Source organism: Saccopteryx bilineata, chromosome 7, assembly GCF_036850765.1.
Source record: "Saccopteryx bilineata isolate mSacBil1 chromosome 7, mSacBil1_pri_phased_curated, whole genome shotgun sequence".
NCBI lineage: Eukaryota > Metazoa > Chordata > Mammalia > Chiroptera > Emballonuridae > Saccopteryx > Saccopteryx bilineata.
Window position 1 is genome coordinate 61,791,924 of NC_089496.1, and position 573,548 is coordinate 62,365,471.

At 49.0% G+C, this 573,548-nt stretch overlaps 6 protein-coding genes and 1 non-coding gene across 24 annotated transcripts; 4 read left to right on the forward strand and 3 right to left on the reverse strand.

Moving 5' to 3' along the window:
• Positions 1-535: 535 nt before the first annotated feature.
• ASB7 (ankyrin repeat and SOCS box containing 7) lies at positions 536-52,788 on the reverse strand. Its single transcript, XM_066239053.1, has 6 exons — positions 52,271-52,788; positions 51,997-52,093; positions 44,782-44,903; positions 42,406-42,667; positions 19,331-19,936; positions 536-4,094 (listed from the first exon to the last, which is right to left on the reverse strand). Exons 4-6 carry the CDS (start codon positions 42,614-42,616, stop codon positions 3,955-3,957), a joined length of 957 nt encoding a protein of 318 aa, XP_066095150.1. The 5' UTR covers positions 42,617-42,667; positions 44,782-44,903; positions 51,997-52,093; positions 52,271-52,788; the 3' UTR covers positions 536-3,954.
• Positions 52,789-53,058: 270 nt separating this feature from the next.
• LINS1 (lines homolog 1) lies at positions 53,059-74,343 on the forward strand. 4 transcript variants are annotated; one of them, XM_066238689.1, is made up of 9 exons: positions 53,059-53,177; positions 53,633-53,901; positions 62,315-62,383; positions 65,435-65,922; positions 66,038-66,127; positions 67,156-67,297; positions 67,757-68,329; positions 69,553-69,724; positions 72,488-74,343. In XM_066238689.1, exons 4-9 carry the CDS (start codon positions 65,539-65,541, stop codon positions 73,371-73,373), a joined length of 2,247 nt encoding a protein of 748 aa, XP_066094786.1. In that variant the 5' UTR covers positions 53,059-53,177; positions 53,633-53,901; positions 62,315-62,383; positions 65,435-65,538; the 3' UTR covers positions 73,374-74,343. The 4 variants fall into 4 exon arrangements, with proteins under 4 accessions (XP_066094786.1, XP_066094789.1, XP_066094790.1 ...); XM_066238692.1 differs by lacking the exons at positions 53,633-53,901; positions 62,315-62,383 and having other exon boundaries at positions 53,096-53,177; XM_066238693.1 differs by lacking the exon at positions 67,156-67,297 and having other exon boundaries at positions 53,131-53,901; positions 67,828-68,329.
• Positions 74,344-81,618: 7,275 nt separating this feature from the next.
• Positions 81,619-81,725, reverse strand: LOC136311314 (U6 spliceosomal RNA). The gene has a single exon (XR_010726717.1). It is a non-coding gene; the product is annotated as a U6 spliceosomal RNA (small nuclear RNA).
• A 4,774-nt stretch (positions 81,726-86,499) lies between these two features.
• On the forward strand, positions 86,500-173,178 carry CERS3 (ceramide synthase 3). Of its 4 annotated transcripts, none has more exons than XM_066238723.1 (12): positions 86,500-86,562; positions 103,736-103,840; positions 120,767-120,940; positions 129,514-129,628; positions 134,663-134,781; positions 136,389-136,446; positions 137,355-137,405; positions 140,630-140,722; positions 143,124-143,252; positions 146,647-146,753; positions 157,112-157,265; positions 172,802-173,178. In XM_066238723.1, exons 3-12 carry the CDS (start codon positions 120,768-120,770, stop codon positions 172,973-172,975), a joined length of 1,173 nt encoding a protein of 390 aa, XP_066094820.1. In that variant the 5' UTR covers positions 86,500-86,562; positions 103,736-103,840; position 120,767; the 3' UTR covers positions 172,976-173,178. The 4 variants fall into 4 exon arrangements, with proteins under 4 accessions (XP_066094820.1, XP_066094819.1, XP_066094821.1 ...); XM_066238722.1 differs by lacking the exon at positions 86,500-86,562 and adding an exon at positions 94,003-94,353; XM_066238724.1 differs by lacking the exon at positions 86,500-86,562 and adding an exon at positions 94,923-95,456.
• A 19,725-nt stretch (positions 173,179-192,903) lies between these two features.
• ADAMTS17 (ADAM metallopeptidase with thrombospondin type 1 motif 17) lies at positions 192,904-405,857 on the forward strand. Of its 4 annotated transcripts, none has more exons than XM_066239833.1 (23): positions 192,904-193,003; positions 193,434-193,804; positions 201,603-201,771; positions 238,081-238,250; positions 250,605-250,688; positions 251,821-251,978; positions 257,937-257,980; positions 283,099-283,204; positions 298,845-298,985; positions 300,765-300,915; positions 312,583-312,687; positions 314,522-314,667; positions 324,580-324,743; positions 329,021-329,148; positions 335,857-335,977; positions 342,919-342,999; positions 349,442-349,599; positions 352,323-352,482; positions 354,779-354,914; positions 385,685-385,889; positions 391,889-392,041; positions 401,190-401,367; positions 403,049-405,857. In XM_066239833.1, the coding sequence occupies exons 1-23, from the start codon at positions 192,922-192,924 to the stop codon at positions 403,216-403,218; spliced, it is 3,381 nt and encodes a 1,126-aa protein (XP_066095930.1). In that variant the 5' UTR covers positions 192,904-192,921; the 3' UTR covers positions 403,219-405,857. The 4 variants fall into 4 exon arrangements, with proteins under 4 accessions (XP_066095930.1, XP_066095931.1, XP_066095932.1 ...); XM_066239834.1 differs by having other exon boundaries at positions 312,586-312,687; XM_066239835.1 differs by lacking the exon at positions 312,583-312,687.
• A 16,773-nt stretch (positions 405,858-422,630) lies between these two features.
• Positions 422,631-428,495, forward strand: LYSMD4 (LysM domain containing 4). Of its 5 annotated transcripts, none has more exons than XM_066239534.1 (3): positions 422,631-422,670; positions 423,938-424,226; positions 426,258-428,495. In XM_066239534.1, exons 2-3 carry the CDS (start codon positions 423,945-423,947, stop codon positions 426,864-426,866), a joined length of 891 nt encoding a protein of 296 aa, XP_066095631.1. In that variant the 5' UTR covers positions 422,631-422,670; positions 423,938-423,944; the 3' UTR covers positions 426,867-428,495. The 5 variants fall into 5 exon arrangements, with proteins under 5 accessions (XP_066095631.1, XP_066095630.1, XP_066095629.1 ...); XM_066239533.1 differs by lacking the exon at positions 422,631-422,670 and adding an exon at positions 422,677-423,017; XM_066239532.1 differs by lacking the exon at positions 422,631-422,670 and adding an exon at positions 422,677-422,959.
• An 18,545-nt stretch (positions 428,496-447,040) lies between these two features.
• On the reverse strand, positions 447,041-553,688 carry MEF2A (myocyte enhancer factor 2A). 5 transcript variants are annotated; one of them, XM_066240403.1, is made up of 11 exons: positions 553,542-553,688; positions 493,789-493,977; positions 487,726-487,929; positions 470,140-470,277; positions 467,531-467,750; positions 466,791-466,850; positions 460,088-460,275; positions 458,202-458,225; positions 455,387-455,510; positions 451,711-451,837; positions 447,041-450,783 (listed from the first exon to the last, which is right to left on the reverse strand). In XM_066240403.1, the coding sequence occupies exons 2-11, from the start codon at positions 493,840-493,842 to the stop codon at positions 450,438-450,440; spliced, it is 1,485 nt and encodes a 494-aa protein (XP_066096500.1). In that variant the 5' UTR covers positions 493,843-493,977; positions 553,542-553,688; the 3' UTR covers positions 447,041-450,437. The 5 variants fall into 5 exon arrangements, with proteins under 5 accessions (XP_066096500.1, XP_066096504.1, XP_066096501.1 ...); XM_066240407.1 differs by lacking the exon at positions 470,140-470,277 and adding an exon at positions 470,343-470,474 and having other exon boundaries at positions 553,542-553,687; XM_066240404.1 differs by lacking the exon at positions 553,542-553,688 and adding an exon at positions 502,417-502,437.
• Between the last annotated feature and the right edge of the window lie 19,860 nt (positions 553,689-573,548).

Sequence of the window (573,548 nt, forward strand, 5' to 3'; positions counted from 1 at the left end):
TTGCAAAACCTCGCATTTCTCCCGGCAAAGTGCTAAATCCTGTGCTCCCTTTTCCCCAGAATGCCATCCCTCATGTCAGCCGGGAGCTCTCCTGCAACACGCTCAACACTGATGGTCCACAGAGGACGCATGAAATCCAGAGTGATTTTGCTTTTACCTCCTGCAGCCTCGGGGAACTCCCTCAGGCTCACTGTGCCAGCGGCATGTGCCGTGTCCTGTGCTTGGAGACACTGAGGTCCACACTGTGTCCTCAGTTGAGGTGAGCTCAGCCCCAAAAGGCTCTGCATTGGGAGCACCACAGTGGAGAATGTGACAGTCATTTGTTGGGCTGTATTTGTAGAATGCATTAAAAAAAAGGGGGAGAGGGTGGTAAGAGCCACCATCTCTGATCTAAAATACTTCTATTTTCTGTATCAGAAGCTTAACACAATTCCCAACGATCTAAAATGCCGAGGAAGAAATCGCTTTTTGTGTCCTTTTACCAAAGAGCTCGGGAATATGGATGGGCAGACTCGAAAGAAAACACAATTCCAAGCAGTTTTAAACCAGATTTAAGTTTTTTTTTTGTTTTTTGTTTTTTTTTTAATTCAAACTGACCCAAAGCAAAACTTACATTACAAAGGAAGAACAAAATCCGTTAATGGTAGCAACACGCTGGGAGTTAACAGGAAAGTAAAACTGGTGGGCAGCTCGGCGGGAAGGTTAGCATCTCGATGTTCGTTTGGTCCACTCCGGTCCCGAACGGCACGCGGCTGTCTCTTTGAGGTGCACGCCTAACAGAACCGCGCCAGCTCCCGCGGGGTTCCACGTGTGCGCCCCCGGCCAGGACGCTGACTTTTGATTAGTGGTATGCAGTTCCAAGCCTGGCTGCCTGATCATGACTTACAGAAACACAACGGTCAAGTCCTCCAAACCAATGAGCGCGGGCTATTCTGTAGTGAAACCGTTGAGAAGGGTGGGAATTAAATAACCTAAAGAACACTCTCTCTCGTGCTGCTGTACACGTACGAACAGAAATATTTACATGGGGCAGGGGAGGAGGAAGGGAGGGGGGAAATAATGTCGATTTCAAAAGGTGTGGTTCGCAGTTCATGGGCGAGTGTCATCTTCTAGGAGCTGGTTTCTTTGGTGTACTGGCCAAATACATTTTTTATAAGGGTTTTTAGTCAGAAGCTTAAATAATAAACTTCAAAGGAGGTGTGAAGGGGTGACAAATTTGATGCTATTTGGAACGTCTCAGTCAAGGTTCTAGAAAAACCGCCCATCAGTTGAGATTTTCTGAAAACACTCGTTTTTCTGTACTTGTTGCGTGACCACAGAATGCTCCTTGGACAAACAAATTCAAACACGGACCTGCCCACTTAGCCCTACGTTCCACGGATTACCACCTCCGAGACAGTTCAGTGACAGGGAAGTATGACATGTGATTGGGATTTTATTAACCACAAAAATAAGACAGGCTCTTTTTTAAGCTTCCAGGTAAATCAAACCTCGAACAATCAATAGTGCGATGGTGCACATCTTCATTAAATAGGAATTTCTAGGAATTTCAATGCCAGGAAATGCTCTCCTAATTTTTTTCCCCCTCATGCCGCAGCAAGAGCAAAGAAGGAAGAATTTACCTTGATCTGATCTGTCCTCGGCACGCCCCGACTCAAACTTCGAATGTTTGCGGGAAGAGAATCATTCTGAATGAACTGATTACACACTTACACACCCCGGAGGAGCGCAGCCCTGTGGGAACAGGGCGCTGACCTGCCCAGAGCGGCAGCTCGGGTGTGCTCCCGGCTCCTCCTCTCCCCGTCTCCCTGGGCCCTGCGGGTTTAGGGGGAAGGGACGCTGACTTCATCTCTGGATGCTGCGTGTGTCCCGGGCACTGCTAATGTGGTCACCTCTGACCTGGGCTTTGGTTTAAGGAATTGGAACACAGATCAGTTCCCGATTTCAAGGTGGGGGGAGGGTCTCTCTCTCTCTTTCAGAAGTTAACACTTTGGAGGTATTTTTATGGGGAGAAGAACAGACCACCTATTTCTAGCTACCAGGCTACAGCTCCAGTTTTGAGATGGTCACTAGCTTCTGGCAAAAGTCTATGTAGCCTATCAGTGACCCCCTCAAAGCATCCCTCCAGAAACATGTGAGCCCCTCCAACCACCCAGTCCGCTCTCCTGATGCCAACCCATGGCTACTCTGCATCCCAAGGGACACAGGTGGTGCTGGAGAGAATGTCACTGTGGGTTCTGGGGAACAGGAAAAGCCAGAGCTGGCACCCGGGGCTGCTGGTCTTTCCTTTACACCCCTCAGGGGAAACAATTCTATGCTTTTACACGGACTGACATAAAACCGGGAATTAAACGTGAGAAGCCCTTCAGCGTGTAAACTTCTGACGAAAAGTGTGATTACTGGAGTGGAACTACTTTGAAATTTCCCGAGGCACTGGGGACAATACTGGCAGGGGTACAGAGAAAGGTTTTTCGGAAATGAGCAGGATGACAAGTCAGGCCCAGAACCCACGGCTGAGGGCATTGTCTCAGACCCCCGCTGCTTCCGGAAGCTTCCCCAATCAATGGCAACACGACGTCACATCCCCCCCTTTTTTTTTACACTGCGAGCATGTGCCGCCCCGTCAACCCGGAAGAGGACCGTCCCAAAGAGCTTCCCGCGCACCCCCTGGAAGCAGACAGGCTTTGCTGCCTTCGCACATTGGGGACGAACCGGGCTCACAGTGTGCACCCTGGAGAAATGTCACCCATAGATATTTTTAACTGGGAAAGGGAAGGGAATAAAAACAAAACGAAAAACAAAACACACCGGGAAACCACCCCGAGTTATTTAACCGATCAAGCCAAATGCTTTCAACGGTCTTTGGGACTATTTTTTTTAAGGGGATACTCGACCACCAGGATGTGAAATGTTCTGCTCAAAGTGGAGGACAGGAAGCAGGTCAACACCAACACGGAAGGGGACATGCTATGGCTCTGCAATCTGACCTCAGGTGGCCGCTGCGGTCCTCCTGGGCGTGTTGGGGCGGGGCTGGGCAGGGCGTGGGGCTGGGAGGCCGGGCAGAGTCCCAGGTGGGACAGACGAGGAGGAGGATTGCACGGGGCGGGGGGCACTTTAAAGAGAGAAAGCAGTGACTTTTGAGAGTTATTTTCTTTCTTGTTAATTTTTTTTTTTAAAGCACTATTCAACTAGAGACAGAAGTTGGGGAGGCCCAATGTCTCTGGGTAGTGTACTACAGTTGTTAAGAAAAAAACCCAAAAGTTCAAAAAGCCAGGGGCGCACCAGCAGGGGGAAACGGAGGTAAAGGCGTTTCGTCACCTGAAAGCTACAAGTGGTTAGGAAAGGAACAGTGTAAAACAGCCAACCTGTATTCATTAAAAACCAGGGAGGTAACAGCAGTATTTAAAAGAAATCTCTGAGGGCAGTTTTCCAGTAGGATCCAGGACCTCCCCACCTCACCCCGGGCCCCGGGTGACACTATGACTCCCCAACTAACATGTGCTCCGGGCGGTTTTATAAAAATGAGCACGCCAATGAAGCCTTCCGGAGAGGGTCAGCTCTCCGCTCCAAACCTGCTTGCGTCATGTTTGGAAAAACAACCCTTGTAAATGCAATATTGTAGAGAGAAAGCTTGGACCTCTTAAACCTGGACCAGGAAACCAAATTAAGACCTTCAAGCATGTGGTGTGTGTATTTATATATGTGTGTGTATATACATACACACACACACACACACACACGTATATATAGATTTTAAAAATACAAAACAAAAAAAACCCCTCCCCTACAATGAAAACCAACCAACCAACCAACCAAATGAAAATAACCCTATAAGTGTATACCTGCTTTCTGACTGCACCACGAGTCAGAAATTGCATAGGATATACTTTTGTGCAAGGCCAACAGCCTCTGAAGTAACTGGAATAGAACTCATCCCGCTCAGTCCTGCGTCTGTCAGATATCATCGAACTTGTGTTTTAAGTAGTCCTTTATGACCTTGGCAATCGGCAGTTCATCAAGTAGCTTTAGGTTCTGAAGGCCTATACACTGTCGGATTTTGATTCGGCACAGGTCCTGCAAGTTTCTGGGCTGTCCTAGGAGAGACAGAATAAAGAGAGCGTTACAAAGCTACCGAGCGGAATGTGGCAGGCAGGCCATGGGGTTCTGGGAGCCGCTGTTCATTTTCCTGGCAAGTGTCTCTTGGGGAACATACCATGCAAACGATTCGAGGGGCTCCCGCTCAAGAGGAGGTACCCTGTGCCCCTTCCTGTGCTGTCTCATCGGAGCCCTTTCCCAACCCTGGGACCATCAGTCAGTATTGTCACCTCCCCTTGACAAGTAAGGACGCCCAACATCAGGGATTTCAGTGAACTGCTGCTCAATTGAGATGACCAGCTAAGGCTTCCTGACCAAGGTGAAAACCAGTTCCGATTCGGAACGCCAGCTCTCGTCCTGGCTGGGCCTCTCAGGTGCTGGGAGACCCATATCACTCATTGGGCTTCAGTGGCTCCATCAGAAGAGCGAGGGATCAGAGGAGATGCCCTCAAACACAGCTCCTTCTTGGGACACGGAAGCCTGCCTGAACACAAAACACGATCTCCAGGGAGCTTTCTCAAGTGACCTCGGCCCACGGCAGGATGCTGGCTGTGGGGATGAGGGAGCAGAAAGTGCTCTGAACCCATGTCTCCTCCAACCTCACGTCCCGACCAGCCACCAGTCAAGACCTCCCCTGTGACCCCAACTCGAAAGAAAAAGGTTAAAATCCAACCTCTTCCACTGTCTTTTACTAAAACAATACAGAGGACCACGGACGCGCGCCAACATTCTTAGCAGCTTCAGCAGCGCCTGGATTTACGGAAGTTCTGCTTTTAGAGTCAACAGTAACAGTAACGAAGGCTACCGTGTGTGGAATGCCTCCTCTGTGCCTTGCAGTCTCATGACCTCTTCATGTACGCTCTCCTTTCATCCTCTTACGAGGGGGAGTGCTTTGATCATCGCCCCCACTCCACAGAGCCCTCATGTCTCAGAGAATGAGTAACAGGCTCAAGGTCAAGTAGAAAGCCATACTTCAGTGGTTCTCAATACTTCTCCGTCTCAAACCCTCTTGATACTGTTAAAAATGACCAGGGACCTGGACCTGCAAGAACTTCCATATTTTGTTGTTGTTTTTTTTAATGTGGTTTATCTCTAGTGATAATTACAACTTGAGAAGCGAAAAGAGAGATTTAAGAAATGCTTATAGATTCACTTAGAAACAATCAAAGGAAACCCATTACATGTTAACATGGTTATGAAAACAACAAAAATTTCCAAAAACAAAGTGAGAAGAACGGCACCCCACACGTTTCTTTTCATAGCTTTTAGCAGCCTGCGTTCTCAGCCGCAGCTCTGCGCCCCATCTGCTGTGATGAAACGTGTCTGGCAGTCTCGGGAAAAGTCCACTTACATGCATGAAGGGAGGAATGCAAAAAAAGGCTAATAAAATAATGCCTTTAGTGCTGCTATGAAAATGCTGTTGACCTCAGATTTCCTGTTAGGGTCTCTGGGGCCCCCAGAGGTTCCCCAGGCCACATGCAGAGACCCATTGCTCTACTCGACACTTGAACCCTGACTTGAATTGGACTTGTCCGTAGTGATCGTCGTGATTTGAAAAAAGGTCCCTTGAAACTCAGGCCTCTGGGAACAAGGGTTTCCCAAGAGCTGCTTCATCCCTGGGCTCCACAAAGAGCCACACCAGAAGCAACGGGCTCCCTAGAAACGTCTGTAAGCTGGGAGGAGGCGTGTCTACGAGAGTGTGCCTGGGAGGCCCATGCCCACCTGCCTCCCTCACCCTCCAGCAGGGCTGTCTTCTCCATTTCCCAGATCTCTGCTAAAAGTGCATTTTGTCAGAGGAGATGAGGTCAAGTTCCTCAGCAGACACTCTCTGAGCTCCTTCATAGCTTGACAAGGTTGAGATCTGACATTTGTTTGGAATGACTGTACGACAGAGGGTGGGACCACTCTGGCGGCCGAGGCAGAGTCCGATCCCGCGCACAACCCTCCGCAAATGCTAGCTAAGTGGAGGAGCGTTTCGTGGGCTTGTCCTCACAGCCCGCTTATTGCAAAACACGCCCGTGTCACCAGCAAATTATTTCCTCAGCTGCTTTGAATTATTTTTCATCGCCATCCGTAATCTACCATTAGGACGAGAATAAATTATCGCCGTCATCCTTCCATACATGCTTACAGAATTTGATCTGCACATGCAGACCAGAATGTGAATGAGATGCGGGTCTCCTTTTGTGAAAGCAAAGAATTTGGCTTTCTGAACTGATGGCCAGTTCTTTTCAAAGGACAATGTTAACAAGAGAAAGAACCACAATGTATCCGGGCAAGAAATAGATGAGGGTGAGGCTGACGTGTGGAAGTATACGCATCCTTCAGTGAAGACATACCATCCAACAAGATGGAAAGACTCAATTACTGGAACCGGTAAATTATTGGTTAAAAAAAAGGGGACTAAGACAAAAGGTTCTATTATGGGGGGGGGCATCTTAAGGTCGCCTCATTTTGTGGCACGCCACACTCTCCACCCATGACCACAACATCCCCCACGCCTCGTGCTCCTTTCACAGTGTGACTAAACACTCCTGTTATTAAGAGATGGGATTAGGTCCCTCTCCTTGTGATGCCGTGTGACTGCTGTGGCAAAGACATAAGGGCTTTCACCTCGCCACTAAATTCTGCAGCATTCGATGACCCCACGAGACTCGGGGCCCTGAAAGTAGAGTGCTGTCATTAGACAAAGACTCAGGTATGTGGCTCTGTCATGGCTCTGATTTCCTGCCTGTGGTGGAAAGCTCAGTGACACTGTCACCTGCAGGGACGTGGAAAATAGGAAATGACCTAACAAACCGGACGGGGAAGAGTCCCCCAGACAGAACACTGGATGTGTCACTGGCTCTCGTCTCGTCTCATCTGTCTCTCGTCTCATCTGTCTCTCGTCTCATCTGTCTCTCGTCTCATCTGTCTGTGACACGCGCGAAAGGACCAGGCGGAGCTGACAAGGCCAGGTCCCAGACAGCGGCAGGAACCACCGCCACCTCCAGAAGCTCTCCGCAGGGGCCTCCCAAGCGAGAAAGGGGCCTCCTGCACGTGTGTGGGGGCCCCTCTCACTCCATCCCCCACTCGCTTCTCTTCCTAAGCAGCGTGCTGTGGCCATCTCTTATGATAGGATTGGCTTATTTTTATTTTATTGATTTTAATTTATTGTGTTTACATAGATTCTAGTGTTGCCCCGAATGCATCCCCCCTCCCCCGAGTTCCCCTCAACCACTCCCTTTGCTCCCCTCCCCACAATGCCCTCCCCCCTTCCCTTCAGCTTTTTTTTTTTTTTTTTTGGCAGAGACAGAGAGAGTCAGAGAGAGGGACAGATAGGGACAAACAGACAGGAAGGGAAAGAGATGAGAAACATCAATTCTTCATTGCGGTTCCTTAGTTGTTCATTGCTTTCTCATATGTGCCTTGACCATGGGCCTTCAGCAGACCGAGTGGCCCCTTGCTCAAGCCAGCGACCTTGGGCTCAAACTGGTGAGCTTTGCTCAAACCAGACGAGCCCGTGCTCAAGCTGGCGACCTTGGGGGTCTCGAACTTGGGTCCTCCACATCCCAGTCCCACGCTCTATCCACTGCGCCACTGCCTGGTCAGGCACGAGGATTGGGTTTTTTAAAGACTTCGTGACCACGTGCGACTCCTGTCTGCCGAATGATCTCTAACGACAGGAGCACTGCTTAGTGCTCACGGGGTCAAGCCTGGAGCCAGACGAGCTGGGTGTGCCTCCTGGGCCACCTCTTACCCCACCTGTGTGTCCTGGGTGAGTCACCCAGCCTCCGGCCTCAGTGTCCTGCCCTGGGAAACTGAGGACAGACACCCCCTCTCCCCATCACGGGCTTTCCGGGCATGAAAAGAGTTCATGTTGGCCAAGTGCTCAGAATAGGACGAGCTATATAAGTCGTGAGTAAATAAACGGCGCAGTCACATTTAAATGCTTGTAAAAATAACGTTGGCGTCTCCTTCCTGGAAAGGTAGAGGGCTCCTCCTTGGAAGCTGGTGTAAGGAAGAAAACTAGCTGACAGTTTCACAGGAGAGAGAAGACAGAAGTCACACTCTGGAAACACTGGTGGGCCTGACTGGGGGGGGTGGGGTGAGGACGTTACGGACAGGCAGTGACAGAGCGAGGCGCGTCACTAACCCACCCCACTGCCCCCCCCCACACACAGCGTTCATCTTGGTGGGGGTGTGTGTGTGAAAAGTAGGCTAAAGAATAAAGTGTAATAAGGATGACTCATTGTAACACTGTATTTCTAAGTCCAAGGAGCAGGGGTTGTGTGTGTGTGTGTGTGTGTGTGTGTGTGTGTGTGTGTGTTTTCTCCAGGAATATCATTTTGGGAATAGAAGATTACAACTGAAGAGTAAAACTACTTATTTTCCGGTCGACACGTCCCTCAGAGGTGAGCCCTGGGCACCTGCTCTGCACTCAAGGGCTCACTGTCCCAAAGATGGGGTAGGGGGAGGGCGAGGGAAGGAAAGCGGAGAGAGATGGAAGGAACCAAGGGAAAACCAGCACGCACGTGCACGATGTTTACGAGGTGTCTGAGAAAATTACCCCTGCCCTGTTCAGTAATGACATGGGATTGTAACTGGGATTGTTGGGGGGTGGGGTGGCGAGAGACTTCACACAAAAGCATGTAATGTAAGTAAGGCATTGTAACACTTTAGGGGCGCAGGAAAGCTAGGAGCATTCTCGCTAACAAGCTAGGATGGAGTTACGTAACAGTTCAAAGGGCTGCTGGTCTTCCCATGTGGGGAAGAAGCCCGTCATTAGTGATAATTGGGCTGGTCCATAAAACGGGAAATGGAGCTTCTGAAGGGTCTGGGCTGGGGTAAGTGACAAAACCAGGGCGGCAGCAGCAGGATTTGGAAAACTAAATACCCTAAACCCCCTTCCTTTTGTCATCGCCGTCACAGTATTTAAGATGGACTAAACCTATTTATTTAGATAAAACATTTATAAAAGTAGAGAGAGAGGCCAAACACACACACAACCCTAACGAGCATCAGAGGATTTTCCTTGGGGAGGGGCAGGTAGAGACTGGAGGTGGAGGGGAGGGTGTAAAACAGGAACAGAACGAAGATTCAGCTCCTCTGGGTGGCTCTGTCCAACCTGGCTTCCTTCAGAACCTCTCCTTCTTAGGGCAACAGTGGAACGGGCTCCTAGTATCTCTTTGTTTTTATCCCAACTTCCCGTTGTAAAATCCTTCCACAGTCACAGCCCTTACCACTGAGTTCCCCTTGCAGGGACTCAGAATGAGATTTAAGAAACAAGTCTTACTTTAGGGCACAAGGGCAGTTTCTGGCTCACCGTGAAATGAAGTCACACTAGTATAAGATACAAGGCTGCTCGGACTGAACCCCCTCGTTGCCTCCGCAGGCACGTCAGCCTGGACGACACCTGTCCACTGGTCACATTTCGTCCCACGGGCAAATGAGCTTTGGCGTCTCTCTCCCATGTGAACAAAGTCCAACAAAGGGCCTTGCTGGTTGGCTCAGTGGTAGAGTGTCAGTCTGTGTTCAATTCCCAGTCAGGGCACACAGGAGAAGCGACCATCTGCTTCTCCACCCCTCCCCTTCTCTCTCTTTCTCTCTTCCTCTCCTGCAGCCATGGCTTGTATAAGCAAGCCGGCCCTGGGCGCTGAGGATGGTTCCATGGCCTCCACTTCTGGTGTTAAAATTGCTCGGTTTCTGAGCAATGGAGCTGCAGCCCCCGATAGGCAGAGTATCGGTCCCAGACAGGGCTTGCTGGGTGGATCCCAGCTGGGATGCATGTGGGAGTCTGTCTCTCGGCCTCCCTGCCTCTCACCTGATCAACAAGCAAACAATAAAACCATGCACTGCTTCCTTACCGATGACAGGAAATTTCTAGAAGCCAACATTAAAAATAGAAAGTAATACAAAGACGATGATAAAAGTACAGAAAAGGTTAATACTTTCTCTGTCGGAGAAATTTAAAATGTGATATTAATCTGACTTAAAATGGTGTATCACTTATTTGTTCGTTTATTTCTAAAAGTGGTTTTAATCACAGAGACAGAAATGTAGATAGATGTCTGGCAAAATTCCAAATTAGAAAAAGAATTCAATAACCAAAAGTAACGTTTAGTTAAAATGTGCTATACAAATTGTTTCTTCAGAGAATTACGTTAGGGGACATTGTTTTGTTAAGTTGTCCTACAAAAAAAGTTCGAAGGAACTGATGAAGGAATCGTCTGAAAGGAAGGTGGGGGTAAGGGCGCCACAAAAAAAAGTTCGAAGGAACTGATGAAGGAATCGTCTGAAAGGAAGGTGGGGGTAAGGGCGTCTGATGCAGCTGTGACGCCCCCTGTGTCACCTGCTCTCACACTTGCAGCCCTACTGGGCTGAGCCGAGAAAGCCTCAGCATGAACGTCATTTTCTTAAAATTAAAAAAAATAAATAAATAAAAAGGAGTCATGATCTGTATGCCTACTTTCTTAAAGTCTGAAACTGTGTTTTTTTGAAGTTTAACTTCTGTGGCTAAAACATAGGACTATTACTGAAATTTAAACTGAAACACATTTCTGGTTATGGCAGTGTTTATTAAATAGCATACTCTTAAACACCTGTCATTGATGTTCCAGAAAGCACCAAGCTTAAGTACTCGACAGATTACATCTCTAGCAGAGCACTGTATCCAACTCCATTCCCAGCCATCTCCTCTTCTCGTCTTAGAAATATGAGCCATCTCATCCTTAAAACATTCAAATCAAAACGCAATCCAGTCCAACCTTTCACACACCACTAGGCTTCCAAACTGATCAGGATAATAAATCTGTATTACCCTGTAGCATCTGACAGAACAGACACGCCTCAGAAACCATGGAGCCCTACAGGTCCAAGGCAGCCAACATTCTACCCACACATGTAACTGCAAACAGAGTACAGCAGAGAGCGACCAAATTCTAACTCACTAAGTTTGAATGCAGCAATTGTACATTGCTTGGTCTCAACTTCCGAGTTTCGGGACCTCTTTGCACTCTTAAAACCGGCGGACCTCAAAGAACTTTTGTTTCGGTGGGTTATAGCTATACTTACCATATATTTAGGAATTTAATTATTAGTTCATTGAAAAATAACAACAAGCTCCATAGCAGTCGAAATACATCTGTATGAAAATAAAAAAGCTGCTTCCCAAGACATGAAAGGTTTCAGGAGAAGAGCAGCAACGTGATCCATCCATTTCTGCAAACATCTCGTCAGACAGGTGGGTTCACGGACCTGCTTCTGCATCACACCTGTTGTGTTGGCTCTCCTGACTGCAGCAGGTGAAGAAAACACAGCCTCCCATGTGTGTAGTTGGAAGAGAAAGGATTTTAAGTCTTCATAGACCACTGTGGGTCCTCTTTGATACATACACCACCACAACTCCACACGTAGTGCTTTCTCCAGGTTCGCTGCGAGATGGGACCAGAAACCGAGTCAGGGAACTTCCTACATTCTTTCGCGTTAAAATCCACCGTCTGCCTTGCCTGCTGAATGAACCTTCTGCCCATGCGTGATTCGGTGACATGCACGGGTTATCTGGAAAACACTGGTTCAATGGGATAGCAGACCTTCCCAATGTCGAGCCATTTCTTTACAGTATCAGAAAGTTACTGGGTTCATCTCTCCACTGATCTCAAAATGGTCTTGCCGTACGGGAAAACTGTCCATGTCGCAGTGGCAAACACAAGCAGTTCAAAATTCTAATTTTTGCTTGAAAGCTCAGATTTTATGACTCACCACAAACACTGCCAGTTGTTTTTCTTACGGTGACAAGAGAATATTGTTAACTTTTTTGGGAAATGTCTGCCACAAACACCCTGAAGGAAGACCGGCTTTGCTACCGGTCAGGCAGGGGGAAGCAGGCTCCTGCCAGAGAGGGCAGGGCGCTGCCCTCCGGCGGCCTCAGCCGCCTCAGGCTCAGCACTGCCTTCAAATTCCACCCCACGGAGTATGTAAAACAGTGTCCATTCCAAGGGATGAGACTAATAAAATGATTCTCCACTGCTTCATCAAAGACACTCCCCACAGGAAATGGAGTGAAAGCGCTCTGAGACTGCTCCGGGTGGAGAACAGGACGACCACCAGTGCCTCTGGGGCCCTGTGTCACCCACCAGTGCCCTCTGGGGCCGTGTCACCCACCAGTGCAACAAGAAAGGCAATTCAACTTCTCTCTCTCTCTCTCTCTCTCTCTCTCTTTTAGTGAGAGGAAGAAGATAAACAGATTCCCACATGCGCCCTGACCGGGATCCACCTGGTAACCCCAGCTGAGGCTGATGCTTGAGCACAGTGCTATCTTTAGTGCCTGAAGATGACATTCTCCAACCGAGCTATCCTCAGGGCCGTGAATCATGCTTGAAACAATCAAGCCATTGACTGCAGGAGGGGAAGAGAGAAAGAAGGGGAGGGGGATGGGAAGAGAAGCAGATGGTCGCTTCTCCTTTGTGCCCTGACTGGGAATCGAACCTGGGACAGCCAGACGCTGGGCCAAAGCTCTATCATTGAGACAGCTGGCTAGAGCCAGCAAATAACTTTGTACTGTTACGAGGTTACTTTTGACTTCACGGCCACCAAAAACCACTGTTCTACATGAATCCAAAACCATCAAATCGAATCAAATCAAATCAAATCACAAGAGCAGGAAACCATCCCCTTTACGAGTGGTTCTGGGTAGGAGGTTTGAACAGAGAGGGAGGCCAGAGACTAGGTTGTGATCGGCCCTGTCCGGAGCAGGAAGCTGAGACCCCAGGGCAGGGTGAGGGTAAGCACACGGCTCAAGTCCGTCAGCCAGGTCAGACGCTGGGTCAGGAGACCCGTGGCCACGCCCCCTCCTCTGACACAGGCGTGGCTGAGAGCCGAGCTCATCAGGACCCTACATGGGAGGTGTGCCTCTGAATCCCAGTCCCCTGAGCAAAACCGATAGAACTATAAAGAAACTTCCGGTTTCAGCTCTGTTAGGTTAAGAGCTGGGAAGTCACCAGTCCTATCCTTACAAGAAGAAAAAGCTGAACAAACTCAAAATCCCAGAGTGAGATTTAATAAGGTTATTACAGACCACTGGCCTCCCCCACACCAACAGGACCCCGGAGGCAAAACGGGGGGGGGGGTTCACAGCGGACAGCACTGCAGGCCCCACTCTCTCGGGAGGGAGGGGAACCCAAGGCCTCTGGCCCCCACAGCGCCAGCAACCTGACAAGCAGCCCAGGTGAACATAGACCTGACATGGAAGGCCTCTTCACCTCACTTCCTGTTACCTAATACGTCGTGTCTGGCTTCAATAAAAAGTGACAAGACATGCTAAAAGGCCAGAAAAAAACATGGTCAGATGAGATAAAGCATGAGTAAGACTTAGATATGACACAGATGGTGGGATTATCAGACCAGCAATTTAAAGTAACTAGGTTTACTATGTTACAACTAAGTATGAGATGGAAATGGTAGGCCCTGGCTGGTTGGCTCAGCGGTAGAGCGTCGGCCTGGCGTGCGGAGGACCCGGGTTTGATTCCCGGCCAGGGCACACAGGAGAAGCGCCCATTTGCTTCTCCACCCCCCCTCCTTACTCTCTGTCTCTCACTTCCCCTCCCGCAGCCATGGCTCCATTGGAGCAAAGATGGCCCGGGCGCTGGGGATGGCTCCTTGGCCTCTGCCCCAAGCGCTAGAGTGGCTCTGGTCGCGGCAGAGCGACGCCCCGGAGGGGCAGAGCATAGCCCCCTGGTGGGCAGAGCGTCGCCCCTGGTGGGCATGCCGGGTGGATCCCGGTCGGGCGCATGCGGGAGTCTGTCTGACTGTCTCTCCCCGTTTCCAGCTTCAGAAAAATACACACACACAAAAAAATAACAAAAAAAAAAAAGGTAACATCTTGCCTAACCGGCCTGCACGACAGAGCGGCTCCTCCACAGTGAGGACAGACGAGGGTGTCACTGGCAGAGGTGACAAGTGGACCCTCCAACGGCCTGCTTCTGCTCTCCAACAAGACTCCGAGTCCGCTTTGCCTTCGGGCCAGTCCCTCTTCCGCACGAAGGGCAGAGCCTTACGATGAGAGGACTCCTTCTCCGCAGACAACCGAGCCCATCCCACACGGAAGCTGCCTCCTTTCGGGCATGCGGAGGGTTAAAACCCCATTTTTTTTACCCCCCATAAGATGACAAGTTCTTCGTAGTCACTGCCAGAGGTTTGGTCTTTTCTGGAATTTCTCTCTCTCAAAAGATTTCATATTCTGGATAACCCCTTCCTCCACCGTGGACCCGAAGAATTTCCATCGTGGAGCAGAGAGACGATAAAGGAAAAAGCACTAAATTATCATCGGAGTCCTCAGGGTGAGTTCTATTATTTTACCATATCTTTGGGGTCAGCTTGACTTGTGCTGCTAGCAGGAATCGTTAGTGTTTTCTTGTGCAAAAATGTCGCTCTCTCGTTCAGACCAGGCAAACATTCCCCCCAGTCTCCTGCTCCTGTACCTCAGCGGGACAGTCTGCGCCCCAGTCCTAATGCCAGGGCTCCCCGCCCTCTCAGCTCTGTGACGGGGCGTTTTCATGTGCAGCGTACAAACTGTTCCATTTCAATTGACCCTGAGAATAGCCCTTCAATTCTGCGCCCTGGGCACTTCACCTGCCCACCAGGTCCCAGCCCGGGGAACGGGGCTGCTCGCCTCCTGACAGGGACCTTGGCCCAGTGTGGGCCTCCATCAATGGACCCCCATCCGAGCGTCCAGTGCTGCATCCTCACTGCCATGTCCACCTGTCAGCGGTCAGGCCTTCAGTGCTCTCTCTGTTGCTGTCCCTTTATTTGTTACATCGTTTTGTTTTATTTTTCTGCCTTTCAAGTAAAAGCACTAAAAGAAAAGAAAGTGGTTTCTTATCAACGCTACCAACCAGACAGGACACATCTTCCGGCCTGCGAACAGCCCCCCTCCTTGGGCAGGACCTCCGGCACACACGGCCCCTCGGCCCGCGGCAGGCTTCCGGCAGGAGCCCCAGCCGTGCCGGAGGGCGGGGTCCGGCAGCCTGGCTGAAGGTGGACAGATGGCAGGTCTTTGTGGCTTCTCCCTCCACGCGTGACCGGCCAGCCAGCAGAAGACGCTGCTCTGTAACAAGGCTGCTCATCCTGCCGTTTTTATGGAACGTGCATCAGGGTGTTTGTGGCAAGTTCTCTAAAAACCTGCAGTAGCCTTTAAATTCCAGGATTATGATCTCCTTGAGCTCTTCCAATTTAAACAACCTGCTTCCAGTGAGACGGTGCCAGAGACGACACTACAGAGGCCAGTCTGCTGTGCCCCCAGCTCGGGAGGTGGGGTCCTCAGACCAGAAGCCAGCAGCGCGAGGCCTGAGGGCCCGGGCCTTGGTGTGTCAGGCTGAAGGGGCTCACAGGTCTGAGCGACCGGATGCTCTGACGGCCCAGCTTTCTGTGCCTCTGGTTCGCAGCAGACAGCCCTCCGAAGAGAGTCAGCTGTGGCCGGTCCATCTAGCACGTAATTATTCACCAGGCAGAGAAGATCATAACAAACACGGCACCGCAGGAGAATCACTTAACTTGCTTTTGGCAGGAGACACCACCGGGGAGTCAAGAAGTGACAGATTATGTTGAGGCAGCTGAAGGCGGTGAGTAACTGCAGCCTTCAAAAGACAGATGCGGTCCTGGCTGGGCAGCTCAGTCGGTGAGAGTGCTGTCCCGAAACACCAAGGTTGCAGTTTGATCCCTAGTCAGGGCACACATAAATGCTTTCTCTCTCCCCTCCTTCCTCTGTATGTCCCTTAAAATCAACCAATAAAAAAAACTGGGGGGGGGGGAGACAGACGGTCCTTCTTGTCTGAGGAGCACACCACACGTGCTCGGCCACCCTCTCTCGGAGGGCCAGGCAGTAGCCCACACACTCGCCCAGGACCAACTCTGTGCCGCCCTTTCTCCAGCCATGGAGAACGCAGACACTAATGGACAGTCCCTGTTGATTTTTCCTTTTGCCTTGAATTTTAAAGGTTTATGTGACTCTTTTCTAAACTCCCACCCTTGCTCGCCAGCAGCACCGAGGGCAGGGGACAGAGAGGCAGCTCCTACTCTCCTCCTTCCCCCACCCAGCGGTCCCCATATGCAGACACAGCAGTCTACATAGCTGGAAATTGGAGGCTTGGGCTGAGGGAGGCTTGCAGGGATTCACTCTGTTGGTAGCCAGCCCTTGCTGTTCACTCGCCCTTGTTTAACTGTTAGCTCAGTGGTAGAGTGTTGGCTCAGTGTGTGGAAGTCCTGGGTTCGATTCCTGACAAGGGCACACAGGAGATGTGCCCATCTGCTTCTCCACCATTCCCCCTCTCCTTTCTCTCCATCTCTCTCTTTCCCTCCCGCAGCCAAGGCTCCACTGGAGCAAAGTTGGCCCGAGCTCTGAGGACAGTTCCATGGCCTCCGCCTCAGATGCTAGAATGGCTCCAGCCGCAAGGGAGCGACGCCCCAGATGGGCAGAGCATCGCCCCCTCCAGTGGGCGTGCCGGGTGGATCCCGGTTGGGTGCATGAAGAAGTCTGTCTGTCTCCCAGCTTCTAACTTCAGAAAAATACAAACACAAAAACAAAACCACACACACACAGCACTTAAAATGTACCAGACACTGTTGTAAGTGCATTATAAATATTAACTCATTTAATCCTCACAGCAAGCCTATAGATAGATACAATGATCCTAATTTTAAGGTGAGGACACAGGCACAGCGCAGTGAGGTAACCTGCCCAAGGTCACAGCGAATGTGGTCAAGTTAGGGGCGTGAGCTCGCATGGTCTAGCTGGAGTCCGCGCTGTTCAGCACGGGGCATAATGTCTAACAAAAGGGGCTGAGGTATTGATGTACCTACCAAGCCTTTCTGAACTAACACAGCCAACAGTCTCCACTGTAGAGTAAAATAAAATAATAAAAAGGTGCCCAGAATTTATCAAGGAAAAGATACACTTCAGCCCTGGCCAGTTGGCTCAGTGGTAGAGCGTTGGCCTGGCATGCAGAAGTCCCGGGTTTGATTCCCGGCCAGAGCACACAGGAGAAGCGCCCATCTGCTTCTCCACCCCTCCCCCTCTCCTTCCTCTCTGTCTCTCTCTTCCCCTCCCGCAGCCAAGGTTCCATTGGCGCAAAGTTGGCCCGGGCACTGGGGATGGCTCTACGCCTCTGCCTCAGGCGCTAGAATGGCTCTGGTTGCAACAGAGCAACACCCCAGATGGGCAGAGCATCGCCCCCTGGTGGGCGTGCCGGGTGGATCCCGGTCGGGCACATGCAGAAGTCTGTCTGACTGCCTCCCCGTTTCCAACTTCAGAAAAATACAAAAAAGAAAAGATACACTTCATAGGCTATTACTGTATGATGGAATCCTCATCTCAAGTTTAAGACCAAGCTCACCTTTCCCAACACTGACACCCCCACGGGGCTATGACGAAGGGCTGGGAAACGTCCTGACACAGCAGCACCTGGAACGTCAGTGCACCACTCCCTGAAGTGCACCCTGGGGGTGACGAGCCAGCGAAGGCTTTCCGCATGGATCACCTGCTGACAGCCCAAAGTACCTCCTCCCAAGGCCCATCCTCACCAGGCTCCTCTGTCCATTAAAATGGATACAACGAAAAGTCAGTCTCTCCAAAGCATTAGCCATATAACAAGTGGCTCAACTGCCTCCTGGGGCCAGTGGCTCCCATGCTGGACGGCTCAGAGACATCTCCAACAATGCAAAGCTCTACCACACATCCTGAGTGGGGCTCCTTACGGTTTAGTTTGAATACCCTTAGTGGAAACAGCTCAACCTTTCTTCCGTATGCATACACAACATTCAAATCACATTCCATGTCTTCAAAAAGGTTCACTCCCAAGTTCAGCTCCAAGGGAGAGAATGGATTATTTTATAAGCAGGTCAAGTAAACTACCCCCAAGCACCTGATGCCCATAATGCATTTCTTCTTCCCTGATGTTAAAACTCAGGCGAGGAAATTTTAAAAGTACAGCAGGTAGCAAAATATCACATTTTTTCAACAGATTTTAGCTCTATGTAGGATGCTATGAGACACATACTCAACTAGCTGCAAGGACGCCGGATAAAAGAGGGTGGCTGTGTCCCTACAAATGAATGCTCCAATCAGAAAAGTAACACCATCACGTGCGCCTTGACATGAGGTGGGTCAGATGCTTGTAGGCTTTTTTTTTGGAAAACAAAAATGCACCCACACAAAAACAGGTCCGGTTCAATGGAAGCCGGCACCAAATTTTCCACTGAGAGCAAATCTCTTCTTCCAACAATTTCTTTTTTTCTCTTTTATTCAGTGAGAGGAGGGGGAGGCAGAGAGACAGACTCTCACACGTGCCCCCACCAGGATCCACCCAGATAGCCTACTAGGGGCTCTGCCTATCTGGGGTGTTGCTCCATTGCTCAGCAACCGAGCTCTTCTTAGTGCCTGAGGTAGAGGCCATGAAGCCATCCTTAGCACCCAGGGCCAACTTGCTCCAATCGAGTCATGGCTGTGGGAGGGGAAGGGAGAGAGAGGGGGAGAGAGAGAGAGAGAGAGAGAGAGAGAGAGAAAGACGGGGAGAGAGAGGGAGAAGAGAGAGGGGGAGGGGTGGAGAAGCAGATTAGCACTTCTTCTGTGTGCCCTAACTGAGAATCGAACCTGGGACATCCACATGCCAGGCCGATGCTTTACCACTGAGCCAAACGGCCAAGGGCACCACAATTTCTAACATCCCTAACCTGCTGTCCTGTGATACATAAATAAATAACCCCGCTGTTCCGTTTCACGTGGGGTTCACATCATCACGAAGCAGAACGGCCACAATCAAATGTGAACAACAGCTTAGCAATAAAAAAGAACAAACGCAGGGACCAGGAGACTTCCACAGGGATGGAGCCTAAAACGCAAACTTCTAACTCCTCAGCCCGACGTCCACGGCTGCCTGGAGAAACTGTGTGACCAGCAGGAACCACCTTGTTCTAACTCAGCTCTTAGTTAACAAAAAAATCACTCTTTTTGTCCTGTTTCCCATTTCTCCTCTCATCCCAACTTTAGACCCCTCTTACATTTAGCGACACGACTGAATTTTTGTGCCATCTTGGGGTACAGAGCTAACTTTTTATTTCGGGTGAATGAGGTACTACTTACCAAGCAGGGCTGATACGAATCATTAATGTCTGGTTACTTCTAGTTGTAAAAACACCTTTAAACCCCTCAGAAAATGCAAATATCTTTTTAAAAAGCAGTAATAGTAATAATTGTGTTACGTACTTGTGACTTCTTGTAAGAAATCCAAACACGGTCGGCCGCTTCCAGAAATACTGAGAGAGACGGCCAGCGGGGTTTGTCCTTCATAGTTCCTCGTGTTCGTGTCTGCTCCGTAACTGTACAACATCCGTGCGCAGAGCACGTCGTCCCTGAGGGCAGACAGGTGTAAGGGCGTCTGTCCGTCCTCCAGGCGACCCAAGTTTGTGTCGGCCCCCCTCTGCAGGAACATTCGGCAGTAGGAGTGGTTGCTCTTGATCACGGCGTACCGCAGCAGGAACCCGTTCTGGATGTCGATGTTGGCGCTGTGGTCCAGCAGGATCTTCACGCAGCTCGACCGCTCCCGGATGATGGCCAGCTGCAGCGGCGTCGTGCCCTTGTCGCTGAGCGGGTCGACCTCGGCCTTGAACTCCAGCAGCAGCCGGACGAACGAGTCCCTGCCGTAGTGCGCAGCCACGTGGAGGGGCGTCCAGCCGTCATTGCTCTTGGCGTTGATGATGTCGCCCCTGTATTCGGACTCCAACATCAAGCGCGCAATCCGGGCGCGGCCGTGCATAGCCGCGTAGTGCAGAGCGGTGAACCCTCCGATCAGGTCCTTGACTGTGGGGTCGGCTGACGTTAAAAGCAAAATGAAAACGTTAGCGGACTCGGAGACAAAGCAACGAACCCTTTCCACAGCACAGCACATTGTAGCCAACTCGCACACAGAACGTGAAATGATTAGACGATGCAACAGATACTAAGCACTTCACTGAAGTTTTAGGCCCTGGCCAGTTGGCTCAGTGGTAGAGCGTCGGCCCGGCATATGGAGGTCCCAGGTTTGATTCCCAGTTAGGGCACACAGGAGAAGCAACCATCTGCTTCTCCACCCTCCTCCTTCCCTCTCTCTCTCTCTCTCTCTCTCTCTTCCCCTCCTGCAGCCCTGGCTAGGTTGGAGCAAATTGGCCCTAGGTGCTGAAGACTGTTCCATGGCCTCCCATCAGGCACTAAAATAGCTCGGTTGCCAAGCAACAGAGCAACGGCCCCAGATGGGCAGAACACCAACCAGCAGGGCACTTACTGGGTGGATCCCGGTTGGAGTGTATGCGGGAGTCTCTCCCTGACTCCCCGTCTCTCACTTAAAAAAAAAAAAAAGTTTTAATGGAAAATAAAATTCAGTAGAAAGTTATCTACCCTAGTGAACAGAATGGGAGTTGAGATCACCATGTCTCTTCTTTAATAACCAAACCAATTAACCGACTGTTTTCGGCGGCTAACCCCTGCCAACCCCAATCTCCATATTGCTTCTTGCTTGTCTTCTGCTTTAAGTTTTTGCTTTATTTTCTCCTGTGCTTCTTGGTCTTAAAGAGAAGCATGTGAGGCAGCATCTGCTGTTCTAAATTACGGATGTGCTGCGGTCTGGCAGACTGTGTTGTTTTAGGGTGTATTAGGTTAAAAAAAAAAAAAAAAAAAAAGAAAGGTTTTCTGCGGTCTGTGAAAATTCCAAAGCATGTGAGATATACGGTAAGTGATTTGGATAAATCATGTTTTCAAGAGATAAAGGTCTACTCCGAATTCTTAGTTTTACAAGAACTTTGGTGTCTATAGGAATCAGACTGCACATTGTGTGTGAAAAACTGGAAGAAAACCGCAGCGCTGTGTAAATAATATTTTCTACAACAGTTCTAAAATCTTCACCTAACTCGGCTGATTTCTGGTGGGAGAAAAAGAGAGAAAAAAATAAATAAAAAGAAACTACGGCAACCTATCCGCCATGTGACTCCTCAGTCACAAACTCTGTCACCTGCACTGGCTCCTTCTGGATCCACAGGGTAAGGTCTTTGTAGCCCTCAGCCCACAGGCATTCCCGGGCACTGTCTCCTACTATGTAGGTCACTTCTTAGAGGCCACCAATTCCTCGTGGAGATCAATTGGTCAGGCCTAACTACCTAGGATTAAAAGGCTTTCTTCTTAGAACTGTCACCCTTCATGTTTGGTTTGGTCACAAAAGAGAAAAATTCATGCGTTTGTCTTCAAACAGACAAACAAAAAGCCCCCAAAGTTGTGTGTTTAAACATCTGTGTGCTGGTTAGTAAAATGTTATTTATTTCTGTAACGTGACAGCTGGGTCTCTTAGAAAAGTCTATGAGGTAGAAAGCTACAAGCAACATAGTAATATGCAGAAGAACAAAAATTTCAGTTAAAAAGTGGTGGCTAACAAAACCTGTAAAAAGTTAACATTTTTTTTTTTTAGGTAAGCTTTATCAGTTACATTTCTAAAAATCATTAGCTATAAACTATCACGACACAATAGTAATACTACTTTTATCCATTTCCACGGTATCCTATCTGCCTTGGTCTTCACTAAAAGAAAAACATACAGTAAACATTTATGATGTGACTTCGATAAACCAAGGCAAGAATATTTAACGCAGCGTTTTGCTGCCACCTGCTGGCCTGTCATGAACGTGAGCTACTGGTGTCTCCATCCTGACAGGTGATGTGAGCGCGCCCAACCCGTTGGACACCTCGCGTTGTGCCTAAAGCAGACTGAGTGAAGACATAAAATAAAAAATGTACCCCTTCTATTCAGATGCAACAGCGGATCTTGCCAAGATGTCCGTTTCTACTCTATAACCCAACCAATCAACTGCTTCCGACATTCTCACTCCGTCTGTTAAAGTGACACGTAAGAAGGCCTTCTTTCCTCTCTCCACCTTACATCCACCAGGGATGGCTTTCATTTGCTGGCCGACACTCTGCCGTGCAGCCCGTAACTTGCTTTATTTAAGAGCAAAACTATAATCACGTGAACATGGAACTGCACGCCCGTCTTTGCTTATGGCATTTGGGGGCTACGCGGAGCGAGGGAAAGGAGGGCTGACACGTACAGCAAAGAGACGCAGGAGCTGAGCACACCCGGGAAACAGCACAGAATTACAAGCTTTGAGTAACATGCATGAAATCCACACAGTTATGGGCCTTGAGGAATTGACAAAGCAGAAATCTGAGACAAAGGAAAATGTACAGACACACAAATTTATGGATTGTTGCTCCTTTGGCTCCTGCGATAAGGAAGAGATCTTACTTGTAATAGCAGCAGGAACTACAAAACACCCAGATAGATGTTCAGTAATAAATGTGCAAGGGCCTGACCAGGTGGCGCAGTGGATAGAGCGTCCGACTGGGATATGGAGGACCCAGGTTCGAGACCCCGAGGTCGCCAGCTTGAGCGTGGATTCATCTGGTTTGAGCAAAAGCTCACCAGCTTGGACCCAACGTCGCTGGCTTGAGCAAGGGGTTACTCGGTCTGCTGAAGGCCCGCGGTCAAGGCACATATGAGAAAGGAATCATGAACAACTAAGGTGTCGCAATGCGCAATGAAAAACTAATGATTGATGCTTCTCATCTCTCCGTTCCCGTCTGTCTGTCCCTGTCTATCTTGACACTCTGTCTCTGTAAAAAAAAAAAGCCCTGGCCGGTTGGCTCAGTGGTAGAGCGTAGGCCTGGCGTGCAGAAGTCTTGGGTTCGATTCCCGGCCAGGGCACACAGGAGAAGCGCCCATCTGCTTCTCCACCCGTACCCCTCTCCTTCCTCTCTGTCTCTCTCTTCCCCTCCCACAGCGAGGCTCCATTGGAGCAAAGATGGCCCGGGCGCTGGGGATGGCTCCTTGGCCTCTGCCCCAGGCGCTAGAGTGGCTCTGGTCGCGACAGAGCGACGCCCCGGAGGGGCAGAGCGTCGCCCCCTGGTGGGCGTGCCGGGTGGATCCCGGTCGGGCGCATGCAGGAGTCTGTCTGACTGTCTATCCCCATTTCCAGCTTCAGGGAAAAAACAAACAAACAAACAAAAAACAGTTAAGGCCCACAGGAAGAAAATTTGAAAGTGAATTCACTTCGTCAGCATCTGCTCACATGTGCCTCCACGGGAGAGGCTTTCCCTGAACACTGATAGCAGCCCCACTGTTACGCTGTCCCCTTAGCAAGCTTTGCTTTCCCCCCAAGGGCAAACTATCATTTTGTAAGGCAACTCTATCTTTATCTTACGTTTTTTAAAATTATTTATTTGAAAGAGAGAGACAGACATGAATTTGCTGTTCCACTTATTTATGCATTCACTGGTTGATTCTTCTATGTGCCCTGACCAGGGATCAAACCCCCAACAGCCTTGGCATATCGGGGCAAAGCCCTAACCAACTGAGCTAACCTGGCAAGCTGTTTTAAACAAGGTGTAGGGTAGTCTCAATATACCCACTGAAACCTACTGAAAAATTTGAAGATATATATAAATAAAAGCAAATAAACATTCCCTAGCATATGGGTTTCTCCTGACAGCTTTATTGAAATACAATATACCAGTTTTAAGTGCACAGGTTGATGAACTCTGATGAGTTGTATACAGTCGTGTAACCACCACAATCAAAATAGTTGTATCAACCCAAAAAAGTCCTTCCTGCCCCTTTACAGTCAGTTCTCTGCCCAGACTCAGGGCCCCAGGCAGCCACTGAAGTTGCTGTCTTTCTAGAATTTCATACAAATGAAACCACAGCGTACGTCGAGTCTGTGTCTGACTTACTTCCCTTAGCATGATGCTTCTGAAATTCACCCATGTTGACGTGTCTGTACAAGAAATTTGTTCCTTTATATTGTGGAGTAGTATTCCGTAATGTGGACCACCAATTATTTAGCTATTTATTCACCAGCAGACAGTGTTTGAGACTACTGTGAATAAGACTACTGTGAACATTTACGTCCAAGTTTATGTGTGGACAAGTTTCCATCTCAGTTGGGTAAATACCTATAACTGCTGAGTCCTGTGTTAAATGTGCATTGAAGAAGTTGCCACATTTCTCTAGCAGTGATACAATATTACATCCCCACTAGCTGTACAGGGTGGGGCAAGAGTGAGTTTACGGTTGTTGAGTTCGCAAAAGCTGATTCTTGTTATTATTAATTACTGTATTCTTTTCCATACAAACCATGTAACTTACTTTGGAGCCAACCTGTAGATGAGTTCCTGTCATCCTTCACTAATACTTGGTGTCATTAGTAATTTACATCTTACCCCTTCAAGAGAGCATAAAGTGGTAACTTATGGGAGCCCACAGTTTACACTTCCTTGATGTCGTGGCACCGAACTTACTCCCTCAGTGTGTTTTGTGAAGTGTCTGTTGAAATCGTTAACCTCCTTTTACTGGGTTGTTTTTCTCGCTGAGTTTACAACTCAGCTGTGTATATGTTCTGGACACAAGCCCTTTGTCAGATATGTTGTGTAAACATTTTCTCCTAGTTGAACACGCCTTTTCGTTTTCTATACTGTGTCTTCTTGAAGAAGAAAAGATTTTAATTTTGATGCGGTCAAATGTTATTTATTTTGTTTCTTTTACGGTTCCTGCTTTTCGTGTCCTGTTTAAAGAAATCTTTGCCCAATATGACATCACATAGATTTTTCTAGGTTTTCTTCTAGAAGTTTTATACTTTTAACTCTTTATGTTTAGGGCAACAAACTAAATGCCAGCTGATTGTTGTGTACAATGTCAGGTCAGATCAAGACCTTTCACTACTTCCCATAGAAAGAGTCAGTTGTTCCAGCAAAACTGGTTGAAAAGACTAGCTTTTTTTCCCAATGATTTACCCTGATGTCTTGGTCAAATACAAATTGACCATACACGTGTGGGTCTATTTCTGAACTTCATTCTGTTCCACTGACCTAATTCTATCCATATACCAAGATTAGATTGTTTTGAACCCAGCAACTCTCAGAGTAGGTTCTGACAGCCCTCAATCTTCTTTAAACTGGCCCACAAATCAACTTGTCAGATTTTTTTCCAACAAGCATGCTAGAATTTTGACTGTAACTCCACCAACTCTAAAAATGGAAATCTCCCTAAAGTGATCTAAATAATACTGATTCTTCCAAACCATGAACATGGAGTATTTGTTTAGGTCTTTAATTTCCTTCAGTTTTCATTATATGGGTCCTACACACCTTTCATGAAATTGATTACTAATTCGTTTAAGTTTTGTTGTTATAAGGAATTGTTTTAAAATTTCCTTTTCTGATGTTAATTGCTGGTATAAAGAAATAATACTTATTTTCACATATTGATCTGTCTATTCTGTAATCTAGCTAAATTAAATTTAGTTCCGGTGCAATTTTGGAGATTTCTTACTATTTTTATGTATACAATATATTCTCTGCCCATAAAGACAGTTTTACTTCTTCCTTTCCAATCTATGGGCTCTTATTATTTATTTACATTTTTTGACAGAGACAGAGAGAGGGCAGACAGGGCCAGACAGGGAGAGAGATGAGAAGCATCAGTTCTTTGTTGCAGCACCTTAATTGTTCATTGATTGCTTTCTCATATGTGCCTTGACCAGGGCGCTACAGCAGTGAGTGAGTGACCCCTTGCTCAAGCTAGCGACCTTGGGCTCAAGCCAGCAACCATGTCTATAATCCCACGCTCAAGGTGGTGAGCCCACACTCAAACTGGATGAGCCGGTCCTCAAACCGGTGACCTCGGGGTTTCGAACCTGGGTCCTCTGTGTCCTAGTCCGATGCTCTATCCACTGCGCCACCGCCTGATCAAGCTCTTATTTATTGTTCTTCCCTTATCCCAATGGCTGGAACCTACAACTGAATACTGAATAGAAGTGTTAATGGCACACATACACCCTTGCCTCATTCCTGATCTTAGAGGGAAAGTATTCAATAGCTTATCATTTACTGTGATGTAAGTTGTTTTTCTTTTTATCTTTTTTAAATTAAATGTATTGGGGTGACATGGTTAACAAAATTGCACATATTTCAGGTGCACAATTCTATAATAAATTATCTGTATACTGTAATATTCACCGCCCCAAGTGAAGTCTCCTTCGGTCACCATTTATTCCCTCTTTATCCTCTTCTGCCTCCCCATATAGTCACCCCTCCCTACTGTCTTTATCAGACTGTTGTACCTACAAACTTTTTTCTTTACTTAATCCCTTTACCTTTTTCACTCAGCCCCAACCCCTTTCCCCTCTGATAGCTGTCAGTCTGTTCTCTGTATCTATGTGTCTGTTTCTTTTTTGTTTGCTAGTTCACTCTGTTCATTAGATTCCACATAGAAGTGAAATCATAGGGCACTTGTCTTTCTCTGGCTGGCTGGCTTCACTTAGTTAGCATAACGCTCGCCAGGTCCATCCATGCTGTCACAAAAGGAAAGGCTTCCTTCTTTTTTATGCCTGCATAGTATTCCACTGTGTATATGTACCACTGCGTTTTTATCCACTCGTCTACTGATGGGCACTCAGACTGCTTCCAAATCTTGCTATTGTAATACGTAATGCTGCAATGAACATGGGGGTGCAAATATTCTTTCGAAATAGTGTTTCTGGTATCTTTGGCTTTATTCCCAGATGAGGAATTTCTGGGTCATAAGGCAGTTCCATTTTTAATTTTTGAGGTAACTCCACACTGCTTTCCACAGTGGCTGCAGCAATCTGCATACCAACAGCGCATGGGGGTTCCGTTTTCTTCATATCCTAGCCAACACTTGTTTGTGGATTTACTGATGACAGCGACTGACAGGTGTGAGGTGATACCTCACTGTCGTTTTAATTTGCAGTTCTCTGATGATTAGTGACACTAAACATCTTTTCCTGTGTCTATTGGCCATCTGTGTGTCCTCTTTGGAGAAATGTCTATTCCGGTCCTTTATCCACTTCTTAATCTGATTTTTTGTTTGTTTTCTGTGTTGAGTTTTATAGGTTCCTTACAAATTTTGGATATTAAGCCCTAAAAAATGAAACTAAACCACCTTATTACACCATACACACAAGAATAAACTCAAAATGGATTAAAGACTTAAAAATTAGACTCAAAACCCTAAGTCTTAGAAGAAAACATTGGCAATAAATTCACAGGCATTTCTTGTAGCAACATTTTTTCTGATACATCACCTTGGGTGAGGGGACAACAAAATGATAAAGAAGCAGGACTGTGTCAAACTGAAGAGTTTTGTACAGCAAAGGGAATCATCAACAAAAGGAAAAGACAGCCCACTGGGTAGGAGAACATATCCCCGATACCGTTGCAGTTATCCCTGTGACTTTTTTTAAGTTTTCAAAGTTATCTTTTGCCTCTGGTTTATGGAGGAGTCTTTTCTTTTAGGACGATTGGGTATTTTATATTGTCATCTGCATCTTGTGCAACAATCACTTGGTATTTACTTTTGTTCTAGTAATACAGTAAATTACTCACCATACTGATTTTCAGATGCTAAATCGTCCATTCCTGGGATAAATACTCTTTGGTTGTGGTGTAACATAAACTGATGGTTTAGATTTGCTAATATTCTGTTAAGGATTTTTGTATCTGTTATCATGAAAGATACCGGTCTACAGTTTTCATTTCTGGCAATGCCTTTATTTGGTTTTCCACAAAGGCACTATAAACCTCATAAAATAAGGCAGTGTTCCCTCTTCTACCTTCTCAAGGAGTCTGGGTAGTGCTCTTATTGTTAATTACTTTAATATTTGAAATAATTATTGAGAAGCCAGCTAGGTCTAAAGTTTCCTTGGTAGAAAGCTGTAATTATTAATTATGTCTCTTAGGTCGATATAGGGCTATTAAATTGTTCTACTTTTTCATGGATCAGTTTTAGCAATCTATGTCTGAAAAGTTTTCCATATTTGATATTGGTTATGTGTCTTTTCCCTTGTTTTCCTTATCAGTCTAGCTACAGATTTATCAATTTTGTTGATCTCTTCCAAGAATCAGTTTTGTTTTTGTGGTTTCATCAATTTTCTCTGTCATCAACCTGGTATCAATTCCACTGATTTATCTTATTATTTCATTTCTATTTTTACTATGAGTTTAATTTTAGCAGTACACAGAAACTGTTTCAGGCTCTGGCCAGGTAGCTCAGTTGGTTAGACTAGAGCATCATCCCGATACACCCAGGTTGTGGGTTTGATCCTGGGTGAGGGCACATACAAGAAGCAACCAATGAACACATAAATAAATGGAACAACAAATCCATGTTTTTCTCCCTCTCTTTCCCTTCCTCTCTCTCTCTAAATAAAATAAAAAAATTGTTTCAATATAGCCTTCCTGCCTCTCCCTTCTGTGCTATTACTGCTGTATATATTACACCTTCATATGTTATAAACCCAGCAAGTTTTATCGCTATTATTTTATGTTGTTGTTTTTTAAGAGATGAAAGGCTGGGGGGGGGGGGGGACGACTATATTTATACTGTCCATGGAGGAATGATTCTGAGGAAGTTCCTCCCATAACCCCTGTCTCTTGATGGTCAAGCCTTTGTGTAATCCTCTCCCCAAGTGTCAGCAGGACAGTGACGTCCTTACAACAGAATCAGACAAAGATGATGAAACGTCACTGTTGTGATTATGCTATGCACTATCTGACTCCATTTTTCTCTGTGCTGCCCTGATGACATAAAGAGCCACACTGAGAAAGCCCACAGGACAGGAATCTACAGGTGATCTCTAGGAACCAACCTCCAACCAGCAAGAGAACGAGACTGTCAGTCCTACGAGTGCAAGCAGATTAATCTGCCAACAATAAGAGCAAGCTTAGAAACATAGTCTCCTCCAGTTAAGCCTGCGAAACAGCCTGGCCAGCACCTTAAAATGATGAGATGCTGCCTGATCAGATGGCGGTACAGTGAATAGAGCATCGACTGGGATGTTGAGGACCCAGGTTAAAAACCCTGAGGTCACTGGCTTGAGCAAGGGTTCACTCGCTCTGCTGTAGTCTCCCCACCCCTGGTCAAAGCACATATAAGAATGCAATCAATGAACAACTAAGGAGCTGCAACAAAGAATTGATGCTTCTCATCTCTCTCCCTTCCTGTCTTTCCCTCTTTCTGTCTCTCTCTGTCTCTGTCACACACACACACACACACACAAAGATCAGGTGCTAAAGGTGTGTTATAGTAAGTCTTATTTTTGTGTAATTTGTTACACAGCAATAGAAAACAAATACATATTTTTATATGTACTTGCATAACTACCTTTACCAGTGACCTTTACTTGTTTTGTGAATTTGAACTGTCTTTTTCTTTTAGCCAGAAGGACTCTTTACAATACTTTCTTGTAAGGCAAGTACTAAGAGCAACACATTCTCTTCATTTTCCTGGAGCATCTTTGAAGGACAGTTTTGCTGGATATAAAATTTTGAGTTGACAAGTCGTTTGCTTTTAGCAATTAGACGACATCATCCCACTGCCATCTGGCCAATGATGTTTCTTATGAAAAAAAAATCAGCCATTACTCTTACTGAGAGACCCTTGAATACAGTGAGTCATCTCTCTAGGGCCCTGGTCGGCAAACTGCAGCTCATGAGACACACGTGGCTCTTTGGCCCCTTGAGTGTAGCTCTTCCACAAAATACCATGTGCAGGCGCTACCTCGATTAGTAATGTACCTACCTATAGTTGAAGTTTAAAAATTTGGCTCTCAAAAGAAATTTCAATTGTTGTACTGTTGATATTTGACTCTTGTTGACTAATGAGTTGTTCTAGGGGTTTGTAAAGATTTTTTTCCCACAGTTTGACTATTATGTGTCCAGATGAGTTTAATCTACTTGGAGTTGGCTGAGCTTCTCAGACAGGCAGTTAAATGATTTTCATCAAATGTAGGAAGTTTTTGACTACTATTTCTTCAAATCTTCTTTCTGCCCCTTTCTCTCTGTCCCCTCTCTTTTCTGGCATTCCCATTATGCCTCATGCATATGTCATATGCTCAATAGTGTCCTCACTGGCCTATGGGAACTCTGTTCATTTCTTTAACATTGCTTTTTCTATATGCTCCTAAGACTAGAGAATGTCTATGTATCAATTTTCAAGGTCACTGATTACACCTTCTGCCAGTTCAAATCTGTTACTAACCACTCTAGTGAATTCTTCCTTTTAGCTATTGTACTTTTCAAGTCTAAATTCGTATTGGGATACATTATATGTGCATGTGTGCATATATATATATATATATATATATATATATATGACCAGATTTTGTATAGAAGTGCTATTATGTGCACTCCATTTGTGTTTAAAGCTCAAATGCTTTGGATGTTACAAATCCTGAAAGCAGGCAAGTCAGATTTCACAAAATATCCATATAAGAACTTACGTAGTATAAGCACATGCACCTAGCATATAGTATATGTATGTACACATACATGCTGACAGAATACACATATAGTGAATTATACCCTAGTTCACTATTCACGTGATTATTCCTTCTGAAGTGCCATTAGCTAATTTACACAGCACAGCTTGGAAGTCTAATACAAGTTATGTTTTGTCTTTTAAGTATTAACATAGAAGAGAGAAGCAACAGAGATATAAGAGGAAAAAGTCTACACAAATACCTGCAGCTGATACTAATTCAGCACAGAATGAAAAGGTGGGAAGTCAGATGATAAAATGTTTCCAAACAGGATTTCCCTCAGATTTGCTTCTTTTTCATTAATGAAAAGTTGAGACCTGTGGTGGTGCAGTGGATAAAGCGTAAACCTGGAAATGCTGAGGTTGCCGGTTTGAAACCCTGGGCTTGCCTGGTCAAGGCACATATGGGAGATGATGCTTCCAGCTCCTCCCCCCGTTCTCTCTCTCTGTTGCTCCCTCTCTTCTCTAAAAAAAAAATGAATAAAAGTTGAACGCTTAGACAAGCAGCAAGGCAGAAAACGGCGTTCCCCAGTACCTACTGTCAACATCGACAATACAGTGTGTCCGTAAAGTCATGGTGCACTTTTGAGCGGTCACAGGAAAGCAACAAAAGACAATAGAAATGTGAAATCTGCACCAAATAAAAAGAAAACTCTCCCAGTTTCATCCCTACTCAGTGCACTTTGATGTGGGCTCACGCACAGATTTTTTTAGGGCTCCTTAGGTAGCTATCCCGTATAGCCTCTACAGACTCGTCACTGACTGATGGCCTACCAGAACAGGGTTTCTCCACCAAAATGCAGGTTTCCTTCAACTGCTTATCCCACTGAGTAATGTTATTCCTATGTGGTGGCGCTTTGTTATAAACGTGCCGATATTCATGTTACACTTTGGTCACGGATTTGAATTTAGCGAGCCACAGAACACACCGAACTTTCCTCTGTACCGTCCACATCGACTGGCATGGCCGTGGGCTGCTCCGCTGTATACACGGTGTTACAACATCATCTGCACATGCGCACATGCTGCAAGATCATCCTACAGAAACTGGGAGGGGACTGAGCGTGGGCACGCAGTCCCGCCCAGCCTGTGGAGCCAAGGGTTGCAGCCGTCCCACAAGTGGGCTCCTCCTGCAAGGGCAAGGTGGAAGCCCAGAAACAGGTGGAGACCCGCAGCTGAGCAAAGGTGCTCGCCACTGCCCTCAGGGCCCAGCATAACGCCACCCACGGGGGCAGAGCGAAGGCCAAGGCCACCAAAGCTTGTACACCCGAGAGCGTGATCACAGCCACTCCATGAAGGAAAAGTGGAAACCACAGCAACAGCCCCAGTGGGCAGGCACCAGCAACACCCATACCCAAACGCCCTTGGCAGCAACAGTAGGGGGGGGGGTGGACCTGCAGACAAACCATACTTAGGGAACAGAGGTCGCACCCAGTGGACTCCAGTGGCCAAGACCTTCTTTTACACAGAGAAGATAAGAAGGCAGAGAAATGCAACACAAATGAATCAAGAGAAATCCCCAAAAAAGGACCTGAATGAATCAGATATAACCAAATTACCAGATGCAGAGTTTAAAATAACGATTGTTAGGATGCTCAAAGATCTTAGAACAATAGATGGTCATTACGAACACCTAAATAAAGATAGCAAATATAAAAAAGGACATTGAAATAATAAAAAAGAATCAGTCAGAAATGACAAATACAATATCAGAAATGAAGAATACAATGGAAGGAATTAAAAGCAGGATGGATGAAGCTGAGAATCGAATCAGCGAGAGAGGACACGATAAATAAAAGCACGGAAGCAGAGCAGAAAAAAGAAAAGAGACTCAAAAAGTCTGAGGAAACTCTAAGAGAGCTCTGTGACAACATGAAGAGAAATAACATCCGCATCATAGGGGATCCTGAAAAAGAAAGAAAGAACAAAGGATAGCGACTTGGTTCAAGCATATCCTTCCCTCAATTAAGGCAGGAAAACATCTCACATGTTCAGGAAGCACAGAGAACTCCATTAAAGAGAAACCCAAAGAAATCTACACCAAGACACATCATAATTAAAATACCAAAGCTAAGTGATAAAGAGAAAATATTAAAAGCTGCTAGAGAAAAAAAGGCTATCACCTACAAAGGAGCCCCCATAAAGATGACCTCTGACTTCTCAACAGAAACACTTGAGGCCAGAAGGGAATGGCAAGAAATATTCAAAGTAATGCAGAACAAGAGCCTACAACCAAGACTACTTTATCCAGCAAGGCTATCGTTTAAAATTGAAGGCGAAATAAAAAGTTTTCCAGACAAAAAAACCCCTCAAGGAATTCACTACAACCAAACCAATGCTGCAAGAAATGCTAAGGGGCCTGTTGTAAACAGATCAAAGGAGAAAAAGATATAGCAAGAGAGGAATACAATTTTAAATAAAATGGCAATAAACAATTACATATCAATAATAACGTTAAATGTAAATGGATTAAATGATCCGATCAAAAGACATAGGGTAGCTGCGTGTATAAGAGGACCCATACATATGCTCTCTACAAGAGACACACCTTAAAACAAAAGATGCACATAGACTAAAGAGAAAAGGATGGAAAAAAAAATATTTCACGCAAATGGAAATGAAAAAAAAGCTGGGGTAGCAATACTTATATCAGACAAAATAGACTTTAAAACAAAGTCTATAGTAAGAGATAAAGAAGGTCACTACATAATGATAAAGGGTGAGGCCCTGGCTGGTTGGCTCAGTGGTAGAGCATCGGCCTGGCATGCAAGGGGTCCCAGGTCCGATTCCCGGCCAGGGCACACAGGAGAAGCGCCCATTTGCTTCTCCACCCCTCCCCCTCTCCTTCCTCTCTGTCTCTCTCTTCCCCTCCCGCAGCGAGGCTCCATTGGAGCAAAGATGGCCCGGGCGCTGGGGATGGCTCCCTGGCCTCTGCCCCAGGCGCTTGAGTGGCTCTGGTCGCAACAGAGCGATGCCCCGGAGGGGCAGAGCATCGCCCCCTGGTGGGCGTGCCGGGTGGATCCCGGTCGGGCACATGCGGGAGTCTGTCTGACTGTCTCTCCCCGTTTCCAGCTTCGGAAAAATACAAAAAAAAAAAAAAAAATGATAAAGGGTGCAATCCAACAGGAAGATATAACCGTTATAAATATCTACGGACCTAATATAGGAGCACCTAAATATATAAAGCAGACTTTGATGGATTTAAAGGGTGAGATCAACAGCAATACTATAATAGTAGGGGATTTCAATACCCCACTAACATCACTAGATAGATCCTCAAGAAAGAAAACAAAGAAACAGCAGACTTAAAGGACATACTAGATCAACTTGATTTAATAGATATCTTCAGAACCTTTCACCCTAAAGCAGCAGAATATACATTCTGTTCAAGTGCTCATGGTACATTCTCTAGAATAGACCACATGTTAGGGCACAAAAGCGGCCTCAACAAATTTAAGAAGATTGAAATCATATCAAGCACTTTCTCTGATCACAATGGCATGAAACTAGAAACCAACCACAACAGAAAAACTGAAAAATACTCAAACACTTGGAAACTAAATAGCATGTTATTAAATAACGAATGGGTAAACAATGAGATGAAAAAAGAAACTAAAAAATTCCTAGAAACAAATGATAATGAGCATATATCAACTCAAACTTTATGGGACACAGCAAGAGCAGTCCTGAGAGGGAAGTTCATAGCATCATAGGCATACCTTAAGAAGCTAGAAAAAGCTCAAATAAACAACTTGACCCTGCATCTAAAAGACTAGAAAAAGAACAGCAAGTAAAGCCCAGAGCTAGTAGAAGGAAGGAAATAATAAAGATCTGAGCAGAAATAAATGACATAGAGGCTAAAGAAACAATACAGAGGATCAATGAAACCAGGAGCTGATTCTTTGAAAAGGTAAACGATATCCATGAACCTTTAACCAGACTCACTAAGAAAAAGAGAGGACTCAAAATTAGAAACGAGAGTGGAGAAATAACAACTGACAGCAGAAATACAAAATATTGTAAGAAAATACTATGAAGAACTGTACGCCAAAAAACTAGACAACCTAGATGAAATGGACAACAAATTCCTTGAAACATATAATCTTCCAAAAATTAATCTGGAAGAATCAGAAAACCTAAATAGACCATAATTACAAAAATGAGATTCAAACAGTTATCAAAAAACTCCCAAAAAAGAAAAGTCCTGGGCCTGATGGCTTCACAAGTGAATTCTACCAAATATTCAAAGAAGAACTAACTCCTATCTTTCTCAAGCTATTTCAAAAAATTCAAGAGGAAGGAAGACTGCCAAGCTCCTTTTATGAGGCGAGCATAATTCTGATTCCAAAACCAGGCAAAGACAACACAAAGAAAGAAAATTATAGGCCAATATCCCTGATGAATTTAGATGCTAAAATCCTCAACAAAATATTAGCAAACCGGATCCAGATATATGAAAAAATTATACACCATGAACAAGTGGGATTTATTCTGGGGAGGGAAGGCTGGTACAATATTCGCAAATCAATCAATGTGATTCATCACATAAACCCAAGGAAGGAGAAAAACCACATGATAATCTCAATAGACGCAGAAAAAGCATTTGAAAAAATCCAGCACCCATTCATGATCAAAACTCTCAGCAAAGTGGGAATACAGGGAACATACCTCAACATGATAAAGGCCATCTATGACAAACCCACAGCCAACATCATACTCAATGGGCAAAAATTAAAAGCAATCCCCTTAAGATCAGGAACAAGGCAAGGGTGCCCCCTTTCTCCACTCTTATTCAACATAGTTCTGGAAGTCCTAGCCACAGCAATCAGACAAGAAAAAGAAAGAAATAAAAGGCATCCCAATTGGAAAAGAAGTAAAACTATCATTATTTGCAGATGACATGATATTATATATAGAAAACCCTAAATTCGCAGTCAAAAAACTACTAGACCTGATAAATGAATTCAGCAAGGTGGCAGGATATAAAATTAATACTCAGAAATCAGAGGCATTTTTATACACTAACAATGAACTGTCAGAAAGAGAAATTAAGGAATCAATCCCCTTTACCATTGCAACCAAAAAAATAAAGTACCTAGGAATAAATTTAACCAGGGAGATTAAAGACTTGTACTCAGAAAATGATAAAACATTGATAAAAGAAATCAGGGAAGATACAAACAAGTGGAAGCATATACCGTGCTCATGGTTAGGAAGAATAAACATCATTAAAATGTCTATATTACCCAAAGCAATTTATAAATTCAATGCAATATCGATTAAAATACCAATGACTTACTTCAAAGATATAGAACACATATTCCAAAAATTTATATGTAACCAAAAGAGAACACAAATAGCCTCAGCAATCTTGAAAAGGAAGAATAAAGCAGGAGGTATCACACTTCCGGATATCAAGTTATACTATAAGGCCATTGTACTCAAAACAGCCTGGTACTGGCATAAGAATAGGCATATAGATCAATGGAACAGAACTGAGAACCCAGAAATAAACCCAAACCTTTATGGACAACTGATATTTGACAAAGGAGGTAAGAGCACACACACAATGGAGTAAAGACAGCCTCTTTAACAAATGGTGTTGGGGAAATTGGACAGCTACCTGCAAAAAAATGAAACTAGACCACCAACTTACACCATTCACAAAAATAAACTCAAAATGGATAAAAGACTTAAATGTAAGCCGTAAAACCATAAGCATCTTAGAAGAAAACATAGGCAGTAAGCTCTCTGACATCTCTCGCAGCAATATATTTGCCGATTTGTCTCCACAGGCAAGTGAAATAAAAGACAGGATAAGCAAATGGGACTATATCAAACTAAAAAGCTTCTGCACAGCTAAAGACAATAAGAACAGAATAAAAAGACAAACTACACAATGGGAGAATACATTTGACAATATGTCTGATAAGGGGTTAATAACCAAAATTTATAAGGAACTTGTAAAACTTAATACCAGGAAGACAAACAATCCAATCAAAAAATGGGCAAAAGGAATGAATAGACACTTCTCCAAAGAGGACATACAGATGGCCAATAGGCAGATGAAAAAATGCTCAACATCACTAATCATTAGAGAAATGCAAATTAAAACCACAATGAGATATCACCTCACACCAGTCAGAATGGCGCTCATCAACAAAACAACACAGAATAAGTGCTGGCGAGGATGTGGAGAAAAAGGAATCCTCCTGCACTGCTGGTGGGAATGCAGACTGGTGCAGCAACTGTGGAAAACAGTATGGAGATTCCTCAAGAAATTAAAAATTGAACTGCCTTTTGACCTAGCTATCCCACTGTTAGGAATATACCCCAAGAACACCATAGAACTGTATGAAAAGAAGAAATGCACCCCCATGTTTATGGCAGCATTGTTCACAATAGCGAAGATCTGGAAACAGCCCAAGTGTCCATCAGAGGACGAGTGGATTAAAAAGCTTTTGGTACATATATATACTATGGAATACTACTCAGCCTTAAGAAATGATGACATTGGATCATTTACAACAACATGGATGAACCTTGATAACATTATACTGAGCAAAATAAGTAAATCAGAAAAAACTAAGAACTATATGATTCCATACATAGGTGGGACATAAAAATGAGACTCAGAGACATGGACAAGGGTGTGGGGGTTACGGGGTGGGGGGGAAGAGAGGGAGGGGATTGGGAGAGGGGAGGGGCACAAAGAAAACCAGTTAGAAGGTGACGGAAGACAATTGGACTTTGGGTGATGGGAATGCAGCATAAGCAGATGTCAAAATAACCTAGAGCTGTTTTCTCTGAACATATGTACCCTGATTTATCAATGTCACTCCATTAATATATATATATATAAAAGAATTTGTCTCACAGCTAATTCAGGCAGTTAGAAGAATAGTATAAGGATGCTAATTCTGCTTCTCAGACCACATCCTGCAAAAGGGGCCCCAAGAAAATTGGCGATTTCACTCCTCTGATTTTGCCAATTCGATTTAAAAAAATAGGTCAGGAACACCTTGAAATGGAACTAACAATACAAGGGCATAAATTTAAAGGACTTTTAGATACTGGAGCTGATGTATCTGTTATTGCTAAGCTACACTGGCCTCCTTCCTGGCCCACTCATGCAGCAGCCACAGAATTACAAGGTATAGGGCAGAGTAAATCCCCTCAACAAAGTTCTAGTTTTTTACATTGGGAAGATTAAGAAGGTCATTCTGGATTTTTTAAGCTTTATGCGCTCCCTGGATGGCCAGTTAATTTGTGGGGTACAGACGTTTTAAAAAATACGGGAGCGTTGCTTGTCAGTCCTAATGGTTTAGTCAGAAATAAAAAAAAAAAAAGAAAAAAAAAGAAACTGGGAGGGTTTTCCTTTTATTTGGTGGAGATTTCACATTTCTATCGTCTTTGCTGCTGTCCTGTGACCGATCCACAGTTCACCATGACTTTACAGACACACTGTACTTTCCGCTTTTCTTCTCTATGTTTTTAGGAATTATTCCCCATGTCTAAGACGCACTCTTTTTGAAAAATTTGGGGTCTGAAAATTGGGTATGTCTTATACAGTGGCTGTAGATTTTTTTTACTTACATTTTGCACTCTTTCATGCTTGTTTTTATGCTCACTGTTGAAGACAGTGATTTGTCATCAGACACAGATGAGGACAAGCTAATGGATGGGAGTTTTGACAGTGATGAAAAGCTATATGAATTTTATAATGAATGAAACTTGAATTCAATAATTTTATGTAATTTTTTTTTTCTTTCAAATTTTGGGTCTCAAAATTAAGGTGCATCTTATACATAGGAGCGTCTTATACATGGGGAAATACGGTACATAATTGTAATCGAAGTCTACATCACTTAACCTTGTCTCTGTATCTGAGCACTGAGAATGCTTCCATTTTAAAAATTGTATGTAATAAGGGGTAAATTTTTCATGCAGAAAAACACTTTCTGCCTTCAAGACTGCCTCCTTAGAATAAATAGACACTGATTTATTGGGCCAAAAGATCTCCCGTTTCTACCTGCCTGACACCTGGTGCTACACCGTTTTCCACCGCGCTTCCTAGATTGCTCTAATCAGTGCCGGGTTCATCCCACTGGGCTTCGCATTTGCAAAGTCTCTCACTTCTGAGAAGCCAGGAATAATTTATCCCCCCCCCCCCACCTGGGTTTCCTTCAGGACTCCCTGAGCTCGCTCACTGGTTTTCACGTGTTTCAGCCACTCCCCCTCCCCCTGGCCCCAGGCCAGTGTGCACAAATACTGCATCTGGCAATAAATGCTTGCACTGAGATGGGGTCTTTAATGCCAGTTATCGTATGTCCAACAGGGTCTTGGTATTTTTAGGAAGATTCAAATGGGAAGAGGATAGTGATGAAAAGAATGGGTTTCTTATCATTTTGATTCATAGTACTCTTCCCTACCCATGACTCTAACAGCACCCTAGCCTGGTCAGAAGGAACACCAAGATTTGCACGAAGATAATATCACACACATCATATTTGTTTTTGGCAACTCTAATGCTTCTGACATCACTAAAGCCTAGGTCTTCATCACATTGTAGCTGACGTCTGAGAGGAAAGCATCAAGACGTCACTTATCTGCATGGGCCAACATGTTGTATCTGAGGTCCAACGTGGAGCTGCTAGCCTCCCGTGGCTACTGAACATCTGAAATGGCTGGTGCAGGCGTCCCCAAACTGTGGCCCCCTGAGGCCATTTATCCGGCCCTCTGCCGCACTTCTGGAAGGGGCACCTCTTCCATGGGTGGTCAGTGAGAGGAGCACTGTATGTGGCGGCCCTCCAACGGTCTGAGGGACAATGAACTGGCCCCCTGTGTAAAAAGTTTGGGGACCCCTGGGCTGGTGTGATGGCAACTGAATTTTTAACCTAACTTACATTAAATGTAGAGAACCGGTGTGCACAGGTATAGATTAAACAGAAAAGAGAGCCTGGTTTTCCTTTGGGAACAATGAGAGTATCAGCAATGCAAGTCAAACTCGCTCACTGTTTCAATTAAACTTGATTTTTCTGTCCTGACCAGGTGGTGGCACAGTGGACAGAGCGTCAGACTAGGATACTGAGGACCCAGGTTCGAGACCCCGAGGTCGCCAGCTTAAGCGCGGGCTCATCTGGTTTGAGGAAAAAGCTCACCAGCTTGGACTCAAGGTCACTGGCTCAAGCAAGGGGTTACTCGGTCTGCTGAAGGCCCGCGGTCAAGGCACACATATGAGAAAGCAATCCATGAACAACTAAGATGTCATAACAAACAACTGATGATTGATGCTTTTCATCTCTCCGTTCCTGTCTGTCTGTCCCTATCTATCCCTCTCTCTCTCTCTCTGTAAAAAAAAACAAACACAAAAAAACCACTTGATTTTTCTCCTAGTAGCACCAAGTGTGGCTTCATATAGCTGCTCCCCAAATAAGTGTCTCTCTGTGGCCAAGTCCCTGTCATCCTGGCACAGTCACCGGTGGCCTCTTACCTCTGAGAACACTCACTGGTGGTTTTACTGTGCAAGACGTGCAGGTTTAACAGTCCTACTATCTGACTTTTCAACATTCTTGGGATAAAGATCTTGTCAGGTGAGTGGCTTACATTAAACATTCACGTCCTGTTTTATAAATTGCATTTGGCTAACCTTCCTCTGCTCATTCAATAAATGGCAACTGTTTTCTTTATTTTCTTTTTTCTTTTGGTGGGGAGACAGGGACAGACAGGAAGGGAGAGAGATGAGAAGCATCAATTCTTTGTTGCAGCATCTTAGCTTCTCATTGATTGCTTTCTCATATATGTGCTTTGACGGGAGGGGGCGGCTACAGCACAGCAAGTGGCCACTTACTCAAGCCAGCAACCTTGGGCTCAAGCTAAGCCAGGACATTTCCGCTCCAGCCAGCCCGCGACCATGGGGTCATATCTATGATCCCACGCTCACACCAGTGACTCCACCCTCAAGCTGGGCATGTTTAAGCCGGACGAGCCTGTGCTCAAGCCAGCGCCCTTGGGGTTTCAAACCTGGGTCCTCTATGTCCTGGGCCGATGCGCCATCCACTGCACTACCATTTGGTCAGGCAGTAAATGGCAACTCTTCCCTTCCTTATCCTCAGGCCCAGAAGCTCAGTTATCCTGTGTCCTTTCCGTTTCAACTCTTATCCAATCCACCAGCAAATCCTGCTGACTCCACCTTTTTTTTTTTTTTTTGGTAAGAATATATCTAGGCCCTGGCCGGTTGGCTCAGTGGTAGAGCGTCGGCCTGGCGTGCAGGAGTCCTGGGTTCGATTCCCGGCCAGGGCACACAGGAGAAGCGCCCATCTGCTTCTCCACCCTCCCCCTCTCCTTCCTCTCTGTCTCTCTCTTCCCCTCCTGCAGACAAGGTCCATTGGAGCAAAGTTGGCCCGGGCACTGAGGATGGCTCCATGGCCTCTGCCTCAGGCACTAGAATGGCTCCAGTTGCAACAGAGCAATGCCCCAGATGGGCAGAGCATCGCCTCCTGGTGGGCATGCCCGGTGGATCCCAGTCGGGCGCATGCAGGAGTCTGACTGCCTCCCCGTTTCCAGCTTCAGAAGAATGAAAAAAAAAAAAAAAGAATGTATCCAATATCTTCCTATTTCTCAACATAGCCAAAGCACTGCCAGAATAGTAAGTGTCCTGGTCCCATGCCCACCTTTGAGTGTTTCTCAGATCTTTCTCCCGACACACAGATCCCCTCCATTAACTGTAGACTGAGGTTTTCGAGTTTTTGGCTGAAATGAGGTCTGAGCAAGAGGCAGGGAGGGACGGAGGAAGGACAAGTGAGGTCTAGACCGGGGAATGGCTGGGTCAACAGCAAACTATTTCAAGGATACAGTTCCTACTCCAGGACCCCTGGGACACGTGAGGACAGCGAGTGTCAGGTTTCGTGCTGCCTGGCCATCGACCCAGGCTCCCAACCTTCCTACTCCTGTCTCCACAAAGCTCACGGGACACTCACGAGCGCTGCGAGACTTCCAATATTCGCCTTATGTCAAGTGAAGTTTGAGAATTTGGCTAGTTTGGTAACAAAGTACTCCTTAGAAATGAAAAGAAATGCTGTCATTGAGCACTTCAGACCCTCGAATGGCACACGTGGGACCCGAGATCCTTCCGACCCCAGGCTATATCACAAAGATAATACGGGTACAAATGATAAAGGACATATGGGCTACCTTCAGGAAGACGAAGTGGAAATTCAACAGAAGAAAAAAGTGTATTAGTTTAGGACAATTGTTAGTTATTATTAATCATGGGAGTTATTAATTATAGGAATGGACAGTTTTTCGAAGCAAAGGCATACAATGTCAAATGCAGTTTCCAACCACATATACTTATACAAAACCCGTCCTCAGATAACTGACAGTCTTGTAGGATATCTAGGAGCTTTGTACAATTCTGGAAAAGGCAGGTAAGTGCTCTCTAACACAGTAATAAAAGCACTCAAACGTTTTTTTAAAGGAAGTCAATTTGAAACATCGGGTATCATTCGGACAGGCTGTTTAAAGGGACCTGCACTGGGTTTATCTGCCTCAGTGTCACTAGCCGGGGAAACCTGTGTGATTCTCTCTCTGCAGGGACCACGGTCACCCTCGCTTCGGAAACACAAGCAACCGGTCAGCCTGAAGGAGGGCTGTGTTTAGTTCAAATAACCTGGAGAAACCTGGCTATATATAAACTAGCTATAGTTACAGAGAAAAAAAGGAAATTAACCAGACCAATCTTTAGACACCTTGGTTTTACACAAAACTGAGCATCACTGTAACAAATCGGCACACAGGAGAGAAAGTAAGAAGTTGGTACTGACAAAGAGAAGCAGTAATAATTGCACACACATTTTAAGTGAAGCACAGTTTCCCTGTAAGCTTCTCTGTGGGGGAAAAAGGGATCTGCTTCCAGTGAGCTCACCTCCGTGTTCCAGAAACACCCGAACACATCTCTCCTTCCCTCTTGCCGCTGAGAAGTGAAGCAGGGTCCAGCCATTGGCGTCCCGGCCGTTCGGAGAATAGCCTTGCTCTAACATCTTCCGTACGGTGTGGACATCTCCGGCTGCCACTGCAGCCTGGATCTGCAGCTCTTCCTGAAGCTCAGGGTTCCTCCGACAGTGGTGGTGTAACATCCTAGCTGAGTCCGTGTTTCACACAGGGTGCATCAGGTCACAGGGATCAGCCTTGGAGGGGAGGCAGAGGACAGGGCCTTTAGGGTTCTCGGCTCCCGACAGCGGGTGCGAGAAACATCGCACAATTTTCCTCTGCGGAATCACGTGCACGCTGGGAATGACAGTTCCCGCCACTACGACTCATTAACAAGTATCTGTTATGACCAAAAATGTTCAGCCATTTCCCTAAGATGATCAAAGATTTCAAAAAGAAAGCCAGGAATAAAGCCTTTAAATGGCTGAAACAGGAAATGTCTGCCCCGGCCCCTTAAAAATTCAAAGCAAATGTCCTATGGATGTAGCAGGATGATGCTGGGAGACTAGACAATGGCGGACAGAGGAGTCAGGTAAAGACTTGTCTCAGGAGTTCACATTAAGGGATGCACAGGGAGGTTTAAGTTATGATCCATTCAAGGATTCAACCACACATCACTGACAAGTACCACATGGACAATTAATTCATAGATTGTAAAAACTAACAACTTTTAATTATGAGCAGTTAAAAAAACCCAACAAAACAAAAACAGCTAAGACCTTTAGGCTGGTTTCCTAAAATATTGTAGCAATATTTTACTTTAGTTCCAAAAGGTGGAAGGCTGGGGGAGGGGGAGAGGGAAAGGGAAGTAGGCAGGACTAAGTAAATTAGAGTGAAATGTACAGATTATATTTCCCTCCCTCTTTATTTGTATCTCTTTCCCTCCTCCCTCCTTTGTGATATTTGATACAGAATTTACCTCTTTCATACTGCTCACAGAAATTAGGGGACTAGGGAACATGCAGATACTCCAGTGCTTTCAGCCTTTTGTCTAGTGCATTTTCACCCATGAAATACAAGTTGGTTTTGCATCTCATTTGTATAATTGAACAACTTTCTTTGACTTGTTGTTTGCTTTTCTGGTGTTCTTGTTTAATAAAAAAAAAATCAAATGCTTTTTTTAATCTTCATATTCATTTTGAAATATCCCCTAATTTTTGTGAGCAGTATATTTTCACTATTTTGGTTTTCTAGGAGTTTTACCCTATAAATATTGTATGGAGCAAGATCATCCAAAATATTTAAAAACTGCAAGAGTCTAAACAATCTGTTGGTTAGCCACATGAAAAATAAAAAATGTTTTAAAGGAAAAAGATTAGATTGAATTCCCACACTAATAGGTCACAGAAGTGAGGACTCAAACTCGGTCTAGAGTGAGATCTTCACGCAAACAGCAAGTCCAAACTGAATGGCTGGAAAGTTGCGTCTTACGCATGTGTGCACAAAAACTCTCTAGTGTATTTTTAAGCTTTTAAAAGACATACAGAAACTTATACTAACATTCTTCTAGAAAGCCATTCTGTCTGGGCTAATTTTAAGGAATAGGTTAGACTCACCTCTCTTAATTAGTAGGCTTCCGTGTCTAAAAATAAAAATGATGTGTGATAAGGTCCTTTAAAGACATTTTGGTCTCTTATGTAGGTTAGACATCTTGGGATAATCTTGCTACCAATAATAATTCATCTTGTAAAACTTCTCGTTATAGACTGAACAAAGGTGAAAACTTAAGCCTAACTTGGGTCCCATCATTACAGCCTAACAGCAGAGTCAAATATCCTGTTATTTTATCCACAGAAAGTGGCCATTACAAACTCCTAAGTATCTCTACCAAGTAATGTCATTTAAAAACACCAGGCTACTTCTACAAAAGTAAAAGGGCTGTTTGTTTCCTCTGAGAAAACTGGGAAATGAGAAATTTCAAGACAATTTGTTTTCGTCGTAAACACGATGCCCACCCCTCACCTCTTTTTTTTTTTTCCTCACCTCTTCACTTAATTACTTCTTCTCAACTGACACTAAAATCGAGTCTCTTATTTTAGAAATTAAAAAACCAAGAATCCTTTTCAAATAGGTTTCCGCCGGTTACTAGCGTTTTAAGGGATGCTGGAGATTATTAGAAGGAATTAATGGAAACTACTAATCCATGCTCCAAACAACCATCTTTAATAAGACTTTTTTTTTTTCCCACCTGGATGTTCTTCTAGCAAGTGTGATGTTCGGTATACAAGAGCTGACTTGAAGGAGAAAAGTAAAAGCCCAATGGGCTTCCCCCCAGGACAGTACAGATGACCTGTACCCTTTAGTCACTTACCTTCCGGAAGAATGTCCCTTATTCTGACAGGTGGGTTGCCTAATAACCATGGTGCACATACAGCATTGTGGGGAAGGGGCTCAGAGTGTGTCCACAGGATGGCACGGATCAGCTCTCTTAACCTAAAGACAAATGACAAGCAGGGGAAAACTCCTAAAAAAAGAAGAAAGAGTCACAGCTACCTGCACAGCCTGCCCTGGGTGAAATTAAACTTCAGCACTCAACAATCTTACTGAGCAGAGAGAGGACGCAGGTCACACCCCAGAGAACGTGATCTGAGACCTACGCTCATCTCCACAGTGGTATAATGTAAGTTATTTTCAGGAACTTTTTTCTCTAAACAAGTGGTTTAAAAGAAAAAATGGAAAAGAAATATATCACACATTTAGAATTGGGATGTAAACAAAGATTCTTCTTTCTGCTCTATTCAGAATATATATTTTCAGACTTGCTTCATTTGTATTACATTTTAACTGACGCCGCTAGTCCTCTAAACAGGACCAAGAGGAGAAATTGTGTGCGCCAAACAAGCAGGCGGTCAGAGCCAGAGTGGAATCAGTGACCACTAAAAAGAGGCCATGTCTCTAAACGCTGGTTCTCCGTAGGTCCAAAAGGCATTATGTTAAGCATTTTGAAATTGTTATTCGTTTCTGCATGAACGAATGTAGGAAAAAAGATTCACAAAAGTCTCGCCAGCTTCTTCGTATGAACTCTGAAAAAGAATATTCCCTGTACAATGAAAGAGAGAGCCACCTTACTCCACATCAGGGAAATCTGAGGTCTGTGAATTTCACTGAGGTCAAGAACATGTGCAAAGAGCCTTCCGCACTTGACCCGGAACTCACTCCAGGAATTCCTGCCTGGGAGAACTGCCACCGCGTCCCTGTGTGGTGAGGATGTTAACACCCTCTTGTCACTTCAACAAGAGAAGGTGGGGCCACCTGGCAGCCACCTGACATGCTATGGAGAGACACGCTAGTCACAGCTGCTGCTGGCTGCCCCCCAGAATGTTCAACCAGTCCCAACTGGTCTGGTCCACTTTGCCCTGTCCCCTTTCTACACCTCATTTTTCCCTTGTTAAACTTCTTCAAGTAAGACCAAAGACTTGGCCAGCATGTACTTGCAAATAATATTTGATTTAAAACTCTGCCCCTTATTTCCAAGAGAATGTATCAGCCATGATCAGAACAACACCGAGGAGTTGTAAGAGGTCCAGAACCATCTTTACGCGAGTGCTGATTCTAAGACTGGGGCAGGAAATAGACAAGTCTTGATCATCTCCTAGTGCCGAGCAGGAAGGAAGTGCACATGCTCATGCACAAGCGCACGCACGCGCACACACGCGCACATGATGGGGTGATGTCAAAGGGACACAGGAGCCAACTACAGAGCTCTCAGCCAAGATGGAACAATTTCAACAAAATAAAGTACTACTGGATCCCAACCCAACATAAAGAATAAATGATTGAATCAATACACAAGGGAACGAGGCACAAATCTCATGTGCAAAACTCCAAATAACTTCTGTAGATTCTCCCCTCTCTCAAGAAGGTGCATTGTAACCCCCACACACACACTCAGGCGTGGGCCATGCAACAATAGCGACTTCGTTCCGAAAAGGGTCGTTGGGGAAGCAGGGGGATAGAGCAACTGAAAACATTGCTTCAGCCAGGTGATCACGATTAATATCAACAGGTCAAGGCATGTTGTTAGTATGATATGATATGATATATGACATCTAACATGTTAGAACCCCTGTCTAGTCATGACAGAAACATCCGACAAGTTGCAACTGAGAGACATTCTACAGAATAGCTGACCAGCACTCCCCAAAGTGTCATGGTCATCAAAAATAAGGAAGTTTGAGAAACTGTCACAGCCCAGAGGAGCCTAAGCAGACAAGGTGACTGCACACAATGTGGTATCCTGGTATCCTGGGTGGGATCCCGGAACAGAGAAAGGGTATCGGATAAAATCTAAGGAAATCTATATCCAGTACGGAGCTTAGTTAATAGGAATGTTCATTATCGCCTCATTAATTGTGATAAATGTATCTATTACTGTAAGATGTGCATAGGGGAAATTAGGTGTGGAGCATATGCAAATTCTGTGCTATTTTGCAAGTCTTCTGTAAATCTAAAACTATGCTAAAATTTAAAATATATATATTTTAAAAACACAAACCAGCATCTCCAATGACAAGCCTCCGTCATTTGCACAGACAGACACGTGGTTTTCCGGGGAAGCTGCGTGTACATTTTAGGAATGACGATCACAGATGCCTCACTGCGAAGCGTGTCCTCGGCACCTCTGGTCTCCTGAGGGCAGTGGAGGTGCCCTCCATGGCGTCCAGCCTTTGAGAACCCTTGCTACTATTGTTACCGTCCACCTACCCCATCACGACTCCCACGGGGCCAGCGGAGTGGTGGGCGTGAGGGCGAGTGAGGTGTGGGTTGGGAATAGAAAATGGTCTTCATTTATTAACAGTATCCAGAAAAGCCTCTGTGTTCAAGACCAAGTGACTAATCAATTATTTCTCTCAAAAAGAAAGATGCACAAACAACAACAAAGCGAGAATCGGCTGAGTGCCTGACACAAACCTGGCACACTAATTAGGCCTTGGCCACTGGCATTAATCTCTGGGCAGAACTTGAACAGAGAGCTCTGCCTACTTAATATGAACCAAGTAACACTAGAAATGTTCTATCATTCTTCCTCTTTCCTGACAATATCTACCACTATAAATAATGACCACGGGTTTAAACCCAAAAAGTACTTTTTTTAAATTTATTTATTCATTTTTAGAGAGGAGAGAGACAGAGAGAGAGAAGGGGGGAGGAGCTGGAAGCATCAACTCCCATAGGTGCCTTGACCAGGAAGCCCAGGGTTTCAAACTGGCAACCTCAGTTTTAAATTTTTTTTATTTATTCATTCATTTTTAGAGAGGAGAGAGACAGAGAGAGAGAAGGGGGGAGGACCAAAAAGCACTCTTGACCCCCCCACCACCACTAGTCTTCACCATGCATGCAAGATCCCGTTAGGCAGGTCGCTCTCCTCCCGAAGGACACGACTGACCGCCGCATGTCCTAACAGTCCAAAGTAGGAGATAAGCAATCCCTTTCATCTTGGTGCTAGGTCAGTGGTCGGCAAACTGCAGCTCGGGAGCCACACGCGGCTCTTTGGCCCCTTGAGTGTGGCTCTTCCACAAAATACCATGTGCGGGCGCTACCTCGATAAGGAATGTACCTACCTATATTGTTTAAGTTTAAAAAATTTGGCTCTCAAAAGAAATTTCACTCGTTGTACTGTTGATATTTGGCTCTGTTGACTGACGAGTTTGCCGACCACTGCTGATGAGAGCTTGCGTTTAATAAGAGTATAGCTATCCACAGATATATAAATAAAGTAATAAAAACTACTGAACTTAAAAGGTAAAGACAAGCACCGGTGGCAAAGGTGCATGTTAAAAACCACAGAGGAAGTCCAGAAATGAGATTATAAAAGAAGTCCATTCCCCTCCCCCAAGGAGGGCAAGTCTGAAAACCCGATACCTCATGGAAATCACCTATAAAAGAATATGGCACAGGAGACAGGTTCCTAAATCAACAAGTGTACCGTGTAAGTTGTTTTAAATTAAGAATGACTCAGAATGACTAAAAATCAGAGGGGGCAATCTTTAGAAATTCCATTTCAGGTTTCAATTAGAGAAAAATAAAAAACATTAACAAGACAGACCTCAGAATTGTATACCAAATGATCCACTTCTCTGATATATCCTTCTTTTAATATAAGATGTTCTTGCCAATGTTAATACTATGTTTAAATTTTATGAATTTATCTTTTCTACTCTGCATGGGGTCAAAAGATAACAATATACTACTATTGACCTTATTAAATACTGTAAATTTTGGAATTAAATGTTAATATCTAATTTCCATGGAGATGCCAAGTAAACTTCATTAAGGTAAAAATCAAAACTTCTCGCTTCACATAATTATAATGTCTACAGCCATAGGATGAAGAATGACTGTAAGACAAAATATATTTAAGACCTCTCTAAAATTACATAACTGCCACCAAGTTGGCCCACATGTCCCCAATTTCCTTTAGCATAAATGATTAGTCATTAATGGCTTTCTGCATGTTATTTTCACTGAAAGTCACACATTTTCTGATTAAGTGACACAAATGAGAACTGTGCTTTCAGATTTCGCACAAGCTAAAAACAAGGTAACAGCTTGCTACTCAAAAAAAGAAATAAAGCCTTCCTTTGCAGAGTAGTAGAGATATGGGCTGGGAAGGAAGTAAAAATGAGCAACGCCAAGGATACTGGCTCTGAGATTTTTAAAAAAACCACCTATGTCCCAAAAGGGAAGATGGATGCAGAAATACTACGAGACCCAAAGTGTGCAACGTGGCTGAGATACATGCTGATGGGTTCTTGTCACGTGACTGAAAGCCTGGAACCCCAAACAAAGTAAAAGTGTGATGTTAGCATCACTCACCATGACGCAGTGTTTCTGTGCCCAAACAAGGCAGGGTGCTTGCATTCCCTCCCTATGCCAGGGCCTCCATATACGTAACACAAGGATTTATTATCACGCACACAACTTCTCCGTAACTCCCCGAAGTTCCAGGAGAAGAGCCAACAATTTTCATGGGATGAGGTTTAGGCAATGGGGTAAACTTTCTAAGTCACTTCTCCCAGACCCAGAGTTTAAATCTCAAGAACTACACATGTCAAGGTCTTGTCAACATTATCTCATGAACCCATGCCAGGCACCACCATCTCAGCTGCCTCGAGCAGGTGCCTAGAAAGTTTGCAAGGAAGGAGACAATTGTTCTACTTGGGGAGTGACTTCGGTTGAGAACAGAAAGTAAGGAGGCAAGTTAGATATTCGATACACTCACATAAACTTCATCTGACTTTAGACTTTTAAAGGACAGTATGTACTTCTCTGTTGCCAAAGCTAAATGGGAACAAAATAAAGAGACAGTGTATGTGTCATAAGATTAAAGAACTGAATGGCATGGCTTTCAGAACAAAGAAAATGAGTACTGCCCACACATACACAAGATACACCACTGAATATCTTCAATTTAAACCAGTTACTTTTCCTATGGGATTATAAATCTGTATTTGATTATCAAATAAATCAGGAGTTTTTAAAATTTCCTTCTTTCAAAACCATGTGACTGGCAATAGAATTAACACAAAATTAACTGTCAGGTTGAGGGAAAAAAAATAAACCACATAACTGGCCATGTTGGTGAATATGTCCCCAAATTAAATCTTTTAAGTATTTGCCACAACCTAGACTGACTGCTTTTCAATCATGCTATTAGGAAGAAATGCTGACAATTCAGATACACTAATCTTAGAGAAACCATTACTATCTGGGAGAATCAATGAAGTAGCACAGTAAGCAGGGAGGACAGGAGTGGCCTATCTTTCCGCGTTTGACTCACCACAGCTCCACAGGTCCACTTCCTTATCACCTCAAGTGATAACACCTCTCAGAAATGAAAACACATTCGAGTTACGTCCAAAGCGGAAAAAAATACGTAACTAAGAAGATCTGAACAGGAGAAGATACCTTAGCTCATTTTTACCCGAAAAACATACTTCAAGTATGTTAGCAATTTTTTAGAAGTTCTACTCATTAGGCATCTTGCCAGTGATTCACATACTTAAAGAATAAGAATTGCCCTTTAACTTCACAGGCTTCTGCCTAGCTTTTACTGAAATGAAGTGGACCCCATCTACACCTACAAAGGCGGCCCAAAATGTTCACCATGGGGCGATCACTGGTAGAAACTGATTCTAAATCCCTTTCTGAGAGTCAACTCTTTCCCTTTGGTGTTCAGCTTCGGGTCTCTAGAATACACAAACCCTCAAAGCTCCTTAACAGTATCTTTAGCTGTCTTGACAATGAGAAGAATCAAGAAAGACATTCATTTATTTCTGTGGAAGGCAGAAAGTCCAGCGGAACCGAGGTACACCAAAGATTTCCTAACAGTTTCCACTATGTTAAGCATTTCTTTGTACCTAACGGTTCCCTACGTAGTCTGAGAAAGGAAAATAACTCTTGAGATTAATAAGTCACTTTATATTCGCATTGTTGGATGTTAGGCAGGCTGACTTCTGAACTTATTCTTATATGACTTCCCTGATCACAGCCCCTCTTTTGGGGAGTGACATGCATGTCCTAAACTCACCTTTAGTGCATTTCCAGAGGCAGTCACAAAACACAACAGCAGCCATGTCATCACACGAGTTAGATGCTTACTTTGCAATCTAATAAATGATCTGGGGGTTTTGACATAGGAAATCTCACCCACGAGGAGGGCAGAAAGAAAGCCCTAGATTCCAAACACACCACAACATTCCTCAGTTTTTCAATTCCTGTCAAATGATCAGCAAGGTCCCATGTCAAGTTTTATAAATTCTAGAAATCCAAGGTGTAACAAGATATTATGTATTTTTTTATAACAGTTCCTGAGTCCATCCACATCTGTCACACAGAACCACACAAAAGCCTGAAGAGTTAATTACACATACGAGTTTCAGGAGCAAATACTGCTCTTTCACACGGTTCCTACCATTAAGGTACACATGCTCACTTTTCACCAGGGGGAAAAAAAAAAGCACGTTATTTTCTCAAACTCATAAATTTCAAACCATTATTGTAACCTTCCTCTACCAAACCCTTGTCGCGGTTAGGCTAACTCAAAAGATGTCCTGACGGAGGTAGAAGAAAGGTGATGATGGAAAGGCATACAGGGGAAAAGAGAAAACTGTGTTTTAATTAAAAAGCAGAGTCATTCAGAATTAACAAGCAATTAACAAAGAATTGAAGAATTCCTATGAGAGTCAGGGGGCGGGAAAGGGGGGCGACTACAAAATGGTCTCAAAGTCTCAGAGCAGGGTAAATGGTACAGTTACCAAAAGATAATGCAAAACACCGGAACACCAGACAGAGATGGGAGTGGGGGTGGGGGACTACGTTTGGGAGGTAGAAAAGTTATGAAAACGTTAAGGAGCAGGGCAAGAACGGTATCTTCGTTTTTTGTTTTTTTTTGTTTTTGTTTTGCAGGGAATCTGGAGGTCAGGATAGAGTTGCATTAGCAGGTAACTACCCTGCAAATAGAGCGCGGCTTCCTGATAGAGGGGCCCGAAATAAACAATGGGGGAGGGGAGGATTGGTTTCTTACCTGGCGAGGATGCTGGCCTGAGGCTCGCCGCTACTTCCCCGGTGGGTGGGTGGGCAGGCCTCTTCCGGCTCTCGGGACTCCCCGAGTCAACTCCAACCTGGCGAAGAGACACCCGTGAGAGGTGCGGTGGCCCCGGGGCTCGGAGGAGGGGGTCGGAGGAGGGCGAGCCGAAGGAGAGAGTGGTCAGGGCAGGCAGGAAGATGCAGTGATTTTTTTTTTTCCTCCCCTCCCTCCCGGCCGCCCCCTTCCCTTTCGGGAAGGTAACTGACTTTACCTGTCTGCTCAGCTGCTGTTCGTCTTCCTCCTTTCAGCCTCCTCCACACTCCCCAACTTCTCCATTGAAGAAACAGCCCGGGCAGGGCCGGACACGGGGGCTCCCGAGCCGCCTCGGTGGCTCACGGCCCCAGCCCGGCGAGCATCCACACCGCCAAGCAGACGCGGGGCGGCGGTCCCGGCCGCGGGGCAGCCTCCGGGCAGGGGTGCAGGGAGGAAGTCCCGGGTTGGGGAGGTGCGGGGGGGGGAGCGGCGCAGCCCCGGTCTCAGGGCTCCGAGCAAGGGGTGCCGCGCTCCGGGCCGGAGGCTCCCAGCCCCGGTGGGGGATGCGGGAGGTCTCGGGGCAGCGAGGTCCCAGGTCGCACCGGGTCCTGAGTGCCAGCCGCGGGAGCTCGAGGCGGGGGGCTTTCTGGATGCACTTTGCACTGGGCCACCCCCGCCCCCTCCCTCCAGCACTTTGGGGTCACTGGGATGGGACCAAGGCTTCAGCAGCCAATCAGCGGCCGCACTAGAGCCCGAGGCCGGAGCCGTAAACCAGGTCCGGGGTGGGTGGGGGGGGTGGGGAGGAGGGCGCGACTTGGTTGGTTGGTTGCTTCCTTCTCTCCTCCTTATCCATAGCGGCCCCACCCCCTTGCCTGCCGTAAAGCCGCCTGCGCATTCGCGACAGTTAGAAGAGGCGCACCGATCGAAGCTGGGACTCGTCTCCGATTGGCCGCCTTCACGTCCCCTCGTCTTCGCCCACTGAGGTTTCCAAAGCTCCGCCCCTAGCGGAGGGACTCAGAGTGGTTGCTAAGAGACACTGTACTCAAGGGGTCCTGTGCGCATGCGAGAGGAGGGGCCAGCGTGTACTTTCGGTGAACTACGGTGGCCCGGAGAGGGCCGGGCTTTGCCGGAATGGCGGTGCGGAGGTAGATTGGCTTAAGCTCTAACCGTGACGGGTAATTGGGACGAGACCGCGGCCGCCAAAGGGGCTGGCCCGAGGGTTCAAGGTTGGGGTGGCGGCAGAGAAGAGCGTCCTGCCCCACCGCCCCTCGGCGCTTGTCAGTCTTGAGTGCCATGGGCGCCGTTCGCTACCTGGCTGAGCACACCTGGCCAAGCGCGGAAGGGAGCGCTTTGTAACGGCGGGGACGTTCCCAGGGCTTTTTCCCCGTAGGAATAGCGACCCTCGAGGGATCCGTGAGAATGCAAGGGGGGCAGGAAATAGAAAACGTGCGAGATGCACGTGTTTATGAAGTGCGTTCATTCATTTTGCTGGTTCGTGCCGACCGGGCACAGTGCCAGCCGCTAGCCGAAACCACGGTGAGCTGGACAAAGTCTTCTAATTGACCCCCTCCCCCGCCCCCTGGGGCTTTCACGTTAACAGGACAGATTCGGATAGATCCGATCAAGAAAACCCCAGCTGGAGACTGGCGTCGCGTTGGACGGGGACGCGATGGCTGTTCCAGATATTTCAGGAAGTGACATTGGTGCAGAGATCTGAAAACGGACGGGCCGGCCTTGCCTAGATCTGGGGTGTGGGCGAGGGAGGGGGCCATTTGCAGGCGGAGAAAACCAGAGCGCCAAGCCTCCTGACGCTGGAATAGCCCTTGCCGTGTGTGGCACCTGTGAGAAAAGCCACCGCAGGCAAACCGAGTGAGTTAAGGGGGAGAATGATTGGTAATGGAGTTGGAGGTGGGGCTGGGGGGACAGGCTGCAGATCTTGGCAGCACCTTATCAGCCGTGGCGGGGAAGTTCTTGGGTCTTGTTTATGTTTTTGAAAAGCTCACTTACCTGCACCAAGCAGAAGACTAGCTGGGAGAAGGAGCAGATGACCGCAAATTATAGGCTTTTGTCCAGGCAAGAATTGACATTACTGAGTCACCTAATAGAGCAGATGTTCAGCCGATGTCCTTCTAGAAAGGGTTACCTAATTATATAAAAGGAATAATTTCAAGATATCGACTGCTAGGGTAGTTAAAATAGACATAACTGTAACGTAACACTGTGTAGTGGAAGCATGATGCCTCCAGCCAGGTTCTTGTCTCAACATTGCTTTGGCTTGTAAGGGTCTGTGTGGTTCCACAGAAATTTTAGGGTTGTTTGCTCTACTACTGAAAAATGCCATCGGAATTTGCACAGGGATTGCATTGAATCTGTAGATTACTTTGGTCAGTATGGACATTTTAACAATATTGTCTCTTCCAGTCCCTGAGTGTGGAATATCTTTCCATTTATTTGTGTCTTCTTTAATTGGTTTCATTAAAATCTTGATCAATAGGGGGTCTTTTATCTCTTTGGGTAAATTTATTCATGGGTTTTTGTATTTTTTTTTGACGCAATTGTAGGTAAATCAATAAGATTGTTTTCTTAATGTATCTCTCTGACATTTGTTATTAGTATATAGAAATGCAATAGACTTTTGTATGTTGACTTTGTATTCTGCAACATTACTGAATTTGTGTAGTAGTTTTTTTTTGTTTGTTTGTTTTTTGGTGGAGTCTTTAGGGTTTTGCATGTACAATATATCATCTGCATATGACAGTTCTTTCTTTCCAATTTAGATTGCTTCTGTGTCTTTTTCTTTCCAAATTTCTCTGTCTGGGACTTCTATACTGTGTTGAGTAAAAGTGCCCAGAGTGGGCACCTTTGTCTTATTTCTGATCTTAGATGAAAAGCTTTCTCAGTTTTTCACCATTGAGCATGATGTTAGCCGGGGGCTTGTTATATATAGCCTTTAATGTGTTGAGGTATGTTCCTTCTATACCCACTTTGTTAGAGGTTTTCTATTCTGTAATCAGTAACGGACGTTGAATTTTGTCATACGAATTTTTCTGCATCTATTGAGATGATTGTGTGATTTTTATCCTTCATTTTGTTAACGTGCTGTATCCCATTGACCAATTTGCAGACTTTGGACCATTTTGCATCCCTGGAATAAGTCCCACTTGATCACAGCATATGATTCTTTTAATATATTATTGAATTTGATGTGCTAATATTTTGTTAAGGATTTTTTAAATCTGTGTTTATCAGAGGTATTGCTCTGTGATTTTCTTTTCTTGTGGCATCCTTGTCTGGTTTTGTTAATCAGGGTAATGCTGACCTCATAACTGAGTTCGGAAGTATTCCCTCCTCTTCCTTTCTATGTGTGCAGGGGGCGAGAGAGTTTGCAAAGGGTTGGTATCAATTCTTCTTTAAATCTTTGGTAAGATTCACACTGAAGCCATCTGGTCCTGGACTTTTGAGTGTTGGAAGATGTTTGATTACTGACTCAATCTTCAAAGTAGCAATCAGTCCAGATTTTTTGTTTCTTCATGATTCCATCTTGGTAGGTTATATGTTTCTAGGAATTTATTTCTTTGAGGTTATCCAGTTTGGTGGCATAGAAAATTATAGTCAAGCTTAAAAGCAAAAGGGAAATTGGAAGAGCTTTCTAGGCAGAGGGAACAGCATTGTATCAAACTCCAGAGTCTGGAAGGACCCTTTTGAGGAGACTACTGTAGAGGAGAGTATCATCACCCTCTTACTTGAGTTTTATAAATGTTTTCATTATGACAGCCATTTACTTCTTCAGACCATCCGAGCAGGAGCTCCTTTGCAGAGGTGCGGTAGGTCATTGTAAGGCCAGGGGCAGCACTGCAGTTCCCATTGGATTGGGGCAGACAGTAAAGAAACAGCGGAGCCAGGAAATGGTGGGCCATTCCGTTTATTAAAGTCCCTAACGGCGGACGAGCAAGCAGGCAGGGAAGACCCCTTCCCTTCCTCCCGTCTCAGGACCCCACCAGTCTCAGCAGTCCCCAGCCAGACAGGCCGCGCAGAAATGAGGGCTCCCAAGCCCCGACTTGGTCTCGGGTTCCAAAACCCAGACTCATTCATTTTCCTGACTCTCACCCTCCGGATTCTCCAGCCAAAACCAGCAGGGGGGGGGGGGGGGGGGGGGGGGAGCACCCTTCTCCAGCAAACAATAGCAAACAATCACCCTTCCCAAGCAGGAGGCAGTCTGCAATTTACAATCTGCCGCCCTGAGGGCAAGCACCGCAAGCCTTCCGTAGACTGTACACACCTGGTGCTGCCCTACTAGAAGCAAGCAATCTTTAAAAACATTTGTTTACCCAACAGTCACTATTTTTTCAAGGGAAAATCAATTCTTGTTTGTGTGTGTACAGTATTCAGAATTCAGGAGTTCAGCAAAATCTCGTAGTGCTGTTGTCACGTTGACAGACAATCCTGAGTGGTTAGTGGTGGCTTTTTGGTGGGGGTCTTAAGAGCAGGGAAGGGGGTGCAGATTAGCAAAGGGGAGTGAGTGAAGAAATTTCATTCTGCAGTGTCACTTAACATGTAGAGCCACAGTTTAGCAACTAAAGGTAGAAACTTCGTTTTTTTATATTGATACTCTAGAGGTTATATATATATATATATATATATAAACTGCATAGCATTACCATGATATAATATAAACCCAATGCACTCAGGTTCCTATTCAATAAAATCTAGTAGGTTAGTCAGTGCTTATCTATGTATAGCCCCCAGCCCAATGGCTGGGCCCAGCTGTCATGTTCTGACCTGCCTTCCAGGGGCTTTGGAAGCTCTGAGTTTGAGAGCCACTGCTCTGAATCACCTCTGAGCTTTTCTCCTGTGCTCAAATGCTCCGATTCTGATGTCTGCACTATGCAAAAAAAGTTTGCCTGAGAGATAGATGGTCAGTCCAGGGCTGGTTAGTCTCTGTCAATCAAGTTTACATTAAGCGCTGCCATCCCTCTGGTCTTCCAGGCTTCTGAGAACAAAATTAGTTTTTGATGGGTCCAAAATCGGTGCCAGCTCTTCATGGATTTATCCAGCAGGTGAACTGGGATGACCCTAGAGGAGTTGTCAAGTTTTTGAGATGAATGGGGTCTCTTGCTTTTCCGCAGCTTCCCATCTTTGAGGCTGTACCCCCCACCCTCGCCTTTCTGAGACCTCATACCTGTTAGCAGGAGCTCACTACTTTCTTATCTGGATCTGGCATTGGCACATTATTTACAATAGTCAAGGTACAGAAACAACGGAAGGGTCCATCCATGGATGAGTGGATAGAGAAACAGAGAGACAAACAGAAAAGCCACTGAGCTCATCAGTGCTGAAGAACAGATTAGTGTTTGTCAGAGATGGTGGGAGAGAGGGGGGCAACAGGGAAGGGGAGGAAAGGTCCAAACCTCTAGTTATAAAATAAATCAGCCTGACCTGTAGTGGCGCAGTGGGTAAAGCGTCGACCTGGAAATGCTGAGGTCGCCGGTTCGAAACCCTGGGCTTGCCTGGTCAAGGCACATATGGGAGTTGATGCTTCCAGCTCCTCCTCCCTGTCTGTCTCTCTCTCTCTCTCTCTCTCTCTCTCTCTCTCTCTCTCTCCTCTCTAAAATGAATAAATAAAATAAAATAATTTAAAAAAATAAAAAATAAAAAAAATAAAATAAAATAAATCAGTCCCAGGGCTGTGACATACAGCATGGTGGCTATGATGAATGCTCCTGTATCGCAGACTTGAAAGTCACTGAGAGAATGGATCTCACCAGTTCTCATCATAAAAAGAAAGTTTTTGAAACTATATTGATGGACATTATGAGACTTAGTATGTTGATCATTTGCATTATATATAAATATCCCATTATTATGCTGAACACCTAGTCCTAACAAACAAACAAAGAACACTCCAACCTGCATCTGGAGTCTCTAGATAAGAGTCTTAACCAGAGGACGAATTACAGAGTCCGGGCAGGCACTGGGGCTGTCCCAGAACTATTGTATCTGAAGGTCCTGGAAGTCCTGAGGGGAGGCCCGCAGTCTTCCTCTTGAGCTGAAACTCGAGCACCATTGTTTTAAGGAAATGAGCCCAGCATGGTGTGCCCCTGGGGCTAGTAACTGCCATTATCTGCTGGGGCCCGAGGTGCGTAGGAGCAGTTCCTGAAACTTGAGAGAGCTGCCGGCCTTCCTCCTTTCACTGCCTCCCCCCCATCTCCTGCTGGGGCATGTTGGGCCAGACGGGAGAAAGGTGAGGTGTCACCAGCAGGGCAGAGAGAAAGGACCCAGCACAGGGCAAACCCTTTGAGGGAGGTACTCTTAAAGTCCTAGTTGACCAGCTTCCATGGCCCTGGTGGTGGGCTGGGGTGATGGGAACCTCTGTCCTTTCGGTGTGTGGGCCTTCTCAGTGCTTGTGCACCCTCCTTAGCTGCCCTTAACCTTGGCTTTGACGCCCAGGCCTCCACCCACCTCCCTAACCTTGCTGTAGAGTCTAACCAGACCCATTTTATCTCTCCTGACGAAAGGAATGCCATCTCAATTGGGGAAGGGAATCAGAAGGACAACCTGGGGAACCCCAGCATCCTCACTAAGGGAGTAGCACTGACTAGATCGCCACAGGCTCCGAAATCCATCTTTCTGGGCTCCGATCCCAACTCTGCTGCTTGACTAGCTCTGTAACTAATCCCTGTGTGCCTTACGTTTCCTTACCTGTAAAATGGATACGATAAGAAAGCATCCACTGTCCACCTCATGTGGTTGTTGTGAAGCGTTTGATCACTTAGAATAGTGTCTCATACGTAACAGACTTTCAATTAAGTTTAGGAATTAACATTCCTAAGAGTCAACTTTATGTGAAGGTGGTTGGAAAGTGTATTATATCTATATTAAGACATGCAGGGTTTTGCCTGACCTGTGGTGGCGCAATGGGATAAAGCGTTGACCTGGAACACTGAGGTCGCCGGTTCAAAACCTTGGGCTTGCCTGGTCAAGGCACATATGGGAGTTGATGCTTCCTGCTCCTCCCCCTTCTCTCTCTCTCTGTCTCTCTCTCTCACTCCTCTCTCTCTAAAAAATCAATCAATAAAAAATATTTTTTAAAAAACGTTTAAAAAAAAAGACATGCAGGGTTTTTATTAGTAACAACGCAAAACTCAAGTAGTTTATATACTTAAACAATACAAGAGAGACTTCACACTTGATGCCTGCGATGGGCATCCCCTTGGCCACCTGGTGCCGGCATTCACACTCCTGCCTAGAAGAGCTCGCTTGTCCCAGGTTGGCCTCTGCTAATGCTGGTGTCCTTCCAGTCCGGACAGCGCCCTCATCTCCCTGTTCCAGCTGTCTTCAGAGCATCTCTGTGTTCCAACCACTCTTCCCCAGACACTGTGCCGTGTCAGTGTCTGAAGCGTGGTGCTTTGAAGGGTCCCCTTCCTCCAGGTCAGCTTGGTAATGCTCCCTGCGATGACCCACCTTGTAGCAGCCACTCTGGAGAAACATGTGGTGGGTCAGGGTCCCTCATTCATTTTCTCAGCATGTGCCCCTTAATGCTATAATGGATTGTGTGTGTGTGTGTGTGTGTGTGTGTTTTAAAGAAAAGAAACTGAAAAGAAACTTCAGCTCACAGTGAGTGGGTGACCCATAGACATTTGTTCCCGTGCAGATTCTCGGGCCAGCATTTATACGTTAGAACAGTGGTTGGCAAACCTTGGCTCTTTGGCCCCTTGAATGCGGCTCTTTGGCCAGTTTAGGAGTACCCTAATTAAATTAATAACAATGTACCTACCCATATAGTTTAAATTAAAAAAATTTGGCTCTCAAAAGAAATTTTAATCGTCGTACTGTTGATATTTGGCTCTGCTGACTAATGAGTTTGCTGACCACTGTGTTAGAACACTTTGTGGTTAGCAGTTTGTGCTGAGTCACCCCAGAAGCCACGGAGCTCCCTCGGTCCTCATTCATCTGTTCCTTGCCTGGCATCGTGACCCCTAGTGGACGCTTCGTTTTTCTCTGCTGCCTGTAAAGGGTCATTCTGAATCTGCGTCTCTTTAAAAAAAAGTTCAAGTTTCTGACTTTCCAGACTGATTTCTCACAACCTGGTTCCAGCCATGATAGGAAACAGCTTATCCACCCCCTTCCCCGAAGTGATTGTTTATTTTTTTGTTTGTTTTTCACATGTTTATTTATTGGCACTCACTTTAGTTGTGTGTGCTCAAAAGGCTGAATCATTTGAAATGGCCCTTTTCGTAGGTCAAGCAGGGTTGAATAGCAGCGTTTTTATTCTCATTTGTGGTGAAATGTAAGGACCGTGGCTGTGTAGAAATACTATTAGAAGTATTTTACTGCTGTAGCATTGAAGTGAAAATGATTTCATTTGTGGCTGAAAATTTCAGAATATGATATTAGTTAAAACCTATACTGTCATACAGTATTTGACATATAAAAATATCAATATTGGGAAGAAATGTTATTGTTACAAGTAAAATAGGTACAGGTTTTGAAGTGGAATATTGAAAATTAATTTTTGACGTGCGCTGACAATAAACAAGACAAGGAAGGAGATGATTTTATCTAGGCTGTTGTGAAAGCTTGTTGGGGTAAGGCCCCAAAATCCTAAATTCAGGATCTATTCCAAAGAACTGACTCTTAGCCTTATTCAAATTCTTAAGAGCTTTAATAGGAGAAGCTTAAACTTCCAGGGCACAGCAACTACGCCCAGTGATTCCGGGCTGGTGAAATCCGCACCCCTCCCGGAATGGGGTCCCTTTTTATAGGACGTCAATAGCAGAACCACAGGTTAGGTGGTCACTTGTCTTATACCACCAGCAAGAACAGTGCATTTCTAAGTTAAAAGATAACATCAAGCAGTTGTTACATTCCGTGTATTCGTTAACCTCCCTCCTGGGGTGTCATGCTGGGTGACTCCCAGCAGCCAGCCCAGCGAGAGGCTGCCCAGTCCCAGACAGGACTCCCGAGAGTGCACACCTCCCAAAGCCTCTGCTGCTGGGGCGCTGGGGCTCCTCTACAGCGAGCTCGCCCACACCTCTCAGAGAAGGAGGAGAGAACGCGGGGGTTATGGATGAGGGCATCGGCGAGGAAGGCGGGACTGGACACGGATCCTATATGGCAGGGGTTCCCAAACTACGGCCCGCGGGCCACATGCGGCCCCCTGAGGCCATTTATCCAGCCCCCACCGCACTTCCGGAAGGGGCACCTCTTTCATTGGTGGTCAGTGAGAGGAGCACATTGACCATCTCATTAGCCAAAAGTAGGCCCATAGTTCCCATTGAAATACTGGTCAGTTTGTTGATTTAAATTTACTTGTTCTTTATTTTAAATATTGTATTTGTTCCCGTTTTGTGGGTTTTTTTTTTTTTTAGTTTAAAATAAGATATGTGCAGTGTGCATAGGGATTTGTTCATAGTTTTTTTTTATAATCCGGCCCTCTAACAGTCTGAGGGGCAGTGAACTGGCCCCCTGTGTAAAAAGTTTGGGGACCCCTGCTATATGGGAATATGTTCCTTCCTGAGTGGCCCATTCTGGGGACACCTGTTCTTCTTAACCATTTCTGATTTCTGGAAGCACAGGGCTCAGGTAAAGGTTAACACTATGGAACAGAGCAACAGGCTTGCTGATGCTCGGATTTATGAGTTGTATGGAAGGTACGCCACAGCTTGAGAATAGGGTTTTGAGGAAACGGACTGAAAGTTTTATTCATAACTTTAAATAAAAATCTGTCATCTCCCTTATACTTATTTCTGCACCAGTGGACTGAAACAGGGCAGCTTTGTCTCGTGGGGGTGGTGAGGAACTGGAACCACGTAAAGGCTGATAAGCAAGGGGGAGAAGCCAGTAGAGAAGGGGGGTTTGAAGACGGAAGGCAGGTCTGTGGGCCTCACTGTCTAGATGAGACTGGAGGTCAGTGACAGCCCCCTGAGGTCTCTTCCAGTAAGGGCAGGGCATTTGTATGTAAATTGTAAGTCCGGAAGTCTGCAGATTTTGTTAAAGGGTAAATTACAGGAGGACAAAAGATTGACCTGTGCAAAATGAGTGGGTATCCACCATTTTATTTAACTCATTAATTAATGCACGAACTGGGTAGATGTCACAACCATTTCAAAGACCCACAACTTTGTGTGGAGTAAAGGAAGGCTGACTGTGCTCTTACTACATGGAAGAGAAGGTGACTCTTCTCACTCCTGGGAGGTTGTCCTCCACCAGAGGATTGTCTGCACATCTGTAGGCAAGATGCATTTGCATTGCTTTTAGTTGTTTTTTTTGTTTTGTTTTTTAGCTGGAAGGCAAGGGAAGAACCCACCCTCTTGGGATCTGCTAATTCCTAGATGATTCCATTGAATGGATAGTGAGTAATCTCTTAAACCCAAATCTCCCATTTTCCCTCACCCTGCTTGCTCTATGGTAACTGCATGCTTCCTCTGATGCTCCTGGATGGTTGATTGCTGTTTTCTCTGCTTTTGAAACTGTCACCTGGGATGTCCTTTTCCTTCTATAAGGCCGGCGGCCACGGCCACCAGATTCACATTGAATTCAGGCAGACGGCAAAGGGACTGTGGAGCCCCGAGGATGGTGGGCCATTCCAATTTATTGGTGGCTCACAAAGGCAGGCAGGCCAAAAGAAGGAAGAAAAGGGAAAAATATCGCAGTGGAGGGCAAGGGGTCAGGAAACCAGCCGCAACTCTGCATGATAAGGCTGGAGGGGTGCCATCTCCTCATCGCCAGAGAGGGGGAAGCACTTATTCTCAAGATAGTGCTGTCACGTGTCCCTGCACTAATTGCACAAAGAACTTGCAGCCAGTAAACCTGTGAGCAAGCCAGACAGCCACTTCCCCCACACCTTCTCTCTTTCTGTTCTCCATCCTGTCAGGGGATTCTGGGGTGGCCAGATGTCAGTAGTGGCACCGGCCACCAGGATAGTTGACTCGTGTTTGGATTACAGTCGTCCCTCGCCATCTCGCAGTTAGTTCACTTTTCATGGTCTCACTGTATCGTGGATTTTTAAATTGTATATATCTAATTTTGTATCACGGATTTTCGCTGTATAGATATCTTTATAATTTTAATTATTTTTGTGGCAAAATAAGCATTTTCTAGCTTAAAAAATTAAAAACTATAAAAATAATAATTAAAATGTATTAAAAGAATATTGAATCAAAATAAAGCCTTAAATGTATATATAAATAATAAAATAAATATAAGGTCGCTACTTCACGGATTTTCACCTATCCTGGCGGGTTCTGAAACCTAACCTCTGCGATAGACGAGGGCCCACTCTGGTTCAACAGCTTGTGTCTTTCTTGGGATGGCATTTTTATCATTTTTAGTCAATGCTTTAAATGGTGGCCAAGGTCTCTTTCTATTACCAGGTAATTTTAAGTTGGAAATCAATCAGCAATAACCAGATACCATTTGACGACACAGCTGTCTGCCTTGAGGTTTTCATCTGTAAGTTGAAAGTGGAGGCAGTTAATGAGTTTGAGTTAGCCCAGTGGTGTTCAGCCTAGAGGGTTTCAACCCCCAGGAGAGTGCCAGGGTTACCTGGCAGGTAAAAGCCAGGAATGCTGCTCGACTCCCTACCATGTACAAGGCAGCTCCCCCGCCACAGACCTCCCTAGTCCCAATGTCAAGAGCGCTAAGGTGGAAAAGCCCCAATCGCCCATTGAAAAGTATCAGAAGGAAAGCTATGATCAGAATGATTTCATGGTCTTAAATCTGTATGGAAAATGTTGTTCCAGTAGAGCCCAAGCTCTACATCGATCAGGCGTCCCTGATTTGACTTCCCCGTGCAGTGGGACAGTGGGACACCCCTGCTTATCAGCAGGCTGGCAGCCTCTTCGAGACTACTCTTGAGGCGGCTATGAGGATGCTACTGACCAGTGCTGACACTAACTGCCACCAGAGGGAAGACATGACTGATTCACAGAGTTAGTTGCAATAATCACAGAGGCAATTTATTACTCACAAATCCTTTTGGCATGCCTGGGTACAGCTTAAGGGGGCCCTGTCGGCGTGCTCCTCTCGGCTGTCTTTGGTTGGAGTTCTGTGGAGACACTCCCTATTCATGTTGGAGTCTGGGTGACTACTGCAGCAGGGGTCCCTCAGCTTTAGTACCTTTTCTGGCCAATGCCTTCTACCAGGTGTCAATCTACAGGATTATCACTTCAAACCACCTTTTTGGGAGTTATATATGTTAATCTACTGAAATGTTACATCAAACCACTTTTTAAGATGTTCTTATTTACATTAACTTATAAAGTTATGACACCAAGCCACTTCTTATCTATGTATAACTTCACACACACACTAACTGGGCCCTGCTCTAAAATCAGAGTCTGTTTATCACATCTGCACCACTATATTAATTCCTGTACAGACAGCATAACTTTATTTAATTTCCTTAATTTTTTCAACATTATTCTTTTTTTTTGGATTTTTCTGAAGCTAGAAACGGGGGAGGCAGTCAGACAGACTCCTGCATGTGCCCGACCGGGATCCACCCGGCACGCCCACCAGGGGGTGATGCTCTGCCCATCCAGGGCATCGCTCTGTCACGACCAGAGCCACTCGAGTGCCTGGGGCAGAGGCCAAGGAGCCATCCCCAGCGCCCAGGCCATCTTTTGCTCCAATGGAGCCTCGGCTGCGGGAGGGGAAGAGAGAGGAAGGAGAAGGGGAGGGGTGGAGAAGCAGATGGGCGCCTCTCCTGTGTGCCCTAGTCGGGAATCGGACCCAGGACTTCCGCACGCCAGGCCGACGCTCTACCACTGAGCCAACCGGCCAGGGCAACATTATTTAATTACTTTTTTATATCTTCCATATTTTTGTTTTTTATATTTCTATATGTTTAATTACTATAACTTTATATTACTACAACAAACATGCATTTTGTTTTTGATGATCTTGAAATAATCAAGATTTTTTTTTTTTTAACAGAGACAGAGAGAGGGATAGATAGGAATAGACAGACAGGAACAGAGAGATGAGAAGCATCAATCATTAGTTTTTCATTGCACGTTGCGACTCCTTAGTTGTTCATATTGCTTTCTCATATGTGCCTTGTCCACGGGCCTTCAGCAGACCCAGTAACTCCTTGCTCAAGTCAGCGACCTTGGGTCCAAGCTGGTGAGCTTTTGCTCAAACCAGATGAGCCCGCTCTCAAGCTGGCAACCTTGGGGTCTCAAACCTGGGTCCTCCCCATCCCAGTCCGACGCTCTATCCACTGCGCCACCGCCTGGTCAGACGAAATAATTTCTTATTACCAACATTCCATCTTAGAAATCAAGCAACTAGTATTGCCTTTAATTCAAGAGACTAAGTGACTAAGTAGAAACAGACTCCTTCCCCTTGTAACATGATGTATGTAACACTTACAATTTTAAAATTATTTTTCCTATTTTAGATCTTACCGAAGAAACACCATAGAGATTTGTCACAATTCTGAGATTAATATAACTGCTATTTGGGACTGTCAGACTTCTCAGAAGATATATCTTGGCAATTAAAATGAAAGACGTCTTCGAAGTTTTAGAAGAGTTATATAAGAAGGTACTCCATGGGGCCACCCTTGAAAATGACAACCAGGATTACATCTTATATCTCAACCCAGCAATTTCTGATCAAGACGGCTCTACGGCCACCTCCTCAGGATGCTTAAACACACTCGGTGACGGGGGCCAGCATCCGCCAGTCCCTGTCAACCTTTCTTCCGTGTCTGCAGCTCCCGTGTGCTCGCGGAGCAGAGCCTGCGAGGTGCTGCTCCTTCAGTTAACCGTGGTCAGGGTCATGGTAACCAGAGCCCTGGCTCTCGAGACCGAATCCCGTGCAAAGGAGACATACCGCGAGATCATTAAAATTCTTTTAGAATCCTCTGACTTCGAATCTAAACTGGTAAGCCATTTGTTGTTGTTTTTTGTAGGTGATATATCTATATATTTTTTAAGCTATAAAGTAGAAGTTTTAATAGTATTCAGCAAAGTGGGCAAATGTCTTTGTTTCCCCGTAGACCAGTATGTTCCAGAACGGGGATAAACTGTTGTCTCACGTGGCCACAAAGTGCCTTGGGTCACTTCTGTATTTCCAGTTGAAAGAAAAGGTACAGAATCAAAAACTATGTTGTTATTTTGGTATTTCTTTTCTAGTTTCTTTAGGATTGTTCTTTGGTTATCCAGTTTCACCCTTCAATATTTGTATCAGTAACATGTTTGTAAACATAGTAACCTGTAAATCCACAAAAGTGTAACAGTGTGATGCTATAATGATAATTTTTATCAAGGGTGAGGGTCTCAAATACATTACAAATCAGATTCTTAACCTGAGGCAGGCTTATAAGTCTGAGAGTCCATAACTTCAGATTCTCAAAGGAGTCAATAGGCTTCCTTCTCAAAAAAAGAGGTTCAGGGGTCCTGCTTGAGACCAAGACCATTTTTGCAAATTTACTATAAATTCTAAGAATGATCCTCAGCATAATGAGAAAAAATGAATACTAGATTGACCATCTGATATTTCTCTTATCTCTGAATTAGTTAATAAACAAATCTAAGCATCTACTGACTTTTAGCTATAAATGCCTGGTCATTTCTGAAAATAACATTTTTTACCCTAAATACACAAAGGTGGTAATTGCAGTAGAAAATTTGGAAAATAAGAAAAAGTATAAAGAACAATAAAAATTACAAATTTCACCACGTGTAGGTATAATCGCTGCTAATATTTTCATGTTTTTTTAGCCTTTATTTCTATAGCATATTGAATTTTTTGACTTAAAGAATATCAGGATTGGCCTGACCTGTGGTGGCACAGTGGATAAAGCGTCGACCTGGAAATGCTGAGGTCGCCGGTTCGAAACCCTGGGCTTGCCTGGTCAAGGCACATATGGGAATTGATGCTTCCAGCTCCTCCCCACTTCTCTCTCTCTCTCTCTCTCTCTCTCTCTCTTCCTCTCCTCTCTAAAAATGAATAAATAAATAAAAAAAAAGAATATCAGGATATTTGTGTTCTCATTTTAATAAATAATCATACTTTTAAGAAATGATGTTGTATAGAATTGTATTGTGTGGTTTGTAATATAAAGGAAATATTGTATTATAGCTTACTACTTTTAGAATTTTTTCTCACTTATAGATAACATTAAGTAATTTCTGGATAGCTTTTTGCCAAAAAAATCTTTCCGAATACCCTGAAAGTGATAAAGTCATATACTGCCTCTGGACTCTTACTGTTGTCATCAAAGAAATCTTTAAAGATTCATGTTCACAAAAAACAGGTATGAATTATATTCCCCCATAAGCAATTGTCATTATCTTGCTCCCAATGAGAATTATAACAAAGAGTAAACGTTATAACAAAAAATAAAATTTAACATCTGATCTGTCTTGAAGTATGAAAAACTAAAGAATCTCACCCCGTATTTTTTTTATTGAGGATACCTCTCCAAAGGAAAAAAATGAAAAGCTCTTCATTATTGTTAAAAACCAAAATTTAGGCTTTTCATTATTATATTTCCCTAGCATAACCTGATGGCTCTGGTTGTTTGTCAAATGGATATTAACCAGGGTTATTAGCTGTTAATCTATACATTTTCATTTGTCCACATTAGAGGTAGACAGTGAAAATCTGTTTTTTTTTTCATCTTGTAAAATTATAACTTATAATAACTGAACTGTGTGTTGTAAGAAGGTTTTGTTTTTTCTGTTGTTCACAATCACTATTTTTACAATTGCAGACATCCTAACACAGTTCCTGGCTCCTCTTGACAGTAGTTTCGAAGTCTTTTACCATTCCTTGTTTTCTCAGCATTCTGGAAACCTCCAAGACACTTCTGAAAAAATAAACGGCTTGATATGTTTTCTGGAATTGCTGGAACTTCTCATAGCGTCCCGAATCCACCTGGAGTCAGACTTCGCCTGCCAGAGGATGTTATTTTTGAAACCGTCTCATGTGCTAAACATTATCACCTGGCCCATTCCGGCTTTTGTCAAAAGGAAATTGGTGACATTTCTTAAAAGATGCCTTCTCTGGAAAGTGGGTGAAGACCTCTGTCGTGGGCCTGTCCCCGCCTTGCTGCCTCCAGGTCGCTTAGATGGGGACCTGTTGGCTTTGGCCGACGCTGTGTTGCAGGCCGTGGACTTGGGCTTCCTGAGGACATTGTCTGTCCAGGGAAGACCTTCCTGCTTCGGCGGTGGCCCCGTTCAGCCTGGCTGTCCAGACCCTGTGACCCTCAGAGCGGGGAGCTTGCTGCTCATCAGGTCCTTAGAAGTCAGGTGTCAACACTGTGCTTCCGCAAAGGAAATGAAAGGTCAGTGTTTTCCCAACTTCTTCCATATGTGAAGTAATGAGTGATTACTCGCCGAAGTGCGATTGTAATTATTCCATCTCAAAACTATAATTCTACTCCTTTAAGCCACGTATAATCCCAGTAAGAATTTTATCAGAGTTTCTACAAAAAAAAAAATATATTAGAACTACCTTAAGAAATACTAACCTTTTCTGTGGGCTAAGCTGAAATGTGCACAACATAATTAATGGCAAGTGTTTTTTAAAAGTTGATGCTGTTAAAGTCATTGCAGAAAAAGTGATATAAGTCAGTTCATATGTGGACATTGGTTGGATTTTCATTTATCTTTATAAAACTGATATGTCTACCAATATAGATTATTGATAATTAGGAGCTAATATGTGAAAAGGCATATTTGAAGAAATTGTCACGTGTATTTTCCAGGATGTTAACTCAAGAGTTCAAAGACAGCTCTTTAAAATGTGATATTCAGTTTGGGTGTTAGGGAAGACATGTCCTCCTTTTCACCTGAGAAAAAGGAAGTGTAAACATCTCTAAACAAGCAGCCTGTCGTTTTATGAAAGGCTCGACTTGTAAGCAATGATTTCCTTGAATTGCTATGGATGTCAGCTAGCTGGTAGTAGTAACTAGATTAGCTATAATTCTGTGCAGCTTTAATTTACACCACTAGGTGGCATGTGTTATAGAATTTAGAGTTCTAAATGGCAGTTAAAACTTCCCCAAACCTTTTTGATTTTTGTGTTTAATAATAGTACTTTCTTTTAATGCTTTAAACAAACAAAAAAAATTTTGTTGTTATTTTGAAAGCAAAATTATTTTCTATGTCATTGCATTGCTACCTCTAGTAACAGGCAGCTGCGGCATCCGGTGATGTCTGTTGTGCACTGCTCATTCACCTGTATGCTTTTAGCAAGATATCATGCAACTTATTTCTAAAAGGTTATTAGTTATTGAAAAGGTGTAGCAATTGCTATAGACAATCTGACGGTACATCTTAATGTCATTCTATTGAGTGAGCCACTTTTTTTCTCTGAAGCTCCCTTTCCTAATTTGTCAAGTAGAGATAACCCCTAATTCGCAGAGATTTTCAAAGTGTGAATCACAATAATAATGCATTTTAAAAGGATTTTGGGCATGGTCCTGACATACGGGCAGGCAGGCAAGATATGAATGGATTCCTAAGCCGTTGCCTGCACTCACTTTGAAATGTTTCTGTTTTGAAGTTGATTTGCAGAGGTTCATGTCTGAGTTACTGACCTTTGTAAAGCCTGACCTCCGGCCCCCTGTGCAGTCACACCACCCGTGTGCATGGCTGCCCAGGGTCTTCATAGAGCAAGACGATGACATGCTGGAGGCCGCCAAGGCGTCCCTGGGCATCTACCTGAAGCTGAGCGGGTGAGTCTGTGTTGCAGCAATTGCACTAACTGCTTGCCATGAAAGCAGAAAACATGTTTAATACAGTGCTGGGCCTGTTATTGACTTTCCATCATTAGCAGCAAAAAAACCCAAACATCCCTCACAATCTTGTGGTTTCCTTATAACTTCCAGGTCCTCTAGCTCTGCCCTGCATGAAAATGAGATTGATTCTGCATTTTCATTAGAAATCTTGGCTGGCGAGGCAGGCCTAGGGCAGCAGACCAAGACTGAGGCTAGGGAACACTGTCTCTGGTCAGTCTCCCTCTCGGCCCTCCCTGTGTGGTGCGGAGTCCACATCCAAACCATGACCAACTTTTTATATTGAGTTTCTATCAGGTGGTTTTTGCCTTTGTCAAGGTGGGCACGAACCTGCCAGTCATCAAAGGAGCTGTTGTACATTTTCATGTTGATGTACATTTGAACTGGGGCTGGAATCATCTCGAAGCAAATACCTGAAACCAGTGGTGGGATTCAAATAATTTAACAACCAGTTCTCCACCCTAATGACTATTTTAAGTGTAAAAAAACAATCTACCGAAAGATAATTTATTATTTCATGCATTTACTACTTAAAGAACAATAATACACAACACTAGATGATAAGAGTTTTAATATGAATGAAAAAAATATTAAGTAATACCTGACGAAAAGCAATAAAACTGTTATTTAAGATATTTCCATAGTGCTTCTTGATTGGCGCCCTCACTTGCAGTTTCCCTCGTTTTTATCTGAGCAGCATCGGCTGTGTGATGTATCCTTAGCCATCCTTTTCACTGTGGGGTAGGGTCCCCTTCCTTTACAGGGGAGCCAATTAGACTGATAGTCGCTGTGTTTGATATATTAGCAACAGTTAGGCAACTTCTATTCTCTTCCTTGAAAAACCCCACCTTAGGGAGAACCCCGATTTACAAGTGCCATTTTAACAACTGGTTTGCCAAACTCAACAAAAAAATTAGTTACCAGTTCTGCTCAGCCAGTGGGAACCGGCTGAATCCCACCACTGCCTGAAACTCATTGTGAATTCATGTCACTGATGACATTTCACACCGATCCTGTTTCCGGTTTATTAAGATGGTTGTACTTGAGGGGCGGGGGGGTGGAGATCTGTCTTCCTGTCTTCTTGTGGGAGATAATCTGTAATTGGTTAGGAAGTTAATAACCCATGACCCCGGGCACAGTTCCTGCTTCTGCTTTATGAAAACCCCCTAAGTGTGGGCGTTGTGTCCCTTTCTTTCTTGGCCCAGAGGAGGGGCTCACAGTGGCGTGGCAGTGGAGCACTGCTGGCCGCGTCCACTCGCAGACTGGAGGTGTTTGGGGCCAGAGTTTCGAAAGGTTCTAATTAGGAGCGCAGAATTCCTGCATGTGATTTGAATCAGGCTTGGAAGCGGCCCGATGCAGATGCCGTGGGAGTGCACATGCCTTTGAGAATCACCCTAGCTGTGCTCAAAGCCGCTGCCCAGCCCTCCTGAGAGAGCGGGGCCCGCGAACGAAATTCACCCTGTGTGTGGATTTAATTTCTGAACTTCAGGTCATCATGTCCAGGTGTCCATAGAGGCACATGTGTGTATCGTGTGTGCTTTTTAATTATTTTTACTTTATTTTATTTTTTTACAGAGACAGAGAGAGAGTCAGAGTGAGGGATAGACAGGGACAGACAGACAGGAACAGAGAGAGATGAGAAGCATCAATCATTAGTTTTTCCTGGTGACACCTTAGTTGTTCATTGATTGCTTTCTCATATGTGCCTTGACCGTGGGCCTTCAGCAGACCGAGTAACCAACTGGAGCCAGCAACCTTGGATCTAGGCTGAATTTTTGCTCAAACCAGATGAGCCTGCGCTCAAGCTGGCGACCTCGGGGTCTCGAACCCGGGTCCTCCGCATCCCAGTCCGATGCTCTATCCACCGCGCCACCACCTGGTCAGGCTCATGTGTGCTTTTTAGAGGCAGTTGTGTTAGTTCAGATTGTCTGTGAATGATGGAATCCCACATAACCAAGTGTAGGCAGAAAGGGATTTATCGGCTCTTCCGAGATCAGACGAGACAGGGTGCACTCAGCGTGGTGCGGCCATAGACAATTTACCATCTCTTAATCGGGAATCCAAAAGGGTCAAGCTGGCACCAGGCATAACTTTAGAGAGTGGGATGCCAATCCTGCCATTGGTTATTCCCCAGGAGCATGGGCGACTCTGATTGGTCAGCCTGGGCCCCATGCCCACCCCAGGTCAGGAGAGTGTAGAAGGAAAGGAAGGTGAGTGAGGTCCACCCCCGCTTGCCCACCGCACCCCACCGCACGGTGTGGATGGAATAGCTGCCGGCGGGAATGAAGAAGTCCCCTCTCCAGGGTCGGGAAGTCAGAGCACTTCTATAGGCAGTGGATACGGTTTGTTTTGTGGGGTCAGATTTCTATACAGTTTGTAGAAAAAGAGATTGGTTTGATTTTTTTCTTCTAAAGTAATACATAGATGTAAAAAGTGATCTGGTAGGTGAGTTTATTGTATATGCATTCCATCTGCCAAAATTTATTTTTGTAAAATGTCATTCATCTGTCCTGGCCAGACAGTTCGGTTGGCTAAGCAAGCGTTGACCCAATGCACAAAGGTTGCACGTTCAATCCCCGGTCGGTATACATACAGGAACAGATTGATGCTTCTCTCTGTTTTATCTGCCTCTTTCACTAAAATCAATGAACAAAATATTTTTAAAATTCACTAATCTGGGGTCTCTATTATCTTTATTTTCAGAGCCTGTAAAGCTACTGAGAGCTTGACCCAAGAAAAAGAGATGTTGAACCATCATTCACATGAAAATGGCTATAACCCACACTGTATATTTTTATTCTTTTTGAAAAATATAGGATTTGATTCCAAAGTTCTTCTTGACTTTTTGATTTCATCAGAAACCTGTTTTCTTGAATATTTTGTCAGGTATTTAAAATTATTACACAAAGACTGGGACGAGTTTTTCACCCTTTGCAGATACCTGGATGTCACCGAGTCTAACGACAGTCTAGATGTCCGTGGTTGCATCTCCCTACTTGGCCCAGACAGAAGCAGCAGCCGAGCAGACTCTGGTCCTCTGGCCGCACTCGGCCATCCCAGGAGCGCCCAGGCCGGTGTGTCCTGGGCTCCTGACGCTGTTTCTGAGCCACCGACCCAGGTCATGACGTCGCCACGGACCCCCGCTGCTCCCCATGCTCACAGTCTGCCTCCCCCCCAGGTCCCTCAAAGCCTGGTAGATTATGACAGTTCTGAAGATTCTGACGTAGATTCCACAGACCTGTGTTTAGCAGAGAGTAAGCAGACATCTTCACAGCAAAAGGTAACGAAGAAAATTCAGGACACAGTTAGAACAAGTGAAGGTAAAAAAGAACTTTGCCCAGAACTTCCGTTAAGGCCTGCGGTTCCAAAAGGATGTCCTGCACCTCCTCTCTCTGCTGATGATGACATAACAGATAACAGTGTCTGTGACGTGGGAATGGCTTACAGAACAGTAACATGCTTTGGAGAGCTACAAGGTGCCATTGACCGTTTGCAGAAGAAAAATCTCTTCCCATATAATCCAACAGCACTTCTGAAGTTGTTGAAACAGATTGAGGCAACACGCAGCACGAGTGGGAACCCTTTGTAAAACAGCAGCATTTTATTTCCGGGAACTGTTTTGTGCCTTAATGAGATAATAGTAAAAAAAGAAGAAAAAAGAAACTTGCAAAGTGTTTCCTAAATTAAGTCTTTCTGCCTATTTGAAGAAGCCTAGTGACTTAAAAAAAGATGTACCAAATGACAAGTCACATGGTACAGTTTGACACCAGTTGAAATGGTTATTGTATCCATTTGTTGGGGTGTTCTAACAAATTTAAAACAGTAGAAATTGATTCTCTCATAGTTCCAGGGGCTGGAAGTTAAAATCAATGTATCAGTGTGGCCATGCTTAATCTGTCCAGACCCTCTGGAAGAATCCTCCCCACCCCTGCCTCCTAGCTTCTGGCGATGATGGCAGTCTGTGGTGTCCTTGACTGGCTGCTGCAGCAGGCCCGTGCCTTCCTCCACTGTGGCATGAGGTTCGTGCTCTGCAAGCGTCTGTGTCTAGTTCCCCTTGTCTAAGGACACCTGTCATTGGGTTAGGGCCCCCCTCCCCCAGCTGGCCTCCTCCTACCTTGATTATAATCCACAAGGTACCTATTTCCAAGTAAGACCACGTTTACCCAAATACGGTTCTGGGGGCTATGAATTTGGAGGGACACTAACCCAGTACAGTAATTATTTCCTCAGGCTGTGATATATGCATTTTAAATCCTAGCAGTTTTTTTTTTTTTTAAGAGATAATTAGCTCTATGTTTATGTATGTGTGTAGGTGGTCCTGTGAGCACAGACTGCTCTTTTTAAAAAAAATGTTAATCCCTAGGTAATTTTTCTATTTTAAAATCTGAACTGTTGTCCTTAAAATTCTTCTTATATGTTCCTTTAGTAGAGAAATATCAGGAAGGCAACCCACTAGACATGAGACAGGTCGTCAAAACAGGTTGGTACTCATTTGGGTAGAAACGGAGAGTTGAGACTGAATAGAAGATCACTAATTAAAGTGACAATGAGATGCTTTTGTCAGCCAAACAGAAATGCAGAGGTCCAGAGTCTGACCACAGAGTTGGGGTCTATAGTGAGTCAGTTTTTACATGAATTACAAAAAATGTGTATTCAAGCACGGTCAGCACCATATTGTAGAAGCAAAAGACCAGAACTATCTGGTTAAATAAGTCATCATGTATGTTCTGTGGAATACTATGTACTTACATAAGGAATGAGCTGTGACCATATTTACAGATAGAAAACGTGTAGTAAAAACCAATAGATTCTGTAGGTTTGAAGATTTATATGCTTAAACATAAAAAGAAAGGTAAAAATAAATACTGTGTTAAGACAAACATCTGTCAGAGTCTCAATAGGTAAATATACTGCTCACAAAAATTAGGGGATATTTTATAGCTTTATATTCATTTTGAAATATCCTCTAATTTTTGTGAGCAGTATATGTTTCAACTTATGTACAAATTCAACTTAAATCTTCAAGGGCCCTGGCCGGTTGGCTCAGCAGTAGAGCATCAACCCAGCGTGTGGAAGTCCTGGGGTCGATTCCTGGCCAGGCACACAGGAGAAGCACTCATCTGCTTCTCTACCCCTCCCCCTCTCCTTTCTCTCTGTCTCTTCCCCTTCCACAACCAAGGCTCCATTGGGGCAAAGTGGCCCCGGGTGCTGAGGATGGCTCCATGGCCACCACCTCAGGCACTAGAATGGCTCCGGTTGCAATGGAGCATTGCCCCCTGGTAGGCATGCTGGATGGACCCTGGTTGGGCGCAAGCAGGAGTCTGTTTGTCTCCCTCCCCGCTTCTCCAGAAAAATACAAAACCAAACCCTTCAGAACCTGTCTGGTTCATAACCCAGAGACTGCCTGTCCTGGGTTTCCACTTGTTTAAGAAAAGAAGGCAAGGCAAGAGTAATATACACAGGTGTATATATATACTTCTGAGTGTTTATAAAATATGGAAGAATATATAAGTTGCAATAGTGGTTGCCTTGGGAAACAGATGTGAAGTATATATAAGATTTGGCTTCTCATGTTTTTACTCTTACTTGTTTTTAACTCCATACATACTTTATTTTTAGTGAAAATAACTTTTTGAGAAAAAAGAAAGTCCCACAACCAGCCTGATTCTTTATGTTCCAGGGGTATATGAATGCTGAGTGTGTCAAAACTCAGGCTTACACAGATGTGATTTTGACACATTTCTCTGTGAGGTTAATTAGGAGCCGTCAGCCCCTTGTTACATCTAAAATGAGGAAAAAGGTGATCTTACACAGATGCTGAGTGTGAGTGTTTGAGTCTCTCCGTGTGTAACCTACCCTTGGTTGTGAGTCAGCACGTCACACCCACGTGACAGCCCCACTATTGGGGGAGGGGACATGCTGTTGTCACTACCCAGGGCCACACAGAGTATTCAAGAGCTGTTCTGTGTCTATAAAGGAACACAAAACCAGGGATATTCGCCCACTTTGCACCCTCACCTCTTCTCCAAGTCCAAGCGGATGTACGTATACCCAAGTGCGCGTGAAGAGGAGCGAGCCTGCTGTGTTTGAAAATACCACAAGTGCAGCAGAGTACACAAGTAGATACACCACTTCCAACCTGGTGAATTTTTGCAGACAATATAACCTGTGGAACTGGTACCCAAATCAAGACGCAATCTTAACTTACACCCCAGATGTCCCCCTTGGCTTTCCTGGCCCAGTGTCTGCCCATAAAGGTGACTGTCCTGAATTGAAATGACACATTAATTTTGCCTGGGTTGGTCTCTTCTATAAGTCCTAGAGGATGTGTTCTTTGGAGTCTGGCTTCATCATTATTTGGGAGTAGGTTCTAAGTTGTTTTTCAAATAATTGTCAAGAGCCTGCATTTCAGCCCTGGCCGGATAGCTCGGTTGGTTAGAGCGTCATCCCAAAGTGCAGAGGTTGCCTGTTCGATTGTAGGTCACGGCACATACAGGGACAGATCAATGTTCCTGTCTTTCTCTCTCCCTCCTTCCCTCTCTCTAAAATCAGTAAACATTAAAAAAAAAAATTAAAAAAAAAACAAAACAGGAAGAGGTTGTGTTTCAATTCTCAGATGTCTCCCAATTGTCTCTGGCATTCCCCGTGAGTTTAGGATGGTGAAATGGACAAACCGGCCTCACAAACAGGTTGTGCAGGGCCTTGTGCAATTGGCCCCAACCTGCTTCTCGGGCCCGTGGCTCACCCCCACCCACTGTCCCAGCAGCACCACCTTGGTTACCTGCCCAGTCACCAAGCCCTGTATTCCACATTGGATTCGGGAAGCCTTTCCCACCTGCTCTGAGCCCTTGCCTCTGGCCCTCTGTCTTCTCTCTGCTGCGCCCTTTAGCACAGCCTTTGCCACACTGTGTTGAATCATCAGTCACCAGTCTCCACTTGCCAGGCTCTTCCGTCGTCCCTCCTGCACAGCATCACGTTTGTCCCATTGTAAGCACATGACACCTGCTGAGGAAAACGGGGGGAGGATTTGATAAGCTCCTGGGGCAGACAGGTGTACGGGGACTTAAGGGCTCTTAACGTCACGCCACGCTCCCTGCGTGCCAGCCATTGTTATGCGGGTGCTGCTAATCCTCACAATAATGTCAGAGGGCATAACACGGCGTATGATCCTCATGTTACAGGTTTGGCGATTGAGGGACTTGCCCAACATCACCCGACTGGTCAAGTGGCAGCAGCCAGGTAGTGGACCCAGGCGGTCTGGTTCCAGCCTCCACTCCACAATGGATTGTCGTCAAGGCAGAGGGTGATGCACGATTCAGACTAAATTGACTGCCGCTTTGGATCTGCATGTTGGGAGGTATGATGAGAGGTCCAGCTGCAAAGGTATAGCGGAGGTCAGAGCCCCCAAGACCTGGGTGTTGTGCTAAGGAGGTGTGACCGTTGCTGTAAGCAGTGGAGAGCCAAGGAGGTGTTTTGAGTCAAGGACCAGTTTCGCGTTTGAAGGCGTGACTTCAGCAGCAGTTTGTGAGCAGGTAGATTGGAAAGCATCCCACAGAAGTCCCACTGGGGCCAGGGTACTGGGAATGGAGGGGGTATGGCGTGGCCTTCTGGCCAAGTGCCTGCACCAGGCTCCCCCTCCAGAGGTCCACTAAGATGGGTAAAGGGGCCACAGTCAAGAGCAACAAGACACAAGGACTGACTCAGAGCCCACAGAAGCCAAATCCTTAGCGGGGCTTCTGACTGGGCGACACCAGGCTCGGCAAGGATGGGTATAACACTATATAGGGGATTCATTGGTCACTTAACACTCTGAATGTTGAAGACCACCACCATCTCCAGTCTTCTCCCGGGAAGCCTGGAGAGACTGACCAACCCAAGAGAAAAGATTTAAAGATACTTTGGGGTTTACCCCAGAGTCACTCAGGCAAATCTCCACACTGTGAAACCAGAGTGGCCAACTCCTTGGGCTTCTTCACAGGCATTGACATGCCGGGGGTGCTCAGGCATTTGAGGGTAGTCTCAAACGTGGAAGAGGCAAAAACGAATGAGACCCGTTAAGCAAGGAGTAAGTTAACCTATGAATACACTCAGGGATCATTAGTTATAAAAGAACATTCATTGGGGAAAAGAAACCTCGTACGTGGATACTGTGATAACAGAAATGAAAACCTCAACAGAGACATAGTAACGTTTAGTTGAAATCTAGAAAGCTTGGTGACAGGACAAAGAAATTGGAAAACAGGAGAGAAACGATAAAAATAAAAAAAAATAAAAACTTGGGGACCAATCCACAAGGTTAGATGACTGAATAATAGAAATTGCACAAAGAGAGAGAAAAGAGGAAAAGGAGAGGAGAAAATACTAATGGAATTTAAGAAAATTTCCAGAACTAAAACACTACATCTTTAAACATAACCGAGGAAAAGAAAACAACTAAAATTTTTTAAAGGGGGAGGATCAACCTTGAGACATTCTGTCACTGAGGCTATTGAAAAAAAATAGGGAAGTAGGTGTCTTAGGAGGAAGAAGTCCAGTTTTTACCAGAGTGACTTTGGGCACCATCATCAGTACCTGTCAACATCCAACAGGCAGGCAGAAACCCTGTATTGAGAACGAGGAAAGCATTCTTTGTTCTCTGTACCATCTGAAAACTGGGCTTTATTTACTTACTTACTTATTTATTTATTTATTTATTTATTGGTAGCACCTTTGAAATAAAAAACTAAAAACCACACCGTCCACTGACAGCAATCTGAGCATCGTCGCCAAAGGCAGTGTGCAGGTCACTGAGCCTCCAGCGCCGATGTGTCCTCCTGCTCCTCTTGCCTCTTCTCAGAGCACAGGGGGCCCACTCTGCCTCATACACCCCACTCGGGCTACATTCAGCAGGCCCGGACTGCCCAGGTATTTGGAAACCTGACCTAAATACTGGACTTTTAATTGGTCTTGTCTCTTATGACAACGTATCAAGTTGTGTCGCTTTATTAGAATGTCCTTGAGAAAAATGTGTTGGAAAACGTGCCTTTTCTGACTGTGGATCCTAGTGTAGACTAGCAAACCAATTCCCAAGTTTTTCTGATTAGTCTAAGGAAGGCAGAGCCTAACAAAGCCATCCAAGTCTTGACAATTAACACCATGCATGCCCTAATTACAAAGCTCACTAATATATTCTTTAAGGCATTGGTCCCCAACCCCCAGGCCGCAGACCATTTGGTACGGGTCCGCAGAGAAAGAATAAATAACTTACATTATTTCCGTTTTATTTATATTTAAGTCTGAATTTTTTTTAAATGACCAGCTTCCCTCTGTTACATCCGTCTAAGACTCACTCTTGACGCTTGTCTCGGTCACATAATATATTTATCTGTCCCACCCTAAAGGCCGGTCCATGAAAATATTTTCTGACATTAAATCGGTCCGTGGCCCAAAAAAGGTTAGGGACCACTGCTTTAAGGTACAGGAAAAGCAGTGATATCTTTCTAAATTTGCCATTGGCACTGGGCTTTACCAAGTAGTTGGACTAAACTGTCGTACAGTTATGACAATGGGTAATATACCTGTTTGCGTCCAGCCTGGATGGCTTGCATTTTTGCTTTATGGGACTTTTGCTTGGTCTTCACACTCAGGACAGTTCTCTGGTATTGAGCTGAACTGGGAAATAAAAGTGTGATCAGAGTAGGATTTTCTGTCCAGCCAGGAAGGTTCCGGCGCTTCCAGTCTGGGTTGAGACAAGAGCCTACCTTATCACTGAAAGCCATAGAGTTCAAGACAGGGGTTTACATTAAGGGTATTTTCTAGGAGTGGCAATTGGGATTATCTGTGTCCTCATGACAATTTGTGTGATTAAGTGCTTCCGGCCTCCGTCAGACACTTCTCCCCTCAGATGCACCAAGTGATGCTCCAACAGCCCATGCAGGGTTGCTGATGACTTTGATTTCTAAGTTAGTCAATACATTATCATAAGGATTAGGAGGTTTCCTGCTTCTAAACTTCTTTTTAATTTGCTGAACAAAGTTTATTTTCCATCTCTAAATTTCTGGATATCTTTGTTGTTTTTTGTTGTTGTTTTGTTGTTGTTCACTTCTGTAAAACATCAAACTGTCATCTAGCCTGCTGGTATAAAATAGAATTGGATTTTTGATGGTAAATTTACCTGTAAATTGTTAAAAAAAAATTTTGTTTTCTGATTTTTGTTTGTTTACACAATAAAGAGAACTCACTTTCGGTGTCACATACCTGTCTTTGCTTGAATATGGCATATGGACTCTTAATTGACTGTCCCTTTTAATATGCATAATGAGTGATTGGATGATGTCCTATAAAAGACTCTGAGTGCTGAGCAGGAAGCTGACATGGATGGTCAGCAGCTTTCCCACTTACACGGGGGAGTTTTATTACACAGTGCGTGTGGAATCCGAGTCCCAGTTAGGAGTAACCACAGACAACCTGGTTCTCTGAAAGGTCTGTATGGGTTAAAAAAAAAAAAAAAAAAAAAAAAAAAAAAAGCATGTCAGCATGTCATCCACTGGGGATTTGGAAATGGATCTTGAACAGCATGCTGTCCTTCCTAGTTTGGCACGGGGAGAAAAGCCAGTGGAATTCCATCAGGAACATTCCTTTGGCCCTGGCCAGGTAGCTCTGTTAGAGTGTCATCCCATTACGCCAAGGTTGTAGGTTCAATCCCTGGTCAGGGCACATATGAGAATCAACCAGTGAAGGAAGGCACAAGTGGAACAACCACCTCTCTCTCTTTACTTCTTCCCCTCTCTCTCTAAAACCAACAAACAAAAAATAAAAAGAAGCATTTTTCTTCCAACAGAATTGTAAAAAGGCACTTAACAGTACTGCTTATTTGGTTGTTTACCACTCTGTTGTGAAGGATGGCAGAGGCCCATCTTCAGGAAGATGGGTCATTCCGGTTGTGACAGGGAGTGGAGACATACCTGCCGTGGGAGGCTGGACTCACAAACACTGCCGCATGCCATTTGCCAGAGTAACGTAGTACAGGTGACGCTGGGACTCTGATGTGGTCTGTTGTGCACCCTGCCCCTGCTACATGAGTTGTGGGCCAGTTGGTCAAACAAACGAACGAACAAACACAAACACCACTGTGATATCTAAAGAAAAGTACATTGGGACCACCCATGACCAGGGTTTGAAGTTCCCCCAACTATACTTTGTGACTTTTAACCAGAACCTCTTGGAATGATGTCTTTGGTCTGATTGCCTATAAGCAGCAGATACTACATAATTGGATTTTATATGATAAATAACAATCAAAAGTTCTCCCCCTTTTTACAAATCAAAACCTTACTCCTGTTCATGGATTTTTTTTTTATAACAAATGACGTACTTGCCATTTTGTAATTTATTCTTTCTCAGTATTTCCTTTGTTTTCTCTCAGGTTGCAGATGGATCAAGTTATTTGTCTTTATGTTTGGTAGTTATTTTGGAAAACACTTTATTTTTAAATTTTTAAATTAATATTTTTTAATTCATTGTGTTAATGTGGATTCAATACTTTTTAAAAATTATACAGGTTGTTCCCTTTTATTGCTTTCAAAAAAATGTTTTGAAAATTCCTTTCTCTATTCATCAATGCTAAGACAGAAGCCCTTAAGTGTAGACTCCGTGATGTGCAAAATTTAGTTCACTTTCCTGCCTCCTCCGACTTTCTGGCCAGTGTTCCATTTCATCCGAATCCCTAAACAACACTGCTATTCCCAGTAGCGCTGTGCATTCTATATCCCCTCCAAATTTTACTTCCACCTTGTGCGTTCCCTTTTATTATCACCATTGCATGTATTACTTTGGGTTTTTTGTTTGTTTGTTTTTTAAATATGGAACGCTTCACGAATTTGCATGTCATCCTTGCGCAGGGGCCATGCTAATCTTCTCTGTATCGTTCCAATTTTAGTGTATGTGCTGCCGAAGCGAGCACTATTCCTTAGTTTTAACTCGTTTCCAATGAGCTAATCTCGGTTTTTGGTTCCTTTTAGATAATGTTTCCTGGAAGCATGGCTGGGGTAGCAACTTGACTAGAAAGAGGGGTGTATTTCTGAGACGATTTCTGAGATGCCGCCAATCAGTGTGCCTTTTGGTTGCCATGCCTTTGTTGAACTGAGTGACAATGTATCTGGAAATAGTTTTTGTGTTGCAACTTTTCTTAAACAGTTGCCCCTTTGCTCCATTGTTGCCTCTCCTTGGCTGTTGGGGGTCGAAGGAAACTGAGACCATCCTCCTTTTGATTATTTTCAGGCTGTGACTTTTTATTTCCTCGATGGGTGTGTCCCAAATAACTTCTTGTTCCCTGAAGTTCAAAACTCTTCTGAGATTCTCTCCAAGATCTGGTTCTCTTTTGAGCATTCTTGCCTAGCACCTGACCCAGGTTGTGGGTTTCCTCGGTTCTCTTTGGCATTCCTTCACTCTGGTTCACATCTCATTTCCACACCATCCTTTGTTGATGCAATTTCTGCTTCCTGCTGCCTCTCTTTTCGTGTCTTCTGGGACAGCATCTCAACTCTTTACTTCTCCTGACCTAATATGATTTTCTGCCATGTCAACTCAACTTACGGTCACCTCCAAATCAGGCGTCACATCTCTGAAGACGTTTCTACTTCCTTGCTTTCTCCTTCCATCCACCTCTATTCCTCTACGACCTGTAACCCAACTCCTTGGTTGTCTAATTTATCTTCTTTTTAATACTATCCTGAGCTCCCCTTGACCCGTTTCCATTTTTATTTGTTTTTTGTTTAATTTTTTAATTAAGATTTAATAATTAAGTTGCTTATTACTAAGCACATAATCTAAAAATGTTGTGCATTCCAATACTAACATCAGCGTTTTCCAAGCGCTTAAATTTTCTTTTCTTTTTAACCAGATATTAGGTTACATACTTTCTAGAAATTATCTCACTTAATCCACAGGACAGCCTGCAAGGAGAAATTATTCTCCAGGTTTTACTCATCGGGAAATGAGCGTGTTAACTGGTTAGGAAACAGCCCGCGGGCCACACCTGCCCACGTTGGTAAACTGAAAACCCAGAGTTTAACCCGCGGGCCGCCGGGTGGTCCCACAGCCTATTCCCTTACTGCACGATTCCACCTGCTGTATAGGCCATTTCAACATAAATTACTTATCTTTTAACCAATTTGTGGATTCAGAGAAGTGTAGCCCAGATACAGCACCTGCGGCAGAAGGGGAGCTGCTGTCCCTTGGTGTCCACCCACATCCCCGGCCTCGTGTGCTGGCCTAGGACGCACCGCCACGGCTCCTGGCCTCGCGCACCGGCCCAGGATGCACCACGCCAACCGTGGCAGGCGGCCTCACTGCCAGCCCAGGATGCACCGCACCAACCGTGGCAGGCGGCCTCGCTGCCGGCCCAGGATGCACCGCGCCAACCGTGGCAGGCGGCCTCGCTGCCGGCCCAGGATGCACCACGCCAACCGTGGCAGGCGGCCTCGCTGCCGGCCCAGGATGCACCGCACCAACCGTGGCAGGCGGCCTCGCTACTGGCCCAGGATGCACCACGCCAACCGTGGCAGGCGGCCTCGCTGCTGGCCCAGGATGCACCGCACCAATCGTGGCAGGCGGCCTCGCTGCTGGCCCAGGATGCACCGCGCCGCCCATGGTCCCCCGACCTCGTGCGCCAGCCCAGGATGCACCGCGCCAACTCTGGCAGGCGGCCCCGCTGCCGGCCTAGGATGTACCGCATCAACCGTGAGGCGGCCTCGCTGCTGGCCCAGGATGCACCGCGCCAACCCTGACAGGCGGCCCCGCTGCCGCCCCAGGATGCACCGCGCCAACCGTGAGGCGGCCTCGCTGCTGGCCCAGGATACACAGCGCCGCCCATGGTCCTCGACCTCATGCGCCAGCCCAGGATGCACCGCGCCAACCGTGAGGCGGCCTCGCTGCTGGCCCAGGATGCACAGCGCCGCCCATGGTCCTCGACCTCGTGCGCCAGCCCAGGATGCACCGCGCCAACCGAGGCCCGCCGCCAAGTGTACCCGTGAGGCAGCAGGCAGGTGCGAGTGGCTCAGGCGGGGGCCCAGGGTGGGGCGATCTCACGCCAGGCCCAGTGCTGTCCCCTCCCAGCACAGGTCATGTTCGAGGCCCTGTCCCCACACTGGCCGGGACCATGTTCCAGGTGGAACCACCGCTCCTCCCACTGCAGCCCTGGCGGCTGGGCCTTGCAGAGCCCATTAGCAGCAGCCCAGGGCTGCAGCACCGAGTGGTTTCCCTTTGCCTTAATGGGTTTTGTGAACTGAAGGGCTGGCTCCACCATCTCTGGATATGAACTTGCCCAGGTGAATAGAGGTCTGGCCCAGATCTCTGCCGGGTTTGGAGGAAGGGGGCTCAGCACGGAGCCCTGGAGACCGGAGTGGAACGAAGGCCGAGACTTGACCCCACCGTCCACTCTGGCCTCTGTGTCCTTGGCCAGGCAGGCTCTGTGAATGGGCTTTGTGTTTCTCAGTGAAATTAGGATCCCTGCGCCAGGGCTTCAAACACTAAAAATACTCCCTTATTTACTCTACAATTCAACAAAATGGATCAAGGACCCAGTTCAGCTCAAACCCGGTACTGAGGTCTAGGTATTGGGACCTCAAAGATGAGAATGGCCGTCCCCTCTTTCTTGTCATAGTCTGGAAGCCTAGATCACCCTCTTATATTTGGTGCTTACTCACATATACTTTTTTTATTTCATCATAAATGTCTTTAAAACGACAAGAATGAGGGGGGGAAAGTAGTATGTAGAGTTGTAGAAAGGGCAAAACAATCCAATCTCTTGGTTTGGGCAGTGTACACTGTGCCACCTCAACCATTAATGTGTCAGTAAAACGATTTTATAGGTCCAGATCAGCATTTTTTTAAAGAGGTCTATATTAGACTGGAATGACCATTGAGTATGTCCCTAAGTATTGATGAGTATCACTCTGTGAAAGTTTGTTTTCAGTTATCTGAATTTGTAGCTGTTTTGTACTGAGTCATGATGTAAAATGTATCTCTGTGGGTTACATTTGAAGAATTAAGTTACTGGTTTTGAGCAGGATAACTATGTTACCTTGTCAGGAAGTACATAATCCATTTCTATACTAGCTAGTTACAGGACTGACATTGGAAGAATCAGGTGGTAATTTCTGCCCTGATTAGCTCCTGTTTTAGGTTTACTTTACATGCTATTAGCATGGCATCTGGGTATCTGACTCATCGCAGTCAGTACAGATCGCTGCTGACAGGTAAGGAATGGAATGGCAGAACTGCTCTCCTCTGTGAGATAAGTCTCTGATGGCTGTCGATTATGGAAGCCTCAAGCCATCACTGTTCCTGTGAAAATATGTGTGACTTATAGGTGACTTCTGCTGTGGCCCTCTGTGGCCATTTGAGGATCTTTGCCTTCCACTGTTCCTGCTGAAACCTGGTAATGCAGTTTAACAGTCCCAAAGTTTTCTGGTCTATTCTGGTTATTGTGTGACTTTAAAAACAGCACCTTGACACAGAGCATCTTTGAGGCTACAGGGGTTTCTCGTTAAGTTGTCAGATGATGTTCTTTTCAGCTTCAATTTTTTAAAAAAATTAACTAAAATTTGAAGCCCTCAGTGCTATTGCAATAATTGTTTTTACATTTTGTGTTATTTGTTGGTTGAATGGTTGATTGGTTGTGATTTTAAGGATTTAAATCACTACGAGTTTGAACTGTAGGAGATTTCCCATTGTGCAGTTTATCCTCTGCTGTCTAGGCCAGACATTTAGTTATAAATGACTGGTATTCTATTGTGTACATGGGCCTAGCAGACATGTTAACATGATGAAGCAAACCATTTTTACTTTAGCCATACTCACTGGTGTCCTAACTGCTATGATAAGAAGTGTATAAATATATGAATGAAGGAAGGAAGGAATATTATAATTATAAATTATTCACACAAACATTCAGTGATTCATAGTATTTGTTTTTAGTAAAACTTAATTTTTATACTTGGTTTTCTTTAAAATAAACTAATATTTGGCAGAATTATGTCTGGGACATTATGATTTTGAAGAGTTAAGTGAATAGAAATCATTCTGTCCTGGAGAACAGTGTTTTTCAACCACCAGTTCCCAGACTAGTTGGCCAGAAACATTGTGTTGGTCTGCAAAAGACTTAACCACCCTGATGTTGTATGAAAATTCTAGACCCAATGATCTCAGTTGTATTCGCTGATGCTCAGGGTGATTTGTGCCTTAGCGGTCCCCGAAATAATTCTCCTATTTTCACTGGTCCCCAAGTATAGAAAAGGTTGAAAAACACTACTATAGAACACTTTCAAACAGTGCCCAACAGTGAAACAAGTTGTGATATCTCCATTTTTTAATTCAAAACCAGCCTAATGCAAAATAGATTAAAAAAAAAAAAAAAAGCTTTTTCCTCATGTGAGATCTCAGTAGAAGCCAGTGAGGAATATTTTAGAATCAACTTGGTATGCGGCATTGTTGCTCAGACTCCTTTCGAGTCCCCCATGGCGTTAGCCCCCAGCACTTGCTGTGTAGTTCAGTTGACCTGTTGGTCATCCTGCTCCCCCATCCCCCCACCCCCAGAGGAAGAGCACAGGACCATCGACATTCAGAGAATGGGCCCGTTTTTCCAGCCATAGCCAAAATGCTGTACTCCTAAATCCCAAGGTGGGGCGCAAAGCCACTTGTTCACTGTGCTTTCTCTATTTTAAGGCATATGAGAGGCGCTCAATAAGGAATTGTTCGAGGAATGAACATCCACGAAGGAGGAAGAGCAGTTGCAGAAGGTACGTGGAGCTTAAAACACGTGGGGAAGAGGTGTTGTCGGGTCCTTCACCAGGATTCATCCAGGGTCTTCTGTGAACCTGTCAGTGTTTCCTGGGTGAGACCTGAGCTCATCACGTTTACAGCCTCGTGCAAACCTGGCACGTCCCTGCGTGTGACTCTGTGCATACGTACACACATGCTCTGATAGAGCTGTATCACAGAAATGTACCTCACTATTGAGGAACGGGCTGCATATACAATGGGGATAATGGTGTGATTCGGGGAATAGGTCTAAAGACTCAGGAGGAGAAAGGTTGACTCAGGTTGGTATGAGAGGCGAAGTTGGGAGGGGCGTGGATAAGGGGTGGGAATGGGCCAAGGTCAGAGAGAACATGGCCCCTGGCTCAGCCCGAGGGGACATGGGTACAGGACTACATTGGAAAGCAAAGTGGGTCAGGCAGGATGGGGATCACATCTCGAAGGGACTTTAGGAAATAGTCACAGAAGTTTGTATTTAATGCAACCAGCATAAGGAAGCCATCTATTCTGGAGAGAAGCAGTGATTCGATGAGGCCCATGCTGTAAGGTCACCTGGTAACCCAGCAGGCCTTTGGGCCGATCAGCCTCAGGGACCAGAAGGGAAAAGACAGCAGCCCAGGATTGGCATCTCAGGTCCAGTTTCAGTTGTGTGGGTACTTTCTGGTCCCCATGGGTGCTCCGGTGGCACCCACCAAAAGCAGCTGGCGAGCAGAACTGCCTCTGGCTCAGACCGCCCCCTGAGCAGGGTCTGGGACTGACGAAGGAGTGGCCGAGCCTGTCCAGCGCCACCATCCCAGACGTCAGGTCCGGTCCGTGTTTCTAGTGCTCTGTGCAGAAACTACATTTTTGTTTGTCTGTTTATTTGTTTTTAAGAGAAGGCAGAGGGGCGAGGGTCTTGTTCACAGGAAGGAGTCTCAGTTGGCTGACTTCTCTAAGCTTAATCCAGCCCATGTTTTTCATAGGACGCTCCATTCAGCTTCTAAAAACATCGCGCTTAAGAATTCCCAGGTCAGGCCCTGGCCGGTTGGCTCAGCGGTAGAGGTCGGCCTGGCATGCGGGGAACCCGGGTTCTATTCCCGGCCAGGGCACATAGGAGAAGCGCCCATTTGCTTCTCCACCCCCCCCCCCTTCCTCTCTGTCTCTCTCTTCCCCGCCCGCAGCCGAGGCTCCACTGGAGCAAAGATGGCCCGGGTGCTGGGGATGGCTCCTTGGCCTCTGCCCCAGGCGCTAGAGTGGCTCTGGTCTCGGCAGAGCGACGCCCCAGAGGGGCAGAGCATCGCCCCCTGGTGGGCAGAGCGTCGCCCCTGGTGGGCGTGCCGGGTGGATCCCGGTCGGGCGCATGCGGGAGTCTGTCTGACTGTCTCTCCCCGTTTCCAGCTTCAGAAAAATACAAAAAAAAAAAAAAAAAATTCCCAGGCCAAAGAGAGGTGCCCATTTGTAGGCTAGCCGAGCAGATCTCCTTCCTGGTCTTTGTTGGCAGGTGGCATGCAGGGTATGGGATAGGAGGGAGAACAGGTGCAGGAGGGACAAGATGGACTGTGACCTCCTTGAGGTCAGAAACACTGCCTCCATCCTTGTATTTCAAACACCTTCTATAGGACATGGGTTGACACAGATAAGACATGTGTTGAATGAATAATGACCAGATAAATAAAGGGCATTTTGTTTCCTTATTGCCTCGTCACACATAGCACAGTATTGACAACTTGCATGTTTATTCCCTCTGCTCCTTCTTGCCTCCTCTTTCTTCCTGACTGTGTAAGTGCTGATGTATAAATCCATTCAAAGCCCACGCACTATTTAATTTACTTAGAGGTCAGCGCACTATTGAAGAAGGGAGCACCGATGGTGAAGCTACCAGGTGGTACTGCCTTCTCAGACTGAGACAGTCATGGGATTGGATTTTTTTTTCCAGGGGTTTGAAAACTTTACTTACGCATTTCTGTTTCCTGATGCTATATGTAGACAGTCCTAGCTCCTCACTTAAAACCCACGGCTGGCCTGACCAGGTGGTGGCGCAGTGGATAGAGCGTTGGACTGGGATGTGGAGGACCCAGGTTCGAGACACCGAGGTCGCCAGCTTGAGCGCGGGCTCATCTGGTTTGAGCAAGGCTCACCAGCCTGGACCCAAGGTTGCTGGCTTGAGCAAGGGGTTACTCGGTCTGCTGAAGACCCGCGGTCAAGGCACATATGAGAAAGCAATCAATGAACAACTAAGGTGTTGCAATGCGCAACGAAAAACTAATAATTGATGCTTCTCATCTCTCCGTTCCTGTCTGTCTGTCCCGTCTATCCCTCTCTCTGACTCTCTCTCAGTCTCTGAAAAAAAAACAAAACCCAAAAAACCAAAGAAACAACCACGGCTGATGCTTGCATGAATGCGGGATACAAAACATTAAACGTGTGAGAGTCCATCTCCCCAACGGTCCCCGTTTGTACCCGTGTAAAGCATATCAGTGCTCCTGCATGGCCTACACACACTCTGGCCAGTAGGTGTGTGGACACATTGCCCATCTGTGTAACCGTGTGTCTGTCAGTCATGCTATTTTTTATTCTTGAGACCCTTAGCTCCTTCAGAAGTATCATGTGCCTGGCACACAGCCTGGACCTGCTAAGTACTGCTGAATTAGTGAGTGAGTAAACATGTTTGGAGAACAGTAGTGGGTGCTCAGCTTGGAGACTTTGCACAGCCCTTGTCCTCAAGGTTTAATTGCGGAAGCTAAGTGTGTATGCATGCAACAAGGGCTGTTACAAAGTAGCACAGGAATAAAGCCTGTGGATGAAATAAATGAATAATTATAATTGCAGCTAACATCCACAGAGTGCTTACTGTGTGTCAGGTGCTCTCTTAAGTGCGTTAATATATATTAACTCATTTACTGCTTCTGCAACTTTGGAAAGTATCAATTGCTATTATTTTCTTCCCTTTGCATTTGAGAAACTCAAAGGACTGAGTTAAGTGATTTGTCTGGAGCTGCACACCCAACAAGAATAAGGTTGCACAATTGAACAAAGTGGGACCTGGGTTTAGCCACAAGAACTTTCTGTAAGAGGAAAGGTGCGGTGAGGCCTGCCCATTACTGACGGCCACACCTGTGGCTCGGGGCTGTGTGCACAGACCCTCCAACCGCCCTCCGTGGGGGCGTTGGGGTGGGAACCCCAGAGTCAGCCGACGGGAGACGTGTGACCTGGCTGCCATTCAGCTCCTCAGATTCCCAGGGTCCAGGCCAGGTGGGTTCTAAAAATCCCCTGCTTCAGGGACTTGGCGTGTGACAGACTGAAGCCTTCTAGGGAAACGTCTCCCCCTGTCCCAACAAACTCAGAGGACTTCTGGCATCTTCCTAACATGCACCACAGGCATGCACTTTTGCAAAAGTCCAGTGAAGTACCTTTGGAAGAGCGCCTGTTCTGTTAGAGAGGGGGACATGTTGTAAATAACTAAGTAACCGAATGTACTGAACGCAGGCCCTGCCAGATGGTGTTCTGACTCTCGAGGACTCAGCAGCAAGCAGGGCAGTCGGCAGTCTCAGCCCTCGCAGAGCAGACGCCCCAGTGGAGGCGGTGGGGGAGTGGATGGTAAACAAGTAAATAAGTGAGAGGTCACAGTCTGGACGGTGCCGAGCGCCGTGGGAACAGAGCGGGAGAGGGTTGGGGTCAGCGTGTGTGAGAGCCACTTGTTCTGAGGGTCCTCTCTTCCGTTTTCTCGCTTTCTCACAAAGTCATCTGGCAGGGACAGTGTGGACCTGGGTGGGTGCGCGTGGGGGACCCCCCATCGTTCAGGTCCTGTAGTCTGTAAGCCATTGCAGGGGTTCAGGGAAATCATCAGGGAGACTCTTTTATGTCAACAAGACGTGGTCTTCAGAGTTGGTCGGTGTGGGTCTTGGTCCAGGCGTTTGTAAAGACACTTGCTTGTTTCATTATATTCCTTAGGAGTTTGTCTGGAGTACACAGTTTGGTAGCACCTTGACATGACATTTGTATCTGGGAGCAAGGCTTTGTACTTGAAAAGTCTGTGAAAGTGATAAGATGGAACATTGCAAGAAAACAAAGTCTGTTGACAGTAAACGCTCAGAAGTTGGACTGGTTAGGTTAGACGGACGTGGCCAAAACTGTATTCATTAAGTTTCTTGGAAGGGATTCTCTCCTTTGATGGAAAAGCAAGGCAAGTCTATCAAAGTTACTTTTTTTTCTAGAAAACTAGGTTAAGGATTGTTTTGAAATATACCATGCAACTGAGAACACCGGGAGTTGCCCCACTTCTGTCCACTCCTGACCCGCGGGGGCCCAGAGTCCCTGTGTCCTGCCCACTCCCATGTCTACTTCTGCGCTCCTAAGTGGCCCTCTAGAATCCCGATGGGGCCCACACTGCTCTTAGCCCATTCCCTTCCTTTAATAAAGGAAGCACACTCAGTAAATGCTTTAAACATTCGCTTCAGTGACATTTAGTATCAGCCTTGTGCTGTGTTGTAAAAACTCATCCTGGCTTCTCCCCACGAAACCTCCCCATTAATGTCGGGCTTACTTGCTTACCTTTAGTTATCAGAGAGGTGATGTTCACCCTTTTTTTTTTTTTTTTTTTTGTATTTTTCTGAAGCTAGAAACGGGGAGAGACAGTCAAACAGACTCCCGCATGCGCCCAACCGGGATCCACCCTGCACGCCCACCAGGGGGCGACGCTCTGCCCACCAGGGGGCGATGCTCTGCCCCTCCGGGGCATCGCTCTGTCGCGACCAGAGCCACTCTGGCGCCTGGGGCAGAGGCCAAGGAGCCATCCCCAGCGCCCGGGCCATCTTTGCTCCAGTGGAGCCTCGGCTGCGGGAAGGGAAGAGAGAGACAGAGAGGAAGGAGAGGGGGAGGGGTGGAGAAGCAGATGGGCGCTTCTCCTATGTGCCCTGGCCGGGAATCGAACCCGGGACTTCTGTACGCCAGGCCGACGCTCTACCACTGAGCCAACCGGCCAGAGCCGATGCTCACCTTTTAAAAAAAGTCTTTTTTCTATTGATTTGAGAGAGAGAAAGGGAGAGAGAGAGAGAGAGAGTGAAAGAGAAGGGAAGGTAGAAAGAGAGAAACATCAACTCGTTGTTGCACTTAGTCATTCCATTTAGCTGTTCACTCACTGATTGCTTCTCATACGTGTCCTGACTGGGGATTGAACCCACAACCTCAGTTCGCCAGGACATTTATCTACTGAGCCAACTGGCCAGGGCCTGATGCTCACTTTTTAAAAATATGACAAATTGTTAATATTTTAATAAATGACTTAACATCTCTGAATGAGGATTTAAAATGTAAAACTAATGTCTTGACTTACTCCTAAGGCTTTCTCAAAAACTGAAGCAGTCAAGTGTAACTTAGAAGAAGTGACCCTTGCACGTGTAACTTGCTCCACCATGTTTCCTGGGGTTTTCTCTTTCTGTTTATCAAGAGGCACAAGTGAGAAAGAGAAATAGAGAGGCACTTCCTTAGGAGTCCTCAAAAGAACCATGTCTGTACCTATTTATCTTCCTCACGGGATTTGCACGGACTTGCTAGGCTTCCGCGTAGATGCACCGCCCCCCAAGCCACAGCTACCGAACCCCCTCACTTCATTGCTCGGGCTGTTGTCCTCTGTTGGACAGGCGTGCAACGGGTTAATTTTTTACATCTGTCCCTGAAGAACGAGGAACAACTACACCTTGACGGTGATTCAAGAAACATAGCAGATAGCAATCTGCTTTTGATGATAAGAGGATGGACTGTGCTATGTACAAATACTTCATACTTGATTTGAACATTCCCTTCCATCAGTAGATGGCATGTATTTAATTATACAAATGACTAAAACAGGAAAATGTGGTTCTACCATACTCTTTGGGCACGTGTCATTCTGAGAGAGAGACTCCAGAATAGAGTTCAGGGGCTTTTTCTTCCCCAGGTCTCTCTGAGGTGAAAGTGAGTGTTGGAGACTCCCAATTGCGGGTGTTAAATGTTTGACAGGTATCGGGCAGGTAGGTAACTGTGTGAAGCTGCCAAGATCAGAAGACATCAAAGGCATGTCCCAGAAGGGCTCCCAGTGTTGTGGGGAAGCAGGTCCCAGACGAGTTCAGTTATAACAGTGGCGTTAACCTGTAATGTAGGCACACAAACAGGACAGGGAGGACTGAGGGCCGGGGACCTTCTTTGGTCAGAGAAGGCAGAGCAGCCCATGAAAAGGGCACCGGAGCTTCTGTCCATTTTGCCTGGACAGTGGCAGGGAAGGGCCAGAGGAGAGTGTGGAAGCTTGCTTGCTGTTGGGCTGTCTCCCATGCTGAGGAGTCCTGTGGTGACAAGGAGAGGCTGGTAGAGCTTCATCAGCAGGCGGAGCGAGACGGGATAAAGAAAAATGAAATGTTCGATTGGGAGGACGGCCTAGGGCTCAGGAGGACCGCAGCACTGCACAGCCTCCTGGGGCGATGTGATGAGGGTCTGTCTGAGCCACAGCCTGCCACCTTTTGTCACTAGAGGTACAGCCCTCCTGCCAGATGGGCTTTAAAATTTATGCACCACCCAAGAGAAAAAAGAAAGGTCTGGGAAGAGAAGAAACAGGCTAGGAGGAACTGAGTGAGCTTTGACCAGTCCTCCTCCTTTGAACCAAATTCATTAGTGAAATTCGAGAAACCTTCTCGGGCCCCTATTCAGTTTTTAATTTGCTGCCATCTGTTGAGAAGACAGAAGAGAGGTGTCTTTCCGCAGTGCAGCCAGCCAATGAGAGGAGCGTTAGCCGATCGGCTCTCGGAGTGGGCCGGGCTGCCCGCACCTCCCGGAGCCCCGGGGCTGGCTCACAGAGGGCAGGCACCAGCTTGTCGAAGCTTTCCCACTTGTCCAAGCACCTTTAAACAATCCGTGCCCGAAGTCCTTTCATCTTCAGGCTCAGGAAAGTGAAAATGGCCCCAAAAGGCGCACCGTTTCCAGTAAACAGCTTACCGGAGAGGCCCGCGCTCCTTTGAGGGTGGAGCGCCTGGGGCCCTGGGAGGCCCCGTCCTACCCTGCTGCCCTGGGCTTCTTTCGCCCTGTCTGTGAACAGGATGCTTTGAGACCCGCACGGATAAAAACAAAGGGAATTACATCTAAAAAGGGGAGATGGCCAGACTGCTTTATATTTGGGGGTGGTTCGTGCGGTTTAAAAAAAGCCTCTGTTGCTAGGAGCCCGGCGCATTTCTGTGAACCGGTGCTCAGCGTTCGTGAGCGCGGTGCCTGGGGGCGGTGGTCGCGGGGTTAGTCAGTGGGGGCGCAGCTCCTAGAGAGGCTGCGGCTGTCGGACCAGCTCGGCCGCGTCGTGTCCACGCTGCTGCAGGGTCCTCGCCCGCACCCCTCTCCTCCCCGCACAGAGGGCGGACTGCCCTGTGCAGTAGCTGACTGACAGCCGTGCCTGTGCCTCGCAGGGCCACCGCCATGAGGCCCTTGGTGCAGCCGGGTGCGTGACTGAACCCCGTTCTCTCCTCTCCCAGTGGTGAAGCGGGGAAGGACGCCCCATCGGGAGGGACCCGCGGTCCCATCCAGTAGCGGGGCCTCACGTCACTGGAGGCCCACAGTCAGAAATCTCGACCTGCAACTTTAGAGGGTGGGTCCCTGAAAGAATCTGAGAGCGGGCGCGGAGAGGAGAGGAGGCAGGAGAGGAGGAGAGGAGGCAGGAGAGGAGGAGAGGAGAGGAGAGGAGGAGCAGTGCTCTCTGGTGAGGAGCACCTGGCGGCCGCCCTGCGAGTCCGGCTCCCTTGCTTGGGCAGCTGCCGTCTGTAGGCTGAAGTTTCGAAAAGGTAGGCACCGTTCTGTTGATGGTAGTACTTGAGAACTTTCAGAAACAGGTTGGCCTTGACTGTGTGTGTGTGTGTGTGTGTGTGTGAGAAAGAGAGAGAGAGAGAGAGAGAGAAGAGAAGAGAGCAAGGCAGATCACAGTGCTCGTTTTGCCCAGGTACTCTGAGAGAGACACGGAAAAGGGGGGTTGCAGTCCCTTTGCTTGGCGAGTTGGACTTTAGACATCCTGAGTACTGGAGAGTAAGTGTTGCCTCCGCACTTGGACTCCCGACCGGCGTCACTGGCTGTTTGGGGAGTTGGAACCGAGTCACAGAAGGGGCCCGGAGAATTGTTCCCAAAGCGGAATGGCAGGAGGCTGGTACCGGCCAGCACAGCGTGGGTCACCAGGAGAGCCTCGGCTCGAGGGGAAGGAGGAGTGTGACTCGAGATCCCGGCCAGCACAGCGTGGGTCACCAGGAGAGCCTCGGCTCGAGGGGAAGGGAGGAGTGTGACTCGAGATCCCGGCCAGCACAGCGTGGGTCACCAGGAGAGCCTCGGCTCGAGGGGAAGGAGGAGTGTGACTCGAGATCCCGGCCAGCACAGCGTGGGTCACCAGGAGAGCCTCGGCTCGAGGGGAAGGAGGAGTGTGACTCGAGATCCCGGCCAGCACAGCGTGGGTCACCAGGAGAGCCTCGGCTCGAGGGGAAGGAGGAGTGTGACTCGAGATCCCGGCCAGCACAGCGTGGGTCACCAGGAGAGCCTCGGCTCGAGGGGAAGGAGGAGTGTGACTCGAGATCCCGGCCAGCACAGCGTGGGTCACCAGGAGAGCCTCGGCTTGAGGGGAAGGAGGAGTGTGACTCGAGATCGCAGGGTGCCTCCGTTTGGAACGAGGCAGGACTCTTACCCCACAGCGGTAAACTTGTCCAAGCTGCTCCATCTCGAGGGGACTCCTCAGTGTCGTCTCTAGCGGACAGGAGCCGATGCGCTCGCAGCCGCCAGCCTCGTGGGGAGGAACAGCACAGAGCAAGACCTCGGTACGCCTGTGACAAGGGTGCTCTTCTAAGCAATTTTATTTCCAGAAAAGCCTTACACAGAGCAAGGAAAAGAAAGCTGTGGGACTCATCAGGTGGTGAATATTAATTTATTTATTAATCCATAATCCAGTGCCTACTCTACCATGGGTGGAGGCTCGAACTTTAAATGGCACCTTTTCATTCCTCCCCCCCATAAGCCCTTTATTTTTTTTAAAGGGGGCGGGGTCGTTCCTCTTAAAGTTTCATCAGTAGAATTCCTGGCCAAAGGGACAGATTCTCTAAGGGGGAAAAGAAGCGTATGTTCACACAGATAATAACTGTAGAATCCTTCCATTTAAAATACTTCTGCCTTTTCTAAAAGCAGTCAAATTAATTTAACTAAATTTGAAGATGATTCTGGGTTGGTAATCATCTGTGTTTATCAAGGCCTTGCTGTGCACGTACGCATGTTTCTGCTTAATTCAGTGAAGATGGAACTCGGACTGAGCAGCTTTCGGGCAAGGAGATGCAGACCGAGTGAGTTCACAGCGGTGCAGCTGGGCAGGGAGAGAGCCAGGACGCCTCTGCCTTTCCGCGCCCAGAGGCCTGTGTGGTGGGAGGCCACTACATTGTCATCCTGTTCCGTCAGTCCTTCACAGAGCCCTCCTCCATGGCGGCGCTCTGAACCCGCGATAACGTGCTAATTTGGTATCTTGCAGCAAAAGACCCAAAGTGAGTCTGTAATCTGGTTTTCTGGTCTGGGTGAAGGAAGGCATGTCCACCTGGTGTGGTGGACAGAACGAGGCAAGGCAGGGAGATCTAGAGTTGAATCCCTGCTTCCTGCTCACTAATGTGACCCAGGCAGGTCAGCGAGATTCTTCAAACCTCAGTTTCTTTATTCATTGGGTAGTTGTTACGCTGTCCCTCACACAGGGCTGCTTGTGATGAGGAATGGAAAGATGAGGTATGGAAAGTGGACTTTCAGTAAATATTGTTCACTTCTCTAATTGTTTGTTGATGCTTCGTTACATCACAGTGTGACTAACTTTCTTTGAAGATCACACTGCAATTGTTGAGGTCCTTCATGGTGGAGCTGGTCCCGCTTTGACCCAGCGTCAGGGCACGGAGCATTCTGTTCTGAGTCCTCCAGAGCCTAGTGAAGTCAGCACAGAAGTAAGAATATCAGATGCTTCTTGTTCAACGTTTATACTTTTTCATTTGATTTTACAGAGAGAGGGAGAGAGAGAGAGGGAGAGAGAAACATTGATTTGTTGTTCCATTTATTTATGCATTCTTGGGTTTTGTATGTGCCCTAAGTATCGAACTGGAAACCTTGGTGTATCAGGACGACACTCTAATCACTGAGAGCCTGGCCAGGGCCAGATGCTTCTTGTTCAAAAGTCAGTTTTTCGCCCTGGCCAGTTGGCTCAGTGGTAGAGCGTCAGCCTAGCGTGTGGAGGACCCGGGTTCGATTCCCGGCCAGGGCACACAGGAGAAGCGCCCATTTGCTTCTCCACCCCTCCGCCGCGCTTTCCCTCTCTGTCTCTCTCTTCCCCTCCCGCAGCCAAGGCTCCATTGGAGCAGAGATGGCCCGGGCGCTGGGAATGGCTCTGTGGCCTCTGCCCCAGGCACTAGAGTGGCTCTGGTCGCAATATGGCGACGCCCAGGATGGGCAGAGCATCGCCCCCTGGTGGGCAGAGCTTCGCCCCTGGTGGGCGTGCCGGGTGGATCCCGGTCGGGCGCATGCGGGAGTCTGTCTGACTGTCTCTCCCTGTTTCCAGCTTCAGAAAAAAAAAAAAAAAAAAAAAAGTCAGTTTTTCGTGCTAATTATTGCAGAGTTATAGGTCAGTACACACACGCATGCAGCTCATCTGATGGAGTTTTCCTAGGCCTCCAAAGTCATAGCAGAAGCATTGTGGGCAGAGTGCATATGTGAGGAGGGTCTAGCTCCGAGTTCTCACAGAGCAGAGAGTATAGTGTGGCAACCATTTATTTACCTTGGGCCCAGGGAAGGCCATCTACACGCAGCCATGGGCTTTCTACGGCCTCTCTCATGTGACTTTAGGGAAGATTGAACTGGAGATAATATGCCTTTATAAAGATGGATTTGAGGTGCGCGTGATTGGCATATTTACTGGGTGAAAGCCTGGAGTCAAGTTTCTCAAGTAGACAAGCTGGCATCAAGAATGGTGTTTTGATAATCCTTCCCTAACTTTGAGTCTCGATAGAGCTCAGGTCATCGCAGACACACAGGAGAGGGGCACAGGGATATTCCTGCCGGAGTCAAATATAGCCGTGTTCTCCTTTTCCCAGAAACGCCCCTGCTGACCTTGTTGGTCTCACACAGCCCAAATTTGCTGTTTTGTTTACTTGGTGGACCCGGGATGGCTGGAGAAATCCACCGGCATTCTGGAAGCCATCCTAGAGTAGCAGGACTTACTTTCCCTGAGCCCTGTGCAACAGTCAGTGTCACCATTTTGTGGGCCATACTATACCTGTTGCTTTAGGATTGTGTCTGGTAGCAGGGATTTTAGATGATGAAAACATAAACTAAGCTAAAATCCCAACTACAGTAAAGTAGGGCTTAGATATAAAACCTCACATGGCAAGTGCGTGGAGAGATGAACTATTTGAATAGTGAGTTTTTTTTATGCTTGCTGACCCCTGGAAGTGAGTTTTTGTTTGTTTTTTCAAAAAATGAAATTAGGCCCTGGCCGGTTGGCTCAGTGGTAGAGCATCAGCCTGGCGTGTGGAAGTCCCGGGTTCGATTCCAGCCAAGGCACACAGGAGAAGCGCCCATCTCCTTCTCCACCCTTCCCCCTCTCCTTCCTCTCTGTCTTTCTCTTCCCCTCCCACAGCCAAGGCTCCATTGGAGCAAAGTTGGTCCGGGTGCTGAGGATGGCTCCATGGACTCTGTCTAGGGCACTAGAATGGCTCCAGCTGCAATGGAGCGATGCCCCAGCTCGGCAGAGCATTGCCCCCTGGTGGGCATTCCTGGTGGATACCATTCTGGCACATGCAGGAGTCTGACTGCCTCCCCGCTTCTAACTTCAGAAGACTTTTAAAAAAAAATTAGTTTCAGTTACAGTTGTATTAACTTAGGTTTACGTTTGTTTGATAACCAATTTATGGAAACAAGAAGAACATACATTTGCCTTTTTTTTAATGTTGCCTTACACATTTTTAAAATAAAAATTTTTGTACAGTTGTACTCTGAATGGTCAGGAGGCATGAGGACGTATACATGAATGTTCATACTACTCAAAGGGTTAAGAATCTTTGACCTTGTACAACAACGCAGTGCCAACATTCTCAACAGGCTTTCTGTCGATGGTGGACAGAGGTTTGATTGTAAATGAACTCCGACAATCATGCAATCATTGTGTTTTAAAATCAGTTAAATTTTTCCAGATTTGATTATCTCACTTAAAGTCTAAGAAAGGTAAGATAGCTTTAGTGAGAGAAGGATTTGACCTTGAGACACACTTCCTCTTTCCCAAGTATGAGAAAAAATTTTTTTGTATTTTTCTTTTTTTTTTTAATTTAATTTTATTTTTTTCTGAAGCTGGAAACGGGGAGAGGCAGTCAGACAGACTCCCGCATGCGCCTGACCGAGATCCACCCGGCACGCCCACCAGGGGCGATGCTCTGCCCACCAGGGGGCGTCGCTCTGCCACGACCAGAGCCACTCTAGCGCCTGAGGCAGAGGCCAAGGAGCCATCCCCAACGCCCGGGCCATCTTTGCTCCAATGGAGCCTTGGCTGCGGGAGGGGAAGAGAGAGACAGAGAGGAAGGAGGGGGGGGTGGAGAAGCAAATGGGCGCTTCTCCTATGTGCCCTGGCCGGGAATCGAACCCGGGTCCCCCACACACTCTACCGCTGAGCCAACCGGCCAGGGCCTTTTGTATTTTTCTGAAGCTGGAAACGGGGAGGCAGTCAGACTCCCGCATGCGCCCGACAGGGATGCACCCGACACGCCCACCAGGGGGCGATGCTCTGCCCCTCTGGGGCGTCGCTCTGTTGTGACCAGAGCCATTCTAGTGCCTGAGGCAGAGGCCATGGAACCATCCCCAGCGCCCGGGCCATCTTTGCTCCAATGGAGCCTTGGCTGCGGGAGGGGAAGAAAGAGACAGAGAGGAAGGAGAGAGGGAGGGGTGGAGAAGCAGATGGGCATTTCTCCTGTGTGCACTGGCCGGGAATCGAACCCGGGACTTCCGCACGCCAGGCCGACGCTCTACCACTGAGCCAACTGGCCAGGGCCTCCCAAGTATGAGAATTTAAAAGTTCTTCACATGCTGCTCACATACAAAGTTGAAAGTTTTGGTTCATTTTAATTACCATTTCCTCTTTATTTTTACACACCCCCCCCTCCCGTTACTGGAGAGTGTGGAAGGGATTTGGCTACATTCTTACGGAGAGTGGACCGAACAGACCGGAGGCCTAACACGTAGCTGCTGTTTGGTTTACAGAAGGTCCAATTCTACGGAAAGTTTCCTTTTGATTGTTTCCTGAATTATATCCTCAGGAAATACCAGGAAACTAAGATATTTCACCAAAATTTCCAAATACCTCTGTGTAGGATTGGCACACACACGCACACCACAGGCACACCCACATTCGTGTGCATGTGTACAATACAAAACCAAACCCAGAGATCCCTGCTGTTTTGTGTGTGTGCAGCAAAGGCTGTTTCTCCTCCTGTCCTGGGCTGTGCTGCCTTCTCCCACCTCACAGCTGGGCCTTCTGAAGCCTGTGACGTGGTCACTGGAACCGGAAACGGGAGAACTGGGACTCGTCTCCTAGCTTCCTCTAGTAATTGAGACATAATTGACTTATAACATTTTATTAGTTTCAGATGTTACATAATGATCACCATTTATATATATTGTGAAATGATCACCAACTACATTTCTCATTAAAAGGGAAATTGTAAAATTCACAGCTAGAGCATATGTTTAGGTTATCTGACGAGAAAATATCTCATAAAGGAGTTTGAAACCATTTTAATTTACTATCTTCGTGTTCTAAAATGAAGTATTCAGTGAAGAAAAGTCCTTTGCCTTAACTGGCTTATGCTCTATCAATGCTCGCATGCAAGAACAAGGCTTACTTTTTTTTATTCCTTGTCAGACATATGTAGATAGCCAATAAATACTTGTTGATTAAACTGGTCCTGACTCAGGCTGAAGCATAAGGTAATCATGTCAAGACTTTAGCAAAAATTCTGAGAGCATATTCTTCAATAATGAAGACTACTTGATATCATTTAATAACTCAATTGGCTTCAGCTTCCTCCCCTCAAATTTCATTTTCTGGTTTAATATCTGATTAAAACTTTAAAACTTAAGAATATGCTGATGCTTAACAAATCCCAAATTGTGCAGCTTAATGCTTTTCATTTGTAATGTTCCCACATGGGCTCATTATCATATTCCACTAGTGGGTCAAAGTCGCAGGGTCTCCAAATGAGCTCCTTCTATTCTGTTAGCTGATTTTCCCTGACTTATCCCAGCAGAGGTCCGGTTATGGGAATTCTGGTCCATGTCCAGTTGTGGAAGACTCACCCTCAGAGCGTTTCTAGATGACTGTAAAATAATATGCAACTTGAATTTTCCTAAATAATTATCTTACTGATTACACTAGTACAGTGGTTTTCAAACTTTTTTTGACTATCACTAATGGTAAGAAACACTTTTTAGGTCCCAACTTTGGGCACGCACACACACACAAACTGAAAAACAATTCCAACAAAACAATACTTGATACATATTGATATTTTCTCTTCTATTCCATTCCACTCTAGAAAAATCTCTGGTCATGACCTTTGAGTTAATTTTGTGACCCACTGATAGTGGTTCTCAATACTAGCTGAAAATAAGAATCAACAGGGAACTTCAAAAACATATGAAAACCAAAGGTACAACAGACTAACAGAATGAACTAGAGAGTGCAGAAATCTCCACACACTTGGTCCCTTGAGTAATGACAATATTTATACTGTAAAGAAAAGATAGCCATTTGAATATCCATATGGAATAAAATGAATCGATTCTAATCTCAAAATCCATACGGATCTAAATGTTAACGTGGATGTGACAGGTAAAACGATGTAACTTCCAGGTCTGCACTGTCCAGTATGGTAGCCACCAGCCACCTGGTGGCTGTCGAGTCCCTAATATGTAGCTGATCCGATAGAGACATGCTCTGAATGTAAAACAGCAGATTTCAAAAAACTTATTATGGAGAAAATTAAAATATCTCATCAATTGATATTGTTCACAGGTTAAAATAATGTTTTAGATAAAGTGGGTTATATAAGATATACTATTAAAATTAATTTCAGTTTCTTTTTGCTCTCTGTGGCTACCAGAAAATTTTTGCATAGTTGGCTTCCACTATTACATAGTTGGCTTCCACTATTTTTTCTATTGTACGGCATCATTCTGGATGACCAAGTAGAATATATTAATAACCCTGGGGTAGGCAGTGATTTCTTAAACAAGACATAAAATGTGCTAATATAATGAAAAATATCTGTTACGTTGAACTTGATGAACACCAGGAAACTCCTTTCCATCAAAGCATGCCAATAAAAGAGGAAAAGACAAATTGCTGAGGGGGAGGAGACATTTGCCCTACAAGGAATCAATGCGGAGTCGCACCCAGTGGAAATAAACAAGTCTAACACAGCGGAGGAACGGGCAGGAGATCCAGACAGGCACTCCACCGAGAGCGTCCCCAAGGAGCCAGGAGGCGTGGGACAGGCTGAGCTTCCTTAGCTAGCAGGGGAATGCACATCGAAGCTACAGGGAAGGAAGCACCACCACATTACCAGCCAGAGGGACGGCGCAGTACCCGCCAGGCTGTGGGGCCTCTGGGATCTCCTGGGTCGACATGGGCGTATAAACTGGGGCAGCGGCCTTGGAAAAACAGTCCAGCATCCTCTGTTACCTAAGCACACCCATACCTGTGGCCTCGCATGTCCACGCCTAGGTCTGTGTCCTGCAGAAACATGCACATGTTCACCAGAGGACACGTTCAAGAAAGCTCCTAGATAGTCGCCCCAAACTCAAAACAGCCCAAATTTCCGTCAGCAGGAGGGTGGAGAAACAGGCTGCGACACAGTCATGCCATCAGATATGGAGCACCAGTGACAACGGGCCAACCGCTGTTGCTGAGAGAAAGAACCCAGATGCAAAGGAGTACATCTGGCACGATCGTTGATAAAAGTCCAAGGACCGGCAGTGTTAATCCGAGGCAGCAGCTTTCAGCATTTTTCATCTTGTCTGTGGCATACCGAAAAAAGGATAGTTTTTGTCAGCCTGGTAAAAAAAAAAGGTATAATTTTGATGCAGTCACACTGGACAGCTGTTGTCATTATTTTATTTGACAGTCTAAGGGGAAAGGTTAAAAATTCTTGCAGCACACTAGCTGAAAGTCACTCACACATGGTGTTGGAAGCGAAGTTGGACTAGATTGATAGTCACGGGTGGGGGGGTGGACAACGGACAGAGGGTGCTGGCAACGTCTTCTATGTGGTCTGGTTCCTGGTTATAACATGAGTGTGCTCGTCTTTATGATTTCTTTGCTATTTATGTGCTGTACTTCAGTAAATAAATTTATTAAACAGCAATAACAACCATACTAAAGCCAGGTCGGGTCAGCACCTTCAGAGGTCCTGATTTCATTGATCTGGATAAGGGGAGAGCACGGCTTTAAAACCTCTCCCAGGTAATTCCCACGTAGGGCCAGGGCCAACCACCAGGGCACCAATGAGTCACAACTGGCCCTTTGAGCAACCATCTGCTTTAATATAACTATGACCATGCCAGGCTGTGCTAGGCCCTGCTTACTTTACTTCAAGTGGCTTTAAAGACAGAGTTCACAATGATGAAGCTTAGAGACACGAGGAGTCCCAAAGTTGAATGCCTTGGAAAGCCAGTTGGGTAACTGAAGCAGCCGTGGGCCAGGCTGCCAAGCTAGGGCCTGCAGCTCCTGTCATTAGGGGCAGTCCTCACTCTGTTGTGCCTCGCAGACACTGTGCTTTTCACACACTGACTGCGGTGACCTCCTGCTGGTGGAGGGTCACCACTTCCTGTGCTGCGGTGATCTGGAGCCAGACCCACAATCGCTGCAAGGTCGGCCTGTCTTGCCAGATCTTCCAATTCTGCAAACCTGGATTTTTATGTGAAAACCTTTGTATTTTAAATAGTGGCTCCAGTTGTTTTAAAGCTCTGTGCAGGTCAAAGAAAACTGATTGGTCAGCCCAATTCAGCCAGCACCAAATTCTACCACTGGTTTTTAACTCTGACTTAAAGTTGTGCAGTTAAGAGGAAACTTATGGGTATAATTGTATAGTATACTAATTACTGTTCCCTCTTTTACTTCTGCAGGGATGTTGTGAAAGGAAACGTGACACTAATATATATAGGGATACATACACACACATATAAACACCGGACCTGAGTTTGCTGGTAGTCGGCTTTTATATACTTAAGGTAATTATCATTATTTACATTTTATTTTACTTCTATTGTGTTTTTTTCATTGTAATCTTGGAAAATTACATCTATGACCCAAAAGTTGGTCACATGGTATTGTTTCTCATGATCTGGGGTTGGAGTGGTGTTTGTGCCAGGAAAGTACCATGTTCTTCTCTGCGGAATACTGTGGGTTTCTCACCTTCTCTTTTCGGAAGGGGAAATGTGATGTGGACGCGTTCTCTGAGAGCAGCAGGTGGCGAGCAGCCCCACAGCCCTCAGTGGTGTCTGCCCCTGGGCTCTGCCCCCCGCTCCTCCCTGTCCCCCACGCCTGCGGCTCCATGTGGAAGGAGGGGTGGCTCTGTCACACTTCTCCAGAAGTGTCACAAAGGACGGTCACCTACTCTCCTGTGCATGGTGAAGAGTAACAGAGCATGTTCACAAGCATTGATTGGATGAAAGCAAAATTTAGTAACGGAGACAGAAAGTAGCATTTTAGCCTTCAGTGCCTACATTGAAGTGTGGCTCTGTGTCAGTCTGAGGAAGTCACATGATCCCTCTAACTTTTTTTTGTTTCCCTGTAAGCTGGGAGTATTTATAGTTACTATCTTTGTGAGGGTTCGATGAATTAATGCTTGTGGAAAAAACTTTGTAAATTGTGATCTATTTTATAGTCACTAGTTAGCATTTGAATCATCTTGTTATTTTGTAGTAGTCTGTGAAAAAGTAGTGTTGCACTCTCAATTTTCAGTCGTAAAACCAGATGGCAGTGTCACCGGTCACCTGAACAACCCTTATACCAGTGGTTCTCGAAGTGTGCACCAGGGCACATTGGTGTGCCCTAGAAGATTTCCAGGTGTGCCCTATGGTATTCCAGAGAAATATGTGCCTGTTGGGGACCAAAAAACCAACAGGGTTTTTGGAGTTTAGATTTTTGAGGGATATAGGTGTGGGGAATTGGCTGTAAGCTGACAGTCTGCCCAACACCCCACCTCACTTGCCTGATTAGGTTGCAAAAGGCTGTTAAGCTGTGGTGCTGGATTGTTTACACTACCCCCCATGTCCCCCAGAAAGACTGGAGGCAAGTTTCTTCTCTCCTTTGTTTGAGTAAAGTTAAGATGATATGTATGGTGGGGGTTTTATGCACTCAACACAATTAAAAGAGAGGAATTCTTCAGTGTATTGATGAGGAAATAAGAGTTTGACTTTCAAATATATGCCCAAACTTTGAAGAAATTGCTAGGACACATCAGGCTCATGTTTCTCATAAACTCAAGAATGAAAAAACTTAACACATTTGTGCTGGGACCTGCCGAATTTACTAAATCTTACTAAGAATGTATCTGTGTGTGTGTGTGTGTGTGTGTGTGTATATATATATATATAAAGATAACTTTTTGTTTTTTAAAATTTTTTTTTTCTTTTTTTTTTTTTTTTTTTTTTTTTTTTCATTTTTTCTGAAGCTGGAAATGGGGAGAGACAGTCAGACAGACTCCCGCATGTGCCCGACCGGGATCCACCCGGCACGCCCACCAGGGGCGACGCTCCGCCCACCAGGGGGCGATAATCTGCCCATCCTGGGCGTCGCCATGTTGCGACCAGAGCCACTCTAGCGCCTGGGGCAGAGGCCACAGAGCCATCCCCAGCGCCCGGGCCATCTTTGCTCCAATGGAGCCTTGGCTGCGGGAGGGGAAGAGAGAGACAGAGAGGAAAGCGCGGCGGAGGGGTGGAGAAGCAAATGGGCGCTTCTCCTGTGTGCCCTGGCCAGGAATCGAACCCGGGTCCTCCGCACGCCAGGCCGACGCTCTACCGCTGAGCCAACCGGCCAGGGCCTTTTTAAAATTTTTAAACCCTCTTTTTTACAAATTCTAAAAAGCATAACTCAAAAATTATAACATAAACATGTTTTTTAATGTCAAAATATATTTAATTTTGTCATATCTATTTCATTTAATTACCATAAAAGCATGCTTGGACTTTATATTTTTTCTTTAATATTTGACTTAATTATTATAACATATTTTCCAGAAATTTATATATAGTGTGCCTACAGTTATTTGTAGGATTTAAAATGTGCCCCGACTTCAAACAGTTTGAGCACCACTGCCCTACACTTGCTGCTTACAGGAGAGCTCTGCCCCGGCCCCGCCCTCCCTGCATGACCCACTCCCACTGGGCAGTCGGGAGCTTGGGGGGTGTTCTGACCCAGGCACACCACCTCTCCCTTCCAGCCTAGAGTTCTCTGCACCCTCTTACCAAAGGTTTTGCAAATGTATTTCCCGTCTCCTGTCTGGCCAGGTGAGAGTGATGCTGAGGTGGTGAGGAGGACCAGAAGCCTCGGAGAGCCAGGCTGAAGAGCTGCTTCCTGCCAACCAGGAAGGCGCTTCCTCCAGGAGGGACAGTTCAGCTGGACAGTCAGGGTTCCCTTAGGATTTCTGTCTCTCTCATGGCTCCCAGGGTTCCTGGGACTTATAGGGCTGCAGACTTACTTTGAGGCCCTGTGGAAAGGTGCGCCCCTCACGGGTGGGGCCCAGAGCCAGCGTCCATGGGGAGGCCTCTGGCCCTCAGCCTGTCACTGCCCCAGCCTGGTGCTGTCCTCCTCAGCTGGCAGCCCAGTGCCCCGGAGCGTGTCAGGGCTCCTCAGCAGTCTCCTTTGCCCCCTCCAGGCCTACGCAGACACTGCTGTCCCTCTCAGGAGGACAGACCTGGGGATGTGTCTGTGCACGCCTCGGAAGTGGGCTCAGCTGTGTGGGCAGAAAATTCTGTGGTCCTAGGTACCCCCAGTGAGTCCAGAAAGGGGGCATGTCCCCTTGGGCCTGTGGACTTATTAGCCCCTGGGGGAGAGGTGTGGTCAGAGGAGGCCCCTGCAAGGTCTTTTAAGATGAGGCGGGGATGACGGTGGGGCTGCCCCTGGGCAAGGCCAGTGCCCTCAGCACACAGCTGGTGCCTATGGTGTCATGACTGATGCGTGACAGAGTGACAGGCTGAGCAATTTCAGAATTGCTGTGGAACATGTAACCGTGACTCCTCCTCTATCACCACACCCCACAGACCTCCACCTATCCGCATGGCGAAGGTGGAGGCTGCTTAGATTTCGTAAGGCGGCAGGTGAGTGACATTCCCAACCTCCTGAAGCAGCAGGGAAAAACATGGGCCGAGACATCTCTTCACTAGGCAGGGCAGAGACCTGAGTCAGGCCTCCCTGCCCCGCACGCAGGGCTCCCCGAGGCACAGACCGCTCACGCGTGTTAGGAGACCCCGCAGAAGTTCAGAGCAGTGTCCCTCTTACATCTTTCCAGACACACTTGCACTGGGCTGTGTGCAGCTGAAGGTCACAGGTCCTTTTGTTCGCTCCACCTGCAGGCATGGCTGTATAGATTTGACCAGCCCGGACACCCCAGCCCCAGCGTGGCCCGCCGCTGTCCCCACGCTCTGGGCTCACATGCGGTCCCGCTCCACAATGTGGACGCTCGACCCACAGCAGCACTTCTGCCAATGGTATTTTTTGGCAGAAAAATGTTTGAGGAAATATCCAATAAGTCGTAGTATAAAGAAGAGTCAATTTTAGAAAGAAGGCTGAGGAAGGCCCAGACCCCAGAGGACCAGTAGTGAGCAGACAGTTGCAGTGGCTCACATCTGACCCTCCCTCCCCGGGGAGAGGGGCTTGACAGTGTGTCAGGTGCAGCTCTGTGACCTCGCTCTGTGTCAGCACAGTGTTTTCCCTTATCCATAGCAGCTAATTTGCATTAATGGACAGAAATCAGACTGAAATGAAAACCATATAAATACATATTAGAAATGTTAGAAAACCCCTTTGGGAAGAACATATGTGTGCAAAGCCTGGAAACCTAGGGAAAATTTTATTTTCATGTTATATTTCCATGTACTATATACTCGGGAGATTTTTCTTCCAAACACTTTTGCAGGCAAAATATCTCTACATTTAAGACCATAGATTTCATCATTAGTCCAAAAAAAAAAAAAAAAAAAAAAAAAAAAACCCACAAAAATCGTATAAGGAATAAATGAAACATTTTCTCCACATTCCAGACTTGTAGCTATCCCACATCTCTCTCTGTGTCTCTTCTGTCTGCTTGAAACCTGCCCTTCACTGCCCCCATCTCTAAGGGGCTTCTTGCACAAGATAGAGGCTGAGCAGGAATGACCAGTCCTTGTCAGTTTTGAGATCTCTCAAGTTCTTTCCTCTTCGTGAATAAAAATACTAAGGGCTGGTGTCCATGGACAGAGGGAGTGGCTGCCCTGGCCGAAGAAGGGAGATGCCCCCTCCTCCCTCGCTCACGGGAGGGGACGGCGACCACACCAGCAGGTGCCCCGTTCTCGGCCCTGTGCCAGCAGGTCTTGCCAGAAAGGAGTTTGGCCTTTTCTTGTTCGAACTTTGTTCGATTTGAGAGTCAAAAAAAAAAAAAAAAAAAAAAAAAAAGAGAAAAGAAAAGCCATTGAGATGATGTCATTGAGATGAGTTTCCTGTCCTCCTCAACCACCTCCCTGCCCTCCACTGTAGGCGCTCAGATCTCCGCCCCCCACCTTCATCTGAGGATGACTGGCATCTTGGTCATTTCGTTCTCTTTCAAGGGGTGTTTATTCTGTGGGGGCAGCGGGCTGTGCCACAGGAAGCCCTGCCTTGAAACATTACATAAGCACATATTTAAAAAGTACTCAGATGCGAAGCTTGCTTCATCAGGGTGCGTTCCTTCATAGCAGCGAGTCCTTCCGTAAAAGTGGCTCTGCCTCCTTAGGCTGTGAGTGAGATGGAAGTTTCAGATTCCAACCTTGATCAAGATGTGGCCCCACACCCTCCCGTGGGTCTTACTCTCATGAAAAGATTCCTCTGGTGACACTGCCCAAGATGGGCTTGATGATATGGGAAACCCGGCTGTCACCGAGGAGAGGAGCTGCCCTGTCGGGGGACACTCGGCCCTCAGAGGGGTTGCTCCCTCACCAGCACTGGGTCTGGGCAGCCTCAGCACTGACCAGGCCGTTGTGGGAAATCTGTGAGTGAGGGCTGCCCGTCGTGCCACCTGGAAGTCCCCAGTTCCATCGACAAAGCGGGTGATCTTGGTGCTGAGACGCACAGGTCATTGGGCTTTCGCTGTGTGCCAGACACAGACATGGTGCTTTAGACACATGATGTTATTTAACCCTTTGAGTAGTGAGTTTTTTTCATGCTCGCTGACCCCCAGGAGTGAGTTCTTTGTTGTTTTTTTTTTTTTCAAAAAATAAAATTAGTTTCTGCCTGGCCAGGCAGTGGTGCAGTGGATAGAGCGTCGGACTGGGATGCCAAGGACCCAGGTTCGAAACTCTGAGATCGCCAGATTGAGCGCAGGCTCATCTGGTTTGAGCTAAAAGCTCACCAGGTTGGACCCAAGGTCGCTGGCTTGAGCAAGGGGTTACTTCTGCTGAAGGCCCACGGTCAAGGCACATATGAGAAAGCAATCAATGAACAACTAAGGTGTCACAATGCGCAACAAAAAACTAATGATTGATACTTCTCATCTCTCCATTCCTGTCTGTCCCTGTCTATCCCTCTCTCTGACTCTCCCTCTCTGTCTCTGTAAATAAGTAAAGGAAACATTTAAAAAATAAAATTAGTTTCAGTTACAGTTTTGTTAACTTAAAATCATGTTTGTTTGATAACCAATTTCTGAAAACAAGAAGAATATACCTTTGCCTTTTTTTAATGTTGGCTTACACATGTACAATCGTACTCTGGATGGTCAGGAGGCACGAGGACGTACATGAACGTTTGTACTGCTCAAAGGGTCCTGACCTTGACTTTGCAAAAATAACAATTATTGTACCTGTTTTACTGATGAGGCATTCAGTGCTTAGGAGAAGACATCATGTGGCTGGAAAGGGGAGAAGGTGGCCATTCAGGTTCCCAAAGCCTCGCTCGTGGTGAGCCAGTAAATAGGCCTTGGGTTCCCAGCGTGTCCCACCCTGCGAGCTCTACCCCAGGGTGTCCTACCCTGCGAGCTCTACCCCAGGGTGTCCTACCCTGCTGGGTTCCCAGCGTGTTCTACCCCAGGGTGTCACTGGGGGAGCTCTGCGTTCTCCCCTTAGGTGAGCCTCATCGTTGGAAAGGTGAGAACTAGAGGACACTGTGCAATAGCTTTTCAGGACTTGGCCCTGGGTTCCCTGCTTAGCACAGCACATGCCCATTATGTGAGTTTCCTGTGCTGTAAGAATATCAAACAGGGCCCTGGTCAGCTGGCTCAGCAGTAGAGCGTTGGCCCGGCGTGTGGAAGTCCCGGGTTTGATTCCCGGCCAGGGCACGCAGGAGAAGCGCCCATTTGCTTCTCCACCCCTCCCCCTCTCCTTCTTCTCTGTCTCTCTCTTCCCCTCCCGCAGCCAAGGCTCCATTGGAGCAAAGTTGGCCCCGGGCACTAAGGATGGTTCCATGGCCTCCACCTCAGGTACTGGAATGGCTCCGGCCGCAATGGAGCAATGGCCCAGATGGGCAGAGCATCGCCCCCCTGGTGGCCATGCTGGGTTGATCCTGGTCGGGCTCATGCAGGAGTCTCTCTGTGCTTCCCTGCTTCTGACTTCGGAAAAATACAAAAAAAGAAAAAAAGAATATCAAACAGGCTCTCCATTCCAGGCAGTGAGTGATGTGGAGATTTGGGGGGAGGGGGAGGTGGCTGTGAAGGGCATCCCATTACCATCTCTCAAGGAGTCCTTTGAAACTCCTGTCACTTAAACCAGCCTGTCATGGGATGCTTGCCCATACGCAACAAGGTTAGGATAATAAGATAATACTACCACATCACGTTGGCCCAGTGCTTCGTGGTGTCTGGGTGTTTTGCACACCTATAGCAGGTCTTGACAGCAGGTCAGGTGAGCAGCAGGTGAGCGAACGACCCTGCGGAGCGATGGAGTGGCCCGAGACCGCCTGGCTGTGGGCTTCAGGGCAGCCTCAGACCCGGCTTTCTGCCTCCAGAGCCCCCGCTCCTCCCCCTGTGCTTTCCTGTGGGACAGTGAGCTGCCCGGGTGGCGTGGGAAGCGCTGTGCTGGGTTACTTTATATATTTGAGATTTTGTTCATCAAAGGTGGTTGGCAGTGTGTGTGGTGGCCTCACTGACCCTTTCACCTGGGACCTTGTGACAGGAGCCCTCCTGCAACACTGCCAGCCCAGCACAGGGAGTCCCTGCAGACAGGAGCTCCAGGAAGCCATGCCCTGTTCTCTGCGCTGGCGAAGCTTGAGACCGACCCAGTGGGCACTCGGAACCCCTGTGAGTCACCGGCCGAGGGGTTCCCAGCTGCCCTGCCTTTGCGTGCACCACTCACCCATGCCTGAGACTAGCAACAGTCATCGGTGAAGCGAGGTGGGTGACTCACCCAGCAGGGCGGAGAGCGCATGGAACAACTTGGTGGAGGGCAGTGAAGTGTTTCAGCGCTTGGAAAGGAAACGTTGACGTGAAGCTAATTGGGTTAAAATTTCTTTACGTTGCAAGGCCGTTGCCCAGCTCTGCAGTTGTGAATTTATGCTTTAACTCAAGCAAGCAAACAAAATAGCAGGGGAGGAAATCCCACCTTTGAAAGGAGAAATATCAATTATCCATCCTATGTAAATTTATTCCCTCCCTCCTTCCCTCCCTCCCTCCCTCCCTTTCTTTCTTTTCTTCTTCTTCTTCTTTTTTTTTTTTTTTGACAGAGAAAGAGACAGAAAGAGAGAGAGAGATAAGAAGCATCAACTTGTAGTTGTGGCACTTTTTTTTTAGTTCACTGATTGCCTTTCATATGTGCCTTGACCAGAGGGCCCCAGCTAAGCCACTGACCCCTTGCTCAAACCAGCGACCCTGGGCTCAAGCTAGTGACCTTGGACTTTAAGCCAGCGACCTTGGGCTCAAGCTAGTGACCTTGGCCTTCAAGCCAGTGACCATTGAGCTCAAGGCCAGCGACCATAGGTTTGTGTCAATGATCCCACGCTCAAGCCAGCGGCCTTGGGATCTTGACTGTGGAACTTCCACGTCTCAGGTGGATGCTCTGTCCCCTGCTCCACACCAGTTAGGCTCCTGTGTCAATTTCTCAGTGAACTGCCTCCCAGTGGCCTTGGACTCCTTTCCTTTGCACCCTAGTGTTTGCATTTTCCTGAGGCCTTCCTGTACTTAACCTCGCTTCACATCCTTCTGATTACAGTCGTACCTGTTTCTCTGCAGGTTCCTACCTGTGTTATCAGTCTCAGTAAACTTCCACCGTCACTGACCGCTCTCAGTCCTCAGCTGGGCTTTGGCAATCCCTGGGGCTGAACGCCCAGCGGGGAGAGGAACCCGGGCCTCCACGCAGGAAGAGGCTTCTGGAGGGAGCACAGGGCGGGGAGGACTGCCTCCTTAGAGGCGTTTTCTGCCTCATCGTCACCACCGGAATCTAAACTTGGTTTATAGGTTGATTTCAAGAGCCTGTCTTCCTGTTAACTAAGGAAGCATCATTTTTATTTTCCTTGAAGCTGTTAGACTACAAGAGGTTCTACTAGTCAGCTGTACGTGTGTGAAAAGCAGCTGTGCTGAGTGTTATGCAGGGAACAAAGGGTCCGTACTTCAAATCAGCTACGAACTTGTGCAGATGAAACATTTACTTTTAAAAAATTAGCCTCTTGAAAAAAATAAATCACATTAATGACATCTTTCAGTCAGGGGAAATTGGGTGTGTATTGAGAAAAGAATAATTTAAAATTTTAAGACACTCAGAATTTTACCATTTTAGCATATCGGTTATTTTTTATGTTGCCTTCTAGTTTTTATTCACACGCATGTACACACATATATGTAAGTGTATAAAATAGGAGAAGATAGGCGGATCAGACACCATCATATGATCATACTGTAGATACAATTTTGAATTTTATTTTTATTTTAAACACTTTCCATGTTGGTAAATTGCATAATTTTTACCTGAATTATTATTACGTAGAATTAACATTTCAAAATGTAGTTAAGCATTTCAGATTTAAAAAAACCCACCCACCATTATTAGTAATTTTGAAGTATTATTTATTAACTATAGTCAATTTTTTTGTTCAATTTTACATGTATTTCTAGGTAGGCTCAAACATTGTAGTAACTCCTAAAATTTATTATCCAATCCCCGAAAGGGTAGTATCATTTCTGTTGACACCAGAGACATGGATGTAACGATTTTACATTTGTACATAAACAATACATTTATCTCATAATTAGCACAGAGTATTATTTTTAAATAACTTCTCACCTAATCAGTGTCAATTACAGAAATATAGGACCAGAAACTTCTTTTAGTTTCTCTCTTAATAACGGCAACATGGTATTTAGTAGCTTGACTCCAGCTTATCACTTAACAGGCATGTAATGAGGCCATTTACACACATTTACACACTTTATCATTTAGTAACCTCATTGGGGAGGTGTAGTTGTCGTCTCTGTTTTGTATATGTGGAAACTGACGTTAGGTTAGTTGTCCAAGGGCACGTGACCAGTGCAGTGTCAGACCAGGCGTTAGACCCAGGCAGGCAGGCTCCCGAGTCCGTATACCTGACCACCATGGTACTCTGCCACCCCTGCCCTCTCCTGAGCACGTCCTGCTTGTCTGCTTACCACGTGCCAACTTACCAGCGCCATTGTGAGCAGAGCAAAGCAAGAGTGCTCCCTGCCCTCGTGTGCCTTGAAGCCTGGCTTTAATCAAGTCGACACAGGAGTGTCTAGATACAAATGTGATGAACGTTACGAAGGACAAAGCTGACAGCGCGCCAGGGAGGGTGGCGGCACCTCTCAGGAGCACTTCACTCAGCTGTGGGCGCGGTGGGGGCGCAGGGCCCTAGTGGACATCTTAGAGATGCATAAGGTGAAGGATGAGGGGGAGTGGAGGGGTGGGGACCGGCGACAAGAGCATCAGGCGGAAGGACTAGTCTGTGCACAGGTCCTGCGGCTGGACGGAACTTGGCCTTTTGCTCTCCAGGGTCAAAAAGCAGACCTGGCTCACGGGACCATGAAGTGAGGGGGATGAGCACCAGCGAGCCTGGGGAAGCAGATGGGCCCAGCTGTCCGGCCGTGCTCCCTGCTTCTCAGTTACAACAGCGTGTATCGGGCGGGCAGGGCAGTGGGCAGCTGCCCCCAGACCCTGCACGGGGCCTCTGAGGAAGGCTCCAGGCAGAACCATCCCCGAATGGGATTTCTCTGCACGCAGCAGCAGACTCCTTCTCCGGGGTGCAACCTCAGTGCCTGATACTCAGCTTAGGGGGGGCTGTTTGAGTTAGGAACTGAGATTGAGGCATACTGAGAGGCTTTATTACCAAACCGGAAGAAACTCCTCCCGATGCAAACAGCACAAGGGGCTAGCCCTGGCTTGAAAGTGAAGTTGACCATATAGATGCCACGTGCCTAGTTGGCATTTTAAGGGCTTATTAGTTATGCTGGGGAAATATGCCAGTTGTGTTTGCTGGCACCGAGGACGTATCCCCCAGAAGAGAGTGGTGGCTGGCTCATGGGGACACTAAGCTTTGGGTCAGTGGGCACAGCAGGGCAGGGCACGTCCCCCTGATGTTTCAGGTCATCATTTACTCTGCAAGCAAACTCTACACACAGATCAGAAGCAGGAAACGAGAGGGATCTCCCTTCTAATTGAATTTCAGAGGCCTTTCTGACTTGCTGGGAATAGCCCTAGCTTTGGTTAATTAGTATCCGACTGAGCACGTGAAGATGGTGGGATTCCTCCAGCCAGGCAGTCCAGGTCCGATCAGGACCAGCTTGACAGAGCGTTTGCCTCGGGGTAACTCTGAGGTGTGGGAACCACAGCTACAGGGAGCAGTCGGCCTGGCAGGGCGCCCAGGGAAGGATGCCCCCACTGCCTGCCCCAGGCTGGTGTGCAGACCCTGGTGGAGAGGGCGCAGAGGAGTTGCCATGGCACCCACAGAACTGGCCGGGAACCAGCACTCTGGAACCTGTGGGAGATGTGACCTCTCGGGTACTGGGGAGAGCTGGGTATAGGGAGTGTCTCACTGGGGACACTGGGCCTCACAGCGTCTAAGGGAGGGGCCCGTGGAGTCTGCCGGTGCCTTCGCTGGGGCAGCCCAGACGGAGAGTAAACCTCTTTCTTCCCGCAGTGTCTCTCCACCACCCTGCTGACCACGGCCGACTGGCAAAGGGTACTAGGTAAGGGGCCAGGCTTATTTCACAGAGCAGGCAGAAAGGGTGACTTTGGAGCTGACAGGCAATGCATATATACCTGGCACAAGCTCCCAGACAAGGAGCTCTGTGGGTAGAGCACATACTCAGGATGCTCCACAAAAGGCAGAGCATTCATGGAAATCCAGGCCCCAGCAGACTTATTACGGAGGGCCCTTGACTTATTTCTCCAGTTGTCAGAGTTCTTTGTATATTGTAGATACAAGTCTTTTGTACTGCAAATATTTTCTCGCAGTCCATATCTTGCCTTTTTTATTCTCTCTAGGTGTTTTTTGATGAGCAGGTATCTGCAGGCTTTGTAACCTGTGTGGGAGCAATATAAAGTGTGGTTCTCATTGACATCTCTATTAGAACAAAGAGCACTCTGAGTTCAAGGACTTAGAGAAGGTGGGATTTTATTTCCCTTGCATGCGGCAGTCCAGGGGCCACCCCCGTTCCAGCTGTCAGGAAGGAAGACAGAGAGAAGCCAGGGCACACCCTTGCTTTTCAGGGAGATGCTGGAATCAGTCCCACTCCCTGTCGCCGATCCAGACCTAGTCACACACGGCCACATTTGGCCACGAGGGAGGTTAGGAAGTATTGCTTCCCGTGGCAGGGCAGCCATGTGCCCAGGCAAACTTGGGGGGCGAGACCTGTAATGAAATGGCAGAATGAATGGTTACTTAGGACGTCCTGGTGCCCCTCAATGACATCTCCGAGGTGGTCCCGTGCTTTTGCTACAAATACTGGGAAGCTTTTCCTTTTTTAGTCTCTCAATCTGTTCTGAATTTCTTTGAGGCTTTAAATGGATACAATTGGAAACTTGAGTATGAGAGGATCACTTAAAGTTGTTTTTATCTTGTAAGTTAATTACTTCTTGACAAACTACAGGCCTTTTCTTTTTCTTCAGTTTTATTATAGTTGTAAGCCCAGGCATTTGTAAGCTTGTTACACAGTAACTTAATCATAAATACCCTACAGAGTTAAGTTACTCGATCATTTGCATTGTCTTAGCTGTTTCAAATGGCACAATTTAAAGTGCTTTAAAAGTAAAATTTACAGTTGGCTCAGTACTAACACTGTCGACAGGAAGCAAGTAGCTGCTAATGTTGTCCTTGGTGTTTTATCTGAAAGGCATAACCAGTATTTTTGGCCGAGTTGGTAGAGTTCGTTCCAAAGAAAACACAAACAGACTCAGTGCAGATAAGCATGTTTACCTGACCCCTGTCCCAGGTTTTAAAAGTTGTTTTGCAACTAATACAAATGAAGTTGTGTGTAGATGATTGAATTAGATAATGCTTTTGGCCATAACATCTCTCCTTGATTTTCAGCCTTGGTAAACTTCCCATCCATGCATTCCACAAATAATTATTTAGTGTCTACAGTGTGCCAGCTTAGGGTGTACAAAACTGAACGAGGCCAGAGAAGGTCCCTGTCTACGGCTGCTGGATTTCTCTTTAGGAAGAAGCCTGGCCGCACTGTAATCTGGTCACCCCGTCTCCAAAGGGCTCGCTGCCTCTCACACCCTCCCGCCTTCAGCATGCTCAGATGTTGTGCATGCCGATTCAAGTGTCTTCTTCATGCTCAGGGTACACCTTCATGGCAGTTTGACTTATCTGCCTGGTTCCCCATTTCTCACCGCCGACCTCTGTCTGAGTGACGATTTCTGTTCTGCAGAGACGTTTTCCTGTCGCTCCTCTATCTGAGAGACAAGTTCCGTTGCTGTCATTGTTCCCCGAGCCACGTGGCGTTTGCAGTGGGGATTAGGCGGCAAGGTGCCGGAAGCCGTCCAGAGCCCCCCGCCCGCCTGGGGGTTCTCACCCCAGCACTAGCGCAAGTGCCATGTTCTCTAGTACTTTACACACATGCCGCTGCAGATAGGGATAAACTTGTGGCCCAGATGTCGGATTCCTTCAGTCAGATTTAATAGTGTTCATCGGAGAAAGTGGCTCAGCAGACTTCCCTCACCCTGTTCGGTTCCGGCTCCATGAGGTCAGGGGACGATGAGTCATAAGGACCTGCATTAGCCAGACTTGTCTTCCTGTAAAGTCTTGGCAGCTGGCATTACAAACAGGGCTGAAAAATGTCCCCACCCCAGCAGCTGGGCCCCAGTGCCCCTTCCAGGACCAGTGCTCCTCTCAGTAAAAAGAAATGCATGCAAGTATTTTTCTGGCACACATTTTTTTTTATTTTTAAAAACACAGCTTCAAATTTTTGTATAAAAATAACAATTGTTTTCCCTTCAGATATTTTTATATAAACAGGGGTGGAAGTACTAAGAGAATGCCGAAGGGAGGGGGGAAGCAGACTTGGAGTAATTGATGAGGAAAAAAGAAGAAGAGAGAGAATAGGAATGACAGAGGAGTAACTAAACAGGTGTACTTTCAGGGGAACCCTGAGCCCCAGGCAGAGCCTGAAGGGCTGTTAACCCAGCTGACAGTCTTCTCGGCGGCCAGAAAGGCCCAGAGTTCAGCCAGATCAGCAGAGGTGCGAGAGAGGCTCTCAGGTTCCTGGGGAACTCAGACCGTCCAGAAAGTGACTGAGCCTCAGGCAGGGTCCCCGAATGCCAGGTGCATTGTTACAGATGCTCAGCATTTTATTTATTTATTCTTTTAGAGTAGTGATTTGTGGGGTTTTCGAAATGCATGTCTCTGTCCACCTCCGTCCTCTGACTCTCGTTTCCCCAGGAGATGGCCGAGGCATGGCGATACTCAGCGCAGCACACGTGTCACCGCCTCACCATGTCGGCCACGTGTTTCGCCTCTTTCTGAGGCAGTCTCGGAGGCCCGCAGCCTCTTTGCCCGGAACACCAGCACGCTGTCAGTAGCAGTGACCGGGAGGGCCACTGTCGGATCTGAGACTTAGGTGTAGCCAGAGCAGAAATGGAGGAGAAAGGAAGGAGGGACAAGTGAGTGCCACCCTCAGCTGGGCGAGACCCCAGGGGTGAAGTGACAAGTGCTGCAGGCAGCGGCTCCTCCTCGGCTCCTCCAGGGCACCCCTGCTGCTCCCTGCAATTGTGGGAGAAACCCCAGCCCCGCACCACTGCTCAGCATCTGGGCCAGGCAGCTGCGCTGGAGCAAAAGGGTTCAGTCCGAGGAGGGTGGGGGCAGCACAGGGTGCATAGGTCAGCGCTCTTGGTTGTTGGCAGCTGGACCCACCTCTCTCTCACCGTCGTAAACAAAGGACTCAGTTGGAAGTGGCTCACAGCGCGGAAGGAGGGTGGAGGACTAGACTTGGATGACAGGAGACACCGATGAGGTCGGGGAGGCCAAGAAGCGGAGAGACAAGTGTCTTTCTGGTAGCAGCTGCAGCCCAGGCCGGGTGCCATTGGCTGCTGTGGATGTGGCCGCCTGCTCTAGGCCAGAGTCCTGAGAAGGCGTCCAGTTGGCTAAGGCCGGGACATCCCAGGCCAGCCGCCAGCACACGGGGAGCCGTCCACCTTGGCTCTCACAGTGGGGAAGGCCGCGCACCAGCTCCATGCAGCAGCCGAAGTTTTCTGGGCTACCGTGAGGGTCCCGGGGGTGGGGCGCCCTCCCAAGGGCACACTCCGTAGGCTGGGGTACCAGAAAGGTGACGGGCATGGGGGCTGGAGGGGCTGGCTCAGGCCCATGGCCTTGGAACCAGAGAGCCTACCTGCACAAAAGGTTTTTTTGTCGTGGAAGTCCAACTCACCTGATTCATGTTCTGTCGTTTGGCTTTTGGGGTCCTGTGTGAGGAGGACTGCCTCACGTGAGTCCTCAGGATCTGCTTCTGTGCAGCCTTCCTAGAGTTGTATCAAATTAAGCCTGGTTTCTGTGTGTGGGGTGAAGAAGGGCTTCTTAACCCTTCGGGAGCTCCAGTAACTGATGTTTGGTGGCGGCACCTGCAGAAAGAGTGAGGAACGCAGATTGACTTTTTGTTCTTCCTCCGTGTGAGCTGCATCTCCCAGGTGCCCGCCCTCCACCTCTGCCTTCTCTCCCTCTCCCTCTCCCTTTCGTTGTGTGTGGCTGTTGGGTATCGAAGTCCCTGTGGCTCTCAGTGTGTCCTGATTCACTGCTTGCATGTGGTGCACAGGGCATTGTTTGAAGCGGCAACTCCCACATGATCATTGCAAGCCATTCGTTTAATTCTGTAATTAGAATGATCCCATTTAGCTATTTCATTGTTCTCCAAATTATAAATATAAATTAGAAACATTTATATTTCACACTGGACAGCGTCACCTATAATGCCTGAAATCACAGTTTAGGAGTGTAGCAAACTATATATTTTGTATAATAATTAATGTCATAGTATCAAAAGAAAACCTAAATCATGGTTATTTGTTGCCTGGGTGCTTGTCTGTTCAACTTGGAGCCAGTAATGCAATGAGCACGTGGAAGCAAACATGTGATTTATTGCCCACACCAGAATGCTTCGGAAAGGAAGGGGGTGCTGTTTACGAGTATGCCAGGGGACAGACAGACTCGAGGTGCCTCTGTAACCCATCACCCACACCTTGGGTTCTTAGGCTGCCGTGGCACCAAACTGCTGGGTTATTCCAGGAGCCCCAGGATGTTTACAAGTCAAAAGGTTTTGATAGAGTTATTTGACCACCATGTTTTGAATCTGAGGCTATTTTGACGCCTTTCTCTGTTTAACGCATAAAAGAAGAAATCAAAACATCTTGTAGTCAAGATTGAAATGGTCACAGCCTGTACAATGAGATGACAAACCTCTAACTCTGCGTTTCTCTTTATTTCTGTGTCCTTGCCTTGAAACTTCTCTTTCCTCCTCCTCATTTTCCTGCCATCCCATTGTGTATTTCCACCAATCATTCACTCCATCGCAAGGATCATCTGAGCCATTTACCGTGTCCTGACACGTCCTGGCTAGGCTGAGCGCCCATAACTGTGTTCCCACAGCACCCTGTATATACCATTTTTTTTTTTTCTGAAGCTGGAAACGGGGAGAGACAGTCAGACAGACTCCCGCATGCGCCAGACTGGGATCCAGCCGGCACGCCCACCAGGGGCGACGCTCTGCCCACCAGGGGGCGATGCTCTGCCCCTCTGGGGTGTCGCTCTGCCACGACCAGAGCCACTCTAGTGCCTGGGGCAGAGGCCAAGGAGCCATCCCCAGCACCCGGGCCATCTTTCCTCCAATGGAGCCTTGGCTGCGGGAGGGGAAGAGAGAGACAGAAAGGAAGCAGGGGGGGTGGAGAAGCAAATGGGCGCCTCTCCTATGTGCCCTGGCCAGGAATCGAACCCGGGTCCCCCCGCACACCAGGCCGACGCTCTACCGCTGAGCCAACCGGCCAGGGCCTATACCATTTCTTATTGTACCTAAAACTGTGTGTCCGAGCCATCTTTGCCCACAGGACTCTAAGGTCCTCGAGGCAGGAATGAGGTCTTGTTCTCTTGTTCATCTTGGAGTCCTTGGTGCCACCATGGTGCTTGACAAATAGGATCTCAGTAACTGTTTGTTGACATGGACTAATTGGAACTTATTGTAACAGGAAATAAAATGTGCTTGTTCTTTATAAGAGGAAGATGCATACCTGTAACAAGAACATGTGTTTACAGAAAGTACGGACAACTGTTGTGTTGAACTTCAGTTTGCCCAACACAGACAAAATTGTGCTAAGAGTACTTGCCGAGCAGTTCTTGTTTAAAGCAACAAAGAGTCGTGAAACTCATTAAATAATAGTATTCCATTCTTACCCCACCCCCTGCAGAACTCTCTGGTTTAAGCATTTTGAGTAAAAGTACTTACTCAACGTTATCTTGATTTTGTTTCTCAAATCTAACGTACTCTTTTTCTGTCTCTTCAGAATGTTCCAGGAGTTTAAAGACTGGTTTTGGTTGGAAAGATTCTGGCTCCCTCCAACCATAAAGTGGTCGGACCTTGAAGACCACGATGGACTCATCTTTGTGAAACCCTCTCATTTGTACATGACGATTCCGTGTGCCTTTGGCTTGCTGATTATCAGACATGTCTTTGAAAAGTAAGTATGATGGGTATGTCTTGCCTTCCCTTTCCCCTCCTTTGTCCCAACTCTAGAATCGTAACCTCTTGATAAGATCCTTAAAGAATCTATTTTTTAGAGGTTGCCCCTAATGGGGCCCAGATTGTTGGGGGAGTTCATGAAATCAGAGGTGCACCAAGTGTCATCTAGAAGCTGAACACATAAAAACTAGAAACAAGGGCTCTAGTTTTCCTGTAAAGAAAATTGAGATTGAGAAGTTCGGTGTCACAGAGCTTGTGAGTGCCCGGGCAGTGTGGGGACGCAGTCCATCTTCCTTGCGCCACGGCCTCTAAGGTCCCGCTTACCAGAAAGGCAGGGGATGCACTATCATTTAAGAATGCCTATAAAATAGCAAAAATGGCTCATTAAAGGCCCAACTTAATATTGCTTTATTGCATAGTTTATTTTAAAGGCTTACTGAAAGTTTTAATAGCAGCCTTTCATTCCAAAGTATAAGGAAATCAAAGAAAGAAAATATATATAAATTTGCTTTCTCAGAAAAAGTAAACTTCTTTTCTTTTTCTTAAGTAGGTATTATTACTTCCAACATTTTTATTAAAACTGTACTCGTGTTGTGATAACAGGAGATAAATGTCCATCTATAATCTCTGTAGTTGTCTCTGTTTCAAAAAACTGTTATTAGCACATTATTTTTTTGGAGCAAAAAGAATATTTGAATGTCAAGCGCTGGAAAAACTTAAGACAAAATCTGATAAAGATCATTTTGTCCAAGACTCACTGTAATGCAGATCATATGTTTATAACCATTTGTAGGGTCCTTATCTCGAGAGTGAGTTTGACTGGCTCTGCTTCATGGGGTCTCCAAAAGGTTTTTGTGCAAATAACTTCACTTGGGCCAACAATGTGCTATTGCTGTTGGGAGGAAGAGAAGGCCCCTGGACACCACTAAACCTGAGCTGAGAACACTTGCAAACGTTCTTCCTCTCTGACAGTTCATTCTACTTTGTATTCATTTGTTTGGATTTGTCAGAGAACGCGTGAATGAATAACGTAGAGTTTCGCCGCTGCTCTACCCAGTCAGCAGCTTACTGTCCTAGCTGCTGTCCTAGCAGCCTGACAGCAAGCTGGTCTCGAATCTCTTGAATCATGTCTGCTGAGCTTTGAAGCTGGCATCCAAGCCCTCGACTTATTTGCATTGCAGATTTCCTACTTTCCTGGTGGACAGCTCCATTTTTTATGTTTTGATCAGGACAGTGAACTAGAAAATTCTGTCGGTTGCCAGAGCAGTGCAGCTGTGGAGGGCCGGCTTGTTAGTCCTGGTCTTGGCCTCGCCAACAACAATTAGGAAGGAGTCCAACCTTCTTTTAATTCCTAGGACCATTCCTGATGCTTCTCAGGGGACTAAGGAAAGCCTGTATCATCTTTCCTGTCTTTAGAGCTTTAACTCCTAATAACTCACCCTCGGCTCTTCCGTCCTGCGACTGAGCGGAGCACTGTGTGCTGCTCTGCTGGTCTCCAGGTCTCTGCTTCAGCAGAAGTCAGGAGAAAGTTAACAGGAGAGAAATCCTGCTGTTTGAAGTGTAAGTTTATATTTGTTCCAGGGCCTCTACATCATTTGTATTAGATTAAACCACTTATAAATATTTTATTACCGACACCTTGAATAGAAACATACAGTTTAAGAGGTGTATAAAATCACCACTCAGTGGAGAAAGTGAGAGGTAAGGGCCCCGGCCACGGTCAGGCAGGAATTGCGTAAGGAGTGGGCCTGGGACCTGCACCCACGTGTTTCGACACCAGGTTCAGAGCTGTCAGTGTTTTATTTTCCTGTGGACTTGCACAGCGAAACACTCCCGGTGGCAGAAGAGAGTAAATTAGTATCTCTTGGGACTGCAAAGACGTAGCCTAAGAGGTCGGTAGCAAATGTGAAGTTTTCTGACCTATCTTAAAAAGTTATGTAAATTTGACACTGCGTTTCAGCGTTGCCTATGATGTGCTCATCACAGGAAAGTCTTCTTCTTTCGTCTGAGGGACTGTGACCAGACTGTGGTGTGGTTGCTCATTTCTGCCCTTCCATATTAGCCCAGAGCCACTTCTCTTCCTCGTTCTAGGGGAGAGAGCAAGAGTAGAGAGACAGGATGGATCAGGGACAAGGAAGTAGATCATTTGAAATTGACTGACGTTTGCTTTGTATTTTTGCATTTCTCAAGCTTACAAATTTTAGTTTGTGGCTTACACTTGATTTTTAAAATTTTTTCTACAATAGCAGTTTCTAACTAGTGTACTCAGACTCTTCTATCCATTCTTTTATGTGTCTGCAGTGAGATTTAAGGGCACGATGGGACAGCGGGCCCATCATTCTGTAAAGAAGGGTGGGTGTAGCGATCTTCAGGAGTTCAGAACGTGATTGTTCCCATCCTCTGCAGTAACAGTCTGTGATAGGGCAGTTAGACTAAAGCATTCCTGGGGGTTCCATTGCTCCAGATACTTGGTTTTATCATAGAAAACCCTCCAGTTCAACTCTGGTCCAAGAGCCTTTGAATCCTTAGGAACAGGAAGCTGCCTGGTACTCTCGGGCTATCATTTCTATTTAGGAGAAGTGTTTAAATTTCATAGGCTGACTATCTGCCTAGGCCTGCCTGCCTTTTATTCCATAAAGAAATATTGAAAAGGTGGTCGTCTGGGATTGCTAGGCTTTTGGCTAACAGGAGCAAGAGGGGTGTATCGGGGTAGCTGAACAGGACCCTCTGAAGGCAGTCAGCACACCTGAGAGACCCTTTCCTGGAAATCAACCTCCCTTTGAACCATGTGCTCGGGAGCAGAAGCTCACATTCTTCTTCTTCCTCTTGGGCTTTTTTCTAGACCGTATCAATAACATGGAAGTCCAGGCACCTCACTCTCTCAGGCCCTTCTGGAACTTAGACCTGTCCTTCCCTCTGTCTGCGGTGCAGTTCATCAGCTACCCACTGTGCTTCTCTCTTCTCTCCTTTGCAAAGGAGATCTTTAATTAAGTATCTAGTCATATTTACTTACACTTACCTTAGATCAGGGGTCCTCAAACTTTTTACACAGGGGGCCAGTTCATTGTCCCTCAGATCGTTGGAGGGCCGGACTATAAAAAAAAAAAAAAAGAACAAATCCCTATGCACACTGCACATATCTTATTTTAAAGTAAAAAAAAAAACAAAACAGGAACAAATACAATATTTAAAATAAAGAACAAGTAAATTTAAATCAACAAACTGACCAGTATTTCAATGGGAACTATGCTCCTCTCACTGACCACCAATGAAAGAGGTGCCCCTTCCGGAAGTGCGGCGGGTGCTGGATAAATGGCCTCAGGGGGCCGCATGCGGCCCGCGGGCCATAGTTTGGGGACCCCTGCGATGAAGTGATTGATTTTCTAGATTTATTCAAAAAGAAAGGGTAGGCCCTGGCCGGTTGGCTCAGCGGTTGAGCGTCGGCCTAGCGTGTGGAGGACCCGGGTTCGATTCCCGGCCAGGGCACACAGGAGAAGCGCACATTTGCTTCTCCACCCCTCCGCCGCACCTTCCTCTCTGTCTCTCTCTTCCCCTCCCGCAGCCAAGGCTCCATTGGAGCAAAGATGGCCCGGGCGCGGGCGCTGGGGATGGCTCTGTGGCCTCTGCCCCAGGCGCTGGAGTGGCTCTGGTCGCAACATGGCGACGCCCAGGATGGGCAGAGCATCGCCCCCTGGTGGGCAGAGCGTCGCCCCTGGTGGGCGTGCCGGGTGAATCCCGGTCGGGCGCATGCGGGAGTCTGTCTGACTGTCTCTCCCTGTTTCCAGCTTCAGAAAAAAATAAAAATAAAAATAAAAATAAAAATAAAAAAAAAAAAAAAAAGAAAGGGTAATAAGAAAGTAGAGACCATATTTATCTATTTCCTCTCTTCTATTGAAAATGTTATTTCTGTGCTCGAAGCCTGGACGTGTTAAAAAAAAACACCACAACAAGACTATATTTGTCTTTCCTGTTTAAATTAATAGCGATATGTTCCTCATATCGGCAAGTATGCTGTAGATGCGTGTTTATCTGCTCTGTGTGCTTACCCACATTCTTTCTCGCGCATGACCCTGCAGAGGGGAATGTTACACTGCATTTGGCTTTGAGGTTGGCTGGACTCCCTCACCACATAAGTCTTGGCTCCGTTCTGCTTTGCTTTTCCATTCTTCCTCATTTCTTCAGTCCTAACATGTGAGGAGATAGCACTGAGTGATTGTGATGGAGAACACAACCATATGAAACCATTATGTAGCCCTGTTATTCTGCTAGTAAAAACAATGAGTGTGTCCTCCAATAAAAGTTTTCAACTGGTAGGTGGGAATAAATGAACCATTCCCTTATTTATCCAAAACCCTGTCAGATTTGTTTTTTGGGACTATATTAGTTTTAAGACTATCTTAGCTTTTGTTTTATTTGGCCCTTTTAGGCTAAGGGGGAAGTAATTAATCATATTCCTCAAATCATAGCATGCTGTTTTTGGTCTGGTTGAGACCCCTTTTGATTGATTGATTTGAATAAACCTTTTCACTAATTACCTTTTATCCTAGTTCCCTGGTCCCACACCCCTCCCTGCTGGGTTCTAAGGGTTCTGATGGCTTTTGGTTTGCATGATCCAGTAAAACATGTGCATAAACATAAGTGGTGTGTGTTATTAGTTGACATACGGTGTGGTGATAAGACCATATTCTGTTTCTCCTTTTCTGTAAGTAGGGCGCTGTGTTTCATGATCTCTCCACAATGCTCTGTGTACATCTGGTGCATAATTAGTTTGTTTCTATGTCTCTGAAACGTATGGGACATTTCCAGGAGCACGTAGCCCATATGGAAGTTGGAATAGATTATACATTTTATCAGATTATCTTAGAAAATTTTTATTCATCTCCTATGGTTATAAAAAATGAATTGAAGGGCTAAATGATCATTCATAACTAAAATGTCCAGTATTTAATCAAACACAGAAACTCCTAAGCAAGTCCAAGAATAGACTGACCTAGTAGAAGGCGGAGCCTTTGTTAGAACTGAAGGATGAGTAGGGATCTAGAATTAGTTTAAAACATCGGTTTTATTGAGATACGATTTACGTGCAATAACGTTCATCCCAAACATGAGGCATTTCGAGAAATGGATTTAGTCATGTAGCCATCACGATGTCAGGGATTTTCATCAGCTGAAAAACTTACCAGTACCCCATTCATGTAGTCTCTGCCCTAATAGCTGGCCCCTGGCAATCTCTGACACCCCTCTGTCTGTATAAGATGCCTTTCTAGATTTCGATGACTGGAATCATACAGATGATGATGATCTCTTGTGTCTGAATTCATTTCACTTAGCATGATGCTTGGAGATTTTTTTGCCACATTGTTACATGTGTAGTGATTCCTGTCATTGCTGAATAGTCTTTCAATGTATTGCTATACCACAATGAATTTGTCCTCTAGTTGATAAAAATTCAGATTGCTTACGTTAGTTGCTATTGGAAACAGAGCTGCTGTGAACATCTATCTGAGTTATAAGAATTTGTCTGGGCATGTGCTTTAATGTCTTTGGTAAATAGCTAAGATGTTTGTGCTTCAAATGGCATTATTAATGTTTGTACAGCCATACAAAGGATTATCAGTGAGCAAGAAAAAGGAATAAACTCTAAACACATCCACATACCTGGATGGACCTCAAAAGCATTAGGCCTAGTGAGAGAAGCCAGATACAAACAACCACATATTTAATACCTGGGAAAGTCACAGCTAGGAAGATGGCAGACTGATTAGTGATCGGCGGGGGCTGTGGTGAGAGGAAGCAGGGATTAATGGTCGCTGTGCATGAGGGGTTGTATCGGGGATGGAAATAGTCTAAAGCTGATTCCTGGTGATGATTGTACAGCTTGGTAAATTTTCTTTAACAACAACAACAAAACACACTCAAAAGTACACTTGAAAAGGATGAATTCTATGATATGCAAGAAGTGCCTTAATAGTTATTTTTAAAAAGATACAAATAAAATGAAAATACAAACCATAGGCTGGAGAAAACATAGGAAAAACATCTACCTGCTACAGGCTGACCTTCAGAGCATGTAAAGAACTTCTGTAACCCAATAATAAACAAAGAAATAATGATTTTTAAAATGGGTAAGAGATTTGAGCAGATACATCACCAAGGAAGATACTTAAATGGCACATAAACATCTAAAAGATGCTTGACATAATTAGTAATTAGCAAAACGCCAATTAGAACCACTACTACACACTGGAGATGAACTAAAATGTCAGCATTAAGGACCTCTAAAAATTCTCTCCATAAAAGCAATCATGAAAGTAATGAAATTGTCAAAATCAACTTTTGAAAATTCAGAATTAACCAGAGGCTTGCGGTAATCCAGGGAGTGTTGAGAAAAACAGCTGACGCTTGGGAGAAAACAGTGAGCTTTGTGGCACTTGAACCCGCCCTGTCCCTGCCCGGCCCCATGCCCCACTGGGGTAGCCTCAGGACACCTGCAGCCCATAGCCTGGTGGCCTCACAGCCACTGAAGGGAGCAGGACCACATCCGACCTCCTTTGAAGCTTCATTGCCGGAGAATTGTCACTGTCTGACCTGTCCAGTGGTTTCCTGGCAGACACTGTTCCCGAGGCTGCCTCTCTGTGACCTGACTCAGAACTCCCCTTGAGAAGAGCCTTTTTTCTCTGGGGGTGCTTGTCTGAAACAGAGGCGATGGAGTGACTGTGGGAAGGCGGAGCTGGAAAATAGGGTATCCCCTGGGGGTTTTGAAAAGCTCTGATGTGTTCTTGGAAATCGGAGGCTACTTGAATTTGTAGAGCTGTGGGCACACCCGGGGCTGTCCACATGTTCATGAAAGACTGCAAAGGCCCTGACCTCTCACCTTTGGATGACCGCAAGGCTTTGAGCAAAGTGGAAGTGAGGCCCTGGCCGGTTGGCTCAGCGGTAGAGCGTCAGCCTGGCGTGTGGAAGACCCGGGTTTGATTCCCGGCCAGGGCACATAGGAGAAGCGCCCATTTGCTTCTCCACCCCCACCCCCTCCTTCCTCTCTGTCTCTCTCTTCCCCTCCCGCAGCCAAGGCTCCATTGGAGCAAAGATGGCCCGGGCGCTGGGGATGGCTCCTTGGCTTCTGCCCCAGGCGCTAGAGTGGCTCTGGTCGCGGCAGAGCGACGCCCCGGAGGGACAGAGCATCGCCCCCTGGTGGGCAGAGTGTCGCCCCTGGTGGGCGTGCCGGGTGGATCCCGGTCGGGCGCATGCGGGAGTCTGTCTGACTGTCTCTCCCCGTTTCCAGCTTCAGAAAAAATAATAATAAAAAAAAAGAAGAAAAAAAGTGGAAGTGAAGGCTAAGGCCAAGTCACCAGCTGCCGTCAGTGCGGAAGGTTAACAAGAAAATAGATGATTTGGTCAATGCTATTAAATCAAATCTGTCTAATAGACCTGCATAGAGCATATCACCCAATACAGAATATACAGTTTTCTCACGAGCACAAGGAATATTCTCCCCAATACAGCATCTATTAACCCATAAGACAAGTCTCAATACATGTAAAAAAAAAAAAAAAGAAATTACACAAAATGTGTTTTCTGATCACAATGAGATGAAGAAAAAAGCATTAACAAGAAAATGGTGAAACTGGCAAATATGTGGAAATTAAATAGCATACTTCTAAATAACCAGTGAGTTTTAGGGGAAATCACAAGCTACATTAGAAAACACTTTGAAATGAATGAGAAGGAAAGCACCATAGCAAAATTTATGAGACTCGGCAAAAGCAGTGATCAGAGGGAAATTCATAACTGTAAGCACCTATATGAAAAAAGAAGAAAGACTTCAAATCCATAACCTCACCTTCTAGTTCATAGGAACTGGAAAAAAAATAGGAGAGCAAATTAAACTTATAACAAGTAGAAAATAATAAAGATTATAGTAAAAAACAAACCATGGAAATCACTACACAGTAGAATTGCTGAAATTAGAAAGACTGCCAACACCCAGGTGCAGGAATATGGAGCAGCTGGGACGCTGGCATGTTATTGGTTGGAATGCAGAATGGTACAACCACTTTGGAAAACAATATGCCAGTTTCTCATAAAGTTAAAAATGTCCTTGCCACACACCCACCAATCCTGTCCCTAGATGTGTTTACTCAAGAGCATGCCGTTTCTCCTATTTGAACTTCAAAAAGGAACACAGTTATTTCCATTAGATAATATCACCAAATAAAACTTTTAATATAAAAACTGGTATTTGTTTTCATCTCTGGGAAACTTAAAAATAAAGCTCTAAGTAGACTGGCTTACCCAGTTCTGAATCTTATGTATAACTATATCTGGATTCACATAAGATGAACTTTTGACTGTGCAGGCATTTTAGTTTTTAAGTCGCTGCTTGTACAAAAGGTCTCAGAGTTTCTTCTCCCTGAACTCCTGCGAGGCAGAGACGTGTAAGCTGCAGATAGTCTAATGACAACGTGAACCAGTGACCGAGCTTTCATTTGGAATCTAAAGTTATGACCTGAGTTTTCTGGCGGTATTGTGGAGTCAGTGTCAGACTTTGAGCATTCTTTTGTATTTTTGTAGGATAATTGCCACACCTCTCGCAAAAGCATTTGGCATTAAAGAAGATGTTCGAAAGATCATCCCAAACCCTGTCTTAGAGAATTTTTTCAAATACTCCACAAGGCACCCATCCCAGGTAGGTACAAATTCTTTGTCTTGAGATTTAAAAATCTCCTTTCTTAACGTTTCAGCCATCTGTGGCTTACTTCATCTGTGTAAAGAAATCCATTCCAGTTAACTGGCAAATAGCTTGATTCATTGGGATTTTTTATCTCTAGTGATAGGTTTTATAGCATTCCAAGCATAATATAAAATGACAAATAAATATTATAATAGACAATAACACATGTTAATAGCTGAACAATTATGTATAAGTCTAGTGTTGGACACTAATAACTAATGCCATACCTTTGAGTCTAACGATTAAAATTTAATTTTTAGTGGCAGGGTGTATACAGTGTATACTGATTTAAAACAGAGATCACTGTCCAGGCAGAGCCCGTAGCTGACACCTCTGATGATTGTGACGCATTAAGTATTCATCACACTCATCGTGAAAGTGGCTATCGTGGTGGCTTTCTTGGGAAGGACATTGGTCGTGCCCAGGGCCTCAGCACACACAGACATATTCTGTGCCCCTGCCTGCTCCCTGGAGAGGGAATTTTGAGGTTGGTCATTCTCTGCACAATGCCAGGTGCCCTTCTTGAAATGTTGTGGTGTCCTGCATGTTTACATACCATAGAAAGAGCCTTTAATCTACTAGTTTAAAAACTACAGTGCTGAGGCGGGTCTGGGTTCCTCCCAGCTCCACAGTTACAGTGGGAGAGGAGACACACTTCTCCCGCAGCGGTGCACTCGGTAAGGAATGCAGACACTTACGAGTAATTGTCAAGATCAGGAGTGTATACTAACACAGTTTTAGGACAGAGTTTTAAGGTCCTGAACTTCATTTGCTGAATTCATTTGCTTTGATGACATTGCCGATTGTCGGGCGGGCGGGCTCCCTGCCCAGAGAGGTCAGTGGAGGCCGCGCCGCGTAGCGCGAGGCAGCGTCCAGAGTCGCTTGTGGCCAGCCGGTGCCCACTTGAACTTGTACTGCCCTCGGCTTCTGAATTTGATTTCTTTCTTTTTCTAAAATGAGAACAGTCTGACAAGCTATCTCCACACGTTCCTTATTGCCACGTGCTCTAAAAGAGTGCAGTTGTTCATCTAAACACTGCTGTCAGTGAACATGGTGCCTAAGCGCCCTGGCCAGGTAACTCAGTTGGTTAGAACATCGTCCGATACTCAAAAGTTGTGGGTTTGGTCCCTGGTCTGGGCACATACAGGAATAGATTGATGTTTCTGTTTCTTTCTCTCTTCTCTAAAGTCAGTAAATACATTTAAAAAATGCCTAAGCATAATTTATATCTTTCAAAAGGGAGATCATCTTGCTATATCTATGAAAAATTAGGACTCTTTCAGAAAGTCCTTCTTGCCCTCTCTGTTTCTGTGTGAGAGTGACTAAGGTTGGTGATACTTTGTGTAATATACAAAAACCAGGCTGTGCTATCCGTTACCTGCTGCACTTGCTCTAGGAAGAGCTTCACATCCACCGTTGAGGAGATTTAAAGTCATGTAGAAAATTTGGTCCTAATCTGATTTCCCTGCCGTGGAGAGAAAGCACCCAGGCGCAGGTTAAACAACAAGTAAGAAGACCTGACCGAGATTTAGAAATTAGGTCACCTGTTCTCTCCATGACTCAGGTCAGAAGACCAAGGCCTCCTAAGAGGAACTGCGCTGATCAAGGTCACGCAGCTAATTAGTGGCCGAACTAGAACTGGCCCCTGGCCTGTGCTGTTTCCGGTATGCCCAACCGACTTACTTACCTGTGAACAGAATACTGAAAATGTGCCTCAAAGGCTGGGACAACTATAGTGATTGTTCTCACTCACTTGACACATGGCAATGAGCATTCGTGTCAGGTAAGAGCAGAAATGGTATACAGCGACCCCAAACCAAGAAGATGAAAAAAAGACAAGCTTTCTAATTTATATTGCTTGTGAATTATTAAATTGGGACAGTATTCACACAGCAAATCAAGATAACAAGTCCTGAAAAATGCTCTTAGGTTAAAAGTCCTAGAACTTGGGAAGACAGAATCTAACTCAGGAAAGCAAAGTGCATGACTCAATAGTGACTTCAGACATGGGAGCAAAATAATCTCATAATACCTCCCATACTGACTTGGCCAGTGTCATACGGATAGCATTTTGTCTGTATTTTGTTACATAGATAGCCATAAATTTAGCTGAGATAAGACAACTCGCTGGGGGAACTAAAAAAACAAACAAACAATTTTTGTGCTGGTTTTTTTTTTAATTTTATTTATTTATTTATAGAGACAGAGAGAATAATTTTATTTATTTATTTATAGAGACAGAGTAATTTTATTTATTTATAGAGACAGAGAGTAAGTCAGAGAGAGGGATAGACAGGGACAGACAGACAGGAACGGAGATGAGAAGCATCAATCATTAGTTTTTCGTTGCATGTTGCAACACCTTAGTTGTTCATTGATTGCTTTCTCATACGTGCCTTGACCGTGGGCCTTCAGCAGACCGAGTAACCCCTTGCTGGAGCCAGCGACCTTGAGTTCAAGCTGGTGGGCTTTTGCTCAAACCAGATGAGCCCGTGCTCAAGCTGGCGAGCTTGGGGTCTTGAACCTGGGTCCTCTGCATCCCAGTCCGATGCTCTATCCACTGTGCCACAACCTAGTCAGGCCAATTTTTGTGCTGTTTTGAGACACGGGTATTACCTTTAACACAGTGTTCCAAGGACGTAATGGCAGAACGCTGCAGGGTAACACATGTGGGAAACACATGACTTTCCTAGTACAACTGAGCACATGGCCCTGAGGATGGCACCAACACAAAGGACAACGTCTCCATGCACACAGCCTCGGTTCTGGGCTGGCTGGCACAGAAGGACGCCGTCTCCATGCACGCGGCCTCGGCTCTGGGCTGGCACCAACACAAAGGACGCCGTCTCCATGCACGCGGCCTCGGTTCTGGGCTGGCCGGCACAGAAGGACGACGTCTCCATGCACACGGCCTCGGTTCTGGGCTGGCCGGCACAGAAGGACGACGTCTCCATGCACGCGGCCTCGGTTCTGGGATGGCTAGCACAGAAGGGTACAACATGGCACTGAGGAGGCCCCAAACGAGTTCCGAGCTCTGACCTTGCACAGCCCGCTGGGCCTGTGTGAGTGCAGCGTGGGTCCATTATTTATCTGTGTGTGTACGTCTCTCTATATACGTCTCAACAAACTGGGCCTGACACATAGTAGGTGTTCAGTAAAACTCAGCTGTTGTGATTGTAGTCTGCCCATCTCATACTGACTTCTCTAGGAGTGTCACATGGCTTTACAACTCAAATTTTCCCCAAGGGAACATTGTTTCTTAATTATGCTTGTTCCCATAACATCAGGCACAGTTTTCCGTGTGCTGTAGGCATGGAATAAATGCTTATTTCGTGTGTTAAGGAAAGAAAACACTTCCAGAGACTTGTTCACAGGCAGATTTCTCACGGTCATGGATGAGCCAGTCTCCAAGACTGACTTCCAACCAGCTTCATCTGTGCTGCGAAACAGGAAGAACAAAAGCCTCACATCGTGTTTGGTTGCCGTCCTCTAGACCAGTGGCCCCCAACCTTTCTTTGGGCCATAGACCGGTTTAATGTCAGAAAACATTTTCACGGACCGGCCTTTAGGGTGGGACGGATAAATGAAATGTATCATGTGACCGAGACAAGCATCAAGAGTGAGTCTTAGACAGATGTAACAGAGGGAATCTGGTCATTTTTTAAAAATAAAACATTGTTCAGACTTAAATATAAATAAACCAGAAATAATGTAAGTTATTTATTTTTTCTCTGCTGACCAGTACCAAATGGCCCACAGACTGGTACCGGTCTGCGGCCCGGGGGTTGGGGACCACTGCTCTAGATGCCTTTATCAAGCAGTTGTCTGTGGAAATGACAGGATGATAAAATCGGTGTGTTCTCAGACCCGGGACAAGTCCCGTGTGAGGACAGGGACTTGGTTTTGCTTCCTGCTGGGGCTCCAAGGCCTGGGACAGCCTCGTTCACAGCGGGCAGAGACCCACCAGACTTTCTTTTTTAATTTTATTTATTCATTTTTTAGAGAGGAGAGAGAGAGGGAGAGAGAAACAGAGAGAGAGAAGGGGGGGAGGAGCTGGAAGCATCAACTCCCATATGTGTCTTGACCAAGCAAGCCCAGGGTTTCGAACTGGCTACCTCAGCATTTCCAGGTCAACGCTTTATCCACTGCGCCACCACAGGTCAGCCCCACCAGACTTTTTTGAACGACTGCATGAGTGAAGCACTCAAACCAGCCATGCTGGGCCCGGAATGGATCGCATGCAACGCTGCAGCGTAGTGTCCTTCGTGCAGGAGATCTGCTCACGTTTTCCGGCTCTTTTAGAGGTGAAGGAATGCGTTTTCTTCAGTGTTTCTGTCCCGGTCTCCTGTCTAGGTTTGGCCACCACCCCCAGCTCCGGCAGAGCTCGTGGTGACCCATACAAGTTCACATGCAGGAGCCCCATGCGGCAGGCGGTGAACACTCTTGTGTCCCTGCCCCATGGCGCAGGAGGGTCAGAGCACCGTGTTCAGGGCTGCGTGGCCGGGAAGTGATGGAGTGCATTTTCTGTCCTCAGCTCCCCACCGCACTGTTGTCTCTCCACCTGCTGTGTTCTCTCTTCTGCGAGGGGCTGGGCTGACCACGGCGCCCTTTGGCTCCTGCAGTCCCAGCCTGCAGACTTGTCCTAAACCGAGCTGAGTGAGCAAGCTCGCGCGCGCAACCTGAGCACAGGGTTGCTGCCAGCTTACTGACAGTTAGTTGATCTCTCTCAGTAACTCAGAGTTCTGGGGTACCGCCGTTCTCTTTGTTTTGGGGTATGTTGTGTGTGTGTGTGTGTGTGTGTGTGTGTGAGAGAGAGAGAGAGAGAGAGAGAGAGAGATTCCGTAAGCACAGAAGGTGAATTCTCTGGCTCACGTTCGAACTCACTCTCTCCTCTCCTGAGCGTGCACACTCTAATCCAGCCTCACTGTGTTGATCGCCTGCCAGTCCGACTGTGCTTTCTGCCTCACTTGCTCATCTCTCCCTCTGCAGACTGACACTTATGGATTGGCAAAGAAGTGTAACCTGACAGAGCGCCAGGTTGAGAGGTGGTTCCGGAGCCGGCGGAACCGGGAGAGGCCGTGCAGGATGAAGAAGTTCCAGGAGGCGTGGTAAGGGGCCTGCGGAGCCTGACCGGCTGCGGTTTCCTGCCCACGGGAGGCTGCCGCAGTGGGGCCTCAGCAGGCACTGTTCCCTCCCAGCAGGCGTCCTAGGCTCGTCCCCGGACCACGTCCTGTGCTTGGGTTTGTTCTCTCTCAAGCGAGGTACACTCGCCACTCTCCAGGACAGGCAGGAGACACTGTGTACTTACCCTGAAGCCCGGAAATATCAGAGAAGTGCCTTCACTGCTGTTTATTGTTTTCTAGGGTAGAGGTTGCCCTTGTTCACAAGACCTTATCATTTGTTTGAAATTTCATTATAATTATTATATCACATTCTAGGAGCGGAGAGTGTCTGCTCTCCGTTCACCACACCGAGAGGGCTTTTCTCATCTCACTGCCCCCCCACCCGTGGGCAGGGCTGCCAGCCAGCATAGCTGGGGGCAGGATGGGCGAGGACCCCGGGGGAGGTCTGCCAGTGCTCGAGGACTGCGACTGTGCTGAGAGCAGCACGCGGCACTGCACTTATTCTGGGTTTCACACGAGGTCTTCCTTCTGCGTGTTTGATTCTCCCCGCCGTGGGAGACTGTGGGCCTCCAGGCCACCTGCACCTCTGGGGGCAGAGGCTGACCCTGTGCAGAAGTGCACCAGGGCCCTGCTCTTCCTCTCTTGCTCTTCTTCACATCCTGGCAAGCGTGTGAGCTGTGTCGTTCGCTGCTGCATTCGACACACCGACAGCATTCCTTCTTTCTGCCTCTCGTGTGGTTCTCACGTTGCCTAGTGACTTTCAAGAGACATTTTTGTTTCGATGGAGAAATGGAAGGGGAGCCAACGTGAGACTCACAGAACTGAGCAGAGCCCCAGGAGGCTAAGCTGCAATGGCTTCCCCTGATTCACCCGCCCCTCTGAGTCCTGTCGTCCGTCGGGGAGATGGGCCGCAGTGAGAGGCACTGACCAGGTCTTCTGATGGACACTCAGTTGTCACCACAGGCCCCCGTGGCCTTGCCCACGCGGCTGGAGGGGGCAGCCTGGCTGGTTTCTAACGGCTCCTCTCTGATTGTAGCTCTCGAGATATTGGTTATTGTTTGTTGCTGCTGATGTGAGCTTGGCAAGAGTCTCTTAATGTATAGGTGTTTCTCCATACATGAGAAAAAGATGTTCTTTCAAAATAGGCTTTTCAAAGGCAAGACTAAAAAGTCTGACCACATAGAAAACTTCCCACTGGGAATTAAATGGGGACCAAATAAATGATTTGACAATACTAACATCAAACCATCATTTACTGTGTGTCAGAAACTGAGCTAATTATAATAAGACTAATGCTAACTGCCACGTATGGCTGCTCACTTCACACTGGACACTATAGTTAGTATCTTTAACAATTTATTTTCAGTTCTTTTTACATTTTCAGGTAAGTTTTGTTGTTTCCACTTTGCAGATAAAGCAGTTAGGCTCCCTGAGGTTGAGGGACTTACCTAAAGTTGCAGCCATCTGATCAGCAGCCGAGCCCAGATGTCAGCTTAGACTTGTCTGACACAGGATCCTGCATTCTTTCTGTCCCACCAATATCTCCCCTCAGGTGCCAATCATCTTCACAAGACTTTCCTTTCTTTTGGCAGCTGGCGATTTGCATTTTACTTAGTGATTACTGCTGCTGGAATTGCGTTTCTTTATGATGTAAGTTGCCTTTTTTATATTTGGTTATTGGAACATGTCTTTAGTTTTTAAAATCCCTGTCCTTGATTTCCTTACGATGTAATCCTTTCAGTAAGATAACTGGCTTTTACACCCCTAATCTCTCTTAACGGCTAGAGAAGTAGCAACTCCTCGGTCTGTTTTTCAAAGCCTTCATCAAGCTTTGCATCTGCAAAGTTAGCTTTCAAATCTATCTCTTTCTGTTTCCACTTATGCAACTCATGCACCGACTAAACTGGGCTGCTGGCAGTCCACTGAACAGACCTGGTGCATCCCCACTTTGAGATGTTAGCTCTTTGTGTCTCCTCTGCCAGGAATGTCTTGCCCTTCCCATCTTTCTCTACCTGTCAAATTCCAGCCAGTCTCTTGTTTCACAAAGGCTCATTACTTGCCCACCAAAAACTAAATCTCTCCTTACTATTCCCCTTTGCATTGCCTGTTAAAATAATTATTAAGTGATTACCTTACTAAGAGGTTATAAACTTAGTAGTAAATTATTCATAGAGAAATAAAAGGTAGCCAGTGTTAGAGTCTTCTCTCTAGTTCTCTGAAGATATTTATTCTATTGCTACAGAAACAGTCATCTCATTGGTTCAAAAATAATTTTGTTAGACAAGGCGCTTGTTTGAAATTATTCGTGAGACAAGACTGTTTTTGGTCCCAGGTGCGCTACAAGTCGTGAACGTCACAGGGGTGTTGCACAGGAATGTGTATGAACACCTGCAGAGGGGGGACATGCAGAGGGCGCAGCAGGAAGTGACAAAGATACGTCTTATGGGGCATGTCTGCCCCTGTCAGTGACACCAGGAAGAGCTAATGTTTCTGCTGAGATCAGCCTTGGAGTTTGACAAACTTGTTTTGTTTTTCTCTCGGTTCCTTGTGTTTTTCAGAAACCTTGGGCGTATGACCTCTGGCAGGTGTGGAATGGCTATCCCACCCAGGTAAGGGTCGCCGATGCAGTCCTCACTGCTGCAGCCTCCAGACCCTCGGGTTGTCCCCGCAGTCCTCACTGCTGCAGCCTCCAGACCCTCGGGTTGTCCCCGCAGTCCTCACTGCTGCAGCCTCCAGACCCTCGGGTTGTCCCCGCAGTCCTCACTGCTGCAGCCTCCAGACCCTCGGGTTGTCCCCGCAGTCCTCACTGCTGCAGCCTCCAGACCCTCGGGTTGTCCCCGCAGTCCTCACTGCTGCAGCCTCCAGACCCTCGGGTTGTCCCCGCAGTCCTCACTGCTGCAGCCTCCAGACCCTCGGGTTGTCCCCGCAGTCCTCACTGCTGCAGCCTCCAGACCCTCGGGTTGTCCCCGCAGTCCTCACTGCTGCAGCCTCCAGACCCTCGGGTTGTCCCCGCAGTCCTCACTGCTGCAGCCTCCAGACCCTCGGGTTGTCCCCGCAGTCCTCACTGCTGCAGCCTCCAGACCCTCGGGTTGTCCCCGCAGTCCTCACTGCTGCAGCCTCCAGACCCTCGGGTTGTCCCCGCAGTCCTCACTGCTGCAGCCTCCAGACCCTCGGGTTGTCCCCGCAGTCCTCACTGCTGCAGCCTCCAGACCCTCGGGTTGTCCCCGCAGTCCTCACTGCTGCAGCCTCCAGACCCTCGGGTTGTCCCCGCAGTCCTCACTGCTGCAGCCTCCAGACCCTCGGGTTGTCCCCGCAGTCCTCACTGCTGCAGCCTCCAGACCCTCGGGTTGTCCCCGCAGTCCTCACTGCTGCAGCCTCCAGACCCTCGGGTTGTCCCCGCAGTCCTCACTGCTGCAGCCTCCAGACCCTCGGGTTGTCCCCTAAGTTAGGTCTGAGTCCCTTCTCTCCTCTGTCCACCTCTCTTCAGTTCTCTCTTTCTCCACGAGGATTACTCACCCTCATTTTTTATTAACCCAGCATTTGTCTCATTCCATTAGTCTACAGTTAATTACATTACAGTTAATGTAATTATGTATTTGAGTTTAAATTTACCATCTTGCTACTATTTTTTTCTATTTGTACCACCTGATACATTTCCTTTTTTTTTTTTTTTTTTGGATTCTCACTTTTTTTATGGGTCAGTTTTTTTTTCTTTTCTTTTTTTACAGAGACAGAGAGATAGAGTCAGAGAGAGGGATAGATAGGGACAGACAGACAGGAACGGAGAGAGATGAGAAGCATCAATCATCAGTTTTTCATTGCGACACCTCAGCTGTTCATTGATTGCTTTCTCATATGTGCCTTGACCAGGGGGCTACAGCAGATCGAGTAACCCCTTGCTCAAGCCAGTGACCTTGGGCTCAAGCTGGTGAGCCTTGCTCAAACCAGATGAGCCTGCGCTCAAACTGGCAACCTTGGGGTCTCGAACCTGGGTCGTCCACATCCCAGTCTGACACTCTATCCACTGCACCACTGCCTGGTCAGGCAGTTTTTTTTCTTTTAATTTATTATTCTACTTCTTCCCTCATACAGTTTTTCAGTTATGTGTACTTTTAATATTTTAGTAATTATCCTAGAGATTGCCATCTGCATCTTTGAATTTTTAGAACCTAATACAAATTAGTGCCCTTACCTCTTTCTAGTCATTATGAGGTCATTAGACTATGCCATATGCCCTCCTCTCATCTCTTTCAAATACCGAAAACCCTGCAGGTTGCCACTGTTACTGTTTTGTAAATCAGTCAAACTGGCCTCTCCATGCTATTCTTTGTATGCTGCATTTCCATACTTCCATCTGAAAGGATTATCCTTTTGGCTGAAGAGGTCCCTTTGATTTGATTATCTGAAATGTTATCATTTTGCCTTCATTTTTTGTAAAGGATATTTTTGCTGGGCATAGACTTCTATGTTGGTGGTTATTTTCTTTTAGTGCTTTAAAGATATTCTTCCTTTGTCTTCTGTATCCCATCAGTGTCTTTAAAAATTCAATGGTCCATTTTATTTTTTGCTTTTTCAATAGGATATCTTTTTTTTCCTCTGGCTGATTTTAATAGTTTGTCTTTATATTTCAGCAGTTTTATTATGATATGCATAGCTGTGGTTTTCTTTGAAGTTATCCTGCTGATATTGCTTCTTGAATCTGTGGCTTGATGTCTTCAGTTAGTTTTGCAAACATTTTGACCATTGCTTCTGTTTCTTTCGCTCTCTCCTCTATTTCTGGAATTTCAATGACAAGTGTGCTGATATGCTAGACCTTTGCTCTGGCTGCCCTGCATCTCTTAGGCTTTTCCCAATGTTTTTCTTGTTCTTGTCTCTCTGTGCTTCAGTCTGTCAGGAGACATTTCTCCCCAGGTCTCTTGCATTTTGGCATGTCATGTGAAATGAAGCACTGACTTCCTTTTGTTCTAGAAGCACTATTTTTTTCAAGAATGCTTATATAACAAACAATCTTAGAAGGTAGAGATAATGTCTTTTGGGGGGGGGACAAAAAGATAGGCTTTTTTCTGTTCATTATTAAAGATATAAGTTCCCTGGCTCAGGGTTCTTCTCTTGTGACACAACCCACTACCTGTGCAGGTGTCATCTGACCCTCTTTGCTTGGCCCTATGGCAATTGAGATGAGAAAACTGGCCCATATATTGATATCTTGCAGCTTATTACTGTTGAACAATAAATTATTTTTTATTTGTGATTCAGAAGTCTCATATCTTCTACCAGAATCCATGAAACTTTGACAAGCTAACTTGCAAGTAGAGGAAAAGATCTCAGACTCTCTCACAGATCTGGATAGTTCTACTTTCCTGTCTTCCAGTTCACTAGTGTTGTTTTCAGCAGTGTCTGATCTGCTGTTAAATGCATCTTTTGAGTTCTCAATTTTAGTTACTGTATTTTAAAGTTCACAAATTTTCATTTAATTCTTTTTTTTTATCACCTCCCATTCTCTACTGAAAATGTCCACCTTTTAACCAAGTTTTAAAAGTAACTTTAATGTCCAAGTCTGATGAATACAATATCTTGATCACTGGGGAGGCTGCTCTCTTGCTTATTCCTGTCTCCTTATGCTTGATGACTTTGATGAATAACTTGATTTTAGAATTTTTGTCTACCTTTTTAGAAACAAAATGCTTCAAAATAGTATCTTTAAGTCCTTCTTGGAAGTTGAAATGTAAAGCATCATTATTTTGGGGGAATTTTATATCAATAAGTCTAAACGATAGTTTTACCCTTAAAATGAGTTAAGTGACATTACAGCGAATACTCTCATTTTTCTCAGCCCCTGCTGCCATCCCAGTACTGGTACTACATTTTGGAGATGAGTTTTTATTGGTCTCTCTTATTTAGCCTGGGATCTGATGTCAAGAGGAAGGTGAGTGTCTCGTTTACAAAGCTACTTTACTCAATTTTTCCAAAAGTTTTTATCCCTTGCCCAAATCCTCACCTTTAAGTTTTATTTTACATGTGTTAAGTTCCAACTCATAGCTTTCTTGCTTTTTATAACATACAGAATAGTGCAAATTATATTCATGCTTTAGTGCCTTGCTAATATTTGTAGTGAAAGATTATAGAAACACAAACTCTGAAGCTGCTTGAGTCATTTTCTCAAGGGACAGAACTTTTAAAAAATCATTTTTAGGAAGTCTCTCTTTTTTGACTACTTGCAGCAAGCAAACTTTTGATCTTTTTTTTCAGTAGTTGATTTCTCTTTATCATTTACAAGGTACATAGTGCTTTTAAAAAAGTTAAGTGTAGATACATGTTGTATGTTTGTAAACAAATACCTTCAGAGACGTAAAGCTTTTCGGAGTTGGGTAAAGCACAGGGTCTGGGGGTCAGTTGCTTGCATTTGAATCCCTGGCTTGACCAATCACTTAACATTTCAAACTACTATAGCTGGTTAAACTCTATGAACTTGCTTTCCTTGTCTATAGCGTAGAGATAAGAATAGTTCCTATCTCCTCTGGTTGTTGTGAGCAGTAAGCAAGTTAAACTCTGGGAAGCACTTCCTAGTATACAGTAAGTGCTCAATAAACTAGGCTCTTATTATTCTTACTCTTTTACTTTCATTACAAGGAAACCAAAATCTTTAACTTTTTTTTTAATGTTTGTTGAAATATTCACATGCCCTGCAATTCATCCATCTAATATGCATAATGCAGTGGTTTTGAGTATAGTCACAGAATTCTGCAATAAACAATTTTAGGACATTTTCAACACCTCAAAAATACATTTCTTTAGCAGTCAGTTCCCATTTCTTCTGACTTCCCCAGCCCTAGGCAACCATTAATCTACTTTTTCTCCCTGTGGGTTTGTTTTTTCTGGACATTGCATATAAATGGAATCACAGAATATGTGTTTCTTTGTGTCTGGCCTCTGTGGCTGAGCATGCGCTTTCCAAAGTTCGTTCACGTTGGAGCCCCTGTCAGTGTTTCATTTCTTCTTTTAAAAAATAGTCCTTTATGGATACACTGCGTTTTGTTTATCCATTTATCAGGAATGGATATTTGGGTTGTTTCCACCTTTTTGGCTATTGTAAATAAAGCTGCTGTCAACATACATATACGAAATTTACATGGACATATGTTTTCATTTCTCTCGGACATATACCTGAGAGTGGAATTCCTGGGCAGATGGCAATTCTCTGTGTCACCTTTTGGGGAACTGCCAGGCCACCTAACAAAGCAGCCACACCATCTTACACACCTAACAGCAATGTGTAAGGTTCTCAGCTCTTCACATTTTTGCCAACACTTGTTGTTTATCCTTTTTTTTTTTACCATAGCTACCCTGGTGGGTGTGAAGTTTGCATTCTCCTGATGGCTAATGCGGTTGAGCATTTTTTCATGTGTTTATGGGCTGTTTGTATGTCTTCCTTGCAGAAAACCTTTGCATTTTTATGCTCAGCAGTGGTAACTTTGTAGCCCCCATTTGCTAATACAGTTATTTCATTCTCTTTCATCTGCAGACCTCTTATGTTAGTGGTTGTGTAGCTTTGTTCTATGTCTTTTTTATTATTCCTTTTTGGAATTAGACATGGAATAAATAATGAGTGTCACTGTGTACAAGATAAAGCTTGTGTGTGCACGTATATATTGTGTGTGTGCATGTATCTAGTATGGGTGTGTGTGCATGTATATGTGGTGTGCATGCATGTATCTAGTGTGTGTGCATGTATGTGTTGTGTGTGCATGCATGTATCTACTATGTGTACATGTATATGTTGTGGGTATGCGTGCATAAATATGTTGTGTGTGCGTGCATATATCTAGTGTGGGTGTGTGTGCATGTATCTAATGTGGGTCTGTGTGCATGTATATGTTGTGTGTGTGCATGTATCTAGTGTGGGTGTGCATGCACGTATATGTTGTGTGTGTGCATGTATATGTTGTGTGTGTGCATGTATCTAGTGTGGGTGTGCATGCACATATATGTTGTATGTGTGCATGTATATGTTGTGTGTGTGCATGTATATGTTGTGTGTGTGCATGTATCTAGTGTGGGGTGTTGGGAAGAACAGCAGATGTCAGGACTTCAATGCATTTTTCAGTGCTCTCTCAACATTAAGTGACTTCACCATGAGGACAATTCTTGTCCTGTCTCCCTCACAAAGACTATGTTTAAGAATGAAAGTAAAAGTATGTTACAAAGTGCAAAACATGCAGATGTGAGTTACTTGTTTTTAAGTTATTATTATTCTTATTATTAACTCCCCCAGTGAGTGGGAAATAACTGCATTTTCTTGATGGTTTTCATTTCCCCTTGTTATGTAGGATTTTCTGGCCCATGTCATCCACCACCTGGCTGCCATTAGTTTGATGAGCTTCTCTTGGTGCGCTAATTATATTCGCAGCGGGACCCTGGTGATGATTGTGCACGATGTGGCTGACATTTGGCTGGAGGTAAGCGTTTGCCCGTGAAACCCAGTAACAACGCACTGTCCTGGGTCTCAGTGACTCCACGCAGGAAGAGTAACAATGCGCTGTCCTGGGTCTCAGTGACTCCACGCAGGAAGAGTAACAATGCGCTGTCCTGGGTCTCAGTGACTCCACGCAGGAAGAGTAACAATGCGCTGTCCTGGGTCTCAGTGACTCCACGCAGGAAGAGTCGTCTGTGAGCGAGTTAGCAGGGTTCTCTGTCCCCCGAGCACCTAACATCCACAGATGTTTTTGGATCCCCATATATTCAAGTTTAAAGAAAGGAAACCTTGAGATTTTTGTTTCCAACTCTCATTGTGCATAGTCCTGCACAGAGAGGTTAAGCTGTAGGGTTCCGCTGAGGGCAGTAGCGTGCACATCGTAGTCAGACAGGGAGCTGGGATGATTGAAGACGGGATGGCACTAAGCTCTGAAAAGGGAAGCATGGACATGTGGCACTGTGGGCTCTCAACATTGGCCAGCCACTCACTGAGGCCACCGTTGAAGACCCGCTGGGTGCTTGCTCTGCCCTGCACTGTGGTCTTCAGCAGCGTGGAGTGCAAGCTGTTAGTTACCTAACAGCCTTTACTTTCTAAGGAGCGAGGGTCCTGTTGTGTGCTGGTTCCTGTTTCCCACAAGGCAGGGATCAGCGGCCAAGCGCCTGCCCTCCTGCTGGACTTAGAGCTGCATTTCCCAGAGCCACTGAGCTTGTCACTTAAATCGACTCATTTACAAGGAAGCTGGGGAAGACGATGCTAGCCCGTCTCCCGTTCAGAACTGCCTCTTGAAGAGCTAGTAATTGAATAGCAGTTGATATGGAAGAAATGAAATGAAATGTAATAGGACCTTGTTCTCCTCGATCTGGGTTCAGCAGACTCTGGTAGAAGGCCAGACGGGAAACCCCGCTTAGTGCTCCACAGGGGGTCTCTTGTCACATCTTCTTCTTTTTACCTTTCGATTTTTCTTTTCTTATATTCCTTTTTAAAAATGTGAAAACCCCTCTTAACCTAAACACAGACTAGCTCTAGCCCATTGACTGGGCTGTAATTTGCCAAACTATTAGAACCGGAAGTCATTTGAAGCTATTTCAAAGCAACTGACTATTAAAACATTAGCTATGTAGAACGTTTTGTTTCTTGTATGTGATTGTAACTAGACCTGTAAATCCCATTCTGAAGGTCAGGATCATTGTATCTGCTCCAGGGCAGCCCACGGCTTAGCAGAAGGAGGCCTGTGCCCACTTTCTCCTGTGCTGCTCTCTGCACGCAGCCACCTCTGTCATAACCACCCTCCTCTGATCATATCTCGTCACCCTGCCTGGAAATTAAGACCACATTGGCCATGACTTAATTTTATGCTATTCTCTTGCTCCCAAACCCTCTAGTTCAATGCCTTTGGGTGTGTTCACCGTATAAACAGCGCCATCATGTTATTTAATGGGAGTTAGATGCCCAGGGTTCTGCCTGCCAGCCCTCTGCCACTGTCACTGGCTCCACACAACTCCTTGAGCGACTGGGCGAATCACTGAGTGCTGCGTTTTCTCTGCTCACCAGTAACTTGAGAGGCCTGGTCTGACCCGTAGGGTATACTTGAAAGCTTAGCTCATCACTGCTAGAGAGCTTTCTGAGGATCCCAGGTAAAAAACGAAGCGAAGTGCAATGTCAAACGCAGAGGTCCCTTCGCGGATAAACTATGAAGGCAGCATTGCGCTGTTCGTGACCATGAATCATTCCTGATCCACAGTCGTGATTTAACCTGGAGCCTCACCGAGTGGGGCCGGGACTCTCTACCAGCTGGTGGGGGAGACCACGCGGGGGGGGGGGGGGTGACGTGGGGCCTGTTCTGATGCTCTCCGCGGGGCTCTTCTTCCCCCCTCGTGTTTGTCCTCTCAGTCAAGTTCTAATTGAACCCAGACACATACAACTTTTGCCCCTGGTTAGACCTGCCTAGGGATGGAGACTATTAATCTTGCATATCCCTCGAGACAGTTGGTGCGGTTGTTTCTAAGCTCCTTCTTTGCAAGGAAACAGTCTCAACATGGGCCGTTTTTACCCCTGAGTGGCCCTTTCCTTCTTCGTGCATCTTGATTCTCTCTTAACTGTCCACATATTCAAGTGTGGATCCAGGACCCAAGCCTTGGACAGCATCCTCACTGGTCAGCAGAGGAGAGGGGTTATGGTCTGATGTCCCTCTCTGCATGGTCAGCATAGACAGTGTGTGTATGTGCCCCGGCACAGCGACACCTGGCTCCTGCGGGCCTTCTGCACACCACCCGCAGGTCCCTAGGCCCCACTCTGCGGTCCCTAGGCCCCACCCTGTGCGTCCCTAGCTCCCCCACCCCTGCGCGTCCCTAGCCCCACCCCCACACGTCCCTAGTCCCCACCCCTGCACATCTCGAGCTCCCACCTTTCACATCCCTAGCCCCCACCTGGCACGTCCTTATCTCCCACCCTGGCCTGGGCTCGGACCCTGCAGACGGCTGCCGGCTCCAGGCCAGGCTCTCGCCTCAAACTCTGGCCTTGCTTCCCGCACCTGGTGTACCGGCCCTCTATTCTAGCAATGGAGACTATTCCCTTTGGGGCCCTGTGCCAACCCTGTGGTCCGATCATAGCCTGACTCTGGTATGTATGGAAAAGGACGGAAGAGGAAATGCAATGTAAATCCTTGTGAAGTGTGCATACGCTGCCACTCCGATTCTAGAGGGACCTTGGGCTTCTGGGATGTCGGTGCCACAACTCCCAGGCCTAAGCTACGCTCCTCGGAAGGATGAGCTCCCCTGGGCAGCTCCGGACACCCCCCCACTCCCCACAGAAGGGGCTGCGTGGTGATGCAGGGGGGAATTCCTGTCAGCCACACTCCCGAGGCCTCGTTAAACCACCTTCTGTCCTCTTTCCATTCCACACGGACGAGATGAGCGGTAGAGACAAGCACAGAGGAGAGAAAAACCAAGTGCTTTAAACTCAATTCCAATCAGGACAAGCCCCGGAGTTGCCTCCACCTGCCCCATCTGCCGCATGCCCAGCCCGGCCCAGGCCAGGACCCCCTCCTGGGCCAGCCTTGCTACAGTCCACTAACTGCCCAGTCAAAAGGAGGCATTAAGCAAATGCCCAAATGAGAGGCGTGCTCGGGGCAGCTATGCTGACCTGTAGTGCTGGTGCGCAGAAGAGATACTGTAACACATCTTGTAATATAGCGAGATAAAGAGAAGAGTGCAGTGGGCCCACATCAGCCAGCAGTGACACTTGTCAACACCATGAGTCTTGTTTCATCCACCTCCCCAAGAACCCTCCCACCAGGCATCCTATCATTTATAAATATTTAATTTAAAAAACGTGTACCAATATCACTGCCTCTGAATGCAGTCTCTCTCTGTTTTCAGTCCGCTAAGATGTTTTCTTACGCCGGGTGGACGCAGACCTGCAACATCCTGTTCTTTATCTTCTCCGCCATCTTCCTGGTCAGCCGTCTTGTTATCTTTCCCTTCTGGTAAGTAGACGGGGAGCCACACCCTGCCCTCTGTCACCAGGCAGAGGTGGCCTTGGCATGTTGCCAAAGCCAGGGCGTTGCCCTTGGGTGGGTCCTCAGTTACTTGTGCCACGTTCAGTGGAGAAAAGAATGTGCAGGGGCCACTTTTCTACAGAAGCGAAGCGGCACCTCCCACTGCAGCAAAGGCTTGCAGCGAAGGGAGGGGGGCCCTGTGCACCCCGCTTGTTCCGTGAACACAGGTCTTTCTTGTGTTTTTCCAGTTACTCCCGTGAAAAGTCATTGGCCAGATATCGGCTCTCGAAACAAGAGGCATGTTCTCTGTTAAAATTACAATAATTATAACCACCATTAATTGCATGCCAGCCACTGGGTTAGGCTCTTTATGTGTCTTGGCACTAGTCTGCACACCAGATTAAAGACACCATTATCACAGTGCACAGAGGAGGAAACTGATACTCAGTTCATTCCCCACGATCACTCGTCCTGACAGTGGTTTGCACATCCTTTTAATACTGGTTTACTGACAGGCTCCTGATCAGTCCGCTGGTTTTCTTTTTTTTTTTTTTTGTATTTTTCTGAAGCTGGAAACGGGGAGAGACAGTCAGACAGACTCCCGCATGTGCCCGACCGGGATCCACCCGGCACGCCCACCAGGGGTGATGCTCTGCCCACCAGGGGGCGATGCTCTGCCCCTCCGGGGGGTGGGGGGGAGGGTCGCTCTGCCGCGACCAGAGCCACTCTAGCGACTTGGGCAGAGGCCAAGGAGCCATCCCCAGCGCCCAGGCCATCTTTGCTCCAATGGAGCCTTGGCTGCGGGAGGGGAAGAGAGAGACAGAGAGGAAGGAGGGGGTGGGGGTGGAGAAGCAAATGGGCGCTTCTCCTATGTGCCCTGGCCGGGAATTGAACCCAGGTCCCCCGCACGCCAGGCCGACGCTCTACCGCTGAGCCAACCGGCCAGGGCCCCGTTGGTTTTCTTGATCCAAGAGCCGGCCATGAAGAACCTATAATGTATCTTTTCTACAGTCATGACTTTGGGAAGCATAATTTTCCACACGTTGATCAGTGGAGACCAAGGGAAAACACGAGGGAGACATTGACGGTTTGGTGGGAACAGTTTCTAACCAGCCATGGTTTGGGACTGGACTAGGAGTTCCAGATTCTCTCACCAAAGAACTCAGTGGCTACAGGACGTCCTAAGTTCCCCGAGGAAAGAGAGACCCAAGTCCCAGGCCCGGTTCCGATGGACAGCTGCTGTGACTAGCGCCCAGGGAGGTCTGGGCAGAGAGGTCAGAGCGTGCCGCCCTGTCTGGAAGCCTGCTGCATTCTTTAAGCAGGACTGGGTGTCTTGTTAGACATTTTCTGGAGACAAGAAGCGCAGTGCAGACGGTGCACATCAGTCACGGACTCACATCCGGGCTCTGCTCTTGCTGCCTGTGTGACCTTGGAGAGGTTAGATCATAGCCCTGTGTCTCAGTCTCCTCATCTGTAGAATGGAAACAAGGATCATCATGCAGTTTACCCTCGGTAATACATATAAAATAGCTTAGAACAGTGTCTGTCGCATTGTGAGCACTCAGGAAACACCAGCTATTGTTACTAAAATTGCTAATGAGTCTGCTTTAGACTTGGGAGTTTAGTCTGGAATCCAGCCTGAAGTCCTGTTTGCTCTACTCTTCTCTGTCGATGAGTCACATTGCCACCACTTTTGCTGTGGCTGAGCGAGTGTGTTTGTGAAGTCAGAAAACTGTGCAAAGGTAATTAACAATGGGTCAGTGGTGTCTCGCAGGTGGCAGTTGAGTGGTGGCTTTCTGGTGTGACTTTCAGGTACTCTACGTCCAGATTTGCCTACCGGGGACTCCTGTCACGTCCCACATGTTCCAGTTACCTGGAGCCTCATAGCAGCCATCTGAAAACATTGTGGTTTGAGAGGTAGTGAGCACGCTTTCTGGAAAGGGCTGTAGGAGAGGATTGTACGGCTTCGAGGGCCGCATCTGGCCTCTGTTGCATAGTTTTCTTTGTCTCTTTTAAACTGTGCCAAACCCAGTTTAGCACACAGGCTGTAGAAAAATGGTTGCAGCCCAGAGTTTGCCCACGGTCTACAGTTTGCAGACTTCGCTCTTCAAACTACGCCATTCATTGATTATTATTCTCTCTCATGGTTCTGGGAATTGACTGGCCTCTGTGAGGTGGTTTTCATTCTTGTGGCTGCAGTCAGAGGGTGGCTGGGAAGTCAGCTGATGCTTTCCTGAAGGCTTTCTCACTCACATGGTTGGGGGACACATCCGATCGGCTAGCTGGTGCTGATTGTTGGTTAGGGCCTCACCCAGGCCTGTCATCTGGAACTCCCCCATGTGTCCCCTGCATCGGCCTGACCTCCTCGTCACACAGCAGCTGGAATGCAAGGCTGAGCCACCCACGAGAGAGCTGGGCAGATGCTGGCTCTCTTTTTATAGTCTGGCTTCAGAAATCACCTCAGGTCACTCCCAGGCCTCATTGTCTTCATTGGATCCAGGTCAGTAAGGCCAGCTCATATTTAAGGGAAGGAAAGTTAGACTCCATTTTTTTTAATGTGTTGATTTGAGAGAGAGAAGAAGGAGAGAGAGAGAAAGAGAAAGAGAGAGAGAGAGAGATACAGGAACATCGACCTGTTCTTTAATGTGCCGTGACCAGGGTTCGAAACTGCAACCTCTGCTCTTCGGGCCAGGGCTACACTCCATTTCCTGATGGCAGTAGTTTCAAAAGACTTGTGCGGACATACTTGAAAAGCCCACACCATGGAAGCTGTCCATCAGGGAGCTCTTTGAGAAGCCTCTGAGTGTTGCCGTGGTGGTTGATTTGGGATGTAGCAATGAAGGACAGCACCTCAGACTTCCCCACAATGTCTCAGAGTCGGCAAGCAAGCTTGCTCTTGTCCAGGAACCGCCTGAGCGTGGCGTGGGGTTGAGGGCCGTGGGCCTGGTGTGTGCCTTTCCCACATATTCTTGACTCTGAAAACCCTGCGCTGAAGACTTTGCTTTCCTGCCAACCTTTCTGAGCTGTGAGGGGATTAGTCACGTGCATTTGGCATTTTCTTGATCTTGATTCTTTGCTGAGTGCAGAGAGCAGCCCATACCATTGTTTGCCATCTTCAGGGAGTGAGCTGAGTGGCAAATAAACCAGTATTAACAGATTGGACTGTAAAAATTTTTCTGTACTGACGCAGACTGACCTGCCCTCTTTGGAAGGCAGAGGAAAACCTCACCACGTTATGGGAAGTAGGGAGATGGGTTTGCAATTTTTTTTTTTTTTAAGGAATCAGTTGCTCTTTGTTACTCTAGCTTAAATAGTCTTCTCATAGGCTCGAACATGTTACATAATCATCTTGTGATGCCAAAGAGGAAAAGTCAGTTCCTTGCTAGCCGGATCCAACAATCTGTCTCGGTCTTGTAACTCTGCACACTCATTTTTCAAGGATGTTTTATGAGTCCAGATTTGTTGGACTTTACAACGAAGCAAACAACGTGCAGATGATGGACCTCGTTCAGGATTCAGACATTTCAGAGGTGCTCTGGGAGGCAGTTTGTAATCGAGTTGCTCTGTTCTTCCCAAGTGCTTTCCTTGCACATGTTAGGGGGTGAAATAAAGGGTTGAGTGAGGAGAGAGCTGACCCGTCTGAAATTTTCCTGGAAGCTCTGAGAGATAAAACTGGAGCTTGTCCGTGACACTTGTCTTTCCCTCTCTTGGGCTTTCCTTGTGTTTCCCCTGGCCTCTGGCACACTGGCTTTCCCATGGTGGGGTTCCTTCTGCATTTGTACAACTGCGTCCCCCCTTCTCCTCTCCTGCTCTTTACAGGGTTTTATTTAGCTGAGTCTCGGTCACAGTCAGCAAGAGTTAATGACACTTATTTTTCAAATGTTGCTACTCTCCACATCAGGCAGAAATTGCAAATGGGTACTGTCCAAATCACTCTAATCAAATTGCCTGATTCCTCTACCAGTTTGCATTTGTACTCAAAAGCTTTTAAACCTCAGGCTTGTGTTTCTCACACCGCATTCCCAACTATTGTTTTAAAATAATGACTTCCATATTTTGTGTGTGTGTGTGATCGAGACAGAGAAAGGGACAGATAGACAGGAAGGGAGAGAGATGAGAAGCATCAGTTCTTCATTGCAGCTCCTTAGTTGTTCATTGATTACTTTCTCATATGTGCCTTGACCAGGGGGTGGGGGGGGACTACAGCAGAGCGAGTGCTCAAGCCAGTGACCGTGGGCTCAAGCCAGCAACCTTGGGCTCAAGCCAGCAACCTTGGGCTCAAGCCAGTGACCTTGGGCTCAAACCAGCAACCTTGGGCTCAAACCAGTGACCTTGGGCTTCAAGCAAGCAACCTCGGGCTTCAAGCCAGCAACCTTGGAGTCATGTCTGTGATCCCACGCTCAAGCCAGTGATCTCACGCTCAAGCTGGTGAGCCCGTGCTCAAGCCGGTGACCTTGGGCTTCAAATCTGGGTCCTCTGGGTCCCAATCCGACACTCTATCCACTGTACCACCGCCTGGTCAGACTTGACTTCCATATTTTTAAAGACTGGGTGTATTTATCTACTTACACAAACGTCCTAGAATTCTAGTCCAGGAAGGCCTTCATGAGGTTGGGAAATGACTAACTCCTGAGGCTTTCCCTCCGTACACGACAAGAGCAGGTGAACCTGCCTGTCGGCTGAGGTCACAGGGCTGCACTGGCTAGCACGTCACTTCTCAACCCACCAGGCCCGGTTCCTGCTCTGCAGCATCCACAGTGGCAGTGGGAACCGCCACTTTGTATATTTGAAGACTGTTGATAATGACGTGTGTTTTGGATTTTCCAAGACGAAAAAGATGGTCTCTACCTGTGACTAATACTCAGTGCTGAGCCCGCGGGTAGCGATGCTGTGGGAACACTTCCACCTCCGCCATAGCACTGGTTCCCAGCCGCTCTCCCGGGGCAGGACGGGTGCTGAGCCCGCGGGTAGAGATGCTGAGGGAACACTTCCACCACCGCTGTAGCACTGGTTCCCAGCCGCTCTCCCGGGGCAGGACGGGTGCTGAGCCCGCGGGTAGAGATGCTGTGGGAACACTTCCACCTCCGCTGTAGCACTGGCTCCCAGCCGCTCTCCCGAGGCAGGACGGCGGCACCCGGGGAGGCTTCGTGCGAAAGGGAGTTCCGTGGGTGTCGGGAACCTGGGAACACTTGGAACGGTGGTCAGAGGGAGGAGTTTGTGGAAGGGAAAGACAAGACAAAGCTGAGGGCATCCACCAGGGCACAGTGGGGACACCGTGGGCCCTTCTGTCCTCATACAGCCGGGGCCTGTGCTGGACGCGGAGGGCAGAGCGTGGGTCTCACGGGGCTGCAGCTGGCGCCCACAGCCCTCCTGGGTGACTCCCGGGGGGGGAGAGGAGGGTTTGTGCAATGAGAGTCGCTCTGTGGAAGCCGGGCCGCTCCCTAAAGCCACTGCTCCGATGCCTATCTGGAACCAGACTTTCCGGTTGCACGCCTTGTGGGGAGACCGTGCATTCCACCGCAAGTGTTTGTTCTGCGTTGGGTCCCACGGGGCGCCCTTGGCGTGGCTCCTTCCCACACACTCACACACCGGCTCTGCTGCTATTGTAAATCTGTGCAGGGCAGCTGCACCAGTCTCTCCCTCCAAACCGCAGGGTTTTAGGAGAAAGGCCTCATTCACAATTAAGTCCCAGTCCTCTATTTGTTTATTTATTTGGAAATAATTCCAGGTTTACAGTGTAATTCAAGGGTATTATAGAGAACGCTTATGTAAACCCTTCACCCAGCTTGGCCAGTTAGCATGGTCATTGCTTCTGTCTTTCTCTCTCTGCACACACGCGCGCACACACACACACACACGTGCACACACACACGCGCACACACACACACATGCACGCGCACACACACACACATGCACGCGCACACACACGCACACGCGCGCACACACACGCACACACACACGCACACACACTCACACACACACAGATATTTTTCTGAACCATTTGAAAATTGCCAACATTGAGTCCTTTTTGTCCTACACATCCCTGTGTTATTTCTTAGCGCAAGGACAGTTCTCTGATAGATCCTGCGTAGCTGTCCGTCTCAGGACACGTGGCCACCGGCCATCCTGTCCTGTCCTGGTTTTGTCACTTGGTCCAGGACTCTGTTTTCTGCTCCCCTCCCTGACAGCCTGGCCACGGTCACACGTTTCAGTCAGCAGTCACTCCCATGGGGCGGCCCTTCCCCCCCTTGGCGTTGACGTCAGCCACACTCCTGAAGCAGTGAGACCCCAGTTTTTTCCAGATGAGGGGGCAGCATAGCTCCAGGACCACACAGCTAGTTGTGAGATAACCAAGACGAGACATTGAAAACACAGCACAGCTACGTTTCAAGTTAAATTGCTAATTGGGATGATTAAGAGCAGCCACCATTTGCCTTCCCTAATTATTCATTACATCTTTATCAACTGCACGGTGACTTTGAAATACGAGGCAGCTCTGAAACATGAGGGGGGCCATTACTCACCTGCAGAATCAGTGTGCATTCTCCTGGAAAGCCTTCATGCTCACACCTATAATTAGCAAGGGAAAAAAGACCTGGAGCTTTGTTCTCATTAGGGAAATGCATCTCTTTGGTGGCTGCCTTTTCTAGCCCAGCAAAACTAGCTACTGTTTATACCAACGATGTGATTTTTTTAAAACCATCTAAACTCCTGTGATTTAAATAGAGAAGATGGGAGACAAAACCAAAAGTGTGCAGAAGGCCAGACCAGCTGTGCAGTCCACAGACCAGACATCGGGCATCCATGTGGACCGAGTCAGGGCCGTGCCCGCAGCCCAGCCGCTCTGTGCATGGATGGCGCAGTCTCCCGGCCTTCCCCATGAACGGGATCCTGGGTGGCCGGCCCAGCCAACGAATGCACAGGTGTTGGGGTGTCCACGGGGGGGACTGCACACAGTCGCACGTCTGTCAGGGACCAGACTGACAAGGGTAGCTCTGTTTCGTTCTCTCTTCTCCCCATGTTTCTTTTAGTAGAGAGAAGAAACTGAGGTCAAGAGACTGGACCGTCCTTTTGCGAGGACACTGAGATCCATAGAAAGAGGGCCTGCAAATGTCCCGGCAGCCCTGTAACCTGCTGTCCTCAGGGTCACAGGGGATGCTCCCTTCTGAGCTCCTGTCCCTCTCTCGGGGATCCAGTCCCCTCTGTCCTCTTGCAGAGCCTGTTCAGGCAGCACAGGGTCTCCCTTCCTTCTGAGCCGGCCCTCCCTCTGCAGGCAGCCTCCTCCCCTCTGCACAGGTGGGGCCACTGCTCCGCCCCACCCCCGCGTGATCTGCCCGCGTTGTGAGTGCAGGCCCTCTGCAGCAGTGGGAAGGCGGCTGTCGCCACTGTGATACTCAGCGCTCAGGTCCGCAGGAGCAGGACCCTCGTGGAGGCCCGAGACCATGAGCAGGACCCTTGTGGAGGCCTGAGACCATGGACAGTACTGATTCTTATATATGATACATATCTACGACACGGTTTAATTATGGATTAGGACAGCTGAGAGGGAGCATTTTAGGCTGAGCACACAATAAAGCACGCACTTGCCCAAAGACCCAGCCCATCAGAACGACCCATAGACTGTCTGTCATTTCCTGTTGACCCCTGGAGAACATGACCTTGAATTGCACAGCTCCACTGATATGCAATTTTTTTTTTCAGTTAATCTTTTAAAATGTATTTTCTCTTCTTTGTAATTTTCTTAAATATTCACTTCACAGGAAATAAACTATAAGCCATGCATCGTTCTAGACAGAGGCTGACAAAAAGCAGTTGTTGGTCTAGATCTGACAAAGCTGGTGCTGTCATGCAGTGTTCTTTGCAACGTAATGAAAATTTGCAAAGAACACGAATGTCTATCACTAAGGGATTAAGTAAATGAATAAATTAGGGCATCTATAAATGGGTTTCAATGTAGCTGCTGCATCAGCACTATCTAGTTGTGGTTGGCAAACGATGGCTCACAGGCCAGGTCTAGCCTACTGACTGTGTTGATAAAGTTTTATTGGCACTAGCCATACCCACTGGCTAGTGTGTTCGAGTCGTTGCAGTAGCGACCAAACAGCCCAGAGGCCTGAAATATGGTCTGTTCCTCTACAAAATGTTCTCTGCCCCCTGACATGCAGAATACAGTCTCTGACATGGAGGGCTCTCTGCAGCATCACTGAGTAAGAGAAGCAGGGTGCAGAAGTCATGTGAACAGTGTGATCCCTGAGATAGGAACTCATGTGGCCTATGTACGCTTATCAGTCAATGCCACCTCATTAAACTTCAACATAAAATATTCATGCAGTGATGTGGAAAGGAAGAAAAGTACCTTAAAGACTATTTTAAAGAGAGAGATCTTAAATTAGATTCACTAAAATATACTAGGTTACCTGTGAGTTGTGAGATTTTAGGTGAATTTTATTTAACCTCTTTATATTTTGCTGTAATTCCTAAATTTTTAGAAAAAATGTTTCCGTAAGTAAAATGAACAAGTAGCTATTATCTTTGTTATACAGAGTTCAGGGCTCATATAATTGGTTTTTGAATAGAGAACTGATCACTCACAAAAGAAGAAATGGAGCTACTGAGCAGACACAGGGAGATGTCAGCTTTGCAAATAATGAAAGTTGAAATTGTTTTGTTTTTTAAGTTAAATTTTAAACCCATTTGATACTGGTTGGTGGTCCATTGAAACTCTTCTTGCTTGAATTGCTGGTGGCCTTATAAATTGTTATAACTTTGGGGGAGAAATTGGCAAGACCTTAATAGCTTTTAATATACACCCCGAACTTGTATACTTTTAATATGCACCTTGAAACAGTAACCTCACATTTAGAAATACACACCTCTAAAGAAATAACTTTCCCTTTGGAGAGTCTGTAGACACCAGGACGTTCCAATAGTGTGAAATGTTTTTGATTTAAAGCTAAATGAAATTGAACATAAAATCCCACACGTATGACTTTCATAAAGGTTTTCAGTTTCTTCTGAAGTTAAATGTGTACTTACAGTGTAACACCCAGCGCTTCCACCCTGCGTATTTATCTTTGAGCAGTAAAAACGTATGTTCACACAAACACCTCTACGTGGATATTTATAGCAGTTCTCTTCATAATTGTGAAACACGGGGAAACAAACCATGGTGCATCCGTAAAATGGAAAACCACTCAGCAAATGCAGAGGAACATGCAGCCGCTACCCCCCTCCCCCGCAGCTTGGGTGAAGGTCAGAGGCACCGTGCTGAGTGAAGGGAGGCCATGTCACAGCTGCCACACTGCATGGCTCCATTTATATGGCCTTCAGGGGAAGATGAAATTAAAGGGACAGAGCACAGCTAAGTGGCTGCCAATTGTTAGGCATGGGGGAGGGTGTGGCTAACCAGGGGTGGCCCAAGGCTGTGACGGCAATGTTCTGTGTCCTAACCACGGTGGCGGCTCTGCAGGTGGCTGTGCATGTTTGTAGTTCATAGAACTGCCCACCAAAAAATAGTCAATTTTACCCGCTCTTCATTTTTAAAAAATTAAAATCCATATGTATGGGATAAAATGGAGAGGTCACACACACCAAAATTCCAATGCCGTTTGTTTCGAATGATGGCATTATGGGCAACTTTCCCTTTTTTTATTTCTCCAATTTGATACGAGTCAATTATTTTTATAATCGGAATAAAATACTTTCAAACAAACCTATCCAAGAACTCTGCAGTCGTAGGCTTGTATGACGTGTGGGAAGGGACTGGACAGGCCTCCCTGTTGTGATGGCATCTGAAGGTGCCATGTGTCCTGGGCCATCGATGGCAGTTCAGGTGAATAAAGTGTGCAGCCCACTTCAGAAAGCAGAAGTAATACTAGGACTTTTGCTTCTTTCAAAGCCTCTTTGACCCAGAAAATTGACTTTTGTAGAATCTCCCGTTCACCTTTGACGCCAGATGAGTGAGACTGTCATGTCGCAGTGGTAGCGCCATGTACACGTGCATTATCTGATTTGTTCGCCATCTCTGGAACGGTGAGAAGGGTTAGTGTGTGCTCTTCTGTGTGCACAGAGGAAACCGAAGTGCAGGGACATTGCGTGCAGGCTGCGTGGCTATAAAAATTCCACTCACTCCAACTTGCCTCCCCGGAGGCAGACCATGCGCTTTCTGTAACTTGCCAATAATGATATCGAAGGAAATATTATCGTGCGGCTTTCTACTGAGAATTTTCTGGACATCGTTAGAAATGAAATCAATGCCGGGTACCTTGGGAAACAACGGATCTGTTTTCTCAGGGGAAATTCGGGAGTACTTGGCCTCTGACGACTGTCCTCTGTTCTGTTTTCAGGATTCTGTACTGCACACTGGTCATCCCCATGCACTACCTCGAGCCTTTCTTCTCCTACATCTTCCTCAACCTGCAGCTCATGGTGCTGCAGGTCCTGCACCTGTACTGGGGTTATTTCATCCTGAAGATGCTCAAGAGATGTATCTTCTCGAAGGTAAGGGCTGCCGCGTCCTGCCACTCTAACCAGCAGGCTTCGGCGCCAGGCAGGAGGTGGGGCTGAGACGTGGCACATCCAGTTAATTTATAGTCAACCAGAATTCTTTCTTTTCCCCAATTTCATCATTATTAACTTTTCTCTACATTTAGCTAGATTTTTTTTCATTAAGTAGGTCTCAGGTACTTTTAAGAAATTTCTGTTATTAGAGGACAAGTTACTCTTAAAAGATTTGTATCTAAAAATTGATCGCCCCTTTTAAAGAATGCCTTAATGGGTCTGACTTTGCTCTCGTTCGGGTCGAGCTTTGTGGGGACAGTTGAACAATATTTTAGAGGCTTAGGTTTACTTTTGGGGAGTACTTGATTTGCATATAATGTTCTCCCCAGGTTTTCTCCTGTTCTTGGAAGTATTGTACATCGTTTGGCTGTGCTTTTTTCTGAAAACATTTTCTTTTTATTTTCTTAAATAACAAATCGATAATACATTTTAGACAATATAAATTTTGTTTTGGTTCAAATTCAGTTCTGGTACTTAATTTCAGAACAGGGAGAGGAGGGTGCAGACAGGAGTGAGAGGCTGTCGCTGGCTTTGGGGAGACAGCCGGCGTCCAGTGGAGGACCGTTTACACACCAGCGACACCTGAGTTGTTGAGTGTCCCATGCTCCAGGGAGCTCCCAGAGATTTCTGTGCGACAAAAGAGAAGTTGACTCCAGGGCTAAGGGGAGGTTCACTGACTAGTGGGAACTTGACTTGAGCCTTAAATACAAGTAAAAAATGAAAAATCAGGTCACAGCCTCTGTGTGAAAATCATACATGGAAGGATCACAAGGCTCCTTCAAGGTGAAGGTCACAGAGGGCCCATGGCAGGTCACGTGACCACCCCTGTGTGGCGTAGCAGCGCATCACCTTCGGAATAAGTGACATGTTTGTAAAGGGTGTGCCGGTCATTTGTTTGATGAGCCCATTTTTGATCAACTCTCTGATTGAGTCATTTTCCTACTGTACATTGTCACTGTCTCAGTGACCCCTGAAGAGTTGACAACGATTGCACATTGCGACAGTTGACCACCTCCCATGTCTCACTTCTAGATCTAGACAGAGGTACAGGAAATCAGGTTACCCCCGGGGGACTCACAGACCAAATCCTGGAAGTTTCATTTTTTGAAAAACCTAAATGACTGACTTCAGCTTGTTTTTCTGAGTGTAGACTCTCTCCATTGAGGTTGGTGTGCCAAGAACCATGTTCATTGACTGGTTCTAGTTTATTAATATCCTGAATAGTTTTTCTGTGATCTCGGCCAAGGTTGTTTTGTCTCGAAGGGCCGGATAGAGCTGAAGTAACTGAGATAAGGATGAGAATCTGAGCAGTTAGACGACAGGACAGCCAGGGGTGAAGGAAGGGGGGACACTGGCCTGAGCCTGTCTTAACTTTGGGTCAAGCCTTCCCAGCGCTCCCGTCCCTTAGCAGGCAGACTCGACTTCCTTATTACCTGGTGAGTGACAGTAGTCATAGGTGAGTGACAGTAGTCACAGGCCCGGGGGTGGGGGCTGGAGGGACAGGGCTCCAGGCAGAGCAGACCAGAAGACACTCTCGCTCGGTGCCATCCCGATTTTCATACATCTGATCTCTAGTGGGCAGTACCAGGCCCAGAGCGCAACCCAGCAGGCGGGCGCTGTGGGCAGGAAGTCCTGCTCTCATGCTGTGCTCGGGAAAAGCTGTTTCCAATTGCCAGTTGACAGCAGTGCGGAGGCCCCCGCGCCTCCTCGGCTGCTCCTGTGACTTCAGCTGGCTCACACGTGCACGCTGTTCTCCATGGCGGTGGCAAAGTTGGCTGTGAACTCAGCCCGTTCCTCCAAGTCCGTAAAGTGCCTTTTACAGAATGCTGTTTGAAGGCACGGCTGCACTGTACAGGGGCCAAGGGGGACAGAGGTGGCAGTCCAGACTGTTAGAGGGACAACCGACAGGTCAGTGTCCAACGCTGTTTAATGAACGTGGAGCGTTGAACACACACCTTGATTGTTAGGAAGGTGACTGATCTTGGATATTTAGTAAAGAAGCCGATGGACTTCTACAGTTTATTTTAAATCTTGTAACAGAGATGGAGAATTTGTTCCTTTATGTTTCTTCTGCCTGGTAGGCCCTTAGTCATTTTTAATGTGCAAATGAATACATAATTTGGGGAAACAAACCACACTGGGATGGAAAGTTACAAAATAATTTACTAGTCTTTCCACAGTCTCCATGAGTTTGCATGGTAGGCTGAAAAAGACAAAAGTGATTGTACTTCTTAAGAGGGATTTCTGAAATAGTCACATCTGTCTGACTTTTCCTAAACAGCAGGATCACTGCACGCGTATAATGAATGAGAACCTACCATTTGCTTCTGTTGTCGAATACCTTAAAATAACAACATCCCCGTAATTTCAGGGCACTAACAAGTACTCACATGGTTAGCAGGCTTCTCGCTGCCCGAGAACAGGCACCGGTTCCTATAGAACGGCAGTTTCTGATGAGCCACTGGCCACACGGCATGGCAGGAGGTGTGAGGAGCTGCTAGGGCCGTCCTGTCCCTCTCTTTTGCCTCATGAGCGGTGCCTTCAGAGGGAGAGGTGACAGCGTGCCTTCACTGACATTACTTAAGAGAACTGGATCACCCTTAAGCTTCTCTTTTCTCCTTTGTAAATATCAGGCTGGGCACTGGCCAACCCAAGCACGTCGCTGGGACGTCTTCGACTGGCGCATTGCTAAGACCTGGAGGTCAAGGAGCTGTCTGGTCAGGGTGGAGGAGCGAGCCCCTGGGCCGCCTGCCCCCGCCACCTGCTCTTGACAGGCGGCCCTGACGCTCCCAGGCGATGCTTTGCACACGCCGAGCTGTTGCAGTGAGAGAGGAGCCTGCTCACACACACGGGGCCAGAGCCCCCACCAGTCACGCGTGCACCACATGGCAGAGCCAAGACCAGAACCCGGGTCTCTGACCGTGTAATACTTCTCCTTTCCTAATTATTTTTTATTCAGACAACTATTCTTTATTTGAAATAATTAGAAAATGAATTTAAAATATTTATATGGAGTTAAAAAGTAGTGAATACATAATCAAACAGAATAAGCAAGAACAAAAACAAAAATGCAGCACAAACCCTTTCACTTACTCTGGACTACCTACAAGCATAAGAAAATGTTTTATAATAATTTTTTAAATCCCAAATAACTTCCTACTAAGCAGTCAGGGTACCAGCTGAGAGTAGAGACTCTTGGTTTTCTCCCCTGTGAAATGGGGTGACGATGTCACTACCTTCCTTGTAGGGTCCCTGCTCCCTGCATCTGACCCCTAGTAAGCCTGTGATAAATATTAATGGCCATTGTCATTGGCACTGTCCCCAATCACTTGGGTTCTTTGTGCCCAGTCAGAGCCTGTGAATTCCCAGGGGCTTGGCAGTTGGCTCCCAGTCAGGCTCTCTCTCCCTTCCGCTCAGACAGTGCTGGCACTGACACTGGGTGTCAGAGTCCCCGACTGGCGGCCAGGGGCTCCAGGGACAGCTGGCTCAGCTGTCTTCCGCCCGCGGAGCGTCATGACTCACACTCTGCAGGGTCCTTTCGGATGCCCTCTCAGATGTCCGTACCATTCAGGAGCCCAGATCTTTGCTGCAGGTGACACTGGATGGAAAACCTGCCCTTTGCTGCAGAAGAAAGACCTAGAAATACCACAGAGACTAACAATTGAAATACAGTATTATAAAAATGATATCCTTTTATATTTTTAGGTTTCTTAATATGAGTTAACCAGTTTAATAATCTGTTCAAAAAACAACAGGGGAATTTGTAGACGTGTAATGATAACAAAAACAACTGTTTGGAGTTGCTTGGCTTAAGGCATTTCCCATTTGAATATTCTTCCCCACTACACATTCAGCTCCAACACGAAGTAGAGAATCCGAAAGAGATCCCTTCACATCTGCTAGGTTGCCACAGCGTCTCTCCGCAAGGTGTGGCGATTGTGTTGTGTGCCACTCACTTGCACACACAGTGTGATCTCTTTTATAGAGGAGGGAAGGGAGGGTGAGTGCAGTCACATGGCGTGGTCCAAGGTCACCCAGGAGCAGGCAGTCACGCCCACGGAGCCTGAGACCTCGGAGGCCGGCTTGTCCATGCTGTCCTCCTTCCTCCCTGTCCCTGCAGCTCTGTGCTATGAACTGATGTCCTCAGGACAAGCGTGTGTTTCTCCACTTGTCTTTAGTGTGGCTCACACTTGAGTCTCATCACAGACTTCGCTCTGTTATCTTTTTTTTTTTTTTTTTTTTTTTTGCATTTTTCTGAAGCTGGGAAACGGGGAGAGACAGTCAGACAGACTCCCGCATGCGCCCGACTGGGATCTACCCAACACGCCCACCAGGGGCCACGCTCTGCCCACCAGGGGGCGATGCTCTGCCCCTCCGGGGTGTCGCTCTCCCACGACCAGAGCCACTCTAGTGCCTGGGGCAGAGGCCAAGGAGCCATCCCCAGTGCCCGGGCCATCTTTGCTCCAATGGAGCCTTGGCTGCGGGAGGGGAAGAGAGAGACAGAGAGGAAGGGGGGGGTGTGGAAAAGCAAATGGGCACTTCTCCTATGTGCCCTGGCCGGGAATCGAACCCAGGTCCCCCGCACACCAGGCTGACGCTCTACCGCTGACCCAACCGGCCAGGGCCTTCGCTCTGTTATCTTTATCCACATCTCACAAGTCGTCTTGACAACGCCTCAGCCGTGGAGGTGGCACAGAGCAGCAGACGACGGCCTGGTGGCCCTCTGATGCCACCTACCATGGCCTGCCATCGCCCGTGGCTCTGTCTGCAGATGCCACACTTCCAGGTCTTCCAGCCGCACCTCCTAAGTGTGCTGCTGAGTCTTTTCCACCTACCAGTTCACTCCCGTGGTTCCTGTGGGTCTGGTCTGACTGACACAGAGTCAGGCAGGTCTGACGTCCCTTCTTGTGAAAATTCCTCTTCCACTGTTAGCAGAGCTGTGTTCCGAGCTACCGTTAATTCCTGTTGAGCCTGGAGTGGATTAAAACCTCTAGGTCTGTTTCACATGAGCAGAGCCGCATTTCCTCTGTCTGCTGATGGTGGTGATTTCTGCTGTACATCACATCCCTTCTTGTTAAACTTTATTTTTCTCAGTCAACTCATCCATTGAGCCTTTTGTTTAAGAATGGGAAAGCGTGACATTTGGTGGCAGGTGCTTAAACATCTCGGAGGACCTTTTGTCTAAAAGGCCTGTTAAAGGACTCCAGGAGCATTCCACATATGCCTGCTCATTAAAAAGAGTTGTTACTTTGCTGGATAGATACTTCCCCTGGGGGAGGATTGAAACCCTACTCAGGGCCACTACAGAACAAGGGTTACTGCTCACCACCGGGGGGGTTGCCCAGGGTGCCCCTTTTTACTTTAGACCAACTTGTGCCACTCTGGCTGTGTCGATGACCATGGACTAGAGTGACCTGTGCCTGAGAGAATTAAAAGAACAGTCCTCACAGGCTGGTCCTGAGGCCATCAGTCCAAATCAGTGGGCTTGGGACACAGACCTTGGAACTTCTGACCTTCTCTTCTTCCTCCAACTGAAGTGACTCTGGGCTGCCTCTCGGGGTGAGAACCCCTGAACCCAGTTTAGAGACCAGCTGGGTGTGTGCTTCCCACCCTGGATGGGTGTCTGTGGACAGCCCCTGAGTATGGGGCTGCTTTCTAACTGCACAGATTTCTGGGTTCCTCCCATGTTTGTGGAGTTGGTTGACATGACCTCAATCACTACCCCCATTCTGCACATATTTTTTTGCACATTTTAACAAGAGCAGTAGACGTTCATGTTATGTAGATGTTCTGTGCTAAACAGTTCTCCTAAATGAAAAATCAGACTATTGAAACAAGCACTTGGAGATCCTTTTCTTTGGAGAAAAACAGAATTCCTTAAATAATTACTATTCATTTCTCTGAAGAATTAGAGACATAGCTCATTTCTCAAGATGATTGTCCTCGCGGTCATTTGTGTGAAATACAGACAAAGGCCAGATGTGCGTCTCACTAAGAGACAGACCTGATGGTGTTCCATCCCGTGAGTGCTCTGTCCTGTGAGTTCCTCAGTCTGCTCATCCTCCCGTGTGCAGGCGACGCCTCCAGAGTGTCCATCTGTTTGTCCTGGGGACATGGAGAAGGGTTTCTCTCAGAGTGGAATTCCTGAGCCCAATTTACGAGATGCTGCCAAACAGTTGTTTTCAAATCAAGTGTCTGAGAATTTCTCTTCCCCACATCTTGCCCAACTCTTGGCATTTACCAATTTGTTGAGTTTAGGATTTTCTTTGCCTTTTCCTGGTTTCTAAGATTGAGGATGTTCCATCCTTTATTAGTCAACAGCATTGCCTCATCTGGGAAATGCCTGCTTCTCTGTCGTCTTAGGTCGCTTTTCTTTCTTAGTGGTGCATCTGAGTTTTGTTGTTGTTGTTGTACGCTCATATTTGAAACAAACTTTGTTTCAATTATAACGCACAGTTTCTGGACTAGGTACAGAGCTTCTCTCGTGCTATTGTTATTTCCTACGTGTTGCTTACCCAAGTCCTACTCATTTGTTTTTCAGAACAGTTTGCATATCTTTGCTTAAACTTTGTGGAACTTTCAGGCTGTAGAATCTAGAGGTATTTTCTAAAGGTTGCAAAATGTGGCAATTTAGAGGAGACACTAATTTTAATTAAATCCCTGAAGCAAATCACGCTCATGAGGTCAAACCATTTCATGCATCCAACACAGTTTGGTGATTACCACGACCTGGTGTGTTTTAAATTTATTTTTAGGTAACATAAAAGACTATGAAAGAAATCTATGGATTTTTATAAATCTCTGATATTTTATGTATTTTACCTGCTGCCACTGAGCTGTGTCACTCAGCCGGTGGGACCAGTCCTGTTGCTTTAATGTCATCTGAAAAATGAACAAGTCTGACCACCCGCCCCCTAGAACCCAGCTGGCCCTGAAAATTACTTTTTCTCTTAGAAACTCATTTTTTTAAAGCCAGTAAGCCTTTGCTAAGTGAGATCATTCCTTAAGGAAAATAGATACATTGATACAGCCAGGGTAATGAAAAATAAAAAACCAACACATCAGTGGAAAATGGAACATATCCCGTTTTACACTGGTGAACTGAAGCAATTTAAAAAGCCTCTTTTGAGTCTGGCTCTGAAATTCAAGAGGAGGTGCTCTGTGCACACAGACCAGTCCCCCAAATTGTGCACCACGAGCAAACCAAGCCAGTGTTAAAGCCACTTGGAGCCAAGATCCACAGACTTACCAGACTGGAGACACTGCGCTGACTCTTTACTGGGGACAGCCGGGAGTGGGGGCGGTGGTCAGGGCCCTGACACTTTGTGTCGGACAGCTCTGCCAGCAGCCAGAGCTAATCACCTTATAATCTGACAGGTTCATGCGTTTTCCCACGAGCCCTCCAAACAGGCAGGACAAGTGGGAGAAGTTGGACGTGTGTCCTGTGCTTCAGAGCTGCTCCACTGGGTCATTTTCGCTGTGCACCTACCCCGAGAACATACCCTTTAGAGGGGAATTTTGGCTTCAACGTGACTTTAATCTGCGGGAAGTGATTTTGGTCCCAGTTTCAGGGTTTTGTATTTCTCTCTGAGGAGGGGATGCTCTCAGATGGCTGCGATTTCATTGGCCCCGTCCTCAAGATGCACACCTTCGCTGCCCTCGGAGTGCCAAGCAGATGACACTTTCAGGAGTGACGTAGGGGCTCCACAACCCCTATTTTGTGTGTGTGTGTGTGTGTGTGTGTCAGAGACGGGGGGGGGGACAGTTAGGGACAGACAGATAGGAAGGGAGATGAGAAGCATCAATTTTTCGTTGCGGCATCTTAGTTGTTCAGTGATTGATTTCTCATATGTGCCTTGACGGGGGCGGGGGGCGGGCTACAGCAGAGTGAGTGACCCCTTGCTCAAGCCAGCGACCTTGAGCTCAAGCCAATGACCATGAGATCATGTCTATGATTTCACACTCAAGCCAGTGACCCCTCATTCAAGCTGGTGAACCTCCGCTTAAGCCAGATGAGCCCACACTCAAACTGGCGACCTCGGGGTTTCGAACCTGCATCCTCCGTGTCCTAGTCTGACGCTCTATCCACTGTGCCACTGCCTGGTCAGGCTTCACAGCCCCTATTAAGATTAATTAACAGTCTCTCCTATGCAAGTAACTTCTTCCTCATTTTTTTATCATTGTTTTAAATCAAAGGGAGAGGCTGGCAGGTAGGAGGGAGGACACCTAAAAGACTTTGCAAAAATGATATTCATGCACTTCCAATCGTGGAATGAATAATATCATTAATAACGTAGGCTAGAAGACCCAGGCCAAGTTCAGTTGAATGCTCGATATCTTTGCTAATTCTAGAAAGAAAGCTATCTAAAGTTTTCTAAGTCGTGAGTGTTCTCTGGGATGGCGGCTGGAGCCTTCAGTGGTCCATTCGGGAGGGCACAGTGAGCAGTGCACTGGGATGGGCTCCAGGCGGCCACAGCCCTGCGGCTGTTGAGCCCAGGGCTGCCCATCACTCTTCAGAGAGGTTGTGGGGCCTTCTTTGCACAGGTGTTTGCTTGAACCTTTACAGATCTATGGAGGATTCGGGGCCCACAGTTTCCAGGAGACACATTCTAACAGCCCAGTGACAAGAAGTGGGGGAGGGAGGGATGCTGGCTTGCAGAGAGGTAAGGGGGGTGGGGTATGAGGCAGGAAACGGGCTGATTCTGTTATAAAGTAGTGCAGTCTGCGGGTTACATAGGGACACCAGGTAGGTTACAGAAGAAATTTGAGGAGTTTATTAATTAACCAGCTAGCTAGCTACATGGGACATGGTCCCAAATCATGTAGGCTCTCATACAGTTCTGAGCCTTCTTTTATACAAAATCAAGTACTGGTTGGGGTGGGTAAGGCGGGAGCAGGTTACAATAGTCAATTACTAACAAGCTTACAACATCTATCTATAGGATCTATTTAAAGGAAGAAGCATTCTTGCACATCAAGACCACAAGATAACACAGTAGTGATAATTGTTTTAAATACCAGGCAAAGACATTCCCAAATCTTCTAGTGTTTACCACCCATCCTTGTTGCCACAACAAAATGGTTAACTTAGGATAAGGAGAGAAGCTAAATGAAATTAGCTTTGCTAAAAGTGTTGGGGCTAGTCCCCGCTTGCTTAATTTACAAGTTTTATACATATAAAGAATTGCAAAGGGGATGATTATTAGCATATAAAATGTTACAGAAGGCAGGTTTTCAAGCAAAGGGGAGTGGGCTCGTGATCCCTTTGTCTAGAGGTGTATGTCACTCTCAGGATTCCAGGAGGGGAGGAAGAGTTAAAATCAGTGTAGGAATCTTTAATTAAGATATGTAAACATTGTCTCCTAAAGGCTCTTAAGGATGGGGAAGAGAAAGTTTTCAAGTATTGAATAAGTTTTACCTTCTTTGCTGTCTAGCAAGGAGTGGCCTCAGTCCTTCCAGTGATGATTGGTTACTAACTTTTGCCCCTTTAATCCCTTTCTCTAGGTTTTTTTTCTTTTCAGAGAGGAGGGGTAAGGTGGCCTGACTCTTCCTTTTAAAATACTAATGTTAACAATTTTTTTGCAATTCTTCGGCACCTTATCACAATTTCCAGTTAGGCTCACTGCTAGTGCAGCACCGCACCTCCCGACGGAGGGTTCCGGAACACGTGGCTTGCCTGAGAGCAAGCATTCAGAGCTCTTGTCCCCTCTAGGGCCAACTTGACTTGTTTTTTATTTCTTTTGAGCGTTGCAGTTACAGGAAAAGAGAGGCCTTTGCAAAAAGGTGCTTTGCAGCCTCTGGAATGCAGTCTGTACCTCAAAGTCTGCTGATGTCAGCTAACTAGAAAGGGCTCATTTTCCCTAGCGTACCTCAGCCGGTGTGTTCAAACTGTGGGTTGCAAAGTCACCAAATCCGTTCCATTCATCTCTGCCATCATTTTTTTTAAAGGAAATTAAATGGAATAAAGCACATCAGGGTTTGTCTCCTATTGGCACATCTGATTAGGGGTGTAAGGCACAAGATTTTGTGCCTTAAAGTTCGTCCTGATGGAGCCAAGGTCCGAGTCAGAGCAGGATGGGCAGGTGTGAGGGGTGGCTCAGCTCAGTGGGAGGAGAGGGGAGGGAGCACTCGGGTGCAGGGAGCTGACCTCAGATGGGCTCAGCACCGTGTGTCCACCTCCTGGGACCGTGTCTCAAGCTGTCACACAGACGATGCCAGCAGGGGTCCATGGAGCCCTGTGGCTCAGGGTGTCTGAGCTTAGACCAGGGTCTCCGTTCTCTCTGCCTCTGTGTGGCTGGCTTTGTACTAGTGACTTAGGCCCTCTGAGCCTCAGTTTCCCCTCTCCTAAAGAGAAGGGCTTCTGCCGCAGGATTGCTGTGAGAAAGAACGCTGCTATTCACACCAACTGCTCCCTCCAGCGCCCGGCACACAGACGGTTAGAGCAGCTTTGTTCTTAGTCGCCAAAACCCGAAAGCAGCCAGGACGTGCCCCAGGTGAGTGGGTGGGCAGACCGTGCATCCAGGCAATGAACTGTTCTTCGGTACTAAAAGGAAGTGAGCTCCCAAGCCGTGAAAAGGCACGGGAGACTTCAGTGCGTATCACTCAGTACAAGAAGACAATCTGAAGAGGCTGCGTACTGCCTGGTTCCAACTACACAGCATTCTGGAAAAGACAAAACTGTGGAGACAGTGAAAAGGCCAGTGGTCCCAGGGTTTGGGGGGAGGGCGAGCAGGTGGGCACAGAGCACTTCGAGGGCAGTAACGGAAAAGCCTCTTTCAGGGCTTCGCAGCTGTTCCTGTCATAGCGTGGATGGGACACGTGATAGAATGAATACAGTGTGGGGTTTTATCGCTGTCTGAACACCACACAATTTTCAGTGTCCATCACTCAGGCTTGTCTGTGTGCACCCAGCTGCACACCCATCAGACGAGCTCTCACGCCTAGGTGAGCCTTTCTGAACTCGGCTCGTCACGGCTGGCAGCAGCTCCCGTGCTGCTGGACCCGCACCCCTGCGCTGGCCTGAAATCAAATCCCCAGTCACACGACTGACCTCTAACCACAATTCCAAAGAGCAATATAACGCCACAGCTGCATTAAGAAAAAAGTGAGATGGAAGCCGTTTCTGATCAATATGCACTTCACGTATAATGTGTGCGTGACTCCCCTCCACAGTCTGCCAATGGCAACAGATGCCGTGTTTGCTGACAGGTGTGCAGGCTGACCACGAGAGGGGCAGCCACACCCGGTGGCATGGGTGTGCTGCATGGGGTACCCAGGCATCACGGGGAGCCTTGCCGTCAGAGGCTTGGTTGTCTGAAACTGTGAAGTTCCAAACAACAACGAAAAAGTATAGTCTTCCTTTGATTTATGGGCGCAGTTGCATTCCTGGGAAATTGAGACTATATTAAAACCATGCGAGGATTACTGTGCTTGGATTTGAAGGGGACCTGGAGTCTGGGCTCGGGTGATAACAGATGGGACTTCACCCACATGCCGGGCCAGCAGCACATTTGGACGTTGTGCAGGTTGGGGGTGTCCGGCATCCGTAGCCACTGCTCCCTACAAGCCAGTGGTGCCCCCCACCATTGGGACTCTGGGGCGCCATACATTTCCAAGGGCTCCATCTGGCCCAGGACCTCTTCCTGGAAGGGAGGGCGCTAGAGAATGTGGCTCAGGGCGAGGGGAGCACCCTGCCCAGCTTACTTCTCAGCCAGAGCATCTCTTTGGGTCCCAGACAAATGGACAGGAGAGGCTCCAACAGCTTTACCAGAGAGGTGTCAGTTTCTTTTTCCTGATTCAAATTTCCCCTTGTTCCCTACAAACTTTTTTTGAGAAAAGAAGAGAAGGCCCAAGCGGCACCTCTGCGAGAGCATGTGCATATGTCAGCCAGTGTGGCCTTTTGCCAGAAGCCTCATGTGCAGGGGGGCACGGTCACCCCGACTCCTGGCGAGCCATGGGGAGGGTGCCCTCCTCTGCCACATCTTACGGCCACCGGTGAGACGCCCAGGTCATTCCTCAGCATTCACTGTCGCCTGGGTCTCTTGAGGCCCTTCCTGCATCTTTGTGGAGGAAGAGCAGATGGACAGAGACAAGCTCGTGACGCTAGCCACTGTGCAGAAGCCAGCAGAACGAGTGGGTAGACGTTGGTCCTTCTCAAAAGCCACATTTGCGTGAAGATTGTGCACAGAGGAATGGTTTGGTTACGCACCCTAAGAATCTCTGCAGGCAGGCAGTGCTATTCCACAGGTCACAGAAGGAAAGAGTAGCTCATGTGGTTACGGATGTTGTCTTGAAAAATGGTGTGTGAGGAAAGTGCTTTTTTCTTTCCCAGTCTGGGTTCAGATAGAGATGTTTGCGAGCCGGTGTGGAGGGTGAGGCCATGTCTGATGCTGGCCTCACCCAGAGCCTGAGTCCCGAGTGCTGTTTTAATAGCTCATACCATCTTCTGTCTCCTGCGATGATGTTTGATCTGCAGCCAGCCCGCCACCCCTCTCGCAGGGCGATGTTATTCTAGAGTTTCCCTCACAGCTCTGAGAACAACGCAGGAGAGGAGGAGAAACATACACCCCACAATTAAGAACTCCTTGAAGGCGTCCCCACCTAAAGACAATAGAAGACATCTTAGTTGGCACCAACAAAAAATCTGACGATCAGGATGTGCCTACACGAGTAATACTTTACTTAGCAAATGTGTAGTGAAAAAAACGTCTTGTTTTCTAAGAAAGAAATACCTTTAAGGTTTATTTTAAAACTGATTTTTTTTTCCTGTTGGTATACAGTTCTGTGAATTTTAACTCAAGTATAGATTTGTGGAGTCATCACCATAGTCAGAATCCAAAGCAATTCCCTCACCCTAGATAATGCTTCCTCCAGCCTAGTTAGTTCCTAGTGACCACTGAGCTGTTCTCCATTCCTGCAGTGTGTCTTTTCAAGAATGTCACATAAAGGACATTAGTTTGTCTTATTCTAGGGGACAACTGTTTCCCTCAATACCAATTCTGTTCCTTTTTTTGGAACTGCGTTAGCTATGCTACATTTGAGTTCTTTGCCTCTCCTTATGCATTTTAGAGTTGGCTTGTCTATGTAAGAAATCTTCCTGAATTTTTAGTTGGTATCATGTGGAATCTATAGGTCAGTTTGGGGATAATTAGCATGTTTACTATGCTAAATCTTCCCACCAGCAAGCATAGTATGTCTCTCCAATTATTTAAATCCTTGATTTTTTTTCAACAGAATTTTGTAGGGTTTTACCTATAGGTCCTATACATGCTTTGTTATATTTATATCTAAGTTATTTTATTTTTGGAACTATTGTAAATATTGCTAATTTTTGAATTTCAGTTTTTAGTTGGACAGTGCTGATTGTGTTGGTTTCCAATGGCTGCTAAAAGCAAATACCCACCAACTTGGAGTCTTAACACAGTAGGAACTTACTCTCTTACAGGAGTCCAGATCAAAGCGTGGCAGGGCTGTGTCCCCTCTAGGGGCTCTAGGGAAGAGTCTGTTCCTTGCTTCCTCTGACTTCTGGAGACTGCCAGCACTGCTTGGCTCGTGGCTACAGCACTGCAGTCTGCTCTGTCCTCGTGTTTCTCTCCGCAGTGTCATATCCTCCTCTGATCTCCTAGAAAGACACGTGTGATGGTGTTTAGGACCCATACGGATAACCCAGAATAACCTGCTCATCCCTTGGTCCTTAACTGCATCACATCTGCGAAAACTTTTCCATGGAATGTAACATGCCCAGTCCCAGGAATTAGGACCCAGTATCTTTGAGGACATACTATATTTTGGCATAGTACAGCAGTGTTTAGGAGGTGAGATTGTGTGTGTGTGTGTGTGTGTGTGTGTGTGTGTTGACCTTGTATCTTGCAATCTTAGTGCTAAACTTAGAGTTTTTTTGAAAGATTCTTTGGGATTTTCATCATACATAATCATGTCATCTGCAGTAGAAACACTGTATTTCCATTCTGTTTGGCTTTTCTTTCTTTTTTGCCTTATTACATTGAGACTTCCAAAACCACATTGAATAGGAGTGTTGAAAGGGGAATTCTCGCCTTGCACCTAATCTTAGGGGGAAGCACTCAGTCTTTCTCCATTATGTGTGATGTGAGCGTCTAGTCTTTGCCGAGGTATTTGTTTTTATCGTGAATGAATGTTGAATTTTGTCTTATGACTTTCTGCTTCAATTGATATCATCTATTTTTCCTTCTTTGGGTTATTAATACAATAAATTCATTGATTTCCAAATATTGAACCAGCCTTGCATTACTGGGACAAATCCTACTTTATTGTGGTGTGTTGTTATTTTTACACATTCCTGGTTTTGATTTGAAATATTTTGTTTAGGACTTTTATGTTTATGTTCATTAGAGATAATTGGTCTATAGTTGTCTTACACGGTCTTTGTCCGTTTTTTTGTATCAGGGTGATTCTGGCCTCAGAAAAAAATAAGTTTCTCCTCTTTTACTTTGTGAAAGACATTGTGGAGATTTGATTTTATTTCTTCTTTATATGTTTCATAGAATTTGCCAGTGAAACCATCTGGACCCAATGTTAATTATTTTTCAGAAAATTTTAAAGTACACATGTAATTTCCTTCATAGTTGTATGATGATTCAGGTTGCCTATATCATTTTGGGTGAATTTTGGTGTTTGTAGTTTTGGGGGAATCAGTCTGTTTATCTAAGTTGTGAACTATACCTCTATAGTCATTCACCGTACTCTGTTGTTAGTCTTGAAACACCTATAGGAGCGATGGGCATTTCCAGTCTATTTTCTGGTCATTTTTGCCTTCTTTTTTTTTTTTTTTTTTTTTTGCCAACCTTACTAGTGATTTATCAATTTTTTTTTTGATTTATCAATTTTATGGATCTTTTCAAAGAATCAGATTTTGGGTTTATTGGTTTTATTTGTTTTATTTTTTCTGTTTCTGATTTCATATATTTATCATTTTCTTCCTTTTGCTTGCTTTGGGCTTATTTTGCTCCTTCCCCCCCCCCCCAGTCTCTTAAGGTACAAGCCCAACCTATTTAAAACTTTTCTTCTAATATACACACTTAATGCTATAAATTGTCTTAGAAACACTGCTTTAGCTGCATCCGACAAATTATGAAATATTGCATTTTCATTTTAGTTTCAAATATTTTCTAATATTTCTTGAGAGGTACCCTGTGACCCATTGGTTATTGGTGTGTTGCTCAGACTCCATGTTTCTGAGATTCTCCTACACAGATTTGATAGTGCCTTCCAGTTTAATTCCATGGTGACCTGATGCATACTTTGCCTAGCTTAAGTTCTCTGCGTGTGTTCAGGTCTGTTTTGTGTCTCATGATGTGTCCTGTCCTGGAGAATGTTTGGGTGGTTGGACACTGGGTTTTCTTTGAAGGGGGTGTAGCTCTAACCTGGGCCCACTTGTTTGCTTATTCACTGAAGGCCTGCTGGGAGCTTTTCACTCATAGCCCATTCCCTTTGTCTAGAACATCCAGGACGTGAGGAGCGATGATGAGGGTGAGTATGAAGAAGAGGAAGAGGAAGAGGAAGAGGAGGAGGAAGAGAAGGAAGAGGTCACCAAAGACAAAGACAGAGACTGTTTAAAGAATGGGCTGGGGGCCGACAGAAACCTCATCCCCAACGGTCAGCATGGCCGTTAGCTTGAAGCCCACGTGGGTCCTGGGCAGTGTGTGGTAAGGCTGCTGAGAGCCAGACACACTGCCCCCATCACTGTGACCCTCAGGACTCGTGGGGACCTCAGATTCTGCCCTTCCTCTTTCTAACTGCCCCCAAGATGTATTTAACAAAATGTTGTTTAATTGTTTAAGATGTTAAATATAAACGTTCCCATGAATTTATTGCAGTTAGGACTCAGACTGGTCAAAGATTTCAAAGATTCCTCCTGAGAACCATTTGGGTTCTTTTTTTTTTTTTTTTTTTTTTTTTTCATTTTTCTGAAGCTGGAAACGGGGAGAGACAGTCAGACAGACTCCCGCATGCGCCCGACCAGGATCCACCCGGCACGCCCACCAGGGGCGACGCTCTGCCCACCAGGGGGCGATGCTCTGCCCATCCTGGGCATCGCCATGTTGCGACCAGAGCCACTCTAGCGCCTGAGGCAGAGGCCACAGAGCCATCCCCAGCGCCCGGGCCATCTTTGCTCCAATGGAGCCTTGGCTGCGGGAGGGGAAGAGAGAGACAGAGAGGAAAGCGCGGCGGAGGGATGGAGAAGCAAATGGGCGCTTCTCCTGTGTGCCCTGGCCGGGAATTGAACCTGGGTCCTCCGCACACTAGGCCGACGCTCTACCGCTGAGCCAACCGGCCAGGGCCATTTGGGTTCTAATTGTGTTTATCTAGAGGAGCCAGTGGCGTTGTCAGGAGCTCACTTGGCTGTGGGCCTTTCCACTGCCCGCCTGGCCATCCTCAGCTAGTGTGAGACATGCCACGTTAACCCACGTCCTCCAGGTGTGTTTGGCCGCAAAGGGCAGCTCATGTCCCCAAGATGAATTAGAGGTAGCAGTGGGACAGGGCAGGAGGGTCAACCCAGGACCAGGTCCTGGCTCACAGGCCACTTTCTGCCCTGGGCTTTTCTGAACCTTCTGCCTGGCTGCTTCACCTCTCCCTGGGAATAAGAATAGCTGCCCCGCCTGCCTCACATCAGTTCCCATGAAATGCCTCTGGAGATACCTAGAAGTGCAGATGCCAAGAAGGCTGTTTCCATTTCATTGGGAAATTATTTGTCAGGCCCCCAAAGGTAATTCTCCAACTCCCTGGGGGTTCCACTCCCTCAGGCCCGCTGCAGAGGGGGTGTTTCCTCACAGCTGCCCTGAACCCCTCCTTCAGGCCGACAGGGGTCCCCAGCAGGCCATGGTATCATCCCCCCCCCCTGTCCCCGGGGCCTCTGGCAGGGAGGGGAGAGTGTCAGACTAGAGATCAGGTTGCTCCCTGAGCCATCATCCCCCAGGCAGCCTGAGCTCATGGTCTGACATGTTGTGAGCTCCTGACCAAAAGGGCATCTCAGAACAGCAGGACAGTGCCACCCTGTGTCACCTCTGCTATCCGGCCTGGTCCAACCTCAGAACAGTGAAACGGAACAAAAGAAAGGCCGGAAAACACCCCTGAAACTGTCCAAGGACAGGTCACCCTGGGGCCACCTGCATCTCTGGGAGCAGGGATGGGGCTGGAGGCTCACTCAACAGCTGCTCCCGGTCCCCCAGCGGCACCTGTCCTGAGTCCACATACAGGGTGGGCTGCAGAGACCCCTTAGGTTGCTGTGACTGAGGACAGCCCAGCTGGCAGAGGGGTCTGGGCGATGTGCAGCCTACACCCCCGAACCCAGCCTCTGGCATATTTTGGTGACACTGCGCACCTCCATGTTGTTTCTCCCAGGGCCTGTATTTAAAGCCAGGTGAGAGCTAGGACTGTGAGGACCCCACACACGGGCGGTGGCCCGACGGCCCTGAGCACAGTCAAGGTGTCTGAGTCTTTTGTTTTTCACTAAAAATGTTTTCCTCACACCTTCGGGTTAAAATTAAAATCAAAACCCTTTATTCAGAATTCTTGCCCCAACAGAATGCCCGCCTCCGAACCACCGATAAAAACGGTGGCGTTTTCTCTATGTGACAATGTTTGCTTCTATGAGGACAGTGCATCCTGTGTCTAATGTACATTAGAACCTAAAATGCCATCATTCACCGAAGGGCATAACTGTGGAGCTATCATTAATATCATGTCATTATTTCATTTCTTTTTTTGGTGGGAGAAGAACACACAATGATGTTTTAATGTTTTTGGTTTTGATGTTTTTAGTTAGCGGAGTATTTTTTTCTTTGATTTATTTTGGCCTTCTCTCTGTACCAAATATCTTCTCACTTAAGGTAAAAACAAACAAAAGAAACCTGTTTATTTGTGCCCTCTCCTCCAGCTCTTCTTTTCTTATTTGAATATGGAAGGTAAAACTGATATGCCCATTTCAGCCATCCTGACCCAGCCAGAAGCACTGGACTGCCTCCCACAAGGCAGATAAGCAGTGCCCTGTGGGACTTCTGGGGTTGATTTTACAGCAACCTCTCTTTCCACAGGAAGCAGGGGCTCACAGTGCCAGGTGACTTGATCAGAATGCAGGCACTGTGCCACCAATAGCATCATGGTGGTAATGACTTAGGGTAACACAGAGACAGGACCCAGCACACACAGTGCTTGGCTTCCTAGAGATCATGGCTGGTCTCACCTAGTTGTGGAAACCAACACCTGCCCGTCCCCTAGAAACACTCTGCGGGCAATCAGGGAACATCAGGGCTGTGGGCCTGGGGCCACTGTTCTGCGGGCAATCAGGGAACATCAGGGCTGTGGGCCTGGGGCCACTGGACACCAGACAAGAGGTTGTCGGTTGGTCTTGACTGGGGCGAACCTCTTGGCCACACATGGTGCCGACAGACAGACAGACACCTGTGGGCGGGAATCTAACCGAGGTCAGGGCGTCTGAACCCTGAGGTGCAGGCACTATTGAGGTTCTTAGAACGGGGACTGATCCTAAAGTGATCTCAGCCGCCTTGACTGTGCCTGCCTTTCAGAGGTAAAAGGGTTGAGTTGAGGTCCACACTGACGCCCAGCTGGCTGTCGATCAGAATGACCACTGGCCCATTGCTGGCCGCACATTTAAAATCAGTTCTGGAGTGAGAAACGTACACCGGCACTTTAACTAAATCTAGTGCTTCTGAGGAGCAGTCAGGACTGTGGGCGCCCCCTCCCCCCCCCGCTCCCATCTCTCCTAGCAGGTCATCCGTTCCTAAGAGGAGGAGAATGCTGGAATACAGAATATGTAATCTGAAATGAACCTGTCCCTGTAGAGACAGCAATGGGGAGCATCTGTTCCTGAGAACGGCTGTGGCTGTGGTCCCGCCCGCTCTCTGACGACTCTGGGAAGGCAGGGTTTGTCCTCTGACTTCCACTGTCCCCACCAACCAAGAGGAGGATCTTGGGTTTAGGAAAACAATACCCCCCTCCCCCCAGAGGAGCTTTTGTTTAATGAGGAGACCTAAGCCCAGCTAGGTGAAGGACTGACCCTGGGCAAACTGTCACCGTTGGTCCTGTCTGGATCCCCTCTGTTCCCTTTTGTGAAGGACTCGCGCACGCACACCCTTGCTGTAGCAGCTGGGGCCCCGTCAGGATTGGTGGAGTCTATGCAAAGTGACTCAAGTTTTCCCACTTGAAATTTGAACAGGGACCCCCAGGCCTTCGCCTCAGGCCTGGCTGGGAGCCCCCAGTCTGGAGCTGAGCCTGCCAGCAGGCTGCTTACCTTGGTGGGGTGTTTTGGCCCTCTGCCCCACCCCCCCTCCAGTGACATTCATGTCCCCATCAGAGCCACGTCTGCTGACATCCCCCAGGGCCCCTGTGGACAGCCACGCTCAGCCCCAGGCCCTGCGAGCAAGTGACTCAGCCTGTCTCCTGCAAAGAGCCAAGGCTTCTGGCCCAGAGAACGTTAAAGGATCTGTGTGTCAGTCTACCCCGCTTCCCAGTGAGGCAGAGACCCGCCTCTTTCCCGGGCTGTGGTCTCAGCACCCCCCACACACACACACACACCTGCTGCTCTAGAGAGGCCCTGTGCTGAGCTGCCACGCTCTCTGTCCTGAGCAAAACTTTCCACCAGCTGGTCCTCCAGCTCCTGTTAAGAAGGGGGGTGGGACAAATCCAGAATCCAGACGTGTTTCATGGGAGAGAGGGGAAGTAGGTGACAGAGAGACAGGGAGATCAATGACGAAGTCTCCACCGGGCTGCTCTGGGAACACCTGTCCCTGGACGATTGCCTGCGATGCCCACCCAGCAACAAGTCTGGGACTTGGGAGTGGAAGACTGGAGACCCTTGGCTGGCCAGTGTTCTGGGCGGGGCATTGCCTCACATGTTCTGGTCCCACTGGTCACTGTGGGTGGTGGAAAGAGCCCCAGGAACTCACGCTAACGGGTCCTCGTGCCTGGGGCTGGTCTTTCATGAATACCTATTCAAGATATTTAATAATAATAATAAAAAAAGCTCTTAGAAAACTGGGAATTTCCTTGGTCAGATAAAGTGCATCTATAATGTAATCTTGACCACACAGCCTATGTGCTGGTGAAGTACTGAAAACTTTCTCTCCCTGAGATTCTGAAAGGGACAATAACGCCGCCTGTCACTACTACTGGTCACTGTGTCCCGGGGTCCTGGCTAGCGGACGCGATCAAACTCTTATAGACATGCTCAGAAATAACGTGTAGTCTGGGCAGCCCACGGCCAGTCCTTGAACTGTGGACACAGAAAGTTAACCGTCACGAGGGGGCCGCTGGCAGCCCTCCCTGCCTTTGGATCCGGAAGGAGATAAGGAGATGTTAGCTTTTTCATCCGGGACAGCAAGCAAGTCCGTCTGAAGGGCGGACGCTACCTCCATCTTCCGAGGCGTTCCGCTGTACAGATACCCTTGAAAAGATCGTCTGGGGCAAATGGGGCCAGTGACTCTTGACAGGAGACGCAAGAAGTGAAAGCCCATGAGAATGATCTTCCAATGGCTCTGGTCAGCCTGGAAACACAACTTAGCATCCTAGCTCCCTGTCTGCCTTCCGGGAGGCGGGGCTCAGACCAGCTGCACCTGGCCGGACCAGAGCCTGCCCAGAACACCACCCGGGGTGAGACCTGTGTCTCAGAGCTTGCTCATGACCGTGTCCTCACACCTTCCCAGAAAGGGACCCTGAGATACACTCAGGGGAGCTGAGATCCCACTACGGCCCGAGGACTCTCTTCAGGCTCCCTTCTCCTGAGAGCCCGTCTCTTACAGGGGCCCCAGCGCTGTGTGCTTTTGCAGAATCCAACACTGTGTTATTTGGGGACACACACTTAGGTAGCAGGGATCTGAGAAGGGAGGCCTAAGGTCCAGACCGCGGCAGCCTCTGGGTGGGAAAGGAGGACGGCGCAGAAGTCTAAGGGGGGCGTGAAGATGGGGCTTCTCAGGTGCTTAACTGTCCTATTCCTCAGCCCAGGAGACGCGTTCCTGAGTGTCCATTTTGCCATTGCAGTCATCCGCAGTGTAACAGCATTGCAGTCAGTGACGGACCATGTACGCCATGACAGTCTCATGAGATTATAGCGGAGCTGGAGAACTCCGCTCGGTGTCCTCATGGCCACGGCCCCGTCAGAGTGCAGTGCATTGCTGCGCACGCCTGTGGTGATGCTGGGGTAGGCAGGCCCATGGCGGCCAGGCCTATGAAAGCATGGCCTGGGCCGTAACGGTAGCGAGGTGCTGCCTCCGCCCGGGTTCCCAGACACACGCTGCACGAGGTGGGCCCAAGGACGACGTCACCCCATGACGCACGTCTCAGAACGTCTCCCCGTGACGCGCGTCCCAGAACGTCACCCCGGGACGCGCGCGTCTCAGAACGTCTCCCCGTGACGCACGTCTCAGAACGTCTCCCCGGGACGCGCGTCTCAAAACGTCTCCCCGTGACGCGCGTCTCAGAACGTCTCCCCGGGACGCGCGTCTCAGAACGTCACCCCGGGACGCGCGTCTCAGAACGTCACCCCGTGACGCGCGCGTCTCAGAACGTCACCCCGGGACGCGCGCGTCTCAGAACGTCTCCCCGGGACGCGCGCGTCTCAGAACGTCACCCCGGGACGCGCGCGTCTCAGAACGTCACCCCGGGACGCGCGTCTCAGAACGTCTCCCCGTGACGCGCGCGTCTCAGAACGTCACCCCGTGACGCGCGCGTCTCAGAACGTCACCCCGGGACGCGCGTCTCAGAACGTCACCCCGGGACGCGCGTCTCAGAACGTCTCCCCGTCGTCGAGCGGCGCGTGCCTGAGCTTGTCAAACGGACGCATGCCTTGTGTGTCCTTCTCTGTGCTCGGGTCCCATCCTACTGTTTCAAAACAAAGTGAGTGAGAACGAAGGGTTGCTCCTCCCACTCTGGGACCTTGGTGGGGTCCCGTCGGAGCTCAGCTGTTTTGTTGTGAAGCGGGAATAATTGTACACGCAGCCTCACCGTCAGGTGTGAGCAGGGGCCCGGGTTCTGGCAGGGCCGGCCACAAGTGGCAGGGTAGGTCCAGGTATAGATGATGGATGACCACTACTTCCTTTGATCGCTACGTCTGTTAAATAGGCCATGGCAACAACCTCATCATACATATCTCTAAAAGAAAAGAAAAAACAATCCTGGGTTCAAATCCCGGATGAGCCCCCAAGTGTTATAAAGTACTGCGCCCGGATTCTGAAAGGCACTGTACCTCATTTCATTGAGTATCATGTAGAGACACCCAGTCCAGATAAATTTTGAAGAGATTTATTAAAGGAGGAAATTTTAAATATGCTGGCCACATATGGCTGACACGGGGCATCTGCAGGCCCAAATGGTGCAGCCCCCAAAATAGTTCAGGGGCTGCTTATACACCCTTGATCACACACGGGCGGGGGAGAACATGAGGTCAGGGTACACGCTGGCAACATTTGTTTAGGGGATACACAGAAACATTAAGACTTTCAAGGTAACACAATCGAAGATGTTTACAAATCTTTCAGGGTTCCTCTTCCCTCACTAGCCAAGAGGTATTTTACCCTCAAGATTCCAGGAAGGGGGAGGAACTACAATCAATGCAAGGAGGTATGTAAATTCTGTCTCCTATTGAAAGAGAAGAAGTTTCTCAGTTAACCTTTATTTTAGGTTTAAAACTGAATGACCCATTGTTCTTGCAAGCCAGAAACTTCTACATTCTTCTCCCTCCGCTCCCTAAGGAGGGACTGGACAGGAAAGCCTGACCTTTCCTTCTAGAATATCAATATTAGTTTGCAGCTTTTTGGTACCTTACAACATCCCCACTGGTTCTATTTCCTAAGTCCAATCCTTGACTTAATTTACTGAAGAGTATGAGGCTGTTGTCTAGGGATATTAACTTATAACATGTAACAGATATTTAACAGATAGCATTAATAGCGTATAGTTCACTAAAGAAACAAATATTACTGATTAATTTCCTATAAACTATACAAACATTTTGCAACTTACATAAAACTAACTGGCTTTTATAACCATTTACCTTTAGTCAAAACTCTTAATTTTAAAACCTTTAACTTTTAGTGACAATTAAGTTGGCTTTCATTCTACCCTAGTTTTCCTTTTCCCAAAGTCTGATTTTAAAAAAGTCTTTAGTGAGTTTTTTCATACATTCGCCGAACGTAGACCAACCAGCTTCCGGTTTGTGGTTGGAGTAGGACATGCCATTTTTCTACCTTAGCAGCAGTGGGAGTTGTCAGGATCACAGTGTGTGGACCCGTGCATGTGAGAGTCAGTGATGTACTTGATCTCCTGGTAAAAAATTATGGGCTTTGGGTCCAGAAGGGACATCCAAGAGCACAGTGGTCACTGCAGTCACTCTTGATTCATCTTCCCAGGAACATGCCTGGCGGGTGTCTGCTGTGGGGGGTGGGGGAAGAGCCTGTGGTCTGCTGCAGGGGGGAGCTCCGCCTCCCCAGGCCCCCATGAGCGGTCCACAGGCCTGGGAGCCAGAGAACATGTGGTGACAGAGGGCTGTAGGCGTGCACGAGTGACCTAGCAGGGGAGAGAGCAGCAGAGCACACCAAACAGAGTGAATGGTGGGGGGGGGGGGAGAAAGAGTCAGGGGAGGAGAAAGAGGTGGGAGGGTGGGGCGGGGTCTGAAGGACCCCACAGGTCTCAGAGCAGAGCAGAGTGGGCAGAAGGCCCCCTTCCCCTCTGTCCCTTCCCTTAGCCCTTCCGAACTCTTCCCACCCACCCTCTCCACGGCCCCCCACCGCCCCGGTCTCCAGCCCCCTTGCTCTTTCCTAACCCCATGCCCCCGCCAGTCCTGGACTCCCCCCACCTCCAGTCCTGGACTCCCCATCTTTCTTCTCAGGGATGCCATTCGACCACAGCTCAGGTTGGTGGTGCTTCTGGCCATCGGTCCATCTGAAGAACTCCGTATGTGCTTGGCCGCCCCCCCCCCTTTGACCTTTTCTTTGGTTCCTGGAAACTTGTTCTATCGTAATACAATATTTCCAGACTGAAGAGGGGCGGACGTGCCCTGCCTCCACTCAGCCAAGTTCAAAGTTCAAGGCCACCACCCCTAGCCTCCCCTATCCCCTCACACACACACACCCCCTTGCCTCTCCCCAGCACCCCTGCAGGCGACCCCAGTGGCCCTGGTCTTGGCCCGTGAAGCAGAGCATTAAAAATGCTCCAGGAGGGGCTGTCTCGGGTGGTCCTGGGGATGTGAACGTCCTGTTCTCAGTACCTAGAGAAGCCAACAGGGCAAGTCAAGTAGGAGGGTGAGCTGGACCAGCAGGGGGGTGCGGGCAGACCCCCACACACACACACACACACTGGGGCCCTGGGTGGGTGGGGTGCAGGGCCACCTGGCCGCCTCTCGGGGCTGCATCAGGACGGGGAAGAAAAGGAAGTGGAGGTTGAGCGACACAGGACACCTGGCCTGGCCTCTAAACCCCTGGCTTTGAGCACGGGCTCAGGGGGCCATCCCGGCCCTCGGGGCCCATTTGCAGCTTTGTAGAACTCCTAGCTCTTCGCCTGACTCCCACATCCCACCCCATCCACAGCAGGGGTTTGGGGGGCACCTGGGGAGAAATAAAGCGAGGAAATCATGAAATCAGGTCCAAAGGATAAAAGATATATATATATATATATATATATATATATATATATATATATATCTCCCCCCCCCCATTCTGTTCTTGGCAGCAGCTTGCAGAGGCTCCAGGGACAGACGGGGAATCTGATAACCATATAACTTCACCTTTCGATAGCCGGGCTTCGTCCAGGCTGCAGCCAGGTGCATGTGTGCAGAGCCAACCAGAGAGTTGTTTCCACAAAACCCATTCGTCTCTCGGCTTGGAGTGTCTCTCTGTCCCTATGCCCCGTTCTGTCCCCCTTTCTTTTTCTTCCTCCCTTCAACGCTCTTTCTCTCCTCTCCCACCTTTCTCTTGCACTTCTTCTTTGCCCTTCCCCCAGAACGAATCTTAGTTAGACTTAGGTTGGATTTCATCACATGGCATGGTACCAATTCTAGGGCCACCCAAAGCCCTCTTCTGTCCTCCTCTGTGCTTTCTTTCCTAATTCTTTGTCTTCCACTCCCCAAGAGAGAGAGAGGAACCCAGTCTACCTACTGAACGTGTGTCTTTCTAAGTCCATGTTCTGGCTTCAAAATACAGTATGGCTTTGAGCTTCAATTACATAGAAATATCAGCACGTGACTGGCATGTGAAAGGCAATGTGGCTCTTGCAACCACTCTGTTGAGCTGCGGTCAACAGAAGATACGTCACAAAGCTGCCTGTGTTTTAAAGCAGACTGTTCGGTAAGTTTGGACATGTCTACACTCATAAGGTGACCGCCATACTCATCACCTCCACAAGCTGCCTCCTGTTTCTTTGTAATTTGTTCAGCTTGTTAATGTTGTGGGTTGCCATGATTGGTGTTAGAAATAGTAAAAGAAAATGCTTGTCATCAATAAATAGGTCCTTTTGCGCTCACTTCAGCTCGGTGGATTGTCTGATCCTAGCAACCAAAGTTCTAGGGTGAATGTAGTCTGCTTATGGAGACCCGACTTGAGTTTCTCTGCCCAGCTTCGCATTTTAAAGTTTCATGCGACCTTATATCTAAGAAAGTTCTGGGTGACATATATATAAGAAAGGGGAGAAATCCTTGAACTGTCGATGATTTGGCAAATATTTATTGAGTGCCAGCTCTGTGTCAAGTGGGGTCATAGGTGCTGGGTGCGGAAATTCAGTCCTGGGCCTCCGTGCCCGGCAGGGAGCTGTGGTGGTAGAAGCCGTGTTACCCACACAACGGACCTTCCTTGACCTTTCCCTTCTTAGCTAGCAGGAGAAACGTCTTGACACGTGGGCTTTGGTGTTTTTAAAGCAAACCTACCACATAGGAGAAGCGCCCATTTGCTTCTCCACCCCTCCGCCGCGCTTTCCTCTCTGTCTCTCTCTTCCCCTCCCGCAGCCAAGGCTCCATTGGAGCAAAGATGGCCCGGGCGCTGGGGATGGCTCTGTGGCCTCCGCCTCAGGCGCTAGAGTGGCTCTGGTCGCAATATGGCGATGCCCAGGATGGGCAGAGCATCGCCCCCTGGGGGGCGGAGCGCCGCCCCTGATGGGCGTGCCGGGTGGATCCCGGTCGGGCGCATGCGGGAGTCTGTCTGACTGTCTCGCCCCGTTTCCAGCTTCAGAAAAATGAAAAAAAAAATAAAATAAAAAAAAAAAAAAATAAAGCAAACCTACCTGCACCTGGTAAGTTAAAATCATTCTAGGGGCCCCAGCCGGGTGGCTCAGTTGGTTAGAACATCGTCTCAGTACATCAGTGTTGTGGGTTCAATCCTTGGTCGGGGCGCATACCGGAGTCAACCAATGAATGAATAAATAAGTGGAACAAGTTGATCCCTCCCCCCCCCTCTCTCTCACACACACACACACATTCTCTTTCTCTCTCTAAAATCAACACATAAATAAAAATTAAAAAATATAAAATTATTCTAAGGAACAATGACAATAAGTGAATCCAGAGGGCAAGATGTTTTGGATGCTTTGTTTATCTCTGACCACTTACCAAGTCTTGGCGTCTTCAAAAGTTTCTGATGTTACCCAACTGTTTTCTTTCTTGCTTGCTTGCTTTCTTGCTTTCTTTCTTTTTTTTTAACAGAGGCAGAGATAGACAGGGACAGACAGACAAGAACGGAGAGAGATGAGAAGCATCAATCATCAGTTTCTCGTTGCGCGTTGCGACTTCTTAGTTGTTCATTGATTGCTTTCTCACATGTGCCTTGACCGCGGGCCTTCAGCAGACCGAGTAACCCCTCGCTGGAGCCAGCAACCTTGGGTCCAAGCTGGTGAGCTCTTTGCTCAAGCCAGATGAGCCTGCGCTCAAGCCGGCGACCTCGGGGTCTCGAACCTGGGTCCTTCCGCATCCCAGTCCGACGCTCTATCCACTGCGCCACCACCTGGTCAGGCTTCTTTCTTTATTTAATAAACATAATCCAGTACCTGAAACATACCAGGACTCTCTTAGGCCCTTGTTTTCCATTTTCCAAGGGTTGTCTGAATTGCTAGGCTCATGTCAAGGTCAAGTTTGAAAGGGAGCTCACCTAAGGCAGTGGTCGGCAAACTCGTTAGTCAGCAGAGCCAAATATCAACAGTACAAGGACTGGAATTTCTTTTGAGAGCCAAATTTCTTAAACTTAAACTATATAGTTAGGTACATTGTTATTAACTTAATTAGGGTACTCCTAAGCTGGCCAAAGAGCTGCACTCAAGGGGCTAAAGAGCCGCATGTGGCTCGTGAGCCACAGTGTGCCGACCTCAGATAGAGCACAATCATCTTAGCGTTTCCATTACGACTCTGTAGAGACCAACACATATTGCAATTACGTTGCCTTCTTGTGTAATAGGTTGGGTTTTGTTTGTTTGTTTGTTTGTTTTTAGCATTTCTGCTTATTTTCTGGGTCTGAGATGCTAAGGTTTTTCTCCTATGGTGTCAAACCCACGCAGGCATGAATCCAAGCATCCGCACTTCCTGCTCCACAAGCAGTCAGTCTCCTCTCTGACCCTGAGCCAAGTCTTGGAGGAAGGACCACACGTAGGGACGAACCTGCTGTTCTTGCAGGTGTAGTCACCCTGGTCACCATTCAGGTTGCTTCCGGGTGTGCCGAGCCCCTGATGGCCACCTCTTGTGTGCCGCTGTCCAATGAATGTTGGACAGACAAGCCTTGACTCCATCTCATAACCCATGTCAGCATGTATTACGAATCTGTGTTCGTTCGCTGTTGCTGCCTGAGTTACCCGCAGTCTGTAGCAGCTTAAAAACTTGATTATAACGTGTATTTGCTTGGATTTTGCAGGTCATGCAGTCAGCCAGGGCGCCGCAGGATTGGCTCGTCTCCGCTTATGATGCGTGAAATCGTCTGCAGGTCTGACGGAGGTGGGAAGGTCCACTTCCAAAGTGGTTCAGCGCCGTGGCTAGTTAGTGGGTTCTGGCCGGTCGGTTTCCTTTTCATGAGGGACTCTCCACACGTGGGCTTCTCTGTAGGGCTGCTTATGTGATCTTGTGCCATGGCTACTGGCTTCCGCCAAAGTAAATGATGAGAGAGAAGGAGAGAGAGAGAGAGAGAGAGAGAGAGAGAGAGAGAGAGAGACTGTTTTTTTTAAATGTCCTAACTTCCAGAAGTTACAAAGCATCCATGCCAATATCTTCTATCTGTTAGAAGCAAGTCAGTGAGTGTAGTACACTTTCTACGTAGTGGGATTAAGCTCCACCTGTGAAAAGAGGGTCATCGTTAGCAGGCGTATTTTAAAAACCATCCCAGAATCTCACTTAGTTCTTTGTCCAAGTTGACAGACCGCTGCCTAACACCACATACCGAATGTTCTGTCCCGACTGTACCAATTTGAGCCATCACCCTTTGCACTTATCTAAAATCAAATCCACATTTGGGTCAGTTGTGTTCTTCAGCTTGTACTTGCATTACATTTGAGTCTAGTTTATCAGACCAGCTGCTTTCTGTGAGTCCGTGAGAAAGAGAGAGAGAGAGAGAGCACGCTCTGGAACCCTGAAGGGCAAGGCTGAGATCAGAGAAAGCTCTCAGGGAGGGCAGGGGTGTTGTCGAATGAGAGAAAATATGTCGCTTTTCTCAACTGTTCTTAAGGGAAGGAGTTGGTGTGGCTGAAGGTCTGTGCTCCCGCTGACCACTCTAGTCCAGGGGTCCCCAAATTACGGCCCGCGGGCCACATGCGGCCCCCTGAGGCCATTTATCCGGCCCCCACCGCACTTCTGGAAGGGGCACCTGTTTCATTGGTGGTCAGTGAGAAGAGCATAGTTCCCATTGAAATACTGGTCAGTTTGTTGATTTAAATTTACTTGTTCTTTATTTTAAATATTGTATTTGTTCCCGTTTTGTTTTTTTACTTAAAAATAAGATATGTGCAGTGTGCATAGGGATTTGTTCATAGTTTTTTTTTTATACTCCGGCCCTCCAACAGACTGAGGGACAGAACTGGCCCCCTGTGTAAAAAGTTTGAGAACCCCTGCTCTAGTCCTTGTCCCGCTCATTCAGAAACAAAGAAACTACAAGCGCCTCATCTGAGGGGGCCTCTAGCCCCCTTCCAAAAGGACACAAAGATAGAGTTGTCTTTTCAACAAGAGTGACATTCAAAAGCCATGGACATTCAGTAACAAGGCAGGCTGGGACCTCAGGGGTATAGTTTTTGGGGAGAGGGGTTCAGTAAAGGTGTGAGGGAGGAGGAAGGCTAGGGAGACCTCAGCAGAAACCCTGGTGAAACAAGTCAGAGCCAGACTTTAAAAAAAAAAAAAAAAATCAGTGTTTTGCGGAGTAACTGGATTCATTCTGCGACATCACTCCAAGGGCCTGATTGGGTGAGCCGGAATTTCCAGACAGTGGCGACTCCCAGGGTCGGGCAGCCATGGCCTTGGTGGCCAGAGCACCCCTGCTCGGGGAGGCAGACCCTGCCAGCACCCTGGACGTGGGGAGACGCCACAGGCAGACCCCACAGGGAGAGGCTGGGGATCAGGATGCCGGCCAAGGAGACGCATTTTGGGCCGGATTCCAGGCTCAAACAGGGAAAGGGTGAGATGAAAATGAGAAATGAAACAGGTCTGGGGAGCAGAGAGCGAGCTGGGGCTTGCCTTTCTCACCAGTCCTGGTTCAGGAAGGCGGGACTGAGGCCGGGCGCCCCCTGCCGGAGGGCATGTGACATCTCAGGGGCTGCCCGGCAGGATGGATGGGTAACTCCTGAACCAAGTGAATTGCATCTCCAAGAGGACGTTGTCACGGGAGATCTCCTCTCTTACCATGTCTCCTCACCTCCCTCCCTGGCCAATGCCTAGTGATCTTTAGAGTTTCTTCCAGCTACAAAGAGATCAAGTGTACACACGGGTCCAGGCACCTGCACCCACCAACCACTAGCTCAAGGAAGCCCTGGGTGGGGAGATTAAAGAGGGTCCAGTTTGGCCTTTCTGTACTGTGCTGCCCGAGGGGCTGTCTGCTTTCAGTAACAACGACAGCACCGGTCAGGATAGTGGCTACCAACATCCAAACATGGCCGTCAGGGTCAGTTCCAGCAAGTTGATGGGAAAGATCTCTGTCCACCAGAAAAGAGTTGTCCACCCCAAAAAACAGGCAGACAAGCTGAAAAGTGAAGGGGCTTTGTCAACAGAGAGCGCAAGGAATTGTGTTTGACCCAGAGCCAATGAAGGCAGCCGCCCTTATGTCACCTTCAGACCTCTGCTGCCCCCTGTAGGGCTTTGGTGGGCTTGTTTGTCTTGTTTCTCATCTTCCCCTGAGCCCTGACCCCTCCATCTGTGAAATGGGCTTAAGCCTAGCCCTTCCAAAAAGTTAAGACAAGACAATGTGTATGTGTATGTTAACGTAAAATGAAATTCCAGCCAATGGTGATTTCTTTCTAAAGCATTTGTTATTGTGGGAAAACCTATGTAATGTAAAATGGACCATTTGAACTTTTTAAAGTGGACGGTTCAGTGGCATTAAGTAAATTGATGTCATTGTGCCACTATTGCCATCATCCATCTCCAAAACTGTTTCCTCTTCCCAAACTGAAACTCTGTGCTGATTAAACACTAACCGCCCGTCACCTCCCCCAGCCTCTAGTAACCCTCATTCCACCCCATGTCTGTGAATTTATCTACTCTAGAGACCTCACAAAAGAGGAAGAAACTCTGTGCTGATTAAACACTAACCGCCCGTCACCTCCCCCAGCCTCTAGGAACCCTCATTCTACCCTATGTCTCTGTGAATTTATCTACTCTAGATACTCACAAAAGAGGAATCACTTCGTGTTTGTCTTTTTGTGACTGATTTATTTCCCTTAGCCTGGTGTCTTCAGATATATTCCCAGAAATGGCATTGCTAGATCTTTTGGTAGTTCTATTTTTTCTTTTCTTTTCTTTTTTTTTTTTGAGGAACCTCCATACTGTTTTCCACAGTGGCTGTGTCATTTCATATTCCCTCTAGCCATGCATAAGGGTTCCCTTTTCTCCACATCCTCACTAACACGTATTTCTTGTCTTTTTGATGCTGGCCGTCCTAACAGGTGTGAGGTGATGCCTCATCGTGGTTGTATTTGCATTTCCCTGGTGATCAGTGGTGTTGAACACCTATTTGCAATTTATTTATTTTTTTACATTTTATTTATTCATCTTTTTTTTTTTTAATTTTTTTTAAATTTTTTATTTATTCATTCTAGAGAGGAGAGGGAGAGACAGAGAGAGAGAGAGAGGAGAGACAGAGAGAGATGAGGGGAGGAGCTGGAAGCATCAACTCCCACATGTGCCCTGACCAGGCAAGCCCAGGGCTTCGAACCGGCAACCCCAGCACTTCCAAGTGGACGCTCCATCCACTGCGCCACCACAGGTCAGGCTATTTATTCATCTTTTTAGAGAGAGGAGAGACAGAGAGAGGAAAGAGATAGAAAGAACAGAGGGAGGAGCAGGAAGCATCCACTCCCATATGTGCCTTGACCAGGCAAGCCTAAGGTTTCGAACCGGCGACCTCAGCGTTCCAGGTCAACGCTTTTACCCACTGCGCCACCACAGGTCAGGCTTGAGCACCTATTTGTATACGTGCTGGCCATTTGTATATCTTTGTTGGAAAAAAAAGTCTATTCGGGTCCTTTGCACATTTTTAAGTTGGATTGTGTGTGTGTTTTCTATTGAGCTATGTGAGTTCCCTCTATATTTTGTATATTAACCACTTACCCGATTGAAAAGTGTTTTCTCCCATTCAGTAGCTTGCCTTTTGATTTTGTCGACTGTTTCTTTGTGCAGAAGCTTTCAGATATGATGTCATCCCACTTGGTAATTTTATTTTGTGCCTTGTGCTTTTAATTTCATATCCAAAAACATCATTGCCAAGACCAATGTCAAGGAATGTTTCCCCCGTGTTAGCTTCTATGAGTTTTACAGTTTGGGGTTTTACTTTAAGTCCTTAAGCCTTTTCGAGTCGATGATGATGACAATGATGATGATAATGATGATGATGATGAGTGTGTTTGTGTGTGTGGTATAAGAGAAGGACCCAATTTTATTATTTTGCAAGTGGTCACCCATTTTTCCCACTACCTTTTTTTTTTTTTTTTTTTTGTATTTTTTCCGAAGCTGGAAACAAGGAGAGACAGTCAGACAGACTCCCGCATGCGCCCGACCAGGATCCACCCGGCATGCCCACCAGGGGCGATGCTCTGCCCATCTTGGGGCGTCGCTCTGCCGCAATCAGAACCATTCTAGCGCCTGAGGCAGAGGCCACAGAGCCATCCTCAGCGCCCGGGCAAACTTTGCTCCAGTGGAGCCTTGGCTGTGGGAGGGGAAGAGAGAGACAGAGAGGAAGGAGAGGGGGGGTGGTGGAGAAGCAGATGGGCGCTTCTCCTGTGTGCCCTGGCCGGGAATCAAACCTGGGACTCCTGCACGCCAGGCCAACACTCTACCACTGAGCCAACTGGCTAGGGCCCCCACTACCATTTTTGAAGTGACTGTCCTTTCCCCCTTGAGTATTTCTTGGCTCTGTTGTCATGTATGAGTTGATCATGTAAGCACGGCTTACTTCTGGGCCCTCAATTCTGTTCCATTGGTCTATGTGTCTGTTTTTGTGTCATACCCTACTGTTCTGATTATCATAGCTTTGTAGTATAGTTTGAAAACAGGATGTGTGGTGCTTCCATCTTTGTTCTTCTTTCTCAAGATTGCTTTGGCTATTTGATGTTCTGTGTGTATGTGTGTGTGTGTGTGTGTTTCTACACAAATTTTAATTTTTTTTCCCAATTTCTGGAAAAATCCTAATGAAATTTTGATAAGGATTGCATTGAATCAATAGATCACTTTGGGAGGGACAAGAAAACTTTTAATGGTGACCACTGAACACAATGAGGAGGAGCAAAGAGAAGTCAGACTCATGGGCCAGATTAAGACCTTTACTTAGAGGGTCTGTTTCTCAGCCTCCAATGTCTGCCTTTATGTTCCACTTTTTATTGTTGAAACTGAACATCTGCAACCCACATCTACATACTCTGACTCCGTTACACTTTCTTAGCTTTCTGTTATGATGGCAAAGGATAGAGATATGGGTTCAAGGAAGCAGGTATTGGAAGTTGCTGGTGTGACAATGAGTGTGGGGTCCTAGTCAAGGTCATACCACCGATAGATTCAGAACCAACAGACAGTGGCTTCAATAGTGGAGCAGTAGACACGGGTCCCCGGGGCTCAAATGCGCCCGGGGGCAGGGACAGCATGTAATCACCAAACTCACACTTTCCGCTCTTCCCAACCTTTGTAATCCATTCTCTATGTTCAGTTCCCTCTGCTGAAGATACCTAGAACGGTATCAGTTATCCTGGCTGGACCCCGACGAAGCATCCTTTCAGATGCAGTTTAATATAAAAAGAACACTGGACCTTAAAAACGTTTGATTTGTATCCTCTCAGACCTTTCTCTAAGATTTTATCATGCAAAATATCTAATACTGTGTTTACATAAGTATTATCATATAGGTATTATTTTGCAAATTGATTTTTAAAATTTTTTTGACAAGTCGTCTAGGAGATATCTCTCCATGTTATAAATATAAGATTATTACATTTCTTTTCATTGATGGCTGGGGTTCTGTTAGCCATTTATCTCATGATGCACTCTTGGGTTTTTGCTTTTTTTTTTTTTTTTTTTTTTCTGGGAAGAGGGTGCCGTGGTGACCGTTCTTGTACATGTGCCAGTGCTTCTCTGTGCCAACACACCGGGAGGGGATTACAGAGTTGCTGGGTGTGTGCATTTTTAAATTCTACTACAGTCTGCCCAATTGTTCTTCAGAGTGGCCACGCCAGCTGACTCTCCCACCCACGGGCAGAAGAGTGTCCTCTCCGGTGTCTGAAATTTCTAAGCCCTCTAGTTATGTACAGTGCAGGGGATGAAATGGTCCCTTGCCGTTGCTTTAGTTTGCATGCCCCTGCGGACTAATGCATCCATTGGGTTGACACTGACTGCTTCAGGCTGACTCCCACGGCAGAAGTAAAAGTGGGTGCTACTCCCTGCTGTTCAGTGGCAGGCCTTGAAGGTGGCTCTTTTGCCAACAAAGTGACATCAACAAGCTCACTGTGATTTCTTGGGCCACCACCAGCAGGTGCTGCTGAGCCTCCAGTTGGCTGAGGCTGCTGTCCAGATGGGAGGGAAAAGCCCCAGCCTGGCCATGAGCAGGAATTGTGCTGAGGTTTGCAGGAGCTGCAGGTGCCTCGCAGTGGCCAGCTCCTATGCGGAGCAGAAAAGGATCCACTGGCCGTGCTCCCCGGGGGCACACAGAGCAGCTGGTGGGCAGTAGTGATAGTGGTGGGCTTTATTGAGGAACTGGGACACATTCCACTCCCTGCGTTCCTTAAACATCATGGAAGCTGGACAGAATTCATGGCTTGATTCCTTCCGATGGGTAATTCTGTGATGAATTTGGAGAGGCTGCAAGCAGAGTCCAGAGAGGGCTGCTACCTCTCTGCTTTCAGAACACAGGAAACAGGCAGGACAGGGAAGGGAGGGGAGAGACCTGAGAACTATTATGCTTTAATTGTCTTGTTTATTTTTTACAAGATGCTTCTCGGGAACCTAAAGGAGTCACCTTTCCTGAAGACCTCAGTTGTAGTCTGGGGTGGGGGCAGGGAGAACACATCCTGTTGCTGGAAGACTTGGGTTCAAATTCAGACTTTGCCACGTTGTACCCCTGCTTCCTAAACAGGGCTAATACTCCTTCCTGCCTTCAAGGGCGTGTGCTGTTCCCAAGGAGCAGCCCCTGGCTGGAGGTCAGGACCACAAATTCTAGCTCTTGTTCCAAGAGTAACTTACTGGGTGACTTAGCAAGCTACTTTAAGCTCTCTGTCCCTCAGTTTCTCAATCTGTAAGAGGGTATGATTATGTCTGTTCCTTGGCTTCTGTGCGGATAAAAACTATAGGAGGTGTGAAAGGTTTGGATAAATACAGCTGTATTGGATGTGGCCATCAATCAGGTGCAAACACAAGAGTGCCAGAAAGTGCCCAGGTGCAAACAACCAGAACTAGTTTCATTGTAGATGCAGAGAGAGTATGTTCCTATTGATGAAACGGTTCGCCAGGACGATTTCCGGCCCGTCTTCTTTTGCATCTAGGCAAGTAGGGTCAGAGGATTTCAAAAGTGAGGAGAAATTTTGAAGATTTAAGTCATTCCAGTAAGTGTTCCTCCCAAGGTATCCTCCCGGGTCCTCCGGGATCGCGCGCCACCTGGTGTTCGCTTCCCGCCACTGCCCAGAAACCACGTGTAAGAAAGTGCTTACAACCTAACTACGCACCCTGGTTTTGACCCGTCTTAGCCAATAGGGAGTGGGGAGGCGGGGCAGCGGAAAGCAAAAGCCCAATCGCCTCCTGCCCTTCGAGAAGAAGGCGGGGTTTGGGGTTTACCACGTTGGGTTTGTCCGCAGCGCTAATTACTTTTTCCAAAGGCAGGAGGAGGGATTCACTCCGGCTGGCGCCGCTGCCTCGCGCGCTCCTGCTCTGCGGCCACCGTCCGGGGGGCTGCTCCTCCCCAGTACCATGTGTGACGGTGCCCTGCTGCCGCCCCTCGTACTGCCCTTGCTGCTGCTGCTGCTGGTTTGGGGACCGGACGCGGGCACAGGTAGCTCTCCCTCTCCTCCCACCGTCCTTCTCTTCGCCGGCGTCTCTCGCGACCACTTGGCTTCTGCGGGTCCCGCGGCAGCTGGGCGACCCGGCCCGCCCGCGCGCGCAGCCCGGCTCCAGCCACGGACGGCTGACCGCGCCCGGGGCCGCGGAGGCGCAGGCCGCAGCCGCAGCCGCGGAACGGAGCTCCGAGCCCCGCGGGAGGCGGCGCGGGAGAGCTTCCCCGGGTGGTCGGGCCCGGGCGGAGGCGCTGGCGGGCGCGGAGGCGCCGGGGCAAGGGAAGGGGAGCGAGCGCCCGCTCGGGGCGGCGCTGTCCCGGTGCCGGCGCGGCGTGCCCGGCGCTGGAGCCGCGCGCGGCGGGCGGCCGGCGAGAGGGCGGGCGGCCGGGCGGGCCCCGCCGCGCTGACGCGTCTCCTCTCTCCCCTCAGCTGTTGGCGACCGGGCGGCCGACGTGGAAGTGGTTCTCCCGCGGCGGGTGCACCCCGACGACGTGCACCTGCCGCCGCTTCCCGGCGTCCCCGGGCCCCGAAGGCGGCGGCGGCCCCGCGCGCACCCCGCCGCCCTGCGCTCCCCGCCCGGCGAGCGCGCTCTGCTGCTGCACCTGCCGGCCTTCGGGCGCGACCTGTACCTGCAGCTGCGCCGCGACCTGCGCTTCCTGGCCCGCGGCTTCGAGGTGGAGGAGGCGGGAGTGGCCGGACGCCGCGGACGCCCCGCGGAGCTGTGCTTCTACTCCGGCCGTGTGCTCGGCCACCCGGGCTCCCTGGTCTCCATCAGCACCTGCGGCGCCGCCGGCGGCCTGGTACTGCCTGCGTCCCCTCCGGGTCTGCCTGTCGGTCTGTCGCGGCGACGGGGGTGGTCCCTAAGGAGGGCTGGTATGGGGGTGGGAGCGCCTCCGTGGGAACTCCGGCCTCCAGGAATGCTCTACCGCCAACCCGAGGGCCGTACACCTCAGGCAGCCCAGGGCAGCGCAGGTCTAACGGGACCTGCCAGGCCCCTAGACTGAGAGGCGCCCTGCGCCCGGGGTGTAGCGAGAACACACCGCATCTGCACGGGGGTGGTGGGAATTCAGTTCCCTTCTGTGCTTGTGAGTCCTTCTGCACCTGGAAGAGGAAGGTTGGAGAGCTCCCCTGACAGGCCACTAACCTACACTAATTAACTGAAACGGGAGATCCGGGGTGGGGGTGGGGGGGCTCATACCCTGGTTCCCTTCCACCACAGGTAGGCACTTGTGTACCTCCCACCCTGAGCCAGGCCTGAGGGGTGCTTACTTACTTCGGTGATGAGATTTTCCCTGTCCCCAGAAGCTCCCTTGCCGTGGCAGTAGCTCCTCTCTGTCCCCAAGGCTGCCCTGCTGCATTTGAGGTAGGCGCGGGAGGTGTTCGGGGGCAGCCGGAGTTCTTGTGCGCCTCTGCCTGCCCTGCCTGCTCTCTCAGTGCTCACTCGGCCACACTGGTGCCTTCTCAGCTTCCCCACGGTGCCCGAGAAGCACACGTGGCAGGCAGATGGGCTGCCCCCAGCAAAGCCTGGTGCAGGCTTAGGGCACAGAGCGCACAGTTATTTCTCTATCAACTGTCATGACCGGCTGCCGGGGAGGCCGTTTCTGGTATTCTTTTGTGCCTGTCTTTCCCAGGCAGGAGAAACTGCTTCTCCCACCGCCACTTTATCTGCGTGCAACATTTAGAATTCCCTAGCCCTTACCCACATGGGCTGCAAGTTGCCTAGAATCTGCCACAAAGCCAGAAAACAGGGAGGGGGTCCGGGGGAGGCAGAGAGTCCAGGTTTTTTTATTTTAAAACTTTTGTATGGATTTTTCTGACAGAAAGAGAGAAGACAATGATTTGTTGTTCCACTTATTCATGCATTCATTGGTTGATTCTTGTATGTGCCCTGACCGGGGATTGAACCCTCGGCCTTGGCACATAGGGATGATGCTCTGACCAGTTGAGCTACCTATCCAGGGTGGGGGGAGTTCAGGTTTTTATGCAAGACTTCTTCTTTCTTCTGAGCAACATTAGGGAACACAGGGGCAGTGTCCTAGGACTGGCTTTCCCTAAGGCCCCTCTCAGGGCTTTTCTGCCTGCTGGTCAGAATGGGATCTATTTTTTGCTTAGCTGGGAGGAATTGATTTCTTTGGTTAAAGTAGGAAAATGGACCGTGGGAGGGTGGGGGGCAGAGAATCTGGGGCCGTGGGTGAGAAGGCTTAAGTGGAAGTAAGGAAGGCTCAGAGCCCTGTAGGACTCGGGTCAAGGCTGTATCATGTTCTGGGAGGGACTGAAAGGCCTACATCATTTTTGCTGTTTTTGCCAAAGCGTTTAAAAGTCTAGGTCACATCACTGTACTGTACATGGAAACATCTGAATCCCATTTGCTGCGGTTTTAGTGAGTTTCTGTAGAGGTCAGAGTTTATATTTCTCGGTGTAAAGTTTCCAGCGAGCAGCTATCTGTAGAGGAGCCAGGGGTGGAAATGTGGATGACAGGGGTTTAAAGCCCCGCAGGGGGAGTGCCAGGCCCTCTCACAGATGGCATGTGAGAAACCAGGGTTCATTTCAGTCCTCCGGGCTCTCTGGACCCATCCTTCCCTTTGGCGCCATGTGAGGGCGCTGTGCTTTAGATAAAGGAACCGGGCCAAGAAGCTGAGTTTGGCGGTGCCAGCTGCGGGTGGACCTCTCAAAGCGGAGCCTCTAAATTCCTGCTGGAGCAGACACTTTTGTTGTTTAGTCTGCCTTGTTCGTCCTGTCCGTCCGGTGTGTGAGCTGGTTGCCGGACCCGTCCTGAGTGCGTTGGCTGAAGGAGGGAGGGAACAGACAGCCTAGTGACTCGGGCGGACCTCTGGGTGTCCAGGCGGCCCAGGGACGCGGGCGCAGAGGGAGGGCCGAACAGGAGCGTGTGCCCACCACGCGTGCGTCACGCCCCCGCACTCCTCTTATGTTGGTTCCCAGGAGTGCCTGACACAGTTCCAGTGGGTGGGCACGGGTGAGTCACTCTGGACCATGGACGAAGCAGCAATGGAAGAATGGGAGGTGTAAGTGGGTGTGTGTGTGTGTGTGTGTGTGTGTGTGGCGTGTGTCAGGACAGGCTTGAGAGATGGCAGTGCCATGTAGATGCAGTTCTTGATGGCCACAGATGGCGGCATTGTGAAGCGTCCTGCTTACCGAGAGGATCACAGCACTCGGGGTGGCAGAACTGAGCCTGCCCCAGGCCAAATAGTAAATACTCCAGGCTCTGTGGGCCATATGGTGTCTGTCACAACTACTCAACACCTCCCCTTCAGTGATACAGCAGCCAGGGACGGGAGATGCACAGATGGACACATTTGCGTTCAATAAAACTTTATTCTGATGTTTAGCATCAATTAGATCCTGTCCCACCATGGCTTGGCTGAGAGCATCAAGTGCAGGGGCAGGGGGCCCCAGACCCCCACCCCTGTGTTTTGGACCCCACTGTGCTGTCTGTTTCCAGAGATGTGTGAAGGAGGTGCATGATTACAGTAGATCCTCACTGCAGTGTTTAGGGGCACGAAGAATACATCTCATACTCCCATCTTGCCCCCCAGCCCCACCCGCCACGTTTGCCAGTGGACACAGGCGTTTCCTGTCTCCCTGTCTTATTTTGGAATGCCGGGCAAGCTGTATTTTCTTGGACCCCCAGCTCGAGTATTAATTGTTTTCTGTTTATGCCGCCTTGTTCTATTTACATTACAGAGTCCTCAGCTATCGTGTAAGGTTTTGGAAGAGCGTCTGAAACCGTATAGTTTCAAAGCCGTGACGCGTTGAGCATGCGAGGAAGGTATTTCCTGCCCCCAAATAACTTATGTCAGTTTGGACCAGCTGCCTCCTGTGACGAGGACCAGGTCGTGGGGTCCCAGCAAGGCTGGAAGCGGGTTAAACGTCACCAGGTCTGAGAGGAGAGATGGGACTTCACGGGGGTAGAGTGACAGGCTCTGACAGGACTCTCCACGCTGTGTCTGAAGAGAGCAACGGAGAGGCTGCTCTCCGTCCCTGCCCAGGAGGATAAGTGGACAGAGGGGGGGTGGCCCTGCCCCTCAGTGGGTTCAGCTCTCTGAGCGCTGGCCTTTCTGCCTTCGATGAATGCTAACAAGCTCTGGGGAGTCCTCACCTCAGGAAGTGCCCACCCCTTCTTGGCTAAGGCCGTGCCAGCCAGGGACTTGTGTGTGACATGTTGGGGCCAGACAGGACACCCAGGAGCTTTGGCTGAGGGAGCTTAAGAGGCTGTGTTCACTTTGCAGGCTACCCCAGAGGGACAGAGAGACAGTCAGGGATGCTCCTTGCGTGACTGCACTGGAGTCACAGCCCAAGCCCCCTCATGGGACCCTTGCTTGGAGTCCCCTCAGCCAGTATGGTTGCTGGGGTTGACCCGATGGCCGGGCCCAGCCGGCTCTGGCCGTCCCACACCCCCGGCTGTGCAGACATTCTGGTAGTGACAGTGACGTTCTTAGGTTCATGGTTCTGCTACCGCGCCTCCTGCCAGCACACTTGGGAGCTTCCGCGGACGCTCATGTCCGCTCCACGCGGGACGTGTGGTACAGGAGAGAACAGCGGGGTGCTACAGTCAGCCAGTCCATGAGCCAGGCGGCTTAGATCGGAAGAGATGGGGGACCCGGTTCTCGAGAGGTCAGCCTGCATATCCGTAACTCCTACTACGAAGGGGCCGGTCGGCGATGCTGCCGCCTCGCCCTTTAGAAGGGAGCTAGTTACCGGGCTCCAGACTGATTATAAAACGGCCTATTTTTCACATAGCGTCGCTTGATTGGATACAGCGGATGCAGGAATTAGTCTTGATGGGAAGTTACCTGGTGCTGAGGCCATTTGGAAGGGAGCCAACGGACCAAGAACATTATCATTCATCATTGTGTTGGGACAGGTGCAGGGAAGGTGCCCAGTCCTAAGTGACCCATCAATTCCTGTTACTTAGAAGTGCCTCATGCATATATTTGGAAAATGCATTTTTTTTAAAGCTTTGTAAAAAAGAATCAATTGAGGGAGAGGTTGAGGAAAGTGAGGAGGCAGCACAGGATAACTGTGAGATTTGGAGGCGTTGGAGGTACCAAAGGGAAGAACTTGGATCAGAGCATTCTGAGCCCCCTGACCTCCTCTGAAAAGACGTTCCCACGACCTCACCATGACGTTCTACACCCTGCACTCCCACATGGGGCGTCAGGCTGCCCGCGCGGGCCGTCGCCTCCCGGGGATGCAACCAGATCTCCTCATCTGAACTTTTGCTGCTTTGGCAACATTTAAAAAAAAAAAAAAAAAGAAGAAAGAAGTGGGAGATGGGAAGACAAACTGAAGGCATCGTAGATGGATTGCATTCCTGGAGCTTATTTCCTGAACTCTGAAGTGCTGCAGCTGCCTGACCTTGGATGTGTCCAACGGCCAGGACGCGGGCGGGAATCGTGCGGGGGCCCCCAATTAACCTTCCCCTGCGCATGTGCGCTTCTGCCGCGCGGATGCGCGGTCACACTCTCCTTCTTGAAGAAATGGGACTTCGTGGCTGTGATCTTAGAGCGAGTCACTGGGCTCCTTGGAACTTCCCTGCCTGCAGCCCTTATGGTGGGGGGTGTGTGTGTTACATAACATCAGTCTTGCATGGCTGTAGATAGAATAAATAGGCGCGGGCGTCTCTGTGAAGTCGTGAAGTGAGATCTGGCACATTGAGGCATCTCTTGCCTGACAGGTCCGTTTCCCAGACTTGTCCAGTCATAAATCCACCTGTCAACCCTGTTGGAGAGAGAAGGCGTGGTGGCAGTGGGGTAAGGGTGGGAGGTGATTATTTTTGGAGATGGCAAGAGAGGAACAGAATGGACAGGTGTGTGGATTAGGGGAGGTGGGGCCCTGGGTGCCAATCGAGGCATGTAGGATTTACCTCGGAATCATGGTCCTCCACCTGGCACTTGCATCTGAATCCCCTGAGGATTTGTGGCAGGGTGGCAAGGTCCCACCCTGGGCTGAGCACTGGAATGTTTAGAGGGTCCCACGTTTTTTTGAGGACCACTGGCCTAGGGGCAGTGAGGAGCCTTTCTGGCTATTAACTCGGGCGGCTCTGGTGATAGTGTGTGGGGGGGGTAGAGCAGGAGCAGGATTGCATTTGGAGGCATGTGGGTCCCCCTAAACAAGAACTTCTACAGCGAAACGTCCCCTAGGGTTGACACTGAGTGTTAGTACCCACGGGGTTCCTCACCAAGGTGAGGTTCTCCGCATACTGGATTTCATTAGAACTACCAGCTTGTGAATGCAGACTGGGCCGCACCCATATTAACTGGCTTTGAAAAGTCATAGACCCCAGGGGGCCTGTGACACCCCCACCCCCACCCCCACCCCAAGCATCCTTTCCATTGTTAGAGTTGAGTGCCTCCTCCAGGGAGCTTGGGGCTCCTCCCTGTTAACCCCATCCCATGCCTGTGCCATCCCTGCCAACTCTCTCCTCTGAAGGTCACAGTCCTGGAGGTGTTCTGCACCGAGGTTTTCTGCCCACAAGCTCCGGTGTGGTGCTGTGGTGTCGTGTGCCCCCCCCCCCCCACATACAGTGCCACTTGACGAGTTTTATTTGGGCAGTAAAATCTGGGAGTTGTTCTTGGCAGATGTGCTAACAAATCAGCAACCTTGACATCATCATCAGCTTTGCGCAGTTAAGTGCGGTCTCGCTCCGTGTGTTGCGGACGGACTGAGGGTTGCAGGTGGCGACCCTAGCGGGAGATGGGATTGACTCTCCAGGAGGCTTGGTGTCCACATGTCCTTTCGGAAGGGGAGAGGGTCTGTATCGGTCAGTCCTCGAGACCGGAGGAATCGCCGTGTTGTGGTGGACGGCAGCGCTTCTCCAAGTGGGGTCCCCGGGTGACAGCTGCAGCATCGCATGGGGACCTGTCTGAAGGGCACATTTCTTGTCCCACCCAAGACTGCCAGGTGCTTGTGAAGCGCACTGTTGTCTGAGAGGCGCTGGTTTCATATGTCCTGGCTTCTAGAAAACAGGCGGGAGGGAGAGAGAAGAAAGGAGAGGCTTGTGACAGCATAAGGCTCATCTCCCCAGGCTGCTGGACCCACTAGCGCAGGCTGTCCTGACCATTGGCCAGGGGCTGGGGGCCTGGACACGGGCATCCCGGTGAGCAAGTACGGGTCCTCCTCTAGACCTGGCCCATGGGTTCCCTGTGGGAGGCTGACCTTGTCCTCTGGTCCTGTTGGCTCCAAATCAGAAGGGGCTCTAGCAGCAGGTGTCCTGAGGAAGTGGCCCACTGCATCGTGTACACCTGGATGTGCATTTATTTATAAAGTTAACAGTCCTGTTCAAGTCACCGGTTAAAAAAAATCCTAGCTCTTAAATTTTCTGCGCAGTTTACAAATCGCATTCTGTTTATCACGCAGAAACATTTTTTCCCCGACTCCTTTTCAAGAGGGGGCTTTGGAAAATATTTGGCCTTGTTTGCAGGTTCGGTGATGAGCAACTTTTTAAAACCCTTCGGATTGTGTTTAGACATCGGACATATTCATCTCCACTTTCCAGGCCTTTGGTCAAAAAAATCAAACCCTTTGCAAGTAGGCTGCTCACAAAAATTCAGGGATATTTTTATCACTTCATATTCCTTTTGAAAGAACCCCTAATTTTTGTGAGCAGTGTACTTCAGTGATTCTGACACGCCTCCTAAGTTAGTGTCGTTAACATGGGAAGTCTTTATCTCTCTTGTACATGCTAGTGCTGGTTAAAGGTTGTAGAAATCACAAGCCTGAACCAATGCTGCACTTTAAATTAGCATTACAAACCTAACCTGTGGGATATATATATATTTTTTAAAAAGCCATTCATATTGTATGATTTATTTTTTGTATTATTTTTATTGATTCATTTTGGAGAGGAGAGAGAAGGGGGTTGGAGCAAGAAGCACCAACTCCCGTATGTGCCTTGACCAGGCAAGCCCAGGGTCTTGAACCAGCAACCTCAGTGTTCCGGGTTGATGCTTTATCCACTGCGCCACCACAGGTCAGGCACCTGTGGGATATTTTGCTGAGTTCTCTTAAGTGCTACAAGTTCCGGGGGTGGTGGTGGTGGTGGTGGGGGATGAAAATACAAATCCCCTATCACAAAACGACTGGCTCCATCCTCTGTTTAATTCTACACATCCCCAGGAAGAGAGCCATTTCCTCTTGAAGGATGTAATTGTCATTCCCAACACGTCTGGGACTGCCTCTCCTCAGGTAGATGTTTGGGGGATGATTTGAAAAGTTATTTTAAACATCAGGTTCATTTTTGTCTGTAAATCTACTTTTGAAATCAAGCCTAGAAGGTGGGTGCTGTGGCATGTATTGCTGTAGCCACCTCCCCCCACACGCACAGACACACACATGTACATACTTCATGTCCCCTCGTTCCCAACACAACTGCTAGTGGGATGCTTCAAGTCACACAAAAGCTTCTCCTTGGGTTCGGTACCTTGGGGCAACCTGCATAGAAAAGGCCCAGGTGTGGGAACCAGGCCACAGCCAGGTGTCCTTGCTACCCTTGGGGTGTTAGGGTCGTAGATGTGTGCCAATGAGCGTGACCAGTGTCCCTGTTTTTTTTTGATGTTGTTTTGTTTTTTTTCTGGGCAGGTCGGCCTCATCCAGCTTGGGCCCGAACAGATGCTGCTCATCCAGCCCCTCAACATGTCCCAGGGCTCACTCAGTGGACGAGAACACCTGGTCAGGCGCAAATGGTCCCTGACACCCAGCCCCTCTGCCGTGGCCCCGGGGGCCGGGCCGCTCTGCCAGGTTCTAACAGGTAAGTCTGGGAGATGGGTGACTGACAGCACATGCCCGTTGGGCACCATTGCATGTCCCCAGATCACCCCCGTCGCCGTGTCCCCAAATGCACCAAAGTCAAGGTGAGCAAGAACTTACTTCTCGGCCCTGGCCAGTTGGCTCAGTAGTAGAGCGTCGGCCTGGCGTGCAGAAGTCCCGGGTTCGATTCCTGGCCAGGCACACAGGAGAGGCGCCCATCTGCTTCTCCACCCCTCCCCCTCTCCTTCCTCTCTGTCTCTCTCTTCCCCTCCCGCAGCCGAGGCTCCATTGGAGCAAAGTTGGCCCGGGCGCTGAGGATGGCTCCTTGGCCTCTGCCCCAGGCGCTAGAGTGGCTCTGGTAGCGACAGAGCGACGCCCAGAGGGGCAGAGCATTGCCCCCTGGTGGGTGTGCCGGGTGGATCCTGGTCGGGCACATGTGGGAGTCTGTCTGACTGCCTCCCCGTTTCCAGCTTCAGAGAAATACAAAAAAAAACAAAAAAACAAAAAAAAAAAACCACAAAAAACACAAAAACTTACTTCTCCCAGTATTTTGAAAGCTTTTTTTTTTTTTTCCTGATTGTCCTGAGGTCCTTCTTTCTTCTCCTTTCTGTGTGGGTTAGTGTCCGCATTTCTGGGAGGAACCGGGGCCTCCTTCACGGTGTGTCTCAGTGTTATACATCAAGAACACGTGGAGGCCTGGAAGCCTCAGAGGCTGGTTGTCACCAGACCCCAGGGTGAGACGTCCACTTCCTGGCTTCCCGGCCAGAGCTTGCTCTTCTAAGACAGTGGTCCTTGGTACTGGCTGTACAAATTAGACTTGCCCGGGGGACCCAGGAAGGCAGTGGTTCTCAAAGTGTGGCCCGTGGGCCAGCAGCAGCCGGGAACTCGTCTCAGTACCCCTGCCGCCCCTCAGAAACAGTGGGAGCAGGTCCAGTAATCGGCACCTTCACTGTGAGAACCAGGACTTCAGACCTGTCTCTCCCCCAGTGTCCTGATCTGATGGGTCTGGGGTGTGACGTGGGGGTCCATGTTTCTAACTAATAAGCAGCTTGGGGTGAGAACCTGCATTCTCACACCCTGTGCCTCTGTTTGGGCAAGCCGTGGCTTACCTGTCAGGTGTGTAGGGACATTTCCCCGGGCCGTGTCATTCGCAGTCTGCCTGCCGGCGTCCCCTGGTGGTGACAGACATCCTGTCGCTCACAGGTGGCATTTCCAACCTGGGGACCAGGGGTCACCCGATGGCCGACCTTTGGGAGTTGGGCTTTTGTAGTTTAAAGACTTAGTTCAATCTAAAAATACCGGAAGTCTCGGTTTAGCACTTTAGTGGTCTTGGAAGTGAGTCATTTAGGGATTCTCTCGCAGAGCGGCTTTGTTGTTGAGAAACGACGCCAGGCCTGTGGGCTGGGCTCTTCCGTGCAGTCCTGCTCCTCCTGTTCAGGTAGACGCCCCCTCTGCCTTGTCTGCATTCATGGGGGTGGCGTGAGAGATGTGGCTGGATCGAGGCCACCCCTGCAGCCCAGGAGAGCTCTGGGCGGTCACTGCAGAAAGACCGCCACCAAGCCTTAGGGCAGGGGTCCCCAAACTACGGCCTGCGGGCCGCATGCGGCCCCCTGAGGCCATTTATCCGGCCCCCCCCTGCCCCCCCCCCCCCCGCCGCACTTCTGGAAGGGGCACCACCATCTCACTAGCCAAAAGCAGGCCCATAGTTCCCATTGAAATACTGGTCAGTTTGTTGATTTAAATTTACTTGTTCTTTATTTTAAATATTGTATTTGTTTTCATTTTGTTTTTTTACTTTAAAATAAGATATTTGCAGTGTACATAGGGATTTGTTCATAGTTTTTTTTTATAGTCTGGCCCTCCAACGGTCTGAGGAACAGTGAACTGGCCCCCTGTGTAAAAAGTTTGGGGACCCCTGCCTTAGGGCTCTTCCCTGGTCCTTCCCGCACCCTTCTGAAAAGCAGGGGAGTTACAGACCGCCGCGTTAGAGTCGCTAGTAACTAGAAGATGCCGTGCAGTCCAAGGGCAAGGATGCTTTTCCTCTCACTGCCCCCTCCAGTTCAGCCAGCACCCCTCGGCGGCTCCTGGGCCCAGGGCACACGCGTGGGGGCCATGTCCCGGAATGCCCGTCCGATGGCCAGCTGTCCTTCTCTTCAGGGTGTGACGGCCGGGACTGCCGACAAAATAACAGACTGCGCTGGCGTCTGCACTTTTGTCCCTGGGGTTCGTGTCTGGGCATCCTTTCGGTAGACTCTTCAGCCCACGACAAAGGAAATGAAACTTATAACAAAAGCAGGGTGGGGCGGATGGGATGGAGAGGAACTCAGGCAAGATGAGAGATGGTGCACAGACGTGCAGAGAGTGATTTCTGATGGCGCTTAAAAAATAACCTTCCCTTCCCAGCCCCCACGCCTCCCGTCGTTGTGCTTTGTCGTGCGGGGCGGGGTGGGGGGGTGGGGTGGGACAGGCATATATTTAAAGCGGTTCCCACCCAGGCTCTGTGCCGGTAGCAATATGGAGGCAGGAGAAAGGGATCTATCTTGCTTCTCCTTTTTCTGACTTGGCGTGAGGTACTCGGTGACCTTTCTGGCTGTGTTGAGGGGACAGTGGGCCCCTGAATAGGCTGAGCTCATCAGCCTCCACCACTGGGACTTGAGAAACTGGGAAAGTGAGTTTACTGGGACTCCAGCAAAAGGCCATTGTTGACGTTTCCCGGGAGGATGAATCCGAGGAATCCAAGCTTTCCCGTGGGAGTGTGTTCTTTTGTGGCTCAGCACGGTGGCCACAGGTGTCCCTGTACCTTGTCCTGAAAAGCTGGTGTCGCCTCAACCTTGGGCAGGGCGTGGGAGTGACCAGTGGCTCACGCAGGGGAGAGAGCGTCGTCTAACTCTTCCTCCTCCAGGAAGCACTCAGTTTCCCTGAGAGTTTGGTTAGGGAGCCACCATGTTCTCTAAGGTGGGTGGAGGGACGGACACAGTCAAGACCCCTGGGAGGGACCTGCTCTTTCTCTCGGGTCCAACTGAACTTCCATTTCTAGCAATCTTGGGGCCCTGAGAGTGAGGACAGGCTGATCCTAGTTCTGTTAATAGTAGTTCCTTATTTTTAGGACCTTATAAACTAATTCATAAAATATCACTCTAGTTTGGGAGGTTGGAATTTGGCATAAGGATGTAGAGTCTGTGTGAGCCTCTTTTTCTTTCTTCCTTCCTCTCTCTCTCTCTCTTTCTCTCTTTTGAGGTTTTTGAAAGTTTTTTGACCACTCTCAGCAACTAAAATGGCACTTGGGGTGTTTTGAAATGCTTTTAGATTTTTTTTAAAGGGGTTATTTCTACTTGAAAGCATTTTGTTCTGTCCTCTGTGGTTATTTTCATCTCTCCTTGTGGATGCAGTTTGCAGTCTTCCATGAGCATTCTCGGGCCTCTGCTCCCTCCTCCTCCTCCTCCTCCACCACTGTGCGTGGTGGACGTGACACGCGGTGGCAGAGGTCTGCGGTTAAACCACAATACGAGTTTGCCACAAGGCACCTTCAGAATAGGAACCGAACACGTTTTGAGTGGTGCTGAGCTGGTGCGGACACACCCAACGGAGGTCCCTTTGTGAAGGCCTCCCTGTCTGCTTGAAGTTCTGTTGTGATTGCTTTTTTTCCAAAAATAATTGCATTTATGCCCTGGCTGGATAGCTCAGTTGGTTAGAGCATCATCCCGAAGCTCAGAGGTGGCTGGTTTGAGTCCCGGTCAGGACACATTATAGGAACAGACCTGTGTTCCTTTCTCTCATCTTCCCTTCCTCTCTTTCTAAAATCAGCCAGTACAAAAAAAAAATTAAATAGTAATTATAGCTATTTTGTAATAGTGTCTGGTTCATTCATAGCATTGGAAAGTTAATTTTAGTCCGTATTTAGAACATAGTATGACTGCCACGGCAGGTTGGCTCAGTGGTAGAACATCGGCCCAGCGTGTGGCTGTCCCAGGTTCGATTTCCGGTCAGGACACAGAGGGGAAGTGACCATTTGCTTCCCTTCTTCTCCCCCTGCCCCTTCTCTCTCTCTCTCTCTGTCTCTCTTTCTTTTCCTCCTGTAGCATGGCTCAATTGTTTCTAGCACATCGGCCCCGGGCGCTGAGGATGGCTCTGCAAAGCCTCTGCCTCAGGTGCTAAAAATAGCTCTGTTGCGAGCATGGCCCCAAATGGGGCAGAGTATTGGCCCCAGATAGGAGTTGCTGGGTGGATCCTGGTCAGGGCACAAGCGGGAGTGTGTCCTTCTATCTCTCCTCCTCTCACTTGCAAAAGAAGAAAGAAAAAAAAAGGAGAAGATAGTATGACTGTTCAGAAATGGTGTCTTGCTAACGAATGCCAGAATTTGCGTGTGTAATCTACCGTGTGTGCCTCTGTATACTCTGCTATGAGTGACAGGTCGGGGCTCAGGCTTTGGTATTCTTTGAGAGTCATTTGGTTGGAAATGACAGAAGTCACAGTGGCTTAACCACTAATGACATCATGGCTGACATGGGCTCAGAGGACGGAGGCTGGACCTCAGGGAGGGCTGGGCCAGGCTGGGCGTTCTCTCGGCGACAGCCGTGCCCTCGGCTGTCCTCTTCGGTGACACTGGAGAGGACAGCAGGCCTGGGGAGGTCAGCCCTGCTTGCCCTGGAGTGGGGGCGGGCTGGCCTGGGCTGTGACTTCAAGTCCTTCCCCTCGTCCCTGGTTTGTTTCTGGGTCTGAAGGCAGGGTCGGAGTGGTAGTCACCGGGCACGGCACTGTGCTGTCCATCCCAGACCCCCCTTCCTGCGAGCCGCATACCACCTGCTGGGTGGGTTCGGGGCACCTTCCGTCTGGATCTCCTTCACCCTCACAGCCCACGGGGTGGCTGAGAACCTGGCCGGTTCCAGCTTCCTTAACACTTTGCATCGGAGGCTGGTGAGCTCCTTAAATACCCACCCCGTCCTACCCCTCCCACCCCTCCCCATGCCCCAGGGATAAAAGTGGCTGCTGGTTTTTTGCTTGTGTAGAAAAGGCTCAATCCCACCACTGAAATTTGGCTCCTCTACACTTCTTTGAGACCTCAGCTTTCCAGGGCAGTAAAAGAAAAAAAAAAGAAGATTTTTGTGGTTTATTCACTATGTCTCATTTCAGTGGTGGTGATGATGGTCTCCTGTGAACTTAGGCATCTTAACTGGAAGCAAACCCCACAAGCGTTTGAGTTTCTCCATGTTAATATTCTAACTGTGTGTTTACGTCTAAAAATAACTCCCAAAGTGGACACTGGTATTTTTAAGAATTATTCTTCCAGGAGAAAGGAGAGTCACAGTGGAGGCCATCCCTGTCCCTTGGTTGCGGCCGCAGGGGAGTCCCTTGATGTCTCTGAGCTTCTGCGTTGGTCTGTCTTAGCTCTGGGCACCAGGTACCATGGCCCAGATGGCTTCAACAACAGAGGCTTATTTCTTTCACAGTTCTGGGGGATGGAAGTTCAAGGTCAAGGCGTGGGCAGGGTGGATTGCTTGTGAGGCCTCTCTCCTTGGCTTGTCGGTGGCCACCTCCTCTGTGTCCTCACGTGGCTGTGCCCCTGTGCATATCTGGGTCCTGACCTCCTGTTCTTCTGTGGACACCCGTCAGACTGGATTATGGCCCACCCTAATGACCTCCTTGTCATTTAATTATGTGGGTGAGAAGCCCACCTCCAAACAAGGTCATGTGCTGAGGCCCTGCTGGTTAGAGTACAGGGTTAATCCCACCACACCCTCCGTTTTCTCATCTCTAACATGGAGATGGTGCTGCTGGTCTTGTCTGCTTCTCGTGGTTGTTGTTGAGGGACCTGTGTGTGTGTGGGTTGACATTACCACTTCCAATGGCATTAGGGCAGGAGGACATAATAGTCATGGGCACACTTACAAGTTCCTAGAAGATGGCAAAAACATTTGGAGAAGGCCCTGGCCGGTTGGCTCAGTGGTAGAGCGTCGGCCTGGCGTGCAGAAGTCCCGGGTTCGATTCCCGGCCAGGGCACACAGGAGAAGCGCCCATCTGCTTCTCCACCCCTCCCCCTCTCCTTCCTCTCTGTCTCTCTCTTCCCCTCCCATAGCCGAGGCTCCATTGGAGCAAAGATGGCCTGGGTGCTGGGGATGGCTCCTTGGCCTCTGCCCCAGGCGCTGGAGTGGCTCTGGTTGCAACAGAGCGAGGCCCCGGAGGAGCAAAGCATCGTCCCCTGGTGGGCAGAGCGTCGCCCCCTGGTGGGCGTGCCGTGTGGATCCCAGTCGGGCACATGCAGGAGTCTGTCTGACTGTCTCTCCCCGTTTCCAGCTTCGGAAAAATACAAAAAAACAAAACAAAAAAACCCCAAAAACAAACAAAAAAAAACATTTGGAGAAAATCAGAATTCAGTCCTATAAAGGGACTCTTTCTACAGGACTGGAGATCATGGTTGGCTGGTTATTTGTTTGTTTCTTTTTTGATAATCCTAAAGAAGCTTCAGTTTCCTTATTGGCAACTGAGTGATAACATCACCTGCCTCTTGGGGATGTTGTGAGTTTTAAATGAGACAGTGTGCACCTGTCACCAGCTAACGAACACTAGCTACTGTCACGGCTGCGGCGGTTGTGACGATTGTTGTTTGCGTCTCCAATCTTTGTTGGGAGGGGGCCGCCTTCGTGTTCCTGTTCTGTATTCAGTGGGAAAGACAGACAGACCCTAAGAGAGTGCTGAATCCCTCATTCTTGCCTGCTGCGTAAACCCGTAATAAAATCAAGGACCCTGAGTGTCTCTAGGCCAGAGTGTACCCCGAAGGTCATGTGCTCCCATTTTCCCCCTCTCATTTTTGTTTATTTCACGATCTCGTATTCTCTGGGCGCATACCGGTGGGCACGACACAGTATGGTCCCTGCCTGTCTCCCGGAAGTTTGCGGGTCCGCGGGGGGGGGGGGGGGGGGGGGGGGGAGCTAGACAGTTAAGTCAACGAATGCAGCAGATACAAATTATTACTTATGAAATATCTAAGACAGGCATTGAAGCCCCACCTCCTACAAAACAAAACAAAACGAAACAAAAAAATCAGAAGCCACACACGCAGCATTTGGACCTAACTCGTGGTAAGAGCTGCTGCAGAACTTTTTAGAGAGAAATGAACATCTCTGGGTATGACGGCGGGTCCTACCACCCCATTCCGTTCTCATCCCTCAAACTAGCTGACTCCTCAAAAGCAACCGCCCCCCCCCCCAAGGTTGGTGTGAGTCCTTCCCACCCGTGTGTTTCAATCATTAGAGCGTTGGTGTCCTGCAGGTGGGCACTGCACTAGTATCTTAACCGTGGTGTGTGAGGTTTTCCAAATTTGCATAAATGGTTTCAGGCTGCGTGACTTGCATTGATCACAGTAATGTCTTTAGGTTTCCCCATGTTTAATACATGCAAATCTGGTCCGTTAACTTTAATTGTGGAGACCTGCCTAGCTCCTTCGTGTTTCCACAGTGCTGGCTGCTGGCTAACATGGCTTTTCTTCTTTTTTCCTACGGTTCTTTTCGTTTTTCATTTCTTCCTTTAGTTTCTATTTGAATCTTTCTTATTCTTTTTTTTTTTTTGTATTTTTCTGAAGCTGGAAACGGGGAGAGACAGTCAGACAGACTCCTGCATGTGCCCGACTGGGATCCACACAGCACACCCACCAGGGGGCGACGCTCTGCCCACCAGGGGACGATGCTTTGCTCCTCCGGGGCCTCGCTCTGTTGCAACCAGAGCCACTCCAGCGCCTGGGGCAGAGGCCAAGGAGCCATCCCCAGCACCCGGGCCATCTTTGCTCCAATGGAGCCTCGGCTATGGGAGGAGAAGAGAGAGACAGAGAGGAAGGAGAGGGGGAGGGGTGGAGAAGCAGATGGGCGCTTCTCCTGTGTGCCCTGGCCGGGAATCAAACCCGGGACTTCTGCACGCCAGGCCAACGCTCTACCACTGAGCCAACCGGCCAGGGTGGGGTTGAATTCCTGATGTCACTGCCTACTGGTTTCTCTGCTTCCATTTCTTTATTTGTAAATATGATGGTAATTGCGTGCGCTTTATAGAATTATTAAGATGATTTATGGAAGTTAATATATGTCAAGCACTTACAAGATGGGGCCCAAAATATTATACAGTCGGTCCTCACTTAACATGTTGATGGGTTCTGCTACTTGAAGCAAAATGACTATAACAAAACCAGTTTTACCTCAAATTGACGAGAACAGTTAAGTTTCTGTGATGTTTCATTAGTGGTCTCCAAAAGGATGCCATTCGAGAATGTGCCATATATATTGTCATCTGTTATTATACCTACAGATGATTTAAATTTTTTTTTTAAATTTTTTCTTAATTTATTCATTTTAGAGAGTAGAGGGAGAGAGAGAGAGAGAGAGAGAGAGAGAGGAGAGACAGAGAGAGAGAAGGGGGGAGGAGCTGGAAGCATCAACTCCCATATGTGCCTTGACCAGGCAAGCCCAGGGTTTTGAACTGGCGACCTTAGCACTTCCAGGTTGATGCTTTATCCCACTGTGCCACCACAGGTCAGGCAACAGATGATTTACATTTTCATAATTTTTTTTTTTTTATCGCGTGGGTTTTTTCCATCTTTCACAAATTTCTATATGAAGGTGATTTGGAGAATATGGCCAGTACGTTGTTTCTATTTCTATTGGGTTTTTTTTTTTTTAATTCTTTCAATATCTCCATTGAGATGTCTTATCTTTTTATTCACCAAGTGTTCCGTGGTCCATCAGGCCTGGGAGCGGCAGGCTTTCTGTGGGAGTATCCGCCTCCCCGTACGGCACTGACTGGGCGCGCTTCAGGTCCTGGCCGTTCATCCCATGCCCTGGTCCGTGCCCCATCCTGCCTCCCAAATTGCCCTGCGTGGCTCACCGTACACACAGGCTGCACACTCCAGCAGTAGCAGGTGTTGGGGTTATATGGGATACTGTAGGGAGGGTATCCAAAAAAAATGATCCTGTGTAGGGGACCTGTCTAGGGTGCCTGTAGGTTGTGGTAGGGACCCCAGCCCTTCTAAAAATGTGAATGGTTTAAGAAAGCTTGTGACCTCCTGAAATTGCCTTCTATTCAGTGAGACAGAATTCTTCCTGTGTCAGCAATCCATCCGTCTGCGTGGCTGCTCTCTCTTCCTCCCTCTTCCGTCCCTCCTCCTTTTTGAAAAATGTAGTCATTCAACAAAAGTGGAATCGAGATCTCCAAAGGCATGGGCCTCCCGGAGGCTTTGGCGAGGGCCGTCTGGAAGGGACGCCCTTCTGCCTGGGGGGCCCTACCTGTGCTCTGTGGCCCCTTCGGGAGGTTCTGTTTTCTGATCACTGGAGAATCAGGAAAAATGGGTAATTTAGGCCTGGCTGCTGTGTTTGAATGACTTGTTATGTAACTATTCATTCTATTTTGCATGCCTTGAAGCGTTCTTTAACTCGTGTGTGTGTGTGTGTGTGTGTGTGTGTGTGTGTGTGTGTTTTAGATTGGCTTGAGTATATTTTATTTTTAGGTTCCTGTAATTAGACCTGCAGTACGCCATTATCAAAGGCAGTAGTTTAGTCACTGGGCCCATGTTTAGTCGCTGCTCCGTGGGCGCCCCGCACTGTACAGGAGACGTAAGTCCCTGCCCTCACAGAGCCGATGTCCCGGTGGGCTGCGCTGGCCCCTGTACTGGGAGCTGACTGCCAGTCTTGTTCAGAGAGGGAAGAAGGTCCCCAGTTCCCACACCACCCCTTTCTCCTGTGATATCCAGGGGACATGTACATTGGAAGGACTTTTCTGATGCCAAGTGGTGTTGGCTGGGCCTGGGAGGGAGCAAAGATGGGGGTGGTGAGAACCAGGCCACCAGATTGACCGCTGCTGCTTTGCGACAGGAAGCAGGGGAGTCTGCACGTGGGTTGGGGTGTGCTGGGTGGCGCATCGTTCCTGGAGTTGGATCCCAGGACCCAGTGGGAGGCTTGCTCCCCACGCTGCCTGCCCACCTGCTAGCCTCTGGCCTGGCTTCTCCGGTCCTTTTCCAGTTCTCTGCTTTCCCCTCGCCCCTGGGCCCAGATGGGCTGGGGGGGGGGGGACTGAAGCACCCCTGCAGAGCCCGACCCTGGTTTATGCCCTCGGGGCGTTGTCTCTGGGGGCGTGGCCCACAGGGACTCCTCACTCCTGGTGCCCTCCACTGTTTCTTCAGGACTGGACTTCAGTAACGCATTTTCGGCAGGAAGGCCGCAGAGGTCCTCAGAGCATCTTACCCGGGACCCCAGGGTCTCAGCTGTCCCATCATTGGGGATATCTGTTTTTATCATGTGGTCCAGCTTGTGTTTCCTGGTTACTCAGCTGCCAAGTTATTAACTTTCCATGTGTCAGTAGTAAGTTGTGGGATATTGTGAGATACTGTAGATACCCTGCTGCTCTTCATCAAACGGTCACTCACCTGATTTAGCATCTCTTGATTCTGGGCAGACTTCGTTACCATGGCGGGACTTTTCTAACTCCTTGGTCTTGTTTATATTTTTAAATTTTTTAATGTGAGAGGAGAGGAGATAGTGAGACAGACTCCCATATGCGCCATGACCAGAATCCACCTGGCAACTCCCATCTGGGGCTGATGCTTATATTAACCGAGCTATTTTTAGTGCCTGAGGCTGACGAGTTTGGACCAACTGAGCTATCCTCATCACCCAGGGCCACGCTTGAACTAATCGAGCCACTGGCTGCGGGAGGGGAAGAGGGAGAGAAGAGAGAGGAATGGGGAGAGAAGTAGATGGTTGCTTCTCATGTGGGCCCTGATGGGGAATTGAACCTGGGATGCTGGTACTCTGGGCCGACTCCCTACCCACTGAACCAACCAGCCAGGGCCTCAGCTCACATATTTAATCAGTGTTACACAAAGAGCACGCCCCCTCCTCCCCTACTTTTTTATTCATAGCTGTGTGCACTTGTAGATTCTCATCAGACTCCTGTGGGCATTTATTGATTTATTATTTACTTATGTGCTCAGAGGGTCTTGGATTTGGCCATTGTCATTTATAACAGCAGACACGGGTATTGGATTTCCTCAAGGCCCTTGCAGCCCGTGGAGACGGGCCTGTGACTGCTCTCCGTCCATGGCAATGACACGGTGCGCGATGTACGTGGCTTTCCGAGTGTTATGCCAACCTTCAACTCTTGCTGTGGAAGTCGGTTTGCTAACAGTTTATGTAAGCTCTTTGCACCTGCAAGCGTACGTCACTCCATAATTTTTTCTTTTTCTCTCGTGTGAGCAATCACTCTCAGTTTAGCTACCAACGTTAGCTGGGTTTCTAAAACTTGGGGAAGTTTTTCCTTTGTGCCCAGGGCTCTGGAAGAAGTTAGGAGTTGTGAGGTCGCCTGGTCCGTGCAGGTTTGGTAGAGTCCCCTTCGGAAGCATCTCAGCCTGGAGCTTCTGTTTGTGTGTGTGTTTGTTTGTTTTGTTGTTACTTTTTGGAGCTGTAACTCTTTTATAACTTTCTGTCTGTTTCTTCTCTAAAAATCAGCCTGTTTAAGTTTGTATTGCCAACAAGACCGATTTTGGTAAATTGTCTATTCCTAGTAAATTTCACCTAAGTTTCCAAATTGAAGCACTAGAGATTCCCCCCTTTACCTGGTGTGTTAAAGAATTCTTATTCAATATGGTTCAAACGAGAGGGCAAATTTCTAGGTCGTTGGTATATTACAGGTATGCTGTGGCTCACAGGACTGACTTGAATGACCTCTTTGTGTCTTATTACTGCCCTGGAAATCTGTTTTGCATTCAGAGGACCAACTTTGATGTCACCTCTTCCAGGAAGTCCTCACGGATTGCCTCACTTTGTTTTCTGGAATGTCGGGGTGCTTTTCCTGCATTCTGAAAGTCACACAAAAGCTCTGCCTGCAGTTTGTTGTCTTAGTCTAATGCTCTCTGGCTGGAAGGCCAGACGCATGTATGACTTTCCTTTCACCACTGTAAGAAATGACCGCAAACCGAGTGGCTCAAAGCAACAAAAATGTATTCCCTTGCTGTTCTGGGAGCAAGCAGTCTAAAACCGGTTTCACTGGGCTGATGTTAAGATGTCAGCAGGCCTCCCTCCCTCCCTCCCTCCCTTGCTCCCTTCCTTCCTCCCAGAGGCTCTAGGGGAGAATCCGTTTCCTGTATCCCCCCGGTTCTCAGCCTCCTCCTTCTCCGTCTTCAGAGCTAGCCAAAGGCCAGCGGCATCTCTCTCAGGCTGCGTGATGCTGACGGGTCCCTCCTGCAGTTAGAGCTCTCTCTGCCTCCCTCCCGTAAGCACACGCGTGATTCCATTCAGCCTCACTGGGTCATCCGGGGTCATCGCCCCATCTCGAGAGCCGTTACTGACCCACGTCTGCAAAGCCCCCTCTGTGATGTAAGTGCACGCGGTCGCACATTCAAGGGGATTAGGAGGCGGACCTCTTCGGGGTGGGGGGGCGTAGCTAGGCAGCCTGTCCTATCCATAAATCTACTTCCTGCGCAGCGTGTCCCATAAATATATTTCTTCCATATGTCCGAGTGTTGCTGTCACAGTCGCTGTGGAATAGTTCTGTGTTTTTTCCTCTTTCAGTTGTCTTCGCACCCCTCTGAGAACACAGCATCAGGGTGGGGCAAGCCCAGGGACCCTCTTCTTGAATAGTCGAATAGTCCCATTACTCGCTAGAGAAAGAAAATCTCTCACTCAAGGGTGAAGTAAAAAACGGAAAGGACATTGGGCCATGCATGCGTATTCATGAGTGTGTATACGTGTGCACGTATGTGCATACATGTTTGTGTGCACGTGTGTGTGTGTGTGTGTGTGTGTGTGTGTGAATGCCATTCCCCCAAGCGGAGGAATTGGAGGAGAGGCATGTTGTCCCCCCCCTTCCCTCCTGTGCTCTCTTATGCAGCACACACCCGCCCGGGCGTCCGTAACTCAGAGCAGAGATGGCCTCCAGCTTAAATAGGAAAATCTGCAGCAAGCTGCAGACGGATCAAGAATGCGCCATTTACTATTGAAAGTGTGCGGCTGGCGGGGCACTGTCCAGGTGGCTCAAGGAAGCTATTGGCAGCTGGTCCAGCCCTGAGGCTGGAGGAGGGAACCCGTGGTCCCCAGAAGGCACGGGCCGGGTGGCCGAGGTGTTCCAGGGGCGGTGGGGGGGGGGGGCGCACAGCCCCTGCCAATTCCCGCAGAAGTGTCTGATTTTTGAATCAGCAGTGTTCACGTCCCTCTGGCCAGGAGAGCCAGAGGGAATGTGTGACTGAGCTCAGGAGCGGTGGCTTCCCTCCCAGCAGGAAGACCAGGCCAGCAAGTCGGACACTGAGAGAGAGGAAGATAGAGAGAGAGAGAGAGAGAAGGGGAACAGATGCCCTGTTTGGAGGGGCCATTGGCGGTCCTTTTAAGAAACGACTTCAGGGTTGGTTGGTCTCTTCCTCCACCTCTGCAGGAAGGTCTGGCTTGCTCAGTCTACCCATTTCTCATGGAAAAGCCCAGCAAAAAAAAAAATGTCTCATTGGCACATCTGCTGCCCAGAGCTTTCTTGGGTGTCCTCCAGCCAAGAAGGCGGTGGGCTCCTTCAGCACGGCCTCCTTCCAGAGCCACGGACAGCGTCCCGTGCGCGGCCAGACGGGGCACCCGCTAGCTGGGCATGGGTACTGCGTGGCACGCACTGCCTGTGGGCTGGGGGAGCATGTGTGCCTTTCTCAACCCATCAGCAGGTTGTAGATCACATTCCCTGTCACTGGGTTTGGACGGGGCTAGACGGGGCCGGAGGGGAAGAGCCCAGTGAGGCTGGCGGCGTGCCCGTTCCGCAGAGCAGAAAACGTCGGGCATCACTGCTGGTTGGCCGTCGGGATGGCAGGGGACGGAACCTGGGGCCAGTTGCAGAGGGCCAGAACCCCTCTACGCCACTCCCTGGGTGGGGACGCAGAGAGACGCGCCCACATCTGCCATAGGCATGATGTTCAACCTGTGGTCAGGGACACCCCGGGCTCCGGGAGGGGGAAGGGCCTTTCTTCTCTCCAAAGAGACAGGCATTGTTTAGAGACACAGAGCGCATCCAGGCCAGGGTCCGTGGTCCCTCATGGAGTCCCTGCTTGGCCTTCCGGGCCCTCGCAAACATAGCAGGTGTTCTTTTATTTATTTATTTATTTATTTTTTTCCTTTTTGTATTTTTCTGAAGCTGGAAATGGTGAGGCAGTCAGACAGACTCCCGCATGCGCCCGACCGGGATCCACCCGGCATGCCCACCAGGGGGCGACACTCTGCCCACCAGGGGGCGATGCTCTGCCCATCTGGGGCATCGCTCTGCTGCGACCAGAGCCATTCTAGCGCCTGAGGCAGAGGCCACAGAGCCATCCCCAGCGCCCGGGCCAACTTTGCTCCAATGGAGCCTTGGCTGCGGGAGGGGAAGAGAGAGACAGAGAGGAAGGAGAGGGGGAGGGGTAGAGAAGCAGATGGAAGCTTCTCCTGTGTGCCCTGGCCGGGAATCAAACCTGGGACTCCCACACGCCAGGCCGACGCTCTACCACTGAGCCAACCGGCCAGGGCCAGCAGGTATTCTTTATGTCAGTATTTAAGGAAGCAGCACTGTCTCCCGGAAGATAAAGTGTGAGCTGTCACCACTGAGGCCAGCTGCCACTTCTCTGACCCGTCTTCGGGGGGCACCAGCTCTGACCTCCCAGTGTGGGTGTGGGGGCGCCCTTCCCTGCATGGGGCTGACTGTGGGCAGGGGGACGAGTGTTCGGGTGTCCTGCCTGGTCTGTCCTGCAGTGTCATCTGAGTCACATCTGGACTGTGGGTTCCCTTTTGTGAAGCGGTTAATCATTTTTTTGTGTTTGTTTGGTGTCGAGTGTTCGGGGCTGCACGGGGCAGAGGCCCTCTGTTGGTTTCTGTCGGGCCCGTGAGTCCGAGGAATCGCTTTCTTCTGTATAAAGACGCGTTTCTCGGCGGTGAGGGCCGTCTGGGAGGCTCCAGTGCTGTGGGCGGCTGCGGTTCAGACCCTGCAGGGAGATGTCCTGTTGGCAGGTTCTCTGCCCCCCAGATCTCCCCTGCTTTCTCACCTGGTTGTCTTTCCCCAAGGAGGGTCCTCGTGGTCTCTGCAGGTACCGTGTGGCAACAGAGATTTCTCACCTGAGGGTCTGCAAAGGGAGAGAGCACAGTTACGTTCTTCAGCTTTGAATGACACCCGTGAGACCTCACGAAGCATTCAGAAGGTCCACCGGGGAGCCCCTCTGAGGGCACCCCAAGTGCCTTTCCTCCCCCTCTCGCTGTGTCCAGGCCACCGCATGAGGACCAGGCCCCTCAGGACACCATGGGGGGGGGGGCATGGAGAAGGGTTCCCAGAGATAGCCGAGCCACACAGACCGCAGGCTCCCTGGTCCTGGGTGGGCCAGGCTGGGGCCACAGGCTTTGAGGGGAGGGAGAGGGGGTTTTGGGAATGTCACCGGGGTGTGAAGTTTGAGCTGGGCCTGAGTGAATTGGACTTCAGTGGATTTGCAAGGTAGGACGTCCCAGAAAAGGGGGCAGGTCATGTTGTCCGTCTTTTTGTATGCCGTCGGCATGCCCGGCACCTCCTAGGACTGGACGTCTCACTGCCAGGCAGGGCAGAGAGTGCCCCGTGGCAGCCGGAGTCGGGGGCGCAGAGTTGGGCCGGTCCGAGCTTGAGGCCGGCTCCAAGTGCACCCCCCCCCCCCGCGTGACCGCAAGCAGGCGTGGCTTCCCCGGACAACCGTCTCCTCGTGAGAATGCCGTGAGGGGCCCGTCCCAGGCTGACCGCTGGCCTGGTCACTGGCAGAGGCCGCGAGCAGCATTGGCAGGAGGGGAGTTCTATTGGCATGCGACTGCCAGCCCTGGTGGAAACATGGGGTCATGTGGTAAAGCACACAGCTCTCTTGGGGACCTCCGTGTTATGAGACATCACAGTGTCCCCTGGCAAAACTCCCTGCTTCTCACTGGGGCTAGATTTGGTGACACAGTGACTCAGGAGGAAGCAAAAACAAGGACTCATGGCCCTGGGTCTGGTGTGGCTTCCTGCTTTGTCCATCTGGGCGTGCAGCGCCCAACGTGTGTGTCCACATCGATGACACTTGTCCCCGCATCCCCGGGGGCGGCCTTTCCTACCGCCCAGTCCGGCTCCCCGGGGGATCCCAGCGTGGACCATCATCACGCGGAGGAGGCAAACTTGGGGACACCAGAGCGGACCTGGCTGGCCAGCCCTGGGACTCTGTTTTCCTTTCCTGTGACGTCTTGCACGGACTCCCCTGACAGTGCAGAACCTCTTGACGACAGTTCAGGTTCAACCATGTTCAAGGGCTTGAGGGTCCCTGGGAGTCCTGAAACGTGAGGAATGACCTAAACACAGAGCCTTTTGCAACAGCAATGGCAGAGGAGGGAGGAGAGCGTCACCGTTGCCATGGGAACATAGCCCTAGTCTCTGGTGGGCGCATGAGCGCTGTGGGTGTTTCCTCAGGTGGCCCACGGACGCTGGCTCCTGGCTGCCCATGCTTTGGCTGGGGGTTTGGAGACGCACCCCTGCCATCCTCTGCTCCCCAAGCAGCTGCCAGCAGCCTGTGTTCCAGACAACTGAACGTCCTCCCGGCTGCCAGATACAGTAACATGCTTCATAATTACTTTTTGACAAGGTTGTGCTCTGAAACACTCTGTGGGGCGTGTGTGTGTGTGTGTGTGTGTGAGAGAGAGAGAGAGAGAGAGAGAGAGAGATGTCTTTGTGTGTGTGTGTCGGCAAAGAAAAAGTAGAAATTGTTCCCTTCCAGTGGCGTAATGTTTTCGGTAATAGATGTCACTGAAAAGCTGTTTAAAAAGTGCGGTGTTGGCCCAGCGAACCAGGTTTTAAATTAAGGACATGAGCGTGCTATTTTGAGGAAGTCTGGAGGGAATCTCGTAAAGGGGAGAAGTTTTTGGCAGGAGACCTACTGGCTTCTCAAAATGTACTTTTTGGTGGTAGTTTTTTTTTTTCTTTTTCTTCCTCCCCCCCCCATAAAAAAGCATAATGGTCTTAATAGTCTGTCTAGATCAGATCTGGGATTTTGGGGGGGTCACAGCAGGGCAGTTCAATGGTGGGTGCAGCTCTTGCTCCGGGGAGGCCAGCATACTGTGTGCATGGCTGGGGGCCGGGTTTCACCTGTAGACCAGGAGGCAGTCCTGTGGGCAGAGGGTCTGTGGGAGCTCATGCTGTCGTGACCTCCACAGGACACAGGGGGAGACCCACCCCATGCCTGACACCGTGCCCAGCCCGTGACACCCATTGTCTCGTTTTGTCCTTTCTTAAATGCTTAGCTGTTTCCGTCCACATGGTCCCCCATCAGCCGAGTAAACACAAAAGGACTTTTAAGGACCAGAAGTAAGCGCAGGCCCCTCATTGGTACAGCTTCTCTCTATGTCAGACTAAACTGAACCCCCCCCCGAAAAAAGAGGAATTACTGGCTCATGAGGTTCAGTCTTTGAGGCACGACAAGCCTCAGCCATGCTGGGACCCAGGGGCTCTCGTCACACGGCTGAACTTCCTCTCTTCTCTCATGTGTTCTCTTGGGTCTGGGTCCCTTAATGCTCAGGCAGGCCTTCCTGGGTGGCACAGCAAAAGCAGCCCCAGGCAGCTGCCACTCACATTGTCAGGAACCCCGTCCCATCAGCCTTTGTGAAAGGACTCAGGTGGTCCTGCCTGGCTCACACGCCCAGCCAGGGACCAGCCCTTCTGTCCGAACAGGGCAGCCTTCTCTTCTGCTCACAGAACGTGGCCGGCGCGCAGCACCATGCATGGTGGTCCCAGACGGCAGAGGCGGTCTAGTGCAGTGGTTCTCAAACTTTTTTTTTTTTTTTTTTTTTTTCCTTTTTTTTTTTTTTTTTTCTTTCCATTTTCCTGAAGCTGGAAACAGGGAGAGACAGTCAGACAGACTCCCGCATGTGCCCGACCGGGATCCACCCGGCACGCCCACCAGGGGCCACGCTCTGCCCACCAGGGGGCGATGCTCTGCCCATCCTGGGCGTCGCCATATTGCGACCAGAGCCACTCTAGCACCTGAGGCAGAGGCCACAGAGCCATCCCCAGTGCCCGGGCCATCTTTGCTCCAATGGAGCCTTGGCTGCGGGAGGGGAAGAGAGAGACAGAGAGGAAGGCGCGGCGGAGGGGTGGAGAAGCAAATGGGCGCTTCTCCTGTGTGCCCTGGCCGGGAATCGAACCCGGGTCCTCCGCACGCTAGGCCGACGCTCTACCGCTGAGCCAACTGGCCAGGGCCGGTTCTCAAACTTTTTGAAGTCGAGGAGCATTTAAAATCCTGCAAGTAATTGTAGGTGTACTATATACAAATTTTTGAGGAATATGTTATAATAATGAAGTCAAATATTAAAGAAAAAAATTATAAAGTCCAAGCTTGCTTTTATGGTAATTAAATGAAATAAATGACAAAATTAAATTTATTCTGACATTAAAAAACATTTTTATGTTACATTTTTTGAGTTATGCTTTTTAGAATTCATAAAAAAGAGGGGTTAAAAAATAACGACAAAAGAATTATCTTTTTATATATATAGATACACTCTTAGTAAGATTTAGTAAATTTGGCAGGTCCTGGTGCAAATGTATTAAGTTTTTTCATTCTTGTGTTTATGAGAAACATGAGCTTGATGTGTCCTAGTGATTTCTTCAGTGTTTGGTAATATATTTGAAAGTCAAACTCTCATTTCCTCATCAATACATTGAAGAATTCCTCTCTTTTACTCTTAACTGTGTTGAGGGTAGAAAAATCCTAATTCACATAAAAAGGATGTTGACAATTGTAGTAAAATGTTCAAAGCTTTTTTAGATATTGCAACATATTCTTCTTTTATAGAAATCCAAAAGATTAAAGAGACAATTCCTTATGTTTAATCATCAATCCAAAACCCCCACCATACATATCATCTTAACTTGACACCAAACAAAGGATAGAAGAAACTTGCCTCCAGTCTTTCCGGGGAACATGGGGGGTAGTGTAAACAATCCAGCACCACAGCTTAACAGCCCTTTGCAACCTAATCAGGCAAGTGAGGTGCAGGGGGGTTAGGCAGACTGTCAGCTTACAGCCAATTCCCCACACCTCTGTCCCCCCAAAATCTAAACTCCAAAAACCCTGTTGGTTTTTTGGTCCCCAACAGGCACGTATTTCTCGGGAATACCATAGGGCGCCCCTGGAAATCTTCTAGGGTGCACACTGTGAGAACCACCGGTGTAGTGTCGGGGCGGGGCAAAGCGGCACACGCCCCGGAAGTGCCATCGATAGATCATTTTGTCCGTCTCCTTCTTTTCTTCCTGTCGTGTTCATAAGTTGCTGCCAAGTCTCTGACCCTATCCCCTCTTTAGCCTTTCGGGAGTCGTGCTGAAGGAGGGGGCCATGCTGAGGTGAGAGGCCTCTCTGAGAGTGAGGCACTGGGCCCGCGCTTCTGCACGCTGCTGCCCAGGTGCGCAAGTCCAGGGGCGCTCAGGTAACAGACTGGAAGCCCAGCAGGGCCGGGCTGGGCGTGTCTGCTTAGCTCAGCGTGCCGAGGAGTGTGGGCTTCCGCTGCGGGCAGGCTGAAAGGGTACATTCCAGAAACAAAGCTCGTTGGTGGTGTCCCAGCATTGGGAAGCCGTTTGGGTCACGGGGACAGGCAGCTGACCTCTCGGTTCCCCTGGCTGGACTTTTCTCCTCCCAAGGCAGCGCCCCGGCCAAGGGTGGTCTGACCGATGGTGGGCCCAGGGGCACGAGCGGTGGGTTCGTGTAGCTGCTGATGTCCCACTTGAGGCTTCTGCTGGGGACATGTTGGCGGGCATGCTGGCAGGTCAAAGGCATACGCAGAGCTGATCCCAGTCCGCTGGGCCGACGGGTGGCCCCGGGTGGTCACCCGCAGGTCAGAATCCTCCTGGGAGACTGTCTGCGGGGCTGGTGACCTCACGTTGCTCTGCTCTCCGAGGGCTCCAGAGCAGAGTCAGGTCGTCGGTGTGGGCTCCAGGGCTGCACACGACAGGGGCCGCGTCAGGTGAAGAAGCTGGCCGTGCACCTGATGGCGGAGGGAGACGTCCCCTTGCAGCGGCTGAGCTGGTCTGTGCAGGAGGTGGTTGGCTTGGGTGTGTCTGGATCAGAACAGAGGTGCCATGAGCCTGGCTCAGAAGGGATGTGCAATAAATTTGGTGACAAGGACATACATGTAAAGGGAAGGAGGACATGAAGGGGCCACCCTGTCTCTCTGTCCTGGGGCACCAGCTCCCAGCACGTTGTCAGCATCTGGAATGGCCATGTGGGACTATCCTCTCCCAGGAACTGGAGCTGAAGGCTGTTGGGCTTATGATACGTGAAGCCTCTGGTAAAGGCTCCACGGAGCTTAGGGACAGTCCACATGAAGCCTCTGGTAAAGGCTCCACGGACCTTAGGGACAGTCCACATGAGTTTCTTATCGGCGTTGAGGCAGTGGCAGCAGATTGAAATAAATCACCCGGGATGTGATGGTGACACACTGCGGTCCGGCAGCTGTAGAGATGCTCTCTCACTGCTCTTTGCATGGCCGGGGCACCGAGGGCATGACCGAGCCTGCTGGCCACATGGCCTCGGGGTTTCACGCTGCCACCAGCCCCTGCCCTTCCCGCTGAAATCCACGTGACGATGGAGAAAGACGCGTTTAGAAAAACAGGAACTGGCGATCTGCATTTAGAACCGGCAAGGACAGCACTGGCCGCGGGAGGTGGCGGGCCTGAGTTGATAAGGGAAGGGTGCTGGCTTGTCCCTGTGACCGGTCCTGTCTGTCTGTAAAAAGGGCAAGAAGAAATTTGTCCCTCCAGCCCCTTGCTTGTCTTTGGCTCTGAGATCCGGAGGCTGTATTGTACGTAGGAAACCGGTCGCTCACCCCTCCTGGTGCCGCCTTAGCTGTTGCTGAGGAGCCATGCGGCAGCCAACTCCAGGGCTGCCCTGCGGCAGGATGTGTGTGGCTGGCCTTGTCCCGTGGATAGAAGGGGGCCCGCAGGCCCAGAAGTAAGTGCTTTATTAGTTCAGGACGTACAGCACCTGTCCCCGCGGAGGTCAGGTGCCACCGCAGCCTGGGAGAGAACTGAGCGGGCAGACGCCTGCTGGGCATCGCACGTGTCCGCCTGCCCGAGAGCAGCGGATGGGAGATGGGACAGTGACCAGTGCCACAGAGGGAGACTTACTCAGTCCACGTCTTGAAACTGCCATTTAGGTAGATCTCTTCCTCGTTGGAATTGGAGCACGGAGAGAAAACCGGCCGAGGACAGGAGCACAGCTGCCGCAGCCTCGGGGAAGGCAGGTGCAGAGAAAGAAGCTGCCTTGGAAGAGGATTTGCTTCAGGGACCAGAAGATAATGTAGGAGAAACTGAATAGGACACCAGAGGATACAGCAAAAGCCAAAGGACTACAGGATGAGATGTGAGAACGACAAGCTTAAACTGCGAGGGGTCTATCTGGTGAGAGAAGGAAGGCTCATCGAAGCAGGTTTGCTCCAGCAGAACTGCAGTCCACCAGGGAGGCGGCCCCGAGCACAGATGACATCACATGCCGGAATTAGTGAGGTGGAGAATAATCACGAGATGTTTCCTCTGGAGGCAAAGGAAAGAGAGAAGAGAGAGTTGAGAAATACAGTGATAGAAATGGTTTCCAGAAGATGGAACTCCAATGTAAGACTCTCTGGAGAAGGAACCCCTTCCCCACCCCCCACCCCCAGTTGGAATAGGGGCATCGATCAAAGCTTTATAATGAATGAAGACTTTCCGGAACATTTAAAAACAATAAACACCTCTCCGTTGACCAGATAAAAGACATACTGTGTTCTGGTCAAAATTAATACATGAAGACCTGCAAATATTTATTCTGAATTAACAAGAGTAATAAAAAAAGTCCTGCTAGCATCCAAGCAGACAAAACAGATTACTTGGAAAAGAAACGGCCCTGGCCGGTTTGCTCAGTGGTAGAGCGTCAGCCTGGCGTGCAGGAGTCCTGAGTTCGATTTCCGGCCAGGGCACACAGGAGAAGCGCCCATCTGCTTCTCCACCCCTCCCCCTCTCCTTCCTCTCTGTCTCTCTCTTCCCCTCCTGCAGCCAAGGCTCCATTGGAGCAAAGTTGGCCCGGGCGCTGGGGATGGCTCCTTGGCCTCTGCCTCAGGCGCTAGAGTGGCTCTGGTCGCAACAGAGCTACGCTCCGGATGGGCAGAGCATCACCCCCTGGTGGGCATGCTAGGTGGATCCCGGTCATGGTGCATGTGGGAGTCTGTCTCTGCTTCCCTGTTTCCAACTTCAGAAAAATACAAAAAAAAAAAAGAAAAGAAAAGAAACAACAAATTGGCAGGTGCCAGAGTTGTCTGAGATACCAAGTCCCAAGAGACAGCGAAACCAGATGGCAGTGTCGGGATTAGAAATGGCTGCCCTCTCAGAATCGAACACAGAAACAAATTGTTGTTCCGAGTGGGGCAGGCCGCTGAGAGATGTTCTTAAAGCTGAGGGAACCGTATACCCTATTTGCCTTTTCTTCTGGGAAGACTTGCTTTAAGACATCAGTACAGTTGATTCTGAGCCGGTGCAGAATTGAGATGAGATTTGGAGAAGCCGTGATATAAAGAGTTGGTGACCGAAACCAGTTTAACATAGCATTATGCTCCACTGGTGCATGTAGAGTTGCCAATGGAATGCAGTAATGGAACATTGAAGTGAAGGTCAAAGGCCAAATATAAGAGCTAAAACTAACACGCTTTTAGAAGAAAACACAGGCCATGGCCGGTGGTTCAGTGGCTAGAGCATCTGCCTGGCATGAAGGTATCTCAGGTTCAATTCAGGGCACACAGGTCGAAGAAACAATCTGCATCTCCACCCTTCCCTCTTCCCTTTCTCTCCCTCTTCCCCTCCCGCAACCAGTGGCTCGATTGGTTCAAGCGTGGCCCAGGTTACTGAGGATAGCTCCATAGGAGATCAACAGCCTCAGGTGCTCAAAATAGCTTAGTACTTGAGCATCAGCCATAGATGGGGTTGCTGGATGAATCCTGGTTGGGGCACATGCGGGAGTCTGCCTTGTTATCTCCCTGTCTCTCACCTAAAAAGAGAGAGAGAAAGAGAAAGAAAGAAAAAAAAAGAAGAAAATATAGGTACAGATTTCTGTGACCTTGAATTAGGCAATGCTTTCTTAGATATGACCCCAGAAACACAAGAAAACAAAACAAAAAAATATCTATCTATTTAGAGATAAATTGTACTCTATCAAAATTAAAAACTTTTGTGCTTTTAGTTTGGTATTAAAGCAATGAAATGGTAAGGTTTGAGTTCTTAGTCCATAGAGGGGTCTGCCATCCTTGCAAAGATAAAGAAGAAATTTGTGAGCCTTGAGCTGTCAAGCTGTCTGAAGTTGCTTGTACTTCTTTGTCAAAGATAAAAGGCCATCTGTCCAAAGGAACAATGCCTAGGATCTCCCCGGGGGCGGGGGTGGATTCCAGGTGCAGGATACAAGCCCATTTCTCTTCAGGCTTTTGTTTGTCCTGTCTTGCTCTGGTTGAAGTGCCAGCATGTTTAATGAATTTCTTTCCCCAAGCGGTGTGTTTGCGGAATCCCCCCCCCCCCCCAGAGGATAAAATTGTCAAGGTCCAGCAGGCTAGACCAATAGTCAGCAAACTGCGGCTCGTGAGCCACGTGTGGCTCCTTGGCCCCTTGAGTGCGGCTTTTCCACAAAATACCACGTGCAGGCACTACCTTGATAAGGAATGTACCTACCTATATACTTTAAGTTTAAAAAGTTTGGCTCTCAAAAGACCTTTCAATCACTGTACTGTTGATATTTGGCTCTGTCGACGAATGAGCTTGCCGACCACTGGGCTGGACTAACCGATCAGCGACAGGCTGAGCTGAAAGGGGGCAGTGAAAAGTGACCAGTCATTCCAACTCTTTGTCTTTGTTCTCCAGTTTGCCAAATGCATCTCTCTCTTTCTCTTTCTTTCTTTTTTCTTTTTTTTTTTTTTTTTTTAATTAAGTTGAATTGGGTGACACTGATCAATAAGAGCACAGAGGTTTCAGGTAAACATCTCTGTGGCAGCCAAATGCATCCCCGTGTACCTCTGAGATGAGAGTCCTGTCCAGATGTGGCCATGCTGTCCTGACCGCACGGTTACACACTCTCCAGCTCATGCAGAGGGACCCCGCCCCGTCCACGCTCTGTGAGGCAGGGAAAGAGACGGGCGACTGTTACAGGCTGAACCGTGTCTCCACCCCGGCCCCTCACAATCCATCCCCCACGAGTTCTCAGCTGAAGGTCTAACTCCAGCACTTCCAAATATGACTGTATTGGGAACGAAGGTCTTTGAAAAGGTGATTCAGTAAAATGAAGCCATTAGATGGGCCCTGATTCGACACGACCGGTGTTTTTATAAGAGGAGAGAATTTGGGACACAGACCAGCGTAGAACGGGGACCTGGGCAGATGCAGAGAGAGAAGGTGCTATCGACCAAGAAGGGCAGAGTCCACTGGAGACGCCGCAGTAGAAACACACACTGCAACACCTCTGTCTTGGACTTCCAGCTTCTAGAACTGAGAGGAAACAAATGTCTGTTGTTTAAGCCACCCTGGTTTGGTAATGACAACCCCAGCAGAAGAACAGAGTGTCTTTTACAGGTGCATTTAATATTGACCAGGAGTTGAGACAAAGGTTCTAGACCAGTGGTTCCCAACCTTTTTTGGGCCATGGACCGGTTTAATATCAGAAAAATATTTTCACGGACCGGCCTTTAGGGTGGGACGGATAAATGTATCACGTGACCGAGACAAGCGTCAAGAGTGAGTCTTAGACGGATGTAACAGAGGGAATCTGGTCACTTTTTAAAAATAAAACATCGTTCAGACTTAAATATAGATAAAACGGAAATAATGTAAATTATTTATTCTTTCTCTGCAGACCGGTACCAATACCGGTCCACGGCCCGGGGGCTGGGGACCACTGTTCTAGACTGAGCTGAAATTAACCAAGAAAGGCAGTGTTCCGCCCTCCCATGGTGGGTGCTCTGTGACCACCAGTCAGTCGGGAGAGTTCTCACTAGAATAGCCTCCCGCCTCTTCCTGCAGGTGCTGACTGTGTCTCCATTTTTCCTTCTGCTGCTCTTGTGGGTGGTGTACACCTGTGTCTGTATGATGCATGCGCACATTTTTCCCTCTCCTCTCCTAATAGTAGGACCGTGACTTTTCCTGGGGTTTTGTGATATTTCCTTTCATCTGTGGGGTGTTTATAGGACTGTTCAGTTTTTACACACTTTTCTCCCTCCCTCGTGGGAAGGAGAGCTGTATGGCCCTTTCTTGTGGGCTCTAATTCAGTGGTTAGCTGAGCCACTCAAAGCAGGACTTATCCCAGCCCTGGCCGGTTGGCTCAGCCATAGAGGGCCTGGCTTGTGGAAGTCCCGGGTTCGATTTCCAGCTAGGGCACACAGCAGGAGCGCCCATCAGCTTCTCTACCCTTCTTCCTCTTCTTTCTATCTATCTCTCTCTCCCCCTCCAGCAGCCAAGGCTCCATTGGAACAAGGTTGGCCCGGGCACTGAGGATAGCTCCATGGCCTCTGCCTCAGGCGCTAGAATGGCTCTGGTTGCAACAGAGCAATGCCCCAGATGGGCAGAGCATCGCCCCCTGGTGGGCATGCCGGGTGGATCCCAGTCGGGCACATGTGGGAGCCTGTCTGCCTCCCGCTTCTCACTTCAGTAAAATACACACACACACACACACACACACACACACACACACACACAAGAAAAGCAAGACTTATCCCTGATGGCCTTTCTCATTACTCACCCTGATATTATCGGGTCTCCTAAGCTCCTCCCCAATCTGCTTTGTTTCTCCCACAGTGTCCCCCCCTTGTCCAGGTGTGGTCCCCATTCACCTGAGCTGCTGTAGGATCTCTTGAACCAGTGTCCCCGCTTTTGTGCTGGCCCCTGAAATCTGCTCTACCTGCAGCAGCCCGGGGGACACATGCAAAACACAAGCCCTGGATGGCCTTCCCACTGCTCCTGGGTTAAAGAAGAAAGCCCGGCCCTGGCCAGATAGCTCGGCTGGTTAGAGCATTGTCCTGCAGCACAGAGGTTGCCGGTTCGATCCCCGGTTAGGACACAGACAGGAACAGATCGATGTTCCTGACTCTCTCCTGCTCTCTTTGTCTCTCTAAAAGTCAATAAAAGAGACATTAAAAGAAGAAGAAGAAGAATGCCCTGGACTTCCACTTGCCCCTGTGGTTGCCCCTGCTTGTTTCTCAGGCCCCTTTGCTGGTCACACTCTCCCTGGCTCCTGCCTTTTGCCAGTTTCTGGGGACATGCTTCCTTTTGTCCCCAGGGCCTGTGTACGTGCTGTCCCCACTGCTAAACCCTAACTTGTCCTTTCTGTCTTGGCCCAGGAACCACTTCCTTGTGGAACTTGTTCTCAGTCGGACCCCCTTCCCTGGATGTTCTGTCATAGCACGGCCTGTTCTTCGTTGCAAGCTTTGGTCATGTTATAGATGTCGTATGTTCACATATGTCTTTGGTTACTGGCTTCTTCTCTTTTTATTTTATTTTATTTATATTTTGGTGACAGACAGAGAGAGGGACACACAGGGGCAGACAGACAGGAAGGGAGAAAGATGAAAGCATCAATTCTTCATGCTGTGGCACCTTAGTTGTTCATTGATTGCTTTCTCACATGTGCCTTGACGGGGGGGGGGGGGGAGGTTTACAGCAGACCAAGTAACCCCTTGCTCAAGCCAGCGACCCTGGGCTCAAGCTGATGAGCCTTGCTCAAACCCAGATTAGTCCACACTCAGTCTGATGACCTTGGGCTTCGAACCTGGGTCCTCCACGTCCCAGTCCAATGCTCCATCCACTGCGCGACCGCCTGGTCAGGCCTTTTTCTTCCCGACGGCCACCAGCATTGTGGCGATGCCTGGCATGCAGCAGGTCTTGGTTAGTCTTTGTGGATGGAATGTGTGTCCTTCCCACCCCACCCACGGGCAGCGGCGCCTGGCCGCTTGGTCCCTGTGTGGCTCTGACCCAGGGTGGAAAGGTCAGGTGGTGCCAGCCCAGCTTTTCCACCCCTGGTCGAGTTGTGGCCCAGGGTGGGTGTGGTCATGCTTCCTGCCTAATGCAGCCACTCATTTTGGATTCCAAGGTTGATCAGTTCTTCATCTGGGATCTTAACCAAAACAAGAAGAAAAAAAAAAGGAAAACCTTATTTTTCACCTTCCTTTGTAAGGAATTTACATGCAGAAGATGCCTTTTTATAAAAATGACTTGGCTTTGGAGGGAAGTTATTTCAAGAATTCATCCTTGGAGAGCAACACTCATTTTTTTTTTTTCACCCTGCTTTTTGAAGTAAAGAAAATAGGCCATTCTTTCTCAAGGATGCTGGCTCTAGGCAGCTGACAGAGTTCACCTGGCCGGGAGCTCCTGTGGACACGTGGACCTGTCGTTTCCAGCCAGAAAGAAAGGCTGTTTTTCTGTAAACAGGGCCCTTTGGTTTAGCTGAAGGAAAAGAGCAATCAGAAAGTAATTTCTGAGGGCCTGAAGGTTTTATTGGAAAGCATGGTATTTGCAAGCCTGTGTGTGTGTGTGTGTGTGTATGTGTGTATGTGTGCATTTGTGCGTTTTTGTGCGTGCATGCACGCAAACTTTCACCCCTCACCTGGAAACCTACTGGGTCACTCACGTTTCTTCCTCCATGACTTCCCCTGTGTTGGCTTGGAGTGTGTAAGGGACTGTCCCCGGGTCCTTGGATGTGGCTGCAGCAGTAGGTCATTGATCTGTAGCATGCACTAATGCTTGAGTTCCATCCACTAATGCTGGGCACCACGTGGATTGGTTTTTGTTAAATGGCGACTCCGAATGCCTGATGGTGGCAATGTGCCTCAGTGTGGAAGGTCAAGTCCCATATCTTTGTGTATAAGTCTGCATGAGCTAAAGGGGGAGCCGAGGTCTCCTGGGAAACACCTGTCCCCCGAGGGCTGGGGAGAGGAAAAGTGTATGTGTGTGTGTGTGGAGGGGGTTGCATTTCCAGGACCGGAGAGTATGGGGCAGGGGTCTGTGGGCCTGGGGCTTGGACCTCTGAGAGGGCACGAGATCAGTGTGGGGTATCTGTATGCATGCACCTGTGAAGTGGGTAAGGAGGTTGGGCTGGGCATGACCCCCAATGCCAGAAGCTGGAGCCACAGTTGCTGCTATGGTGCTGCTGTTGAGCTGATGACACAGTGCGCCCTGTTGGCAAAGCTGAACAGGAAGCCAGCAGGCAAAGGATTCTGGGAAATGTAGTTTCCTGGCTTCCAGCCCCCAGAGCCCAGGGTAGAAGTTGAGGGACAGGAGACAAATGGCAGCTCACCAGGGCACTGGAAGGAGAGAGCTTTCTGTTCGGCTGTTCCTTCGTGAAAAGGTATCAGGATGAGGCCCAGGTGACTATCCAGACTTCCCTATTCCTAGCCTGAAGGTATTTCCATCCCCCCCAGAACTGCTTATTTAAGGAACTCTAATGACAAAAGGCACTGGGTCAATTGGAGCTGAAGCTGAAACCACGTAGCTGGCTTACTGCTTGTTGTGCCATGGCAGAGGTGGTCTTGGTGCCTGGAGAAAGGGTGGGTGTGGCCACAGTGGGTCTCTCTGTCCTCCAAGGAGATGGGCTCCCTGTCTGGTTTCTATCTCTGCAAGAAAACCATTTGACTTTCCCATCTTTCACCGTATGCGGAAGATCACTCACGTTTTATGGTCTAAATAGCGGATTTCATGTACAGTCACGTTTTGTGTCCTATCGTGTTTCTGATGATTAAAATATTTCTCCTGTCGGGCATGTTGGGCGTGGTCTATTGGGATGTTGAGCAAGAGTTACCGGCCGCTCCCCGCTTCTCTTGGAAGATGTTACTTTTATGTAATTTCCTGTCGCCCAGTTGAGGAATGGTCCTAGAGGAATTCTTTCATGCCCTCCCCATCCCCGTCCTGTAAGAAAAACCAAAGGCAGCATGTTGGTTGGTGAGAGCCTGGATGAGAAGGTCTGGGCGGGTGGAGAGCTGGAGAAGTCGGAATGTCTGTATCCGAGGACATAGACAAGCATCCAAGTTCACTGTTTGGTTCTGGGGTCATGCGAAGTTCAGAAATGAGTGTTTAGACCCTAAGAGGTCACGACGGTCAGGGAATGCCCAGGATAGATGCCGAGCAGCACGGGCTGGGTGTTGGTCATCCACCTGACCCGGTGTGAGAGGCTGAGTTTGGGTCTCCTCGTCACACCCTAGTCTCACCCCCAGAGAGCGGAGCAGTGATCACCCTGTTCTGTCGACAAGGACGTGTGCCCACCACAGAGTCACCTTGGGAGTCCGTGGCTAGATCCTCACCCAAGCTAGGGGCTTTGCTTACCTCCTTCGGTGGAGGAAGCAAATTTTGTGAGAATTTAAAATGCAGGATGTTTGTGTGAAGTTCCCTGAAAATTAACCTTGTTATGAATTAGGAATCGCGAAGGATTTTTAAAATTTTGTTCAGCTAAGGGTCATTTTAAATTGCTCCTCCTCGGCACCGGGCAGCGCCAGACACTGTGGTGGGTCAGGAGGCTGACGTCTGGGTGTTTAAGCTCGTAGACTATGAGCACAGAAAGTAACTATGGACTCCCGTTAGACGACAAAGGAGATACTAACATCTGCAGAGGCTGGAGGAGAGCTGGAGAGCTGGGGACTTGGGGACCACATCTCTGCCACCATGGACCCTGTCCCCATTCCTGGAAGGGAATCATTAGCCCAGGACTTAGGAGAGGTCTATCTGAGGGAATTGGGTGCCAGTCAGAGTCTGTGTCTCGAGGTGAGAATGAGAGACAAGTGGCCTTCGCCTCTGACCAGAGATGCATTCTTTGCAACACATCCAGCAGCCCGTAGGACCTCTGATGGCCTCGCCCTTCCCCTCCCTCTGGAGCCAGGGAGAACTCCGGGGCTCAGGGTGGCCAAGAGAACGTCTGGGTCTGGGGTCCTCCTTAGTGTGGAGGGGTCTCACTGCCCATGGTGACCATGTGTCCTGGGGGGGGGGACATTTCTGTGTCCGGACCTCGAGCGCAGTGCGGGGGACACATTTATGTTTCCACGTGACCGACCACCAGCTTAAGTCTGTGTCCTCCCATTAACGCTGTAGGCACTCCAGATGCCTGGGACCGAGCCTCTCACAGTGACATCGGTCTTCTTCTCCTCAGCCTGAAGTGCTCTCCACCCCTTGTCCCACAGTGCCCGGTGCCCTTGGGTGGCTGCCTCCAGGCCCTCCACCATGCCTGTTTTTCCTTTGATTTTCTTCTACCATTGGCCAAGGCATGACAGTCCTCCCTCTTGGCCCAGAGAGTGGCTGGAGGCCTCCCTGGAGGTGGCATTGTTGGAATCAGAGATGTCGGAGACCCTCTCGTGGGGCAGGGAGTAGCCATTCAGCAGTGGCTTCTGGCTGTGGAACTCCCACACCAACGATTTCCTGATCTGCGCCTTGTCGTTCTCTAGTCCATACCCACATCCTCTGTTGTTTTCAAACTAAAGGAGTATCTGGTCCACAGAGAGCTCAGTGATTCCTAGCTGGGACTTTTTAAAAATCAGCCGAGAGCCAAACCAGTAACTACAAATACAACTTATGTACTTACTCAGTGTATTTGACAGTCCCCAGACTTGCAGGGTAAATAGTAATCTTAGTACTCTAGAAGTACCACACTTAGAATAAATACCCTTTGTTTCTTCCTTGTCTTTTTTTCCTCTTTTTCAAAAAAAACCCAAAAAACAAAAACCAACTTGGGGTATCTTACATAAATACATGGAATTTTCTTCCTTAAGGGATAATTGCGGTACTGGGAAAAGAAACGTAAGAACAAGAATGTGAAGCCAGAAGATTGAAAAATCTACCCAGTCAGCACCAACTTCCAGCAACGTGCTGGCAAAAGACTCCGCTGGGCTGGACTTGGGGACGATCCCCGGTGTTGGGGACAGCAGGAGTGGGGCCCAGGGGCCTCGCAGACTGAAGTCTGTTCTCGGCAGCGGGGGAAGCACTCCCTCTCTTGCGCCCAGGGCAGCTGGAGACAGCTGAAGGCCGGGCCAAGCTTGGAGGGATGCCTTCCTGGCCTGGACTTGGCCCTCTCCGGTGAGGTCGGACTCCCAGTGCTTGTGTTGTTGTTGAAATTGGTTTCTGGTGTGTGTTCCTTTTTCCTTTCCAAGATGCCTGTGATCTGTGAACGTTGGTGTGGGCATGGTGTGGTCTTGTTAGGGTGGATTGTTTTTGTTTTTGTATTCAGTGAGAGGAGGGGGGCAGAGACAGATTCCCTCATGTGCCCCGACCAGGATCTACCTGGCAAACCCACTAGAGGTTGATGCTCTGCCCATCTGGGGCATTGCTCAGCAGCTAAGCTCTTAGCATCTGAGGCAGAGGCCATGGAGCCATCCTCAGTGCCAGGAGCCAATTTGCTCCAATCGAGCTATGGCTGCAGGAGGGGGAAAAGAGAGAAGAGAGAAGGGGAGGGGTGGAGAGGTAGATGGCACTTCGTCTATGTTCCCTGACCAGGAATTGAACCCGAGACATCCACATGTCAAACTAATGCTCTACCACTGAGCCAACCAGCCAGGGCCTGTTAGGGTGTCTTTATGAAGGTTATGAACTTAAAGGTAAAAAAAGGCACTCTGGTTCTATTCTCCCTACGGGAGAGGAATAATTGTCCACAGTGATGATGGTGGAGTGGTTGGTGGGGCCAGGGAGAGAGGACGGTAGGCTCCCCTCCACCCCCAACCCCATCTCTTTCTGCCACGACCCCCAGGAAGAACACCTGCGTAGAAAGAATCCAGGTCCTCTGTCTCTTCCCTGCAATTCCAGAACCCAGGATTTTTGACTCAGTTCGCGGCAGGCCCTGCCCTGCCCTGACAAGAGGCCACTGAGTGCCTTTCCTCACCCCTCCCCCTCCTGTTTGTTCTGTGGCATGCTGCCCTAGGCCTCAGGGGAAGGTCAGTATGCGGCACACACCACATGCTGCCTCGCTTAATTGACAAATATCTGAATTCCCAAAACCAATCTGGCCTCAGGGGGTTGAGTCCAGGCTTGGACCTCTTCTCTTGAGTGCAGGGAACAGAACAGAATACTGGGGTGTGTCTCAGAGTCACCAGCCAGCCCAGTGTGGTCTGATGTGACAGCAATGGTGAGTGAGGAGCCCAGTGTCCCCCCGTGGGGAACCAGTGTGGGAGAATTATGCTGTGTCGCTAAGGGACCTCGGATGGGCTAGAGACCATCTGAGCAGTGGGGACACTGTCACTGAAGGCTGGTCAAGTCCAACAGCACGTGGGAGCCTTGTCAAGTTCATCACGCTTGACACAGAATCCTTTCCTGCCGAGTTTTCTGTGGCCCCTTCCACCCTCGTGTTTAAGTTGAGAGGGCAGTGAGGGGCATGTTTGCACATGTAGGTGGTGCAGGTGGGGAGAGTCGGAGCTGGGTGGGGGGAGCCCTGGGTTCTAGGGCTTGACTTCAGCTCTTCCCTGGGAGAGAGGGGTTCCCCTCACTCAGCCATTCATCCGTGCGGGCAAGCATTCACTGAGTGCTGCGTTTACACCAAGTGCTCTGCTGGGGGCTGGGGGTGTGGAAGGAACCAGCGAGAGACTGTCATAGCAGAAACCCTTTAAAAACCAAAGAGCACCCTGGCCGGTTGGCTCAGTGGTAGAGCATCAGTCTGGCGTGTGGAAGTCCTGGGTTTGATTCCCGGTCAGGGCACACAGGAGAAGCACCCATCCTCTTCTCCACCCCTTCCCTTCCCCTTTCTTTATATCTCTCTCTTCCCCTCTTGCAGCCATGGTTTGATCAGTTCAAGCACATTGGGCCCAGGCACTGAGGATGGCTCCCAGGCACTAAAAATAGCTTAGTTTGCAAACATAGCTCCAGATGATAAGAGCATTGGCCCCAGATGGGGGTTGCCGGGTGGATACTGGTCAAGGCACATGTGGGAATGTCTCTCTATGCCTCCTCTCCTTTCACTTGGAAAAGAAGGGGGAAAAAGTTGTGATTTAACTGTATGTACAGGTTTCTATCTGTTTCTCTCGACGTGGCTACATGTTCTTCACAAACGTGACCTTCACGGCTGCGTCCTGTCTTACTGTTGCTGGCTTTCTCTGTGACGAGATTTTTAGATTGTTTTTCAATTTTCATGACATCGCATCGTCCAGAGGACTCTTGTGTGTGCGTTATGCCTCACATCTTAGATCACTCCCTCCTGGACATTGTTGGCCCTGGAGGAACCGGGTCCCCTCCTGAGGCCGATTTGCAGGCGTGGAAGCTGTGTGGAAATTGGGTCAGGTGGTACCCTTACAAGTTGGTGCTAAAAACGGAAATGGTAGCCGTCACATGGAAGCACCTCCTTTCTATTCCCGTTGGGTCTGGAGCTCACCCGCTCTTCACCTCGGCCTTAGCTGCTGAGCGAGGGTTTGCCGCTGGCTCCTCCATCCGTCCGTCCGTCCGTCCGTCCGTCTAATGCAGTGGCCGAGAGAATTAAGACGTCTCATTGTGGGCTCTGACAAGGGACAGCGGCTGTTTCCCAAAGTTAGGTCTTATAGGGACTCTGTCTATCAGAAGAGGCTTAGGTGGATTATAAAACCAAAACTTATGTGGGCCCTGGCCGGTTGGCTCAGTGGTAGAGCGTCGGCCTGGCGTGCAGAAGTCCCGGGTTCAATTCCCGGCCAGGGCACACAGGAGAAGCACCCATCTGCTTCTCCACCCCTCCCCCTCTCCTTCCTCTTTGTCTCGCTCTTCCCCTCCCGCAGCCAAGGCTCCATTGGAGCAAAGTTGGCCCGGGATGGCTCCATGGCCTCTGCCTCAGGCGCTAGAATGGCTCTGGTCGCGACAGAGCAACGCCCCAGATGGGCAGAGCATCGCCCCCTGGTGGGCATGCCGGGTGGATCCCAATTGGGCACATATGGGAGTCTGTCTGCCTCCTTGCTTCTAACTTAGGAAAAATACAAAAAAAATAAAATAAAACAACTCTCCTAAAATAAAAAAACGGAGACTTATGAACATAGATAAAAGTGAAGTGGTAACCGGGGGAAGAGGTGTGTGGGGGAGGGGGAAGGGGATTTGAGTGAATGAGGATGAGGGAGGGAGGGAGGGAGGGAGGGAGGGTGTAAAGAGGGACAGATATAAGGTGACAGAAAATGATTTGACTTTGGGTGATGGGAATATAACATACTGTATTTCCCCATGTGTAAGACACACCTTTTCCTGAAAAACTTGAGGTCTAAAAACTGGGTGCATCTTATACAGTGGTTGTAGATTTTTTTACTTGCATTTCCCGCTTTTTCGCGCTTGTTTTTGCTCTCATTATTGGAGACAGTGATTCGTCATCAAACACAGATGAGGACAAGCTCATGGATGGGGGTTTTTGACAGTGATGAGGAGAGGTATGAATTTTATGATGAATAAAACTTGAGTTCAGTAATTTTATGTAATAGTTTTTTTTTTCAAATTTGGGCCCCCAAAATCAAGACCCATTTTACACATGGGAGCTTCTTATACATGGGGAAATACGGTAATCAACTGTTCAAATGCTATAGAAACTTTTACCTGAAACCTGTGGACTCTTATTGATCAATGTCACCCTGTTTGAGTTTTCTAAATAAAATTTAAAAATTAGAAAAAGTAAAGTCAGGACCTAGGATTGGTCACACAGTTACCAATACTTCTTCCTGTCATGGGGAAAGGACATAACCTATACACACATACATATACAGTGTGTCCGTAAAGTCATGGTGCTCTTTTGACCGGTCACAGGAAAGCAACAAAAGACGATAGAAATGTGAAATCTGCACCATATAAAAAGAAAACCCTCCCAGTTTCTGTAGGATGATGTGGCAGCATGTGCGCATGCGCAGGTGATGATGTAACACCATGTATACAGCGGAGCAGCCCACGACCATGACAGTCGAGATATGGACGGTACAGAGGAAAGTTCAGTGTGTTCTGTGGCTTGCTAAACTCGAATATGTGACCAAAGTGCAATGTGAATATCGGCGCGTTTATAATGAAGCGCCACCACATAGGAATAACATTACTCGGTGGGATAAGCAGTTGAAGGAAACTGGCAGTTTGGTGTAGAAACCCCGTTCTGGTAGACCATCAGTCAGTGACGAGTCTGTAGAGGCTATACGGGATAGCTACCTAAGGAGCCCTAAAAAATCTGTGCGTGCGTGTACTCGACAATTACACCTAAGTAAGACTACAGTTCATAAGGTGTTAAAGAAACATCTTTGTTTTACGGGGTACAAATTGCGGCAACAAATGGAGCCCACATCAAACTGCACTGAATAGGTATGAAAAAGGGAGAGTTTTCCTTTTATTTGATGCAGATTTTACATTTCTATCATCTTTTGTTGCTTTCCTGTGACCGGTCAAAAGAGCACCATGACTTTACGGACACACTGTATTTTAAATGATGCTTTTGTGCCTGTGAATGTTTACAATTCTTGATTCCTGACTCTTGGTCTAGTGTGTCTGGAATGCCAGCCTTCGAGGGGACGTCCTGTCCGTGTCCCCCGCCTCTGCTCCCTTGGTCCTGGACATCAGCAGTGGACACAGCCCTTCCCAAAAGCCTTGCTAGTTCTGCTTCATCATCCCGTGGCGCTTTCTGACCCCTCCTCTTGGGGCCCAGGCTTCCTCTCCCTCCACAGACTGGGTGCTGCTCTGCCCGGTCCCCTGAGAGGACATGTGTTCCATGATGTTCGGTCCCGTCTGCCTTCTGAGCTCTGAGGATGGGCAGGCGTGAGCCTCCTTTTTTTTCATTTTTCCGAAGCTGGAAATGGAGAGACAGTCAGACAGACTCCCGCATGCGCCCGACCGGGATCCATCCGGCACGCCCACCAGGGGACGATGTTCTGCCCCTCTGGGGCTTCGCTCTGTTGCATCCAGAGCCATTCTAGCGCCTGAGGTAGAGGCCACAGAGCCATCCCCAGCGTCCGGGCCATCTTTGCTCCAGTGAAGCCTCGTTGCGGGAGGGGAAGAGAGAGACAGAGAGGAAGAAGAGGGGGAGGGGTAGAGAAGCAGATGGGCGCTTCTCCTGTGTGCCCTGGCCGGGAATCGAACCCGGGACTTCTGCACGCCAGGCCGACGCTCTACCACTGAGCCAACCGGCCAGGCCCAGGCGTGAGCCTTCTGACCTGGACATCTGGCATTCTGAGCACGCTTGCTTCCGCCCCGTCAGTCAGCTGACCTCTGGGGAGTGAGCGGAGGCTCCCCCGTGACAGCGGACGTCCCTGCTGGCCAGTCGGGGGGGGGGGCTCACGTTCTCCAGGGGAGGCCCCGCTGACGCCTGCGCTCTGAGCGGCGTTGGCCACCGTGACGCCCAGGCGAGGCCCGCTCTCACGCCTTCCTTGTTTTCCAGAGAAGCCGCCGAAGAAGGGCGGGCCGTCCCGAGACTGGCGGGAGCGGAGGAACGCCATCCGGCTCACCCACGAGCACACGGTGGAGACCCTGGTGGTGGCTGACTCCGACATGGTGCAGTACCACGGCGCTGAGGCGGCCCAGCGGTTCATCCTCACCGTCATGAACATGGTGAGTCCGGCAGCGGCGTCCCGGGGTCCCGGCCCACGTGGGCGGCGAAGGCAGCCGGGGCTGGCGGGCGTTCCCGTGGCAGAGGGCCTGCCCGCTGACCCACCAGCTAGGTGCGGCGTTTGACTGCCCGGGGTCGTCGCAGTGGGTGGGCCCTGCCTTCTGAGACCCTGGCCTTGTGCGGGACCCCCCTCCTGTGGGATTTGAAGTTGAGTGAACCCTGCCCCTGCTCTGAGAGGTCCAGTCTGGTAAGGGAAGTAAAGATCAAACTTCATGTAACAGAGAGCTTGCTCTGGTCAGGAAGGCCCGGTGGGCGGCAGGAACCTCGGGGAGTGGAGACCCGCAGTCTTGAGGCCTCTGTCCTTTTTATTGTTATCAACTCTGCGTTTACCGTCATTTTTAATTTCATTGCTTGATTTCAGAGAGGGCGGAGAGAGATACATCAATTCATTTAATTATTTTTAAATCAATTCGTTTAATTATTTATTGATTATAGAGGAGAAAGAGAGAGAGAGAGAGAGAAGGGGTGGGGAGGGGGTGAGCAGGAAGCATCAGTATGTAGTAGCTGCTTCTCCTATGTGCCATGACCGGGCAAGCCCGGGGTTTCGGACCTGTGACATCAGCGTTCCAGGTCAACATCTTACTCACTGCGCCACCACTGATCAGGCGAGACGTCACTGTGTTGTTCCACTTATTCATGCATTCATCGGTTGATTCTTCTATGTGCCCTGACCGGGAGGGATCGAACCCGCAACCTTGGCATATCGGGACGATGCTCTAACCAGCCCGTCCAGAGCCAGTATGTGTCCCTTTGTGACTGACTGGCTTGTTTTACTGAGCACACTGTCCTCGTGGTTCACAAGGTTCCCCCGCACCGTGGCGTGTGTCAGACAGCTGAGTACTGGTCCCTCGTGCGGGTCCCTCGGGCGTCTGGACCACGTTTGGCTTGTTCCCTTGTCCATCGGTGAACACAGGGCTGCACCCACCTTTTGGCTGTTGTGAATAATGCTGTGTGAACATGGGTGTGCACGTATCTGCCCGAGTCCCTTCTTTGACTTGCTTTTGTTACCTTTTAAGGGGGCGTGACCCTGGTGTCTGAGAGGTATTTCTGTTCTTCTTTTGCATAAACCCAGGTCCTCCTGGTGGCCGGGTGGTGGTGGGGTGCAGTTCTCCAATCTGCCTAGAGGAAACTGGGAGGTGGGCCTGGGGGTGAGGTTGGGGGCGGGGGCTGGGGTGGGTGGTCGGAGAAGGGAGTGGATAATTTCATCGCATTTAAAAATTTTTTTAATTGTCCAGGGCACGAGGGCAAGGAACAGACCTCATTACAACAGTGAAAATAGTAACAAGGCAAAGCTCCTGTGTTGATGTTTCCTTTATAATCTGTCACCTGGGCGGGGGCGGGGATGGGGGCGGGGAGGGTGGTCGGAGAAGGGAGCGTTGCTCTCCCCAGCCCTCTGCGGGCGGGGCGTGAGGACCGAAGGCCTGGGGCCGGGTGATGAGATCCTGGCTCTAAACCCTGCTCTCTCCCATCAGTGTAGGTTTTTCACCCTCAGTCCTCAGTCGGAGGCTCCAGGCCCCACTGCTGAGGGCCGACCCAGGGCCAAGCACATTAAATGGGATTGAGACATTTCCTGGCGAGGCCTGCCTGCTCAGGGCCACGCCACCGGGGCATGTGGCCTGTGTACGCTGACACTTAGCCCTCCTGTCATCTGTCTCGGGCTTTCTTGGCCAGTCTGGAGTGTAGTCACCTGACCTGCTCACACAAGACCCACCCTGGGGAGCCGTTTCCATGGCCGGCTCCTTGTTCAGCAAGTTGAAAAACAGGTTCCATTCAGACCCCACGCCTCCTGGTAGGAAACCAGACCACCCTCGGCCACCCAGCTCTGGGATTCCGTTCTGCCTGGGGCTGCTGGAGGAGAGGGATTTCTGTGCTCAGGTTGAGATCCTCGCTAAGGTGGGAGGAGGGGAAAGGATTGTGGCTGAGACCAGGGGCCCCTCCTCAGACAGGGCCTCCTCCTCAGACAGGGCCTCAGGTGCCGTGCGCTGGAAGGGGAGGCTGCCCAGCTGGGCTCGGGACTGATGTGGCTCTGTCTCCTCAGCTCCTTTGGATCGGGATGGACATTCGCTAGGGTGGCGGCCACTTTCACGCCAGGGTATGTGTCTCCAGGCCGCAGGAAGTAGTGTCATCGGTGCCCACGTCCAGACGTCCCCCTCTCCTCCCTACCCTCCCACCTGGGTCTCTGCGGGGTGAGGACACTCACCTGTCTGTGCAGCTCTGACCCCCGAGCCTAATCCCAGAGAGGCCCCTGTCCCCAGGGCTTGCCAGGGGCCTTGTGGGGCTGTGGTCTGTGTGAAGACAGCACGTCCCAAGCTGGGGAACTGTGGTGTCAAGTGTCTTCCCCAGTCTCACAGTCGTCATGGATGGGTCAGAGATGACCAGTGGCCTGATGGCCATGCTCAAGAGGAGGGGACGAAGGGGACACCTGTGACAAACTGAACCCTCCAGAGAGCAAGCTGGGAGATTTCATTATTTGCATTTTATAGAGAAAGAAATGGAAGTGTGTGTGTGTGTTGGGGGGCGTGATGGGGCCAGGGTCTAGGACCAGTGAGTGCAGGGCAGGGTAATGCCTAAACCAGGGGTCCCCAAACTTTTTACACAGGGAGCCAGTTCACTGTCCCTCAGACCGTTGGAGGGCCAGACTATAAAAATAACTATGAACAAATCCCTATGCACACTGCACATATCTTATTTTAAAGTAAAAAAACAGAACAGGAACAAATACAATATTTAAAATAAAGAACAAGTAAATTTAAATCAACAAACTGACCAGTATTTCAATGGGAACTATGCTCCTCTCACTGACCACCAATGAAAGAGGTGTCTCTTCCGGAAGTGCGGTGGGGGCCGGATAAATGGCCTCAGGGGGCTGCATGCGGCCCGCGGGCCGTAGTTTGGGGACCCCTGGCCTAAACCCAGAGCTGATTGATCCTGTCCCACCTTGTTCAGGGTGACAGGTGTGTCTGAAGTCTGTTGTTTCTTTCCCCGTACCCCGACTGACCACTGTGATTTCTGTGGCCAGGACCACCGCCAGAGAAGGTCCCTCCCTTTTTTCTCTCTCTCCCTCCTCGAATCCTTACAGTGGAATGGCAGTGAGATGTTCATCCGACAGAACTAAGACTCGGGCACTAAGCGGTGCTGAGCCCTCATATGGCTCCCCTGCTGGTAGATGTGGAATCTCTCCTTCTTCATGGCCCTCTGAGACCCTGTGACTGGGGTCCGCCTGCTTTTCCCGGGCTCTGCTCCCTTCTCCACCTCGTGCTGGCTTCTGCCGTTCGAGCCCCCTTTTCTCAGGCACGTACAGCCCCTCTTGGGCTCATGGTCTCATAGTCTCTTTAAGAATGCTCTCCTGGCCCTGGCCGGTTGGCTCAGCGGTAAAGCGTCGGCCTGGCGTGCAGAAGTCCCGGGTTCGATTCCCGGCCAGGGCACACAGGAGAAGCGCCCATCTGCTTCTCCACCCCTCCCCCCTCTCCTTCCTCTCTGTCTCTCTCTTCCCCTCCCGCAGCCAAGGCTCCATTGGAGCAAAGATGGCCCGGGCGCTGGGGATGGCTCCTTGGCCTCTGCCCCAAGCGCTGGAGTGGCTCTGGTCCCGGCAGAGCGACACCCCGGAGGGGCAGAGCATCGCCCCCTGGTGGGCAGAGCGTCGCCCCTGGTGGGTGTGCCGGGTGGATCCCGGTCGGGCGCAAGCGGGAGTCTGTCTGACTGTCTCTCCCGGTTTCCAGCTTCAGAAAAATACAAAAGGAAAAAGAATGCTCTCCTCCCCACTTCTCACAGAACTGCTTACGGTGGTCTCTGGGGCTCCATGGCAATGTTCTCTTGGAGGGGGCGCCTTGCTGACCCCCTCTGGAAAGCCCATCCCGTCTGCTCTATCAGAGCAGTCTGCTTTTTTACTCCCTAGTCCTGAATGTGTGAACACGTATGTGTTTGCCTTGTAAACGCTGTCTTGTTGCAGAGTTTAAATGCTATTGAATGATAAACTGGTATAAATTCACATTAGAGTGTAATAACTTTCAGACGGTAAATGTGATCCCCATAGTAACCACAGAGAAAATAGCCATACAGTGTGCACAAAAGTCACCGGGAACAACAACAAAAAAGTTTCATGACAGAAAAATCTGTGAAACACACAAAAAGTCAGTAATGCAGAAATGGAGGACAAAGAAAAAGCTGTAGAGTCTAGAGAAAACAAAGAGCAAAATGCAGAATTAAATTCCCTCTTATCAGTAATTACCTTAAATCAGGGGTCTCAAACTCGCGGCCCGCGGGCTGCATGCGGCCCACCGAACAATTTTGTGCGGCTCACAGACTAATCCACGAAGTTCAAAATATTTTGGATAAAATTAAGTAAGCCTAGGGGCCTACATGTATTTTTCATTTCTCTGTCATCCTAGCTAGATATTAGCTTAGTTAACAGCAGTTGTGATGCGAACTACAGTTTCTGGTCGTTTTGTGACACTGAAAAGTGTTGCGTAACAGTTGCCTTTTGTAGACCTAGTGCGGCCCACCGAACGACTGTGAACTTGCTCTGCAGCCCACATGCTGAGTTGAGTTTGAGACCCCTGCCTTAAATGTCAGGAGTTTAAACTCTCCAATCAAAAGACAGATGGGCAGAATGGATTTAAAAGGAAAAAAACAAAAACAAAACAAAAAATGACCCCAGGATAGGCTGTCTATAAGAGACTCACTTTAGATCCGAAGACACAAATAAGTTGAAAATTAAAAGATGGAAAAAGATATCTCACGTAAGGAGGACCCGAAGGGGAGTAGAAGTGACTACCCTACTGTCAAACAAAATAGGCTTCTATCGAAAGAAAGGTTTCAAGAGGCAAAGAGAGATATTGCATATTAATAAATGGTTCAGTACAGCAAAAGGTCTAGCAATGACAAGTATTCACATACCTAGTAACAGACCATCAAAATATACAAAGCAAAAATGGATAGAATCGAAGGGAGAAGCATATAGTCCTGTTAATAATGGAGACTTCGAGAGCTGACGCTCAGCAGTGGGTCAGACAGCTGGAGAGAAGGTACGTAAGGAAACGGAAGACTTGAACAACCCAGCTGATCAGCTAGATCTAACAGACATCCAGGATACTGGACCCAATGACAGTGGAATAGTTCTTATTTTCAAGTGCACGTCGTCACAGGGTATGTACCATGTTAAGTCACAAATGAAATCTCCACAGATTTAAAAGCTTTCCTGAAAAGTATCTTTCTCTGAGCACACTGGGGTGACGTTAAAAATCACTAACAGCGAGAAAAATAGAAAATTCGAAAATATGTAGACATTAAACAACACGCTCTTACCAACGGGTGAATGGGAAAATACATAGTGATGAATAAAAGTCAAAGTGCACAGCATACAAAAACTTACGGGACACAGCCAAAGCAGTGCTCAGAGGGAAATGTATAGCTGTAAATTCTCACATTGAAAAAAAGATTTTAAATCAACCATCTCACTTTATGACTCAAGGGACTAGAAGAACAAAACGAACTTCCTAGTAGAAGGAAAGAAATAATAAAGATCACCACAGAGATGGGTAACATAAAGAACGAAAAAACAATAGCAAAGTCCCAACAATGTTTTTTTTTTTTCTTGACAGATGTCAAGAAGTCCATCCTAAAATTTTCACAATCTCAAGGGCCCCCCCAAGTAGCCAAGATAAATCTTGAAAAAGGACAAAATTGGAGGACTCCCACTTTCCGACTTCAAAACTTAGTACAGAGCTGTAGTAGCTAAAACAGCATGATTCTGGCATCAAGACAAATGTAGAGACCAAGGGAATAGAACAGACACAGCCCAGAAATGAACCCTGACATTTATGGTCAAATGATTTTTAACAGGGGTGCCAACCAAGATCATTCACCGGGCAAGTGACAGTCTTTTCAATGAATGCGCCGGAAAAAACTGAGTATCTCCCATGCAAAAGAATGAAGTTGGACCCTTGCCAAACACCCAATATGAAGTGAACTCAAAATAGATCAAAGACCTGAACCTCAGAGCTAACACTGTAAAACTCTTAGAAGAAAAATAGGGGACTATCTCCATGACATTGAATTTGGCAGTGATTTCTTGGATATGACACCAAAGGCACAGACAGCAAAAGCAGACACGGACACATTGAACTGAAATGTAAAAATAACTTTTGCGCATAAAAGGCCACAACCGGCAGGGTAAGGGGAGAAAACTGCTTGCAAATTACATATTTGATATTATCCAGAATATAGAGAGAACTCCTAAAACCCAACAGCAACGCAGAAACCTGATTTTAAAATGGACTTTGAATAGCCATTTCCCCAAAGAAGATGTATATACACACGGCCAACAAGCCTCACGTTACTGATCACCAATGCAAGTCAAAACCACAGGGAGATACCAGTTAACACTCATTAAGATAATAGTTAAAAAAAGAAACTGAAGTCAAAGTGTGGGGTGAAGTTGGGCAGGTGTTATTATAAACTGCTACAAAGTTCCGGGTGAACGGAAGTGCCTGAGGTACTCAGGGAGGGACAGACAGACTGTTCCTTAAGGAGGCAGTGTTTGCGAGGGGGTTCCTGGTAGGTGGTGGGGAGGGCGGGGGTTGGGGGAGAGGTGCCCCCCCCCCCCGGGCCCTCCGACAACCTGGTAGGGCAGGGCATGGGGAGTGGGCTTCCTTGAACATGCATTGGGCCCTGGCTGCAGGGGTTTACGCAGGGGAATGGAATGCACTAATTTGTGTTTTAAAAACATCCCTCTGCCTGGCTCTTATCCAGGGAAGTGGAGTCTTGCTCCAGGCTCTGTGTCCCCTCCAGACTGCTCACCTGCCCAGGTGCATGCAGCAGCAGAAGACCCTGCCGGGGCTCCCACCCGGCAGCGAGCGTGGAGGCGGGGTGTGCTGTGGCTGCGGGTGTCGACGACCTCCCAGACATCCCGCCGTGTCTTTTCACGCACAGGCTGTGGTGTTTTCCTTTGGTGGGGGGGTGGGGGGGGTGACACAGGAGGAGCAGGACAGTTTTAAAGCAGAAATTGACACTAGCAACCCCGGGTTTGGGCAGCCAAATTGGAAAATGGGGCCACTTGACAGAGCTTTGGTTGTTTTTAGCTTCCTTAACAACCACCGGGTAGGGTGAAACCCTGAGACGTTCCAGGCCAGTTCTGTTTGGAGGGAAAATGACATCAATTTTACTCAATTACCATGTGAAACAGACAAGCAGCCTCTCTGGTGACCGGAGAAAAATAGCAGTGTGAGAGCACACTCCGGTTGTCCCCGCCAGCAGCCTCCCTGGGCAGCCGCTGGGGGGCCGTTCGACACAGACGGTGGGGCCCACCCCCCGCGTCTCTGATCTGGTGGGTCTGCTGTGGGCTCCCTCCCGAGTGTGCCTGGGCGATACGGGGGCTGCTGTCCCAGGGACCCCTCTCAGGCACTGTGGTAGAGAACACACCCCCATCCGTGTGGGGGGTCTGAGCGGGTGCCCATTGTGAACCCAGAGCGTCCCTTCAGTCCCCGTCGGCCCCCGGGGGGGTCCTGAGTCATGCAGGGAGGTGGGGGGTGCTCTTGTGAAAACCCGTCGGGCCTGTGAGTGCCTCCTCCCCAGGGGCCCTGGTCAGTCACCTGGTCCTCCTCGGCTCCCTGTCCGCCCCTCCCTGACCACATCCTCATGTCACTGGAGCAGGAGACCCACACACAGCGTGGTACTCCTGGCAGTGGGTCTGTCCAGCCCGGCCCTCAGGCTGCCAAGGAACCGTGACAGATGCAGCCAGCGCTGGACGCCGGAGACAGAATTTCCAGACGATGGCCCGCACTGTTCCTGCCCAACCAGGTGTCTCCCCTAAATATCAGATGGCTGCCGCCTCCAAGACTGCTCCTGAGCGTGAATTTCCATGGGAAAAAAAAACAGTTGGGGAGACAGTTCCATGTCTTCGCAGCTTATGTGTGTGGTGGCTGTTGTCCGATTTCTGTCTGGCTGACCTGCCTGGATGCTGGGCTGCTGGGGAGGTCCTGTGCATCAGCCCTGTGCTCTGCTGAGCCTTGCGGGACCGTGGGACAGCTCACATCAGGTGACACGGCACTCGAGCTGTGGGACCCGGGATGCCGGTGCCCTGTCACACGCTAAGGGGAAATGCCTTCCTACTTGCTTTGGATGCTGCTGTTTAAAACATGAAGGTCCCCCCCCCCCCACTGTAGGTAATTAAAAATTTTTATTTTGGTAAAAGACTCTTCAAATTGACCAGGTCGGTCATTTTTAAGTGTGCGGTTCCATATTGAGTCTAGTCTCATGGCCTTGCCACCCATCTTTAAAACTTGGACATCTTGCAAAAAACATTCTACCTATTAAACGGCAACTTGCCGGCTCTCCTTCCTCCCAGCCCCTGGGGCGTGGGGATAGTTCTCCACCATCGCACATTTTGTGCGTGTGTGCATGTGTGCATGTGTGCGTGTGCATTTGCACCAGGGATGCTGCTGAGACTTTCAGGGGTGTGTGTGAAGCACGCAGAACCGTGACCAGCCCCATGTGCAGAAAGTGGGTTCCCGTGGTTCGCCCTCCCGGGAACATGCATCACACTCTGCAGGTTCCCGTGGTTCGCCCTCCCGGGAACATGCATCACACTCTGCAGGTTCCCGTGGCTCGCCCTCCCGGGAACATGCATCACACTCTGCAGGTTCTTGGTGCTGCTTTCCTGGGGGGGCCCAGCACACCCCCAAGAACCGCTTCCCCGTGTTCTTCCTGTGAACCCGCAGCCTTCTTCAATGTCTTTGGCGATGTCGACATTATTCTAGGTAGCGTGTAGAAGACACTGAAACCCCATGCACCTCAAAATGTTTCTCCCTCCTTCGTGGCAAGTTTTCCTTCTTCCTGATCTTCATGTTTTGAATTGAGGTTTTCCACTCTGGGGCCAAGAAGTTTGAATTACAGCCATTGGGTGGTTCTGAAAATATCAAAACGAGGGAAAAGTTCTGTATATTTATTATTATTATTATTTCCCTTCTTCACCTGGGTTTGGGGATAGGTAATTAAAACATGACTTCAGAAATTGGCTTGGTATAAAATAATGACTGCTATTTTGTTACTGTGGAAAGGAAATGGGTGGCAGGTGGGGAAGAGGAAGGGACATAGAATAACTCAATGTGTCCTGTTTTTCCTTGTGGGAAAGAGTATTAAATTGCACAAAGTTTTTATTTATTTTTATTTTATTTTATTTTAGCTTTAATGATAGTTTCAGAGTAAAACCCAGGCGATGACACAGCTGACTCCTTGTGCGCCTGGCTGCCGACGTTGGTGCGCCAGGCACTGCGTCCAGCTGCACTTGTCTGGAGCGAACCATGGCTACGCTGTGGGCTGTGGTCACTATTTTATGTCACCGCGATGTACTGATGAGCCCAGCACCAGCTGGAGGAAGTTTCAGTGCCCCTTCTGGAACATTCTCCCTTGAGATTATGTCTACCAGAAAAGAAAAAAAAAATCAAGTAGAGTATTTCAAACCAAGTGGGATACATCAGCGGAAAGCAAAGAGTGTATGATATCATGTCTGTGTGGAATCTAAAAAAAAAACAAACTCACAAATACAGAGAACAGATCGGTAGTTCCCAGAGGGTGGGGTGGCAGTTGGGCAAAGATGGGTAAGGGTAGGCAAAAGGTACAAGCTCCCAGTTGTATGATAAATGAGTCCTGGGGATGTCACCTACGGCAGGGTGACCATAGTTAAGAGTTAATATTGTAACATGTATTTGAAAGTGTTGCTTCCAGAGTTGATCTTTTTTTTTCCTCAAGTGAGAAACAGAGAGGCAGAGAGACAGACTCCCACATGTGCCCTGACCAGGATCCACCCAGCAAGCCCACCAGGGGGCGATGCTCTGCCTATCTGGGGCCATTGCTCCATTGCTTGGCAATGGAGCTGTTTTAGTGCCTGAAGTGAGGCCATGGGGTCATACTCAGCACCCAGGGCCAACTTGCTCCAACTGAGCCATAGCTGTGGGAGAGATAAGAGAGAGAGAGGGAGAGAGAGAAGGGGGGGATGGAGAAGAAGGTGGGCACTTCTCCTGTGTGCCCTGACTGGGAATCAAACCTGCAACATCCACACACCAGGTCGACGCTCTACCACTGAGCCAACCAGCCAGGGCCAAAGTAGCTCTTAAGAGGTCTTATCAAAAGGAAGAAATGTTATAACTGTGAGGTGATGAGTAATAGCTAAAATTACTGTGGTAAACATTGCACAACCTATCCATATGTCAAACCATCATGGTGTACACTTACAACGAATAGTGTTAAGTGCCAATTGTATCTTGTAAAACTGGGGGGAAATAGGACAGACAATTCTGAAACAAGCAAATGTATTTTCTAAAAATACATGTATTTACAAGGTACTCAGTCCTGTTCGTGCGATACCTTACATCACCAGCTTCATTACTTTCCCCATTGTCCTCTCTGTTCCTGCCACCCACGTTCCCAACCTCCTGCTTTTTCTATATTATGGGAAAGGGACTCAGGAGGGTCATGATAATAACCTGGTGACCCTCAAATCCAATAGACTCTCTTTCTAACCATGTCACTTATTTGAAGTTGCCTTTCTCTTCCCTTTGAAACACTTTCCTTTGCCTTCCTGATAGCAAAGTCCTTACAAGAATAAAGTTCCACCAACAAGAAGTGCACAGCCAAGATGGGCATGTCTTCTTTTGTTGGCTATGCCTTTAGCTCAGCAACAGGCTTTGCTTAAAATGAGGACTTGAGGGGAATAAAGAAGGAACATGGTCTTTTTGGCTGAACAAACCCAGATTCCCTTGGGGTGCCCATTGACTGGCTGTGGGTCTTGAGCAGGTGGCTTTACCACGATGGGTCAAGGTAGTGGACATACCAACCTGGATGGGTTGTGTTGAGGGTTAGAGACGATACAGGCTGGCCCATGGCAGGTGGACACAGGCATTGACCCCCCCACCCACCTTTTTATAAAGGCCCCCTTCCACTTCCTGTTTGCAAGCCCAGGAATCATCAATTTCTTTCTTTTTTTCCCCCCAAATAACCTGTTCAATACATTATTTTTAACCAATTGATTTCCAACTTAGCTTTGTGTACGTATGTATGCATACGTATGTATGTGTGATTCCAGCATTTTCTATCATATACACATTTCTTTAGGGGAATTCATAGTTATGGCAGTATTTTGGTCTCAGAAGACCTTTTTAATAAAATTGGGATTATATTTTTCCCATACATATTTTTTTTGTTGTTCCAGCAAGAGTTTATCTCATATGAACACTGAAATTTAAATTTCGTATCATTAATCTTTCTTTAGACTTTTTTTTTTTTTTTTGTACTGGAAGAACACAGCTCCTCTTTAATTATTAATCTTCAATCAATATAATTTTTAATGAGTAGAATTTATATTGTACGATTTATTTACCAATACATGAATTTATATTTTATTCCATTATATTTTATGTTTTAGATTTATAGGGACGTTGAACAGATAGAGAGTTCCCATACTGTATCACTTATTATGAACATCTTAATTAGCATGTTTATTATAACTAATGGGTCAATGTTGATACATTACTAATTAACATCCATAGATTTTTTAAAATTTTATTTATTCATTTTAGAGAGATAGAGACATAGAGAGAGAGAAGGGGGGGAGAAGCAGGAAGCATCAACTCCCATATGTGCCTTGACCTGGCAAATCCAGGGTTTTGAACTGGCGACCTCAGCGTTCTAGGTCGATGCTTGATCCACTGTGCCACCACAGGTCAGGCACGTCCATAGATTTTTTTCAGATTCCCTTAGCATACCTAATATCTCTTTTCTGTTCCAGAGTCCCATTCAGCATACCAATGTATTTAAAAAAAAAATCTGGAGCCTTGGCCAGTTGGCTCAGTGCTCAAGTGTCGGCCTGGCGTGTAGATGTCCTGGGTTCAATTCCCGGCCAGAGCACATAGGAGAAGCGCCCATCTGCTTCTCCACCCTTCCCCCTCTCCTTTCTCTCTCTCTCTCTTTCTCTCTCTCTGTTCTCCTCCTGCAGCCATGGCTTGATTGGAGTGAGTTGGCCCTGGGCACTGAGGATGGCTCCATGGTCTCCACCTCAGGCACTAAGAAGAGCTTGGTTGTTGAACGACGGAGCAACACCCCAGATGGGCAGAGCATCGCCCCCTAGTGGGCATGCTGGGTGGATCCCAGTCGGGCACATGCGGGAGTCTGTCTCTCTGCCTCCATGCTTCTCACTTCAGGAAAATTCAATAGCTAAGATATAGATATAGATATTGATATAGATATTTGTAGTTAATTTTTTATTTCTCTCTCTCTCTCTCTCTCTCTCTCTCTCTCAATAGGTATACAATATGTTTCAGCACCAGAGCCTTGGAATTAAAGTTAACGTTCAAGTCACCAAGCTGGTCTTGCTGCGACAGCGTCCTGTAAGTCCCCACTGGTGCACACAGAACATGTAACGGGTCTTGAAGCTTTCCCATTGCCATTGGTTATGAAGGAGGGGTCCAGGGAGTTGTCTGCTACCCACCTTTGCTGGCTTTGCAGTGCAACATTGTGCCCTGTGCCGGGGACCAGAGACATCTTGTGAGAGAAGGGTGGGCCCCATTGCTATTACCAGAAGCTTAGCGTGTACACAGCCTGCGCAGAATCTCAAGGGAACCCTGAGCAGTGGGCCTGGCGTCTCCCTTTCTCCTCTGCACATCTAATACGTGTGAAGCTTGTTGATGGTGAGGTCTCTGGACCCCTGGCTACCCTTCTAGGGCCATCCCCGAGCTTCTGGATGAATCTCGATTCCCTGTAGCATCATTTTCTGGTCTTTCAATTGAGTGTACCCCCCACACGACACTGTTACCTGCAGAGTTAAGCAATGAACGTGACAGGGAAGGACCGATGCTTGATTGGACTTACTACGTTCAGTTTGTGGGAAAGGAGAATGCTTTTTTTTTCCTTTATTTTTTGTTCAGTGAGAGGAGACGAGACAGAGAGATAGACTCCCAGATGTGCCCCAACCAGGATCCACCCAGCAAACCCACTAGGAGGCGATGCTCTGCCCATCTGGGGTGTTGCTCCGTTGTTCAGCAGCCAAGCTCTTCTTAGCGCCTGAGGTGGAGGCTTTGGAGCCTATCCTCAGTGCCCAGGGCCAACTCATTCAAATTAAGCCATGGCTGCAGGAGGGGAAGAGAGAGGGGGGGGGCAAGAGGGGGAGAGGTGGAGAAACAGATGGTCACTTTTCCGGTGGGCCCTGACTGGGAATGGAACCTGGGACGTCCACACACTGGGCCGATACTCTACCACTGAGCCAACCAGTCAGGGTAAAGAGAACACTTTTTTGAATGGCATAATCTTCACCTGAACTTAAGCAGACCCCTGATGGCTTCCGTCTGGGTCTCTGCATCTGCCTCCCGGCGTGAGGTGCATCTTTGGTGAAGCGCATCCCCAAGGGTTGGCCCAGCAGGCAGCTGTCTCCACCTCCACACCGTAGTCTGAGCGTGAACTCCGGCCTCCCTGGGCCTGTGCTTTCTCTCAATGCCTCCTCGCTCCTGACCCTATTTCTTTCAGACTAAGTTGTCCATCGGGCACCATGGGGAACGGTCCCTGGAGAGCTTCTGTCACTGGCAGAATGAGGAGTACGGAGGCGCACGGTACCTTGGCAACAACCAGGTTCCCGGAGGGAAGGATGACACGCCACCCGTGGACGCCGCTGTGTTTGTGACCAGGTAAAGGTGGATTCAGCTTGCTGCTGAAAACGTGAGAGAGGAGAGCTGTCTCCCATTGGACAGGAAGGAGGGCCGCTGGCTAGGACTTCAGGCTTGGAAGTCAGAGCTTGGGCCACCGGTGTGGGCCTTGGTTTCCCCATTCATACGACGGGGATAAATGACATTACCTGCCTCTGAGGTAGGAAGGTTTCATGAGCGTGGGAAGTACTTTGCACACTGCGTGGCCCAAGGTGAGGACACAGTGAGCGTTACCCAGTACTCTCGGTGCTGTTACTAATAAAAATAGTGAGCTCTGGGAGTGTTGATGAAACTTCCAAGGAAATCCATTATTTATAACAGCTAAAATGTGGAAGCAACCCAAGTGGCCCCCAGTGGACGAACGGATCAACAAAATGTGGCCACACATACAGTGGACTATTACTCAGCATGGAAAAGGAAGGGGATTCTGACACCTGCTACAACATGGACAAACCTCGAGGGTGTTCTACTGAGTGAGATAAGCCAGTCACAAAAAGACAAAATTGTACATGACTCTTGTTATCTGAGATGCCTAGACCAGTGGTTTTCAACCCTTTTTTACACTTGGGGACCAGTGAAAATAGAATCGTTTTGGGGAGTGCTAAAGCAGAAATCATGTGAATTTGACTAAGATCGTTGGGTCTAGACTCTTCGTACAGCATCAGGGTGGTTCACTCTTTCACGGGCCGGCGGTTGAAAAACACTGACCTAGAGTAGTCCTGTTCATAGACAGGAAGCAGAATTCGGTGGCCAGGAGCTGGAGACAGGTGGGAGCGGGCAGCTGTACGATTTGGACAGAATTTTGGTTTTGCAGGACAGAAATGCATCCTGAAGACGGGTCATAGCACAGCCAGGCACTGCTGCTCCGTGGACTTAAAACAAAAACAAAAAATGACTACTGTGGCAAATTGCTTGTGACATGTATTTCCAATCTGAACAATTGAAAAAGTTCCAGAATGACCTTTGCTAACCAAGCACACAGCCAGGGGTCCCGACAGCGTGCGGGCGGCTCTGGGTGCGGGTGCCAGGGAGGAGATGGGCATTGGGAAGGCAGGATCAGATCAAAAGAGCACGGCTTCTTCAGCTGCAGACGGTGCCAGTGCCGAGGCCTCCCGGGCCCCCTGGCGCCCGCCACCCGCACAGGGGCCGGTGTTTTCTTCCCCCCTGGGATGCTGGCGCCTCTTCTGGCCATCCTGATGCCTCTCACCTGCTTCTGAGGAGCTGCTGGACCGACCAGGTCAGTGCCCGTCCCATCCTCCGGGTCTTCGCGGTGTTGAGTTGAAGACCTCTCGCGAGCACGGCGGAGGCGGAGGCGGCGACGGCGTCGGAGCGGAGGGGACACTGGAAACCGACTTGGCTGAGAAGTGTTGTTTAATAATTAGAAGTGGAGAGCTCTAGTTCCCTGGGTTGGGATAATAACGGGCTGATGTTTTCACACGGAAACGGGGTATGAGGCGGCTGCCATCCCAGAGGAGTGGTTCTTTCCTTCCGGAGTGGCCCAGGCGGAGGGCCACACACGGGGGACCTGGTGTCCTCCGATCCCACGACTGACACTGGTCTATGCGAGGGTTTCTTCTCTTGTTTTTTTTTTTTTTCTTCCCACCTCCTCATGGGCCGTGGCTGAGCCTGGGAGTGTGTTGTCCTGGACATCCACCAAGCCGCGATGGCCTGCTGCGAAAATGTGAGCATGACATCACGGCCAGCGGCAGCTGCTGGGCCAGAAGCAGCGGGAGCTGGACTTTTTAGCAGCTGCGCCTGGGGCTAGAAAGGGTGTCTCTGAATGGGCTGGGGCTGGAGGCCACGGGGGTCCCCATAGAGGCGTCACCGCCTCCAACGGCTTTCCCTTTGATTCTGCATCTCCCTCGAGAAGCCTGGAAAGGGGAACTTTCCCCCAAACCCTGCACTGTGCTCTTGGGAGACACCAGCAGGAAACACACAGGGCTGGCCCAGAGCACCCCTGCTGGGGACACCTCTAGCCCGGCTGGCTGATTGTCACCCTTTCCCTCCCCACAGCTCTGCAGACCCAGTCTCCCTTTCAACCTTCTGATCACGGTGGGGGGTTCTTGCAGGCTTGGCTTGCGGCCAGAGCTCAGTGCGGACCTGTGGACCACCGCGTCATCCGTTTTAGCAGGTTTCCGAACATGAGGGGAAACAGGACCACCTCACCCGGGAGCCTGCAGGGCATATTGGAAGAGGTCTGGAAGTGTACGGCAGCTGCTCAGTAGAGGGACCAGTACTTATTAAACCCCAGCTCTACACCGGGCACTAGGTTATGCCCAGGGCTAGCTACGTAACTTGCGGGGGGGGGGGGGGAGAGGGGGGCTCCGTGCAGAATGAAAATGTGGGACACACCCCCAGTTCAAAAATTACTCAGAATTTCAAGATGGCCACAGCATGGAATTAAGTCAGGTTGGGGGCTGGGTTCCTGAGTAGGCACAGGTCACCCCCCCCCATGACAGCGGCCTGTCACGTGGATCCTCACAGTCTTCTTTCTGTTGGGGAGGGAGTGGAGCCACCTGAATGGACTTAGAGACTGGAGACCTGCGTCTGGACCCTCCGTGTTTTCATCCCCTAAATGGACTCTGCAGTCTCCGTATGGGGGTCTGTTGTGACTTTGCCATGGGAGCTGGGTCACCTGGACAGGAAACTGTCCCTGCAGGCGGATGGCATCCTTTCTATTTCCTGAAGAAGGACCTTGAACAGGAAGGAGACAGAATTGGGAACTTTGGCCAGCCCTCGCAAGCCGGGCCTCCACGTGAGCTTGGACCTCTGTGCGGGCACACACCACACCTCCTCCTGCGGCCCTCAGAGGCACAGCAGGTGGCCTTCCCAGGTCCATCATTGTGAACAGCCATTTTCCCTTGAGGGAGGCCAAGGGTAGGAGGACACAGCCCCATCAGCCCGCAGAGCAGGCATTCCACCACGGCGCCTGCTTCTCCCCGTGAAGCAGGTGACTTCTCCTGTTCTGTCGTCTGTTGGACCAGTAGCCATGCACCCTGTCTCCCTCTGTGCAGGCCAGGCAGTGGGACAAAGCCCTCCACACACCCAGCTGCTCACTCTGGGGACCCATGAAATGAGGTCTTGGGCCAGCCTGGTCTTTGTGTCACTGTGTGTGTGTGTGTGTGAGAGAGAGAGAGAGAGCACTTGTGTGACACATCTGAAGTTTCAAGTAGAGTATCAGCTTACGAACTGTGGGTTGGATCGATACTGGGACAGTGGACATATTTCTGTCCTTCATTTGGTGTTGCTTACTCTCTGTCTCTGCTTCTTACTTGCCTCCCTCTATCGCTGGTTCATGGGCTTCTAAAGGTCATCTTTCCTGAGACCTCCCTTTTTCAGCTCCTTATGGTGTTCCCATGGGGGTTCCTTTGGCTTTGGGGTGGGTTATGAAAAGTGTGGGGTCTTGAAGGCTTTTTTAAAAATTCAATGAGAGAAGGGGAGTCAAAAACAGACTCCCACATGCACTCAGACCGGGATCCACCAAGCATGCCCACTAGGGGGCGATGCTCTGCCCATTTGGGGCCCTTGCTCCATTGCTGAGCAACCAAGCTCTTCCTAGCACCTGAGGTGGAGGCCATGGAGCCATCATCCTCAGCATCCAGGGCCTACTTGCTCCATTCGAGCCATGGCTGTGGGAGGAGAAGAGAGAGAGGGAAAGAGAGAGAAGTGAGAGGGGGAGGGGTGGAGAAGCAGACGGGTGCTTCTTCTGTGTACCCTGACTAGGAATTGAACTTCCACATGCTAGGCTGACGCTCTACCACTGAGCCAACTGACCAGGGCCTTGAAGGCTTTTAAAAAAAAAATTATTGATTGATTTTAGAGAGGAAGGAAGAGAGAAAGTGAAAGAGAAAGAGAAACAATTTGTTCTTCTTACTTAGGCGATTCATTGGTTGATTATTGTATGTGCCTTCACCGGGGATCGAACCTGCAACCTTGGCCTATGGGGACAATGCTCTAACCAACTGAGCTACCCGGCCAGGTCCAGCTTTCTTTTTCCTTTTGTTAAAATAGTTTTAATGTTGAGTACTAAAAATACGTGTTTGTTATGGAAAAATTAGGAACTTGGAAGTAAGCAAAATCTCTGAGCTACTGGTAGGATTGACCCCAACCCTTCCTCGCTGCCTCTCTGGCCAGTTTTGGGGCCACATCTTCAAAGCCATCACACCCATCCAGGCCACCTGCCCTGGCTGCCCCACCCTCTCCTCTAGGTTTGCATGATGTCCTTGGCACCTGGTGGGACTTCTTTGGCCTGAGGCATTGAGGCTGGACTGGGGAATCTGTCCATCTGAACATCAGGTGGAATCTTTTACACCTGCCGATCTGGAAAAACAAGGTTAGGAGAGTAACACATTGCGAATGGGCAGGTCTGAACACTTACCGGTTTCAGTAAGTGTTTGAGGGATGGAGTGTCAGAAGGGGGTGCGAGCCATGGCCCAACCAGGATCTGCCACTTTCTGTAACAGTTTTTCTCAGCGCTAGCTCGACACCCCAAAAGATGGTTGGAAAGTGAAATGATATGTGGCTTCAGAACACCCCTTTTTAAAAAACTTTTTTTTTTCTTTTTTACAGAGACAGAGAATGAGTCAGAGAGAGAGATAGACAGGGACAGACAGACAAGAACGGAGAGAGATGAGAAGCATCATTCATTGGTTTTTCATTGCGCATTGCAACACCTTAGTTGTTCATTGATTGCTTTCTCATATGTGCCTTTACCATGGGGCTACAGCAGACTGAGTAACCCCTTGTTCAAGCCAGTGACCTTGGGTCCAATCTGGTGGGCTTTTGCTCAAACCAGATGAGCCTGCACTCAAGCTGGCGACCTCGGGGTCTCGAACCTGGGTCCTCCACATCCCAGTCCCACGCTCTATCCACTGCGCCACCGCCTGGTCAGACAAAATTTTTTTTTATTCATTTTTATTAGAGAAAAAGGAGAGAGAAGAGAGAGAGAGAGAGGAAGAGATAGAACGGGGAGGAGCAGGAAGCATCAACTCCCATATGTGCTTTGACCGGGCAAGCCCAGGGTTTTGAACCGGCAACCTCAGCATTCCAGGTTGACACTTTATCCACTGTGCCACCACAGGTCAGGCCAGAACACCCCTTTTTGAATCTGAAGCTGCGCTTGAATGGAGTGCACTCAGATAATCGCGAGGAGTGTGGTGCTTTCTATGTCTCCCCCCCCCCGCCATGGCCCCCCATGAGAAGATGAGCCTAGGGCCTGTCCACTGGTGTCCTCACCTGGTCCCAGCAGGGCACTGCCCCACAGAGCGGTCTGGGTAGCTCCTGATGGTGGGAACTGGTGGCAGGAATCGTGAGAATGCTCTGGTTTTTGGAAAAGAAGGGCCCAGAGCCCACCTTCCACTTTTGAGCATCCAGAGGAGGCCAGAGCAAGCCCGGAACTTGCAGGACACAGGGCTGGACCGGGTGTTGAGCTGCTGTGCTCTCTGCTCCATCCAAGCCCGCATACCTGGACGATCCTGGGGCGCTGGAAAGATAATAATGCTTAGAAATGACTTTTTCATTGTCTTCTTGTAGCCGACCTCGAAAACCAGTTGCTGCCCGAGTTGAGAATCGCCCAGGGAAGTCACTGTCGGTGGGGGATATGGGCTAGTAATGGTTTCTGATCCATGACTTGGCAACCATCTTCTCCCAAAATGTTTTCAGCTGTTGGAAGGAGTCCCTCCAGCAACTGCGCCTTACGTATGGAAGAGTTTAGCTATAAAAGGAGGGTCTCCCATGGGGTCATGGGACATTCCCGTTGGAAATGTGGACAGGCTACTCTGGGCACACCCAGCTGGTCGTGACCCTTTGCTGTCACCTGTGACAACTGAAGGAGTAAAGTCGCTGTGGGCCAGATGGCCAATCAGGATGAACCGACAGTGTTTTCTTCTCCCGTTGTTGGGGATCCCACACACCCCTAACCATCATTCTTTTTCTTTTCAGGACAGATTTCTGCGTACACAAAGATGAACCATGTGACACCGTTGGTGAGTTTCGAGTTAGAATGATAATCTAAGGGGCTGATAATATAACTTTTGATGATCTCCGAATGTTCTCTGTTGCCTCTTTCCATGCAGATGGATTCTTTGACTTTATTCTACCTATTTTCTTCTGAAAAGTTGGGTGGTTGCTTCTGGCAGAAGGCATCTAGACAAAGGGTTAATAAGGTCTGAAGTGTTTTATCGGGGGAGGAGCCACCAGGCTACCCCCAAAGTGGCTGTCATTGGGGACACACTTGGTTCTGAGCCTCTTGGTCATCCGTGCCAGAGGGAACCCCCTGAATGACACAACTGTCATGAGACAGGAGCTTCTTGGTTTATTCTCACGCACACGAATGCTTTTTTCCAAGTGTCCTTGGTGACGCGTGACTGTAGCTGCGAGACTGTGACTGTCACCAGCCTTGGCGCCAGGCTTATTGCTCTCCAGTGACCTAGTAATGACGCCACCTACCCTCACTGCTGGAAGAACCCCTTTTCCTTCCTCTCCGTCCTTCTCTTCCTCCTGCCCACCCCCCCCCACCCCCCACCCGCCCCTTCATTCGCCGTCTCCTCTCTCCCCTCCAGATCTCATCTGCCTTGCTCTCGACGTCTCCTAGGTTGCAAACTGGAGCCACTCTCTGAGCGCAGGAATGAGAGGGCTTGGTTAACAGGGAGTGCCAAAGAGGGGTTCCGGTTGTATCTGCTGTGGTCCAAACCTTTATTCCCCCAAGAGCCACAGCGCCGCACCACCAAGAGCAGAACTCTTAACCTGGGGTGGTTGGGGTTGTAGGAAAATGGAAGGAACACAGCCCCGGACTGAAGAAATGAAGACTGTCATGGAATGCAAGTGGTTACCACCTCTGCTTCCCTGTGGCGTCCTTGTCCCGGGCACTCTCCTGGCTCCTTCCTGGCACTGCCACGCGCAAGCTGGCGACTGTGGGTAAACCTTCCCAATCCAGGAAACGATCCCTGCAGACTGGGTGATGTGTGAGGCCCTTCAAAGTCTAGCGTGTTGACAGCTAACATTGATGTCATGTTTGAGAATCTGCAGAGTGATATTTTTACGTGGAATACCTGTATCAGTCCTCTAGAGTCTAAACCAACCTGCGAACTCGGTGTCACCTGCCAACTAGTGTGTGCTCCCTGTCTGGGGGCCGCCTGCGTCACGGAGTGACGAGACGCGGGCAATGTGACACAGGCCTCGGTGGATGGACGGCTGATACCTGTCCAGGTCTGGGTGGGGCTGGTGGTGACCAGTGGATCGTGACCTCAGTCTGCTGACAGAGCTGCCAAGACAGGGGCTCCCCAGAGCAGCAGCTGCCCCTTCCCAGGGTCCACAGTCAGTGTGGACGGCCACCACACTTCTGCCCAGGAGGGGCCTCTGCTCCACAGTCCTGCTCGCTGGGCTTGTCCCTGTGGAGGCAGTGACCCCTCACATTCCTCGGATGACTCAGCACTACCCAGAGCAGAGCTCCGGCTTTGCCTGTCTGTCTGTTGTGACCTTCAGCGCCTGGCTCAGGGCTTGACTGAAAGGCGTGGTCACCACTGTTGGTTGAATGAATGAATGAGTGAATGGATGGGTTAAGATGAAAGAAACACTCCAAGGTTTTGAACAACGCACATCTGCTGACGTGGCTTTCTTTCATGGGACTTAGAGCCGGCTTTGATTTCTCTTTCTCTTGACCGTACGACTCTCATCTCCGCCGTTGGTTGTGATGATGCACTGTGTTTCGGCTGATGGAAGAGACGCCCCCTGAGCTCCATTTCTGCCCTCACCCCTTAAGAACCTCCTGGTGTCCCGTCTCACTGCAGGGGCCGTTTGGACCTTCCAGTTCCCGAAGAGCCGAAGGGTGCTGTTTGCACGGCACGTGGCTCTCCCCGAAGGGTGCCGGGACCAGGTGAGGGCATTACCGTATTTTTCGCTCCATAAGACGCACTTTTCCCCTCCAAAAGTGGAGAGGAAAATGCCCAGGCATCTCATGGAGCAAAAAAATACGATATTTTATTAAATATTTTAACACACCATTTGGTTCAGAATATTTTTTTTCTTATTTTCCTCGTTAAAACTCTAGGTGTGTCTTATGTCCAGGTGCGTCTTATGGAGCGAAAAATAGGGTATTCTAGGGTTTGGTTCTGTGAAAATGATTAGTGTTGTTTTGTGTTGTCTTTGTTTTTTTTTGTTTTTTTAAAGCCAATTCTACGGAATTCTGCCCCCTTGAAGTTGCCTCTGCTTTTCTCTTGTTGGGTTTTGTAATATTCCAGTATTGTCTCCTTGGACCCCATGGTTACAGAGTCACACAGGCCCGAACAGCTGTGGCTGGGCTGTGGCAGGGGCGTCCAAGGAGCCGCGGGGAGGGCCCTCGCCCCACCAGCGTGGCTGAACCGCCGATTCAATGGAAGGGTCCCCAGAGAGGCGAGGGTGCGGGGACCGGTGGGAAGCCCCCCCTCCCGGGGCTGGCCAGCCAGGCTGGTTGCGGCGTTTCTGGTGCTCATAGAACTCCCGTCATTGCCAAGACAGACATGATGTTCCGAGACTGAGCGGGAACCCCCAGAGGTTCTGATCCTGGACAAAGACAGCAGGACGTGTGGAGCCAACAAGTCCCCTTCCACACCCAGATCTGCACGCAGAAGGCTGAGGGGGCCCGGGGTGCTGGGATCATGGGGAGGATGCCGAGGAGGCAGGTCACGGCGCACGCAGGGGAAGGGGCTCGACGCACCGGGCTCTGCTGCTGCCCAGGGCGTGTGACCCTCACCGCCCACCCGCGGTGGTATGGCGGGACTGGCGCACGCGGGTGGTGGCGTCAGGATTGAGCACGTGAACCAATGAACGGGAGGCGTCTGGCACAACGCCTGCCGCCTTGGGAGGTGGTAGTTGTGGTTTTTATTAGGTACTTCTAGAAGCCGCCCGGCGGTCAGTTGTGCGGTCTGAGTTTCGGACGGTACCGGCTAGTCCCATCACGCAGGCGAAAATCTGAGTGTAGTTTTCGACCTGGGGGGATTGGTTCCAGGACCCCCACAGATGCCCAAAGCCCAGGATGCTCGCGTCCCTTCTGTAAGATGGCTTAGATAATACGTCCTCGGTGTCTGAGGATTCCCAACTGCAGGCCGAAAAGACTGAGGGCCGACTGTCTATTTATTGAAAAAAACAATCTCTGTATAAGTGGCTATACAGTTCATACCCGTGTTGTTCAAAGATCAACTGGTTTTCTTTTATTTTTTTAAGGTTTCCTTTGATTTGAGAAAGAGAAAGAGGAGAAGGGAGAGAGAGAGAGAGAGAGAGAAACATCAATTTGTCCCATGTAATTATGTCCTCACAGACTGCTTCTTGTCTGTGCCCACTGGGGTCAAACCCACAACCTCAAGTGTGCTGGGAGAATACTCTGTCCACTGACCTACCTGGCCAAGGCCTCAACTTTATTATTTATTATATATTTATTTATGTATTTTTTAGGTGAGAGGAGGGGAGATAGTGAGACTCCTGCATGTGCCCCTACCAAAATCCACCTGGCAGCTCCCCCCACTCCTGCCATGCCCCGTCTGGGACCAACGCTTGAATCACCCGAGCTATTCTCAGCACCCGGGGCCAATGCTCAATCCAATGAGCCACCAGACAAGGCCCTTTTTTTTTCTTTCTGTGTCTGCTCAGCCCACATTCGGGCTCAAAAGACAAAAGAAAAAATAAAAGGAATGACTTGCACATTGTTAGAGTCTGGGGGATTTCCGTTAGATTACATAATACAACCCTTGGATGAATCTAAGGTCAGAAAGTGTACACTTGCCCTGGCCAGATAGCTCAGTTGGTTAGAGCAGTGGCCAGCAAACTCATTAGTCAACAGAGCCAAATATCAACAGCTCAATGATTGAAATTTCTTTTGAGAGCCAAATTTTTTAAACTTAAACTATATAGGTAGGTACATTCCTTACTGAGGTAGCGCCCGCACGTGGTATTTTGTGGAAGAGCCACACTCAAGGGGCCAAAGAGCCACATGTGGCTCGTGAGCCGCAGTTTGCCGACCAGGGGGCTAGAGCGTCGTCTGGAAGCACAGAGGCTGCCAGTCCGAGCACATAGTGTACAGGAACAGATCGGTGTTCCTTTATTTCTCTCTCTCTCTCTCCTTTCCTCTCTCTCTAAAATCAATAAATAGACTTTTAGGGAAAAAATAATAAACACTCAACTCAGAAGAAAGCAGCAGACAAGAGAAGACCTTTCTGGACAAGATTCAACGAGTTTGGGGAAATCCCAGCACCTAGCCAGCCAAGCAAATGATCCAAACATCTCCTGTCCTGAAAAAGCCAAGGGCATGCTGGGACATGACTTATCTTGTGATCTCAGCTCCAGGGAAGGCCACTGAATCCCAACTCAGACATCAGCTGGTGAAACACGTAGAAAAATAGGATTTGGCTGCAGATAGTCCATGAAGAAGGACGCGAGGTCTCCCGTCAGTAATGACCAGGTCCCCTTCTCCAGTTTCTATCAGGCCAGGGGCTGAGGGGTGCCGGCCATCCCTCTAAGCGAGAGCAATCGTTGTCCATGCTGTCCAGTGGCCGGTGGCTGAAGTTAAATGGCCGGTGGCAGAAGTTAGAAGGCAAGGTTCTCTAGGAGACGTCTTGAATGGAATGAGAAGTACCAGAGTTAGATGCAGGGGGTCTTTGCCAAGAGGCGTTAGACTGAAGCCTAAATTAAACTTTTCATTGGCTTGTCTGACAATAAGTAGTTGTGCCTTTGGGATTTTATTATCTCTGATAAACGGCATGAGTTCAGGATTTAAGAGCAACCTCCCACTGCGCTGGAGATAAAACGAGGCATGCCATCACTAGATGCAGCATGACATAAATGACCCCGATGGAGCTGTTTACTCTGAAGACCACCCCTAGATTCTTTCTCCCCCAGGACATGTGGGCTCCATGTCAGCACCCTCATGGGAAAGGTTTCCATCTGCGAAATTCCTCTTGGTGCCAACAGAGTTCTTGGCACCAGGAGGGAAGGATGGCTGCCTTCTGAGACTTACCTTGTCAACTCCTCCTCTTCCTCCTCCTCCTCCTCCTCCTCCTCCTCCTCCTCCTCTTCCTCCTCCTCCTCTTCCTCCTCCTCCTCTTCCTCCTCTTTCTCCTCCTCCTCCTCCTCTTTCTCCTCCTCCTCCCCACAGTGTGACCATTCTTGTCCCCTACCTTCTGGGAGACAAAGTGATAGCCTCCTAATTGGGTCACCAGACAGAGTCAGAACACCTGTGTCTGGTGGTAGTCAGCAAAAACAAAGAGCTTTGCTTCTTCTGCTGTGATACGACCGTGTGTGTGTGTGTGTGTGTGTGTGTGTTTTGTTTTATTTTTTTGTAATTATTTTTCTTCTAAGTGCTGTTACCCATGAGATACCTTTATTTAAGCAATCAAACCTGCTACTGAAAAGTCAGTATCCCTAAGCTTTTGCTGAATGGCTACACATGATAGAAATATTAACTCTCAGTCTTCAGTGCTGACTCAGTGGTCAGACCTGAGACAGACATTAAGAATGTGCCTCTTGCCCTGGCCAGTAGGTTCAGTGGTGGAGCGTTGGCCCAACATGTGGATGTCTTGGGTTTGATTCCTGGTCAGAGCACACAGAAGTGCCCATCTGTTTCTCAACCCCTCCCCCTCTTGCTTCTTTCTTTCTCTCTTCTCCTCCCGCAGCCATGGCTCAATTGGAGTGAGTTGGCCCTGGGCGCTGAGGATGGCTCCATGGCCTCACCTCAGGTGCTCAGAAGAGCTCAGTTGCTGAGCAACAGAGCAACGGCCCCAGATAGGCAGAGCATCAACCCCTAGTGGGCTTGCCGGGTGGATCACAGTCAGGGCGCATGTGGGAGTCTGGCTCTGCCTCCCCTCCTCTTACTGAATAAAAAAAAGGGGGAGGAGGGTACCTCTGGACAGTCTGAACCTCTCTCCTCTGGGAGCTTTCTTGGCCAGCGTGCGGTCACTCCCTTCAGGCTGACTATTCTGATTCAAACAGGTTTCCTCTACCTCTCAGTCTCCTCTCGAACCACTGCTGACCCTCAAGTCCCTCCTGCTGTGGGTTTGGAATTCCCTGTGTGTGTCCCTGTCTCCTGGACAACTTCTGCAACTCTGTACTACTGGTCCGCTGACCCGCAGCCCTGGGCACTCATTGGACGGGTCTCACAGAATGTGGAGATCACTGTGAGGGCATCAGAAGGCAGTGGCCAGCGAGGACGAACACTGCCGATAGGTTTCTGTTCCCCTTGGAATGACGCAGAGGGCTTTTCTTCATCACTACTGCCCAGTTCTCCTTAAACACCCAGCTTTGATTATGCTCATGCAGGCTTGATCAGAAAGCTTCTAGAAAGGACTTGAGCATGGGCTGGGCAGTTGGAGGTGGGAGCAGAGTGCGTCCGAGGCCTTGGCATTGATTGATGGGCCCGCCAGCCTATCTGCCTTCATCTGGTGGGTCACATTTTCCCTGTGTTGGTTACTCCAGGTGACTTTGTACAATAGTCTCATGCTGGTTGGGTGGCCCCGTGAACCTTTTGTCTCAACACTGCTTGTGCCTGTTTACTGGAAGTCACTGGGTCCCTACGTCAAGTCCCTTGTCCTCAGGCCTCCTGACTGTTCTCTGGGGGCAGGCCTTGGCGTTTGCTCAGGTGGCAGGAGCTCTGTGCTTGGTCCTTCGAGGTGCTGCTGGTGAGGCGGGAACCAGCACCATGGGCGGCTCGTGTGGTCTGTGAGTGGCCACCTCTGAGGCATTGTGTGGTTCTGCATGGTCAACACGGGGCGGACTATTTGGACTGCAGGCAAGGAGGTTGGGACTAGTTCTGTTTGGTAGGGCCAGCCTCCCCGTAGCTGTCAATCCAGGGAGCCTTCTTGCCCACGTGAAGCTGGGATCCTGGTGGGCGGGCCGGGCTGCATGCTTCAGAGAGTAAGAGCCCCTGAGATAACAGGCCCCCCTACCCTCTTGCAAAGCTGCCGTGTGAAAATGATGAGCGGAACTGCAGCAGCCTTCCTGGGGCCATGAGGGCAGGTAAAGCAGTCACAGCCACGCCTGTCCAGACCTGCACCATCACTAGGGCTACCCAGTGAGCCCCCACTACCCACCTCCATACCTCCGTTTGTGCAGTGGCTGTTGCCTCTGTGATGAAGCCACAGCTCCCAGGGTTTTTCTCTTACTTAACGGCCAAGTAGATGTAGTGGAGATGAAGAAAAGGGTGAATCTGAGAGACCCAAATCCGTACAGATTAGCAACACTTGGGAAGAGCAGAAAGGTGCGTGGTAGGCAGGGGACTGAAGGACATCTGTGTTGGCCACCAGCCAGCCCCTCCCACAGATCCCAGGACTGTCGACAGTAATTATGTCTTTTGGCCGAGCGGAAACAGCTTTGATTTGGGGCTGTGGCCGAGGCTCAGCTTTAGACCCTGTCAAACCCAGGTGGGGGTGTCATGGAGGCACCCTCCCAGGTCCGGATGTTTTAGGAGCAGCCGGGTGGGAGGCTGCTGGGGCTCATGGGCTCTCTGAGGGGACCGATGTGCCTGAGCTCACCCCCTGGGGCCTTCTTCTCGGAGAGTCCCCGCCCCAGGCAGGCCACGCTGGACAAAGAGCTTTTTGTGACTGCTTCGGAAAATGGAAGCCTAAGAGGAGGTTACAGCAGATTGGAGGGGAGCCCTCACCCCGGGAAAACGATGCCCTTTTCCAGCCTTTGCACTTGGAGCACAGAGCAGGGGGCTGGTAAGAAAGGAGACATTTTTACCTCTTCAGGGCGTGAGCCTTTGCTCTCTCCAGTCAAATCTTTCTGGTTCCCCTCCTTGGAGTTTGTGACAGCCGAGTCACTTGTGGCACAGTGACCATGGCCACAGAGGGAGAAGTGGCTGCCCGTGCGTGCAGACCTCTTCGCTGGCGTCAGCCCCTCCCGGGTGGACCCTGCTCACCCCCACCCCGGACACTCGCATTGGACACGTCTGTGCTGTGTAATTGTGAGTAGGGCCCAGGGGCTGTGGTCAGTGTGTACCTCCCGCCTACGTGGGTCGCTGGGACAGAAGTCCCTGCAGTGCGGGTGGGTGTCATCATTTGGGGGTGGGTGCCCAGGTCCTCTGCCCTGTTCTTGCCCCTGCTGGGAAGGCAGGGGCCCGCACAGATGGACAGCACTGTGGAGTGTGGTCCTGGACCCATGCAGAAGCACAGGCTGGTTTCCTACAAACTATGTCTGGCCTCGCATGTGTTTTGTTTAGTTGTTCTTATTTTCCAAAATTCATCTCTCTCTCTCTCTCTCTCTCTCTCTCTCTCTCTCTCTCTCTCTCACACACACACACACACACACACTCACCAAAGCAAAAAAACAAACCACCATGCTTTGCTGTTTCTGGATTCTTTGGCTTTTCTGGGTGGGTCTGGCGGCATCGCTGTAAATCAGCAATCTGCCCCCTTTTGAGAGTTCCCATTTTGTCACAGTCCCCACCGTGCCCTCTGGTCTCTCGCTTCTCTGATGCTACGTGGTGAGTGTCATTCCTCCTGAAATGTGTGTGTTGGTGCATTCCTGCGGCTGCATACTTGTTCAGTGATTGCTTTCTCATATGTGCCTTGACTAGGGGGCTCCAGCAGAGCCAGTGACCTTGGGCTCAAGTGAGTGAACTTTGTGGTCAAGCCAGCAACCTTTGTGGTCAAGCCAGAGAACATGGGGTCATGTCTATGATCCCACGCTCAAGTCAGTGACCTCATGCTCAAGCTGGATGAGCCCATGCTCAAGCCCGTGACCTCGGGGTTTCGAACCTGTGTCCTCCACATCCCAGTCCGACACTATCGACTGTGCCACCGCCTGATCAGACCCTGCTTGGTCTTCACTGGCATTTGAGTTTGTGACTCTTGTCCTGAAGGGGCCGTTTCTCAGCAGCAGCTGAGTGGGCATTGTGGGCAGGACGGTTTGTCGTAGGGCAGGACTGTTCAGCCTGCTTCTGTGATTGTCCTTCCAGGCTTCTGCCCTAGGGTGACCCCGCAGTCATTGTAACCTAATAATGTTTCCAGATATTCCCTCGGTGGATAAGCACTGCCCTCCAGGGCTTACCCCCTAGAAGGGGCAGAGCATGGGTGGTTGTGCCCTGGGATGGCTGTGGGCAAGAGAAGTGGGACCCAAGCCCACGTGCTTGGCACCGGGAGGGCTCGAAGGTGCCCAGGTGCCCAAGTTGCCTGGGCCCCGTGCTCACCTGGCCATGCTCCGATGCCTGTTGGGGCTTCCTTCTCCTGTGCCAGGGCTCCGGGCTCTTCAGAAGATCCGACAGAACACAGCTAAACTTGTTCTTATCACACCTTTCTGTTCAGACGCACCCCGGTCCCTTTGATGGGGTTGGGGGAGCTGGCAGGCGCGTCGGGCCTGTCCGCCAGCATGGTGTTAAGAGCGATTCCAAAGCCTGACGGATGCCCAGACGTGATCAGAAAACCATCTGCACAAAAGGGCAGCCCCTGGGCGGTGGTTCCCCGGCCCTCTGCTTCCTTCCAGCGCCTGCCTTGGTGTTTGCCGATGCTGCCGCTTACACGGACACACCTGCGCAGTCGCAAGGAGGAGGTCGCGGCGCCCACTGCTGGGTGGGTCGCAGTGGTGTGGTCACACCGGCATCTGGGCTCCCTGGAGGCTAAGGGGCAACTTAGTTTACTAGGACAGTTTGGGGCCCGCAGAGACCCACTAGGTCACAGGCTGCGTGAGAGTCTGGACTGGGCCCCTGTGTGGTGGGCCGGGAGTGCCCCAAGACTCTCAAGTGATGCCCGGGCAACATGCTTCCAGGGGACCCCGAGACAGTGGCCACAGCACCAGCGCAGAGGGCGAGGGCGTGTCTAGGCCAGACCAGCCCAAGCGCAGAAGCGAACTGTGGGTCCTTCCTTCTGCCCATGGGACAGTGGGAGCCGGGGTTCTGAGAAGTGGACGGGATTCTGGACACGCTCGCACACCGGCTCTCAGACCTTTCCACAGCCCCGCACAGAGACATGTGTCCACCTCTCTCAGAAACTCCCTCACTCCAGGGGGACTTGGTTGAGCTGAGAATGACATGGAGGTTTGAACACGGGCAGGCTTTTCCGCACACAGTTCTGACTGACCGGGATGTGAGCGGTCTCAGAACAGATGAAAAGGGATGTGTTACATACAGAGGGAGATGCGGGGACGCTCCAACATCTGTCCCGTGAGGGCAGGGCGTCTCTGATCTCAGAGAGACCACAGGAGACGCAGGAGAAACATTTATAATGGCCAAGCGTTTGGAACAACTTTATTCGCATGGCTTATACAAATAATGGCCGATTACCACCTTAAGGTGGCTGTGGGTGCTATTCATTGCTACACATAAACATTCTGCATTTCATCTCCTTTGGGACACGTCTGTACATGCACAATTCAGGATTCAAACATCTTCAGGCAGCGAGAGACACTTGAGTTGCTGTTGCAAAAATCAGACTAGAGTCTATAAGGCACTTTGAGTGAGTTTTTGCTGTATGATAGGGTCTAAATTCATTTTCTTATCTGTGGGTACCTCACTGGCCCAGCACCATTTGTTGGAAAAATAAACCCCAAACCTACTTTTTTCTGCCATTGAATGATCTTGACATGGACAACAGTTTGGTGGGGAAACCCAGACATGTATTTTCTTTAGTGGAATACAAGACAGCCTACTTTTCCTTTTGGAAAACTGATTCTGAAATACAACATCCCACTTTCTGGGACTAGTCCCTGTTATCTGGTCATAAGTTTGCTATCAGTGCTTCCTTTTGAAAGTGGTCTTTTTCTGCCTCAGGAAACTCGTTAATTTTTAGAATTGTGTTTGAGCAAATACCCAGGAAGCCCTGGGCAAGGAGCCAGCGCGACTTCAGAGAGTGACCAGAAGAACATGCTTTGGGGTGTGCGTTTAGCGCATATTACAGAGTTAATCTTAGTAAATCTCTTTTTTTTTTATGAATTTACCTGTTTCTGCATCTGAGAATGTTTTATGACGGGTTCTTCCTTTTTTTCTTTCGTTCTTTTTTATTTTTTAATTAAGTGAGAGGCAGGGAGGCAGAGAGACAGACTCCAGTATGCGCCCATACCTAGATCCAACTGGCATGCCCCCTACCACGGGATGCTCTGCCAGTCTGGGGCCACGGCTCCATTGCTCGGCAACTGAGCTATTTCAGTGCCTGAGGCGAGGCCATGGAGCCATCCTCAGTGCCTGGGGCCAACTTGTTCTAACCATTCGAGCCATGGCTACGGGAGGAGTAGAGAGAGAGAGATAAGTGAGAGAAGGAGAAATGGAGGTGCAGATGGTTGCTTCTCCTGTGTGCCCTGACCGGGAATCAGACCCAGAACTTCCTGTGACGGGGTCTTTCCCCTGGATGTGAGGAGTTACCCGGCACGCCTGGAGCACCAGGACCCAGCAGGGCTGGCCTCTGGAGGTGTCTTTTTTGATACACCCAGGGAGCTTGGTGACAGCGGGAAGGTTTTAGGGCAGGCACCATCTGTCCACAATTCAAGCTGAAACTGGGTCAGAGTCCAGCGCAAGGGTGAAGCAATAACAGCACGGGTCCTGACGTCGTCAGGGGGTGTGACGGCTCTCGCTGCCTGCCTGCGTCCTCGTGCCCGGCGCGTGGGAGGAGAGAGGCTCCTGGAGTCCAGTGGAGACGGGCTTCCCACGCACCCTCCTGTCTCCAGCTTCCCGAACGGCATGTGAGTTGACAGCGTGTTGGGGAGTCAGCAAGGAGAGCGGCTGCTCTTATGAAATCGCTGTGTGCTTCTTGGCAGAGCTTTTGCCTGACAAACACTTTTTGTTTGACTTTCTTTTTTTTAAAAAAAAATTTGGATGTGGTCGAAATAACTGCAGCGATAGATAATCTTGGTTCGGTGTTGACTGTGCGGAACGTGCTGTGTTCGCGTTGTGTGTCTGGTCCTCGGCCCCGGGAGCTTGGTGTTCCTCGCATCTTGCACGTGGAGAGAAAGACTGGGAGAGATGACGACACTCTGTGATCACCCAGGTGGTTGGTGGCAGAATGGGACTCAGACGTGAACCCCAGAGCCTGTCACCCTGGCCCCCTCAGCATCTGCGGCCCCAGGAGCAATCGGCCCCGGCTGACATTCTGAGAAATGGGTCAGGGGCACCAGGTCTACCTTGCAAACAGTGGCTTCGTAGTCAGTTCTGCTTGAATAAGCACAACCCTGGTTCTCTGGAAACAAGCCAGGCCACGCCCTTAGTCATGATTTAATAACTCCAAATGGGAGGCTGACCCTCAGAGGGACGGGGCCCTCTCATGGAGTTTCCTGGCCACCCTGTCTGTGGCCTGTGTGTCTTTGATGTCTGTGTCCAAGCAGGAAGTATGGAAATGGCCTGGAAGCTCCTATTTGGGGACCTTGTGGACCATCGTCACACGTGTGGAGGGGGGACCCCTGCTGCCTGGGTTACTCCCACCAGATCAGCCAAAAAAATGTTTCGGGCCCTGAGAAGTTTTTTTTTTTTGCAGCTGCTCAACCAAGGGCAGCGATGACCCGTGTGGGTCTCGGGTCCCCCGAGTTCTCAATGGCCATGTAAAGACTGGACATGGAGTCTCTTCTCTGCTTGAGGAGCTCAGATGATGGAGGAGGAGGGAGATTCCCTCATGACCTGGAGTCAAGGCGACGAGCTAGACCCCCACCACCATGACAGTCGGGACAGCCACAGGGCGGGAGTTACGAAAGGAATGCCAGATATTTGGGCCGGGATCCATTTGGTGGATGTTCCAGACGAGACCCAGACATGAAATCTCACAGAGAGTCCAGGAAGAGTCAGGGCGTCCCAGGAGCAGCTGACCCACCGCCCCGGCGTCTTGCTTTGCTTTGGGGAACTGCCCCACCCCCTCCTTCCCGCACCCACCAGTCCGTCTGATTTATTATGGTCCCTGCATCCCAAACACTGCTGGGCAAGCGGGTGTGTGTGGGTGTGCGTGTGTGTGCGTGCTGTCTTTGACGCCAGAGCCTGCGAGGGGTCAGGAAATAGCAGTTAGCACTCTTGGGTTACTATATTTTCACGTGGAAGATCTTATTCTACTGAGAGGGTTGGAATATACATATTTATTTCATGATGCTGAACTGAGGTGCAAGCATTCATGGGGTAACAGAACGAAATGGGGCAGTTCTGTCCCCCGAAGAGCCAGTTGATCTTTGCAGGGCAAAGTAATGCACCTGTCATGAGACTGTCACAGAAAACCTCCCCTTTCCTACGTCGTGGTTCCCGTCGTGATAACCTAGGCGTGTCTTGGAAGAAGTCCACAGTGAACTGGGAATTGGGGCAACCAGTTAAGGGAGGTAACCTCGGTGCCACTAAGAGACAATGTTAGCATGCTTCGTGGGTGGTGGGCGGGGCCAATGAACCTGGGACATTCATTCTGCGGTTTCTAGTACCGGGAAGAGTGCTCAGTGGTCAGGACAGCCATGGGGTTAAGAAATGGCTGGGGAAAAAACAGTTCGTGCAATTCCATGCCCTCTCAGAGAAGGTGGTCTTGAAGGACAGATCTCTGTTAAGAGGGAATCTCTTGGCCTTGTGTCTTTGTTTGTTGGGTGGTTAACATTAGACCAAGATTGAGAATGATTTATGGGCAGGCAGCTCTGCCCCCTCCCCTGGCCAGTAGGCCTTGGTGTGGGGTGTCCTCAGAGGGTGTGTGCTGTGGACAGGGTGGGGGACAAAGCAGGAAAGCTCGTTTGACCTTAGACTAATTTGCAGCTGAGAGAGTGGACATTGATATCCGTTTGCCGAACAATGGCAGTGTGTCCGCACCCTTTGCGTGGAGAGCAAAATCAGCAAATGGCTTTTATATCTCGTTTTTACTCTTGTTACCCCAAAACAAACCCTTTAAAAAAAAAAAAGAAATGCTGATGGGCAGCAAACGACAGTTTGTCACAAACATCCATGCGTACTCTGCTGTGTCAAATCCTCGAACACATTCATTGAAAAGACAAAAAAAAAAAAATACTCCAGGATCCTGAGAAGTCCTACAGTTCAGTGCAGCCCCAGGGGATGCGGGGGTGGGGGGACCTTGTCACAACAGAACAGTGGTTTCTTTTTAAAGTTCACATATACAATGTGTCCGTAAAGTCATGGTGCACTTTTGACCAGTCACAGGAAAGCATCAAAAGACAATAGAAATGTGAAATCTGCACCAAATAAAAGGAAAACTCTCCCAGTTTCATACCTATTCAGTGCAGTTCCATGTGGGCTCATGTACAGATTTTTTAGGGCTCCTTAGGTGGCTATCCCATATAGCCTCTACAGACTCATCACTGACTGACTGATGGCCTACCAGAACGGGGTTTCTCCACCAAACTACCAGTTTCCTTCAACTGCTTATCCCACCGAGTAATGTTATTCCTATGTGGTGGCGCTTCGTTATAAACACGCCGATATTCACGTTGCACTTTGGTCACGGATTCGAATTTAGCAAGCCACAGAACACACTGAACTTTCCTCTGTACTGTCCACATCTCAACTGGCATGGCCGTGGGCTGCTCCGCTGTATACATGGTGTTTCGTCGTCATCTGTGCATGCGCACATGCTGCCACATCATCCTACAGAAACTGGGAGGGTTTTCCTTGTATTTGGTACAGATTTCACATTTCTATCGTCTTTTGTTGCTTTCCTGTGACCGGTCAGAAGTGCACCATGACTTTATGGACACACTGTATATTTATTTCAACGCTCAGGCTTCTATGTCTATAAATCCTATTTATGCATGAGTATGTGTCTATGCATACACTCTTTACAACAGTGTCCAATGTACCTACGTCATGTGGTACTTAGTTCGGGGCCTATTCTCAATAAAGGGGGTGCATGTCATTGACAGAGTCCGCCGTTCCCCCTTAGCCTTACCTCGGCCGCTCTTCCAACACTCGCGTTTTTGGGAGGGATGGCCGTTAGACCTTGACTCGTTTATTCCATGAGTCAGTCAGTTGAGATCTGGCACAGTCTACGAAACATTGTTGGTTATCACCTTCTGAGGAATGCTTGGCCAATCCCTGAGGGCTGAAGGAAATGTTCCCAGGATCTTTTGGTCTGACTTGGCTAGGCAGAAAGGATTTTTTTTTCTCTTTTTTTTTTTCCTCCCCTGGATAAGGTCCTTGATTATACTCTGGAATTCCTGTGTTTAGTGCATTTGACCTTTTTCAAGGTTATAGACCCCTTTGGAAATCTGATGAAAGCTATTAATAACCTTTGTGCGAGGAACACACACGCTCCCACCCACAGCAAGCTGTTGCACCGCCTCAAGGGTTAAAGACATCTGTGTTCAAGTCTCTTTTGAGTTTACGTTTTAATAGAAAACCTCCTGGACTTTGAACAGTAGTTGGCAGACTTCTCGTCCAGTGCCTGGAATGCGTTCTGTGCAGACCTGGCTGGGTGTCTGTCTCCCGTGCCTGCCTTCCGTTCCACGAGGCAGAGACCTCCCTCCCTTCCTCCCTCTCGCCCTCCCTCCACGGTGGGTAGAGGTAGAGGAGTCCGTAACCAGAATGCCTGCTTTGCAAGGCTCTTCTTGGCTGCAGCACAAACCCGGAGAAGTGACTTTGCCCGCTTGGTATCAGTTCTCCCCCGGGTAAATAAAGGTGACAGTAGCATCTCTTCAGAGGGTTGGTGCACGCAGCAGTGTGTGCCTATGTGTGGCCCTGTATGCATGCACACTGCTGTGTACGCATGCCGTGTGCCCACGTGCGTCTTGGGCTGCAGACATTCCGGACCTCGGGGCCAGGTGGCAGTACAGCCTTCCTCCCTCCGTGTCACAACCACGTTTCCATGCCTGCACCCTACAGCTCTTTTAGACAACCCAAATTTCCCCGAAAGTGGCCTTTATCCCAGTTGGTACCCTCGTTAACGGAATCAAAGGGTCTCTCCCCAGAGCTTTGCGAGGTTCTAGCCGCGTGGTGGCTACGAAGTTGCTAGTTTCTAGTGATGGTGCTTGGTGCTTCCCTGACGACCAGGGAGGCAAAGCATCTTTTAAATCTGAAGTTTTGTCATAGGAATTGAAAATAACTGTCCCATCTGTCGTATGTTCTCACCTTTGTGTCCAGTGCCTCTTCTTAAGCAGACATTTTCGGTGGGCATTGAGCTACATAGCTCAATCTTTTCTGTTACGATTTCTGCTTTCTTGGGTCTTGTTTAAAATATACACATATGTATATATAATGCTAAAATTATGACATCGCCATGCATTTTCTTCCAACGAATTGAATTCATTTATTTCCATGAACACCACCCACTCACTGTCCCAGGGCTGTTTGCTGACTGGTCTGTCGTTCACTAGTTCACTGCTATTTTAAAGAGAGGCAGGAAATCTGGACTTGGTGTAAACGTCCCTGATTTTTTCTTGTTGGTGACGGACTAACATTTTTAGTCATGCGCTGACTGGTCCAAACAGAACGTTTCTGCGGGCCACATTCTACTTGCGGGCCCCCCAGGGGGCAGCCTTTGGACCAAGACTCGAGATCGAATCCCAGCTCCGTCGCTCGCTGTTTAACCTTGGCCCAGAAGTGGACTTCATGGTCTCCTCCCTTACCCGTCAGTACTATGGGGGTAATAATAGTGTCTGATCCACCAGGGAATTATAAGTATAATATGAGATACTGCACGGGAACCTTGAGCAAGGGCCTGGGACGCAGGTGGTGTTCGGTGAACATGTGTGTCCATCCGCGTCATTTATCCCTCCCTGTCCTGACTCAGTAGCCTGTCCTGACTTCTGTGGCAGAGGGTGGTATTTTAGGTGACGTGGGCACCGCTGGTACGTGGTCATTCATCCATGGAACTTGCTGAGGACAGTGCACCGGCACTGTGCCGTGCTGGGTGAACAGCCGTGGGTGCTGGCTCAGACGTAAGGCTTGACAGGTGCCTGGACCACAATGAAGGTGGTGTTCTAGGTCCCTAGAGGAGGAGAGGGAGCGTGTCCTGGTTGGATCAGGGAAGAATCTCTGGAAGAGGGGACACTTGAGTCTGCTTTTTTTTTTTGTATTTTCTGAAGTGAGAAGCAGGGAGGCAGACAGACTCCCGCATGCACCTGACCAGGATCCACCCGGCACACCCACCAGGGGGTGATGCTCTGCCCATCTGGGGCTGTTGCTCTGTTGCAACCAGAGCCATTCTAGCACCTGAGGTGGAGGCCATGGAGCCATCCCCAGAGCCCGGGCCAACTTTGCTCCAATGGAGCCTTGGCTGCAGGAGGGGAAGAGAGAGACAGAGAGGAAGGAGAGGGGGAGGGGTGGAGAAAGCAGATGGGCGCTTCTCCTGTGTGCCCTGGCCGGGAATTGAACCCAGGACTCCTGCACGCCAGGCCGACGCTCTACCACTGAGCCAATCTGCCATGACCATGTGAGTCTTCATTTTAAAAGACTGATTGGCGCTGGGGAGAAACAGGGTGAAGACCTCTTGAGTCCTGGTGACATAGGTCTGGACTTGGGCCCAGAGAGGAAGGGAACAAAACCTAGAGTCTCTGCACAGCAGGAAAGGGCACTGCCTTGGTGATTACTGAGCTTGGGGTGCCGGAGGAGGGAGAGAGAAGTTGACCGAGTCTGTGAGCTTGTGAACTTTGAGGGGGGAGGGACACGAGAGAAGGCCTCCGCATGGGGTGGCACGCCCTGTCGAGTGTGGGTGGCTCTGGCACGGGTGTTGGACAGCCTCGCTGGAATCCCACAGGAGAGGACCGACGAGGGCCTGGTCCCAGGGACGGAACACGGGGACCCTCATCAACACGGAGGCAACCTGGAAATAGGCAAAATTGCTTAAAGGACAAAACGTGTTTATTTTCTGCCTTGAACACTCTAAAGATAGATGCTGGCACTCACATGACTTCTGTAGTCTGGGACAACCCTAAAATGCAAGGTAGCAGCTAGGACCTGAATGTGTATGTCCCCACAAATTCACGTGTTGGGAACTAATCCGCTGCCTGATGGCGTTAGGAGGTGGGGCTTGTGGGGGTCTCCTTATAAAGGAGACCCCTGAGAGTGCCCTAGCCTCTTCTGCCATATGGGGACACACAGGGAAGACTGGGCCCCAGAGACAGCCCTCCCCCAGCCATGCTGACTTCAGATGTCCAGCCCCCAGACTGACAGTAAGCAGTAAATCTCCGTTGCCCAGAAGTCACCCAGCCGTGGTGTGTTGGGACTAAGACAGTCCCTAGGGAATGAATGAGCTGTGTGCATACACATAGAGCAGTGAAATGACTTCAGCCCAAGAGCATACCGTCCACTTTCTGTCACATCACTGTGACAGCGCCCAGCGGCTGGGCATCCTCCCCAACTACCTACAGCCCCTCCTGGCGCAGGTCCGCCTGTTTCCTCTCGGTCTGTGTGGTGCCTACCTGATTCCACGGCCGCTCCCGTCGGCATTCCTTTCTAAGAGGCTAGCAGCTTTCATTGTGTTTGATTTTAAATACAACAGAACATTCTTCTTCTTGCATCCTGTCAGCAAAGGCAGAGCGCCCCCCCCCCCCAGGACCCCCCCCCCCCCGCCCAGGGCTCCCCAGGCCGTCAGCAGGGAGGGCTTGTCATGGTAGGCTGACTTGAGCTCAGGAATGCTGAGTCAACATCCAGCTTCCCGTGTGGGGACTGCTTCTGCAGTTGAGGGGCTGTTGTGTCCTGCCAGGGAGTGTTTTATGGGCTTTTGCTCGGGAGCTGGTGCCCAGAGCTGCCCTGGGGCAGGGGGGGGATCCTGGCCAGACCTCCTCCACCCCCAGGCACAGCCCGAGAGCCAAGCCCACCCTAGAGGGGCCGAGAGAACAAAGCACAGGTCAACAGGTACCCTGAATGCCACCATTGACCCTCACCCCAGGTCTCATGTAGACACCCCCCCCCGCATCCTCCCCCCCCCTAGAATGGCTTTGCTGGGCTAAGCAGTTAGCAAGAAATGTGGTTTCTTAATTATTCTGAGGAAAGCTTTTCTTTCTCTGCTAACTTGGCAAATATTTCTGTGCATGGCCTTGAGCTTTATTCTTCCTGTAGAAACAGAGCTATTAGCATGTGAGGGAGTGAAGCTGTGTGTCAGGGTTGTCTCAGGTGGCTTTTAGGAACATTCCATCGCAAGGGTTCCTTGGAATACAGTAAAGGTGAACGGCAGAAGTGGCTTACGCCTGACCTGTGGTGGTGCAGTGGATGGAGCATTGACCTGGAATGCTGAGGTTGCCAGTTCGAGGCCCTGGGCTTGCCTGGTCAAGGCACATATGGGAGTTGAAGCTTCCTGCTCCTCCCCCCCTTCTCTCTCTCTCTCTCTCTCTCTCTCTCCTCTAAAATAAATAAATTAATTAATTAAAAAAAAAAAGTGGCTTACATGGTCCAGGAAACACAGGCAGAGCAGGACAGGTAAAGTCTGCAGGTGCGGATGAAAGCAGAGCTCCAGTAATTAACCCCACTCTGACTAATCAAGGCCATTTTGAGTAATTAATACCACCAGGACTTCAGCTACCCTATGACCCTGAATGTTCTTAAGACAAACTCTTGATTTCTAAGTTAGTGATGTGTAATGGACAAATAAAACAATGAGATATTTAAAGTGTACAATGGAATGATTTGATAGACATACACATCGTGCAGAGAACCCCCCCCCCATTGAGTTAACACACCCATCACCTCACATACAGGGTGTCCTCGGGTTACGACATGGTTCCGTTCCTACAACAGTGAGGTGACCTGAATATTGGTGTGAGTCAAAACACACCCTCGCCTAACACAGACGGAACATTTGCACTTTTAACAGTCCAGAATGGCGTAGGTAAGCATGGGGGGTGGGTAGGAATGCCAACTCCCTCACTTGTACTCATGTTACTGCATCTTCTTCTGCAGCGCAACCAAACTACTTTGCCCAATGTAACGTACGGCGCTCATGGCGTAAGCCGAAACACTCATGTCGCGATTTCTTTGAGTTTTTATGGGAGTGAGCGTTGTACACTCAAAACATCGTATGTTGAGACTGTTGTAACCCGAGGACCCCCAGTATTTTTCTTTTTGGTAAGAACATTTGAATTCTACTGCTGTCAATTTCAACCCTACAGTAAGTACCATGTTCTCAACCATAGTCACCGTGTTAGACTATATCCTCATCTAAATTCATTCTCAGATCCCCTTTGAGGACCTCTGTCCTGTGGAAGCCTTAGTGATCTCGTGAGCTCAAGTGTTCGGGAGTCAACACTTTGTGTCAAATAAGGTGTCTTGAAACAGACACGCACATGAAGCAAAGTTCTGTGTCGACCGGCTGCCCGGTTGATGAAGACGGGGACACTTGCAGGAACCTCACCCCGTAGTTCCTTTAGGAGCGGGGGGGGGGGGGGTCCTGACGACTTCCTCAGATCTGACTGTCGCGGTCGATGAGAGTTGGCTGTGTCTCTTTTTTCAGCCGCCACACCCTAGACTTTGAGGCAGTTGCTGTCAAATATGGGTCACAAATGTCAATCACACCTCCATCCACATAGGGACGTTCACAAGGGCACAAGGAGTTGTGAATGAGCCTGAACATGCAACTTCATCTCAACCATGGTGGTTGCCTGTGAGCAGATGTACGTGGCTTTTCTTGTAATTGGTGTTGGGGGGGGGTCCCAGTGATGACCAGGATGGCTTTGGCACCTTCAGCTGCCGATGGGTGAAACATGAGCCTGAGAAGGTCCGAGAAAGGGGCAGCCAGGCCACCAGCTGCGAACTGTTCACGTGTGAATGTTTGCTGGATAAACTGGAGTTTATACTGGTGCATGGTGTTTATTTCTTAAATTGACAATCACCTGGTTAGGTCTGACTTTTAGGAATGACGGGGACTTACACAGTGCTGTTTTCTACTGGAAAAGAAAAATAGTTAAACCTCCTTCCCCAATTTTCTCACCAAAATGGTGCTCCACCAAAAAAACAAACAAACAAAAAAAACCAGTAGAGGAAGGCGAAGGGAGAATGCCCGGCCTGAGTCAGCATGGCTGGGAAGGCGGGTCAGGTATCCCTGTGGCCACTCTGGTGGCGTGATCGGCTGTTCTGGATGAATCCAACAGACTTCTTCAGGCATCAGAAAAACTCTTTTTCAGATTTTTGAAAATGGGTTTTCCTTCCCGAGTCTGAACCAAGGGTGAACAGAGATGGAGTTAGGGTAGACGCACGGGCTCCATGATGGGATGACTGTGAACTTCCTTCCTCTCGGAGTCAAAATCCGGAAGGTTTGGGGGAGGGGGGCGGTTGGTGTCCCCCCCCCCACCTCTGCCGTATGTCTCCTGGGGTCAATGAAATAACAACCAATAACTTTAATTTCCACTGCAAGTGCATAGTCATTCTATTAGGGTTAAGCCAAAAAATAAATAAATAAATAAAAGAGAGAGAGAGAAAAGAAGAAAATTTGGAAAGATCTATAATGACTTCGCCATGGCTTAGAGGCAACTGCAGCTAACATTGCTGCTGTCTAAACACTAGAGTCTTTATCTTCAGGATTAAGAACATTTGGACTTAACCACATGGAACCTTTCCTCTATCCCACCCACCTCTCTGTGTAAACACGCTTTAAGATTTGGAGAGATCTCCTAAATCCTCAAAGATTATTCACTGTCGTTGCTTATGGGCACTTCGGGGAGGGAGGCCCAGGGTTTGCCCGGAGGAACATGAGTGTTGGGAGAAAGAGATGCCCGCGTGTATATCTGAGTCTGAACCTAGTTCCTGAGCCTCTATTTCCCTGTCTGTGAAATGGGATGTGCCAGGATACCCACCAAGTAAGGGGGCGCCCAGTCCATGTGCCGTGGATGGGAACCCTGTTTAATAAAGGCTGCTTCCCTTTCCAAAGAGCATCGGGAACTGCCGTTTTTAAAATTTCCAAAATGAGTTCCACTATGGTTTCTTCTGTGGAGAGTTTTAAACCAAGGAACACTTAAGAGCCTTGCCAGCACCGCTCTGGGGTCTGAGAAGCCCCTGCTGTCCGTGAGTCAGGAGTCCCCGCTGTCTATGAGTCAGGAGTCCCCGTGGTTATCCGGAAGGGTCCTCGGTTCCGCAGCTGGAGCACTGAGGTTCCGAGAGCTTGAGTTTGCAGACCTCACGTTTTCATGAAAAGAAATTAGTGTTGAGAAGACTGGGTTCTCCTCTTTTCTTGACAGGCTCTGCTGTGGGGATTGTGTCGTGGTTAGCAGGTTGGTGCCTTTGCAGCCGGAGCGATCGGGGTCTCCTGGGACCTCCAGCTCCCCTGCTCCCCCCCCTCCCCACCAGTCAGTTAGCTTTCCAAAAAACATGGAATAGTGGTGGCCCTTGTTTCCCGCTGAAGCTCAGGGCTTAATGACCATTTATCTAATCCCTGCAGCTCTGCCTTTTTCAACAACCGGGGACTTTCTTTAGCCTGGGTTCTGGGAGCTTGCCCTGCGTGTTTCCACACCGCCGCTCAGAAACACACTTGGCTCCGTGACCGCCCGTGTCCAGGACCCTTTTCTGTTTCTTTTACGCCTTTTCCCTCGCTCGGCTTTATGACCAGGTTGTTCACCATCAGGGCAAATTGTTCAAAAGCCCTAGACCTTAATCCTTCCACCGTTGGTGTGAGAGCACATTTTTGTCAATAACCTGATCCTTCGGTGCTAGCTCTCAGAGAACCGTCGGAGCCTTGGAAAGATTACAATGCAATCGTGGCAAGGCTGTCGGCCTCGCCGTTTCCCGGCGTTGTGTGTTAACTAATCAGAGTGGAAACTCGGAACTGCCTAGTCTGGGCGCCGAGTGCGGCTGGGGCTGGGGACGTGTTTGTGTGGCATTTCAAGTCTGCTGGGCCAGCAGACGCTCTCAGGACAGCGAGCTCAGCACAGCTGGCCTTAGATGTCCCCTCCACCCCCTTCACCAGACAGACGACTTCTCCCTGGAGTGTGTTCATCAGATTGTAGTTGATTTACTGGCCCAGGAGGCCTGGCCTGGGCTTGGGAGGGTGCTGCTGGGTGTGTGTCTAAGGGGGGGGGGGGGGAGAGAGAGAGAGAGAGAGAGAGAGAGAAGAGAAGAGAGAGAGAGGGAGCACATACTCCATGCGCATACCAGCAGGGCTGTGTGGGAGCATTCCACCAACTGGCTGTTGGACGCTGCAACAACCCACAAAGCATTTTTTAAACAGAACCAGAACCATGACCTTGAAGGCACCGAAAAGGCCCATCACAGCCTCTCTGGTTGTCCTGTCTCCCCTTCCAGTCGCCCGCACGGCTGGATTAGGATGTCCACGTGCAAAATAGCGTCCTGAGGCCAGACAGCGTTTATTTTTCCCCTTCACTTCAGAAAAGTTCTTCACCCGCTGGCTAAGTGTTTCGCTTGTTTCTAAGTGAAAATAGACGTGGTGTGGTGCCCGGCTGGGTATGCCCAGTGTGAGCGAGCTGGGCCCCAGGTCGTGTCTCTGAGCAGAGCTGGTGTGTGTGTGTGTGTGTGTGTGGGGGGGGGGGGGGGTGTTGAGTTTAGCCTGCGCCTCTCTGAGAGTTGGGCAGAAAGGAGCTGGTATGTGTGTGTGTGTGTGGGGGGGTTGAGTCCAGCCTGCGCCTCTCTGAGAGTTGGACAGGAAGGGGTGCCTTGCTTGTGGCGGAGGTCCACCCCAGTTTGAAATTGATTTCAACTGAGAGGATGTTGATTTAGCTCTTTGGAAGGCAGGGAGGGAGGTTCATTTTAATTAATAAATTCTCCTGTACCTGTGAGGTCACCTTCAGGTCCGAAGCCACCTTGTGCACATTAGTGAGAGGGGCCCTCCGTCCAGGGCCGCGTGCACTCCTGGAGCGGCGGTCATAGCCCCTCTGGGGAACAGGGCTGGGCCGGGCCAGCAGCATCCGGCTAGCTCACCACGGGGCAGCAGAGCCATTGCCAACTGCACACCCCTTGTGACCCCCCAGCAGGAGGGGCACTGAGCATCCTCAGGTGTGAGACTGCCAGGCTCCCTGTGCCACCACTGGCCCGTTCGTCTCACAGGCCATGTTGTCTATAGAGTGGGAGTGCAGGTTCTCCCAGTCCTCCGGGCCCTGGGGCAGGGACGGGGCCCACGGACGCCTGCTCTGGTGGAAATGGGCCCACAGGGGTGCCTGTGTGCTGAGATCGCAGGAGGGAAGAGGAAGCGTGGAGGGCTGCCATAAGCAGTGTCAGCCCTGGAGCGTCAAGAGGAGATGTGGCCGGTGCACGGCTGACTGCCCAGCATCCCTCAGACGTGCCGTTGACACATGTCCCTCTGCCAGACGGGCCTTTCTCTCCCGGAAGACGCCTGCGTGTCCTCCAGGGGCTGGTCGCGTCCGGCCGCTGTCCTCATCCCTGGCTCGCCCACCCCTGCATCTGCGTCTGCGTCCCTCCTGCTCCCTTGCGCTGGTTCGGTGTTCTCACCTTGGGGAGGGTCCCTGGGCCCCCCCGGGTGTGCTGAGGTGGGGGCGCGTTGGGCTGCGGGCTCACCCTCGTGGGTGACTTCCAAGCCCTCGCTCAGCAGCCTCTCGCACTCCTCTGGGTCCCGCTTTTGTTTCTGTGTCTCCCGAAGCATTTGTTTTGAACTTTCGACATAGTCTTCCCTGGCCTGCTCTCCGTCGTCCGCCCCAGCCTGGATCCAGGCTCACACCCCGAGAGCGTGGACCCTAACTGGGCCAGGACCGGGGTAGGAGAGGCAGGGACCCAGAACATGACATTTAAGGAGACACACCCTCCCTCTGGGGGGCTTGTAAGCTCAGGGTCAGCTCCTGAGAGAGAAAGAGAGGGAGGGAGAGAGAGAGAGAGAGAGAGACGCTCCCTCAATTTGACACCCTGGGTGTCTGGCTTGGCTGACCTCCCGGGGCCCCAGCCCCAGTCAGGGACCTGAAGTCAGACAGCATCCCAGCACCGGCTGCCAATGCGGGTGACTTTGGAAAAGTTTTACCTTTTCTCCCTGAATCTCAGTTTCCCTCTGTTACCACCACCCTGGGCGATGAGGACTAAATCAGATAATATTTGTAAGCTGCTCAGCTTACTACCTGATGTGTATTAAAGGCCCAGTTGACATTGGTTGTGTCCATCGTCATTGTCATCATCATTGTTAGGCTAATGAAAAAGCATCGTGCACCAGCGGACCCCTCTGTTAGCTCTGGAATGACAGGTCCGACCCCGTGCCCAGCGTCACCCCCATCCGCCTCTCCCCTGACCGGGCATGCTGCGTCCCCGTGCATGCCTGCCGGCGGGGTCTGGGCCGCCCGTGTCCTGAAGCGGATCTGTCTTGTGTCTCCGCTGCAGGGATTGCTTACTTAGGAGGCGTGTGCAGTGCGAAGAGGAAGTGTGTGCTCGCCGAGGACAATGGTCTCAATCTGGCCTTCACCATCGCCCACGAGCTGGGCCACAAGTAAGTGCCGGCTCCGCGCCATCCGGCTGCCGACCGCCTTTCCAAACACGTGTCCTCACCTCGCCTTCCCTGCTTCAGTCCTGCAGTGGCGCTGCTCTGGGTCTCTGCTGCTTCCACAGCGGGGGCCGGGGTCTCAGCCTAAAGGAGACCTGGGAGGTGGCCGAGCAGACAGGCTCCAAGAGGGGCACCATCCATCTGGCACACAGGTCCGTTCCGAAGGGGAAGTGGCCTTATTCCGTCTTCTAGATCCTTTTCTTCCCTCTCCTTCCCTTCCCTTTCCCTTCCCTCCCCTTTTTCTCTTCCCTCCCTTCCCCTCCCCTTCCCTTTCCCTCCCCTCTGCTCCCCTTCCCACCCCTTCCCTTCCCACCCTTCCTCTTCCCACCCTTCCTCTTCCCTCCCCTTCCCTTTCCCTCCCCTCCCCTCCCCTCCCCATCCTTCCTCTTTCCTCCCCTCTCCCTCCCTTTCCCTCCTCTTCCCTTTCCCTGCCCTCCCCTTCCCTTTCCCACCCCTCTCCTTCCCATCCTTCCTCTTCCCTCCCCTCCCCCTCCCTTTCCCTCTCCTTCCCTTTCCCTGCCCTCCCCTCCCCTCCTCTTTCCCACCCCTCCCCTCCCCTTTCCCACCCTTCCCCTCCCTTTCCCTGCCCTCCCCTCCCCTTTCCCACCCCTTCCCTCCCCACCCCTCCCTTTCACTCCCCTCCCTTTCACTCCCCTCCCCTTTCCTACCCCTCCCTTCCCCTCCACTCCCCACCCCTCCCTTTCCCTCCCCTCCCCTTTCCCTCCCCTTTCCCTCCCCTCCCCTCCCCTCCCCTTCCCTCCCCTTCCCCAGCAGGATCTTGGATTCTCTCTAAGTGTTTATTAGTCAAATGATGGGATTTATTGACCTCTCATCCTATTGACTTCCTATTTCTTTGCCGCCACTTCACAAGTGCAGATCCCCGCAGGTGGAATGTCAGGGTCTTAGTTATAGAGGAGTGACACCATGGCCTCTGCGCACGCGGCCGTCCTTCCCTCTAGGAGGGAGGAAAGCACCGCAGGACCCTAGAGCCCCCAGGTGCGGGCCTCGGAGGTGGCCGCCTGGCTTTTTGGATGAGGAAACGGGGTCAGAGGGGTTGAGCCCTCGGGGTAAGGTCGCCCGCAGGAAGTCTCAGGGGAGGGGAGTGGGGGCGCAGAAAGCCAGCCAACTCAGAAACCGCAGCCAGAGGGTCGGGGCTTTTTCCTGGAGTAGGCATCTGGTTTATGTTTCCCCAAAGGAAAAACTGTGATACGGCTGCCTAAGAATTTAAAAAATAATAGAACGAGGAGGCCAGAGCGTGCAAAACACTGGGAAATTTTATTTTGGCTTGAATAGAGCAAAATTAAATGTAAATGTAGTTCTTGGGGGGCAGAGGAGAAGGAATATCTGTATCTAGATGGATAGATAGATAGACAGATAGATAACGTAGATAGATAGATAGACAGATAGATATGTAGATAGATAGATGGATGGTAGAGGTTTTCTAACAACCTACACAGTAAGGTGTTTGGGACCCAAAATGGACACTCAAGCTTCTATAAAAGTAACACTGATATATAAGGGAAATAAAGTTTCCTTCCTGTGCGAGTAGCAGCTATGGTTTCATTTCTTTGTTTCTTTGCCTTGCTTTGGTTGTCTGGTCCCGTTTTAATTTTTCCTTTTCACTCCCGGGGGCAGTTTGGTAGTTGTTTCTCCGTGCCCATCGGTTACCATGACATGGGTACAGCGGGTTACATAATCTAACGCAGCACGTCCTGGGATTAAGGAGGGAACACGGGTCGTCGTCCAAGAGGAGGAAGGTGAGCCGTTGTCGCTCCACTGGTAGTTCATCTTGACGGCATTTTTTTTTTAATTGGCAAGAGCCGTTTGCCCAGGTTCTCTTGTCCATACTCCCAGAAAGTGACTTTTTAAATCAGATTTGTCTTCCCATCTCTGATGTGGTAAAAAGAACACTGTACCCAAGAGAGTTGCTGGCAGGGAAGGCACACCTCAGCATGGCTCTGGCCAACCTCTTCTCACTATCACATGACCCACGGAGTGAGCACGCATCCCAGGTCCGCGGAATCAACCGCATGACGCCTGGGAGGAGGCCGAGCTGTCAGAACGTGTGTCAGCATCCCGCCTGTCCTGGACCTTTGAGGAGATGCGTGCATCTCGTGACCTCATGGCAGTATGCGGCACCGGCCGAGCAGGAGTGCCGTGCCCGCCTGCGCGTGAGCTCTGTGAGTGCCGCGCGCGCCTGCGCGTGAGCGTGAGCTCTGTGACTGCCGCGCGTGCCTGCGTGAGCTCTGTGACTGCCGCGCGCGCCTGCGCGTGAGCTCTGTGAGTGCCGTGTGCACCTGTGCACCTGTGTGTGTGCTGCACAGAGCCCTTTTCTCCTCCGGGGGACGAGAAGAACAGAGGGGGCCCTTTTCTGCCGGATGGCCTGGGCCTTTGCGCAGGATCAAAGTCTGGCGTCTCCATGCAGGAGGTCTGTGACCGTGAAGGTCAGATTCAGCCTCGACTGGCGTGGCCTTCAGCTAGCTGTGAGTCTGTGTAAGAATTTCTTGGAGGACTCTTTTTTTTTTTTTTTTTAATTCATTTTTGAGAGGAGAGGGAGAGAGAGAGAGAGAGAGAGAGAGAGAGAGAGGAGAGACAGAGAGAGAGAAGGGGGGAGGAGCTGGAAGCATCAACTCCCATATGTGCCTTGACCAGGCAAGCCTAGGGTTTCGAACCGGGGACCTCAGCATTTCCAGGTTGACGCTTTATCCACTGCGCCACCACAGGTCAGGCTCGAGGACTCTTTTATAGCTTGCTATTGAACTCTAATTACCTACAAAAAACCCCAAAACACCACCACAAACACCTTATTGTTCATCAGAGCCAGTAAATCCTGCTCGGGCCATAGGCCCCACCCCGTGTGTGGGGGGATGATTAAGATTTTCACAAGGAAGCCTATTGTCTCAGATTATTCCCAGGGAAGCACTGGGAAGGCAATCTCCCAGGGATGAGGTTCTGTTCCCTCCATCCCCGGGTCTCTGGTCCAGTGGGCTCATATCGCCCAGCAGGGCTGTATGGAGACTTGAAAAGGTCTCGGCCAACCTTTACTCTTGGGGAAGCCACCGACCAGGCTACATCACAGACGTGAATCTCAGAAGCTGTTCTCTCCTCTGGAATGGCATGGAACAGCTCAACTCCACGTGCTTTGAGTACGTGGGAGCTAAGACAGGATGAGCTGGGATTCTCAGTGGACCTGAGCCACTCACGAGTTCATGCTCACCAAGAAAACTCCTTGATGCGAGTTACAGAAAATGAGAGTATCTGTCTATGTGTACTCTTAACAAAGTCCCCAGGGGCTCACCCACTGGTCAGGGCGCAAACAGGAACAGACGGATGTTGGGGGTTGGGGGTGGGCACCTGGGAAGGAGGCAGCTCTGTGTGGCTGCGTGGAGGCGGAGGGAGGAGTTGGGTCCAAGCCGCAGCCAGCCCGGCGATGGCTCTGAGGTTTCCACGTCCTTGGCTGCCTCCTCGCCCGTGAAGACAGCCTGGCAGGCAAACTGCTTGTCTTCTGAGTGGCTAGAATGGTGGTGAAGTGTGAGTTTGGAAAGGCAGCTGCCTCCCTGTCAGGTCATGTGAGGCCCCCCCCCAAAAAAGAAGGGTGTTGCAGCCTGTGCCCTGTTGTATTTTTCTTCATCCTCGGTGACCTCGAGAAAGTGCTCGTTTTCGAGCATGGGGAGATTGGTGGCCTTCATGCTTTTGAGGTTCAGCTGGTCAGTCGTGTTCTAGAAGGACTGTCCACTGAGGAGGCAGCAAGTTCCGGTCCATACCGACGGCCCCTGAAAACAGGCAAAACCAAATCAAGCGACATCCTCACCCATCAGGGATGTGGGTTGTTGGCGACTGAGTGTAATACACATGTTGGAGTGTTGGGATGTGTTGTCTGCTGTGATTTGGAAGTTTCCATGTAAAAGAGGAAGTGAGTGATTCCGTCGATGCCTTTTTTTCCGGGGGGACGGGGGGTGGGGGTGGAGGGGGAGGGGAGTAGGTCAAATGAAGCACGATTAAGGCTCAAGAAGTCACTTGATTGGCAAGAGCCCTGCTGGGGCAGTTGGAGGCCAGGAGGGAACAAAACTCAACCAGATGTTGGGGGCCCTGGGACACCCAGACCGCCCAGGGCATGCGTCTCAGTTGGGTAACTCCGGGAGCTCCCGGGAAGCGTTGAAACGCGGGGTTTTCTAGGTGGGACGATGAACCTGTGTAGTGATCACTGGGCCACCCACATGGAACAAAGAAGGGCGTATCTCTTTGAGTGCAAACAAGGAGCTTGCCCTGGCAGGAAGTGAATCTTGGTTTGTGTTGGATTGATGAGGTTCGGTTAGAGAACCCTGAGCCAGATCTGGGCTTGCCATGAGAGTCAGTCCAAACTGCGCGACCTCCCTGACCCCAGGAAGTCTGAAAGGTCCCGGAAGCCGCGCCCGTAGCCGAGCTCTCGCTGCCTGTCCTCCGCGTGTGTCTCCCCCACCGGCCCTTCCCGGGGTGTTTTCCTGACTTCTCTGTGCCCTCGCTTGGGTCTTTCCATGCTGGAATTTACCTCCCCTCCGGTCCGCTGTCTCAGATGGTGGGCTCTCGGCGGGGACGCTTAGGAAGTTGATGTCGGGTCACAGCGGGCAGTGCAGTACGAGAGGGCACCTGTGGCACTAAGAAGTGCCCCTGGGCCACGCCTCGTCCTCCGTCCATCAGACCGGATGCCCAGTGGGTGCAGAGCTTCGGAGGGCTCTCGGGGAGGGGTCCAGTGGCAGCCAGGTGGGGGCCCACTGACTTGTGTTGCCTCAGGGGTCCTCCTTGTTGGTTTCTGGCCTCATCTGCCCTCTTGCCTCCACTTCTTGTCCCTCTTCCCGTCGTTCTGGGCCACGTTCAGGGTTGAGCCACCGAGGTGCTGGGTGGGCCCCGCTCCCCTGGCTCTGCTCGCCCCGCATTCCAGCCCCCGGCACCGACCTGAAGCTGCAGCACTAGGCACAGTCCCCATGGCGAGGCCGGGATGGGCAGCTCAGCTGTCCCGGAAGCTGCCACCTTAGGCAAGCTTTGTCCTGTCTCCTCTCATCTGGCGTCTCCCCGGGGTGCCTCAGTGAGGGCACAGAACAGAGCATGGAGTGACCCGTGACAGGATGACCGTGGCAGGTGGCAGGGCAGGAGCAGAGGTAGAGAAACAGGCGGCGCCCACGTAATCTCGCCGCTCACAAAGGGTCCAGGAATTGCATACATAAGCACCCAGGACAGGAGGGCCATGCCGAGCTGAGCTTCGGGTGTGCCCATGGCCTCAGGGAGCTGTGTCTGGTGACCCAGTAGCCTCGTGTGGCTGCAGATGCGCAGACGGTTATCAGGGGGACTCCCTGGCCACAGAGCGTAGCACAGGGCTGGGCTCTCAGACCCGTACCAGCGTTCCCAGCCCCGTGGCCCCCGGTGTGGAAGCTCTGTCCTGGCTGGTGTCCCCTGGTGGAAGGCAGGAGCGTGAGCAGAGCAGGGACGTGATTCCCTCACTCAGTCCTGCGAGGACAGAGGACATGGGAGATGCCACCGCCTGTCCTGAAGTCGCAAGTGGGAGCCACAGCCCCAGGAAGGTCACATGGGAGGTTCAGTGACACCCTCGGAAGCTAGTTCCCAGCACCCTGCTGCCTCCCCCTAGAATGTGACACTGCGAATAGGAGGTCAGGGCAGGGGACACAGGAAGGCAGTCCAGCTGATGTGTGCCTGGGGACATGCGTGCCCGATGTACGGCACAGCACAGGACAGGGACTGGATCGTGGCTGATGGGCAGAAGGTGGGCAATGGTCCAGGGAGAGGGGGGTGGGAGCTGTTCGGGGGAAACATTCTCATAACTGGAGTCAGCACCCTTCGAATGGCGGGGGGTTGTCTCTGTCCCAGCACAGGAAGTAAGGGAGGCTGTTATCCAGACAGGGGAGAGTGGAGTGCTGGTCTGCAGTCATGCTGGGCGTCACCCGGGGGAGGTGCAGTGTGAACACAGGCCCGATGGGAGCGGGCGACTCGCCACCGTGCCCGCCCGGTCCCTTTGCTCGGTGCTCAGCTCGGTGGGCACAGCGTGGACATCCGACCGTAGGGCCGGCTTTATCAAGAACTCACAGCAGAAATGGAAAAGTCGTAACTGTTGAGAGATTCTGGGAGGGAGGGTGCATTCTGGTTGGAATGAGGGCAGTTGTGTCACAGACGGCCCATCTTCCTTGCAGAGCAGAAGGAGGAGGCATCTACCCCCAGGAGGTCTGCGGGCAGGCCCGGGGGCCTCACGTCTGGTTCTAGGCAGTCCGGTGCTAGAGCTGGCAAGCCCCACGCGGGATTCTCAGGCAGGTCCCCTCCCTGGCTCTCTGGGTGTCGCCCTCCCGGGCCATTGGGGTCGCTAGTCATGTCCGGGGGGCTCAGGTTTCATGCCCAGGTGCTTGGAGCGGTTCCCAAGTACCATATCCTCCGGGGCATTGGGGCGTTGGGGCTGCCCCCCCCCCCTCACAGTCTGTGTGTGCGCTTCCACCCCCCCACCCCCCAGCACGGCTCTCTTATCCACGTTCCGGAACCACACAAAATAGTCGGGCCTCATTTCCTGCTGTTATTATTGTCTTAAACTCGGCTGCTGGAAATTGCAGGGTCTCGCATGTCAGTTTACAAGCCTGGTCCTGTCTGCACCCCCACACACACTCCCCATCCCCCGCCCCGCCACCTGCCGCTGTGTGCTCTGAGCTGCAGTGAGGTGGCTTCCCAGGAGGCGCCCCTGGGCATGTGAGGGCCAGCCTGCACCCAGCAGGGCCCTCAGCCCCGCCCTCCCCTCCCCTCCCCTCCGCAGCCCCCTTCCACACTAACAAAAGCATGACTTCCTCTTGCCCCTTCCAGACCGGCTGGTTTTGAATGGGAGGTCCGGAGCAGTAGGAACCCCGTCTGTCACTGGTGGCCGTTTCAATGGCCTTTCCGCCTGCCCGAGGCAGGAATTTCTCACTGCCCAGAATGAACAGGAATTGCAGGGAAATTACCTCGACTTCCTTTGGCGTCTTACCCCGGCTGGCCAGCGGAGTCAGCTGTGAGGCGGGGAACATTTCTCGTCTCCTGGCAAGCTGTGGGCTGCTGTCCTTAAGATGACCTTGACCACAGCCTCCTCAGGTCTGCTCAGGCCAGGGGAGCACGAACAGAACAGAGGGAAGTCCGTTAGAAGCTCTTCAGCGAGCAGGCTGATGTGGTCCCACCGGCGTTCTGGGCCAAGTGTCTAGCAGCCGGACATGATCTCCGTGACAGGAAATGAAGCTGGCGCTGGGGACATCTGCTGCCTCCCTTACTGTTACTGTGACAGCAAAGGTTCCAACGGCGGAGTTGACCCCAGGAATTATTTGTGCTGAATTATCAGGTGGATTGACTGACCTGACATGACATCGGCCAAGGCGTTGGAAGGGACGGGATGACAGTTGAGTTTGACGGATGCGCCCTGTTCTGAAATCCCCTTAGAACCTCCTTACGTAGCAGACTTTTCCAGGAATCGGCCGAGAGCCAGTTTTCTTCTTGTCAGCTTGCTGGAGTTTCTAGAGACTTCTCCCAAGGGGCCATTTTTGTGTGTCTCTGCACTGAAGGGGATGTCCAAAGTTATCTTAGCCTCCTTTTGCAGATGGCGAGTCCTCCTCACTGCCTGTGGCTCTCAGTGGCCAAGCGGAGACTCACAGCAGAGCCGCAGGCCGTGGTACGGGGTCCTTTACCCATGGGAAACGAACGTCCACCAAGGCCAAGCCCTCCCTGTGTGGCTCTCCCGGTACCTGGGTGACCTTCCCTTTGCCCGGAAAGAGCCCTCCTTCTGTTTACACTGCTGGCCTGAGTTAGAAAAATCTCTTTGTGGTCAAAGTGCTCTGTCATGGATTGAACTTGGATGTCCCCTCAAAATTCATATGTGGAAATCTAACCTCCATTTGTGATAGTATTTGAAGGTGGGGGTCATATGGAGGTGATTCATGGATGAGGGTGGGGCCCCCACGAATAGGATTAGTGCCCTTAAGAGGCCAGTGAGCTGGCTGTCTCTCCTGTGTGAGGATACGACGTCTGCAACCCAGGGAAGGGCCCTCACCAGGACGTGATCATGCTGGCACCTGACCTTGGACTTCTGGTTTCCAGAACTGGGAGAAGTAAGTTTCCATTCTTGATGAGCCAGCCCAGTTGGCGGAGGTGTCGTCTAGCAGCCCGAGCTAGCTAGGATGTGGTTCCATGTCTGAAATCCTTGCTCATCTACTGCCCACTGCTGACGGAAAATCCCAGACCCAACACCTGACGGCTGCACATTCTCTGAGACCCTGGGAAGTTTGCCACCAGCCCGGGCAATGGGACATCGCAAGGAAGAGCCCCCTCCTCCCTGTCCGTTCTTGGGCACAGGGAGCATGCTCCCACATTGAAGGTGGTGGTTTTGCCAGATGGCAGTGGCAGACAGGACCCGCAGAGGGGCTCGAGGGGTCTGGCGGAGGCGTGAAATTGGGCACATGGTTCCTGACGTCAGAACAGAGAGCCATGGTTGCTAAGGACCCACGTGAGGATCTGGCACTTGCGGGGGGGTAAATAACAGATGGGTAGACAACAGGGGAGGTTTTAATTTTCTTAGCATGTACCTGGAAGCGTCACAAAGATACCATCTTGCGTGGAGGAGGAGAGGACAGAGAAACAGTGGTGGTCTTCATAGGTGAAACATGACACTTGGAGTACTACTCAGCAGGGGAGAGGGAACAGGTTGTGGGTACGTACAGACAGACCTGGAAGGACGCGGGCAGCGTGATTCCGTTTATATAGTATAACACCCATGAAGTAGCGTAACTATGGTGACTGTGCACAGAGGAAGCTCTAGGGCAGGGGTCCCCAAACTACGGCCCGCGGGCCGCATGCGGCCCCCTGAGGCCATTTATCCGGCCCCCACCGCACTTCCAGAAGGGGCACCTCTTTCATTGGTGGTCAGCGAGAGGAGCATAGTTCCCATTGAAATAATGGTCAGTTTGTTGATTTAAATTTACTTGTTCTTTATTTTAAATATTGTATTTGTTCCCGTTTTGTTTTTTTACTTTAAAATAAGATATGTGCAGTGTGCATAGGGATTTGTTCATAGATTTTTTTATAGTCTGGCCCTCCAACAGTCTGAGGGACAGTGAACTGACCCCCTGTGAAAAAAGTTTGGGGACCCCTGCTCTAGGGATTGTGCCGGATTTTCCTGGTTTGGTTATCGGACCATCGTTATAACGGGAGAGGTCACTGTAGGCGGAGGGTGGGTGAGGGAGCCCAGGACCTCCCTGTCTTTTCCCTTTCTCACTTTCTGTACATTGATAATTACTTTCAAGGTAATTTTAATTATTATTTTTTTAACTTTTTAAAAAAAATTTTTTAAAGATTTTATTTATTCATTATAGAGAGGGGAGAGAGAGAGAGAGAGAGAGGAGAGAGGAGAGAGAGACAGGGGGGAGAAGCAGGAAGCATCAACTCCCATATGTGCCTTGACCAGGCAAGCCCAGGGTTTTGAACTGGCGACCTCAGTGTTTCCAGGTTGACACTTTATCCACTGCGCCACCACAGGTCGGGCAGCTTTCAAATTAATTTTAAAAGAGAGAGAGAATACCTTGAAGGTATTTTTTTTTTAAGTGCTGCATCCCGGTTTGGTCAGGACGGCTCCAGGTGGAACACAGGCACCGTATCTTTGTAACCCTGTGGGGAGAGGATTCCCGCACACAGCTGCGTGTGAGGGCCTGGACTCAGGGGTGTCATAGCTCAGAACAGTTAGTCCCCGTTCCGTCAGGGTTGCCAGATGGGACACTGATCTCTCCGGCAAACGCCAGCTGCGAGCAGACATTGAAATAAAAGCCACGGTCCTGGCCGGTTGGCTCAGTGGTAGAGCGTCGGCCTGGCGTGCAGAAGTCCTGGGTTCGATTTCCGGCCAGGGCACACAGGAGAAGCACCCATCTGCTTCTCCATCCTTCCCCCTCTCCTTCCTCTCTGTCTCTCTCTTCCCCTCCCGCAGCTGAGGCTCCATTGGAGCAAAAGATGGCCCGGGCACTGAGGATGATGACTACGTGGCCTCTGCCCCAGGCGCTAGAGTGGCTCTGATTGTGGCAGAGCAATGCCCCAGATGGGCAGAGCATTGCCCCCTGGTGGGCAGAGCGTCGCCCCCTGGTGGGCGTGCCGGGTGGATCCCGGTCGGGCGCATGCGGGAGTCTGTCTGACTGTCTCTCCCCGTTTCTAGCTTCAGAAAAATACACACACACACAAAAAAAAGCCAGTATCTATCAAAATTATTTATTTATTTTGAAAGAGACCGGGAGAGCCAGGCACTTGGTACTGTTGTTATTTCCAGTTTCTCTTCCCCTAAAGTGCAGGAGCCGCACCAAGTTGAGTCAACCGGGGCTGGGGGGGGGGGCAGTTGGACAGCTGCTGCCCTGGCTCTGGCTTTGGCAAGAAGAAACGGAGGATTTCTCTTCCCCACTGTAAGATGCGGGATCAGCTAGAACCCATATCTGTTTTACTGATGCTGTGTAGGCTTTCTGTCTGCAATACCTTTTTTTTTTTTTTTCCTTTTTGCATCTCAGATGAGGTTCCATGGGGAGGTCCTCTTTTCCTGTTTGGATAACCTATGATCAACTACAAAGTCGCCGCTAGTCAAAATATCAATTATCGCTTAGGCAATACTGCTGGCCTGGCTGGAAACCCGCATTCCACCCTCTGAACACGACAGTTGCTGGCGAGCCAGGACCCAGAGACGGTCTGAGGACAAGTTGTGTACACAGTCGTTAGGTGGCCAGAGGAACATATTTTTATCCTGTAGATTTGAATGCCAGTTAAGCAGTAGTGATTATTGCGAGAAGCCTATAATTTTATACTAGGGGAAGTGAAGATTTCTTTTAAAGATTAAAAAAAAGTCTTACTTAAGAGAAACCTCAAAAAAAAAATTAAAGAAAAAGTAACAAAGACACCAATGTTACAATTATGTACACATTTCAAAAACTAGTCTTTGGTGTAGGAAAATCTATACACTACTTGGTGGAAAGTCACACCAACCAGCCTTTAATGATTTAGCAGTTGGGTGGCTGCCATTTCTGAAATTTGTGCCTTAGAATATTTCACCAGCAGGGTAGAATTTGTAGATAAATTATATGGGCCTTGAACTTCGAGTGTGTCCAGAATCAACCGGCAGTAGTGACCTCCCTGGACTTTCCCCCCCAAAATTGGGAAGCTGGTTGGGAACAAAGAACAATCAATCAGACCTTTGACTTTGACTTTGCCCAGGAAGTGATTGTCCTGAATTTTTGATGCTTGGCTACAAAACTTGGCGAGAACTGTTCATTTGTCACCAACTCTGACTTCTTGACATTTGTGAGTTAGAGGAGAGAAGGAAGGGGGACAAGAGAGAGAACCGTGTCACGTCCTTGAGCTCTGTTCCAGTCCGTCGGGGAGAAGGGTGCTTCTTCTGGACTGTTGGTTATGGGCTGTGGGCCGGAAAGTTCCCGCGTGAGCAGGTGGCGGTGGGGCCTGGTAGTAGGCAGTTCTCTGTAGATAACCGTGGAAACGGCCCCTGGCAGGCTCATTCAGAGTTCCGACATCCGTTCGGGAATGCAGGTCTTCCGTCGGTTTCTACTTGTAGCTGTTAACCTAGGACCTCCCTTTCCTCCTTTTCCCTTCTGCCCTCAACGTGGGACGTCTCAGGATTTTTCCCCTACTCAGCTTGGGTCAAACCATTAGCAGGCCTCTCAGCTGTGCTGCCTGGACCAGGAGCTGCAGTGTTCCCTTGGGAACGCGATAGAAATGCCAAGTTCCATCCCTCCCCCAGCCCCCCACCCTCACCCCTCAGACCCTCTGAATCAGAAATGCTGGGATGGGTCGCCGCAGTCTGAATTTTTTACAAGCCCACCGGAAGAGGGTGGAGGGGATGTCCTTGTACACAGTCAGACATCCAGAGATTAAAAGAACCCAGAGTTACCTTAGAGACGTTTCATTTGTTGGCGTGGTTTCTAAATATTTGGACAGTCGATTACTTATTTCTCTTACATTCCACGTCAGTAAGTTACGGGAGACTTTTATTCCCGGTGCACAGGAAACCCTGGACTTGAATTAAGAAGCCCTCCATCGAGTCCTGTGATCATATCTCGCTTTGCCATTAGCTTATCCCCTAGCATTGTTATGGGAAGGTTTTGTATTTGCCTCTAAAGAAAACGAGTAACAAAGTTCTCTGGTCTCTGTTGCATTGTTACTGTTCTTTGTGGTTCAGTTTGTGTCTTGCATCATGCTTTTCTGTTGCGTTGCTTTTGCCGCAGGAAGAGTGTCGGGTTTGATGAGTTTTCTCATGACTTGATCATTTTAGCATTTTAGCATTGCCCTGAGAATTCTTGAAAAGGGAATTAGGATAATGTGAGACCTTATTTGTCATTAAAGAAGAAGAAGAAGAAGGTCCAGGTGCTCTGGCCACACCTCACACCAGTGAAATGTCTCTGATGGCCAGAGCCAGGCATCAAAATTTTCTAGAACTCTCGGCCATTCCAGTGGGTGGCTATGTGGCCATGTGTGAGAACCAGTGCTTTACAGAAGTTGAACTGTGTCCCTTTTGGATTTAAGGTTGTAGGATCTGCCTCTGCAGTTCCGTCCCATCTCCCTGGTGTTGAGTTACACTAGGCAGGACGTAACCTGCCCCAGAGCTGGGGAAAGGGTGACAGAGTCCCCGTTGTTCCTGGGGGAGGGTGTGGCTGCTCGCTTCTTTCTGATTTACTGTGTACTCAGGCGGAAGGAGCTCCCAGGATGCTCTCAGCCTCCACCACCCCCACTCTGCTACCTCAGTAATCTGCAGAGACCACAGATCCACTGGGGAGTGATGGGGGGGGGGTGTCCTGTTGGAGGAATTCTTAGATACAAACTGGTGTGATATGGCTCAGCCTATCCCAGTGTGTGAACATTTATCAGCACCTTCCCCGTGGTTAGCGCTGGCTCAGGATGTGGGGATGTGAAGAGTGACAAGTCCCGCCCTCAGGAGGGCCACCAGAGGAGGACCCTGGCACTTGGGAGGTCCCACAGGAGGGATCCGTCTTGGGCAGAGAGCGACAAGGCTGCTGCAAGGGGGGACATGACCAGCCACTGGGCCTTCTGGAAGGGGAGGGTTTCAGGGCGTGGGGACAGTGCAAAGGGGGTGTCCAGATGGGGGCTGGTGGAGGGCATGGGCAAAGGCACTGGGGCAGTGACGTCTTGTAGGAATTGTCGTGCAGGAACCTGCCAGGGGCAGGCGTTGGCATCGCCTGGGGCAGCACCCCACTTGGGCCTGGCCAGGGGCATGCCATTTATAGCACTAGGAGGTAGTGTGGAGTACAAATGCCTACTTCGGCATCCATTGCCCACCTACCCACAGCCCCGTGGGTAAAGGGGGAGGAGATGGAGCCTAAATAATGTGGTCATAAAGCCCTCCTGATGTGTGGTTTCTAAGGGAAGGAGGGAGGGGCTGGTTATTAGGAGTCAGAAGTGCCTGTTGGGAAGGTTTCTGCTGCCTGGAGCTTCCTGTGCCCTTTGATGTCCCCGGGGAGGTCTGTGAACTGGGGGAGCAGCAGGTTCCCCATCAGCACAAGCTCAGGCTGCGGGCCAGCTCATGCCCCTCGGCAGGTCTTTGAGGGAGTGGGAGGCGCTGGGCTGCTCCCCAAAGCCCATTGAAACAGTGCCCGGATGAACCGGGGGCAGAAATAGCACCCGAGGGTGGGGGTGCCAAGGCTTTGGAAGCTGGAAACCACCCTGTGTTCTTCTCCCTGCATTACCCATTCACTTAGTGCAATCCCAAACTAAAGGGACTTTTTTCTGTGGAGTTTGACAAACCAGCATCCTGTGGAAGGGTCACATTCTCAGAACACCTGAGATACCTTGGGAACAAACCCCCTCCCACCACCACCACCACCACAACAAAGGTAAGGAGCGGAGGGGAGGCCCACGCCTCCCACGAACTCTGTCCGTCTGTCAGGGGCAGGGTATTTTTCCTTCCCACCCTGCCGCCTTCCCACCCGAGTCAGTGCTGTCCCCTCCAAGATAGTCGCTCGCCTTGGGGGGCTGCGTCCTGACTCCGTTGGCATGACCACCATTCTGAGTGTCTTTGGGACTTCCATCGGAAATGGGCTTCAGGTGCCCCGCCCCCTCTGAGGAATGCTTTCCTGGGTCAGATGTCAGCACAGCTTTGTGGATATTGGTGGGGGGGGGGGGGTTAATATTTTTTATACCGTTTGACTCCAGGTCTGGAGCCTCCCAAGCAGCCGCACTGGCTTGTCCACGTGTTTACGTGGGGTAGGGGACCTGGCCACCGTGGAGTCGCTCGTGCTCGTGAGACAGTGGGAGCAAGGGCCAGGGAGCCTCAGCCCTGGACGGCTGTGTCCCTCAAGCCCGCACCAACCCTGGGCTGCCAGGAGATAAGGAGAAACAGGAGGCTGTGCCACAGGCCAGCATCCTTTCTTCTCTTCCCGTGAAGGGCAGCGCGTGGCATTAGACTGGTGGTCATCCGCGCCTTCTCGGACGGGCATCCCGAAGGTGTATGCGGTCCTGGAGAGGCAACCATCTGGCAAGAGCAGCTGGCTCTGAGGCTTCCGTGAAGCCTCTCTCTGGGGGTCTCACACATGCGGCCTCGGGGCCTCACTGGCCAGCACCGGCGTGGTCTGCTCACGGAGAGCCTGTGGTGGGTGAACGCAGGGAATCTGAAGGCAGTGGAGTGTCGTAGGAACCGTTCGCTCCACCCTGAGCCCGCCTTCCCTTTTGTGTGGCATTGTCACCCAAAAGTTCAGCCCAGACGTCTTTGAGGAGAAGGGGGACCTGATCCGAACCCCAGCACTTCCGGGAGACGGACCGCTGGCTGAGGGCCTGGTGGAACCGGAGCTCCCATCGCGTCAGGCGTACCGAGCCCCAAACACGTTAGCTGTCTCTCTGGGCTTTCAGGATTGGGGGAGGGGGGAAGCTAGGAGGGGCGGGGCCCTTGTGGGAACTCGCTCAGAACTCCCCGCATGGGGTGTTTCAGATTGTCCCGAAGCAGATAGAGAGGCAGCGTGTTCTTTGGAGAGAAGAATCAACTCAGGCCCTTAAGTTGTTACTGCATCCGATAAATCCGTGTGACACGAGGCCCATCTGAGTCCTCAATTCCACTATCACTTACAGTTAAAACTCCTGCGTGTGCTTAACACTTGTCGCTTTTGTTCAATGTCATGTTGCTAGAAGTGATGGATGCCCCAGGACCCAATCCTACCATCATGTGATGTTTTCTGTCCTTAAACTAAACAGCCTAGACAGTCGTTATAAAGGGGGACATCAGTTATAAAGGCTTCCGGCCCGATGCTGGCTCATCAGACGGTACATTTATGAGGCACATAGTTAGCACGTGAACATTCTAAACCAGATGAAGCGTGACCTGTCTTAGCAACAAGCTGCAGAGACCCGCGGATCCCACCTTGGTGCTCGTAGCGCCTTCTGGATCTATCTTCATTGGTTAAGGGAGCGAATCCTACCCCTCCGTCTTCCTCTGCAAGCTCGTGACTGTTGGTTGGCACAGTGAGAGCTGCAGAGGACCAGGTGTCCCCCGTGTCACCTTTCGTGTTTAAGACGTAAGTTGAGACCCCTCTCTCCTTCTCCTTCCCTCGGGCAGCTTGGGGATGAACCATGACGATGACCACTCGCCCTGTGCCGGCCGGTCCCACATCATGTCGGGGGAGTGGGTGAAGGGCCGGAGCCCCAGCGACCTCTCCTGGTCCTCCTGCAGCCGCAACGACCTTGAAAACTTCCTCAGGTGAGTCCATGAATCCCTCTGTGCCTTCCATGGGGTAGCAGGCACTGCCAGAAGACCTGAGGGTTGGGTCTCGGTGAGTGCGGGAAGGGGAAGTGAGTCAGTATCCCAGGGAATTCTCAGTGGGCCTGACGTGGCGGTCAGCTCAGGACCCCCCTGTCCACCAGACATCCCCCCACGTGTGCATCTGTCCTGGTGTGGGCACCCAGCTGGTACTCATACATGCTCATCAGTTGCTGGAAATACCATGGTGACCGTGATTGAACCCTGTTTCATTTTTCCCGCGGTGTTTGGACTGTGACAGGACAGGACACCACTTTAGCTGTGCCCATGGCTGCTGTTGACCAGATGTGCCCCCCTTGGATAGGGACATGCATTTTCTGGGGACAAGGCCTCTCTTGCCTCCCTCACGCATGGGGACAGGATGGATTTCTCTCCCTGACACTCTTCCTGGAAGGTGTCTGCACACTGTCAGATTTCTGTGGAAGAACCGACGGATCTCAGCCCTGTGTCAGACAGAGTCTGTGACCATGTACATGGGTCCTTTAGTGACAGGACCTCAGGGTTGGACTCACAGGGTTAACAGCAGAGCCCTATCGTCTTGCCCCCTGGCTGTGTTCATCGGTCACCCCGTGGAAGTGGAAGGGCCACAGCAGTGGAGCCTCATGGCCCAGTGACACATTCACGTACCCAGTGAATTCGGGGGGGGGGCCGGCCAAGCCATCCCTCTGGCTTCTGTCCTTCTCCTGGGTCTTCTGTCTCCTTTCATGGAGGTCCCTATAGATGGGGACAGTCTGTGGTGCACAGGCTTAAAAGTGGACACATGTGTTTTAATAGACTCTGTTCCCTACTGAACCCTGGTTGTCACTGAGCCTTTGATGTCTTAATGAACTGCTGTGGTCTTCCCATCCTTGCATTTTACCCAGAGCGTCCACGGGACAAGGCACGGTGTGGTCACTGGTTCACATGCACAGTGCCGGTCCCACCGCCTTTGTTTAAGTGGTGTGTGTGTCTGTCTGTCTGAGTCTGGGAGAGGTAGACCCATGTGTACTTACATGCACGTAACTCTCTTCTCCCAGAAGCTTAGCAAGAGGCTGGTTTTTGTTTCTGCTGCTACTCTGCCTTGTTTTAGGAATTAAGAAATAAAAGCATTCGAGTCCTCAGCCTCTTAACGGAGCTGCAGCCTCACTGCCCCCTGCTCAGCTTCTCAGAGATGTTCCCAGCATCTCCACACAGCCCCCTCCGGCTGGCAGTCCTGAGGTCCTTTGCACCGTGTGCCCCTGGCCACCTTTGAGGGACGACAGGAGGCGTCAGTTGCTACAGCCTGACCTCCGCCCCTCCCAGGAGAATCAGCGGAGATGGAAAAAAAGCCCTTTGTTTTTGTTTAAAATAAAGCAAAACAACCCTAGCTCCTAACAAGGAAAATACCTTTCCTTTATTCTAGTAACTTTTGCTCGAAGCCATAGTCTAAGGAAATTTTGGAGGAGTCTATTTCCAAAGCACCTGCAACCCAGAGCATGCCCAGACCCCCCCTGGGCAGCACTCCCGGGCCACATGGGGGTCAGTGCCAGGCCCTTTCCTGGCTACCGCGTGCTCGTTGCCCCTGGAGTCAGGACACCCTGATTCGGCCGTTTTGAGGAGAAGAGCCCAGTCGTCTCAGTGCTGGCTGCCTGGGTTGTCTTCCCGTAAACAGCTTGGGGATGCTTCTTTCTCGGGGGCTCAAGATCAGAACAGAGACCTGGGCAGGACGTTCTCTAGCCGAATGCCTTCTGCCTGTTTCAGGTTGAAGGTGAGCACCTGTTTGCTGGTCACGGACCCCAGGAGCCGGCATGCGGTGCGCCCGCCTCACAAGCTGCCCGGCATGCACTACAGTGCCAACGAGCAGTGCCAGATCCTGTTCGGCACCAATGCCACCTTCTGCAGGAACATGGAGGTAAGCCGCCTTGGGGCGGGGGGCCGGGGGCGGGCGGGCTCAGGCACGAGCCTCTAGCGTCTATTGGAGGACACAGGTGTCCCCACTCTACACATATGTGCACACACTTACATGTGTCTGTGCACATGCTCACACGGACATGCATGTGTGTCTACCGTCATAGGCATTTGCACAGGTGCATGTGTGGAGAGCCACACACATACACTCGCACTCACAAACCCTTATATACACATCCTTACACACACCCACACACTCGCACATGCACACACTCGTGCACACACACATGCTCACTCTCATGCACATGCTCACACAGTGGTGCGCACACACACACTTGTGCACACAGGCACCATGATGTTCCAGACTCACTACTCACACCCATAGCCTAATGTTTTGCTTCGTTTTTTTAATTCCGAAGATACTGCTATTTTTTCATGTTGCCTGATGTGCCAACATGAACATTGTAGGAAGGCGGGAAAGGAAAACTAACCCATTCTCTTTGGGAGTGACGCGGCGTCACATGGTGGCACTCCCTCCATAGACACGGAGGAGAGCTAACAGGTGCTGACTGCTGGCGAGGAGCGGGTGGAGAGCATGTAACAAATATGAAATCGATTGCTTGATGGTACTTGCTTTAATGGGGCTTTAAAAGCCCCATTAAAATGTTATCACTGACAGAGCAGTGCCCCCAGCTTTGATCCTAGAGCTTCTAAAGTGTGGGGACCCAGTCACCCCTCACCACACACCCCCTTGGTCGCTGCTGTCCCCAGCGTGCGGAGGGTCACAGTGAGCCACAAAGGTCACACGGTCATCTGCAGTGGCTTGGTTAGGAGTGTGGAGAGCAAGGGTTTGACTGACCTCCGTTCACCCCCAGAGCTCACACTTTCTCACCACGCTGTGCCCAGCAGGCAGAGACTAAGAAAAGTCAGGGAACAAGCCAGGGTCACCCAGCCCAAAAAGGGCAGGCTGGAGACCAGCCCTGTATGCCCGTTCCTGAGGGAGATAAGGACAGCCACTGTCTTCCGCAGAAGGAAGGGTGACCTGGTGTTTGCATTGGCACTTTCTTGTTGGATGGGGACAGTGAGAGGTCGACGAGTAACACTCCACTCAGCCATCAAATACAGAAGCTCAAAATGCAGATGCCGTCTATATCTGCCACGACCGTCCTGTTTTGTAGATTACAGGAGGCTGAGCATTTGTTCCTACAGCTCACCAGGAGCCTGGGCGGCCTTTCCTGCCTACCTGTCCCTGGAGTCAGGTGGGCTGTTCTCTCCTCTGAATGTCACATTAAGGCAGCTACAGATGGATAATCAGTCACATTGACCAATAAATAACACAACAGAGCCACAGTTGATGAGTCAACAGAAGAAATAGGCCACGTACCCCTGGGATCCCGTAAGGACATGTAAGGGTGGATTCTAAATGCGTCTTAGTCATTTGTGCTCTGTTGCACTAAGAAGCTGATGCAACTTCCATTTATTAGAGTTTGTGACATGTTCCTCTTAGAGATTGGCCTCCTTGAGCCCTCTGTGTCTCCGAATGGACAACACTGGCCTTCCTGTTCTTCACACTAATAATCACACCAAGGACATCGTGACGTCTCACAGCATCTCCAGCTGTCCAAGAGGGAACTGTGATGCCCACTTCTAGATAAAACGTTCTAAATCACATGCAGCCCATACAAAGGGGGGGGAATAAAAACTACTTCCTAGGTATCGTGATAAATGAAAGAAAAACAACTCTAGCCAAGAGATTTAGGGGAACGAAGATAGTGAACGCACTGCAGCTCCAAAAATCTGGAGGAATTTTCTTAAAAACCGCACTCAGGCCCGGCAGTTAGGGACACTGTCAGCGTTCCCGGGGACCGGGCTCCCCCGAAGACCGAGCTGCCGACGGAAAGGTCCACCGACAGGGTGCTCAGCGGGCCGCACTCGGCAGAGCGGTCAGGGAGCCGCCCGGAAAAGAACCCGGACGTTCACGCGGCCAGCAGGGCATGTGCGGATCTCCTGTCTTGGGTGTTTCTAGAACGTTCAGCCTAGTGCAGAAAAGAAAACAATCATGAGCTCTAACAGGTGTGGAGCACCGCTGGAGGAATAAAAACCGCGGAACACACGTGGACGGAGGAGTTGAACCCTTTATCTCTGGAACGTAGATCATGAACGCTAAGAAGAAAAAGGAAGTGTAGAGAAGATGTTTGAAGGAGGGAAAAATACCAGCATGCCCACAGGTGGGCCGAGTTTTCACTTTGTGAAGGACCAAAGCTTATTCCGGGTAGAAAGTTAGGGGCGCATCTTGTCGAGCAGCCGGGGCGGGGGGGGGGTGGTGGTGGTGGTGGTGGTGGTGGTGGTGGTGGTGTCACATTTCCCATGGACACATTGTTATTATTGTACAAAGTAGCGAGGGTCCATGGGCCCGTGATCAGAGGATTTGTGAACAGTGACAGGAAAGACACGCTGTCTTCTTTCTTCTCTGACCTATGACTGGAGTGGGTATCCCCTTCAAGTATGAAACGTGGGCATAAGCCACACCCATGGTCATGGCACCCGTGACTGGTCACGTGATCAGGGATCACCGATGGTGGTGGTTGTTGTTTTTATAACTGTGTGACTGTTGTAGCTGAAATATCAGAATATCACTTACCCTCACCACTACTTCAAAAAATACAGTCCTCAGTAGACCAAGGGGCCAGATTTTGTTATGGAACGTGTTGACAAAGAAACACACGCATTACTATCTTACACCAGGGGTCCCCAAAGTACGGCCCGCGGGCCGCATGCGGCCCCCTGAGGCCATTTATCTGGCCCCCGCCGCACATCTGGAAGGGGCACCTCTTTCATTGGTAGTCAGTGAGAGGAGCATAGTTCCCATTGAACTACTGGTCAGTTTGTTGATTTAAATTTACTTGTTCTTTATTTTAAATATTGTATTTGTTCCCGTTTTGTTTTTTTACTTTAAAATAAGATATGTGCAGTGTGCATAGGGATTTGTTCATAGTTTCTTTTTATAGTCCAGCCCTCCAATGGTCTGAGGGACAGTGAACTGGCCCCCTGTGTAAAAAGTTTGGGGACCCCTGATCTTACACGTTTGTCGTGATTTCTGTGCTTTGAATGCTGTTCGAGTTGAATTGCTTTCTGGGTCATCTCATGTACTTTTTTCATTGTGTGTGGACAAATGTTACTCTGAGGAGGGGCTCGGAGTTGCCCTTCGATGCCCGGCTCTGGGTGCCAGGCAGTGGCGGGCCAGCATCTGCCCTGACCCCCCCACCCCCACCCCCTCCCTGTGGCATTGCTGGCTAGCGGGAGATACAACTCTTTTTTCGGTGGAAGTTTAAATGCAGAGAACCTCCTTCCGTAGGACCTCCACGTAGGTCCTTCCTTTGGCATTCACCGCTTGGAGCCATTAAAGACCGGTGCAAATGCAAAGCCGTTTCCTTGCCTGAAAGTCTATGGTGAATAATGTTGGAAAGACGCTAGCTACTGCAGTTGATTTGGGGAGCAGCCTGGCTTCAGCTGGCAACCAGCTTCCCGCCTCCTGAAGCTTCCGCACACCACGGAACCAGAAGAAGCCCAGGATGTCGTCCGTCCTCGTTTCTAGGGCCCTGGAGAACCCCGTACCACCGCCACTGGCTCTTTTTTTTTTTTACATCTGCAGAAGGCTGGTATTGTACGGCTGAAAGCTGTCCGTGGAAATAAGAACTCCAAAAGAAAAAAGAAAAATTGGCATCCGATCGCTGGCATTTGTTGCCGAAGTTATTGGCAAATAGAGCTGTCTCCTCTTTTAGCCAATGGTAATGTGATGTTTTTAATTCAATGAAGCATTTCAAGAAAGTCCAAACCTAAACGTTATAAACAGTGGGTAGTAAATATTTATTAGCGAGGGAAAACAGACTTGACCCAATTAGCCCAATCCATCTTTTTCTTTTTCTTTTTTTGTGACAAGTTCCTCCCGTCTCTGTCCGCAGTCGCTGCAGAGCAGAGTCAGGCTTGAACAAGACTTTATCAAGTTGTTGAAGCACAGACATTCTGCTGGGTGAGGCCGGGTGAGGCCGGGAGGAGGCAGGGGCAGCTCAGAGGAAGAGTCTGGCACGGCTCCCGAGGACGGAAGAGGAAATGGGGGGCTGGGCACCATCCCAGCCGTGGTCATCCTGACCCCTTCTCGCCGTGGAAGAGCTATCAGTGTGTCTCCTCCCCCCTGACTTGACCGCAAGCGTGTCTGTGACTGTGGCATTCACAGTGGACTGGGATGAGCATCGTGCTCTATTTTACGCCAGAAGCCAGTTGTCTCAGGAGGACAAGAGTGACTGGGGTGGGAAGGGGCGTTTGGGGGTCTTGTGCCTCTTTTCCTACCTCACGTCCACCCCTTTGCTGTTTCCCATTTCATTCTCCTGACCTCTCCGGACAGCCTGGAGGCACTGTCCATGTCGCACCGTGGTGGAAAAGGGAGAGAGGCTCTCTTGTCGGGCTGCCTGGGGGACATATCCTGCCTCTGGAACATGTTACATAGTCTCTCTGTGCCTCAGTCTACCAATCTGCCAAGTGGGAAGAATGATTCTCCTCCCACATCTGGAGGCTGTGACGAGGGTGAAGTCGTGAGGCTGACTGGTGGTGTTCTTCCCCCGCAGCCACATTTGGTGGAGCCGGTGGGAGGGGCGACTGCTGTTCAGCTGTCGATCTCGTGGTCAGGGCCTGCTTTCCTGCGTCTGTGTCCGTGCTGTCCCCTCCGGTCCTCCTGGTCCTCCTGGTCCTCCGGGCGCTTCTGACCCCCAGGGATTGATTGCATTCCCACATCCAGTATCAAAGCCACGCCCCACAGACGTGCCCATGGGCATCTTTTTTAAAAACTACGTTATTTTTCAATTTTACAGTTTATTTTTTGTATCATTTGGTATTAATTTCAGGTGTACAACACAGTGGTCAGACAGTCGTGCCCTTGACCAAATGTGTCCCCCGCCCTCGGTATTTCCAGCACCCACGTGGTGCCCTGTGTGGTTGTGGCACTGTTATTGGCTGTGTTCCCTCTGCTGAACTGGACGTCCCCGTGACTGTTTTGTGACCACCAATGTGTACTCCTCAGCCAGCCCCTTCCTCGATAAAGATCCCCGTGGTACGCAGGAAGCCCGGGGTGTCAGAAGTCCACCTTGAACAACAGTGGCCTTTTCTCTGACGCTGGTGTTGCTAAGCACTGTGGGTCCCTCGAGTCTCCTGCAGGAACCGTCAGAAGTTTCTGTGCTGCGCTCCAGATCTTCCCTGTCAGAGGCTCTGGGATGGGTTTCAGGTATTTCTTTTAACACGGCTTCCATGGGAGCTTCAGGCCCAGCTCGGCGTGGGAATAGCCAGGCCAGCCGGCCGGCAGACCTACAGGGAACCTGCCCCTTTACCACCTGCATGCCCAGCCGAAGAGCCAGAGTGGGCGGTCAGCCGGCCGGGCGGCCGGGAGCCTGGCCCTGCCCCTCAGACAGCCAGTGGGGGAGGGGGAGGGGGCAGGCCAGGTTCAAAGCCATCCTGCCCGCCTCGGGCCCAGCTTCCGGCCCGGCAGCTGCAGCCTCTCTCAGAACTGTTGGACTTTGGCAGCAGATGGCCCCAATTTTCCAGAAGTGTTTGAATGTTTATAGTAGACCGCCTCCTCAGAGAGCACTCCAGCTGCCCAATTTATGTGCTGCCCCTCATTTCTGGTCCCCCCCCCCAGCCAGCTGAGGGCCTGGGGACCCTGGCCCTGGCCTCACCCAGATGCAGCCACCCCCTTATACACACACACACACACACACACACACACACACACACACGTGGCTCCTATCAGGTGATGATCTCTTTGCAACCTTCAGGAACATGGAAGGGGTGACCAGACCTGGGACTCATGGAACCTTCCAGAAATGGGATTTGGCATGCCCGCCAGGGGAAAGCCTTCAAACTGCGGTCGTCGGCATGGAAAATCCAGACTAGTCACTTTCTCATCCAGCTCTTAGCGTTTTTAGTCTACCCCTTCTGGCTTGTGTAATCAGCAACACGTTTCCGAGGTGTTTCACCTCGAAACCCCTCTCAGTGTTCTGAGTCAGAGCGCCACCCCACGGGTGCCCGTGAGGGCAGGTCAGAACCACCTCGCGAGGACTCGAAAGAGACACAGTCAGTCGAAGGAAAACGGGGTCAAGCTTCAAACGCATGGGCCGTGGTGTCTGTCTTCTGAGGAACTCGGAACTCCCGCCCAAGCCCCCCTCGGTCTGTGTCATTGTTGCCTTGTCTGAGCTGATGGTGTAACTCTCTCTGGTCGTTGGCCTGAGTCCCCACTGGTTTCGATCTGTGCTGTGACCAGTACTCACTCTGGTTCTTCTGCCATGGGTTTCTCATTTACTTCTTCATTGACCAAAGTCTTTTCTCCAAAAAGAAAGAGATTCAACTCTGTATGTTCCTAATATTTTTCTGTTGCCTAAATACTCGAGCCACAGTTGAGTGGACGGAGATGTCTTGGATAGCCTTTTCTGTCCTGTGACTTTCTCAGCATCACCCCACTACCTCTGGCCCCCAAGGCTGCTGTGGAGACATTGCCGGTAGCCTGGTGTCTGCCCGCGTTTGGTGACGTGACCTGCCATGGGGCTGTCCCGAACACCGTTGGCTTTACCGGTGAAGTCCGGTGACCCTGTCAGGATGGGCCTCTGCATTCATCATTCTTGGCTATTTTTTTTTTTTCTGGAACAGGGCTTTGCTTTTCAATCTGAGACTGAGGTCTTTATTTTCATTGTAGGACATGGTCTCGAATTTATATTCAAATACTGTGCCTGTTACGTTACTGTCGTATTTATTCTTCTTTAGGAATCCCTGTGCCTCTAACCAACCCAGCTCAGAGCCCTTGACCCTCACAGACATCTGCCACCTTGTTGGAAAAGTCTGTGTGGGGGGGGGGGGGCGGGGGGAATAGAAGCCCCACCCTACCTGGCTCCTACCTATGCTGATGTCAGATCTCAAAAGTGTGTCTTCTATAGCTGTCATTTCCTCTTTTTTTTTTTTTTGGAGTTATTTATTCATTTCCTTTTTACTATAGTTCCTTTCCCTCAATCACCAGCTCCTCCGTTCACCTCCCCGTGTGTTAGGAGATGAGACTTTTGTGCTGCTTTCAGTGTCGTCCCCAGTCAACTGACTTGATTTTCTCAGGCGTTCTCTCATCCAAGTTGTGATGGTTTAAATGTCCCCCTTTGACCTCTGCCCCGCTTTTCCCCAAGTACATGTGTATTTTTTGCTTTTTTCAAGTGCAGAGATAAAAAAGACACCATTGCTATATTTTTGAAAAAGGAGCGCCCATATGATTGCGCACTATTTGTCGTCATTCTGTGACCGTCCCATCCAGTGAGTGTGGCTCCCTGCTCTCTCCTCCCCACCCCCGTTCTCTCTCCCTCATTGGTCTGTACGATCTTAGTCTAGATCCTGGGTTATTTTCCACTATTGTTCATCCTTGAGTTATTTCTGGACCAGCTAATTATAGATGTTCATGGAGAGAGCCAGGGCTGTCTCCTTATGAGAGAAGTAAGTGTGTGTGTGTGTATCTCCTGAGACTCCTCACCACACAGTGTCTCTCCCCTGTTCTGAGATATTACTTCCCACACTCATGGTTTAGCCTTATAATTTCCTTATGCATTCCTGATTCTTCCTGTGACAAGTCAGGTCCATAATCTCCCATCACCACTCTGAGCATGCATTTCTATTTTCTTCTTTCTTTTGTATTCTTCTTTCCTTCTTTCCTCCCTTCCTTCCCTTTTTTCTCTCCCCTGCTTTCTTTCTTTAAGTAAATAGCTTCATCGAAATAGAACATGCATACAGAAATGTGCACCAATCACAAGTTTGGCGCTTGCTTCATTTTCATAATGTGAACCTGCCTGCGGAACCACCACATGGGCCAGGGACCAGGATAGGAACCTTGGGAGCCAAGCTCCCTGTCCTGTGCTTCGGACCTAGATCAGGCCCTTGACCTCCGCCAATATCCACCTCCTCCTTGGAGATGTGCAAACAATAGACAAAGCCCATCCTCCCTGCCTCCCATGTCGGAGGGGAGCCTCAGGATGACCGATGTCAGAGCACTTTGTCATCCGTCAGAGCATGACACACAGATGCCAGCTATCCATTTAAAAGGTATCCGAGTGGCCCTGGCCGGTTGGCTCAGCGGTAGAGTGTTGGCCTAGCATGCGGGGGACCCGGGTTCGATTCCCGGCCAGGGCACACAGGAGAAGCGCCCATTTGCTTCTCCACTCCTCTGCCGCGCTTTCCTCTCTGTCTCTCTCTTCCCCTCCCGCAGCCGAGGCTCCATTGGAGCAAAGATGTCCCGGGCGCTGGGGATGGCTCTGTGGCCTCTGCCTCAGGCGCTAGAGTGGCTCTGGTCGCAACATGGTGACGCCCAGGAGGGGCAGAGCATCGCCCCCTGGTGGGCAGAGCGTCGCCCCTGGTGGGCGTGCCGGGTGGATCCCAGTCGGGCGCATGTGGGAGTCTGTCTGACTCTCTCTCCCTGTTTCCAGCTTCAGAAAAATGAAAAAAATAAATAAATAAAAATAAAAATTAAAAGGTATCCGAGTAACAAGCTTTGGCGGTCTGCCCCACTTGTCCAGCAGTGATTGCTTGCCTTGGGCACAGAGCAGGGCTGGTGGCCAACCCAGGGTCAGAGGCTGTCACTCTTCAGTCACCTTTCCAGCTCATCCCCCTCAGTCTTCGTTTTTGTACAGATCAGAAAGGTAGCCACTATCCTGGTTCCCGTCACTCTAGTTTTCCCTTACTGGGTTTTGGGCATCATAGAAAAAGAATCATTATAGGATTCTGTTGTTCTAATAGACCACAATTTATTTGTTTTGCTATTGATGGGCATTTGGGCTGTTCTCAACGTTGGGACTGATCCCCCAATCCTATTGCCGTGAATGTTCCTGATGGCGCGTTGGTGAGCACACCCACACATTTCTGTCGGATGCGTGCCCCGGAGTGGAGCCACTAGCTGCCAGAATGTGCATGTCTTCGGCGTTAGCAAAACCGCCGAAGAGATTTCCAGAGTTTTTGAGCCCAGTGAGGATCTCCCCCTCGGTTTGAGTTCTTATCACATGCACCCTTGCCACACTCGGCATTCTCCATCTCCGCTTCTAGCCGTTCTTTCTGGTGGGAGCTGTGGAGGTCTCTGGTGATGAGTTGAATTTGCTTTTCCCCCTGATGACTGATGAAACTGGTCACCCGTTCATATGCTTACTGGCCATCTTGTATGTTTAGGTATCTTTTTTCGTGAAGTGTCTAAGTTTCTTGCCCATTTTTCTCCTGGGTCTGTTTCTTAATTGATCTGTAGAAGGTTTTGTTTTTGTTTAATATATATATAAATATATGTTGTTGTTTTTTTATGTGACAGAGACAGAGTGAGAGACAGAAAGAGGGACACATAGGGACTGACAGGAAGGGAGAGAGATGAGAAGCATCAATTCTTCGTTGTGGCACCTTAGTTATTCATTGATTGCATTCTCGTTATGTGCCTGACTGGGGGGGCTACAACAGAGCGAGCGGGTGACCCTTTGCTCAAGCCGGTGACCTTGGGCTCAAGCCAGCGACCCCATGCTGGATGAGCCCACGCTCAAGCCAGCGACCTCGGGTTTTGAACCTGGGTCCTCCGCATTCTGGCCCAATGCTTTATCCACTGTGTCACCACCTGGTCAGGCTGAATGTATTCTGCATACAAATTTTTTGTTGGTCTGATGCATGACAGACATCTCTCCCATGTAGTATAAGTATCTTCTCTCCCTTTCTTACAGTTGCCTTCTGGGAAGCAGAAGCTCTTCATTGTACTACGGTATTATTCATGAATGTTTCCCTTTTATCGTCCGTCCCCTCTGCATTCTGGTGGGGAAGTCTTTGCCTGACTTCATTCTCCTTTCCTTTTTAACAATGTAGAAAAGTTTTACGGGAACGCGCTGTCTATAAAACGCCTAATAAACGGTGTACGCCATCTTTCCCCTTTCTCTCCTGGAGGGCCGGTGACGTCTCCTAATCCCAAGCGCTCCTGCCCCATAAAGCCACCTCCTGGGGTCAGCCCTGTTCCCAGAACACGTGACTCAGGGTCAGAGTGCATGAAATCAGACACATACCAAGGAGGCGCAGTCCGTCTTTATGGGGCCGGCCGGCAGGTGTGTTCTGTCGAGGGGGGGTGAACAGTAATGGGGACGTGGGGGCTTTTCTGAACCCAAATGCGCAGTGTTCTGCTGCAATCATCAACTGTGTTCGGGGCCAAGAGCAGCCTGGACACCCTTGAAACCTGAGAAGGAGCTGGGGGCTTCCCTGCGCTCTTTGTCAAAGCCCGCACTCCCCGCTCCGCTTGCCTGCCCTTTCTCTCCTTCACCTCCGTCCGTCCCACTTAGCAACCTTTCTTTGACACTAGAAGCAGAGCAGACAGCCCGTGTCTTCCGTGCAGATGTTTGAGATTACTTGGAATGCCGGACCTTGGAGCTGAGTTCGACACACCCTTGGCGAGCCTTGCCGTGACTGCCCAGAGCTGCGCGCGGGGACCCTTGACCCTCACCCTGCCCGATGTGCACTCCCAGGGCCCTCCAGCCGTGCCCTGGCAGGGTGTGTGTGTGTGTGTGTATGACATTGCTTGGCTTCAGCTTGTATTTTGTCGTCCCCCACTCCCCCTGCCCTGCTATGATTGGGTTTGGCATCTTGGAAACACTGTCTTTAAAAGAGACTTAAGTACATCTGGTCTCAATTTTCAGACCACGAGGCGAGGATTTGGGTGCAAGTAGTTTATCTGGGAGGTGATCCCAGGAAGCACAGCGAGGGGCCAGGGACGTGGGAGGGGAGAGGAGGAGAAGAGTCAGGGGTGCGCCGACGGGTAGGTGACCACGGGGCCATCCTGCTGCCGGGACTCTGGGACACGTGTGGGACTCACCTCGGAGCTACCCACTCCTGCTCCCACCCCTCGTGGTCCAGGGTCGTGCCGTGGCCAAGGTGGCCTCCAGCAGGGAGAGCCTGGAAGCAGCAGGCCATGTGTGCAGACACCGTCTGCCCCGAGTCCCACAGGGGAAACCAAGGCAGGCAGGAGGGACACTGGCCGTGTCTGCTTCAGTTGTTGTCATCAACTGCCTCGTCCTGGGCACTCTGTCCATGTCTATGTTTCCTCTTCCTGCACGTGGGAGTCTATATTTTTAAATGCCTGTGTTTGCTTTAGAAGAATTATTTGCATTGTATATATGCGCCCGTTTAGAAGTGGAACTGCTCTGAGAAATGCCTCGCTCCACTGAGCTAGGAGCCAGGTGACCACAGGGGGAACTGAAGGTGGTCTCTTGAACCCCCGGGGGGGGCATGAGTCTTCAATTCTGGGGACTGTATAATGACCAGCCCCCAGTCTCTGGTCCAGAGCTGCCCCTTCCTGCAAGTTCCCCCTGCGGGGGCTGTATCTCCCCGTGTTAAATGGAAGGAGCCCGTGTGTTCGTGGCTCCTGAAGGGATTCGTGGGAGTGAATGCACAGAAATCTGTTGTGCTAGGGAACCAGTGGAGATGATACACCGTTATAATCCTTTTTTCTTTTCTGACCCCCCTTCCCGATTCAGGACTCCCCTCCTTCCCTTCCCGTTTCAAATCCCACGTGCAGACTGGTCACTGGCGCCCTGGCGAGCCCCGCTGTGACCCGCATGCGGTGTTCTCCACAGTCACACTCTTCCCTTGTCAGCAGCACCTGATGTGCGCTGGACTGTGGTGCCTGGTGGAAGGGGATACCTCTTGCAAGACCAAGCTGGACCCACCCCTGGATGGCACCGAGTGTGGGGCAGACAAGGTAACCCCGCCTCCCGCCACTTCCGGGACAGGTGGCCCTGTGGCCCGGGCACTGGGCGCGTCTCCCGAGAGGCCGGCCGCACTGGTTTTGGGAGCCCCTAAAGAATCCGCTGGGTCCCCACCCCACGCCACCCCAGAAATGCCCATGGAGCCCACTCTGGGCAGAGAGCCACTTCCATGATCACATTTTTTATTTTTTGCCTTATAAGATGCAAGAATCATTTACTTGCTTTTTTTTGTTACATAAACTCCTTTTGTCACACAAGTGGATTTCCCCGACAACCTTGAGCTCCGTAGACCTCAGAGAGACAAATGGATGCCCTCCTCTCATACAATGGGTTTAATGAGAGCGGCTGTCCTGTCCCTGTGCAGCCAGCAGTCAGGAGCTTGAGCCCGCAGCCTGGTCTCCGCTACAGCGCGTGCTGGGGAAGAGGGTCCCCAAGGCCAGGCGTGCTCCCAAGTCTGGCCGCGTGGACTGAGGGAGACGCCGCGACTGGGCACGCCTCGGTCAGCTCTCCTGTGTCAGGGTTTGGGCCACGTGCATTGGGGAGGTCCATTTTTAGGGGACTGGCTTTCTCTCGTCCTCAGAAGGAACCAGGGTGCACCCACTTGGGGCCGGGTCTCCAAGCGCCAGACCCAACCCCAAGTTCGAACCCACAGAGCTAGGGAGCGTGGCCCTCCAGGGAGATGCGCTCACTGTCAGGCCAGTTTGCGAAAGCCCAGGTCTCCTCGGGAGCCCTAGTGGGGCCCATTGCACGTGGAAGTTTAGGGCAGAACCCAATCCCCCAAGGGATGCTGGTGTCAGGTTGAGCGGGTGTGGACTGCAGGCAGGCACTGCCCCCCAGTAGTCAGCGTTGACTTAAGTCACAGCGAGTGGTGTGGGAGCAGCATGGGGATTGCAGTGGAGCAGTGTGGGGGCGGCGTGGGGATTGCAGTGGAGCAGTGTGGGGGCGGCGTGGGGATTGCAGTGGAGCAGTGTGTGGGCGGTGTGGGGATTGCAGTGGAGCAGTGTGTGGGCAGCGTGGGGATTGCAGTGGAGCAGTGTGTGGGCAGCGCGGGGATTGCAGTGGAGCAGTGTGTGGGCGGTGTGGGGATTGCAGTGCAGCAGTGTGTGGGCGGCGTGGGGATTGCAGTGGAGCAGTGTGGGGGCGGCGTGGGGATTGCAGTGGAGCAGTGTGGGCGGCGTGGGGATTGCAGTGGAGCAGTGTGGGGGCGGCGTGGGGATTGCAGTGGAGCAGTGTGTGGGCGGTGGGGATTGCAGTGGAGCAGTGTGGGGGCGGCGTGGGGATTGCAGTGGAGCAGTGTGGGGGCGGCGTGGGGATTGCAGTGGAGCAGTGTGGGGGAGGCGTGGGGATTGCAGTGGAGCAGTGTGGGGGCGGCGTGGGGATTGCAGTGGAGCAGTGTGGGCGGCGTGGGGATTGCAGTGGAGCAGTGTGGGGGCGGTGGGGATTGCAGTGGAGCAGTGTAAGGGTGGCATGGGGATTGCAGTGGAGCAGTGTAAGGGTGGCATGGGGATTGCAGTGGAGCAGTGTAAGGGTGGCATGGGGATTGCAGTGGAGCAGTGTAAGGGTGGCATGGGGATTGCATGCAGAGCAGTGTGGGGATTGCATGCAGAGCATGTGGGGATTGCACGCAGAGCAGCGTGGGGATTGCAGTGGAGCAGTGTGTGGGCGGTGTGGGGGTTGCAGTGGAGCAGTGTGGGGGCGGCGTGGGGATTGCAGTGGAGCAGTGTGGGGGCGGTGTGGGGATTGCACGCGAAGCAGTGTGGGGACTGCACGCAGAGCAGTGTGGGGCAATGTGGGGATGGTTCATGGTCCGCGATGGCTGTGTTTCAGTGGTGCCGCGCTGGAGAGTGCGTGAGCAAGACGCCCATCCCGGAGCATGTGGACGGAGACTGGAGCCCCTGGAGCGTCTGGAGCATGTGCAGCCGCACCTGCGGGACAGGGGCCCGCTTCCGGCAGAGGAAGTGTGACAACCCGCCGTGAGTGCCTTCCGCCCTGCCTTGTTCCCACTGCCTGAGCCGTCTGTCTGTGGGTCTGTCTGTCTCCCAGGGAGACGTGGAGCTTCAGGGGAATGAAACGCTCCAAGGGCCTGGGGCGGCCAGGGCATGGCGTGGTGTCTGTGCCAGGCCTGTGGGGGTGGGCAGAGCTCTTTCTGTGAATGGGGGCGCCCTGTGGGCTGGCTCCCTGCTCCCCACCCCTGGATGGCACCGAGTGTGGGGCAGACAAGGTAACCCCGCCTCCTGCCACTTCCGGGACAGGTGGCCCTGTGGCCCGGGCACTGGGCGCGTCTCCCGAGAGGCCGGCCGCACTGGTTTTGGGAGCCCCTAAAGAATCCGCTGGGTCCCCACCCCACGCCACCCCAGAAATGCCCATGGAGCCCACTCTGGGCAGAGGGCCACTTCCATGATCACATTTTTTATTTTTTGCCTTTTAAGATGCAAGAATCATTTACTTGCTTTTTTTTGTTACATAAACTCCTTTTGTCACACAAGTGGATTTCCCCGACAACCTTGAGATCCGTAGACCTCAGAGAGACAAATGGATGCCCTCCTCTCATACAGTGGGTTTAATGAGAGCGGCTGTCCTGTCCCCGTGCAGCCAGCAGTCAGGAGCGTGAGCCCGCAGCCTGACACCAGCATCCCTTGGGGGATTGGGTTCTGCCCTAAACTTCCATGTGCAATGGGCCCCACTAGGGCTCCCGAGGAGACCTGGGCTTCCGCAAACTGGCCTGACAGTGAGCGCATCTCCCTGGAGGGCCACGCTCCCTAGCTCTGTGGGTTCGAACTTGGGGTTGGGTCTGGAGGAGCCCTGGTGGGAAGGGTTCCAGAGGCACCGGGGGGCCACCTCCGCCAAGGGTCATCCCAGGGAAGCCTGTGGGCTTGCCGGAAGAGGAGGCCGACCTTGGAGCTGGCTGTGAGCTGATCTGGGAGTGAGCTGACTGTGGCTGAGTCACAGAGCGTCTGTGGGGTCAGCTGTTCTGTTCCTCTACATTGTTTTGAAGCTGTCCTCTTAGAACTGTGTGGCTGGAAATAGTTTTGGATGTTTGTTTTAGGTTCTTTTTCTTTAGTTTTTCCCCCCATGGGCTTCCTTGTATCCACTGTAGTGACACCCAACTCCTGCTTACCCCGGCAGGCTGGTTTCTGAGAGCCCAGGGTGAGATTTTTGTGCTCAGTGACAGTTCCCTCAGCACACAGGGTTTCTTTTTCTCTTCTATGCTTGAAATTTCTGATTTTTAAAAAATATTCCTCTAATTGGTCCATTCTAGGTCTCCTGTGTTCTCAGCTGCATCACATTAATTTTGTAAATGAGTACATTATGAATTATGGCTATGTAGGATTGCTTGCTCTCCACAATTAAGTCATGTTGATGTATAATTAGCAAATACCTCTTGTGCTTAAAAAACCCCAATGCCCTGGCTGTCTCCCAGGCCAAATAAATCCCCAACCCCAGGGTGGGACCCAGGAACTGGATGTTTTAAACCTCTCGGGGATTCCACGGGTCCATGGACAGAGCCTCTGGCTTGAAGAGAAATTTATGCTCACAGTTTAGTCAGTGCCAGGAACACCATTTACTATGTGTTTTTTTTTTTCTAGGAGTGCTGTCAGGATGGGTATCATGTATTTTGTCTTATTAAAATGTTTTCCTGTGGGCCTCAACACAGTGCCCAACACAGGAGAGGTGTTTTATCTTTTAGGAATGACTTCTTAATTGGAAGCATTGATGATATATTGGGATTTTCCAGAGAAACAGAATGAATAGAGGATTGGTACATGGGATGGATGGACGATGGATGGATGGATGGATGATGGATGGATGGATAGACGATGCATGGATGGATAGACGATGGATGGATGATGAATGGACGGATAGATGGATGGATGGATGATGGATGGACAGATGGACAGATAGATGTATTTATTGGCTCGCATGATTATGAGAGCTGAGAAGTCCCATGAGACTCAGGGAAGCCAGTGGTCTGATCGATCAGAGTCTGAAGACCCGACAGCCAGGACCAGAGGAGACGAGAGGAGTTGTCCCAGCACAGAGAGGGCAGGAGACAAATCCCGCCTTCTGTTCCATTCTGGCCCTCAGTGGAGTGGACGGTGTCCACAGCTTTGGGAAGGAGGACCTACTTTTTCAAGTCCACCAATTCAAATACTAATCTGATCCAGAAATAATGTTTAATCTGGGTATCTTGTGGCCAGTCAAGCTGACACAACATTAACCGTCTCTGATGGGTAAATGATTAGATACCCTACCTAGCTAAATGGTGAGGAATTAATGGAGAGCAGTTTCAGTTGTGACATTACTCTGTGTCGAGGTTAAAGGAGTTCTCGTCCTCTGACCCCAAGAAGAAAGCTCTGGGTTTGGAACCACGGCCCTGAGCTCTGGGCCTGGCCGGTTGGTGGGTATTGGTCATGTGACCTCAAGGAAGAAGGTAATGCTGTCTATGGGAGAGGTAGTCTTCGTGTCCCCATTGTACAGATTAGAAACCGAGTCCCAGAGCCTTGAGGTGACTCGCCCAAGGTCACACAGCTGGGTGTGGCGGGCCAGGTTTGGAATTGAGCAGTAGGCTCCACTGCCCCTTCAGACTTGATCGTGGGCCTTCCTGCTTCCTACCCGCCGGCCCCGCCCCCAGGTTTGTCCTCCGCACAAAGCCAGGGACGTCCACAGAAGCCCAAACCCAGCCCTGCCCGTCATTGCCCACTGCACTTAGGATAAAAGCCACACTCTGGACCACGGCCTCAGTCTCCCTTTCCTGGGGCTGCCACCGTAAGTGACCACAGTACGGCATCTTCCCTCATAGTTGGGAAACCAGAAGTCTGACATCAAAGTGTCACCGGGGATGAGGATTGAGTCCTTCCCAAAACTCGGAAGGGGAATCTATTCAGTGCGTCCTTCCTCCCCGCCCCCACCCCCACTCCTGGTGACCGCTGGCATTCTTCGACATCCGTGCTTGTAAACTTGTCACTCCAGCCTCTGTCTCCCTCTCTGTGTATGTTTCTTCTTTTATAAAGACACACATCATTGGTCTTAGGGTCTGCTCTAATTCGAGATGATTACTTCATATGATCAACAGTTTCTGAATGATATCAACCAAGACTACTTTTCTAATTCAGGTCATATTGGTGGGTTCTGGGTGGGCTGATCTTTAGGTGGAGGGGTCCCCATTCGCCTACTGCAGCCTCGAAACCTCCTTTCTTTCCTCAGACACTTGCCCCGACCTCTGGGCCTCATTAGTGTTCCTCTGCCTCCCCCTATCACACTTGTGCCCCCCATTGGGGCTCAAGTTCACATCTTTGCGGCAGACAGGCCTCCTCCCCCAACCACCTGGCTCCAGGTGGGCTGCCTGCTTCGCACTAACTGCCAGTGAGGTCCCTGTTCAACATTATTTGTGTGTCTGTTCACTGGTTTCGGCTCTGCTCTCCCCGCTGGCTTTGAGCTCCTCGAGGGCCACACCTGTTCGGGCGTCCATCCCACCTTTGTGCGTCCAGCAGAGTGGCCTCCTGTCACATGTGCTGACCACCCTCCTGCTTGAATGCACAGCCGCTGAGACCAAGCCACTTCTCTGCGTGCCCTATGCCCCCCAGGACCCCTTGAAACACGAAGGTTGTCACGCCAAGAAGGTGGCCCAGGTAGACTTGGTACCACCTTGCTTCCCCGAGGCCCCGGGTGCTGTGAAGAGCCAAGGGACAGGGTCCAGGTCCCCTGAGGCCCCGGGTGCGGTGAAGAGCCAAGGGACAGGGTCCAGGTCCCCTGAGGCCCCGGGTGCGGTGAAGAGCCAAGGGACAGGGTCCAGGTCCCCTGAGGCCCCGGGTGCGGTGAAGAGCCAAGGGACAGGGTCCAGGTCCCCTGAGGCCCCGGGTGCTGTGAAGAGCCAAGGGACAGGGTCCAGGTCCCCTGAGGCCCCGGGTGCTGTGAAGAGCCAAGGGACAGGGTCCAGGTCCCCTGAGGCCCCGGGTGCTGTGAAGAGCCAAGGGACAGGGTCCAGGTCCCCTGAGGCCCCAGGTGCTGTGAAGAGCCAAGGGACAGGGTCCAGGTCCCCTGAGGCCCCAGGTGCTGTGAAGAGCCAAGGGACAGGGTCCAGGTCCCCCGAGGCCCCGGGTGCGGTGAAGAGCCAAGGGACAGGGTCCAGGTCCCCTGCACACGAGGGTCATCGTTGCTGGGGCCCGTCCTGCACCAGCAAAGCCATAACTCATGGCTGGGGTGCTCAGTACCCTCTCAGGACGAGCTCTGAGCTCTGACCTGGTCTGGGGTGTCCCAAGGGAGAGTTGCTCCTGGAACATTTACACCCTGGTCATCTGTCCGATCTTTTGAAGGACAGAGTGGCTCTTCTTCCTGTTCCGCGGAGTAATGGCAGGCTTTTCTCTCCTTGTGTCCCGTAGGGTGGCTCACCTCCAAGGAAGCACCCAGGTGAATGGGATGGGGACGGGGACAGGGCTGGCCGTGCAGTCCTGGTGCCTCCCAGGGGGGTGCAGGGCACAGGCAGTGTCTTAACACAATCCCGGCAGGGCAACCGTTGTCAGCTGCCTTTGTGTGTGTGTGTGTGTGTGGAATGACCTGATGTGGTGCTTATTACAAAGCACAGCTGATTGGAGCGGCCTGGAGCCAAGCTCTGACCAAAACCACATTCCCTCCCCAGTTTAGTCCTTAAATCACCAGGCTCGGCCATGAGATTTCCCAGGGATGTCCAGATCTCACGGTTGTGTACATCTTGACCTGGAACACTCCCCCACCCACCTCCAGCCCCCCTCCGCACCATTCCTGGCCCCCGTCCCGTCTTCTGCAGCTGGTTTACGCCTTGTCCAAAAACAATGGCTGAGTACCCCTCCCCTTTTCTTTCTGCAGTCTTGGTCTTTCCGGCTGTTGGAATTTTCCTTTCTCGCCAGCTGATGGCAAGCCGTTGGGGACCATCCGTGTGGCTGCATCCAGCACTCACGGCGCTTTGGGTGGGAGTTTCCGCCAGAGGCTGCCGGGCAGGAAGGGTCAGCTCTCATTCAGATGCCGGTGCCCCATTCGAGGGGCGGGCGCGGGTCTGGCGGAGGGCTAGAGAGGCGGGGTGGGGGTGGGGTGGGAAGGCTGGGACACTCGGGTACTGGCGTGTGAAGAGCCAGCTGTGTGGAAGCCCGGGAAGGGAGGGGCGGTGGAGGGAGCCAGGAACATCGAGGTCAATGGGGAGCAGCATCCCGTGAGCCTTGGAAGAGGGGCCGCCTGCTTCCTGAGACCCGGTGGGCCGCGTGGGGGAGTGAAGCCACACGTCTGCGATAGCTTTCTCGCGTCCACAGAGAAACCCCCAGCTGGGTGCTTTCCCCGTGCCCGTGACCTGGTGTCCACATGGCTGGTTTTTAAAAACCCCGCTCTTGACGCTGGGACCCGAGGGTTGCATGTTACTTGGATGCTTTTAGGCGGAGGCCCTAAGACGAAGTGCCTGCTGCCCTGAAGGGGTGCCAGCAGCCCTGTGCCGCTTCTGGATCCCTCCGGCAGTGCCCTGCCCCTGCCACCAGCCACAGGAGCCCCCGGTTCAAGGGCAGGAGGCGGGACTGCGGGCTCCCCGCTGAGCTCGTCTGTGCCGGGGTGGGGAGCCCACCTGGACCACTGCTGGGACCCGTCTCCTCCAGTCTGTCGTTACTGAATAGAGCAGAGCAAGGAAACAACACGCCACTCAGATGGCCTCTCCCTCTCCCTCTCCCTCCCGCCCCCATGCGACGCGTCCCTCCGTCCTCCCCCGAGATCTGCTGCTGGGTGACGCTGGTCGTCTCTGCAGCCCTTTGCTGCCTCCCTGTTTCTGGGGGACCCGCCCCGGCAGAGACAGCCCAGCCCTGCAGGAACTCGCGGAAGAACTCCCCTTTCTCCCTACACTTCCAGTTTCTCACCAGAGTCCCCTGACCACCTTCTCAGCCTTGTTGTTAAACCCCTGTATTGGAGTGAGACATTCGGCCAGGGTCAAGCATGTGTGTGGGGGGCGCACCTGTGCAGGTGCACGTTGGCTCAGCGGGAGGGGTAGCCTCTGGTGTGGGTGTGGGTGACCAGGTGAGGACCAGGTTTTGCAAAGTGGCCATCCTGTCGCCACGGCCCTGTCCTCCACGAACTTCTACATGTTCTCCGTCCTTCCCAATGCTCCGTGGGGTGGGACCTCTCCATTCTGACCGTTCTTGTGGGCATGGAGTTGCCTCTTGCTGGGGTTTTTATTGGTGTTTCCTTGGCAAGCCACCAGGCTGAGCATCGGCGTGTGTCTGTATTTTGGGTGTTCTCACTTGGGAAGTGCCTGCCCCAGCCATTTGGTTTTAGACCTAGCCTTCCCCTTGGTGTGTGTTTAGAAAGTCCTGTTAGGGTACAAGGAGAAATGAGGGGGTGATATTGGAGAAGCACCTTGAGATGTCCCATCACACCCCAGGTGACGGTGTCGGTGGGCCAGCCTCAAGAGCCCCTGGTCCACCCCCTTCCCAGCCCCACCTCTTGGCTCCACCTCTTAGCCACTTAGCAGGTGTTGAACATACCTGAGCTCACCTGAAGGATGCAGTCAGGAACTGCTTCTGGTTCTTTGCGCAGACTCAGTGAGGTCACCGTTACCAAGCGCAGGAAGAATGAAGGCCCTCTGGGCACATTAGCTTGTGATCTCTATTGATGATGTCATCACTATGTATTTATTTATTCCTAGGTCCTTATAGCTTCTCACCGATGCCCTTGGTTGAGTGTACTTCATTTCGGGATGAGGTTTCAACCTGCTGGCACCTCTCCTCTCAGACATTTGGAGGATAAGGCCCTTATCATCTGCCCTGCTGGCCACGGGGCTGGGGCGTGGGGAACAGACAGCCACCACCACACTTAAAACTCGAATTGACTAAATTGAACCCCAGTTTACCAGTCGAGTTGTCTCCTAGAGGCTGCGACCTTTCCCACAGACTCCCCAAGTTTGACCTTGTTCTTTCAAACAGTTTTGCCAGTACAGTTGTCTAGGTGGAGAGACGGATTCCTGGTCCCTCCTGTTCCACTGTCTTCCCTGACGTTTTGGTCATTTAAGGATGAATTTCTTTTTTTTTTTTTTCTTCAATTTTTTTTAGGTGAGAGGAGGGGAGATAGACTCCCACATGTACCCCAACCAGAATCCACCCAGCAACCCCCATCAGGGGACAATGCTTGGGTATTGAGCTATTTTTAGTACCTGAGGCTGATGTGCTCCAACAGAGCTATCCTCAGTGCCCTGGGCCACACTCAAACCAATCGAGCCGCTGGCTGCGGGAGGAGAAGAGAGAGAACAGGGAGAGAAGGAGGCAGGGAGAAGGAGACGGTCACTTCTCCTATGTGACAGGAGGCAGGAATCGAACCCAGGACATCTGTTTGCTGGGCCCTCACTCTATCCACTGAACCACCAACCAGCCAGGACCAGGATGAATTCTAATAAGAGAGTTCAATTCATTCTGACTGCTGCTGCTTAAAGACTCGCCCGTGTCAGTTTCTCTGTGGGAGCCTGCAGAGGAGCAGGAAGAGATGGGAGCCCAGGTTAGCATTTCACAAGGTCGGTGGCAGGGACTCGTCTGTGCCCGGGGTGGGGAGCCAAGCCAGGTCAGGAGAGAGTTCGGGTCAGGAGGGAAAACAGGCTTCAAAGGGAGGTGGCAGAGATTTGGGGGCCGGGGAAGTGGGGCAGTGAGCGAGATAGGGCGGGGGAGGGGGCTGCAAAGAGATGTTGTCAGTGGGAGAAGGTTGGCCGTGGAGAGAGAGACAGGGTACACGGTCCAGGACGGAATCACCCCCGAGGCATGCACAGAATCCCACAGCCTCCCTTCCTGCTGGGTCCAGGGCTGCGTCCCGTCGGATCCCTCCACCTGTCTGCTCCGAGGCGTGACGGCGGCTGGCACATGAGGGTCAGTCGGACATATACCCAGAAAACTCCACTGATGGAGGCGGAGGGCGGCGGAAGCTCACACAAAGCCTGATGGCACCCGGAACGTTCATGCCGGGACATGGAGGAATCTGTTTACGCCCTCAAGTGTGTAGGAAACACGGCTTTCTTTATCTAGAAACCAACCTAACGTGTGTTTTGGAACCCCGTGCTAGTCCGTGTTGGACTCCCCACCCTGTCAGGAGTTCTTGGCCCCATTTTCCCTGAGTCTGCCTCGGAGTTCATGGAGAATGCATCCTGTCCTCGCCACATGGGGTGACATCTCCCAGAGTTGCTGTAACAAACTCCCTCTATCTGGGTGGCTCAGACAGCAGAGATATATTCTCCCCAAGTTGCGGAGGCTGCAGGTCCAAGGTCAAAGTTTCGGAAGGATCGGCTCCTTCCTGGGCTGGGAGTAACCGTCTCTTCCGTGCCTTTCTCCTGGCGGTTTGCTGGCTGTCTTCAGTGTCCCCTCGCCTGCACAAGCATCACCGAGGTGTCTGTCTTCCTCTTCATGCGACACCCTCCCTGTGTGAGCTGGCATTGCTCCAAAGAGGGAAATTCTGTTTCTAGACGTAGTATCCAGACTTATATCCTTGACTCATCTTGCCAAGGGGCGGGCTTGGGGGTATACCGAGAAACGTGTCAAAGGCCTTCATTTTATAGAGGACCAGAGACAACGAACACCACACACACACACCCAGAATCTCCCGTGGGGTGTTCTTGTCATGGACAGCCAGGTTCTAAGTCTGGATGCAGGACGCAGTCTGCGGACCTTGCTGAACAGGGGCTCGCCATATTGCATTTCCAGATGACCTATTGTTTTGGAGTAGGAGCTCACCTTACTCAAGTACAACCTCATCTTAGCTGATCCCATCCACAGGGGTCCTGTTTCCAAATCAGGTCACATTCTGGGCATCTTCAGCGTAAGAGTTTCAGGAAGGACGCAATTCCAACTGTAACTTCTCACCATCCCTGCCCATCTTTTCTCTCTGGTCCCAGCTGTGGCAGCTCGCCTGCTGCAGAGATGTTCCTCCTGCTGGTCCACGTGGCTCTTCGGGGCAGCCCCTCTCTGTTCTGTCCACGCCGAGCTTTGTGGCACAGGAGTTCGTTCATCTTGTCTGCACTTGGCACTCAGGCCCGTGGCTCTCAGGGTGCCTGCCTGAAACTCTGTCTTCCCAAGCACACCGTGTGGCCGTTTATTTCTCTTCTGTCTGGCCTTGCTGGTGGTCCAGGCAGGCAGGAGAACAAAAGGTCCCTCTGTTCTCAGACCCCGTAAACCTTTGATGGGTTGCTGTTCCCTAATTTGGAGATCAGAAGTCAGAGCCCCTCCCTGGGGGCACCGTGATGCCCCCTCGCACGTGGACTTGGAGAACACAGCTGGGTCTCTGGAGATGCTTCCAACCCCAGTCTAAGCTCAGAGCGTCTAGGGCCCACAACCACGTCCTTGAGCACACGTGGCTTCAGACTTGCCCACGTAAAGGTTTCAGAATGGAGATCTGACCAGCCTCTCCACAAAGCCCACGAGCGAGTGACTTAATCATACCAACTCTTTTCATTACAAAGTAACTGAGACCCACTCCTTGACTCATCTTGCCAAGGGGCGGGCTTGGGGGTGTACCGAGAAACGCGTCAAAGGCCTTCATTTGATAGAGGACCAGAGACAACGAGCACCCCCCCCCCCCAGAATCTCCTGTGGGGTGTTCTTGTCATGGACAGCCAGGTTCTCAGTCCGGACACAGGACGCAGTCTGCGGGCCTTGCTGAACGGGTGCTCCCCATACTGCATTTCCAGATGACCTCGTGTTCCGGTTCCTGGATGCCTTTTCCTGGCGGCTTGCTTAAACACGCCGTTCACATGGGGTTGGGAATGGGGTTGGGGCTGCTAAGGGGGGTGCTTTGGAAACCTTGCCTGCCCCCCACTTCCAGGCAAGGAGGCCAAAGCGAACGCCCCGCTGTTTCCGCTGCTTGGTCGGTCTAGTTAACGCGGGCCATTCTCTCCCCCCTTGCAGCCCCGGGCCTGGAGGTGCGCACTGCCTGGGCACCAGCGTGGAGCACGCCGTCTGTGAGAACTCGCCCTGCCCCAAGGGCCTGCCCAGCTTCCGGGACCAGCAGTGCCAGGCGCACGACCGGCTGAGCAGCAAGAAGGGCCTGCTGACCGCTGCGGTGGTGGACGGTAAAGGGATAGGGCGCGTCCTTCTCCTGCCCGCTTTCCCGAGGACACAAACACCGTCTAGGGAAACCCAGAGGGTACCCCCCTCCACGCCCCGCAGCCCACCCCAGGAGGACTCCTGTCCTCCTGCCCAACTCCGCCTTGGACCCACTTCTTGAGCAGTGGGATTGGACTCAGATGACCCGGCTCAGTGAGATTTCCCTGAAGCAGCTGCAAGGCAGGCAGCGGTCCAGATCCCTCCAGCACCCCCGTTTGCAGCCAAGCGAGTGTGCTGGCTCCCTGCCGCTCCCTGCCATGTGCAGGGATGGGGGTGGGACCCAGCGTGAGGAGGAGGCGGCTGGGCGGGGCCAGGGCCGTGGCTCTGCGTCTGCCGTGTCCCGGGGTGTCTGGGGTCGATGTGTTCTCGTGTTTCTTTTCTCAGTTCCTTTGGGGTCGGCTCTTCCTCTTCAGTGGGAAGGTTTTGAGAATGGTTTACAGCTTTAGTGAAGAGTATAATAAGCCTAGGGCCCCATTTTCTTCTAAGAGCTTTTCCCCCAAGTTAAGGGACTGTGGCCATGGGGCTGTGGCAAGCATTTCTAGTGGCCAGGACCATCCTGGGCAGTGTTTCCTGTCCTGTAGGATCTGTGATGTCTGTCATGGCTAAGGACTCATGGGATCTTACGTCCGGACTTTTTAACACTTCAAACTCCATCCATCTCCGGGAAACTTGACCGTGTTCCGACAATGACAATATGGTCCCGTTTACTGAGCACACACAGGCCAGGCGCAAGTGAGCTCTGCGTCCGTTAACCTCCTTTAACATGCGAAACGGGCTGTGCAGACAGCAAGAGGCCGCAGGTGATGCGACATGTCTTGGCTGCTGGGGCTGACGAGACACAGAGAGGAGGCTGACCCTGGTTCTGGACGCGCTGACTCAGAGAACAGCCGGCGAGCATCTGGTTTCCGGCACCCACAGAAGATGGAAAGCGTGGCTTCACGGGTGCCGAGCGAAGGATCTTTCTCGTGAGAACCGAAGCAGCCCGGCTCGGTGTGGACACAGACTCTCACGTCCTCCGCAGGGAAGTGGGGTTCCTGTGCTGGGTCTGAAGTCTCTGCCCTGGGATCGCAGTGATACCTCCGAAACCTGCTTTTATGAGCTCGAGGGTGCCTCGCTGTGTGGGGACCAGGCCCAAACACCACAGGGAATTATGGCCTGCAGGTCTCAAATCCAGCAACCTGACCCGTCGACTTTGAACCAACTTATGCAATGTCATGGGGTGTTCTCAGATCTGGCAGGTCATACAACCCACTCAGCCGTGGGCTTTTCTTAAGCATCTGAGAGCTCCCTGGAAATTTCCTTTTCTTATTTTTGTTTTTTTTAGGGGGTTGCTTTTTTTTTTCCAAGTGAGAGGAGGAGAGGTAGACTCTCATATGCACCCTAACTGGGATCCACCATGCTCACAACTGAGCTATTTCTAGCACCTGAGATAGAGGCTCCATGGAGCCATCCTCAACGCCTGGGGCCGATGCACTAGAACCAATCGAGCCATGGCTGCAGGAGAGGAAGAGAGACACAGAAGGGGGAGGGGGAGGGTTGGAAAAGCAGATGGTTGCTTGTCCTGTGAGTTCTGATGAGGAATCAAACCCAGGACATCCACACACTGAGCCAATTGGCCAGGGTCTACATTTCCTATTTTCTTTTTTTTTTTTTTTTTAAAGGACACTACCTTTGGGAGCTGTGTGATTCTAGCTGTACATTGTCCCCTCCCCAGTAGACTTCAAAAGCGTAGCCTTTAGCACCCAAGCTTCCCCTGCAGATAGGGAAGAGAGGAGAGCCACCCTTCCCAGGAGGAACATGCCTGACTCTCAGTGCTGTCTGTCTGGCCGTCCATCGGACATAGGAAAACCCAGGAGGCTTCCAGAGGTCTCAGGCACACGTGGGCCCCTGAGCAGGAGGGAGGCAGCACTGGCAGCAGCTGCCACATTCGTGCCCACACCTGCCGCTGTCTCCAGAGTGGCCAAGCACAGAGGTGCTCTGTTGGGTCCTTGCCCGCTTCCTGGGAGCCAGGGGAGGTCAGGCCGAGACCAACTCGCCCCTCTCCCATCTCCACGCTGCTCTGTGCGCGGAGCCCTTGTCCTCCCCTTCCTCTCTCGCTTCGGTGTTTAGTCCTCCTGCCTCGTTGAGTCAACGTAGAAACCCCCCTTCCATGTCTGTTTTTCCACCCATTTCTCTAACTCCAGAGTAAACTCCCTCCCAGCTGCCTTCTCACCGCTGTGGGATGGCTGACCTCCTCAGGTACCGGACTGTCCCCATGGCCGAGACCGACACCTCTGCCCAGGTGCCCCCTCCCGGCGGCCTTGTGGCGTGGCTACTTGGGGAAGCGGACTGCCTTCCGGGTGTTTTCACCTGCTTGTTTTTTTTTGCCTTCTTTTATTATTACTCGTTTCTCCCAAAGCAAGAAATCATGACGGCCAGTGTGCCCGCCCCCCCTTTGGTCTGAAAAGCCAACCTCAGTGTGATCGGGGCGGCCGACCTCCAGGAAGCATTGTGAAGTGGAGACCTCTCACCAAGTTCAGGGCTTTTGTGGAATCGTCAGGACTTTGTCACATAATTCAGTTTCATTTTCTTCTCCGACAGAAACAGGGGCCAGCACTTTAAAAAAAAAAAAAAAGCATTTCGCAAAGCTAAAGACTCAATAATAAATGGCCAATTCAGAGGGTGGGGAGAAGGGGGCGGCGGTTAGGGGGAGAGAAGACAGATTCTATGTGTTCCTCGCAGAATGCACTTTTGCGGAAGGCACAGTTCTCGCGTGGCCACGATAGGCCCGGTTCCTGCGGTCAGGCTCCAGGCCCCTCTGAAGCCCATTATGACTGCCCTATTCATAGCACTGCTATCACTGTGGAATTCTTTGGCGGGTTACCCACAGTTCATGAAAGGAGAAGCTATGTGTTTTCTTTTTTTTTTTTCTTTTTTTCCCCCCTCCTATTGAAAAAAAAAGAGAAAAAAAAGGAAATTCTTGCAAAGGTAGATTTTCCAAGGAAGGACTCAGGACCACAAATCCACACACCACCTCCAACCAAAGACAAAGACTCTCCTTAGAAAATATTTCAGCGTGCACAAGCCTCGACAGAAACCCGTGGCGATGGCTCCTCGCCAAACCCACCCCGTCTCTGCTCTCCCCGTGGAATCGCATTTAAGTGGAAACCTTCAAGAGCTCGGGCTGCCCCGGCCAGGCCGGCAGGCCACGTGCCCGCGGAAGTGTCGGAGGGCTTGGCAGAGGCTGCGTCTGGATGCAGACACACATTCCCGGCTCCTTCTCCCCAGCAGGGCGGAACCCCTCCAGGTCGGAGCCTCCCAGGGGACGGAGAGGAGGATGGGGAGGTTTCTCGGGCTCCCGCTCAGCCGGGCTGGCTGGAGTCGCTTAGCAGAAGAGATGGAACGGGTGTCTCACCGGTCCTCGGGGGCTAGGGTGAGGCTCTGAGGCTGGGGCCTCTGAAGATGTCGGGAGCTGCTCTCCACGTCCAATACCACTGACGAGTCATTCCTTCCTGCCCTCGCTGTAGAAGGCCCACATGCAGGCCGAAGGGTGGCCCCCAGAGCCTACCATGTAAGTCCTTACCCCTTAAACCCAAGTCCTTTGGGTCCAGATGTGGTTCAGAATTTGAGGATTTTATGGGCTAGATAACAACAGTGCAGCAACCATTTATTACTTAATACCCTCAGCGAGGTCTGGGGAAACACCCCACCGTTGGATACATGGACGCCTCTCCCAGGGAACCCATGAACATCAGTCTCCACTGGGACACTGGGCATGACCAACAGCCTCCTGTCAGCCAGGGCTGGTCCCACTGGCCAGTGTGCTCGCCACGGAGGGAAGGAAGTGCTTGCCACGCTCAGAGCTTTTGCAATTCCTGAACTGCGGACAAGGTTGTCTAGACTTTTTTGAGATCCACCAACCGTTAGTGGACACAACATCTCTGTCAGAATTACCATGTTGATGTCCCAGGAGAGAGACTCTGGTCCAGATATGGTCAGATGGCCAATGTTGGCCCAGTCAACTAAGACCTGACTGTGAAGTCACGGTGGGGAAAGAGACTCTGACTGGTCCCGCTCACCCACCCAGGACCCCTGGAAGGACCTACGAGGTTGACTCATGGTGCAGACACAGGTCCCAGTGGAGGCAACACAGAGGTGTTGGTATTTCTTTCTCTGCAGGTTCCTTTGCAAAATCACGGCCTACACCCTGCGTGGCCCGCATGTCCTTTCTCATATCAACATTCACCCCTCTCTCCGTCCTCAGATAAGCCGTGTGAACTGTACTGCTCACCCCTGGGGAAGGAGTCTCCGCTGCTGGTGGCCGAGAGGGTCCTGGATGGCACGCCCTGCGGGCCCTACGAGACCGACCTCTGTGTCCACGGCAGTTGCCAGGTGACGTGCTTTCTTTGTGTCCTCAGTGGGGCTCCAAAGGGGAGGCGCCCTCTCTCCAGAGTGGCTCGGCCTGGGGCAGGGGCCTGGGGACACCCGCGAGAGTGGGTTTTCTGAGAAAGGGGCCAGGGGTGCTGCCTCCCACCGTTTGGCATCCCTCCTGCAGGATCACCGGCAGGCCAGCCTGGAGATGAGGTTCTGAAATGTTCAAAAAATGTTGAAGTAACTTCAGACGTTGTGACCGGGGGACGAGCAGGTGCAATGCTGAGAGACTAGACTGGGGTACAAAACAAATAGAACCGGGCAGGTTCCTGTGCGAGTGGGACCCAGGGGGTACACAGGTCTGGCTTTTGGGGACCATTCCACCCACTGGGATATAGTCTCCATACCCCATCCCCATGTTGGATGTCTGATGTCTATGACTCATCAGAACAATGATAAATGTCCTTTAAGGAGACAGAAAGGGAAGGGGAAGGTGCCTGCACTGGGGACCCACCTGTGGCCAGGTCCTCCCACCCTGACGGGACTTAGGAGACTCCGCTGCTCTCTGCCCATCAGCAGGGCACCCTCCTGAGTGCAGCAGCGGGGGCCGGGAGTGGCCCAGGGGATGCCCCTGGACGGTGCCATGTGTGCCTCATTTCCTGGTGACTCAGTGCAGTCCGAGCCTGTCATGTGAGAGCCCCAGAAAGCCCTCTCCGCCCAACCTCAGTCACATGCTGTCATTACCCTTGTGGCCAAGCTTTCTCAGCTGTGTCCTCGGCAAGTGAGCCACCCAGAGTTGGAGGACACAGCACCTCCCCACACCCCAAGCCTTGAGCAGGCAGGTGGGGATCAGGTCTATGGGCGTTTGATATAGAAAGGAAAACCAGGTCTTACCTCTGACTTCTGCCTCTCCTTGTGTGGCCTTCCCTGACTTGCGTGAGACCAAGCAAGGGGTCCACTCACCAAGGGCCACAGAAGGGTCTTCCGATTCCACCAGGAGAAAAGCCCCCAGGAGTCATGTGGCTACAGATGTGTCAATGTCCCCACTCCTCCTGAAGTTGACACCCATCTCTCATCCTCAGTGTCAGCAAAATAGTAAAAAAAAACCACAAAAAAACAAAAAGCCTGAAAAACTGTAAATTCCACGGGTCATAGGGTAGAGAAGCTGTCGTCCCCCCTTAATTTTGCCACGATCCTGTCCCCAGTCCTGGAACCCACTCACTCTCTGAGGACAACAGATCTGCTTCATTATTGCTGCGTCCCCGTGCCCGGCTGAGGGCGTGGGCGGCATGGTTTTGGGGAGCAAGTGAAAGGAAGAGAGGCAGGAAGACACAGAGACAGCTTCTAGGACGACCCCTACAGCCAACCGTTTCAACCCTTGGTTGAAATGCGGAGGGAAGATTTTTTTTTTCCCCTACAAAGTCCAAACTTATCCCAATCTGGGATATTTTCGGGCAAGCTTGACAGTGTCCAGACTCGGTTGGCACTGCCTGGCTTTGTTACCAAACGCGGATCCCTGTGGGTGATAGACACTTGGTGCCCGAGAGTCTCGCCCAGCGCCCTCCAGGGGAAGGAGGCAGTGAACTAGGATGAGAAGACCCTCAGGGCTGCTGCCTTGTGTGAACAGAGGTCTTAGCATTAATTGCTGAAAGGAGGAATTGCTGAGGGTCCCCTGTAACCTGCTTGCAAGCCACGTGCAGGGTGTCTCTTTGCTCAGTTTTCTGTGAGGTTGGGCCATCCTGTAGCCTAGTGACATGCTAGGAACAATGTCCCAAATAAAGGCACTTGTGCCCTTTAGGGCAGCTCCAGCCGACCACCTCCAGAACCCTTGCCATCGTTGGCAGTGTTCTTGCCAACGTGGAGGCGTTTCTAAGAATCCTGAAGGTTTCTGGCCCAGTGGAGACCATGTTAAGTAGCCAGATGTGATCACAGCTCTGCCTGACCAGGGCCAACGGGTCCCTTCTGTGACCGTGGTTCTGATCGCAGCCTTTGCCGTCTGGGCATCTGCCCTGGACCAGGATAGCAACACTCTCTGCTCTTCAGTCAGTGTGACGCAGATGAGATGCCACTCAAGACATCATAGCCTTACGTCTGTGGTCATAGGGTCCCACCGGGCCACTGGAGTGGCAGAGAATGACCTGGGGACACTGGCCTTTCTGTACGTCACTTCATCTCCACCCTTCCATCTGTCACGAGTTCCCCCACCACCGTCATTGTCATTGCACTTACTGGCCCCTGTACTGAGTGTAGCACTAGCCAAGCATGCCCCTCGAGGTAGGGGTGCTGGAACGCAGAGTTAACAATAACACCTTTCACATTGCTTCACAGTAAGTGGAAGGGCTCCCTTGGAGCCACCTTGCTGATCGGACCCCCCCCCCCCCATCAGCTTTCAAAAGTACTGCCTTCTCTGCATGCATGCACCTCACGTGACCCACCGCCTCCAGGCAGCCCACCAGTCCTAAGAGAAGGACCTCTGTCCTGGTAGACATTGGCAGCACCTACTTGCAAGCACCACGTGAGGTTAAAAGGTTAAGAAACAACTCACTTTCTGAAGGAAGTTAAAAATACCATCTGCAATTTTTCTAACAATATTCATTCTTCAGAGAGAAACTGTAAAGATTCCTTTTAGCCCCATCGTATCATGTCAAATGTCACGAAAAGCCAAATTAGTAAAGTCATAGGGGATGAATTTTTATAATTCATAAAATGGAGCCTGCTTAAATAAGATGATAGGAAATTAAATACGAACATAGTATTTATCCTAGTTCTAGTCTCTGCCAAAGTAGAATGTTCTGGATTCCTGTGGTGGTTGTGAATGAGCAAGGCAAGGAAAATTGGTTTTAAAGAGAAGAGTAGTAAGAGTAATAATAATAAAAAAAGTCTCAGGGTTTTACAGCAGAAGATCTGTATCTATCCATGGGTATAATCTAATTATAACGGAGAAGAAGTAGAAATTACCCAAGTTACACTCGGCAGCACTTACAGAAACATTGCCGTGGTTTACTTCCTAGCGTTTTCCTTCTGTTTCTTCAGCTATTAATTTCGCTCTTTGGGGGACAGCAGCAGGCATTCTGGGAAATTCTGAGGAGCACTACCCCGGGCTGGTAGGGACCGGAGGGGACACGGGACCGATTCAAACCATAACAGGGAACATGGAAACACCATTTTCTTCTGTTTTTTTTTTTTTTTTTCTTTTTCTTTTTTCTTTTATGAGGTCTGAGCTAAGTTTCATTTCAGTGAGTCACAAATTACTTACCACGCTGAAATGCAACTTAACGGCGCTCGTAAAAGCAAGAGTGCGCAGAGGGAAGAAACACAAACAACTGTCTATTTTTCAGCAAGTCCCTATAAATCAGGAGCCCCGCAGCTAACGATCCCTCCTGTTGGCCTCCAGAGGTGGAGGGAGACATCACGTTTCCTATGCCTCTGAATGCCCCGCGTGCCTCGGAGCCGCTGACCTTCCGCGGGTGCGTCCAAGTGACGGGCACATAGGAACACACCAGGGACCGGATGCGCTTGGCTCTCCCTGAAGGCCTGAGCGCCTCATGCACAGACGCAGCCAACTCTGGGGAGGGTCACGCTTCCTAGGAACCCTAACCCGTGCGCATAGGCCAGGCCTGACGGACAGCTGGCAAAATGAAACACCTTCCTCCGCGGAGGGATCGGGTCTGATGATCTGTGTATCGCTCCCTCCGCACCTCCCCCCACCCCCAGCGGGAGCTGGCTCAGACGAGAGCTTTGGATTGCATGTTGAAAAGAGAAGCAAAATGAGTGGGTGTGTAGGAGGCGTGGTACCCTGCGTGTAGGACAAAAGAAGTGCTTCTGGAGTCTGGAGCCCATTTAGACGGACCGTTTCCATTGTACAGAATTTTTATTTGTATGCAGCGGTCTGCTAGGCAGTAGAATCACTGGTAGGACTTAGGTGGACTATAAGAGACTATGGCTTCAGAGTCCCGCCATGTAAAGAAAGGGTAACAAGCAGACAAGCAAACACACTGGGTGTTTAATGCTTGGTTGGGCACGTATTTCAACAATACCCTCCCGGTCACTGCTTTTCTTCACATCCTGACCCCTGTGGCTGACATCTCTGAAGTGTGTGACAATTGGTGCCAAAGCTTTATTGGTAGCAGGCCTAAGCGACTGAAGTTATTCCCTGCACCCTGTTATCTAATTAACCTCCCACACCAGCTTCTGGGGGACTCTAGTAGGCTGAGTCATGTGCTCGCGCCTCTTCCAACCCTGGATGCCTGGCGCAGGCGCACAGTGAGGGGAAGTAGGGGTCACCCTCTGACAAAAGAAAGATGCCCCACTTTCTGGATGACAGAAGTGGATGGAAGTGTCCCAAAGTAGCAGAGGCCAGAACCGGAACCAAAGGAGAATTGTAGCAGGAACAAAGGAATGTGCTTGAGGAGGTCCAGGATTTGGGGTAGAGGATGGGGCTAAGGAACTGGCCGACGATAATGAGATCCGTCAGGGGTTTGCGCAGCCCAGCTGACCATTGCCTGGCTCTGCACTGGGAGTTTGGGGGACTGTTGGACTATTATCTTCAGGCAGAGTATCAGAGCTCCTGTCCAGGGTTGTGTGACAGACTGTTCAGGGACAGTCCGCAGGTGCATGACCTCCTCCTGGCCCTTGAGCATTGGCACTTACCCTGTTGAGTTTCGCAGAGGAGACTCCAGCCTTCCACCCACCGGTCCTGAGTGGAAGCCCTCCACGGGTCACCCCACCTACCCACCCCCCTCTCTCAAAGCGAGCTCCCGGGTTGGTCGTTCTGCGAGCCTCCCTCTCCCGCATGAGTGGTCAGCCAGAGATGATCTGCCATTTGAAGAAAAACCAGAAGCAGGAATAAGAAAAGACCAAGAAAAACAAACAAAAAACTCACCCTGGCAGAAAATGGAGGTAATTACAGAAGTCTGCAGCCAAGTCACCCACCAAGCATGAGAGCAAAATAAAGTAATTTTGAGATATAGAAGAAATCAGAAATGCTATTTTCCAGGCGTCCATCTGGAGAAATGACATGTAGTTCAACAAAACAAGGGTGAAGCCGGGAAAGGGGACAGGAATAGGAGGAGCTGGCTAGCAGGAGCCCAGGACAGGTAGGGGTGGGGGCCATGCCACCCGCCCGGAAGCCTTCAGTCCAAATCAGAGTAAGTCAGTGCCGTCCCTGCAATGGAAGGGAGAGAATGAGGGCGTCGCTGGAAGATGGCTGTTTAGCTGAAAATGGAAGAAAGTGCCTTTCTTCCCAGCCAGAAAAAGAAAAAACAAAACACAAAAAAATACAAAGTCCATCAAAACCTATAGGAGAAAGTCCTGGTTCAGATATGAGAGCTGAACTGCACCATTGGGGGGTGGGGGGTTCTCGGGCTGGGGCTTGGCAGGGACAGGCACAGGACCTGTAGTGAAAACCGGTCTCCTAATCCCAATTTTGCCCAGGGCCCAGACAGAGAAGGGGGGGAGGGGGACGACAGACTCCTACATTCTCCCAACCGGGATCCACCCAGCATGCCCACCAGGGGGCGATGCTCTGCCCATCTGGGGCGTTGCTCCATTGTAGCCGGAGCCATTCTAGCGCCTGAGGCAGAGGCTATGGAGCCATCCTCAGCGCCAGGGCCAACTTTGCTCCAATGGAGTCTTGGCTGCGGGGACGGGAAGAAAGAGAGAGGAAGGAGAGGAGGAAGGGTGGAGAAGGAGATGGGCGCTTCTCCTGTGTGCCCTGACTGGGAATTGAACCCGAGACTTCCACATGCCGGGCTGATGCTCTACCACTGAGCCAACCAGCCAGGGCCAAGAGGTCATTATTTTTATGCATTTATTGAACACCTATTATGGAATCATGTGAGATCAGGGCCACGTCGGGTGGAGTGTGGAAATGGCTGTTGCCTACCTGTGACCTCTGCCTCGGGTTTCCCTAGAAGGGAGCAGGGACGTCAGGTCTCAGAGTGACTTTTGGGAGCTCTTTTGCCTTCCTGGGCCCCTGCTCTATAAAAAATACTAAAGAATATGACCTGGTTTGTTAGCTCAGGTGGTTAGAACGTCATCCCGATATGTCAAGGTTGCGGGTTCGATCCCAGTCAGGGCGCATACAAGAATCACCCAATGAGTGAGTAAGTAAGTAGAACAATAAACTGATGTCTGTCTCTCCCCTGCCTCCTTCTCTCCCCTTCTCTCCTCTTCTCCACCCCTTCTTATCCTCCCCCTTTCCCTCTAAAATTAATTTTAAAAAGTATATTTTTGGGAGGGAAGGAGGGAGAGGGTGAGGGGGAGGGGTACAAAGAAAACTAGATAGAAGGTGATGGAGGACAATCTGACTTTGGGTGATGGGTATGCAACAGAATTGAATGACAAGATAACCTGGACATGTTTTCTTTGAATATATGTACCCTGATTTATTGATGTCACCCCATTAAAATAAAAAGTTATTTATAAAAAAACAAAAATAAAAAGCAAAATATATATTTTTTTTCTAAAAAAGAATGTATTTGATGACTGTGGGTATGACAGACATATTTCAAGCCAGATTTCATTCATTTATTTTTCTCTTCTGACTTTAAAATAAATTAGAATGATTTCTCGGGCCTCTGAGAGTATCGTGCCTGCCCCCCCGCCCCCCCCCCCCACGCCTCACCATGCCTCGTGGGCCCTGATGGAGCAGTCAGCTCCGCGGGGCATCCCCATGAAAAGCCTCTCTGGGTCTCAAACACAGAATAACCCAGCTCTCTGGTCATTTAGAAAATCGGCTGTGATGGAATCATCGGGTCAGCGGCCAAAGAGGACCGGTGCGGGGTCTGCAGCGGGGACGGCAAGACCTGCCGCGTGGTGAAGGGCGACTTCAGCCACTCTCGGGGGACAGGTGAGCGCAAGGCCTGATGGGACAGCTGTCGTGAGTTGTACATTGTATTCCCTTGGTCCCTCCTCCGACAGCCCCGTGTTTCTCATTTAAGGGCGAGTTGATAGCAGATGGGGTGACCTAGAACCCGGTCTCATCGGCTCCGAAAGGCAGAGAGTCATTCCATCCTGTGCGATGCAGGCTTCTGGTCTAGAAAGCAGAGGCCTGTGCGAGAATTCGCGTCGGCCCCGTGGCCCCTGCAGGGAGCCGGGCGTCCACGGGAACAGCTCTGCCGGGCCCGGTAGCCATGGGCCAGTTCACAATAAACAGATGTCACAGCTGAGCCCTCAGCCCCATGAGCCACACCCAGTGCTCTGCTGCTGCCTGTGGCATGGCGCCCGCAGTGGAGGGCACAGGGGAGGATGTGCTGCCCTGCCACGTCTGACGTCATGTTCTCTCTTTGGACCCTGGCACGAGACTTGGACCTCACCCATGACAGCAGTGCAGGCAGGGACAAAGCCTCTGCAGCTGGCCCAGGGCTTCCTGATGATTTAAACAATGTATTTTAAAATTGGAAGCCTTGGAACCCTTGGCTTCAGCTCAATGTGGGTCTGAGCTCCGATAAACCGAGTCGGCTGCAGTGGCCCCCTCCTGCAGAAGGCGGGCGGGGCCCGGCCACACCCATGCCCGCTCCCCAGGCTTTCTCGCAGTGGGGAGAACGTGTGGGAAGGTTCCACCACCCACCTTGGAAAGCGGGCACCGTGTGCAACAAAGCAGCTGCCGTAGGAGAGAACCCAGATTGGGGCTGGAGGGTTGTCCCCTCCCCCAGCGTCTCATCCAGCTCAGGGCCTGTGGTCTTGCTGTGGGCAGACCTGCTCCTCCGTCCACAGAAACGGCCTTCTCTGCTGCCCCCCTTTCTCCCTCCTACCCTGTGCCCAGCCCTGTCTGGGCACCGGACGTTGGTGGCTGCGAGCGTGCAGCCTCCCGCCCCGGGAGGTCGGCCTCTGTGGCCGTGGCGGTACGTTCCCCGTGGCAGGACAGATGGCCATGGTACGCATCCTGGGAGTGGCCATCCCTACCCTGGCTGGCGGCCCGTAGCAGGCTTTGCTCCAGCTCCTGGAACACGAAACCATAGCCCGGGCTCAGAGAAACATAAGCACATGTCAGCTCCACCTGCCTGCAAACATTCTCTCATTCTGAGCCATTGCCAGATGTCACACCTTCATTTAACAGTTTAACGCAGTTTTATTCCCTCCTCACCCCCCCCCCCCCCCCCGCACACACACGTCCTCACCTTTAGAGTCTGTGAGCATAAGCTCACACCAGCAGGGGTTCTGATTTTTTAAGATGGGCATGGAATTCACTCCCACGTGAATGAACCCCTGGCCGTTTGGTCTTCTAGGGTTTGGTCCTTTCGCCCAATGAGCCTTTATTCTGTGTGACTACGTCAGACGCATGCGCTGTACAGAATTGAAACCTTAACTATCAGCAAGTCGGTTGCTGTACCAGGAGGGGACCCCTCCCTAGGGAAACAGCTTGAGTCCGTGAGTGAGCTCAGTGGGGGGGACTGCGGGGCGCCTCACCCAGGGCTGCAGGCAGAGGAGAGTGACCCCTGAGTCCTAAAGAACAAGTAGAAATGGACCATCAGTGGGGATAGGGGCCAGACTATTTCAGGCTGAAGGGAAAACCCACCTGAGAAAAGGTGTCCAGCCCCCCCCTCCCCCTGCTATCTCAGGTACTCTTGAGTGTGTCTGGAGAGACTCGGCAGCTGTCAGCTCAGATAGCAAGGTTCCTTTCATCTCTCTCCTCCCGGCTCCAGAGGCAGAATGTCTTTATCACCCTCAAGGGTGAGTATCAAAGAGAAATACCATACCAGAAAGATACAAAGCAATCAGCACAAGCTTTTCGCCCAAGTGTATGACCTTGTCTGAACCCCCCCGGGTCCTGTGGCTACATACTTGCGCTGAGAGCACCCAGGGAGACCTGCCCAGGGACAGCGGTGTCCACGCCCTCCGTGATGTCCTCCTGTGTCCTTGCAGAGTCCCGGGCACCCTGAGTGCAGGTCGCTTACTACCCTCAGGCCTGGTGCCTCCTAGCTCTGAACAGATAAGGTGGTTGACAGCCTATCTGTGGAGGAAAACCACTCGAGGTGACAGTCACACTGTTTTTCTCATTGGGGGAGGGGGCACTCAAGCCTGTGGCTGCGTTGAAATAGCTAAGTGTCTTGAATATAGTATTTGCAAGTTCTTGGTAGGATGTTTTTACTGTGCTCATGAAATTGTCGTTTTTAACACTGTTACCTTTATCCTGTGCTGTCCTTGGCACTAAGAAAGGTGACTGGGGTCCACAGACCTGCAGGGCATACCTGGATGGGAGTCCTTACTGGGAACCCACCCCCAGTGACCCATGAATTCTGCATCCCTTTGCATTTTTGTTCTTAAACAAAACCTTCTTTCCTAAACCATCTGTTTTTAAAAGGGAGAGTGACACCATCTATCCCATTTGAGTGTGGTGAGAACTGTATGTCACGTATTTATTCTAGTTTGCCGTTAGAACCCCTGCCCTGTGCCAGGTGCGAGGTTCCGGTAGGGAAATCGGCCCTTACGTGATGGTGGCACGTAAGGACGCTGTGCCCCGCTGTGGTTAGGCACCTCGGCACCTTTTCCTGAAGCGTGCACACAAACCAATGGCCATCTGTTTCTTTTTCTCAGTCAAGAACCATCTTTGCACGAAGGTATCCACCTGTGTGATGGCAAAGGCTGCCCCCAAGTGTTTCTCGTGTAAGCTGTTAGGACATGACGTGCCGGTCCAGCGGCGAAGCGCCCAGTGTGGGACCCTTGCGATGCTTACGCGCCTCAATGCTTTCTGGGTAGATGGGCGGGAAGGAGCCGCACAGGTGCCATGGATAAACTCAGAGGCCGTTGATTGCATACGTATAATTGATAAACACAGGAGGCTGTTGATTGCTTTACACATTATTGATGCGGGAGAGTGGCTGTCAACAAGAAGAACAAGGGAATAAAACTGGCTTTAAAACTAGTCTACAAGATAAGGAGTCCCAGGGTTGATTGGAGACCAGATAGGAACGTGTCAGCATGCCAGGGGCGCATCCTTGCCCTCCGTGGCCACGCCTGGCATTTTGGCAGAAAATTGCAAGGCTGTGCCAGAGACTTTAGCCACAGGTGGCAATTGGCTGGATAGGAAGTTTCCAGATGACAGTGCTGGGTTTCCCACGGGTCAGAGGGCACTTGGTAACACCCTCCTGGCTTTCCCACAGGTCAGAGGGCACTTGGTAACATCCTCCTGGCTTTCCCACAGGTCAGAAGGCACTTGGTAACACTCTCCTGGCTTTCCCACAGATCAGAGGGCACTTGGTAACATCCTCCTGGCTTTCCCATGGGCCAGAGGGCACTTGGTACACCCTCCTGGCTTTCCCACAGGTCAGAGGGCACTTGGTACACCCTCCTGGCTTTTCCACAGGTCAGAGGGCACTTGGTAACACCCTCCTGGCTTTCCCACAGGTCAGAGGGCACTTGGTAACACCCTCCTGGCTTTCCCACAGGTCAGAGGGCACTTGGTAACATCCTCCTGGCTTTCCTGCTGACACTCAAGGTCGTGGCCTTGTGCTGGCTCGTCTGCACTGACCTCACGTTCTGTGGGGTGAACAAGAGGACTAGTCTAGCCTCGTGAGCTTCCCAAGCAATAAATTCGTTCTAATTAGACCCAGACAACCTCCAGAGTAAACAAAGACAGTAATACTCTCATAAACAACTTTCGTAAAAAGGGGGAAATATAAACTAATACAAAAAACCTCTCCAAATATTCTCTGAATTAATTACAAAAAAAGAACTTTATTTGGTTTCTGTTGTGTTTTTTTTTTTTTTAATATAAATTTGATACAACCTGGGGGAAAATCCAGTCCTTATCCACATAGCCAGGGTTTTACCTGTGTTTTCTCATGGTACCCTACCAGCGAAATGGTTTTCTTCCAAAGAAAGTTAAGGTTACTGAAAACGCCAGGAAAAAAAATGCAACTCTCCCCCCCCCCCAATCATCTAAAACCAAGTCTATTAAGGAAATTCAAACAAGAATTCTTGCACAGGAAAATGTGCTCATGGCTTCGTGAGCACCAGTAATCAGAGGAGTTGGAACCTGTTTAAAGACGTCACTTTGAACTTCGTTCTAATGACTTGTCCTTTGGTCAGAAATGGCTCCTTCTAGAACAATGGCAAAGGCGTTGAATTTATCCATGGCTTCTCTTTAAACCAAATTGTGTCCCTCTAACTGGGTTTCTCCTGCTTCATGGCAGAGACGAGCATGGGAAATTATTCCAAAGATAAAGTCTTAGCAACCTGACCTAAGAGATGACTCTGTCGTGAATTCTTTTTTTTTATAAATAAGTTTTTATTTTAATGGGGTGACATCAATAAATCAGGGTACATACATTCAAAGAAAACATTTCCAGGTTATCTTGTCATTTAGTTCTGTTGCATACCCATCACCCGAAGAGAGATCGTCCTCCGCCACCCTCCATCCAGTTCTCTCTGTACCCCTCCCCCTCCCCCTCTCCCTCCTTCCCTCCCCCCACCCCCCATAGCCACCACACTCCTGTCCATGCCTCTCAGTCTCGCTTTTATGTCCCACTAATGTATGGAATCCTGCAGTTCCTGTTTTTTTTCTGATTCGCTTATTTCACCCTGCACAATGCTACCAAGACTCCACCATTCCGCTATAAGTGATCCGATGTCACCATTTCTCCTAGCTGAATAATATACCATGGTGTATATGTGCCCCATCTTCTTCATCCAGTCCTCTATTTTTTTTTACAGTGATTAAAAGCCTTTAAGCAAACTCTTGGCCAATACAGCAAGAATCCATAAATGAGTAGTGTCCTTAACATGTTCCCCAAGTCCAAGTTGGCCCCATCACCATGCCAAATCCCTGAAAAATGCAACCCAACCACAGTTCAGTCTGTTAGGAGCTGTCGCAGGGAGCAGGAGTCCAGGAAAGTTCCCCACAGGAAAAGTCTGCATGGCACTGGAATTGTTGTCACCATTCTGTACTTTGCAGCTCATGTCCAAGACCCAATGACCGCTGCTTCTAGCTGGTAATGATTCAGGTAGACTGGAAAAAGCCATTTGCAGCATGTGTGGATATGGAGCTTCTGTTCTCCTCTGCCTGGAGAGTTGAGACCAGGTTGCTTTTCCCTGGAGCTCTGTGACTGTGGCCTGGTAAAGAGAACCTAATACACTAAGCTGGGTGGCAAAGGTAGATTCATAATACAAGTTGGCAAAAGGAGGAAAGAGAGCTCTAAATTAAGAGTAGGTCCCAGCCTGAAATATGAGTGGGGCATTGAGGTAGGAGGGATGAAGGAAACACTATATATTAAGCAAAGCAGCAGAAAATAGGACTATCAACACCCACAACAGAGATCTTTGAGGGAAGAAAAAACCTGACTATTCAGGTAAAACATAGTTAAGTGGCCCTTGTTCTGTCGTGAATTCTTAAAGAGTAATTCTTCCCTCTAATTGAGTTTGTGTGCCCAGTCCACATGATGGGGTCTGGCTTCTGTACCGAGGACATCTGGTTTTAGGGACAACAAGGTGCTTTGGACTTGGGTATGGGAACCTTCCCCTCCTGGGTTGCCCTTCACACCAGCCTTGGGGCGGCCTTTGAGCTCTAGGTCGGAACAGGGGCCGTTGAAAAGAGGGCGGCGAGTTCAGGGCGGTGACCCTGGTTTGTGGACTGAGGGGCTGCCTGTCACGTGGGAGGTTTCCTCCTTCATCAGATCCCTCCATGTCGTGGTTGGAGAAGCTCACCTTAGGAAGGTCAGCAGAGCTCGTGCACGACAGTGACTCCCCTGTCCCAGGACTCCGAGGTCACATGAGACGAGCCAACCTGAGTTGTGCACCTGCCCGGAGCTTGTCAGGGCTTCTCGGCCTCCGCACCCAAGGACACGTGAGAAAGGACAGAACACTGGTGTCTTTCCAGTGTGGCTGCTTGTGCCAAATTAAGCCTAAAATCAGGAGTGGGAATCATGCATCAGTTGCAAGTGTTACCTGGATGAGGAATGTGGAGAGTTAACTTTGGTGCGCACGCCTCTTGGCTCAGACTCTGCAGCCTGGTGCTGCAAAATCATAGACGGCAATGGTTGCAGAAATGCCCGAGGGGCTGTGGAGGCAGGAAATAGCCCGCAGTGGCCAGACAGGTGTTTCATGAGAGCAAGCTGCTGAGCCCCTGTGGTACCCCTGGGGACTCGGGGAGTGTTCACACTACAGCCAAGAGCGAAGGAACCTCCGACGGATGAGTGTGTCCAGATGTGTCACCCCTCACACACGCTCCCGGAGGCGCCATTCACGCCGGGTCCCAGGCCAAGTTAGGGTGCTAGGGCCGCCCTGCAGACGGGGTCCGTACGTGTGGATGCTCAGCAGGGCTGGCTCCCTCTGAAGGCTGTGAGCCGGGGGGGGGGGGTCTGTCCCAGCCTTCTCTCCTAGCTCCCGGTGCTTTGCCTGCCGACGTTGGTGTTCTCTGGCTTGTCGACGCATCTCTCTGACCTCTGCTTCACATCCCCGTGTTCTTCCCTGTGTGCTGTGTCCAGATTTCCCCTTTCTCTCAGAACGGCTGTCATATGGACGAGGGACCTGCCCTACGGCAGCATGACCTGCTCTTAACTAATTCCACCTTCGACAACCGTAGTTTCAAATAAGGTCACATTCTGAGTACAGAGGCTTAGCACTTCAGCACATGAATTTGGGGGGGGGTGGATACAGTTCAATCCATGAACTCACACAAATGGTGCTCTGGGATTTCAGCAGCCAAGGGACTCTGGCCTCCAAGGAAGGACCCTGTGCGTTCATTTGGCACAGCTGTACCAGCTCCCAGGCTCGGAAATCGCTGTGGGGGGGTGGGGGGGGCTGCTGGGAGAGGGGGCAGGTGTGGTTCACCTGTGTGGTTTGTCACTACAGGTTATATCGAAGCTGCTGTCATTCCTGCCGGAGCTCGGAGGATTCGCGTGGTGGAGGACAAACCCGCTCACAGTTTTCTGGGTAATGCAGAAATGACTGGAGCCGCCAGTCCCGTGCTGAGAGTCGGTGTGGGTGATCGGGCCGGTCATTTGGTTCAACACCATTCTCCTGGGCCGCGGGGCTGTAAACTCATGTTTTAGATGTGGCAAGACAAGGAATCAGAGCGGCCCAAAGGGGACTGTCCTATTTGGATTGAGTGAAGCCACCCCCAAGGCGGGGGAGGGTGACGAGGCCTGGGATCGGCAGGAACCGCCAGCTTTGGACAGGAAGGGGGCTCTGAGGACTTGGGGCAGCAGGCATCCCCCAAAGCAGCACCAGGAGAGCTGCGAGCACCCTCAGCCCAGACGGCACGGGCGCAGGTTCCAGCGTGCAGGAAGGTACGTGCATGCTGGCCCTGGCCCTGGGGGTGACCCCTTCGCTGGGAAAAGGGAACAGCCTTCAATGTACTGGGGAACCCAGAGAACACTGGTTTCTAGTAAGTACCGTGTACCCCACCTTCTTGGCGGTCAGTGCCGTTAACTCCAGGCACTGAGGTCTTTCTGTAGAAGAATCGGGTTCCATCCCAGACTGGTCTTCATTGCCTTCAACAGAACCAAGCTAACGCCTGAGAGGAAGCACTCATTTGAACCCTTCCTTAGCCACAGAAGACCCTTTGGGCATATCTTGGCCTCGGTGTCGGGCCCTGTGAAGGCTATGGTGCCAGGGGGGCTGCCTCTGCCGTTAGGTCCCTGGGACAGAGTGTGCTAGGACTGTCTTCCCCACAGCCTCGCCCCGTGTCCCCTGCAGGTGGCTGGTGGCCTGCCCTCTCACCTCTCGTGAGCTTCCTCGTATTACAGTCTCACAGTCTGTATTACAAGGTGCCCACTGAGATTTAAAATAAATAGGTGAGACGTGACCTCTCTGTGGCTGCTACTGAAGAATGAAGGAATTTGGCCTAAAAGGGAGTTACAAGTGACATGCTTTTATTTTGTCTTCTATCGCTAATTTTAAAAAAACGACGCCTTTGTCCACATTCCCGCCTTTTCAGACGACGCACAACCATCTGCATCTTTCTCAGACTTGGTCTCCACTTGGGAAACCCACAGTCTGATGAGACAGACACAGAGCAAACCTCTGTGAGGCACATCAGCCACAAAGACCGTCCGTCCTCCTGTTGTTCAGGGTTAGTGACCACTCACAGACACTGAGGTGACCCTCATGCCCCTGCCCTGAAGAAAGTCAGAAGTGGGGACAGGAGCTCTTGTTCCTCAGTGACCACACCAGGGAGGGCTCCCCAGCCCCCTGGGGGTCCCTCCTGGGCCCTAGGCAGCCCAGCCGCTGCCCCTGCGGCCTGCTCAGCAGCTGTCCACATTGGTCTTCCTCCGCCCCGTGGTTTTCACCACCTCCCCGGGCAGGCTCTGTCCCAGTCTAGCCTGCATCCTCAGCAGCTGTCCCCAGCTGTCACTCTGCAAATAGAACAATGCCTGTACGTGTCGTCTGAAATGAGTGATGTCCACTGTGCTCCTCTCTCAGAGCGCCCACACCCTCTTTCTGCCCGCCCACGGAATTTGGGTCACCTTCATCAGCATTTGCTTCAGAAGCCCCATGGCCTAGTGTTGCCCCTCCCCCCTAAAAGTTACCTTTGCCAAATGGTACCCTGGCCCTCCCCCACCTGCAAATGATGTTTCTGCTCCCTGGCGTCAGAAGGCTTCCAAGAGAAGCTGACTTTGCCTCTGACCTTTATCTTATTTAAAAAAAAAAAAAAATCGCAATCGTATCCCAGGAGCTACTGGCTCAGTTCCAAGGCTGGCCTGTTGGTGCTTCCACAGAAGCCCCCATGGGGGCCTGCGAGTTAGGCCCTTGGCTTCTGGCCGTGGCTCCCGAGACCTCCTGGCACCATGCCCCGCCTGACCCCAGCCCCCGGTGACTTGCGAAGATAGGAATGTCATCTCCGCTTTTCTGAAGCAGTGGGAAAGGACAGAGGACGTCAAGGTCCTTGCGATAGCCCAATTTCTAATTCCTACCTGAAATGAACTTTCCAACGGGAACCCATTTTAAAGCCAGCAGGTAACAATGGTAAGTGTGGAGCTGTCTCATGGTGGTCCCTTCACTTCAGCCTGAGGACCACACACGCACTAACACTGGTGACTGTGGTTCCCGGTCACCGAGCCCTGTCCTGCTTTGCAGACCTGCCCCCCCGCCCCGCCTCCCAGTCCCCCCCCCCGAATGTACTGCACAGAGTTGCCATGCCTGCTTCTCCAAGAAGGAAACTGGGGAGTCTAGGGGTTCAGTGGCTCATCCAAGTTCTGCACCACATCTGGGTCTGCTGTAACTCACGGAACCTCCCAGAACTGCTTGGATCTGGCCAGTCGTAGCCGGGATGGACAGATGGGGACGAGTGTTTACTGGAGAGGTCACGGTCAACCTGCCTGTTGCTATGACTTCCTGTGTGGACTTCAGAGAAGCAAACTCCCACGCTAAGGAGATGGGTTCAGTGTCTCAGGATGACTTCTCTCTCAGCTGCCCAGGAGCTTGGGGCCTCTACTGGAAGTTGGAGCCCACCTCGCTCTCCTTACCTCACCCGCCCATCACACTCCCAGGCTCCCCCGGGCCCCGGGGTCTGGTGCAGGCACAGGGGCAAACCTGGAGGTGGTCCCCAAAAGCTCATGACGTTTGTGAGGTTAGTTCAGACAGGCCTCGTCGGGGTGGGGGGCCCTGGAAGGCAAGCCCGCAGGGCTCCGAGCTGCGCTCACATCTGCTGAAAGTGGTGGCTGCAGAACTTCACCCCACCTACCTCCAGCCCACGCTGCCTGGCTCTCTGCTTGAACCACCTGGAACAGGAAATGCCTGTGCAGCTCGCGTCCACAGCTAAGAACGGAACTGGCAGGGCTCCGAGTGGAAGTAAAAGGAGTTGGCTCGGCACCAGGACTAGAAGTGGGTTGACGGCGGGTCAAGTCTTCCAGCGGAATCCTGGAGGGTGGGGGGCTTCTGCACGCCCCCGCAGCGGGGGCGGGCCTGTGGACAGGTCAGACCTGCGCGGCCCCGCAGTGGGGGCGGGCCTGTGGGCAGGTCAGACCTGCGCGGGCCCGCAGTGGGGGCGGGCCTGTGGGCAGGTCAAACCTGCGTGGCCCCTGCATCCAGCCCTGACTTGGGAGGCCTGCACCGCCCATCAGGGGTGCCCCCCATCTTGCTCCCCAGGATAGTCTAGGATCCTTTCCTCACCAGTTGCCCGGAAATCCAGGAACAACGGGTTAAACAGCCATAAGGAGGAGGAAGAGCCAGGGATGGAAACAGACCTCCGTCTCGGGGCCCGGGCTGTCGAGGCGGTTTTGCCTGCCCGAGAAGCAAGGGAGAGCAGGGACCCACCCACGGGTACCCCTCCCTCGTCCCTGCGGAAGTCTCTCTAGCTGATGAGAGGCTGCCAATGGCCTCTCAGCAAAAGACACAGCGGCAAGCCCTGTTCTGTCTCGGAGGGTGGTTGAAAATGTCCCGCCTCCGGCCCAGCCAGAGCTGGAAAGCAAAATTGCCCTCCCCAGCAAAGCAGACGGAATTATCCCCTTTGTTCTTAACTCCGTTATCAGCCTGTTCAGTCAAAGCCTTTGTAATTCTCTCCATAGCCCCCGTTGTGTTTCTAGGTTTAAAAAAAACAACCCTAATTTCGTGTACATGCGGATCTCAAAATGCTCAAAGTTAAGTTGTGCATTCTGGTTGGTGCCCAAGGAATCGAGAGAGGTGAGAACGTGTGGAGACCAAAACTGATTTAATTTGGGGTTTTCTTTAAGAAAAAAAATATGGTTTTGCGGACAGGGCCTTGGAAAGGGACTTGTGCCCGCGATGGGCCCCGGAGCCGTTCCTCACTGATTCTCGCTCAGGGCTCGGATGGCCACAGAAGGACCGGGAGGTCACTGGCCTCCCCCTTGGAACTTGTGTATTCGCTGCTGGTCACCACCTCGATGTTCCAGTGGAATCCCTGAGGCTGAAGTCTCGTCCCTGCGAAGGAATGTGAGGCATTCCATTCCGAGTTTAGCGAGGAGTTCCGATTCCTCAGCATGGATGGATCTGGCTGCCTAAATCCACCAAAGTCAACAGGGCTGGAAGCTGTCTCCACGTTGCTTAGAGCGGCTGACCCCCGACTCCTAACTGACCCCATGTGTTCCTCCCCCTGCAGAATGCAAGAAGGGTTGTCATGTGATCAAGCTAGCCTGAGAAAGGGCGTGCTGGCTCTCAGGTGGGGGCCACGAGGTAGCTGAGAAGCTGGATTTGCAGAGCCTACAAGCCTCTAGCCTCTGGCGATGGCCGGCCACAGGAAGAGGCTGGATGGACAGAGTTCTTGCTGGGGCCATGAGAGCTCCTCCCACGCACAGTCACCGCCTGAGGAGTGATGGCGTGAGGTTTCAGACCAGGACCCTCACAGCAAAGCCAGGTGCCTTTAGAGCTCATGGGAACACTGTGGGCAGCGGCGTGTGACTGGGGAGAGTGGTGTGTTCCCGTCTCCTCCCAGCGCCGCATTCATGGAGGACATGTGAGTAACATGAAGTTCACCGTGGCTGGGGCCTTCACACCTTGAGTAACAACAGCACTGTAAATATAGGCTTCTGTCCCGAGAGCTTGTCACCAGCGCGCTGCTGTCTGGGGTGTCTCTCCCCTTCCAGCGGCTGGCCTTGTTCTGGAGTGGACGGTCAGCCGCAGACCACCGCCTGGAGGGCGTCCTCTGCCCACCCTTCTCAGTACTCTCCCCGCACCCTGGCTGACCAGCAGGACGCTCTGGTCCTCGGAGGGTGGCACGCCCCAGGCCCCAGCTGGCTTCACGCAGGTCCCCTGCCTCTCGCCCATGGCGGGGCCGCTGCCAACAGAAGCAGGCCCCCACCCATTCCCGCCGCCGCGCCGTGTTTCTGCGGATGGTTTTATAATAGTGTCCAGGTGTGTCTTCCTCCTCTTACCCTGGGCCTTCCCGCCCCTGACCTCCCAGATGTTTGATGTTTGGCCTGGAGGCGGTTGGCCTGCAGTTTATAATTCTGTAAAATCACTTCAAAGTACATTTCGAGAAGGGCTGGGAGAAGGAACAGATGGGGTGAAGGACAGCCACCTCAGGGGCGTCAGTGCCCTGGCTGGGGCAGAGCCTGCATTCCTACGGGCGTGGACAGGCTGCATCTGGCCTTCCCGGGCTCAGGGGCAACAGGCTGACGGAGGTCCTGGGGTGCAAACCGTCACCTGGCATCACCGATAACTGGCACAGCCAACCGGACTTTAGGTTGTTAGTTTGCCAGAAGCTTTAGAAGCATACGAGGTTAGTCGTATTTACAAGGGGATATAGACTCTGAAACCCCATAGCGATTAGAACCTGGAACCTGGAATTGGGTCTCTGGGAATACAGGGACGATCTCTGCAGATGACAGCGTGTGTCCTAAAAAAAAAAATGTTATGACCTAAAAAAGAACACAGGAATTAAAAATCACCAGAGTGATCAGAGCACTGAGCCTGGTCATGTTTATTTAGGTTAAGGTCTCGACTCGACATCTGGAAAGCTGTGTGACTTTAGACAGGTTATTTAACCTCTCTGTTCCCCCCTTCCCTCATCTGTGAGAAGGGGAAATATGGTTACCCTTCTGTATCTGCAGGGATTGGTTGCCAGGACCTTCAGAGCACCCAAATCCGTGGATGCTTTTACAAAATGCAAAAGGTCGGCCTTCCACATCACAGATTCCTGACTGAATTAGCAATGCTGGTTTTGCACCGTGGTCGGTTGAACCTGCGGATGCAAAACCCGTGGACACGGAGGGCCGACGTGAACCCTGTGTGTAGAGAGGTCCGGGAAGGTGGAGTCGGGTAAGGACAGGAAGGCGCTAGGGAACGTGACCCCGGGCCCGGACGTCGTTATCATGCTACGACTGACCGTTTCCCCTGTGACATCCCCGGGACGGTCTTCCTAACTGGCAAGCTATACTTCTTCAGAATAATGCTCGTTTCCTGAAGAGAACGTCCCCTTTCTGAACGTCGGGGCATCAATTCCTCTAGAGGTGTTGTAATTCGGCTGCCCCTCCTTAAACAGAAGCCCTCCCAGCCTGGGGAGGTACCTGTGTAAAAAAAAAAAAAAGAATCTGTCAGTTTTGCTGAGGTTGCAAACCCTGTTTGCTCTCCTTAGACACATTAAAATTGAACTCGTTCATCCAGAGGGGCAAAAAACTCGCTAAGTTTGGTGAAATGGGACTGGACTGTGGCCCATGTCCACCCTCTGCTGCTCCTGCCCGGACCCTCATTGTGGGAGGGTCCCACAACCCTCTCTCGGGGAGTCCTTTGAGTCTGAAGTTGTGTGTCCCCTGTGAGCGAGGCATCTGTCCTCAGGACGCCTGGAGCTGGCCGCCCCCACTCCCTCTCCCCAGCCCGTGAAGGGTGCAGCCTCTGACCGTCACTCCAGGCACCCGGGCTCCCTTTCCAGATTCTTGAAAATTCTGCTTGATGCCATGGTGTTCCGGTCTCTTTCCAGCTCTCAGAGACTCCAGCAAGCGGTCCATCAACAGCGACTGGAAGATAGAACTCCCCGGAGAGTTCCAGATTGCGGGCACGACCGTCCGCTACGTCCGGAGAGGCTTGTGGGAGAAGATCTCCGCCAAGGGGCCCACCAGGATACCGCTGCACTTGATGGTAACGTGTGGGGCTTCGGTGGGTGCAGGCACCCCGGTGCCTGGTGGCTCACCTGGCCACCTGCGGCTCACGCCTCCCTCTCAAGCTTTTCTTACCTGATCCCTTCGGGGCCAGGTCAGGATCCTACCCCCACCCCCTTCCGCGGAGCTTCGCCCGGACTCCTCCCTGGCGGGGCTCCGGCCTTTGTTCAAAAGCAAGGGCCCGCAGGAAGGAGCCAGGTGGCGGCCAGGGAGATGGGGCCTCCTGGAGCCGACAGCCCCGGGCAGAGTCTGCCTTGCTCTATCCGACGGCTAGGGTTCCCCTGCTGTTTGTTGTGTCCGCGTCGCCGGTTACTGTTTGGAAATGAGCTGTTGACTCCATTTCCTTCCGAACTAGCATTGCTCAGATTTTTCCAAACCCGACGTGCAACAAGCATTCCAGGGGTCTGGGAGGGAGAACGAGAACCGGGCTCTACGGAAATAGGTCCTCGCCCGGTGGTCTCGAGAAAACTCAGCGTTCAGATCAGGGAGGACCCCGTGCAAACCGCGGAACCCTCTGCGGGTGCGTGCTGGTAGGAGGGCCGGCCTCCAGGAGAAGGGATGTGCCCGGGCTGAGGGAGCCGGTGGGGCTGACTGCTGCGAGCACGTCAGGGTTGACCTGGGCCCCCTTCAGAGACCCGGTGTCGTGGCAGCCTGCTGCATCTCTACTCAAAGCACATTTTGTCCTCTGTGCTTGGCCAAGTCTCCGCTTGGAAGTCCCCCCTCCCCATTAATTTGTGGTTCCTGGCAACCTGCAGTCATTGGAGGTTAGGGGACACCTGAAGGACTCCCTGGTGACCTCCGGGGGACTCTCCCAAGGAGACTGCTCTGCCCAGGGGCGCCCTGGCACTCAGTGCAATGCCGCCCGCAAAGGCCTTTCCCCGTCTTGGTTTCCGACGAGGGCAGAGCGAGCTGGGTTCCACGCACGGCGTGAACTGTCGGAGGATCTGTCACCGCTACACAGCAGCCCTCTACATCTGCAGGGAGAGCCTCATATGTTGGGTTTCCAGAACCCAAGAACCGGCCCCCTCCAAAGCCCCTTCTCCGGGATGAGCGTATCCCCTAGCCCAGGACGTTAGCATGGGACCCCCGGTCCTGATCTGGAAACAGTTACGCAGAGGGGCCAAGAGGGGAGGCAGAGGATGGATGAGACCCTCATCGAAATGTCCCCCCGTCAGCCTGTGCCCTGGCTGTCTCTAGCAGACGCCAAGGTGGATCCACCTCTCCTGTTCTCTGAAAGCTTCCGTTCACCAAGGGAGTTACCAGCCCAGGAGAGCAGAAGCCCCGCCCAGACCCTCCAGACCAGGACAATGCTGAGAGCCGCAGCTCCCCGCCCCAGCTGTTTCCTTCATGTTCTTAAACCTAGAGATGAAGAGGTACCCCTCTGGCTGTCAACAGAAGTCTTTGTCCCCAAACCAAACCGAGAGCCTCTCGTTGCTTGCAGGGTCAGGAGCCCTGGGTCCGGCCGCGGGGACCTGCGTGGAAATCCATTCTGCACGTGCACTCGAGTTAGACGTGCCTGCAAAATTGCATGAAATTGGTTTCATCTGGATTCTCCGCTCACCAGTCTGGTTCCCATGCTGAGATAATAAAGATCTCTTAAAGAGAGGGTGTGTGTGTGTGTGTGTGTGTGTGTGTGTGTGTGTTTAACTGGAGGCATGTTTCCAAATGCATTATTGCAAGTCTGTTTCTCAGAGAAGTGAATGTTTATGCACTTTGGGCTGCTCTTAGCACCCCACCCCCTCCCCCCAGCCCTCGCTGAAGCCCTTGGAGGGCTGGGAAGCGCTGGGGAAGGTGGCAGCTCCTGTCTCGGACAGTCGCCCACCAGCCTTCCCCAAGTCTAGTCAAGTGGGCCCTGCCCCCTCGACCCTTAGCTCTTGCTGGTGCCTCTCCGGGAAGTGAACTCGCTAGCCGCTTAGACCCAGGACCCCCTGGTTTCAAGCCTAGCCCGAGGGCTTGCTTGGCACCCTTTGTGTGCACACACTTCTGTCCTTACCGGGCTTGTCACTCTCACACGCATCACCAGGGGAAGCAGGGACCCCTCCATGGGCTCACCCAGCAGGATTTCAGGCCCTGCCGTCCCCAGGACACAGGGTGGCTCCCGCTACTCACGCCCAGCAGGAAGCCTTAAGCCAGGCCTCCGCCCCCCGTGGGCATCTGCAGTGCCCTCACTCCCTTGTAGTGGGGGGGGGGGAGCTCACACATCCGTGGACTCCCAAACAGATGACACAGTGGCGGGCTGCGTCCGCCCTCAGCCCTGCTCTGCACGTGGCAGTGGTTGGTGCCGGGGGAATGAAAATGTTTGTTTTCCAAGGAGTCAAGTAACTTAACTTGCTCAGCTGCCCTTCTAGGTGAAAGCAGTTAGTCCACTTGGGTCTTTCTTGCCTGCCAGGCAGCTTCGCGGGTGACTTTGTGGGAATGGGTACTTCTCTCTACACGGAGCAGCTGTGTCCTGTGTGATTAGAACCCACAAACTTGCTCATCCCACCGTCCTTGTCTGCAGAACCCTCTGCTGATGGCTTACGTGTGCCCACCCCAAGTCGAGTGTCCATGGAGCCTGAGCCTGAACTCGAGGAGCGTCCCAAGTTGAACCCACTTTGAAACCCCCAGTGCCAGGAAGAAGCACGCAGGGCTCCCCTAGCAGACGCGGCTGCCCCGTGTGGTGGCCAGGTTCCCAAATGGCTTTCTCCTCTGCCGCCCGCTCAGGTGCTGCTGTTTCACGACCAGAACTACGGCATCCACTACGAGTACACCATTCCCGTCAACCACCTGGCCGAGAACCAGAGCGAGCCCGAGAAGCCGCAGGACTCCCTGTTCATCTGGACCCACAGCCGCTGGGAAGGGTGCAGCGTGCAGTGCGGAGGGGGTGAGTGCCGGGTCCTGGGCTCGGGGGGCTCGGGTTTCGCTCCAGGACGGGAACGAGAGTGGGGGCGCAGTCTGCAGCCGGTGCACAGAGCACAGGGCTGGGCTGGCCACACAACCAGGGTGTTCGTGGGATCATCACCGCGTCCCCCCGCAGAGCTCTGTGCAGAACGCTCCGCCAGCGTCTCCTACACGTGGTGACCGCTCTCGCGGCTGCTCCACCTGCGGCTCAGGGCCCTTGTCCTCGACGTGTGAGTGGGGTTTGGCCGATGTCTGGCAACATCCCAAGTGTGACAAGCGACCCTGAGGATGCTCTGTTCTTCACCTGCTGCTGCTTGGTGGGAGGCACCAGGAGATGTGGCTGCCCCCACGCCCCTTCTGCTCTTGGCCACAGTGACACCCCCCCACACACACACTGCAGTGGGAAGAAAAAGCCCCCCAAGTCCAGTGACACAATCCGGCCGGGAGTCCTGGCTTCAGGATGGGCTGCCCTGTGTCAGCCCAGGACGGACCCTCACTGTAACTGCGTCTCCTGGCTTCTGAAATGAGATGATTAGTCTGTGGCCACTACCCCCCCCCCCCCGGTACACTGTACTTTGCCACCCTGACAGGATGCACCGTGGGGTTCTGGGAGGTAGGACACAGGATTTTGATGGACACAGAAGGTTGACCTGGACTTTAGAATGACAATCCGGAGAGTGGGGTGGCCCGGGGAACCTGGGTGTGGCCCAGGTCCCCACCCGTCCCCTGCCCTGCTCAGCGCTGGACCCTGAGATGACGTCAGCCAGGTGTCCAATATGTAAGGGACCGTTTGCCATTGGACCCTGAGATGACGTCAGCCAGGTGTCCAATATGTAAGGGACCGTTTGCCATTGGACCCTGAGATGACGTCAGCCAGGTGTCCAATATGTAAGGGACTGTTTGCCATTTCAGTGCATCGCCCCATTACCCGTCGGCAGGAATTGCAGTCATAGCACGAGTGGGCCCATCAGACCCGGCCGTGGCCCGGGCAGCTGTGACTTCCTTCCGTGGCCCCCAGGACTCGGGTAGCCCCACACTGTCTGTTCGCAGCCCCTTGCTCAGGCTGCCCCCGGGCAGGGGGCCTGGCCTCAGGACCCCACCACTGTCACGTCTGCTCCACTCCGCACCTCTCCCTGAGAGTCCCTTCCCCTCAGCTGCCCCTCCGTGCCCGTGGCCCTCCCACCCCTAGATCCAGCCAGCGCCCCTATCCCTGAGCTCAGAGACTCTTCCTCTTGAAGAGCTCAGGCAACTTCCTACAAACTAAGCGCGGGACCCAAGTGGGGCCACGAGGAGGCTCCTCTCTGCTGACGGGAGCAGGGTGCTCCTCTGCCCTCACTGCTGGCCCTGGGACATCCTTTCTCAACACCAGAGATTTCCAGCTCCCTGACACAGTTGTCAGACCTGCAGCCAAGTCCACAATGTGGCTCGAGGCGGCTCCGTGCTTTCTCTGCTACACGAGGCGCTGGCAGTGTGGTTCTGGACCCTGTATAACGTTGCATCACCCCCTGTGACAGACTCCCCAGGGGACAGAGCAGGCAAGGAGTCTGGGATCCGAAGAGTTTGTGCTTCGTGTCCTGTGAATCCTTTATGGCTGCACGTCCCAAGTAATAACAGAAATGATAGTAACAGCGGGAACATCGCTGACCTGGAGTGGTACCCCTGTCAGGCTCTGCGCTGAGCACCTCACACATATCAGTTCGTTTTAACCATCCCTGCTACACCCTCAGGTGCAGGGAGGTTAACTGAACCCGCCCGGTAGGGAACACTGAGGCCCAGAAGCATGGTGGCTAACTATGTACACTGCAGTGACACTTTGTGATCAAGCCGAGATTGAATCCAGACAGCCTGGCTCCAGAGGTCACCTTCCTAGGATCTACTTGTTTCCTTCTGTGACGATATAAGGGCCAAGCAGTACTTTGGGGGCGCCCGAGAGGATGCCCGCATACTGCTGGGGTCCCACGTCAGTCTAGCGCAGGTGATGCCTGGGTACCGGCAGCGGTGGGCGGGCTGGACAGTCTAATGTCTGAAGATGACAGACCCGATGGTCTCAGTCGAATTCGCTGACGCTCAGGGTGGTTTCTGCCTCAGCAGTCCCCGGAATAGTTCTGTTTCCACCAGTTCCCACATGTAGAAAGGTTGAAAACCGCTGAATAAGGTTGTGGTTCTCCCTCCCTGCCAACTAACTGATCAAAAGACACCCCTGAACCAGCAGTGCAGATAAATGCCTTTTCCGGGCGCCTGCAGCCACGCCCCTCAGTGTCCTGTGGTTTGGTTTCCAGGGGAACGCAGAACCATCGTGTCCTGCACACGCATCCTGAACAAGACCACGACCCTGGTGAACGACAGCGACTGCCCCCCAGCGAGCCGCCCGGAGCCCCAGGTTCGCAGGTGCAACTCACACCCGTGCCAGTCACGGTAAGGCGCTGGCTTTCCAAGCTCGGACCCTCCAGCGAGGGGACAGCAACGCCCATGAATGTTGGTGGTGGGGGGGTGATCCACAGTCAGTACCACAGTCCTGTGCTGTGTCCCGTCTCCTGGTGGCTGCTGAGTAATCTGTGTGTGCTGACCATCCTGAATTTCTGGTTGCTGAGCCAGAATGCTGATGAAAACGTACAGTCCTAGCTGGAGGGTATCTTATAGGGGGCCACTGAGAGCATCTCATGGAGCAAAAGTAGGCATCGCTGTACCCTTTCAACTGGTCCGTGTCAGCCTCCCCCCAGCCCCGTGAAAAGGAAACCGGTGTGAGGATGTGTGAGTGCCCGTGAGCAAGTGCTCGGGGGTTAGTGGTGTGGTTGGCCCGTGTCGATCACTGAAGTGGACACCAGTGAGTGCAGATTCGGCTGCTGGTTTGGAATCCATCTGACCCTCAGTTCCCAGGCCCGGTGTTCACAGCCGGGGCATGCAGGCCCTCTAAAGTGAGTTTTCTTGAGCTGTCAGCAGAGGGGAACGGTGTTGAACGCGGCCACCAGTCTAGGGGTCCCATTTCCAGCTGTGTTAGGAGGGCTTGGCAGAGAACTGCAGCGCCGTGTGATTGCATCACGTCACCCCTGTCCCGTGTGATTGCATCATGTCACCCCTGTCCCGTGTGATTGCATCACGTCACCCCTGTCCCGTGTGATTGCGTCACGTCGCCCCTGTCCCGTGTGATCGCGTCACGTCACCCCTGTCCCGTGTGATTGCGTCACGTCACCCCTGTCCCGTGTGATTGCGTCACGTCACCCCTGTCCCGTGTGATTGCGTCACGTCACCCCTGTCCCGTGTGATTGCGTCACGTCACCCCCGTCCCGTGTGATCGCGTCACGTCACCCCCGTCCCGTGTGATTGCATCACGTCGCCCCTGTCCCGTGTGATTGCGTCACGTCGCCCCTGTCCCGTGTGATTGCGTCACGTCACCCCTGTCCCGTGTGATTGCATCATGTCACCCCTGTCCCGTGTGATTGCATCACGTCGCCCCTGTCCCGTGTGATTGCGTCACGTCACCCCTGTCCCGTGTGATTGCGTCACGTCACCCCTGTCCCGTGTGATTGCGTCACGTCACCCCCGTCCCGCGTGATTGCATCACGTCACCCCTGTCCCGTGTGATTGCGTCACGTCGCCCCTGTCCCGTGTGATCGCGTCATGTCGCCCCTGTCCCGTGTGATCGCGTCACGTCACCCCTGTCCCGTGTGATTGCGTCACGTCACCCCTGTCCCGTGTGATTGCGTCACGTCACCCCTGTCCCGTGTGATTGCGTCACGTCGCCCCTGTCCCGTGTGATTGCGTCACGTCGCCCCTGTCCCGTGTGATTGCGTCACGTCGCCCCTGTCCCGTGTGATTGCATCACGTCGCCCCTGTCCCGTGTGATTGCGTCACGTCGCCCCTGTCCCGTGTGATTGCGTCACGTCACCCCTGTCCCGTGTGATTGCGTCACGTCACCCCTGTCCCGTGTGATTGCGTCACGTCACCCCCGTCCCGCGTGATTGCGTCACGTCACCCCCGTCCCGCGTGATTGCGTCACGTCACCCCTGTCCCGTGTGATTGCGTCACGTCACCCCCGTCCCGCGTGATTGCGTCACGTCACCCCCGTCCCGTGTGATTGCATCACGTCGCCCCTGTCCCGTGTGATCGCGTCACGTCGCCCCTGTCCCGTGTGATTGCATCATGTCACCCCTGTCCCGTGTGATTGCGTCACGTCGCCCCTGTCCCGTGTGATTGCATCACGTCGCCCCTGTCCCGTGTGATTGCGTCACGTCGCCCCTGTCCCGTGTGATTGCGTCACGTCGCCCCTGTCCCGTGTGATTGCGTCACGTCGCCCCTGTCCCGTGTGATTGCGTCACGTCACCCCTGTCCCGTGTGATTGCGTCACGTCGCCCCCGTCCCGTGTGATCGCGTCACGTCACCCCCGTCCCGTGTGATTGCGTCACGTCGCCCCTGTCCCGTGTGATTGCATCACGTCGCCCCTGTCCCGTGTGATTGCATCACGTCGCCCCCGTCCCGCGTGATCGCGTCACGTCGCCCCCGCCCCGCGTGATCGCGTCACGTCACCCCCGCCCCGCGTGATCGCGTCACGTCGCCCCCGTCCCCTCCTTGTGCCGGGCGTGGGGTGCTTGGTTTTTGTGTTGTGCTTCTGTGGCTCAGGTCCGGGCAGGTTTACCTGCTGTGAAGACACCGGACTTGTGACATAGCGGTTTGGGGGTTTCTTAAGCTCAACTTGTGCCGCTTGCCTGGTGCTAACATTTCTCAGATTACTTGGCTTTCGCACCAGTGCTTTTGGTGAGACTGGTAAGGTGTGTGTGAGGGGGAGACAGGAAGGAGAGCAGGGAGGTGAAATTTGTTTCATTGATTTTACATGTCCCTTGGCCAATTTAAGAATGAAACTGTGCCCTTGTGCTGAAGGCCACGAGAAACAGCTCACCTTGGGAGGTCTTCTTAAGCATCTTGGGTATGAGCGACCATCCAGTATCAATCGGTCAATCGATCAGTCAATCACAATCAAATGCATGGGGCCAAAGAAGAGAGCACTTGTCACTGTAGAGACTCGGAGATCTGACAGGCCACAGTCTCTTCCCTTGAAAGTAGAGATAGCCGGGCTGTTGTGACATGATTGGAGAATAGGGTAAGTGACTCTGGAAGAGGCAAGGTCACCACAGGTTCAAGGGCATGGCTGAGCAAGAACGGTCTTAGGGGCCTGACTAGGCAGTGGCACAGTGGATAGAGTGTTGGAATGGGATGCGGTGAACCCAGGTTTGAAAACCCCCACGGTCACTGGCTTGAGCCCAGAGGTCGCTGGCTTGAGCAAGGAGTCACTTGCTCTGCTGTAGCCTCCCCCACCCCCCGTCAAGGCATATATGAGAAAGCAATCAATGAACAACTAAGGTGCCGCAATGAAGAATTGATGCTTCTCATCTCTCTCTCCTTTCCTGTCTGTCTGTCCCTATCTGTTCCTCTCTTTGACTCTCTGTCTCTGGAGAGAAAAAAAAAGAAAAATCATCGAGGCTCATTTCAGGAATCCTGTTGTAAAATCAGTTATGTTTTCAAACTATTTTCAGCGTCAGACTATTTTTTCAATTACACACAGAAACCAAAGACGTGAAACGTGAAGTGAGGGTTGCGTTGGTGGACTGAATGGGGACACAGGTGGCGAGGAGGAGTGGCCCAGTGTGCTCCCTGCCACCTCCCAGCAGGCCCGTGGCACCTCTGCACAACTCCAAGAAGAAAGGCTAAACACTTGCAGTCAGGGACTCTGCCTCCCGTTACGATGGAGAAGGTTGGGTTGGACCAGCTCCCAATCTCCTAGAATAATGTTCTAGCGCTCCGCCAAGCAATATGTCCACCATCACCCAGTCCAAACTGAGGTGTGCTATAAAAATAGAAGATACCAGACTTAAAAGGTTTTAGTAAGGAGAGAGATTATAAAATATGTTAATAATGTTTAATATTGATGACACGTTGAGATCATATTTTGAGTAGTAGTACAACCATTAGAATGTTTACCTGTTGATTTCTGGGTTTTTTTAATGTGGGTAAAAGAAAGTCAGAACTCTGTGTACCAGGGCTTACGTCTTATTTTTATTGGGTAGCACTGCTGTAGATTAATACAGTGTTTACCATGTTCGGGATACTGGACACACAAAGAAATAGAAAAATGTGACCCATACTCACAGGAGAAGGCAATCAATTATGTTAGAGATCATAGACAAGAATTTCAAAAGTTCAAAGCAGCTATTACAGATAAACACATAAGGAAAACTGGGGTCATAATCCGTGAACACATTGGAAGTCTAAGCAGAAAAGAATGACACTTGAAAAAAAGGACTGAAATTTACATCTGAAATTTTACACACACAAAAAAGAAAACAATCACTCATTGAGTCCAACAGCAGATTGGAGATGACAAAAAAAAAAAAAAAGAAGAAATCAGTGAATTTGAAGATAGAAGAATAAGAAGTATCCAGTCTGGAAAATGAAAAGAAACAATGGTTGACAATGACAGAGACTCGGGGACCTGTGGGGACACTATCCACCGTTCTGACGTAGAAGGAGAAGAGACAGAAAATGGAACCGACAATAACCATTGGAGAAACGATGACCAAAGGAGCTCCAGGATTTGGTGAGAGACAGAAGAGAGGTGATCAGGGCCCTTCCTGAGCGTGTCACCCAGAGTCCGGGTGAACTCAGAGCACCAGCACAAAGCCTGCTGATCATTTCACCAGTTTTTGTGATTTTTTGCCACCCACACATCTTCTAGGAAGGGACTGGTTGCTATACAAAACTCTGACCAGAAAATCATGTGGGAAACACCGACAGAGTAAGTCATGAATCAGCCAAGGTGCACACCCTATCGATCGCTGCTCCGCTGCTGCTCTGAGCTGGGGGGGGGGGGGGGGGGGGGGAAGCGCAAGTGTCTGGCTCCAGGAGGCTCACAGAGCTTTCTGACCGACCTCCATCTCACAGAAATGCAAACCAAGCACCCTGTAGAGTTGACTTCAGAAGCACATTCTTAGTGTCCCCTCAGAACAAGGGTCAGCACACTCTGCGGGGTGGGGCAGCACATAGGTTGGCTTAGCATGCCACTTAAGGTCTCAGATGTCTTGTTTTCTCTGTTTTGTTCTCTAACTCGTTTTAAAATGTAAAAAGCGCCCTGGCCGGTTGGCTCAGCGGTAGAGCGTCGGCCTAGCGTGCGGAGGACCCGGGTTTGATTCCCGGCCAGGGCACACAGGAGAAGCGCCCATTTGCTTCTCCACCCCTCCGCCGCGCTTTCCTCTCTGTCTCTCTCTTCCCCTCCCGCAGCCAAGGCTCCATTGGAGCAAAGATGGCCCGGGCGCTGGGCATGGCTCTGTGGCCTCTGCCTCAGGCGCTAGAGTGGCTCTGGTCGCAATATGGCGACGCCCAGGATGGGCAGAGCATCGCCCCCTGGGGGGCAGAGCACCACCCCTGGTGGGCGTGCCGGGTGGATCCCGGTCGGGCGCATGCGGGAGTCTGTCTGACTGTCTCTCCCTGTTTCCAGCTTCAGAAAAATGAAAAAAAACAAAAACAAAAAAAAAAATAAATAAATAAAATGTAAAAAGCATCCAGCTGCACAAAAGCGATCCTCAGACCAGTCTTGGCCCGTGAGGGATTGTTCACTGGCCCTGCTTTAGGGTCACTACTCCCTCTTGATTTGCCCGCCGAGATGTTGGGACCGCAACCTGAGTGTGAGCCTGCCCTCAGAAGGCACCGCCTCACGGGACCTGCTCTCTCATGATCCGAAGGAGCGTGCGTCCTCGTGTTGTAACAACCCTTCAAAGCATCCAGCGTGGCCCTGAGCATCCAGTCCAGTGTCAGTAACTCCACTCATTCCACATGGGTTTCTCACACAAGCTTCCCGTTCGCCAGACCCTGTGCCAGGGACCGAGGAATGTGGAGGGAAGAAAGACAGGGTCTTTGCTCTCGTGTCACGCGGTGAACATTAGGTGTCCCCTCCCCAACCCTCTCTCTCTGTGCCTCTGGCCCTCTGCTTTCCCGACCCTGGACAATCCTGCGGATCAGACTTAAAGAATGAGTGGACTTTGTAAAGAACGGGGGGGGGGGGGTGTGGAAATAAAATGGAAGTGCGGGACTCCTGCTCTAGGCTGGCTGTGTGTGTTGGTTGGTTTATTTCGAACTATCGGCTTTTGTACAGCACCTCTTTCTCTCTGGAGTTACTGTTTCATATGCTTGTATTTTTTTTTTTTTAGTGACAGTTGACATTGAATATTACCATAGTTTCAGGTTTTTAGCAGAGCGGTGGGACATTTGTATCGCTTACAAAGTGAGCCCCTGAGGTGACCCATGGAAAAGGAAGGCCACGGCCCGCAGAGGGTCGCTGTGGTTTGGCTGAAAAACATGTGTGAACTGATAGATCTTGAAACTCTGACAGACCTTCGTTTTATTTATTTACATGCACATACGTATATAAAATACACAGTATACATATGTTATGTATAGATATTATATATACGTGTGTGTATATATGACGTGTATATACAATGATGTATAGATATTGGGGATATATTTGTGTATAGTTATTATAGATACATGTATGGATAGATATTATGTATACATATATACACACCCACATATTTGGACAGTAAACCTTGAATTATTGACCAGCACAATCTAGTTGTTCTGAGCCGTTCTTAAGACCCTACAGTATATGGACTTGGGCTAGCAAGTGGAGAAAAGTGAAGAGATGGACCTTAAAGGAGAAGCTCTAGATAATGCAAAAGAACTTAATCTGGAAATAAAAACCGACCTTGGGTGTCGGTTGTGATGTGTTGACCTGGCACACTGCGCCTGTAACCCGGAAGGAGACCCCGGGGCCCGACGGGGAATATTTTCATTCCTAAGGGCGCCCAAAGGTGGCCTCCTGTCGAACCCGGCTTGGCGGAAGGGCGATGCTCTGTCGTCAGGACTCTCTGGCCTTGGAGGCAGCAGAGAGAGGCGTCCTTTTTTCCCTCCCGTTTTCCTCTGTTTCCCCTGATGTTTCCAGTGATTTTCCGTGGCCCCTCATTCCCTGTTCCGGTTCCGCGCTCCAGTTCCCCACTCACTTCCCCGTTCCAGGTCCTGCAGTTCCCCTGGCCTTCCCCGTGGCACCCCATTTGCACCTCTTTATGCTAATCCCGCCCCCAGCTCCACGGAGACTTCCCCGGGACCCTTCCCTGCCTCACCAGATGGGCGTCTGGAATCCGACACAGAGCAGATGGCCTCGCTCCAGCGTCTGGCACACCAACACAAACACATCGTCAAACCTGGCCCTGACCTTGGCAGGGGAGGCAGGAATCACAGATCGGCTCAGCTGGTGTGACTGCGGCCAGCGGCCTTCACCTTGCTGAGCACAGTCGGCAGGGACAAGGCCCCACCGGCCTCTGCCATCTGCAGAGTCACCCCAGGCGGCTGTCCCTTGAGGCCTGCTCCCAGGCGGTCCCCTGAGTGGGGGCTGACAGGGCGTGGGCTCCTGCAGCCACACGCACTTCGCTTCGCCAGAGTTCATATTCCTGCAGTCTCTTAGAGCTTATTGGCCACTTGAAAAGTTAATTCCAAGCTATTAGATATTTCCCTGTAGTATTTACGACTTGAACTTCTTCCAGGCAGTACATACTGTACTGTAGATTGAATTAGGGTGATTCGAAAAAGAATATTAAATATCTTCCTGGCAATCAGATTGAATAGTCATCTGTAAGGAAGTGTATTTGAATTTTACATTCATCATTTGTGCTCAAATATCTTCACCAGGTTGGCTTTGTTTGGGGTTCAGCTTGAATGGAATCCCTTATGTTTTTATGAAAGCACGTTTCTCGTGTGTGTGTGTGTGTGTGTGTGTGTGTGTGTGAGAGAGAGAGAGAGAGAGAGAGAGAGAGAGAGAGAGATATCAGGACTTAAAAATGAAACCTAGGACGTGTCGATCTTTAGATATAAGTCCAAATCTGAAAAGATATTATTTAATTTGTTTCTAGGTCATCTGAAACTTAATGCTTTTCTTCCTTGCTTTGCTCTACAATGAAACAGGTAGAGGTAGTTGTTACTGCTGTCTACCACATGCCCTGGAGGCAGGGGGTGGTGGGAGGCTGCTCTTGGCACCTCCCGCCTGTGTAGGGAACAGGAGCCTGAGACTCAGGACCCCTCCCGGGTGGAAAGGACATCCTCGCAGGCTGACGTGACAGTCTAGTGGTGTTCAGCGTGACTTTCCCTCTCTAAGGCATGGCTCCTCCGCAGACATCTAGACCTATGGCCACAAGTTGGGGATAAGGGATGGGAAATATAGAAAAAAATGTCCGAGGACAAAAAAAAAATGGTAAGCAGCACCATTGGTCTGTTCCATCCCTTACTGATAGCATGTGGACAGCAAGGAACAATGTAGTCAAATACTAGAACTTGTTCTGATGCTACCCGAATCCCAGAACCTCTCTTGCATTTAAATAATCAAGCTTTAAAGCCTTTACTTGTTCGTTTAACTAAAGAACCATTCCAGGTGGAGGAAGAAAAAGCATTTCCGGGTGGTCTTGGATTTTAAAATTCCGCTTGCTTCTTTTCCTCCACGCGGAGCCCTTGAGCATTTGAAGCTCTCTGCCTTGGATCACTAGAGAAGACAAGACAATTCCCGGGTACCGTTTTTCACAGGCAGCAAGAGTACCCTGTTGGGACCGGTGAAGAGCCCCCTGCCCTGCTCTCTCTTCTTGAATTTTCTGAGTGATACAGTATAAAGAGCACTGAGCACGCCATGTTTGCGTTTGATTTTTACGTCACAGTCGCGGGAAAGGAAGCATGCATGGAAAGTTTGAAACTCCATCTAAGGAACGGAGACAACCAAGATCACAGTGCTCTCTACCAGAAATGAAGGAGAACTGTGTATTCTCTTGGTTCCGGGGGAAAAACATCGGACCATCGAAGTAATGACCCCACAGTAAGGGCGAACAATGAAAGGTCCCTAACTTGTTGAATTTCTAGGGATATTTCTGAAATGAGCCTGAAATGTGCTCAGTGGAAGCCTCTCAGAACAGTGTCCCCCCCTTGGAGGCTACCGAAGTTCACTGTGGGCAGAGCCTTCTGCCGGCCCGCTCTCTTACGGGAATGAATAGTCCACAGATAGGGGCCATTTGTCCAAGGGAGGGATTTTGTCTTTACAGGTGCATGTCTATATACAAGGTCTTTGAAAGTTAAAGGATGGAAAAGATATGCAATCCAAACGGAAACAGTGCCCCCTATGAATATCAAACAAAGTAGATTTTAATATTTTTTTAAATTTTTTATTGAATTTATTAGGGGCGACATTGATTATTAAAATGATACAGGTTTCAGGTGTACAATTCTATAATACATTATCTGTGTATTGTATTAGGTGCTCACCACCCCAGGTCTCATCTCCCTCCATCACCATCTTTCCCCTCTCTACCATTCTCCACCTCCCCCAACCCCTTTCCCTTTCTGCAGTCCCCACACTGCTCTCTGTGTCTATACGTTTTTCTTCTTTGCTTAATCTCTCCACCTTTTTCACCCAGCTTCCCCACTCCCCCCTCCCCTCTGACAGCTGTCTGTCCTCCATATCTATGAGTCTGTTTGTGTCTTGTTTGTTAAGTGTATTCAGGTCATTAACAAAAATAGATTTTAAAACAAACAGAAAAATTGCTAGAGATAAAAAGGAACGTGTTATCATGAGAACAGGGCAATCTATCAAAAATATAATAATTACAAACATATGTGCACCTAATAACAGAGCCCTGAAAGGCGCAGAGCAAAATCTGACAGAATGAAGAGGAAAATAGTTGAATGACAATAGAGACTTTGATTTCCAACTTTCACCAACCAATGGATTTTTCAAACTAGAAAGAATATCAGCAAGGAAATGCAAGACTTGGTCAATACTATAAACCGAATGGGCCTTGCAGATAAGTCACTCCACCCAACGACAGCAGAATACACACTCTTCTCGGTGCCTTTGGAATAGGCTCCTGGGTAGATAGAGCCTCTTCCAGGCCAGCAAATAAACCGACGAATGTAAGAAAAGACGAACATGATGCAAAGTATATTCTCTGATCACAATGGAATAAAATTAGAAAGTCAACAGCAACAGAAATTTTTGGAAACTTAGGAATACAGGATGGGGCAAACAGGTATGCAGTTACTCATATGGAACATAATACAATAATAAATAAATAATAATATAAGTGATTTAGAAATGCAAAGGAGGTGGCTAGGGGCCACTAGCTTCTAAAACTCAATGGGACATTGTCTTTAGTGAAGGCAAATGCTAGGTTCAAGAACCGTGAGTGTTGGCCCTGGCTGTCGGCCCAGTGTATAGATGTCCTGGGTTCAATTCCTGGTCAGGGCACACAGGAGAAGTGACCCATCTCCTTCTCTCCCCCTCCCCATTCTCTCTCTCTTTCTCTCTCTTTCCCTCCCACAGCTATGGCTCCATTGGTTCAAGTGCATTGACCCCGGGCTCTTGAGGAATGCTCCGTGGAGCCTCCACCTCAGGTGCTAAAAATAGTTCAGTTGCAAGCATGGTCACAGATGGGCTGAGCATCATTCCCACATGGGGGTTGCCGGGTTGATCCCGGTCAGGGCGCATGCAGGAGTCTGTCTCTCTATCTCCCCTCTTCTCACTTGGAAAAGAAGGAAAAATAAAAAAAGAACCATGGTCACCGAGGTTACCTGATCCCAGGCAGCAGGAGCTGGATCTGAAAATGTCCCTGAAAGGTGGGCACACCCAGGAGGGGTGTGGAGTAGCTCCCCCAATGGAAGAGAGGCTGAGAATCCAGCGTAGGGAAGCCTGTCTCGGTGCCAGCCCCGGTGGACAGGCTGTGCAGGGCTCTCCGGGCCCTGGGCCTCCCGTCCGGGAGTGGTGCCACTCAGCACCTGGGTCCCTGGACAAAATTCAATCAGCCTGGCTTGGTTCACATGCTCTGCAGGGTTGCCCTGTAGATGTCCAAAGAAACGGCCAGGGAGTCTTCCCAGAAGAAGGAAGACAGCACCAGGCAGGCAAAAACCAGCAAACACTTCGGACACCTGCCGATGTCACGACCGAACCGAGACTAAGAAGAGCCGTCCATGGACACTGTCCAGCAAGGACGAGAGCCGGCCAGCCTCTTGGCCGGAGGGCCACTGTGCAGGGGCTTTCCTGTCTCCTGCTAAGAAAGGCGGTGGCCGGAGTGTTCCTCTTGGACGTGAGTGTTCAACATCAGCAGCTGTGAGCTTCTCCAAGGCATGAGATTGAATTTTTTTCCCCAAACTCTTCATGGCTGTAGGCAGCACAACCTGCCACCAAGCCCAGGCTTCTCCTGGTTCTTCATGACACTTACTGTACCCACATAAGTGCCATTTCCTGGAGTGTAACATGATCAGGTGTCATGGCGGAGAAGAAATGTCACCTGGCCCGGTGACATCATCCACTGCAGGTTAAGTTCTAGTCACTTGCCTTGCCTCCCTACCGAGAATTCAGGCCGTTCCTGTGAATCCCAGAGAAGGTTTTTTCTTTTCTTCTCTCAAAAAAGGAGTTGAAAATGAATATCGAGAAAGCAGAGAATCTTAAAACTGAGAACTTGCGTCCTTCTTGATAAGAGGGAAATGACGCTGGTAGCAGAAATCCAGAGAGGGACGGCCGTGGGCCAGCCGGTGCGTGCCTGTCCTCAGCCAGGAGAGAAGGGGGTTGGGGCTGGTACGTGGGGTAGCCGTCCCATTTTACAAATGGAGACATTGAGATGGTGATTAAGGATTTTACCCATGGTCACGCCTGTAGTGATTAGAACTCAAATCAAGGTTTACATCTTACATACTTTCTGCTACACCATCCTCATTATAAAAATAGTACAATGTGCTTCTATTGTGGTGTGAAAAAGACCGCTTTTTGACAAGGACATCTAGCTGGATACTCAAAGGTGGGACAAGGGGAGTCAGCAGATGGCCTTATCACGGACGTCAGCTCAGAGCGGGATGGGAGGAAGCTGTGGCGGTCCCTTTTCTAGTTAGCCAAGGCTGGGAGGGACTCACACTCTCTCCCTCAGACCCTGGTGAGAGGTGACACAAATGACAGTGACCAGACAGGTGACAGGCCATCTATGGCCCAGGTCCAAGACTTTCTGGGTGAGAAGCTAAGCCTGACCATTTAGAGACCACACCTATAACCTCTGACACTTCCAGTGTGTCCATTGTGGCCAAATTGTGAATTCACCAGGTAGAGGATAGGACGCCTGTCACTCCTGTGCAGCCATCTGTGTGACTCTGTCTCTCCCCTTGTTTATTGACACACACACCCCTCTTTTTCCTTGTTCTCTCCCCCACAGGGACAAGAACCTTATTGTTAATGCCCCATTCAGCAGATACTAGTAAAGCACTAACTGTTCCCCAAGTGGGTCCTGGAAGTGGGGGTGCAGCTCTTTCTGCTGTCTCGGAAGTCGTGTGAACCGATGGATGGCTTATTCATCACTGCTCGGGGAAAAGTGCCCCAGCCATCCCAGAATTTCCCATCTCCGCGGTCAGTGGCGTTGTGTTGACAGGAGGGTTTGTGCTGGCTCCACAAGCATTCACCCCATTGCAGGACAAATGTCTGCCCTGGACCGATGCTCATCACAGAAGGGTGGGAGTCGGAGGCTGGTCTGGGGCCCTGGTGTGTGCTCAGTTGTCCCCTGTTAAATCACCCACCTTCCCTCAGTCTGGTCTGGTGGGCCCTGTCTGTGCCGCCTCCTGCCCGAAGCCCAGCTTGACTTAACCTTGACTTGACCCTGTCTCCCCGTGCCCCGCCCCTCCCACGAGGTCTTCTCTCCCCACTCTCTCAGCACCAGTGCCTGCAGGACCCTCTGCCTTCCTTCACCTGGCTGTGCCTCGCCGTGACCTTGATATAAATAGATGTGTCTTATTAAAGTCAGGAACAAAAGATGATTACGTAGAGGGGCAGTAAGACACACCCTCTGTTAGGCATTGGCGTGGCAGCGCACAGGGACCAAAGTGAAGCACGCTCCGTGTTCCCGGGGTGGCCATACGTACCGGGGCTTATTGATCAGGCACTCGCCCGAGGTCGCCATGGGCCAGGTCCCACCACCACCACTAGCTAAAGGCCAACTCGCGAGCAGGTCACCTGATCACACTCACTGTCTTTGAGTTGGGAAATTAGAGCCTCCCTCATAGACGTCTTGAGAAGACTAGGCAAGGTAATGCCTGTAAATTCCTCCGTCCCGGGTAAGCACTCCAATGAATGCTCGCCAGGACCATCGATAGAGGTTCTGAATGCTCTGCTACAAAACTGTGTTCATGATCAGCATCCGCCGGCTGTCGGTGTATCCTCCCAGCATGTTACAGCTCAGCCGTCATTTCTTAAGATGTCCATACACACACAGACTTAATTCGGTGTATAGCTCCTTGGTATTTTCCAGGTAATAAAAGATCAGGGGGAAGAAAAAAGAAGATCGGAGGGCAGGAGGGAGGTCCTAGCACAGGCTAGCATTCCCGTTCTCATCAGAACAAGTGTATATAATTTATATGTGTGTCAGGGTAAATGGAAACCACAGGAAAGCCTCAAGTGGTTCATTTCAGACTTTGTGAATGTTTCTGAGCTCTGTTTCGGTGAAGTTCAGACACTAGGATCAGCAGGACGGGGGTGAGACTAGGGGAGGGAAAAAGGATTGTGAAAGGGTTTCGATGTCATTCAAACCGCAGGACCGGGTTACAGCTGGGTGTGTGACTGCAGGCGTCCCAGATGCGTGGTGCCCACCAGGTAGCTCGTTACAGGCCGGGCTGGGGAGATGGGGAGCGTTCGAGGAATGAACTTGTGTGATGGGGATGGAGGTAGCGTGCTGCATGTGGCCCACCCTCCCGCCCGCTCACTTGTATTTGGGGTTTAAATACCACTAAAGGATGGAGTCCGTAGTTTCTGAGAGGAAGTCCCCGCAGCAGTACGAGCAGAGATGAGCCCCATGCAGGCAATGGCTGCACTCAGGCCCACACCCAGCACACAGCTCCATTGTGGTTTTTCCTTCCTCATCGACTTCCCGGGAGGGGACCGCACCGTGGCCGTGTGGAGACAGCCTTACACCTATCTTGAGAGCAGGGGGAGGAAAACTTCCAGTTGGCTTGGTGAGCCATCAGGGAGGACCCAGGGGACCCGAGGGCCAGCCCGTCTCGGAGATTGAGTCAGAAACAAGGCGTGGGCCTCCGATGGTCATTTTCGTAGCGCACGCCGTGGCTGTGCTGCCTCAGAGTCCCTGGGGTTTTGTCTGACAGGTGGCCAGGCCCACAGGCTGCGAGCCTGAGAATCTGCATTCCCACCCAGTTCACTGATGGTGCCGGTGCAGGCAACACACCAAGAGCCACTGCGTACGGTAACGAAGGGTACTTGGGATTTCCCACTCAAGCAGTGTGGTGAGGACAGGCAGGTTGGGCAGCGTGGGCCCTAGGAGCTGAGGTCCACAGCAGATGCAGTAATCCTCCCATGGAAAGAGTGGACGGCTCCCCCAGGAAGGAAGGGGGTCCATTCTGTAGTCTCCTCAGAGCAGGAGGACTTGAAGGCCCAGAACCCAGACCTCTGAGGTCAGAGGGCAACTGGAGATGGGGACTCGGGCAGCTGGTCCCCCCGGGGTCTCTCCACAAAGCACTCCTCTGCCCTCGGACGCTAAAGGAGGCTGTGGAAGGGTCTGTTTCTCTGACATCCATCCTTGCCCACCAGGAGGGAGGAGTCACTGCCAATGACAGTGATGGACCCCTGAGAAGCAATGGCTGACCAGGCCCTTTTCTGTCCTCCACAGTTAGCAAGGGGAAGGCTTGTCCCAGACCCCTCTGTTTTTAGATAACAGCAACGATAAAGGCCAAAGGAGAGTTAGCACTGGTCCTGGAGCTCAAGAGCGGGAATATGGAGCGCAGCGGAAAGGGGGATTCTGAAAGGGTTGATCCTGCAAGGATTAAGAGGGGAGATGGCCCTGGCCGGTTGGCTCAGCGGTAGAGCGTCGGCCTAGCGTGCAGAGGACCCGGGTTCAATTCCCGGCCAGGGCACACAGGAGAAGCGCCCATTTGCTTCTCCACCCCTCTGCCGCGCTTTCCCTCTCTGTCTCTCTCTTCCCCTCCCGCAGCCAAGGCTCCATTGGAGCAAAGATGGCCCGGGCGCTGGGGATGGCTCTGTGGCCTCTGCCCCAGGTGCTAGAGTGGCTCTGGTCGCAACATGGCGACGCCCAGGATGGGCAGAGCATCGCCCCCTGGTGGGCAGAGCGTCGCCCCTGGTGGGCGTGCCGGGTGGATCCCAGTTGGGCGCATGCGGGAGTCTGTCTGACTGTCTCTCCCTGTTTCCAGCTTCAGAAAAATGGAAAAAAAAAAAAAAAAAAGGGGAGATGGACACAGGGCCAGGAGGCCACTGGAAGCCCTGGATGAACCCTGAAGAATACCAGAGGCAGGGATACGTATCAGGGCAGGTGGCAAACAGTTTGGAACCACGGCAGACAGCTCGAGCCCAGCAGACAGCCCTGCACGCTGTATCCTGCTCACAAAGCTTCAACCGAGACAGCGTTTTGTTGTTGATAAAAGTTACCTTCAGGAGTAGGCGGATGTACCAATTTCCACCTCCCAGAACCAAAGTGGATTACAAACTAATTTTAAGAACCATCATCTGGAAAAAACCAACTTTGGACTAAACTAAGAGGACTCTTCAACCAAGGAACACTGAAGAAGCCACACCGAGACTGGTAGGAAAAGTGGAAATGCAGAGAGGGCTGCCCAGCTCCCCGGAGTGAACAGCAGCCAGGAGAGACTCGCGTGGCAGGAAGAGAGTTTAGCAGAGAGGGGAGGGTCCTGAGTCCCAGGAACAAAGTCCCAGCCTGCAGCCCCAGAGCCTAGAAGAGGCGTATGGACAGTATTTAGCTAGAAACAAGACAGGATACTGTTTGTGAGAAAGAGACTGATTTCACAGACCCAGGATTCTTCTTAAAGGGACCGCGCAGAACACCTCTCTCACAACCACTCACCCGAAGCTCCAGGGGATGGGGAGAGAGGAAAGGACCAGAGTAGCAGGAAGAGAGTGTAATCTAGGAGGCACAAGGAGAAACATTTTGAGAGACAGCCACCCTAACCTTTGGGACGAGTCCCTCCCCAAATCTGAAGTGAATATTTCCCCTGGAAACAGCAATACCAGCAAAGGGAAGAAGGACACCAGCCAAACAAGCTCTCCTGCGGCACTCAGAGCAGAGTCCCTTAGAAGGAGGGAGCTTTCAGGACTACAGTAGTGAGTGTTAGGGTCTAAGCTGCAGTGCCCCCACCCACACAACTGAGGGCTTGCCCGAGGGTGGGCGGTGGCGGGATGTGGAAGCACGGTTCTGTCGTCAAGGGCAGAAGTTAGCTGGCCACCACTGAGGCCCAGGTGTGAGCTTAGTCTTGCCCAGCTGGGTAGGAGGGGACGTGCAAAAGTGGTCAAGCCCAGCTGCGGAACGCGGGGTTTCAGCCTGCGGGGGAAGGGCAGGAGCCCCGGAAGGGGTGGAGACCTGCACTTGAGCAAGGGAGCAGGAGGACAGCCTTGCCTCACCCATAGAACCGAGGTTTGTGGCCTGACTTGGGAGCTGGCTCCTCCCGCGGGGGTGCAGCCAAAAGCCCAGAACAGGCGGAGTCCCACTACTGAGCTTGGGCACACAGTCCCACCAAGCCTGTGGAGCCAAGGCTTGCAGCTGACCCACAACCAGGCTCCTTCTGCTGGGGCGGGGCAAAAGCCCGGAATCAGGTAGAGACCCTCAGCTGAGCAAAGGTGCACCTGCGGGGGGGGGGGGGGTGAAGGCCAAGGCCACCGAGGCTTGTACACCCGAGCACGTGATCACAGCCACTACACTGAAGGAGAAGTTGAAACCACATCAACAGGCCCAGGGGGCAGGGACCGGCAACAACTATACCCAAATGCCAACAGCAGAGGGGTGGCGGGCCTGCAGACAGACCACACCTAGAGAACACAGAGGCCACACCCAGTGGACTCCAGTGGCCAAAACTTTTTTTTACACAGACAAAATGAGAAGGCAGAGAAATGCAACACAGATGAATCAAGAGAAATCCCCAGAAAAGGACCTGAATGAGTCAGATATAACCAAATTACCAGATGCAGAGTTTAAAATAACAATTGTTAGAATGCTCAAAGATATTAGAAAAACAATATATGGTCATTACGAACACCTAAATAGATAGCAAATATAAAAAAGGACATTGAAATAATAAAATAGAATCAGTCAGAAATGACAAATACAGTATCAGAAATGAAGAACACAATGGAAGGAATTAAAAGCAGGATGGATGAAGCTGAGAATCGAATCAGCGAGTTAGAGGACAAGATAAAGGCACAGAAGCAGAGCAGAAAAAAGAAGAGAGACTCAAAAAGTCTGAGGAAACCTAAGAGAGCTCTGTGACAACATGAAAAGAAATAACATCCGCATCATAGGGGTTCCTGAAGAAGAAGAGAAAGAACAAGGGATAGAGACTTTGTTCAAACATATTATAGCGGAAAACTTCCCCCAATTAAGGCAGGAAAACATTTCACATGTTCAGTAAGCACAGAGAACTCCATTAAGGAGAAACCCAAAGAAACCAACACCAAGACACATCATAATTAAAATACCAAAGCTAAATGATAAAGAGAATATATTAAAAGCTGCTAGAGAAAAAAAAAACTATCACCTACAAAGGAGCCCCCATAAGAATGACTTCTGACTTCTCAACAGAAACACTTGAGGCCAGAAGGGAATGGCAAGAAATATTCAAAGTAATGCAGAACAAGAACCTACAACCAAGACTACTTTATCCAGCAAGGCTATCATTTAAAATTGAAGGAGAAATAAAAAGCTTTACAAACAAAAAAAAAAACTCAAGGAATTCACTGCAACCAAACCAAGGCTGCAAGAAATGCTAAGGGGCCTGTTGTAAACAGATCAAAGGAGAAAAAGAATATAGCAAAAGAGGAATACAGTTTTAAAGAGTTAAATGGCAATAAACAACTACTTATCAGGAACCTTAAATGTAAATGTATTAAATGGTCCAATCAAAAGACATAGGGTAGCTGCGTGGATAAGAAAACAGGACCCATACATATGCTGTCTACAAGAGACACACCTTAAAACAAAAGATGCACATAGACTGAAGATAAAAGGATGGAAAAAAAAAATATTTCATGCAAATGGAAATGAAAAAAAAGCTGGGGTAGCAATACTTATATCAGACAAAATAGACTTTAAAACAAAGTCTATAGTAAGGGATAAAGAAGGTCACTACCTAATGATAAAGGGTGCAATCCAACAGGAAGATATAACCATTATAAATATCTATGCACCTAATATAGGAGTACCTAAATATGTAAAGCAGACTTTGATGGATTTAAAGGGTGAGATCAACAGCAATACTACAATAGTAGGGAATTTCAATAACCCACTAACATCACTAGATAGATCCTCAAGAAAGAAACTTAACAAAGAAACAGACTTAAAGGACATACTAGATCAACTCGATTTAATAGATATCTTCAAAACCTTTCACCCTAAAGCAGCAGAATATACATTCTGTTCAAGTGCTCATGGTACATTGTCTAGGATAGACCACATGTTAGGGCACAAAAGCGGCCTCAACAAATTTAAGAAGATTGAAATCATATCGAGCACTTTCTCTGATCACAATGGCATGAAACTAGAAATCAACCACAACAGAAAAACTGAAAAATACTCAAACACTTGGAAACTAAATAGCATTTTATTAAATAACAAATGGGTTAACAATGAGATCGAAGAAGAAATAAAAAAATTCCTAGAAATGAATGATAATGAGCATATATCAACTCAAAATTTATGGGACACAGCAAAAGCAGTCCTGAGAGGGAAGTTCATAGCATTACAGGCATACCTTAAGAAACTAGAAAAAGCTCAAATAAACAACTTGACCCTGCATCTAAAAGAACTAGAAAAAGAACAGCAAGTAAAGCCCAGAGCTAGTAGAAGGAAGGAAATAATAAAGATCAGAGCAGAAATAAATGACATAGAGGCTAAAGAAATAACACAGAGGATCAATGAAACCAGGAGCTGATTCTTTGAAAAGGTAAACAAGATCGATGAACCTTTAACCAGACTCACCAAGAAAAAAAGAGAGAGGACTCAAATAAATAAAATTAGAAATGAGAGTGGAGAAATAACTGACACATCAGAAATACAAAATATTTTAAGAAAATACTATGAAGAACTGTACGCCAAAAACTAGACAACTTAGATGAAATGGACAAATTCCTTGAAACATATAATCTTCCAAAAATTAATCTGGAAGAACAAGAAAACCTAAACAGACCAATTACAACAAATGAGATTGAAAGTTATCAAAAAACTCCCCAAAAGGAAAAGACCTGGGCCTCATGGCTTCACAAGTGAATTCTACCAGATATTCAAAGAAGAACTAACTCCTTTCCTTCTCAAGCTATTTCAAAAAATTCAAGAGGAAGGAAGACTGCCAAGCTCCTTTTATGAGGCAAGCATAATTCTGATTCCAAAACCAGGCAAAGACAACATAAAGAAAGAAAATTATAGGCCAGTTTCCCTGATGAATTTAAATGCTAAAATCCTTAACAAAATATTAGCAAACCGGATCCAGCAATACATGGAAAAAATCATACATCATGATCAAGTGGGATTTATTCTGGGGAGGCAAGGATGGTACAATATTCGTAAATCAATCAATGTGATTCATCACATAAACAAAAGGAAGGAGAAAAACCACATGATCATTTCAATAGATGCAGAAAAAGCATTTGATAAAATCCAGCACCCATTCATGATCAAAACTCTCAGCAAAGTGGGAATACAGGGAACATACCTCAACATGATAAAGGCCATCTATGACAAACCTACAGCTAACATCATACTCAATGGGCAAAAATTAAAAGCAATCCCCTTAAGATCAGGAACAAGGCAGGGGTGCCCCCTTTCACCACTCTTATTCAACATAGTTCTGGAAGTCCTAGCCACAGCTATCAGACAAAAAAAAAGAAATAAAAGGCATTCAAATTGGAAATGAAGAAGTAAAATTATCATTATTTGCAGATGATATGATATTGTATATACAAAACCCTAAAGTCTCAGTCAAAAAACTACTGGACCTGATAAATGAATTCAGCAAGGTGGCAGAATATAAAATTAATACTCAGAAATCAGAGGCATTTTTTTGTGTGTTTTTTCTGAAGTTGGAAACGGGGAGGCAGACAGACTCCCACATGCGCCCTACCGGGATCCACCCAGCATTCCCACCAGGAGGCAGTACTCTGCCCATCTGGGGTGTTGCTCTTGTCACTGGCATGCCCACCAGGGGGCAATGCTCTGCCCATCTGGTGCGTTGCTCTGTCGCAACCAGAGCTATTCTAGCTCCTGAGGCAGAGGCCATGGAGCCGTCCTCAGTGCCCAGGCCAACTTTGCTCCAATGGAGCCTTGGCTGCAGGAGGGGAAGAGAGAGACAGAGAGGAAGCAGAGGGGGAGGGGTGGAGAAGCAGATGGCGCCTCTCCTGTGTGCCCTGGCCTGGAATTAATCCCAGGACTCCTACACGCCAGCCTGATGCTCTACCACTGAGCCAACTGGCCAGGACCCAGAGGCATTTTTATACACTAACAATGAACTGTCAGAAAGAGAAATTAAGGAAACAATCCCCTTTACCATTGCAACCAAAAAAATAAAGTACCTAGGAATAAATTTAACCTGGGAGATTAAAGACTTGTACTCGGAAAATTATAAAACATTGATAAAAGAAATCAGGGAAGATACAAACAAGTGTAAGCATATACCATGCTCATGGTTAGGAAGAATAAACATCATTAAAATGTCTATATTACCCAAAGCAATTTATAAATTCAATGCAATACCGATTAAAATACCAATGACTTACTTCAAAGATATAGAACACATATTCCAAAAATTTATATGGAACCAAAAGAGAACATGAATAGCCTCAGCAATCTTGAAAAGGAAGAATAAAGTGGGAGGTTTCACACTTCCGGATATCAAGTTATACTACAAGGCCATTGTACTCAAAACAGCATAAGAACAGGCATATAGATCAATGGAACAGAACTGAGAACCCAGTAATAAACCCACACTTTTATGGACAACTAATATTTGGCAAAGGAGGTAAGAGCATACAATGGAGTAAAGACAGCCTCTTCAACAAATGGTGTTGGGAAAATTGGACAGTTACCTGCAAAAAAATGAAACTAGACCACCAACTTACACCATTCACAAAAATAAACTCAAAATGGATAAAAGACTTAAATGTAAGCCATAAAACTATAAGCATCTTAGAAGAAAACATAGGCAGTAAGCTCTCTGACATCTCTCGCAGCAAATATTTGCCGATTTATCTCCACGGGCAAGTGAAATAAAAGGATAAACAAATGGGACTTTATCAAACTAAAAAGCTGCACAGCTAAAGACAATAAGAACAGAATAAAAAGACAAACTGCACAATGGGAGAATTATATTTGACAATACGTCTGATAAGGGGTTAATAACCAAAATTTATAAAGAACTTGTAAAACTCAATACCAGGAAGACAAAAATTCCAATCAAAAAATGGGCAAAAGAAATGAATAGACACTTCTCCAAAGAGGACATACAGATGGCCAATAGGCATATGAAAAAATGCTCAACATCACTAATCACTAGAGAAATGCAAATTAAAACCACAATGAGATATCATCTCACATAGGTCAGAATGGCACTCATCAATAAAACAACACAGAATAAGTGCTGGCGAAGGTGTGGAGAAAAGGGAACCCTCCTGCACTGCTGGTGGGAATGCAGACTGGTGCAGCCACTGTGGAAAACAATATGGAGATTCCTCAAAAAATTAAAAATCGAACTGCCTTTTGACCCAGCTATACCACTTTTAGGAATATACCCCAAGAACACCATAGCACTGTTTGAAAAGAAGAAATGCACCCCCATGTTCATGGCAGCATTGTTCACAGTAGCGAAGATCTGGAAACAGCCCAAGTGTCCGTCAGAGGACAAGTGGATTAAAAAGCTTTGGTACATATATACTATGGATAACTACTCAGCCATAAGAAATGATGATATCGGATCATTTACAACAACATGGATGGACCTTGATAACATTATATGAGCGAAATAAGTAAATCAGAAAGAACTAAGAACTATATGATTCCATACATAGGTGGGACATAAAAATTAGACTCAGAGACATGGACAAGAGTGTGGGGGTTATGGGGGGGGGGAGAGGGAGGAGGTTGGGGGCGGGGAGGGGCACAAAGAAAACCAGTTAGAAGGTGACAGAAGACAATTGAACTTTGGGTGATGGGAATGCAGCATAATTAAATGTCAAAATAACCTAGAGATGTTTTCTCTGAACATATGTACCCTGATTTATCAATATCTCCCCATTAAAATTAATTAATTAAAAAAATAATATAAAAGGATAAAAGAAAAAAAAAGTTACTTTTAAAGTAAGCAAAACTGCAAAGGCAAAGCCCAACAAGGCCAGAAAGGCCACGGCTTTTCAACAGGAGAGCAGAGTTAGAAAGGGGACAAGTAGAAGGAAGCACGCAGGACGTGGCGGCCAACAACCACGGAGGGGGCTGACCACGAGCCACAGGAGGTGGTGCCTGTCCAAGTTCAAGAAGAGCCTCGGCTGCTGGATTTGCATTCCAGCTCCAGTGGGGACCTTGTCCAGGCCACTTGGCCTCCCATCACACAGGGGACCCAGAAAGCACCCACCTCCAAGGCTGTCAGGAGAATTCTGTGAGTTAATCGAAACAAGTTGCTTAAGACCATTCCTGGCACATCGTGAGGGCTCCATATGTCATTTTTATGGTCCTTGTTATCATGCTTTTTCAGAAGTGTCCAAAGCTCCGTTCCAGGAGGTAATTCAATCCAGGATGTTACAGAATTCTGCAGATGTCACCTCCAAGGCTCTGCTGGTCAGTTCTATGACGTCATAGCTGATGAGAGAAGAGCCGGAAGTCGTGGGGTGGGTTCCAGTTTCCCAGATAGATGGGCAGGTCCCAGGAACGCAGCCTGCTGTTGACGCCTCACACGACCAGGGGACGAGTCAGTGGTTGAGGCCAGCGGCTTGCAGGTGCATTTTTGGAGAGAAGGCTGTGTGCATGCCCAAAGTGGGGTAGTTAGTGGGAACACGGCATTCCTGACAGTGGTATTAGGGTGCTGGGTCAGGTCAGCAGAGCCCTTAGCCAGTGACATCTCTAAGGACAGAGCTAGAGAACAGTCTGTTGGCTCATCACCATGGAGCCACAGGTAGACCCAGCTCTCCTCCTCCATGCCGGGGTCTGTCTGCAGCTCTGTGGGGGTCTGTCACCCCCCTGTCACATCATCCCTGGGCCGGGCTCCATGGTGGAGCTGGCCATGGAACCAAAGCTCCACAGAAACTCGTGGCCTGTTGCGTGGCAGGACTCTCTAAGAACTGGGGCACTCACCCCCCTGTGCTTCCTCACATCCATCCCACACACACGGCTTATGGTCTCAGTGAGGAACACACTGACTCCTGGGTCTTGGTTGTCATGAGGTTATAAGTAGTGTCATTACAGGTCAGCAGACCAAGAAGGAGAATGTGAAATTGAGGATTTTATATCTAGCAAAACTGTCCTTCCAGTATCAATGCTTTAGAAAACTGTTTTTAAACATGCAAGTGTTTAGGAAACTGTTGTGCCCAGGGGCCCATCATAAGGAATATTCTAGGCCAGAATTCAAACTTTCCTACAAAGGGAAGATATTAAACATTTTAGCTCTGCAAGACCTATGGCCTCTGTCATAACTACTCTCTCATTACAGCACAAAGCAGCCATAGACTGTATATAAACAGACGGGCAGGGCTGTGTTCCAATAAAACTTTATTTACAAAAACAAGCATCAGAAAGGATTTGCCCCAGCCCTTTACTCTAGGATGTTTTTCACCTAACCAAGAGGTGACTGGGGACGTGTCTGTAAAAGGCCTGATGGTGGACATTTTAATACATAAATTGTAGCATTATCACTAAAGCAAAAGTGAGGATAGGAATCTGTAACAATGAAGATACAATAGTTATGAATATTTATGCCCGGTATAACATTGCAACTACCTGTGTGAATCCGAGAGCACAGGAAACACAAGGAAGTGCAGATAGAAACTTATTGGGTGTAGAGGACATTAACACGTCAATGCAGTATAAGACAGATCAAGGTGCAAGTCGATAGAAAATAAGAATATAAAAGACCCAAACAGCGTAATACAGGACATCATATCCATCAAACACTGCACCCCAATGACAGACTAGTGGGCCTTTGTCTCAGGTGCACGTAGAACATTTACAAAATCCAATCCCATGTTTGGTCACAAGGGAAACATCAGTAGGTGCCATGAACTAGAAGTAGTACAAGCAATCGCCTCTGATCACAAAGCGATAAAGTCAGCAATCAATAGCAGATGTTTTCTAGTGTCTCGCTGGGCATGGGAGCATCCAGGATATAGCGCCCACACTTGGCAGTAACTGCAAAGAGGAAGGAGGAAGGGATTCCATGGACATGACACTCGGCAAAAGCTTTTCTTCATTTACTCACCTCGCATTTCACAGCAGTTGAAGATGTGAGCCTCAGATGAAGAGGTTCCTCTCTGTTTTTCCAAGATTCTTTTGGGTGTGAGAGACCGACAGGGACATAAGGCTCCAGTCCTTGAGGAAGAAGAAAGGGCCTGTGTCTGGGGACATGGGACAGATGTCTGCCGAGAACTTGTGTGCAGGTGTGTTAGTAGCTGTACCGCCGCACGCCCGGGCTGGGTGGGGGTTGGGGGGAGAGCCCGCCTCACCTCTCACTGGCTGGGGGACCCAGAGCAGGTCACTTGGCAGGATCCTCCTCCCTTTCTCCATTTGGGACTCCAAAGGAGACTAGAGCGCACAGTATCCGCCCCTCGAAGGGGCCCATCCGCGTCGTTCATACTGCTTGTTGATTTGAAGCTGGTCAGGCTATAACCGAGCACGTGTTGGGGGAGGCCTGGATGCTAGCAAAACGTTAACTGAGCCCTGGCCGGTTGGCTCAGCGGTAGAGCGTCGGCCTGGCGTGCGGGGGACCCGGGTTCGATTCCCGGCCAGGGCACATAGGAGAAGCGCCCATCTGCTTCTCCACCCCCCCTTCCTCTCTGTCTCTCTCTTCCCCTCCCGCAGCCAAGGCTCCATTAGAGCAAAGATGGCCCAGGCGCTGGGGATGGCTCCTTGGCCTCTGCCCCAGGCGCTAGAGTGGCTCTGGTTGCGGCAGAGCGTGGCCCCTGGTGGGTGTGCTGGGTGCGTCCCGGTGGGGCGCATGCGGGAGTCTGTCTGACTGTCTCTCCCCGTTTCCAGCTTCAGAAAAATACAAAAAAAAAACAACAAAAAACCTCGACTGGCCAGGGTGTGTCCAGAGCAGGAGGTGAGGGTACAGGCTGAGTGGCAGTTGAAAAGCTGTGTACATTGGAGGACTCAAGAGAGACCTACAGGGTTTCAGAGACCTCCTTGTCCCGGTACCTTTTCCATCCTTGAAGTATCATCACCAAGCACAGACGCATGCCTCTTCAGTCGCTCCAGCTGGCTGGCAGGGTAGATGTCGCCGGCTGCGGCATCGCGAGCTCCCTCCCCGTCATGCGCAGATCTGAGCAGTCCCTTCTGGTCTCCTGAATGCATCACTCATCACCTTGGATGAAGGACTTCGGTTTCTTCCCTTTGGAAACCATCCAACATCAGGACAAGATTGGCCACCGCCCAAACGTCCACCAGCTACGCACTCATTAAGTGATTTGGCTCTGCCCGTACAACGGAGGCTTGTGCAAGCTTTCGAAAAATAGTCCCGGGAAAAAGGTTTCTGGTCACATAGGAATTGCTCCTGCTACAAGAATGAACTAAGCAAAGTATAGGATGATTTATTCATAAGATGATGAATAAAGAAAATAGGTTTAGGAAAAAAAAAAAAAAGGCGGGGACCATGTGGGTTCTTTGGTTCTCTTATTCTATATTTTTATGTACCTCCCAGATTTTCTACAGCATGCATGGGTTATATTTATAATTTCTACTCAGTAAATCGGAGATGTGGCTATAGAAAAAAAAAATGTTAAAATGAGCAATTATATAGACGGAGATCTTGCCCGAAGACCAGCATATGAAGATTACTTTGGAAAAGCTTCAGGTCGCCTCTCCCTTGTCTTCATGGACAACCATGGAATTCAGGTCAATGAAAAAATATCTATCCGTTGGGTCCCCAGCAAGCACAAGACTCCTTAGAGAAGCTCTTCTCCAGAAGAGCTAGGAAGAGAGCAAGAGCTTAGATAAGGATCGTCGCAGCGAAAGGTGACCCGGCGTTTGGGGGTGAAGAGAGAGAGGTTGGGACTCTGAGCCACCCCAAGCATTTCACTCAAGAGTGGATTGTTCTCTGCAATTCTCTAAATGAAATTTTCTACCGTTCACCTAAAAGTTAAAATGAAGAACATGCGAGACTTAGAGGAAGAGGGAAAAGATGTCACGAAACTCAACGCAACAAGGTGTAGAAAGAAGTCTCTCTCAGGTGTCTGAAGACAGAGCAAGGGGGTGGCCAGTCTCGTGGGCCCCTCACGTCCAGTTAGAACAGCGGTTCTCAACCTGTGAGTTGGGACCCCTGTGTTTTGGTCGTTCGACCCCCGCCGGGGTCACGACCTACAGGTTGAGAACCTCTGAATTAGAAGGAAGCACCTTTGCTGATCAGACACATAGAAGACATTTTAAAATCAAGGAGAAGCAGCGTTCTAGCAAAAACATCGTTCTGACACAGACGCTTGTTGAATCAACGTTGGAAAAGCTCACTGGGCGGTTCAGTGCCATCCCTGGACATCAGTCAGGGAGCCAGAAGTAAAAGGAATCTTTTCCCTTTTACTTGGAGGACTCCCGGCCATGGTGTCTGTAGCTCATTAGCGATGAAAATTATTAACAAATTATTATTTTTTCTATTTATTTATTCATTTTTTTAGAGAGGAGAGGGAGAGACAGAGAGAGAGAGGAGAGACAGAGAGAGAGAAGGAGGGAGGAGCTGGAGGCATCAACTCCCATATGTGCCTTGACCAGGCAAGCCCAGGGTTTCGAACCGGCAACCTCAGCATTTCCAGGTCGACGCTTTATCCACTGTGCCACCACAGGTCAGGCCAAATTATTATTTTTTCAATTGAACATGGTTATGGTGTTCATCCGTCCCTCTCCTGCCAGTTTGCTCTGAACGCGAATTCTCCAAAGCCAGCTAGTGTTTCTAAATCAGCTTGGACCAGGTTCACGGACGTTAAGCCCAGAAAAGCCACTCCGGGACGAGTAGCCAGCAGCCCCCCCCCCCACTCCATAATTTATTGGGACCTTCGTTGAGACTAATTATCATCTTTCGTCCGCTTGCCTGCGCAACATCTGCCCGGCATCTGCGGTGACGCCAGGCAGCGGGGGTGTCTGAGTCGTTCTGGGAAGCGCACGAGAGGGCACGGCTATTTCAATGTGGATGTGTCCCGCTGTAACTTTTTTATAGGGAACTTTGAGTGGTTTTATTAGCCGGCAGTGTTAATACCACAGTGCCTCTCCAACGTGCCGTTCTGCAGCCAAGGTCGGCGACGGGCTCGGGAGGCGCGGCGCACGGGGCGTACTGACCCGAGGAGGACGCACGCACACGGTCTGGGGAAGATGCAGCCAGGTCGCACTCGGGGAGGGGGGGGTTGCAGAACCCGGGATGTGCCTGCGAAAGGCCTCGGAAAGGTATCTGCCTGGTCCACATCCTCGGGGGCAACGGGCTGGCCGTGTGTCATCTACCAGCGGCGTACAATGTGAGAAGAAGACAGGGAGGAGCTGTTTGTCCCATTTCACAGACGGAAGAACGGAACCTGGGGAAGGTCGGCGAGCAAGGTCGTCAAAGACTCAGCCCGTGCACCCCAACGGGAAGCGGTGCCCTCGCCTCCTGGGAGGCGCTCTGCTGTCACGAGGAGAGGCTGGTCTCGGGGAAACGGTTCCACTCAGACGAGTCAGGGACCCTTATGGAGTGCCAGAGGGTCAGGCATATCCAGGACCCACAGAGGAACTCTGGGAGGACGGGCACTTGAGGCTGGCCCACGGAGGGAAGTGAGAGAGGTGGGCCCGGCACAGGGGACAGTGGAGGCTTCTCGTCTCCAGCCCAGAAAGGGAGGCATTCCTTGACTTGGATCTAGCCGGATTTTCATCTCTGTTTTGGTTCAGAATGTCCAGTAGGCTGCCCATTGCAGAGGGCTTTGGGAAATAGCAGCTCCTCGGAACAAAACCGATGCCCCCATTGGGAATGAGCGTCACAGCCGTAAGACTCGCTGACATCTCCCGGCCCGTGGAGCCCTGGGCCAGGGCTGACCGCGTAGCAGACATCACCTTGGCCCATCCTGAGAGGAGAGCCGATGCCGACGTCTCCTAGAGCAGGGGTCTGGGGCTCCTGTGCTGACTGGCTCCGGGTCAGGGGCCTGGGGCTCCTGTGCTGACTGACTCCGGGTCAGGGGCCTGGGGCTCCTGTGCTGACTGGCTCCGGGTCAGGGGCCTGGGGCTCCTGTGCTGACTGGCTCCAGGTCAGGGGCCTGGGGCTCCTGTGCTGACTGGCTCCGGGTCAGGGGCCTGGGGCTCCTGTGCTGACTGGCTCCGGGTCAGGGGCCTGGGGCTCCTGTGCTGACTGGCTCTGGGTCAGGGGCCTGGGGCTCCTGTGCTGACTGGCTCTGGGTCAGGGGCCTGAGGCTCCTGTGCTGACTGGCTCCGGGTCAGGGGCCTGGGGCTCCTGTGCTGATTGGCTCCGGGTCAGGGGCCTGGGGCTCCTGTGCTGACTGGCTCCGGGTCAGGGGCCTGGGGCTCCTGTGCTGACTGGCTCCGGGTCAGGGGCCTGAGGCTCCTGTGCTGACTGGCTCCGGGTTACCCAGCTGGTGAGCTGCCGGAATGAGGACCCACATCCAGGCCTGTCTGATCCCAGGCCTATCTGAACATGGGTTTCTGAGAATTTCAGAATGTCCTCTGACTTCGATAGGTGGGTGTCTTGATGAGATGGGTCAGATGTATCCTAAAAAAGAAAATGCCCCTGAATGGTATGTGGAGGAAGACCCACCCTCACAATAACTGAAGGCTGTGGCCTCTCCCAAGCCAGCGTCTCCACCTGCACAGAGAGACCAGGAGGCCACAAGTTTTGGTGGGCGCTACAGCAAGATGGCAGTGGGCACAAACAGGTGGCCATTGGCTACGTTAGAGTCACCAGGCTGACCCACCAGGGTAAGTGGGGGCCTGTCCTCTCAGACTTTTTCTTAGCATATAGTAAACAAGAAGGGAGGTCTGTGGTCTGTGTGACTTTCCAAATCAGACCACCCGAGTCTCCGTGGGCCAGGAAAGACAGGATCACTCTCCCGGCCAGACTCCTAGTGAAGGTGTGTTCACGGTGTGGGTCCAGTGAGACAGCACCGAGCCCGGGCTGAGGCCGCACCTCCTCCGCCCCCCTCCGCTGCTGGCTGCCTGAGCCTGGACATTGCACAGGCCTCTAACAGGCTGTCCACTCAGCCATTGGGCCCAGAATAACATCCCCATGAAGTCCTGCCGGTGAGCCAGTGAGGCCCCTTCTGGAGGAACATGCCCGTCTGTGCTCAGCTGCTGCATCCAGCCTTGGCCTCTCTCAGCACTTTCCGTCTCGCAGGGATGGCCCCTGTCACTCCTGCATCCCACCCACGTGCGGCACGCTTGACCGGAGGCTCCCACAGGACCAGACGTCCCTCCCGACTCCAGGGGAACGGGCGGCAAGTGGCCCAAATTTGGGAAGTGTTCGTGGTGGCTTCCTCAAGAACTATAGTGTTCTTGCTTTTAGGGAAAGCGGCTACATCAAACTGGGCTGATAAATGTCACTCTTGAGGTTTTTGAGGGGCACAGGTGAGACAACGATCAGGCTCAAGTTATAACTGTAATAGGAATTGTTTTGTGATGGAACTGTAGTTTTCTTTCCCAATCACTGGACCCGGAATTGGTGGCATTTTACTCTGGTGTTCGTTGGCACAATGTCCCACAGGTGTCCCCGGGTCCTCTCAGCCCTCCCCTGTGCCCGGACATCGGACCTCGCACACTGATTGGCAGCTAGTTCTGCGTGCTCTTCAATGTCTGTTAGGATCTACAGCTCTTGTGCATTGACTTCCTGTCTGTAAGGGGCAGGGACGGGCTTTGCTGAGTGTTCCCTGCCTCACCACCGGAAGCCACCGGGCACATGGGAAACCCACCTCACACACACCGTGCAGGTACAGGTGAACGAGCCAGTTTGCTAGAACCGGAGGGCAGGGGCAGTTGGTGGGCATCAGCCAAGCCCCCTCAAAGGACCCTGTCAACAGAAGACATCACAGATGTTTCAAAACAGTGGGGCGGTGGCGTGATCGAATTCGGTTTCTGTCGGAATGTGGGACTGTCCTGACAAATGAGGGCCAACCAAGTGGCCATCGGAGCTAGCCTTCCCCACGGAGCCAGCTTGTTGGGCAGCGAGCCTTTGGGGCTGGAGGGGGTGAGGTTCAGGCAGGGACTGGGCTAGGAGAGAGTTTTGGTGTCCGCAGAAAGTTATTCAGAGAGTAATCTGTGTCCCGAGGAGTCACGTTGCCCGAACTTCTCAGCTTCTTTTTAACACCTGAGGCCAACAGGTACTCGGAGAGACTTGGGGTCACGGAAGTATTAGGCAAGGTGGTAAAGTTTTAAGCTTACAGCCCATGAGTTGCCTCCTCACGAGGGGCAGCCACCCCTCAGGAGGGCTCCCCGCTCCTTGGAAAGCAGAGAGTCCCTGGCTTTGTTCATGCTGGCCCTGGGACGTCTTTCTTAAGGGCTATAGCTGTCAGCTCTCGCTGCCTGACAAGCAGCCCTGCAAGCTCAGTGTTGTGGGATTACGGAGCTCGCCGGCCCCTGCGTGGGGGGACCTGCCTTTCTCACTGCAGAGACACAGCCAGCTTTCTGTCCACTCATGCCCTGTTGAATAACGGGTGAGATATGTCATCCCAGTCCAACGAGGGGTGGGTGTTCATCTGCTGGAGTGGGCCACTGAGCCACTCAGCCAGCTTGCTCTCTTTGCTGTGCTCTGCTGGAATTATTTCCAGTTATTTCCAGAGCTCTCTGCGTCTGTCCCTCTCCTCTTCCCGCAGGCCCCGGGTTCCGTGATCTGTGCGGAGGGCCCTCCGGGAAACGGCCTGTCCATCCCCTGACCCTCTCACTGTCTTTCCTCCCTCCGGGCAGGTGGGTGGCTGGCCCGTGGAGCCCCTGCTCGGCGACCTGTGAGAAGGGCCTCCAGCACCGGGAGGTGACCTGCGTGCACCAGCTGCAGAACGGCACCCACGTCACCACGCGGCCCCTCTACTGCCAGGGCCCCCGGCCAGCGCCTGTGCAGAGCTGCGAAGGCCAGGACTGCCTGTCCATTTGGGAGGCGTCTGAGTGGTCACAGGTGGGTGCCCAGGCCGCATGACATCCCTTGTCCACAGGGACCCCAAAACGGTCCCTTTCCCTCCGTCATACTTGCGACACACCCCACGGGTCATAGTCCTCGTTAGCCCCCGGGTCCACACCACGGGTCCTAGTCCTCGTTAGCCCCCGGGTCCACACCACGGGTCCTAGTCCTCGTTAGCCCCCGGGTCCACACCACGGGTCATAGTCCTCGTTAGCCCCCGGGTCCACACCACGGGTCATAGTCCTCGTTAGCCCCCGGGTCCACCCCACGGGTCATAGTCCTCGTTAGCCCCCGGGTCCACACCACGGGTCATAGTCCTCGTTAGCCCCCGGGTCCACACCACGGGTCATAGTCCTCGTTAGCCCCCGGGTCCACACCACGGGTCATAGTCCTCTTTAGCCCCCGGGTCCACACCACGGGTCATAGTCCTCGTTAGCCCCCGGGTCCACACCACGGGTCATAGTCCTCGTTAGCCCCCGGGTCCACACCACGGGTCATAGTCCTCTTTAGCCCCCGGGTCCACACCACGGGTCATAGTCCTCGTTAGCCCCCGGGTCCACACCACGGGTCATAGTCCTCGTTAGCCCCCGGGTCCACACCACGGGTCCTAGTCCTCGTTAGCCCCCGGGTCCACACCACGGGTCCTAGTCCTCGTTAGCCCCCGGGTCCACACCACGGGTCATAGTCCTCGTTAGCCCCCGGGTCCACCCCACGGGTCCTAGTCCTCGTTAGCCCCCGGGTCCACCCCACGGGTCCTAGTCCTCGTTAGCCCCCGGGTCCACCCCACGGGTCCTAGTCCTCGTTAGCCCCCGGGTCCACACCACGGGTCCTAGTCCTCGTTAGCCCCCGGGTCCACCCCACGGGTCCTAGTCCTCGTTAGCCCCCGGGTCCACCCCACGGGTCCTAGTCCTCGTTAGCCCCCGGGTCCACACCACGGGTCCTAGTCCTCGTTAGCCCCCGGGTCCACACCACGGGTCCTAGTCCTCGTTAGCCCCCGGGTCCACACCACGGGTCCTAGTCCTCGTTAGCCCCCGGGTCCACACCACGGGTCCTAGTCCTCGTTAGCCCCCGGGTCCACACCACGGGTCCTAGTCCTCGTTAGCCCCCGGGTCCACACCACGGGTCCTAGTCCTCGTTAGCCCCCGGGTCCACACCACGGGTCCTAGTCCTCGTTAGCCCCCGGGTCCACACCACGGGTCCTAGTCCTCGTTAGCCCCCGGGTCCACACCACGGGTCCTAGTCCTCGTTAGCCCCCGGGTCCACACCACGGGTCCTAGTCCTCGTTAGCCCCCGGGTCCACACCACGGGTCCTAGTCCTCGTTAGCCCCCGGGTCCACACCACGGGTCCTAGTCCTCGTTAGCCCCCGGGTCCACACCACGGGTCCTAGTCCTCGTTAGCCCCCGGGTCCACACCACGGGTCCTAGTCCTCGTTAGCCCCCGGGTCCACACCACGGGTCATAGTCCATGTCAGCTTTAGAGCCGTGTTCTCAGCTCACATGCTCATAAATTCTGTCTGAGGTAACACGGCTCAGAAACATGGGTCGTGTGTTTGTGATAATGTATATGTTTTTAATAAAATATATCAGTGTGTTTCAACCACCAGCCCACAGAGCAGTCTGCTGGGAATTGCATGCTGGTCCCCCTGATGCTGTAGGAAGATTCTAGATCCAGTGATCTCGGTCGAATTTGCTTAGACTCAGGGCAGTTTCTGTCTTAGCGGTTCCCCGAAATAATCCTCCTGTTTTTGCCAGCCCCCGAAGTGCAAAAAAGGTTGAAAACCACTGATATATATCACAGCACTTTTAGATCCTGTTTTCTATGAAAATTCTCTAGTAAATAGAGATAGATGGATGGGTAGAGAGAGAGAGACAGACAGACAGATAAATAGATAATAAGGAGATAGGATGGAGACATAAGGCAGTAGATAGAAAGATAAAGACAGACGGATGGATGATGGATGGATAGGTGGGTAGATAGGTAGATAGATAGATGGATAGATACACAGACACATAGATAGATGCCTAGACATAAAGGTCTGCCTCTGACGCCCTTTGGCATTATCTGAACCACAGTGTGCTCGGGCTGGGAAGGTGGTCCCCAAGACTTCCCCTCAGCTCTGACGCATGTCAGCCCTTGCAGACGGCAAGAGGCAGGTGGGTGCTGGGAGGGCAGCCTTCCCACGCTGGTCGCCTTAGCAACAACCTCAGGCCATAAACAGAACCCTAAACAAAACCCTCACCCTGAACCAGACGCTAGCTCTAACATGAACTCGACCCCGGAACCGCACCCGGCCCAAAACCCTAACCCTAACTCTAAACCAGCGGTTCTCAGCCTGTGACCCCGCCGGGGTCGCGACCCACAGGCTGAGAACCACTGCTCTAAACAGAACCGTAACCCCAACCCTGACTGCTCTGGAAAGAGGTCAGTGACGCTGCGCGTCTGGGATTCCGAAGACTGGCCGCACGGCTGCCATGTTGTCCTCGGTGCTCGTGTCCTCGGGGGCTCTGCGTGGACTTGGCATTCACAATTTTGATTGTTTGGCTCTAAAATTAAAAAAAAAAAATTAATTTTAAATCGCTGAATCAAGGGCCAGCTTCCCCCGGGCCCTCCATCAGGTCTGTCCTGGGAAAGTCAGAAAGGCCAAATCCAGAGGCTCGTCAGTGTGGAAACTGTTTTTAAAGTTCTTTATTGCCCAACAGTTTGGAATTGGTTTTGAATGAGCGCGTGTTTGGCCCGTCCTGAATGAACGCAGAGTCTGCCCTCGGCTCTTCTGAAACCAGCTTTCCTCTCCAGACAGATCTTGACACGTACCCCTTTATTTTTTTTTTTTTTTTTTTTTTTTTTGTATTTTTCTGAAGCTGGAAATGGGGAGAGACAGTCAGACAGACTCCCACATGCGCCCGACCGGGATCCACCCCGCACGCCCACCAGGGGTGACGTTCTGCCCACCAGGGGGTGATGCTCTGCCCCTCCGGGGCCTCGCTGTGTTGCGACTAGAGCCACTCTAGCGCCTGGGGCAGAGGCCAAGGAGCCATCCCCAGCGCCCAGGCCATCTTTGCTCTAATGGAGCCTCGCTGTGGGAGGGGAAGAGAGAGACAGAGAGGAAGGAGAGGGGGAGGGGTGGAGAAGCAAATGGGCGCTTCTCCTGTGTGCCCTGGCCGGGAATCAAACCCAGGACCTCTGCACGCCAGGCCGACGCTCTACCACTGAGCCAACCAGACACGTACCCCTTTAAAGACCTGCGTGTTCAGTCTACTCCTTAGGATATTTTAGGAAAAGAAGAGAGAGTTTAACATTTTTATTGATTTTTTTTTAATTTATATGTACTTGGATGTGTCAGTGTAACACTCAAGGGACCTTTTTGGGGGGAGCAGGAGACGTGTTGGGGGGGCGGAACAGGTGAGCAGTCTCTTCCCTCCCCCACTTCCCATGGGCCTTAGGGCCTGGGTCTTGATCCAAACAAGATGTATGCTTTAATCAGGTCGAAACTATAAATTTTCTCTTCAGATGTTTTCGTATGGGGGGAAAAATATTTCCCATTACCAAAATAACCCAGCCCGACACGACCAACGATCATCACGGGGTTAAGGAGCACCCCGTTGGAGGCTGGGAGGTGGTGGGCCAAGACGGATGGGAACACATCTGTCTTTGTTACTCTGTGTGCCTGGTCATGCCCGGTCCCGATCCTGAAATAGCACCCACGCCTCTCTCCGTCCAACTCAGGCTCACCCCGGGCTCAAGGAGAAAGAACGCTTCTCTCTCATCCCCTAACTGGGAACCCCAGCCCCCCGCCCCGCCCCGTGGCCACCACACACCCCCAGTCCTGGTGCCTCTGCCACGTCACCACCTGCTGAGGGCCCTCTAACGCTTCTTTCCTGGAACACACGTGGGTTTACACGTCTCGTGGGGTAGTGTGTACGGATGGGGTTGCCTCACCAGTGTCATCAGAACGAGGCACGGGTGTGGAGAAGGAGGATGGGAGAGACTCCCTCCTGCCCTCGGCTCCCAGGCCCCCTCTCCCGGGATCCGAAGCCGGGAGAGAAACTGAACTGGTCCCCTAGGTCAGTGGTCAGCAAACCACGGCTCGTGAGCCACATGCGACTCTTTGGCCCCTTGAATGTGGCTCTTTGGCCAGCTTAGGAGTACCCTAGTTAAATTAATAACAATGTACCTACCTATATAGTTTCAGTTTAAAAAATCTGGCTCTCAAAGGAAATTTCAATCGTTGTGCTGTTGATATTTGGCTCTGTTGACTAATGAGTTTGCTGACCACTGGGCTAGAGGTGCCTTCCGAGGCAGCCCCAGCCGGCCGAGGCCCAGGGCGTCCAGTCAGTGGGCTGCTGGTTTGAACAGCCATTCCTGGGGTTGGTCAGGACACAGGATGCAGAATAGAGTTGGCCGGAGCAGAAACTCGGGCAGGAGGAGGCTCTTAGTTAAGGGAAGAGCTGGTGGTGTGGGTGCTGGTGTGACGGAGGAGGAGGAGCCCACGAGTCAAAGGGTAGGGACGGGGTTGACGAAAGCGTCAGGGAACATGGCCACTTGGAAGAGCAGGGGACGACCCTTCAGCACCGTGACCCAGGGTGCTCTGCAGCAGCCCTCTGGAGGCCCCGAGCCATCCCGCCCGGCAGCCCTGCGGGGGACGCCTGCCTGAGACCGACCGACCCCTCGTGTCCCTTGAAACCAGCCCCTCAACCTACACACAGGGTCACATACATGTGCTCTTCTGCCCCCACTGCCCCTGCCCCCGGGGGACACCTCGGCCATCTCTGACGTGTCTTTCTGCTAAAACAGACCTAAGTCTCTAAAAAGGAAAGGAGGGGAAAAAAAAAAAACCAATAGGACCTTCAAACAGAGCTAAACTGAATGCAAAGGGAACATCAAGCTAGATCACGTTTTGTGATCGGTGTTAACAAGAGATAGAAGGAGTAGCACCTGTCCTCCGTATGCTGTTTCGCAGAAGTCCACTTTGTTGTAGTGGAAAGACATCAATGCTATCATCTCCCATGTTTTAAGTTAAGTCACGGAGGTCAGAGTTGTGGGCGGGGGGCCTGTTTGGGGCCCCTGCCGCCCGGGAGCGGTCCCCACGGCAGCACTGGGCCCTGGCCATCAGGAGGAAGTGGCCCTTGGCCTCTCCCGACAGCGTGACTCTCGCTGGGTCTGCTCAGCCCCACCACCTCACTCCGCAAGTTAGCGTTTCAGGCTTCCTTCCCGTGGGGGGTGGAGGCAGGGCTTCCGCACCTCGCGTGTCGGAGGAAGGGCTCCCAGGTTCACAAGCCCCTGTCACCTCTGCTTCTGGCCAGCCCCTGTCCTCTCAAGGTCACAGGTCACCTCTAGGCGGGCTTCCTTCTGCTTTGTGCTTTTAGGTGACACTCTTACCAGCCTGGACACTGTCCCTCCCTGAGCCGTGGGAGGAGCGCCCCATGCACGGGCCCCAGACCCCTGCAGCGGGTCCCTGGTGCCTCTGCTCCCCCTTGAGCTCTCAGGTGCACCCTGGTCCCCTGCCCACCCAGCCTCTTGCCCTGTCTCCCAGGCAGTAAGCCACCACAGGGAGCACTGCTTTGTGACCTCGGCCTCTACGTGAAAACCATCACTGGAACCCCTGCCAGGGCCTGCCAGGTGACCTCTGTGGGAGTCACTGGTGGCTTTGCTTTTTGTCCCTTCCTTTCCTGCCCTGCCCTGGTGGTGTGGCCCCAGGCTGGTCCAGGCCGAGCCCATGGACCCTGAGGCAGGTGGGAAGAGCCAGGGGCCCCCTGACCTCTCTGCTTCCCTTTCTCGCCTGGCTCTGCCTGACTCCTGGGCCCCCCACCACCACCACCTGCCATGTGGCCCACGTCCCAGCCAGAGCCCGGTGCCGTTGGTTCCACAGACCAGGAGGATTTGAGGAAGAAACACGGCGTCCCCAGTGCTAGGTCTGGCCCTCCGTGGGGACTCGCTCGGTGTGAAGGGACTTGACCTGAACTGGGCCAGGTTCAGGAGCCAAAACGGTGTCTTGCAGTGTTCCGCCAGCTGCGGCAAAGGGACACAGAAGCGAACCGTGACCTGCACCAATTCACAAGGAAAATGCGACGCGTCCACCAGGCCGAAAGCCGAGGAGGCGTGTGAGGACTACTCCGGCTGCTACGAGTGGAGAACCGGGGACTGGTCCAAGGTGAGGCCGGCCCGCCCGCGTCCCCCTGCCCCGCCCCCGCCCGCGCAGGGCACACTCAGCAGGCAAATTCACTCTTACAAACTGCACTTGCCGGTGGCCCCATGCAGCGTGCAGTTTGAGGGACTGAGTGTCCCCCAGGGGACAAAGCAGGGTGCTTGGGTCCCGCTCTGCCACCCCACAAGGCAGGCTGGCTGCCCCCGGCCCTGCAGGGGTTTGGCCACCTGCACAAAAGCCTCAGAAACAGGTGGGGGTCTCGGCTGAGACACGAGCCCCAGGGCTCGGGGGCAAGCAGCAAACGCATCGTTGCCAGGATGTGTGGGTGAGGGCACACAGTGAGGGTACAGGGTTGGGAGAAGGTACAGCCACCGTCCAGAGCTGGTCCTTGTCCCTGAGGACACGGTGTTAGCATTGATCAAAGGGAAAAGATCCTTGTTAATTGGGGTTTTTTTCTTCCACTTTTCCATTCATTTGAGAGAGAACGAGAGGAATGAAGAGAGAGATAAGCATAGACTCGTTTCACTTAGCTGTGCACTCACTGGTTGCTTCTCATATGTGCCCTGGTCGGGGGTCGAACCCTCAACCTCTGGTGTTCCGGGTCAACACTTTAGCCACTGACCCACCCGGCCAGGGCCTAACCTGTCTTTTCCTTGTGCACCTGATATGTTTGGCAGGCCCCGTTTACTGGGAACAAGGACCCAAACAGGAGCTCCTCCAGGGAGCAACGCCTCTCCTCCACAAACTGTAAAATGTCGAACGGGACTCTAAGTCTGATTTTCTTGTGACACTTTCTGGTGAGAGCACGTTTCCTTCTCTGTTGTCTCTTCAGTCTGGCGGCCCAAGAGTCACTAAGTTTTTGGTGTGGCTTGTGCGATCTGTAACCATTTGGGGATTAGCTGCTGTCACTTAAAAATGGGAAAATTTCCCATGACAGTTCGGATTGTGGCTTCCTCTCTGCCTTGCGTCCTCGCGTGGTGCCGTGACCTGGGGCACAGCTGGGGCTGTTCTCCACCCCCCGCCCCCCCCCCGCCAGGTTCTCCACCCCCCGCCCCCCCCCGCCAGGTTCTCCACCCCCCGCCCCACCCCCCGCCAGGTTCTCCACCCCCCTGTCCCGCCACCAGGTTCTCCACCCCCGCCCCCCCTGCCAGGTTCTCCACCCCCCGCCCCCCCCGCCAGGTTCTCCACCCCCCTGTCCCGCCACCAGGTTCTCCACCCCCCGCCCCCCCGCCAGGTTCTCCACCCCCCTGTCCCGCCACCAGGTTCTCCACCCCCGCCCCCCCCACCAGGTTCTCCACCCCCCGCCCCACCACCAGGTTCTCCACCCCCGCCCCCCCCACCAGGTTCTCCACCCCCCGCCCCACCACCAGGTTCTCCACCCCCCGCCCCCCCCCACCAGGTTCTCCACCCCCCGCCCCGCCACCAGGTTCTCCACCCCCCTGCCCCGCCACCAGGTTCTCCACCCCCCTGCCCCGCCACCAGGTTCTCCACCCCCCTGCCCCGCCACCAGTTTCTCCACCCCCCTGTCCCCCCACCAGGTTCTCCACCCCCCCACCCCCCACCAGGTTCTCCACCCCCCCACCCACCACCACCACCCCCGCCAGGTTCTCTACCCCCCGCCCCCCCACCAGGTTCTCCACCCCCTGCCCCCCCCACCAGGTTCTCCACCCCCCCTGCCCCCCCACCAGGTTCTCCACCCCCCTGCCCCCCCCACCAGGTTCTCCGCCCCCTCACCCCCCGCCGGGTTCTCCGCCCCCCCTGCTCCCCCCACCAGGTTCTCCACCCTCAGCACTCTCCCCCGTTCCTCACAGCTGCTGGGCACTGTCATTTCCCGGCCTGGCTCAAGCAGGTCACACGGTTTGTGCCTCTGTTTATGGAGGAAAGAAGGGTTTTTCTGTTGGACAGCAAAACAAATCGGAATCCTGTCTTTGCAGGAACGCCGTTCCCCCTTTAATCCACCCACCCCCACACAAGCCTTAATCCAAACCCCTCCGAACCTGTGGGACACGTAAAAAACCAAGTGTCTCCGGTTCCAGTGCCCCGGCTTTGCCACTAGGCAGCACCCGCGTGACAGGGAAATGCAGGGAAGACCCAAAACACCTCCTTTTTCTCGCCTCCGAGCTCAGAAAATGTGAGGCCGAGGCAATTGAACTGAGGCCAGCAATCTGGTTTCTCTGAAAATCAGACCCCGGAATGTGATAGGACTCAGCACAGAGCTGCCAGGGTAACCCTTCCATGGGGACAGGGATCTCGCAGGAAGGCTCTGGCAAAAGAAATAGGTGGTCAGAACCAGGAGTCTGGGTAGAGGCGTAACACAACCGACTCACGGCTCTGGTCCAGCACTGGACGGCTCTTGACCCCTCTGGCCTTCGGTGTCTTCATCTCTGAAATGGGCATCGGGAAACGCTGGCCCTGCCCAGCTGTCAGAGGTACTCAGGGCTTTCAAGGGGCCATTAATATGTGACTGAGCACTTTGACCACTGAGCCCATTTTCCTGCCTCGGCTCTGTCCCCTAGTGGTCACACCGTGAGGAGACACAGTCCCCAGGACTTGATCTGTCCCGATCTAACTTCCCCTTATCAGCAGGGCCACACAGTCTTGTCTGGGATCGTGCCAACCAGTGCTGTCTCATGTCCAAGCACATCCAGACCCAGCTTGGGAAAGGTCGCCGTTGTGTCCCCGAGGCCCTGGGGGGAATGGAGGTGAGCTCTCAACGGTTCAGGTTCCAATCAGAAAGCGTGGGTGAAAGTTCTGTGGCGGAACAGTCTAAAGCCTTGGTGGTCCCATCGTGCCCGACAGGTCACCGAGGATGTGGAGGGGGACCTGGCCAACACCATGACAGGCAAAATAACGTGGTCTGGGCTGCGCACGTCCAGTGCAGATTGGAATAAAGCCGTCGTGGCAGTCAGGGAGTTAGTAGAGGTCACGCACTCTATGCAGCCCGTGCTATTGAAGAACGATTCCCCTGGTCACCGGCGGCCCAGGATAGGAAGTCGAAGGGAGGCATAGTCAGCTCGGGTCTGGTGACACCTGGCATGGTTGCCTCTTTGCTGTGGACCCCTGCACCTCCCGGCCCCAGACCCCTACAGCCAGGGTCACTGTCCCTGGGAATAGAAACGTTTTGGAAACTGTCCTGCTGGGAGTGTGAAGTTGCCACACTGAGGGGACAGTGGGAGCAGCCCCTGGAGTCTCTTGTGCTCCGGGCTCACCCACCAGGATGCAGGGCCCTTGGGGTGACCAGCCCAGGTCGTCAGGGGTCGCCTCAGTTTGCTGGGTCCTGGCTACACTGGCCCATCCAGGATCTGTGAGTCCACGGGCTGTGGATCAGAGAGATGGGGCAGGGGGTGGGGGGCCCAGTGCTGAGGCTGAGGAGGGGAGGAAGGGGCAGCTTGGAAGGGCGTGTGGATTGGCGGGGGAGGGGTGTGTGTGTGTGGCTGTGGGGGGTGGTGGGGAGGTGTGCACGTCCATGTGTCTGAGACAGCTGTTCCCGTTTCCAGGCTGGAGCAGAGACAGCGGGGATTTTTATGATTGCTGAAACCTGCTAGTTCAGGTTCCAACGGCTTCCAGGGCTGGCCAGGCTCGTGCCAAGTTGGGGGGAAATCTGTCAGAAATGCTTCTGACATTTCATCAGCCGAGTGCCTTTTAGGCACAAACAGAGAACGGCCTTGCTGTCAGGAGAGTCTCTCCTCCTCCCTCCCCCCTCCTGCTCTCATTTTCAGCTGCCCAGGGGAAGGCTCGGTGGCAACAGGGGACAGTGATCCTGGGCCGTGAGGGTCCCTCTCCGCCTCTGGTCTCCCTAGCCTAGCCTCCCACTCACCCCAGAGCCCGCCCCCGCGCTGTAGGGATCGGAGCTCAAGGCACGAGTATAACATTCCTGTAGCCTTTCCCTCTTCCTGAGACTTTTATAACCTCCGTTAGCTAATTCTCAAAACCTCCCCTTGGGGTCTGGCGTTATTTATAGCCCGCTTTTACAGGCTGGTGGGAGAAGGGAGGAGAGGGGAGTTCTCGCCTTGGTGGAGCCTGTCATTCAGGTCAGGCCTCCTCTGCGTGGGGGCAGAAGCCTGGTGTGGCCACATGGCCACGGAGCAGCCCCAGGGGCCTCAGGGTGGGAGGCCTGCTCCCTGGGGAAGCGTTCCACCTCCGGCAGCTCCGAGGTGCCCTCTGTGCATCGGCTGCCTGTTTCTTGTGCGCCTACTAAGTCCTCAGCGCTGCGGTGGCCACGCGGCTGTTTTGCACAGCCCAGGCCCAGCTCACAGCAGGCCTGCCGAAAGGGGCCCTGTGGCTGTCGTCAACACTGTACCGTTATGATCGTTCCCCAGAAGCCGAGCCAGTCATGCTTGCAAACTGTCTTGCTGTCCCCTGGGCCAGGGGGACAGAAGGTCTCCCCACTTCTTGTAGGGGGAGAAGTAAAAACCTTTCTTTCCCTGTCACTTGGTTGTCGGCATCACGAGCCCCCGAGGAAACGCAGATCAGAAGTTTCTTGTTCCTCTGCTTCTGTGAGACTTCCTCTCTGGGCACCAAAAGGTTTTATCCCGTTGCCGTTTTTTTCTGCAGAACTCACACCCCAAGTGTCTTTAACGCCCTGTCTGATCTGGGGAGAGGCCCTGGGCTGCGTGGCAGGTCACAGGCCTTGTGTGTAAGTTGCGAGCACTTGCCGGGGAGGGGATGGGAAGGGGCTGCCCTTCCTTCAGGTCACCCAGCCCAGCCAGGAGCACTTCCGGTGGATTTATGGCCCATTCCCTTTTGATCCATTTCCTGTGTCTGGGGCTGGGAGGGGGGGGGGGCGCATTGAATGCTAATGTAATGAGCGGCGGCCCGCAGCAGGGAAAGAGGGCTTCAGACAAGACCAGATATGTTTGTGTTGTTTTTTTTTTTCAGTAGATCTGTTTGCTTAGATTTTAAAAGCCTGATAAATGACTTCCCTGTGATGATCAGGGCTGATCCGATGCTATGGGGAGACTTGGGCGGTCCCCATGCTGTGTATTTAAAGCCGAGGCCTGGGGGAGGGTGGGTGGGGGATGGGCAGAGATAGAACTTGTTTTCCGCGCCTCTGCCATCCTCAGTATAGCGAGCGTTCTGGGAGGAGGCCGTTCGAAAGCCCCCCTCAGACCCATCCGGAATCGCGTTTGTCTTCAGGTCACTGTCTGCGCTCCCGAGGTCACCTAGCTGAGCTCTGTGGGCCTCCAGGCAAAGGGGGGCTCCCACACCTGCCTGCGGAGGCCTGATGCATGTCTCGGCCACCTGGGGGGCGCTGAGCAACCGGCCCGGTGACTCGGTGCACCTTCCCGGCCCCGTGCAGCCGCTGTTCATAAGGATGGCAGTGCTTGTCGATGGCCGTCCACCCCAGTCTCCCTGCAGCGCACCTGTATCCACGCTGTCTCTGATCATGGAGACGTCTGTAAGGCCAGCTGCACTACTCACAAGCCACATGAAGCAGCTGTGGCTCAGATATGTTAAGTCACTTACCCAAGGTCACACAGCAGTAGATAGGGATGCAGCGTGTTGACAGCCCCCCCCATCCCACCCCACTCCTCACGAGCGTGGACGGTGGCGACTCCATCAAGGGGTCCTGGGTGGAGTTTTCCACTTACTTTACATTACGCAGGTGAGTCTGTCTTACTGGAGCAAACAGAAGACCCACAGCTCAGACGCTGCGTGGTTTGTTTTTCTCGTAGTCAGTTTTACAAACTTCCCTAGAGGCACACACACCTGTGAGTGTGAAGCAAAGCTGGGTGTGTTGCCACTCTGGAACCCGTGTGTGGCCAACTGTGACAGTCCCTGACGGGTAAGCGCACACCCAGGGACTTAACCTTCCTCCCATGTGTGCACAGCCCAGGGCTGTGTGCAAAGAGCCCCCAGGAGTCCAGCTGAAATTCAGCAAAACCTATCCCAGACTCAGACACACACCCCCCCCGCCAGGGGCAGAGTCTACAGGGTCCCCCCCAGGGGCAGAGTCTACAGGGTCCCCCCCCAGGGGCAGAGCCTACAGGGTCCCCCCCCGGGGGCAGAGCCTACAGGGTTCCCCCCCCAGGGGGCAGAGCCTACAGGGTCCCCCCCCCGGGGGCAGAGCCTACAGGGTCCCCCCCCGGGGGCAGAGCCTACAGGGTTCCCCCCCCCAGGGGCAGAGTCTACAGGGTCCTCCCCCCCCAGGAGCAGAGTCTACAGGGTCCAAGCCCTCCCCCAGGGGCTACCCCTGCTGGGAAAGACCATGAAGGAGTGAGTGGTGGAGCTGGCTTCCCGTGAAAGCGCCACACAGTACAGCATCTGATTACTGCGGGAGTTCCGGAGAGGCGACTGGGGCCCTGGCCCTCCTGGGCCGGCTCGCTCACTCTGTGATGTTGGGCAAGACACGACCCCCTGCTGAGCCGGGCGGCTGCCACCGGCCTTGGGGGAGGAGTGGAATGTTCCATGTTGCTGGTGAGTGTGACCAGCAAGCGCGCAGGACAGGTGACCACGTGCCTCCCGCGTGTGTTGGGGGGGTCCTGACGCCACCCCTCCCTCCTTTCTGTAGGCTAAAGCATGGGAAACAGGACCAAGAGCTCTCAGGGGAGGTGAGTCCCCGAGGCTAACCCAGCCAAGCACCTGAGCGTTATGACGGTCACCGATCATGTCTGGGCTAGGGCCTTCTCAATTTTATACTTGGTTGGGAGAGACGCATGGGATGGAGGCCCTGAGTGAGTCATCACACCCGTGACAACACCTGCAAAAGACGTTAGACCCTTCGCGGACATTTCTGGCCAGGAAGGGACTCGGCCGGGCGGTCAGCTGGTGTGGCCTGGGCCCTGTGGGCCAAGAGGGCACACTGCAGGCCCCGCCTGTCCCTGTTCCTCCACCGAGGGCTATGACGACTCCTCGCTCATCCTCCTGGGTGTGCCTCCTGCAGCAGGTGGCCCCAGGGCCAGGGGATTATAAGGAAAAAAGGGATGTTGGTGTCACCTGTGGGTCCCATGCTTCCCTCCATGGGTCTTGTTAGGACCAAAGGGCCACAGAAATAAGGCCCTGGGGACGTGGCAACCCTCTATTTTCGTGGGCAGTAGGTTTTTTTATTTTCAATTTTATGACCAGTTTAGATAAGAGTCTTTAATAGCATATGTGGACTAGTCACACACCTCCTTAACACAGGAACTTACTCGTGTAGTTACGTGTTCGTGATCGAAGTTACACACGTGTCCTGGGACGACGGTTATCTCCTGCCTCGGGCACGTGCCGACGTCAGACCTGGGGGGACCGACCGCAGCTGTGCGGGGTCGGAGACGGGCGGTGTGCGGGGTCCGAGACGGGCGGTGTGCGGGGTCCGAGACGGGCGGTGTGCGGGGTCCGAGACGGGCGGTGTGCTCTTGTGCTCGCAGCCTGACATCGGTCTGTGCAGTTGCTCACTCCGCCTCCTCGAGTCACCTTGTCGTTCGCCAGAGCACCTGGTCACTGCCGTCACTCTCACTGAGTGTCTGTGCTGCTGTCTTTGGCTCTTTACTTGCAAGCTGTGGCATCCCTTGGCAGTGTGTTGGCATCACTTGGCAGTGCGTTGGCATCCCTTAGCAGTGCTTTGGCATCCCTTGGCCGCTCTTTGTCCACAGGATTTTGCACTGCTGTAGGGCCCTAGCCGTTTCATTCACCCACCTGCTGGCCTGGTCTCCCAGTCTCCAGAGCTTCTGCCTGAGGGCTACTCGTGGGTCCCCGGGAAGGCCCTTTCCCTAGCACAGCCGTGGGCAGGCCCAAGGAAGAAGGGACAGGGAGGCACACGACCTGGACGCTGCCTGCCACCTCTTCTCGCCAGTGTGTGACCCTCACAGGACAGGCCCCATCTCTCTCTCTCTCTCTCTCTCTTTCTCTCTCTCTCTCTCTCCCTCTCCACTCTGAGCTGCCCGTGTGAACTCCAGCTGAGCTGCTGCCTCCGTGACCTTTGCTTTTATGAAAGTTTTGCGGAGTGCACACAGGACCCCGTGAGTCACAGGCTGTGGGAGCTCCGGGGGACCCCCAGATAGAGGGAGTGTCCACAGGGACCAGGCTGTCCAGCTGGGATGGGGAGACACTTCAAGGGCTCCAGGGAGAGAGAGCGAGGGCCCTGGAGCGCCAGGAGCAGCGGCGGCGTGGGTGAGCGGGACACACTTGGCAGGGGCGAGAGGAGAGGGGAGGGGGAGCTGGGGAGGAGTGAGTCTGCGGGTCTCACCAGGTCCCTCGTGGGAAGCAGAGATGGCCCACCGAACTCCGGAGCCCTGGTTTGTGCAAACCTGGGTCTGCCAGTGCTGGAGACGCCAGTGCCCCGGAATTTGGCATCTTAAATTAAAACTGGTCCCCACGATATCTGTCCATGAGCCTGTAAGGCAAGAAAGGTCGCATTTCTTGGTTGTCGCCATGTCGGCTTCATTCTGAGCCCCAAGCCTCCGGCCTTGTGGGAAATTCAACGCTATCCTCACTGGGCTCCTCACTAGACCCAGGGCTGGGCAAGGGCTGGGAGCCCCACACAGTACAGGTGCTGAGGACACCTCTGTGGTCATCGGCCGCATGCCCCCGCAATACCAACAGGCCCACTGCCCAGTGTCTCCGCAGTTCCCAAGCCCAGCTCTCCACTTGGAGCAGGGGTCCAGGGAGGCAGCAGGAGGTGGAATACCACCAACCTGAGCTGGTGTTTCAGCAGGTGCCCCGTCGTGGGCAGCCGGAGCTGCTGTGACAGACTGCCACAAGCTGGGGGGCGGCGGGAGCTCTTAAACAACAGACACTTAATTCTCAGAGCTCTGGGGCTGAGAAGTGCAAGGTCAGGCTTCGTGGCGAGGGCTCCCTGCCTGGCTTTCAGACGGCCGTCTTCTCGTTGTGTCCTCACGTGGTGGAAAGAGAGAGTTCTGATCTCTCTTTTCTTATAAGGATACTAATCTCACCATGGGAGCCCCACCTTTGTGAACTCATCTAAGCCCAATTACACCCCTACCCCACCCCCGCCAAAGAGCTCCCTCCAAATACCAAACCATTGAGGGTCGCAGGGACACAGACGTTGAGCGCGTAACATCTCAGAACAGTCCTCCAGGAGGTGCACGGCGAGATCTCTCGTTCTGCAGTTATTTCAAAGCATCTGCGAGTGACAGACGCGCCGTGGGGCCGCGGTCACAGCCCCCAGGCCGGGTCAGGCCCCCACTCAGCGTGGCTGTCTCTGTCCCCGCAGTGCTCGTCGACCTGTGGGAAGGGCCTGCAGTCCCGCGTGGTGCAGTGCATGCACGAGGTCACCGGGCGTCATGGCAATGAGTGCCCTGCCCTCTCGAAGCCAGCGGCCTACAGGCAGTGCCACCAAGAGGTCTGCAATGACAAGATCAACGTGAACACCATCACCTCCCCTCGCCTCGGTGAGTGTCTCCGCGGGCCCGGCCGCTGAGGGGAGCTGTGTCCCCGGCCGGGAGTCCCCAGTGGCTCTGGGAGTCCAAGCCTGCGGGCCCCCCCCCTTGGGTCTCATTTGAGCCCTGGGGAGCCCGACCCCGGTCAGTTCTGTAGAAGAGCAGACATTTCAGACATGGAATTTCATTCCTCGTCACGGAAAGGACGTCTGCTAATAGCAGTCTCCAACACGGTGTCCTGTGACTCCCTCTGCCAACCGATGGGGACACGAGAGAATGTTCTTCCAGTGTTTTAGGGTTCCCGGGGGAGGGGCGTGCCAAGGGCAGCACCTTCTTCTGGAAGCGAGGGACCTGGGAGTCATCGTTCATGAATCCCTGGTGACCTACACATGGCATAGAAGTCCCTGCAAGGGATGTTTCTTAAGTTGGAGGAGAGAGCAGGAGTATCCACGGGTCCTGTCTCTAATGCCGCAGGGAGCGTCTGTGTGTGCGCGGCCCAAGCTGCTCTGAACCCGGCCGTTTGCAGGCTGTGTCCCAGGACGGCCGTATCCCCGCCAGCCGTGTCCCAGCCAGCCATGTCCCAGGACAACCGTGTCCCCGCCGGCTGTGTCCCAGGACAGCCGTGTCCCAGGCCAGCCGTGTCCCCCCCAGCCGTGTCCCTGCCAGCCGTGTCCCCCCCAGGCGTGTCCCCCCCAGCCATGTCCCAGCCAGCCATGTCCCAGGACGGCCGTGTCCCCGCCAGCTGTGTCCCAGCCAGCCGTGTCCCAGCCAGCCATGTCCCAGGACAGCCGTGTCCTCGCCAGCTGTGTCCCAGCCGGCTGTGTCCCAGGATGGCCGTGTCCCCCCCAGCCGTGTCCCAGGACAGCCATGTCCCCACCAGCCATGTCCCAGGCCAACCGTGTCCCAGGACAGCCGTGTCCCAGCCTGCCGTGTCCCAGGCCAGCCGTGTCCCCGCCGACCATGTCCCAGGACAGCCGTGTCCCTGCCGGCCATGTCCCAGGACAGCCGTGTCCCAGCCGTCCGTGTCCCTGCCAGCCGTGTCCCAGCCGGCCGTGTCCCAGGACAGCCGTGTCCCAGCCGGCCGTGTCCCAGGACAGCCGTGTCCCAGCCAGCCGTGTCCCAGATGCCAAAACGGAGGGCGTTTCTGAGTGGCTTTGCTGGGGTGGGGAGAGCCTGTTGAGCCCCCCCACCCCGACTGCTGTGTGCCCGGCCGTTTTGTTAACCCCCAGAGCCTCCCTTGGGCAGGACCTTCTCTGCAGAGCCAAGACTCTGAAGGGGACTCGGGCCACTTGTTTGTGCTGTGACCCTGTGTTTGGCGGGCTCTTCGCTCTTCAGTGCCCTGTGCTCTCTTGTTTTGTAAATGCCAACGGTGACTGTGTCTCCCACCATAAAATATCAGTAAGCGCCCCTTAGCTCCTTAGAAGGGTGGGCAGTGCCCTTGCCCCAGGGAGGCAGCCAGACCACCACGCTCTGCCAGATGGACAGGTTGGACACAGTGTGTCCCCTATTGAAGAAAGCGCCCACTGTGGCCCCGGCAGGGGACACGCCTCCTCGGTCTGTGCCGGGCTCTCGATGTGTCTCCGGCCACAGGCCGTCCCTGTGCATGCCTCATGACGTCCCCACGCCACCTGTGACGCCTGGGGTCTCTCTCTCTCTCTCTCTCTCTCTCTCTCTCTCTCCACTGTCCCCTTAGCTGCTCTGACCTACAAGTGCATGCGGGACCAGTGGACTGTGTACTGTCGGGTCATCCGGGAGAAGGACCTCTGTCAGGACATGCGGTGGTACCAGCGCTGCTGCCAGACCTGCAGGGACTTCTACGCCAACAAGATGCGCCGACCGCCACCACCACCACCGAGCTCATGACACGTGCTTCTGCGGCCCCAGGACCCTCCAGCACGAGGTCTGCGTCCCAGCAATGGCGGGGCTCGGTGAGAGCCCACCCGCCCGGGAGCACAGCGGCCCTGCCACTGGGACCCCCGCACCCCGAAGCCCAGCGCCACCCACGGGCAAGCTGTCCCGAGACCCGGCCCCCCTGGGACTCAGTGCGGACTTGACGTCTGCCGTCAGTGCCTTATACTTAATACATTGTTACCATCCGCCGGGGCTTTCCCCAGGTCAGGAGGGGAGCAGGCAGGAGTCAGCACGTGACTGTCGTTTCCAAGGTTCCGGGGACCCCAGAGGGGTCACCTCCGTCCGCTGCTGGCAGAGAGGGACGTCACTGCCCGCCCCTGTCTGGGCTTTCTTCTGACGTTCACCTTCCCAGGTGCCTGATGTTCCGTGGGGTGAAATACCCCGCATGAGAGATCTGACCTTAAGACAGGCTTTATTCTGAAAGCCGGCAGTGCCCTGGACGGAAGGACAGATGTCGGTGAGCTTCCTCTGGTGGCCTCTGGAGAGGGCCGGCCGGCTGGGGCACTCGTGACAGCAGGGACTTGGCCTCTCTGCCCCGTGGCTGAGAGCATCTTCTCTAGACCTGGGACCTTGCCTGGGACGTCTTCCCTCGGAGAGGCTGGGTCTGCGTAAGCCAGCGAGGAGACCAGGGCCAGGCCGCTGGGCATCACCCGTGCGGGGGAGAATGTTCCAGAAGGGTTTGGGGTTGGGGAGGCATTTAATGTCCAGATCTCGGCGGCCTACCACGCGGGGTGCTGTGACACAGGACACGTGCTGATTTGGGCTGTGGGTCACTTCCTGGCACATGGGGGCACGGGGGGCTCCCCACTGCCTTCCGGGACCTCCACCCCAGCCAGTACTTCCTGAAGCGTTTGACCTGAGAGTTGGCTTCCCGTCGACCTGAGTTTGATTCTCTTGAAAACCTCCGAAGACTTGAGCTCAGGCCTGGCTGCTTTGCCCGTCACGGGGCGGGTTTCTGCCAGGGGCCACTCAGCCTGCCATGCCCGGACCCATGGGGGTGTGCCACCCAGCCGGGGTCACGGCATGGCCAGCCAGCCTTCCTGGAGCTCAGACCCGGTCATGCTGTCACCATTGACCCATCTTCCCAGCAGGGTCAGAATGACACTCAGAAAAACATGAAGAAGGTCTCTCCTTCCTTCAGTCCCCTCGCCCCTCGAAACAGGGCCCTCTGTGGAACCAGGACAAGTGACAAGATGGCCCGCGTGGCGAGCACAGAGGACAGGACCCTGCCCGCTCTGGGAGCCGGAGGTCTGTCTGCTGAGCCACCGGGTGGGTACTTGACGGATGCTTCTGTTCAAGGACTTTGCCTTCCCCTCCGCGACGCCCCCTCACGGACCGTCTCCAGGTGCTTCCTCGTGCGTTGGTGCTGTGTGTGCATGTCTGTGTGTGCGTGTGTGTTTCCAACATCACGTCGTCAGGGGCAGCTGAAATCACAGGGACAGAAACTGCCGCCTCCAGCCTGCTCGGTGGGCTGTGTGTGGGTCTGGGGTGTGCCGCCTCCAGCCTGCTCGGTGGGCTGTGTGTGGGTCTGGGGTGTGCCGCCTCCAGCCTGCTCGGTGGGCTGTGTGTGGGTCTGGGGTGTGCCACCTCCAGCCTGCTCGGTGGGCTGTGTGTGGGTCTGGGGTGTGCACGGCAGCCCAGAGGCTGAGAAGGGGCCCAGAACGCAGGGACGGGTCAGCAAGTGCAGAGAAACGGGGGGTACCAGCATGGAGCCCCCCCCCCTGCAAGGTGACTAGCAGCCGCTGCCCCAGGATGCTGTCCTCTCCGGCTCAGGCATGGCCACCTGCAGACACCCCAAAGCCCTGTTTCCATAAAACCCTTCAACCTTGGGGAGCTAGGGCTTAGTTTCCCTCAGCCCCAAATGTTTTGTGCTCCGTCACAGATGGACAGAGTCAGGGAGCCTGCGTGGGTCAGTGGGCCCAGTCGAGTGGACGAGCAGTGCCTGTGCCCTCGGCGAGCATTCCCCCCAAGTTGCTCCTTGGTCCCCTTAACTTATAGCAACTGGACACCCCTGGCAAGGGCCTCCCACCCTCAGAATGCCAGTCATCTATCTGGTGGTGGTGGTTGAACACCCGCTCAGGTCCCCAGAAGCCCACGTCTTCCTGAGCTCAGGCAGGCTCCGGCGCCCCTGGCATTCACCGGCCTGCCTTCTGTTCGCCACGTGAGCAAGGCCGTTGTGGGTCCACTGGGCTCAGAAGGCCTGGGGCCCTGGGACCACAGCAGTGACGTTTCTTTGTTGTGTAACGATACCCTGTACTGTTTGTCACGCAGGGACTGTACCTTTCCGGTTGCACAGGTATGACGCCAAGCAGAGTCTCACGATCGTACGGTGCTATGTTTTTGTTTGGTGCAAACAAACCCTCCTCTGGTGACCGGGGCTGATGTTACCGGCACACAGGGAGAGGTGATCAGTGGCAGTCTCGGTTCCCTTCAGAGTCCAATGTATATAGTTTTCATTTAGTTCACTTACATTACGTACTGTACCCGTGGTATTTTTTTTTTTTTTTTGGTGCTGGTTTTGAAAAGAAAAAAAGAAAACAACAGGAGACCAACGAAACCACTGTAAATGCAAAATGAATCATTTCATGGGAAGCGAGCTGAGTGTGTATAATAAAACGGTGTTTTTTTTCTGTAACAGTTTGAAGCTGTCTATGACGTGAAAGGGAAAAGCCAGCCCCCGGGGCCTGGGCGAGGGAGGCGCGCCCCTTCCTCCTGCAGTGAGTGGTCCCAGCGCGTGTTGGGGATCCGGCTGCAGAGAGATGCAGGCCGCCACCTGCCGCGTCTCCCCACACCAGCGCTCACACGTCCCGCAGTCCCAGGCCTCCTCCCCGCGTGGGTCCCAAACCCTGGGTGAGGACGCAGGGGCCTGGCCGCTGTGCTGCCCCACGGGCCCTCAGCCACCCCACTGGTGCGGCTGTCCATACCCCCTTGGAGTGCAGTGACCCCTCTTAGAGCTCAGGGCCCTGTGATGCCGGTGAATTACCGGTCCCACTGTGAGCCCCCACCCAACCCTCCTGACAACCCAGACGAGCCTCCGTTCTCCTGCAGGCGTGAGTCGGAGACCTAGCCCCGCTGACCGCCCGGCTGGGGACAGGGAAAGGCCGCCACACCCTCACACCGGGAAGCCCTGCAGCCAGGTGGACCCTGGCCGGGCCTGGGTGGGGGCAGGGGTGTCACAGCTCCTGCTCCTGGTGGTGGGGACGCGGGGGGTTCATTTTTTGCCATCAAAGAGGAAAAGTTCCCCACCCAAGAACTTGCAGCTCCATTAGAGAAGTGCCTCCTAATGTAGCAGCATCCAGAAGTTTCATGAAAGATCAAGTGTCTAACAGACAAGGAGGTACCCAGAGCCCCCAGCGACCAGGACACCTGGGCTGTCTTCTTCCTCCACAGCAGTCCGCCACCGGCCTTAGGACCTTCTGGTCTTTTCTCTGAGCCTTCTGCTCTCTCTGGGGGGGCTAACTTCTGACAGTCCCCCTCCCCCGATGCTGTGTGATTTCTTTCTAAGCTGCTGGGATTCCGGGGTGGCCCCGTGATTCCGGGGTGTTAGATGAAATGGACACGCTGTCAATCAGTGAATGTCGAGGGGGCCTGCCTCAGGAACCAGGCACTTCCTGGATAGCGCCAAGAACACCAAGGAACCGAAGGTCATCTCGGAGCCCACGGCCCAGGGGACGGAGGAGCCCAGAGTCCTGGACAGCAGAGAACGGAGGAGGCGTGGGAGCTCCGAGGATGGAGAGGTCAGTGCCTCCTCTGTGGGTCTGGTGGTTGACCTTCCGGGCAGAGGCCAGAAGGGTTGCGGTCTGGGAGAAAGTCCTTCTGTTTCTGCTTCGAGGCCCACCTCCGCCCGGAGCTGGGTCCTCCTCACTCATCAGACAGGAGGTAGTGGGCCAGCCCTCACTCCTTCCATTGGTCCCCGTCAGGTCTCTGTGTGCTGTCTCTGCCTTCGGACTCATAAACCTCCGGGCCACTCCACTGGCTTTTGCCCCCTGGACGGCACGGACACCATTCTTGATGGGTCACTAGTGACCTCAAGGGTATCATTGTATAGACATTTTAGCGTCCTCTCATCCTCCCCTGCGAAACGTGCTCTTCTGAAGCTCGCAGACACCCCTGCTGACTGTCCCCCCTCCGCTTCTCCCTAGGTCCCCTTCCCTGGTGAGCCCTCACCCCACACCGCCTGCTCTCTGTGCACATGCTGGGGTCTCCCAAGACAAGGTAACGTATTTCTCCTTGACACCTCTCTCTCTCTCTCTCTCTCTCTCTCTCTCTCTCTCTCTCTCGACCTCCATGTTCATACGTGACTTCCCCACACACATAGTCAATCCCACAGGAAACTGTGGGACTGTGCTGGCCCTCCATAATGGGGTCACGTCCGAGATTTGGTCAGGAAAGGTCACCCCTGCCCCACATGGCACTGGCCGGGGTGGCTGTAAGGACAGGTAGGTTATTGGGAGGCTGTTGGCCAACGTCAGCCTGAAGAGCCTCAGCCTCGCCCGTCGGCCAGAACACCTACCTGTCCCCTCTGCCACGGGCTCCTGATGCCCTGGGGTCAGGCTGACTGAGTTTCATTGCCAAACACCCCGGGAGAGAGTTGGAGACACTCATGATAGCTGTGTCACTTGTGTGGCAGGCAACTTGAAAGTTATCCAGCATCACATCTGCCCCCCTCTAATCGTTGAGGGAGTCCCAGAAAAGCCCACTCAAGTTCAAGAGGAGGGGGACAAAAAGGCCACCTCTTGCTGGGGGCGTAGTGAGACTGTAGAGAAGCAGTGAGGTGAGACATAGTGGCGTGGCCATGTCATGGGGGAGTCACACCCCCAGGGTGCACAATCTACCCGCCCTCTCCCCTCTGCCGCCGAGTCTCCTTCCCTGTCCACGTCACGTTCAGGTCCAAAGTCCAGGGCTGTGTCCTCTAAGGCAGGACGCTTTCTCCTGTCTGCTTCCCCAGGTATGGCTTCAAGCACAGTCTCTGTTGATCAAAAAGACCAGCAAACTCAAAAGAGACGTTATCTCCTCCCAACGCCCGAGAGGAGATGGTGGGGCAGGCATCGAGGGCACCCTGTAGACACTTTCTATTTTAAAAAGAGGGGAGAGGATAAGGTGTCACACTCAACTCCCAGCAGCAGGTCTTTAAAAATGGGTTGCGGCCCTGGCCGGTTGGTTCAGCGGTAGAGCGTCGGCCTGGTGTGCGGGGGGGACCCGGGTTCGATTCCCGGCCAGGGCACATAGGAGAAGCGCCCATTTGCTTCTCCACCACCCCCCCCTTCCTCTCTGTCTCTCTCTTCCCCTCCCGCAGCGAAGGCTCCATTGGAGCAGAGATGGCCCGGGCACTGGGGATGGCTCCTTGGCCTCTGCCCCAGTTGCTAGAGTGGCTCTGGTCGCGGCAGAGTGTCGCCCCTGGTGGGCGTGCCGGGTGGATCCCGGTCGGGCGCATGCGGGAGTCTGTCTGACTGTCTCTCCCCGTTTCCAGCTTCAGAAAAAAAAAAAAAAATGGGTTGGTTTTGTTTTGTTTTGTTTTGTTTTGTTTATAAATAAATTTTATTTTAATGAGGTGACATCAATAAATCAGGGTACATATATTCAAAGAAAACATGTCCAGGTTATCTTGTCATTCCATTCTGTTGCATACCCATCACCCAAAGTCAGATTGTCCTCCGTCACCTTCTATTTAGTTTTCTTTGTGCCCCCCCCCCCCCCCCCCCCCCCCCCCCCCGCTTCGTAACCACCACACTCTTGTCCGTGTCTCTTAGGCTCGTTTTTATGTCCCACCAATGTATGGAATCCTGCAGTTCTTGTTTTTTTTATGATTTACTTATTTCACTCCGTATAATGTTATCAAGATCCCACCATGGCCTGACCTGTGGTGGCTCAGTGGATAAAGCATTGACCTGGAAATGCTGAGGTCACCGGTTCAAAACCCTGGGCTTGCCTGGTCAAGGCACATATGGGAGTTGATGCTTCCAGCTCCTCCCCCCCTTCTGTCTCTCCTCTGTCTCTCCCTCTCCTCTCTAAAATGAATTAAAAAAAAAAAAAGATCCCACCATGTTGTTGTAAGTGATCCGATGTCATCATTTCTTAGGGCTGAATAGTATACCATGGTGTATATGTGCCACATCTTCTTTATCCAGTCTTCTATTTTTTTTTTTTACAGTGATTGTAAGAAAGGGTTTTATGTTGACGTTTCCACTTGCATGTTGTCTCTTTTCCCATCTGGAAAGTTCCACCAGGGCAGAAAACGTGCTTCTCCTGTGTGCGTGTGTGGCTGGATCCCTGAGGCCCAGGTAGTTACAACTTCTATTGTTTAGATGATTTCCAGATTAAGTCCGGGATTACACCAGAGAATGTTTATGCTGAGTAATATTATTTCTTTTTTTGCCTATACCTTAAATGATATCCATTTGGGGGCACCTAGCTGTGAGTAGATGAAGACAAGATGTTGGCAGGTTTTCAAGTTCTGCCCCCTTGTCAGCCAATGAAGGGAAGTGTTGGGTTCCAGGTGGTTTCCATGGCGACTTAGAAATGGTTTGCTCTCCTTTTTCATCATCTCTTTGGAGCAGGAAGGATATGGACAGATTTGAGGAGGCTGAGAAAACTCTGTGGGTTGGTGAGGATCTTTGTAGAGCTTGGTGGGCGCCACCTGTCCGGTGTCTCCGAAACAAAAAATTTAACCACAGACCCCCCCCCCCCCAAGGCCGTCAGGACAAGTCCGTGTACCCGGCTGGGCTCCAACGCCACGTGGCTGCCCACGGTGGGATTTCCTTGGCCGAGGACCACTCCTGTGACCCGCCTCCCCCCACCTCCAGGCACCGGGAACTTGTCAAGCCCTTGGCTTTGAAACCCTTTGCAGAAAAACAACCGCTTCCCCAACTCGAGCAGCTTCAGCTTGGCACGGGATGGCGTTCAAAAGTGACCCAAGAACTTAGAAGGTCTTCCTTCTGGAATTCCTTAGGACAAAGACTAGATCCTCGGGGTCTCAGGGGATCTGTTCCACTACAGAGAAGAAAAATGTAAACGACATATTGACTCAGAGGGTCCCCCGGTAGAGGGAGGCCCCACGGGGCTCAGGAGTGGGGGGCCGTCCCTGCCGCTCCCAGCGGTTCTCCCGTAGCCACTCCTCCTCTCCTGTCGTTCTTCACGCTGTTTCTCTCTCCGCCCTCCTGTCTGTCTCCATCTCCTGTCTGAATGTGTTCCCTTTCCTCCTCTCCCTCTAGCCCTCCCCCCTTCCTTCTTCCTTCCCTTTCCTCTTTCTGCCTATTCTTCTTTCTCGCTCCCTCTAATTGCGGACAACTTTCCGCTTCTGACCTTGGCTCCCATGTAGATGTAGAAACTCCCACTGAGGAGGCCTCCTCATGCGTCCTCAGGGGGTGGTGACCTCTTCTAGGGGCTGTGTGTCCACTGATACTTGCCGTTGACAGGCACCCTTTAAAAATTCACCCATCCGGCCTGACCAGGTGGTGGCGCAGTGGATAGAGCGTCGGACTGGGATGCGGAGGACCCAGGTTCGAGACCCCGAGGTCGCCAGCTTGAGCGCGGGCTCATCTGGTTTGAGCAAAAAGCCCACCAACTTGAACCCAGGGTCGCTGGCTCCAGCAAGGGGTTATTCAGTCTGCTGAAGGCCCGCGGTCAAGGCACATATGAGAAAGCAATCAATGAACAACTAAGGTGTCGCAACAAAAAACTGATGATTGATGCTGCTCATCTCTCTCCGTTCCTGTCTGTCCCTGTCTATCCCTCTCTCTCTCTCTCTCTCTCTCTCTCTCTCTGTCTGTAAAAAAAAAAAAAAAAAAAATTTCACCCATCTAGGGTCCTTGCAAACGAACTGTCCTTTAAACGTTGTGGAAGTCCCCGGGGGCTCACTTCCAGCTTAATTCTGTGCCTGCCAATCACATGTCCCACAGTCCTTAACGCTGACAACGCTTCATCTCCAGCAGTCGGCTTTCCACCGCTGAGGTTCGCCTTCGTGCACCAGTCAGCGGTCACGAAACAGCCACCCTGGAAGTCCCATCCAAGGATGGCCACGCAGGAACAACACATCATTAAAATAGCAGATCGCAAAGTCAGCATGCGATTAGGATCATGGACCCGTCAAATGCTGAAAGGCTGGGAAACCTTGCTGGAAGCCCAACACTGTTTTTGTTACATTGGGATGCAGTGACGTACAGAGGGGGGAGGGGTCGCAAACATGGCACCAGGGTCGGTTGGAGGTGTTCACGGTCTTGGCCAGAGTTGCTTTTTACAAAAGAAGTATATACTGTAACCACAGATGCTCCGTTGTTTCATCTCTCTATAATTCTCACGGACACACAGGACATACCTGGTGTGTAGGGCTGGAGCGTGACCACGGGGTAACTTGGGACAGTCTGTTGTGGCTTATGTAATGTCCCTGAAGAGGTCTCAGCAGTTTGTAGCAATAGCCACATGGCTGCATGAGGACAGAGGGTCCCAAGGCAGCCACGATACTCATCCAAATGTAAAGGTGATGGTGTATGTAACTCACTCATATCGTGACTTGTGAGAAATGACTGTTTCACGATGCAAGCCCGTGAACGTTTCTGGAGCGGGGCCATGGACAGAGCGCAGAGGGGAGGGCGAAGGAGGCACCGTCTCCTGTCCACAGAGACCCGTAACAGCCTGTTGCTGGGTCCTCTCGCCCAGCAGTGCCTCTGCCCAAAGGTAGAAAAAGAGTCCAGTCAGCTCCAAACCGAGAGGGCTGCTGGCTCTACATGCAGGATAAACAAACCGCTACCCAGGGGGAAGTCAAGACCTGCCATCGTCCGGACGGCTCAGACCCGGCAAAGGCAGGCGCGGCCTTCGAATGCCTCCCTGACGAGCAGCCTCAAACGGTCTCTGTGCCTCCGACGTCGCCATCGATCGCACACGTCACTTCACAGCAGTCTCACGTGTGTTCTTCAGGTGTGTCGTTGGGTCGAACCGCATTGCACAGTCTTGCCCGGTTTCCTCTGTCCGCACCGAGAGCTGCCTGGCCGGGGAGGTCGGAGACAGATCCGTCGGGGCACAGCCAGCGGCAAAGGGAAGCTGGACTCCTCCCCGGCTGCTGTAGGAGGTTGAAAGGGAGACGTCTAGGAGCAACATGTATTCGTAAAGTAACGGGAGCTCATGAAATAAAGTCAAGCCCAGTCAAGCCGATAGGGAGGAAGAGCCAACAGGAAACTCAGAGTGGACCAAGTCCTGAAGAGAGAAAACTCCAACACTAGCTGAATAAACTCCAGAGATGAGGGAACCCAACGGAAGTCTCGTCGATGGGGAGGGGGTTCGAAGGGTTTTCACCCGAAGGCAGTATTGCTGCGACACAAAGGAATTTTTTTTTTTTTAAAGAGAATGGAAGTATATTAAGGAAGGGGGAAGTGTGTCTCTTGAAAGGTGTCACCTTCCGTGGACTAGGAGATCGAGCGGACATAGCGACGGTGGCAGCGTGTTCGAAGAGACAGGGATGCCCAGGCATTAGGGGAAAGTGAGAGACCTTCTGTCAAAAGTTGCTGCACGTGGTGAAGAGAATAAATCAAAAGACGTCCACCCCTCGCCCATCTTAGGGAAACTGTGGACGTTGGGAAGAAAGGGGAGTCCGAGAAGCAATCAAAGGGCAAAGGCCGGTAGCCCCGAGGGGATGACCAGGAACCCACAGCGGAGGCTGGAAGGAAACGGAGGAACGTCTGACCCTGCTGAGACCCGCCACGCCCACTCCTGTTTGGCTCACCGGTCAGTGTCCCACGGGACGTCCGGTGGGAAGCCCCGTGTCTTCCTTCTCCAGTCCCACACGTGACGGGGTCAGGTCTTGTGTGCACGGCCCTGCCCCAGGCATACTCATGGCGGTGAGGGGCCCCACCTTCCACCTCTTCTTACAAAAGCCAGAAACTGGCGAAACGGCCCATGGACGGCACATCCCCGAGCACTGTCCCTTCTCTTTTAAACTTTCAATCTGTTCGTTCCCTCACCCCCCACCCCCAACCCTCAGTGGACAGTGTTCTGGTTCAGGCCCACTGCAGGCGCCTGGCCTCCTCCGGCCACCACACCAGGACCAGAGTGACCCTCTGAAGACCGCCGCTCAAAGCCCATCCCAGGCTCGCCCTCAAGGGGTCATGCTGCCGCTCCCGCCCTGTCTCTCCAACCCCCCCCCCTCCTGCAGCCTGCCATGCCCGCCGGGGGGCCCGAGCTCCTGAGCCAGGGGTCTGCAAACGGGGGCCCACCAGCCACTGCCTTCTCACCCCCTGTTGTTATAAGTAACTTCTTACTGGAGCAAGCCATGGCCCTCTGTCTCTCTACCATCAATGGCCGCTGGTGCACCGCAGAGACGGAGTTGAGTAGGTGGACAGGGCCCCCTTGCAGGACTAGCCAATTCCTAGGATAGCTCTAGAGCAGGGGTCCCAAAACTACGGCCCACGGGCCATATGCAGCCCCCTGAGGTCATTTATCTGGCCCTCACAGCACTTCCGGAGGGGGCACCTCTTTCATTGGTGGTCAGTGAGAGGAGCATAGTTCCCATTGAAATACTGGTCAGTTTGTTGATTTAAATTTACTTGTTCTTTATTTTAAATATTGTATTTGTTCCTGTTTTGTTTTTTACTTTAAAATAAGATATGTGCAGTGTGCATAGGGATTTGTTCATAGTTTTGTTTTTTTTTATAGTCCGGCCCTCCAACGGTCTGAGGGACAGAGAACTGGCCCCCTGTGTAAAAAGTTTGGGGACCTCTGCTCTAGAGTGTGCTTCTCAACCTGCAGACAAACCAAGCCAGAGTCCACACCCTGGGAAGCTCTCCTCCTGCCCTGGTCACCCCAGGGCCAAGTGCCAAGTAACTGCGGACAGACCCCTCGTCCCACAGCCCACCGACATTATTCAAACCAGCCAATCCCAAGCATGCCTGCCCTGCCTTGCCTGTTCCTCCCCACGGAAGCACAATAAACGCTTCTGACTGCGTCCGCTCTGCCCCCTCCGGCTCCCTCCGCCTCCTGACCAGCCCCAGTGCTGCCCCGTGTGGCCCTGCTCCGTCCTCTGGGGACTGAGCCACAGACTTGTCTTCTCACTGACGACCGCCCCTTGATCTGCTGGCTGTACCCTACCTCAAGTACTCCATTCATGCACTCTCTATTTGGCAACAGGCTGTGACTAGGGAAGTGGCCCTGACTCCTGGGAGGATTCAGACAGGACCCACAGGTGGCCCCTCTGGGGCCTGTTTGCCTGGTCAGGTAAGGGGCCAGCAGCCAGGTCCCACCCTGCCAGGCTCAGCCCACCCACCCACCTGCTGACCCGTGCTCCTTTCTCAAGTCCCAAAATGAGCCTGAGTCTTCCTGGCTCTCCTTGGAAAAGGAAAACACTAATAAATCAAACAGAAAAAAAACCCTATGTATTCCTCTCTTGCTGTCATGCAAGCCTCCTGGGGTCTCTTGGCCCACCCACCCTGGACCCCAGCCTTCTGTAAATCAATAATGCACATTACCTTACCTCAGAGCTAAACACCGCCCTCCCCCCCAAGCCCAATCGCTCAGGGTTAGGTCCTGAGGCAGATATACAGGTAAAACCACCCCAACCCGAGGTCCGGTTTGGCTCTGAGCAGTGAGGAGCAATCCAGGGCCGTCCGTCACTCCACAGACCGGCAGGCAGTCTGCAGCCCAGCCGGGGGGGCGCTTCTCTGGGGAGCTGCCTGACGGAGCCCACGAAAACCTCACGGAGAGGGACCCTGGACGGAGAAGCCAGGACTCGGCAGGCAGAGGGGAGTCGAGGGCGTTCTGGGCAGAAGGGCCGATGGTGAGGGGACGGAGATGGGTGGAGAGTTGCTGGGACGCCAGGGAGCAGGGAGAGCTGACACCCGAATGCAAAGGCCGGTGTGTTTCCAGTTCTGCACCCAGCCTCCCCCACCCTGGGCCCCCACACCCAGGGCTCAGCCCCGGCCCCGGTGCCCACGAGGGGCTCAGTCAGCACCCTGCCTCCCCCCCGCCCCGGGCCCCGCACCCAGGGCTCAGCCCCGGCCCCGGTGCCCACGAGGGGCTCGGTCAAGATTTCTGCAGAAATGACAGAGCGCAAGAGGTGGCCTTGCTCAGACACGCGGGACCTCGAATGCCCGGCCGTTGGCGCTTTGCCTCGTGCTCAGAGCGGGCTAGCCGGGCTCCAGGCAGGGAAGGGCGGCTAATGAGACTCCGTTGCTCCTGGAGGACCGTGCCAGGGTCACCGGGGGGGGGGGGGGGGGGGGTGCTGGGCTAAGCTGGTAAGGCTGTGCTCCTAAAATAAATAGTGTCTCTGTTTGTCCCTCAAGGACAAAATATGCTCTGTGGAGCCTGTCTCATTATTCCTTGCAACAGACGTGCAGAGCATTAGCCAGCCAATGCCCCCTCCTAGCCGGTTGGGAGAGTGAAGGTTTTGGCCAGGGTCATGCAGCACATCCATGCTACTACTCAAGCAGTAGTGACCCTTGGCCTCGTCCTGACTGTACTTCTCTCATTTAAAAAATTTTTTTTCTCTGCTTTGGCCAAAGGCCGGGATTGATCTACCAAACCATGAACCGGGGCCCTGTCTGATGTCTGGGCCCCGGGCTGGGCTCCTCGCCTCCGGGGCAGCTGAGTTGTTGGCCCTCCGATGGCTAAAGCCTGCTCGTGGCACCCTGGTCATGGTTCTGTCCTCTGGTGGTTATGTCCTTGGGGGACCAGGTGGGACAACAGCCCCTGTAGGGAGAGGAGGTGACTCGTGTATGTCTGGAAAAAGACAGGGAGAGGTGGATGCTGGACCCGAATGAAGATGGGGCTGGCCAAGCCCATGGAGACCGCCTTCCCTCCAGCAGACCTCCTCGGCCCCTACTGGAGACCCCCGCATCTTTAGGACATGCCCAGCCCTCCTGGCACTGGGAAGCTGGTGACTCAGTTCCATTCACCAGCTGTCACTCACAAGTGTTCATTAAGCCCTTGGTGCGGGCCGGGCGCTGCAGTAGCTGATTTGCACGTAGGCTCTGTGTCGGTGCATCAGAAACCAAGGGGCTCAGTGGCTAGTGTGACAGGCCCAGCCCAGCCCTCGCGAGCTCACAGTCTGAAACCCGGCCATTCCAGGGGGTCCACAAGATAGCTGTGGAAAGAACGACAGATCTTAAAGAGGCCCGGGTCCAGACGTGGGTCTAGCTTCTCACCGGCCCTGGATGGCGTGGTGTTCCAATGGCAGTTTGGGTTGACTTCAAGACAAGAGCGGCCATATCTCTAAGACAATGCCTGGCCCAAGTTGTCAACCAAGTGGCAAAACCAGTTACACGTCTCTTAAACCCGCCACCCACTTTATGGGTCTAAAAGTGTGGATGACTAAAGAATTTCTTGTTGGGGAGTTGATGTGCCATGAGCCTCGCTATAGTCCTGCCAATGGGGACAGGACGGTGCTACCCGCTGTCTGCTGTCTTGTCTTACAAGGACACTAATCCTATTGGATCAGAGCCCCACCCCTATGACCTCATTTAACCTCATTTGCCTCCTTATAGACCCTGTTTCCGAATGTAGTCACATTATGACTTAGGACTCCCGACATATGGGTGAGAGGGGACCTGTTCAGTCCGTCACAGGCTGCCTAGATCAGCAGTTCTCAACCTGTGGGTCGCGACCCCGGCGGGGGGTCGAATGGCCAAAACACAGGGGTCAACTAAAGCCATCGGAAATATATATTTTATTTAAAAATGTATTGTATAAATATGTATTTTAAAAATGTATTGTATAATAAATATGTATTTTCCGATGGCTTTAGGCGACCCCTGTATTTTGGTCATTTGACCCCCGCCGGGGTCGCGACCCATAGGTTGAGAACCGCTGGCCTAGATGCTCTGATGGCCGAACAGAGGAGAGAGAGCTGGACTGGGATCAGCCTGCATTTCCAGAGTGTGTTCGAACGTGTGGGCTGAGAGACAGAGCCAGGAGAGGGGGCACAGGTCCTGTCTGAGAAGACTGTGTTGTGAGGGGGCCCCGGCCAGGGTTCAGCTGTGGTCTGCCAGTTTCCCGGGAGCCGAAGAAGGAGCCTTCGCCCCAGGTGGAGAAGGCGTGTCTCCCTCTACAGCCATGCAGGTGAGGGGTCCCAGCCGATGCCGGGGTGATGGGTGTGTCTCCAAACAGCCTGTGAAAGGGCCACAGGGGCAGGGTCAACCTTCAGTGCCCACAGGGTTCAAGGAATGCCGCAGTAGCTACCTCGGTACCTGGCAGGTCACTCCCTGTCCCTGTCCCCCCTCCCTAAGCCCACAGAAGGGGAAGGCTGTGTAAGGAGAACTCAGGCTCACCGTGGACCCCTTGCCCCAAGCAGAGGTCCAGCCCAAGCCTTCGAAGGAGGAGGAGTCTTAACTTTAAATAAGTTCAGAGTTTGAGTCATTTAATGGAACGGATATTACTTGAATTGAGACCACATTTGACAACGGAAATCGACCTGAGAACGTGACCGGTGGGTGAGTTGCTTTTATTATCTAGGAGGGTCCAGAAAATTCATGGGCTGCCGTTTTCATCCATCCAGAGCTGGGGAAGAGCCGGCCCCGCAGAGTGGATCTATGGGAACAGGGATGAGGAGCATCAGGATGGCGCGTGAGCCCCCCCCCCCAACCCAGGGATTTCTGCGCGCTCAACACTGCAGGGACGAGGTCTTCTCATCTTAAAATATACACCAACTTACGTTAATGTCCGCAAAACACCAAGACAGAGCCTGGCACCCAGCTGATCCAAAGAGATGCTGTTGTTCATGAGAAGAATCACTGCACCGGTAGCATTAAAAAGCCACCTCAGCAGAAGGCAACTCCAAGCGTGCTCTTCCAGAGTCAACGCTCACCTCGAGGTCAGCTTCCGGCCCTCTGGGGACGCGGAGGAACAGAGTCCCCAATTGCAAGGAAACCTGGCCCCTCTCTCCGGCCTCCTCCAACTTTTTGAATTTTAGGTGGAAATCTTAAACCTCCCCTTTTTCGCTCAGTCTCCATTTAGGGCTTTGAAAACACAAGATGTGTCGTGTATGGTTTCTCCCCCGATGCAGGCTGAATGCTAATTGCTCTCTTTCAGAGCGCTCAGCAGCTGGGCAGCGTTCTAGCCCCTGAGATCACTAATGGAATTGGACTAATACCAAGGACCGGTTACCACAATACGTCACCCGCTCATGAATATCGTTGAATGAGCTTTGTCTCAAGAAACCTGAAACCTTCCACTTTGAGCTCACTTCAGCCTTTCCTCAGTGGTCCTGAACACGATTCATGGTGACACCACGCTACAAATAAGTCACACCCTGCTCAAACTCTAAACACACAATTGATTGGTTCTTGAACAATGGCCCTGAATAATGTGGTGTTAATGGCCAGCCCTGGTGGTCTCCTCCTACCAGAAACCCGTTACTAAGTCTACCCTGTGCTTCAGGGCATACCTGCTGGAGCCCAGCTATATTTCGTGGTGGCTGGCTTTGGGTGAGTGGCCAGAGTAGGACAGACAATGTAGAGGTTACTGCTCAGCCTTCTAGAGACCAAGAACATGTGGCATATTTAGGAAGTCAGCTGCCCTTTAAGTGAATTATGTTCTTATCACCAGGAAACAGATGCCTTCATGATGCACTTGGGATAATAGCTGGGACAGACCTATGTACACACCCAACACAAATACACACACACAAAAATATACCTCTTCTACCCTGTGAGGATGCAGCAAGGAGTTGGCCGTTGGCAAGCCAGAAAGAAAGCCCCCATCCGTCCCTGCACCTTGACCTAGAACCACAGACGGTAGGAGAACCATGAGCTTTGGCAGCAAAGAGACACAGCTTTAAATCCAAGCCCTGCCACTCCCCAAGGCTGTGTGATCTGGAGGGAAAGCCCAAGGCTAGGAGCTCTCAGCCAGGCTGGACCCATGGCGATGGCACAGTGCCCCCTGCTGGCTGGGCGCCCTCCCTCAATGCCTCCGGTCCAGCTGCCTGCAGAAAAAGCAATCTTAAAATGGCAATACAAGAATCCAGAGCCTCAAATGACCTCTTAGGTTTTTGTTTGTTTGTTTTTTATTTTATTTTTTTTCTTACATCCAATCCCAAATAGCCAACAGTGCTATTAAATATCTCTGCACGTGCTTCTCAGTAATTTCCGTGTCTTTTTTGGAGAAATGTCTATTCAAATTCTCGGTCCAGCCTGACCTGTGGTGGCACAGTGGATAAAGCATCGACCTGGAAATGCTGAGGTCGCCGGTTCGAAACCCTGGGCTTGCCTGGTCAAGGTACATATGGGAGTTGATGCTTCCAGCTCCTCCCCCCTTCTCTCTCTCCTCTCTCTCTCCCTCTCTGTTTCTCTCTCTCCCCTTCTCTCTCCTCTCTATAATGAATAAAAAAAAATTTTTTTTAAAGAAAATTTAATAAAAAAAAACAAATTCTCGGTCCATTTTTTAGTGGGTTCTCTCTGTATGAATCCTTTCTATACCCTAGATATGAGACACTTATCAGCTATTTGATTTGCAAATGTTTTCTTCTACTGTGTGGGCTGTCTTTGTTACTTTCTTGATCACGTTATTCGTGGACAGTGTTTTTACTTTTGGTGAAATCCAGTTTGTCTGTCTGTTTGTTTGTTTGTTTTTATTTGATTGCTTGTGCTTTTCATGTGATATCCAAGAAAATATTGGCCTCATCCGAGGTCACAAATTTTCAAGCCTATGTTTTCTTCTAAGAATTTTATAGTTTTGGCTCTCAGGTTTTGTGTGTGTGTGTGGGGGGGGTGTTTGTTGTTTGGTTTTTTTATTGACCTCATAGAAGGAGCTGGGAAGGATTCCCTGTGAAGGTCTGCATTCTTTATTTTGCAGACATTTTATATGATCCACCAGGGGAAACCATCTGGCCGTGGGTTCCGTTGTTGCTCTACGTTGCTTTCGGTGCACAACTTGCTAGGACACAGGCGAAGGGCTTGGATCAGGTTATGCAAAAAGAAGAGTGTGGGTGACTTGGGAAGATGACCACACGCCTCCCATCTGACCTTCGCCGGGGCCATCCCCAGTCACGCACAGCCAGCCTTTGAAGCCGCAGAGAGGGAGGACAGGAAACTCAGTAGTTTCAAGTGACATATAAAAGCTGACCTTTCCCAAAACGTCCCCAAATAGAGCCCATTGTGAATATGACTTCAGTGTTCATTAAAGATGGGATTTCAACTCAGCAGGAAAAGGAGCTATGTAATAAGTGGTCCTGGCACAGTCGGCCATCCGGCCGGAAGATTATCACGCTGGACCTGATTTCACACCACATTAAAAAAAAAAATGTCCCTGAACAATGAGGGATTTAAATGTTGTGTTTTTTTTTTTTAAGTAATGCAATTCAAATCTTAGAAGAAAATATAGGATATTACATCTGCATGAAAGATTTTCTGCCAAAACAAGCAACCCCAAAGCTATCAAAGTAAGCACATCTGACTGTGTAAAAAACTTTATACATTTTTGAATGGCAAAAAGGGACAACAAATTTGATCGACAAGCATCAACTCTGGAAAAAGAGATCTGCTGAACTGGTGGGAGAAAACAACAAAGGGTTCCTATCGACTGGGTTGCTTCCTAAGAAATTGTTGCTTTTGTTGGCCAAAAGAGGAAAATTTGAACTGCATACAATTCAACCTAATACATACAATACTGATAGAAACAAAGGGGGAAATACCAAATGAAAAAAAAAGGCAAATAGAAGGCAGTTGCAGCAGAGATTTCTAGTTGCTCACACCAATTACTATCCACCCTCGACCCTTATCCTCAATAATTGATTCCTGATTTTACTCGACACTGAGTAATTGCTTCTGAGAGGGACGAAGTGCAGGTGTTAAGTTGGGCCTGTGAATCCTGTAAACACCCTGCTTTATACACCAAGGTCTGTGGGTGAATCTTTTTCAGGGAAACCCACACTGAGGACTGAGTCTCTGCCAAGGTGGACAGGACAGAGTGGTCTCCGGGTTCCCAGCAAGAAGGGGAAGTCCAGGCAGAAGATGACGACCTGCAAGCCCGGGCCAGGCGCTGGGCTTCCCATGAGGACGCTTGCCCGGTCCAAAGGGTGGTGGCCCCTGCTGACATTGTCTAGGACAGTTGGACCAGTTCATCAGGCTCCTGTCTGTGGGCAGCTCCCTACACCCTGGCCCTGGGGAAAATCCAAGCTTTTTGAGCTAGAAGCACAGCTGTGACTGACAACCAGGTCTTTGGAGTCAGACACTTTGGGATTGGGGGTTTGGTCCTACCACTTCCCTCCTGTGCCCTCTGGGTCACATCATTTAATGTCTGTCCTACTGAACCACCATTTAGTGAGCACCTACTAAGTGTAGGCCCTGGCATGGGCACTGGGAGTAGTGAGCAAAACAGACGCAGAGGTGGTAATTGGGGGCAGGAGGATTTGGGCAATAAAACCAGTAAATTAACTGGGAAATGTGATGAAAAAAAAAGCCAAATGTGGCTGAAAGGAGTAAGAATAGCAGAGAAGGCTTTTTGGAGCCCTCACACCATCCTGGACTTTGCCAAGGTAAAAAATTTGTCTTTTATTTTGAGTAGGATGGGGCGCCACGGAAAGAGTATCCGAGATCTTACTGTTTTAATCCTCTGGTCTGGTTTAATTTGCTAACGAGGTTGAGTTCTTCTTCCCTGTGAACTATCCGAATTCTTTGGTGGGTTGTCTGCACCCATGTATCTATTGCGGTCTCAAGGTCTTTCTCGTTAATTTGAGGAGGTCTCTATTAAGGATTTGAATCATTTATGGTGTTTGTTGCGTTCGTTTTCCTCAAATTGCTGTTCTGCTTTTTAAATTTTGGTTTCCTTTGTTGAAATTTTAAACGTTCTTGCTTTTAATGTGCGAGTTTATCCATCACTTGTAAGGTTCGGGAGTCCCCTGCCATTCCCCGTTTGATAAATAAAACTGATGGCCCTCGTTGTTGTGGCTCCGCGTTTACGTTGGTGGACTTGGTATCCTCGTGGGCGGGTCCGAGCAAACTGCACCTGCGGACCCCTTGCGCACCTGAGCTAAGGTAGGTACCCTTCTCCGCCTGGGGTCTCAGCTGGCGACAGCCACTCTCCCGGGAACCCGCCCCCTCGTTGCAGACTATTGACACAGAAAGCGGGGCCACGGGCCACTTTTACAGGTGAGAAAGCTGAGGCTCAGCTGAAACACGGGAGTGGGGCGGTCACTGGAATTACACAGCCTGTGACAGGCAGGAGGGCGGGGCGCGGGTCCGGGCGGGGAGCTGGAGCCCCGCCCCCGCCTGGGCCCCGCCCCTAGGTCCATGCCTCGAGCCTTGCTGTCTACAGGTCCTGTGCTGACCTATTGGGACAGCCAGGCTCAGCCCGGTGCCCGCCCACCACTGGTTTCATTGGCTGCGTCGCCGTCCCCGGCCCGAGACCTGCTGATATTGGCAGCCAATGGGCACGCGCATTAGTGTCTGCTGCGCGGACGGCGGGTCGCGGCGAATCCTGGGAGCTGAGGTACCGGGGTTGCGGAGTGGGTCCTGGTTCTGATTCGAGGGGGCTAAGCGGAGCCCTCGAGTCAGCGGTAGCGACGCGGTGGCTTAGCCCCGCGGGTGGGCGCCTGCGGCTGGAGGGGCAGTGACCGCCACCTTCGGGGGCTGGCCCGAGGTGGCTGGGGTTGGAGGTCAGAGGTCGTGCCTTGTGGCAGGTTGGGGCCCCGCCTGTCTGGGCGCCTCCCCGGTTTTATTGACAGCTCCTGTTGGGGGCCCTCCCTCCGTTCGCGGAAGAGACATTGCGGGAAACTGAGGTCTGGGAACAGCCTTAGTTGGGACCGGGAGGCGCAGGCCCGGAGTTGGGACAGGGAGGTGCGGCCCCAGCCTTGTTCGGCCTGGGGTGACCTGCGGGGCGGACGGGGGCCCTGGTGTGCGGGGCGGGGGCTCGGGCTCGGGGGTGGGAGTGGGGGCCCTGGTGTGCGGGGCGGGGGTTCTGGGGTGCAGGGCGCGGTGGGGACGGCGACATCGGGTGTGGGGCGCCCTGGGGTCCACCGGCTGTCCCCAGCGGGCCTGGAGGCCAGCTCTCAGAGACTGTCATGCTCCGTGTTTGAGACTTCTCTCCTGGGGTCCTTAGAACGACTCGGAGAGGGGACAGGGGGTGTTGTGCATTTTGCCTTCGGCCGGAAGTGAAAATAAAAGCCAGCCATGGGGTGTGATGAAGGCAGAGGGACTTGGGGGAGACGACAAATTTCTTAGGCTGGCAGGAATTTTCCTCCTCACTTGCTGCCTAGATATATAGCTGTTTCAAAACGGTGTTTTTTATGTTGTTCTTAGTTCTTCTAAGCAAGTGGCCTTAGTGACTGACGGGACGCGGAACAAGTGCAAAGTTGCACAAGAATTTTTGGTGCAAATTAACGGTGCTGCGTTCAGGTGCTCAGTGCGGGGGTCCCAGCCACGTCTTGACATCACGTCTTGACGGCTTGGGGAGCCGCAAAGAGAAGTTTGCGGTTTTGAGGAGTCACAGGTGTGAAGAGTAAGGAGAGGAAGAGGGGTTCTTGTCTTTTCTGCGCAAAATAGGCAATTAGAGAAAAAGTGGCCTTTTTATTGGCCTGCCCCCCCCCCTCGTTTTAGCATAAACGCATTGTTTTGTATTGCTTTTGTTTTTTTGTTTTGGGTTTTTTAATGTTTGCAATGCTTCAGGAAAGGAATAATCTCTTACAAGACACGTGTCTGTAATGTGGTCGGGGAAGAATGTGCCTTGTTTGGAATTAACCCTGGGGTTTGGTTTTCAGCTGAGAAATGAGGCAGAAGGGAGTGGTAGCGAAGACCTTCCAAGGCCCGGCCATGGTCTGTGGGACTCCGACCAGCCAAGTTTACATGTTTGAAAGTGGCGGTGGGGACTCAGGGGACTCCTCTGAGGAAGAGTCCCAGCGCGGGGCCTTGCGGCCACGGGGCAGGGAGCGCCCGAAGAAGGGTGCCGGACACCCTCCCCGGCCAGGAGCCGGGAACGTCGTGCTGCTGCGCCGGGAGCTAGCCCAGGAGGACAGCCTGAACAAGCTTGCTCTTCAGTACGGCTGCCAAGTAAGATGTCCCGCGGGGGAAGGGGCCGCCTGCCCTCGGCTCTGTCCATTCAGAGGTCTCACCGATGCGTGGGAGCCCTGGCTGCCCCTTCCTGACCCGGACAGATGATTGGGAGGGGCCTCTGGAAGCAGGGACTGACTCGCTCCTGTTTAGCCAGTGATGGAAGACAGGTGGAGGTGCTTTCAGCTTGGAGGCCTGGGGTCGTTAAAGAGTGAGGGTTATAAATTGCAGATGATGGGGCTATTCCCTTTCTGCAGAATATTTCTGCTCTCCTGTGTCCCTCCAAACTGAAATTCTGAAACTTTTTTTTTTCTTTTGAGCACCCTTTATTTAAGACCTAATGGGGCCAGGGGGTGCCAGGCGGAATTGATCCAAGGTTTCTTTGGCATGCTTGCTTATTTTGGCTGCCTCTGTATTCCCAGCCCTTTCTTGCTGGTTGTCACTGGTTTGATTGGTAAAGTTCTACTTTTTGGAACTGCATGATCCAGCTTCTGTGTGCTGTGCCTCTGTATAACCCTGTTTCTCTCTTTAATTATGTCTTTAGCAATCAGAGTGATTAACAATGGCAAAGTAAGTAGGAAAGTCCAGCGTCACTGCATTTTCCTCTCCTGGTTTGAAACTGTTTATTTTGCTTTGTTGACATCATGCTGCAACTTTCTGTGGCTTTCTCTAAGGCTACCTGAGCAACTTTTAAAATCTTTTCCTCCCTTAAGCGCCTGTCATTTATCTTAACAAAGTTCAGATGGTTAAACACACACGTGGGGTGTTGCGGTGTTTCCCAGGCTGGTCTGTGGGAGCACAGTGGTCCTTCAGTTGTACTGAAATGTATACATTTGAGTCTTATAATCAGCTGCTGTCCACACACTGTGTGGCGGACAGCACGTGAGCTGAAAAATTAACCCGGCTCCACAAAGACCTGACTAGAGGCAGTGAGTTTCTAGGAATGATAATATTTAATGAATCCCTGGAGACTGCATACTGCCTCTAATAAGTGATCAGTTTTCCTATTGGAAAAAATTGATGTTAGTTTGTTAGGGACACAGACAAGATGGTCTCAAGCACCTTAGGCTTGAGTTTCAGGAAATAAATGAAAAATGTCCCTTGCCCCAATTTAATTAAGTGATTGAAAACAGTTGCTAAGTAATGAAGACTGGTGATGATTGATTCAAATAACTCTATCTGCAGGTCTATCGGTCGTATTTATTTTAAGTGGACTTCTAAGTTAGAACTGCAGAGCCTGTCCCCGATGCTCTTAACCGTCAGCTTGAGGGAGGGTTTATCTTTGACTTACATCTCCCCCACCCCTCCTTAAATCTCCAGGTTTGATTATGGGAGGTGCTTGTCCTGAACTCTGTTACTTTATAAAACTCATAGTAGTGTCCCTTTCTCCTCCCATCCTAATATTGGAATAGATTTCAGTCCATAGTTTTCTGAGTCATAATTCCCTGCTTGCTTCCAATCATAAATTGTAAGATGTGCTGTGAAACTCGAGGTCACAAAAGGAAACATGGTGGAGTCACCAGGACCTCTGTTAAAATGTTTGTTACTAGTCCAGGCTTGCTTTGGCCAATGGCTAAACACCTTCTGCAGCTACTGGACTGGGTTCTGAGGTGGGAGGGAGGGCGGCCAGAAGGGGGCGCTGCTGCCTCAAAAGTTAAAAGAAGTAGAAAGAGCAGTGGCGTTCTTGCCGCAGCCGCTGTGTTGCACCCGAAAGCCTTTTGTCGCTGTCACACTTGAAACAAACAAAAAAGCCTTTTCCAAGCCCGACCTTAAATTGTTCAGACTTGTCAGTCTGCAGGAAATGCTGCTGATTAAGCTATGCTCAATTTTATCCAAGCTGCATGAAAGCCAGACAGCAGCCTTGCGGATCCTACCTTCCTTGTTCGCGTAGGTGTGGCTCTCCCGCGGTCCCTCTGTTCTTGGGCCGGATGGGCTCGGACCGTCCTCCGGGAAGGGGAAGAGCCCCGGGTTGGATGTCAATTCTGAGGAGCTGTGTGTATTTCGTGATGTTTCTCTTCCTGGCCTCCCCAGGTCGCAGAAATCAAGAAAGCCAACAACTTCATCCGAGAACAAGACCTGTATGCTTTGAAATCGGTTAAGATTCCGGTGAGAAAGCACGGGATCCTCACAGAGACCCACACAGAACTCAGACCCCTCCGCAGCCCTTCTGCAGAGACCCACGTGACTGTGGAGGCGCAGCCGGCCCCAGACCGAGCGTCGGCGGCCGCCGGGGCCCCGTGCAGCCCGCTCACGGAGTTCTTCAAGAGCATTGACCAGAACATTGAGCGTGCAGCGCAGTCGGACATCTTCATTGGCGACAGTGACCGAGCGGAGGCCCCGGGCCAGCCACTGCTTCGGCCCCCGGAGACGCCGCCCGGAGCAGCAGACTGTGGGATTCGGTGGTGGGGCGCCGTGTTTGTCATGCTTCTCGTTGGGATTGTGCTGCCCGTGTTTTATTTGGTCTATTTTAAAATACAGGCTATTGGGGGGACTCCTAGCAGCCTGAACACGACTGCTGTCCCCAATGGCTCGCTGGCAGCGAGTGCCGCTCTAGGACAAGCCCCCAAATTGGCAATTCCGATGCCAACCAGCCCCCCTCCTGACAGCCAGCCCAGGCAGACCACCTGGGGAGGGGACTAGCTGTGGCTGTTTGTCAAGACTCAGGCCAGCTGGAGTGATTGGGCGCCTGCAACGCCTCTGCTGACATTGGCCTCGTCCTGTGGACTGCGTTTCCCTTCTGTGGTACAGGGACATGTTAGAAGCCACTGGGCATTCTCAGGTGACGCTGTCATAGCGTGAGGATGCTCTGACCTGCCAAATCCAAGGCTGTGGAGCCAACACACCAGCACCCTCAGCCGCCCACATCCAGACAGTTGTGGCAGGGGACTCATTTACGCATGACATGCCTTTTCTGGAGGGCATTTAGCGGACTGGCCATGAGTGTGTGTGGGCCCCCAACTGGACACGCGTGGAAGGAGGGGGTGGCCTGGCAGGGTGGGAGCCCCGGGCCAGCTTTGGTGGCCCTGTAGTTCACAGTGTCCCCACTGCTATGGAGGGTGACTGGCCCTGACCAGCGTTCCATGTCTCCCTGCAAAGGTGCTGTCCAGTAGTGGGGAATGTCACCAAGTTTTAGAATGTGACAGGTACGACAACAAACCCGGGTTCATACTTACCTTACCAGGCAGCCTTTTTGAGGCAGTGTCACTTCTAGAATCATAGAAGCCCTAGGTCCTGAGCGCTGTGATACTGGGGAGGCAGTCCTGTTCGCTGTGGCTCCGAGCGCTGAGCCTGCGTGGGTGTGGCTGGAAGCCGCGTGGGTGTGTCTGCGCTCCCTGGCGCGGCGGGTTTGGTGCTGGTCCATTTCACCTGAAGAGCGTCCACAAATCAGCTTTCTTAGAAGGAGTGCCTGCTGGCCCGTGTTTGGAGCTGAGTAAGGAGAGCACGAGTCATCCAGGTCCTAATATGGGACCTGTGAGGCCCCGCGGTGGCCGGGCATGTGTTCCCGCTGCAGCAGCCCTGCACCCATGGGTCACCGAGGTGTGTGTGTGGCGGGGGGGAGGGGCAGTTGTGGCTCCTGCTGCTTCCCTGACACCTGGGGTCCTTGAGCCACAGGACGAGGCTGGGCTAGTGTCTTTTTGGGTAACTACAATGTGGCTCGTGTCAAGAAACGAGACACTTAATGGGGCATAAAGGTGACCCTTGCTATGAAAAGCTGTAAGGGGCTGCCCACCTGAGGTTTGGCCATCTCCTCCCAGTCAGGGCAACAGCGGTGCCCACTGTGGAGGCTCAAGGGGGGCATGGGCTGGCCTCAGGCCCTGTGGTGGAGCAGGGGTGGATGGGTGACAGCCTGCCTGGGCTGCAGCCCATTTTGGTGCCATGGCTCGGCCTCAGGGGTCTGTCTCCCAGGAGGTGGATGGGGTCGGGCCAGAGAAGTGTTTGACTTGCGAGGCCTAGTGGGAGATTGAGATCTCGTTGTGGGCTGGGGGTGGGGCTGTGGATCGAATGCTGGTAACGGCTCCCGGTTTTCTTCTCTCCTCTGTGTTTTGAGAAAACAGCTTGCCCTGGGCTCAGTGAGTAATGTATTTTCAGAGGTGAATGTGCCCTTCAACCCAGGTGGTCTGGGGGATGACCTGGGGGCCTCTGCCACAGCAAAGTGCATCGTGGCATGGCTGTTCCACTGCACCAGGTGGGACCCGGACACCTACAGGAAGATGACTTTGCCAGGCAAAGAGCGAATAACTATACCCTTGACTTTCTTCAAATAGAATAAAATTTCTTCTGTGAAGGAAAACTGACTTTTTTATCTTTTTATTTTTTTTAACTTGGGGGTTGGTGATTCAGAGCTGAAAGCTGAGGGACAGTGTTGGAAGATGGAGGTGTTCCTGTCCGGGGACTGTGCCCAAGGTTATCCCAACAGGTGATGCCAGCCCACAGGCCCGCTGATTGGTCTGTGTGACACGCTTTCGGTTTGTTTTATCAGGTGTGCAAGGTGCCACGACCGTTTTCTGCGTAGTTTACGATGAGTTTAGTGTCTTTGGGGAGTTAATGTTTTAAAGTAATAATTAAATTTCTTCAGTCCTTCTAGTTGAACTGTGGTGCTAACATTGAACTACAGGGCTGTGGGGCGCTGCTGGCAACAGGGGCACATCGCTCATTTTTGGGGATGTGGCTGTAGAGACAGCGGAGGCGTCTGGGTCACCCAGACAGAGGGCCAGGCTCGATGGGGCCTCCCACGCCCTCCGCAGGAGGTAACTGGGACACTGTCCCACTGGAGGGGAAGGACAGGGCCGGGAATGCAGCTCCTGCTGAGGACTTGAGCAGCTCTCTTGTCTGAGTAGTGCTGAGCTCGAGTGTGCGTCCAGGGCTGTGTGGTAAGATGCACAGCACGATTTCCTTAGCGGTGCTGTGGGGTGATCACCTCGGTGAGTTTCAACATACACGTTCTTAGACACAAGAGAAGAGAACAAAAGTCTTCCTTGTGATCAGAACGCTAAGATTTACACTTTTTTTTTTTTTTTTTTACATAGCCAGAGCCAGAGAGAGGGACAGATAGGGACAGACAGACAGGAAGGGAGAGAGATGAGAAGCATCAATTCTTCGTTGTGGCTCCTTAGTTGTTATTGACTGCTTTCTCATATGTGCCTTGACGGGGGGGGGGGGGGGGGGGGGGACAGTAGAGTAAGTGACCCCTTGCTCAAGCCAGCGACCTTGGGCTTAAAGCAGTGGCCATGTGGTCATGTCTGTGATCCCACGCTCAAGCTGCTGACTAAGCTCGTGCTCAAGCCGGATGAGCCCATACTCAAGCCTGAGACCTCGGGGTTTCAAACCTGGATCCTTCGCGTCCCAGTCCAACATTCTATCCACTGTTCAGGCTTAAGATTTACTTTTAACAACTTGACTCTATGTCACACAGTAGCATTAACCATAGTCATCCTGTTGTACATTGTACATTACAGCCCTGGGACTGACTTACCTTATAGCTGCAGGTGTGTCCTTTCAACCACCTTCTTCCAATTTCCCGTTCCCCTCCCCCTTGCATCCGGGAACCACAAATCCGATCTCTTTTTCCCTTTTTCTATGAGTTTGGCTTTTCCTTCCTTTCCTTGTGGTTTAGACTCCACATATAAGTGAGACCGTAGGGACTTGTCTTTCTCTGACTTCACTTAACATGGTGCCCTCAAGGGCATCCGTCTCATAGGGTAGGATTTCCTTTTTTATGGCACAGTATTTCAGTGTGTGTGTGTGTGTGTGTGTGTCCTCTGTATCCATCCCTTCTCCACGTCTTGGCTATTGTAAGTACCGCTGCGGTGGACACGGGTGCAGATAGTGGTTTGACAGTGTTCGTTCCCTCTGACTAGGCTCCCAGCTGTGGAATTGCTGGACCATATGGTGGATTTTTTTTTTTTTCTAAAGCTGGAAACAGGGAGGCAGTCAGACAGACTCCTGTATGCACCCAACCAGGATCCACCCGGCACGCCCCCCAGGGGGTGATGCTCTGCCCATCTGGGGCATTGTTCCATTGAACCAGAGCCATTCTAGCGCCTGAGGCAGAGGCCATAGAGCCATCCTCAGCGCCCGGGCCAACTTTGCTCCAATGGAGCCTTGGCTGTGAGAGGGGAAGAGAGAGACAGAGAGGAAGGAGAGGGGGAGGGGTGGAGAAGCAGATGGGCGCCTCTCCTGTGTGCTCTGGCCAGGAATTGAACCCGGGACTTCCGCACGCCAGGCCGACGCTCTACCACTGAGCCAACTGGCCAGGGCCATGGTGGATATTTTTAATACCACGCTGTTCCCAGAGCAGCCGGGCCAGTTCACAACCCTGCTCTCCACCTCGGAGCCCGCTTTCCTTTCTGTCTCCTTGCGGATGGCCACCCTGATAGGCGTGAGGTGTGAGCTCACGGCAGCTCTGACTTGCACGATGAGGAATGTTGAGCACTTCTGCGTGTACTTTTGTTGATTCGTATCACTTCTTTGAAAACATGTCTATTCAGGTCCTTTGCCTATTTTAAAATTGGATTATTTGGGGTTCATTTCTTGTTGTTGTTTTTTGCTATTGAGTTGTATGAGCTCTTGATACATTTTGGATATTAACCGCTTATTTATTAGATAGAAGGTTGCAAGTACTTTTTCCCGTTCCCTGGGTTGTCTTTGTTGTCGATTGCCTATTTTGCTGTGTAGAAGCTTCCTAGTCGGATATTGTCCCGCTTGTTTCTGATGCACCCGCGTAGATGTCACGGCCAAAGTATCAGCGCCAGTCCGACGTCAGGAGTACTTCCTACCCTGTGACCTCCCTCCTGTGGAGGCTAAGGAACAAGATAAACAAGATAGAAACAGCCTCGTAGAGAACAGACTGACAGCCGTCAGGGGGAAGGGGTGGGAGCGGAGAGGAAGGGGAATACATGTGATGGAGTGGAGAGAGGGTTTACTTGGCATGGTGAGCACAATACAATATACAGGTGATGTATTATACACCTGAAACCTAGATGATTTTATCAACCATTGTCACCCCAATAAATTCAGTAAAAGATAAATGAAAACAACAAAAAGCTTACTTCCTAGGTTTTCTTCAGGAGTTTTGTGGTGTTTGGTCTTACATTCAAGACATTAGTCCGTTTTGAGTTAATTTTTGGCGAGCGCTGTAACGTAGGATTCTACTTCTGTCCTTTTACAAGGGGATTCCTGGCTTTCCCAGCACCATTTACGGAAGACACTGTTCTTTCCCCGCTGAGCAGTCTTGGCTTCCTTGTCAGGTAGTACACGCCTCTACGTATATGCATGTGTTCATTTCTGGGCTGTCGGTTCTGCTCCATTGGCTTATGTCTGTTTTTATGCCATGACCGTCCTGTTTTGGCTACTTTAGAATAGACCTTGAAATCAGAAGTTTGTCCCTTGCCTTGTACTTATTTGTTAGGATTGCCTTGGCTATGCAGTCTCTTGTGCTCTCCTATAAATTAGGGTTGTTTATTCTACTTCTGTAAGAACAAAAACACCATCATCACCTTGATAGGGATGACGTGAATCTCTAGATGACTGAGTAATATGGGCATTTCACCAACCTTAGCCCTCCCGAGTCCAGGACAAGGTTCCCCATGCATTTGTATCTTCAGTTCCTTCCTTCAGTGTCTTGTCAGTTTCAGTGCCGACATCTTTCTCCTCCTTGGTTAAATGTGTTTCTAAGTTTTTGATGCTATTTTAAATGGTAACGTTTACTTTTTTCTCTTTTTTTTCCCAGATAATTCTTTGTGTATACACACTACTGATTTTAGTAGGTTAATTTTGTATCCTTGACCTTTAATGAATTTATTGATTAAACCTGTCAGTTTTTTGGGGAGAGTCTTTAGGATTTTGTAGATAAGTTTATAAAGTTGTCATCTTCAAAGAGAGGCAATCTTATTTCTTTTCCATTTCTGATGCTTTTTATTTGTTTTTCTTGCCTGAATGCTCTTGGCTGGGCCTCCCAATGCCTTGTTGACAAGGAGAGGTGAGAGGGGGCCCCCTGGTCTCACACCTGAGCTCAGGGACAGTTTTCAGCCTTCCACCGTTAAGCATGACATTCGTGGTGGGCTTGTCTATACAGTGTTGCCTTTATTATGTTGAGGTACATTCTTTCCATATCTAACTCATTAAAAGTTTTTATCATAAATGGATGTTGAATTTTGTCAAATGGTTTTTCTTTATCTATTGAGATGATCATATGATTCCTACCCTTCATTTTGTTAGTGAGGTGTAGCACATGGATTGACTTGGTTTGCTAATATTTTATTGTGGATTTTTGCATCGATATTCATTGTGGACATTGGCCTGTGGTTTTTCTTATATTGTCCTGTGCTGGCTTTGGTGCCAGGGAAATGCTGGCCGTGTGGAACAAGTTTGGGAGTGCTCCTTCCTCTTTGATTTTGGAGCAATTTGAGAAGGATTGGCATTAATCCTTTAAGTTTTGGTTGAAATTACCATTGAAGCCAGCTGGTCCTGGGCTTTCTTTGTTGGGATGGTTCGAATGTTGATTCAGTCTTCTTACTAGTGATTGGTCTGTTCAGATTTTGTTTCTTCCTGAGTCAGTCTTGGTAGGTGTGTCAAAGAACTTTCCAATTTCCTCTAGGTTGTCCATAAAAGCCTCTTATAAGCCTTTGAATTTGTGTGGTGTCAGTCATAATGTATTTGTAATTTTGTTGAGTTGGGTTCTCTCTCTCTTGCTGTGGTTAGTCTAGCCAAAGGTTGGTGAATTTTTTGTTTTGCTTTTTGTTTTCAAAGAACCAGTTTACTCTTGCTATTTTTTTTTTATTGTTTTCCTGTTCTCTATTTCATTTATCTGCTGTAATCATTATTTCCTTCCTTCGTCTGACTGGTCAATTTGTTCTTCATTTTTTAATTTCTTAAGATGTAGAGTTAAGTTTGAAGAATACTTTCTTGTTTTTTAATTGCTTTTTTAAAATTATCATTGACATACAATATTATATTAGTTTCAAACATATAAAATTAGTCATCTTGACAGTTACAGATCTTATGATGTGATCACCGTGCTAAAAGTCCAGTAACCATGTGTCACAGTACAAAGTTAGTTTCCTAATGTAGGTGTTCACTGCTGTGAATTTCCCTCTGACCCCTGCTTTTACTGCACCCCCTAAGTTCTGGTTTGTTGTGTTTCCATTTTAGTTTGTCTAATATACTTCTGTATTTCCCCTTTAATTTCTTCTTTGGTCCATTGGTTGTTCGGGAGAGTGGTTTAATTTCCATGTGTTCCTGAATTTTCTAGTTTCATACTACTGTGTTCAGAGATGATCCTTGGTGTGATTTCAGTCTCTGAATTTGCTAAGAATTGTTTTGTGGCCTAACGTATGGTCTGTCCTAGGCATGTTCCCTGGGGGCTGGAGAAGCTATGTTTTCCTCTGCTGTTGGAGAGAATGTCTGTGTGTGTCAGGTGCAGATGGTTCTCTGGCGGCCTGGAGGGAGGGAGTGGGGGAGTGGAGTCCTGGGAAATGCTGCAGCAATCGTTTCAGCCAGATTCTTGGCAGCCCTGACTTCAGTGTGTCGGGGATCTGAGACTGTCTGACGGCCATCGAGCGTCTCTGAGCAGAGGAGACAGTTGATGAGAACAATCGCCTTGCATTTTGGAGAGGAGAGGCCTCGCGAAGGGATGTAGGTGGTATGGGCCTTTGATTACAAGGAGCTTGGGTGTGGTTTCCTTCATAGTTCTTCTGGGCTTCATTAAGTTTCTAGGATCTATAGGTTTATATGGTAGAATCTAATTTGGAGAAATTTGAGCCATTGTTTTTTCTTTTAATTTAATTCATTGTGTTTACATAGATTCTAGTGTTGCCCCGAATGCTCCCCCCTCATCCCCCTCAACATCTCCCATGCCCCCTCCCTACAGCGCCCTCCCCCCTTCCCTTCAGGTATATCCCATCCTATCATCCCCTTTCCCTCTGTCCTCTTTTCCTCTGGCCCCTGTGATCCCTCCTCTGTCTCAATTCCGTTCCTCAGTTCTCATTATTCCTTGGATTCATCAAATGAGTGAGGTCATACGATATTTTTCTTTCTCTGCCTGGCTTATTTCACTCAACATAATAGTTTCCAGGTCAAGCCATTGTTTCCTTTTTTTTTTTTTAATAATTTTATTTTTTTAATGGGGCGACATCAATAAATCAGGATACATATATTCAAAGATAACAAGTCCAGGTTATCTTGTCTTTCAATTATGTTGCATACCCATCACCCAAAGTCAGATTGTCCTCTGTCACCTTCTATCTAGTTTTCTTTGTGCCCCTCCCCCTCCCCCTTTCCCTCTCCCTCTCCCCCCTCCCCCCGTAACCACCACACTCTTATCAATGTCTCTTAGTTTCACTTTTATGTCCCACCTACGTATGGAATAATGCAGTTCCTGGTTTTTTCTGATTTACTTATTTCACTTTATATAATGTTATCAAGATCCCACCATTTTGCTGTAAATGATCCAATGTCATCATTTCTTATGGCTGAGTAGTATTCCATAGTGTATATGTGCCACATCTTCTTTATCCAGTCATCTATTGATGGGCTTTTTGGTTGTTTCCATGTCCTGGCCACTGTGAACAATGCTGCAATGAACATGGGGCTGCATGTGTCTTTATGTATCAATGTTTCTGAGTTTTGGGGGTATATACCCAGTAGAGGGATTGCTGGGTCATAAGGTAGTTCTATTTTCAGTTTTTTGAGGAACCACCATACTTTCTTCCATAATGGTTGTACTACTTTACATTCCCATCAACAGTGTATAAGGGTTCCTTTTTCTCCACAGCCTCTCCAACATTTGCTATTACCTGTCTTGTTAATAATAGCTAATCTAACAGGTGTGAGGTGGTATCTCATTGCATTTTTTTGTTTGTTTTTTTGTTTTTTTTGTATTTTTCTGAAGCTGGAAACGGGGAGAGACAGTCAGACAGACTCCTGCATGCGCCCGACTGGGATCCACCCGGCACGCCCACCAGGGGCGACGCTCTGCCCACCAGGGGGCGATGCTCTGCCCCTGCGGGGCGTCGCTCTGCCGCGACCAGAGCCACTCTAGCGCCTGGGGCAGAGGCCAAGGAGCCATCCCCAGCGCCTGGGCCATCTTTGCTCCAATGGAGCCTCGGCTGTGGGAGGGAAAGAGAGAGACAGAGAGGAAGGGGGGGTGGGTGGAGAAGCAAATGGGCGCTTCTCCTATGTGCCCTGGCCGGGAATCGAACCCAGGTCCCCCGCACGCCAGGCCGACGCTCTACCGCTGAGCCAACCGGCCAGGGCTCATTGCAGTTTTGATTTGCATTTCTCTAATAACTAATGAAGATGAACATCTTTTCATATATCTGTTGGCCATTTGTATTTCTTCCTGAGAGAAGTGTCTGTTCATGTCCTCTTCCCATTTTTTTATTGGATTGTTTGTTTGTTTATTGTTGAGTTTTATGAGTTCTTTGTATATTTTGGATATTAGGCCCTTACCTGAGCTGTGGTTTGAAAATATCATTTCCCATTTAGTTGGCTGTCTGTTTATTTTGTTATCAGTTTCTCTTGCTGAGCAAAAACTTCTTAGTCTGATGTACTCCCATTCATTAATTTTTGCCTTCATTTCTCTTGCCTTTGGAGTCAAATTCATAAAATGCTCTTTAAACCCCAGGTCCATGAGTTGAGTACCTATGTCTTCTTCTATGTACTTAATTGTTTCAGGTCTTATGTTTAGATCTTTGATCCATTTTGAGTTAATTTTAGTACAGGGGGACAGACTGTAGTCCAGTTTCATTCTTTTGCATGTGGCTTTCCAGTTTTCCCAGCACCATTTATTGAAGAGGCTTTCTTTTCTCCATTGTGTGTTGTTGGCCCCTTTATCAAAAATTATTTGACTATATATATGTGGTTTTATTTCTAGGTTTTCTATTCTGTTCCATTGGTCTGAGTGTGTATTTTTCTGCCAATACCATGCTGTTTTGATTGTCGTGGCCCTATAATATAGTTTGAAGTCAGGTATTGTAATGCCTCCAGCTTCATTCTTGTTCTTTAGGATTGCTTTGGCTATTTGGGGTTTTTTATACTTCCATATAAATCTGATGATTTTTTGCTCCATTTCTTTAAAAAATGTCATTGGAATTTTGATGGGAATTGCATTAAATTTGTATATTGCTTTGGGTAATATGGCCATCTTGATTATATTTATTCTTCCTAACCAAGAACAAGGAATATTCTTCCATCTCATTATATCTTTTTCAATTTCCCTTAACAATGTTTTTAGTTTTCATTATATAAGTCCTTTACATTCTTTGTTATGTTTATTCCTAAGTATTTTTTTTTTAATTTTTTGTTGCAATCGTGAAGGGGATTATTCTTTTGAGTTCGTTCTCAAATGTTTCATTGTTGGCATATAGAAAGGCTATTGACTTCTGTATGTTAATTTTGTATCCTGTGACCTTACTGTATTGGCTTATTGTTTCTATAGTCCTTTTGTGGATTCTTTGGGGTTTTCGATATATAGGATCATGTCATCTGCAAAAAGTGATACCTTTACTTCTTCTTTTCCGATATAGATGCCTTTTATTTCTTTGTCTTGTCTGATTGCTCTGGCTAGAATCTCTAGTACCACATTAAATAAGAGTGGAGAGAGTGGACAACCCTGTCTTGTTCCTGATTTAAGGGGGAAAGCCTTCAGTTTTGTGCCATTTAATATGATGTTAGCTGATGGTTTATCATATATGGCCTTTATCATGTTGAGATATTTTCCTTCTATACCCATTTTGTTGAGAGTCTTAAACATAAAATTGTGTTGTATTTTATCGAAAGCCTTTTCTGCGTCTATTGATAAGATCATGTGGGTTTTGTTCTTTGTTTTGTTGATATGGTGTATTACGTTAACCGTTTTACGTCTGTTGAACCATCCTTGAGATTCTGGGATGAATCCCACTTGATCATGATGTATTAATATGTTGTTGTATTCAATTTGCTAGTATTTTGTTTAGTATTTTAGCATCTGTATTCATTAGAGATATTGGTCTGTAGTTTTCTTTTTTTGTGCCATCCTTGCCTGGTTTTGGTATGAGGGTTATGTTGGCCTCATAAAATGTGTTTGGAAGTATTGCTTCTTCAATTTTTTGGAAGACTTTCAGTAGAATAGGTACCAAGTCTTCTTTGAATGTTTGATAAAATTCGCTGGTATAGCCGTCAGGGCCTGGACTTTTATTTTTGGGGAGGTTTTTAATGGTTTTTTCTATTTCTTCTCTACTAATAGGTCTGTTTAGGCTTTCTGCTTCTTCTTGACTCAGTCTAGGAAGGTTGTATTGTTCTAAGAATTTATCCATTTTTTCTAGGTTGTTGAATTTAGTGGCATAAAGTTTTTCATAGTATTCTACAATAATTCTTTGTATATCTACAGTGTCCGTGGTGATTTCTCCTCTTTCATTTTGGATTTTGTTTATATGAGTTCTTTCTCTTTTTTCCTTGGTAAGTCTTGCCAAGGGTTTGTCAATTTTGTTGATCTTTTCAAAGAACCAGCTCCTTGTTCTATTAGTTTTTTCTATAGTTTTTCTGTTCTCTATTTCATTTATTTCTGCTCTGATTTTTATTATCTCCTTTCTTTGGCTGGTTTTGGGTTGTCTTTGTTCTTCTTTTTCTAGTTTCTTAAGGTGTGAAGTTAAGTGGTTCACTTGGGCTCTCTCTTGTTTGTTCATATATGCCTGAAGTGATATGAACTTCCCTCTTATCACTGCTTTTGCTGCATCCCATAGATTCTGATATGTCGTATTGTCATTTTCATTTGTCTGTATATATCTTTTGATCTCTGCACTTATTTCTTCTTTGACCCATTCATTTTTTAAAAGTATGTTGTTTAGTTTCCACATTTTTGTGGGATTTTTTTCCTCTTTTTTGCAGTTGAATTCTAGTTTCAAGGCTTTATGATCAGAAAATATGCTTGGTACAACTTCGATTTTTCTGAATTTGCTGATGTTGTTTTTGTGGCCCAACATATGGTCAATTCTTGAGAATGATCCATGTACACTGGAGAAAAATGTATACTCAGTCACTTTGGGATGAAATGTCCTGTAGATGTCTATCATATCCAGGTGTTCTAGTGTTTTGTTTAAGGCCACTATATCTTTGTTGATTCTCTGTTTGGATGACCGATCTAGAGCTGTCAGCGGTATATTGAGGTCTCCAAGTATGATTGTATTTTTGTCAGTTTTTGTTTTAAGGTCAATAAGTAGCTGTCTTACATATTTTGGTGCTCCTTGGTTTGGTGCATATATATTAAGAATTGTTATGTCTTCTTGATTCAGTGTCCCCTTAGCCATTATGAAATGGCCATTTTTGTCTCAGTACTTTTGCTGTCTTGTAGTCAGCATTATCAGATATGAGTATTGCTATGCCTGCTTTTTTTTGGATGTTATTTGCTTGGAGTATTGTTTTCCAGCCTTTCACTTTGAATTTGTTTTTATCCTTGTTACTTAGATGTGTTTCTTGTAGGCAGCATACAGTTGGATTTTCTTTTTTAATCCATTCTGCTACTCTGTGCCTTTTTATTGGTGAGTTAAATCCGTTTACATTTAGTGTAATTATTGACACTTGTGAGTTCCCTATTGCCATTTTTTTTTTTTTTTTTTTTTTACAGAGGCAGAGATAGACAGGGACAGACAGGAACGGAGAGAGATGAGAAGCATCAATCATCAGTTTCTTGTTGTGCACGTTGCGACTTCTTAGTTGTTCATTGATTGCTTTCTCACATGTGCCTTGACCGTGGGCCTTCAGCAGACCGAGTAACCCCCTGCTGGAGCCAGCGACCTTGGGTCCAAGCTGGTGAGCTCTTTGCTCAAGCCAGATGAGCCCGCGCTCAAGCTGGCGACCTCGGGGTCTCGAACCTGGGTCCTTCCGCATCCCAGTCCGACGCTCTATCCACTGCGCCACCACCTGGTCAGGCCCTATTGCCATTTTATATATTGCTTTCTGTTAGTTTTGTGTCTTGTTTGATCTTTCTCTTTCGTTTTTCTATCTTTTGTTTTTATTTGGTTGTATTCCATACATCTTTCCTCTGTTGCTATCTTTTTTAAATCATGTGCTTCTGTGGTGGTTTTTTCAATGGTGGTTACCTTTAAGTAATGAAAAGGGTTCCTACCCTGTTCATTGTAGTGCACTATTTTGTGGGTGCTTTTGCACTCCATCGTCCTTTGCTACTGTTAATCTCCATCCTCTCCCCCTCCCCCTTTTCTTTTTGTTGTTGTCACAGTTTAAATTTGGTTTTATTGTGTTCTTCTTGGAGCTTTTACTTGTGGCTTTGTTTTTTTTTTGTTCTTTGTGTCCCTTTAGTAATTCCTGGAATGGGGATTTTCTGATAATTCCCTCATCTTTTCTGTATCTGTGAATGTTTTTATTTCTCCTTCATATTTGAAGGATAGCTTTGATGGGTATAGTATTCGTGGCTGAAAGTTCCCCTCTTTCAGGACTTTAAATATTGGGGTCCACTCTCTTCTAGTTTGTAGAGTTTCTGTTGAGAAATCGGATGATAATCTAATGGGCTTTCCTTTATATGTTGTATTCTTCATTTCCCTGGCTGCCTTGAGAATTTTTTCTTTGCCGTTGGTTTGTGCCAATTTCATTATGATGTGCCTTGGAGTAGGTTTGTTGGGGTTAAGAAAACTCAGAGTTTTGTTTGCTTCTTGAATTTGAGGCTTTAGTTCTTTCCACAGGCTTGGGAAGTTCTCATCTATTATTTGTTTGAGTATGTTCTCCATTCCATTTTCTCTCTCTTCTCCCTCTGATATACCTATTATTCTTTTTTTTTTTTTTTCTGAATCTGGAAACGGGGAGAGACAGTCAGACAGACTCCCACATGCGCCTGACCGGGATCCACCCAGCACGCCCACCCCGGCACGCCCACCAGGGGTGATGCTCTGCCCACCAGGGGGCGATGCTCTGCCCCTCCGGGGGGTTGCTCTCCCATGACCAGAGCCACTCTAGCACCTGGGGCAGAGGCCAAGGAGCCATCCCCAGCACCTGGGCCATCTTTGCTCCAATGGAGCCTCAGCTGCGGGAGGGGGAGAGAGAGACAGAGAGGAAGGAGGGGGGGTGGAGAAGCAAATGGGCGCTTCTCCTATGAGCCCTGGCCAGGAATTGAACCCGGGTCCCCACACGCCAGGCCGACGCTCTACTGCTGAGCCAACTGGCCAGGGCCTACCTATTATTCTTATGTTATTCTTTTTGATGGAGTCAGATAATTCCTGTAGGGCTATCTCACTTTTTTTAATTTTTGAGTCTCTTTCTTCTTCTCTCTGTTGTGCCCCAAGTTGCTTGTCTTCTATTTCACTAATCCTACCTTCTGTCTGGCCTGTTCCATTAGCTAAGCTTGTTACCTCATTTTTCAGCTCATGAATTGAGTTTTTCATCTCTGCTTGATTTGTTTTTATAGTTTCAATTTCCTTGGAAATATATTCTTTGTGTTCATTGAGTTGTTTTCTGAGCTCCCTAAATTGCCTTTCTGTGTTTTCTTGTATATCTCAGAGTATTTTTAGGATTTCTATTTTAAATTCTCTGTTGTTTAACTCCAAGGTTTCCAATATATTAAATTTTTTCTCCATAGATTTTTCTTCATCTATCTGTGTTACCTTTCTTTTGTATCCATGATATTCGATTTTCTCTTCCTTAATGGCATCTGAGGGTGGTTTTGTTGATAGTATTAATGAGATTTGATAAAGAATAAAAAGTTAAAAAAATAAAAAATTGGCCTGACCTGTGGTGGCGCAGTGGATGGAGCATTGACCTGGAAATGCTGAGGTCGCCGGTTCAAAACCCTGGGCTTGCCTGGTCAGGGCGCATGTGGGAGTTGATGCTTCCAGCTCCTCCCCCCTTCTCTCTGTCTCTTTCTCTCTCTCTGTCTCTCCCTCTCCTCTCTAAAATGAATAAATAAAAAATAAATAAATAAAATAAAATTTAAAAAAAAAATTGAAGAGTTGTTTTTTTAAAAAAATTAATAATGAAATAAAGAAAAATAAAATAAAATTTAAAAAAAGGAAATTATTCCCCCCCCCTCCTTTTTTCCTCTCCTCTCCTCTCCCCTCTTTCTTGAGAAAATCTTGTGGTGAACTGTGAATTATATTGTACTAAATAGAACAAACAATACCTGTAATGGAGGGCCTGAATTGGGGAGAAGTAATAAAGGGGCAAAAGAAAAAAAGGGGGGTATGGACCCACAGCAAATAAGGAAAAAATTTGGGTCAAGAATAAAATGATTTGCTTTTAGGTGTTGGTTGACTAAGAATTATGATGAGAGGAATAAGAGGGAAACAGGAAAATGGGGGGACAAATTTAAAAATTACTATTGTATTTAGTGGAACAAGAACTAGATAAAATGGAGATGGGATGGGAGCACTGCTAGTGAGTTAAAAAGGTGAAGTAAAACCCCCCCAAAATGCCACAAACATAAGTTTGAGTCCCAGATAAGATAATTTGTTTGTTATTTAGGTTTGAATGAGAGGAGACGTAAAGGAGAAAGGAAGAAACTAATATAGAGGGAGAAAAGAAAGAGAGAGAGAGAAAAAAAGAGGAAACCACTAAAAGAAGAAAAAAGAAAAAAGAGGAGAGAGAGAGAGAGTTAAGGGTTTTGGAGTGCAACCCTCATAGAGAGAAAGGAAGAGGAAAGAAAAGATAATTGGAGATGTAACACTTATGGGTAGTGTAGTTCAAGGAGAGGAGAGAGTAAGACCGGCAGAGAGTTAAATGACCAAATTGGAGGAGGAAAAATAAAAATCAAGAATGAAGATAAGAGAAACAAACGAACAAATATAATAAAATGGGATAGGTTATAAAGTCTGCAGATTATTCTTGATTTTGAGAGGTTATCTTCTTGCTTTTCCTTTTCTCTCCCTCTTCCTGGTCGGTGACTCTGTACCCCGGGTTCTGCCCCTTTGGCACGCTCAGGTAGAGGTTTGCAGTTGATAAGTCTCTATGGTGATGTCATGTATTGTGCTTCAGTCTCGTTGGCAGTCGAGGCTCATTAGCATTTATAGGCTCAGACAGTGAGAGAGTCCATGTTCCTGGAGCCTTTCTCCTAGTCTTTCCTTCCTCAATTAGTAGCCTGATAATCCAGCTATGGGGTTGCTGCTGCCTCTGCCTGGATAGTAAGAGGCTCAAAGAGCTGGCAACTCCCCACTCTCTTCCCACTCAGCACAGGGCTCTGGGTAAGGCTCAGTCAGTCAGAGCCCCTAGCATAATCAGGCGGGGCTTCTGCCCACTCAAAGACCTCTGGCTCTGCCACTCTGTCCAGTAACACGGGCGGGCGCCCACTCCCGGGGCGCTTGGAGGAAACTCTCGCTCACTATCTGTGTGCAGACCAGGATATCAGGCTGGCCGCCTCACCCTCTGAGTGAAACCCCCGCCCACACGGAAAAGTTCCAGCATTGGAATTGGCTCTAGCTCCCTCCCTGTGCGCGGCTTTTTCAGGGCGCTGGGGCGGCCCGGCCCGGAGATTCCGCTTTCGGCCCACACAAAGGCCCCTGACTCTGCCTCTGTGGGATAACACGGGCGCCCACTCCCGGGGCTTTCGAAGGAATCTCTCGCCCACTATCTGCACGCACCGACCAGGAGATCGGGGAAAATGGCTGCCCCTCTTCTCTTTCTTTGTGTGGGTTTGGCGCGAGTGTTAGCTTGTATTGCCTGGGTTGCCACAGGCACAGTTTTTCCTTGGCTTGGATCTCCGTGCCACAGCCTGGTTCGGCCGTTTGTGCCGCGGCCTGGATCTATTCACCCCCTTTGCCCGCCTTAGTTTCTATACTCTCAGTTCCCAGTGAAAGCAGCTCTATTTAGGTTAGTGAGGAAGGCAGAGCATTTCTTACTCTCTATTTCCTTCGGGGTTTGATTATATATTTAGCCAATTTTTTGCTCAACCATACCTTCGGGTGTATTGCGAAACATCTAGAGGCTCCAAGGATAGGTTTTTCTGTTTCTGGTTGAAGATCTTGTTGAGTTTTGGGGGAGATTTATCGGTATGGCTTCCTACCGCGCCATTACTCTGACATCATCTGTATTTTTCTTAAGTTGGAAACGGGGAGGCAGTCAGACAGACTCCCACATGTGCCCTACTGGGATCCACCCAGCATGCCCACCAGGGGGCGATGCTCTGCCCATCTGGGGTGTCGCTCTGCCGCAACCAGAGCCATTCTAGTGCCTGAGGCAGAGGCCACAGAGCCATCCTCAGCGCCTGGGCCAACTTTGCTCCAATGGAGCCTCGGCTGCGGGAGGGGAAGAGAGAGACAGAGAGGAAGGAGAGGGGGAGGGGTGGAGAAGCAGATGGGCACTTCCCCTGTGTGCCCTGGCTGGGAATCGAACCCGGGACTCCTGCACGCCAGGCCGATGCTCTACCATTGAGCCAACCGGCCAGGGCCAAGCCATTGTTTCTTTACGTATGTTTTCTGGTTTTTCCCGCCCAGTTGCGCGTACATTAGGCTGTTTGGAGTGGCACTGCTTACTGAGGCTGTGTTCCTTTTTGACTGACATCTTCTCTTTCATTTTGGGTCCTTCCCACTGTCCCGTCCTCTGTGGGGTCTGATCAGGACACCTGTCATTACAGGTGTTTTTCATCTCTCCAAGTTCTATTTAAGTCTTTTTTATATGTTTCATCATTGTGTTCTCATACTTTTGAACCTGTCAGATACATTTATAGTGGCTGTTTTAGCATCTTTACCTGACAGTTCCATCATCTGTGTCATCCTGGGTCTGTTTGTATTTGTATGTTTTTTCTGGTTACTTTTTTTTTTTTTTTTCAGAGAGAGAGGTGGGGACTGACAGGAAGGGAGAGAGATGAGAAGCATCAATTCTTTGTTGCAGCTCCTTAGTTGTTCATTGCTTTCTCATATGTGCCTTGACCTGGGGGGAGGGGAGCTGCAGCAAACCGAGTGACCCCTTGCTCAAGCCAGGGACCTTGGGCTTCAAGCCAGCAACCATGGTGTCATGTCTATGATCCCACACTCAAGGCCACCGACCCCGCGCTCAAGCTAGTGAGCCCACACTCAAGCCAGCGACCTCGGGTTTCCAACCTGGGTCCTCTGTGTCCCAGTCCAAAGAGACAGACTCCCACATGCACCCCGACTGGAATCCACCCGGCAAGCCCCCTCAAGGGCAATGCTCTATCTGGGGCCATTGCTCTGTTGCTCAGCAACAAGCCATTTTTTTTTAGCACCTGAGGCAGAGGCCATGAAGCCATCCTCAGTGCACAAGGCCAACTTGTTAGAACCAATCGAGCCATGTGGGGGTGGGGGGATAGAGAGAGAGAAAAGTGAGAGGAGGAGGGGTGGAGAAGCAGATGGGCACCTCTCTTGTGTGCCCTGACCAGGAATCGAACCCGGAACTTCCATATGCCGGGCTAATGCTCTACCACTGAGCCAACCAGCCAGGGCTACATTTTGTATTTTCTTGTTTTTCTACACACCAGGTTGCATTCGGTTGGATGGTAGATTCTGTGAATTTTGTGGTATTGGGCACTAGATTTCATTGTCTTTCTTTAAATAATTCTAGGCTTTATTTGGGACTTGGAATCAGGTTGAGCCTTTTGATTTTGATTTTCAATGCTGTCAGGTGGGTCTGGGATGACCTCCTCCAGGGTTAGCTCAGCTACCTTGCCATAGCTACATGCTTTTGTTTATTTTAAAGTTGATTTTCTTTGATGTGAAATAATCAACCTTTTGGTGGTACAGTTCCAGTCACTTGACAGGGTCCCCAAGTCACCGAGCCCCAGCGACAGGAGGCGGTCTGGATGTCGAGCGCACACAGGGACGGCAGGGACAGCCCTGTGCTGCTCACTGGAAAGTTGCTGAGAGAGGAGATACTTATTGAAAGTTCTCATCACAAGAAAAAAATTACCTATAGCCATACTTTTTTTTTTTTCTATTTTTTTTTTTTTTTTTTGTATTTTTCTGAAGCTGGAAATGGGGAGAGACAGTCAGACTCCCGCATGCGCCCAACCAGGATCCACCTGGCACGCCCACCAGGGGGCGACGCTCTGCCCCTCCGGGGCGTCACTCTGTTGAGACCAGAGCCACTCTAGCGCCTGGGGCAGAGGCCAAGGAGCCATCCCCAGCACCCGGGCCATCTTTGCTCCAATGGAGCCTCGGCTGCGGGAGGGGAAGAGAGAGACAGAGAGGAAGGAGAGGGGGAGAGGTGGAGAAGCAGATGGGTGCTTCTCCTGTGTGCCCTGGCCGGGAATCGAACCCGGGACCTCTGCACGCCAGGCCGACGCTCTGCCACTGAGCCAACCGGCCAGGGGCATAGCCATCCTTTTAAAGAACAAGATAGTTTTTCCTTTTCCCGCTTTTATTGCCAGTCTGTATCCAGGGCAGGCAGACTGGTTTTTTTCTTATTGAGGCATAATTGGCACAGAACCTCCAATGATTCTGTATTTGTTCGTCCTGTGAAGTGATCACAACGAGTCTAGCTAATACCTGGCACCACAGTTACAAAGGTAATTTTTTTCCGGGATGGGAGAATCCGTCTGCTGACACCGAGAGCAGCTGCTGACTGGGAAGGACCCGCCCCCTCCCGGCCCCGCCCTCGGTGAAGTGATGGTTTCCCAGCGGCGAGCTCTGCTTCTCCCCCATCTTTGTGCAGCGGCTGCATCTTTGCTTTGGGGGCCCCATGTGGCTGACAGAAGGCACAACAGTGGATTCTATGCTGCTTATTTAATTTGATCACGTTTTAAACACTATCCTGTTACTCTGCCCAGATTTAGTGTTTATGGTGCCAGGGTAGAGAGCACTGTGCGGGCGCTGCCATCTTGGTTCTGATGGGCTGTGATGTCCGGCAGGACGTGCATCCGCTGCCGTGGTGTCAGTGTCCGCATTAGGGGGGAGGGGTTAGGTTGCAGATATGTGCAGACTATTTTTCCCACCATTTTTTAAGTTCAGATATTAGCTTATAAAAAAGTTAAAAGGGGCGAGGGCGGGGTATACAGTGAAACCAGTTAGTACAACTGGCTTTTCTTTCCCTCCCCAGTGACGTTCACCTGCTGTGGCAGAAACAGGACAGAGAGATGGGGAGGAGGTGTCATTTGGGCCTCCGGGCAGCAGCCCCATGGGGGCGGGGGACAGCTGGGAGCAGGGCTCCCGGGCTCACTATGTGCTGCCTGACCCCAATGGCAGGAGCCCCCTCCCTGGTGTGCAGGGCCATCGTGGAAGATGAGGAAACACTGCTCTGAGCTCCACAGCGGGCGGCCCTGGGCCAGACAGGAGGGGCCGTCATGGCTGAGGGCTCCCGCTGACAGTCCAGTCCGACAGCAGCAGCTCGCGCTAACTGGGAGTCGGGGGTGGGCGCTGCCTTCCGCTGGCTGCAGGTGTGATGAGAGGACTTGCAGCCACCGGAGGGGCCAGCTTTCAAACTGCCAGCAGCCTCCCTGTAGCCGGCAAGTGAGACCAGCAGGAAAAGGTAGCTTTTACTTTAATAGCAGGAACCTGCTTAGGTCTCCAAGAAGGCGAGTCGGCGGAAGGACTGCTTCCCACTGCCCACTCCTCACCCCGGGGCTGTTCACAGGACACTCACTCAGGAACCCTGTCTGCTGCCCTGGCTGGGTACTGTGGATGCGTTTTGGATACAAGAAAGAATTTCCCCAAGCCTAGAAGAGAAGTAGAGCCCATGACAGCTACCCTGTCCCTCCCTGCAGCCTGTGGTGGGGCCGGCGGGAAGTCACTGGGAGCCAGGGTGGCTGACCAGGTGCAGCCAGCTGTGGTGATGTTAGGGACTTGAAGCCCAGGGGCCCCCCGGGGGCTAAGCAGTTTCCTAAGCTCTCTTCTGTGAGGGGAGGGAAGAGGAGAGGCCCAGGGACGGCTGTTGGCAAACACGACAGAGTCTGGAGGCCACAGAAGCCAGTCCGTCTTTACTGGAGTGAGTGCAGGATACAAATAGTTTACAGCAACTTCTAGCATTTTCTTAACCATCTGCTAAAAAGTTCACTATAGTATTTATTGTATAATGAAGAAAAACAACACGTCAGGGAGAAATTGAGATTAACTTATTTTTCTCAAGGGTGGCAACAAAGTCCAGCTTGTGCCGCCAAACGGTTTTACATGATCAAACTGCATACAGCTTCTTGTGTGAACTGTTGACTACAAACATTTACATAAATCTCTTTTAAAAAAGCCATTTTAAATATAGCAAAGCAGTGTCCTCTTGCACAGCAAAGTGAAGAAAGTTTCTACAGAGAAATAAACGTTTTACATTTGTAAAATCTGTTTCACATTCTAATAATCGTCTAGCTTCTTATGATCCTGCCAGGAGTTGTCTGGTTCCTTATTTACTATGTATTTCTTGTGCGCTGATGGTTGTGACAGAAAAGGTGGGAATGCTCTAGCTGTCCTTCTAGCTAAAGGGAATGGAAAACACACTGCTCTTTCAGAACAGACCCTGATTTAGTCTCTCACACAATGGATGTAGTTAGGGCTCAAAGGTAGCGTTTTGTTTGGGACCCTCCGCAGACACTTGGTGCCCTGGAGCCCGCACAGCGAGGGTCCGGAATGAAGTACCGCTGTGGCAAGCTGTACTTTAACCAGTGCAATTCACTCTCAGCTTTTTTTGTTTTTGTTTTTTAGTAATAAAATACTTTATCTGAATGGATAAGCTTTTCTTGTGATGGTGGCATACAAAACACGAGTCTGAAAGGGTAAGAAGTAGAGGCTCTGCATAACCCCGTTAGTGTCTTGCCCAGTCTGAGTTGGTTTCCACCAAGTGTGTGTGTGTTCGTACGTGGTGTCAGGGTGGGGGGGTCATGAGTCTGTAGGCTCCAAGTCTCTGCGCGTGTGGGAAAAGGGTTAACAGTCTGTATTCAGTTCCTGAAAACGCAATACATTGTTACTTGGTCGTCATGATTGAAATACAAACTCTGAGCCTTGTGTCGTAGTATTTTAGAAAACAGTAGTTGTTCTGATTATAAACCTGCATAGAAAGAAAGACTATTGAGATACAGTCAGAAAAGCCATCTCATAAGGCACACAAGAAAATAAACAGTAAATGTGACTGTTAACTCCTATTCCGATGTACAGCACAAGTTCATGAACATGCATAAGTAATAACGAAGGATCACTGAACATCTCAAAGCTACAAATGGCTTACAAGTAAGTGGTAAGGGTGATCCTGGAGGTCCGAGTCGGGAGACTCGTGTCCGTTAGGTGGGACCTTATGAAGAAATGGGCCTGTGAGGAAGTAGTTCAGTAAATTAAGAACATTTTAAAGGAAAACGAACCCTTTCTAAATGAGCTGTGTCTGTACGGATGGCCTCTATCAACAGTGACCTCCCAGACTGTCACTGCGACAGAGTCCCACCTGCAGCTGTGGACGCCACAGGTTTACACCTGGGTGTCAGTCAGAGCCTGGCTGACGATCGGTCACAGACTGCATGAAAGGAGAGCGTCAGAGGACTGCAATTTAGGGGGAAACAAAACCTAAGTACAAATTGTAGGTAGCTGCTCAATAGTAAGTTTAAAATATAAAATAGCAGCATTTTTACACCTTTGAGTTTTTCAGGAAAAGTAGTATTTAAAAACCTGTGGTAAAGATCTACAGGACTTGGCTGCTCGTGACATGAGCCCGGGAAACAGATGACCTGCTACCCCGCTTGGTGTCCGCCCTCCCGGGAGAGTAAGGCCTTGGTCACAGTCCACGCAGGCGTGGCGTGCGGTGCCCAGCTCTGCACCATGATCCTCCCTACGGAAGGGTCTTCCCCGTGCACAGCGACCTCGCTGGACTGGAAGGCCAGGAGGAAGCCCCTGCCCTAGCGAAGTCTCCCCTAATCGTTTACCACTTATAAAACCTTTGTGCTCATCTGTTTTGCCATTTTCTCTAATACTAATTAAATTAGGTCAGCTTTTTCTACTATATTTTCTTCTCACAAAAGGCAAGTTTTAAATAACGCCTTATAAAATCTGTTACAACACATTTTATATTTATGCAGGATGAACTTAACACCAATTTTTTTGCCACTTTGCTATTTATGTACACATATAAAATATAATGATGCTCAACCATACAGCACAAGGATCACAATGCACCACACACTCACCACCAGAGGGCAAGCCCGCAGACAGTCTTCTGGAAAGACTGGGCTAATAATTAAAATCCAAAGTACAGTATATTTAACAAAATAGTAAATATTAAACAGTGAATACTCTACTTAATAAGGATCTTGCCTTTCCCCCCTAAATTGGCGGCAAACCCACAAAAATATACTTTTTAATCTGGTGACCATACAATACATAGGTACTTACATCAAAGGTGATAATATATTTTAGATGCTATGTACAGAAAAGAGTTTGGCTCAACTTTTAATTTATATATAGAATAATAAGTGTTCATGGCTTTTTTTTTCCAAAGTTCTGCTTGCAAGGTATTTTTCCCCCCTTAGAATAAAACTAAAAAGTTAAAACAAGATAAAGCTATTCTCTTTAAAAAAAAAAAAAAAAAAAGGTTAAAACATACAGCTTTGGCTTATATAAATAATTCATAGCAGAATGTTTCCAAAAGTAGTGAATATAATTTTATATATAGTCATCAATTCATAAGGGTGTTTTCTTTCATATAAAATATACATGAGCTAAAATCAGTTCCTTTCATTTTAAGATATGAATGTAAAAAGAAACTTCTTACATATTCCAATTATAACTTAATATATTAATTTATTGTTAATGCTCTATATTTCTAGGCTAGTATTCTCTGCAGATCTCATGCGTGTTTGCTATTCTCTCTTTTATTAGCTAAAGATCACTTCTTTGACCCAATACATTTTTGCGCGTGCAAAACAGTTACTTGTGGGGCTTCTTGTGTTTTGTTTTGTAATATCGACAGCCCTTTACCATGCACCCCTTTGCAAAAGAGACCCATGCCAGGGTGGGTAGTTGTAGAAACGACGTTTATGTACAGTATTGCTTTCTGGGGTCCTGCTTCCCTACTGCTCTGGTCTACAAAGCATTTCCAGAGTCCTGCAGCAACCGCGCAGTCAGGTGACCGGGCCTGGCCCTCTGGGTGTCTGCAAGCTAGTGTGGGGCGATCTACGGGGACACGGTTCTCTGCCAAGACTTATCTTATGGAACAAGTAGTCCGAGGAGGGGCCAGGTGGGAGCTGCCCACGGCACGATAGGCCGTGCAGGTGGGTGCCCGCACACGGGGAGGGTCAGCATGTCCGTGTGCACTGAGCTACGTTACCTCCGTCCTCGCCGGCGCAGGCGTGCGGGCCGCAGCAGCGCGGGCGGCCGGGCCTTAGGTCACCCAGGCGTCCATGCGCATGCGCTTCACCGAGGGGCTTTCCCTGTCCTCGGGGTTGGGCGGTCGGCCGAGCACCAGCGGAGAGTGGAAGTCGCCCCGCGGGTCCTCCCGGTCGCTGCCGTCGTAGCTGCTGCTGGAGCTGCTCAGGCTGTCCACGGGGGACCGCCCCACATCCTGGCGCGGCGGGGGCGCGGGCTGCGGGGGCTGCAGTGGCGGCTGCTGCTGGAAACCCGACGGCGTCATTCGGTCCCGCGGAGGCGAAATCGGTTCAGACTTGATGTTGATGTTCTGGTTGGTGTTGATGGATAAATTCGAACCCTGAGATAACTGCCCTCCAGAACTGGGGGGGGGGGGGGAGGGGTGTTAGAGGGTTTGTGAGTGAGGCTGCCTCACCCAGAGCATGGGGGACAGGCTCCGCACGGGGAGGGGCTCCCCCAGACCAGGCCTGGCCTGCGGCCTCTGTTACCCCGGCCCCCCCAGTCCTGCTCAGCAAGACAGCTGATAACGGCAGGAGGGGAGGGTCCATCTGGGACTTGAAGGTAGGAAGACTCGTCACAATGTCCTGAGCAGAGCCCAGGCACCGCTGGGACGCCCCACCGACCCCTCCCCGGGCCTCCTGGTCCTGCACAGACACTGTGCCCCCTGCTGGCGGGGCCTGCCCACTGCCAACCCCTCCCTCACAGGGGTTGCAAAGAGTACCATTACGGTTATTTGTATGGAAAATAACACAGTTAATAAATAACTGTAATCCTCCCTCCCCCCCAGGCAGCGTGCACTGCTGAATGCTCCTTGGGGAGGGCCTAGCACCATAGGCAGCGGTCGGCCACCAGACCCCTGACCTGCCACCCCTGAGAGCTAGGGTGTGTCCTAGTCTGCCTGTCACTAGTCACGCTTCAAGCTGCCTCTTCCAGCAGTGGACCCAGACACGGGCCGGCGAGCAGCTTCATCACGCTGGGTCAGGAGAAGAGGGTCCCCAACCTCCCGTGGACACCGAGGTCCCCTCCGCATGCCCTGTGAGCAGTCCACGCCCTCTGTCCGAGCGGTTGACTGGAGCCTCATCCACAGTGTTCCCCCCACACCTTGGGCCACCGGCCCCCGCTGAGAACCAGGAGGGCAGAGCCATGGATCTGGCCGTCGTGGCAGCCCTCCCCCCTCCCCCCATGCCCCCCGCCTCTGCTGGGAACACTGACGACAATTCCGCAGCTGCTGTGGGACAGGGGCCCCATAGGACAGGACAGGATGCACACGGGCAGCACTGGGTACTCACACCAAGGAGCCGAGGGCCGCCTGCCCGAGGTGGTGCTGCTGCCAGGCGGACACCTGGCCCAGGGACAGCATGCCTGGGGAGCTGAAGCCCTGTAGCGCTGACAGGTCCGCGCTGCTCAGCGAGTAATCTGCAGAGAAGGAACCAGGGCTCGTATGTGCAACCTGTTTCTCAAATAGGTTCAGCAGTTGCCAGGCTGAGAGGAGCCAGGTGCTTTATAACATAAAACATACTAATAGTCTAAAACCCACAAATATTTTCATTTGGGAGGTTTACAAACTTAGCTATACTTAATTGTCTGAGATTATTTCAATGAACTGTTTCAATGAACTGTATCAATTTTGTACTAAATGATCATAGTTTATTTCACAAAAAAAGTTGAGACACTTTTTCCAGACTTGTAAATAGTGAAAAGGCCATTGCTAAAGGCTGTTCCTATACAACTGTTATTTTAAATCCTCCCACATTCCCCTCGCAAGCAAACACTGCACACACACCTCTCACAGTCTGATGTTCTGGAGAGTGGGGACACACAGGACAGACACGGGACCCACTCCCAGGCTGCCCAGCCCAGTGCTCTCGACAGCAAATACAGTGTTACACAATTCATTCCATTTGTCCAAAGGACAGGGACTGTCGAACACCTTGGTTGGCAAGCAGAATATTTTCAGGAAAAACTTGTGTCACAAGCGTATAACACAGGTCACTGTATGTATATAGACTGCTCGGTCACAATCGCTCTGACCAAGACTTGGGACATTATCATTCACACACAGTTGTTTCAGTTCCCCATTAACACCTGCCTTTTCCAACTAGTTCTAAAGAGAGGTGGCAAAAATGCTTCTACTTTTAACTTTTTCATTTCTCAAGAGAGGTGTTTAGAGAAGTTAGTCTTCCCAGTGAATTATTCTAAAAAGCAACTGAAAGGTGTTTTATACAAACCAGAAAATAAAATCCAAAAATGTATATGTAAGCACAGAAGACCCTGAATGAGCGCAGCACTCCTGAGAAAGAACGAAGTCAGAGGTGTCTCCGCCTGACGTCAGACCATACTGTGTGGCCGTAAATACAAAGATGGCGCTGGTATAGAAACAAACACACAAGCCAATGGAACAGGGGAGAGCCCAGAAATAACCCCACGCCCATATGGTCAATTAGCCTATGACACAGGGGCAAGAACATTCAATGGAGTAAAGACAGTTTACTGGATAAATGGTGTTGGTAAAATTGGACAGATACATACATAAACATGAAACTAGACCATATTCTTACACCATGTGCAAGAAAACACTCAAAATGGATTGAAGACTTAAATGTAAGAGCCCAAACCATAAAACTCCTAGAAGAAAACACAGGCAGTAAAATCTAACATTTCTCTTAGCAGTATTTTTTTCTGCTATCTCCTCAGGCAAGGGAAACAATCCAATTTAAAATTGGGCAAAAGACTTGAATAAGTATTTCTCTAAAGAGGACATACAGATGGCAAATAGACATAAAAGATGCTCAAGGCCACTAATCACTAGAGAAATGCAAAGTAAAACCACAATGGGATATCACCTCACACCTGTCAGAATGGCTCTCATCAATAAATCAACAAACAAGTGCTGGCAAGGGTGTGGAGAAAAGGGAACCCTGCTGCACTGCTGGTGGGAATGTAGATCGGTGCAGCCACTGTGGGAACAGTATGGAATTTCCTCAAAATTTTAAAAATATCATATTATGACCCAGCAATTTCACTTCTGGAGAAATCCAAAACACTAATTTGAAAAGATACATCCATCCCTATGTTCACGGCAGTGTTATTTACAATAATCAGGATACAGAAGCAGCCAGAGCGCCCTACCCAGACAACTGGGTACATATGCACAGTGGATACTACTCAGCCATAACAAAGAACGAAATCTTCCCATTTGGGACAACATGCACGGACCTGGAGGGTACTATGCTGAGTGAAATCAGAGACAGACATATACCATATGATCTCACTTATATGTGGAATCTAAAAATAGAACCCAAGCTCACAGATACAGAGAACACTGTGGTGTCACCATATGGGGGTAGTCTGGGGAGACAGGTGAGAGGTGGAGGGACTGAGCACAGCTGGGCAGTTAGAGTGTCCCGGGGACGTGGCGTACAGCACGGTGAATACAGTCACTATGCTGTGATAACTACGGTGACAGGCGGGCACTGGAAACATCAGAGAGAGCACTTTGCAAGTTATAGAAATGCCTAATCGATATGTTGTACACATAAAAATACTGTACATCAACTAATTGGAAAATCAAAAGTAACTATAGTGGAATTTCTATGTATATTGAAAAACCTGTCAGGAAATGCTCAGTCCCATCTCCTCAGCCACACTCTGAACATTCCCGCCTAGGCCCCCTGCCCTGCACTCCCACATGTGGGAGCACGAGCACACAGACCACTGTAGGCGGGGCGCGTCTCCTGGTCTAGAGCAGGCAGGAGAAGGCCGCACAGGGTAGGGGAGCTGACCGTTTCCATGGACGCATCACCCCGGCTGCACTCCAGACTGGCGGGCGATAGGTTTGGACGTTTTCTCAGTGAGTGTTGGAAAACATAGTGGAGTTCCTAAGACACTTTCTCAATAAAACCTTTTCAAGTTGCTTCTGTTTTTAAAAACTCCTTGGAGGAATTACAGGAGCAATGAAATGCATCAGCCTCGGGCCGAGCCCAGGTGTCGCCCTGGGGTCTGAAATGAGATGATCTTTATCCTGAAGGTCCACTTGCAGAAGCATGAAAGAAGGAGCTTCCTGCACTGCAGGACCAATGGCCTGGCCTCCCATCTCCCTCTCTTCCTCTCTCTGAGGAACTGGGCATGGTGCCCCCACCCTCCGCCCGGCACTCTGTGGGCACTTGCCAAAAGCTCCCATCCTGTCACCAGAGCGCCCTAAACTTTCTAGCATACCCCCGACACATCTAAATAATCCTAAATGGGTGAAAGGGCCGGACTGGCAGGTTCTGAGGACACAGAAAGGGTCCCCTTTGCCCCTCAGACCCAGACACCAGCCCCCAAGCAGGTGGTCACAGGGTGATCGTCTGTGTGCAACTCTGAGTCCTGTGGCCAGGGGCCCACCACTCCCAGCCTGTCCCCGCCCAGCGGGAGGCTGCCCATGTCTGACCCGTGGACAGGAGTTTGTGCTGGGATCAGCTCTGACCCGTGTATCTTCTCTAATGTTTAAGGCTGGCCTGTGTCTTGACCCAAACGTGACTCTAAAGCAGGGGTAGTCAACCTTTTTATACCTACCGCCCACTTCTGTATCTCTGTTAGTAGTAAAATTTTCTAACCGCCTACCGGTTCCACAGTCATGGTGATTTATAAAGTAGGGAAGTAACTTTACTTTATAAAATTTATAAAGCAGAGTGACAGCAAGTTAAAGCATATAATAACAATTACTTACCAAGTACTTTATGTCGGATTTTCGCTATGTTTGGCAGAATAAATCTTTATAAAACAACTTACTATAGTTAAATCTATCTTTTTATTTATACTTTGGTTGCTCTGCTACCGCCCACCGTGAGAGCTGGAACACCCACTAGTGACCAGGTTGACTACCGCTGCTCTAAAGACTGGAAATAACGTATTTCAATTAACATGCTTTAAAACATGATCACAAAGCACACACTGATGAGACGGAAGCCCGCCAGGGTGGCTCACCAGTGTTGTAGGCGGTGGGCACGGCCGAATACACGAGCCCCTGCGGGGGCAGGCTGGGGGTCGTCACGGACACCACGGGGGTGGCGAGCGGTGTGGCCTGGGAGCTGCCGATCCTCTGGGCGTTCTGTGGGAGGGAGAGTGTTACTACAGAGCCTGCTGCTCAGACCCCAGACTTCAACATGACATCCCACTGAAAAGTGACCTTTTCCAGTGTCTGACGTGAATGTCATGTTCCGAAGCAGGATGGTATGGAAACTAAATAAATACTAACGGGAGTAACTTTCATTTTGAGGGGCCTATTAACGTTCGTTACGCATTTCCCTGTTCTTGCGGCTGACTGGTGTCAGACAGCCCAGCCCAGCCCAGGAGTGTGCAGGGGAATGCTGCCCCACCATGGGCACTGTGGGCACCCCGGTTCACAGCCGAGGACCCTGGGGTCCTCAGTACAGAGGCTCAGCCCATGAGGACAGGCTGCAGAGCCACGTTTCAGTGAGGCTTACTGAGGGGGCCTGGGTCTGTATCTCTGTCCCTGCAACCCTGCAGTGTGTGTGTGTGTTTAAGGAAATACATGTATATTTAAATGGAGGCTTTGTTTTAGAGCAGTTTTGCGCTCACAGCAAAACCGAACCCAGCCCCCTGCAGGTGCAGGCCTCCCTGGCAGCCAGCACCCCCCATTCTCCGGGAGGGGGAGTGCGCTGACAGCTGGGACCAGGCAGCAGTAAGTGCATGGGGCCACCCCACCTGCCCGGCGTCCAGCCTGCACTGGGAATGCATGAATGAAATCACCCAGGAGGAACCGAGTCAGTTTAAGGACATCCCTGTCTCCTGTGCAGGAGTGTGCCGGCAGTGTCCCACCAAGGGCTTGAGGGAGCTCTTCCCAAGGCCAGGCCTCAGGGCGAGAGCCACGCCCAGGTGGGCAGGACACAGGCCAGCGTGGCCCTTGGGGGATGTTTCCACAGGGAAAGAGTGCGCTGGTCCCCGGCCCCCTGGGGTCTCAGCCAGGTCAGAAAAGGGAGTCAGGGCGTGGTTCGCTTTACCCCTTCCTGGTTTCCCAGGGGGCACCGATGAAGGCCTCCGGCTGGATCACACACTTAAACGCTGATCGTGTGGTGAGGCCCCAGAACGGTGTTTTCCATACAGTCCTGAACTGGAGAGCGTTAGACTGCTCCACATGTGTCTGGACCCAGAACCACTGTTCGTCAGCTGGGGAAGTTACCGCCCCTCCAGAGCCTCTCGTATGTCAGGGAGGCGGTGGTCCCATGCTGCCTGTCCTGTGGCGCTGCTCTGAGAACCGGCCAGGTGACCCAGTTCTAGCAAATGTGCTCGTACCACTGTCCCAGAGAGCCCTCAGCTCCAGATGTCTATGTAACTGGGAGCAAAAGGATCAACAGTTACTCATGATCCACAGCTGTCCCTGGAGCTGTCGTGAAGTTGGGTTGTTCTAGAACTGCGATGTTTCTAGGGAGTCTCCAGCCTGGTTCTCATGTGAGAGCCCCGAGTGTGGGCGCCAGGACGACAACCTGTCCTCCCTCACCTGGGTCAGCGCTATCCACAACAATATGACTGCCCTCAATTCTAACAGGCCGTTTGGCAGAGTTTTATACGAGTGACTTCCAGAACCACTAGAGGGCAGCCTGCCGCCAGACTATTCACAGGGAGCACTCGTGACAACAGGGTAAAATCTTGGGGCTTAATCTAATAAGAATTATTTTATCGCGAACTGTAAACTTCCATTCGGTTGCCATTGCTGTATCATTAAGTATATTCCCAAAAGAAAGTCCACGTGTGCACATGATAGAAGCCGGTATCACAGTGACAGCTGACTAGTCTTGTTAACCAAACAAAACCACACCCGACGTGAGTGACACGAAGTTAAACCAAGAATAAGCTCTTATTTTACGGACACAGCACAGACAGTCTTATTTCAAATAAACACTGCAAACACCAGCATGCACACACAGATATATGCAGGGACCCCCCCACCTGCATGCTCCATGCAGCCTGAGCCCCGGCCGCCATGCTGGACGCAGGGTCCCGAGCACCCCTCCACCCCCTCCACCCCCAGGGGCCTCGCGTAAGCAGCCCACTTGGAATTCACACCGTCATGTCTGTGAGGTGTGGGTTTTAGTTCCCAAAGAAGAAATCAATCAACTGAAAGTTATTTTTAGTCAAACTTATTTTCTAGAAGGAAAGCAAAGAGAAACCACGTTTTGGGAAGGGAGGTATTAATAGCTACTCCTGAGAACGGAGCAGCCTCTGATAAAAACCGGTGACTCCGTGTCCGCTCCACCACAGGCTCCTCGGCAAACAGGGAGCCCCTTGTGGCTCTGGCCGCCTCACATGGGAGTAAGCCCAGCTCTGTGAAAAAGGTGACCTCACCCAAAATGATGTAATAAGTTTGAGAGAAAGAGGAATAACACAAGACCATGTGTTACAATCTGAGGAACTTGTAAGGTGAGGTCACTTTCTAAAAATATGTTAATAATTTGGGGAACTATATAAGGTATTTTGCATCTCTCTTTAAAGAAAATCTTAGCAAGTGCCTTGTGATCACGAACAGCAATTTGTTCTAAATGCTTCATTCCAATGTTCCCTCAACAAAGGATGGGTCAAGTCTACACAAGGACACACAGGAGGAGGAGCTACTGCATTACCAGCAAGTTGTTTTGGTTACCAGATGTCTGGGCTGCCTGTAACACCAGGACAGCAGTGTCCTGGGGGGTCTGTAACGGAGGAGTCACGGGGAGGCAAGCACACACGAGAACCAGCACTTTCTACACCTTGCAACTCCCTCCAGGCAGAAACCCACACTCACCAACTCCAACTCCTCCTCCTCCGACTGCACTCGGCACAGAGAGGGACAAGAGAGTTACTGAGACTACTGGCACTTGGAAATAAAGCATCTCTTTAGGAAAGCATCTTATTCAGACACTATAAGGGTGTAAACAGAACAGTCATTTTCAACTGCCGGTCTGTGGACCGGTGGCGGTCCGCACAAGAGCTAACCACTTGATGCGTGAGGATTATACAGTCTATAACCACTGGGTTTGTGGACGGGTGGCTGAAAACACTGGTTTGTGGGGTCAGTTCCAAGTACTCCACGGAGATGCGTCATGATCTCTTCTTTAAGAAATCAGAAACAATCCTGACAAGTGGCTAAATGCCTAAATATAGTTTGTCCTTAAACTGCCATTCCTGCAGACACAGGTGAGATAGTGCCCCTTTCCCGTTTCTCCAGATCCCCTGGGATGTCGGCAGGCCCTCCGGTAACAGTTTGGGGTTCATCTCGTCACACAGTCAGACTTGTGTTCCAGGGACAGAAAGGAGAGGAGGAGCCAGCAACAACCCCTGCCCTGACCACAGGGCTGTCCCCTCCCAAACGCCCCCTCAGAGGACGCTTCAGGACACCCCGATCTTTCCCGAGCACCACGAGGGTCACAGAGAGAGCCGATAGGAGGACTGGACTCCCCTCACCGTGTCCCCAGGGACATCACAGCCTGGCCCGTGAACACTGGGCCTTGGATAGTGCCCCAGGCCCCTAGCTTCATTGTCCCCCGTGCCCCCTGCCTGGGGGAGTCTTGCTGGGTGACCTCTGCCCGCTGCACTGTCCCTCCCGAGGCCGGGTCTGGCCAGGCAGCCACGCGGTTCTCCGCAGCACTGTGGGCTCGAGGGGAACTGAGATTGGCTGTGGGTCCAGCCTGCGTTCACTGTGAGCCGGCGGCTGTTCCCACTTCCCCTCTTTCCAGATGGACACATGCTGCTTTGTGTTCTGCCTCGGAGAGGTTCGGCCTGGGTGCTCTCTCGTCCTGCCCAGAGCAGTGCCACCCTCTCCTTCAGTTTCACCATCTCCGCCCAGCCCCCTCAGCTGCTGGGTAAACGGGACAATGCCCATGAAGAGGTCGGGGGTCTGTGCAGCACTGCCCAATGCAGAACCCCCATCTAAACCAGACAGTCTTGCTCACAGACACTCGGCTGGGGGTGTAGCAGCCACAGAGCAGAGGGGAGACTGCTGTCTCACTGCATGTCCATGTCAAATAGCTGCCAAATGAAGAGCTGCTCTAAAACCTGCCCCTGGAGTCTAATTTTTTCCTAAACTACCTAGGGGGATAAAGATGTCTTCCACTTTGAAACACGGGAGTCAAAAGTAAATGAAGACATTGGCAAGGGCCAGGCTGGGGAGACCTGTGGTCTTTATAAACGGGAAGGTTATGAGAAGGAATTAAGAAAAATATTGGGAGAGTAACTCATCCAGAAGTTGTTACGCACCCTTCCCTGTCCCACATACCACACTCTCTGGTATGTGTGACTTCCTGACGTACCCTGCTGTCTCCCACGGGACAGCCCGCGCACTGACCGCTGGGACCAGGCACCGGGTAGGGAGACTACTCTGGTCGTGTGCGGGTAACAGTTTGCGGATGAGGTCTCTAAGTAAAGATCCTAGCCTGGTTCAGTTAAGATTAAGCACAAAATTAACCTTTCCATATTTAACTTTAACTTTAAAAGAACTATTAAGCATAATTTATTTCCTATTTCTTCATAATCTGGTTTGGGCATTTAAAGTAGAGCTGTTTCTTCAAATGCTAATTTCAAATAGAAATAATCGTGAGGAAGGAGTTCAGACTCTCTGGAAGTATGGAACATTCAAGAAGAATACCGACTGTGTGTGAACGCGTGTGTAGAGCATGGCGGGCCGGCACGTACCAGGGGGGGCATCATGCCCTTGCTTGACGGCGGGATGACCACACGGAGGTCCGGTTTCCGGCTGTTCATCCCCAGACTGCCGCCCCCTGGTGGAGGGGGCGATTTTGTGGGCATCACTTTGCCTAAACTATTTGTACCAGTCGTTCCAATCAGATTTGGAGAAGCTCTGGAGTTGACGAATCCATTCCCTGGAAGAAAGAAACAGCACTTGTTAGCAGGCAGAGTAGTCCAGCTTCCCCGGTCCCACGCAAAGCCAGTCTTCCCCAGCTCTGTCTTCAGGGTTTGTAACAGCTCACGAGAAGCTAACCGTGGACCTTTGAATATGTTAAAACCAAGAAAGTCAACCAAAGTCTGAAACAGATACAAAGCTGAAGATTCATTCCATTGTGTTTGGCCTTGCTGCTTGGACCTGCTGAGACAGTGCTGAACAAAGACACATTTCTAACCGGGACCAGCTGGGGACCGAGGAGACGCAGGAGCTGTGAGACCAGCCTACTCCTTTGCTCTGTGACGGCGGAAGCGGAGGCTCTCCTAGATCCAGGGCGCTGGGCTAGGGTGGGCAGGTCCCCGGCTCTGGGCGAGGGTTGGGGCAGGTCCTGGGCGCTAGGCGAGGGTTGGGGCAGGTCCTGGGCGCTAGGCGAGGGTTGGGGCAGGTCCTGACCATAGGCGCCGGGCAGAGGCGGGTCAGGTCCCTGCCAGGGCACATTCAGCACTCAGCTTTCACACCTCACTGTCACCAAGCACCACTCCTGTGGCTCTACCTCTGCTTTCTGTCTCCTTGGCTATCATTAGGTCTTCATTCTGTCTGTCTCTCTGGTTTATCTACTTTAGTCCTCTTATTCCTGCTTTTTAGCCTCTCTACTAGCAGCATCTGCCTCTCAGGGGAAGTAAGGACATGGTCCTCTGTGCCGTATGTTCTGTGCACAGTGCTCTGGGTGCCCGCCAAGACAGAAAAGAAACCTTCACAGTGCTGCAGTCACGGCAGCACGTGTGGTCCGGATGGGTGACTCCACACCACCTTCCCTTCCCCAGACCAGCTCAGTGACAGGCACTGTGCTCAGGCCCATGCTAGGGAGTGAGCAGCACTCTCACTCCCCATAGCGGTGGGACCCATGAGTGTCCCCTGGAAACCAGGTAGAGGAGCTGTCACACAGTGGGGTGGGGGAGAGCTTCCAAATCCTCTGAAGATGACTGAGGAAGCAGTGGGTCTCCAGCCATCCTGAGCCTCAGAAGAAGCCAGATGCAGGGAGCTGATGGAGAAGGGAGATGGGGAGGGAAGAAGCCCTCCCCATGCAGTCTGCACCACATCCGGGGCTCTCAGTTAATGGCAAGTCAGTAACACCCTGTACTGTTTGTGCTTAATTCAGATGGGTCTCTGTTCCCTGCAACTGTCTGTATCCTGGTAGAAAGTTACTGTTCACCAGTTTACAATGCAACAGTGCAGAGGAAGGTATAACTTGTTACAAAGTAACAAGTACACCATAAAATGTTATTTATACAATAGAGGCTACTACGCTATTTTAATTTCTAGGTAAATCACAAATAAAATTAAAAAAGGAAAACAAAATTAACAATATAGTTTTAAAATATTTTGTGAAAATTTGATTACTAAATCCAAGATACGGTGTTAATTACCCATAAAAAATACAGCATAAGTCACTCTACTATTTCAAATTTTTCAAATAACTAAGTTTACCACGCAATAGTGTACTTGGTAATAGAAACTTTGTACTATGAATACTGTGTACCATTTTTCTATTTTGCATAGTCTTGGTATCTAATACAATACATAGATGTTAATTCAAGAACACTGGATAAGCCTGACTAGACAATGGTGCAGTGGATAGAGCATCGGACTGGGACGCAGAGGACCCAGGTTCAAACTCCGGGGTCACCGGCTTGAGTGCAGGTTTATTTGGCTCGAGTGTGGGCTTGCCAGCTTGAGCGTGGGATCACAGACGTGATCCAATGGTCTCTGGCTTGAGCCCAAAGGTCACTGGCTTGAGCAAGGGGTCACTCAGTCTGCTGTAGCCCCCCCCCCCCAGTCAAGGCACATATGAGAAAGCAATCAATGAACAACTAAGGAGCTGCAACAAACAACTGATGCTTCTTATCTCCCTTCCCGTCTGTCCCTCGCTCTGTCTCTGTCACACACAAAAAAAAACCCCACACACAAACATACTGGATAAAAGGATACATTTACTGGATTAAGAATTCCATTCCTAATAGAGGGAACATACCTCAACATAATAAAGGCCACATATGACACACCCACAGCTGACATCATACTCAGTGGGGGAAAACTACAAGTATTTCCCTTAAGATCAGGAACAAGACAGGGATGTCTTCTCTCACCACATTTATTCAACACAGCACTGGAAGTCCTACCCACAGCAGTCAGACAATAAGAAGAAATAGAAGTCATCCAAATTGGAAAGGAAGAAGTAAAATTGTCATTATTTTCAGATGACATGATACGTATATAGAAAATGAGAAATATTCCACCAAAAAAATCAGTAAAGTAGCAGGATCCTAAATAAATATTCAGAAACTGATTGCATGTTTCCATACCAATAATGAACTATCGGAAAGAGAAACTAAGAAAATTCCATTTAAGACTGCATCCAAGGAAGTAAAAGACCTGTACTTGGGACACTCACTGTAAGACACTGAAGAAAAAATATCTCAATAAATGGAAGCATCTGCTGTGTTCACGGATAGAAAGAACTACACTAAAATGTCCACACTACCCAGAGCAACCTAGAGAACCACTGCAATTCCTAACAGGATACCAATAGCATAGTTTACAAACTAGAACAAATAATGCAAAAATTTATATGGAACCGCATAAGACCACAAATAGCCACAGCACTCTTAGAAAGAAGAACAAAGTCAGAGATAACAAGCTACCTGATATCAAACCTGACTGCAAGACCATAGTAATGAAGACAGCCTGGTACTGGCATAAAAACAGACATAAGATCAATGGAACAGAAGAGAGAGCCCGGAAATCAACCCACGCATATGTGGTCAATTATTCTATGACAGAGGAGGCAAGACCACAGTGGAGTAAAGACAGTCTAGCACAGTGGTTGGCAAACTCATTAGTCAGCAGAGCCAAATATCAACAGTATGATTGAAATTTCTTTTGAGAGCCAAATTTTTTAAACTTAAACTATATAGGTAGGTGCATTCCTTATCGACGTAGCGCCCGCACATGGTATTTTGTGGAAGAGCCTCACTCAAGGGGCCAAAGAACCGCATGTGGCTCACGGTTGCCACTGGTCTAGTTAGTAAGTGGGTATTGGGAAAACTGGACAGATAAGTGCAAAGAAATGAAATCAGACCATGTTCTTACACAAGAATAAACTCAAAATGGATCGAAGACTTAATATAAGATTTTTCTTTTTTACAGCTAAATAGTACTCCACTGTGTAAATGTACCACAGCATCTTATCCACTCCTCTCCTGAGGGGCACTTGGGCAGCTTCCAGATCTTGGCTATTGTAAATAGCACTGCAGTGAACAGACAGGTGTATATATTCTGTCCAGTGAATGTTTCAGGTTTTTTGGATATATTTGCAGAAGAGGAATTGCTGGGTGATAAGGCAGTACCATTTTTAATTTTTTTGAGGTAACTACAGTTCCAAGAAACATACTTTGAAAAATGTAGATCACAAATAATACCCCCAGTTTCTAATATATTTTCTTCTTCTAATTCCTTGGGAATTTTAAATGTTTGATCTTTTTATTCATAGAGATTTTATATAGGTATAAACATGTTTAAACTTTTTTTAATTCAAAACCACTAAACCCAAATGGCACCACTATTGAAAATGAGCTGAGATATATTATCTGACTCTCCCTCACAAAAATAAGACTTCTAAAATACCTACGCGAGACCCCTTACTTGGAGGGGAGCACTCAGAACCTAACACTGTAAATCCACACACACGCCAGGCACTGCCCAGGAATAATTACTTCCAGTTGGTGTCTGAATTAAGTGACACTTAGACGTCCACTAAGTTGAATCTAATTTTGAGGGAGCACATGTTCAAGAACAGTCATAACACAAATGTCATTTAGGACAGAATCCAAATAAGCAGCCTAAGCAGAATGAGACCAGGTATAGGAAACAAAGTATATAAAAGTACAGCCCAATCAAGCATCACGACAGCCAACGCTGATGTGTTGGAAGACCTTGTGAGGGACGCTGAGAAACAGGATTTATCTCTGCGTGTATAGAAATGCTTTAAAGTAAATCACTAAGCACTTAAAAATACTTTATACTTAAGTTGATTTTAGATTTTAATAAAACCTCGTGTTAACTATGATTATTAACGCTAACTGTATTACAATGGTTGCTGTGGCGGTGCACAGCGGTTTTAGGGTCGAGTGACACGGTGAGACGCTCTGCAAACCTCTGATGGCATGTCCAACCAGAGGAATGCGCTCAATGCAGCCCCCTACACCTGGGGGTCTACAGGGTAGGGGGAGACTTACAAAAGAAATAAATGGGTGGAAAAAATTAAAAAAGAAATCAAAGAAACAGTACGACATGTAGAAGGTCAAATTCAGACGATGACAAAGTCCGAGTCTGAAATCACCAAAGGGAACGCAGAAAACCGAGCAGCAAAGACCAAGTCTCAATTCAGGGCGGAGAGAACACAACAACAAGGAGAAGAGAACCAGAACCCTTGTCTGAACAGAGAAAGAGCCACGCGCATGCCAGCGGGACGGGGAGAAATAAAGGCACGAGAACGTTCCAAATAGCTACATTCCATGAAGTAAAAGCAATTCTGGAAATAAACCAAGACAGTTAAAATTAACATTCAGTGAAATAGGAGCGATTAGTCCAGCCTTAAGCAGCCAGAGCAAAAGGGGCAGAGAGTTGAGGGTAAGAGCACATGAGAAACAAGCGTGCAAACAGCAGGTGCAGAGACACTGCGCCTCTTCAGAAATACATATCCAGGTGCCCACCCAGCACACCAGACCCAATGGATGACTCATGAGACCTCTATGAATGTTTCCACATTAATTATCTCTTGAAAAAGATACTACAACAGGTCTTATCTGTTTCATTCCATTAAAATCGCAATTAACACAGTGGTAGACAGATAATTAGGCATTAATTCCTACTTTAGGTCACTGTTTTGTAACTTGTCTCACTAATAATGCCTGTTTATTTCTTTCTCGTCATTTTTACATTGTTATTTAAGCCCTGGCTGGGTACCTCATTCAGTTAGAACCTTGTCCCAAAACACTGAAGTTGTGGGTTTGATCTCTGGTCTGGGCACCTATGGGAAGTGACCAATGACCGCACAACTAAGTGGAACAACAAATAAATGCTTCTCTCTTCCCCCTTCCTCTTTCTAAAATCAATCAATAAAAAAATTATCCAATTACTCAATTACCTCCATAGTTTCTTAAGGCAGGAGCTTGTAACATTTCTGTGGAATTGGCTGAAGGCTATCGGGAGTGCTCCCTCTAAGAGCTCTGTCTCCAGATGTCCCCAGGAACACAACGGAATTTAAAAGCAGAGGGAACACCTGCTCTTCCTTTCAGAGAACCAGACTGATCCTCGCAGAGAGGAGGCCAGGCTGCTTCACTCCACGGGGACAATTCTCAGCGCTGACTAGTGCTGCATTCCTGTCGCCAGAAGGCCATCCTCCGTCTTTACCAGCACGTCAGGGTGGCGGGCACACAGCTGACTCGGGACTAAACTGCCAGCAGTTTTGGGAGGGGGAGGAGTCCCACAGTTAAAGGAACCAAAGTCGCTGTACTCATGACAACATGGGAACGTTTTGCCTGTGACCACGGAAACACGCCCTCCTGAGACACACGTGTTGGTTCTCATGTGGGGGGGGGGAGGCCCGCCGTCGCCTCGCACACTGCACTCTATGAAAGGCACGTCAGTCTGTCGGTCTGACTGGTGGGGACAGGGGAGCTCGTACAAAGGCATTTCAGTCTGCAAAAAAAGGATCGTGTCTGCCCTGAAGCAGGCACTCAATAACAGTGAGGGAACGAGCTACTGAATCTAAGGCCGGCCACTGTGAGAGGGGGGGATGAAGTCTACAGGGGGACATGCCTGCTTCAACCATGTGGCCGCTTCTCCCCCCTCCCCCCTTCCTCTCCCTCCCCCTTTTCCCCTCCTCCTCTTCCTCCTCCTCCTCTACCTCCCCCTTCCCCCTCCTTCTCTTCCCCCTCCATCTCTTCCCCCTCTTTCCCCTCCACCTCTTCCCCCTCTTCCCCCTCCTCCTCTACCTCCCCTGCTCTTCCTCCTCCCCCTCCTCCTCTACCTCCCCCTTCCCCCTCTTCCCCCTCTTCCCCCTCCTCCTCTACCTCCCCTGCTCTTCCTCCTCCCCCTCCTCCTCTACCTCCCCCTTCCCCCTCCTCCTCTTCCCCCTCCTCCTCTTCCCCCTCCTCCTCTTCCCCCTCCTCCTCTTCCCCCTCCTCCTCTACCTCTGCCGCTCCTCCTCCTCCTCTACCTCCCCTGCTCTTCCTCCTCCCCCTCCTCCTCTTCCCCCTCCTCCCCCTCCCCTGCTCTTCCTCCTCCCCTCCCCCTACTCCTCTACCTCCCCCGCTCCTCCTCCTCCTCCTCCCCCTCTCCCTACTCCTCTACCTTCCCCACTCCTCCTCCTCCTCAGGGGCGGCCTCTCTGAGGGCGGGAGGGCGGAGCCTCAGGGGACGCAGGCGCACTCACCCACGGGGCTGCTCCCAGATCCGTTTGGCACTGTGAGGTCTGAGGTGCTGAGCATCCCACCTAACGTGCAGGGGGGAGAGAGCACAGAGAATGAGTAGGAACCGGGCCCCTTCGCTGAACGACGAGCAGAATATAGAGTGGCCCTCATCGCTCCTAAACAACACAATTAAAACCAGCCCATTCTGAACTCAGCATTGACATGTCACATAGCTGGTTAAATTACCAGCCATCATTACCTAGAAAATAAATAAGGCTATGAAATAACAATAAAACTAATAATACAAATAAATAGTACAATAAATAATAATACAACAAGGAACTGTCTCGCCTACTCCCTGCTGCATGTGCTGCACCCTGACGCCCGCCCCCGGGGCTCCAGCAGCAGCTCGCAGGGTGATAAGCCCGAGGGCAGTGCTAACGCATCACCAGCAAACCAGGACACGAGCGAGGGGACAGGCAGTGCAGAGGGACGCAGGAAAGGCTCTGCAAATCTCCGAGCTAGTGAACAAACTTGGGCAGGGACAGAAGCCAGACACTGACTCTGATCAGGTAAGTCCGCTCCCCGCGGTCTGAACACAAATGCCCACACTTGCTGGAGCTCTGTGCTCGGAAACCCCAGGGAAGGCCCACCCATCCCAGCCTGGCCTGCCCGGTAAGGAGAGCTCACAGACCGCAGGCTGCCCACACTGGGCCCCAGGCCCTGGCGCAGTGCCAGAGCCGGGAGAACACGCCCTCCATACCTGCGCTGCCAGTGCTGGGCGGTCTCTGCGGGGTGCCGGGGGACACGTTTCTGTGCAGCGTGGCCTGAGGTGGAGAGAGCATGCTCGCGTCTGCTAATGTGGAGCTGGTGGCCAGGGACGGGGACACGAGGGAGCCGCCGGGGCTACTGTAGGACAGCGCCGTGGGGCTGCTCACCGGGACCGTGACGGACATGGAGAAGCTCTGTGGCGGCAGGCCCGGCTGCGGATGAAGAACAAGGATGGGAGCCCTTAGCTGCGTCTCATCCACAGTAAACAGAACTTAGAGCGCTCATGTCACAGGGTAACTAGTTCTGACATGGACAGGAGGGGTAGGTTCTCACTATGTCAGCGGGCAGACCAAAGTCCTTCTTCTCTTCAGAATTACATTTAAACATGAGGATGTTTGAAGTGAACCTTTCCAATTCCCAATTTCACATATTAATACATAGATAGAAAAATAATGTATGCATATTTCAAACATTCAGAGATGAATTAGCGGTCAGAACCTGATATTAAAGTAGCGTTATTAAATACAGACATTTCATGTTACCAAGTAAGCACAGATTAGCACTGTCATGAAAACCAGTAGTAACATTACATTTCTATTGGGAGAGTCCAATTATAATAAAAGGGAGAAAGTGTGTACAAATATTATAAACTTAGTACATAAAATCTCAGACGTTATAAATAAGTTCTGGTCTGACTTAACTCACTGACATTCTTAATGGACAAAACTAAAAAAAAGAAAGTTACATATGTAACACAAGGCAATCTGAATGCAATCAAAGTGAAACTAAATAAAATTACTGACTTTAAGTTTTTGGGGGTGTGGAGGAGGGAATGGGGGCACAGATGGTGATGAAGGGAGACCTGACTTGGGGGGTGAACACACAATCAGGGCACAGAGATGTGCTGTAGAATTGGACACCTGAAACCTGTATAATTCTGTTACCAGTGTCACCCAATAAAATTCAATTTAAAATTTTATATTAAAAATGATTACATTATCAGTGGTTTCTTCCTTCTCTCCAAAATATTCCACACCCCCTTTAAAGTATTTTCTATTTTCCTCATTCATTCCTCCACAGACCATTTACAATATAGTTGTTAAATAACCATGATAAATAACAATCCTCTTTATAATTTAAAAAGAGAGGAAAAAAGCTTTCCATTTCTGACTTTTAAAACAGTGATTTGCAAAGTAAGGCAATACCGCCAATTCAAAGTTGGAAGAATATAAATGGTTTAGGTATTTTAGTCAATAGTTTCTTTCAGGTAGAATATTATAATGAGTCATTAAATATAACAGTGGCTATAAGATTAAAAATTTTTTCAAAGATAAAGCACTTTTATTTATACAGTATTTTTGCAGCTTAACATTAACTGCATGGTCACCAACACCCATACGAGGTCAGAGGAATTCTATTTGTTTTAGAGAACCATGATGGTGTCAGCACAAACATATCTCCGGAAGTCTACTTTGTGAGCGGCCTGTATAGCACAGCGCCGCTGAAGAAACACCTCATGCTGTCTCTGGTGGTGGTGGGGGGGTTCACAGCGGCCTGACGGAGCTGCCCAGTGCAGCCCCACAAGGTCCCTCTGAAGCACTGTCATGGGATAGCTCAGAAAACGGGGCTTTGCAGCCTATTTAAGAAAACCGCCCCCAGGCTCTCCCTCAGCCCCCGTGAGGGGAGAAGCATGAGGTCTGTAGGCACTGCTGGCAAGTGGGTCAGAGCGCCGTCACAAAGAGCCCAACCGCGAGCTACCACGATTACAGCAACTATACAAGATAATTATAAATAATTTGAGGCCTTTGCCAGTTGGCTCAGTGATAGAGCGTCTGCCAGGCGTATTTCCCAGGTTCAATTCCCAGTCAGGGCACACAGGAGAAGCACCCATCTGCTTTTCCACCCCTCTTCCTCTCGCTTCTCTGTCTCTCTTACCCTCCCGTAGCCATGGCTCATTGAAGCGAGTTAGCCCCAGGCACTAAGAAGAACTTGGTTGCTAAGAAATGGAGCAACACCCCAGGCAGGCAGAGCATCACTCCCTAGTAGGCTTGCTGTGTGGATCCCAGTTGGGGCACATGTGGGAGTCCGTCTCTGCCTCCCTTCCTCTCACTGAATACAAAAATAATAATTTTAAAATGCCAAATTTTGTAATAAATCCAACCATTTTATACTTTATAGTCTCAAGGTCTATATAAAGTACATGAAATATTTTTTAAGGGTCATGGGAGGGAGAGAAAAGTCAAATGTACCCTACAGCTAAAATCACTGAAATCCAGAGCTGGCCAAGACTATAAAAATTATGCACGCTAACTTAGTCACTGTGAAGATAAGGGACCCGAGGCCAGGGCGGGTCAGGTGCCCTACCCACAGGCACGCGGGGCAGTGAAGACCTGGGTTGGGCTGTTTCTCCTCACTTCTACATTCAAGGCACTGAACATGTATAAGAATAAAACTGCCGAGATCTTATAAAGTTCTACAAAACCGAAACAAAAGCTCTTCCCTTCCTAGCCCTGCGGTCCTGGCCCACTGGGAAAAGCACCCCAACGTGGGGTCAGTCCCTCCATGCACAGGGAAAAGCACAAAGCGGACTGTAGTACTCACTGCGATCTTATGATTCCGCATCATATTATCAAACTCCTCATTAATTTTTTTATACTTCTCTTCTGTGTGCGGGGTGAGCACATAGGAGGTGTCGGGGTCTGGGCTGTCGCAGCCTCTGTGCTCCTTCTTGTTCAGAGCCTAAATAACAAGTTAACAGAGAGGATCAACAAATAAAACGTAGAGGTAAAGCGGAAAGTACTTACAGGGCCTCGTTTGAAAATAAAATCACTCTCTTCAGTTAGTTTGCTGAATCTGTCCTCCGAGAGCGGACTGTGCTCAAAGTAATCGTCAGCATCGGGGCTCTCACACCCATTGAGGCCTTTCTTTCTTAACGTCTGAAATACAATTGGAAAATTCACACACACAGGATACTCACTGGGCGCGAGCTGTCTTGTCAAATGCATTCAGAGAGCGCATACTGAATGGACGACACAGAGCCGCTGACACGGTTTCACATGATCTCGAATGCACTCTAATGCCCCGGTAAGGTGGGCTGGGCTATAAGCACAGTTCATGTCGCCACTGTGCATTAAGAGCACAGAAATATCTGCTTGGATTCTTCCTCTCCAGACTTGCAAGAGAACACTAAGACATCACTCACGGCTCTACAGTTAGAGCCCCGTCTGAGTAAAGCTTCGTCCCCACTTCTGACAGGCCAGGGAGTGGGAGAACCAAACAGAAATGTATCAGAATGATGCTGGGAGAAGTTAAGACCCTATCTTTATAAAAGGAACATTTTGGCAACTTCCTCTACTGACAGCCCTTCCAGAGTCGTCCCAGTCCCCAGAAACAATGAGCACAATATCCCAATAATTTCATTCTCAATTTGCTCTGAAGTACTATCATTTCCCTGCGTAACTCTGAAGTATAAAAACTCAAATACTTGTTCTTATGTAGATGACTATGTGTGTGAGTTTACACCTTTTTAAACTTTGTAGAAAAGAGCTCATCGTATGCGTCTTCCCTGCCCCGGTCGTTAGCTCTTTCCATGGGGCTTCTTGTTAATCCACTGACGTGATTTTCTGAAGAATTTTCTCGAATGTCATCAGAGTATCCCCTGGACCAAAATGACCTTTTTTCTTCTTCTTACTAATTGTAAAAATTCAGTGAACAACTGGTTTTCTAATTTTTTAAATTAAAATCATCATGAAATGACTTGTCCAGTATTTAAACCACGCGCTTGACTATCTATAGAATATTAATTTACTTCTAGACTGTTTAAATTTTTAAAATCCTGATGGGTCTTATTTCAGAGTAGAATAACTCGGTTCAACAACTTAAATTGCTTTGAGATTTGTGGATTTTCCAGCCAACCACAGAGAAGATTTAGGAAGTAAAAATTTTCCTGGCAAGCTCGTTTAGGAAATGGTTTAATCAACAGACTAATACTAGATAATGTCATTAATAAATAATTAGTTTAATTAGATTTAAGGTATATTTTAATTCATAATAAATCTTGTTACCTTTTAAGACAATACTTACAATAATTATAAAAGCTTATTTTACTCTTTTCTTGACAAAGTAGAAAGTAAACACAATCCATTAAGATTTGAGAATTTTTTCTTCATTTCTCTAAAGTAAAGTTAAAATTTCACTTTAGTAAATTTGGTGTTTTCTAGGAATCCTGAAAAATCATTAGTAGTGATACATGTCAGCTTCACAACTGACCTGGTAAGCAGTGGGGACCCCACAGAGCCTGACCCCCAGCATAGCACACCCTGCGCCCACTCCCTGCACCACCCACGGCCGGGTTCCACGACCTCATTGGTCACAGGGACCTACATGTCCTTAGCCGTCACAGCCCTGCCGTGCAGAACTATGGGTGAAGACTGCGCCCTCCCCACTCGCGCACAGCTCCACAAGCTGCCACCTCAGTGGCGGCGTCAGCACACAGGACGCTAGCGCACAACAAGCTCTCGAAACCGGCGGCCCTGGGAACACAGCAAGTACACACGGATTTTCCATGAAGTCGTTGGTTCCTTCTCGTCTAAAGTCTCCACGTGTTCTCTCTCCCATATTCACAGACCTTCACACCAGGAAATGCCTAGTCTTGCACTCCCACTAACAGCAGTAACCAAGCACGCACCTCTGAACGTTTTTTAATTACAGAAGGCAAAGAGTATGGCCTTTGCTGATAATCACGCACTTCTGTCCCAGCACAGGAGGGTTAACCCCGCATGTCCCCGGGAGGAGACGCGGCTCAGGCCCCAGCAGCCCTGCCCGCCCTCACTCAGACTGTCCTGTCCGGGGCGGGAATGTCGGCCTCTATCAGCCCCGCAGATAACAGGCTCATGTACCCCTGCTGGACAGCCAACTTGTGTCCCTTATCACGAGGACATGAAGAGTGTTCTGAGGGCTCAACTTCCATAAAAAGGCCTTTTCTGTCTTCTTTATCATCACGCACGGCATAGTAGTGGGAGTTTCTCCTGTGTCACTGTACTAACAAGTGGAATGCTGTCATCTGTTAACAAGGCCAGGCGAGGGGCACAGGAAGCAGGCTGCCTCCGGGGTTTTCACCTGCTCCGGCAGCCGCCTGAGAACACTTGCTGGATGGAGACCATGAGAGACGTCACCACTGCAGGGAGTCTGTGTGCGGGTAGGAGAGGTCACCGGAGTCACGCACTGTGCACGCCCCGGGGCTATTCCCGATGCCCAGAACGCTCCCCTCTGAAGTGAACTGACTTCAGAAGGACTCCACTTGTGTGACTTGACTGTCCATGTGACAGTCTCAGTGCATCACTGCAAGCTCAAGGGGAACCTCAACTGTGCCAAAATGATTTCAACTTTCAGCAGCATATACCATTTAGGTTGATTTATCCTAGAGGCTTTTTTCTTAAATAATTATATTCTGAAATACACATTACAAAACACACACTGCCTCGGGGATCTACTGTGGTGAGCAGATAAGTTATTCATCACTTCAAGCTGACTTGATACAACTTGTTCTGTGTCTTTAATATCAGTGTTCTCAATCTTTTCTCCCACTGAGACGTAAAAGGCTGGGGATTATGTTCTGATCATAAAAAATGGTCAGTGGGATAAAGACCCAGAATGTTAATAGTTTCCACATAAAGACCATCAGCTGTGCCTCGGGGGGACTCATCGTGCAAACCGGGCAGTGGTGGCTCTCAGAGCTGGGCCTTCGGGAAGCCAGGGCCTCCGCCCTGCCGGCCGTCGGTGCCATCTGCCCACTCTGTCCATAAATCCTCCTTTAGCCTGAGCTACGTAAAATGGATTTCTATTCCTTACAATCAAAGAAACGTTAGGAAGAAAACTGTCCTAATCCTTTAGGTCACAAATTAATAGCCTCCTTGTCTAAGTCATGGAAGTCCTAAAACAAGTCGGGTTAGTGCCCCCACAACCCAGAGTGCAGACCCTCCAGAAAGGGTCCCAGACCCGGAAGTAAGATGACTGAGAATTACTTACTGTTTTAGACTAAAGGTAATTGATTCATCATGGGACACACACCACTAAAGGCCTCTCAAGTCAAATGTTTACTATTCTATTTACAACATATTAGCAACCTTTCAATTCAGGAAGAGGTGCAGACCTGGGTGCACCCTGCCGCCAGGCCCGGGACCTCCGCCCCGGGGTTTCCATGAAGACATCCAAAAGAAAAAGGGAGGATGGGGAGGGGACGGGAAGGGAGACTTGAGGCAGCAAGAACAATGCTGTCTACTTTATGAATACACCCAGGTTTTCTTTGACACAATACACTTAAGAAACATACTTCAAAATAAATCATAAATTAAAGAGGGGCAGTTAACTTAATATTTCTTTTACCTTAGTCTCTCCTCAGCATGAAATAAGATATATCTGATCTAAGAACTGATCAGCAAAAAATAATGTATTTAAACATTTTAGATACATTTGTTCTCCATTAAGGATATACATACACATACATACAACTCTGGTGTTTGTGTTCACAGTCAAGAAATCTAGTATTCAGGATATTTTTCACTATAAATATGTTTAAATAAATATTTATATGGAGCATGAAGTAAGCTATGTGACATCAGAACTGATAAAAACCCCAGGGCACTGGCATCTTCTGGACTCTTAAGATACGCTGGTAAATTCTGGGTCCGGGAGTCTGTACTGCCCAAGTGTTTACCAGAGACCGTGTCTGACAGGACTGTTCTCAACTACCGCCTGCAACGCACTGAAATGTTCTTTAAATGTGCTCAGTGCTGGACCAATTGTCTGATTCCATTCAAAACTTACAGAATCACAGCACTCAGAAGTAAAACTGTGGAACTGAAAGTTCTCAAATGGTAGACATGCTCATCAAATGATAGAGCTCATCAGTTCAATCAATCCAAAGCATCGCCACTTCCCCACCCCCCCACCCCCATAGATCTCATTCGTGAGGCAGCTGAGCAGAACCACTCTGTGACTGTGACCGTGACAGAGGGCTGAGTGGCCGGCACCCTTCTAGCCCAAGGCAGAAAGGAGCGCTTGTGAAGGAAGGGAGTCAGGTCTTAAGTTATAAGAAACCTAGACTATTAGGGTTTTGTTAAATGAGAAAAGGTCTTTTTCTCCATTTTTAATCATTGTTTCCAATTTTTAAAGATCATTCTTTTACTTCCTAGACATGTTGAAAATACATAAGAACATTTTAAATTTGTAAAATATACATAAAGAAATATATATAAAAATGTATATAAAACAATGATTATAAAGTGAACAACAGTAAATCTAATCACGTCAAAAACCAGACCAGAACTAAAACCCTCTCTGTCTGCCTCAATCCCACAGCCCTCTACAGGTTAAGTCCTCCTAACTATGGGATGACACCTTCCTAAATTTTCTTTATAAGTTTACCACAGGCATACATATCCCTAACGATATGACTTAGCTGTCCTTATTGTTAGATGTTACCTGAATGAAGCATATACAATAGACTATCATGTTGAGCCTCTTTATATGCAGCATATCACTGTCTGCTGCCTCTCTCATTGATGACAGCCAGCCCCAGGGCTGCATATAGCTCATCTTCACTGAAGACGTGTTCCCTCGTATGGGGGAAAGCCATCCCTCTACCATAGACCGACCACTGAAGTTGCTCCAGTCCAGGGCCACTAGAAAAACAGTGTTAGGTGCAATCCTGCAGATCTGCACACATTTCTCTAGGATACATTCATAGAAGTGGAACTGTTAGTTTGTAAATGTGTTAGTCTTCAGTTATACTCGACAATGCCAAACTGGTTTTTAGGAGTCGTATCAACAAACATTCCTCCCCACAGTGAGGACTTAATTGTATGACGCTGATAACTAGAAATGAAGCATATGTCCTATCTCCGGGACATTTGCGTTTTCTCTTTCATGAAGTGCCTGTCAGGTCCTCTGCCAAGTTTTCTACTGGGCTGTCTCTTGCTCTTACTGCTTTAGAGTCATTTTTTATTTGTGACCAACATAAGCTCTTTACTAATTTTCTGTACTGTAAAAACCTTTGCCCATCCTGTGGCAGGTTGTTGTTGTTTTTTTAACACTTGTCTTTAGATGAAAATGGGCTCTTAATTTTAATAGACCAAAATTTACCAATTTCTCCCTTGACAGTTTTCCCTTATGGTAGCGATTTCTATGTCCTGTATAAGAAATCCTTCCCTACCCCAACATTATGAAGACAAGCGCCTATGTTATCTTCTACAAAGTTTTTCATTGTTGCCTTTCCCATTTAGGGTTATGATTTCCATGGGTTCCTCAGAACGCCGCACTGCGTGGCTCTGCGGCGTAGGAATGTTCAGGAACGCACATGCATTACAGCAGAAGAGCACTTGATCTTTCCTTAGAGCATGGCCCATACCCCCACTTAAACCTCCATTCCCCAAGCGAGACAGCATCCTTCTCCATACAAGCCTCGATGGCACTAAAAACTTATCGTACTTAAGAGATAGCAGTCTATTTTTAAAAGCTATAAACTTTTTTTAAAATGCTGACTGCTACCAGATCAGTCTTCTTGTAACAATTACTGGTCCCTTTAAACCTCAACCAGCTGCGCGGGGCCCACCAGACAATGCGACATGACATGCCGCAGGCAGTGTTCAAGGCGCTCTGCAACACCACCTCCCAGTCTTGTCTCCTCTCCCTATTGCTCCTCCCCGCAAACTCTGCACAGGAACCTCGTGTCTGATGTCTATAGTGTAAAGTAAATACAGAAGTTTTAGTTTTTCCCATATGCATATCCAATTTTCTTGGCACCATTTAATGAAAAGACTTTCATTCTCATTAATGTACCTTGTTACTTCTGTCAACCATAGGTATGGCTATTTCTGAGCTCTCTATTCTGTCCCACTGATCTGCACATCTATCCCTATGCAAACACCAAACTGTGTATTGCTGTAGCTTTATGGAATGTCCTGGAGGCAAAGCATTTGGCTAGGAAAAGCCCATCGGTAACTCCCATTCCCTCTCCTCCACCCCGACAGTACATTGGGAGTGGGTGTGAAGGCACGCGATCTAAACCAGTATTATCAGAACTAATTCTCAGACTTTTGCTGGGAATTCTGGGACAGAGCTCATCTCTGATGCTGTCTATCAGTGCTCAACACTATGGCACCCCTGCTGCACATGTGGCCACCTAAATTATAATTAATTAAAGTAAAAGATCCAGTTCCTCAGTCACTACTACCCATGGCCGACGGCTGCCGTGCTGGACAGCACAGAGAGAGAACCCGTCCATCCTCACAAAGTGCTGTGGAACCGTGCTGCTCAGAGGACACTGTGCCAGACCCAGGCCGGGGTGGCCACTGCCCACCCCAGGTAGCCGGCACCAGGATGAAGCACATGCCCAAGGGCAGGCGGGCACCAGGCACCTCCTCTGCAGAGACAAGCTCTGCCACACTCCTGCGTGGTCTTTTACGTGACATAACAAGTCCCTGTATCACAGACCGGTTTCACTCTGGTCTTCCGTCGCTTACAACCAGAACAACCTGGCCAACATGGAAGAGTTCACGCACGCTTTCACATACATCAACTCAGCCGCAGACCCCACGGGTTTAGTACTTCAATATGATACTCTCTCCCCATTACACGCGGAGGACCTGGGGCCATAAACATTCAATAAATAACTGGTTAGTATAGCTAAGAAATGCTAATTATAATACTAATTATATAAACTGACTTTGAATTACTATTAAGTGACTATCAAATAATAGGAGTTGAGAATGATAATACCTTTCACAAACCAGCTGACCAACTACCTATACCTTTATTCTCTATCACCCTACAGAGCAAAGCTGATAGGTTTTCTATACCGCAAAGCAACAACTATTTTTACAAACTTAACTAAACAAATGTGGAAAAGAGCAATAAAATATTTTAACCCTTTGAGTACAAGTTTTTTTCATGCTCGCTGACCCCTGGAAGTGAGATTTTTTCCCAAAATGAAATTAGTTCCAGTTACAGTTTTATTAACTTAAAATCATGTTTGTTTGATAACTAATTTATGGAAACAAGAAGAACATACATTTGCCTTTTCTTAATGTTGCTTTCCACATTTTAAAATAAACTGATCGTACTCTGGACAGTCAGGAGGCACGAGGATGTATGTGAACATTCATACTACTCAGAGGGTTAATATTATGGGATAATCCTATATGAACACTGATAGTGTAATAAAAGCATGGTGAATTTTAAAATTCCTGTACAAATACTATTTGTTATTTCTAAGTTCTTTTTGTATAACATAAATACTTTTTGAGATTTTCAAGACAGATTCTGGAAATGACAACTCAAACCCAGAAATTACCAAAAAATAATAAATTAGTTATATGGAAAAAACTTTTTATAAAAACAAAGCATGACAGAAAAATATTCTCCATTGAATTACAAGAGGTAAATTCTAATATTAATAATCAAGCTTTGGTTTACTAGACACAAGCATGTGGCTTTTTAACAAAGTTTTAATCAATAACTTCAAAACCAATTGAAAAGTTTACCTTCTGATGTTTTACTGCTAATGAATTAAAATAAGAACTACGTGAAATAGTCTTTGAGTAAAGAAATATCATTACACATCAGGATGCCTACATATATAGGAGTCTTCATAGACTATCCTTAGGATGTACTAGTATCAAAGCACACATTAGAAGTTGTGAATCAACGCCTTGGCTGGGTCGCTTGGCTGGACGGACACGCTCCCCATTCACCAAGGTTGCAGGTTCAATCCCCAGTCAGGGCGCATACAAATCAACCAATGAATACATGAAACAAGTTGATGTCTCTCTCTCTCTTTCTCTCTCTCTCTTTCTAAAATCAACAAATAAAGAAAAAGTATTGTTTAAAAGAAGTTGTGAATCAACCCACCAAACAAAATTATAAAGTTCACACTACCATTTGGAATTGTTTACAGGCATGGCGCTGATTATATAATTATAAATTAAAAAGTAGAGTTACAACTAATCCATGCCAAGAAGACACCCTCTTTCTTTAGATTCCTAAATAATTTCAAAACTAAGCTACAAAAATAACTTCAAAATAAATATGAAGACTATATAGCTATCTGCTTAATTTTAAACTGTGTGTTTGAAAAGAATGCATGTCTGCGTTAGCTACCTTTTTATGACGGAACTGAAATATCCCTTAGACTAGGGGTAGTCAACCTTTTTATACCTACTGCCCACTTTTGTATCTCTGTTAGTAGTAAAGTTTTCTAACCACCCATCAGTTCCACAGTAATGGTGATTTATAAAAGTAGGGAAGTAACTTTACTTTATAAAATTTATAAAGCAGAGTTACAGCAAGTTAAAGCGTATAATAATAATTACTTACCAAGTATTTTATGTCGGATTTTCACTAAGTTTGGCAGAATAAATCTTTATAAAACAACTTACTATAGTTAAATCTATCTTTTTATTTATACTTTGGTTGTTCTGCTACCGTTCACCATGAAAGCTGGAACGCCCACTAGTGGGCGGTAGGGACCAGGTTGACTACCACTGTCTTAGACTATATATATCTAACTTTCCAGGCACACAGACATTGTTTTGCATACGGTAAGTACCCTGAATTTTTTGCTCTAAATGAGCTTGTAGCTCTAACTGTAATATAATGTATACATGCTAAGTGATTCATCTTTGGTGGGAACCATACAAAATCTTGGGATTGTAAGTGTCTTGAATCCTTTTGAAGCCTATCCAACAAAGGGACTTAACAATTAAGATAATAAAATAACCAACACATCATCTTGTTAAAAAAAGCAACAGAAATATAAGCCAGTTACCACTATAGTCCCAGTGTCTGGCACAACGTCTTGTATACAGTACAATAAACACCAATGCAAATAAAATAAAATAAAAAATGGACAAATAATGCATTTTATTCAATATTTTCACCCTTTCTCTTTAACCCCTTCCAAGAAAAATTACAATTCAAATCTAACAGTTTATAGCTCGGAAAGTATAAGAGAGTAACCTAGGCAGCTATTCTATCAAGTTGTTGAATAAATATTGAATAAATATAAATAAAATCTTAAAATATATATATATATATATATTTCTTTTTAGAGAGAGAGAGAGAGACACGCGGGGAGGAGCAGGAAGCATCAACTCCCATATGTGCCTTGACCAGGCAAGCCCAGGGCTCTGAACCGGCAACCTCGGCGTTCCAGGTCCACACTTTACCTACTGCGCCACCACAGGTCCTATCGAGTTCTTCCAATAGCGACCCAGACCTTCAGGAGAAAGTCGGCTCATATACACTTCTTTGGGACCTGGTTTACTTCCCGGGGCTCGGCTAGTTCCACTCTTCACGCCCTATTACAGCTATACTTAGCGGATCTAACCTCTATAAAATAACTCTTATATCCTATTTCCCACATAAGCACCCCCCCACACCTAGAACAGCTTTATTCTACCCCTTTCTCCTCTCCAATCCTATCTTTTAAAGGACTCGTGTGATGGTGTCACCTCTAAAGGAAGTTCTCTCTGACCACCCTGCCAAACCTCTGCACCCGCCTCCTCTCACTGGTCAACAATCTGGCCAACGTATCAGAGAACTTCCAGATAAAAAAGAAAAACTTATCTGATCATCAGTACTAAACACTCAATCTTTGATATTTAGAGACATAAAAAGGACACATAGGTATTCGTCAATAATCACAAGAGAGGCGTCACAGAAATGTGAGCTATAAGTGACATGTGTCACCCCTTCCCCCCAAGATCACCTACTTATATATCAACATCAATCTCTGATGGAGAAGAATCTGGCCTCAAGAAAATAGAAATCACACATAGAGATGCATAGTTCCTGATAAGAAGCACATAATGACAACCACTGATTGTGGGATGAGTAGTAATATTCAAACAGAGCAAATGACAGTCGTGAGTGAAAACTGCAGAAGCCTGGACGGCTGTGTGAGGTGCTGACTGGACACGTGGGCGGGGCCACGAGGAGGGCTGCCCCACCCAGTGAGTCACCAGGCTGTGCTCAGGCTCAGGAATACAGGAGCAGGGCTGGAGGTGGAGGAAGCTGTCTCGTGTGCCCAGGTCTCATTATTCCCCCTCCCCCACATCCCACTGCAGCCCTGTAAAACATTAGGCCAGTCTCTTAACACCCCCCTGTCCACTCAGGTCCTCGTATGTAATGCAGGCTCATAAAGGTTCTCTGAGAACGTCACAGTACTGTCGTGAAACCCCGACATGCTCACACCTCCAGTTCTTTAAGGTCAGGACCAGATAAGCTCAGGAGACAGTCACTTATCTTCCCTTCGCTCAGCTGAGGAGCTGCAGTCCATCTCCCTCACACCCTCGGACCCCTAAGTGCACTCACAGCAGTCTATGCAACCATGCAGAATTGAACTGAAAGGTATCTATTTAGAAACGTATCCCTACTTTGCAATTCACGATATTGGGATACTGTTTTGAATTGCTTTTAGAAAGATCTTGAAAAGTAATTTCTGCCTGCTCACTGCCTGAAATTATTTCAGAAGATATCCCCAGGAATAAAAGTATTTTGAAAGCTGGCTAACAACAGCCAGGCGCCTTCACATTCACCTGAAGCTATCAGCCTGAAGCCCGCTGCACTCAGGGCAAGTTAATTCAAGGGCGGGTCTGAGGTGGGGCCCAAAACTTAGATTTCAAGTAAGTTCTGTGGTGATGCCGACACCTCTGGTCAGGGTACAACACTTTGAGAATAGCTGATTTTAAATAATGTATTCCTGGAATGATCACTTTTATTACCACCTGTTTTTATTTCATAATTGACAGGTATGTATTATATTGATTTCTTTAAGATACATCTTACATTAATTTGGAAATAATATCATATTATTTCTAAATTTATTTGTAATTTGAAAGTAGGCAAGGATTATTAAGACTCCAAAGAGCAGATTTTTTTTAGAATCTAAATTGTCATCATCTTCATTTTTCACTGTGCCTCAGTTTCCTCCCTGTGAAGTGGGCTCAGCAGAGGGATGTCATAAGGTGACAGAAATATAAGCCCTGGGGAGAGTACCAGGTCATATGAAGTACTTGATAAAAGCTATCTATTATTCTTATCACAATCATCCTCACTTAGTATCCATTCATTACTGAGAAAATCTTACTCCCACTTGCTACATGTTACACATGACTGGTACAGGCACAGAATCTAATCTATCAACAGTGCAATAGTCCAGAGCGCCAATGGCATCCATAAATGGGGGGCCAGGCGAGAGGTGACGTCCAAGAGCAAGGTTCTAATTGCAGCTCAGCCGCTAAATGCTACATGACTCAGCACAAGTCGTGCACACTGGGTCTCAGTCCCTGCTTCTGAAAAAGCTTACCTTGGATATGAAGACCAAATGAGATCATGCAAGTCAAAATGTTTAAGTACCATCTATTCCCACAGGGAACAGAATACCTCTACTTGGGAAACTCACGAGATATTAACAAGAGGGATGAGTGGGCGCTGCCCTTGTATCTCTGCCCTTAAATGGCAGCGCAGGATCTGACCCCCCACATAAGCTATTTATTGATCTTCAATGCCACCAAGTCACAGCTATTTAAAAAATACTGAAATATTTGAAACATTAAATATTGCTGCAAAGCAAAAAAAAAAGAAAAGAAAAGAATATGAAAGTATTTTCAGGCATTTATTGTGTAGTACAGGGGTCTCAAACTCAACTCAGCATGTGGGCCGCAGAGCAAGATCATAGCCGTTCGGCGGGCTGCACTAGGTCTACAAAAGGCAACTGTTACACAACACTTTTCTCACTGCAGTTGAAAACAAAAAAAAATCAGTACACCAAGCACAATCGTACATGCAGTTTACTCAGTGTCACAAAACGACCAGAAACTGTAGTTCACATCACAACTGCTGTTAACTAAGCTAATATCTAGCTAGGATGCTAGAGAAATGAAAAATACAAGTAGGCCCCTAGGCTTACTTAATTTTATCCAAAATATTTTGAACTTTGTGGATTAGTCTGCAGGCCGCACAAAATTGTTCAGCGGGCCGCATGCGGCCCGCGGGCCGCGAGTTTGAGACCCCTGGTGTAGCAGCTGCTTAAATCCTCACTCTGTATAGCATAATATTTATTTTGACACAGAACCCTTCTATTGGTTCTGGGCTTTTATTTAGTATAAATTAAATATATACACACATACATATTAAGTAATGGCAACTGACTGGCGATTTTCATTTCTACTTTCTAGGACTCTAGAATGTATCGCATGTTCTTCTACAATTGCATAATACAACTCACCAGTTTTAAATCTTAATTTACTGAAAACTTGGGGTTATAACATTTTTTTTTTTTTATGCATTTTTCTGAAGCTGGAAACAGGGAGAGACAGTCAGACAGACTCCCCCATGCGCCCGACCGGGATCCACCCGGCTCGCCCACCAGGGGCAACGCTCTGCCCACCAGGGGGCGATGCTCTGCCCATCCTGGGCGTCGCCATGTTGCGACCAGAGCCACTCTAGCGCCTGAGGCAGAGGCCACAGAGCCATCCCCAGCGCCCGGGCCATCTTTGCTCCAGTGGAGCCTTGGCTGCGGGAGGGGAAGAGAGAGACAGAGAGGAAGGCGCGGCAGAGGGGTGGAGAAGCAAATGGGCGCTTCTCCTGTGTGCCCTGGCCGGGAATCGAACCCGGGTCCTCCGCACACTAGGCCGATGCTCTACCGCTGAGCCAACCAGCCAGGGCAACATTTTTTGTACACTTCAATTAAATTACTACTTTCTATAGGACCAAACAAAAGTTTGCCACATTAAGTGTATCAATGCTTAACAACATGAAAGTATACGATGTGTATCTTTGGTGATCTTTACATAATGCCTAATAAAAAATAGGAAATAAAGTAATGAAACTCATTTTTTGTAAAAAAAAAAAAAAATATATATATATATATATATATATACACACATTCCTTAAAAAGCAGTGTATAAACATTTTCAAATAAGATGCCATTTTATTTATTTATTTATGTGTGTATTTTTGGATTTTATTCATTTTAGAGAGGAGAGAGAGAGAGAGAGAGAGAGAAGTGAAGAAGCAGGAAGCATCAACTCCCATATGTGCCATGACCAGGCAAAGCCAGGGTTCTGAACCAGCGACCTCAGCATTCATTCAGGTAGACTCTTAATTCACTGTGCCATCACATGTCAGGTCAAATAAGATGTCATTTTAAACACAGCATGATGTTCTCCATTTCAAAGACATCCTGTGATGAAGGCTATTCTAGAGTTTATCTCAATGACAACCTAAGTTACTAACGTGTAAGTTTCTATCTTCATACATTTAGTTTTCTCAATGTGGGTGGCATGTATTGATACATCCTACAAGACACTCAGACCTTCTTTTAAAATACCTAAGTGCCATTTAAAATATGTAAATGTTATTAATTTTTAAAAGGCTACATACAAATAACTTGTTATCAGCCATCATTGAAATGTTAAAGTTGATTAAAATTTTTTAAAGCTATATAGTTTTAAAATACAGGTAAATACGCAACACAAAAGAGCAAAGATAGACACCCTTCTGCCAAGGGTTTCTAACACCCATGGTTAAAACCTGAAAGGTAGATAAATATGTCATGTCTGTCTTTCTCTGTTTATCCTCACAATACTCAAATACCAACAACTGCACTCTGTATTTCCTGCGGTGCCCCCAGAAACACGCCAGCCCTGCTCCCACAGCCATGGACTCTGCCAAGGGGCTGACAACACAGGACACCGCCCCCTCTCCTCACAGTGCGCCCCACAGGGCTTGTGTGCGGGACACGGCAGACACACACCTACAGAAGACCCCATCTCAATATAGTCAAGACTCTGTCAAAGGGCATTTGGTGGTAAGAGGGAAAGTAAAACCCTGCTGCTATTAAAGACTAACACACACGTAACAGGAAATGGGTGCATCCAGGCGAGAGGCCCCGGGAAAGCCGCTCCGGAGTTTTCAGGCAGATTCCCTGTTAAACGTACTGCACAGGGACACACACACACACACACACACACACACACACACACAGGCATCCCTACAGCTGAATGTGCCTCCATTTAATGCTCATGTGCTAGACCATCATACACCACCACGTTAGAAGTTTACAGGTGTAAAATCTTCAGTTAGAAAAGTCAATCCTTATGGTTTACAAAACTCCGGTAGAAAGAACAGCCTGGGCTTGGTTAGGGCTCTCTCCACACACCCCTGTGCTAGCCCACGGCACACAGGAGCCCCTCACACAGTCTTGTCAAATGCATCAGTGGACATCGGAAAGTGTGCTTCTGGTTACTACAACTGTTTAAGAGGAAACTACACGAAAAAGGAAAAAATACTTATCATAGTATTCTAAAAACATCTATAAGTGAGATCTCTGTAAAGCATGTTAAAAAGTGACCCTTAGGAAGCTCAATATAAGTATTTATTATTGCTCTTGCCTGGTAAACTTTGTCTAGCTCACAACACTGTGTGTAGCTGCATTAACATCAGCTGTGATTCCACTGATACAAGAACTCAGCTACTCACTCACTACTGTGGGGCTGTGATTATATCACCTTATATGTGGGAGACAGTATCTCACAAGTGTAACCACCGTCTTACAATATAACAAAGGCTAACTCAGTAAGTCATTAACATACCAGAAAGGAGAATTAAGTCTTAAAATTTATTCTAACCTAACAAATTAATCCCCTATAACCAACTGTACCTTCTATCCACTAAGTTTATGTAATTCAGAACTTCATAAAAACCTACTACAGTAGTAAGATTTGTGTTCACATATGAGTATTTCAATTATAAAGAAAATAATCAAAGTCCCAATTGGTAACTGGGCTGCACAAGTTTTCCTCCATACTGAAGCAGTCTGTATGTAATATGGGAGACTGCTAAAAAATGCTTGGGCTCTACTCTCTGATCAGAACAGAGGTGAAGACTGAGGGAGTTTCTTGAAAATTCTGGAATGACTGAATCAAACTATATTCATCTTCTCTAGAAAAGTTAGCCCTGGCTGAATGGCTCAGCGGCAGAGCATCGGCCCAGCGTGTGGAAGTCCTGGGTTTGACTCCTGGTCAGGGCACACAGGAGAAGCGACCATCTGCTTCTTCACCCTTCCCCTTCACTCCCTCTCTCTCCCTCTCCCTCCTTCCCTCCCTCCCTTTCCCTCTCTCTCTCTCTCTCTCCCCCTCCTGCAGCCATGGTTCAAATGAGCAAGTTGGCTCCAGGTGCTGAGGATGGCTCCATGGCCTCACCTCAGGCACTAAAATAGCTCGGTTACCAAGCAACAGAGCAGTGGCACCAAATGGGCAGGCAGAACATCAGCCCCAGACCGGGGTTGCAGGTGGATCTGATTGGGGTGCATGCGGGAGTCTGCCTGCCTCCCTACCTCTCTTTTGATTAAAAAAAAGAAGAAGAAGAAGAAAAAGAAAAGTTAGCTTTAGGTTGTGCAAAGTACCCACAACTTCAAGGGCCAAGAGCAAAACGGATCCCATAAAGGAACACAGTAGTTAGGGTTAAGAAGGGGCTTGCTGCCTCCCACGGTGCAACCAGCTTGAACATCTATTTGTGACAGTATTAAAGTCAACTCTATTTCTTTGTTTGACTTAAGGCAGTGCAACTTTGTAAAAGAAATAGAGGTTTCAAAATTAAGGTATCATTTTAAACTAAACCCACCAGGGATACTCCCCATTTCAAGGCAAGCCAGTTACAAAGTCTTTTATAAAGCTCACCTGAATGGTGATCCCAAATTTACAAAATTACGATTCAAAGTTCATTCTGTAACAGGGCGAAAGACTACTGAAAAGTTCATACTGCATGTTAGTGATAAGGTATACCAAAAATGCTCAATGACATAAAATAATTTACAGTTGATCTAACTGTGGTAAGGGGTCTGGCTAAAGATGTAACCATGTAGTGTAAGTGAAGCATTCAACCAAAGCCCAAATGAGAACTTCATACACATCTCAGGCGAGTTCACAGTAGGAAGCCACTTAAATACAACTGGGCAAATCCAACAACAGAGATGAGTCCTCACTGTGATTATACTATACTTTTTCTTCTCTTTCAGACAATTGATTAACTGTTAGAGAGTAACAGAAGTACTCTTTTAATACAAGTAGCAGAATTTTTTTTTTTGCAGTAACAATTACTGTCCAAAAAGGCATAACTAAGATAGCTACGGTTGAAAGATATAGGGTACATTTAAAACTCATTCTCGAACTATGATATAATCTGTGGAGACGTTAAGATTCCTACACAAAAAGTATCTTTATATTAATTTCAATTATTTGAATAAAATCTAGATTGGAACTTCATTTCTTGTTCTACAGTTAGTTACGCCTCACTCCACATGGTTTCAGTACTATAACCAAGGAAACACCTCACTTACTGAAACAGGTTTGCAATATTACAGAACTAAGCCCAAGGGTATAAAAATAATTGAGTAAAAATGAAGCAGAATTGCTAAATATAAACAAAAGACAGAAGTAAAGATTAGCTATTAGAAATACACATGGCAAGTTACCTTTCATGAGATTTTGCAAAAGAAAAGAATTAAAGGGGAAGCATATTGGGTTATCCTTTTTAAGGTTTTCTTTTTAAACACTATTTCTGAATAGATAGAAATCACTCTAAAAACATCCTTTTTCTTTCTTTTCAGGCAGTTAAGCTGGCAGGATTATAAGCGATACTGCAGGCCAGCGGACAGAGGAGAATGGGACCTCCTGCTCCCGCTGCTAACGCACAATTCATAAAACAAGTATTATTCATCCTGTTTTCTGTCATTCCGTCGAGTTTTTAGAGTTGTGGGCAATGACTGACATAATGAAATAACTAAGACACTAAAACTGTCACTTTGTCCTGTCCAAAGTGATCATGGTTTCTTAGAATACGAATTTTAAAAATCATAAAGTAAGTAATCATAGAGGAAATGCTATATATTCTATAGCTACATGGTACAACAGCCTAGTGTATTCTGCCCAATGAACAGGCCGAAATATAGGATATGTTTATAAGGTAAATGGTTCGTCACAAAGCAGCAGTCAGACCTAAGGAATGCTTCAGAGAAGAGGTACACCCATAGCTGATCTATAGGTCGGAGGTAAGAGCAGTCTGACACTGAAGGCACTGAATGGAAGACATCGTTACCGCCCGCAGTGCGGTGGGCGGGAGCGTTACCTCGACAATGTCGGAGTTGGTTCTGCTCTCGTGGGGCTCGTTGTACTCCGTGTACTTGAGGAGCACCTTGTCCATGTCAGTGCTGGCGTACTGGAACAGCTTGTTGGAGCTGTTGAAAATGATGAGCGCGATTTCACAGTCACAGAGCACGCTGAGTTCGTAGGCCTTCTTCATTAACCCAAACTTTCTCTTTGTAAAGGTGACCTAGCCAGCCAAAGGAAAATGGGCATTTTTATTAAAAGCATTAGTGGTTCTTGCAAGCAGGCTGCCTGAAAATGAGTCTTCTTAACTGAAGCTTTCAAAGGTGGAGAAGGTTCCTCCCCTGCCTGCCGCGGAACCACCGGCCCACGGGCGTCCTGCTTCTCAAGGGCTCTGGCAGCAGGATCCAGAGGACATTCCTCCATCCCTGGAGGCCACTGCGCGCAAAAAGTGAAGAACCAGAGGAGACAGCTGACCGGTGGCCCTTACCCTCTAGCCTTATCTCACTGTTGAATTTAAAAGTCCGTGAGAGACACGGTTTCTGGCCCAGCATGGAAAGGAGTTTGGGAGTTGCCACTCCAGCCTAATAACAAGTCATAAGCCGACAAAACAAAGTAACAGCTCTTCTCAGATCCCTCAGAGGACTGAAATCACAGGGCAACTTTGGTCCCCAAAATCAGAAGCAGTACCAGAGGAGGAAGACCGGAACTACAATTAAGAAAATGCCTAGAAGCTAAAGGCTCCAGAGGACCCAGTCTTAGGGGTACATGCCCACACTTCTGTGAGTTTACTGCCCTCTGGTCCTCTGGGTCCTCTATCAGATCCTACCGATAAAGCTCAGAGAAGATCCCCTTGGGCTTCCAGTGGGAAGGGGGAAGTAGCCATTCGAAACAGGCCAGAGCACTCCGCTCCTAACAAGGCCTGCCCTGGGACCTATCCTCCCCAAGCCTGAGGGGAAGGGAAACACCGGCTCCAGTTCCCTCCAGCCATCCTGTTCCCCTGGAGGTGGCGGTGGGGACCACAAAGCCCTCATAGTGCACGGTCCACTGCGCCCTAAAGACGGAGTCCTGATCACGGGGTACAGGTCACTTCTCGCCCCCACACCACACCACACCACCACATCACTAAAGGCCTGTTCCTGCGGCTTCTTTTACCCGGGGCATCTTGTCTGACTTTTGACAAAAAAACTACAGGGCATTCTAGGGCCAGAAACACAACTGAATCCGCAGAGCAAGCACCCGATGCAGGGTTGGATACAGCAGAAATCTGACTGTATCTGGGGACCATCAGACCAGTAATTTAAAACAACTATGACTGACATGCAAAGGGTTCTAATGAAAAAAGTAGACAACATGCAACAGCAGGTGAGCAGAGAGACAGGAATTCTAAAAAAAAAAATGTTTTTTTCTAAATGCTGGCAATGAAAAAACACTAACATAAATGATGGGTCTTTGTCTTTGATGGGTTCATGAGCAGGCTGAAAACTAATAAGGAAAGACTCTCTGAGCTTGGGGATATGTCTACAGAAATTGTGAACACCACAAGGAGAAGAAAGAAATAACAGAAGAAATATTTGAATCAATAACATTTGAGAATTTCCCCAAATTAACATCAGACACCAAACCACACATCTGGGAAGCTCAAAGAACTCCAAACAAGATAAATGCAAACAACAACCAACCAAAAAAAAACCCTCTCAAAACCCAAAAACAATACCAAGGTATATTATATATAAACTATAAAAATCAAACAAAAAAAAAATCTTGAGAAGCCTGAGGGGAGAATGCCTTACCTACAGAAGTGTGAGTAGATGAATTACTTCCAGTTTCCTCAGAAACTGCAGTGAAGGGGGGAGCAGAGGGGTATGTTTAAAGTGTCCAAGGGAAAAACCCACCAACCTAAAGTGCTGTCTCTTGAGAAATCACACTTCAAAAGAAACAAAGACTTTCTCAGACAAATAAAAATTGAGGAAGTCCACTAACAGTAGACCTGCCGTGAAGAAATGTTCAAAGAAGTTCTTTAGAAAGGAGAAAAACACAGACCACATACACCAAGCTACGTAAATAAGAGTATCAGATGCTCTTTTCTGTTATTTTTAATTGACCTAACAAGTAACAGCTTCTTTAGAATAATAGCCATGGTAACAAAAAAAAAAAGGTACAAATTGCTAAATATCAAAAATAAAAGAGGGACATCATACACTCACATCCAGAGACATTAGAAAGGTAATAAAAGAACAATAAAACATTCTATACCTACAGATTTAATAATGTAGATGAAGAGACCCATTCCTTGAAAGACATAATCTGCCAAAACTTACATAAGGACTAGGTCTAACCTGACAGTCTGTTATTGGACCAATAACTGATAAACTTCTAAAACAGGAGGCGCCAGCTGGAGAATTCTACCGCACACTTCAGAGATCGTGCCGTACTCTCCAGTCTGTCTCTCCCAGACGACACAGCAGAACCCCGTACCTGTGGGTCTGCTTTACGAGGCGTTACCTGTGGTCAACTGTGGTCTGAAAATATTAGGGGGAAGATTCCAGAAATAAACAATTCATAAGTGTTGTTTTTCTTCATTCTTAGGCTAGGGTTAGGCTTAGTGTTAGGATTGGTGCAAGGAAAAGAATAAACAACACGTTAGTTTTAAATCGGGCACTCTTCTAAGTCGCACAGTGAAATCTCATGCTGTCACCTGGGACACGAGTCTCCGTTGTCCAGCATACCTGCGCTGTGCGTGCTACTCGCCCATTAGTCATTCAGCAGCCATCTGAGCTGTCAAATCCACTGTCCTGGTATCGCAGTGCTTGTGTTCAAGTGATCTATTTTACTTAATAATGGCCCCAAAGCACATGTGCGATGCTGGCAATGTGGACCTGCCAGAGACAGGCTGGCTAGTGCGTGCTCTAAGTGAAAAGGTAGGCATGAACATGAAAAGCACAGTACACGCAGGGGGGCGCATACATTGCAGAGTCTTAGGCGGCCACTGGGGCTTGGAAGGTACCCCCATGGATAAGGGAGAACTTCTGAACTGACTGTAGCTTAAGATAAGACCATTCTGCCTAAAAGATTAGACATAACAAAATAAGATACAAAGCAGGAAAAGAATCATTTAGAGTCTACATTTTGCCTCAACTTTAAAGTTTTTAATTCGGTGTTTATGGCTGTCACAGACCTTCCTTTTAGACGTCAAGTTTTATAAGACGTCTGATTCTAACTGCTGAGTTAGGGCAGCAGGCTCCATCGTTTTCACAGGCCATTTTCTTCATTTAAAAAGCTGCACTGCATAGGCCGGTTGGCTCAGCGGTAGAGCATCGGCTCGGTGTATGGAAGTCCCGGGTTCGATTCCCAGTCAGGGCAAACAGAAGAAGTGCCATCTGCTTCTCCACCCTTCCCTCTCTCTGTCTCTCTCTTCCCCTCCTGCAGCCAAGGCTCCATTGGAGCAAGGTTGGCTCGGGTGCTGAGGACGGCTCCATGTCCTCTGGTTCAGGCACTAGAATGGCTCCGGCCTCAGCAGAGCAACAGCCCAGATGGGCAGAGCATCGCCCCATGGTGGGCATGCCAGGTGGATCCTGGTCGGGCACATGCAGTAGTCTGTCTGTCTGCCTCCCCACATCTCACTTCAGAAAAATAAAAAATAAAAAAAAATTTAAAAAGCTGCAACTTAACTTTCCTGCACCCCTTCCCTCTGATCACGTGGAGTTCTCTCTACTGGTGGTGCAGTCTCTCTGCATGTTAAGGTCTCTCTCACCTTAAACATGGCTCTATGGGGTGATGAGCGCTCTACTTCAATGTTGCTCCCTAACAAACTCTATTTAACATGCACATTGCATGTGTTCATGAAGCGGGTTCCCATGCCTCTTTTTTTTTTTTTTCATTAAGTGAGAGGTAGGGAGGCAGAGACAGACTCCCACACGCACCCCGACTGGGAACTACCCGGCAAGCCCCCTATCCAGCAGCACTCTGCCCACCTGTGTCTATTCCTCCATTGCTCAGCAACCGAGCTATTTTAGCACCTGAGACGGAGACCATGGAGCCATCCTCAGCACCCGGGGCCGACTCACTAGAATCATTCAGAGACATGGCTGTGAGAAGGAAAGACAGAGAGAGAGAGAGAGAGAGAGAGAGAGAGAGAGAGAGAGAGAAGGGGAGGACTGGAGAAGCAGATGGGCACATCTTCTCTGTGCCCTGACTGGGAATCGAACCCGGGACTTCCACATGCTGGCTGACACTCTACCACTGAGCCAACTGGCCAGGGCCCGCATGCCTCCTCTGCATGTCAAAACTCTTTATTCTGTGAAGATTTGGAAATGTACTTGCCTTCTTGCTGAGAATCCTTCCTCTGGAATTAGGGAATGGTTACTTTATCGGTCTTCCCGAGTGTCTCACCTGTGGGTGGCCCTGTCGCGTGAGCCTCTCACTGTAGCTGAAGAGCCCTCGCCGCTCCCCCCAACCTCGCTCCCAGCTGCTCGTGAATGACACCGCATTACCAGGTGAGCTGCGACTCAGATGTCGCAGAACACGTTTTTAGTGCTATTCTGTTCCTGGTAAGCTCCCAGAAACCAGCTGTTCTGAAAACATCTCCTGATAAGAAACTTGTCAAGAGATGGCATCTCTCCCTCCTGCATCTTCTTTGCATAGTTCATTTACATAACCTGGGAAATCGTTTTTACTTCTTTTCTTTAAACCAAGAGGTTGACAAAATTTCCCTTAAAGAGCCTGAGAGTAAAGACTTTAGACCTAGGACCACAAGGTCTCTGGGGTGACTATCAACTATGTTGCTGTAACATGAAAACAGTCACAGACAGTATGTAAGCAAACAGGCATGGCCGTGTTCTAATATTGGGCATACAGGAGAAGCAACCATCTGCTTCTCTACCCTCCCCCTTTCCCTTCTCTCTCTCTTTTTTCTCTCTTTCCCTTTCACAGCCATAGCTCAGTTGGACCAAGTTGGACCTGGGCACTGAGAATGGCTCCCTGGCCTCCACCTCAGGCACTAAAGTAGGCTGGTTGCTGAGCAACAGAGCAGCAGCCCCAGATGGGCAGTGCACTGCCCAGTAGGGGGTTTACTGGGTGGATCCCAGTCAGTGCGCATGCAAGAATCTCTCTGCCTCCCCACTTCTCATTTAAGAAATAAAGAAAATGAACAACATATAAAAACAATGTACAGGATATTAAATACATGATGATAAATCTACACAATGGATGGAGGTGGTAGAACTGTGGTGATTTTACTTTTCTTCTTGCTTATGTTTTTTGTAATTACATCATTTCTGAAAAAAAGTTTCCTTAAAGCACATACTAAAAAGCAAAACTTTATAATTTCCAAAATATTTAATTTAGTACAAAAATAAAAAATATTTAGACTTGAAATTATATTTTTTTATTAAGAGAGAGGCGGGGCAGCAGAGATAGACTCATGCATGTGTCCCAATCAAGATCTACCTGGCAAACACCCTACCAGGTGATGCACTGCCTATCTGGGGCCACTGCTCCACTGCTCAGCAACTGAACAATTTTAGGGCCTGAGGTAGAGGCCATGGAGCCATCCTCAATGCCTGAGGCCAACTTGCTCAAATCATTTGAGCCATGGCTGTGGGAGAAGGAGAGAGAGAGAAGAGAGAAAGAGGAGAGAAGAAAGAAGAGACAGAGGAAAGAGAGGAGGGAGTGAGAGAGAGAGACAGACAGACAAGACACACACACAAGGAGGTGTAGAAGCAGACTGTCAAATCTCCTGTGTGCCCTGACCGGGAATTGAACTTGGGACTTCCACACGTCAAGCTGACACTCTACCGCTGAGCCAACCGGCCAGGGCCAAATGAGACTCATGGAACCCACTGCTTTTTTTTTTTAATTCATTTGAGGTGGAGGGGGGAGTGGAGAAAAGGGGGAGAGGAGCAGGAAGCATTAACTCTCATATGTGCCTTGACCAGGTAAGCCCAGGGTTTCGAGCCATCGACCTCAGTATCAACACTTTATCCACTGCGTAGACTTGAAATTAAATTTAAGAAAAAGCCAACCACTTTAACCTATGCCCTTTTATAAAAAACACCTCAACGGGATCAATGAAAAGGCTCATTACCTGCCGGTTCCTTTCGTCCATTATGCGCGTGATTTGTATTTTCTTCCGCCCCATCTTCAGTCACCTTTCCTTCCTTACAGTCCAAACGTTTAATTCACGAGTTAGTTCTCTCCAATACCCCACAGCATTGTACACAACTTCTTTATTTCAGCTTCTACTCTGAGGGCTACAGCTGATTTTCTCTACGATCTAAAAGAAAACACAAATTAGACAATTTAAGTTCTATAAATTTGCAATCCATGAAAATGTTATACTAATTTCAAACCTGCTTTTATGCTGCACATTGACAGCATTAGTAGTTGAAATTTTTAGTTATATAAGGTTAGTAAATAAGTTAAAGCCTTATGAATTTTATCCCTAAAATCTCTCTTGAATCTTTCTATGTCTCTAGTTCTGGCAAAATGAGTGCAATTGTCACCTTTGAGTTTTGTGCAATGCCCAAGAGCCAACACTTGGGAGATCCTTCAATGTATCAGACACTTTTCTAAACATCTGATACATTTTAACTCATTTACCCCTAACTGCAATCCTAGTCAGTTATAACTACCATTCCATTTTATAAATAGGGTTACAGAAGAAGCACGGGGTAATAGCTATAAGTGTGTCCAAGGTCACACAGCAAGAGGCGTGGCTTAGAACAGGAACTCAGGGAGTCAAGATCCATAGCTTCTCCTCTTTAATATTATAAAATATCCTAAAAACTTCTGATGGCCTCTATGTCAAAGGATAAACTAAAAACCTGGATAGCCCCCATCTGCCTTTACAAACTCTTCTTGCAAATTTGTTGTAGATGCCAGCCGCAAAATGACCATTTATCAATCCACGAAGATACTATATACTTCTGTACTAATACACACTTAAATGAAATACTATACATGTATATCTATAAAACTTCAATTGTACTATACAAATTGAGTATTTGATTAAATCTGGCTTTCTGCTCAAAAGTAATAAGCTTTTCCATTTTTATCGCTACCATGGCAAAAACTGAATTCTAGAACATATCTGAGCAGTTTGATTTTGACAATGATGGAGTAGGCGCCTTCAAACAAACCTTCTTCTAAGAACTAGAAAAACAAAACAAAAAGTAATCTGCCCAGCCCTGGCCAGGTTGCTCAGTTGGTTAGAGCAACATCCCGAAACGCCAAGGTTGCAGGTTTGATCCCTGATCAGGACACATACAAGAATCAACCAGTGAGTGCGTGAATGAGTGGAACAACACACTGATGTTTCTGTTTCTTCTCAGTCTCCCCCCTAGGCACTACCTGTAAGAATGAGACAGCACTCGAACTCCAGGTGTGCAGGCTTTATTAGAGGAGAAAGACCTGCCGGAGCACTTCTCAGAAAGAAGGACCCCAAAATCAGATTGAGGCAAAATTTTATAGGGTTGGGGATAGCCTCAAGCAAGGGTGTGCTAGTATGTTCTGCTTTCTGAATACTCCTCCTTGGGGCGATTGACCAGCTTCCTGGAACCCCTGTGCCAGGAGCGATTGTCCGGTAGTTAAGGGTGGGATCAGGCAGTCAGGAGTTAAGACCAAAGGGCAGTTGGAAATTCATATATCTATCACTACCTTCCTCTAAGATCAATTTTAAACATTTTAATTTAAGTACGTAATCTGTTTAAAACCACTGGAGAACTTTCAGACAGTAAGAACTAGTAGGACCGAGATCTGGAAGAAGCAGGGGCGACTCGACTTAAGGCTCACTTCCCGCAGAAGAGGAGCCGAGGAGCTAAGCGAGGTTCTACAGGTCGGCACAGACACAGGACCCAGGGCCTGCTGGGTAGCGACAGCCCCAGCAAGCACACCAGGGGGCTGCAGGGAGCCCCAAGTACTGCAGCCTGGGTATGAAGGTACACCAGCACCAGACCAGCCAGCAGGAGGGAGGGAGAGCTCCCTGTCACCTCAGCCCTGCTCAAACTGAAGTACTCTGACCCAGTGTCATTCAGCCAGCTGCATGCTAAAGCTTTTCAAAAGGTTTTAGTGAAAGTAAATCTCATTAGAAAAAAATGATACCATCCAGAAATTCAAATTAGTTTATAATTTTTATATAAAATGTCTAAAAATAAAAAATAACCAGTCAAGACCTGACTGAAAACCAAAATTTAAAAATGACCAGAGAAATACACCCACAGTAGATCCAGATAATGTTATCAGAAAAGGACTTTAAAATAAGTTAATATGCTCAAAAAATTAAAAACAAAGAATTTTAGCAGACAATTCTTTAAAATACAAAAAATACATAACTAAAAATATGATTTTGAAAACAGTAATTAGGAAGTTGATGGGTGAGTTCAAACAATTGGTTAGATACGACTGAAGAATCAATGACCCAAAAGATTATAAAGAGGAAAATACCTACACTGCAGCCCCAAAAGATATAAAAATATAAAATACCGAAAAGAGCATGAAGAAATTATGAAACGTGGAGAGAAGATCCGAGATACACAGAGCTGGCGCCCCAGAGAAGGGGAACATGGGGGAGAAGAATTATTTAAAGACACAAAGTAGTGAAAAATTCAGCAGCATGACCAAGTGGGATTTATTCCTGAAATACAAGAATAATTCAACACACTACAATTAATCAAGGTGATACCCCACACGAAGAAAAGGAAATAAAACCCACATGATCATCTCAACTGATGCAGAAAAAGGATTTGACAAAATACAGTATCTTTTATAATAAGAACAACCAACAAGGAATAGAAGAAAACTATCTTAATATTTAAAAAATGATACAGAAAAATCCCACAGCTTACACCACAGTCAATGTGAAAGACTGATAGCTTTTCCTCTAAGATTAGAAACAAGACAAGGATGACTGATTTCGCCACTGCCATTCAACAATGGAGTGGAAGTTCCAGCCAGAACAGTTAACCAAGAACAAGAACGGAAAAGCACCCAAATTGGAACGGAAGTAGTATAATTATCTGTTTGCAGATGACATGACCTTGTATGCAGAATCCCTTGAAGATCCCACAAAAACATTGTTAGAAGTAATAAAAATTTATCAAAGTAGTCAGATACAAATCGATATATATATAAAGCTTCGTTTCTATGCATTAACAATGAGAAGTCTGAATTAAGAGTTCTATTTACAATAGCATCAGAAAGAATAACTACTCAGGAACTGGTCAACAATATGAAAGTCCTGTATACTGAAAACTAAAAAAAGAATTAAAGAAATTAAAGAAGACACAATCAACAGCGAGACAGCCCATGTTCACAGATTGAAAGACAATGCTGTTAACATGTCACTAGTATTACCCAAAGTAATCTACAAATTCAATGCAATCCCTAACAAAATGCCAATTTTAAAAAAGAAAAAACTATCCCAAAATTCATATGGACTCTCAAGGGAACCTCAGGCAGCCAAAAAAACACACACAAAAAAAAACACCCTGAAGAACAACAAAGTTGGAGGACTCACAGTCCCTAATGTCAAAATTTCCTACAAAATGACAGTAACCAATATAAAGGGGTGGGCAAAAGCGGGTTTACAGTTGTGATGTTCGAGTTAATAAAACTACTGTAATAATTGTGACCTGTAATCATCACCTGCATGTCTTTTTCCATACAAACAACTGTAAACTGCCTGTGCCCACCCCTGTAATACAGCACTGGCCTTCAGACAGACATATAGACAAAGAGAACAGGAGAGAACCTGGAAATAAACGCACGCACGCATGGTCCAAAGTCAAAAAAGTAGCAATGGACACTAGCAACACAGTAAAACAGCAACCCACAGAACGGGAGAAAATCGCATTACCAGATAGGAGATTAATATTCAGAATACATTTTTTAAGATGCCTAATATTCAATAACAAAAAAATGAATCACCCATTTAAAACTATAGGCAAAAGAGTTAACTAGACATTTCTCCAAAGATATACAAATGGCAAATAAGCACACGAAAAGATGTGCAAAATCATTCCTCACTCCTGCACCAAAGCAATCAAAGCCACAGTAAGGTACCACTTCCCACCCACCTGGAGGGCTCTTACAAAACACAAAACAAGTGTTCATGTGGATGTGGGCAACTGGAGCCCCTGTGCCTTGTTTTAGAAGTGTAACACGGTACCACTGCTGTGGAAAACAGTCTGGTTACTCAAAAGTATAAAGACAGGATTACCATTTAATGCAACAATTCCACCTCTAGGAACACCAACAAAAGAACTGAAAGGACCCAAATAACATATATATTCACTAATGTTGACAGCACTGCAGTCAAAAGGTGACAACAGCCCAAATGTCCATTGGCACAAAAGTGGAGAAGCGAGGAAAAAAAACAAAAACCCAACCCAGAGAAGTAAAATATATTCACCAAGTGGAATGTTTTTAGCCTTAAAATAGGAAATTCTATCACATGCCATAACACTGATGAATCTTGGAAATATGACGCTAGGTAAAATAAGCCAGTCACAGAACAAATACAATATAAATCCTAAATCCACCCGTATGTGCTAGCAGAGCAGTCAAGTTCAGAGAGACTGAAGTAAAATGGCGGCTGCCAGGGCCAGCAGGGAGGGAGGGGTGGGAGGCTGTTTGTTGCTCAATGGACAGAGTTTCAGTGGGAGGTGATGAGAAGCTCTGGGGACGGCGGTAGTGATCTTTGCACAGCAGAGTTTATGGAACGCCACTGAACTGCATGCACACTTGGCCACTTAAACATGGCGAAATGGTAAATACTACGTTATGTGTATTTTAGCACTGTTTCAAAAGTATGTGCATACCTTTAAAATAACTGAACATTTTATTAATATAATAAGTTTTAGTAGAAATGGCAACATTTAAAAACTACCTTTAAAAGTAAGGCCTAGCTTTAGCAAGCATAGTTTGGCATTCCCCAAATATTTTCCTCCCAGAGAAATATATCTTATCCCACGGGGTAAAAACAAATCTCTCTAATTAAATCTCCAGGCCTATAAAATGTATACAGGTAACATTAGTACAGTAAAAACAAAAAATCAGTCTGAACTCTCAGGTAACAGAAATTTTTTTTTGTATGTCATTTTTTTAAAATCAGGAACTAGAGTTTTAAAAAGATTCCCGATTCCGGTTTTGCTGTCTTAATTTAGGACACACCATAGAATCTTGCACACAGATTCAGACCAAGTCATACTAATACTGATTACAGATGTTCAGTCTTTTAAAATCAATTTTGTTTACTGTTTTTAAGAACCTTGCTGCTTCTGTACATAAATATTTTAAGAGCATGGACTTTAAACAGAAGGTGAACTTTACTTTCAGCCGGGCCCTTATTAAATAAACACCAATCTAGAACACAACATTTTGATGATTCTAGTAAATCAACTATGTATACAATTTGCTCAAAAGCTTCTAAAGTAAATGTTCTAATAAAGTAACTATGTAAAATCAGCAACTGAATGTTTTTAATAAACAGCTATCTAACAGAAAGTCTTGAATGATTCATGCCTTCTTTGAAAGAGAAGTACGTGAGAATTCAATTTTGAGCATATTAAACGTGAAGTGGTCACAGATCTCACAACTGGAAATGCCAAATAGGAAGCTACACAGAACACTCAGAAATGACATGAGAGCTCAAAATACGCCTTGAGGAGTCTTGGGCATCTAGACAGTACTGCAGGGGAAATGTGCCCCGGGGTAAAGAAAGCGAAAGTACCAAGAACAAAATATTATTGTCTTTGCAAATGAACAGCCCAAACTATCCTCTAGATACAGTGGTACCTTGAGATACAAATTTAATTCGTTCTGTAACCAAGCTTGTAAGTCAGTCAACTCGTATATCAGACTGCAGCTTCCCGAATCACGACTCGTATCTTGGAATTTTGCTCAGATCTCGAACAAAAATACAGACTGAGTCACAGTTTGTATCTTAAAAAAATTTGTATGTTGGTCTGTTCATATCTCAAGGTACCACTGTATAAGGTTTTTAAACAATTTGGACAATATTAAAAACAACTTTTTTTAAAAAAGAAATCTAGGGAGGTGGAAGAGGGCATAGTGGGGACAAATGGTGATGGACAGGGGCTGGACTTGAGGGGGAACAGACAAAACGATGCACAGAGATGTGTTGTAGAATTGGGCACCTGAAAATTGTATAATTATGTTTACCAGCGTCACCCCAATAAATTCAATTAAAAATAAATCTGAATTTCAACTTCCATTGAAAAACCTACTTTCAAAATTCTAAGGAAATAAGACAATGACAAAAGATACATCTCTAGGTGTTCATCTCAATGCAATCCAAGTGTGAAAACATAAAGGGCAAACACGTGAGCGCACGGTGACAGCCTGTCTGTACAATAAAATACGGCAGCCATTACAAGGCCTGACCGTTTTACAACAAATATTCACAACATATTGTTGTGGGCAGAAAATATATGATTCTAGTATTGCTTTTAAAAATTCTATTGGTATGATATACATACCAACAAAGATAGCACTGCATTGTATATTCATTATTGAAATTAATAACTTGTGGACAGTTTTTATTTTTTTTTTCTAAAATAAATGCCATTGTTGTGATGAGAATTATTACAAACAACAAAAACCAACACCTGCTTTTAAAATTAAGAAGAAAAAGCAAGCAAGCATGACTTTAAATGATTAAAACGTCCCACCTAGCCTGACCAGGCAGTGGCGCAGTGGATAGAGCGCTGGACTGGGATGCAGAGGACCCAGGTTCCAAACCCGAGGTCTCTGGCTTATGCACAGGCTCACCACACCAGCTTGAATGCGGGATTGCTACCTTGAGCGTGGGATCATAGACATGACCCCATGGTTGCTGGCTTGAGCCCAAGGTTGCTACCTTGAGCAAGGGGTCACTCACTTTACTGGAGCACCCGATACCACTTATCAAGGCACATGTGAGAAAGCAATCAATAAAAACTAAGGTCGCACAACAAAGAATTGATGCTTCTCATCTCTCTCCCTTCCTATCTGTCCCCACACCGCCCCTTGCAAAAAAAAAAAAAAAAGTCCCTTCTACATTAGCATTATGTGCAATTTCCAGTTACTCTTTCTTCACAAATTGCTTAAATTTCAAAGCATTATCTGACTGAGGACTACTAGAAGTTGAGTAAAAAATTCCTGCGTCCTCGCCCCAAACAGGTTACTAAACTAGTCACATGACCTTTGGTACCTGACAATTCCGAAGGAAAAGAAACCGTGTATGCACCACAAGAGGCTGGAATAAAATACAATGGGAACATCTGAGGGAAGGTGACTGTTACTATTAACAAACAGATTTGCAAGCATGCTGTTATTAATACTTATGACCAGAAAATAAGTGTTTTATTTACTGTGTGCCTGCAATTTCACATGTATAATTCCCTTGAAACATAATAGTTCTTTTGCATATATAATAGAAATTTTAAAAATGGAATCACATATGTAATTTCCAATAACTTACTGTCAAATTGATATCTAAGGTTATAAAATCAATTCTGATAATATATACAGATCATAATCATACTCAGAAAAAAGGCAAATTCATGGATGACTAATAATGATAAAGGGAGAGGCAACAGAACAGTAAGTGTGTTGATTTAGCTACTGGTTGCTTCCTAAAATTCTCAGCTACCTCTCAGAACTGCTTTGGAATTCTCACACATCCGGCCAACCAATCAAAATTCAGGGTCCTTTCAGACAGGTTCTGCTGGCTCGGTGAGACAAGTTTTCTCCTTCACTGTAATAAGAAACCCCATGGCCACAGCTCTGAACAGTGTATCCATCAACCCGGAGAATCTCAATGTAAAATGACTTTACAGGCATTCAGTACCCAAAAGACACCACATCATCCACTGACAGCACGAAAGGGAAGGCAGATGACAGGTGATTAATTTTTTAAAAGAATATGCCTCAGACTAAGTCATTCTGCAGAGGGCTTACTAAAAATGAATGAATGAATGAATGAATGAATGAATGAATCCATCCAACCATCCATCCATCCCCAAACCATATCCTGAAGAAGCTGCTGCACTGTTACTACCAAGCTTACATGCCTCTCACTGGGTTTCAGGGGACAGTTACCAAGTACCAGAAACATGAAAGTCTTGAACTCTGGTGCTAAGCCAATATTTAAAATGCATTAATCTACTTACCTCATTACATTTTCTCCTGCCCTCTCAAATTCAAAAAGAAGAAAACCAAGTAGCTGACTAAATTGAGCAGGATCAAGATGCAGCCCTACACAAATGCTAACAATTATCTGTGAGTTATAAAAAGCTATTGAATACATCAATATTGTAATTTTGTCTGAATTCTTCAGAGACATTATAAATGAATATGAATTTGCTAGATAACATCTTCCCATTTTATGTCTTCTAAAATAATTTTAATAAAGAAAAATCTGCACACATTCTTCTAATTAAAAAAATCTTTACAAAAAGAAAAAGAAAAATCTTTACTACGTATATATATAAGAGCTACCTACTATTTGTTTTTAAGTATTTAAATTTGCTCCACTGTTTATCCTCAAAACTCAATGCACAATCTTAAACACTGATGAGCTATAATTTATTCGTAAGAACAAGACTGGAGCCTGGGATATAACCATTAAATTCAATCATATTCCTCAAGGAGAAAGTTCTCATTTTTAGGTTAACATAGGTCTTATTTTTAAGTAACAGAATAGAAAACATACTAGCCTTGGAGTCAGAGAGCCCATTTTAAACCCTCACTCTGTCATGAACAAGCTGTTAAGATCTTGACGAAGTCACAATCTCTCTGAGCCAGTTTCTTCATTTAACAGGGCCGATACCACATACTTAGGGCGTGTGCATATTAAGGGAAATGAGAAAGTATATTAAAGCCACTAAGGCACAATCAATGCAGAGTATACACTAATCTTCCATAAAAGGTAAATGCTTTCTCCTCCACCACTTGGCTTTGTTTATTTGCTTGGCTCACATATCACAGAGGAGCGGCTCACGGCTCACGGTAGTGGTCAGGAGGGCAGGTCCTGCAAGTGAGCCTGCCTGGGCTCAACCCCAGCTCCGCCCCTCACTAACAAAGCACCTTAGTTACTGAACTTCTCTAAGCTTCAGCTGCCACATCCTAAAAATATTAGAACAGGAATAATGCTCAGACACTTGTGAGAATTAAAAGAGATAAGATATAAAGTCCTTGGCAGCATAGGTAAGTCTACAAATGTTAAGAAGACCACAATTGGCCCTGGCCGGTTGGCTCAGCGATAGAGCGTCGGCCTGGCGTGCAGGAGTACCGGGTTCGATTCCCGGCCAGGGCACACAGGAGAAGCGCCCATCTGCTTCTCCACCCCTCCTCCTCTCCTTCCTCTCTGTCTCTCTCTTCCCCTCCCGCAGCCGAGGCTCCATTGGAGCAAAGATGGCCCGGGCTCTGGGGATGGCCCTGTGGCCTCTGCTTCAGGCGCTAGAATGGCTCTGGATGCAACAGAGCGACACCCCAAAGGGGCAGAACTTTGCCCCTGGTAGGCATGCCGGGTGGATCCCGGTTGGGCGCATGCGGGAGTCTGTCTGACTGCCTCCCCGTTTCCAGCTTCGGAAAGATGAAAAAAAAAAAAAGAAGACCACAACAGATGCATTCAAATTGCTGTGCAATGTGCAAAAGACAAACACCAAACACCAGGAACTCAAGTCATCAACCCCCTACCAAGGCCGTGACCCTGACCTTGAAAGTCCCGTCTAACCTTGTCCCGCCTCTGCCACCATCCTCATTCTGGGCCACGCAGCTTGCCCAGTGAGCTCCCGGGCACAGGCCCTTCTGCATGAGGAAGCTCCTACCTCACCATCCGCTGTCCAAGCACCCGTACTAAGTCCTACACAGTCTTTCTGTCTCAGCATGACCACTACTTCCCCCATGAAACGTCCTCTAACACCCAGACTGTGTTAGGGGTCCTCATACACTTCAGAGCACACTGTCCTTCTCTCTTATGGCATTTACCACAACTGTAATTTAAGTACTTGTACAATTAAATGTTTCATTTCTTCCCCCAACCCCCTCCCGCCAAACTGTAAGCTCAGTGAGGAGGAGGATCAAATCCGTTGTATTTGCCCCTATAATTTAAGCAGATACCAAAGTGCCTAACCCACAAGAGAAGCTCAATAAGTAATTGTTTAGTTAATGAGTGAGCAATAAATCAATGTATACAGAAAGAATTCAGGCTCCAGGCTGTGAGCTCTCTCTAGGAGCCAACCTTTTGAAGGCTGTCAGTTGTCAGGATCTCCTTGAAAAAACAAAATCAAGCAATGCCAAATAATTTTCATCACAGTGTCAGTACCAGACAGTACAACTACTTTACGCACACACAGACAGACACACAATTAGGCACTATACCCCCTTATAAAATACACAAACAAAACCCCACTCCTACTGTCCATTTTCTTAGTCAGACACACTGGACGGAAACTATTTACGGTGACTTGGAACGCAGTCAGAGGCTCTGGGCCCTCACAGAATTAGCTTTCAATTACTTTTAATATTAGAAATTGGTCTTTGGTCCCTCTAAAACAGGATGTTTCAGTTAGTGTTTACAAACAAAATCTGGGCAGAAATTCAAATTCTGAATTAATTTAAGACTATCATTAATCTACTGTTTTATGGAAAATCACTCAACATTTCATTTCAGCCAGAACTGTAGCCAGATTTGTACATGTTGTATCTAATTACGTATTTCTAAAATACAATGATATGTTGTATGAACACATGACAGCTATTAGTGACTACTTAAAGAAATGAGTCAACAACAAAATGACCCACTTTACTTTGCATATAAATACAGTTTTGCCATATAAAACTTTCATAAAGGATCAAACGTTCAAACTTAATTATAAAGTTCTGACTTATAAAACTCAAAACATTGACATCTGATTCAAGAAGTCCAAACGACAGATAGCAGGGAGCAAATAACGCTTAGTAACTAAAGAAGGAAGCTTTAAGAATTCAGCAGTTCTCATAGCAGATATGCTGGCCTGCAAAACAACCCAAGTGCTATAAATCTACCGAAGAAAGGCAAGAAACCATTGTGACTCAAGGCCACTGCGAACAATAGTGGAGGTTGCGCCCCACCCATGGGTGCAGAGTGAGAAGGGGAACCGGACAGACATAGCTTGTCCTCCACTCTGCACGTCCCTGACTGGGCCCCAGTGGAGGGCCGCATCCACCCCGCACTGGAGAAGAGCCTTCCTCCACCTCTGCAAAGGTGAGCTGCCACCGGGCTCTAACCCCCCCAGCCACCTGTATAAAGTTAGGACCCTGGAGGACCGAATAGGGCGCCATGGCCTGAGTTAGAACACCAAATACCACCTATTTCAAATGTTTGGGGTAAAATCTAACAATTTAAAAGTGGTTTACTTCTCTAATAACAGGTTAGATATTTTTGTATGCTTTGATCCATTATTTTTAGATCAAAGACATTTTAAAACTGATGCTAAAAGCGGAAAAGCTTAGGGGTAAACCAGTAGGAGTACATTCCTATTAGCCTCTATTCCAGGGGTCGGGAGCCTTTTTGGCTGAGAGAGCCATGAACGCCACATATTTTAAAATGTAATTCCGTGAGAGCCATACAATGACCCGTGTATGTTACGCATTATCCAATAAAAATTTGGTGTTGTCCCAGAGGACAGCTGTGACTGGCTCCAGCCACCCCAACCATGAACATGAATGGTAGGAAATGAATGGATTGTAATACATGAGAATGTTTTATATTTTTAATGTTATTATTATTTTTTTATTAAAGATTTGTCTGCGAGCCAGATGCAGCCATCAAAAGAGCCACATCTGGTTCACGAGCCATAGGTTCCCGATCCCTGCTCTATTCCCACTGGAGAAACACACGCCTTGTTTTATACAATACGTAGTAGAATGCTAAAATGTATGTACTGGTCAAAAATACTGGTCAGTAAGGCATCCTTTTAAATTTGCTACAGAGTTTAAACATATGGAAACTAGAAGTAATCACTCCATTTAATTGTACAGGGAGTATAAAGTTTTCTTAAAATTGTGCTTCCTTAAGGCAAGACACACTTTAACTTAAAAATTATATAAAGTATTAATCACATGAAATAATTCATATTACACTGACTAAAAAGACAATATAGCCTGACCTGTGGTGGCGCAGTGGATAAAGTGTCGACCTGGAAATGCTGAGGTCGCCGGTTCGAAACCCTGGGCTTGCCTGGTCAAGGCACATATGGGAGTTGATGCTTCCTGCTCCTCCCCCCTTTCTCTCTCTGTCTCTCTCTCCTCTCTCTCCCTCTCTGTCTCTCTCTCTCCCTCTCTGTCTCTCCTCTCTAAAAAAAAAATGAATAAATTAAAAAAAAAAATCAAGGCACATCCGAGAAACAATCAATGAACAACTAAAGTGAAGCAACTATGAGTTGATCCTTCTCGCCCTCTGTCTTAAAAAGACAATATAAGTTCAAATTTTTTACAGAATGACCAGTCTGTAAAATGCACGTTTTCTTTCTAGATATACCAACGAAGGGCCATATGATGTTGAGTGAGTCACTCCTTTGCAACCTCAATCAGCTCTACAAATAGAGCAAGAACATCGCTTGAACTCTTACAGGACACTAAGAAAAATGAAGGGATCCAAGTTTTGCCGTCACAAAATATGCCTTTCAGGATATGGATTTTATGCTGGCTATAAAGAAACAAAACACGCAGAAAACCTCTGACCCTCCCCCTAACTTGCCTGAAGGAATTCGGAAAGAACTTGATCCCGGAATGGAAGGGAATTTAGCTCCTTCACCTTAGCCTATCTGATTTAAGTGTGACACCCAGGGAGGGGCCAAGCAAACATCTGCTCTTAGATTTCCCCTCTGTGGCCCATGGTTCCTGGGTTGCCCAGCAAAAATTTGTTTACCACATATTTGCTGTTTCCTGGCTACCTGTAAATTTCCTACCTCACCTTGAAATCCCTGTCCCCTTTCCTTCTGTCCAAAATCGTCAGAGGGGTCTAATTATCTCACAGCACCCTCAAATATACACCAGCAATAAATCTGGAGCATTTTCTCGCCTTAAACTGTTTCGTGTTAATTAGATGATCGGAACAGCTAGAACTTAGAATCTGGAAGGCCAGTTATCTTCTGAGCCCCACAGGATCAACCGCAGGGCCCCTTGGGCCCCTTAGCGACACTCACAGTATTATTACAAGCATTATTAGGAGGGAGACGGTATAAACTGCCCTTATTAAGACAAAAGCCCACCCACACATGGCCTTCCGTTACCAGATTGATTACACCTACAAAAGAGCAATGTCCTATACCCACATGGTCCACACAAAAGAAATAAAGGCCATGGCAAGGCAAAGTGTGGGAATGAAAAGGACATTCCAGTCCTCCACCACCACCACCATCCTCTCAATAGGAACACTCCCTCTCTGTGAGCTGTACCTTCTCCATCACCACCATCCTCTCAATAGGAACACTCCCTCTCTGTGAGCTGTACCTCCACCACCACCATCCTCTCAATAGGAACACTCCCTCTCTGTGAGCTGCACCTCCACCACCACCATCCTCTCAATAGGAACACTCCCTCTCTGTGAGCTGTACCTTCTCCACCACCACCATCCTCTCAATAGGAACACTCCCTCTCTGTGAGCTGTACCTCCACCACCACCATCCTCTCAATAGGAACACTCCCTCTCTGTGAGCTGTACCTTCACCACCACCATCCTCTTAATATGAACACTCCCTCTCTGTGAGCTGCACCTCCACCACCACCATCCTCTCAATAGGAACACTCCCTCTTCCAGCCCTTCTCCACCACCATCCTCTCAATAGGAACACTCCCTCTCTGTGAGCTGCACCTCCACCATCCTCTCAATAGGAACACTCCCTCTCTGTGAGCTGTACCTTCTCCACCACCACCATCCTCTCAATAGGAACACTCCCTCTCTGTGAGCTGTACCTTCTCCACCACCACCATCCTCTCAATAGGAACACTCCCTCTCTGTGAGCTGCACCTCCACCATCCTCTCAATAGGAACACTCCCTCTCTGTGAGCTGTACCTCCACCTCCACCATCCTCTCAATAGGAACACTCCCTCTCTGTGAGCTGTACCTTCACCACCACCATCCTCTCAATAGGAACACTCCCTCTCTGTGAGCTGTACCTCCTCCACCACCATCCTCTCAATAGGAACACTCTCTCTCTGTGAGCTGTACCTCCACCACCACCATCCTCTCAATAGGAACACTCCCTCTCTGTGAGCTGTACCTTCTCCACCACCACCATCCTCTCAATAGGAACACTCCCTCTCTGTGAGCTGCACCTCCACCACCACCATCCTCTCAATAGGAACACTCCCTCTCTGTGAGCTGCAGGAACTTATTATACCTGTCCCAAATATTTTTCAGGTTGTCATGATTCTGGGGGTGGGGGAAGAAGCTTTGCCAACAATGGCATCCCGAATAAAGATAAATTATCATTCTTAGAAACCACCTCAGTTCTCTGCATAATGATTCAAATAGTAAGTTCACTAAAAACTTTTAACCTTATATCACTCAAATGAAACCTGTATATAAATGCTTCTCTGGTCTAACCCTATCTTTGCTTATAAAAATACATTTGACTTGGGGTATACCTTAATACTCAGAATCAGATTTCTAAATGAATGTTCAAAGGAGCACTGAAAGAGTATAGAAATAGGAAAGCAACGAAATGAGGAATTGGCATATTTGGTGTTAACATATCTTGTGTACAAATAAAATGTACACATTGGACCTATTTAATTTCTGTGTGTTTTTATCTAACTTTACATAAATGGAATCACAAATTATAAATTCTTCTGTTTCTGGTATTTCTGAGTATTTGATATTCATCTGTGCAGTATGTAGCTGTAGTTCACCCATTTTTACTACATGATATTAATAGATCACGATTTTATTCAGTCCATCAACTGTTGATGAACAAAGGATTGTGTCTGAAGCATTCACAAATACTGCCACTCCCTATGTAACTAACATAACAGTGCTCGTGATCAGCATTACTCTTAGGGACATGCCCATGGAAAGAAATTACAGGGTCATGGGACATGTGACTATCAAAAAGTTTCCTAACATGGTTGCAATAGTATACACTCCTACCCATAGTGTATAATGAATTTTCAAATACACTGAACTCTTTTTAATCTTAGCCACTCTAGAAGCTTCTTTGCAGTTTTAATTTATATTACCCGTATTACTGATAAGGTTAAGCACTTTTTTCACATGCTTCATAAATATCTGGATTATTTTCATGTCTCTTGCCCATTTTTCTGTTGGCTTGTCTCTGTCATGTTGATTTGTAGGACTGCTCTGAATATTCTGATATACGCCTTCTGTCCGTTTTACACATTCAAATATGTTCTTCCCCTTCGGCTTGCCTCACTATTCTCCGAAAGTAACTTAGCAAGAACAAGATTTCTTAATCATAAGGAAATATAATTTATCACTTGTTTCATTTGTATTAGAGTTTTATTTCAATAACTCTTTGGTTTTCAGAAGATCATAAACATGTTCTCTTTGTATTAGCTTCTAAAATTGTACAGTTTGTGCCTTTCAGGCTGAGATGTGCAATCATCTCACACTGACTTTTTTGCATTTGGCATGGAGCATGAGTGGTTTTCTTCTGTAAGGATCACCAATTGTTTTCATGTCATTTATTGGACAATTCTGTCCCTAATACTCTAAACTGCCCGTTTTGTCATGAAGCAAGTGTCTAGAGACATACTGACCCTCTCCCGGGCTCTGTAGAGCTTCTGTTTATCCCTGGGGCACTATTTCACAGAAGTAATTATTGTAGATTTCTAAGTTTTGAGTACAGAAAGTCCCTTCCACTTTGATCTTTTCTTTCAACTAAGCTAAAATGAATAAAAATTTTATGATCATATCAACAGGTACAAAAAAAAAGCATTTGACAAAATTCAATATCCATTCATGATAAAAACTCTCAGCAAAGTGGGAATACAAAGAACATAACTCAACACAATCAAGAACATATATGACAAAAAACCCACAGCTAACATCATACTTAACAGGAAAAAACTAAGGAGCAGGAACAAGAATGGAATATCCATTTTCATCACCCTTATTCAACAGAGTACTGGAAGTCCTAGCCACAGCTGTCAGTAAAGAAGAAATAAAAGGTATCCAAATTGGAAAAGAAGAAGTAAAACTGTCAGTATTTGCAGATGACAAGATAGTGTATCTAGAAAACCCTAAGCTATTCTCGGGCCATTAAATTTCCTTTAAAACACAAAAGAAAAACAGACTAACAGAATGTTAATAATATTGATTGGAATTACAGTTGAACCTTAAACAATTTTGGGGTTGGAGCACCAACCTCTCTCCAAAATTATGTATAATTACAGGTAGCTCTCCAAATACATTGGTTCCCAACCGAAATTTATCCTTAAATAACAGATTTGAACTGTGCGGGCCAAGTGAACTGCTATCAACTGAACAGCAAGGGGTCAACTGACCTGCAGTCAATTGAAAAGTAAACTTGTGCAATTCAAACCTACCTGGTTAGGTCAACTGTAATTAGAATGGAAAATAATCCTCAAAAGGGCATGCATGATTAGCCTCAGAAAGCTGTAAGTTCAATGGATGACTAAATAACTCTACAATAAAGGCTGCTCTGGACAAGTTGCTTTAAAAATAGCCTCAAAAGGATTCAACTGATACCAAGTAATTTATTTATATGTGTACAAAAAGTTCAACACTGTATAAAAATATACAAAAAAATTCTTCACCCAACAATGTGAAATCTTCACCCAACAATGTGAAATCACAATGTCCAACATCCAAACAAAAATTATAGGAAATAAAGAGAAGGAGAACAATTGTGGCTTATGACAAGAAAAATCAACTGACATAAAGAGACCCAGGAATAGTAAAGTTTATGGAGTTAACAGATGAGGACACTAAAACAATGATTATAAATAAGATCTGTATGTTAGAAAAGGTAAAAGAAAATAAGAACATAGTAAGGAGAGAAATGGAAGAAATAAAACTTCCAGAAATAAAAAATAATATTCAAAAATAAAAAACAGGCAGAGCATCGCCCCCTGGTGGGCATGCCGGGTGGATCCCGGTCGGGCGCATGCAGGAGTCTGCCTGACTGCCTCCCTGTTTCCAGCTTCGGAGAAGTGAAAAAGAAAAAAAATAATAAATAAATAAAAATAAAAATAAAAAAAAAACACACTGGATGGGATTAAGAACAGATTATATGTTGCAGAAGTAAAGACCGGTGAACTTGAAGACATGAAAATATTAACCGTACAAATAAAGCAGAGAAGAAAATTATTTTTTAAAAAAATCTAAGAGCAGCCTGACCAGGCGGTGGCACAGCGGATAGAGCGTCGGACTGGGATGCGGAGGACCCAGGTTCGAGACCCCAAGGTTGCCAGCTTGAGTGCGGGCTCATCTGGTTTGAGCAAAGCTCACCAGCTTGGACCTAAGCTGGCTGGTTCAAGCAAGGGGTTACTCAGTCTGCTGAAGGCCTGCGGTCAAGGCACATATGAGAAAGCAAACAGCTAAGGTGTCACAATGAAAAACTGATAATGCTTCTCATCTCTCTCTCTGTTCCTGTCTGTCTGTCCCTATCTCTCTCTCTCTCTCTCTGACTCTCTCTGTCTCTGAAAAAAAAAGAACATTATAAAAAAAATTAATTAATTAAAAAATCGAAGAGCAGAAGTACTAAGAGAAACAATCCCAAAAGTACACCTGGAATTCCACCCCTCAAAAGTAAGGTGGGGGGGCTGGGGAAAGGGAAATATTTGAAAGAAATATTGGCCAGTGTTTCCAAATTTAGTTATTTAAAAAAAAAAAAAAACCTGAAAATTTATCTAAGCAGTATTTTTTCTCAAAGGAAACCATTCTAAGGTACAACCTAATGAAATGACTAAAACAATCACTGAAAAAGTCTCAAGAGCAGTCCAAAAAAATAGGAAATTTACATTTGGAGGTACAAAATAAAAATAACATCAGACTTTCAGTCAGCAACTATGCAAACTATTTCACAACATATGACCAGAGATAAAGAGGAACATTTCAAGAAAGAGCATCCACAGCCCTGGCCGGTTGGCTCAGCGGTAGAGCGTCAGCCTAGCGTGCGGAGGACCCGGGTTCAATTCCCGGCCAGGGCACACAGGAGAAGCGCCCATTTGCTTCTCCACCCCTCTGCCACGCTTTCCTCTCTGTCTCTCTCTTCCCCTCCCGCAGCCAAGGCTCCATTGGAGCAAAGATGGCCCCGGCGCTGGGGATGGCTCTGTGGCCGCTGCCTCAGGTGCTAGAGTGGCTCTGGTCGCAACATGGCGACCCCCAGGATGGGCAGAGCATCGCCCCCTGGTGGGCAGAGCGTCGCCCCATGGTGGGCGTGCCGGGTGGATCCCGGTCAGGAGCATGCGGGAGTCTGTCTGACTGTCTCTCCCTGTTTCCAGCTTCAGAAAAATGGAAAAAAAAAAAAAAAAGAAAAGAAAGAGCATCCACTTCATCAAGAAGACAATAAAAAACTAAATATGCATGCACCTGATAACAGAGCTTCAAAATACATGAACCAAAAAGTGAAAGGAGAAACAGACAAATCCATAATTAAAGTTGAAGATTTCCACACTCCTCACTTAGCAATTACTGGAACAAATAGAAAATCAGAAGGGATAAATCTTGAAGAACACTCTCAACCAATTTAACCTAATTAACGTTTTTAGAAAGTTCCACTCAAAAACAGCAGAATGTTTAGTGCATGCCACACAGTCACTAACAGGCAACATCCTATACTTATAATAAATATACAAAGTATGTTCTTGGACTGCAAGACAATTAAATTAGAAGCCTATTAGAGAAAAATAGCTAGAAAATAAATATTTGAGGCCCTGGCCAGTTGGCTCATAGGTAGAGCATTGGCCCAGCATGTGGATGTCCTGGGTTTGATTCCCAGTCAGGGCACACAGGAGAAGCACCCATCTGCTTCTCCACTTCTCCCCCTCTAGCTTCTCTCTTTCTCTCTCTCTCTCTCTCTTCTCCTCCCCTCCTGCAGCCATGGCTCAATTGGAGCAAGTTAGCCCCGGGCACTGAGGATGGCTCCATAGCCTCTACCTCAGACACTTAAAAAAAAGGGCTTCAGTTGCAACAGAGCAAGGGCCTCGGATGGGCAGAGCATCCCCCCTAGTGGGCTTGCTGGGTGGATTCTGCTTGGGGCACATGTGGGAGTCTCTCTGCCTCCCCTCCCCTCACTGAATAAAATACATATTATATATATATATATATTTGGAAATTAAATAGATCAAAAAGAATCACAAAGGAATTTTAAAATTCTCTGAACTCAATGTAAATGAACACATAAACTTTGTAGGATGCAGACAAATACAGAAAAATATTACACATTAAGTGCTCTTTTGAGAAATAGGAAAGGTCTCAAAAACCAGAACAAAAGTCGGGATTATCATCATAGATCCTTTAAATATTAAAATAATATAATATGCAACTTCATGTTCATAAATTACAGAACTTCCATAAAACAAATCCCTTGAAATATTCAAACAACTCTTTTTCAAGAATAATATAAATCTAAATAGCCCAGTGTGAATCAAAAAATTGAATTCATAGCTTAAAACTTTCCCACAAAGAAACTCCAAACCCAGAGGTCTTCATTGGTGAATTTTATCAAAGATGTAAAGAAATAACACCAATTATACAGAAAATTTTCAAAACCAGTAAAGCTTTCCAACTCAGTCTATTATCTGGATAAAACAAAAATTATTTAAAATAAAAAGCCAATATCTACAATGAACACAGATTTTTAAAAAATGTTTACTAAGTTTTAGCAAATGAATCTAGTAATATATAAAAAGTATAACATATCATGACCAAAAGTGGAGACTATCTCAGAAATATATGATTTGTTGGTTCAATATCTAAAAATCAAGCAACGTTATTTACCACATTAACAAAGAGGAAAAAAAGAATGTAATTATCTCAAAAGACACAGATAACTGTTGATAAAAAATGTAATATCCATTCATGATAAGAAAAAAGAGTCTCAGCAGGCTCTGTATAGAAGGAAATCTGTCACCCTCAATCTGATAGAGTATCTACAACACCTACGGTGGCCAGCAGTGCTGGTGAAAGGCCATGTTCTGGACCTAAGATCCGGACTAAGGCGGGGATGTCAGCTCACCACTCCAATTCAACATTGTACTGGGACCACGAGGCTATGCAATAAGCAAATAAAAGGTATAAGATGTGAAAGGAGATAGCAAAATATTCTTTATTCACAGACAAGATGATGGTCTACCACACCAAACATCTGAAGGAATATAAGAAAGAATATAAAATAATACCATTGGAACTAATAATGAGTTGAGCAGAACCACAAATTACAAAGTTTTACACAAAAATAAATTATATTTCTATATACTTACCACAATAAAAACTGATTTTCTCTAAGTTGCCATTCACAATACAAAAATATAAAGATCTATTTAACAAAACATTAACACATTTACACTAAAAACTACAAAACACTGCAGAGAAAAACTAAAGACAATTTAAATGAAGAAAAATACCAAGTTCATGCATCGGAATACTTAACACACTTAAGAGAACAACTCTCCCCAAACTAGCCTCTAGGATAAAAGCATTCATAATCAAAATGTCATTAGGTATTTCTGTAGAGACTGACATGCTGGTTCTAAACTACACAGAGAAATGGAAAGGACCTAGAATAGAAAAACAGCTTAGATACAGAAGAATCAAGTTGGAGGATTTACACCACTTGCTTTTAAGACTCACTATAAAGCTACAGTATTTAAGAAAGTGCAGTGTTGTCATAAGGAGAGATACATAGGTCAACAGAACAGAAAGTCCTGAAATAGAACCACATATGATGCTCTATTGATTTTCAACAAAGGTGACAAGGTAACTCAACAAGAGAAAATATTATTTTCTCAAAAATGCTTCTGGAACAACTGATTTCCAATTGCAAAGAAATGTATCTCGTCCCTTATCTCACACTAGATAAAAAAGTTAACTCAAAGTGGATCACAGACCTAAAATATAAGAGCCCAAAGGAGTCCCAAGACATGAAGGAAAAGAAAAAAAGTAGGAAAAAGTTTTGCCCAATCTCTGTGCCAACTCCTTCAATTTCTACTCTACATTAGGGTAGAATTATAGGGGGAAATCCCTAATCGAAAGCTACTCAGGGCCTGACCAGGCCGTGGCGCAGTGGATAGAGTGTCGGACTGAGACACAGAGGACCCAGGTTCAAAACTCCGAGGTCGTCAGTTTGAGCGCGGGCTCATCTGGTTTGAGCAAGGCTCACCAGCTTGGACCCAAGGTTGCTGGCTCAAGCAAGGGGTCACTCAGTCTGCTGTAGCCAGTCAAAGCACATATGAGAAAGCAATCACTGAGAAACTAAGGTACCGCAACAAAGAATTGATGCTTCTCATCTCTCTCCCTTCCAGTCTGTCTGTTCCTCTCTGTCACACACACACACACACAACACACACACACACACACACACACACACAAAAAGCTACTCAGGGCCCTGGCCAGTTGGCTCAGTGGTAGAGCCTTAGCCAGGCATAGGGAAGTCCAGGGTTTGATTCCCGGTCAGGGCATACAGGAGAAGCACCCAACTGCTTCTCCACCCTTCCCCCTGTCCTTCCTCTCTCTCTCTTCCCCTCCTGCAGCCAAGTTTCCATTGGAGCAAAGTTGACTCGGGCACTGAGGACGGCTCCATGGCCTCCGCCTCAAGTGCTAGAATGGCTCTAGCCACAAGGGAGCAACGGCCCAGATGGGCAGAGCATCGCCCCCTGGTGGGCATGCTGGGTGGATCCCGGTCGGGCCATGTGGGGAGTCTCTCTGCCTCCCTGCTTCTCACTTCAGAAAAATTAAAAAAAAAAAAAGGCTACTCAGTCAACATATGAATCTATTCAACAGGAAAGAGCACCTCCCATCTAAGTACTCACTGTAACTCCTAAACAAGTAGTTACTAACTCAAGCACACCCTTGGAGCCATAGGCAGCCTGCAAAAGAGAATAAGACACTGTCTACTTGAGTATAGGGAAGGAAGTGTCACAGAGCATGCCCTAAAGCAGTGGTCCTCAACCCCGGGGCCGCGGACCGTTGGTCCGTGGGCCATTTGGTACCGGTCTGCAGAAAAAGAATAACTTACATTATTCCGTTTTATTTATATTTAAGTCTGAACGATGTTTTATTTTTTTTAAATGACCAGATTCCCTCTGTTACATCTGTCTAAGACTCACTCTTGATGCTTGTCTTGGTCACATGATACATTTATCCGTCTCACTCTAAAGGCCAGTCCGTGAAAATATTTTCTGACATTAAACCGGTCCATGGTCCAAAAAAGATTGGGGACCACTGCCCTAAAGGACCCAAATATAACAGCCGAAGTTACACACACAGCCATTATTATCCAGGTTCAGAGAAGGTGCAGAGTTCTGAGTTATGGGTGTAAGAATGGCTAAATGCCTACAGAGCTTTAACTCAAATCACACCCTTTTGAGCAGTTAGTGAACAAAGGAATTCACAAGATTCGTACATTTTTTTTAAAAAAAGCAAATAAACATTCAGAGATTTACACAACAGTAACCAAAGCTTGTGTTTTAAAAATATAAATAAAACTTTATAATTTCCAGCCTGTCTGTACACACATAAGATCTGGACTGGAAGATTCTTCACTTCAACTGAAAACAATGTCTATTCTCCTGGCGCCCCACAGAGAATTTCACAAAATGTACTGTTATATAGCCACAAGAAACTGATATTGAAATAAAGCAGTTTAACAAAAAACTTATTTTGTAAGTTCACAATCATACTTTATAACAAGGACCCCCAAACTTTTTACACAGGGGGCCAGTTCACTGTCCCTCAGACCGTTGGAAGGCCGGACTATAAAAATAACTATGAGCCTGGCCTGTGGTGGCACAGTGGATAAAGCGTTGACCTATAATGCTGAGGTTGCCGGTTCAAATCCCTAGGCTTACCTAGTCAAGGCACATATGGGAGTTGATGCTTCCTGCTTCTCCACCCCCCCTTCTCTCTGTCTCTCTCTCTCTCTCTGTGTCTCTCTTCTCTAAAATGAATTTAAAAAATTTAAAAAAAAACAACTATGAACAAATCCCTATACACTGCACATATCTTATTTTAAAGTAAAAAAACAAAACGGGAACAAATACAGTATTTAAAATAAAAAACAAGTAAATTTAAATCAACAAACTGACCAGTATTTCAATGGGAACTATGGGCCTGCTTTTGGCTAATGAGATGGTCAATGTGCTCCTCTCACTGACCACGAATGAAAGAGGTGCCCCTTCCGGAAGTATGGCGGGGGCCGGATAAATAGCTTCAGGTGGCCGCATGCAGCCCACGGGCTGCAGTTTGGGGACCCTTGCTTTATAACATTTAATTACTCAAGGAAAAAAAATTAGATCTTATGTTAAATAGCAAAATTATTCTTAAAATGACAAGAACAAAAAAAATCTCTTGGCCCTGGACGGTTGGCCCAGTGGTAGAGCGTCGGCCTGGCGTGCAGGAGTCCCAGGTTCGATTCCCAGCCAGGGCACACAGGAGAAGCGCCCATCTGCTTCTCCACCTCTCCCCCTCTCCTTCCTCTCTGTCTCTCTCTTCCCCTCCCGCAGCCAAGGCTCCATTGGAGCAAAGATGGCCTGGGCGCTGAGGATGGCTCCATGGCCTCTGCCTCAGGCACTAGAATGGCTCTGATTGTGGCAGAGCGATGCCCCAAGATGGGCAGAGCATCGCCCCCTGGTGGGCATGCTGGGTGGATCCCGGTCGGGCGCATGTGGGAGTCTGTCTGACTGCCTCCCCGTTTCCAGCTTCGGAAAAATACAAAAAAAAAAAAAAAAATCTCTTAAGTGCCTTTCCCAAGTTTTGTACTGATATAATCAGGCATAATCAATAATATATAATATTTAAAATTGTAATGCTAACTTCTTATAAAAAACTACTCCCTAACATTTTTCAAAATTGCATTATTTTTAAATAGTCTAGTATCAATACAATATTCTTTCCACTTAAAAAAAAAAGGTAGCCTGACCAGGCGGTGGTGCAGTGGATAGAGCGTCGGACTGGGATGTGGAAGGACCCAAGTTCGAGACCCCAAGGTCGCCAGCTTGAGCACGGGCTCATCTGGTTTGAGCAAAACCTCACCAGCTTGGACCCAAGGTCGCTGCCTTGAGTAAGGGGTCACTTGGTCTGCTGTAGCCCCCTGATCAAGGCACATATGAGAAAGCAATCAATGAACAACTAAGGTGTCGCAATGCGCAACGAAAAACTAATGATTGATGCTTCTCATCTCTCCGTTCCTGTCTGTCCCTATCTCTCTGTCCCTGTTTAAAAAAAAAAAAAAAAAAAAAAGGTAGACTTCAGATGAGATTTTACTCAGAAAACTTCTAACTAGGACTACATAACTTACGTTATTAACCTGGACCAATTAAGTTTTTAACTCATAACAGCCTAAACAAGGGCTTTGCAATTATGGGACTGGGATTTAAGGCAATAAATTCAAAGAACAAAAAAAGTTCCATTTTAAAGGATGGAACTTTAAATTAGCTTCTTTTTTTCATTGACTCGTCCTACCTTCCCAAAAACAAGGCTAGAGCTGTCTCATTCATTTGAAAACTCTCTTCCTCAGCTTATTAATTCATATCCTCAAACCCTCCCTTCCTTGTTTTTATAAAAAAAAAATTGATAAGGACATAGCAAAGATGAAAAGATCTGGGGTTATCTGAGCAGTGTCAGACAAAATATACGAGAACTGTATATAATATTAAGCATGTCAACTGGAGTCTATAAATTTCCTAATTCACCTACATTAATCCCCAAAATAAACCTCAAGATGCCCACCATTCAAACTCACAAGACAGTCTGAATGGATTACATCTAACACTCAGAGTCAAGTGTCTTTAACAAAACATTTCAACTATATTTATTTACTTAATAGCATAGGAAAATGAAAAGCGTCTTACTACAAATGATGTATCAACAAAAAGTGCACTTAGAGTGCTTGCTTCGGCAGCACATATACAAAAAGTGCACTTAGATACAATCCTTGCAGAAAACTCTTTTTTGTTTCTTTGTCACAAAATGCAATTCCTTAATAAAGAAAAAAATATGAGATGGGTTAGTAATTGTTCTCTCAGACAGAGAATTAAATATACATCTCATTTTTACAAATTCCAATAATAACACTATGCTGGCAGCTCCACAACACTTGCCGAATAATAGAAAAATAAAAATGTTAAAGTCAGTTGTTTTATTTGGCTACTAAAAACAATGTTAGCCAACTGAGCATTTCTAATGTCACTACTCAGTTTTTCAGGGAGTTGTACTTAAATGTTCAGTAATAGTCTATGCACTCCCAAGATTCACAAGTTGGTCTCCTATATTCCATTTTCCTATCCTCTGTATCACATGATAATGCTTTATATGTATTTACCTGCTACACACAGCGCAGTGAATTTATGTTTTGATAAAATAGTTGAAAATACTCACTGCACTATGCTCTTCTTTAAAAAGAAAATTGTCAATGGGTCAGTCATTTCTCCTGCCAGAAACATGTTTGTCTTCATATGCAATGTATATCCTTATAGCTTTCACTATCTTTTTTTTTTCTTCTATTTTTCTGAAGCTGGAAACAGAGAGACAGACTCCCGCATGCACCCGACCGGGATCCACCCGGCACGCCCACCAGGGGCGATGCTCTGCCCCCCCTCCCTCCGGGGCGTCGCTCTGCCACGACCAGAGCCACTCTAGCGCCTGGGGCAGAGGCCAAGGAGCCATCCCCAGCGCCCAGGCCATCTTTGCTCCAATGGAGCCTTGGCTGCGGGAGGGGAAGAGAGAGACAGAGAGGAAGGGGGGGGGTGGAGAAGCAAATGGGCGCTTCTCCTATGGGCCCTGGCTGGGAATCGAACCCGGGTCCCCCGCACGCCAGGCCGACGCTCTACCGCTGAGCCAACCGGCCAGGGCTCTTTTAAAAGGACCATAAAATGAAAATAATAACCATAACATACCAAACACGAATATAACACTGATCGTCAATAATTCATATTAATAAAGGAAAACTGGTGAATACTAACCAGTCCTGCTACATTTCTGCTTTAACATAATAGCAAGACAATGACAATGGTGTTTTTCATTGAAATGACGATCGGCTCTCATACATGGGCATCAAACTCTTCATGCTTTAACCAGATTTTGCTAGCAGCCATGATGTAGTAACTAGGGTAAAAATCACCCCACTTACGATGCTCATCTAATAATCTGGAATTGCATGGCTAGGTCATTTTGCCAATCCCCAAGTTTCTCCTCAGAAATACCGATTCAACCATATTAATTACTGCGATGCTGTAATTTTATTTCTATTTGAAATGAACACCTTTTTCAGCTTTCCCACTTCCATATTCTTTTTATATTAACAAATTAAGTATTAAAAGCTTGAACTTTAAAATACATATTCACACACTCAAGTCTGCCTTTTTTGCGAGGTTAAAAAGAGCCTGCTTTAAAAAGCCAATTTCAACTTGTACTCCAATTGCATTGAAATGTAGGAAAGAAAAAAACTCCTCAAATATAGTTTTCTTACCAACTTCTAAAATCCAGTAATTCAAAGTCAAACTAGTCCTCATGTTTCCTCAAATCTAAACAAAACTAATTATTTTAATATGTATTTTAGCAATAGCTTTGTATCAACATCACAGCAGGAATGGAAGCTTAGCAATTGGACCCCATGGTAAATAACTGATTAAACACAGATTGAATAGTTACACATCATATCCATGTTCTTACATCAAAACTCATGCCTCGATTCTATAAACCAGGGGTCCCAAAACTTTTTACACAGGGGGCCAGTTCACTGTCCCTCAGACCGTTGGAGGGCCGCCACAGACAGTGCTCCTCTCACTGACCACCAATGAAAGAGGTGCCCCTTCCGGAAGTGCAGGGGGGGGGGGCGGATAAATGGCCTCAGGAGGGGGCCGCAGGCGGCCCGCGGGAGGGGGGGGTAGTTTGGGGACCTGCATAAACAAACTGTTAGGATCACTTGGTGTTTTTGCACATAGTTCTCAAATAGTTTCTAAAGGTAATAGACTAAAAATCAAGTTTTTGTAGTTCTTTTATAACGATCCACAATGAAACACACTCTGACCTTCAAAAAATAAAGCCAACACTGAAAGGTTAACACTGCAGCCAGCTAAAATAAAGTTTCATACACTGAACCTCCAAATCCCGCTCCCCTTATCCAGGCGAGGCTAGACACTGTTCTGCTAACTGTGGCACCTCCCACACCTGGTCCCACCAGCCCCCCCAGCTCCCTTCTACCTCCACTTAACCTACATTGTTTCTAACCAGGACTACAAGCCATTGTACAAACTGTCAAATTCCGTAACTTTGTTCAAGTTTTTACCCCAGTGAATGAGGCATATGTAATAGGCATGGCAGATAGACGCAAAGTCCTTTGGGAGAAAAAAAACTAAGCAAGAGAGGAAATACTGCCATAGGAAGGGGACAAAAACATGACAAAGGGTATCCAGGGATGACCAACAAAAACAACGGCAACAACAGCAGTCAGTAACTTCTCAGTATCTGTCATCGGCTAATCAGTATCCTAATTGCCTTCCATGTATTAACTGAGGGAAAGCCAACAAGAACCTCACTATCATCCTCCAGAAGAAACAAATACTAAGAAGCAACATGCCAAGAGCATGCTGCTAAGCTAGTGAGGGGTGGGGCCAGGATTCTAACTCAGGCACGCTTTAACAGTGATGCCTAACCACAGTTCAGTTCATGCTTTTTGTGAATGAATTAAATAAGTGAAAAAAATGAATGCATACTGTAGCAACAGATTCAAAAGACAGCAAGGTAAACCTCTGTCTCAGAGGACCGAGCCATGTGAGCAGCTTCTGCTATACGTTGATAAACACTGTACATCAACACCTACCTGTGGCAGGCACCCTGACAACTAGCAGGTGGGTGTGTCTGCTCTGAACAAGAATGACAGTCACATAACGTCAATAACTTGTGAAATATGTTTTAAATTTCAATATGACAGTTGCCACAAAGAAAAATTACACAAGACATTATCACAAAAATCACACGGTAAAAAAAAAAAATGTAAAGGCACTCGGAAATAAATAAGATCTTCGAAGGCATTACTGTTTCAGCGATAGTTCGATGCTAAATATCCTATTTTATACTGTGACAAGGTGCTGTCAATTTACAATTTTTCCTATTAACAAAACAGGTTAAGTGAAATGATCACAGTTCAAACTCCTCTCTTCAAATGTCTCAAGTGCACTTTACCAAGCAGACACACAACACCGAGAACTGTTGATGAGAACTAAGACCTAAATGACCCCAAATAAATAAATTGCTCCCTAACTCCTCTCTCTTGCTATATCTGCTTATTATTTAAGCGCCTGATCAGTGAGTGCCAATATGCAAAGTGAGGCCAATGTGCTGCCGACACGGTATTAAAACTCTACTGTCAACCCTTAAGGGCCTATTAACCTAAGCATCTCCTCAGATCTTGATTAAAAAACAAAAAAAACTCAATACATTTATAATGGAAATCACTGTCTTCTGTTTGGAAAGTATAAAAACTTCATTGAACACCTCCACCCTGCACATAATGCAGTGTCAAAAGAAAAAAAAAAGGTTTCTGCATGAAAATAAACAGCTTTAAAGTCAATCCAGATTAGGACAAAAGTGAAACAGATGTAAAGATAACATCAGTCTACAAACACAATAAAATGTGATATTTGCTCAAATAGGAATTTCGGTTTGTAATCAGAACTTGGACCTAGTGGCAACTCTGTTTTGATTAGAATGACGGTCAGCTGTCATACATGGACATCACACTACTCACGCCTGAAAAGGAGTCTGCTAGCAGCCATGGTGTAGAAACTCGTACCAGACATGCTCTCCCCCAAACTTAATGGAAAGATAAGTCAGGTATGAAACACTACGATGTTAAAACACTGGACAGCTAGCAGCTCAGCACTGCGGTGCCTGCAAACAGGCCGAGTCTGGAGGGCGGCCTGGGGAATGGAAGCCAAGCACAGTGCGGTCTCACAGTGACCAGGAGAGAGGAAATGGACCAGACCGCAGGGAGGTGGAGGCCGTGGGAATCCGTGCCACCGAGCAGGAGCAGGAGAGGGCAGAGCTCAAGAAGACAGAGTGTTTCTGAAACCTGCAGAGACGTCTTCCCAAAAGAAATGTAAGGTAAGCCTAATATGTGATTTTCACTTTTCTAGTAACCACATTAGAAAGTCAAATGAGGCAGGTGAAACTAATTTTAACACAATTCACTTAACCCACTATCCTCAAAACATTCTCATTTCAGGTAATAACTGACTGAAATTCAGTGTGTGTTTTATACTTACAGCATAAATCTGAACGAGCCACAATTCATGTTCTCAACAGCCACACGGGGCTAACTGCTACCATACTTGACAATGAAGTTTTTCACTGAACAGAAGCCCTGCAGGAAGAAACTCCACAAAGCCATGCGAAGGACAAGGATCAGGAGGAAGCAGTGGGCTCAACAGTTCCCAGAGGTGACAGAAGACTGGGGGATGTTCGCGTTCTGACCAGTGGGGAGAAAGCCCTCACTGAACCTGGAGCAGAATCCCCCCCACTAGCAGTGCTAAACTAGGTCTGCAGTCAAGGCTATGCTAGACCTGCCAGAACAAAGTCTACAAATGAGCCTTAAAAGGTTCAAAGAGATCTACAAGAACTGTAACAGCCTACCAAACAAAGTTTAAATCTCCTGTGAGGAAATCCACAAAATCCCAACAGTAAAGTGATGAATGTCCAAGAGTCAATCAAAACTTACTAAACATAAGAGATGGGAAAGTGTGTGACCCATGCCAGCAGAAAAATCTGAAAAAGGACACAGACACAGGAACAGAGAGGTGGTATCTTTAAAGACATATAAACTTTAAAATATTAAAATATATACTTTAAAATATTACAAACATATGAAAGTACCTAAAAATAATCAGATGGATTTCTAAAATGTAAAAGATAGTATCTCAGAAAGTAACTAGACAGACTTAGCAACAGGTTAAGCAGGAAAAAAAGAAAAGATCCCTAAATCAAAGATGTAAAAACAGAATGAAAAAATACATAAATAAAAAGAAAGAAGCAAAGAGCAGAACATGGAGGACCTGTGAGAATATCAAAGCAATCTAAAAATGGTGCATAATTGGCGTCCTAGAAGGATGGGAAAAAAAGAAATGTCAGAAAAAATAAGAGACAAAGAATTTCCAAAGTTGAAAACTGAACCCATATATTCAAGAAACTCAACAAACAAAAACACTTGAGCGCCAAGAAACTACATCAAGTCATTGTACTAATCAAACTGGGGAAATTCAGAGATACAAAGAAAATCTAAAAGCCACCAAAGTGGGAGGAAGACATACCACATACAGAGGAACAAAGAATTACCACAAACTCCTTGTCAAAAATTATGCACACAAGTTTAAAACAAAGGAACAGCACCTTTAAAGTGCTAGAAAGGGGGAAAAAATCTGCAAACTAAAATCTACATACAACAAAAATATCCTTCACAGATGGTGGGGAAATAAAGACATCTCAGACACAGAAGTTGAGAATCTGTCACCAGCAGGTGTGCGTGACAAGGAACATTGAAAGATGTTCTGCAGAAAGAAAAAGGACAGCAGAACCATACAACAGAGTGAGTCCTAATGTCAACTATGGACTTATTTAATGATAAAGTATCAATATGGGTTCATCAATCATAATGAATGTACCACACCCATAAAAGATGTTAATAACAGGGGACATGGAGTGAGGGAAAGAATAGAGGGGTGAGTATGTAGAAACTCTGTACTTTTCATTCAATTTTTCTGTAAAAAGATCCTTGGTTGTGTAAAGCAAAGAAGGTAATAATATAAAGTAATATTAACATGTAGAATAAAACTAATGACACAAATAGAGCCAAGAACAAGGGAAAGAAAATTGGAAGTACACTGCAGTGAGGATCTTACATTATTCATGAAGTGATGAAAGTAGATTGTGAGAAGCTCAAATGCAGTCTGTAAAACCCTAGAGCAACCACTAAAGAAGCTAGTAAAATAAGATTAATTAACCAAGATAGATTGCACTAAAATATATGCAATCCAAAAAAGAAAAGGTAGAAAAAGAGAAAAAGGGAGACACAAAATACGTGGAATAAAATTAAAAACCATACAGCAAGATGGTCAACTTAAAACCAACTTACAGGGGGTCCTCAGGTTACAACACAGTTCCCTTCCTACGACAGTGACGTAACCCGAATTTTGTGCAAGTCAAAACACACCCTAGCCTAAGTCACTTACTTATCCTAGCACAGTTATGAAATCATAATCTAGAATATAAAAACACAACTAAGTCACAGAAAAAGAATACTACATATTCTTCCACCAAGCGCAACCAAACTAGTTTGCCCAATAGTCCGTAAGTATGATGCTAACGGCATAAGCCAAAACACTCACGTCTCATTTTTTTTAGATTTTTATGGGAGTGAGCATTGTAAACTCAAAACATTGCATGTTGAGACTGTAGTAACCCAAGGACCCTCTGTATATGGATAATTACATTAAATATATATATAAGGTTAAATGATCCAATTACAAGGTAGAAACTGCCTAACCAGGCAGTGACTAATGGATAGAGCGTCGGACTGGGACGCAGAGGACCCAGGTTCAAAAACCCAAGGTCCACGGCTTGAGTATGGGTTTACCAGCTTGAGCCCAAAGGTCACTGGCTTGAGCAAGGGGTCACTGGCTCTGCTGTAGTCCCCCCCCCCCCCACCTTAAGGTACGTATAAGAAAGCAATCAACGAACAACTGCGCTGCTGCAAGGAAGAATGGATGCTTCTCATCTCTCTCCCTTCCTGCCTGTCTGACCCTATATGTTCCTCTCTCTCTCTGTCGAAAAAAAAAAAAAGGTAGAAACTATAATATCTGACTAAAAGTAGACATTGTCAAATTTGATAAAGGTACCCAATTTAAATATAATGCTATACACAGGTTAAACAAACTAGAATAGGATATACCATACACATAGTAATCTTAAGAAAGCTAGAGTGCCAATCTCAAAGTAGACTGTAGGAGAATGATTACTACCAGGGATAAAAAGTGACATAGATCATACTATTTAAAGTGTCAACTTATCAGAAATACAAAATAAACTTTGAATGTTTATGCAGTCAGTAATAGGTTTAAAATACATGAAACAAACATTGCTAGAACTAAAAGGAGAATGGGATAAATCTACAATTATGGCTGCAGATGTCAATACTCCCTCGCAATAAGTAAAACAAGTAGAAAGAAAATCAGTAAAGAAATGTAACACCTGAACAACACTATGAACCAGCCCAGTCTAATTGTGTACCTCTCTGAGTGCAGTCAACAAGAGAACACACATTCTACCATAAAATAAGACACACAGAGAAATACAAGAACTGAAATCCTATAAAACAGCGGTTCTCGGCCCTGGCTGGTTGGCTCAGTGGTAGAGCGTCGGTCTGCCGTGCAAGGGGTCCTGGGTTCGATTCCTGGCCAGGGCACACAGGAGAAGCGCCCATCTGCTTCTCCTCCCCTCCCCCTCTCCTTCCTCTCTGTCTCTCTCTTCCCCTCCTGCAGCGAGGCTCCATTGGAGCAAATATGGCCCAGGTGCTGGGGATGGCTCCTTGGCCTCTGCCCCAGGCACTGGAGTGGCTCTGGTCGCAATAGAGCGACGCCCCGGAGGGGCAGAGCATCGCCCCCTGGTGGGCAGAGCGTCGCCCCCTGGTGGGCGTGCTGGGTGGATCCCAGTCGGGCGCATGCAGGAGTCTGTCTGACTGTCTCTCCCTGTTTCCAGCTTCGGAAAAATACAAAAACAAAACAAAACAAAAAAACAAACAAAAAAAAAACAGCGGTTCTCAACCTGTGGGTCGACCCACAGGTTGAGAACCGCTGCTATAAAAAGTTTTTCTGACCACAAAACAATTAAAGGTCAATACCAGAAAGATATTGTAAAATGTTCAAAGTATTGGGAAATTAACACTTTTCAAATAACTCATAGGTCAAAGAAATCATGAGGAAAATTAAAAATACTTTGAAATAAATAACAAAAACATATCTGATAATGTGGTGTGGAACTAAGAATACTTGGAAATTTATCATTTTTAAGTGTTTATGTTAGAAAAGAATAAAAGTTTAACACTGTTATAAATTAGTTTCCACCTTAAGAAGCTAAAGGGAAAAAACATATTAAACAAAAAACAGAGGTAAGGAAATGATAGCAATTGGTAAAGTAGATCAGATACACAATAGATAAAAACCAATGAAAACAAAAGCTGGTTCTTTGAAAACCACCTCTAGCCAGATTGGTCAAGAACAGCTAAGAGAAGACACAAATTACCAACATCAAAACTGAAAGAGAGGAATGTACTACAGGTATTTCCAACATTAAAAGAACATTAAGGTGCCCTGGCCAGTTGGCTCAGTGGTAGAATGTCGGCCTGGCGTGCAGGAGTCCTGAGTTCGATTCCTGGCCAGGGCACACAGGAGAAGCACCCATCTGCTTCTCCACCCCTCCCCCTCTCCTTCCTCTCTGTCTCTCTCTTCCCCTCCCGCAGGCAAGGCTCCACTGGAGCAAAGTTGGCCCGGGCACTGAGGATGGCTCTATGGCCTCTGCCTCAGACACTAGAATGGCTCTGGTTGCAACAGAGTGACACCACAGATGGGCAGAGCATCGCTCCCTGGTGAGCATGGCGGGTGGATCCCGGTTGGGCGCATGCGGGAGTCTGTCTGCCTCATTGTTTCCAACTTCAGAAAAATACAAAAAAGGCCCTGGCCAGTTGGCTCAGTGGTAGAGCGTCGGCCTGGCGGGCAGGAGTCCCGAGTTCGATTCCTGGCCAGGGCACACAGGAGAAGCACCCATCTGCTTCTCCACCCCTCCCCCTCTCCTTCCTCTCTGTCTCTCTCTTCCCCTCCCGCAGTGAGGCTCCATTGGAGCAAAGATGGCCCGGGCGCTGGGGATGGCTCCTTGGCCTCTGCCCCAGGCACTAGAGTGGCTCTGGTCGCAACAGAGCGACGCCCCGGAGGGGCAGAGCATCGCCCCCTGGTGGGCAGAGCGTCGCCCCCTGGTGGGCGTGCCGGGTGGATCCCGGTCGGGCGCATGCAGGAGTCTGTCTGACTGTCTCTCCTCATTTCCAGCTTCGGATAAATACAAAAAAACAAAACAAAACAAAACAAAAAGACCATTAAGGTAATACTAAGTACAATGTGGACAATAAATTTGACAACTTAAATAGACAAAATTCCTTGAAACATGCACATTATCAAAACAGATGCAAAATGAAAGTCTAACTAACCCTCTTTATTTAATAAAGAAATTGAATTCAAAATAAAAAGGCTTCCCACAAATAAAACTCCAGACCCGGATGTCTTCCCTAGCAAATTCTTTCAGTATCTGAAGATATATCATTCTTCTACAAAATCTTTCAGGAAATAAAACACCATATTTAAAGCAGTCAGCATAACCCTGATACCAAAACAAGGCAGGAGACCACAAGGAAAGAAACTACATACTAGTAAATACCAGTGCAAGTGGAGTTTGTCTCAGGAATGCAAGGTTGGTTTAGTATCCCAAAATCAAAGTAATTCACATTAACGTACCATATAGAAGAAAGAAACAGGATTAATTTCAAAAGAGAGAAAGCATTTACTGATGATAAAACATACTCTGTACCTTGGAGTATGTGGAGAAACCTCTCCTCAAACCAGGACTAAAGGGAACTTCCTCAACCTAAGGAAAGGCATCTACGGAAACCTAAGTCAAATATCATACTTAATAATGAAAGGCATTAACCTATGCCCTATACCCAACTGGAAACAAATCAAGGATGCCCACTCTTGTCATTTCTAATCACAATTTCTTTCGCCCATTTTTTGATTGGATTGTTTGTCTTCCTGGTATTGAGTTTTACAAGTTCTTTATAAATTTTGGTTATTAACCCCTTATCAGACGTATTGTCAAATATATTCTCCCATTGTATAGTTTGTCTTTTTATTCTATTCTTATTGTCTTTAGCTGTGCAGAAGCTTTTTAGTTTGATATAGTCCAATTTGTTTATCCTGTATTTTATTTCACTTGCCCTTGGAGATAAATCGGCAAATATATTGCTGTGAGAGATTTCAGAGAGCTTACTGCCTATGTTTTCCCTAAGATGCTTATGGTTTTACGGCTTACATTTAAGTCTTTTATTCATTTTGAATTTAGTTTTGTGAATGGTGTAAGTTGGTGGTCTAGTTTCATTTTTTTGCAGGTAGCTGTCCAATTTTCCCAACACCATTTGTTGAAGAGGCTGTCTTTACTCCAATGTATGATCTTACCTCCTTTGTCAAATATCAGTTGTCCATAAAAGTGTGGGTTTATTTCTGGGTTCTCAGTTCTGTTCCATTGATCTATATGCCTGTTCTTATGCCAGTACCAGGCTGTTTTGAGTACAATGGCCTTGTAGTATAACTTGATATCTGGAAATGTGATACTTCCCACTTTATTCTTCCTTTTCAAGATTACTGAGGCTATTCGTGTTCTCTTTTGGTTCCATATAAATTTTTGGAATATGTGTTCTATATCTTTGAAGTAAGTCATTGGTATTCTAATCAGTATTGCATTAAATTAATAAATTGCTTTGGGTAATATAGACATTTTAACGATGTTTATTCTTCCTAACCATGAGCACAATATATGCTTTCACTTGTTTGTATCTTCCCTTTTATAAATGTTTTATAATTTTCTGAGTACAAGTCTTTAATCTCCCTGGTTAAATTTATTCCTAGGTACTTTATTTTTTTGGTTGCAATGGTGAAGGGGATTGCTTCCTTAATTTCTCTTTCTGACAGTTCATTGTTAGTATATAAAAATGCCTCCAATTTCTAAGTATTGATTTTATATCCTGCCACCTTGCTGAATTCATTTATCAGGTCCAGTAATTTTTTGACTGAGACTTTAGGGTTTTCTATATACAATATCATATCATCTGCAAATGATAGGTTTACTTCTTCTTTTCCAATTTGGATGCCTTTTATTTTTTTTCTTGTTTGATTGCTATAGCTAGGACTTCCAGAACTATGTTGAATAAGAGTGGTGAAAGGGGGCACACCTGCATTGTTCCTGATCTTAAGGGGATTGCTTTTAATTTTTGCCCATTGAGTATGTTAGCTGTGGGTTTGTCATAGATGGCCTTTATCATGTTGAGGTATGTTCCCTGTATTCCCACTTTGCTGAGAGTTTTGATCATGAATGGGTGCTGGATTTTATCAAATGCTTTTTCTGCATCTATTGAAATGATCGTGTGGTTTTTCTCCTTCATTTTGTTTATGTGATGAATCACATTGATTGATTTGCGAATATTGTACCAGCCTTCCCTCCCAAGAATAAATCCCACTTGATCATGGTGTATGATTTTTTTCATTTATTGCTGGATCCGGTTTGCTAATATTTTGTTGAGGATTTTAGCATCTAAATTCATCAGGGATATTGACCTATAATTTTCTTTCTTTGTGTTGTCTTTGCCTGGTTTTGGAATCAGAATTATACTCGCCTCATAAAAGGAGCCTGGAAGTCTTCCATCCTCTTGAATTTTTTGAAATAGCTTGAAAAGGATAGGAGTTAGTTCTTCTTTGAATATTTGGTAGAAGTCACTTGTGAAGCCATCAGGCCCAGGACTTTTCTTTTGGGGGAGTTTTTTGATAACTTTCTATCTCATTTGGTGTAATAATTGGTCTGTTTAGGTTTTCTGATTCTTCCAAATTAATTTTTGGAAGATTATATGTTTCAAGGAATTTGTCCATTTCATCTAGGTTGTCTAGTTTTTTGGCGTACAGTTCCTCATAGTATTTTCTTACAATATTTTGTATTTCTGTTGTGTCAGTTATTTCTCCATTCTCATTTCTAATTTTATTTATTTGAGTCCTCTCTCTTTTTTTCTTGGTGAGTCTGGTTAAAGGTTCATCGATCTTGTTTACCTTTTCAAAGAACCAGTTCCTGGTTTCATTGATCCTCTGTATTATTTCTTTAGCCTCTATGTCATTTATTTCTGCTCTGATCTTTATTTTTTCCTTCCTTCTACTACTTGCTGTTCTTTTCCTAGTTCTTTTAGATGCAGGGTCAAGTTGTTTATTTGAGCTTTTTCTAGTTTTTTGTTTCTTTTAGAGAGTCAGAGAGAGGGATAGACAGGGACAGACAGAAAGAAATGGAGAGATGAGAAGCATCAATCATTAGTTTTTCGTTGCACACTGCAACACTTTAATTGTCCATTGATTGCTTTTTCATACATGCCTTGACCGCGAGCCTTCAGCAAACCGAGTAACCCCTTGCTCGAGCCAGCGACCTTAGGTTCAAGCTGGTGAGCTTTTGCTCAAACCAGATGAACCCTTGTTCAAGCTGGTGAGCTCGGGGTCTCGAACCTGGGTGATCTGCATCCCAGTCCGATGTTCTCTTCACTGAGCAACCGCCCAGTCAGGCTTTTTCTAGCATTATGCTCGGCCCTGAGGGCAGGGGTGAGCACCTTTGCCCAGCTGGGGTCTCCGCCTGATTACCGGCTTTCACCTTGCCCCTGCAGGAGGAGCCTACTCATTGGATGGCTGCAAGCCTTGGCTCCACAGGCTGGGCGGGACTGCGTGCCCATGCTCAGTAATGAGACTCCGCCTGTTCTGGGCTTTTGGCTTCACCTCCACGGGAGAAGCCTGCTCCCAAGTCAGGCCACAAGCCTCGGTTCCGTGGGCGGGGCAAGGCTGTGCTCCTGCACCCTTGCTCAAGGGCTGGTCTCCGCCCCTTCCGGGGTTCCTGCCCTTCCCCCGCAGGCTGGATTGCAGGCGGCCCACAGCTGGGCTTAACCACTTTCGCACGTCCCCTCCTACCCAGCCAGGCAAGACTGAGCTCACACCTGGGCCTCATGGCCAGCCAGCTTCCACCCTTGCCGACAGAACCGTGCTCTGCGTCCCGCCGCCGCCTGCCCTCCGGCGAGCCCTCAGCCATGTGGGTGCTAGACCCTAACACTCACTACTGTAGTCCCGAAAGCTCCCTCCTTCTAAGCGACTCTGCTCTGAGTGCCATGGGAGAGCTTGTTTGGCTGGTGTCCTGCTTCCCTTTGCTGGTATTGCTGTTTCCAGGGGAAATATTCACTTCAGATTTGGGAAGGGACTCGTCCCAGGGGTTAGGGTGGCTGTCTCTCAAAATGTTTCTCCCTGTGCCTCCTAGATTACACTCTCTTCCTGCTACTCCGGTCCTCTCCTCTCTCCCCATCCCCTGGAGCCCTGGGTGAGTGGTTGTGAAAGAGGTTTTCTGCAAGGTTCCTTTAAGAATCCTGGGTCTGAGAAATCAGTCTCTTTCTCACAAACAGTATCCTGTTTTGTTTCCAGCTCAATACTGTCCATACGCCTCTTCTAGGCTCTGGGGCTGCAGGCTGGGGCTTTGTTCCTGGGACTCAGGACCCTCCCCTCTCTGCTAAACTCACTTCCCGCCACGCGAGTCTCTCCCAGCTGCTGTTCGCTCCAGGGAGCTGGGCAGCCCTTTCCGCATTTCCACTTTTCCTACCAGTCTCAGTGTGGCTTCTTGAAGAGTCCTCTTAGTTTAGTCCAAAGTTGGTTCTTCCAGATGATGGTTCTTAAAATTAGTTTGTAATACACTTTGTTTCTAGGAGGTGGAAGTTGGCACGTCCGCCTACTCCATCGCTACCTTATCTTCTAGAATACATAACTTTTGATACTCCCTCATACAATTCACAAAAATTCAAAGTATATCATAGACTGGTATGTAAAAGATAAACTGTGAAACTTCCAAAAGTAAACACAGGATTAAAAAAATATCCAGTGCCTCATGTAATGCAAAGAGTTAGGAGACACACCACAAAAAGCAAATACTATAAACAAAAAAATTGACAAACAGCACTTTATCAAAATTAAAACCTTCTGCTTTCTGAAAGACACCATTAAGATAAAAATCAAGCCACATATGGTAAAAAAAATATATATTCAACAATGGTAATTATGAGAAAAGACTTCTATCCAGAATATATATATAAAGATCTCTCACAGTTTAGTAATAGGAAGACAAACAACCCAATTAAAAATGGCAAAAAGATTTGAACAGACATTTTACCAAAGATGACATGTGATTAACCAATAAGTAAATTAATTAAAAATGTTTAACATCAGCCTGACCAGGCTGTGGTACAGTGGATAGAGCGTTGAACTGGGACTCAGGGTTTGAAACCCCGAGGTTGCCAGGTTGAGCACGGGCTCATCTGGCTTGAGCACAGCTCACCAGCTTGGATCCAAGGTTGCTGGCTTGAGCAAGGGGTCACTCACTCTGCTGTAGTCCCCCCCCCCCGCCAAGGCACATATGAGAAAGCAATCAATGAACAACTAAGGTGCCGCAACAAAGAATTGACACTTCTCATCTCTCTCCTTCCTGACTGTCCCTATCCGTCCCTCTCTCTGTCTCTCTCTCCATCTCTCACACACACAAAAAAATGTTTAACATCATTACTCAGAGAAATGCCGACTAAAATTACAATGCCAGAATACAGCAGCCCCCTTTCCCCCTTATCTGCAGTTACACTTTCCACGGATTCAGTCAGGGTCTGAAAAATGGTAAGTAAAAAATTCCAAAAACAAACAATTCATAAATTTTCAGCAGCACACTATTCTGAGTAGCGTGATAAAATTTAATGCTGTCTAGCCCTGTCCCACACGGGACACGAGTCGTCCCTTCGTCCAAGCATCCACACTGTATATGCTGCCCGCCCACTGTCACTTAGTGGCTTCTAGGTTATCAGACAGCACCATCATGGTGTCACAGCACCTGTGCTCAAGGGACTCTTATTTTACTTAACAATGGCCCCAAAGCGCAAGAGTTAGACAAGATGGCTATTTGGATCTGCCAAAGAGAAGCCATAAAGGGCTTCCTTTAAGTAAAAGGGTGGGTAGAGTACAATAGGCTATCTGAGAGTTAGACCACATTACATAACTTTTATTAAAGCACACTGTTATAACTGTTCTACTTTATTACTGTTGTTAATCTCTTACTGTATCTATCATAGGTATGTATGTGCAGAAAAAACAGTCTATGTAGGGTTTGGTACTATCCATGGCTTCAGGCATCCAATGGGGGTCTCGGAATGTATCCCCCGTGGGTAAGGGGGGGATTGCTGTAAATTCCCCAAAATAGCTACATTTAACAAAGTGGACAACACAAAGTATTGATGAAGATATGGAGAAACTGCAACTCTTATTGCTGGTGGAACTGTAAAATGATACAACTACTTCCATAAACAATTTCACAGTTTCTCATAAGGTAAAACATACACTTAGCATGTAATCCAGAAATCCTACTCCTTGGTATTTTCCCAAATAATGAAAGTATATGTCTACATAAAGGCTTTTCTCAAATGTGCATAGGAGCTCCATTCATAATAGCTCCAAACTGGGAATACCAAAATGTCCATAAAAGGTGAATGCAGAAGTTGTGTAACATACAACGGAACACTAGGCAACAGGAGAATGAACACAGTACTGATGGACACAAACATCAATGAATCACAGAAACTTTCTGGTGAGAGAAAAAAGCCAAATACTACAGTCCATGTTGTATGATTCCACGTAGGAATAAACTTGCAAATTTTTTGAGCTACCACCAAAGAACGTACAAAGATCCACAATTCACACATAATGAAAGCCAGTCTTCAACACTGGAAAGCTATAGATACATAATTCTGACTTTACAAAGTGCAGACCAAAAACAACCAGCATTATCTTTTAAGTCTTGGTTTCTTCGTCTATAATAATACACTAATAGTTCATACACTTCACAAATGTAGTTGTGAGGATTAAATAAGCATCTAATGTACTTAGCAGAGTGCCCAGCATCCAGTCTGAACTTAATAGTACTACTGACTGGGGCTGGTTTTTTACTCGTCATCACAAAAGTTCTAATTACTTATGGGGGGAGGGACAATACATTTATAAAGGGATAACCCAGAAAGGGACAAATGGAACAGATGGATGTCACTGGAAATCATTTGACATCAAAGAGGCAAATACAACAGCAAAGGCCAAATTAGAAGTTTTGGAATACTTTTGGAATCATTTCATATCTGAGACTAAAATTGAGAACAAAAATACTGCTGAGGCCGTAAAGGATTTATAAGCCTACAAATACATAGTAAGTCACAAGAAACAGTATTTTCAAGTCAGTAAAATTTCACAGAAGCTAGCATTTGAGGAAGAGAGTGATTATAATCACCCAGGGACAGTTCCAATTACAGGATGTAAGGGAGATGACAGACTTGAGCAGGTGTGAACAAAAAGAGCAAAGCGGGGTGCGGGACAGATGGGCACAGCACAATCACGTACCACCTTGAAAACAGGAAAACACTGAATTTAACGTGACAAAAAAAAATGCAAAGATAAGAGAAAGGCCAGGCTAATCCTGCCAACTGGAATGATGCGCCGTTTCAGTCTGAGTAACATTTAAAGCCGGGCTCTCACACAGTCCCCACTGAAACACAACTGCTTACACTCTCTGCTAGCGGACAGAGGAAGCAGCATTTGTGCCGCATGTGACAGTATACTAACGTCAAGGAATGCCCATTGTCCCCCAAGCCCTTCCTCCTCCATCAATATCCCCCTAAATTACCCGTGAGGCCCAAAGCACAGCTTCTGCTTTTTTAAAGAAATACAAAACAGCTTTAATGGGATATAATTCACATACCACACAATTCACCCATTTAAAGTATACACCTGCATGTTTTTTATATTCACAGGAATGTGCAACCACTACCTAACTCCAGAACAGTGGCATCACCTTTAAAATAAACCTAGGACCCATTTGCAGTCACTCCCCATTCCCTGTCCCCATCCACTGTCACCAGTGCTCACTCACCCCAGCCCTAAGCAGTGGGCCATCTACTGTCTGTCTCTATAGTGTGCCTGCTCTGAACCACACAATGTACTGTATTTTGTGACTGGTTTATTTCGCTTAAAAATGCTTTCAAGATCCACCCATGTAGTAACATGTATCCATCCTTCATCCATTTTTTTCTGACAAACTGTATTCCATTGTACGGAAATACACTGCATTTATTCATTCATCAGTTGATGGACACTTTTCATCTGTTCTGAATGACGCTCCTATGAACACTGGCACACAAGCTCTGTGTGGAAATCTGTGTTCATTTCCAGCTCCCATTCTTAATAATAAATTTAAAGTGCTTCAGGCCTTCTTTTCTGTAATCTCACTTCATATGGTAGCAAGCACCTTCCCTGTCGTGATACACATATTTGTTGTTATCCACAGGTTAGGAGGCATTTTTAGGTAAATAACTAGTACGTAATAATTTATTCTCTTAAATTATTTATCATCCCTCCAATTCAGAATTAGCAACCATACTGACAGTTTTCACATTAATTGTTAATATTCATATTTACAAAACGTCTCAATCATGCTGTCAGTCTTTGTGTGGAGGATTTGGCTACTCAAATGCTGAAGTTCCATTTGTTCTGCCCGTCACCTGACCTTAAAGAGTTAACACAGCCAATATTATCTCTCAGGCATCTACGTACCAGACGCTATCATTTTTGCCGTCCTCAACCACCCAGACTCTAATAAAAAGGAGCCCATTTTGTACACACACACAAGTTTAAAAATGAGCACACTTTAAAATATGGCACTATGCATTTAACATAATGGCAAAATATATATCACTTTGATGAAACTCTGATCGGTCAATGGGCAAAGCCTGTCAACAGATGTCTATGTTAATAAGGATGTTGGCTGGAATCTAGAATGAGTTTGGACACTGTATTCATGATATGCTGCAATTTCCTAAAGAATGAAATGAAAGAGACCTCAGAGGTCTTTTTAGGGACACAAACTAGAGTTTGTAGAAACGAAATGGAAGCCAGGAGTAAACCTAGACTACCAGTCTCATGCAAACGGGGTTTAGGATCTATTTGAAACAAACAGAAAACAAGAACACCTGAACTAATGGAAAAGAAGAAGTCCGAAGGTTTCAAGTTATCTTGAAAGATAACTTGGGATTTCTCTTGAGAATAATTGAATGCTTCTAAAGTGCTGGTTTGAACCCTAAAATAAAATGAAGGGAGAGTCTTCAGATCACCTCACCTCACCTCAGCCTGCATTCTGACGCCTTCTGAAGCAGCGAGAACTGGGAAGAATGGTGACTGCAGCCCTGAGCACTGCAGGGACCCGCTGCCTGTCACAGCTCCACCGCACGCCGGGAGGGCTGTAGCAACGACAGATCCCGTGCTACTGAGCTTCTCGGCTAAGGAGCTCCGTGGGAGTGCGTGTGTCAGAATCTCACCTGTCCTATCTCACAGCAGAAAAGAGGTTGAGAAGCACTGATCTAGAAAAGCAGGGTAGAGATGGCTTCAAGTTATCTTTTCAAAACCTCAGCTCAGTCCAAATTTTGCAAAGTGCAAAACCGAGGGTCATTTGAAAGACAGCAATTTAAGAGATATATTTACTGAGAATGTACAGGAGAAAAATGCAGGAACTAAGTCACAGCACAAAAACCCTCAATGCAGTGTGTGTATAAGGTCACACATGATATGTATGGTAAGACAGATACAAAGAACTAGAGGTTTCTAAAGAAAACACCCATCTGAAGGAATCTGTTCTTTACAGAGAGCACACAGCATTGGTCTGGCAGGGGAAAGAAGATCAAGAAGTGGGATACAAAGGAGAATGAGAAAAGGATAACCTATCTTTATGTCTTCTACTTGAAAGCCAGGCATTCTCACCAATTCCCTTCAAACAAAGAACAAACCTGGCACCGTGCTTTCTGAAAAGTGATACTGCGTTGGCCTGGGACACTGAGATCCCAGGTTCAAAGCCCCGAGGTCGCTAGCTTGAGTGCAGGCTTGCCAAGTTGAGTGTGGGATCACTAACATGATCCCACGGTCACTGGCTTGAGCCCAAAGGTCGCTGGCTGGAAGCCAAAGGTCACTGGCTTGAGCAAGGGGTCACTGGCTCGGCTCGAGCCCCTGTTCAAGGCACATATGAGAAGCAATCAATGAACTAAGTAAAGTGCCACAAGAAAGAATTGATGCTTCTCATCTCTCTTCCTTCCTGCCTGTCTCCTCCCCCCTCTTTCTCTCTCTCTAACACACACACACACACACACACACACACACACACACACACAGTGATAGTAAGCCTTTTTCTCTAAGGAACCACGTTTTAGTAATAAAAGATTTACACATCATCTTCATTAGCCTGCATTGGCATAGTAAAGGAAGCCAACTTTACAAACTTTCAACAGCTCCTCCTTACCTAAAAAACCAAGCCCAACCTGCTCTGCAGTCGAGATGTTCTACAATCTGGCCGCGAGCTCGCATTCCCACCTTACCACCCTCTGAAAAGCCCACCTTTCCAGCCAGATGGTGTCCCATACCTACCTCTATCTTTCCCGCTTCACCTCTTTCACGCGAACCCTTTTCTCTGCCTAGAATCTTTTCCACGCCTGACAATAAAACCTGACATCCAGCTCCAATGCCAATCCTTCCGTGAAGTGGCCCCTGATCACTTCTGAACATCTTCCCCAAACTCCCTACTCCACTGTGTCTGAGATTTATTTACAAATCACTTGGTAATTAACCACAGTAATTAATGTGGTTCTAGCCTCCCTAAGCCATTACCTCCTAGAAGCAAAGAACTCGATCTTGTATGTGTTTATGTTTCAGAATCAAAAACATAGAAATAGTTACAGTGGTAAGATACATGGGGTTGAGCTCAGAAGAGGGGTACAGAAGCCATGCCATGGACTTTGCTTCGGGGTCACCATATTTAGCAGTTGAACATGAAAGGAGGGGGCAATAGAAAGAAAATGTGTAAAGAGCATGTCAAGGCCCTAGCCAGTTGGCTCAGCGGTAGAGTGTCGGTCTGGCGTGTGGAAGTCCGGGTTCAATTCTCGGCCAGGGCACACAAGAGAAGCACCCATCTGCTTCTCCACCCTTCCCCCTCCCCTTTCTTTCTCTTTCTCTCTTCCCCTCCTGCAGCCAAGGCTCCATTGGAGCAAGGTTGGCCCTGGCGCTGGGGATGGCTCTATGGCCTACACCTCAGGCGCTAGAATTGCTCTGGTTGCAACGGAGCAACGCCCCAGATGGGCAGAGCATTGCCCCCTGGTGGGCATGCCAGGTGAATCCCGGTTGGGCACATGCAGGAGTCTGTCTCTCTGCCTCCCCATTTCTAACTTTGGGGAAAATACAGGGGGAAAAAAAAAAAGAGCATGTCAAATCATTACTTAAGACTTAAAGAAAATTTGAAACAAGAAACAAAAGCTCATAAATGAGGTTCCAAAGACAGACAGCTGGGCACAGGTACTGACTTCCTTTAAACACCCTTAGAAAACCCCGAGGAGAATTCCAAAGACACATCATGAACAGCAAGAGGTTTTCATTAATATTATTAAAATTTTCTGATGTTTAAATTAAGGTCAATATGCCTTTTAGTTTTAATTGTTCTTTTAATGTAAAAGGACTAACGAAAAAAGTCCATGTCTACTCCAACAACATAAAACCTGATATAAAAAACTTTAATTCTAAGGAAAGAAATGCTTAACCATAACAAATATTTTAAACAACTCTGGAAAACAATCGTGAAGAAGGTTCATGCATAATTCCAACTTTCTCTTAAATTTTTCATGTTAAAGAGCATAGAAGACAGAAAACCAATTAACATTAACTACAATAAACAGATATAGTGCCACCTTATTAAACACAATAAGGAGTGGGATCAAGGAATAACACCACTCCTACCATTCATTATAATCAGAGAAGAGTCATCAAGATCATAAAATAAACCTGAGAAAACCAAAAGAGTAGAAAAATGGAAATAAGCATACGTGGTTTAGTTTACAAGGAAGTTAATATCTAACAGATCAATCATAAATTTACAAGTTGCCTTTTCAAAAAACTTTATATATTAAATTTCCATTAGCATAAGGAAGTATCAAAGACCACAGCTCAATACAGGCCTATCAGTCACTTACGTTATAATAAAGCCAAGGCATTCCCACTAGACACTGTAGAAACAAACCTTTGATTAATAACCATGCTGTACAGAAAACAGCACTTAGGGTGCTTGCAATCCCCCAGAACCCACATCTCCATGCTATCAGAACACAGTCAGAGTATTTATATTTAGTCAGTTTTTTTCTCATTCAAGGTACTTTCTGCAGTCTGCCTAGCTCAGCAGTGTTAAGCTGACTGCCCACGTCTTCTCTTAACTAAAAGCTCTGTAGCACTGACAGGATATATCAGTGGTTTTCAACCTTTTCCATCTCATGGCACACAAATGAATTACTAAAATTCTGCGACACACCAAAAAATACATATTTAGACAATCTGACAAAAAAGAAAAAAAAAGAAATAGGTATAATTTGGATTTATTCACTCCTGACGGCTATTGTTATGTGGGCTGTTGTCATTTATTTATTTGGCAATCTAAGGGAAAAGAGGTCATGCCCCTGACTAAATAGTCAGGTACTGCATGTTTTAGAAGCTCTTGCAGTGCACGAGGTGAAAATTGCTGGCATAAATCAATAGATTCCCTCTCCCTCAGAAGTAGAGACTTTATTGAGAACAATGGTGCTGGAGTATCTAAGTATTCTAAAAATATTTCCCTAAACCATATGGAAAAACAAAGGAAAAGGAAACTCGACACAAAACCACGCTTGCAGCATGGGCTCCAGACAAAGAATGCTGATCCCACACAAACACTGAATGGAAACCGAAAACCCACCAAACCCAGCACCTGCGTCTCAGGATGTCCTTCCACGATGGCAAGGGGGCTCAGACAGGGCCTCGGTCCTGCACAAGGACCACCTAGGATATTCCACCCGCCCTGAATCTGGAAATACTGGGAACGTATCGGGTGGATCAGAATGGGGAAGGAAGTTCAAAATTCTGGTGATCTAAAGGGACAGGCCCCAGCGAAGACGCCACCGGCACAGAAAGGGATGTGACTTCGCAACCCCAGTTCCTGGTGGAGGAAACAGGCAAAAGAAAGGACCTGTCCATCGGCAACTGGACAGTAAAGGAAAAGGGAAAGGGGAAAAATTTAAGGTCTTTAAGGCCAAAGAGAATCCTAACACTGGAAGTCTTATAAGCCTTCTCCAACCAAAGACCGTGCAGACAGCAGGACAGTTCTATACGGAAAGAAGAGGGCACCATTAAACTGGGAATACTATTAAACACCCCGATTCCATAAAATGAACAACGGAAATGTGAAATCCAGAAAGAGAACAGAATTTGACATATGTCACTTGAGGAAAACTCCCTACAACTATAACCCCAAAGCAGAAAAAATAGAAAAAGGTAACTCAATATCCCAAGTAGGATTAAATATGTTCATACAAGCATTTGAAGACATGAAAAGTACTCTGAGTTGGAAATGTCAACATTAAAAACAAAAATGGACCAACTACAAAAAAGCTGGCTGAATTCAGAAAAGAAATGGAAAAAATTAAAAATTATTAGGGAAGTGAGGAATAAATTGCACAGCACCCCAGGGAGAACTGACTCCAATAAAAACAGGCTATGGCAGTACCGCAGGTCTATAAGCCACCCCACCACGTTGGGTCACGCTTCATCTGATTTCAGCTAACTCCCCATCCACCACGTCATATCTTACAAGCAACACCCTTTCTACAAACATGCAAGTGTTTTTCATAGTGAAGTACTGTATTCACTATGTATTTATGTATTTCTTAACCATAATGTCCAAGCCGTACTGCTATTTAAATAGGTTTATCAGGCTCCTAGTCTTTATTTTTAATGTGTCACTGGGAGTTTTTGAGTTTGTCCCCCTAACTCCATTGATCCCACTAACCCTGTCATATTGACTGCACAACTCCGCATCGCTCTCAGTGAATGCAGGAACACACAGGCCATGTTACAGAACTGACTGCAGAAGTGGATGTGTGGTTCAGTGCGCACACATGCACTCCGTAGCTCTACTGAGAAGGCCTAGAAACGAGGGCAGCCTGGGAGCAATGAGCACACCCAGCATCCAGATCTTGGTTTCTAATTGCCACCCTCCAATAAGAGGAGTTACTATGTAGACTTTCTTAGGTTTTCTGTAGATAAATCCTGTCAGTTCCCTGCCCGTTTCCCATCTGTATATCCATTCCTCTTCAACCACCCATTTCACGGCCACCTCCTCAGGCCTTGCCATGCCCGGGTGCTGCTCCACATCGTACAGGGAATCAAACACCGCGCGAACATAGATTCTGACCCAACCAGGCGCACGCCCACAGGCAAGCGCAGTGTCTTCTCAAGCCTGCTGCTCTTCCCGTTCCTCCTGTCTCAGAAACGGCCCACTCGCTCCCTCCCTCGGCTGCCTAGACACCTAACCCTCACCTGTCACTCTGTCTCCGCCCACCTGCCTGCCATCACTGAGTCCTCTCATTACACCTCCTCTGTCTGTCTGTCTCTCTCTCTCTTTCACCCACCAATTTCTTCAATCCTTATCCCACCACACCAGCCCAGGCACCTTACCCCTTTTAACCCATTTGTTGTAATGCCCTCTAATCATTCTCCCTGCCTACCAGTTTTAACTCTCCCCAGAGAATTCTCCACAGTGCAATCAGTTATCTTTTTAATTAATCTCCTGCCAGAGTTAAGATGCTTCCATTTCACCTGGGACAAAGTACAAAGTCCTTAGCATAGCTTAGGGGCTCCTCACAGCCTGGCCCATCTCCCCCTTCAGTCCCATGCTTCCTACTCCCACATGCCCACCCGCCCTCCCCCACATGCCCGTCTGTCCACACTCTGCTCCCGAGGCTCAGCAAGTAATTCACACTCTTTTAAGTGCATCCCTGTCCTAACCAACACAGGCCTGGTTCCACCCACCTCCCTCTTCACACAGCTGTCCTATTCACACTGCAGGTGCCAACCTATATTGAAGGCGTCACTTCCTCTGGAACAAATTTTTCCGCCTCCGTGAAACCGGGTGAACTGCCCCTTCTTTGCGTTCCTAGAGAACTCTGCACTGTCCACATACAGCAGATCCCAAAGTGGATTCTAAACACGTGTCCACACTCCCATCCACCCAATGGAACACAGAGCCCATTCACTGGTGCGTCATCGCCTGGCCCAGCAGAATGAATGAATAAGGTAACAACAACGACAGGGACGCAAACTGCCAATGTAACACAATGCTCACAGAGAATTTGGACCCACTGCCTCCTGGCCCAGGGGTGCGATCTTCTTTGCACTAGAGTTTGTGGGACTTCATTTTACTTTCATAAACAATTCAATGTTAATTAGGTATAAAGCATGTAAAGTTAAAAAGGCTCCAGACAGTATCTCGTTTTATTATGAAAATGATGCCCAGAAGGGTTGCGACTTGCAGAAGAACAAGACCCTATAAAACAGCAATGCCAAAGTCAGTTCCACTGATGCTCTTTAATTATAGACTTTCATCTCAGGAATGAGGGCTTTAAATTTTGAAGGTGAAAAACTTTTGAAGTTTCTGATTTCTTCAGGGTAACAGTTACTAAAAGCAGAACAGATTAATCACCGATTTATTTGAAAGAATCCACAAAATCACCAAAATGTTATAACAAACAGAAGAATATTTAATTATGGTATAAGAGTAATAAAGATAATGAGTCATTATTATAATTACATGTTGTAAACAACATATGGGTATCAAACTACATTCAAGGCCCTGTGGGACATATTCACTGAATATACAGAGATACAGAACAGGATTTTTACTTCCAAGAACCCTAAAATGTCTTAGAAAACAACACCCAACTATTACAAAATTAAATAGAAAAATGAGGTGAAAGCAGTCACTTATATCGTTCACACTTTCAAAGGGAAGGACTATCTTCTAAGAAGTTTCGGGACCACAAAGAGCAATGCCATCCCCTGCCTGAGGAGTCAGCATAAAGTCATGTTTCCTTAACCTGCACAGCTGAACGGGCTCTACAGCACCACAATCTCAGTCTCAGCAAGCGCGTCAACTGCCCAGTCCAATCTCTGAATACTCTGACCCAATAAAAGAAACCAGGACTCCTGGAAGAAATGGCTGATTCTAAGACAGCAGCAGGAAAAGCAGATAAATCTGGAATAACTTACTGTCCCAAAAGACGGAAGAGCTCCAACAGTGACAGGAACGTGTCAGAACAATCAATGCATTAAGCTGAGGGAGCACCCACTGACCACATGGGAGTTCATGTGCAGCAGCAACATGAATACTATACTAATAGGTAATTGACTATAACCTACTTAATAAAAAGAGCTATGACTTTATACTGATGTTACATAAGCAACATGTTATTTACAATGGAATAAAATGCCAACTAATACACGTGGAAAGAATAATAGAAAGACACCATTTTGGAACCATTGTGTAGTAACTGATTCAGGCAAGAATCATCAATGAGTGCTGAAACTAGAATGTGAACACTTTAGGGAGGACAGAATATTTACAACTTCAAAGTGTCTCCCCACAAATTATTCCGTAATAACAAAGATGACAATGGTAACTTTATACAGAGACGACCAGCAGGCAAATCTTCACAAAGTGATCCATGCAAACAACATGAAGAATGGATCAAACTGACATCACACTGCCCCCAAATGTAGCACCCTGCGGACAGAGCATCACTAATGTGGTATTCCTGCCAAAAATACATAGCTGGAATCTAACCACAAAGAAGCAGTCTGACAAACCCAAACTGCCAGACAGCCGAAAAGACAAAGGGCCTGCACTCTTCAAGACGTCTAATGTCAGGAAAAAGGAAAAAAGGGGGAAGGAATGTTTCAGATTAAAAGAGACGAGATATGACAACTACAGTACAATCCCAATTATGATGTAATAGATAATCCTGAGTTAGAAAAATGCTGTTAAAGGACATAATGGGCACAATTGAGATGTCACCAGGAACTGTATTATAGGATCAATATTAAATTTATCGAACTCATCATATTATGGTATGTAAGAATATATCCTTGTTCTTTGAAGATATCCGTTAAAGCAATTAGAAATAAAGGATCACGAAGTAGGTCAACCCACTCTCAAATAGTTCCATAATAAAAATATTTATAAGAGGAAGAGGGAGAAAAGGAAGGAGAGGAAGCAAAAGGAGTCTATGGAGTGGATTCCTGCTATCTTCACAAGACATAGTATGCTCAGTGAGCTTACCCGTCTAACATGGGGCTTCCCTGTCACCAGAGCACACAGTGCGTGAATGCAGAACCCTATCATCCCTTGCACGCACCTGTGATGTTCTGTCTCAGACAAGCTCTTGACTTTAACTGAGCAAACCTCCACCTTGGGCAGACTCCCAAAGGTGGAATCAAGGAGCCCCAAACTGTAAATATAGTCAACGCTAATGATATCTGTTTCCAGACTTCGGGGTTGCTCTGTAAATACAAAGAATAATAAAGCAAACATGCCAAATGTTAACAACTGGTGACTCTACGTGACAGGTAGATGGAAGTTCATTGTACTATTCTTGTAACTTTTCTCTAAGTTTTGGCTAGAACTAAAAGTTTAAACAAACAAACCTTCTTTGCCAACACTAAAATTTCACTTTCGGGAACCGAGCCATTTCTGAACAACCAAGTCTTAACTTCCAGAGTCTTCTCTCCCTCTTTCCATCATCCACACCATTAAGAAAAAGGTCTTCAGCATTAAAAACATTTTGCTAAAGAAGTCCCCAACTTGCAAACAGGATCTAATCCAAAAGCCCATTTGTAAGCCAGCTGTTTAAAATATGGAATGATTTTCACTGCTACAAATAGAGCTTCGGTTCTAACGCTGGCCACAAAAGCTCTTGGTAAATCTTTGTTAGCAACACAGTTCACAGTATTGTATTTCATGTATACTGTGTTAAACTGCAGAGTCCCCTCCCCCTAGACTTTCTGAAATAACGTGAAATTAGGTGGATATGCTGAAGGAGGAAATGGAAGGGATATTGGTCAATAAGGAGCAACTAATAACATTACACTTTCTAACACTGTTTTTACAGAGAGAGGCATTTCAAAGTGGAAATACAGACCTCGGCAAGATGGCAGCTTGGACGATCAGGAAATGCCACTTGAGCTCAACAGCTCTGGGATTACTGCCTTGACCCAGAATGCTGATGACAGTAAATTAACATGTATATTCATAAGGCAGTGTTTTAGTCTGGAAAGTAGGTTTATCATTTTCAGAGGTGGACTGGGAAACAAGTTTGTGGTGGTTCCTTGTCGCTGATTAGGAAAAAACGTCAGCACTCACTGAGCGTCCACCAGGCCCACAATCGATTGCGTGCACAAATGGAGCAAGATGGTCTGTGATGTAGGAATGCAGCCTAGCAGAAGGGAACGACGTCAACACTCCAAATATTCTAAAATGGTGTTTAGTCCACAAGTCTTGTATCAACAGCAAGGAAGGAAAACTCTGTCTAGAGAGATTAACCTTGGAATCTCACATGACATTAGCACTACAACGTAAAGGACATTGAGTAGAACAGGGACAGCAGCAAAGGAGCAGGCCAATTCCTGGCAAACACGTGAACAGACACAGAAGCACTCGTTCACATAGTTACTGTCTTCCAAGTGCCAGGCAGTGTGCTACGTCCTGGAGAGCTGGCCACCAGCAAGACAGACCTGGCCTGTGCCTCCACAGCGCCTCCATTCAGATAACAGAGAAAGACCGTAAGTAAGCAGTAACTAACCAAACAGGACACATATAAATTACAGGTAAGTATCCCAAAGGAACTAAATGTGTGAGATTAACTAATGAAGTCTAACATTCAACAGGATGGCCTGAGGGAGGAAGTGAGATGCTGGCCAAGTTCCGAAGGGTGTAGCCACACCGGTCCTATGAAGAGCATCCCAAGCAGGTGTTTTAAGAAGTTCAAGAGACCCTAAAATAAGGTCGTAGTGAGTTTAAAGAGCACTGAGGGGTCCGCGTGGCTGGCGGCCAATGAATGAGGAGAAGAACAGTAAGAAGAACAGTGCGAGGAAGAAGGAGGCAGGAAGAACACTCCTTTGGAGCCATTCGGGTCATGGGAAGGAGTACAGCCTTTAATTCCAGAGAAATGAGAAGAGTCCAAGCAGAGAAATGACATGATTTAGCTTTTAAAATAATCCCTGGCACTGGTGTGCGATAAAAACACTTGTGGGGAGCAAGAAGAGAAACAAGAAGCCCCAGGAGGAGGCTATGTGGTAATTCACGAGAAATAATGGTGCTTTGAGACAGAGAGGTGGTAGGCCAGCTCCAGGTAACTTCTGAAGGTGCGACAGACTGCATGCATGAATCGGCTCGGAGAGAAAAATGAACCCACATAGGTGTTGCCATTTACTGAGACAAAGGAAGCCAGCAAGGACACCCAGGTTTGGGGGTAGAAGGGAGGAAGGTTGCGGGACAGGAATAAACAGCTGTATTTTAGTCATATGGCTAATATTATGTTTGAAATTCCAACTAGATTTCCAAGTGGGTATCAAACTCAGGGAAATTTCTGGGCTAGGAAAATAAAGGTGGCAACCTTCAGCATTTATGGCCTTTTCAGGGAAGAGCAAATAGTGGCGTTATCTGAGTCAGAGGCAATGAGGGTGGTGGCTGACAATGAACCTGGAAAGATAGGGTGGAATCCTATTATGAAGTGAATCACGACTAACACAACAGCAACAGCAGTAGCAGTAACAACCGTAGTGTGAGGGAACAAAAATGACCGCATTCTAGGTACCAAGGACTGTGCCAAAACTTCACAATACATATCTCATTTAACCTTCTCAACAGCTGTATGAAGCAGATAATATGATATTTGCTATTTTACACAATGAGCTGCAGAGGAGTGAGAATTTGTCAAAGAACACAAAGTACTAGCGCAGGTGTCCTGACGGGCGGCATGATTTTAAAGGCCAATCTCTCATCCCTTACATGACTGCCTCTCTGATTTTCTGTGCCTTCAAAGTTTTTCTTAAAAAATATTTTGAGCCTGACCAGGCAGTGGTGAAGTAGATAGAGCGTCGGACTGGGATGCCGAGGAACCAGGTTTAAGACCTCGTGGTCGCCAGCTTGAGCGCGGGCTCATCTGGTTTGAGCAAAGCTCACCAGCTTGGACCCAAGATCGTTGGCTCGAGCAAAGGGTCACTCGGTCTGCTGTAGCCCGGTCAAGGCACATATGAGAAAGCAATCAATTAACAACTAAGGTGTCACAACGAAAAACTAATGATTGATGCATCTCATCTCTCCGTTCCTGTCTGTCTGTCCCTGTCTATCCCTCTCTCTGACTCTCTCTCTCTGTCTCTGTAAAAAAACAACATTTTGAACTTCAGAAATTTCATTTCCGTCTCCATGTAAAAGACCAGTAACTGTTAGTGATGGGAATAAGAGGTGAGACAGACATCCAGTGCTCGTCAGCACAAAAGCACCTGGGTTTTTTTTTGTTTTTTGTTTTTTTATTTCTGAAGCTGGAAACGGGGAGAGACAGTCAGACAGACTCCTGCATGCGCCCGACCGGGATCCACCCGGCACACCCACCAGGGGCCACGCTCTGCCCACCAGGGGGCGATGCTCTGCCCCTCCGGGGCGCGTCGCTCTGCCGTGACCAAAGCCACTGTAGCGCCTGAGGCAGAGGCCAAGGAGCCATCCCCAGCGCCCGGGTCATCTTTGCTCCAATGGAGCCTCGGCTGCGGGAGGGGAAGAGAGAGACAGAGAGGAAGGGGGGGTGGAGAAGCAAATGGGCACTTCTCCTGTGTGCCCTGGCCGGAAATCGAACCCGGGTCCCACGCACGCCAGGCCGACGCTCTACCACTGAGCCAACCGGCCAGGGACAGCACCTGGTTTTAATGAGCCAACAGTACCGTCCCAGGTTCACTGAGGAGGACCTTGTTGTTCCAAGGGTCACAAATCACACACTTCACACTAATCCAAGTCAACCTGCATAGGCATGCTGCTGGTCCACAGATATAACCCGGTAAATGGATCCAGCTCATGCACTATATATGTACTATCCACTACCAAATATTTCTCACAGTATAACTTTATTGATGGTTGAATTTCAGTTCACAGATTATTTCGTATGAGGAAGAAAATAAAATGAGTCATGACTCAGGACAACCATAAAAAGATGTGCCCTGTTTGCTGTTTATCGGAAGTCTAAGCGACTCGTGCTTATTCTTCAGCCACGTTCACCACTCCCCTGGCTTTCTGCGCCATCAGTTATTCAACTAAAGGAGTAAGTTACCCACTCTCACGTGCCAATGTTCAGGTATCAGCATTTTACCTCAGACACCAGCTAACTTTAACTTACATGCTTATGATTTCCTCTCAAGGGATTACGAAGACAATTTGATATTAAATACAATATTCAGTTCAATCAATATCAACTAAATTCAATAAATAATTATTAAAATAAGTAAATAAACACATTAAAATATAGTAGTTATTAACTCTATGTCAACACACATCTGTGCTATGCATGATATTAACAAGCCAATTTACACTCAATTATAATAAACTGGACACAGCCTATACAGTGTAGAGTAAACAAGTAAAATCATTTAGTTCCACAGCGCAGGTAGAATGAAGTATGTATAAAAACTTAGGGTAGAGCAAAAGAGATTTACAGTTGTTTGTATGGAAAATATAATTAATAGTAGAAGAATAAACTATTTCACATACTCACAACCATAAACCTACTTTCACCTCACCTTGTAGACTACTTACTACAGAAAAGCTATACTTAAAATATACCCATTCCAGGTATGTTATAAAAATTCTTTACTAATTTTAATTACTGTACCTTGAAGACACAGTATGTCCTAAAGGACATATTTCATTGAAAAGTAGGAAAAATACTTACATTTAACTAACCTTTTTTTTTTTTTTTTTTTTTTTACTCTTTGGGAAGACTATAGAGTTTAGAATCAAACAATACTTACCGATAGAAACCTGGTGTAGAACAGCCAACTAAACATATTACGTATAATCTGACAATAAATTTACAAGACTGGGATATTGTGTCCCACACAAATATATGTGTGTTCTCCTGTGTGTACACACTATGTGGAGTCCTCGGTCACAGATACGACACATACAGGTGCTGGGCCAAGTGCCCACATACTCTTTATAGGAAGGAGGGCTCAGGCAATGTGCGTTAGTGTACATGAAGCCTCAGGCAGTGTGTCGGAACCCTTCATACCGAGTATTCCATGCAATTCCAACCACTCCAAGGGCCAGGTAGAGCAATGCCTTCAGATTCTTCAGAGGCCTCACAACTTTGTCAGTGGCAGGGCAAGACCTGAGCCACAGTCCCATGACACGACAATCTGAAAGTCTTCCTTTCAAAAGACCTGCACACCAGCACATGTTCAAGTGTCCTTTTGAAGGGGGTTATCTAACCGGAAGATTGATTTGAGCTTCTACGTTTATATATACTTCTCTAATTATTTAAACACTGAGAGGACTCTCCATTCTTCATTTACTAAGAACGTTCACAGATTTTCTCTCTAGTCTAGAAAAAAGCAATACTGATCATTTTCAGTCTATAAAGTTGTTTTTTATTGCCCTGTCACTGATCAAAGAAAACGTCAGTGAAACTTTGTAATAGTCACAGGTACTATGAGTATTTGCATCTTCAAAAAAAAAAACAAGGCCCTGGCTGGTTGGCTCAGTGGTGGAGTGTCGGCCTGGCATGCAGAAGTCCCGGGTTCGATTCCCGGCCAGGGCACACAGGAGAGGCGCCCATCTGCTTCTCCACCCCTCCCCCTCTCTTTCCTCTCTGTCACTCTCTTCCCTTCCCGCAGCGAGGCTCTATTGGAGCAAAGATGGCCCGGGCGCTGGGGATGGCTCCTTGGCCTCTGCCCCGGGCGCTGGAGTGGCTCTGGTGGCAACAGAGCGACGCCCCGGAGGGGCAGAGCATCGCCCCCTGGTGGGCAGAGCGTCGCCCCCTGGTGGGCACGCCGGGTGGATCCGGATCGGGCGCATGTGGGAGTCTGACTGTCTCTCCCCGTTTCCAGCTTCAGAAAAATACCAAAAAACAAAAAACAAACAAAAAAAAAAACTGGCAGTCTGGTCTAATTACCAGACAGAACAAATGCCCATAGACAATCCAGAACCACCAGCATTGCTATGTCCTCTAGCCAGATTAAAAGCAGCAAGTGGAGAAAAAAAAGGAGGCTCTCAAAAACCTGGCTGACAGCGTGCTACTTCCCAACAACTAATTTGTTTACAGCTTCCTTCTCCTAAATCAGAACACAAGTCTCCTAAAGACTGCATCGAAATAGTTCAAACTTTAAAATCACGTTTTACTAAACATTCCATAATGACGTAACCACGCTTAGAACATACTTCACTATTTCTCTCTTGGTGACCAAATTGAATGACGTTGCTATAGCTTGAATATTAATAAAATTAATATTAATGCTCATGGCATTCTACTTGGGAAATGCAAAGCTGTAACACAATTGTTTTGAAAAGTAAAGCACCAATCCAACAACTCAACATCTTTAAAAGATTATTTCCAGTTGCATTTACAAAAAACAATCTTTGTCACACATGCCTAATTAAGGAAACATAACAAGGTTATTCTCCAACCACAATTCAAAATGGTGACATTACACTTATTTCTGAGCCCCAATGACCTCTTACTTCCATTGAACAACCACCATTAGCACATCCCTTACCACTTTAATTTAAAAAAAAATACATTTGCTTGAAATTAATTTGAGTTAAATATAATTTTATCACCTTTGTTCCACTGTAGGGGAAAAAGAAACCATACTTTATATACACATGTAACAATAATGTGAATTAAATGAAACAGATAAGCAAATTTGCTTTGGCAGGTCACTATTACTTCAAGATACTGACTGCTTTAGTAATTAAGTTTCTATTGGAAACAGTCTTGCAAACCAATTGTTAATCTACAGACTGAGTCTACAAAGTATTTAAATGCCAGTTTTAGCTCTTCAGAATACTTTCATTATCTTAACACCATTATGGCAACATTTTACAATAATTCTCACTGAAAACTGAAAGCAATTCCAGAATCAATTAGGACAGCATCATATACATAGAACCAACTAATCTTCATATTTTATGACACATACCATGTGTCCATTACATTTGCTAGACAGTCTAAAACTGCCATCCACATCAGTGAAAATATCATTTTTCACTAAAACAAAAGTTACCATACAGTTAAAGAAACAAGTAGACTAAGGCCTCCAATAATATACCTCCCCCCAAAAAACTCAAAAAGTGGACATACAGAAGAAGCCTTAACAGCACAATAGTTATTTTATCCTCACTTCCTTAATTCATGTTTTTAAAATAAATGCCGTATTATGCTTTCAAAAAATTTTATTTTGTAAAAGCTATGTTGTTTATCTTTTCCACAGGCTGACTGTTCAAGCATTGCCAAGGTAACAGATTTTAAAACTGACAACTGGAGTACTCGGCAGTTGCCAAAACAACGCACCTGGATTCTTAAAGGGAAAGCACTCTTGTGCAACGTCCACCTAATTACCTTCTCTTCGTACACTCACACGGTACAAGACACACGGAGACATGCTGCGCTTCAAGAGGAAAGGGGAAAGGGGAAAGAAACTTGGAAGCATTTGAAACAGTGTTTATTTTAAATGGTTATATGCATCACAGCAGGTCTCTCCGATAGCACAAGCCTGGGTCCCAATCCCACTGAAAACTAAACTGCAGGTTGACGCCGCGGTTTAACCCAAGCTGCACGCGGGTCCCTCCCGGACCGTTTCCAGAGGCTCGCATCTCCGGAACGACACACTTCCACGGGTGGCGACAAAAAGGTGCTTCTAGCTCCGACACGCTCACCTTTCCCCAAGTTGTCTGCACTGTCACCTACTCCCTGAACGCTCACCGTTCCCAGAGAGAGGAGACCGAACGGAAAGGCAAAGTTTCTATCCCGCAGACCCTCCCTGCGAGCCGGACTGGACTCGGGGGCAGCCCGCGGGTCCCTCCCTGAGCCCTCCTGACCCAAGACGTTTGCACGCAGGGTCCCCGTGTGCGCACCCGCAGGTGCCCGCGGCCGCGCCACCTCCCCGACCCCGCCACTGACAGACACCTCCACACGCCGCCGAGTTCGGACCGAAACGTTCCGGCCCGTTAGACCCAGCTTCTCCCGCAGCAAAAGTAGGGGAACTTCCAGTCCAACGACAGCGCATAAGACCCTCCACACAGCGGGGGGTCCGCCCTCTGGGGAGACCCCGGCCCCCGAGCTCAGGAGAAGGGATGGCCCCTGGGAGAGGCTCCGGGCCCCCGGGGGACTCCCCCAACTTTCAAAGAGGCGACGTACCCCGCCGTCCCCCAGCCCCGAACGCCCTGCGCGCCGGGGGACGGTCCAGCCGCCCCGGCCGCGCTGCCCGCGCCCTCCCCAGCCCGCGACACCCTCGGCCCCCGGGACCCGCCCTCGGGGCCCCCCGCCCCCACCCCGCAGGGCGCCTCGCCCCTCGGTGCCGACCCGACCACCCCGGGCTGCCGACCTGCACCCCGCCCGCCGCAGCGCCGCGAGCCGGCCGCCCGGCCTCCCGCCAGCCGGGCGCCGCCCCGTCCTGCTGTCCCCGGGGCCGGCGGGCTCCCCGCCTCGGGCGCCCTGCGTCCCGCCCCGGCGCCCCGCGGCCCCCACCCGGCCCCCTCGTCGAAAGGCGGCCCTCTCGGACACCTCCGGCCCCGGGGACCGAGCCCGAGCGCCCGCGGCCCTTACCGTGTCCCCGGAGCGGCCGGCGGGCGCGCACACGCTGCAGCCGGGACCCGCCACCAGCACCCGCGTCTCCCGGAGACGCCTCCCTCAGCCCCGGACTCGCTGGGACATCCGCGCACGGATCCCCACACCGGGGCTATTTTTAGGAGACAGGCCCGGGCCAGACCGGAACTCGTTCCGTCCGCGCGCATGCGCACTGAGCGGGAGGCCGCGGTGTCCCTCCGCCAGCCTCGCCTTCCCGTCCGTCTCCCCGGCTCTCTCGCTCTCCCTCTCGCTCGTTGGACCCCTAAGATTTCTCCCGCGGAGCTCCTTTAACTGCTTGGTGGGCGCTAGAGGACTTGAAAGTGAGAAACAGCCAGGGTGCGGATGAAGAGAGTCGCCCGGCTGGGCAGCGCGCGCTCCCCTACAAGGACAGGCGGGGGGACTATGTTTTTCCGGGTGGGTGAGGAGTCAGATCACCCGGCACAGGAAGGGAGATGACGACGGCTTGGCGCCGGCCTGCGGGACGCAGCGCGCTCCCCTCCGAAGCAGCGTTCTCCAGGGAGGGAGACTGGTCACTTGATGAGGGCCAGGGCGGCTCCCAGGGCGGGGCGGCCAGGCGGCAGCGAACACCACCGCCGCCGCCGCCGCCGCCGCCTCCCGGGCCAGCCCGCGGGGGTCGGGCCCGGAGCGGCGCTGGTGACGCGATGCCTGGCAAATAGCAGCGCGGGCTGGCGGGCGGCAGCCAGCCACTCCGGGGCTCCGGTGCGAGAGTCCCGCGGCACCCCGGGCCCCGAGCCGGGCGGCGGGCGTCCTTCAGGACGGCCCGAACGGCCCCGGCCGGGCTCGCGGGGCACGTGGCCTCCCCGGCCCTCGGCTCGCCGCGCCCGAGCCCACGCCCACCTTGGGGCCAGGGCTGTCCCTGGAATCGCGCCTCGGAGGCGGCCGGGTCGGCCTCACTGAGCGGTCCCCGTGGTGCCCGGGCCCCTGCTAGACGACTCGGACCCGGGCCGGGACAGAACAGGGCTCGAAGAACCCCGCAAGGCCCGCGACGCCTTTCGGACTGGCCGGCCGAGCTCACCGAGTCCCGGGCGAGCGCAGCCTCCTCATCTTTCTCTGTTACTAACAGCCAGTCCCTCGTGGACAGAGCTGGGGCGCCCGGAGCGCTCCGCCGGGCCCCGCACGGAGCTCGTGTACTTAAGACAGCGCCCAGCGCCCTGAGCCGGACTCGGCTTCTATTCCCATTTCACAGAAGAGGAAAGGGAAGCCGGGCGCTCAGGTGACCTTCTGAGGTCGCAGAGCTGACGAGGAGGGCACCGGGTGTCTGACCTTGTGCTCGGGGCAGCTGTTCTGTTTGGCAGGGTTATTGGTTGGGTCGAGGAGCGAGGTCGCTGGGTGGGGAGCCATCGTGGGCCCCCGCGTCTGCGGACGTTCCCAAGGCCGCCCTGCCTACATCTATCTGCACCTCTTAGGCACGGGCCCCGGAGCCACACGCCTGTTTTCCTATGAGGATGAGAAGTGCAGTCCCAGAGCACACTGGAAAGCGAAGTGGCTGCGGTGGGCGCGCGGACTCCTAGCGGCTGTGGGCAGAGGAACCGGGAAGTCACAAAGGAAGCCGGAGGCTCGCGGGCTTCCTCCCCCGAGGAGGAGGCAGCGTCCTGAGGAAAACCCAACTCCAAAGTGGCGCGTCCACACCAGACACTGGCAAATAAACCCGGGGGGCTGCTCAGAGCCCCCACCAGGGCAGGGTTCGCAGGGACGGCGCGGAGGTTTTTTAAAAACGCGTTAAAATGTGGTGTAACTCAGCAAGTCATGTGGAAAATGCAATGGTTTATTGACTAGCCTGCCAAGCGCGTGCAGACCCAGCTGGATCTGGCTTCTCTGCTCCGGGAAAAAGAAAGGAGCTTTGATGCTTTTCCTTCGAAGCCCAAGGTCTGAGGTCCGGGGACAGTGAGCAATGGCTCTTTCCTTCCCACCTGTCCTTCACCCTGGAGGGTGAAAAACAGATTGTTCCGAAAGATGTATAAGGTTCCCCGCCATCTCCCACCCTTACAAAGGTGACTCTGGGCTCATACTGACCACCTCCTGCCCACTCAAATGTGGTCATTCCACAAAGCCAGGCAGAGAACTTGGCTGTGAGTCCAGCAAAGCAGACATGAGGAGCTGCTTGCATCACCTAAGAAAGCACTTCTCTCTCCACCCCCACCCCCTCACCCCCGGACATCAAAGCAGTTTTCCGAAGAATTGCAGGGAGGGGCACAAAGGAAGGAGGGAAGGTAGAGTAAATTTTAAGAATCCTAGAGCACAGCCAAATCCATTAGGCAAAAATAATAATAATAATAAATTTTTAAAAATCACCAATAATCACTCTTATTTGTAATTAAAGTAGCCAATTTTAGGAAATCAGCACAGCCTCTATTCAGGTCCCAAAAAAGGACCCGAATGCCAGCCTCCTCGGCAACTGCTGGCGCACAACGAGCTACAGGACATGTGTGGGCACTGAGATTTGCATGGTTTCGGAGGTTAACTTCTGAGGAGCGGCACCTGTCAGCCCTCCCACTCTTTCCGGCCTCTTCAAAGCACTCAGGTGTGTCTGGGCTGCAGGGACTCACATTGGACCAGGCTCTGCAATACTGGGGTGAGGAAGAGCAGCTATTCCTTCCAAGGGGCTGGCAGGCCATGCATGGGGAGGTGGGGGGGGGGGGGCTATACACCTTAAAACACAGCCACTCTAATGACTTCCAGGAGAGGGGGTTCTCAGTAGTAGAGCACAGATAAAGGAAGAGAATTCAGAAGGGCTCCTTAGAGGAGGCAATCCACAGTGAATCTGGAAAACCTAAGAAGGATGAAAGGGGCCCTCGTATTATATCTTGATCTGCAGAATAAAGCCCAGGCTCCTTGGAAGGCGGGGATCCCCTGACCACCTGGCCAGCCCCACCTTCCACCTCTTCCCGCCAGACACCTCCCCGTCCCCATTCAGAAACTGCAGAAGTTTCTGTGCACGCAAGTTTCTTCCTCCAGTCTGCAGGGCAAACCCCTTTATAGCCACCAAGTCTCCACTTAGGCATCATTTTCTCTGAGAGCCCTTCTGTAATACAGGGCCAGGCATGTCGTAGATAATCAAATGTTTGTGAAACATTTATGAGCCACTGGTATGTGCAAGGACCCCTGAAGTGTGGCACAAAGAAGACCCCACATCCCATGTAATGTGCCTGGAGCCTGGAGGTCGGGTCAAGGGCTGGGAAGGGCTGGGGGTTAAGGCTGGAAGGGTGATGGAAAGTGAGAGTGTGCAGAGCCCTGAGCACATCCAACCAGGACATTGGGGGTTTTCTGAAAGCCATGGGAAGACACTGGCAACTTTAAGCAGGTGAACAGCTTGATTTGTCAGGCATTTTAGAAGGATGGTTTAGGTCGGAAGTTGGGTGGGTGTGCATGGGTACAAGACAAACTGAGGTATCCAGGCTGGAGAGAAAGGGGAATGGCTTATGGAACAGAATAATGATGATGAGAGATATGAACAGGTAAAGAATAAAAGCATCATAGAAAAAAAATAGTAAGTTCACCTAAACCTGGGAAAACAAGAACAAAAAGTGATTGAGGTAAAAAAAAACCCAACAACAACAGCAAAGCAGTCGCAAGCCCTAGCAGGGTAGTTCAGTTGGTTAGAGCGTCATCCGAATATGCCAAGGTTGTGGGTTCAATCCCCGGTCAGGGCACATAACAAGAGCCAACCAATGAATGCATAAATGAGTGGAGCAGCAAATCAGTGTTTCTCTCTCAAATTAATAAATAAAAAAATTTTTAAGACCAAGCCTCAGAAGTGTTTTCATTTGTGCTTTGCTCGAACATAGGACTCATATCATGTCCTGTTCAATCTGTGTCCGTAATACTTATGCAAAGTTGATATTTATTAAGTATGGTGTGAACGTCTCAATAAATATTTTTCATGATGTTTCAGCCTTGTATGAGTACAAACAATAAAAAATCGGCCTGACCTGTGGTGGCGCAGTGGATAAAGCATTGACCTGGAAATGCTGAGATCGCCGGTTCAAAACCCTGGGCTTGCCTGGTCAAGGCACATATGGGAGTTGATGCTTCCAGCTCCTCCCCCCTTCTCTCTCTCTGTCTCTCTCTCCTCTCTCTCTTTCTCCGTCTCTCTCTCTCCCTCTCTCTCTCCTCTCTAAAAATGAATAAATAAAAAAAATTGAAGGTTGGGTTACCCCAAATTAGCTCATTTAAGTAATTCTTTAAACTCAACTCTGTATAAGGGCTTGTGTCTTGTTAAGCAATATTCGATCTAAGAGAAACTACATGCATGTGTAAGGTTACTTACTCACAAATTTTACTTTTAAGTCTGACATAGGACCTAATGACTTGTAAATATTTTTTTAAAAAACATCAAAATTCCACATTTTTAATCTAAAGATAAAGCCTGACCAGGTGGTAGTGCAGTTAATAGAGTGTCAGACTGGGACACAGAGGAACCAGGTTCAAAACCCCAAGGTCACTGGCTTGATCACAGGCTCATCCAACTTGAGCTCCAGGTCGTTGGCTTGAGCGTGGGATCACTATGGTCACTAGCTTGAGCCCAGGGTCACTGGCTTAAGCCCAAGATTGCTGACTTGAGCAAGGAGTCACTTGCTCTGCTGGAGCCCCCGGTCAAGGCACACATGAGAAAGCAATCACTGAACAACAAAGGTGCTGCAACAAAGAATTGATGCTTCTCATCTCTCTCCCTTCCTGTCCCTATCTATCTCTCTCTCTCTCTCTCTCATAAAAATAAAATAAAGTAAAAACATAACCACTTTGTACTGTACACTGCAAGTTCTTTAAAGTTAAATGTACTAATGTGCATGTGCAAGAGGGTCCTGTGATATATTTCTTTTCCTTTGCAAGTTCCATGATAGACACCTCAACATAAAAGTGCCATTTTCAATAAAAGGAATCGGGCTCCTTGGAAAAATGATTGATTCCAGGATGAGAGAAGGGGGAAAAAAAAATAAAACTAGATAAATCTATGTGCCAGAAAGCAAGGAAGTAAAGTGCTCAGGAACTGATGAGGCCGTGTCAAAGGACACAGGAGTCAACTCCACACAGTTGCCAGTAGCCAAAGCAGAAACAATTTGAGCAACAGAGCAAACCATGCTAGTATCAGGTTATAACCCACAGAATAAAATGAATATGCATGAGTCCATACTGATAATAAATAATTGAATGAATAAATACATGGGAGAGAAAGGACAAGCCTTGCTTGCAGGAGAATTCCAATTAAGAAATGAGGGCAGTCCCTGGCCGGTTGGCTCAGCGGTAGAGCGTCGGCCTGGCGTGCAGAGGACCCGGGTTCGATTCCCGGCCGGGGCACACGGGAGAGGCGCCCATTTGCTTCTCCACCCCTCCGCCGCGCTTTCCTCTCTGTCTCTCTCTTCCCCTCCCGCAGCCGGGGCTCCATTGGAGCAAGGATGGCCCGGGCGCTGGGGATGGCTCTGTGGCCTCTGCCTCAGGCGCTGGAGTGGCTCTGGTCGTGACATGGCGATGCCCAGGATGGGCAGAGCATCGCCCCCTGGTGGCAGAGCGTCGCCCCTGGTGGGCGTGCCGGGTGGATCCCGGTCGGGCGCATGCGGGAGTCTGTCTGACTGTCTCTCCCTGTTTACAGCTTCAAAAAAAAAAAAAAAAAAAGAAAAAAAGAAATGAGGGCAACACAAAATGCAGATGCTTAAAAAAAAAAAAATTAGGAAAACACCCCCCAGTTACTAACTGTGGCAGGCAAGAACTATTGGTGGTCGCAAAAAATAGTGGGCAAAAGAAGGATGAGAAACAGGACATTTGCATTGTCTCAGAGTAGCTCCCTACAAGATTTTTATTAATTACCAAGAGTCAAATACTAACTTTACAATAGAGAAATCCACCAGACACCCCTTTCACCAAGTGAGCAAGTCCAGCATTGCTGGTAACAAAGTATATGGACACCATGTACCCCGTGAAATGATTCAGCAAGAAGGGGCCCATCCCTTCTTTGGTATTCCTGCTAAAAATGTATCAGCTAGGCCCTGGCTGGCTGGCTCAGTGGTAGAGTGTTGGCTTGGCATGTGGAAGTCCTGGGTTCAATACCTGGCCAGGGCATACAAGAGAAGCACCCATCTGCTTCTCCACCCTTCCCCCTCTCTTTTCTCTCTATTTCTCTCTTCCCCTCTTGCAGTCAAGGGTCCATTGGAGCAAAGTTGGTGCAGATACTGAGGACGACTCCATGGCCTCTGCCTCAGGCACTAGAATGGCTCTGGTTGCAATGGAGCAACACCTAGATGGGCAAAGCATCGCCCCCTGGTGGGCATGTTGGGTGGATCCCCGTCAGGCACATGCAATAGTCTGTCTTTGCCTCCCCACTTCTCAGTTCAGAAAAATACAAAAAATAATAAATAAATAAATAATAAAAATGTATCAGCTAATCATGAGAAAACATCAACAAACCCAATTTGAAAGACATTCAACAACATGACTGACACACTACTCATCAAAAGTATCCAGATTGCCCTAGCCAGGCCGTTTCATTGGTTGGACTATCGTTCCAATATGACAAGGTTGCAGGTTTGGTCCCTGGTCAGAACACATACAAGAATCAACCGATGAATGCATGAATAAGTGGAACAAATTGATGTTTCTCTCTATATATCTATCTCTCTCTCTCTCCCTTCCTCTCTCTCTCTCTCTAAAAAAAATTATCAGGCCCTGGCCGGTTGGCTCAGTGGTAGAGCGTCGGCCTGGCTTGCGGAAGTCCCCAGGTTCGATTCCCAGCCAGGGCACATAGGAGAAGCACCCATCTGCTTCTCCCCTTTTCCCCCTCTCCTTCCTCTCTGTCTCTCTTCCCCTCCTGCAGCCGAGGCTCCATTGGAGCAAAAGATGGCCTGGGCGCTGGGGATGGCTCGTTGGCCTCTGCCTCAGGCACTAGAATGGCTCTGGTTGCAACAGAGCAACGCCCCAGAGGGGCAGAGCATCGCCCCCTGGTGGGCATGCCGGGTGGATCCCGGTCGGGTGCATGCGGGAGTCTGTCTGACTGCCTCCCCGTTTCCAGCTTCAGAAAAATCCAAAAAAAAAAAAAAATTATCAATAATAAAGTTTAAATGTTTAATGTGTTCAGATCAGGAAAGACAAGGAAAGACTGAGGAAGTGAAACAGATTGAAGGAAGGCCCAAGGAGACATGGCAACTGCACGCACGTGGGGTCCCGGATTGGATCCTGATACACAAAGCAGCCATTCCTGAGAAAACTGATGAAATTTGACTAAGGTCCATAGTTTAATTAATCATGTTATGTCCATGTTTATTTCCTGGTTTTGATCATTGTACTATCCTAATGTAAGCTAATATTTGAGGAAGCCAGGTGAATTGTCTTGTACTGTGTTTGCAACTTTTGTTAAGTCTAAAAGCATGTGAAGATGAAAAAAAAAAAACATTTAAATGATGACGTATTTTAGTATTCTGTAATTTATTCAACTCCCCAATGATAACCTTCATATGGAGTTAATATAACTGGTATAAAACATTTTTATGATACATCACAATAGTATGTTCAACTTCAAATTGAGCAATATTAAAACTATTGGTAGAATGTTTTATAAGTAAGAATGTTGTGAGGTGGCCAAGTTCTGAATTGAGGGGTGAGGGGGGAAAAAAACATTCAATGTTTCTAGTTACAACACACTGCAACAGGGTCCACATCTGCTGTGTGGCTACTCCTAAACATCAGGATGTGACACAAATGTCACATGTATATAACACAAATGTCACAAGTGTATAACATCTAATGCTACCCATTATATCTTTTTTTTTTTTTCAAGCATTCAAAACGTTGTTTTCCCTTTTCTCATTTGACTATCACACGGGCTTTTAAAGGTTAAATATTTTGCTAAATTACCAACATTTTTACTGTTTCTCTTCATCATGAATTCTGCAATGTTCATCACACGGGCTTTTAGTCTTGAGTGCCTGATAATGAAAATGATGAATTCGAATCCTCACAGGAGATGAAAGACATCTCTCTGCTCAGTTCGTATTCTTACATGTCAAAGTCTACATAAAGATGAAATAAAACTTTGAAAGGGCAAGAAACCAAATCTTTGACAGCTGGATGTCTTATACAATCGAACTTCAAACAAGTCTTTCCGTTCTCTTACGTGTGTTGTCATTTTGTCAGGGTGTCTTTTTTTTTTTTTTCCGTCCACAACGGGTTTCAGACTTTGCGATTCTCTCCACAGACAACAATGCACTCACATGTCAATCAGCATGATGCCGGACTCTGACTATAATTTCTTTCCACTGTGTGCTCTGTCCAAAAAAGGGCTGCATTTCACATATGAACCCACAACCATTCCTTATATAAACGTGAGGTCATGATCTCTCTCTACTGTCCTCTTTGTCTGTGTATTTTTGTCACAGACATTTCTTCTAAAGGCCAGGACTGTCTAGAAGTTCCCCCCTTGACAATTCCTTTCAAAATGCATCCCAGGCCCTACCAGGCCCTGTCTGCCGTCTCTATGGGATGCCCATTTAGACCTCGTCTGGGTCTCTCCGTGCCCCCTCTGAGATCGTCACATTGTACAGATCATTCCTCGACTTCAGTTCATGACCAAGCGGGGACTTTGGCTTACTAGAATTTCAGAAAGTTAAAATTTGAGACAAGTCTTGAGGGAGTCACTGAAAAGCTAACACCAGTCTAACAGGCCTTTGTTTAAATCTCACGGGTTCCGCATGCTCAGCAGACGTGCAGGCCCTGTCCCCAGATCGCTCCCTGTCAGCCAGACCAACTCAATGCCCCAAGTCCCTAACCTAATGGGTTCCATGTGTCCACCACCCACATGATTATTCAGACAAGTACAACACGTTCTCCTGCCTCAAACAGGGGGTCCTCTCCTGCTCTTGTATCTGCAAAGCCTTTCTCATACACGTCTTGCTGATGCACCCCACTCCTGAGTATAACCCCCACATGGCCCTGCATCCTGTGTGCTTTCTCTCCAGGCCCTGAGCCTATGTGACTAATAAACTGCTCCCAGCCCCATCAGTGCACTGTCAGGTGTCAACCATCTCATATGACTGACGGTGGGGTCCCTGGCACACCTGCAGGGCGGATAAGAAGTGCTCAGAACACAGACTTCAGCAGCTCTCCAAAGAGTCGTCAGAGCCCTCGGGCAGGTTCATTTGAGCCCTAACCTTCAAAGCTTTTTGCTGACGGGTCCCAGGGACGTCCACACACATTGGCATGGCTTCTCCACAGCCCTGGCTCCCAGCCTGCCTTCTCAGATGATCTTTCAGCGCGAGGTCTGGCTGGCAGGCACGGCGCCTTACTCACGCGTGCCTTCGCCAGAGTCGAGTGGAGCTGGGACCTGACGCATAGTAGGCTCCCGAGAAGAAAGAAACAAACCGTTCCCCGCGTGAAAGAAGGGATCTTTGTCTTTCCATCGGGCAAAGTGTGGAACCTTCTGGTCTGATGCAACCACTTGAAAACTGGGTGGAAGTTGGAGCCAAAGTGACCAACCCAGAATATCTGAGGATGGAAAATCTATTCCATGCTGGGCTTTGCCGAGGAAGGAAGTGTTGCATGTCAGAAACCATGGTTCACAGTGTTCACCTTCGCAAACTATCAAAATGACCTTTCTTTTCTTTCTTTTTTTTTTTATGAGGCTTCATTTTTCTGCTTACATTTTCAATGAGGTCCCTGTTTTTGTCAGAAATTTCAGCCTCTGCTGGGGAGTTGCACAACCCCTGGCTTTCCTTGGCCAGTGTAGCCTTGGCAGGACTGACTTTTTTTTTTTTTTTTTTGGTACATGCTGTAGGCAAGATTTTTATGAGGCTTGATCCTTGTCTTGACTCTTTTTTTGATCACTTCTATCTGCAGCTCAGCCCGCAGAGAGCAACCCCTCCACACCCCGGCGCTGAACGCCACGGAGAATGACAAGGCCTTTATCGGTTGCGTATCTACAGGAATGCAACAAGCTGTTCCAGAAGTCGTGCTCTGGCATGTTGTGTGAATGGAGCACAAGGTTTCAAGGGGTTGGGTCCTCTCCTTGGGAATCGTTTGCAGTTTCCAGCAGCATGGCTAAGTCGGAGCTGGCGTGCCAGAAAAATACGCCAAAGACCTTCATCCAAACTCTTGACCCAGAATCCCCTGTCCCGGTCTTTGATCTGTAATAAAAGGGTGCATTTTCAAGCAGCTTCTCTTCAAAATACTTGTCCCAGAACTACACACAGTGGCGGAGCTGAGGTGACAGAAAGACGCCAGGTTTTCAACTTTCGGATTCAAACATATGGAAAGGTTTGTTAACACACCGAGTCGGCAGAGGCGCACAGAGACAGGCGCCATTGTGCACAGTGACCATGGAAAGTGGTCCAGTCTCTCTGGCAGGCAGTCTGGGCAGTACCTGTCACAGTTTCCTGTGTGCAGACCCTTGACCCAGCAATGCCACATCTAAGAATTGACTCCATCGAGATACTTACCTATATTCACTGTAGAATTGTTTATAGCAGAACAATTCAAAAAAGAAGTATCTATCAAAGTGAGACACATAGATGATAGATAGATAGATAGATAGATAGATAGATAGATAGAGTATTGTATTCCTACACCAGTGGTTTTCAACAGGAAGCACATATGTTAACATCTGGAGACAACTGGAGGGAGCATCTACGAGGTAGAGCCCCAGGTCGTTGCTAAACATCCTACAGTGCACAGAACAGTCCCCGTCTCTGACACAGAGAATGACCTGGCACAAAATACCCACAGGGCTGAGGCTGAGAAAACTTTCTTCTAGACCAGTGGTCCCCAACCTTTTTTGGGCCACGAACCAGTTTAATGTCAGAAAATATTTTCACGGACCGGCCTTTAGGGTAGGACAGATAACTGTACCACGTGACCGAGACAAGCATCAAGAGTGAGTCTTAGACGGATGTAACAGAGGGAATCTGGTTATTTTTTAAAAAATAAAACATTGTTAAGACTTAAATATAAAGAAAACAGAAATAATGTAAGTTATTTATCCTTTCTCTGCGGACCGGTACCGAATGCCCCACGGACTGGTACCGGTCCATGACCCGGGGGTTGGGGACCACTGTTCTAGACTATCCAAAAGGTGTCATAAGTAGCAACAATATTCCCTCTGAGACAGGAAACTGGAAGACTGGGTGTCCCTCTTTGTCCTTGATAAAAAAAAAAAAAAGTTTATACGTGCAGAGACTACATTTAATGGTCTAAATAGTGTTTTTTTTTAATGCACATTCTCAGGCTCCCTCAGGCAGGGTCTCAGGAAGCCTCGTGTTGTGCAGGGAGGGGGCATTTCTCTAACTTCTTGTCCAGAGCAAACGAAAAACATAGTGAAGGAGTTTGAGGATGAGAAAAGGGGCTTTGAATTCACAAGTTCCTAGGCCATTTCTGGCCATCCAGGGACAGAAATATCACCGATGTGTTGACTTTACAAGGAAAGTGTCCTGCTCCTGTTGACTCTAGAACGTGGTCATGTAGACAGGCAAATTCTCTCGCCTTTCCCCATAGGTAGCCATCAGACAAAAAGCCTCAGGGATACACTTCTTTTATGGCCTGAATGGGCAATTTTTATCATTCAAATCATAGATCATCTCCACAAATATTCAATAGTTTAAGCACCAATGCAAAGTGTAGCATAGGAATGCTGACTGACAAAAACCTGCCAAGATAGATATACAAGGATGTTCACTGCATTATTGTTTATAAATGGCAAGGATCTAAAAATAAGAAAGAGCCCAGAAGAAAAATGTTATATAAACTATATCACAGTCAGTCTACAGCAGGGGTCCCCAAACTACAGGCCCGTGGGCTGCATGCGGCCCCCTGAGGCCATTTATCCGGCCCAGCCGCACTTCCAGAAGGGGCACCTCTTTCATTGGTGGTCAATGAGAGGAGCATAGTTCCCATTGAAATACTGGTCAGTTTGTTGATTTAAATTTACTTGTTCTTTATTTTAAATACTGTATTTGTTCCCGTTTTGTTTTTTTTACTTTAAAATAAGGTATGTGCAGTGTGCATAGGGATTTGTTCATAGTTTTTTTTATAGTCCGGCCCTCCAACGGTCTGAGGGACAATGAACTGGCTCCTTATGTAAAAAGTTTGGGGACCCCTGGTCTACAGGATATTCTGTTGATAGGAAATGATCTCTACACCATAGCACTGGAAGAAAAGCAAGTTAAAGAACAGGATATATAATAGACTACTTTCTGTGTAGGTTACAAAACAATATATATTTAATAATCCATTTTGGCACACACACATTTTGCTTCCTGATAAGAATAATAAGGAACTTTTAAAGGAGGGTTCTTTGGTAAAAGGGACTCAGGTGGGGAAATGTCACAGGCAGTCCTCATGTGGTATTTCAAAACTCACACTTGGTTTACACACCCTAACCATGTACACAAGCAGACATTCTCTTTTCATTTTTCTTCTTTTTTCTCTTCTTTTCCAAGTGAGAAGAGGGGAATAGAGAAACAGACTCCTGCATGTACCCCAACCAGGATCCACTTGGCAACCTCCATCTGGGGCTGATGCTCTGACCATCTGGGGCTATGCTCAGCAACCAATCTATTTTTAGGGCCTGAGGCAGAGGCTTCACAGAGCCATTATCAGCGCACAGGGCTGATGTGCTCTAACAAATCAAGCCATGGCTGCAGGAGGGGAAAAAAAAGAGAGAGAGAAGGGGGGAGGGGTGGAGAAGCAAATGGTCACTTCTCCTGTGTGCCCTGACTGGGTATCAAACCTGGGACATTTGCACACTGGGCTGACGCTCTACCACTGAGCCAACCAGCCAGGGCCTTTTTCATTTTTTCAAAAGAGTTATCAGGATGGGTTGAGTATGGATCATCAAACATGTTTTTCTTGGTGTTCCTTTTTATTTCTAAAAATGCACACAATATAAAAATATTATAAAAGAAACTGTTAACAAAAATGTCAGAATGTAAGAGCAGCAAGGACAACCAAATTAAATAGAAAATTGAAAAGTTTAAGTTATAGTCAAGTCAGTTTATAGGAAAATGGCACATAGAAGAGCTTTCGGATGTGAGCAATGCAATTAAACAAATACAAATAAACATCATGTTGTTATCATTATTATGGTCATCACCTAATAATCCATTGCATTTTGGAGTGCTTATTATAAGCAAAAAAATTGGTGCTAATTCTATGAAAGGAGTCAAGGTAGTTCAGATGTGGACGGAGAGGTCTGTTCTTTGAGTCACCGGCTCGCTGAGCTGATGAATTTACAGCAAGCCCTAGTGGAGTTTCTATAGGGGCTGCCTCCAGGGAGGAGCCCTCCAGGGAGGCAAAAGGCCACGTTACAGAGAAAGCTCCAGCCCAGTACGCTCATCCTGTCTAATGTCAGGTGATATGTGACAGCCTGGTCCTCAGCCCAACAGGTGCCGGAGCACCTGTCAGCAGAGCTGCTACAAATTTCTGAGTGTGTCACCAAAAGGGCCTGGGGCGGTTATTTGAAGGATAAGAAAGGGTGTGGGTGACCACAGGAGCCCCACCAGCAGGTCACAGCTGACCCTGGCCTCAGGAAAGCAGGCCAGTAGCCACTAACAACTGACCCCTATAACTGCCATAGCCCAGAAGTATCACTCAGCTGCTGGACATTCTGGGAAGCATGTGTTTTGTTGTGGGATGGTCACTGTGGTGAAAGACCGTCTCTAGTGCTTTAACTTCTGGGACTAGCCTGTAGATGGGCTGGGGTCCCAGGAACTGCTTACCCAGAAAGGCAGTTTCTATCCTGCATGTCCACAGTGCCCCTTGATCCCACCACATCTCCCATCAATGGATAATTTTTTTTTCATCTTGAGAGGTTTTTTTTTCTCTTGCTTATTCAAGTCATTTTGAAAGGGCCATCATCAAGATTGTGTATTATTTCAAATTTCAATTCATCACTTAAAGAATTAAACTGAGACTCTATTATAGAGTTTCACAGATGCGTTTAAAGTAATAGTGGGGATGACGTATATTGACGTCAGGAGAGTGAGATTCTCCGGGATGGGAAGAAAAAGTGGAGAAAGAGGAATTGAGGGGAGAGTCTTAGCTGTTCCTGTTCACTTTAAAAAGAAAATCTTTCCCACAAGACCAGAAGAAAAGAGAGCAACATACTGACATCTAGTAAATCTGGGAGGCAGAGGCTCTGTGGACATGTGTAATATTATTTTCTGTACCTTTGAAACATTTATAATCAAAATAAACATTTTTAATGATGGGTGTAGAAAGGAAGTTGACTTTATGGAACTTTATGGCTGAGTGGTTTTGTTTTATTTTATAATTATAAATGGGTGCTGGATTTTATCAAAAGCTCTACCTGCATCTATTGATATGATCATGTAGTTTTTTTTCCCTTTATTTTGTTTCTGTGGTGTATCATGTTTATTGATTCATGGATATTGTACCAACCTTGCATTCCCAGAATAAATCTTACTTGATCATGGTATATGATCTTTTTAATGTATTGCTAGATCTGGTTTACTAATATATATAATATTAATAATTATATATATTAATATATTGTATATAATATATATTATATATAATGTAATTATATAATATATATTACATATATTAGTATTTTAGCATCTATGTTCATCAGGGATACTGGTCTATAATTTTCATTTTTTGTAGTGTCTTTATTTGGTTTTGGAATTAGGATAATGCTGGCCTTGTAAAATGAGTTTGGGAGTCCTTTCTTCTCTTGAATTTTTCAGAATAGTTTGAGAAGGATAGGTATTAGTTCTTCTTTGAATGTTTTATGAAATTCAGCTGTGAAGCCATCCAGTCCCATACTTTTTGTTTGTTGGGAGTTTTTTGATTACTGCCTCAATTTCAATACTTGTAATCTGTCCATTCAGATACTCTGATTCTTCCTGATTCAGTTTTGGATGATGATTGTATGTTTTTAGGAATTTATTCATTCCTTCCAGATTGTCCAATTTGTTGGCATATAGTTGTTTGTAATATTTTCTTACGCTCCTTTGTATTCCCTTTGGTGTCAGTTTTTACTTCTCCTCTTTCATTTTTTTTTTATTTTTTTATTTGGGTCCTCTCTCTCTTTTTCTTGGTAAGTCTGGTTAAAGGTTTTTCAATTTTGTGTATCTTTCCAAAGAGCCAGCTCTTGATCTTGTTGATCTTTCATGTTGATTTTTTTAGACTCTATTTCATTTAATTCTGCTCTGACCTTAATTATTTCTTTCCTTCTACTCTCTCTGAGCTTTGTTGTTCTTTTTTTAGCTCCTTTAGGTGAAAGCATATATTGTTTATTTCATATCTTTCTTGTTTCTTGAGATAGGCCTGGAATGCTATGAATTTCCCTCTTAGGACTGCTTTTGCTGTGTCCCATAGATTTTGAGAGTCCAACTCAATTTTTTCACAGTGGATAGCCTGTGCTTCTGGCACCATGTATTGTGCTTGAAATAAGAAAACCCACAAAATCTGGTGAACAGCACTAATCACTACCACATGCCTTTCATTGAAGTAATAAAATTTTCCTCCTGATTTTAACTTGTTAAACAGTTTTAGCAGGAACTGACATTAAATTTTGTTAACTGCTTTTTCTGTGTCTCTCTAGGGGACTTTTCCCCCTCCCTTTAACTGGGATAAACTGTAGCTTTAGTTGAGGGTTAATGTATTAATTTTAATCTTAATCAGAATTTTAATGCATTAATTTTAATTTTAATGCATTAATTTTAATTTTGATGTGCTAATATTTTTAGAATTCTTTGTATATATTCAGGAACAATATTTTTGGATGCACAGTCTTCCAATCTGTAGATGTGGCATATCTTGTCTAGCCAGCTCCCTACATGTAAATGTTTGTGTGTTCCAATTACTTTCCTAATCGGAACAATGTTACAATGCTGCTATAACCTTCACATGTGTCATTTTGTACCTGGGAAAGTACATCTCTAAGGTAAAGTCCCAGACTTAAGATTGCTAACCCCCCAAAATAAGTTTGCCAGATATGAGCAAATAGCCCCATAAAAGTTTTTCTTTTGTTTTTTTTGGCTAACTTATATTCCTACTGGAAATGTCTGAGTCTGGCTGTGTTCCTAACAGAGTGTCCTGGGACCACAAACCCCATCTCCTTAACTTGGCAAAGGCCACTTGGCTCTACAGCAAAGACAGGGGCAGATTTCCTAGTCAGTAGCCCAGGAACTTATGGATATGTCCTCCAGGTCAAGAGGCTGAGAGTCCAGAGCCCTTCTGGACCTTGTCGCCAGCAAACACAGACAAGGCAAGGCGAGAGCGGACATGGGCAGGTCACGGTGCAGCAGGATGCAGAAACAAAACTCCGGGCTTCCATTCCTGACTCTGTGGCTCATGAGCTGAAAGCCTGGGGCCAATTACCCTCCTGGGACTCAAATTTTTCTCATTTTTAGAAAAAGCATGTTTAACTAGGTATCTTATATAAGTTCTCCTTTAGGGCAAACATGATATCATTTTATACTTTCAAAAAATGTGAGTTACATTGTTATAGTTCTAAAAAACAAGCTACCAAAGTATTTTATACACTATAATCCAAATAACATCTTAAAGGAAATGCATCACATTAAAAAAAAATCTGTATCTCTGGTGGTGGAATTTTCTTCTGTGTTTTTCTGTCTTTTTAAATTTCTAGACAATGAATATGTATTATTTTTGTAATCCGAAAAAAAAAAGCATTTTGTTTTTCTTAACACACTGGAAACAGCAAAGAGAACCAAAAATAAAATAAAACCACCCAAATTTTATTGTAACCAGGATACCAGACAGAAGGCCCAACATTCCACATATTATGGAACGTTTTTCTGAGATGTCAGGGGGTCAGGATCTCATCTGACAGATGGACTCACTAGCAACCCGGTCCCTCTCAGCGGCATCCGGGGACAGTGTTTCCATAATGACTCACAGGGACGGTGCCAGCCAGCCCCGGATCATGGCCTTTTCCATTTCCAGCCCCAGAGTTCTGACGGCCTGACACTGTGGTTCTCATGGAATTCTGAAACAAGCCTGGCTTCATCATAATGACCGCCTATTCAAGGCAGAAAAGGGAAGGAGGATGTGACTAATGACATTTGGAGGGAGTATGGGAACCCAACCAAAAATTACAGTGACTTGCTGGTTGGGACACCTTGGATAGGAACACAGAACTGTGTATTCACCACCCCGAGAGTGTGAGGCCTGGCCCAACGACCAGAGGCAAAAAAAAAAAAAAAAAAAAAGCATACCTGCCCAATCTGTCAGTTGTGAGCAATGAGACTTGAAGTTCAGAGTGAGTTGACAGGTGGGCTTCCTCGGTCCGCAGAGGGAAGACCCATTTTGGCATGACCAGCCCTCTCAGTTGTCCTGTGAATACTATATTCCTTCTTCTGCATCCCAGAGAGCCCCACAGAACCTGTTATTGTCATGGTAGATTCGAATAAAATCATTCCCACTTCATAAGCTTCACCAGTTTGTGTAAAAGCCACAACTCCCCGGAACTCCAGTTTCCATTCATTAAAACAGGGGTTCTTCCTGGGGGAACCGCAGACCACTGAGGAGTCCATGGAACCAGGCTAAGTGCATGTTCATTTGCACCAGGATATGACTGAAATTTAGCATTTCTTCCCATAACACATGTTGGCAACAAAACCCACAGTCCTATGAACAGCATGTTGGCACCGTCACCCATAGAGGGTATGGATCTATTCAAATTATACTGCAACAGTTACGCATCTCAGAATACTGTTTATGCTCATTACTACTTGAAAATCATAGAACTTACTGACCCACTGACAGATCTTGTTATTTTAATGCATTAAGAAGTAAATGTACCTTTATAAAAACAGAAGTAAATGTATTACGATAGCACAAACCACTTAGAAAAATATTCTAATGACATGCACTCTAATCGTTTCCTGGGTCATCCTCGGTATTTTACTCTGTGCATTTGAAAACGTGATTCTAAGAAGCTGTCCAAGAAAGGTCCACAGATCGAGTCTGGCTTTGTCTCTGTATCTCCTTCCACCCATAATCTGTTATTTTACGCCACTTGTTGAAAGGACTGACTTACTCGCTCTCATTGGAAAATTTTCTAATGCACTTGAACACATCCTGATAGCAATAGGAATATGGAAGGCAAAGAAGATGAATGCCCCAATTTTCCGGGCACGGAATAACCATTGTTATTAATTAAATGGGATCTATACTCAATGTGCAATGCTGCTTCCAAATGTCAGGGTGCAACAAGGATTCTATTTATCCTGGCACCTAAACAACTAGGACACCAAACAGATACAGAGATAAAACAATGACTCTGAGATGCTGACATGGGTGGCACCGAGCTGTGGTTCCAGAGAGAAGGGAAGCAGAGCAGATGAGCCAGTAGCTTGGAGGCAGGTTTCAGGATGCAGTGCAGGGCTGGGGACCCCACACGGAGCCCAGCGGTCTGAGTTAAAGAGTATGAGGTCACAGTTTTGGGAAGTCAAGACTGCTAGAATTTCAGAGCAGAATACCAAGAAGGAGAGAGATGCACAAACAATAGGTACTGGAACAGAGGCGGATTAAGGTCGGTTGAGGCCCTGGGTGCAGAAGAAAATATTGGGCCCCTTCAAAAAAAGACAGAGAGAGAGAGAGAGAGAGAGACAGGGAAAATAAAAATACATGTTAACCATATTTTTAAATAAATAAAAAATATTATGTACTATTAATGTTCAAATTGCACATATGAAACCAAACTTGGTGTCATTAGAAAACAAGTGTGAGGTTGGAGTTTTGCGGGGTCCTTCAGAAGTCAGGGCCCAGGGTGCGCGCCCAGTACGCCCGCAGTTAAATCTACCTGTGTGAAGGTATAGAAAGGGACGCCCTGGGCTAAGCACTCATCTGCCCGTGTGTGAAAAGAATTACCCAAGACCAGAGAACGAATCAGTGGAAAGCCGTTGTTATGCAATGAATGTCTGTGTTCTCAAGTTCATACTCAAAGCCCTAAACACTAGTAGAGCTATATTTGGAGTAAGAAAATAATTAAGGTTAAATGTGATCATAAGGGTGGAGGCCTGATCCAGTAGGATTAGTGTCCTTATAAGAGACACCAGAGAGTTCTTGTATTTTCTCTCTCTCTCTCTCTCTCTCCAAATCCTTCCACAAAACAGAAATGGAAGGAACATAACTCCTTTTATGAGGTCCATGTTACCCTAATACTAACACCAGGTGAAGAAAACTACTATCCCTTATGAACACAGACTTTTAAATCCTCAACAAAATTTTTAGCTGATTTAAACTAACAAGATGTAAAATAAATAAATGCGTCACAGCCAAATGGCATTTATCCCAGGAATACAAGTTTCATTTAGCATTTGAAAATCAACTAATGTAATTCTCTGTATTTACTGATTGAAAAAAAAATAAACACACTCATATATTTTTTCAATAGGTATAGAATAGGCATTTGATAAAAATTCAATATCCACTTATAATTTAAAAAATAAAAATAAAAAAATCTCCCAGTAAACTAGAAGGAATATTTGTGAACCTGATCAAGGGCATTTATAAAAAGTCTACAGCTAATACATTTCATTGTGAAGACTGAATTCTTATACTTCAGATTAGTGTGCTGGAGAGCCCTGCCTAGTGGATTAAATTAAGACTGTGCACTGTCCCTATCTATCCCTCTCTCTGTCTCTGTCTCTGTCTCTGTCTCTCTCTCTCTTTCATACACACACACACACACACACACACACACACACACACTATGCAGGTTATCACCTGCTGAGGAAGGGGGCACAAAGTTAAATCTGTCTCAGACCCTCCCTCTTTTAGCTGTCCAGGAAAGGTCCATAGGTTGAGTCTGGTTATGTCTCTACAGCTCTTTCCACCCATAATCTGTGGTTTTATGCCACTTGTTGAAGGGACTGACTTACCCATGGAGTCAGCTTTTCCAGTCTGTTTCCTCCAGGTGCTGTTTAACATATTCCTCTGCCCCTTGTTTGTCCTGCAAACTGAGATTAGATCTGAGAGCTTGAGAGGTCTGCGTTC

Excerpts from the sequence above, each read along its gene's own strand:
- CERS3 (XM_066238723.1), top strand. The coding sequence starts at position 120,768 with ATGTTCCAGGAGTTTAAAGACTGGTTTTGGTTGGAAAGATTCTGGCTC. Across the intron at positions 137,406-140,629 it reads GGAATGGCTATCCCACCCAG|CCCCTGCTGCCATCCCAGTA; the intron begins GTAAGGGTCGCC and ends CATTTTTCTCAG. Across the intron at positions 146,754-157,111 it reads CTTGTTATCTTTCCCTTCTG|GATTCTGTACTGCACACTGG; the intron begins GTAAGTAGACGG and ends TTCTGTTTTCAG.
- LINS1 (XM_066238689.1), top strand. The coding sequence starts at position 65,539 with ATGAAAGACGTCTTCGAAGTTTTAGAAGAGTTATATAAGAAGGTACTC. Across the intron at positions 65,923-66,037 it reads CTGACTTCGAATCTAAACTG|ACCAGTATGTTCCAGAACGG; the intron begins GTAAGCCATTTG and ends GTTTCCCCGTAG. Across the intron at positions 69,725-72,487 it reads ATCTACCTGAAGCTGAGCGG|AGCCTGTAAAGCTACTGAGA; the intron begins GTGAGTCTGTGT and ends CTTTATTTTCAG.
- MEF2A (XM_066240403.1), bottom strand. The coding sequence starts at position 493,842 with ATGGGGCGGAAGAAAATACAAATCACGCGCATAATGGACGAAAGGAAC. Across the intron at positions 460,276-466,790 it reads ATCTGGGAGCAGCCCCGTGG|GGAATGGATTCGTCAACTCC; the intron begins GTGAGTGCGCCT and ends TCTTTCTTCCAG. Across the intron at positions 450,784-451,710 it reads GCGGCCCTCGGCTCCTTGGT|TTCTGGAGGGCAGTTATCTC; the intron begins GTGAGTACCCAG and ends CCCCCCCCCCAG.
- ASB7 (XM_066239053.1), bottom strand. The coding sequence starts at position 42,616 with ATGTTACACCACCACTGTCGGAGGAACCCTGAGCTTCAGGAAGAGCTG. Across the intron at positions 19,937-42,405 it reads GGTGTTTCTGGAACACGGAG|CCGACCCCACAGTCAAGGAC; the intron begins GTGAGCTCACTG and ends TTTTAACGTCAG. Across the intron at positions 4,095-19,330 it reads TTTCTTACAAGAAGTCACAA|GACAGCCCAGAAACTTGCAG; the intron begins GTACGTAACACA and ends TGTCTCTCCTAG.
- ADAMTS17 (XM_066239833.1), top strand. The coding sequence starts at position 192,922 with ATGTGTGACGGTGCCCTGCTGCCGCCCCTCGTACTGCCCTTGCTGCTG. Across the intron at positions 312,688-314,521 it reads CCGAGTGTGGGGCAGACAAG|TGGTGCCGCGCTGGAGAGTG; the intron begins GTAACCCCGCCT and ends GCTGTGTTTCAG. Across the intron at positions 385,890-391,888 it reads AGGCGTCTGAGTGGTCACAG|TGTTCCGCCAGCTGCGGCAA; the intron begins GTGGGTGCCCAG and ends GGTGTCTTGCAG.
- LYSMD4 (XM_066239534.1), top strand. The coding sequence starts at position 423,945 with ATGAGGCAGAAGGGAGTGGTAGCGAAGACCTTCCAAGGCCCGGCCATG. Across the intron at positions 424,227-426,257 it reads CTCTTCAGTACGGCTGCCAA|GTCGCAGAAATCAAGAAAGC; the intron begins GTAAGATGTCCC and ends TGGCCTCCCCAG.